Source organism: Girardinichthys multiradiatus, chromosome 24 (assembly GCF_021462225.1).
Source record: "Girardinichthys multiradiatus isolate DD_20200921_A chromosome 24, DD_fGirMul_XY1, whole genome shotgun sequence".
NCBI classification, from domain to species: domain Eukaryota; kingdom Metazoa; phylum Chordata; class Actinopteri; order Cyprinodontiformes; family Goodeidae; genus Girardinichthys; species Girardinichthys multiradiatus.
Genome location: NC_061816.1, coordinates 21,203,374 through 21,780,089, shown reverse-complemented (window position 1 = coordinate 21,780,089; position 576,716 = coordinate 21,203,374). Strand labels below are relative to the sequence as shown.

General features: G+C 40.0%; 4 protein-coding genes and 3 long non-coding RNA genes across 11 annotated transcripts; 4 read left to right on the top strand and 3 right to left on the bottom strand.

The window, feature by feature from the left end:
* The first annotated feature begins 30,696 nt into the window (after positions 1-30,696).
* Positions 30,697-76,850, top strand: klf7a (Kruppel-like factor 7a). Its single transcript, XM_047354895.1, has 4 exons — positions 30,697-31,037; positions 60,119-60,734; positions 68,755-68,878; positions 75,290-76,850. Exons 1-4 carry the CDS (start codon positions 30,936-30,938, stop codon positions 75,339-75,341), a joined length of 894 nt encoding a protein of 297 aa, XP_047210851.1. The 5' UTR covers positions 30,697-30,935; the 3' UTR covers positions 75,342-76,850.
* A 16,684-nt stretch (positions 76,851-93,534) lies between these two features.
* On the bottom strand, positions 93,535-117,825 carry LOC124861697 (receptor activity-modifying protein 1-like). 2 transcript variants are annotated; one of them, XM_047355615.1, is made up of 4 exons: positions 117,636-117,825; positions 115,223-115,361; positions 110,245-110,542; positions 93,535-94,330 (listed from the first exon to the last, which is right to left on the bottom strand). In XM_047355615.1, the coding sequence occupies exons 1-3, from the start codon at positions 117,694-117,696 to the stop codon at positions 110,284-110,286; spliced, it is 459 nt and encodes a 152-aa protein (XP_047211571.1). In that variant the 5' UTR covers positions 117,697-117,825; the 3' UTR covers positions 93,535-94,330; positions 110,245-110,283. The 2 variants fall into 2 exon arrangements, with proteins under 2 accessions (XP_047211571.1, XP_047211570.1); XM_047355614.1 differs by lacking the exon at positions 93,535-94,330 and having other exon boundaries at positions 109,624-110,542; positions 117,636-117,824.
* LOC124861698 lies at positions 99,177-101,357 on the top strand. Its single transcript, XR_007036719.1, has 2 exons — positions 99,177-99,879; positions 101,028-101,357. It is a non-coding gene; the product is annotated as an uncharacterized LOC124861698 (long non-coding RNA).
* On the top strand, positions 102,666-108,994 carry LOC124861695 (putative methyltransferase DDB_G0268948). Of its 4 annotated transcripts, none has more exons than XM_047355613.1 (7): positions 102,666-103,408; positions 105,412-105,551; positions 107,079-107,239; positions 107,417-107,630; positions 107,772-107,875; positions 107,964-108,101; positions 108,577-108,994. In XM_047355613.1, exons 2-7 carry the CDS (start codon positions 105,444-105,446, stop codon positions 108,671-108,673), a joined length of 822 nt encoding a protein of 273 aa, XP_047211569.1. In that variant the 5' UTR covers positions 102,666-103,408; positions 105,412-105,443; the 3' UTR covers positions 108,674-108,994. The 4 variants fall into 4 exon arrangements, with proteins under 4 accessions (XP_047211569.1, XP_047211568.1, XP_047211566.1 ...); XM_047355612.1 differs by lacking the exon at positions 102,666-103,408 and adding an exon at positions 103,836-104,551; XM_047355610.1 differs by lacking the exon at positions 102,666-103,408 and adding an exon at positions 103,837-105,064.
* A 1,677-nt stretch (positions 117,826-119,502) lies between the features above and the next one.
* LOC124861969 (receptor tyrosine-protein kinase erbB-4-like) lies at positions 119,503-513,173 on the top strand. The gene is made up of 27 exons (XM_047355966.1): positions 119,503-119,874; positions 321,924-322,075; positions 367,283-367,469; positions 405,396-405,530; positions 407,442-407,507; positions 413,503-413,621; positions 416,829-416,970; positions 417,493-417,606; positions 418,588-418,714; positions 419,983-420,056; positions 420,641-420,731; positions 422,208-422,413; positions 427,026-427,158; positions 434,403-434,496; positions 437,232-437,386; positions 443,216-443,260; positions 449,497-449,629; positions 458,657-458,779; positions 460,195-460,293; positions 467,067-467,252; positions 491,696-491,851; positions 497,977-498,052; positions 498,214-498,360; positions 503,110-503,207; positions 504,297-504,467; positions 510,308-510,593; positions 511,240-513,173. Exons 1-27 carry the CDS (start codon positions 119,811-119,813, stop codon positions 512,073-512,075), a joined length of 4,215 nt encoding a protein of 1,404 aa, XP_047211922.1. The 5' UTR covers positions 119,503-119,810; the 3' UTR covers positions 512,076-513,173.
* LOC124861970 lies at positions 304,576-305,255 on the bottom strand. Its single transcript, XR_007036805.1, has 2 exons — positions 305,099-305,255; positions 304,576-305,026 (listed from the first exon to the last, which is right to left on the bottom strand). It is a non-coding gene; the product is annotated as an uncharacterized LOC124861970 (long non-coding RNA).
* Positions 383,380-383,675, bottom strand: LOC124861971. The gene is made up of 2 exons (XR_007036806.1): positions 383,541-383,675; positions 383,380-383,445 (listed from the first exon to the last, which is right to left on the bottom strand). It is a non-coding gene; the product is annotated as an uncharacterized LOC124861971 (long non-coding RNA).
* Positions 513,174-576,716: the final 63,543 nt, after the last annotated feature.

Here is a 576,716-nt window from a genome sequence, read left to right as displayed (position 1 = left end):
CATGCGTTAGTGGCTGGAGCCCAGGAGGGATGTTCATCGGTCACTGATGAGCACTCTCCACACGACTGGAGCAACAGTCACTGAATTATTGAAGAATGCAGTGTCCCTAAGGTGAAGCGCTGCATGGAAGTCTTTCGTCTTTGGGCCTGACAAAGAGAGAAGAAGGCTCGATGAAACATGGTGGGGCGCTTACAAGCCATCCGTCACGGTGCCTCCCAGTTCACACGGAGACGGGATTGGATTTCTGACCGGGGGGGATTTGTTGTGTCAGGAATGGCAGAGGGGATTGAGCAATCCTTCAACGAAATGGTGTGAAAACAGTAGCTATGATTGTTCCTGGAGTTTTCTGAATGTTCAGGATTTAAATATAACATGTTAATTATCTGTGTGTAACTGTAAGATATTTGCTATGACATGCCTATCTGTACAAGTTATAGGTCTGGGGCAATGAGGCTTTAGTCTGACCCAGCGCACCAGTCCTAATACCATCACACGTCTCCTCTGGCACCTACATTATATCCGCCTTCTCCTCAAGCTGCATATGAAACATAAAAACAAACCACAGCTTTTGATTTAGATTGGATTTTTTGTGCTGATGTACAAAAACGTGAGTGATGTGGTGAGACTGCATGGGTTATATATATTTATGATAGCAATGTTGTTTGTACAAGATTTACAGTACCTTGCAAAACGTTTATGTTCCACGTTTTGTCATGTTACAACCACACAACTGAACATGGTACATTAGGATTTTATGTGACAGACAAAAACTTTGCTGTGAATAATAGTGAAGTGGAAATAAAACGATGTATAGTTTTCAAAAAAAATTGAAAAGTGTGTAGTGCATTTGTAATTATAATATTGCCCCTTTTACTCCGGTACTTATACATAAAAACCATGAAATATTTGGACATATGGATAATATAATTAAACAATAAAAACTGGATAAATTACCTTTTTTTAATTTCTGGTGTAGAATAAATTAGGATACCTCTACATTCATTTTCACCTAATATTATCCAGATAACGCACTTCAATTACGGTGTTCAAGCCTCTGACATTTAATTTAGTGTCCTCCTGACAGTTGAAGTGAGAATGAACATCACGGTGAGCTGTCTGAGGTCTTTAGAAAGAAGATTGCAGGAGTTTAGGCTTCTGGTTTAAAGAGGATTCAAACGAATCTGAAACTAGCCATTCCACTGTGTTTACATGCAACAGAGTCTGACAGTGGAGGACACATTTAAAACAACTGCCAAGTCAGAGTGTTCAAGCAACTTAAATCCCGAAAGCAGACTGGAGGACCGTGAAAGAAGTCTCCAAAACCCTAAAATGCCATCACAGGATCTACAACAGTCTCTTGCTACATTTGATATAAAAGTGCATGTCTGTGCAATCAAAACTAATCTGAAATTGTTTAATTTTCCGATGAGGTGTGCAAGGAGGAAACCTTTGTTTGTAATTAAAATTTTGTCTAAATCCTTTTAAATGATTTGTTCTTCTATCTATTTTAATTATTTTATTTTATTCTCTATCACCTCAAGCTGTGGTATCTATGCATACACATTCTTTTTTCTTTGAACAGCCACAGAGAAATAGACAAACACACACCTAGTCACAAGTGCAAACACTTTTCCCCAGTTTCCCCACCACCCTGCCTCTGTATCCCCCGTGGGTAGTTGCATCAGGAGCCTCTGACTGTTGTCATGGTGTGAAACATCCCCAAAGGCCTTGGTGGGATCACGCCGCCTTCCTTTGCCTCCAACATGCGATGTTAAAAAGCACCCTGCCAAGCAGCCAGCTGCCTTCCACAGGTGTTGTCACCAGGCATGGGATACAAGGGAGGCAGGCAGTGAAACAAACAACGACAGACCTCTCTCTACAGATGCCTGCGACGTCGGGTGCGTGTTCTCAGCAAAGCCCCTGCTTACTTTCACAGTCTTTAGCTGCATCGCCAATCGCATAGCAACTCCAGCTGGCGTCATCATTGGTACCCATAGGAGATTTGGCTGCACACAAACACTGGCTGCATGGATGCACAACCACCAGGCTAGAAAAAAAGCAAGTTCACATTCTAAACAGTACTTTCATGAGTCAAATTGAACACTTAAAAGCATTCAAATGCTCATTTGATAGTTTGCTTTGCCCGTTTGCCATTTGTTGTGCCAATTCACAACAAATTTCATCTCAAGGCACTTTCCAAAAATAAAAGATAATCATATGCTTATTTCCACATGATGCCGGGGGCTGTCAGTCAGTTGTGTATGATCTTTAAAAAGAAAAACAGGATCAGCAGCTCAGAATGTACAAAAAACTGGACATCTACATCGGCTTTTACAAGCCCTATTGGTCCATCTCCACAAACAAGAAATTGAGATCAGACTTGGTCTAATGAAAGCAGAGGATAAAACACATGTCTAACGCCGCAGTGTGTGCAGTACAATAAAAACGCCACAGCAAATAGATGCAGACAGAGACAGACTTGAATCAGCAGTCAGCTAATGGTCAAAATGGGGCCGTCTGCTTCCTGAATTGTTAATAAACCCTCTCCAAGACGGATGAGTTTGATTGATTAGTCGAGACCTGTAACAATGTGAGCCTCTTTTCTGTACTCAGCCTTATTTGCCTTTACAGTCTCTGCCATTCAATTCCTCTTTCTCCAGCTTTATCATCACCTATCCCCAACAAGCCTCGTTTCTAAATATTAGAGCGTAGCTTTGAGTCCAAACGTCTGTCACCGGTTCTCACGAGGAAGAGTAATTTTTACAAGTGTTTGCACACTGTAGATTTTTTATCATCCTCTGTTTGTGTGGCTGTGGAAGATAACCATCTCTGTGTGCATTTGTGTTCTCATATGTTCTAAAAGGATATGCATGTCCACTATGCTTTCTTTATCGCGCATGACTGCAGGATAGCATCAGTTTACGCTTGCGCTCTTGCCTGGTAGATAATTATCACTGTGTAAGTGTGTGTGTGGTTTTTCTTTTTGCCTGTGAGTCACGTCCCAGACAGAGAGGTAAACACATCACCTATCACCTTGTTGACTTCACCTAAGCTTACAGATTGTATTTTGACAGTGATGATCATTTTGTACCAATCCTGGCATCCAGACACAATGCTGTCAAAATCTTATTAAACAGAAAGGGATACAGGGGTGAAGAAGTGGTGTAGAATAAATATGGACATGCAACATAGAGCAGAGTATTCTTTATTAGAAATGACTGCAGGGAGGTCAGTCTGGATAAGGGGAAAGACAGAGATGTTTAGCAGCAAAGTGCTGTCTAATGTGTTGTCAAGGCTTAGACGAAGAAGATAAGATAGTAATCCCTGACAGCATTGTGAATCTGGTTGCCAGGGAGCTTCTCGAAACCAATCTATGCACACTGGAGATGTGAGCTGAAGAGCCAAAGATTGTTTAGATCTGGGTAAGGAAATGAAAACAGTCAAAAAGAAAATAACGTATCCTTTCAAAATATTCTTGACTTATCCTGGAAGAGCTGGTAATTGAGCTAGAAAGGCCCATTTAGCAGCCTCCTATCAAAAGTGGTGACTTCCTAGTTTTGAGAAATGCATCTGCTTCTGCAGTCTAGCATCTCTTTCCTCTTCTCCTTACCTGCACACCAATACCTTCACTCATTTCTTTTCTTCAAGCCTCCTGAGCTAAGGCCAATCTGTCTCCTCAACATCCATCCACTTCATCCCCATCTTCTTCTTCTTTCCCATCACTCCTCTATCTTAGCTGCCTCCCCCACCTCTTTTGCTCTCATCTCGCCATCTCATTTCTCTCTCCTTTGCCCTCTTCTAAAATGCCTGTTGCTGATCCATCAGGCTTGCTGCTGAAGTGTGCTCCCACTCCTTTCTCATAGCAAGTGAAGTCTCTCTCAGAGGAGGAAGGTAGTCTCTACTTCACTTCGATACCAGCCAGTTATTAATTACTCCCCAATTCCTCATCTGTCTGCAGAGGGAAGTAATTACGTCGCTGCCCGTTTCTACCCCTTCGCCAGCATCAGAAATGACGTGATAACCAGAAACCCAAATTACTCCCGCTGATGAGACAATCATTGAGTGAGAGAGAGCAGGCCGAAGATTTTTCAGCCCCACTGTGCTTCACCCGTCAGAGTAATGGCGCCTTGATTCAGTCTGGGATGTCTTCCCGACATATTCACCGGGCGTTTCCAATTTCCTTCTCGCAAAACACTAGAAGATGGGTAGGGAGAGATAGGCGGAATGAATTAAAGGCGGATTTTCCCTCTGTCTTTGTGTTTTTTTTCCTTTTCCTTTTCTGCTTTTCTTGTCTTTTCTTTTCTTTTTTTTGCTCTTTAGAAGAGAGAGTAATCATGAGTTGTTTCAAGCTCCAATCAGCGTTCTGCACCTGGAGAGGAGTGTTGATGGAAGAGGAACATTAGCACCAGCTCCTCATCTACCTCTGAAGACAGAAGAAAGGAAAGAGTGGAAATACATTTAAAGATTGTTTTCATTTTCAGGCTTTCTGCATTTTTTTTCTTCAGACACACGGGTGTACCTTGACATATTTTGACATTTCCTTTAGGGTGCGGAATGTACAGGGCAGTTAATAATTTTCCACTAATTACTGCAAATTCTCTTGTTATTTAGAAATTGTAGACACCTAAACTTGCATTAAACTACAATTAAAGCTTTCTTTGTCCTTGCACGTTAGTCCTGCTGAGCTCCTTCGGTGCAAGAAGATCCAAACACAGAAACATTTTAATAGAATCTTGAATAAGAATCTGCTATGGCAGATATTTCTGCAGCCAATGGAGACAAGATAATTATCAAACTGCTTCAGACCGAGTAGAGAGCAGCAGGTCAATGTGGAAACCAAGCATCTCTAAATGCTCCACACTGCTCTCTGAATCATTGAGTCTCATCATAATTTTCTCCTAATGTTTTTTTCCTCTTCCTCTCTATCTCATTATACCAAGTTTAGTTCAGCTGTTAGTTTTAAGCAAAAGAAAAAAAACATTTTTTTTTCAGATAAATGCTTCTGTTGACATTTGTCATTTTTAAAATTGCGCCTCTTTTGTACTGTACCCTGCTGTGGATGAACAGAGCACAGCGCCATCAGTGTTGTTTCCAGTTTAGCTCCAAAGAGTTCACCACAGACTCTTGCGGAAAGCACAGCAAATACCATTTTCGGTGTGGAAGCCTCATCACAGCAGCTGGTCAAATGCCAATCTTATATCAAAGGAAACACCAAGTCCCCAAAGTAAATTTTACTATCATAACTTGAGATGCTTGTGATCTAGAAAGTCTTTGCTGTAAATTCTACTGAGTCATTCAAGTGAGTAGCTTAAATCTAATAGCCAAGTCCGTTAAAAGCCAATAAGCAGGTAAGCATAAATATTTATCTAAAGGTTAAGCTAACGGTAGCTAATCTACATCACATTGCAAGCAAAGCTCAGTTCAGTAACATTTCTATCTTATATCCAAGTAAAACCTTACAAAGTTTCTGTTTATTTAATCAGATTTTTGCATTAAAATCTAGCACAAAGTGAAAACAGTTTAAAGCTAACAGCCAACTTCAGTAACAAGCTAACAGGCAGATAAGCAAAATGTTTAGCTAATAAAAAATAAAAAAAACAGACAGCACAGATAAACCCAAATTAAAAGATGTGGGTTTTTGTTTGTGGTTAATGTGCCAACTCTGAGGCTGACCTGGAAGTGGTAACAGGAGCGCTCATGGTGACCCAAGATGGACAGCAATCGAGTGGCGTTTTGCCATTTTTGTGGCACACATATGAGTAGATTGAAGCATTTTAGCTTTTCGTGTTGTCAGTCCTTAGAATCTGAGAAAGAGCAAACAAGCAAATACCACTTCTGCCACTGGAGGGTGCAACTGGGTGCCAGACCAGCAGTAAAAGCCTCTAAGATGCCGCCATGTTGGCTGTCGCTGTTTTGTGGAAGCCAATGCTATTTATAGGCAAATGGGTTGTCATTTTTATTTTCTGTGATTAACATTTTATATTAAAACACGCTGGCATTTTATATTTAAAGACACGCTGGCAATCTGTAGAGTCCCTGGCCACAAGGGTGCCACAGGTTGCCACCAAAGTGCCAGACCAGCTGTAAAAGCCTCTAAGACGCTGCCATAGCGGCTGCCTCTGTTTTATCTGTGATCAAGCTAGCTGCCTCCACTTCAAAAATGATGGTCAAGTCATGTTGTTGTGCACGAGAACATCATGAATTACAGCAGTGGTGCTTGCTGATATCTTAGTAAAAGCTATTTTTTTTAAAAGGAACTGACTCGTGGTGGTTGATGTCACTTTTGCTGTTATTCATATTAGATATTTAAAAGTCCTCCCATGAATATGTAGATATGACATTTTAGTTTTTGACACTATTTTATGTGGTCGTGTGTTCATTATTTGAGAATATCCATTTATATTCCCTATGCTCCCACACTTATTAAAACAAAATTGTTTGCAGTGACCAATCTCACTTCAGGTTAACAGAACACTTCCAGATGTCACTCATTAAATATCTGATGTGGAATTTCAAAATGTAAGGCCTCAAAATAAGTCATTTCACGTTTTTTACCCTAAGTTCCTGATTATTGCAACACAATGGTTTGTTTCTAGTGATTATTCTCACTTCACGATGACATGAGAACACTTCCAGATTCCTGTCATCGAATTTCATCAAGATCTGATGTGGAATTTTGAAATTAAAGCCTGTTAATGTTATGTATTTTCTATCTAGCAAATATATTTATGATATGTTTTATTGTCTGATAATTTGTGATCTCTTAGCACTTGAAATATGTTTTAAGGATGACTATCTGCAACTGGCACAGCTATTGCAGTCCAGTATCTAAGCAACTGAAGGAGTAGTTCCGAAAACGGGGCAAATGCCACTTGATTGCTGTCCATCTTGGATCACTATGAGCGCTTCCATTATCACTTCGGGGTGAGCCTTGTAGTTGGTACATTGCCTTTCCATTAGATGTTGTCTTTTGTATAAGTGTTTCGGGACTTGTAAAAGTGTTTCATGTCTTGTTAAATTGTTTTCTGAAATGTTAATTTGTCTCAAGCTTTGCTAAGGCTAAGGCTCAAAGACACAACATTAAATCTTGTCTATGTTTTCTCCTGCGATGAAACAAAAAATTTGTATATCTGTGTGCACCTACAAAATGCAGCCTGGGGATGCGGCGGTGGTGCAGGGGTATAAAATGTCCAACCCATGTATAGAGGCTTCAGTCCTGAACACAACCAACAAGCTGGTTCAACTCCCAGTCCAGGCATATTTGCTACATGTCTTCCCCCTCTCCTGTCAGTCTACTTGGGAAATAGAGGCCACAAGTGCCGAAAAAAATCTTGCAGCCTGGTAGCTAACCATGGATGAGGCTAAAGGGCAGAACATAGACAAGCGTACTTGACGCTGCAGACAGCTGCTTTGCCGTACATACGTCAGCATAAACCTTGACTTTTATGACCACATACGCTGTATCACACAATAAACTGCTTGACGGAAAAAAGTGTCCACATCGAACTGTTTTATGTGTGATACACTGCTCCGAACAACTAGTCGTGAGTATGCGCAGTGTCACTGCCACTATTCCCCTTGTTCATCCCTAAACCTTCAACTTGTGTGGTTTAATGGCCTTAATACTCCCCATTATGTGACTGCATGGCAGAAAGTGTGGGAAACGTATGTAGTTGTCAGCAGAAATGTAGGAAATTGGTACACTCGACGATAAAACCTCAAACGTCTACGGACAGTGGGCGCAGAGTCTGCGCTGCTCATAGTACGCCTGATTATTTTCTGCTCTTAAAACTCTTCCTTATTTCTCATCATTAATAGAAGAGAACAAGAATAATCCTAGGTTCCTTTTTAGTACAGTTGCTAAACTTACACAGAGTCATAGCTCTGTTGAGCCATCCATTCCCTTAGCTCTTAGCAGTCATGACTTTATGGGATTCTTCTTAAATAAAATTGATTCTATTAAAAAGAAAATCTTTGACATACTCCCTAAGATGATTACTTCATCCTCAGCAAGTGAGACAACATTGGAAATAACTGCAGAACCTGATTTGTGTTTGGACTGTTTTGATCCTGTGGAGCTTCCTGAATTATCAGAAATATTAGCTTCATCTAAACCTTCAACTTGTATGTTAGACCAAATCCCAACCAAATTATTTAAGGAAGTGTTCCCTCTGGTTACCAGCCCCATTTTAGATATAATTAATTTATCCATAGTAAATGGATATGTACCACAGGCATTTAAGTTAGCTGTAATTAAACCTTTACTTAAGAAACCTTCGCTTGATTGAGATGACTTGAAAAATTACAGACCTATATCCAATCTTCCATTCTTTTCTAAAATTCTTGAGAAAATAGTTGCTAATCAAATGTGTGAGCATTTACACAGCTGTTTGACCTGTTTGAAGAGTTTCAGTCAGGCTTCAGAGCTCATCATAGCACTGAAACAGCTCTGCTGAAAGTCACTAATGATATTCTTATGGCCTCAGATAATGGACTTGTGTCTGTACTGGTTCTGTTAGATCTCAGTGCTGCATTTGAAACAGTTGACCATAATATTCTCTTAAAAAGGCTGGAACATGCTGTAGGGATCAGGGGAACAGCGCTAGGCTGGTTTAAATATTATTTGTCTGACAGATTCCAGTTTGTTCATGTAAATGATAAATCATCTTTAAACTCAAGGGTTAATTGTAGTGTACCACAGGGTTCAGTACTTGGGCCAATTCTCTTTACTATATATATGCTTCCAATAGGTCAAATTATCAGGCAGCATAGGCTAAATGTTCACTGTTACGCTAATGATACTCAGCTCTACTTATCCATAAATCCTGATGAGCCCAACCAGTTAGATAGACTACAAGCATGTCTTGAAGATATAAAAACTCGGATGACTTTACTTTTTTTGTTTCTAAATTTAGACAAGACAGAAGTTGTCGTCTTTGGCCAGGAGTCTTTAAAAAAGAAACTGCTTAGTCAATCACTTAACCTGGATGGCATTAAACTGACCTCCGGTAATAAAGTAAAAAACCTTGGTGTTACTTTTGACCAGGACATGTCATTTAAATCCCATATTAAACAGGTTTCTAGGATTTCCTTCTTTCACCTCCAGAACATTGCCAAAATTAGAAATATCCTATCCAGGAGAGACACTGAAAAACTAGTTCATGCATTTGTTACTTCAAGGCTCGACTATTGTAATTCTTTACTATCAGGATGTCCACAAAATGCAGTTAAAAGCCTTCAGCTGATTCAGAATGCTGCAGCAAGAGTTCTGATTAAAATTAAAAAGAGAGATCATATTTCCCCTATTTTAGCTTCCCTTCATTGGCTTCTTGTTAAATCCAGAATATAATTTAAAATTCTCCTCCTCACATATAAAGCCCTTAATGATCTAGCTCCATCATACATCAGAGATCTGATTGTTCCATACGTTCCTAACAGAGCACTTCGTTCTCAGACTGCAGGTTAACTGGTGGTTCCTAGAGTCTCTAGAAGTAGAATGGGAGTCAAATCCTTTATTTATCAGGCTCCTCTCCCTGTTGGTTGGAGTAAGGGGGAGTCAGGTTTAGCCTAAACACGCTCAGTTATGGTTGAGGTGCAAACACACACCCCATTTCTGCGACCTGTATGACCCTTTCTCTTTTCCATTGGTTATAATCAGTCTGACAGAGGGAGGTATCCCAATCCTTGTGGTTTTTAATATAACAATGACCACCAGTGGGACCCTTTGTGGGGTGCCTTGAGACGACATTGTTGTAAATAAGCGCCGTTTAACTAAATAATCTGAACTGAAACTATCTGTGTAGTTATGTTGCTATATGCTTAGGCTGCTGGAGGACATAATGACCACTTTCACCCTCTTCGCTACATTCTCACACTACTCTCCAATTTGGCATTATTTGCTGTTATTTCAGCTTTTAACCTTGTTCTCTCTTTTCTCTTCCAAGAAGCTATACCTGGCCTGACTGTGTCTACCTGTGACACCTTTCTGGAGAAGGGAATCCGGGAGGAGTGAATGCTGCAAGTCACTGACTGGATGCAATCTGCTGGGTTTCCTTAGACAGAAAAACCTTTTATCCAATTTGAATAAATAACTCTGACTGCACTGGTTAGGATTAATTGGAATGTATGTACCTGACTGTTGTGAAGTGCCTTGAGACAACATGTGTTGTGAATTAGCACTATATAAATAAAACTGAATTGAATTGAATTAGGACTTTGTTAATGCACATTTTTGGAGCTAACTTGATATCATCTCTTAATGATTGTTTGTAGACACAATTTTTATTCCTCTTAAGGGAAACAGGGAATCATCAGGCCCAACCAAGACATTTCAGAATGCAGCACCCTTGTCTTTAGACCTAAGCTGTCAAACTGCTGTTTAAATGGAGCAGAAGAACTAGGCTGGAGGACCTTTCTATACTGTATTTCAGTAACTGTCAAGTGCTTATTGATTGGCTGCAGTGGATTAGGGTGGCTATATTTTCTATCAAGAGTGTGTACATTTGACACATATATATATGGGCAAAGAGTTACTGTTTATTCACAGAGCTGTGCATGAGGTCTCACTTAATATGTTCAACAACTTCCCCTGGCTAGCTTCTCAGAGACTCGTAGTCTTTAGTCCACCGTGATTTGGATCCTTATAGTCTTTTTACAACCACCGGCTAATGTTGCCGAGGGGGAATGTAACAGGGCCATAACGAGACAATCTCATTCCATATGCGGAGGATATGAAGGGGAATTTGTCTGCTTCAGCAGTGACAGGAGCAATCTGTACTGTGGGGTAGCTCCAATGAAGAATCAGAAGAAAAAAAAAAACGCTGTGTATTCAGGATTATGGTGTAGAAGCCCATTGAAAATCTAATGGACTAATCACATCAAATAGACTTGGTGAGAGCTTGCATGTATGCCACCAAGCACACAAACTCACACCCCGAAAGAGAAGCCATTACCACCGGGAGTTGGGCCATTACTCTCTGTCCGGTATCCCAGTGTGTGAGCCCTAGCCCTAATGTCTCCAGTTCCAGAGGGGGTTTCACTGCAGTTTGGTCTTTCTGAATAATTGTCAGTCAACCTTGCGTTAAATGCAAAGGCCATAAAAAAACCTATGATACTCCATTGTGCATATTAAACACCTATGAAGAGTGTAAGCAAGGCCACCCAGAGACGTGTCAGGGGTTGATTTAACGGCCTTCCTGTAAAAACATTTTGCAAAGATAAAATGCTGTAATTTGTTCTGAAGCCCTTTTAAAATGAAGTAAGGGGTTGGTATAAAGAGTTTTAGACTATTGTTTGAGCCAGAGTAGCTCTGATAATTAGCGCTTTTCAGCACAGGTAGGAGATTTTCAATGTTTACTCTGTTCATGCATTCTTTTTCTCCAGGTGGTCTGTTCTCCTCCCGCAGTGTAAAAATCATGCATGTTATGTTACTTGTCCACTTTTTATGGGTGTGTGTTTGTGTGGTGCCAGATTTGGTTTTATCATTGTAAAGTCGAATTCTTTACCTAAGGGTTTAAAAGAAAATAATTTTGAAGCCTTTATTTTCAATTGATAAAAGCTACAATACTGTACAGTTTTTGATACTCCTGGCAACAACTGCCATCCAGTGTCTGTGACAACTGGCATCTAGTCTTTTATGTCACTGAAGAATTTGTGTTGCACTTGTCTTTGCAGAATTATTTCAATTCTGCCACAGTGGGGATTTTTTAAGCACTGTTCAAGGTCATGCCACGGCATCTCAGTAAGAGATAGAGAAAGTCTTGACTTGGCCACTTCAAAGCCTTCATATAGCTTTTTAAGTCATCCAGAGGTGGACTTCCTGGTGATCTTTGGATCATTGATCTTTGGATCATTATGCTGCTGCTTAATGCTTGAGCTGGTTCTACTAATTATTTACAGTTCAGATTCTAAAGCAGCAAAGCAGCACTGACCATCAAACTACCACAGTGTTTTGTTGTCATTATTTTAATTTGACACCAGATGTAGCATGACACCACCTTCCAAAAATGTTTTGTTTTGCCAATCCTCAGAATATTTTCTAAATATAGTACAGCAAAATATTTTCTTGGAGTTTATCACTTGTTTTCTTTTCTCAACTAATGATGAATCATTAGCACTGACCTTAACTGAGACAAGTGAGTTTGGGGAGAAGTGTGCACTTGCCAGTGTTTAATGCTCCAAGTAATTTTGTGTTCTACTGGATCAGTCATTGATACACATCTGGAGTAATTCTGGTAGGCTGGCCACTCCTGGGATGGTTCACCGATGTTCCACGATTTCCCCATAATTGCTCTTACTGTGGTTCAGTGGAGTCCTATAGTCTTGAAAATGTCTGTGTAATGTTTTCCAGACTGATAGATGATAAGGCACTTTGTTTCTTGAATTTATTTATATATTGGCATGGTGTGTTGCTTCTTGAGATACTTTAGCCTACCTCATGTTGTCAAACAGGTCCTATTTAAGTGATTTTTTTTCATTCTACATGTCTTGGAGTAATTCTGGCCTGGCTAAAGAATTTGACGTTTTTTTACAAAGAATGCGCATAAAAATGAGTTTAATTTATGATTTAACAAGGGCGGCAATTAGGTTAAGGGAAAATGCTTTTTCACAACTTTGTACAAAAATAGTTTTTAATAGCTGTCCATGGAGAGACCACAGTGTGTGAAAGAGTTAAAGGCCATTTTTCAAATGATATGCAGTGTTGAGGCACATAATATTTAGAATTTTATCACAGCAGGTCATTTCAACACATAACTAATGCTCTTCCCCAATTTTCTTCAATGTTTAGTGGTAAGTGATTTACTGCATTTCAACTCCTTGTCTGTCTTTGAATCAAATAACACCATAAAATATCATGTTGACAGCAAAAATCCGTTTTTGGCATAACATTTAATCAGTGTCGACTGGACGTTTTTCAGCAGCACATATCTTAAAGTGTCATGTTGCAGTGTAGCTTTAAACACATATCAATGCCAAGCCCTTAGGCCATGTTGGGTGGAGAGATATGAGCCTGGCACATAGGCTGCCTGTCCCCTAACATTCCCCCCCTCACCAGTCATAATCTGCGTAAGTCATCCTTGATTAACCCCTGCTGAATGACTCTAATTACAGCCAATTAGCCTGGGCAGAATGAGACGCTCTCCATGCAGATGAACACGATGGAGAGGTGGAAGGACGGATGGAGGGATGTAATGCAGGGTCGAAAAGGAGGTGTTGAGAGGTGGCGGACGCGTGGGATGATTGAGCGATAGAGGTGCTCGGGGCATGGTGAGAGTGCCGAGATGCGGTGCGTGGTTGCGAGAGAAATAATGAGGGGATGAAAGAGCAGAAGGATGGTGGAATCTAAAGAAGCCACAATGATGTGATGACTATCCAACTGTGCAGCACATCAGTCAGGCTGTCATGAGTAAACACTTGTAAGGGGAGATTAGAACTGATGAAATGTGACTTAATGCCAGGGTGGAAACATTGCTGTTGTCTGGTTCACTTGCTCAGGTTGTTGAAAATCAATGCAGTACTTGGATCAAGGTATTGATCAAAAATGTTGCTTATGCAAGGTAAAGTCTTGGAACAAAACAACTACACTTCAGGAAAAATAGAAAGTTTTAGTAATATTTCTGAGGTGGTGAAAGGAATTGTTTTGTTTAACTAAAGACTCAAAGGTTCAAATGTGTAAAATACAGGTCCTTCTCAAAATATTAGCATATTGTGATAAAGTTAATTATTTTCCATAATGTCATGATGAAAATTTAACATTCATATATTTTAGATTCATTGCACACTAACTGAAATATTTCAGGTCTTTTATTGTCTTAATACGGATGATTTTGGCATACAGCTCATGAAAACCCAAAATTCCTATCTCACAAAATTAGCATATCATTAAAAGGGTCTCTAAATGAGCTATGAACCTAATCATCTGAATCAACGAGTTAACTCTAAACACCTGTAAAAGATTCCTGAGGCCTTTAAAACTCCCAGCCTGGTTCATCACTCAAAACCCCAATCATGAGTAAGACTGCCGATCTGACTGCTGTCCAGAAGGCCACTATTGACACCCTCAAGCAAGAGGGTAAGACACATAAAGAGATTTCTGAACAAATAGGCTGTTCCCAGAGTGCTGTATCAAGGCACCTCAGTGGGAAGTCTGTGGGAAGGAAAAAGTGTGGCAGAAAACGCTGCACAACGAGAAGAGGTGACCGGACCCTGAGGAAGATTGTGGAGAAGGGCCGATTCCAGACCTTGGGGGACCTGCGGAAGCAGTGGACTGAGTCTGGAGTAGAAACATCCAGAGCCACCGTGCACAGGCGTGTGCAGGAAATGGGCTACAGGTGCCGCATTCCCCAGGTCAAGCCACTTTTGAACCAGAAACAGCAGCAGAAGCGCCTGACCTGGGCTACAGAGAAGCAGCACTGGACTGTTGCTCAGTGGTCCAAAGTACTTTTTTCGGATGAAAGCAAATTCTGCATGTCATTCGGAAATCAAGGTGCCAGAGTCTGGAGGAAGACTGGGGAGAAGGAAATGCCAAAATGCCAGAAGTCCAGTGTCAAGTACCCACAGTCAGTGATGGTCTGGGGTGCCGTGTCAGCTGCTGGTGTTGGTCCACTGTGTTTTATCAAGGGCAGGGTCATTGCAGCTAGCTATCAGGAGATTTTGGAACACTTTATGCTTCCATCTGCTGAAAAGCTTTATGGAGATGAAGATTTCATTTTTCAGCACGACCTGGCACCTGCTCACAGTGCCAAAACCACTGGTAAATGGTTTACTGACCATGGTATCACTGTGCTCAATTGGCCTGCCAACTCTCCTGACCTGAACCCCATAGAGAATCTGTGGGATATTGTGAAGAGAACGTTGAGAGACTCAAGACCCAACACTCTGGATGAGCTAAAGGCCGCTATCGAAGCATCCTGGGCCTCCATAAGACCTCAGCAGTGCCACAGGCTGATTGCCTCCATGCCACGCCGCATTGAAGCAGTCATTTCTGCAAAAGGATTCCCGACCAAGTATTGAGTGCATAACTGTACATGATTATTTGAAGGTTGACGTTTTTTGTATTAAAAACACTTTTCTTTTATTGGTCGGATGAAATATGCTAATTTTGTGAGATAGGAATTTTGGGTTTTCATGAGCTGTATGCCACAATCATCCGTATTAAGACAATGAAAAACCTGAAATATTTCAGTTAGTGTGCAATGAATCTAAAATATATGAATGTTAAATTTTCATCATGACATTATGGAAAATAATTAACTTTATCACAATATGCTAATATTTTGAGAAGGACCTGTAAGTCAAAGACGTTTTGCAGATCGGTTTGGTGGAGCAAGTGTTTTTTCTGTCTTTGTGATGACTAACTTAACATCTGTTTATCCCTGCCTTCATATTGTCCACTCCTTGCACTAAATATGCTTTGGGGGGTTTTCCTCCCCCTACTCCGAGCTGGAGAATTTTTAATAATATTGGGAAACCATTTTCTAAATCTACATTTAAAATCTCTGTTCTCAATGCTAAATAAAAAATGGCTTCAAATTTAGGGTACAATAATGATTGAGACGAATTACCACATTAATATCTCTCCAACTTAATGCTGTATAAAATGACTTTGGATCAATGAAGGATCAGGAAATCCTAGGAGAAAATGTCATGCTCTCTTTTAGGAAGCCACCAAGGCTTGGTTTTAGAAGAGGTATTGGGAGATACTAGAGTGGCCATAATAGTCACCTCACTTGAACTCCATTCAAGTCAGGTTGCAGCACTCAAACCCAACGGTATTAATGAACTGGTGGGCTTTGCTCATGAGGAGTGGGCTAAGATTTCTCAAAAACAAAGCAAGAAACTGGCAAATGGCTTTGAATCTCATTTGTAGCAGGTCATACCAACAAAAGAGTGCTCTTCTAAGTATTACAGATATTTGTCATGAAGGAGTTAAATAATTTGAAGACTACAGTAGCCATTAAAAATGATATTTTGTATTCAATTTGGGAAGCAATTACAATATTAGTTGTGTTGAGCTATTTAAATCATTATTGTTGTTTTGTTTATTGCAAAAAGGTGCCAGTTTGCATATTTTGCTGACAAACCTAATTTGAAGACGAGGTTTAAACTTTTTCAGTGTAACTGTACAATAAACAATTTTTTATTGAATGTAGAACCTTCTGTTTCCAAAATATGTTTTCAAATTTTAAGGCAAAATTAGAGAAATTCATTCACATGTAAAAATCATCATCTATATGGATGGCAGCATGCAGCCCAGATCTTGGTGACTGCACCAACAGCTCAAGGTTAAACAGTTGCCTTTTCTTACAACCACAGTTTCATCTACATTTTTTTGGAGCTATACAAGGTTGAATGTGGGCTACAACTACACTTATTGCTGGAATAGCATCTGGATAATTGAAAATAACATCAGTAGCATTACATATACAGCCTACACACTCCAGGAACAGGTTATTTTCCTAGAACATGCAGGTTCTAGTAAATGTGCTAACTGTTAGCTATGCGTATTATTTGCAGGGTACATTTCTGGAAATTACAAGGTACATTTAGGGACCATGTAATTTCAAAAGGTAGCTTGTAACTTGTTACTTTCTGGAGCTTACAGAATTCTTTTACACAGGGTACCTTTTGGAAAAAAATTTACTTTTAGGAAATGAGCTGTATTAGGCATTGGTTGTTTAAGGACCTTGTTGCCTGGTACTTTCTGGAACTTACTTGTTTCTTTTTCGGAATGCACAGTTTACCTGAACTTTGCTTTTAGCTTTTAGCATTTCTACATGGCCCCCTCTCCGGATGGGGGTCTTTGGGGGCTGGGGTCAGGGCGGGGGGTTGGGATCGGGTTCGGGCGGTGCCGGCACTAGTCTGGGCTGGTGCTGGGGCGGTCTGCCTATCTCCACCCCAGAAGGAAGGGGACCACCTTCTGGGTCTGGGGGCTGGTTGCCCCTCTGGGGTATCATTGGTTAAAGGAGTGGAGATGGCGTGAACAGGGACTCTACTTTCTACACTATGATATGGAGGTTAGTTGGGGTTTTTTTTTTCAGGAAAATGTTGCTAAACTTGTTTTCTGTTCTGGTATTTCATTTAGCTTCCGTGGTTCATTACAGTTGAAGTAAACATGCATAGATTTCTGGTGAGCCATGGCAGTTGTTTTGTGTTCTGTATTTTGGATTCCCCTCCGTGTTTCCGTCACCTTGCTTTCTGGTTGGCTTCACACCACATTCAACAGGCTGCGTGCTTGTTTGTCCTCAGGGAACCCACATGCTAGGATATCGAGTCAAGTCAATCTAACATGTTGAATATCCGTCTGTCTGAGCGGTCCCTACTGATGCCACTAACTTTATAAATTCTCTTATTCATGGCATAGTTTTTAGTATTGGCTTTCTGCTTATCTGTTTAGCTGTGTTTTTCTTCTTGATAAACCCGATGAATGAGTAGCTTATGTCATTAGCACTTTACTTTGTTTTTAACATTGAAAGTAATCCTGGACCAGAGCATTCTAGCTTTTTGTGCTAGATGTCTGCTTGCACTGAGCCAGATTCTGATTTTGATTTGTTCCTGTTAATAGGGAGTAGTTCCTTGTCACTCTTGCCACATGCATGCACAGGATAAGGGATTGCTACAAAGTCAACTACTCAATGCAATCGACTGTCCACAGCCACTGCACGCTTGTCCAGGAGGACAGATCACTGCAAAGTCAGTGACTCTATGCAGTCAGCTTAATTTCCATAGACAGAACACATTTTTTCCAAGTAGCAAAGTAACCTGAGCATGACTACACGGTATTATAAATGGAATACAACTGGAGTGTATGTTTGTTTAAATCTGTTGTGTAATTGAACTGAATTAAATATATATTTTTGTATATAAATGGGATCTTTGTGTCTTGTAAAAAAAATCTTGCCTTATAGTGCCTTATAGACAAACTGGAAAATGGAGTTGAATTATATTTGTGAAAATTACAAAATCACATTACAGAAATTAAAAGTTACTTTCTGCAATTTACTGGTGACTTAAAGGACCTGCATCCTCCAACTTACATAGCACTTTTGGAAACTAGGCTGTATTATGGGGTGACTTGATAGCAGGACATTTGAGAACCCAACGATAACTATCCTGAACTCAAAGGTTACATAGCTTTCTGGAGCTAGGCTGAATCATGCATTCATTGATAGCTATACAAAATAATACAGCCCAAAAATTCCAGTTCTTCTCCAGTCAATTTAGAGAACTCTAAAGTCAAATTCCTGGACTAGTTAACATTCTAGAACTTACTGCTTTTTTTTCAAGCTTACATAATGCTTTTGGTGATTGGGTTTTATTATGAGGTGGCTTGTCATCTGGTACCTTTCATAACGTAGCAATAACTATACTGAACCTAAACACTGTTTTTTTTTTTGGACATTACAAATAAGTAAAGGTTAAATAAGTAGCAGAAAGGCTAAGATGCGAAAAGGTTGCCTTTAAGTTTAGGAAAAAGTGCCCTGTGAGTTCTGGGAAGATTAGCAGCAACCTTTAGGAAAGGAAACAGATATTTACAAGAAAGTAATTGCTAAATCCATTTCTAAATAATCCTCTGACATCAATTTAGTGTTTTTATGATGTTAAGGAAGATTTCCAATTTGGATTTACCATTTACAAAAGTCAAAAGTTTTCTGGTTATAAACAAAATAAGTAAAATATGCATAGGAGAGGTTATATGACAGTGTGGATCAGAACTGTGGAGGAAAAATGTAAAAATTCATCCCAAAATAATACTCCAATTTAAATGATAAACACCCTCATTATTGGGTGTGTTGTTTAGATTTTCTAGCCGCCCTTTCCCCTCAATCTTTATCCATCCAGACAAGGTGTATACTAACCAAACATCTATGCCAACATCCCTCTGGACCTTTCCCTACTATCAAACAGCAGCAGGGTTGAAGAGGCCAGAGTGAAGAGCCCACTCAGCCAGCCCAGTGATTGCCTCAGTCTATCATCAGCCAGAAGATTTCTATTATTGCAGATGGATGATTGGTCTGGCTAGCTGCCGGCCTGGCAAAGCAAGCTCATTTCAGAGCAGTTTGAAGTGCAAGCTCCGCTGCACAGAGGCAAGCAGGAGGGGTACACATTTGTAAAGGAGGGGCAAGCAGATTTGGTGATTTGGTGTTGAAATAATGGAGCAGAAACGGTCATAATGACAAGGCCACGCTGGTGGCAGGAGCATTATGCGCAGAGGACATGGTTGTTAATGTGGACGGCCTCTATTTCCGACAACAATTTAGACACTAATGAGGAGCGCTTTTCTGCCAAATAAACAGACGCCCCACTCTTAGAACAAGAAATATGTTTACGGTTTGTATGCCGCTGGTGGATCAGAGAAAAACGAACGCCTCCATCTGTGTCTTTATCAATCAGTAATAAGTTCTACTAAAATAAGCTGATGCAGTCATGGTTTTTACAGAATTTGTGCAGCATCACACAAAAGACTGTACTCTCTGCAAAAACAACCCCCACAGGGTATATGCTTGAGATCAACCTTAACGTCATATGACTATCACATGGTTGCACCCGCCTCGTCGTCATTTGTGTTGTTGCTCTGCTGCAGATCAAATTACCACAACACATTTTCAACCATGAATTTAAAGCACTTCATGGTCCGTCTCTGCAACACCAGCTCTGCTTTACCACCCGCCCCCGAGGTCAGCTGGCTCTGTTGTCGAGGAGGCTCCGGACTCTGCAACCTGCAACCTAAATCGATAATCTTGAGGGAATTTACAGTATCTGACTACATGGCCTCTGCACTTGGGAGATTGGAGACACACCAAGGAAATGCAACCCTACATGGTTTTTTATACATTATTGATCCCTACATTCAAAGCTTTAACGCCATGTTTAGGAGAACAAGTGCAAATATAGAATGCTGTTTGGTAGTTTTTCTGATGTGAAGAGCTTGACTTTAAGGATAAAGAGGTTTAATTATGGGTATAAAATGTAGTTCACTATGCAAGTTAAAAGTAGAGATTGTAAATTTATGATTTACGCAGCCAACTCTTCTTTTGCTTTTTTTCTGTCCGTCTGATTTTATTTTGTTTCATCTGTTTACGCTGCAAAGAAGCTTTGAACCGAGGCGCGGCAGCTCCGGCTCTGCGGCTGCCGCTGTCACCTGCTAATGTCAGTGGTAATGATGTGAGGCGGCTTTACCTTGAAACGCCGTCATAGAGCCAGGACTCAATCATTTGGTTTAAGCAAAACAAAGTGCGACAGCAACAACTGTGAACCAGCCAACACAGGGAGAGAGAAACAGGGAAGCGGCGATGCTTTCCTCTGAAACTCGTTCCGTGAAGACCTTTGAAGCTGTGACATACCTGTGGTGGAAAAAGCAGTGAGACTGTTTGGGTGGGGATGAAAGAGCTGCCTGGTTCTTGTCAACTTTTGACCTCTTTACCTGTGAGGGATCATCTGGGGTTTGGGGGCCAGCTGCCGCTCCAAACGCTGTTCAACCGAAGTTAAAAGGGAATGCAAAGTCAAATAAAGTGCAATGAAACAAGCAATTTTATTTGAAGAAAAGTGCATTTAATGGGGATGAGCTGTTCATCCCAGGCAAGTTGCTGAAGACTTGTTTTCCTTAAAACATGTAAGCAGTTCTTTCATGAATAGTTGAAGAAATATAGGAAAAACCACTTGAACCAACTGAAACTGAAGAATTAACCCTAAACAAATCCCTTCTGCTCATTTGAAGTGTGTTTTATTACTGTGTAAGGCCTATATATCAACAGAAGAAGATGACGAATAAGCTAGCCTTTTATAGTGAACTGACCTAAAAAAGCCTAAAAAAGGATCTAATAACGTTCTCAGTTTTCTGCCATAGTTTTATTTCAAATAGTCTGGTGTTCCAAATATTTTATGATGTCATGCACTCTAACAGAGTTCCCAAGTACCTTGGAAATTAAACACTTAAATATCCTACTCAGTACTTAGTAGAGTGCATCAAGTGGTTTTCCACATATTTATTCTTTATTCTGTGCCAAGCACATAAACCTTAAACTTGTTTTCAACTAAAGTCCCAGTTAGCTAATACAAAAAATGGACATTTGTGATGGTAGGAGAGAGAAGGTTGTTTTTCCTGCCATGCCACCTAAACTACAACTTTCCAGTTCTTATTTGGACTTTCTGAATTTGCCCAGATATTTACAGACATTTTATGGTTTTAGAGTCATGGGCTCTCAAACATGTTTCTCAACTTATCAGTAATTTACAGTGGTATTTTTCTGTGATATTTTACCCCTTTTTATTACATTTTTTTTTTATATCTCAAAATCCAAGATGGCAGAATTTGGGTATAAAGTTTGACAACACCAGAAATTTAGCCAACACTGGAACGTATCATTAGCCATCAGACTCTTTACTTTAACTAAAATCTTTAATGTCAACTGCATTAATGAGTCCATCTTGACTTTACAGGTCAGGCCAATCAGGTCAACATGTGGCTTGTGAAACTTAACCAAACAATGTGATTAATCACTGTCAATACAAAATATAACAGGAAGGCAATACATTTTGTTGATTTGTTGTTTTGGATCTTTTTTTAAGTAGCTAGGTAAGCAGAATGCTTTTATGGACTTTATGAAAGAATTAGCCACTGTCAGATAGTGTTTTTACTTGTGTGACAAAAATGCAAAAATAGAAAAGGGAATACTTACTAATTGGCATACTAATTGATCCAGTATCTTGTTGTGTTAGTCATGGTGTGTTACGACTTGAGCAACGGACGAACCCAGAATGCAGACTAGCTGGCAGCACGACGGTAGGTGAAAAAAGATTTAATAACAAAAAACTCACTCAAAGAAGGAGGCAGGAACCAAAACAATAAATGGACACGCAAGACAGGCAAAAACAGACATGGACAGGCTGGCAAGACAGGCTTTGCGTAAATAACAGGACAAGAGCATGACCTGAAAAATGTTTCCGCAAGGAATAAACAGAACGGAGGTGTATATATGGAGTGTGAACCAGGTGAAGCACGGAGACAGATTAACTAGGTGAAGGTGAACCACATAAACTTAATTGACAGGAGAGAACAAACGTGACTGAGCAAAACAGGAATTCAAGAATACAAACTAATAGAAACATAACTAGAAAAACATGAAACGAAAGCATAACCAGATCCAAAAACCAAACAAAAACATGACCAGAAAAATAAACAGAAACATGATTCAAAACTTCAACTGTGAAATAAGACCAACAAAACCCCAAAACACCCACAAATCATAACATGATAAGCAATAATTTGGTGTATTCTGGGGAGACCAAAACTCCACCTTGTGGCTTGCAGGCAAAAAGTATAATGCCGCATAATGAAAGCAGGTCAGTGTTCATGGAAAGTGGGGTTGGAGGATCTCTTTAAATCAATGTTCATGTGTCCAAACACTCTTCAAACTTTTACCTGTTTCATATTTTTCTAAAATCCATGTCTAATTTCCCTTCCATTCACAATTATGCAGGACGTTGTGTTGATCTGTTACATAAAAGCTCATTAAAACATAATTAAGTTTATTTTTCCAACGTGACAAAATGAGAAAACTTTAGGGTAGGAATACTTTTGTAAGGCCCTGTATATGCAGTTGAAGGTCTCTCCACATCAAAAACATAATTCTCTTTCCTTTCATAATTCCCAATGTAATGTTTTATTTTATTTACCTGAAGTTGAAAAATGCAAAGTAAAATCCAGATTTCAAACATTGTCAAAATAGTTTGTTCTGGTACAACCCATTCCGCACTCTTCAACTGGAATTAGTAAAACTGAAAGTGTCTGCACTTTAGCTTCCTCCTTCTCATGCAATATCATAGATAAAAAAATAAGTGATCACCATTATCCCTGGGCACAATGCATTATATTGTGGATGCTGACATTGCTCTTACCTGGCAGTTGGTGCTTTTACTATATTAATAATGGAGGAGGCGCCATCCATCATGGGGATATGAGGCTGCTAATCATGTCAGCTCTCTGCATATTCACTCCTTTCATCAGCAGGAGGAGAGGCGCTCTGAGCAAGGCAAACCATGGGGAGAGGCAGGAGGGATGATGGTAAGGAGCGCAGATTAACAGAGTGGGGAAGTGGCGGCAGAAGAGTGGGGGAAAAAGAAAGAAGGAAGGGGACCATATCATTGTGCTGAACACATGACAGATGCCCTTGGCCTTTTGCTGAATGGCTTTCCTGTTGGCAGGAGTTAACCAGTGTATTTAAACAGGACAAGACGAATGGGACCTCTTCTCCCCTCTGCTCACTGAACCAACCCAATTCCATTCCAACTCAGAATTCCCTCGTGTTGGATGCTAATGTGGCTAGTTGACATTGCAAGGGTTCCAACTTCATAACATAATCTTATCGTAAAGTTCATTCTATGGTGATTTTCTATTTGTCACATCATTTGTCATGACAGCTCTCCTACTAGGCATTAAGAATTATTGTATTTGTGTTCTGAACAAAGATTTCATACATTTCTTACATCTGAATCAGCATCACATGAGAAAGACAAAATATTTGCATTAAATGTGCTCATTTCCGCTTCCCACATGCTAATTTAAATGAAAAGCTGTGCCTGATGTTTGCAGAAACACACGTCTAGCCTCAGTTGGTTTTAGCCTCCTGCAACCGTGGGACCTTGCTTAATTTTCTCTTTGTTGGCGTAATTTGACAACCACGTGCCCCATTGTGTTTGAACAGAACATTTACACAAATTCAGAGGCTAAAATTGTCTTTCATATAGTATTAGCTAACCTTTGTCCTGGGTTTGGTAAAATCAAGCAGGTTTTTGCCAAACACTTGTCTGCGAACGTGCCCTTTGCTCCACAGAAGAAAAATAAATTTGATCTTGATTGATGGGCCTGATTAAAGAAGATAAGATTTTGAAAACGTGGCCATATGCCTGGCTTATGCGCTGCCTGTTTTGGCTCAGAGCCTAGCGGCAGAACATCCTCAACATCCTGACATCTTCCTCATGTTGCTCCTCCTTGAGGATGAGGGGGCAGGGAAGCCAGGGGAGAAGGTGGATGTGGGTGATGAGTTGTTGGGGAGTGGAAGAGGGGTGGATTTCAGAGCGACAGGTCGACTAGGAAGAGAGATAATGAGTGCTTGAGAGTGCCTGGGGTGCAAACTCCTTCCCGCACCAGATAGCTGCAACTAAAAGGCATGGAAGGGGGGTGGGGAGTGTGAGTTGGGGGGAGTGAAGGGAGCCGAGGGGACAGGCAAAACCTGCCCTCTGCGTGATTTTTGATGTGGAGCTGCTGATGTTTCCCATGCCAAGGAAAAAGGCGAGCCAGCTAGGAGGCCATGAGGGGCAGCTGTTAAGTGCTAATTAGGCAACGATGAGTGGGAGTGAGAGATATCCATTTGCATGGACCACTCCTGCATTTTACCAGAGAGGAATAGTCAAATGCTAAAACATCCAAGACATAATCCCCTTCAGTTTTCCTTAAGTCGCTTCCCCTTTTCACCCTCTATCATTCCTTCTGCCTGGTAACATCGCATCAGCGTCAGTTAAAAAAAATGGGTTTAGATTCGCTGCTCCGTTTACTTTTGTCTTCGTATGGCCTTGACCTCATCTCAGGACCACTGAAAAGAAACATTTTGTAGAAGCTTGTCACATTATGAAAAGGGACATTGAACGTGGTCGGGCGTCCAATTAGTAAGGGAATTCACACCCATTTTAGGTTGCAAAAAAAAAGAAAGGATTAGGAAAACTGAGCCTCTTTATCATACATCTCAATGTGTGCACATGCCTGTTTACATTTGAAGGCATAACCTAATGTAACGATAGCTGCAGCAAGTCTAAGCATTGTTTTTTAGAATGGTGAATTCTCTCCTGATCACTATCTAACTCAAACTCCCTTTAGACTCAATTATATTACTAAATATTGATATGTAATGTACACCCTTGCTACTGCCATGGAGTTAAAGAGGGAATGTAAGTGCCAAGTGCTGCCAATCAGATGAGCTTGATTAGATGAAAATTTTTAGGGTGACAAAAAGCAGGACTTTGGTCAGTCTGCTGGTCTGAACAATACAGGTGTATTCTATCACAATGACAAGGCGAAAGGTTACAAGTCAGTGACAAAGTTTAATATAGCTGCCAGTATTTTAAAAACTGGTTGTTGCATCGTTCTCCAAGTGCAGACTGTGCAATGCTCCATATCAGACTCGACAGACCTCACTTTACATAACATCTTGTCAATTTACGCCCTTCAACTTGCGCCTTGAGCACACATCCGGCATGTCCAGTATTGCTGTAGTGTGCCGAGACAGAAAAGATTATTGGAGTTGCCATGGATAATTTTCAAAAACATTAACATTTCTAAATAGAATAGGCCTTTGAGTACCTGCCACAGACCAGTCAGTGTGAGTTGACGAACAGAAAAAAACAGTATCATATTTTTTTCTGTCCATCTTGTACACCAGTACATATTGACCATAGAGTTGTTGCAATGGTCCAGTCAAAGTCAAGATCTCAACTTGATTGAAATGCTGTGGTGGGACCTGAAGAGAGTTGTGAAGAAACAAATGTCTGAAAACCCTGATGAACTAAAGCAACAATATCAGAGGCTGATCAAGGCAGTCATGAAACAGCCACAGAGTTACTGCTGCTAAAATCAGTTCTACAAGCAGTTTCATCTTCACTTCAGATGTCCCACCAGTGTCAAACCAAATCAAAAGTGCAACAATGTCTGAATCCTTCTAATTTTGGTATAGGAGAGAGAAAATAATGTTAGAGAGAAACAAACCATTTCTAAGGCAGCTATGGCAACTGTAGCTATCATGAAGCAGCTGACCTTGAAGTCGTGCACTTTATCTGAATAAAGGTGCACACTCCTGTTACAGCAGCTCATAATCAGGCTGCCTGATTTTCCATCCTTTTGCATGAAATTGTAAAACCGGGTAAATGACTTTGATAGATTCACAATGGCTCCAAATGTAAAAGCGTCACTCGCCATCATGGTCGCTGACAGTGAATGAGTCTTTTCATGTCCGAGCTTCCAGTCAATCTTGTTTATATGTACGAGGCCTATAAGTAAATTCCCCGAGCTGCCGCCTCAGATCCACCCGCGCCCCATGCTGTGTTTTGTATATTCATGTGTGTACCTTCCTATCTTAATCCTAGCTATTACTCGCATGGCTGGCCATGTCAAGGGGAGATTTGCTCACTCACAGTGAATGGGCCAATATTGACAGCTCGCCCACCGCATCAGCGATCAGTGTTAGGGCTTAGCGAGCAGTAGATTCACAGGTTTGAGGCTGAACTCAAAAGGGGGGCGAGGGGGGTGCCGTTGTGTTGGGAAACAATCCTCCCAGGGAATCTAGGCAAATGCTAAATGTTATTCAGAGACTGTCAGGTGTGATAATTTACCAGCGGGGGATGATATGGTGTCCATGTGCTGGCTCTTATAATCTTAATGCACTGGATTAAATTTTCTAGTGGTTGTAGGCCAAATTTATGTTTATTTTAAATTTACATTTATTTAAAAAAAACAATTTTGAGGCATTTTTGTTGTTTGCTCTCTGTTTTTGAAGAAAATTAATATGACTCTTTTGTCTTACTTCTGTTTATTTATTTCATCGAAGGTACAGCACCCACGATTCAGCTCAACTGGAGGAACCACATTTCTATTGAAATTTTTAAATCAATAAGGTAGGAACATAAATCATGTATAGAACAGAATAAAAGCATAAAGGAAATCACATACAGACTGAAACATACATTAACATTGGTCTAAACAAAACACACTAAACAAAGAGACACACACAACATTAAATAACCTAATGGCACTTAAATGGAACTGAAATTAAAAGCCATTGAGTTTTTAAGTTGGTTTTACAGGACTTTATAGAGTCAGCAATACAAATATCAAGAGGCAGAGTCTAGGGCAGGGGTGCCCAACCAATTCCTGCAGGCTTTAGATGTATCCTTGCTCTAAGCACTGTTGATCCAAATAGTTGAAGTACCTCTTCAGAATGTCATCAAGTTCTGCTGGGGCTTGATAACGAACTGTCATTGGAACCAGAGAAAGAGCCAAGGCATGCAGAAGACCAGGCTTTGTAGACTGACCTTGGATACCACGGATCTAGGGGCTTCTTCTGCAAAAGCTTGATCCCCTCCACACTCTAATTTAGACCAGGGGGGGCAACTTCAGTGGTCAAGTCCTGTTGTCCAGAATATTTGAGATGTTCATCTGGTTCATCCCACTTGACTCAAATGAATGGCTCATTACCCGGCCTATGCAGAGCTTATTGGCATAGTGAAGAGATAATTCACCCATTAGGTCAGTTGTGCTGGAGCAGAGACTAATCTAAAACATGCAGGAAACTAGCACTTGGCCACCCCTGATTGAGACCTTCATTGCCCTAAAAGCATCTGGCTGGATGGTGATCTCAGTGTTCTTCTGTGGTCAAATAACTTATAAGAAGTTTGCTTCAATAGCCATTCAGTTGCCAAATTATTCTCTTACTACTCTCCAATTTTGCATTATTTGGTGTTTATTAAGCTTTAAACTTTATGTTCTCTCTCTATTCTTTCTTATCATAGGAGCTAAATCTTGCCTGGCGTTCTGTTTATCTGTGAACGTTTCCTCGAGGGGGGCATCGGCTGAGCTGCTGCTGCCAGTAACATCATGTTCTTTTTCTAAATAATACACTTGGCCCTTCCTTACTTTCTGAATTTAACCCTGTCTTTCGCCCAGACCAGGGGTCTGCAACCTCCAGAGCCACATGTGACTCCTTGGCCCTTTCATTGTGGCTCTACTAAGCTGAAGCTGAATAAGAAATGCTTTTTAATCATAAAGGCAGGAAAAGGAATGGTTTTAGCAGTTTTATAGGATAGTACAAGGCTTTTAAAGATAATTTTATGTTTTTTAGCTTCAAACTGTGTTTCATATTTTTAAGTGGGCTACGTATCTTTCTTTATTTTCCAGATTTCTGGAAAGAGTTCACTTGGATGGTGCAACATAGAGTTTTTAGAGGTTAGATAAATCATTTTGTTCTAAAATACAAAAATAGAAATAAGCTTTAGTTTAATGTTTGCTGTTTGAATTGAAAAGGTAGACAAATCCGTTGCTATAACTAAAAAAACAACTTTCTGTCATCTTCTCAATCTCCAGTAATGTAAGGCAGCACATGAACAATGGATAGAAACAACAGAATTCATCTGTTAAATATTTAAAACTGCAGTCAACCATGCAAAAAGTCTGAGCGCTGCATTCATGTCTTTGTCGTGTGTCTCTGTCACACCTTATGTACAGAATTCCTACCGAAAAAAAAGCAATCATGGCAGTAAAATTCAGAGCAGCTTTCTGGAAAGAAAAGATGGATATGATCAGGTGGAGATGAATGCTGTCTGAGAGCAGAATGAGATGACAAATAAAAGCTGTAAAGATGCAAAGAGTAGAAGGCAGAGAGACAGAGCGAGTTGTGTCAAATGGATAAATGTCAGAGGGAGCTTCATCGTCTGCCTGAGCTTGTGCAGTTCTCCCCTCCCTGAAATGCCATGTGTAAATCTCGTGCAACCGGGGCCCTACGCCAGCCTCACTAAGCGTTGTAATGAGATTACAGTTTTCTCCAATGTTGGCCCGCATGTGTAAAACAGAAAAGTGTTGAGCCGTGTGTGGAAGAAGGGCCCGATCCTCAGTGGCTTACACGGTTGAAAAGAAAAAGCGGCATTACTCAAGCCACCAAACACGTAGTATCAAGAAAGATTTGGCCACTTATGTGTCATTTGGCCACTTGTGTGTCATGTGGCATATCCGTTTTGCAAAAAAGAGAGATTTTTACAGAATAAGCCTGAAAATGTCTCTTTTAGTTCGAATGTGAAGATAAAAACATAAGTTGAGAAGTAGCCTTCAATGAATGAAACTATTTCATAAAATAAGCACAGTTTCTTCATGCCAACAGTGACATGTTCATATTCTATGGCAGCTCTTGCATGAATTTTGCCCTGGGATAGACTTTTCTTCTTTGCCCGAATAATATGAGCCGTATAATGAGCAGTGGCAGCTTTTAATATGGGTGGTATGGCTCAACACCCAGGGCAGCAATTTGTTAGACCTTCCTTGCACAAGCAAAGGAAGGTCTACAGAAAATCGTATTTGAAAACTAGTTAACTGTGCTGTGACCTGATGGGATTTTATTGGATAGACCCACACAAAGTGGTTCATAGTTGTAAAGTGAAAGATAAATGATGCATAGTTTTTGAACTATTTTTATGAATAAATTAAAAAGTGTGGCATGCATTTATATTCAGTCCCCTTTTAGTCAATAGTCGAGTGTATGTTTACGGTTATTGTCACTTTGTAATTAATATTACCCCGTATTTAGTTATTTTCCTCTCAGCTCTGACCAGTTCATCTAAAAGCACCTCCACAGCATAATGCTGCCTCCACCATGTGTCACTGCGGGGATGTTTCAGGCTGATGTGCAATGCTTGTTTTATTGCCAGACAGCATCTTGCCTGTAGGAATGTCTCATCTGACCAAAATACTTTTTTTGTCCTGTCTGTTGTGTTTCCTGGTCTTGATAATGCTGTTTGTTCAGTAATGTTCTCTAACAAACCACTAGAATATAACTTAATCATAAATTGACTCTCTTTACTAATTAGGTGAGAATTAGGTGAGTTTCTAGGCAACTGGATCCATTGTGATTTATTTAGGGGTATCAGATTAATGAAAATCTATCTATCTATCTATCTATCTATCTATCTATCTATCTATCTATCTATCTATCTATCTATCTATCTATCTATCTATCTATCTATCTATCTATCTATCTATCTATCTATCTATCTATCTATCTATCTATCTATCTATCTATCTATCTATCTATCTATCTATCTATCTATCTATCTATCTATCTATCTATCTGTCTGTCTGTCTGTCTGTCTGTCTGTCTGTCTGTCTGTCTATCTATCTATCTATCTATCTATCTATCTATCTATCTATCTATCTATCTATCTATCTATCTATCTATCTATCTATCTATCTATCTATCTATCTATCTATCTATCTATCTATCTATCTATCTATCTATCTATCTATCTATCTATCTATCTATCTATCTATCTATCTATCTATCTATCTATCTATCTATCTATCTATCTATCTATCTATCTATCTATCTATCTATCTAATGTATTAGAAAAAGATCGCAGCCCTTTAATTTAGTACTAAATCAGAAACTAAAAATGAAATGCAAAGACTCACCCTCCCACTCTCTTTTTTGGGGTTGTATAGTCCCTGATAGTTTGGCACCCTGGGTGGAGAGCCATATTGAAAGCTGCCAGTTTATATATTAAATGAAATCCGAACACATGCACCACATTATGTTTCTATCAATGTTTCTCCACGCATACTGGCCTCTGAGTTGCTCTTCAAAATCTAAATACCCATCCATAAATAGCTCACCTATGGAGCCCATATTCAATTGGAATGAAGCGCCACCGGAGCCAATCGCGTTCAGCAAATCCTTCAAGTCCCGCCTCTAAAACGGACCGTGGCCGTTGTTATTAACACCACGCCTCTCCTCCCACACATTAGCCGCCAACTCACCAAAAAAGGCCAGGCAAGGGGAGTTTGATTGACAAATTTACGCACGCCCCTTCATTTAGCAAAGCGCCTCCCTCTCCGCCGGCTTCCTATCAGGGGCTGTTTTGGCAACACGGATACGCGTGGAGCGCCCATCTATCTCCAGTCTCTTTTACGCACCGATTATGCGCGCTGGTACAGGAACTCTGATTGCTCCGCGTTTAGTCGCTGCACTGCGCTTTTAATACCCTCCATACGGACTAATATGAAACAAGTGGATGTAGACGTCTGACAGAGCTCAGAGAGGAGGCAGGCGCATTTCTTGTGGATCATTCTGCTGCTTTTCCCTTTTTTCCTCCCCTCCTTCTCTCTCGCTCTCTACCGGAGCGTCAGCATGGATGTCTTGGCGAACCACGGCATCTTTCAGGAACTTCAGCTCGTCCACGACACCGGCTACTTCTCAGCCATGCCATCGCTGGAGGAGAACTGGCAGCAGGTACGTAGCGACCTCCGCGCATCCCTCAGACCCATGCGCTCCGGATGCAGGCGTTAACTTTCTTTTTTTCCATCAGGACAAAAAAGGCTTTCCGTCGCTCCTTTAAGCACTAATAAAGCTGTCAAATGCTCTACTGGAAGATGAAGATCCAGATCTCATAATACAGACTGAATTGGTCGTGAATAATAAATGCATCCTTTAGATTACCTAGTTGTAACCCCCTCCTCCTCTCATGGATAGAAGTCCCTTCTCTTATTCATAATAGATACCCTTTCATGTCTGGCTTTTTGTGCCATTTTTAATTGGGAAAAAGAAAGAGAAACAGTCATCTGCTCGCTTATTCCCAGTGGAATCACTCTTCCTGCATGGAAGTTCTATGTAGAGAAGTGGAAAACACATGGAGCCGGCTCATAAAATTCAATTCAATTCAATTCAAAAATACTTTATTAATCCCAAAGGGAAATTAAATAAATTAAAAACACACCAAATCTGCAGTTTTGTTTTTAATTTTTGATTTCCAACACAAAATATATATCCTTATGCATGTTTGCATGCATTGAGAGGAGGATTTTTGAAGAATGTAGCATATATTCTCCAAATCACGGCAATCAAATTAATATTTTATGTTTTCCCTCAACCTTCACCCTACTTTCTTTTTTTGCATTTTAGAAGTCCATACAGGAGCCATTTCATAAAGGGCCAGCCAGAGTAGGCAAACTAAGCAGTTGCTTAGGTCCTCCCCACCAGCAGGGGGGAAGGGGAGTTCTAGAGCACTAGAATATTTAGAAAAGTTAGGTATACAAATGTATAATTTGTAGCTGTAACACTTGTTTAAGTACAGCATTCAGTTAAATAATTTTTATCCTCTACTGAGTTAGCATTAGCTCTAGTAGCTTAGAATTTGTACAAATTTTATTTTTTTTACATGTCTAAATACAAACTTTTCCACAAGTGATGTCAGTACATACTTCATACACTCTTGGCCAATTCGTACCACTAAATAATGCCTTTTCGTCAATATAGGAGTAGTAGATCCTCCCCAACACCAGGGGGCGGGGGGTGGGTTGGCGAGTCCTAGAGAGCTAGAAATGTCAGAAAAGTAAGATTTACACATTTTTTATGTTTTGTCGTACTAAAACTTGTATAGTTAAAGCATGCAGGTAAATCATTTTAAACATCTCCTTAGTTAGAATTAAGTCCTGAGTTCTAAACACTTAGAATTTGTAAAATACCTCAAGGCACAATGCATTTTATGCTGATTTTTACCGGTAAATAGTTATATTTGATGTATGTTACAGAAACGTTTAAACTTGGATGATCTATTGGAGATATTTGACTTGTGAAGGGCAAAAGTAGTTGCAAGGCACCCAAATCAGAATTCTTTAGATCCCTGTGCAACCTTGGGCCGGCTCTGCCTGCATCGCTACCAGAGACTCTGCTTTCCACGGTGCACATGACTGACCAGGCAAATAATGCAAAACAGAGAGACAGAGGGAAGGAAAATCAATGCATGGAAATATGATGCTGTTATTGTTCTTGTAGGAGTAGCTCCAGGTTTTTTTTGCTCCCCACTTCTCTGCTTCATGCTGGAGGATGCAGGATGGAGGAGGGGAGAAACCAGTGCGTGACCGCGTATATCCTCTCCGTGGCCAGGCTGCCTAATTGGCATCCTACTGTTCGCCACCGACGCATCTTTTCATAACAAGTCTCAAACTCCCTGCCTTCGTTGTCAGTGCCGTTTTTAAAAATCGCACCATGTACCATATGCAGCACTGTTTCTCACCCCACAGCCTGCATCTCAAAATCAATACCTAATGCAAATGGAAGAGGGAGACAGCTGCGTGTGTAGGCTGGGAAAGCTCTTATCTGTGAGGAGTGAAAATGTCAGTTTTTGCTTTGACGGGGGGGAATTAGTTTGCAGCACATTCACTCCAACATAATGTTCGTTTTGGAGAAAAAAAAGGAAGCACTTTCTGGTTAAAAAACACTTTGAGTTAAAGCTTTTGATTTCTTTTAACAAATGTGCTCTTGTTCAGCAGTTTGTGTGCATTTACTGCTCTCTAATTGACTACATTTCTTTTTCAAATTAAACTTTTTCAACTTTTGGATTATTTTTACCCCTTTATCTCATCACATGGCCTTATATAACATTGAACTGCATAACAAAGCTGTACACAAACCTTTCTTTATACTAAATTGGCCTTCTGCGTCCATAGCTAAATATTCTGCAACAAATACATAGAATATTCTGCCAAAGACTGTAAATTGTTATATTTCATGGGCTTATCATTGCACGGCAGTAGGCTGAAAGAAAAATATTCAACCATATATCCTGCTACTTCCTCCTGGACTCCATCTGCATTCCCGAACTATCACAAACTGGTACCTTATGGCAGTGAAATAGTGCGAGTGTCCGGATGACCATACTATTTAAGTTACCCTGGGCCTTTGTTCCAGTGGTAAGGTCTCTGATGGCAAACGGTTCTGGATGAGAGACTGTAGACTAATTATGATTCAGTAACAATCTTGACAAGGGACCACGTTGTCCTGGCCAAACTAGGGAATCGAAGGTCAGGTCCTTGAGCCACGCCAGACGGAAAAGGGTTGTCAACAGACCAGGTGGCTGGGCCTTTAACCAATGGTCCCACTGGAGATGCCCCAAATGATAGGACCACGTCCCTGGGTTGCCTCGTAGTTGTTGGCACTGTTGCCTTGCAACAATGCAGTCCTGACTTTAAATCCCACATGGATCCTCTCTTTGTGGATTCTGCATGTTTCTTTCATGTATGTATGGTTTTTCTGCAATTGGCTTAAGGTTTGCATGGTTTGTCTGTGTCTGTTGCCCTGTAAGGTACTGTGACGTGCCTCTCGCACAATGACTGCTGGAGATTGGCTCCAGGTGATCCCCCAGTCCTGCAAGGATTAAGCAGGTATAGGACGTGAATGGATGCCACACCCTCCTGTAGGTACTCTTACATCAAGGGGTGGCACTATAATTGTATGGTGTAAAATAGGCAACAAAAACGTCAATAGGATATTACAAAGAAATTGAGTTAACATACTAAAGTCATAAGCGATACTTTTTTTTTTCAAAAACTAATCAAGTATTTGAGTAGATTAAACCTGATCAAATGAGAAAGAAAGAAAAAGAATGAAAGTGGGAAAAACTACATTTCATTATTTTAATCCTTTACACCACCCCTCAAATCTCTGCAAATTGAGTCCTTTAGGACATCTTTTTATTCAGGTTTCACTGTACACTCCAAGTGTGAAGCCACCTGCTGTGACCAAAACAGCACTGTTTAACACCCTGAGATAAAAACAAGTTGATTAACAGCATTAGAAAAAAACACTGTTCCCAGTTAGAAGCTTTTTCTAACAGAGCTTAAAACCTCAGTGTCCTGCTGTGAATCACTGAAGTAAATATCTTAGAAGCGTTTTTGGAAAACAACCCCTCCTTTGGATAAAACGATCACACTGCTTCCTTGTGAGCACAAGGATTATGACTGGCCCCACACTATGAAATCCCCTCTCCCCATGCAGGGCAGAGATGTTCTTGGCAAAGCACTCATTGTGCTCATTGTAGCCGGATGAGAATCGCACAACACAAACCCTGCTGAATGCAGGAATTATGAGTCGTGGCTCGCCTTAAAAGCATTGTCTCCTGCAGTAGACCCATTGCTTTAGCCGTCTCTTCTGTATTCTGGCCACAATTTCGAATTTGATGCTTTTGCGGCTTCTGATGACGAGATAGGAGGCCATTGTAGTCTGTCCCTAAATGGGTCCCTGAGACTTGATGGCAGGAATGATGACTATGTCCCGTGTTGGTGTCTGTGAGGCATGATTCAGCGAGATATGGGGGGATGGGGAGCAGAGTAGGCCATAAAGTGTTTTGGAGGTCTGCAGATGGTACATTTGAGGCTGCTATTTGTTCCAGTATTGAAGCTAATAGCGCCAAACTGAACTGTGCTGTCTTACGTCCAAATCCCTGTGCAGTTGGTTGTTCAGATTTGGTTTGGAACAGACAGCAGGGCTAAATGGGATTGGGAACGAGCAGAGCTGGTCAAAAACTTCCTCATTATGCGAGGAACCCAGTTTTCCTGACAGCCAAGAGTGTGTCGCTTTGCATCTTCGGACCAAATAAAATGGCTTGTTATCTTGGCTGCAATTTCCAGTAAACTGACATTTGCTCAGATAAAGCCTGATTTAGCTTCACTGTCAAAAATTTATTAAAATGTATACGTAGACATATATCTAAGAAGGAGAATTGTAGGTTTACAGAACTTTAAGAAAGCCTTTAGGAGCCTTTTCTAAGCAACTGCACATTTCATTAGTTCAAATAATTGAAATGATTACATGTACATTTACATGAGTACAAGTTATGAAAATGTGTCCGCACTTAGCCAGGGTCTAGAAGAAGACTCAGACTACCCCTTCAGATAAAAATTATTTGATGAAGATGTTCAGAAACAATCCAGGAACAATCAAGGCTCAAGCCTTCTACAAACTGGAACCTGCTGGAACCTAAGGTTTAATGTCCCTAGTGACAACAGTTTTATATAGCCTTAGCCAAATGTCCTCTAGAAAAATGTTTAATGGTCAGACTAATGGCTAAGCATGGTGAAGGCAGTATCATGCTGTGAGCCTACTTTGCTGCCACTGGTACTGCATTGCCTAAAGTGAATGGAAACATGAAGCTGGATAATAATTTTAGCAAAGTCCCCAAGCCAGAAAGCCCAGAATCAATTTACCGTTTATTTTTAGTTGATATTCATATTGATTCATCCTTTTTTAAATACTGAGTATGAGTGATAACTTACAAGCATGGTGGTGAAAGCATTATGCTGAGAGTCTGTTTTACTGCAAGTGGCACTGGTGCATTGCACTTCAACTTCGCCCGAAATAGACCGCAAGATGAAACCCAGACACAATTGGATGTTCAAACTTATCAAAATGAATTTCAAAATACTGGATACTAAAAGTTACTGGGTGTGTATTTGTATGTTTGAGCCTGTGTGAATGAGAGAATCTCCATATTAAATTCAAACTTCAAACCAAAGTGTTGTTTTTAAAAATCATTGTAGTGATAAACACCCCAAATTAATGACATTCTTTCCCAAGATCAGTTTATGTAAATGTTTCATTACAACATTACATGTTCTAAATTTCTAGTTAACATTGTAGACTTTTCGCCTGTGCCTAGTTCCAGCACTTGACCCTGATGGAGGGGATGTAACCGAACACCAACCTTAGTGGTCTATCATTGACCTCTGGACACACTCCATACTCTCCAACACATAAATCATCCTTTAGGGGTTCAGCACACACAGTCCTAGGACACACATGTAAGCTGAGTTCCTGATGCCTAACCAAGCGAAATGTCTGTCTGAGGCTGCTCGGTGCATTATGGGCTTTGAAATGTACATGGCTTTGGTGTTTCTAAATAAGGAAAGAGCAGCAGGGCAACTTCCATATGCAATCGATGTGCACAGATGCATCCACTCATATCCAGTCCATGTTGGCGACTCTGTACACATGCACATCTCCCAAGTGGCAGTCCACTCAGTCGGGTGGTGGTGAGAATTAGGTGGGTGGGTGGGGGGTATTGGCTAAGTTGCAGAGCATGCAGATTTTCCCAACCACCGGGTTTTGCATTTCACCGTCCGGTGGGCTGCTTGAACCCCCCCCCCCCCCCCCTTTCCACCCTGAACCACCCTTTCCACCCTGAACCACCCTTAGGGTGATGGGCACAAGCAGACAGACATTCAGAGAACAAGTGTGTGGAAAGAAATGGAGCTTCCTGATAAGCAGGATAAAGAAGTAAGGAATGCAGAAAGATTGAGTCATTGAGTCATTTAGCATTTTGACAGAGGCCTCCATGTGAAAGGTTGCTCCATGTTGGGGTATTAATGCTGTGGTCAGCCCAAGCCAAGTGCATCAACATTAAGGACCCTCTCTTGGAGCCTCAGGAGAGATCACAAGGATTAAGCGACAATAGTGGAACTGTGAAGATCTATATACACCTATATGTAGCCCTATGCATGTCTGAGTGCATATGTCTCAACATGTTATGTAATCCTCAGTAGGCCACAGCTGCTTTCTCACACAGCCAACTAGCCCCCGCCACGCTGTCTTCCTCCATCTCTTGTTTCTTCAAGCATTTCCTCCTTATAGAATTAGCACAGTATAGATTTTTTTGTCCACAGAGCTGTTGTGTATAAGCTTTGGTTTAGTTCATTTCCCCCACATCATACAGTCGAATCACCATGACAGCCAGGTAACCGTACTCTCGGTCGCTCTGGTTTGCAGAGCAAGAAATCACCGACCAGTCGACCAACATGTTTTTCTGGTGACTTACACTGACTGCTGCTTGATGTGATTTTGTGCAAATTAGAATTCAATAAGTCTTGTAAGAAAAGACAATGCAGGAGGCGTTGCATTTTTCAGCTCCTGAATGTGTTCCCTTTTTTCAGACATAAAGCAAAACGTCTTCATTTGCTTGACCTACCCCATGATGGTCAGGTGTGGAGCATCTAGCTGGACTCTTTCCCCTGAGCCAATGGCAGCCAAATGATTTTTAAGATTGATGCTGTGTAGAATGTACTTGACAGAGTCTTGCCTGTGACGTGGTGAGCCACGAAAAGAAGCCTTTCATGTGCAACGTGGCTCGGTTCACCATCTTTGCTAGACTCTTTAAAGCATCTTCAGCCACACGACATTTTTTGCAGTGCATTGATTCCAAGAAAATACATTTTCTTGCTTGGGGGGGGCATTTTTTTATAAGGATAACTTAGTATGAGAAAGTCTGTCCTTCAGATGTAGTTTTGGTCAAAGGTTTGCAAGCTTTTGTTGTTGCACACATATAGGCCCAAACATATAAATCAGGCCCCAGTAATATTCCGTGCTTGTATTTATTTATTCCAGAACAAGTCTTTATGTACGTTGGGGATCATTGTGTTGTTGAACCACCCAATTCTGTTTTATACCTTCTAGTGGTTGAAATTTGAGGCCGTCTTCATTTGTTATTTCAGCACCCATGGCTGAAAGACCCTAAGCAGGATGCTCCCACCATCATAGTTTAAAGGTTTAAAGATGCTTTCATGGTGTTCTTAGATCTTTGGTCTCTCAAGAGACATCCTGCATGTTTCAGACGTGTCCCTACTCTAACACAACTTATTCAAGTTTCTGAATTCATCAAGTTTTGCAGAGTCATGAAACACGTAAGACACAACTCTTAAGGACTTAAATTAAAAGCCTTGCACCAGTATCACTGGTAGTAAAGCAACACCACACCATGATGCTTCCACCACCATGCTTGACAGTTGGTAGTGTTCATAGGTTTGAAAGACTCACTCTAACTCCTTAGTCAGAGTGGCCAAATTACTTAATCTCTGTCTCTTCTGAACATAGAACCTTTCTCCAGAAGACAATGAGCTTCTCCAGGTGGGGAGCTAAAAAATGATAAGATTGAAAGTCTTGATTTTGGGACAGTATCATCCTTCTTGGCCAGTCCCATTTAATCCATGGTGATCTAAAACTTTACTATCTGTATTTGATGCATGTTTTTAAACTTCTTACAGTATCCTGGTTCTGAGTCTTAGTTAAATCATTTACATTCAGTCTGATAATTTCTTTCTGCTATTTTCAGTTTACTGGAGATTTCCTTGTCTTATTCACAATCCATCCACTTTGTGTATGTTGTGTAATGACATCTGGGAGGGACCCCCTGACCCAGTAACATCTATTCTGCCATAAGAGCGCTTAGTGAACTCTGCCACCTCTGTTTCATCACTCAAGCAGCTTAGAGGTGATTGCCCATGATAGGTGCCAGATACTGCTTTATGGGCACTGATGAAAAGGTGGGGAAGCGCTGGTGAAAAAAAGGACAGCCGTGGAAGTGTTCATTTGTCTGAGGATCTGCTGGCAGAAAGGCAGGCAGCGAGGAGACTGTGTGGAGAATGAAGCAGGGGTGGTGAGCGGTGAACAAGCACATCTTTATGTATGGCTCCCGTCTGCGAGATGCTCTGCCACCTCGGCTTTGATTAACAGCGAGGAGAGGAGCCAGTCATTTTTTTCGCCTCACTCCAGCACACATGGCTTGGCAATGACTTTCACATCATTTGAGGCGAAATCGGGAAGCCGTTACAGCACCTTACAGTGATCCGACATGCTTCACTGCTGCCATCCGGCTTGGCAACCACAGGGAGAAAAGAGAAAAGGGAAGAGAAGTCTTCGACACTTGTTTTAGGCTTTCAAATAGGCAATAATTCTGTCTCATGACTCTTTTTAGTTTTGCTCTTTAAAAAAAAATCTGAGAGAAATGGTTTGACAAAATCCTACATTAACCTTTACTTTAAGCATTTCTTTCTGCAAAACCTGAAAAATGAGTCTTATGCAATCAACCCTTTGCATAAATAAATACCCTTAAAATAGAGTGCTTAAGATGAGAAAAAAAAGTTTCTCAAATAAATAGGATTGTTTTGCTTCAGTAGTGAAAAAAACTATACGACTGTGAAATCACAAGCATTTTTGTCCTTATCAACGAAGGCGTTTAGTTCTGCATCGAGTTCTTCTGCCACAGTCGTATCTGCCAGCTACACCATAGGGTTGGCAGTGATGGAGGTTCATTGCCTGGGGAGACAAGCTAATTGTCTCTGTGTGCATTGTGCTTGAAGTGAACAAAGCCTTAAAAATAAGATTAAAGCTGCGTACACTGACCCTATTGAGTAACTGAAAGGAAGGGAAGCCAGTCTATCTAAAAGCCTAACCAGTAAATTTGTTACTAAGGGAACCATGATGTATTTTCTTAAGTGTTTTTCAAGGAAAACCAGTAAGTTGAAATCTGTAATGAGTGGGTGGAAATTTTATGTCCCTGGTCAACAAATCCACCTTGTTTGCCTTAATTCAAAAATGTTGAGGAAAAGTACATGTAAAAACCACCCATGAGTCATTCTATGCAAACATCTCCTTTCTCTACTTTGTTTTACTGTTTAATCCACCTTCCTGCTCACATGTTTTCATTGCTTTTAACAATGGCCACACATACACAGTCCATGCAGGCATTTTGTAGCACTAATTGGCTTCAACTTTCGAGGCATCACATCCCATCTTCCTACCTACCTGTTGCTAGGCAGCCTTGGCAAGCAGTAGGATCAGCTTTTTGTTTGTTTAGCTGTCAGCCTGCGAGGATAATCTCACCTCAAGGGAGTCCTAGCCATCCAGAAACCAGAGATCCAGTCATGTGGACCATCTCTCAGAAGGCAGACGTAGAAGAAAGGGGAAAAAGAGATGGACGGGAGAGAGAAGCAAGGGCAATTTGCCCTGAGTAAACACTGCTGCTTGTTGCTGTCATTCGAAACAAGTTATCAGTCACAGCTCTAAGCTCTTGGTGCTGACAACCGCAAATGCATGACCCCCGCTGAAAAAGGTTGGAAGGTTGACCAGACGTTTCTTGGAAAGTCGGTGCTTTCAAAAAAGTCCAGAAAGGTGTAAGGTCAAATGAATGCATCCGTGTGCTTGAATTTCCGCTTTGCTACGTAAGCGGCTTTTGCATGCATTCATATGTATGCTTTGCATGCAGGGTTCAGCTCTCAGCTGTTGTGCCATGACATGCAAAGCTGGTTTGTGTGTGTTTACATGTGCTCCAGCTCATTGCTCCAGAGCCGTCCGACTGGTTGGTCAGTGAGGCCAGATGTTTTCATCAGTCTTACCTCACTGTCTGGTGTTATCCCTCCATCTTACCGTTATATCCTGCTCTGTCTTTTTTTTAAAATCTTTTTATCGTCTTTCTCTTTTATTAGCTCAAGCCTTGAACTTTTGTTGAATCTTTTTATTATCTCATGCACTTTCCATTTGTCCAAACTGGCTTCCTTCAATTAATCGTGAACAGCAGGTACTTGCTCTGGCAGCTTGAAACTAGGGACAAAGACACAGATCTGTGGTCAGAAATAGATAAGCTCCATTTTCCATTGTCAGCAGCTGGCACTAGAAGTGCTGGAAGACTTACCAGGGTGACAAATTACCCTAAAGACACTGATATCTCCAGCTAACTGGGTATCTTGTAGTTTAGGAATTTCAAGTCCCTCCAGGGTGGAATTTTCTCTAAAAAAGAAATGACAGATTCTGCTTAAACTTAGATTTACCCACGTTTGGGCTGTAAAATATATCACTTTAATGTATCGTTGTATAAAAGGGCTGCGTAGGTGTCAAAGCAGTTGTGGAGATTCGGCACCTTGCTCTACTCTTTGCCTGCCCTGGGAAATGCCCTTATGTGATTTAATGAGACCTGGGAAGAGCCATTCGTCAGCGTGACAGCACACCTCTGTTTCCCATTGTTCTGTTCTGGTACTTGAGGAGAGCAGTGTGTGTTTTAGCCTTAATGATGGGCTGGCAGGTCTTTGATTAGACGAATCTCCTGGTGCTAATTAAGATTTAGTCTGCTAAAAGACATCTGTGTTTATGCCTTCAACACACCCAGAGAGCCTGAAAGTATATGCAAGTGTGCATGACCAATTTAATGGATGGCGATTTCGATATTTTAAACTAAACTGGTCCTTTGGCAGTGACCTGTATTTGAAATAAATGTAGGTCCTTCATGAAAAGCAATATTTACACTAAACACATTGATATTTACTACCAAGCTGCTTAACAGTCTGCTAGTGTATTCAACTGCCCTGTAATGTCTTTGTTGGAGCAACAACTTAAAAAAAATCAGATTTTATTTCAAGTTCCAATAAAGTAGCTACATTTCCTTAACACAATGAAAACTTGCACATTTTCTGGTGTTGAAATGTCTGAAAACAGTTTTTTCATATAAGCAAAGTAGTTCTAGGCCAAACTCCTGACATTTTTCCAAACTTAACTAAGTTATGTTTTTGTCTAAATCAGGAGTTAAAGCAAAATTATTTACTGGAAATTTGGTATGTGAACTGGCAAAAAGTAGATAAAGGAAAACTGTTATATCTTGTATCATTATAATTGTCTTGAATGATTTCCCTCATTTAAATTGCCTATGTCACACAATGTGAAAACGATTTTTAGTCACATTAAATAGAAAAACACATTGGTTTTCTTCTGGGCTATAGTTAACATCTTTAGAATCAGTGGTGTTCAAGAGCTGTGACCCAGCTTGGCTTTCTTTTGCTCATTTGAACAGAGATTGGGCACACGCTTATGTAGTTCACATTGTAAGCAATGTAATAAAACTTCATAAGGACAGCAAAATGTAGCTAGCTAATAAGGCTGAAGTTTCTATCTGGTTTAAGGTTCCTGAAATAGTGCTAAATGAAAGGGCTATTTAACAGTTTTTTTGTGGAACTTGGACTGCATTTAATCACCTGTAGTCAAAACTCTAAAATATTTAATTAGTCCAACCTGAACAGGAATATTCTTTAAAAGACTGTTTGAGATTATTGAAAATATCTGGTAAGCCTTGTCAGTTCGGTAAGCACATGTACCAAACAAATATTGCGTTATTGTATACCTGAACATGTGCAGAATGTTTATGTGCGGAACTGAGTGCAACATTCTGTAGTGCAACTTTAAAAAGTGACACCAAAACAAAACAGAGAGGACTCCCAGCTATCACTGAGCACTGCTATTTGGGAACAAAGTCAGCTGAATGTTAACATCACTGGTACTAGAGAAAAATCAACTAAAGTCCAAATCCAGGCCGTAGTACACTGGTTATGTCGTGGCAAGTTCCTGTGACCAGAGGGAATTTTCCAAAAGCTGCACCTTTATGATGCATTCAAGTACATCTCGCACAGTGGACTATCTAAATGTCAAAATAACAGTTGAATTTAAACCTTTGTTATTCTTAAATGCCTTCACAGTGTTATTTTAAAAATTCTAAACAACAATGACCATTTTAAGTGGTTTCATCGCTGTATTATATAGCCATGCGTCCATCCAACCAACCAGCCAGCCAGCCAGTGACTATACCTGCCTATCCTTTATTATATATACTCTATTTTTAAACTATTGAAATTTTATTTCAAAATGAATAGGAACTAACATTAAACAACTCAATAGTTTTTGTGCTTTCTTCTGACAAGTCATATAAAATATGCCACAGTTTTAAGCTGAATGGGTTGTAAAGACTGGAAACCTCAATCGTTTTTAGAACTTAATCTGGTACAAACCTATTTTTATTCCTATTGGAACTTTTTCACTTGATTGATTTCCACAGGCATGCCAGCACAGCAGTCATGCCGATCCACTGTAATAAACATCAAACAACATCAAACAAAGTGTAAAAACAGAACGGAGTGTTTAATTTTGTGACTTGTGCAGAACTGAATCAGTGAGTACAGCACGTTCCAATTGAAAAACGTACCTTTGATCATGTTTTATGCACCGTCATATTGAGGCTAGCCAGTTTAAGCAGACAGTCTGTCTGTCTGCTTGCCAATACAACTGTTCTTATGCCCTGGTGGGCTAAATAGTTGGTACTTGGAAAAAAAACCATCTGCCCTACCAGTCGGGCAATGTTGAATCCTACTTGTTAACCTGTTACTAGTTTGGATTTTGTCTGCACATTTTTTCCATTCTGTTTGAATTCAATGACTTCATTCTCTCTAGAGTTAAGAGATGGCCTACTAACTGAAGTTTGTGACCATGTTCTAAAAGACCCAATCTTGGGCAGCTGTTATTGCAGCTGTTACTGCAGCCTCTATGGGGCTGAATGTCAAACCCTGACAAACTTGTTTTTGAAATCAGTTAAATTATGATATATTAAACTAAACTTTACCTTTGGGCATAAGTGATAGAAATGTTAACAAGAAGCAGTTTGTGGAACAAAACATTAAGCAACTCCTGCTGCGGATGTTTTTTCCATCCATTTTGTAACCAAACTGGTGCTTTGACATAAATATTTCACCCAGTTTTCTGTTGGATCTATTCAGGGAACGTGTTTTATAATATATGCTAACAAGAATGAAGGGATCCCCCCGTTTGCTTCTCATCTCTGCTCTCCAGTTTACTGCCATGTGTTATTCTGTCTATTGCCCCAGATATTATTTCATTGTAAAGTGATGCCAATTAGTAAAGCCAGCCATCAGTGGCTCTGGTCTGGCTCCCTCTACGCTCCGGCAGGGACACTTATTTGGGTCGGCTGCTATTTTCAGCCCCGGCGATGTTACCAGGAATACTTCAGGGACCAGCCACTGTTTTATAAGAGAGGACATCAATAATTTTCATTGGTGTATGTATGTCTATGAACAAGAAGGGTGGAGACAGACAGAGGTTACTGGGTTTACTCGTGTGAAGATGTAATGTCTGGGCTGTATAATCACCTGAGCAGGTGTTACATGCAGTGCCTTAAAAAGTGATTGCTACTTCTTGAACTACTTTGTTATGTAGAGAAACAAAGGAATTACTTATTATCTTTTCAAATTTGTTAACAAAAAAAAAAAAATCTTACAAATGTGGAGTCCCCCTTTATTCTGATTCTCTAAAATAAAGTCCAGTCAAGCCAACTGCCTTTAAGAGTCAGATAAACCCTAAACATATAGCCAAGGCTATAAAGGAATGGTATATATCAAAGGTTTTTATATTTACCCTAAATGGCCAAGACAAAGTCCAGACCAAAATCAAATTGAGAATCTGTGGCATGACTTGAAAATTGAGGTTCACATCCACTCTACATCCAAACTGACTGACTTTTCTATATTTTGCAAAAAATAATAGGCAAACATTTCTATTTAGACAAGCTAGACTCCATAAGACTACTAGCTATAACTGTGGAGAAAGGTGGTTCCATAAGGTATAAATGCACACTTTTCAGACTTTTATGTGTAGAAAGTACAGAACCATTATTCTTTTGGTTAGCCTTCACAGTTATGGTGTACTTTGTGTTGGCCTTGAGCATAAAATCCCTGTAAAGTACACTGAAGTTTGTGGTTGTAACATGACTAATTCTTTAAAATGTTAAGGTGTATTACTGCTTGCAAATACTGTATTTGACCTAAAAAATTAGAGCACATTTAGGGACTTGTGAGCTTCAACAGCAAATCTTAAGACGTTTTTAATTCAGGCCTCTAGCTTTTGGCCTGAAGTCGCCTGCTCTATCAAACCAAACACGAACCTGCAGGCTAAAGTCAGTGACTTTGCAACACCGTTCACTGTATGTCTAACCACCCTCCCCTCTCTGCTGAGCGTCCACACATTGTTGGGATGAAATTGGGGTGAAAAGTGCTTGCAGTTCGCTTCTGCTTCCTGCTGAAAAACCAGCCGCTCTGCACTGAAGAGGTTACGGAGTTCAGCCTGCCTCGCTGCCTCAACCCTGCCTCGTACATAAAACGTTAACTCACACACACTCTTTCTCTCCTTGCTATCTCTTGGAGAAGAGCCCACAGCAGAAGGGGGAGAAAACATCCTTCAATATTTTAATCAGCTTGCCTGGGCTAATCTTCGTCACTCAGGTCTGTTTTGAAAGCGTCCCTGTGGGATAAAGAGAGAACGACAGCAACCCATCTCTGGTTTGGATGCACATAAAGTCATCCAGTTGCGTAACTGAGCAGGTTCCTTGCAAAACTGTGGCGTCCAGCCTTTTTTTTTTTGCAGCACTGTGCCACTGACCTGCTTTCTTAACCTTAAATTTGGTGATATAATGAGTGCCAAAGCTGGCAATATGTGACTCTACAGTTGCACAAGCTCCAAGCACAGCTGACGTCTTTAGACTTTTAGAAGCATGTACAAATTAAATGTTTGGGTTCTTATCAGTGCGGGCACTGTACCAGAGTCAACACTTTGTAGCTTGCAGATGCAGCTTGAAAATTGATTTCTATTGGTTTTGTATGAGTTGGTTGAGTTTTTCCACTTTGCTGTTTCCTTCATCAATTCCTGCATTTCTTACTTTTGTTTCTCTTTCCTTTTCAGCCAAGGTCGCCATTGTCTGGCACCCATAATTGTGTGCGATTATGAAGATTAGCCAACCTGCTGAACAAAATAGGGTTCCTGCATCCGGGTCACAGAATTCCCAAATCCTGCCACAAGCTGCTAACCCTGGTGTAAAACCTCTGATACTGCCGACTTCCTCTATTCACATACACATATGTTTTCATGCTCTGGTTCATTTAGTCAGATGCGCAATCACACAAGAACGACCAATATGTTCTGTGCCGTGTTGAAAGCATCCCCACAACCTCACCACCCGATTAGATTAGGGTGGTTTTGACAGCTGAGAGGTAGCACTACGGCGATAAACAGCATCTCACCCAAATCCATTTAAAGAGAAAGTTCCCCTCCCCAGCGACAGTGAGCTCCAGTCATCAGGATTACCCCCCAGCCCCCATGACCTGCTATTCTTCTTTCCTGTTTCTATCTCATTCGCCTCTCCATTGGTCTTAAGATGCATCGTCTCTTGTGTTGATCCTATTTCACCCTCACCTCTCCTACCCTCCACTTAATACCAGAACAAAGACATTATCCACACTTTGTCACAAGCTATTTAGATGGAGCAGGAGAGGTCTCTATATGCAGTGCACTTGTTGTATCTGGAGACTAAGAGTTCTTAATAACATCCATGTCACTCTCAAGGTCAGTACATCTCAGTTTCTTGGGTCTGTGTTTGTTCACCACACTCCTTTGAGTGTTACACATGTAACTTTGTCTGTGTGGTGGAATGGATTACACACATGTGACAGGAGATGATAGGTTGAGAACCAAAATGATGATGGAAATGTGTGTATATAGACATTTATCAAACTGCATTTGGAATGTATGAAATAATTTTTAAAAATATGTTCTTCTTAGGGTTTAAACATAGCACAGAAAAGTTTGGAAATTCTGGTATTTTCCAGGCCAGGATATATCTGAAAAAAGATAAAAAGAATTTGGAGAGTATTTGTAGTGCCCGACTTCGTTACTTAGAGACAAGGGGACAAACCTGGGGGTTACCCCGAATAGCACATCTTCACACTTTATGTGAAGATGTGCTATCCATTCATATACCCATGATTTATCTTTCCATCTTTCTGTTCTCCCTTTCATCCATCCATCCATCCATCCATCCATATATACACATACATTTCTCTATTGATCTGTCCGTCCATCAATCCATTCATCCATCCATCTAGCCACTAATCTACCTATCGATCTTTCCTTCCAGTCTAATGTTTTTTAGGTTCCATATTAAAACCTGATCACCCCTAAAATATTTGCCAACAATTCATAGTGAATTTTTGTATTTATACATTTAGAGAAATTTAAATTTACACAAAAATATAGAGGAAAAACATTGTGGTGATGCAGATTTTAAAAAAATGGAGGTAAACATGTCTGTTAACAAATAACCTTAGTATTGCAGCTGGAGTCTCAAACTGACTCATTTTAGTGCATGGTTTCTTTAGAAAATGTGCCGTAAATTAGTTTTTTCTTAGCTGCTGGTTATGCTGGTTAACAAAACAAATGAAAACCACATGATGTATTATTAGTTAACGTCCTAGATACCTACATAGAAGGTAACTGGATTTGAAGACGTTTCATCTCTTATTCAAAGAGCTTCTTCAGTTCTAAGCTGTTCGGAACTGAATATTTCTTTAGGAGAAACAAGAGAAGTCCTGTTGCCTTTTGCTTTAACACTTAGGATTACTCAAGGCCTTGGATTTTAAAGTAAGATTTCAAATACCAAAAACAGGAAACAGTTAAAATCACAACTGAAACCGTGTGCAGAGGAAGAAAATTGCATATTAATGGTAAGAAATATTCTAGACCTCCTTTTGTTGTTCCTTTTCTTTCAACAAAGACAGTGCTTTATTTCCATTTTTTACACCGACCCCCAGGTTGAATTTTGAAGAACAGCAATTTACAGAAATAGCATAAATACTAAGTTACGGTCCACAGATGTTTGCCAACGGCTGTAGCTCAGAGACACAGAAAGGTAAATTTAGGCCTGAAAAATTCCCTGATTACAGGAGAGGGTTCAAGAAGAGAGTTGGAAAACTGCTGAATGGATTTACAAGCTTGTTTTTATGTTAATCATAATTTTATCCTTTTAAGCAAGTAAGAAACAGCATTCGAGTAAGAAGCAGCAATTTCTGAAAATTTGCCCTGAGCTTTCTTGCAGTTCACAGCAAAGAAGTGTGTTGCTGCGCATATACCACCCCTTAAGAACATCTTGGTTAAATTTCAGGGCTGTGTTAAAAAAAACAAAAAAAAAACTGCATTAGTTATGAGCTTCATCTAATCAGCCAAGTGTTGATAATTTTCCAGCTTATGTTTCTCTATTAACGTGATTTAGCCCAACTCTCCCAAAGCCTGTTTGAGGTGAACCATTTCTATCTTATCGTACACAGATGGAAATGCAAATGACTGTTAAATGATTCTGCTTAGTTATCAAAGAGAACTTTATTGGCCTAAAATGGAAGTTATAAACGCTTCCAGTGTTAGCCAAGGTAAAGACTGACAAATCACAAACTGTCTTCTAAAACCAAGCATTGTTGTATTGCTGTGACCCACAGCATATTCCCTCTCTGCACCAATCTGTACCGCCTCAAGCTGGTATTCTCCTGGCAACTGCCAAACCCAGGCTCGTCCATTGGATTACCAGACAGAGAGACATGACTCCAAAGAACACATCTCCCCTGCTCTAGAGTCCAATGGTGGCAGGCTTTACACTGCTGCTTTAAATGCTTTGCATTGCACTTGGTGATATAAGGATAGGATATACTGGAAACCCATTTCATGTAGTCTCTACTCACTGATCTTGAGCTAATCTAAAGACCACATGAAGTTTGTAGGTCTGTTGCTATGGACTCTGCAGAAAATTGGTGATCTTGGGATACTATGGCTTGTAGTATGTGCTAACCCAATATTGTGATTTTACATGGCCCAACACCTTTGGCCATGGCACTAAACGGAAAACCTGAATTCAATGCTTTGGAAAGGTGACCCAGTACGTTTGGTTATAAAGTATAGCTCCTCTTCTTTTGCCCATGATCTGACTCATGGTTTTCTCAATCTGCTGTCTGTTTGGTTTCAGTCTAAATGGGAGTTTTACTGTTGCTGTCTGAGCACACAGTCTACATGGTTATATTATTCTGGGGGGAACAACTATGGAGCATTCTGTCTAACCCACATGGGTAAGCACAAGTGACAGAATTTAGATATCACAGGCTGCACAGGCTTGGACAGTAGAGAATTTTGGAAGGTAGGAATTTGCCTAAGTGCACTACAAAGTCCACTTGCCCCCAGTGCAGAGCTTGCTCAATATTCGCACCAGGTAGGTGTGTACAGGCTTCTAGCAGTGATGCAAAAGCTACAAATTACTATTGGCTATAACTTTAAGCTGCCAGTCTTTAATTGAATGAAAGCATAAAAGCAGAATTAACAACGAAGATGGCCTAAATTTGGTATTTTCAATATAGAATTTACATAATACTAATAATACTTTAATACTTCTATTCTGTTGAAATGTTTGTAATTTGCTATTCCAAACCAATACATTTTAGCCTTAAAAATTCAGGATTTAACTTTTGTAATGTATTCCTATGGTGACTAGATATAATTCAGGTTTATAATATGTTCCACCTTGTGTTACTGTCCTCACATTAGCGCTGTGCCAATATTGTACTGAAGTAAGACAGAGGGGAGGTCCCCAGTGTCAGCTTGACATGGACGCATGCCTCTCTGTTGTGTCTGCTTGGTGAAAGCGGCGGGAAATGTCTCTCTGCTCCATTAAGCAGAGGTCACAAGGTGTTTTTTTGCTCTCCGAGTGCTTCATCTTAGTGGTTTTTCCTGCCAGATGAAAGGTGCTTTGAAGATCACACACAGACCCATGCACACATGCACACACACACACACACACACACACACACATCCATATTTTACTATCTTTATGAGGACTTTTCAGTTACTTCCATTGACTTCCATTCATTTTCCTTGATTTTTAGTGCCTAACCCTGACCCTAACACTAAACTCACCCTAACCAGTTAATCCCTAACCCTAACAATAACTCAATTCCTACCCTAGTCCTAAACCTAAAAAAAAACGGTTCTCACTCAACAACAAGTACAAGAACACACACACACACACACACACACACACATTACTGTCATTAGTGTAAAGATGCCTTCTATCAGACAAAAAAAGGGGAACAATCTAAATTTCAGAAGCAAGACGACCAACCAGGAAATGCTGCTTGCAACAGTTTGGAGTCTTTATTTGTGCACCCATCCACACCAGAATTGACTGAATATAAAGCAGGTGGCAGCTTTACAACCAAATGTGCATTATTCCCTCAAACTCCGTCAGCAAATTGTGATTTAACAACTGGCAGTGTCTGTTATCAGCCCGCAGCTCGCTCTGTGTAAAACTGCCTCGAGGTGCTGCTTTGACGGAGGAGGCTGATTATTACCGCGAGGCTAATGTCGTCTGATAAGGCCGTGTGTGTAATTAAGCCGTTTTCGTAGTGCCTTATCTCAGGCTTGGTGGCTGCCTGGAGAGATGGAGCTGTTAGTCAAAGAGGAGGAGGAGGAAGAATCCTGTCTGTGCCATTTAAATGCTTGGGTTCGAAACCCTGTTTGTACATTCCTGTCTTACCAAGTTGCATTTAAATTATTTTGAATATTATCAAATTTATATACACTTTATTGCATAAAGTATTTGCTCATCCATCCAAATCATTGAATTCAGGTGTTCTGGGGACCTCAAGCAACTTAGATTCTGTGCCTCACCACTCTTCCTCCAGATTCTGGGATATTGATTTCTTTATGTAATTTACTTTTATCTGAAAAGAAGGCTTTGGACCACTGTGACACAGTCCAGTCCTTTTTTCTCCTCAGCCCAGGATGGACACTTATGTTCCTATCTGTGGCTCAGAAGGTGCTTGCCACAAGTAATGCAAGGAACAACTTTGGCCCATGTCCTGCATACGTCTGTGACTGGTGGTTCTTAAAGCTCTGATTACAGTTTCTGTCCACATCTTATTAATCTCCCCCAAACACTTGAATGGGGTTTGCTTCTCAATTCTCACAAGGCTTCAGTTATCCTTGTTGCTTGTGCATGCTTTTTCCTTTCATTCAACTTTCTCTTACAAAGCTTGGCTAATGCTATGTAAACACCCAGCTTCGTTAGCAGTGACCTTTTGTGGTTTATTTATCTTGTCTGACATGTCAGTAACTGTCGGCTGGACATCTGTCAAGTCAGTAGTCTTCCTCATGATTTTGTAGGTCATAACAAAACATTTCTGAATTAAAAAAATACTTTTTTCATTGGTCTTATGTATTAGTAACATATTCTGAGAAACTTCTTTTTAGGTCTTCATTAGCTGCTGGCAGAATCATTGAATTGAATTAGTGGAATAAAAAACCTTTTCATTGTATATTGTATATATGTATATAAATATAGTATGTATATAGTATTTTGTTGTATATATTTATAGTAGCAGTAGTCTATCCGTAGTCTATCATTTGACCCCACTTCCCCTGTCTTCTTCGAAGCCCCATCAGGAGCTCCCAAATGCCTCCCGGACAAACTTTGTGTCTCTCGCTGCATTCCCTGTTGGGAATACCAAAGGGATCCAAGGGCGCTGCGCTATTCAGATCAAGAAAATGATGTATCTCCTTGCTGGCTGAGCCCTGGAGGTTCCCCCGATCTCAGCGGGGATCCGCTGATGACGCCACACTGCTCTCCAAGGAGTTTCAAATCTGGGGGATCTTAGGAAGACCACGGGAAGGAGCAAAAACCCTGAAGGGAAGAATAGTAGACAGACAGGGCTTTTTCTCTTTTTGGGGGGAGCAGTGGGGGTGCTGTTTAAGTATAGCTCGGGAAAGCTATAGATTACCGTCTCTGTCAGCTGCAATGCCCGCTGCTGATGAGCTCCTGCGCAGGATCATTTTGTATCGATTAGTAGACACACAAACACACACACACACACACACAAAGACCGTTGCCTGGATGGCCACTGCCTCGGGCTACTGGTCATTTAGCTGTCACCTCAAAGTGATGGCCTGGTCCGGCACAGCAGATCAATGGGAGACAGAGACCCAATAACGTGCGGTGGAAGGATAAAAAAACATGCACAAACACACAAGAAGAGAAAGACGGGGCTTTGAATCAAACGCCAGCCCAAACTTTTACCTCAATAAAAGTGTCAGGCCCTGTGTGCTGAAATACAAGCAGCAATAATAAAAATGACTGTAAACAGTCAGTCAGGTCGTAAAAATGAAATAAAAAAAATAAGAGAAATGATAGACAATTTGGTTAGCCGGTTCATTGCAGGAGAGGTTTCATATTGATATAGGCGCTGAGGTGATTGTTACCTACCTGTAGGGGGAAAAAAGTGATTAATTTCTCAAAGGGATTTTAATAACAGAGGTGCAGCGTTGACACCCTGTGAAAAGGAACCAAGGCCATTTTATTTTGTTTTCTGACCACTGTGTTGTGTTGTGTTGAATAAAAAACACATGACAAGCATTAAACAGGCTGCCACTTGGATGCAAAACAACAAAAGAAGCAGAGCGGGGCTACAGAGAAGCAGATGGAAATTCATCCATGACATAAATGTTTCTTGACTTTCAAAATGAGTAAGCAAACTCCGCCTGTGAAAATGGCCAAAGCAAATAATCAATGTGTCATGTTGATGACAAAAGGGTTGTTTTTCCAATTTGTGGGGAACGATGATGACAATCAAAAGCGCACGGTGTGCCAAGGCTATCTTGCTGGGTGACAGAATCCAAACAAACAGAATGAGAGCAAAGCTCAAAGTTGAGAATTGTCAATACTTCAGAAATCCTATTTAAAACATTTTCAGACTTTAGTACGCTAGGAGTACACAATGAAAACTGTTATATATAGAACTTAAATGTAGTGTTACTTTGTAGTAATCCTCACACATATATCTTTTAAAACTGACTTATAAAATTCTAAATTACCTGTTGAGGCCCGAACCACCTCCATCATCCACAGATGTATTTATAATTCCATCCCATGAAAACCTTTTCAATAGCTTTGTGGTTATTTTACTGAATCTTAAGCAAAAGGATGGACTCCAGTTAACTGTGGACTAGTGTTGTCTAAACCCTCGACAACTACTTGTTATGAAATTTAAAAACCGTAGGTGCATAAACAGACCTTTAGAAGGTCCTCTGATAGTGTTTGTGCGGGAAAAAACCTGTACATGAATGCATAGCTTGAAATGTAAAAATGCACAGGGTTAGTGTAGCATCTAATCAGATGGTTAGGATATGAATATGTACACATTTCACTTAGTTTAACAAATACATACACAATTAAGTTAGCTTAGCATGTGAATACACTATTAGTTTAGCTTAGGAAGCAACTATTTACATAACCATCTTAGCTTATGTTTTACACAATTAGCCTCATCTTTTATGTAAATATTTGTATACTTATCTTAAGAGGTAAAAATGTATGATTTTTACCTCTTAAGATAATTATTTTTGATTGGCATGTAAATATGTACATCTAGCTTAGTTTAGCTTTTTCAATAAGCTTGGCTAAACACACTGTAATCATATACACAATTATCTTAGGAGGTAAATAAGCCACTGGTTTATTTTAAGTGCACAATTTCTTCACTTTGCACATAAATGTGCACTCTGTTAATTTAGTTTAGCACTGACTTAAATGTGAGGCCTACAGTAACCTGTAACCAGTAACCTGCTAGAACCTGTTCAGAATAAAAGTTCTGAGCGTTGACTCGATCAGCTTTACTGTTCAGATAATGAAAGTGAGTATTCAAGTCGTCCAACTCAAGGTGTTGTTAAAGAGTCTTTTTCAAAGTTTCAAGCTTGCATGCTGTTTTCATAATGCCATTTATTTTTGTATTATTTGATTTTAAACTCTGATTTGGCATTAAGAACATTCTGGATATAACATATGAATAAATATGTTGTATTTTACATAAACCATTAAGCTGAGCAGGCAAACAGAAATGTACAGTTTGACCTGAAATTATACAGCCCCACAAAAAAGGTATTACTGGGAATCATAAGTCTTTTAAAACATGTGACAGCATCCTATCCCCAGCCTCCACATGTTTAACAATAGTGCTGCATCACCACTTCCAGCTCAGGGGCCTCTTAAAAATGTTGCCCTTTTCAACCCTGCTACCATGAGTGCCGAATATTATTCATGGCACCTTGTCTCCATCATGGCATCTGTAAAAACCAAACACGATCATCCTAAAATTAATGAGCCGTATCCTCCCCATTACATTTATCTGTTTAGTGGTGTTTTGGGCCCTCCTTTTAGGGCATATGCATGCTCCTCTGTTCATATTTATAACCTTGGCTTTTTATTAGCGACGTGGTAGGGTGCTAACAGTTGGGAGACAGCATGAGCTTTGATGGTGATGGCAGGCGGTTCGGCGTGGGCCAAATATAAAGGGAGGAGATGGGGAGAGAGGATCAACTGCCAGAACAAGGGCCCGTTGGAGGAGGGGAGGAGAGGATAAGATGGCAAAAGGAGCAGGAGAGGTGAAGAGATTCAAATTGAATGAGTTGAAGTAAGTGGATCAGGCTTGCTGCACAGACATTAATAATAATAAATATTTGTCACATTTGCTGTTTTCAAAGCCTGAAGTGCGTTCCGGATGTTTGAGTCATTGTCTGCTTTTATATAACATAATCTAAATTTTTAATTTTTTTATATGCCAGGTACTTTCTTGCATTTTATTATTATTTATGTATGAATTTTTCTGGATTGAAGATAACCCAAATTACAAGATATGAAATCAACTAAAAGAAACCCTCTTTTTCAGCTTTTGGTAGTGTTTATTTATGAGTAGGAGTTTAGATACCACATATAGTGCATGCAACCCACCAAGCAAAACAGGGTTATTTATTCTAATAGCTGTGCTCCAGTTCCTTGGAAGTATGCATTCCTTTGCTGACAGGAGTTAAAGAAAAATGATCATGGCACAGGGTTCCTACGCAGTCTCGAAAAGTTTGAATAACCAGGTCTGAATAAGTATGGAAAAAGAAAATATGAGTATGAAAACATGGAATTTTAAGACTTCATTCCCTGTCCCATTGTCTAAATGTTGTGTTCTTCCTTCATTCCCTTCTTGCTTGTGTCCTTCCTTCCTTCTCTGTGCCCTTCCTTTCTTTTCTTCTTATTTATTCCTCCCTTCTGTTGTTTACTTATTTCCTTCCTTGAAAGAAAAAGGACACAAGTTCCTTTCTTTTTTCCTTTCTTGTATCCTTTCTTCATTGTGTGCTTTTCTATCTTCCTTGTGTCCTTCTTTAATTATGTCCTTTTCTTTTTTATTGTTGTGTACTTCCTTCCTTCCATGTTCTTTCTTTCTTTCTTTCTTTCTTTCTTCTTTGAGTCTCCACAATGTTAACTCTTTGGTCAAATAACAAAATAGAAACTGTAAAATTACCCCAATTCAGCTTTTCGTGTCCCCTACTGTGTCTCTTTTTGCAGTTCTTGAAACTTAAAAAAAACCAGGAATTAACCATACAATGTCAGGTGGATGAACTATCCTGATCCTTTCAGTTAGTTTTAATGCCTCACTGATGAACCCGTTAACTAGTCGTTATCACCCTTGACCTAATTTAGTTGTAACCTTTCACTGCTTACCCAATTACACGAGGCGTTACCTGACATAACCGGAAAAACTTACTGGTGATGGTTGTAAAGGTCAACGTGGATTTGATGCACCCAACACAATTGAATTTTTCTCGCTTCAGCTTCTTTATCAGTGACATTTTAAGACACCACAGTCAAAACTGCATGATGGCAAACAGTTGGAATTAAATAACCATTGAATTTCATTTAGCCATTTCAGGTTTATGCAGCTGACGACCCAGGTATAAAAATGCTTAGGAAACAAAAGTAATGGTTAAAGTTTCTATGTAATACAATATGCTGTTAGGTAAATGTCATGCTCAAAAGAAGATTTGTCCTGAATACGGGGATACTGGTGTTGTGCAATAACATGCTTAAGTTATTTAATATTTAATTAAATAACTTTTGGTCTGTCAAGTATTTTCATGTGAATACAAGCTCAGTCTGGCAGTTTTATTAGAATAATAGATGAAAGAGTGATTCGAGCACTGACATTCTCAAAACAGCAAATGGCAGACATATGGAATAAATTCACGACTTAAAATATAAGGATTTATTAACAAAAACAATTGTATTTCAAACAAAAGTATTTCAATTAACAAACTCTTTAACTAGAACTATTCAATTGGAACTACCAAGCAAAATGAAGAACAAAGGTTTAAATCTCAAGGAATTTAAAAATTAGCTTTAAAAAGCTACTAGCTTGTTAGCTGCTGGCAGAGAAAACATTTGGCATGATTTACACGACATTCTTACCTTTTCTTAGAAGATAAGGAGAGTAAGGTAAAACACAGATAAAATGGAGCAAACTCACATTACTGGAGAATCAGTGTTTAAAAAACATTTCTTTTGAAACAAAGTTTGTCTTTAAAACACAACACAGAACAAATAGACTAGCCTCAAGGCTTAGAGGCCTGTTTACATTAGCTCACTAGGTAGCCTTTTACCTACACAAACAAAAGCAAAACACCATGAAATGATTGTTTCATGGTGATTGTTACTTATAATGACTTGTAATGATTGTTACTTTCTAAACTAATTTTATTTGCCCAGACACTACCTCTTACATGAACAGTTCTGATGAACAGGACTGAGGAATGTCTGAAGGGCCATTAGTTGAGTAGCGAAGGTAGTAGCCTTGTTTGGTCGCATGGTGGACCGCGAAAAAGAAGCCGTGCCGGCTGCTCTCAGTAGCAGCTGGGGGGATTTTCTGCAGCTCCTTCAGTCTTGCTGTCTGTGTTTTGGCAGACTCCCTTACCAGTTTCCATTTTTTTGTTTTAATCAATTTTGGAGATATTAACAACTTTAGTCATTGTTTTCCATATTTTCTCCAGGTATTGATCAATACATTCCCATAGTATGTATGCACTATATGGGGTGAGCAAATTCCTTTTTCATAATCAATCATTAAAATCATATAAATCAGGTATAAACTGAAGCAGCTAGACATGTAAACTGCTTCTGTCTGGCAATCAAATACTGTATATCAGTCTGGATTTTAGCAGTTACCACGAGAAATGAACCTGCCTGACTGCACTGTAAAGTAAAAAGTCTTGTGGAGGAAGGATTATGGTACTTCCAGGGGCACCACGTGGCTTATTGGTGCAGAAGTCAGGGCTTTGCCATCCATCCAGGAACTATTTAGCTCATTCTGGTTCTTTTTTTCTCTGCCTACTTTCCCATGGAGCGATTGTAAATAAAGGCTACTCATGCCACAAAATTTCAAGAAGAAAACTGCTTCAACAACATATTTTTAAGTGTATGCTTGAATATTTTGGGGATTTAATTATGAATGTTACTTTACTTATTCACAGGTATGATATGAGTTAAAGGGGGTGCTTATCTGTCAGCTTGAGAAGACTTCCCCTGCATAAATTAGGTCCTCAATGCTTTCAGTGCTCTGCAAAAACCTCCTAACAACTGTTCAAGCTGGTATTTTCCACTAAAGAATATCTTTCTCAACATTTAAAGAGATCAAAATCATACAGTGCTCTCCAGTTGAGAGCTAAATCCAGGGGTTTTGACATGAGCTGGTGCTGTCATGCTCGTCAATATTCTGAGATAAATTATTCATCATTCCTACCCCACAATTGAGATCGCCTTCTCTTTGCAGGAGTAGACGAGGCTGTTGGATCAGCCACTGGATTTGTCTCAGCTTATCTTGGCTGCCATAAAGGACTCATCCCGAAAGCCCTTTAGGAAATGGACCTTGGCTTTCTGCAGAGCCAACTGCTTCAGGCTCTCCAGATCGGCGTTTGCCCAAAATGGACTTAATCCACGAACATTCCTTTACCTTAGCTATTGTGCCACACTTTTGGCACGTAATTATTTGCCTACACACAGATGCAGGTTGCCCACTTGATGCCATGACACCAGCGAGAAGACATGTTTATGCATGCGCGTAGGTGTTCACACAAACATGCAGACAAGAGCTCCATAATTGCACATTGAGTGTGGTAATTACTCACACATTCACTCGCACTTGCCAAATTATAGGCATACATAGTCAGACTTGCAGAATTGCGGCCGCATACAGTAAAATACAGTACGCTCATCACTGCTCACCGGGCGCACATGAACTGTTGATCAGCTGCATGACCTTCTCTCCAACAATGTTAATGCCACCACCTGGGGGAGAGGGGGCTAAGGAAGGGAGGAAGGGGTTTGAAGGAGTGATGGGGAGAAAGACAGAAAAGACAGAAGGAAGAAAATGGTGCATGATAAGATTGTCATACTTGCCACCTACTCACCTAGAATCTTTTTTATCCTTTTTACCTTGACAGCCTCCCTCATTCTGCATGCACGCTGGGTTATAAGTACAGTGCATGGCTGAACGTAGGCACGCTGTGTTACACATGACATCCTAGCCCATCACTGTGGGCCGCAACCTAACATTTAGCGTGCACAAACATGAGGCCCGTGGATTGCCCGCTGACAGGATCCCGTTACGGCAAATGTCACGGTTCCAAAACAGATTTGCCCCCCACAGTGAAAATGAAGTTAAGACCTTCCCTGACTCTCCCTTTCCCTCTCCCTACCTACCTCACCTTGTCCTTCCATCACTCTTCCTTTTCCTTCACTGCCGTTCCATACTGTCTCTTGCTTATCTCCTTCTATCCTCTTTTCTGTTTTCTTGAACTACCTTAACACACACAGGTCGGTTTACAGTCCTCAGCATTTTGCTGAACAAAGTTCCCTTTGACTTGCTGGTTTTAGAAGATAATTAGTCCTTTTCTAAGGTAGAGAAGGAGACAACAAGGAAGAAGGACGACAGAAGAAAAGGCGAAATTCAGAAAGTCGATCTGGGTTTAGTTGGAGAAGAAGTGACAAGAAGGGTTGAAAGATATTTCACATAATGTTGCAAACAGGGCATTCCTTTTCTACTATGCCTTTAAAAGCTGAAGTGCCAGTATATTACCCTACTTGTCATGTTTCCACACCACCAATACTTAATTTAACTCTCAAAATAGGTATAAAGGAGGAAAAATCCCTCTTATTTTATTAGCACTTCATTGTCTTGAACCAACAAAGACTATTCGGTGCAGAAAAGAAGAAAGATGTAGGCGTAGAGTGTAGGTAGGAGAGACAGCGCATTATCTTCACTTCTCAGTGCAGATTTGTCCTGAACTGCTTTTTAATTTGAATCCCTATTTTGTTCCTAGAAAGAAATAGCTTGGAGGAGAAACCGCGCTCCCTTAGCAACAGACACTCCTCCTATTTTTAGAAGGTGCAAACAAGGAAGGAGAGTAGTTCGGAGTCGGATCCTAAACGTCTCTGATGTGTTCAGTCTGTGCAGCCCTATTCCTGATAATGGGACCAGCTACTCTTGTCTGTCAGTGCCTATTTACACACAAATGAAGAGGCGAGTTGCACGCACCCAGCGGAGCCGCTAGCCTCCATCTCAGCTGTCAGAATGGGTTACCAGGTACAAGTGAAACACAACCATCCCTGGGATCAAACTGCCGCCTTTTCCGTTCAAACATAATAGCTTCATCCTTGGACATGGAGCTTCTTGCTCCTGCACCAGGCCCACACTGCTTAGTGTTCTGCCATCTTGTTGTAAGGTAATAGACTTCTCATGATGTCAGTTAACAGGAATAGGGGATGCAAGTCTTTTCTTTCCATAGGGAGAGTTGTTTGGAGTAATAGGGATGAAGCGGACCATAACTACAGCTGAATAAATCTCCCTGTCTTTGCCCTAGGGAAGCTGGTTCGTCAAAGCTCCATAAAATGTTGCTCGGTGGGAGTTTTGCACAGTTTAGGACTTATTCCCCTGCTCCTCAATCTTCTCTGCAGCAGTTGCAATCAATCAGTGTTTTATCAGCCATCTTGCTTGAGTTTTCAGGTAATCATAGCTGTCATAGTGGCTCTCTGTGCGTGTGAAAGCTGTGTTGAGCAGCAGAGCAAGTTCTTTTTTTTATGTTGAAGCATAACAGATGATCTGATGGCTGTTAAAATGGCTAAGTGGGATGTAATACTAAATATAGACATGCTTGAAACTTGCCTAATCTGAAAGTAATTTATTTTTTTTTTCTCTGTCCAGACCTGCCTGGAGTTGGAACGTTATCTGCAGACAGAGCCCAAGCGTCTCTCAGAGCTTTTTGACCAGGACCTGGACGGCCTCCTTACTCCGGCCTACATGAAAGAGGATGGTGAGGAAGACCTTTCAGAGGCCCTGTTTCCCGGCCTGCCAAGCCTCCCTGAACCTCCAAGCTCACCTCCAGTGACCCTGTGTCCAATGAGACAAAACGTAACTGCAACAAAAGACCTCAAACCCAAAGGGCAGGGGCTGGAAAATTCAGAAGGAACGGAAGGGGTCCACCAGGCCCAGCTGAGTGCTGTTACCTCTCTAACTCCCCCGTCTTCTCCGGAGCTGGGCCGGCACCTCGTTAAACCCAGCCAGACGCTGACAGCCTCCGCAGATGGGACCCTCACCTTAAAGCTCGTGGCCAGGAAGGTTGGGCTCAGCGCAGCCCGACTAGTGGTTGGCCACACACTTCCAGTCCAGGTGAAGGACGAAGAGGAAGGGTCAGCATGCCTGATCGGGGTCGGAGAGCTACCAGAGAACAAGAAGAGGATCCACCGCTGCCAGTTCAATGGCTGCAGAAAGGTGTACACCAAGAGCTCCCACCTAAAAGCCCACCAGAGGACACATACAGGTGAGAGAAAGCTTTGTGATGTTTGTGGTTCTTTACTCGTCTCTTTATTTTTTAATGATCCGTTTGTTTTCAAGGCTTGCAAGCAAAGGAGAATTTTGTTTATCAAGGAATAGTTGACTTTATGTTCAGTCCATGTTTTCAGCCCTTGGGCATCATTGTTGTAAGGGGTTTGCAATTTGTAGAATGATCTCATCTATATGCATCTGGATTTAGGTTCATTGTGGCTGTTTTGTGTTTATTTATTTTGTAAGTGGATTTACTTCTGCTTTTCTTCATGTTCTGCGTTTATTGATTTTGTATCTTGTGAGCTCTAAAAGTCTTTTCAATGATTTTTTTGATGTGATTTGTTTGTTTTCTTTTAGCCGTGTTACCCTTGCAGTTGTAAGCTACTTAATGTTTTTTTAAAGCATTTAGTTGTTGCTACGGAAACTAGTTGACCCCCCCCCCCCAAAAAAAAAAAAAAATCTCACCCTTGTGCTCACAAAACATGGTGGGAAGAAACACTAGGATTGTCGTACAGCATCGTCACAATTCCAGTTGTTATAAGCTTTTTGAGTATTGACCTTCGTAGATATGGCCACATTTAGGCAATTGCCTATTTTCTTCTATTTAATGTCTCACTATTAGTGATAAATGCATAACTCCCATACTTTAATTCCATATTTTCCTGTCTTTCTAATTATTAAGAGTTGCTAAGAAAAATATGATTTAAAAGGAAGTATTAGAGTGCCAATAAATGTGGCATCTAGGATTTTTTAAAATGTTTGTATTTTTTTTTCTATTTTATGAATGTGCCCAGAAATAACTGATACTTTTTTTTAATGATCAGTTTTCCTCTTTTTTTCTAAGCAACAATGTCAATAACTGTTGCAGATCCTCTATGTAACAAAAAAACAAGCTATTTGCACTGTAAAAAAATGCAATGAAAGATAATAACTTTCGCAGAACCTTCACAGAACCTTCTCCATTAATTGCCCTCTAAGTAAATCTCTACGCCATACTGGGGCAGGTCCTCCTTGTCAAGGTTCCTCTCACACAAGTAGGAGGGGGGAGGGATAAAAAGCTATAACTCTCCTGCTCTTCCATCTCAATCCGGAACCACTCAGACCTCTGTCAGGAATCTGTCCTCCGACTGAGTAACTGCACAGTGATGGATGGATTGACCCGGATAGGCCGGCATTTCCCAGCGTTATCCCAGCACCTGTCCTCCGTTCGTTCTGTAAGTCGTGGCTATAGTTTCTCCTTTGTTGGTTGGAGAACGTCCGATGATGGGATCTTTTTTAAGAACCAAGAGAATGTGTTACAATGAACCAGAAGGATAACTATCAAGGTTACTGGTATTAATTAGCAGGATATTTCCTAATTTGAGTTCCTGAGACTTTTTACTTTAGATCTGGTTGCTGAGGTGATAACTGTGTATATCAGATTCTATTAGAAATAAGTGAAATTAGCATCTCCGGTCTCAAACCTCCTTTTAGGAAGACGTACAGGGCGTATAATTGGATGATTATTGACATTTAATACGTATTGCTGGTTCTTTCAACCAGAGGGATACAGAAACCAACGTCCATCACACTAAATACACTTATAGCTGCTCAAATTAGATTTCTTTGCTCCCTGCCATCTAAACTGATCCACTACTCTGCCGATCGATCACCAAGGGTCCCCCGGCAAGACGTCACATGTGTGCGCTTCTATTTATATGGGTGTGAATTTGAAAAAAAAAAAAAAAACACCCAAAAGAATAAACTTGTCAACCTCTGCATGCTGGGGATAATAGAACCATGATGCACGTGTGATCACACCCTCAGTAGTGTGCAAGCATCAGCTTGACTGCAGCAAAAGGCCACAGACGTGCCATCATTGATTCCTCCCAGTGTGGCACGTCTGCAGCTGCTGGGATTACCCCTCATGCCAACTGGGGCAACGATGGGGAGACTGATTATACTGCTGTCCAGTGACAAACCCATGCAAACAAGAAAGATGGAAGCCAAGTCTTAATATAGTCAAACAGATCGCAGATCAAAGGGTGTTTTGAGTGTTTGCTTTTTTTTTCTGTTGAGCATAATACACACAAATTGTTATTTGTTTTTCAAGAATGAGACTATGTCTTAAAAATATTTTAGAAATGGTTTAAATAAAAAAAATGCAAGATTAAAGATTTAAACAGCTCGTCAAGTCCATAGAAACTCAGGAGAAGCTCCAGAGATCCACTGCTCAGGTGGGAAAATCTGTTGATTAGACAGCTATCAGTCCGGTTCTCTTCAAATGCGACAAAAAGAAAGCCTCTTTAGAGTTAAGGACCACCCAGGTAGGGTATGAAGCAAACATTTTTAGGAAGGTGCTTTTATCAGATGAGACTAAAATGGAACTTTATGGTCTTCTTTGAGTTCAAAGAGTAATCCTCCACACCATCCTGGTCACCATTCAATATGGTTTGGGCTAATTTTGCATTTTGAACTATAGATGATTTCATGCTTCCAGATTTCTTTGAGATAAGTTAAATAACCCTTTACTGAAGCTTTGGATCATATGTCAACTTTAGCTTAGCATGTACAAGCAAAGAAAAAAGCACAGCTTGTCCTTTTGGTGTTATGTTAATCAGATGAATGTTTAGGAAATCATAAATTGTGTTTTATTCAAACAAAGAAGACAGGAATAGGGGAGGTACAGAACAGAGACCCTCTTTGGGAGCCTACAACAGTGCCATGGGCTACCTCATTCACTGAGCCATTATCCTGACAAGTTTAAAGATGTCATTACTCAAATCCTCTTTTTCTTAGTTGTTATTTCCATAAATTACCAAACGGGGGAAAAAGGCTACGATTTAATCTGGAATTAGACGAGCTGAGTGGAAATGACAGTGCCCTGTAGAGCTTTTTTTGTGAATAGGCTTATGGCAGATAAGGAATGGTACAATTAGATTTTGAGCAGGGGTGAAAAAACGAAGACTGCTGGGTTATTCTGCCTTCTTTGTCATTACCTCTGCTTGTCCTCCGTTTTTTCCTCCTTAAAATGGTTCTTTTTTTTATACACTGCTAGTCTGCTTTTAATCATCTTCCTCCTGCTCGTATTCTGACACTCAGCTCTTTACACTCCATATTTTGATGAGGTAATGTTGAATAACAGCAAATAAATTAGCTTTGTTTCCTTAAAGAACCTGCTTTTTATTAATGGGATTCCCACAATGTCCAGAAAATGAATTATTCTTCATAAGTATGCATTAAGAAAACAGAGTAGGGAAACATAGAACAGCTCTTGAGGTGCTCTAGGGAGGTAGAGCAGGTCATCACAAGGGTCAGCGGATGTAATACCACAAATTCATCATGAAATCCAGGCACAGTTTCACTTTCCAGCAGGACAACAACCCTTTGCATACAATCAGAGCTACAATTGATTGGTTTAGTTAAAAGCTTTGTCATGTGTTATAATGGTCCTATCAAAGTCCAGACATAAATAAAAATGAAAACTTTGCATAGAAGAATGGGCAAAAACTCAACAGTCTCTAGATGCACAGTACAAAGGTGGTGGAAATTGCAGTGAAAGTTGGGCTTAATACAAATTTATGCCATATCATGCAACTTCATCCTTCCATTTCACAAATATGCGTTACCTTGCATTGATCAATTAGACACAAAGGACAATCCTGTTTAAAATACAACGAATGTGACAAAAAATGTTTTTTTCCACCTCAACCTGTTTGTCTTACCTCTCACTCATCCCAGAGCCTGCAGTGCCATTCCAGCCAATAAAGCGCTCTCCAAGAGCGTCTGTAATGACCTCAGAGACCCGGATGCCCTGGCTTGTCTCCGGCTAATGGAGGGAATGTAATTAACTTCCAGTGCTGGCACCTGAGAGGCTGGGGAGAGCCTCGCGTGTGCACTGCGACCCGTATTTGCGCACAAGAGCATTCGGAAGTAACAGATTACACATAATGGGATTACAGTGACTCAGGGAAACACCCAGTTATCAGATTACACATGAGAAATGTGGTTTGGAAGCAGATTGCACATATGTTGTTTCTAGAATGAATAAAAAGCAGCAGTAAAACAGATGGAGTTCTTTTTATTGATGCACAAATTAACACTTTCCTTAAATAATCCATTTAACTTCATCATCTTCATTCAGTGTTTTCATGGACAGTAATCCAAAATTAACAGTAATATAATCTGATTATATTTCTGACTTCAGGCTAATCTTCTGGATTAGATTAAACTGTCAGTCAGATTATATATTATAAAGTAGCCTCCACAGTCTAAGGGAGTGTAACTGTGATGGTGAAAGTGAGTTTGTATAAGGGTTTCTTAAGGAAGATGAGAACTGTGGTGGTGGTGGGGGTTTGTTTCCAGGCAACCTGAGCAGTGTATCGTTGGAGGAGTCGGTATCTGAGTGGCTATGTACTGCTGCAGGCTTTGGTCTCTCAGCTCCCGCCTCTTTCCTCCTCCTCCTCCACCACTATCACCACCAAGCAACTACCTCTGCACTCTGCCAGCGCGCTCAGTAATTGGCCGGTGCCATGGCGGCATGCCGTTGCCAGATCCAGCCAGCTGCGCTGACTGCTGCCTCCTCATGTTTCACCACCCACCCACCATCCTATATCCTTCCACACACTCTCACACACATGTACAGATGCTCCCCTCCTCCTTGCCGACATTGCTAGGCAACACACACAGACATTCCTGCCTCCTGGGAATTTCATTGGCCAAAGCTGGAATGGCCCAAACCTGCTGCTCAGGGAAGTAAGGTATTGCATGGGATGGGGACAACAGATGCATGGAAGGGAACTAGACTAATTGCTGAGACCAAACAAAACTGAAGTTATACTAGGTATTAGTATTTCAAGCAAAGTGACACTTTGAAATGTACTTGCATTTATTTAATTTTAAAATATTGCCCTCTTCGACTAAATAAGGCCCTACAAAAACCTTTATGTATTTTTTAAGCCTTTCAGAGGTACTGCTGTGGTTCGGATCATTGTCGTGCTGCACCACTCAAGTGTGCTTGAGTTTAAGGTCATGAATTGGTGGTTGACATTCTCCTCCAGGATTCTCTACTAGAGAGCAGAAATAATGGTTCCATCATGTAATACAAGTTTCCCAGAGCCTGAAGTAGCAAAGCAAGCCCTGACCATCACACTACCCCTACCACCGTGGGTAAGGAGCAGTTTCGGTGTCGTTATTGTTTGATTTATGTACGCTCACCTTAACTGAGTCAAGTTGCAGTGCTTTAGATATGCTGGAATCTCAAAGGTCTCTGGCTTTGTAATCCTTTCCAGGGAATCTTTTGAATTTAGAACTTCTTTAGCCTATTTCATGTTGTCAGACATGTTATGTTTAAGCAATTCTATGGGACTGACATTAAACAAGCCTAGGTGTGATTAGCTAAATTAAACTTAAAAAGCATGGTCAGACAGTGCATTGTTGAGTAACAATAAGGATATTGTTTTTTTCACATAAACCCAAATTTGTTTTAAATAGTTTTTGTTTTCTTTGAATTAATATAATCTTAGTTTATAAACTCCTTTTTGAATTTCCTCAGGTTATTATGATCTGAAACATTTAGATCTGAAAAAGATGCAAAACCTTGTACAAAGATGCAAACCAGTAACTTGTAAGGGGGAAAAGGCTTGTCCACAGCACTGTGTGAATTATTGCATCTCCTTCAGCTTAAACAACATGCAAATATAGTTGAAAAGTAAATGGTGAAATGATGCCAAAGAAAACACCAACATCTAAATGTATTTGAAAACCTTTTAGGTTTGATCAAATGGGCCAACATTCCAGTGTTTTAGCGCCATTGTTTATGCATAATTTGAAGAGAACATGCAAGTATGCTAGGTAATCAAATAAACAGAGCACCCCCGTCTTTCAAGACCACATTGACTTTTCTGGAAGGCCTTTGTCTTTTAGCTTAACCTTGTGGTTAGATTTAGTAGTGCATTTGAAAAACAAATAGCGGCTTACCAAAATGGTAGTCCAATAAACTGTTCATTAGTCATTAATTTTATCGACTTAAATATTCTATCGTCCCTACTTTTGCAAGTTTTTGTTTGCATACAGTGCATCAGTTGTTTAACGATTCTAAACTGATGTGGCATAACACCTAAATAAAAAAATTTTAACACAACAATCCAAAAGGTTTTTTTTGCAATATTAGAAGTGCACACTGCAGATGAATCTTTTATCGCCTAGAATTCATCACCTCCTCAGTGGTTGAACCCCCTGCCCCTTCATTTCACACCTTTCTAACATCTCTGAGTCCTGCTAATTAAGTGCTCCTCACTGTGGCTTCTGGCTGATAGAAGGTCCTTGAACCGAGCAGATGTTGTGGGATCTGTTTTATCTTTTGATTTGTTGTGTCGTGTTCGGCTTTTTATGTCAATTTCCCCTGAAGTTGCAGCAAATGAACCTTTGAATGAACCTTTGACTTGTTTGTCTGGATAAACTGTGCCAATATAGATTTTTTAATTTTTGGAATTTCAACATCCCGTGGTGCTAATAAAACCACCTTCTTTGAACAAGCACTGGTCTTAATCTTGAATGGCTTTTAAAAGCAGTTGATGCATTGATTGTGTCCCTTTTATGGTCACATTCAAGGAATTAAGCCGGCATTGGTGTCGAAAGCACTCAAGCTGTGCCGGTCAGTGTTTCTGGATTCAACCAGATGGGATGTGACTGATCCAGGTGACATCGTCAGAGCTGGACGCAGCTGGTGCATTGTGGCTTCCTTGCCATTATGTGACTGGCCTAATTATTACCACCCCCTCTCGTCCGTCTTCTCCTTTCTCTGCCGGCATATCTGCAGCTTCCCCTGCCTTAATCCACTTCTGCTGCACTTCTCTCCTACTGACGCTCATCTCACCATTTCTTCCCAGACTCTCATCCACCTTGGCTCTAATCCCCCCACCTTCCCTTCTCTCGCTCCACTTCTTGCAACCCCTTCACTCCTCTTTTGCATGTTCAGCAAGATCGGAGACCAGTGGGAGGTTCTCCTTTCCAGTTAAACATGTAGTTGCTTTCTTCTTGGTCCCCTAATAAAGGAAAAACTGACATGAGGCATGGGGATTTTTCACAGCAGAAATGTTCAATATATAATGCCATATAAACTAAGCAGAAAGAGTAAAGAAATGTCTCTTTGTTCAATTATTTCTTTGTTGTAACAATACTTCATTGGGAAAATTCTTCGATCTTTTAAAAACCTGTTTATTCCCCTTTAAATGGTGGCACATGTGTAATAAAATGCCAATGGTAAACAGCTTATTCTGCTATTGACTGTTCTTTGGTTCAGGTTATGATATTAGATCTTTAAAGGTTAAAGAAACATTGACAACTTAAAAATTCATTAATTTGACAAAGGGGGCCTCAGTAATGCGTGGGATAATTGTACAATACTTCAGCAGCCTGGCACTTCCTTCTCATGCTGGTCACCATCTAGGTCACACATTGCTATGGGATGCCATCTCATTCTTTAACCACTCCCATATTCTGGAGATAGTCTCCTTGCTTTTCAGGACCGAGTGTTGACATTTTAGGTTATAAAGTTTGGTCTTAAGACTGGAGATATGGGATTTCCACTGATTGCAGAATCTCCTCTCTACATCTCCGCATAGCTCATGGATTGCCTCTAACAATGACAAGTCTTGTTTTTTCGCTGAGAGAGATGGCGCTCCACACCATCACACTACTTCCACCAAAAGCTGTTGGGCATTGGCAGAGAGGAGTCTGCTAGTTTTTTTAAAAAGATTTTTAACTCTTCAGCTAAACCCACACATACATTTTCTTTACAAATGTGGCACCATTTATGAAATAAATAACGGTTTGCCGTTTATGCCCAAGAAGTATTTTTACAATAAAGAGAAAAATCTACCAAACATAAAAGTCCTTACTTTTTGCGCTCAGTATATTTACCTCAAAAATACCTGATATTTCCAGCTTTGTTTCATAAGAGTACGGACTAAATAAGAATATCATGGGTGATAAAAGTAGTGCTCATGTGTTTTTTTCTTACTTTCATGCTCCAGGTGAGAAGCCGTACAAGTGCTCATGGGAGGGCTGCGAGTGGCGATTCGCCAGGAGCGATGAGCTGACGAGGCACTATCGCAAACACACCGGTGCCAAGCCTTTTAAGTGCAACCACTGTGACAGGTCTGTCAAAACACAACTCTCCCTCCTTTCACACAGTCTGATTTTTTTCACCCGTTTTCCTGCCGTTATTTTAAAACCATGCTGGCAGGATTACTAATGCATGCTTCTTTGCAACCTGCTAAGTCTTTCAGGCAGAATCCAAAGGGTGCTTGCTCTGCTTACATTTAGCCTGGTGCTGTACAATAATGCTGGATGTAGCCTTGATATGGAGGCTGCTCTCAGATTGGAACAAAGGCACAAAACTGGTGTGGAATCAATTAGTGCTGTCACACTAAAGTCTCTGACATATTAATCCACAGTTTTGGGACTGTAAGTGGAGTCTTTATAGAATTATTCAAAAATGTTTTTAAATTCTTTGATTTAGAAAGATGTTCTTGATCAGAATTGGCTGTCATTACTAAAGCAGAAAGAAGCCTTGCTTGAAAATGTGTTTTAACATCATTATTTCAAGATAACAGACAACAAGCTAATAATATTATGTTATTTTTACTTAGAAAAGTTGCAGTTTCAGTCATTTTATTTTAACTGTCCTAATAAACAGCAAATGCTGTGTTAATGCTCTTTACAAGATAAAAATGTAATATTTAAATCCAATAAAACCAAATCCTATTTGGTCCTAAGTCAGTTCAAACCAACCCAAATATTTTCAGTTAAATCAGATTTAGATCCAGTTGCCTACAGTCCAATTCAATCCAAATTATAACATATTACACTTAAATGCATTTAAACATGTAATGCCATTTGATAAGGAAGCCCAGCTAATTGCATTGAGTGATTGACTTTGCAGCAATCCCTCATCCTTAAGCAAAAATGTGCCAACATTGGAGAACAACTCCCTTTTGACAGGAAGAAACCTTAAGCAGAATCAGGTTCAATAAGGACATCTGTCATGAGCACCTGGGTATTGAGGAAACAGGAAGCAGACAGAAGAAATATGGAAGCATTGGACCAGCTGTACTTTCCATGGAACCTGTTTTCTCACCAGAAAGATACATCCAAACATAGACAAACTATGCCAAGACTACACAAGAGAAATAAAGACATTAAACAGATAATGATGGCCAATGCATTTGAGCTGGAATGAGACACAACTAAACACAGAAGCAATTAAAGCAGCAAAGGGTTTCTTAAGGTCTAGGAAGACACAGCTAAATAGAGAAGCTCTGAGCCTAAAATACTTTCTATGGAATGAGCAAAACAGATAAAACGGTTAATGGCAGCAATAGATCTGTCAATCGTCTTCCAAGACAGAGCCACCTAATCATAGACACACTGTTCTAGGAGTATTTTCCATATGGAAGAAAAACAAAAAGAGTACACATAGTTAATGGGAGCATTACCTCGACCAATGACTTCATCAGGGAAAGAAATACATCTAAGCAGAAGCAATGAGCCAGGAGTACTTTCGTTGGAAAAAAAATTTAAAATGCCTAATACATAGTTATTTGACAGCAATAGCTCTGTCAATCGCCCCATCTAGGAAAGACACATAGGAAAACACAGAGGCTCAAAAGTTTATCTAATTGTAAGAGCTGGAAACTATTTTAAAATCACAATAAAATGAGTTCCTTCTTGAATAAAAAATTTGGACAGTTGCGCTAGCAAACTGATTTGCCATCTTGGCTATTGAAATAGCTTTCTCGATAATTCAAAAAACAAACAAAAGGTTTCTGATTATAGTCGAGACAACAGAAAAGTAACCAAGATATCAGGGATATCATATTTGAATGAATGACCTTGGGTCTTTCTCTATGATCAATACATTTATCCAATGTCTAATACAAAAAGGAAATTTTAGGAAAATTATAATGCCATCTTAAAGGAAAATCCAGGTTAAAGCCTTGGTTTGGCCCATGTAGGACAAACTCTTGGTCGTACATTTTTGGTCCAAGTATCACTGACTGCACAAAAGAAATAATCAAACATTACCTCTAATTTGCTGTTTTACCTAACCGAAAATATCCAACTAATCTCAATTGCATAAAAGTTTGTAACTTGCAATTTGCCCAAAATTGGTTTGTGAGCCAGGCAATGGTAAGAAAAAAAAAGCAAGAGCTTGTGAGAGGTTAATAGTTCAAATCCCAGATGAGCTCCCATCTTATCTTGTAAGAATGACAACAAAGGAGATGCTAATGTAGCAATCAGAAAATTTGGTTTAACATAAAGAACTATGTTAAAACCATAACACATCGAACTTATACCGAAAATAAACAACAGCATATTCACAGAGCTGGCTGATGTTAAGAAGGCAGCCAGCCAGAGTTGCCAAGAGCAGCTGTGTGCTATAGTCTGGAAATATTGGGCCCAGGTGTTCCCAGTGAGCACCTGATGGTAAACCTCTCTCACCAAACCTGAAAAAAATCTTTTGAAGACAAAGAGAGGGGTTTTTCACTGACTTTGCAATGAGATGCTCTGGATTCCAATTATGTTAGACAAATAAAAGTGGAATATAAATTTTGTAGCCTTTAATTACCAAAATATCATTGTTTTAACCCACATTTTATGTCTGTCATTTGGCTTCTCCAAAATCCATGCATATGAGGTTCAAGCAAACCAGCTCAGTAACTAGAGTGAGAAAGTCATTTTAAATGTGTTAGACAATAAAAACATGGTTTGTAAGATTTCAGTAAAAGGTTACTTAAAATGTACTCAAAATTTGGGTCGTAAATGATTATTGACTGAAAGTTTTAGCTGACATGGAACATTTTTAGCAAGAACTCAACTTTGGTTGAGGTGGTAACAAAAAAGGAGACATTCTAATTTAAATGAACAAAAAAAAATTTTATAAAATAATTATTATAAAGTAATTTCAAAACACTACAAAATAAGCAATTAATAGATAAAAATGTTTAATATTAAAGAAGTGTGTGTTTGCATTCTATACATTTAAATTTTGACTTTATTTCTTTCTTTAAAAAGAAAATTTGATTGTTAAAGCTTTTGTATAAATGTATGTAAATTTTTATTGCATAGCAATATTAGTATTAACAAATTGTGTTTTTATTGTAATTTTCTTTTTATTTTATTTGAACTTTTTCCTGTCACAAAGTTTCTTAATAAATAATTTATTTTCATCATGTTTTTTGCAGCATAGTTCCAGGTTTATCTTTCTGTAAATCATATGCAACAATCTTTAGTTATTCATAAGGATTGAAATTAATAAAGATGTCATCCATTTGTCAAATGTGGCTTAAACAAAGTACTGTATGTGTGCTTTAAAGTACTGTGACAGTGTGGAAATTGAACACAATAGAGGAAGTTACTGAATATGGGACCTCTTGAATCATGCATGGGTTCATTATAAAAGGACAAAAAAGAAATCCCTTCTCACCTGGGGTACTTTCCCTAATGTCGATAAGATTGGGGGGTCTTTGAGTGCGTGTTAATGAACAGCAGGCCAGACAGCCTCAACTAAATCAGGTCCCAGCTGGATGGACTGTAAGTACAGTATCCCTCCCCACCGCCAGACCCCCCCTGCAGGCACATCACTAATTTGGGCCCACCTCTGTCATGTGTCAGAAGGTGTCCAGCCCTTCCAGGCTAAAGACCCATACCAACACATGCCCCCTGCTGAGATTAAAGAAAAAGGGAAACAGTGGAGACCAAAAAAGTCCAGGGGAAGATTGAGGATTGAAGGGGTGTTGCGGGGTGAGACACACCCACGATGTGCCAGCTGGTGTTGTGCCCCCAAGTCGTGACTCATACTTAGCCATCTGTCTCCCAGAGTATATGAACACACAATCACACACACACTCCTAAAGACACACAAAACCACAGATGAAAGTCTTCGTAGCACTTTCTTCATTCCACTAGAGTGTATGGGTACACACACATGAAAGTAGGACAGTAAGACATATGACATGGGGACTCGTCCTTTCCACCGAAAAGAAAAAGGTCCCGTCTTAATTAATCAACAGTTGCAGACATGTAGATAAGATGTTTTATATATCCCTTTAAACTTTTATCTTGTAGTAATTTAGTTTGTTTTTACATATTTCATTGTGAAGATTATATATTTATATAATAAGTAAACAAATATAACTCCTGGAACATAATTTCACATTTTCTTCTGTCTTTATTTTCTGAGACTTATTCAGTTCAGCCATATTTATTTATATTTACACTAAATGCATTTTCACCCCTTTCCCCCTGCCACCTAGCCACTACATTTAGCTTGTTTATGCTAGTATGGGAGGGGGGTACAGTGTAGAAAGAGGACAAATTAGTTGGCCCCTTTGCAAAGCTAACCCATGTGCTACCAGTTTTCCCAAACTCCTCTGGCTTCGTAGCTGTAAACAAACCATTTCATACCACTGTATGCAATCGTTTGATAAGAGTTTGTTTGTTTTGGAAGTCAAGTGTTTTGATGAATTATGGACATAGATAATTACAAAAATGCACATGCATAATTAGTTTATTTTGCAAAGATTGGATATTGCACCCTATTTCCATTAGCTGAGGTTTGCAGGTGTAGCTACCCAATCATTTAGGACATGAATATCCTAAGTGCTTAAGTAGAAGGCAACCCGACCTCTTCCCTTGTTTCCTGTAGCTGCTTTACCTCCCATCAAAAAGGCTTCTTCACTTCTGCACATAGGTTAGAAGTAAGACTTTTATAATCTGTAGTCTGAATAATCACACTAATAGGGCTGTTAGGGTCATTAATTGGGCTATTAAGGACACATGGGTCATTGGCCTTGCCTTCCATACAGTTCAATATCAGGGTTTTTGTCACGTGATGTTCAAAACATGTCCAACGATGCCATGTGACTTGTTTTGGTCATATATCCCAAGGTGTGCTGTTTACTCCATGGGAATATATAGGTGTCTGAAAAGTGAAACATGAGGCCACCTCTTCCATTTAATGCTGATTTTTCATGTTTAACATAACCAGTAGACTGGTTGGAGCATTGCTCCATGTGATGAAGATGGTTTCACAAAGGTGGGTTGTTGTAAACCTACCTTTTTGTCATCCTCAAATGTTTTAATTGGATTCACATCAGGTGAACATATAAGATTGTCTAAAAGAGGGGAATTATTCTATTAGAAGTGAACTGCAGCACCCTGTTGAAAGAGCCAGACATCACTGCACAGATGAAGGCCTCCAGGCCAGAGGGATGTCCACTGCAAGAACTCCACATAGCCAGCCGCAGTTTGACCTTCCCTGTGGAAGAATCTCAATGGTTCCATTCTTGACAAAAGCTCCCAGATAAGGATGGTAAAAACTGTGCCACGTAGAAAACATACCCAGTGGGATTTCCTTGTCATGAGAAAAATGTTAGAAACCCTCAGGGACCATTAGATCAGATTTTTTTTTTTTTGTCAGAGAATGAAACTTTGAGCCAGGCATTCAATGTGAGAATGATAAGTTCAGTCATTATAGACTTGACATCTAACTTGGGCTTGGAGTGAAATGCCTGAGATTGACTTAGACTTCTGGCAAAAGATTTGAAACTTCTCCTTAAAATTTGACTTGGACTTGCCATCAAAAACATGAGACATTGTATGAAAAAACTACATGTGAAAATCTCTGTGATCTTTCACCTTAGAGGAATCAGTGACGGCTAATAATGTGCTGGCTTCTTGAAAGGGGTACCCCACATGTCTTAAAATGAAGGGACAGGTGGAAGGGGTTATGCAAATAAAATAATAAATTCACCTTAAAACAACCCTTCCTCTCAGATGTTTCTTACACACAAATTACCAAAGCAAACAACTCTGTTATCTCTTACAAAGCGACCCTCTCTTTTGGAAAGCACTTCTTATGGGAATGGAGCAGTTGTTTTCCTCTAGAAGCTCTCAGCAGAACCATAGTTTATCCAGACATGCATATGAAAAAAACAAAGGCTCTGATAAAGGCTGCATAAATGTGTGTGTGGAAGCAGGCATGGAATAAGCCAGCTTGAAAGCATTTATTATGTCAGTTTGTGGCAATCAGCTTGAAATCCTCATTTTCGCAAACATTTTTCAAAAACCCCTCACTGATAACAAAAGACAAGAGCAATTTCATTTTTCACTGTGCAGCAACGCCCCAGCAATTCCACAAGACTGGTTTTTAGATGAGAGGCTTCGAGTCATCTAATTTAGCTGTCGTTTTACAGCACATGTTTTGCATGCTGCTTTTTATTCCCCTCTTCTCCTCTTCCTCCCAACACTGTTTCAACAGATCCATCTGCAGGCTCTCTAGTTATTCATGGCACAGCTGAAGTCATTAGGAGTTCTGCTGAAAACGCTGATTATGAATTAGTTACACATATACTAATTGCGTGTGCATTAGCGGCTCAGCACTCACTAGCTAACAGCAACATTTAGTTCAGTCTACAAAACAAACTTCTTCCTCTTGCTTTGGTAACGAGCTAACAAGCTGTTCTCTGTTTTATTTTTTTTTTCTATCTCCTTTTTCGGCTGCAGGTGCTTCTCGCGGTCGGATCACTTGGCGCTGCACATGAAGAGGCACATCTGAGGAGTTTGTAAGACGTCTACGGGAGTGGAAGAACGGGGAAGTGAAAGAAGGAGATGGACTATCAACAGCTGAAAATGAAGAAGAAGGAGAGAGATTAATGGACTTGAAACGCACCAGATTTAATCAGATAAAGGAGGACCAGATAGGGGTCTGACCATATGCAGAAACCAACTACTCCAGAGTGGCTTTGTCAGTCTGAGCTCAAACCTTTTGGTCCATTTATATGGAATCACCAATGCCATTGGCAACAGCATTTTAGTCCTGAAGGATAGAAATCCCACCCTTTGTATGTGTTTTTAAAGGGGATGGTAGAGGACAAGCGATTATATCTGGCACTCTTCATTGGCAGCTCATTATTTTCATCATCCCCGAGTGGTCCCTCATTGACAACCATCCAAAACATTAAGCAGCATTGTTCCACAAGACAATTGTACAGTCACACTTTTTCAACATTCCTGCTCTTCAGAAACTCACGGATTCAGAAAAAACACATCTTGAACTGTAGTCCGTTTTCATTCTGTCAAACCTGCCACAGCCTTTAGAATCACCTTGTAGTTTTTCGTCTGACAAGCTGGGCAACTCCCAAATGGACCCATTGACATATCCTGCTTTGATGGCATTGAAGCACTGGCTTCAACTGGTTGGAGTCCTCAAAGACTTATAAACTGGATCGTGTTGCACCGATGTGTGGTCATTTTGTTGCACTGACTTACTCCCAAGATCAACATCTACTGAAACAGACTTCTCTACTCTGGGAATGTCAGATTAAACTGAGCATCTTGAGAGATGTAAGGCAGCTTTCTAAGAGTGTGTTTCTTCTTGAGATCTTATCAGTTGTTGTCAAAAACAGTTGCACAATTGACTCTTTCCAACTTTTTGTAAAAAATGTTCCAACGTCCAAATGAAACGCTGGCTTTCACATGCCACTTGAGCACAAGTTCAAGCCGCTAGCCAACTGCGATAGCACACCGAACACAAACAAGTTCACTATGTATTTAAAGGCTATTTTGTTTCTAAGAAGATCCTGTTACTTGTTTGACAAAGACTATTTTAAATAGACACCTAGCGAAGAACTCACATGAAATGGATGCAGCCAAAAGGAAAGAAAAAACGGATGCCTGAAATGATCTCTTTGAGCTTTGAGAGTGATTGGCACCAAACTAGCCACTGGACTGAGACGATCCAGCGCACAGCACACATTCCTGCAGAATTCTTCCAATTAAGCATCTCTCTGACTTGACTTCAAATAAAAAAAAATTTTTTTAAATGCATTGGACAGCTCTGTGAATCTGGCTCTATGTATATCTAGGACCATTTCTGCTTACTTCCTCACTAGCATGTATGTCAGAATGCTTACATTTTCCCCCGCTAGACTGAGTCTTAGGAAGGCATATTCAATCAAACAATTGGGTCCTGTCAGAGAAAATCAATGTGAATGTATCTGTTGCAATCCTGGCCATTTTGCAAAACCCATTAAAACACTTGAGAATGGTGGGTGAGACCATACTAGACACTGTTTCTGTTCTTTTTCACATTAAGGAATAATGACTGGACTTGGAAAAACTGGCTGGTCACAGCTGGTAGCTTTTGACATTTTACTGGCTCTCTTGGACCAGCATGAGTACAGATTTCCAGTGGGTGGCTAAAATGGGTTAGGGGAGGGTGAATCTGCTCATTCAGCAATGATAACTGCCCCATCAGCTTATGTAACTGCAGCAGAGTGAAACCCCCATGCACAAGGAGACAGACATTGACATCAGAAAACTGGAATTACCATTTATCTTGTGTGACGTGTCCTCTGTCATGTCAACAGAAACAACAAAAATCCGATTCTTAGATGTCTTAACTTCACAGATGCATTTGAGATAAACAAAAAATTGCACACAAGCAGCTTGGATATCAATTTATCTTTGATTTTGCTATTTTATTTCCTTCAAGGAAATGTCCCCAGAATAAAATGTCTTCCCCTGAGTTAAAGCTCCAGATTTAGGTCTTGGTGGGGTTTATCTAAAATAAATCACACAATCTTAATCTAGAAAACCAAATTCTTGGGTCTTTTGAAGGGGCAAAGAAAAATGAGAGCCTTAAAGCACAAATTTTATATCTAGCAGCCATTACTAGTTACGTTATTTACTAATGATTCAAGCAAAAGTTTGAATCAAAAGTTAAGTCTTGCTCCTTTGTCTGACTATGATGAACATATTATTTCGTCTTTGCTGAAAAATGGTACCAATAACTAATTTGACTTTGTTTTTAGGTGAAAGTTATAAAAGACAACTTTCTGTTTGATCTTGCTGGAATCAATAACATACTAATTTCAAATAAGTCATATACTTTATGCTACAAAGGTTACAGCATAGAATTTATTCATTATTTATTACTGATTAACAAATTATTTATTTTGCATTTTATAGTTTGCAAAGCACTTGGGGAAAGGTACTATGTAGGCCTGAGGTGTCTTCTTTCCATTTCATTGTGATTTATGTAATGACCAAAACGGATTCGGAAGTTGACGAAGGGAGAAAGTCAAAGAGTGGAGTTTGCAAGTTGGTGTACAAAATGCCTAACCAGAATAAGCGCTGTTATTGTAAATTAACTAGAGAAAGACCAGCGATGTTAGCAACAATTTTACATTAATACCATGAGATTATTCTGATTGGCACAAACAGCTAATGCTGTTCAAAGAGGTAAAACAAAACACCACAAATTTATCGTACTCGACGTACTTGTCATCTTCCGCTTTATTCGGGACCAGGTCGTGGGGGCAGCAGACTCAGCAGAGACACCCAGACGTCCCTCACCCCAGACACCTCCTCCAGCTCCTCCAGGGGGAGCCCAAGGCATTCCCAGGCCAGCTGAGAGACATAGTCCCTCCAGCGTGTCCTGGGTCACCCCCTGGGCCTCCTCCCGGTGGGATGTGCCTGGAACACCTCCCGAGCAAGGCGTCCAGGAGGCATCCGGTATGGATGCCCAAGCCACCTCAACTGGCTCCTCTCGATATGGAGGAGCAGTGGCTCTACACCAAGCTCCTCCCGGATGGCCGAGCTCCTCACTCTGTCTCTAAGGGAGTGCCCGGCCACCCTACGGAGGAAGCTCATTTCAGCCGCTTGTGTCGGCATCTCGTTCTTTTGGTCATGACCCAAAGTTCATGCCCATAGGTGAGGGTAGGAACGTAGACCAACCGGTAAATCAAGAGCTTCGTTTTTCGGCTCAGCTCTCTCTTCGCCACAACGGACCGGCACAGTGCCCCCATTACTGCGGCAGCCGCACCGATCCGTCTTTCGATCTCCCGCTCCATTCTTCCCTCACTCGTGAACAAGACCCCGAGATACTTGAACTCCTCCACTTGAGGCAGGAACTCCCCTCCAACCTGAAGAGGACAAGCCACCCTTTTCTGGGCAAGTACCATGGGCTCTGACTTGGAGGAGCTGATCTTGATCTCAGCTGCTTCACACTTGGAAGCGAACCGCCCCACCGCATGCTGTAAGCCTTGGCCAGCAGGACCACGTCATCTGCAAAAAGAAGAGACGAAATCCACTGGTCCCCAAACCAGAGCCCCTCCGTCCCTTGGCTGCGTCTAGAAATCCTGTCCATAAAAGTTATGAACAGGACCGGCGACAAAGGGCAGCCCTGCCGGAGTCCAAAATGCACCGGGAACAGGTCCGACTTAGTGCCGGCAAAGCGGACCAAACTCCTGCTCTGCTTGTACAGGGACCGGATGGCCCCTAATAAAGGGCCCCCGATTCCATACTCCTGGAGCACCTCCCGAGGACCACAAATTTATTAAATGATCAATATATATAATTAGAAGTAGAAGACAATAGAATGACCAGAGTTAGCAAGTGGTTGAGAAGTGGGGGACAGCAGGAGCAGCACTCCACTAGAATAAAACTTGCTAGTTCTTATGGTTGACCTGTGACAGGTCATATGGAACACATCGACCCTGTTGTGCAACTCAGATATTACAGATTACAACAAAAAACATTTTTATGCTAACTGTAGCAGCAAATTTGAGTCCAAACATTAGCATGGTTAGCAAAAAAGTACTGCTGTCTCATGAAAGAAAATTATTCATATTAACAGAAACATTAACTGCTGTTTAACATGACATAAAACATTTTCTGTAATGATTGACAGAGCAGCCCAAAAAAACATTTGATCAGTTTTTAAGCCTAGTTGAAGGTTTGCCAAAGGTTTACATTTTATTTGACACAGGTCAGAATCAACTACCCCTGGCTGCATTAGGGAATTTTGGGTGGATTCAGTGTGGGCGGGGTTACATGTATTGTCACACCCCTGATTGGCCCCACCTAGTCTTAGCTAAGAAATTTTAGAATTATTTTTTTTTTTTCGATTCCACAACCATGTAAGTGACATTTTACTCTGGAGATTTAGATTAACACTGCAGACTTTTGTAAAATTATTTTGAAGCTCTTAAGGCAATCCAAGCATTATATGTGCAAAAATGCTTTTCCAGGAAAGTAAAGACAATAACTATTTAAATTTGGTCGACAAACAGATTTGCCATTTTGTAATTTTCTCCATCTGCACATGAAAGAGGTAGTGAAGAGTGGCAGTTTTACCTTTTTAAGGTAACTGCTTATAACTGATGGCAGCTCTATGTGTGTGTTTCAGTATTTAAGTTCAATACTCTCCTGTTGAATGAATCTGTGTGTTTATATGTGAAACTGTTCTGCATCAAAGAAAGTCAAGAATGTTGCAAATAGGTACGTTTAGGGTGTTTCATGTTCGTTTGCTTGACTTACCTTGAAATTTCTAAATAACAAGCTGGTCTAAAATGTTAGTCCTCCTCCTCTTGGGGAGCTGACATAAACAAAATTGTTCTCCAGGAGTTTCGAAACTCGAGTCTCAAAATGTCAATGTTTTTTTCTGGAAAAAAAAGTTTTCATGTCGTCTCTGAGGATGCGTTTACATTCAGTGTCATCTTAATGAATGCTTCAGTTCTGCCGTGCCTGTGTGTTCTTCGTCTGTTTGTGTTCTGCACTCTGACTTTTTTTCTTTCGAGGAAAAAAAAAATCACTTTCATATCTGATGTTTTTCTTTACATGTCTATAGTCCTTACAACCATGCTCTATGATGATCGCAAAGCCTGTACAGTAGCTTTTTCTAGCACAATATCCACACGCCGATGCAGACACTCTGTAAACACTTTTCACAAGCACATATAGACACATTCTGCTCATTCCTCATGATTTTCACCATTTTTTTTTCATGCAAAACTGCAGCTCTAGCTTTTACAACAGAAAATGTGGGGGTTACATGCATTACTATGTGTGACACCACCTCCGTTTTCACCAGGTCTGAATTTTAAATGAAACACACCTCCCCTTTTTCTACCAGCATACACTCATCACTTCTTCCCCTCTCTTTTCCTTACATTTTCCCTGTTACAATCCTTTCCCATGTTTTTCGCCTCTGTTGTCCTTCTGTGTTTGTTTCTCTGTACAAAGTGTTTCAAATTTATCATTTGTATATTATGATGTATGGGTATGATAATGTTCTTTATTATGGAAAAATGAGAAAGATTTATTTTTGTTACCGGTTTGTTTCATAATTCCTTTTTTAAATTGGTATTGTAATATCTCTATGCAAGGAAACTGTTCGGTGAATCGTTTTTATTTAAGAATGTAATTATGTGTAATAAATGGTAGAAGCAGTTTGGCATGGAGTATTCATGCTTCTTCGGCTGGTCTGTTCCTTCGAGCCATCTAATCACCCATCTTCACACTGGATATTTTCCACGATTTCTTATTGTGTCTCAATCACAGAGCCATTCAGTGTGTTAACAAAGAGTGACCGCTGTGCTTTTTCTTCTCGCTGACCGGCACACTCTTATTTTATTTTTAGAGGTATTGCCATAGATTTGGGAGCTAAATATGCAAACCGATGAGTCAAAGCACGACAGCAACATTTAATGTACACACTCCTGTTTCTGCTTAGCCCAGGAGGAATGAAAAGACCTGCTGATTTATCTCTCTTTTCGATCAAACACAGGAAATAAGCCAGAATGCCTTCAGTTTGCTTCAGTGCACACTCTCGCTGTCTCCAAGGGAGCTACAGTGTGTTAATTATATCTGTTACCAACCAAGGTGATGACTTATCTGCTATTCCTGCCTTTTGACCATGACTAACTGATAAAAGGGTAATCGAATAACTAATGGCTAATTAGGGAGTAATTACTCCCTGGTAAATGGCCCTATGCAGTGTATTAATTCTCCTTGGGTCTGACAATGAGAAACTCCCATAGGTTTTTTGTTTCATTTAATGCTTCTTAATTGAAATGGGCACCCTCATCAAGAAGCTTACATGTATCTGTCGAACTTAATGTACTTTTGTCTGTAATTACAGACAGGCTGCACATTATCTACCTCACTACAACGTCTGTGTCAGGCTACAGAGGCCCATTAGAAGATGAAGAACGATGAAGCCATTTCTCAGTAAAGGTCGCGCGTCCTGTGTGCACTTCTAGAGCATCGCTCTCTTCCGGTGTGATGGACGTGAGCGTGCATGTGAGTTTACAGAGGAGCTAAATAGTTTGGCGTCATGGTGCTTGTGGGTATACATAGAAAATGGATCTGGGAACTCCTGGAAGGTTCAGACAGGGTCTCGGTCTACAACTAGTTTAAGATGTTACAAGCGCCAGAAGGGGACTTCCCAGTCAGTCACTCATGGGCAGGAGGCTGTCATAAAGTGGATTGCGGGCGGACCAAAGTGCAGACAAGAGCTGGGCAGCAACATGTTGTAAAAGGTTTTCAGCTTTATTTCCAGAGGTTATCAAAAAAAACCAATCAAGGCACTGCAGATACAAACAAAAGTCCAGATCCAAAAAACGTACAAGATAGGTTCTGCAGGAACATGGGAAAAACTCAACACAAATTACGTGGATTGAGAACGGGGTATGACAAACACAAGGAACCAGCGATGAACAGAAAGACCAAGGCAGGTAATCAAGGGAACTGAGAACAGGTGTGACAAGGAGGCAGGGAAGCAGAAGGAACAGGTGAAACAAATACAAAGGCTCAGGAAGAGTGAAAGGAATTAACAAACAGAAAACACAAACTACGCAAGAGCATAAAGCAGAGGAGGAAATAAAGAACTATAACTATGAACTAAAGTAAACAGAAACTAGAGGGAAACATAGAAACAAAAACAATAACCTAAGAAATAAACAAGAGCCCATAAGAATCTAAATTACAAAATAAACAAACGTAAACAATAACTAAAGCTGGAATAAGAACAAATACCTAACCATAACTAAATGCAGAAATACTAAATAAGAATCCAAGGGTGAATAATAATAATAATAATACAAAAAATAATAAGAAACAACAACAAAAGGAACTAAGAGTTAGAGGAACACAATACACACAAGGAGATGGTAGATGGAGGAAAATAAACAAATAAACATGATGCAAATCCAAAATAGAAACATCTAGACAAAATAAACCCTCACAAGACACCAAAATCCAAAATGTCACACCGTGACAGAGGCATGGTACACCCTGGACAGGTCGCCAGTAAATTGCAGGGCCTCATTTTATCATCATTTATATAATCCTCATATACTGTATATTTATATAGATACAGTCATTAGGCAAGATCGCCAATGTACCACAGGCCAACACAGAGAGAAATAGGGCAAATGAACCACAAGACGATTTTAGTGTAACATGAATGTTTTTGAACTCAATTCAATTCAATTTATTTATATAGCGCCAATTCACAACACATGTCGTCTCAAGGCACTTCACAAAAGTCAGGTACATACATTCCAATTAATCCTAACCACTGAACAGTGCAGTCAGATTCAGTTATTTATTCAAATTGGATAAAATGTTTTTCTGTCTAAGGAAACCCAGTAGATTGCATCCAGTCAGTTACTTGCAGCATTCACTCCTCCCGGATGAGCATGTAGAGACAGTGGACAGTCACTGGTGTTGACTTTGCAGCAGTCCCTCATACTGAGCATGCATGTAGCGACAGTGGAGAGGAAAAACTCCCTTCCAACAGGAAGAAACCTCCAGCAGGACCAGGCTCAGTGTGAGCGACCATCTGCCACGACCGACTGGGGCTTTGAGAGAACAGAGCAGAGACACAAAGAGAACAAAGAAGCACTGATCCAGGAGTACTTTCTATGGGAAGGAAAAATATATGTTAATGGATGTAGCTCCTTTAGTCGTTTCACCTAGAAAGAAAAAACAGATAAACTCTGAGCCAGTTTTCAAGGTTAGAGTCTGAAAGATGGTAAATGGACTGAACTTATATAGCACTTTTCCAGTCATACAGACCGCTCAAAGCACTTTACACTAGAGCCACATTCACACTCACTAACACTCACGCATTCATACGCAGATCAGTAGGCAACTTGAGGTTAAGTGCCTTGCCCAGGGGCAAATCAACATATGGCAGGAGGAATATGGCTGGAATTGAACCCACAACCTTCTGATTGCAAGACAACTACTCTTCCTACTGAGCCACAGTCGCCTTGAAAGAGACTATAACCTTGAAAAAAACCTTGAACTGTGGGCAGAAGTCAGAGTACCCTGAAAGAACCCACGCATGCATGAGGACAACATGCAAACTCCATGCAGAAAAATACATATAGGTGAAAGCTTAACTTTATCTCCACCTGTGAGGTAATTTTAATTCTCTGATATTCGCCGGCTGTTCGGTTACATATTACACTGCATCTCCCACAGTGCACTGCAACAGCCACTTGCGGCTCAAAACAGGGACGCAGGAGGAATGTAGCTGCTGGTGCACAATGAATTCACATGGCACTTTGCCGCCGTGAGGCACAAAACAATGATCTAAAATCCATTTGCGTATGACGTGGATAGAGCACCTGGACACATCCAGATGAAGCTTATATCTATCTGAAGGCAAGGTATCCATGGAATCCGCACAGTTTTCCTCCATTCCTGAGACAACACCAAAACCTAGAAAATGTAGAGAATAGCCTACCTCAGTTTACCTCTAGATTCAAATTCAATTAAATTCAAAATACGTTATTAATCCCAAAGGGAAATTAAATGTTGGTGCTCATATTATGCAGGTTTCCTCAAAGAGCCGTTGTAGATGCAGATGGCTGTGGGCAGGAAGGATTTGCTGTAGTGGTCTGTCTTACAGCAGATCTGAAGATGCCACTGACTGAATACACTGTTGTTGTACAACAGTGTATTCAGTCCCTGGCTCTGATGCTGCTACCCCAGCAGATGATCGCAGAAGAGGTCACACTCTCCACAACAGACTTATATGGCCTAGCAACTATTATCTGTAATGAAGTCTTTTTTACTTTTAAAGTTTAATGCTGTTTGGCCCCCAACCCAGGCAATGTTTTAGGTTTTGGCACTAGCTGATTTAATTTGACACCCATTTCCACAGACTAAAAATTACTATTTATTGTGAAGGGCAAATAATTTCAAATTCAGATTTAGTGTCACAATTACATAAATGAGTTAGTGCCCATATTCCCTATTTACTGCATTAGCAATCTCAAATACTTTCTAACCAAAGCAATTCAGATTTTTCAGTAAATTTTATAAATTTTTAACACATCCCATTTCAGTAGCATTTTTACTAACCAAACTCTATAATTAAAAAATATATCAATATATCAAAAAAATATATCCTAAGTCACTAATAATATGGGCGTTAAAAATTACAGTGGAGCTGATCTGAGCCTCTGGTTGTTTAGTACAATAGCTGACCTGGGCTTTCTACAGTGACAGATATACCTCTAAATACATCACTACCTCCTGATTCAACGTCTGACAGCACAATAAAAAAAATGTATGATGTTAAGCCCAAATTGGCCTTTTTTTGTAATATTTACTGACCAAATTTAGTTACATTTATTTTTCATCTTGAATCAATCAGTAATCTGTGGGCCCCTTTAATAAACAAGGTCTGCATCATATCAATTATAACGTACATTTCTGGAACAATCCTAACTGCTCAGCTGGAGAGGAAGATGCTTGGTTCTGACTCCTTAGTCTCCTTAACAGCAACCTGCAGAGGGCTAACAGACTGCAGCATGCTAAAAAAAACAGTAGAGTAGTACAGTACAAGTTGGGTTAGTCTGCCTCCTCTGTTTAAACCCAGACTACGGCTTAAGTTTACACAAGCACTCCTGACCCCTTGAACTAACCACTTTAGGTGTGGATGCAACTGCTTAACAAAATGTAGTTGTCCTTTAATGTTGGAACATAGATAAGCAGGGGAAAGGGATAAGGAATGTGGTTGTATAAAGTTCTCAATAAAATGGAAGGAGCACCAAGTGGAGTAAAACCAATGTTCAAAGATACATTTGATTGTAACCTGTAGTTGGCTAGCTAAACCTACAAAGAAATACAGCCTCTTCATTTTGGTTCAAAACTGAAAATAAAAAAACATAAGTGGATCAACATAGCTGTTAGTTATCACGCTCTGAAAGACAACAATGACCAAGGACTGACCGGCCCAGGTAAAGATCTCATTATTCTTCAAACCTTGCCTGTGGCTGAGCATCGGAAATACTTTAGGGTTTAATCTAATAAAGCTGATGAAATCCATGATATTATCACAGTCAATATATCCACGAGAGTTCACGCAGTTTAATTAAAAAACAAAATTAAACATGCCCCCACATGATCTTCTTTCCTAACAGCACTTGACAGTGAATACAACTGAATTACCGCAGACACAGTGTGCTAAGAGGTAGATTTGTTATTCGGATAATTACATCAGGGATGCCAAGCAGAAAAATGTGAATAATAGAAAAGATAAGTTGATAAACACGGCTTTAGAATGCTTGATTACACATATTCTGTCACCCTGTCCCCGCTGCTGTTTTCATACATCGGCATCAAGCGATAACATCTTAGTAATTCTAGTAGGACAACAAGATTTAAACATGCAATTTAATTCTGTTGACACAATATTTAATTAATGCTTATTCGGGAGCCAGTTGGTTAATATGCACAAAAATGCTGTAGATGTTTGAATGCTAAATTCAGATTTGTTTATTTGTTTGGTATTTAGATCCAAAGATCTGAGTAATTGTTAAGTGAAAAGAAAGCAACAAAATGTAGAGTTTCGTGATTAAAAACTGAGCCCAGAGGACGCTTTTTTTTCTTTCTCCATATTTTCCAAGAACACTCAGTGATTGCTTAGCATCCTGCAGGATTATAAGCTTGCCCTTGAATCGTCTACTTTCTCTGAAGCGCTAAACACCTGAGCACATTTCAGAGGCAGTGCCTTTTGTTTCATATACAATGATTCGGTTACAGCTCCTATGACTGGAGGAGGGCATAAATGGTGTAAAAGTGCTGATTTGAAGCCCCTGTAATAAAAGGAAAAAGGGCTTCTTGAGGCAAAGCAGTGATTCACCCGATGAGCTGAACATTAAGCTCTTTTTTCCTGTGGTTGTAACGGGAGATTTTACAGAGGGAGCTGTCAATGCCTCTGGGTGCTTTATAGGTGCCTAGCAGTCATATTGGGGTGTTTCTGTCAAATGTGCCAATGGAGATGGAAACATGCTGGGAGATCCAACAAGTTTAACGTCTCCTTTACTCTCATCATTTTACATGCTCTCTGTGAAACAGTCTTGAGCGATAACAAGGATAGAATTACAAACAATTCAGTATCTGATTGCATGAACTTCAAATTCTCCCTTTGCAGTCCTGCAGGGTATTATCAGATACAAAAAACAAAGAGAGGCAAAACAGGGATTCTTGAGCAGCCAAGTGCTTAGGTATTCTCAATTATCGGGAATATGTCATTGTGGCTCTCTGTAATTAAAGTATAATCATGCTGGTGGATTCAGGGAAGCATCCTCATCAAACCTTCATTAATCTGCCTCCTTGTGATGGCTTGCACCAACCCAACCTCTTCCCGACATGGTCAAATGGATAGATCAAAATGATGTGTGTTATACAAATTTGGATGTCTACTTTAAAGCTGAAGTAGGCATTTGATGGAAATCAATATATGCATTTTATGATGAGGAAAAATAGAATACCTAACTGTAAAGCACAAGTTTGCTGATTATAATTTTGAGCCCCTAAAAATCTTTACTGGGTCTTGACACCATAACATTTTTAATATTACCTATGAAAGCCTTTTAAATATCTCATAACTGCTTTTGGAAACACAGCATGCATTCAAATAATTCAAAGAGCACCCAGTTGAACACTTTTGATAATTAATGATGTATCTTTGGCAGGTTTAGCATTCAGACATGAGAACAGTTACAGTAAATCTTTCAAAACCTTCGCATGTTGATGAGGAAATAAACTGCTAAATAGTTTAGACAGCTGGGAATTACTTTGCCTTGATGTTTTAAACAAGGATGAATAAAAATTGATTAGCAATAGTAGGCTAACAATAAATGCTGATACTTACACAAGTCTTAGATTTATGGTTTGGATTCAAACGTTATTCTCTTCACAACACGAACATACATTTTTTTTAATCAAACCTCATTTTACCTATTACATGTTATCATAGTACTTTATCAATGTACTTTATCAAAGTACTTTATCAAAGTACTTTATCATAGCACACAAGGAGGAACTAAAGCTTTATAAGAGAGTTCAGTTTATATAAAAACAGATGTTACCAATAATAACTTAACCCGTTAAGCCCTAAAGGGTTTTAGAGCAATGTCTTAAATAAATCAAGTACAGCTCCACAGTTATAAGGCCTCGAAGCAAACTTTTGCTACTTGTGTAAAGGTAAGACATAAATATTTTTCCATGAGAACCACTATTATAACTGTTACCATGTCTGATTTATTTGTGATTAAACAAAGACAAAGTAAACATTTTTGAGCCTCGCCAAAAGTTGTTTCAGCACGGAAATCTGGATCTTCACTAGAGGGCAAGAGGAGGTTACTGGTGTCCAGATGGGGTGATTTTCTGTGAGTCTTAGGTGGGACTTACTGGAGCAGTGACTGGAACTCCCGGGAGGGTCGTGTCTTTACCACGGAGCTGAGACCGGCAGTGGGCAGATGTGCGAGTCCAGCTGCTTGGTAGTGTCTCTCCAAGGAGAAATCCTCTCTGAGGTCAAAGGAGTGAGGTTGGCGGGTGGACAGGCAGGTACGCAGATCTTCAGCGCAGCACGGGGCAGCAGGGCTGTGTAGGTCGGTGTGTAACACGAGTAGGCTGGGACTCCAGAATCCCGAACAGCTCTTTAAACAAGGTTTGCAGGACAAGGCCAAAACAAAGGAGGTCAAAGCTAAGCTGAGTTCGGTCAGTTACCACGCAGATAGCAACAACGGACTGGCGTCTCCCTCCAGGTTCCAACTCCTTTTAAAGCTCCGCTGATTGCACTCTAATGGAGATCTGCTGCGTGGCAGCACCTGCCCGTCACACCCTGTGCAGAGAGGAGGGGAAAAGAAAAACACAGCACACTACCACACAGCACCCAGTCCATGGATATGACAATGACCCCCCCTCAACGGACGCCTCCTGGCGGCCGACCAGAGGACGGCCCTGAAGAGTCCACATAAGCTGAAATGAGGGAAGGGTCCTGGACGAAACTACGAGGGACCCAGGACGATGCTCCGGCCCATAACCCTCCCAGTCCATGAGAAATTGCTAGGTGTTTGCTCCAGGAGGTGGGATTATTTACACAGGTACCTAAGAATGTTCTCTAATTCTTGGTTCAGTCTTTCACACTGCCCATTGGTCTGGGGGTGAAAGCCTGAGGACAGACAGGGCTTAGCTCCTAGGGCTGAACAGAAATCACACTCGGGGGGTCTAGTCAGAGCCAGGAGGTGACATGCTTTAGAAAACAGGTCAATAATGGTTAAGATAACAGTCTTATGGTTTGAGGGAGGTAGACCGGTTAGGAAGTCCAAGGCTAAATGGGACCAGGGGCGACTAGGAATGGTTAGAGGCTGGAGTAACCCAGCTGGGGGCCTACTAGAAGATTTGTTTCTTGGGCGGGTTGTGCAGGCCGAAACAAAACTCATAACATCCCGGTTCAGGGTTGGCCTGAGAAGACAAACTCTGCCTAGTGACCGCAGACAAAAATTTATGATTGGCTTATTTTCGTAATACAAAATCTCTATAGGGCACAAATCTCAGACAGACAAGTCCAACTCAAGCTAATTTCACAATATCATGTTGCAGAGTAACTTTTCTTATTATTCATTTATTTATTCATTGCAATTCGATTTAAATATTTAGGGACATAGATTTTTTTATATTTATATAATTATTTTTCTGGGCTGCACGGTGGCGCAGTTGGTAGCACTGTTGCCTTGCAGCAAGAAGGTCCTGGGTTCAATTCCCGGCCTGGGGTCTTTCTGCATGGAGTTTGCATGTTCTCCCTGTGCATGCGTGGGTTCTCACCGGGTACTCTGGCTTCCTCCCACAGTCCAAAGACATGCCTGTTAGGTTAATTGGTCACTCTAAAATTGACCTTAGGTGTGTGAATGAGTGTGTGCATGGTTGTTTGTGTGTTGCCCTGTGATGGACTGGTGACCTGTCCAGGGTGTACCCTGCCTCTTGCCCATAGACTGCTGGAGATAGGCACCAGCTCCCCCGTGACCCACTATGGAATAAGTGGTAGAAAATGACTGACTGACTATTTTTCTATTTCTTGGACTACATCTGAATAACTTGAGGACCTGGCAGGCTGTCACTGCAGGTGTGTTTTAGGTCAATAAATGACATTGAAGGAAAACTGAGAGTGCATTTAAAGCTTTGTTTCTAGGACACTTTATTAGGCCTAAAATTTTGTATATACAGTACTGTGTGTGTGTCTCCACTTGTTCTGCTTCTTTCCTCTGGACATTGCCTCTTCTGGGATGGTTTCGAATGAAGATTGTGTGTTTGCAGAGAGAACAAGCAGCTGGAAAGCCTGGTGGTCTCGTGCTCTGAGTCAGATCAACCAGAGCGCCATGTGAGAGCACCTGGCTCTTTTATAGACTGCCTGTTTGACAGACAGCGCAGACACCTGGAGGTCCAATGAGAGAGCATGGTGTGTAAGACACTGCTGCTCTACAGGGCCATGCATTATGCAGGAAGCTTTCTCTCTCCTCCCTCTGTCTGTCTCCCCCTCTGCCCCCTGCTCTGCGGTAAAAATAGATCAACAGACCTGAGCGTTCAGCTCTTTTTTTATGCCTCTCATTTTCACTTGGATCCCACCAGGTGCAGCGGCTGCTGGCACGCACCCCACGTTTCTTTGCCTCGATGTTTGTGTTTCCGAGGTTTAAACGCGTAGGTGTTTACACACTCTTTTCAGAGAGCGTGTGTGTGTATGCATGTCAGCCTGGGTTGTTTCATCAGTTTATGCTGCACTCAACTTCCAATAAAAGTGGAATATTAGTCTCACAGAGGTGTTCCTGGTTATTATCGAAGGAAGGATTTGGGAGAAGGTTTTATTTGGCAGCGGCTGATGGCGTGACATTTGTAGATATTGCTTGCACTTTGAGACCAAAAACATTTGAAAACTCCTTTATCTACAAATTGGGAGCTAGAATAAAATCAGAAGGCACACCAATGAAGCAGAAAGTATAACAGAAACAGAAAAGCCATGTACTTTCTCTAAATTTTGTAAAAATGTAGCTAATGTTGATTTCCTCTGCTCCTAGGTATCTGTTTCTTTTGTCTTTGAGATCTTCAGTTTTCATGTATTTTTATATCTAGATTACTCTGATAATCGTTTTAGTTTAGAAATACTAATGAAAACATTTAACACCCGAGTTAAGCGTTCAGAGCTAATGGGCTGATTTCGTACACATTCAAGAAACAATTTGATTTGGAAGAAAAGAAAAAGAAGCAGAACATTTGTGAATTGAGCAATGTGTAATCAGTTTGTTACCAGTCAAAATAGTGAGTTGGGCCTAATTCATACCTCCTAACCCGCCCATTTGTTCACCTATTGCAAAGCCTGTGGGAATTTATTGTCTTATGTACAGCTAGGGCCTGCTAGGTGTCTCTGCTGACATTGTTTGTGTCCATTTTTGTGTCAGTTTTGCTCTATGCATTGGCATGGACAATTATACTCTCAGTCAGAGGGTGGCATAAAACCCACTGCAGATTAAGAACAACAAAATCCTTGAAATACAGATAATTTATTTCTAATATTGTGAGACAACAAGAATCCCAAATGCACTGGTATTCTGGTGAATAATCACTTTATTCTTTCTTTTCTGCTCTTTTCAGTTTTTTTTCCGAGTAGAGAGTGTATAAATGAGCAAATTATCGCCTCCTGACAGGCTGTCATGAAAATGGTATATCTCTACTTGGTAGTTCACCTGAGATAAGAATAGTATGATTAGGAACGTGTACTTGTTAACGAGACACAACCGCCTCACATAAATGGACACAGAGAGGTATGTCACCAGACATAGTGGAATCTCTCATAAAACATTAAACTGCATCACTAGCAACTGATGGAGTTTGGTAGAGGTGACATTGTGGCTTTGCATAAGGGCAGGCTCTCAGAACATGCAACAACTGTGGATGCACTGTTGCAACAGTTGGTTCCAAAATTTTGCCATTGTGAAATCTGTATGCCCCACATATCAGGCAATTGTACATTATGAAAAGCCATACAAAAACATTGGTAATGCTTGAGTTGTCTTCATGCGTACCAAACCATGTCCAACTCAGAGAAACTCGTCAGCTTAAGGTAGTGCATAATTGTTGATATCAAAAAGTTTCTAAATTCACAAAGTCTCACTGAAATGAAGAAATGTGAGAAAACAAGAAACCAGAAATGAAAAAAACAGAAGTAGCTGTGTGGAACAATATGATTTCTCTTTTATTGTTGTGTTTTGGTATCTCATTTTGTGACATGCAATCAATTGGCTAATTGCTTTTCAACTTGCAGAATAGTTCCATACTGAGGGGATAATTGTTGCAGGACGTGTTCAGAAGATAACCTTGCAAATTTAGAATAGATTTTGAAGGCAGGTGTTCAAGGCCGACCCAATAGTTTTGGTTAGCTTTCCTTCTTTTACCTAACTAAGCATACAATAGCCACAATAGAAGTGGACCAATGGGATTCCAGTGAGGTGCCAGATTGTCCGTCTTTGTTGCAGTAATCCTTCTTGTCTTCTTGTGCCCTGCAAATATTATCTGGAACTGAACTTGGAACATCTTTATGATCTTCCGGCTACTTCATAGCTCTGACCCCTACTGCAATACTCACCCACCAAATTCAAATGTCTCTTCAGGAGCTTACCATCTCCTAAACTTATATCCAACTATAAATCTCCTGCCTGCCTGCCCACTCTCAGCCAAATTATACAACATAACAGAAAAAATACAGATTGCTCACTCACAACAACGTACTTGTCCTCTGACTTGTTTCACCAACTTAAGGTTCACTAGTATCTCCTGGAAACAGACATCTGAAGTGATCTTCCTCCATATGCTGGCTAGTCTCAACGTGAAAGATAGGGCAAGAAGCTTCGTCATAAAGGAAGAGTCTCCTCTGCATCAAAAACAAGTTATTTTCAATAGTTCTGATGTATGCTCAGGATGACTGCTGCCATTTCTTTATACATTTTCCAGGAACGTGCCACTAAAAGACACCCCAGGGTATACCCAGAACACACTGGAAGGACAGTAAATCTTTCCTGGCCAGGAAACACGTTGGGATCCTTTTAGAATGAGCTGGAGACCAAGAAACCCCTTCCCAAGAATGCTGGTACCTAACCAAGTAGATATTGAACCAAAGTATTAAAAAGATCAGGGGGACTCCGTACAGTGCCACATTATCTGTCTTGGTTGCAGTAATCCAGCAATCCTTCTAATTTTGTTTTCAGTGTTTTATTAATACTCAGTTTACATCTTGTTGTATCCTGTAAATACCTACCTGGAACTTACTTCAGAGGGTTCAATCGCTCTTCTGGTCACTTTCTCATAAAGACTGCAGCTGTAGGACTTACCTTGTAAATTCACCTTTCTCCATGAGAGTTCACTGCTGGTCCTAAACAAATGAAGTAACCCTCACCTGCCTGGAGGTTTTCAACCTATGTCCCATTGGAGGAGATGCCACGGTAGACACAGAATTCCATGAGGGACTTAATATCCTTTCTGACTTGGGAAGACCTTGGGATCTCTTAGAATTAGCTAGTTAATTTATGTAGAGTGTAACTTGGAGATGGACTTCTGAGCCCTCCTGGACCTGTTACTGTACCTCTTCAAACCAATCTCTGATTATCAGAAGACAATGGAAAGTCACAGAATATCTGGCAATATATCTCAGTGAGTGAGTTTTCTTCCTATTTGTGGATCTAATTGTAGATTGTTTAGGATCACTTTTACCAAATAATATATGCTTAGGGCCCTAACCAAGAGCTTTAAATGACACAGTCCCTGATCCTAACCAAGTGAAAAAAGCCCCTAAAGAAAAGGAATGACTAAAAGCCAATCAAGATTAAAAGAATAACATAATGAAACTGATTTCACATGCAAGTTTTAATGTCGATGGCTTTTTGCAACCAAGTTGTTGCATTTGTTTAAATGTTGTATTTGTTACAGTTGTGTATTTCATCTGATGAATAACTTATTTATTCAGGAGCCTATCAACTGGAATCAGAAGTTGAATTTCATATGAATATTTAGAGTTTCTCCTATGCAAATGTATACTACTGCATGAAAAAAAAAATCCGAATCAAAGGCTATTCTACTGGCTGCACCCTGAAGACCAAAGTTTAAGCAAAAAAATGCAAGCACATAATTGTATGCATCCGCTCATGGCGTGCCTGGATGACGAGTGTAAAGGTCTCCTGCTGCCGAGTACCAAGTCTCCCTGAGGACCATTGATCCATGTCTACGACCACAGAGAGCTCTCTGACTCCTCCCTGATTGCCATTCTGCTGGTAATTAAACAGTCCGGCTTAACGAGTCTGCGTTGATAACAAGGTCTGGAGAAAAGGTCACCCCACCATGCTTGCTTCAACCAGACGGCGTCAATAGTAGCGTCGTCCGAGAGGGCAGGCATTCAGAAAGGTAGGTAATCATCTGAAAGTTAAAGAAATAAGAACAAAGTCAGATCAAGTGCAAAGCAAGAGGCTCTTACATAAGCTTGGCACAATTTGACTTGTTTCAAGAATCATAGGAAGGAAGCAGAGCATCATTAAATCTGAGCAAATATTAATTTTCTCTCTATCACATCAACTAATAAACAGATATCATACAAACTTGTTAGATGATATTGTAATTCTGACAATGGCTACTGGCCAAAGTTAATCGGCATATTCAAGATATTTAAGAAACATGCTGTACTAATATGTGGAGGTCCTAAAACAAGAGGAAAATGGTTGTCTTGCTATATTTTTACCAAGCGAACCCTGCAAACATCTGCAGCGGAGCCCTGAGCACGACTCGCAAATGCATGACCTATATATATCTCCTATCTGGCCCTCATCATTTATCTTACAGCGGCAGAATCAGGATAGATTGGTTCAATTAGACTGGCCTTTAATGTAATCTGTTTAATCCATTTCTATCATCAAAGCCAATACCTACCTCCCTCCTCGGAGAGTGGGATTAGCGTCCCGAGTGCACATCCAAGCAAGAAAAAGAAGGAAAAAGAAATCCTGCCTCAGAGTTGATCAGATCCTCTTTAATAGTTGTGATATTTGTTCTTTACAACAGGACTGCGAGGAAAAGCAGGAAGTCTGGAGTGAAGTTTTTATGGGGGAGATTTAAGATCTTCATATCCTGCCAGAGATTGGAAACACAGTTTGTCACGATGCCCAGTGCCACAGTAAAAATTAAAGACTTGGCTCCCTTTTCAGTGTCTTCACAAACCTCTAATAAGTTGATTCTATTAAGAGAAAATAAAATTGTATCTGCTTTGATGAAAGTACCTTTAACGTTGATTTATTTCTACTGTACCAAACACTAATTTCCTAAACTTTAATGCTGAATGTTATGAGGTTTTTAATCCATGATCCAAACTGCACCACATTTACCACCGTGTTTTGCTTAAATTATCAACATTGCAAATGTTTTCCTATTCATGTTCATTTTTTAAGTTTAAACCTTACATTTTCTGGTGTTACTTTCTTCTCTTATTTTTCTATACCATCCCTGCCCTTTTAGCTAGCATCCTGCCACTTATGCTAGGTTACTGCCAAGTTAATGGTTAATAACCTACTTGCTCCAATAATTCAGTCACAGTTTTTAGGCACAGGATTCCTTCAACATTTCAAATTTCCAATCCTTCACAGACATAATTTTTCTGACTTTTTTTTTATCAGGTTTTTCTGCCAAAATGGATATTTGAGTACAAAGCATTTAACTAGTTGGGTTTTGTTACCTTTGTATTGTACAAATCACAAAACAACACAGTGCTCAACCTGCTGAGGTAAAAGGACATTTCATTTTATGGCATTTGGACAACCTTAGGTCAGTTGAAATCCATCATACAAATATATCTGGACCTCATTCTCTTACAGACGCTTTAAATCCCAGTGTGTGATCTTTAACTTCACAAAATTCAAAAATAAAATCCAGAAATGTCAGTGTTTACCCGAACCAACTTCAGGAAAGTTGGGTTCAATTTTAAACCCAAAAGTAAATTGATCTAATTTCTATTTCTATATTTTTGAATGAGTGTCTGTTTTATCTGTTAGTAGGTCCAACACCAGAATGATCAATGAGTTGGCTGAAAAATCAACTTGTAATATCCCAACGCATAAATAAAAGTCATCATGTGAATATAAATCAATGGAAAAAGCTATTTAATTCTCCATGCATTCATGTTCTTTTCCCACTTCTTCCATACAGGATCGAGTGGGAGCTGGTGCCTATCTCCAGCAGTCTATGGGTGAGAGGCAGGGTACACCCTGGTCAGGTCGCCAGTCCATCGCAGAGCAACACAGAAACACACAGGACAAACAACCATAAACACACTCAGTCACACCTAAAGGCAATATAAAGAGACTAATTAACCTAACAGTCATGTCTTTGGACTGTGGGTGGCAGTCGGAGTACCTACAGAAAACCGAACGTATGTACGGGGAGAACATGCAAACCCCACAAAGAAAGACCCTCGGCAGGGAGTCAAACCCAGGACTCTCTCGCTGCAAGACAACAGCGCTAACAACTGCCCCACCATGCAGGCTGTTCCTTTAATTTTCTGTCCATTACACAATAAATTAAGATATAAAACCTGGAACCCCAAACTTTTTCATTACTTTTCCACGATGTAATTGAATTCCAAACTTTTCCAGACTTTTCAAGACAGCAGGAACAATGTAAGCATGTCAACAAAATGTATCAGGGACACCAATGCTAATTATATGTATTGGGTGTGATAAATAAATACCTTTTCAACTAACTGGGATGGATGTTAGGTTCAATTCTTATTTAATCCTCACAAACAAAATAGATTTTACAGTAAAGAGAAGAGAAATCAGTTGATTGGTAGTCCAAACCTTTTTAGATTTTAATTATTCTTTCTTTAAAAGAAGATAATGTTACAACCTTCTCTTTTAGGAAACAGGCACATTTAGCACTGTAATTTAGATCAATTTGCTTGTGAAATGTATTATTTATATTTACCAGTTGATGTTAACATATTCTTATTCAGATCAATAAAATACTGCCAATAGCTCAATAGCTACAACATCCTTGCTTGTCATCCTTTTTCATTTCAAGGTTTTTATGTTCCTTCACAGAAAAGATCGTGTTTGAGGACTCAGGGGTCCGCATTGCAAAATCCATGAAATTTTTTTCCCACCAAATTACATGGCTTTCAATGAGGCAGCAAGACTGTTTTGTAAATTCATGGATTTCATCCAACAGCTGCAATCTGCTTCTACCTGCTGAGATTTCTGCAGGGAAGTGGGATTTTACACTCAATACCCATCTATCCACCACCACTATACCCCCCTCCTCCAAGCCTTCATGTCTCTGCGCTCGCACTCTCAGAGCAAGGGAAAAAATCAGAGCCCAGGTATATCATGCAAATTTGTTTTTCTCGTGCATATTGCTCATGCACACAATAGCATGCTCGTTTATCTCTTCCTCCATAATCCACAACTTCTAACACCCCTGTTAGGAAAACGTTTTTTTCTTGCACCTGTCTTCGTGAAGACTGCATTAAATCCAGTATTTGTAATAATTCTCTCTCTCATATATTGTGGATTACCTGTGTGATTGCTTTCCAGGAGAATTCCCCCATGGAGCATCAGCAACACAGCTCATCACAGAGGATGGAACCCCCCCCCCAGCCCACCCCACCCCCTACTTCCTGTTTTTATGTGCCTGCAGATATTAAAGCTATACATGGCGCAGCTATGCTAGAGTCTATTAACTTTTGTCGTATGGCTCCCGCGTGTTTGCAGAATTGTTTTGTGGAAACTGTAATGAGACTCAGCGGTAAAGCCTTGGTGATGCATTGTTCATGTCTGCTTAAACACATGTTGACAGCATTGTCCTCCACAAGCATGCTTCAACTCCATACGCACATACGCCTCAGCTGTGAATGGTGACTTGACTGCAGCTGACAGGTTTGATCAAAGGTGATTGATTAGAAGACATGAGGCATGGCTGCACACACCAACAGAGTGGGGTGAAGGGTTGCGGAGAGGACGTCCTACACCTTCCTGCCGCCACTTTCCAAACCAACAGGCCAGTTGCAAATCATATTTGACAGTTAATATTGATAATATGGATTTGAGTGATCAAAGCTTGTTGAATGGGCAAAATCCACTTTTTTAACTAAAACAAATGGGATTCAGAAATATTTTACCAAATGGCTCAAAATGGAGATTTGAACCTGTCTTAAATCATAATTTATAATCCAAACCAACATGGCGAGAATTAAATAAAAGGATGAACTCAATCTCTGTTCATCCATGCTTCTGGAAATATACATAGATATGCGTTTACTGCCATCTGCTGAATTTTAAATGCAAGTGCATGCCATTATACCTTTTCACATCATGGTTTCCCCTTAACAATAATAGCCAGACCAGGGTTGGACAGTTCCAATCCTCAAGGAGCAGTATTCCACACGTCTTAAATGTTTCTAGTCATCTATTGTCTACACCTGCTCAACCCTGGCATGGTTTCAAGGCTTGGGGGTCAATGGGGTGGGGGGTGCCTGTCTCCAGCAGACAATGGGTGAGGGTACACCCTAGCAGTGCAACACAGATGAACAGGGAAAGCAACCATTCAGTCACACATTCCCACCTAAGGGCAATTTAGAGACACATGATTTTGGACCGTGACAGGCGGCTGGAGTACCCATAGGGAACCCAACCATACCCAGACAGAACACGCAAACCTTTTCTTGAAAGGCGCCTGCTGGGATTTATCTTCTTGCTGCAATGCAGTGGTAAACTGATTAGATTGGATGAGTTATTAGCAGGCTACTGCAGGATATGGTGGCAAGCCTTAGTTATTTGATTCATTTGTGGTGGAGCATCTAAAACCTGCAGGACACTGGCCCTTGTTGACTTGCCTAACTAACAAGTAAAGGGAGCTCTGCAAATAAAGAGAGTAAAAGGTAATGGGTGAGCTGATTACAAACAAAAAACAGGCAGTAAACAGGAGACAGGGACTAAGTCTTAAAGTCTGTGGATAATACAAAAGAAAAAATAAGGTAGATATCTGAAGAGAAGCATTTTTAAGAGATTCGAATTGCTGCCTTAAGTGAGAGAGTTCAGGCTCCTTGATGTCTTGTTAATGAATCATTAAAGGATGGAACAGAAGATGATTACATGGATTGGTACTTGTTACGACCCCACTCGGTCTAGGGGTAGGGGGAAGTAAACATTCAAACCAGGTGTTGTTGGTTTAATGAAAGAAAGAGTAATTTATTTATTTTTAGTTCAGTTTCCGTTATTTTTAACAAAACAAACAAAAGGAGGATACTTAAAGTACAAACCGTTTGAAAATAAAAAGGGGTAAAACCCAAAATACACAATAACCATAAATTTAACAAAATACACAACCATCAGTAATTTAACTAAAAATAATTCCCCAAAAGGAGGGACAAACTAATTCAACAGTTTCCTAAATCAAAAACGTCCCTGCTAACAAAAAGCAAACAAACAAATCAAGACAAAGCCCAATCAACTTTAAAGAGACTCCTTTGAGCCAAGATGGAGTCATCAAGCAGGTGAGCACACAAAAATAACCAAGCTTCCCAACGAGCAGGCATACAAAATACCCAAGCTTCCCAACAAGCAGGTAAGCATACAAAAAATAACCAAGCTTCAAAATTTTACAACACCAAAATCAGAAGTGGCGAGCTGTTCTGTCCAAATACCAGCTGCCTTTAGTGGCAGGTGCAGAGAGTTTATATAATGTAGTCCCTTCTTGATTGGCGGCGAATTCAGAAGAACCAGGAAATGAATAGTCCAACATGAACTCCCGGAGACGTCCAGCAGGAGGAGTGCAGAGCACGCAGGGAGATCAGAGTCCGTCAGGAACAGCGAAGAAGAGGGTATCCAGCGAAGAAGAAATCCGATCCTATCAGAAACAGCGGTACCGATAGCACGGAGGAAAACGGTGCTTTTCAGCGACATCGGCTGGCCAGTCTGTTGATGAAGGTACAAAACAAACACACATACGGCCACCAGCCGTAACACCCCCCCCCCCCTAAAAATGTGAAACAAAATGTCCATCTCTTCACTTACATTTTAATAACAAACTCTTGTTTTCATAACTCCTGTCTTGATAAAGCATCAGCCAAGATGTTTGCTGAACCCTTCTTGTATCTGATGTTCAGATTAAAGTCTTGAATGATTAAAGCCCAACGCATGAGTCTTTGATCATGGTTGTACATACGTGCTAGGAAGACAAGTGGGTTATGGTCAGTGTAGACCACAATTGGAGAAGGACAGGATCCAAGGTATACCTCAAAGTGTTGTAAAGCCAAAAGCAAAGCCAAGGCTTCCTTCTCAATGATGGAATAGTTAAGCTGGCTTCTGTTAAACTTCCTAGAAAAATAACAAATGGGATGATCAGCTCCATTTTTACCTTCCTGTAGGAGGACAGCACCAGCTCCCACTGCACTCGCATCAACCTCAAGTTTAAAGGGCCTTTCTGTATCTGGGGCAGAGAGTACAGGAGCATGACATAACAGAGATTTAATGCTATCAAAAGCATGTTGACATTCTGGGGTCCATACAAAGTTGACTTTTGGACTTAATAGACCAGTCAGAGGATGAACAATAGTGGAAAAGTTGCGACAGAAATTCCTATAATAACTTGCCATACCAAGAAAACGGCGTAAAGCCTTTCTAGTGCAAGGCACAGGGAACGAAGTAATGGTAGAAACTTTTTCTTTTAAAGGTCGCACTTGTCCTTGGCCTACCTGTCTACCAAGATAGGTCACTGTGGCTTTCCAAAATGTTTTCCTGAGCGGAAGTGTCAGAGTTCAAAAGTTTCTCTTTCAGAATTTTTAGTGGACTGCGAAGAGTATGACCAAACACTAGTTCTGCAGGGCTAAATCTTAATGATTCCTGAGTGGATTCTCTAGCTGCAAACAGTACAAAAGGGATACCTTCATCCCAGCTTTTCTTATTCTCAAGGCAGTATTTCTTCAGCATAGACTTTAAAGTCTGATGCCAACGTTCTAAAGCTCCCTGAGATTGAGGATGATATGCACTAGAAACAGCATGTTTAATGTCTAGTTCTTTAAGAACCTGTCTAAAGAGTTTCGATTTGAAATTTGTACCTTGATCTGTCTGTACAGTTCTTGGAAGACCAAATGTAGAAAAGAATCTGGTCATGGCATTAATGATTGAACTAGCAGTGATTTTACGGAGAGGAATGGCTTCAGGGTAGCGAGTGGAAGCGCACATTAAGGTAAGTAAAAACTGATTACCAGATTTGGTTCGTGGTAAAGGACCCACACAATCCATAATGATGCGTTCAAATGGTTCTTTCACTGCAGGAATTGGATGGAGCGGAGCATTTGGTATGGTCTGGTTAGGCTTTCCAGCCATCTGACATATGTGGCAACTGCGGCAGAATTTAACCACATCTGTTTTTAATCCAGGCCAGTAAAAGTGTTTCAAAATCAGTTGGTATGTCTTTGAAACACCCAAGTGTCCTGACCATTTACTTTCATGTGCTAATGATAAAATATTCTTTCGATAACTGGAAGGAACCACAATCTGTAAAACTATGTTCCAATCAGCACCAGGAAGCAGAACAGGACACCATCTACGCATTAAAATTCCATCATCCAGAAAGAAAGATACACCTTCATCCTTGGCCGTATCAGGACCTACTACACCTTCAAAATAGGGTTTTAACGTTGGATCCGACCTCTGAGAAGTGCGCAGGTGAGCACGAGTGATTGGGAAAGCACTATCAGGGGTCTGTAATGCATCCCCACCAGTCAAATCCGGAATTGCAGAAGCCTCTGTAACAGAGTCAGATTCTCCACCACCTGAGAACACTGACAAACAAACTGTCAGACAAATCCACATCATCACTTTTAGCCTTTTTCTTATGTTTTTGTGCACGAGTTAGTACACCAGTTGGGTTCACTTTGGGTGATGACTTGTTATCTCTAGTTCCCAAGTTTTGTGGTACATCCAAAACCTCTAATGCAGGAGTTACCTTACCGCCAGCAATATCATTACCTAACAGTAATGCGACACCTTTGATAGGTAGTGCTGGGCAGACAGCAATAGGAAAAATTCCTGAGATTATTTTGGAGTTTAAATGTACCAGATGTACAGGCCGAGGAACATAACCCATTTCTACGCCCTGTAGAATTGCACTATATCCACATGATGACTGTTCAGAAAACGGTAATGTGTCAGCTAAAATAATGGACTGAGAACCTCCAGTATCACGCAGAATGCGAATAGAACACTGATCTTCAGGCTGTCCAGTGAGTGAAACTAGTGCATCTGACAGAAAAGGGTTGAAGCAGGGATCAGGTGTGCAGTCAACTTCAGCTCTTACAATGTTTGGTTTTCTCTTAATGAGTCCTACACCTTTCGGTTGGGACTGAACAGAGGTTTGTGTTTTCCGTTTTAAAGCCAAACAGTTAGCAATGACATGCCCTGTTTTATGACAATAAAAACACTCTGTTTTCCTTCAATTGTATGGGCTTGACTGTGTCACACGTCTTAACAACAGAAGTTTTGTTCGGATTGGACTGAAAAATTGTTTTGTGGGTAAGCACATACTCATCAGCAAGGACAGCAGCAGCAGACAAAGACTCTACTTTTTGTTCATTTAAATGCATGGAAATGCGTTCAGGCAAACAGGTCTTAAACTCCTCTAACAAAATTAGCTCTTTTAAGCTGAGAAAGTTTGAGACTTTACAAGAAGAACACCATCTGTCAAAAAGAGTCCCCTTTTCCCTAGCGAACTCAACATAAGTTTGACTGGGATTTTTCTTAAAAGACCTAAATTTTTGTCGGTAAGCCTCGGGGACAAGTTCATAGGCTTTTAAGATGGCAGCCTTTACCTTTTCAAAATCTAGGGTGTCTGCAAGAGGGAGAGTTGCAACAACCTCTTGAGCTTTTCCATACAGTTTGCATTGCAACAGAAGTGACCAGGCTTCAGGAGGCCACTGCAAAGCTTGTGCTATTTTTTCAAAAGCTGAGAAGTAACAATCTACTTCCGCTTCTCGGAATTCAGGCACTAGAGCAACATACTTGGTAATATCGAAAGGTCTAATTTGAGGTGAAGTAGTGGAATAACCAACAGAAGAGGAGTTTACTGCAAAAGCAGGAACATTAATTCTAGTCTGAGATTCAAGCTCTAACTGACGTATTTTTATGGCAGTGTCTGCTTCAATTTCCAACCTTTTCATTTCTAGTTGGAACTGCCTTTGCTGTGCCTTCTCTTGGGCCTCAAGGTGCAGTCTAGCGAGTCGGACTTTAATCCGAGCATCAGCCTTTGACCCAGCCGAACTACTGGCGTCAGAGAGAGGATTAAACCGAGGGAGTGTGTAAGGAGTCTTAATCCCCACACCCACCTCAGCATCGACATCTGGAGAGACTGCTTTAGGTTTTCCCAAAACCTTCTTACCACCTTCATCAGAAGAAAGGGCCTCGGACTGAGCTACAGCAGCAGAAGTCAAAGCAGGTTGAGCCACAGAACTCGCAGGTATCTCAGAACATACAAGAACTCCTAGTTCTACCAATTTCTCCACTACAAGATTCCTTAGTTCCTTCTTAAGGAGCTGTTTAGAATAATAAATGCAGAAATGTGCTGCAATTTGTGCCAAATCATCCTTTCGACATGACTATTAGTTCAACAGAGGGACTTTCCAAAAACTGTTTTAAGTTAAACTGTGCCATACTAAAGTTTTGCACAAGTGACAACAGGGGCCTACCAAGACCTTGTCACTTTCTGAACTGACAAAGCTAAAGTTTACACTTTCAATCACAGGATTCATTTAAAGAGATCCCGGACGAGCCCCCATTAAATGTTACGACCCCACTCGGTCTAGGGGTAGGGGGAAGTAAACATTCAAACCAGGTGTTGTTGGTTTAATGAAAGAAAGAGTAATTTATTTCTTTTTAGTTCAGTTTCCGTTATTTTTAACAAAACAAACAAAAGGAGGATACTTAAAGTACAAACCGTTTGAAAATAAAAAGGGGTAAAACCCAAAATACACAATAACCATAAATTTAACAAAATACACAACCATCAGTAATTTAACTAAAAATAATCCCCCAAAAGGAGGGACAAACTAATTCAACAGTTTCCTAAATCAAAAACGTCCCTGCTAACAAAAAGCAAACAAACAAATCAAGACAAAGCCCAATCAACTTTAAAGAGACTCCTTTGAGCCAAGATGGAGTCATCAAGCAGGTGAGCACACAAAAATAACCAAGCTTCCCAACGAGCAGGCATACAAAATACCCAAGCTTCCCAACAAGCAGGTAAGCATACAAAAATAACCAAGCTTCAAAATTTTACAACACCAAAATCAGAAGTGGCGAGCTGTTCTGTCCAAATACCAGCTGCCTTTAGTGGCAGGTGCAGAGAGTTTATATAATGTAGTCCCTTCTTGATTGGCGGCGAATTCAGAAGAACCAGGAAATGAATAGTCCAACATGAACTCCCGGAGACGTCCAGCAGGAGGAGTGCAGAGCACGCAGGGAGATCAGAGTCCGTCAGGAACAGCGAAGAAGAGGGTATCCAGCGAAGAAGAAATCCGATCCTATCAGAAACAGCGGTACCGATAGCACGGAGGAAAACGGTGCTTTTCAGCGACATCGGCTGGCCAGTCTGTTGATGAAGGTACAAAACAAACACACATACGGCCACCAGCCGTAACAGTACTTTTCCACAGTAATGCCACTCCGGTCAGTTGTGCTTAAGTAAAATCAGAGCCGAAAAGTGAATCTCGCAAGTTAGAAGTTTATCGATATTCTAACCATAACCTTTGTTCATGAAATATGGATTATTGCCGCATGAACGACATCTGACACAAGTGGTTGTAATAAGCTTCCACTGTAAAAGTACAAAAGAGGGCTCCTGGGTGCCTCCTTTTGGAGGTTCTCCTGCTGTGAGGATACCCCTGGAGAGACTCAGAAATCTCCGGAAGAGCTTCACATCTTTTCTGGTCCCAAACTGAGCTGGAGAGTATAGCTAGGAAAAGGGAATTCTAGGTTTCCCTCTTGGACTTTGTACACCTCTGGGACAAGATCTTGGATTGGTGAAGGAGTATCAGACAAAGCAAAAGGAGCTCTGGCAACAGGACATGGATTTAAGGACCTAGGGGAGAAAAAACGACTCAACCCATGACTTTTTGTAAGTCAATGGATTATAAATTTGGTGTTTGTATTCCTAAATATCTCTCAGTTCAGAGTTTATTATTTCTAATGGTAAATATGCCTGTTAATTTCTTTAGAAAATAATCCCACTGCATGAACTTTGACCTTTAAATCACTTGCATACAGTAAATAGAATACAACTGTTAATCTGTAACTTGCTGGTTAAATACAGACAAAGTGTTAGTGCTGAGTCATAGTACTCCAATGGACTTTATGGAGACGTGACAACTTTCTCCTGAAACTTTTGTTTGTTTCCATTCAGTTTTGAGATCATTTTCTTCTGAATTTAAAGACTTGACTTCCTGTGTTTGTTCGTCAATCTAGAGCAGCAGTTTTTTTTCCCTCCACTTCAAAAAATGGCTGTTCGGCTCTTTGAAGGCAAAAACCATGCAGCCTCCTACCTGCAGTACAGAGTGGCACCACATGAATTGATCAGCAAGATAATGAGCTACATGGAGAAAAGGGTATGTGTATATTGCATTTATTACACTTTAGATAACCTTCATAGAGTTTTTAAGGATGAAACCCTTGAACACTTGTACTCTTTAGTTCACCTTTATGTTTAAATCCTCCTATTTTATTTCAAGCCAATTAAGAAATAATTAATCAGCGCTTGTCATTTTTGCCTATTTTACAACTGCTTTCATGCTTCTCTGTGCTGTGGCAGATTTACTACTTGTGAAACAACAGCTCCCTCTAGTGATACACAGGACTAGTTTAGATATGATCCAGTTAACAGGGTCGATGGTGTCCTGGGAAAAAGTATGCTCTCTTACAGTGTTTATGTCACACACATTATATTATCAGTAAAACATAATTGAGTAAATACAAAAGCACGTTTCAAATGATGATTTTATGTATTAAAGGCGAGAAGGCTGTTCATACCAACCTGGCCCTATGGGACAAGGTACACTTCACCAACACCTTAATCACAGGTTATACTACCCTCAGCACCAATAACTGTCAATCAGTCATTTACATCACTGTGGAGGAACTTTGACCCACTCTTTTTGGAGAATTTCTTTAATTTCATTCACATTGGAAGATTTCCAAGAGTATTTGGCCTGTTTAAAGAAATACACCAGCATCTCAATTGGATTTAAGTCCAGACTTTGACAATGCCACTCCACAATCATTTTGTTGTTTTCAAGCCATTCAGAGGAGGTGGACTTACCAGTATGCTTCGGATCAATGTCCTCCTTTATAACCCAATTGCTCTTGATCCTAAGGCCAAGAACTGATAGCCGGACATTCTCTTTCAGGATTCTTGGTAGTGAGCAAAGTTCAGGTCCATTCAGATCCACAAGTAGCAAAACAGGTCCCGATTATCACACTACTACCACCATGTTGTGACTTTCGAAAGAGATCCATTTTTGTCTCAATATTTTTATGAGTCTTGAGGACCATCGAGATATTTCTTTGCAGATGGAAGAAGGATTTGCATATTCTATTCGGTCAACAGCTTTCTGAGATCTTTTTAACCTACTTCATGTTGTCAAGATAGGTTTTGTTTAAGTAAATTTCTTGATTCTAAGGAAGTTATCAGGCTTGGGGGTGGGTAGTTAAATATATCCAAGAAAATGTGGTTAATAACAGGAAATTTATGATTTAGGAAGGGTGGGAATTACTTTTTTCACGTAGGACCAGGTTGGGTTGTATAGCTTTTTTCCTGTATAACTGAGATCATCACTTGAACAATTTTTTATTTATTTAAACTTGATCAGATGACATCAGATGATTGCATTTGTTTGATAATTGGAAAGCTAACAAATTAGCAAAAAATCTTTAAAGAGGGAAATATTTAATCATGGCACTATCGCTTTTCTACTTAAAATCTCGTATCATAAATATTATTCCGCCAGGGATTAGACAGATTTTATTGTAATGTTTGCAGCTATTTTCAGTTCAAATAGTTAATAGCAGGGGGGCTAAGTACTGCTTAAAATGATGCATACTTTAAAGTTTGGAAAACTCTATTTCTCTGTATTCAGACACCGTCTCAATTCAAACTTGCAGTCGATGTGGGCTGTGGTCCAGGGCAAGGGACAGTCCTTTTAGCATCATACTTCACCAAGGTGGTTGGAACTGACATCAGCCAGGCTATGGTAGAAAGGGCATTGGCCAAAAGCAATCCACCAAACATTTCATACAGGTGTATATCTATTACACAACTCCAACACATTTTACCTTTATTATATGTCAAATTTCTGATGTACTATTTAGGAAAAGATAAAATTTGACACTGTCTGATTCCTCAGGTTTTGATAAAGTAGCAGAACAACACAGATCTACTGAAACTATTTTCCTCAGCTCTTTTATCTGACTACAGACAGTGCCCCGCAGAAGAGTTGCCATTTACATCCGGGCAGGTGGACCTTGTGACGGCCATGACGGCAGCCCACTGGTTTGATCGGCCTCGGTTCCTCCAGGAAGCCAACAGGGTGCTCAGACCTGGAGGCTGCCTTGCTCTCCTGAGCTACAGCATGGACATGAACCTGGAATACGGAGACGTTTCAGACACCCTTAATGACATCTGTCAAGAGGTCCATTCCAAATCTTGGCACTTAACCATTATTGTATTTATGAAAGACAGCTTAGTGTACAAACATGTAAAAATAAAAACATTCCTTCATTTAGCCTTTTTTATAGCTGGTGCTAAGAAATCTGTTGACCTCTGTCACTAGTTCTACACTGCCTTACTTCCCTACCGAAGTTCCTATTTAGGACCAAGCTCCAAGAAGATCTACTTTGACATGTTTAACTCCTGCTCTTATCCAGACAAAGAATGGTGAGTCCTTATTGACATATGCACACTGTTGTATAGGTAGCTTGCCCTATTGTATTTACATACAAAACAGCCATGAATATCTCTGTAGGACCGAGTTCCAGCCAGTGAGAAGGACCCTTTCAGTGAATGGATTTATTGGCATGGTGGAGACGTTCTCCAGCTACCAGAAACTGAAACAAAAGGACCCTTCTGAAGCTGAACATCTCTCGAATAGGTTCCAGAGGAAGTGAGATATTTTCCTGAATCTAATTGTTACTCCTAGCCTTGATGTTTACACTTACTGATAATTTCCACCTTCGCTTCATCCATCATTATCAAAACCTGCTGAAATGTGTCTGTGAATACAGTCACAGTCCTGGACTTTAATCAGAAAATCCGAGCATTGCTTGACTAAGCTTAACTGTCGAAGGTTTTCACTGCTTCGATAACATAGCCGTCATTAATTCCCCTGCTAGTGACAGGGCTGAACAGCTAAGCAAGCACAATATGTGTTGGAGAAGTGCTGAGGCATGAGTTTTACAGGCATGGGGAAAACAGTTTGACATTGTGTTTAATTACTGTGACAGTACAAAGTTCTGGCCTTTGTTGCCTAAATGTGAATCTCCTTTATTTCTTCATCTTTTAACCTTATTGAATTAATTCAATAAAAAGTCTATTTAAAATGAGATTTAACCATTTTCTCTCTTGCTTATTAATTTCAGGCTTCTGACTGCCATGAATACAACTTCTCCTGACACAGAAGTGACGGTGATAGTGAATTATTTCCACGTGCTGGCATGCAAACCTTTATCTGACTGAACCCTTTCCCATTTCAGACTTTTTTTTTCAAACCGTCTGTTATTATGAAGAGTTTATAGAGGAAAAAGAAGCCCCCAGCATCACAGTGGAATGTTTACCAAAGTTCAAATATTTTGGACCTTGTTGAATCCTACTCTATCCTTAGGGGCAAAAAAATTTATTCTGATCCATTTCATTGCTAAAATGTATAAAAACATCTGTCTCGGTTGATCTCTGTGAGTGCTGAACTCTTGTAAGTGAGCACTTGCTTTAACCCAGCCTGCTCAAAATTCATGGCGCTTAATGTGCATTTTAAAATAAATGCAAAGTATATAAGAAGAAGCTTAAAGTTTGTATTCTTTCTTAAAATTTTGAATACTTCTTGCAGCCTTTATTATTGTTATAACACTGTTTGGAGTGGATTTAATGTCTCTGGTCAATGTTTTACATACAAAGTTCATTAAAAGCAAACGTTGCATACAAGCAAAGCTTGTGGCAAGCTAACCTGCCAGGGCTCTAGACTAAATTTGCACTGGTGCACCTACCTTGAGGTAAATCCAAACTTGCAGGTAAGTAGACCATCAACAACACCGCACTTGTCCAATAAATCTGACTGGATGGTAAAACGTTACAAACAAACCAGACAACTTTGAAAAGTATATACATCCAGCTAAATGTAAGGCTAAACTGACTTAGCTGCCGACAGACTGAGTGGAGGTGAGAGGTCGAGGTGGAAAACTTAACTCACTCAGGGTCCTTTCCATTTACGTATTGACAACACAGAAAAACATTTATGTATTTCCACTAAAAAAATGTTTTTTCTTCCCTTCTGTCTTCTAATCTTCCGCACCTAGGTACACAGTTGGCACTATTGAAAATTCAAAACACTTCATTTGTTATATTTCAGTCTGTCCTCCTTCAAAAGAACAGTCTGAAATTTGGCATGAAGTACAAGGAAAGACAGTAGATGATTACTTCAAATATGTTTTTTTTACAAGTATTCGACCTTTTGATTGTCTGGGACACCTAGAAAATAATCTGTCTAGAGAGGAAAAGGTGAGTGCATCAACATTAAATACAATCCCCTTGGTTGCTTCTTATCTAGGGTAGCAGATTTAGTCATCAACTTTGCACAAGAACCCAATAAAAATGTCCTTGAAGAGTAACACTGTCCAACAGTCCAGGCCTAGTATGGTGGCGATCTGTGTATTTCTCAGCACAGTAGAGCACTGTGTCTAAATTAAGTTGCTCAAAGATTATAACATAAAAGTTTTTCAGAAATTTTGCCAGACCTAAACTTTCTCAGAAAATTGAAAGCTGACACACATTTGAGTTGCGTCAACACTTTTTCCCCAAGGCTGTAAAATCTATAAACATACAAAACAGCTTTGAGAATGATTAATTAAAATTTCCACAATGTACATGCATGTCTTTGTTTTACTCTAAAAATTTTTCTTTAAAGCTTAATCTTTTGCTTGACCTGAATACACTTTCATAATGGTAACGCTAGCTTGTCTTTACTACAGTTATGCTTTTTTTGTGGTATGCAGCAACTTCACAAGTACATGAAGTTATCTTTGACTGTGGCTCACTTGATGTTAGGAGTCCATCTCCAAGTCCTTCGATCAAGTTCAGCAAAGCATCCCTTGTGTGCGTTTGCTCCTCCACACCACTACTGCAGTCATGAGCAAGGTGATCAGTACAGACACACCAATAAATGGTGCAAGGATGCTGATGGGTGGCTCGCGCAGGAGCCGGCCGGTCGAGGGGCAGTGGTGAAAGTACCTGTGGTGAATCTGCATGAAGAAGCCGTCCACCACCCTGTTGGGCCAGAAGCAGTCCATTCTCAAGGCCAGTTGGTAGGTGCAGTTAGTCAGTCCTTCGTAGATCCTGCAAAAAGCCATGACCCCAAAAAAAGGATATTTGCTTGAAAAATCTAGATGATTCACATAAATTAACCATACTACAAATGTTAGAGGGAATATTCAATGCTCTGACATTAAAACCCTATAATAATAATGAGTCATAATTTTACATTTGTACTCTTCGACTAAAATATTCTCTCCTGATAACTTTGAATGTCCTCTCAGAGTAAATCCTCACGAGGGGATTCCTGTTGGTGGGGGAAAAAAGAGCTGAAGAGTTTCTAGAATTACCAGTAAGCCTAACAGAGCTATATATAACTGCTTGGTGGTGGAGGCCAAAAGAAATGGAGATGCATGCCAACTGAGGAGCGCCCTCAGTGGAGCATTGCAACATTCCAGAGAGATTATTCTCTGGACAAAGTTTAACTGCGTCCTAGGGGTAGAAATCAGGAAAACTGACCCCTTAAAATACGTAATTATGCAATACTGCCTACATAGATGGTAAATAATCCAGGATGAGGCTACTTCAACCCACTTGCCTGATTGATTTTTGTACTGACAAAAACTTTGGTTTTTGCTAATCTGGTTACATCTGGTCAATACCTTTATCCACATATACAGTCCCTAAAACTAAAAGCTGATTCTCCAACTGAATTTGTAATTTAGTCAAGCAAAAGCCACTCGAAAGAGATGAAAGCAAATCTTGTAGGCTTTGTTTGACCTATTGCTAGAAAGTACAAACATTTTCAGGCCTGAACTCTTAAAACCCAAACATCTAATGTATCTAACGGCTGTCTCCTAACCCCCAAAGCCAAATATGGCAATAAAATTGAACCAGTCACAAAACAAAAAATGAAGATCTTTTTTAACCTAACAAAAAAAGCACAAACTACTGTCAGATATTAATATCACCTTAAAGAGGTGTTTTATTTTATTATATTTTTCAAAGAGGGAGTCTGTTGATTAGTTATAGGGAGTTTGCAAGTACCTCAGCTTTTCAAGCAAAATCAAGTTTCCAAAGTGTTGCAAAGTATGGCAATCACACACAAACCTTTAATAATTTACTGGTCGTAATCACAACTCTGGATTATCAAGACGAAGATGTTCAGGTCATCATTAAAAAGCATGAATGGGTTGATTTAAATGATTATTTCAACAGCATGTTCACACCTGCTCTTATCATTTTATGTCAAATTAGGAGTAAGGAGGGTGAAGTCCAGTGTTTCACAGCCAGAACAAAAACTACATGGTTCCTCCTGAATCTGATGTTCAAGAATCAGTCAGAGACTCCTTTCCAAAACCCTAGTAAGCTTTCAAAGGAGGGCTGAGACGTGTGATCTACTGAGAGCTGTAACACACTCACCATTCTCATTTCTTAAAAACTTTGACAGCCATGCCAGTCTGTCACACTGCCCATGTTATCGAAGTCCTCCATGCATTATTGCAGGCGTGTCAACCCTTACAGAACCTTCAGTAGCTCAGGCCCAGTCTCATTCACCCCTAAGGCTTTCTAGCATCTTAACTAAGCTAATGTTAAGGCAATGTTAAGGAAACATTTTCTTAATGTTAAGCTAATACGATCTTAAGTGATTGAGCTAATGGTAAGCTAACATTAATAAAACGGTATCTAAATTAAGCTAATGGTAGGCTAACATTGATATAATATTATCTTTACTAAGCTAATGTGAAACTAACGTTAATCTACTTGATTAAACTGTTATGCTAATATTAAGCAAACATGATCTAAATTGATTATGTTAGTGTTAAGCTAATATTATCTTGGATAATCAAGTTAAGAATAAGTTAAAATAATCTTAATTGATTAAGCTAATGGTTGGCTGACGTTGGGCTAACGTTATCTTAATTTATTACCTGAAATGTTATGCTTACATTACTTTAACATTAAGCAAAGATCATCTTAACTAAGCAAATATAAAGTAAACATAACCTAAATTGATTAAGATAATGATAAGCTAACATTAAGGTAAAATAATTTCATATGATAATTCATTAAACTAATGTGAAACTAACATGATCTAAATCGATTAAGCTAGTTTAAGCTAACCTTGTATAACATCAGAGACATGCTGTTCGATTTTGAGTTTGGCCCCGAGTCGCACTCGAGTCTTAAACAAAATCAAAAACTTCAGACTCAACTTGTGCCCTTAAGACTTGAGACTTTACTTGGACTCCTGAGCCGAGACTTGAGTCTTATTAACAAGTTTTTGTCATGTAATGAAGATCGAAAGGACGCTGGTATGTGAGCTACAGACTACAGCTGTTGGCAATGTTTTACTGTGAAAGGATGCACTTCATTTTTAGTTAGTGACGTTGAGGGTTATGGGCCTGCTTAAAAAAATGTGGTTTATGAAGTTAAAATGTAGAACTAAATTGGCTCTTGTGTGAATAGCTTTTAGCTTGACTCCTTTATGAGAGTTGTTCCCAGTTTTAAGACCGAGATCCCTGTATACCTCAAGTAAAATACTACCCTCTCAAAACTAACTCACAGAATATTACTTTAAAAAAATAAATAAATAAAACATCTGACCTATCCCATTAAAACTGAGGTTGTTCATGTAAAACAAGTTTGTAACCTGGGAAAAATATGGAAATAAGATTTGGATTAATAATTCGGTTTTTAACCAGTGGTTCTGGTAGTGTAGGGGGTTAAGCATGTGACCCATATACACAGGTTGTAGCCCTCGACACGACAGTCCCAGGTGCATGTCCTGGCCCAGGCAACATTTGCTGCCTGACTTCTCCTTACTCTCTGCCCCCATTTCCTAACTAACCACTGTCATAAAACTGTGTGAAAAATAAAGGCCACTTGAGCTGCAAAAAAAAAAAAAAAAAAAGTTTTGTACATTTTGTGAACATTTGATGACAAACAAATCTACCTCATTACCAATATAACACTAATGAAGGTCTTTCCGTCAGTTCCATTTCGTCCTGCACAAATAAAAGAATATATGTAAAATTAATGGATCCCATAAGTGTTTATTTTAGAAATAGGGAAAAAATGTAAAAAAAAAAAAGAATCTGATACATCACATTAAATTGAATATTTTATGTACAATCTTATTAATTATGACCTGTAGCACAAACAGCTCTTCATTCTAATATTATCATGCAGTTTGCTATTTTTCTTTTCTTTTACTCAGGACCATGGATATGAACATTAATTTCACAAGAGAAGAAATTACCTAGACCTGGTTAAGGTTTGATTCCATTTGTAGTTCCTAAATCCTTTCATTTTGCCCCCTTCAGTAACAGCCATCAGACGTTGTTTCCAGGATTTTAATTACACCAATGCAAGCCTTGAAAATGCTTGTACTTTTTTGCAGCACAGAGCGCAAGCACCAATTATTTTGTGCTGGACCAAGCGAGGACAGCAAGCCAAGAGGGAAATCACACAGTTTTGACAGAAGCTTCTTCAGTGCCTTTTTATCTTCCTGTCTGACTCATCCTCCAGCCGATGGTGCTTGGAAAACAAAGCCACTGAGCAGCAATACCCTGTTTCACATTCAAACATGTACTCCACCAATATGATGTCAGACTGATTCAGGAAAAACTGCTCTGACTGAGCAAACAGTTGGTTTTCAGTGAGAGGTTTTTTGCGAAAGTAAGAGGTAAACTCAAAGCAACATACAGAAACCAAGATAGAGATGACAACAATGTGTTTTAGGGATGCTTTCAAGAAACTGAAAATGATAGAACACTTTCAGCAATGGAAAGATTATAAGTGAAAATACTCATGGTCAAGGTCTTGGGTGCTTATCTGTACCATTTTTGCTGCCATTAACTCTCTGGACTCTCTTTATTTTTCTTTATCATAGAAAGCACTCCTGGTCCACTACTTCTGTGTTTAGTTGTGTCTCTTTCCTGTGAAAAGACATTGACAAAATTATTGCTCCTATGTGTGTAACCTCTTTATTTATCTATAGAACGTTATCCAAGCTCAGGACTTTAGATAGCTGTCTATTTTCCAAGACAAGGCTTCCATTAACTATGTATGATCTAGTTTTCTTTACTTTCTTTATTTTACAACAGTATTCATGGTTCAGTGCTTCTGTGTTTATTGAATCTCAACCTATTAACTGAACATTTGCTAACATTATGTGAACTCTTTGTGTTAGCCACAAAAAGTACTCTAAGCTCAGTCTTTTTTATGGTATTGTTTTTTTTCCCAAGCTGAGCAACTGATAAAGCATTTGCTGCCATTAAAATTGACCCCCCTCTATAGAGTACACTGGGCTCGCTGCTTCTGTGTCATTCCGAGACTGCGTAACTGATGTAGCCATTGCCAACATTAACTTTGTTGTTAATCATTGATTTGATTTTTTTCATATAGAAAGTACTTCTAACCCAATGCGTTTGCATTTAGTAATTTCCCTTTTCTCTGGTAAAACCATTAACTATGTGTAATGTCTTTGTTTTTATTTTCCCTAGAACGTAGTCCTGGCCCAGGGACTATGTTGTAAACTGTGTCTCATGGCATAGTCAACTAAACTCAACTGTATTTAACATTACGGGATAGGAATTGAACCAGTTTGTTTTGTGAAGCGCCATGAAATTACATTTTTAATAAATTAGAATGTAATTAAATGTAGTTTACACACTTTGTATTTAAAGTTTGAGTTTCGCGGCATTTTACAATGTCTGCTCATGTTCTTTTGGAAACAGTTTTTTTTTTTTTTTCACTCACTCCATGGTTTCTGGCCAGGTGCACCACAAGCCTGAATTCAATCTTCCCATATCCAGCTGGAACTGCTCCAAGCAGAAATCGTTGATCACCGTCTCGTAGAGTTGTCTATCGCATCCAGTCACTGAATGACAGACACGAGCTGCAGACAAAAATCACAAAAGAGGCAAAAACAAAGGTTTTTTTTTTTTTTCTGTTGCAGCAGAGGATTAGCAGAATATTTGCCTCATTGTAAATATGAAACAAAATTTATACGAAGCACCATAGTGGTTATCTGCTTAATCTGTTTAATGTTCCCCCATAAATAGGAATATGTTTGTGCAACAAACAAGGTCACATCCTGGCTATAGTTATTCCTTCAGGACCATTTTTTTCTATTAGTCTCCTACTTTCACTAAGAAAAGATTTTAATTTGCAATCAAAGTCCCAATCCCATTTGTTTACCTTGCAAACAGCCTCTTAATGTGGAGGCAAAGCACAGCTGTCCCGTCGGACCTGAAGCTGAATGTAATACCGTGCAGAGGGAGGAGAAGAACTGCTTGTTGTTTCGATCTGAAAAAGCGGTGGATCATAGGCTGCGCCGGCCTGATAAGAGCCAACTGTTTGCCCGTAATGTTTGCTCTGACTCGGCAAGCTCTTGTAGGGCACAGAAATCTCAAAGGGAGAACCTCTGTGTCGAGTTTTCAAAAAAGATCCAACAAGAAGAAGAATGATGAGGGTAGCTGAGACCCAGAAGTGGAGCAGTGGAAAGTGATTTTTTTGTCATTTTATCTAAATGAATAACTTCTCTTGTAGACAATAAATAGCATATAAAATATTAAACACTCACTCAACTGGTGTGACACTGTTTCATCAATAGGCGGCGCTCCTAAAGAGCCATTAGATGGCAATAAATGCAAAATATTTTATGCCTGCCATTAAGGATGTAGAATAAATACAATCTCACACAGGTACATCAGGCGCATATGATTAGACCATCATTACACAGCACACTGTTTAAACCTCTAGCTCCTTTCTGGTGAATTATTTCAATACAGAACAGAGCACATGTGTGGTGTACACCAAATAACATCATTCCATCAAAAGAGCCGTATACAAGGTCCAAAGCACGGAGCTTGGAGTGTCATGGTGTGGGGGCGCTTTGTGGCAGCAGGACTTGGCCAGCTCACCACCATTCAACTGTATATACGAGGGTGATTGAGAAAAACACGAGATGATTTCTAAAAGTAAAAGAACGCTGAAGCAGACCTGGACCCTGCGACATAATGACCCAAAACATACCTTGTTGTCCTCTCCACTGTCGCTACATGCATGCTCAGTATGAGGGATTGCTGCAAAGTCAATGCCAGTGACTGTCCACTGTCTCTACATGCTCATCCAGGAGCAGTGAATGCTGCAAGTTAGTGACTGGATGCAATCTGCTGGGTTTCCTTAGATAGAAAAACTTTTTAACCAATTTGATTAAAAATCTGACTTCACCTTTTGATGGTTAGGATTAATTGGAATCTATGTACCCGACTATGATTCGACTGAACTGACTGAAGTGCCTTGAGATGACAGGTGTTGTGAATTGGTGCTATATAAATAAAGCAAAATTGAACTGAATTGAATTCCAAGGACTGGCTGGGAATGGAAAAATTGAAAGTCTTGGGCCTAGTCAAAGCCCAGATGTGATCCCACGGAGATGCTGTGGGGTGACCTGAAACTAGATGAACGATTTTTTTTTTCATTCTTAGAAAACATGTAATCAACACATATTCTACTCATTTAAAATTTTATAAATATACTACATGTTTTAAAACTGTTGTTGTACCATTATAATTTGCATTGTCCCTCATCATGCGTACCCCTTCTTCAACTCTCCAACCTCTTTTCATGCTTGCTTTCAAAAAACATTTCCACATTGCACCTTTAATGAAGGGGCTGCATGGTGGCGCAGTTGGTAGCACTGTTGCCTTGCAGCAAGAAGGTCCTGGGTTCAATTCCCACCCAGGGGTCTTTCTGCATGGAGTTTGCATGTTCTCCCTGTGCATGCGTGGGTTCTCTCCGGGTACTCCAGCTTCCTCCCACAGTCCAAAGACATGAATGTTAGGTTAATTGGTCACTATAAATTGCCCTTAGGGGTATGAATGAGTGTGTGTGGTTGTTTGTGTGTTGCCCTGCGATGGACTGGTGACCTGTCCAGGGTGTACCCCGCCTCTCGCCCATAGACTGCTGGAGATAGGCACCAGCTCCCCTGCGACCCACTATGGAATAAGTGGTAAAAAATGACTGACTAACCTTTAATGAATGGACTTTCTTCATTTTTGTTTCCACACATTTTATCATTGTTATTTTTTTAGTTTCTCCCAGTGCTCTAGATCCAGTAACACAGACAGTCAAAATAAAAAGAAAATAACTTCTATAGAAAACTCACCAGCCAGTAGCAACAGCAGTCCTGCTTTAAGGAGCAGAGCCATGCTGGAAACAAACTTCATCTTCTCACTGGCTGCAGATCAGAAACACGGGCCCCATTCCTTCCAGCCACAGCCGCTGATTTTGGACGAGAGCGCTGCACGGAGGGGCGGATCACCCGGAGATAGTCCCCCTTCCACTCTGCGCAACCCTGATCATTTGTCATCTGAGACCCCTCGAGTCCTACACAAGGCACAAAACAAAGTCAGGATCCAAAATTAGAGCAGGGGGCATTGTGAAGGCAAGAGGTCGTCATGGAAAAGCTCAAGATCACTGAGGCAACACATGCTTTGCGTGTAGCTCATTATTGTTAATGTATCCAACGGTGTCATTGGGAACATTTAAACTTCTATTTCAAATGTCTCCAATCATCAGCAATCATCAGGAATCTTATATGACACACTTTATTTAGCTTTTTGTTTCAATGTTACGGGGAAAATCACATTAGTTAAGTTTTATGTGCGGGTTGTTTGTAAAGAAGCAGAGTGGGGTTCTTTCAGTGCTACTCCCACAGAACCTGTCTGGGATCCTTTCAAACGTAGGGACTGAAACCCACTGCTGAATTTCCTCTGTAAGCATTCTGCATAAAGAATATAATAAAATTCTATATATTTTCCCAATACAACTACACATTTTGGTTTACATGTTTTTAAAATATGAAATTAAATTTGAAATAAATAAATAAACAGTTAAACATAAGGTAAAGTAAGATATGTAAATTACTTGCTCATATTGAATGGACAAAACACTGATATGTATGTGCACTAAATAAATCAAAATTAATAGATAAATAAAATGACATGCATCACACACATAAAGACCAGCAAAATTAATTAAAATAAAACAAATGCAAATTGTAAGCAAAACATAAATAAGTAGAATAAAATAAACAATTTTAAGTATAATATAAAAAAATAAAAAAATAGATAAAAAACAGAAAATGAAGGAAATTAAATTAAATTAAATTAAATACATTATATTATAGTTACAAATACAATAATACATGTCAGGAAAATTCAATTAAGTGTAAGTAAATAAAACGAAACGTTTATTCCATGGAAGACATATAAATAAGATGCTTATACCGAAATGGTAAAATCTAGTTCATACATCTCTGAAATAAGTAAGAATTTAAATTGAGATAAAAAAAAATAATAATTATGCAAACACCTGAAAATATGCCTATATGAGACGATAAGTGTGCCTACAAATGAAAATAAAAACAAATAAATCAGAGCAATGTTCTGCTATTTCCACTAGAGGGCAGCAAAGGACATTAAATAAACCCTCTGTATCACAGCGAGTCCAAGTCGACCTATTTCTCTGTCCATCTTTCACTGCCGAGCTGTGGACTCCTTCACTTTATTAAATTACGCTGTTTGAGTTTTCACCTCACGCGGTCTACAAATAAATATCTGTTTTGTTGTCTTTACACTTTTTATATAGTTGCTCACACTCCTGCATCTGATTATTTCGAACTAAATTAGGAATCCACGCCAGTGTTTAATAAGTAACAATAAACCCGGTTTATATGGATAAGGCTTAGCTGATCCACTCCTAGCACAGTGGGAAACCTGGCTCCCAGCGGGGAACCAAAACAAAACCAGCTCCTCACGGGTGTAGTGACAGCCGCAATCACGCCTGATAACCAATGAGGACACGTGATGACGAAGACGCGCATCATTAGGAGACGCGTGTATGGTGTAATTGGCTGAGAGACGCGTCGATCAGGCAAAAAAGGCGTGTGCAGAGCGCACTTTCACTACCTACCCCCACCACGTCCACCCATCCCAACATGCGTCCCTCCCGCCCCCTTCCCGTCTCCAATCCAAGCACCGGCGCAATGGCAGAATGAGGAGTAAATGGCTCAGAGTGTCCGCGGCGGAAAGCGACCTAAACACCGGACTGGGAGCCCGCAAACAAACATAAAAAACAAAGCTGGAAGGCGTCAAATCCCCGGTGCCACGTATATTCCCAACACTTTAAACCCTTTATATTTCTCTCCTTCTTCTTCTGGCTGTTTGTTCTTCTGTGAGAGTGCGTAAGAACAGCGAGGATATCTTAATTGGACATGTGAGTTATACGGGAGTTAACAAGACAAGAAGGCTTTTTTTCTTCTTCCTATTTTGGATCAAAGATGAAGTTTCAGGCGTGCGTTTTAGTCACTTTGTTGCTGATCCACTGGAGTGCAGCGCAGTCAGGTGAGTGCTTGGATGCATGCATGGATGGATAGATGGATGCGCGTCTGTGCGCATCGGGTGCTCCGGTCAGAACGATGAAGCGAAGCTCCTTCTGTGCCACAAACTGAACACAAGTTCTCAGATGAATCATCGAGATCCTGTCACACCTGCACAGGAGCGCCGGGCTTTGTGTAAAAACCTCTCCGTCTGCTCCAAAACATCCACTCACATTCCCAGAATCCGGTCTTTTATTTTAAATATGAACCTCATTTTTACCCAGTTTCTTGTTCTATTTATGACATCGCAGCTAGTTGTGCGAATTTTACATGATTTAAGCCTTAGTTGCTGTGCACATAATTTAGATATTGAGCGTTGAGAACTTATGTGGCTTTTATCATCAGGACCCCCTGTGGTTAGGGTCCCTGCTGAGCTGCGCTTTAATCTTCCTGCAATGACGCTTAAAAGTGAACTCACAAAGAAGTTGCTGGTGTTACTGGTATATTTATGCTTTCATGCTGGACGTTCCTTGGTGGGAGTTTTGCTTGCATCTTGTTTCAGTACAGTGCGTTCATTGCTGAAGACATCACTTTGATGTTCTTTTCTTTTTGTTGTAAAATTTGATTTAAGAATATGATTCAGCGATGAAAATGTTGAACTGGAGAAAAACCAGGAGAGATGTCTATAAATGCACAAATTGAATTATGCGTACTTTCTATCCCGTTCACAAGGATGGGGTTAGATCTAGTCTACCATGAAACAGTGTATATTAAGCATGCTTTACTTTCAAATCATTTTTTTAAATTCTGGTTTTGGCAAATTTTGGACACTTACTGCTGAACTAGGGTAAAAGAAGTTAAGCAAACTTCTGCAAAGGCACTAACTGAACCGTGCATACTTTCTAGTGCAGGTCCTGATAGGATTATTTTTTGCCTTAGTGTACTTTAGACCATCACATGGTCATAGATGTCTAACTTTACATTGGACTGATGCTAAAATCAAGAACAAGCTAGAACAAATGTCCTGGGTACAAATATCTACCCAGGTCCAGATGGAAGGGATTGGATCTAGTCTAAAACGGTGTGTCAGATGAATGCCAGTTTCTAATTCCAGGTTGTGGCTAAATCTAGAAAATGGTAGCTGAAACTGAGTAAAATTGAACCGTGCATTATTTCTACTCGAAGTGGACAGTTTTTCCCTGAGACTCTTTAAAAGAGCACAGTTTTGATATTTGTCTCCCTTTGAATTCAAACAGGCATCAAACTGAAAACAATGTAAAAGAAATGTCTTATAGATAAAAACTGGGCCATGTGTACTTTCTAATTTTGGTCCAGATAGGATCAGTTTGCCTGTTGTGATATAAAACAGCACAGTTCATTACTTTAGATTGGTGTTAAGTCTTAAGAGTCCAGAAAGCAGCTAAGTCTTAAAAATAACCTATGGAATAAAGAAACACTTTAACATCACAAAGTGAACGATAAATACTTTCAAACACATGTCCAGATAGATAGGATCATTATGCTTTGGTGCAAGATAAAACAGCACAGTTCACAGTTTTGATGCATGCCTTACTTTGAACTGATGTTTAGTCTTTGATTCCAGAAAGTGGGAAAATCAAATGATGCTTACTTTCAAGTCCAACTCCAGGACGGCATCAGCAACCCCTCCTTCTGGAGTTGGACTTGAAAGTATGCCTTGAAAATGTTTTGATTAATGCATATTGGATCATTGATTGTAGTCTTTAATTCCAGACAACTGCTAAGCCTATAGATAGTGATTATTTAACTCTAGGAAAAACTGAAAGTAATTTATTAAAAAATAACCCAATTGGACAATGAATACTTTCTAGCCCAGGTCCAGTCCATTTTGTGCTGTTGTCCTTTAAAAAAGGGACCATTTTGATTCTTGTTTGATTTTTAATTGAACTGATATAACAAAAAACAGACTAACTTTTGAGCTGTCGAAAAGCTAGGAATGGCTGTAAAAAAAACTGAACAATGCATACTTTCTAGCTCAGGTTCAGCTAAATGAGATCAATGTGCCATGATAAACTAGCATAGCTGTGACACATGCTGGTTGATATTTAAACTTTGTTAGGTTGATATTTATTAAACTAGCCGCCACAGAGACAGTTTCTTCCCCCAGGCTGTTTCTCTGTTGAACATTTAATAGAGTACAAAACAACAGCATACAGATGTTGCAAATGCACCTTTTTATTATATATGTGTATATTGTACATTGTAAATATGTATATTCTGTAATGCAAAAACAAATCAAAGAGCAAAGTGTACCGGAGTCAAATTCCTTGTTTGTATGTACAAACTTGGCAATAAAGCTGATTCTGATTTAAACTTTGCTTAAGCTATTGGGGAAAAGCTAGAAGAAACTGCTTGAAAGGGACCAACCAAATCTTTAGGTGCAGGATCTGACAATGGAACTAGAGAAAAAACTAACTTTAAAACACAAATGGGACAATACACATTTTCTTGCCCAGATCCAGATAAAGTCAGTTTCCCCCTGGTGAAATATAAAATGGCACAGTTTTAACATTTGTCTCACTCTTAGAAGTGGAATATACTGTTGAAATTACAGAGAAAGGCCAAAAAAGGCACAAGCTGAACCATGCATACCTTCTAGACCAGGTCTAGATACAATAATTCTTCTCTGTTGTATGATATAACAGTACAGTGTTAATGTTTGACATTTAACTGACATAATCACAGACACTGGCAGCTTAACTGAGGGAAAAATTACAAAAAAAAGTTTTAAAAATGCACAAATTTGACAATGCATACTTTCTATCCCAGGTCTGCTTCTTAGTGGCAGGTCCAAAAGACACAAACATACACTCTCACTACACTCCGGGTGCTGGCTCTGGTGTGGATCTTGTATTGTTAGGAGATGAATGCAGCCTATTAAAAAGGAGTGGATGGATGCATGGATGGATGGGAGCATGGCAGGGATGAACGGGGGAAGAAAAGTGGCACCGTCTGCTTTATTTATTCTCCATGTGCATGCTCCCATCCAAGATATTTGTGATGCAAATTCATCCCAAGAATCTGAGCTATGACCGTGGGAAGTTCATTGTTTGTGTGTGTGGGTGTGTGTGTGTGGGTGTCTGTCGGTGTTTGCTTCTCTCTTTCATTTACTCTCATCATCGTTGCAGTTTTAAAAGAATCCCACCCAGCATAATATATTTGTGTTTACCCACATGACAGTCCAAGTGAAGCCAAGGTTAGAGCTGTTTCTTTCTTCCTGTGATTGAAGCTGTCTGTACGCTCCTGCAGCGAGACAAATGTCTGTAGCATTCCTGCCAGTCAGCTGCACCGGGCTGTGTGTAAGCTAAACTAGGTATGATGTGGCGTATGAGCACATGTGTGCCAAACGTGCACCATCACAAGTTTCTCCCAGAGTCTGACCAGCTGCTGGCTTCTGTTAATCTCAGTCAGGTCTTGCCTGACTTTTCTCAGCTAAACTGTCTTAATAAGTTTCAAAACTTCTGCTTAATTTGTTGTTCTAAATAGGTTTTATTCTCCTATAGCTATTGTCATTGTTAAAGTTGTTTAAATATGCCTTCAAAATATGCTTTTGATTCTTGTTGGTGTACCCAAAGTTTAAACTCCCTCATTGTGAAACTCCAAAGAAAGAAAAATAACTGGTAATAAATGAGGGAGTTTAAACTTTGGGTTTAAACTGATCACATTTGAAGGTATTTTTATGGTTACCTGACACATTTCACAAAGTATTTTGAAGCAGTCTTAGACCAGTCTAAACAGATGAACTGGTGCGTGCTCTTAACGTCAGTAATTATGCACTAAATTTCATGCAGAGATTTTAAGAGGTGAGGTTAACCTATTTAGGTAAGAGCCAATAACCAAGCTTGGAAACCTGAATTAGTATAAGTATAGGTGTAATGATCAGGATTTTATTGGCCGAGGAGTGATTTCTAGTTTTCATTAAGGACATGCATAAATAAAGTCATTAAAGTGATCACAAGGATGTGGATGTGGAAGTGAATAAAACGCATGGTTCACGGTTTTGTTTGGGCAATCACTGATCACTGGCTAATTGAGGGCTGCACCACTAATAATGTCTGGTTACCTGCTGAGGTAAGATTTTTTTGGGACTGACATTTGATTGTAAGAAAGCGTCCAGAGAAACAGAGAGAGATTGATAAGTCACAATGTTCATAAAAAACCAATCAAACATAATAGTCAATGCAAGAAAGTCATCATTGGATCTTATTGTCCATGACATGTTCATTTGGGACAAACTAAAAGGAATTCTCTCAGTGTAGGTTCTTTGCATTACTAATGATTCTCAAAAAACATCTCAAAGACTTTTTGTATCCATGCGGTTAAAAGAGAGTTTAATATTTCTTACCCAGCCCTAACCTTAACTCTTTAAAGCAAGGATATATTTGGTAGTTAAGGTATTGCTTTTTATAAGACATCTTGAAACATTGTGGCAGTACAAGTCATATAAACAATTATTTTCCATTAAAAGTGGTTTGTGCACAATGTGTCTGCGGTTAATGAATCTTCTTGGTCACCAGCCTCATCATCTTCTGTGCAGTTGTGTGTTTAGCCGCTTGCTCAGACAAATGGATCAAACTTTTTAATTGTCCCTGCTAGTGTGGGATTATGTGTGTGTGTATGGATGACATTTGAAGATGCGTTCTCCTGTGAAACAGTCGAGGGAGAAGACACCCCAACAAATGCCGGTATTATATTTGTCAGCCAACAGATGTGGCTGAGGCTTTGTAGAAAGGAAATGAAAATTTATTTCAAGCTAATTAAGCACTTTTTTGATACCAACAGTCTAGACCGTGAGGCCTTTATTTGACAGCATGAGAGATGGGATTGGGTGAGTGGGGGGTGGTGGGTGCTGGGTGTGAGAATTCAATCTTACTTTAAATTAGTCAACACTGCTATTGTAACTTGATATCTGCCAGGCTCGACTCCTGCCAGGCTTTGGCTTTGAGCTGATGGAGATTTTTGCTGTTTCTTTGCATTAGTCAGTGTCCTAGGGTGAAAGAGACAAAGCTGGAATAAAATTTGGCAGTTTGCACAAAAGAATAATAATCACAGTTCAGTGAGGGTGACATTCAGGTGTTATTTGCTTCCTCTGTTGAAGCTGGACGGTCTCAGCGATCCGCAAGGGAATCCTTTACAAATAACTATGCGGCGCGTGGGGGGTGATGGAACGCCTTTCCGAGGCCAGAGATAGCAGTACACAACCTCTCATGGTATTCGCCGTCTGAATCAGCGCTCAGATTATTATCTTGACGGCCCCAACAAAGATGAGGCTGTTCTTCCTCACGAGAAAAGTGATGTCTTCTTTGTCTCTTTTCTTTTTTTCTTTCTCTTCCCAGGCATTCGATCTGCCGACGTCACGAGCCTGTTTGCTTGACATTTTGTTTGCGGCCCCAGCTGTACAGAAGGGCTTCTGTTCTTTGAGTTTGCGTCCCACCAAATATTTACATGTGTAATCACAACTGCACAGCGTGGGAAGGAAAACACACAAGACTTGGGTGCAAAATAGCGGCTTTATCGGCTTCTGTTGGTCATCCTTCGAGTTCCTTAATGCCTCGCCGTCTCTGGCATTGCGTTTGTGTGCTTGGCAGGACAGACTTTTGAACGCCCTGTGCCTTTGCTTCCTAATGATGAGCGGGGTTTGGCTTTGGTTGAGACGAGGCATGCGCCGCCAACTCCTGGTGGGAGTTAGATTGGCCGGTGGAAGACTGAAAGCCTGGCACAGATGTCCCTCTCTCTCATTCTGAAACAAAAGACAGCACCGCAAAATTATACAGTGAATCACTGTATCCCTGCTTTAGGTATCTCTTTTAATGCCTGTAATCTACACAGGCAATTTTGTGTTATGGCTTTAATTTCAATGTTCAATCCCATTTTTTTGGAAATCATGATGCACTTATGAGAACAATTTGTTCATTTTCCAGACTAGAAAATTGTTTACAAATAAAACACAGTGAAATCTACTGGATAGTAAGAACGGTAATTACCTGTAATTATAGATTTCACCCTGAGGACTGACGTGGATTAGTTAATGGATTCTCTGTAAGGCAAATATGTGCATTTCTAAGCATAAAGTTACGTATAAGTAATTTTTAGTGTTTCAATGAATAAAATGGACAAAGCATTAAAAGGTGAGAATTTGGGTCTAAGATAGATATATCATAATAGACTCATAAGCTTACATTAGAGTCCACCATATTTGACATAAAACACATCCATGTGATCTGAAACTCATTAATAAAACGTAGGACCAAACCCTTTGACCATAAATTTTGTGCATTAGTGCCAGGAGCTTAGATTACAATTATCATTCTGTGTTGTTTTTCAAAAGTGGCTTATAAATGGGGCATCATTCAAGTCAAGTCAAGTCAGGTTTATTTATATAGCGCTTTTCAGCAACAAGGCACTCAAGGTGCTGTACATAAGGAAAAACATTACAATGATACAGAAAATCAAACAAAGAGGTAAATAAAAAAAATAAAGAGAATATAATGATGGATAAGAAAACAAAAGGAAAATTGGACTGAAAACTTAACTAATAATGTTTAGATAACACATTCAAAGGGCACTCTAAACAAATAAGTTTTTAATCATGATTTAAAGCAACTTAGGGTTTCGGCGCTTATACGCTTTTTCTGGGAGTTTATTCCAGATTAGTGGAGCATAAGAACTAAAAGTTGCTTCTCCATGTTTGGTCCTGGTTCTGGGTATGCAGAGTAGATTTGAGCCAGAAGATCTGAGAGGTCTGGGTGGTTCATACACTGACAACAAGTCTGTAATGTATTTTGGTGCTAAGCCATTCAGTGACTAATAGACGAACAGAAGTATTTTAAAGTCAATTCTCTGAGCTACAGGGAGCCAGTGTAGGGACTTTAGAACCGGGGTGATGTGCTCCCTTTCTTAGTTCTAGTGAGGATGCAGGCAGCAGCGTTCTGGATCAACTGCAGCTGTCTGATCGACTTTTTAGGCAGACCTGTGAAGACACTGTTGCAGTAATCAGTTCTACTAAAGATGAACACATGCATTAGTTTTACAATGTCCTGCTGAGACATTAGTCCTTTAATCCTGGGGATGTTCTTTAGTTGATAGAAGGCCGACCTTGTTACTATCTTTATGTGCCTCTGAAGGTTCAGGTCTGAGTCCATCACTACACCTAGATTTCCAGCCTGACTGGTGGTTTCTAGCTGTATTAACTGAAGCTGTGTATTAACTTTTAAACGCTCTTCCTTTGGTCCAAATATTATTACTTCAGTTTTAGTTTGATTCAGCTGAAGAAAATTTTGGCACATCCCATGCATTGATTTCTTCTGAGCATTTACCCAGCGCTTGAATGGGTTCATAGTCACCTGGTGACATCGTAACGTATAGCTGTGTGTCGTTTGCATAGTTATGATAACTTACGTTGTTGTTTATTAAAATCTGAGTTGGGGAAGCATGTCGATTTTGATTAGGAGGGGCCCTAAGATGGACCCTTGGGGAATGCCCAACGTCACGTTGCACCATAGACTGTCCAGGAGTTGGGGGATGCTTTAGTCCAGGTCTGGGAGGAGATCCCTCAGGAGCATGCCCAGGTGTTGTAGGGAGGTCATACAGGCATGTGGAGGCCACACACAATACTGAGCCTCATTTTGACTTGTTTTAAGGACATTACATCAAAGTTGGATCAGCCTGTAGTGTGTTTTCCACTTTAATTTTGTGTGTGGCTCCAAATCCAGGCCTCCATTGGTTAATACATTTGATTTCCATTGATGATTTTGTGTGACTTTGTTGTCAGCACATTCAACTTTGTACAGAGCAAGTATTCGATGAGAATATTTCATTCATTCAGATCTAGGATGTGTTATTTGAGTGTTCCTTTTATGTATTTGAGCAGTTTATTTGAGAGATCATGCGAGCTGGATTTGAAAAGGCCCCTTGCTTTCAAACCCAGAAGCTTCTTGCTGCAGGGCTACAGTGCTAACAACTGCATCAAAAATCTAAGGGGCTTTTTGTCATTTCAAGGTGGACTAGGGGGGGGGGGTTGCTAAACGAGATTTAGCCTAATTGTGTAGTGTAAAAAAAAAACTATCCCTACCTTATTCCTATGAAGAAGGTAAGGATAGATGCCCAGAACCCATGGTTCTCAATTGTGAAAAATTAAGAACTGCACCCTCCAGATCTGTGGCGTTCAAGTATCTTGGCGTCCTGTTCATGAGAGATGGTAGGATAGAGTGAGTGAGGGATTGATGGAATGGGACCTTGTCTGCTTGTTGGTCTAGTCTGTTTTGATGAAGAAGTAGCTAAGCCAAAAAAGAAAGTTCTTGATTTACCTGTTTGCTACATTCTAAGCCTTTCCCGTAGTTATGAAATCTGGACATAAAAAATTAAATGAACATCATCTGTAGGGTAAAAAGGGTCAGGGTGATGAAGGTCAGACCAGAATGCCCCCCGGGCATCTCCGTTTGGATGTTTGCTACACATATTTCTTCTTTCAGAACTTACTGGAGGAACTTTATTTCCCTTGTTGCCTGAGCCCTGTTATCATGCAAATCTATCTCAGAAGGCAATGTATGGATTGATGGATGCCCATCCCATTCTGCATCACAGACATTAAGCCAAACATGATCACTCAAATGCTTGCAGTGGGATCCCGCAAATGTCAGTTGCATGCCTCCCTGGACAGATCTCTAACTGCCATTCAAGGAACAACTGTGTGGCTTGCTGAAATAGATAAGGCCTGAACTTGTCTTGATGTAGGCAAGCTTGTTTCTGCATGAATAATCACATGCTCTGATGTTTCTCTGCTCTGACCAACCATGACTGTAAATTTACAGGAATGAACCTAAAAATAGCAACAGTTATTGCTCTGTCACTGTCAAAATCTGCTCGAAGATTATGCTATCTTGTATCTTTAAGTCTTATTCAGAATAGGATGCAGGATATGACTTATAATATTCAAAGTTACCCAACTTTAGCAGTTGTTTTGCTTGATCTTAGATATTCTGGAAAATATTGAATTTCGCAGAGCTGACACACCACCTGTACTCCATGCAACTTCACAAAAAGATGCGGTGTCTTTAGTGTGGTGACTAGGAAGAAGATTGCATCATTACAATTTGGCCTTAGGGTCTCAATAAAGAAAGAAAAGCTTGCATTTAACAGTAAAGGCCCCGAAGCGAGAATAAAAGCGAGTAAACACACACACACGGTGATTTTGGTATAGCAAGGGAAAATAAAGAGTAGGACAAAAAAAGAAGCTTTTCTTTTTTCTGTGTCTCCCAGGCCTCTTGAAGGTTTGTTCGGCCCGCCACTTGTAATTCCACTCAGAGACAAATGTCTCCATCCTGCGGTTTAGGGGCTTCCTACACACCCGCATACACACAGTTGAGGACTTTGCAAACACACACACACAAATCCTGTGCAGGAGCGCAGGTTAGCTTCCAACACACCACTTTCACTTAAAGGCCTTCTTTTTGTTCTCTATTTCATCAACTTTCCTTCACTTGTCATTTCTTTTTCGCTTTTCTATTAACTGATCTTTCTCTCTCACACACACTGCCTCCTCCCTCCTGTCCTCAACCATTAACATCTCTCACTGCTTGTTTTATTTGCTAGTTCTGTGTCATCTGACTTTTACCGCTTCACTTCCCTTGTTAAAACTGTTTCTTTTATTCCCTCTGTCCTTTCCTCTCTTGCTTCCTCGCTTCATCCCACTCACAAACACACAATCTTTCTGTCTTTCATTAGCCATGTGTGCTCGCGAGGCTGTCACAGCAGACACGGACAGAATAGGAAAACAGCTCTGTTTCCCCAACACCCCCCCTCTTCCCCTTTTAATCATGACATCCAATTTGTTTCATGGACAACACGCTGTCAATGGTTCCTTCATACACTGCTCAAACTAGCATTTATGTGTAAACATGTGTGGACGTGCTTGTTTTCTCCACAGAGTTGTAAAGACTGAGATTTATGGAAAGGTTTTGTTTTGCAGTTTGGGTTTAGCTAGGTAGGTGCTAGTTTACTGCTAGCTAGCTGCTAACTCATTAACTAACAGGCAGGGTAGAAGGGTTATTTTTGTGATGAATAGTCTGAAAATCCTTGAAGAAATTTGATTGTGCCTACTACATTAACATACATCAGCATTTGCCTTTAAAATGCATTAGAAGTCTGGAACCTATTTTTCGTAATGACCGAACAATTTTTAGAGAAATTCGGAAGCTACCTTTGTTTAAGGACTAACTTATGAAAATGCAAGACTTTTACTTTGAAGGTTATCTGTGAGCAAAGTCCAGGTTAGAAATGCAGAAATGTTGAGTCCCTTGTTGGCAATTTCAACCTGTTCTAGGGCGTAGACGGAGGGGCAGCACACATCTCATTTTCTATCAAACAGAAAGTGAGTTGTTAATCACAACGGAGAAAAAAAAGGATAGAAGTAATGGGCACTGGTCAAAAAATTTTGTACAAATCAGAATTTTTCTTTAGTAGTAAGTGGTTGCAGGGTCTGCTGCTCACTCATGGGGATTCTCATTTTTCTCGTGTGTTATATTTTTAGAAAATGTAACAAGTTAAAAACGCAAATCAAGAACATTCACGAAAAAATCTGTGGATAGAATACTGCACTCTCTGCCAACTGAAATTTCTCCTCTAATCCATCTAATTTCCAGAAAACTTTTTCATACTAAACAATAAGAGATATTTAAAAACTGTTTCCACAACGGTTCCTTGGAACAGACAACTCAAGCATTCAACAGTTGAAATTAGTCTATGTGGAAGTATGATGCCTTGGCATAGCCTCAAAGTGAGGCAAGCTGTATGATTTTATTAGGCAATATTTTTCCCCAATCATTCCTATTTTTGGGTGTAGTTTTTTTAAGGTATATCACCATGGTAACTGAAAACATCACCAGATGAAATAGCACACATCTCATTTCCGAGCTGCTTGTTTTCTATATACATAGACTGAGTAGATCCGCTTTTCTTTACAGGTTGCATTAAAGCTTTGCGTTGCTCTCTCTGCATTTCTATGGCAGGCATCATTGAAATAATAATACATTTAGTTTCTGCAAATGAAACAAATTGCAGTTTACTGTTTTTCTGTCGCTGTGTTTTGCTTTTACATTACCAGAGGACATGTCTAGACATTGGCTGAACACTTTTAGGAAAATCAGTGCATGGTCTGCACAAACATGCCTGCATGTGTATTTGTTTTACATTTGTGCTTGTGTGCACAAGAGTTGGATTGGGGATTTTACACTTTAACAGTGCTGTACTCGGGCACAGGGCCAACGGAGGAAGTGGAGCAGTTCTCAGCCGCCTTTTGATTGGCAGCACTTCTTTGGTGAAGCTGGATGAAGCACGATCGACTCTATCTTTCACAGAGTCTGGGCCCTTTCTTTTAGTTCCTGTGCCCTCTTTAACTTGCTTTTGCCTTTTCTCTGCAGAGGCTTTTAGTTTTTCACAATACAGGGCATGAAAATCCCAATATATTATCTTTTCTTCACTATATGAAAACTTATAAAACGAGAATGATTAGACACATTACACTCTTTATTTCATAAAGGTCAAGTTGCTTTTACAGAGGTTAAAAACTTTGCTCCTTTGGACATTATTCAGTAGTTTACTCCTTTTGCATGTGTGTTTCAATAGCTGTGTATGTGTAGCCAACCCCGCTGGGGCATTGTGTGCCAGCTAATCCCTGGTAAGATATTCATGGCAGCTAATCTGTTTAATTACACTACAAATTAAGGATATTTACTGTTCCAAGACTTTTATGCGACACCCGCCTTAATCAGGGCCTTAATCTCTCTGGCACAGTCGGAGTGTGTATTACTTTGGGTGCAGGCATGACTGTCTGCGTTCTGATTGATATTCTGCATGCTTGCTGTTTATCAGCCTGTTTCTGCCAGCGTCTGTCTGTATCGCTGCGCTTTAATTCTCTCTTGGTTGTTTGCCCACAATGAAAGAGAAAAGAAAACAAGAGATTATTGTATTTTTCCGGCTGTCGTCGAGGCTGAGAGAGGCATCACTTAGGAGGATTAAGATCTAATATCAGCGAAATGTGGACATCGGCTCAAATGGTGCCTCATCTTCAACTCATGTTCTATGAAATCTGTCGGATTAAAGGTGTCCTCAGAACATGGAAACATGCTGCATTCTTGGTATAAAAAAATCGCTGTACAGTCAGTGGCTTTCATTGTATTTGAATATAAAAGATTATATTGGATCTGACCATACTGATCTAGTTTTAGGCTTGTCTGTGTGTTTACTCTAGTAAATTGTAATAAATATTATTTTCTAAGGTGTTAGAATCTGATAATTGATAAAAGGTCGAACTGGGCGGCATATAATGACAGAGAATACAATTTCCTGGGCATCAAAGCCTTCTTAAAACGTAATTGGCTGGTAAATGTGTTTCTGAATGGTTTCATAGGGTTGCAGCCTCCCCTTGTGGTAGAAAAGTGATATTGCACCCCTTGCTCAATAAAAAAAATAGCAGCAAAAATCATATTTTTTTCAAAGGAATAGATTCTAGTAAAATATTAACAGCTTTGGTACTGAGGGGGAAAGACATAAAAAAAGCAACTAGCGTTAACAGTGCAACGTGGCTAGCTTAGATTAGCAACCCTGACTTGTTAGGGAAGCTACCTTTGTTATAGGGCTAATAAATGTTTTTCATATTTATTAAGTAATTTTGTGGCAACGATACATCCAGCTCATGAGATGGGACACATCATTTGTGGTAAAATTAGGAATCTTTTCTTTTTTTCAAATACATAAATAGAGAAAAGGTTTCACAAATCACAAACTGTTTAAATGAATCTGTAAACATTGTACAATAATTCAATTCAGCTTTAGCTCTATATATTGCTCTTTGTATCCTTGTCTAATGTAGTCCTAATGTTGAAACGTATTGAAAATATTTCCTTTTTTTTCATTTTCATAAATTAAGTGAAGATTTCATTAGTGTGTTTTAAAGAATCCCCGTTCATTGTAGAATCATTTAGTTCAGGTTTAAACAGTCTTGGTATTTTACATTTTGAACTAGACAGGATGAAATGCAGTTCCATTTTAACAAAAATGCTGAAATGGCTTCAATATAGTGCCGATACACATGTTTAGCATCATTAGCAGCTTTGCTAGTTGCGCTATACTCACAGTGTTTTGTGTCTTTTTTTTCATGTTGTTTTTTTACCAAGTACCCAAAATGCGGCCAGACAATTTAAAATTGGATTGGTACCAGCCAAGCCTGATGAGCAGACTATGACAATACTATGCAGAAACGCAGAAAGTATTTCCTTTCTAACTTACAAAATAAGAGTCTTCAACATAGGTGAATACATACAAAAGTGTTTCAAACTCAAATTACCCTCCTTTATATATGGGATTAGAAAATATCACTGATGAAGTCACAAGCTGCAAGTATAAAAATTAAAAATACCATAATGTTTTAATATTGCGTAATCTCCTTTTACCAGATCTTGTCACACCATATTGGCAAACAATATGCTGATAATTATTGCAGAAGATCTATAATTTGGTGCTTTATCCTTGCCAGAATTCCTTCAGCAATGGCTTGAATGCTACAAGTATGCAATTAATGGTGCATTATTGTCATTTGTTTTGGATCATAATTATGCTGAAAGACCCGACGACAGACAGCTTTCAGTATTATGGTAAAAGTTACTAAACTTGATTTAAAATATTCACATTTTTAAAATAATTAATTGAACAGCATGTTCTCTCGTCGTTCATATTTTGAAGAGTGACTAAGAGAAATGGACCTTATACCCTCGCGCAGAATGTGGTACTTGTCACCCCCAACCCTAACCTCAAGGTTGGGGCGGTAGTACAATATTTTTTAAGAGAACATGGGTGCTTCCAGTTTTTTATTTTAAATTAAATCACTCTCACAATATAATTGTTTATAAAATGCAAAATAAAAAATTAAATGTATTTTTTGTTCCATGGTCCATAGCCAAACAACCCACGGACCAGCTGCTAAGGCTATTCTATGGCTCTATGAGATAGAAAAGATACAGTATTATCTCCCTAAATGCTCAGTAATTGTATTGTTAAACATTTTTCTTTCAATTATTTTTTAGCTCTATCAGCTGTAATTTCCAACCAACACAAGACAGGCATACATGCTAGCATTACAATTTGTGTATGTTCAGTTAGAGGCTTTCTGTACCAGTTCAGTTGGGGCACACTGTCCTTTTTTGTTTTCATTGGCCCCTCCTGAGACAGTGGCGTGTAATAAATGAGTGGGCGCGATAAAGTGGCAGCAATGACAGGCGACCGGGGAGGGTGGGAATAGAGCTAGTAGACGTGGGGAGAAAAAAGATGGAGGCGCACCTGTGTGTGTGTGTGTGTGTGTGTGTGTGTGTGTGTGTGTGTGTGTGTGTGTGTGTGTGTGTTAGAGAGCAAAGGGGAGACAAACCGGAGGTAAAAGAAATGGAAAGTCTCTGAGGATAGATAAGGAGTGAGCATGAGGGGATGAGGCGGAGACAATGGAAGGTGAGAGGAGGGCGACGGTGAGGGATTGTTGCTCGAAACAATACCTCGGCCAGAGGTGGCGACTCTCTGCTGCTGCTTGTTCTTTTTATCCTCATTACCCCCTCACTGACGCTCTTCAGGCTTTTTCCTGTCTTGTCTGAAGTCACCTTGCAGTCCAGCAGAAATATGGCAGCTCCTTCGGCAGGTTTAAAGGTGCATAAAACTTGGGAAGGAGAAGGCTCTCTGTTATTTGTATGAGTGGAGGTGAGTCACCTTCACCACCCAGAACTATGAAAAGTGCACATTAAAAAGAATCGGTGCATTACTGTGGTTCAGTGTTCAAAAAGTTGTCTTCAGCTAAAAACGTTCCATGTACTTCTAGGCTGGAATGAGACCTATCGCTTTGGGCAAGGTGAGCGTGAGCCCGTGGCGGGCCGCCTCCAAGATGTCTGACAAAGACAGAGAGATAAGCCAAAGAGGGGTGCTCTAATTTCAGCCAAGAGAGGCATGGATCAAGTCTGTGCGCGGTTTACAATATGTGTCAGTGTGTGCGTGTCCAGCAAAGGTTAAGGTGGAGTGAGTAAGACAGGGTGTTGTCTCTGAGGAGTACAGCTATCACCACTGCTAAACACTCCAATTAATCAACCTGGGCCATGCGGACAGCAGCGCTGCACGTGTGTGCGTAGAAAAGCAGTTGTGTGTTAAAATTCTGGTGTGTGAGTGTGTAGTGTACCACATTCAGGATGTGTTGCACAGATAAACAGCCTAGTTCTGGTGTGTCTCCATGGATAATGCTAATGGGGTCACTTGTTTGCTGTTGCTGAAGCTCAGATGAAAATCTAACAGAAGTTCTTTGTGGGTGTTTTTGAATTTTCAACAAGATTTTATTTAATTAATTTAAATGAAACAATTTGACACTTTGACTCATCTCAGGGAACACACTGAAGACAGTTTTCCCACTAGCTTTGGGACTTTAATCATAATCAGAGTGTCTGTGTGCATGAAGTATTTATTTTCTTTTATATGCAAATGAAGTATATTTCATTTAATCATCATTGGTGTAACCACCTCTAAAAAAGCGGGATCTACGTCACTTTGCTCATCTAAAGCTTGCAGGTTTGTTTTAACTCAATGCCATGACCTTAGAGAAGCAATGCTTTCTGACCATTAGTTTGGTTAAGGGTTATGAAACAATTTCCAAACTATCAGAAGTCCATCATAGTACAGAGAGAAAGAGTGTTAAGAAGGGGGAAACACCTAAGACAACTTTACAACAGTGGGTTGGAGTTATGGACTGATCAGAGATATTGCTCAAAATTCAAGAGCTCCATCTCAGGCTCTACTGGGGTCAGTTAGCATGGTAGTTAAAAACAACAGTTAAAAACACTGAACAAAAATGTCTGGTTTGGAAGGGCTGCCATCCTAGAGCCTCTTCCCTCTAAAAGAATAATGGCAGCCTGACTTGGGTTTGCAAAAATGCATCAAAATGGCCCTTTATGCATTGTCCTTTGCTTGCATGAGATCAAATATCTCTTACCAACTGTCAAACACAGTGGTGGAGTGGTGATTTGGGCTTTTTTTGCAGCACCCAGAAGTATTCTGGTAACTTTGGAATACCCAGTGGCATAAAAGCCAATGCAATGACATAAAATATGCTATTTACAAACAAACCTGCTTCCTGTTGTAACTTGGGTGCTTTCGTGAGGTTCTGAGATTAGCCCAAACAATGTTGGTGTGGGTCCTAGTGGAGTTTAACAAGATAATCAAACTTGAGAACCAAAAGCAGGGGTGCATGGGAAATATCCTGACATTCTCTTCTGGGCTATTAGTAGGCTTAAAATGCTGAAGAGACAAACAATTAGACTCAACCAGAGCAGTGGCTTGATTCATCACTGTATCCTTGAAATTATGGTCAGGGTATTTTCATTATGGTCAGGAGAAAATATCAGGTTACCCTGAACAACATACTGCCTAACTATTTCATTGTCTCATGACTGATCATCCTCCTGAACTGTGTGACATCATCAAGCCAAACCTTAGTTTTAGAATGTATGTGAATCTCTCAACGCCTTCATTCCAAAACAGCTTTGATTGCTCATTTTAAGGTTTTCTGCAAATTTAGTGTAAAACCACATATTGTCAGGACTATATGGAGCACCAACACAGGTCTTATAAATTACTAAAGGGTAAACTGCCATTTTTGGAGTGTAATTTTTGCTATATTTGTAAGAAATATAAGTTGAACAAGGACATTAGTGTAGTTTATGGTATCTCGTGTAGATGAATTGGGCGGTAGATGAATCGAGAGCTTGTGGGACTACTCACGCTGACTACCAGCTTTTAAATTAGATCATGAAATAACTTGTAGTTGTTGGTTTCATTAATATCTAGAATGTATTCCATCAGTGTAAACAAATAAATCAAATTACTGCAGAATAACAGGAGTAAAATGTAAAATTGAAGCAATGTTTTGTGAAAAGGAATTTAAACACTCCATGCATTTGAATAGAGATGCCGTTATCTCTGAGGTTCATTCCAAGTCCATTTAATTCCACTGCGACTGCATGTATTCATGTGTTTTCCTGCAGATAAGCGCTGTGAGAAAATCCGGTGAAGATAGGAAAAGTATGAAAAGACAAACATTTTACAAAAAAAGAAAAAAAAAACCTGAGATAAACATGAGGGCAGAGTGAGTCAAGACGCATGTGGTTTCATCGTCGGATGGCTCAGACAGCGCTTCGTACTGTCACGCTGCTGCCCTCAATGAGCCCCAGTTCTGCCTGAAAATGAAATTCTCGAAAGGCTTTCACTCCATTGAAATCTTGTTTCCAACGTGGGGCAGAGGGGCAAACAAAGAAGTTATACAAAGCTTTTTTTTTTTTAGGAGAATAGAAAATGAACAAATAGAAAGAAGGGTTTTTAAGACAATTTAAGAGTGAATTACTTGTTACCACTTTTAGACTGGTTTGAACCAGTTTAAACTAATTTGAGCTGGGTTTTGACTGGTGTAGTCTGGTCAATTTAGGAAGAAAAATGTCCCAAATTTCTTTTCAAATACCTTTTTGATGAATTATCTATGTTTGTACAAAGGTCTGTTACATATTTTTTTCAAAATGCAAAGCTTTCAGTGTGTTCCTATTTTAATAAAATAATATCATCATAAAGTGTTTCATTAGGGCTGTTCTGTGACATTGCATCTTTTAAAAATATTTTATTTAATCTTAGTTTTCATTTCTGGTAACGCATAAATTAGGACACAATCATATTTATTCCCACTGTACCTGGCACTTTAAGTGTATTCACAGGTGTATCACATCTGGTGGACATCATTAGAATGTCATTACTTAGCATTTTGAAGGACGTTTGCCCTGTTTAAACTTAATACATTTAGCTGGTGTCACCTATCTCATAAAGTGAGAGTGAACACCATGGTTCTAGTTCACCCTGAAAGCACACTTGCAAGACGGTGAAAGAAGTCTCCAAAAACTCTCACATGTTGTTGTGGGATCCACAGCAGACTCCTGCTACTGTTGATATGACAATGCATGCCTGTGCAATCAGAAAGAGATGGCATAAGTAGAAAATCTATGCTCTTTAGACAAAACACGAAGGTCAGTCTGAAGGTTGCCAGAGAGAACATAGACAAAAGCCAGGGCCATTATAGAATCCACCATGAATTTTACCATTCATCAAAGGATGCTTGAGAAAAAGTATGAGGCTATCTCGAAGAAAATGAAAGCTGAAACATAATTGGAACTTGCAACATCACAATAGCTCAAAGCATGCCAGTAAATCCCCCAAGGACTGTCTGAGAATAACGAAATGGAAAGTCCTGGAGCGACTTTGGCAACGGTTAGGGTTCCTTACCATCATTGCCACCGCTCTGTCCGCCTCTGTCATTGTGTCCTTGGGCAAGACACTTCACTACCTAGTCTGCTGACAGTGGACAGAGTGGCGCCGATAGTATGGCATCTCGATCTCACTTAAATACTCGGGGTTGACGTTTTGTAGCTGAAAGAAACCCCTCAAACATCTCAGAGCTGAAAGTTAGGAGTGTGGCAAACTTTTATTGGGCTGATATCAGAGACTGATAGATGGCTACAAGAAGGATTTTACTAAAGTTATTTCAGCCAAAGGAGGTAACACTAGCAATTAGAGAGTAGGGTGTCCCATGTTTTCCTCATTTAGAAAGGACGTTTCTGCTGATATTTTTTGTTTAATGAGAAAAACAAAGTTTCTTATTGGTGTTTAACTGCCATTAAATGTCTTTCTTTAGTGGAGATTACGCCAAAATAAGATTAGATAATATGCGACCTAATGTTTCTCAGGATTGTAAATACCTCCATATGAGGAAATAATAGCTTGTCAATATAGTAACATTTCCTGCCAGAAGTGTCAGAAATTTTGTATAATTTCACATAATTCTTATGTATTAAAACCATTTTACTTATTTTGAATATTTTTGCTGCCCATCATAGCTACCAGCGCAAACACCATGAGTGATTTCTGTCACAGCTACCCTCAGACTAAATGTCAAAGATTGGAAAGAGCTCACCAGCAAAGAATCAGTGCAAAAAACATTTATTTTCCCTCTCTGTGAAACGTGAAGATAAGACGAGAGAGAGAGAGGCTTATTATGGAGAAAGTGCCAGACAGATTATTTACACATACCCAGACACAGACGGCGTCAGGCTAAAGAGCAGAGAGACATAGAGTACAGGACGGGGGAAGACGTGTCGTTTGTTCTACATATGAACTCATTTCATTTCCCTCTTCATAGTGGATTTTCATTTCCTCTCGGAGGTGTGATATCTACCTGCAGGAAGGACGTGTGACACATGTAGGCAGGGACGAGATTAACAAGAAGGTCGAACGGCATGAATAAAACACATGACACCTAGTGTGATGGTGTATTCTTCCAGAGAATTACCAGCAAAAAAGGCAAGCGGGCAGAAGAGAAAAAAAGTCTGAGGTGAGAGGAATAGAAACAGTTGCAACCCTGTGGGCTTAACACACAGAGACGAGGAAGTGCAGCTATTTGCCTTTTCTTTCTTCTCACCATCTGCCCCTCAGATTCGCTCATTTACTTAATTAGAGCGCCATGTTTCAAGGCCGACACTCTCAAACTGCGTCGGCTGTGTGTGACCTGTCTTTATTAGCATTTGTGCAGACACTTCAGGCGATGCTGAACATAGGGTTTGTGTTGGCGTATGGCTGTGTGGATGTTCTAGAGGGCTGACCTGAGGCAGGTCTTGCTCATTATGGAACGAGCAGGTGATCCCTCCCTAAACAAAATCTGGTAATGTGAGATGAAAATATGAGCGGTGACCTGTATTTTAGCTCAGATGTTCTGCTCTGCATGCTCCACTGACTCTAGTAGAGTTTAAGCCTCTGCTAAGCTTTTGTTATTAATTATCCTGAGCTGCTCTAATTCCAGCGTGTCACTGATTAAAGGAAGCTAATAGACTTTTTTTTTACAGGGTAAGCTGAAGTCTGTTGCAAATTTCAGAATAAAAAGTAATAAAATAATAGCAGGGTGTGAAAAATTTTGTACAGCTCAAAATTCTTTTGATAGCTTCTATGTACCTACATGCCAATGCATGGGGAACAATTCACATTTACTCAAAGTAAGATTGAAGGAATGTTTGGGTGTTTCAAAAAAATGTCAATGTCTACATTTATCTTTCTAAACTCAAACATTTACTGCGTAAGCTAAAAAATGCTTGAAGATTTAGCTTTTTTGTGAATCACCAAATTTCTATTTATTTGCATAGGCACTGTTTCTGAGAAATGCTTCACACCTGTAGACCCTTTCAGATCATGGCCACAAACTCCCCACTTTGTCCTTCTCAAGTCGATCCGTTGAGATCGGAGACTCTGTGTGCTTTCATTGCCTGCTGTTGAGACTGCAGAACCAAAGGTGCAACTCACAGCATTCACATGACCAATGTATGTGATGTGGGGGACACTGATGATGTTTTTTAATCCCCCTGGACCTGATCATTGGTCTTTGCGTTTTTTGGCTATCCTTCAGTCTATTCAAATGGTGCTTTTTTTTTTCCAAATCTGTCTGGTTTCAGTTTTCATTTTAAAGCACTTGAGGTCATTTTTGCTGAGCAACCTTTAACCTTAAGCACACCTTCATATGCTTTCCTCTCTCTAAACAATGTTTTATTCAAAGTACTCTGTTTTTTCCAGCATACAGCCAATTCTGCCTGCCACTGCCACAAATTGAGCTGTCCCAGTGCTGCCCCACAGATAAAACTCTGCCCCCTCATTTGAATATAAGAACATGAAATAAAAAGAGCTTAAAATGAAAAACAGGGTTAAAAAATAAAAGCCACCGAAATACGTAAAGTAGCTTTACAAAATAAGTGTCACAAAATAAAACTGCATTATGAAATAAATAAATAAATACATCCTTAAGTAAGTTAAATCTTTAAGTAAATTAAATAAATCTTGAAATTAGTTAAATAAAATAAGATCAAAATTTCTTTTAACATAATTATTTTGTTTTATTTCATGGGGATATTTATTTCATGGAATATTTATTAATAATTTATCAGTAGCAGTATTTATTTGTTTATTTAATTTTAAATGAAATGGCTGTCCATACAGTCATCGCATCCATGCTGAATCAATAAATAACAACAGGGTTTGTTCAAAATAATAGCAATGTGGAGTTAAATCAGTGATAGTCAGTCTGTAAACAGGTTTCCATCTGTTTAGATGTTGCTTGGACATACAAGTTATGGTGCATTTCTCTCTGTATATCTGTGTACCATACATAGTTTATCAATAGCAGTATTTATTTATTTAATTTTAAATGAAACGGCTCTCCATATGACTGTGGGTCTGTTGGTTTTCTTTTCCTCCATTTAACTCCTGGTAAATTAATTCCCCTGTAGAAGTGATTGGTTTTATTTTTGTGGTGGTACTTCCTCTATTGTGAATATCTATAATCTTTTACCTTAGAAGGTATAAGTTAGTGAGGCAACTGCTATTAATCCGAACATAACAGAATTGTTCCATTATATCTTATTTCTATGTTGACTATAGTTTGTAAACCAAAAGACAACAAACCATAACTTTTTTCCGTTTGTGACTTTTTTAGTTATTTTAGAATTATATTTAAAAAAGTGGAGTAAAAAATACAATTAACAATCATAATTTTCTTGTCATATGAGATCTTGCAATAATAAACTGTAACACAAATTGAATTATCTTTTAAGAAGCCAAAGCAACTTCTAAATTGCCTGAATTGCAGAAGTTTTAGTTCCTGGTGAAAAGAAACCAGACTGAAAGACAAGACACAAGCAAGACACAAGCAATTGGCAAACAGTTGAGTTGTAATCTGATTTTGGATCACTAGCCTCTTGAAAGATCCAACCACAAACAACTTTCAGCTTTTCAGCAGAAGCCACCAGATTTATATTTAAAATGTCCTGATATTTCAAAGAGCTCTTGGTTTCCAGGGCCTTTGAAAGTGTAACAGGCTCACACGGTCATAGATCCTTCAGCATACTTATCTAGATACTCGTTAGAACAGAAAGGACATGTTTTTCTGAGATCCCTCCCAAACAAATGGCTGGCATGTATAATTATTATGGAGACTTGGTGACCCCAAGATGCCACTACTTGCTGCAGTCAAGACCTGCTTCAGTCACATAGGGCTGAAACGACTTCTCGAATAATTCGAGTACATCCATTAGTAAAATTCCTCGAGGCAAATAATCTGCCTGTTTAACTATTCAGTGCACTGTGTTCAGGCTGAGTGGTTATTTTTGTTGTACAATTCTCTTACTTCTGCTAATGGCAGCCTATGCTGCTGATACTGTGGTAGTGCGGTTATCAGCTATAGAGGGAGACTGCCAGGGGAAAAAAGAAGCACAGAGAAAACGACTGAAAGTATCACAGGAATGGGACCACATTAAGCTTAACAGCAAAGAAAAACAGCGCAGCGCTTGTACTGCAAAACTGAATTAGCATTCCATAATAGCGCATTCTCGATGCTGCGACACTTGTGCAGGAAGCATCCGCTGCAGCGGCAGATCCCCCCAACCTGTGTCAGAATAATAAATAGAATACTTGATTACTAAAATGATTGTCAGCTGCAGCCCTAGTCACATCTATCCTGTAGGAAATTTTAGGAGCGCCAAGTCACTTTACAACTTTTATTGTATACAAACACAGTATTCAAGATAAAATTAATACAATACTACCACTAGATGCAACAGCCTCAGTGTGTAGCGTGGTATGGTCTACTGGGCTCTGTAACTACCTTCACTGCCTGCACAAAGTAGCAGTAGGAATACTATTTCCACGCCTCTTCTGAACATATTTCTTTACAAAACACAATAAAAGAAAAGCCACATTTAACAGCCTGCTTTAAAGAAGCTTAAGCTTGGAGTGGAAGCCTTTTTATTGTCTCTTAATGTGTTAATAGAGCTATTTGGAGCGTGAGACGCCATTACTTAGCAATTTTCCTTTTGGAGAATTACAGTGAAGTCCATGATCTGAGCTAAAAGAATTATAAACATAGTAATAAAAGGCTTGGAGTCAAGATTTCTCCCATGCAGTTGTATTGCAAACTGACATTTTTGCATGTGCTTTGTTTTTACATCATATGCCACTTACTTTGGAGTCTGCCTATGTGGTTATAGAAGACTATCTATCAATACTGAGCAGGAGGAAAATGACAGGGTGACATGTGATATTTAATGAAAGGCCAGTGTCTCCTTGATGAAATAGCATTCTGATATATTTGCCCCTTGCCTGATTGTTAGGTCTTTACAAAGCAACACAATGAGAGCTAATGCAGTAATCAACAATGAATTACGTCATTATGTAAATGAGTGCTGTATGACCAATTGGACTAATTGTTTCAATTTGTTGCTGATTGTTGGTTGCAGTTGGGACTTGAACCAACAGTGACCAACGGACTGAATTTCAGGTGCCACATTTAAGTGATTTCTAAAGTGGAGTGCCAAAAACACACATATTTAATTGCTCCCATTTTTTTTCAACTATTATTAGACCTTAATCACGATTTGGCATTTGGTTGAGATGTGTGCCTACCAACAAAGAGTAGCTTTCAAACATTGGACAACTTTTGGTTGCTAGTAAAGGATAGAGTTTTCGTCTGTAGTTGGTGCGTTAACAGTTTGAGGCTAAATCTAAGTCTGAGGCTATGGTTGTCAACTGAAGAAAGCTGGATTGCTCCCTCTGGGTGAGGGATTAGTCTGTGCCTCAAGCAAAAGCACAGCTGTTCAAATATGTCGGTGCCTTGTTCATGGGTGATGAAGGGATGAAGATGGATAGATGGATTGGATCCTTGTCTGCTGCAAAGTGGACACTGCTTCAGTTCATCGTAGTGAAGACAGAGCTGAGCCAAAAAGCAAAGCTAATGATGTACCATTCTGTCTTTGTTCTAACCCTCACCTATGATCAAGAGAGTAAAGGTGAAGGGATACAGAGAAGAACAAGATCCTGGATGCAAGCAGCTGAAATGAGCTTCCTCTGTAGGGTGAACTGGCTCTGCCTTATAGATAAGGTGAAGAGCTCAATCATCCCAGGGGAATTTGGAGAAACTTGTGCTCCTCTGCATCAAAAGACCTATGTTGAGGTAGTCCAGGGATCTGATTCCTTCTGGGCACCTCCTGTTGGAGGTTTCCCAAAGAAGTCCCACTGTGAAGAGACCTTGGGGCAAACCCAGAGCTTGCTGAAGGAACTGTATTTCCTTTATGGCTGGAGATCACCTTAGGATTTCCCAGAAGAAGCTGCAGTGTTGCTGTAGAGAGGGTGCCTGGATTTCTCTTCTTTGACCTCCAACCCAATCTTGGATAAGTGGAAGTCAATGGACGGATTGATGGATTAAAAAACATTTTACGTTTTCAGCCTGTCCAAACTTAGGATCAGTGAGTCCATTTGATTAACATTAATAACTTTTCAATCACATTTAACCACTAGATATCTTTGTTTGTTTGTCTTTTCATCTGTCAGTTTCCAGTCACTTCACATTTTGGAGAGGGCAATGTCATTGTTTCTGCAACCAAACACAAAAAGAACATGGACCATGGATGGGCTCAAGCTGACTAAGAAAATCACAGATTTTCAACCAAGAGTTTTTTTAGCGGAAGAAACAAGGAGGGTAAAAAATGTCATGAATGTCAAGCACTTGGCTGTGTTTCACAGCAAAGTGCTTCCAGGCTGAGCACTCTTTGTTGTGTAACATCAAACATGTGAGAAAACCGAATTTGCACTCCTTCGAAAGTTTTGTGACAAGTTCAACTCGGCAGCTCTTTTAACCATGTATATGCCACCAGAGACCACATCAACCCTCACTGAAGACAAATGGGAAGGAAGAAAAAACCCAAAGGAAACTTGTCTAGGAGACAATACATTTCAACCTAACATCTGAACTGTTTCCATTTAAACTTAATGAAGGCCTTTTATCACCTTTGAAAGCTGCTTCAGCTTGATATCTTCAATATTTTCCCCCTGATATTGATTCGTCGCTTTAGAAACACCTTTGGCTCACGTTAGAGTTTATACGCTGCTGGCATCCTGAAAGTAAATGTAGTTAAAAAGGGTTGAGGCGAGGTGAGGAAAAAACCCAAAAAGCTCTGGAAGGAGAGAGGGTGATTCAGTGATGCAGCTTTATCAGTGGGAGGGCTGAGGTAATCAACTGTCCTGGGGAGGGACACCGTGGGGGTACCTACTCATCAAGATGGGTTTGGAGATTGTCATCGAATCTCTAACAATGGAGGAGTATATGTGTGTTAAGCTGCACAAAACAGTGATCATGCCCTAAAATGAAATAACTTTAATTTTGTTATTTACTTGGCCGTTTCAAACAGATTGCATCTTTTTGAGAATAAATGTTGTAATTAATAATTTTGACATCCAGAGTTTGCTCACAGCAGGTCCAGTGATAGTGAATTTCATTGTACTGCAATACAATGTTTTATTTATCTATTTATTTCAAATGGAGACTGATTCCAAAGCTTGAAGTAAAAAGCTTTTTTTTTGTGTTCAGCTAATGTGGAAGTTACTGTGGATGTTTTTTAACCATTGATGTCAAACCATAAGTTTACCTGGAAATTCCAATAATTTCCTGGCTGACACACTGCTAAGATGCTGTATAGGCTGTGCAGATTAACTGTTCTCTTTTTCTGATGGCTTCTTTCTCAAAACGTAATTGACCAAGTATAGTAAATGTGTTGGTACAGTGTTTAAATGCAGAAATGCTAATACATTATTTAATTAATCGTATTGCTTTTTGTAGTAATTCAGGTCACTTAGCACAACAATTAGCAAATCTTAATATATTAACACAGTTGAATAGGATTTGATGTTATCCCCACATCCATGTACTTGACCTCTAAAAGATCTAAAGTTTAATACAGCAACAAGCTAAAAGCTAAGCTAATGCTAATGCAAGCTAAAAACCAGGTACTGGACATTCATTGACATGTTTTTAGTTCTGTTTCAGGTCAATCGATTGTTGAACCACTTTGGCCCAGAAATCTACATTAAAAGATCGGTTCCTATTTGTCATGTCTAAATTAACAGAAGTTAGCGCATGATCATTCGTCAGCAAAAAGACAATTAGTAATTTTCTGTATTACAGAGTTTGGCCTATTTGCAAAGGTCTTCTGTGGTACAGAGTTTGATTTAAAGTTCAGGATGTCTGAATGCCTGTGAATCATTGCAAGTGCTACTAACTAATAGTGACTACCCTGGCAACTTTCCATACCCTGGAATGGAGCCCACATGCGATCGTCCATGGGTTACATGATGATACGAATGTGGCTCAGTGAGAACAGTAGTCATCTTCAATTCAATTCAATTCAGTTTTATTTATATAGCGCCAATTCACAACACATGTTGTCTCAAGGCACTTCACAACAGTCAGGTTGAAATCCAAAAGTTGTGGGTTTGATTCCAGCTTCCTTGTGCCACGTGTTGATGTGCCCCTGAGCAAGGAACTTAAACCCAAGTTCCCTACCAATATGTGCATATGAATATGTGCATGTTAGCAGGTGCAATTGGGTGAATGATATAGTGATATAGTATTGATAGGATCATTCCCATTTATGTAACCTGTAAAAACAGGGACCAATGGTTACCCAACAAGAAGATGATGCAGATCAGTTTTACCTTAATACCAAGAAGATCCAAATGACATCTAACTAAACACTCAGAGATTCAGCTCATATAGTGTTTCTCTGCTGGAATACTTTATAAAAGCTTCAAAAAGTGATGACAGCTGTCATCTGTTGTGAATTGCTAAATCTGGCTGTGTTGACGCTCAGATGTATCAAGTAGGGTTTGCTTCCTTTTAAGGACAGGAGAAAAAACAGCAGAAACCTTTGGTTTGATTGTGTTGTCTGTGTGTTTGCCCTTTGAGTTAATGATTCTATCTCGGCAATGTACACCAGTTGTGTAGGCTGTATATCATAGATTTAATTAACTGTATGCATGCGCAAATTAAAACTAATCATCATATTTAACTCTGGGTATATTAGCTGCACTTTGGATGAGACTGCAGCTGCATTCATATCAGCACAGCTTTGCAGATGCCTCATCCACAACCGAAGTACAGCCCTGATATAAAAGTATACTGGCATATAAAACACTTAGTGCACATTTGCCTGTGCGTGTCAGTATAATGAGCATCTGTGCATTTTTCCCCTTTTTAATTAAATGTTATTACCTTTAATGGTGCACCTGCCTTTTCAGATAAAGAATCAGGATATGCCTTTTTGGGGAGTCCTTTCAAATGCCAGCCGGCAATTGGGTTGGTGGGTAGTTTGTGTTGGTGCGGCGGACTCACACGCTCGTATTTGTGCAGCGGAACACAATCTGTTGGGAAAATAGTGCTTCTAATTAGTAGAATTAGCCACAGATCAAAAGGTTCAATTAAAAAGTGTTGTTGCCGCATAGAGGCAGTGGGGCTCATTTGCATCACAACACGTGTATTGCTGCGGACGGGCTGGCGGACGGACCGAGAGACCACACAATATGGCATGCACCTCCCGGGAACTGCAATAAAATGCAACTATGCAACACGAAATGACCACCTTTCACAGATGGACTTTTCATACATACAAAACACATGAACCCAGACATGGGAAGTCTTTAATTTGCCCAGAAGACTCCGAAATGGACTCGCAGGCACATGTCGGCAAAACTAAATGAATGCAAACACATGCGAGTATGCATGCAAAAGGCGCAGCAGTTAACCAGCACTATTAATTTTCACACGTGGTGCTGCTATACCCGTGTGCCGCCTATTGTTAGCCTTTTGAGTTCCATGCTTAATTAAGAGCATAATTAAGTGCGTGCTGTTACGGCTCTGCTCAGTGGGGTGTGCTGTTGTATACACACAAGTGGGTTTCCATGCATGTGGATTTCCTCAGAACTAATAAACGCAGCCTGGATGAATATGGCCAATTTGCATCACCTCTAATTTACTGTTTCAATAAATGTAACCTCAAAACTAGTTGCAAATGTGATTTTCTTGGTTATGTTGTCTGATTACATAAATGCCAGGCCATTAATACAATTTTCAAGCATGAGTTTTAAAACTTTCTCTTTGTCTGACTGAATCTAGATCTGTAATTCTTTGATTTCTCTGTGTACAGTCATCAGACTTTTCTAGCACGTCGTCACCCTAATATTGCTTAGCATTTAGCTGTATGAGACATTGTTGATGTTTGTGATTGTGTGCATCTTAAGTTGTCTGTTATCTCTTCTTTTCTTCCTTCCAAGGACTTCCAGGCCTTGTCAAAATCTTTTGGCATTGAAAATATGTGAAAAAGCAGTTAAAGCCCAAATAAAAACATAGAAAATATAGTTATTCATCATGCAACTTGAATAAATTACTAGAAACCTTGCACATTAAAAGCCATTTGGATGATTTAATACCTTGGCAAAGCATTAAATGAAGTTTTTTTTTTTTTTTTGTGTGTGTTGTTTCGCTCTAAAGCAGAGCAAAGACCTCCTGAAGGCAGCATCTAATTACGGATTTAGCATTTGACTGACATAACCTTAAGACACAGAAGTAACTACAGAAAGACCAAAAACATGTTCAGTTTCTCTTCGGGAGGCAATTTTGTTTTCAAACCAACCTACACACCAACGAACCTATGTACCAAATAGTACATAAATAACCAACCAACTAAACATTCAACATACCAACACATTGACCATCCAACCAACCAGCCAACATAGCAAAGTATCAACCAACCCCAAAAAATGTGTTAACCAGCCAATGTACTAAAGAACCAATCAAACACATCAACCAATCCACCAACATACTAACTAACCAACAGTTCAACGACCAACCATTATGCCAACCAATCGGCTAGTGAGAAAGCTGTCCTAAAAACCTTATTCAGTCACACCGGTTCTGTCAGAAGGAATGGTCCAAGCTTCCAGTGAACTGTTTGTTTGAGAAAGCTTGTCCAAAACATTGGACTCAAGTCATACAGAAAAAGCAGTTCTCTAAAACTAAGGAAATGTAATTGCACCAAACTATTTTTTTAACTCTTATTCAACTACAATATCCATCCATTCATTGTCTAAATCCGCTTTTTCACGCATTGTTGTGGGGAGGAGTGGTTGTGGGAGTGCCTACCTCTAGCGATCATTGCACAAAAGGAGGGGTACACCCTGAACAAGTTGCCAGTCCATCAGAGGGCAACACAGAGACACACAGGACACACAACCAGGCATGCACTCTAACACTGATACCTGAGGACAATTAAGAGACCAATTAAGCTAACAACTTTGTTTTTGGTCTGTGGGATGAAGCTGAAGATTGCAATGGGATAACACCCAAACTCCATGCCAAAGGACCCAAGGTGGACTTCGAACCCAGGACCTTTTGATGCAAGGAAACGGTGGTAGCAACTGCACTACTGTGCAGCACTAAACATTAAACACTTTATTTAACAACAGACAGTAAGAAACTAAGGCCAATTGTCTTTTTATGAAGTGTATGTTAAAAAATGTGTGTCTAAATTAAGTTTTTCTCATAGTTTTGATAGAAACTTTGTTACACCAGTTGAGGCTAACCTTCGCCTTTTCAATTGGGTGTATATATTGCTACAGAAACCAGACCAATCTGCATGTATTTCTGTTTACTCAACAGTAAAGGACCACTTGTGTGTACGGCACCATCACTGGTCCTTTTAAACATTTTGCATGTTCAGCCTGTGTTGCTCCCCCAGTGAAGCGGTCTTGTTCGATTAGCTTTTGGATGTGTGTGTTTGTGTGTGTGCGTGTGTATTCCCATGCTGTTTCTGTCTGCTGCAGTTGCACTTTGTGGTTCCACGCTGTGTTAAATGGGAGTGTCCAGTCTGCTCCCAGGCCTCATTCATCAGTTTCACACAGGAGCAGTTCTGGCTGTGGGGAAATCCGCCTGGGACACACACACACAATCAGTTTGGACAAATGTACAATGCATTAAATAGCCTTTAACAGCATAAATAAAGGCTCTGACTGATAATACTGATGTGCGGTTAAGCTTCACACTCTGTCTTCAGCTTAAATCTGCAGTGTTTTATGCCGACACTTCCTCTGTGACCTTTTGTACAACCGCCGGTCTCCCCGCACCATTTTTTTTTCACCATTCTTAACCGCTCTTTAATATTTCACATCTGAGTCTTTTGCACATGATTTCGTCTTGCACTTCGGCTCCTGCTGTTTCACCCATTAACGCTGCACCTTCCTGCTTGAACCCAAACTTACATTGGTCAGCACTGGTAAATGTCCACTAATTCCTTAAAGCTGCATTAACAAAATCACATGAATGTGACGGTTCATATTTCCCAAATGGCACCTCACTTTTGTCTGGATACTAAATGCTTTTGAGCACCACTCAGGTTATTTATTTTTATATTAAAAGCCGAACAATTTCAAGATCTGTCTGTTTCGCACTTCTAGGGACCTGTCTTTTAAAAGGTTCTGTGAAGCCACAGTTGTTTGGGTGCCATTCGTTGAATCCTTCTATTGAGCCAGCCTGATGTGAGTGCAATTCTTGTTCACTAAGTAGTGCATGGCCGCGGATCCCCTGCGTTCATTTCATTATTAAAATCAAGCACTTTGAGAGGACAATGGATTTTGTCAGGAGTTGCTTTTTAGTTTCCCATCAAGTACTGAACTGAATCTGCTTTGAAAGAATAAGGCATTCTGAGTACGTTTTAATGGTATTAGTGTGACAGTTTTTCAGCTTTATTTTAACACATTAGAAATGACTGACTTTTGTCAGCCCTGTGTAGTGGTAAACTGCAAATAAAAAGTCTGAAAACACATCAAAAATTTTTAGAAAATGATAGAAGGCTGTTTATATCTTAAAATAGACATAATTAACATATTATGTGGATGTTTTTGTAATTTAGATTTTTTTTCTAGGAGGTTTTCGGGGTTCATTGCCTGTAGGCGACATAGTACTATTGAAATAAATGTGAAAAAATCACATTTTAACCATTTGGTGAAGATAATTTTACTTTGTAGGCCCCATTCTATTATTACAATGAACTCCCATTTTTCTACACTTACAGACTAAACTCAGCCTGTAAATGATCTAGAAAAGGGAAGAGATTACTTTACCCCTCTACCCTATACTGTGTACTTTCATACGGAAACCATCTGGTGACGTGGGAGAAAAAAAAAGCTGCACGTTACCACGGTGATGCGGTTTTTGTTGTCCTCTTTCCAGACTGGGAAAACCACTCCACTCGGCTTCGTAGAGACAGCGTCTCTGCAGGGAATTCTCTGGAACACAGTTTGCTTCTGCAGGCCTCACAGAGAAAGTCAAGCCAGGCTTGTAGCTTAATTCCCGTTCATGAATGAATCTACCGGATACACAGACGGTGATTCATTTGTACTTATCTTAGTGCTTATGATCACCTGATTGTATGACACTTTCGGATCCAGTTGAAGAGTTTCTGTCTGTTTGCCAGCAAAGAGACATTAAGTTTTCATGTTGCAACCCATGGCTGTTGTCCCAACATTTGCTTGTGATATTCAGCAAAAATTAAGACTGTAGCAGAGAGATGATCAAATATCACCTGGAAGGGGTGATTATAATGCTGGATTCTTTAGAGAGCCATTTAAGAACTTGCTCTTGCAACACAATTCTGTTTTCCTCATTGAGATTTCCTCAAGTCTTCTGTTTTTTTTTTCTTTAATCTGTACAGTCTTTGAGGTCCTTTTCAGTGAACATAGCTCTCTTTGTAGTCTGAAATTACTATTCCACATGATACATTAAGAAAAAAAAAAAAAAAAAAAAAAAAAACAAATATTAAGCAGGAGCAGGCTAGAGGAAAGCAGGAAAATCTACCTTTGGGTTTTTCCCAGATAAAATGTGGTTGGCACTTGAGCTGGTTTTACTGTCCGAACAAGTTTGAAAATCTCTCAGTAAATTGGAAATTGGGACATTACCTTGATGCAGAAACTCAGACACCAACTCAAAGTGATTTAAGAGACAAAGGAGAGAAGAAAAAGTTTATTTTACCCTCTTTGGTCTGTTCAGCTTGAAGGAAAAGGTTGCATTTTTACCTGATCTTTGTGTCATGTGTGTTATTTTGCACCAACCAGCAATGACTTCATCCAATGAGGTTAAGTGAACTCTTGGAGGTTACCTCTTCAGAACTGTGCAAGGTTTCAAAATCCATTTACCTGTTTAAAGCTTGTTTACTGTTTCTGCCTGACCTTCTTGCTCCTGGAAAATAAGATGTGCCTCCTGAATCATCGCTTCATTTTCACCCTCTGTTTACAGTGGAATTGGTGAGAAAGTATGTTGCAGTCGTGTTTGCTTCTTTTATATTGCTTGATCTCATCTGAGATCGTCTTCCTAGATGAATATACACTTCTTTTATAACTTCTCCCCTCTGGGAGGCTAGTTTTCTTTTTAATGAGCCATCCATGACCCCCTCGAGGGTTCCGAGCATGTGATTGGCAGGGGTTATAATCTACGTAATGGCATCTAGTAGTGGTGGTAGCGCCAGCTGCCCGCCAAGGTGTCAAGAAAGCCTGCAGGAGAGCAAGATCTTTGATGCAAGGTCCCACTTTTCTCCTCTGTTTCTCTCTTTCCTGCTCTCATCACTCCTCTCCTCTCGCTTTCCCTCACCCCGTTTCCGCTCCTCTCTTCGCCATGCAGTCTTGGAGGTGTCATTAGCACCATGTCCTAATTAGTCCAGTGCCAGCTAACTGTGCGCTTGTGATGCCTTGTCTCTGGGGAGGCAAGCCTTGCTAATTTCAATAAGAGTAAACAAGCAAAGCACTCCCCACGGACAGCGATGGATTAATTAGAGACTGTCCAAAGTGTGCAAGAGCGAAGGAATGACAGTTTGGGAAGAGGGAAGTTAAGGGAAGCCGTAGCCTCTAAGGCTGTTGCACAAAACTGACGTTCCAATTTAGCAAATGATCATCATGTTGGTTTTGCGCACTGTTTAAAAGATCCAACCAAATCAAACACAAGGCCTCTTTTTTATCCAGCAGAGACTTCACGCTCTGCTCTGGGCTCAGATCACTTCTGTAAAGCCAGTCAGTTTTCATTTAACCTTACCGAGCCGCCGTGTTTTCATCTGTATTATGATGTTCCTGGCTTGCTAAGCATTCATGCCTGTTTCCAGCAATAGTTTCCTTCATAGTCAGCCGCCACAGATCGACCTGAGAGCTGCTACAAAGCAAGTACAGTTGTTTGCATTTTTGCCTATAGAGCATCTTTTCTCTATTGGCTCTAGCTCCAGTATCTGCATAAAGTGAGCCTTGAAAACAAATTTAATATGATAGAGAAATACATACTTTGTTTAGCTTGCAGAAAGTTTGCAGAAATATGATAGATATCACATGATTCTTCCTGTTTTGGTATGAGATCATGTGCAGAGGTGACCAACTCTAGATTAGCTGAAAAAAAAAATGTATATAAGTGAGTTTATCGTAGAAATAAAAATGTGTTCATAATGAAAAAACAAGGCTGTACAAACTATCTATAGTATGTGTTTGAAGTAAGGATACCCCATAAATATACAGTTCTGTATTTAAAAAAAAAAGTCACATCTTGATCTTGTTTTTTAGCTGAAGAAAAAATTTGGACACCCTACTTAAAAACTAATGTTACCCTTTGGTTGAAATAAATATGGTGTTGCCATTTAGCAGTTAATGACACCAGTCTGAGGAAAGTTTGTCTCACTTATTTATATTAATTACAGATGGTCTCATTTATGGTGGATTCTATGATAGGGAGCTGGCAAAGTCCTGCTGCAGCAAAGCGTCTCCCTACTATGACACTAGTTTTTTATTTTATTTATTATTACTGTAATTTTTAGTGTTATTCAAGTTGATATTAAATATCCATATGTCCAAATATGCTAGAAAAACATATACAAGATATACAAGATTGTAATTATATAATACCTTAAACTGAAGTCTTCTGACTGCGCACATTTTCAAATCCAACAAATACCATGTATATTCAACATTTTAGTATTTATTTTTTCTTTAATTTAATACAAAATAAATATCAATACAGAACTAAAAAAAACATCATTCAGTGTAAAAGAAGTTAATGAATAAAATACCCTCCTGCATGACATCAACAGCTATTCTCGCATTGCTTTGGTGAGGAGGGCTTCAGAGAGTATCTTTAAATACTCTTTGTGTTGTGGCACTAAGCACAAAGCAATTAAAACATATTTTTATAACATATGTGTTGTTTGATAACTGATTGGTCATCACTAATTTTAGGCACCCAAAGTCATACCTATAATGTCACTGTTTGAACAGCAGACATCCCTGGGTAGATTATGTTTTCACTCAGAATAACTGAAAATTAGCTTTTTCTAGTGTTAACTCCATGTTTACTTATGCTGTATTTACTGACTTTGGGTCAAGCAGGTACAAGTGAAAAAACAGTGGTTCTTCTCATCAACTGATTTATAGTTTGTCTCTGAAACAAATCTCTTTATGCTGAACATCTCAATAAGACCTTATGGTCAACCCCTTTAATTTGCTTGGTCAGATTTTGAAAAAATGTATTCCATGATTTACTGTTTACTCTTTGACTGATTGTCAACATTGAGAGTTTTATCTATCCACTGTTTCCATTGGCTGCATGTTTTTTGATGAAGTTTCTATAAGACAGATGGTTTGTTCTATCATCAGAAAGATATTTTTGAAAGTGTCTGCCCTTTATTAAACATTTTGTGGTAATGACTCTACAGATGTTTTAGCGTGGCAACCATCTGCTGTACCAGGTTAATACTCAATCTGTTTGACAACTGTACAATGAGAACAGAGAGGTTTACGTGCTCTGACAGTAAATTCATGGATTCATTGGGAAAACAGTCTTTTCCTGAATCTCAAATGGATGCATGGCCTCATACCAACTGCCAAGCACAGTGGTGGAGGGTTGATGATTTTGAATTATTTTGCTGCCACAGAACCTGAGCACCTTACAGCCATTAAGCTTACCATGAATTCCTCTGTAAACAAAAAAACTCGAATTTAATGTGAGGCCATCTGTGTGACAGCTGAAATATGGCCAAAATTGGTCAAGGTTTTGTAATGGCCCAGTCAAAGTCCAGACATCAACCTGTTCAAAATACTGTTTATATTTATATAAGCATTTTAGCACAAATACATGATGCCACTTGTCAAGCATGGTGGTGGAATAGTGATAATTTGGGCTTGTGTTGCAGCCACAGGACCTAGACACCTTGCAGTCATTGAGCTCACCATAATTTCCTTTGGACACCCTAGTATTCTAGAGTCAAATGTGAAGCCAGCTGTTCAACCATCTTGATCCAAACTGGGATCATTGTCCATCAACAGGACAATGACCCTGAACACAGCAGGAAATCTACAACACAATGCCTTGAAAAAAAAAAACAACAAGGTGTAGCGATGGCCCAAAGTCCAGACCTTATCCTGGTTAAAATGCTGTGGCGGAGATTACAGCAAACTCAAGCAGCTTTTAAAGAGCAGGCCAAAATTCCTCCGCAACAACGTGAAAAACTTATTAGGTGGTACAAAAACCCATCACTCAGTTATTGGTTGTAAAGGTGGTTCTACAAGAAGTTCAATCAAGTTAGTTGCTTTGAGAATAATTCAGTAACCATCTTAACTACCTTTAATTTTTCTTCTATCTACATGCCTTTACATCTTGATACTTACTGTCAGATTTTCTTTTGATTCAGCATCTCTTATGGCAGATGAGTTGATGCAAATTGTGAGCAGGTGTCATGCTCACATCCGTTCCCACACCAGTGTCTCACAGTTGTCAATATCTGACGAAGAGTCCGTGTTGTGCTCTCTTATTTTCTCTGGTTCCCTTTTTCCCGTGCTGAAAAACAAGCCTTCGCATCTCACTCTTCTGCAGACGGTATCACACTCTTCTTTCACACCTAATTAATCATGTTATTGAACTTTGTGCCACTGAGCAAAACCATTTGGCACAGCCTGGTATGCCTGGTCTGCTTTACCTACTCTCCTTCCCCGTTTCTATTCAACCTGCTATGCTAAATGTGGACGGGCGAGTTTTTCACCGGAGAGCTATTTCGCTTAATCCATTGCATAATTGAGTTCACTGATGGTCCTTTTTTATTGCCACAAGCCTGATCTGTGTGCCATAAGGTCAAGCATTAACAGTTGGGCCTCACATACTTTCTTCTGTCTCAAAAGTTAAAAAAAATACATTTGTAAGCAATTAAATATGATCAAGGTAAATAATAATAAGTCTGAGGGCTCATTTGGAGAGAATGTGGCTAAAACAAACGGATGCAGGTATGTATCTAGGCAGAACCTTTCTTTTACTCTCTGAAATCGCAGCTGCTAAAGCTACCTTAAGGGAGTGGAGGTGTAGGTGCTGACATGATAAATGGTTATTTTCAAGAAGACGTTAAAGTAACATTCTTAGCTGTGTGCGTTTTGAGTTTTGTCACCAGAATACTGGTTGTGTATGAGATCGGGGAACAGAATAGGAGGAGGAGGGTGGAGGCAGGAGGGAGAGATGGGGGTATTGGAAGGATTTATGGTTGTAATAATGGAATCTCAGTGGTTGGGCCATTGACACTGAAGCATTTTCTCTCATCCTTCTCCCATTATTAGATGGATGAAACAGGAGGGAGTAAGCACAGCAACATATGGGCGGGAGAGAATAGCATGCTGTTCATCGCTCTGCCTTTATACTATCCCGGCATCCAAACATCGAGATCCACAAAAAAAATTATTTTCTTGGTGATTAACTACCATTTCAGTTCCCTAGATGGTATGGCATCAAAAGGTTTTGTCTTTATCATTTAATGTGTGTTCATTTATCATTTGAATATTTTCTTGCATTAGATAAGACAGCTCATAGAACACTTTTTGCCTAAGTAAAACAAAAGTATTCAAAGAAATAATCCAACTGCCAAAGCCCACCCCTAGCCACCTCACAAAGGAATTTAGGAAATTGATTCCTAGTAAGATCAAAACTGGGCTTGAACCAGCAAGATCCATGACTGTGAAAGTAACTATATTTCCCTTCTAACCTAGTACTGGCTCATTGTTCAGTTATAGAACACTGGATAATGTGTTTGAATTTAGGCAGGTAATTTAGATAGCTAAAGCTCTGGTTTGGTTTGGATTTCAAAAGTTACTGGTTATGGTTGGGATATCTATCCGTCCGTCCATCCATCAATTATCAATCAACCGAACAACCATTAACGAATCATTAATCAGTAAACCAACTGACACATCATCTAGCTAATTGACCAATTATGCAACAGGGAACACACAAACCAATGCATCAAACAACCCCAAAACATACTTGTTTGCCAACAGATGGAGTTTTAACCACAAGGCCACATGTAGCTGTGCTTAAAACAGATTAGACAGTTTCATGAAGTTACAACAGCTGGCTATTATAGGAATCTGCCCAGTATGAGCAGTAGGGGAAGCAGGAGGCAGCCAGCAATCCAGCATGGTGCTTTATACAGGTCCTTCTCAAAATATTAGCATATTGTGATAAAGTTCATTATTTTCCATAATGTCATGATGAAAATTTAACATTCATATATTTTAGATTCATTGCACACTAACTGAAATATTTCAGGTCTTTTATTGTCTTAATACGGATGATTGTGGCATACAGCTCATGAAAACCCAAAATTCCTATCTCACAAAATTAGCATATTTCATCCGACCAATAAAAGAAAAGTGTTTTTAATACAAAAAACGTCAACCTTCAAATAATCATGTACAGTTATCCACTCAATACTTGGTCGGGAATCCTTTGGCAGAAATGACTGCTTCAATGCGGCGTGGCATGGAGGCAATCAGCCTGTGGCACTGCTGAGGTCTTATGGAGGTCCAGGATGCTTCGATAGCGGCCTTTAGCTCATCCAGAGTGTTGGGTCTTGAGTCTCTCAACATTCTCTTCACAATATCCCACAGATTCTCTATGGGGTTCAGGTCAGGAGAGTTGGCAGGCCAATTGAGCACAGTGATACCATGGTCAGTAAACCATTTACCAGTGGTTTTGAGCAGTGAGCAGGTGCCAGGTCGTGCTGAAAAATGAAATCTTCATCTCCATAAAGCTTTTCAGCAGATGGAAGCATGAAGTGCTCCAAAATCTCCTGATAGCTAGCTGCATTGACCCTGCCCTTGATAAAACACAGTGGACCAACACCAGCAGCTGACACGGCACCCCAGACCATCACTGACTGTGGGTACTTGACACTGGACTTCTGGCATTTTGGCATTTCCTTCTCCCCAGTCTTCCTCCAGACTCTGGCACCTTGATTTCTGAATGACATGCAGAATTTGCTTTCATCCGAAAAAAGTACTTTGGACCACTGAGCAACAGTCCAGTGCTGCTTCTCTGTAGCCCAGGTCTGGGGAATGCGGCACCTGTAGCCCATTTCCTGCACACGCCTGTGCACGGTGGCTCTGGATGTTTCTACTCCAGACTCAGTCCACTGCTTCCGCAGGTCCCCCAAGGTCTGGAATCGGCCCTTCTCCACAATCTTCCTCAGGGTCCGGTCACCTCTTCTCGTTGTGCAGCGTTTTCTGCCACACTTTTTCCTTCCCACAGACTTCCCACTGAGGTGCCTTGATACAGCACTCTGGGAACTGCCTATTCGTTCAGAAATTTATTTCTGTGTCTTACTCTCTTGCTTGACGGTGTCAATAGTGGCCTTCTGGTCAGCAGTCAGGTCAGCAGTCTTACCCATGATTGGGGTTTTGAGTGATGAACCAGGCTGGGAGTTTTAAAGGCCTCAGGAATCTTTTGCAGGTGTTTAGAGTTAGCTCGTTTAGAGACCCTTTTAATGATATGCTAATTTTGTGAGATAGGAATTTTGGGTTTTCATGAGCTGTATGCCAAAATCATCCGTATTAAGACAATAAAAGACCTGAAATATTTCAGTTAGTGTGCAATGAATCTAAAATATATGAATGTTAAATTTTCATCATGACATTATGGAAAATAATGAACTTTATCAAAATATGCTAATATTTTGAGAAGGACCTGTATACGTACATGAGACTAATGCAGCAATACAGCCTGATGATTTAAACGTTTTTAGATCATATATATGTCCATTAATTATGCATACAAAAGATGTAACTTCCTCTCCTTGGTTCTGTTGATTTCACTCCAATTGTAAGTGAACCATAACAGGGCTCTCTTGCAGTGTCCTCAGTTCCCCAGTGCTTACTGATTGTTGTTAAAAGGAAGGTGATGTAACACAGTGGTAAACATGACCCTGTCCCAGCATACTGCATCTGGAAAGATGTGAAAGCTCATTCAAACTCTGGCCCACCAAAAAACATGGATATTGATGAAAAAACATGTATATTGATCCATGTTTTTTGGTGGGCCAGAGTTTGAATGAGCTTTCACATCTTTCCAGATGCAGTATGATGGGACAGGGTCATGTTTACCACTGTGTTACATCACCTTCCTTTTAACAACAATCAGTAAGCACTGGGGAACAGAGGACACTAATTGTTGAAGCTTTGTAAGTTAAATTCTTTCACATTTCTGCTTGATGTACAACTTCAGTTGCTCAAGAGTCTGAGGTTTTTGTTGTCGTGTTTTGTGCTTCATAATGCATCACATATTTTCAGTGGGAGACAGGTCTGGACTGCAGGCAGTCTAATAGCTGCAAGCCTTCGAAGCCACGATGTTGTAATATGTGCATAATGTGGCTTGGCATTGTCTTGCTGAAATAAGCAGGACGTCCCTGACAGAGACGTTGCTTGGACGGCAGCATATGTTGCTGCAAAACCTGTACCTTTCAGCGTTAATGGTGCCTTCACAGATGTGCAAGTTACCCATCCCCCAAACCTTCACAGATGCTGGCTTTTGAACTTTGGGCTGATAAGAATCTAGATGGTTTTTTCCTCTATGGACCAGAGGACATGACGTCCATGATTTCCAAAAACAAAGTGAAATGTGGACTTGTCAGACCATAGCACACTTTTCCACTTTGCATCAGTCCACCTCAGACAAGCTCAGGTCCAGAGAAGACAGTGGCGGTTCTGGGTGTTGTTGATATATGGCTTTCACTTTGCATGGTAGAGTTCTGAACCCTCCTGGTACTATCCACAGAATGATGTAGGTTTTTAATGCAGTGGCTCCTGTGGAGTCGAAGGTCACGGGCATTCAATATTGTTTTTTGGCCTTCCCACATAAGTGCAGCGATTTCTCCAGATTCTCTGAAACTTTTGATGGACTGTAGATGATGAAACTCCTTAATTCTTTTTAATTGTACGTTGTAAAACATACAATTACATTTGTTCACAAAAAGGGAAACCTCACCCAACCTTTGCTTGTAAACAACTAAGCTATTCAAGGAGGTTCCTTTTATAAGCAATCATGACCCACCTGTTTCCAGGTAACCTGTTCATCTGTGGAATGTTCCAAACAGGTGTTTTTTGACCATTCCTCAACTTCCCCAGTCTTTTGTTGCCTCTGTTTCAGCTTTTTTGGAACGTTTATAGTTTGAACATTACATTTCTTTGTAAGTATAATTATTTGCATATATGTTTAACAGGAGTTGTGAATTATTTTTACACAACATTCCAACTTCATTGGATTTGGGGTTGTATTTCTCAAACTACTCAAAAAGAAAGAACCACTCCTAAAATAATGCAACCAAGCAAATACAATTCCCCTGCAGAGCTTTTATTTAGAAAAGGTATTGTCCATAAATTTATCTCTCTACACCACTGCTATGTGTATGACTGAAGAGATGACAAATGTGATCAAATGCAAAAATAGGTGGAGATTGCCTGCACCCACTGGACTTAATTGAGACATTTGTGTTTATATATATCTAATGAAATCTGCTTCGAAATCGTAGTACAGATGTGGCAGATAGTGACTGCAAAATGTGCAAGAAACACAGCAAATTGCAGTGCTTAGTGAATTTGCCACTAAGTATCATTGCTGGAAACATGTAGTTTCATGTTTCGAAGACGATGCACTGACAACAAGATGCCTCCTGGTTATCATAAGGCATGAAGTTAAATTTTGAAAAGAAAAATTGCTATTGTGCATCATGAAACATAATTTCCCAAAACAACCTGGGGTTTCTACAACTGTTCTTGGACCTACTGTGTTTTTGCCAACCTCAGCTAACTGCAGATGCTTGTGAGAAATTGTCAGTTTTAGAACAAATTTTGTCACATTTTAGCCAATAAATAGTGAATGTGTATATGTTGATTTCTTGTGTTTTCAACTTAGGAATAATCGAGGTAAATAGAAACTGAATGAAGAGACAGAGGTAAGACTATGAACTCCGGTCTGCAGGAAAATACTCCTGAGCTTTGGACAATGACCATCCCAGTCACCTCCTCAGGTCTATTTTCTGTGTCTTTAACAAACAGTACACCATATACCACACTATTATTTGTTTAATGCAGTTTTATTCCATGTGGACATTCCCTAGTCAAGGTAAACTCATTGTATAGGCTACAGGTTATAATGTTCTTCTGCAGGTGCTTTGCTAGTCATGCTAATAATGTTTACATCACATATGATCTCTTAGTGCCTTTGTACCTTTACACTCTATTATGTCCCATATGAAAACCCACTGACTTCCACAGTGCATGTCTTCCAAGGCCATTATGTTGTGCTTTCTGATTGTCTTTGTTGTTGTAAACACCGGCAGCGAAAACTGTTTGCATTAACGTGATTTGTTCTTATTATCTTTTCTTAAGGTCACCACCGCATTAAGCGGAATTGCTCAGGAACTCTTTTCCTTATTCAGCTGAATGCAAATGAATTAAAGTCATAAAAGTAGGTCTATTGTGGTTCAGGCTAAATTGTTAATGAAGGGTCCTAAAGTATGCTCACTTAAGCACATGTCTTCCTTCAGTTAGCAGTCTGTCTGTCTACTTATACAGTAAATAGATAGATAGATAGATAGATAGATAGATAGATAGATAGATAGATAGATAGATAGATAGATAGATAGATAGATAGATAGATAGATAGATAGATAGATAGATAGATAGATAGATAGATAGATAGATAGATAGATAGATAGATAGATAGATAGATAGATAGTGTATAAAGAGAGAGATAAATATGTATTTCCATACTGTATTATTTATCCCATGTCTTAAAGTTGTTTCCTTTATTCCTTCCTGCCTTCTTTCCTTCCCTTCCATTCACACCTCTTTTCCTTCACATTTCTTCTATGTGTCCCTCATTTTTTCATTGTGTCCCTATCTATCATTGTTTGCTTCCTTTCCCGTGTCCTTCTTTCACACCGTATTTCCTTTCTTCCTTGTCATTTCATCTGTCCTTTCATCCATCCTTTTCATGTATGCTTTCTTTCTCACTTTCTTCTTTGTCAGTTTTATATTATTTATGTCAATTCTTAACTCCTTTCTTCCTTCTGTCCTTCATTAATTTCTTCTTTCATTGTGTCCTATAGTGTGCCTTTCCAGCCTTCCTTCCCTATTTGTATCCTTTTTTGCATCCTTTCCTTTAACTTCACTTCCTGTTTTTCCTCCCTGTCTTCATTCCTTCCTAACATCCTTCCTTCCACACATTATTTCATTTCTTCCATCTATTGTCATAGCATCTTTCCTTCCTCATCTCTTTTCTTTCTTGTGCTCTTCTGTTTTCACTTTCTTACCTTTCTCTTTGTTTCATTCCTACCTTCTTTGCCTCCCTCCTTCTTTTCTTCTGTTTTTCATTGTTTCCTTTATTGTGTCCTTCAATCTGTGCCTTACTGTGTTTCCAGTCCCTACTATTATCATTCCTTATGCCCTTCTTTACTTCTTTCTGTCTACCCTCCCTTGTCCCCTTCTTCCTTATATCAAACATTTTACAGTTGCTTACTTGTGTCTTTGTTCATTCCTTCCTTGTTTCATTGTTTCCTTTTGTTCTTCAGTCCCTTCTTCTTTGCTTGGGTCTTTCTTTTCTTACGTTCTTTTACAGATTCCATATATGATGCCTGCGTAGTGAGAAATTCATATAGAACTATTTAACATTTATTTTAATATGGATAAAAGGGGCTGAGAAGTGTGGAACAGCCTGGAATTCTTACATACAAAATGTGAAGGAAACTTAAAGACACAGTACACCAAAACAGCTACAAGTTATGTTCACCTTTGTTCATCTACTGGCCATATTTCATAAGGTCTATCATATAGAACAAATTGCCACACATCTATCTTTGCCAAATACACTTATTGCAATTTCAGCACACTCACATGTTCATCACGCTGGAAGAAGTCCCCTCTGCTGTGGCAGATTGCTACAAACAATACTCACTGACCGCCGCTGTGCAATAAACACCTGCTATTTCATCATTAACACCTGCTGTGCTGTAAGAGGCACCTGTTTTCCTTGAACTGATTATTCCGCTGTGACACAACTTAATGTAATGAATGGCAATAACGATTCCCCATAATTTTCATTATTTACATCGAAGAGGAACCTCAAGCACTGATTACAGATCCTCTTTTGTACATGACAAGTGAATATCTTTAACAAATATTGATGGCATATGTCCATACGCTGGGGGTCTATGGATTTTTGAAATGATGCTTGCAATAATTTTTCCAGAACAATTTTACTGAAAATACAGGAAGTGGAAAGTGTCTTTGGTGTTAATGGGAATCAAGAATCACTCACCATTGACTTTAATTTGTAGCTTGTCCAATGGGATCTATCAGCCCGGGAGACCTGGTTACCAGGGTAACAAATTCACCCTTAAATACTGGAACCAACATAATCTAAAAGCTACTCTGAATTTAAAATGTATTGATTTAAAGGTCAGCAGTAATGTAGGGTCAGGGTGTAGGCTGTCCATTCCCATATGCCTTCTTATCCTAGCCCTAGCATTTGTCCTCTTTTTTCACCTGATTGTGACATTTTGTTGGTATTTTTGTCAGAATTTACCCAAGGTTAGAAAAAGATAAAAAGTGTCACAAAGCCAACAAGTGGTTTTAGTATGGCCTTGTTTGCCTGTTTACAACATGCAATGTTCAAACATTATGACTGAATCATAATTCCTAGTAACACCTATATGTAAACCTAATCTTCTAACTATACCTCCATGTGATGACCATTAATTTAACGTTAGGGGCAGGGGAATTTTGCACCCCTTTAACAACTTGAGTTATCATGCTGTTATCACATAAATGTACGTTAACACATGGTGTGTCAATATACCCAAATAAAGTATTTTGCACAATTATCTTACTTACAGAAAAGATTGTTGAAGGTTTATGGACAGAAAAGGTAGTTTCATGCCATCCCTCCTAAACAACTTGTTGGCATGTTGATAACATCAACTGGTTGTTACAGAGACCTGGTAGCGATCACCTTCATAAACAGTATACAGGACTTGGAGGCTGCTAAAAAATCTAAATGACAAGGAAATCCCCTTATTTAGTGCCTTGTGCACTCTTCTGCTGCTGTGTCTCATAGGTTTTCTTCCAGGATTGCCTTTCCCATTAACTCTGAACAGCTTCTCTGTCCCTGCTGAAGAAAAACATTCCAGTATCATGCTGCCACCAATGTGTTTCTCAGTGGGGATGGTGTGGTCAAGGTGAGAAATTTCCATCACACTATTTTGTGTCAGAATATCACATAAAACTCCCAACAACATACAATAGATTTCGTGGTTATTGCAAGGTACCATAAAGGGGAAAAACATCTTAAAGTTGGCTCAAAAATATGGATTTCTTTCCTTAGGTTTAGCTTTTGTCATTTTCTATTTCCACTGTCTACATAGTAATTTGCTCGTAGATTAAAACTCTGAAACACAATCTGGGGTTCAACATTAAAAGCAGGGGATTTAGAGGCGATTCAAAGCTTTTTGCTAAATCATTCTTCCCTATTGAAATGAAAGGTCATCATTTATTGTGAGCTGTTAAAAGGTGGTATCGTGTTTTCAGTTTTTAATACTGAACAGGTTGGACCTGTATAACCATGGGCATGCATTGTTTTACATTGTTCAGATGCAAATACACACCACAGTTAAACATTTTATTTAAAAAAAAAGGGACAGCAAAGCTGCAGACTTTGGTAACAAAGATTAAAATCAATCCATATTCTCCACATTTAACAAGAATTAAGTTGTAAGCGTTCTTACGTGGACTCTGCCAAACATTATTTAAATTCAGGCATTTCACTCCCTCCGCCCTGAAGAACATTGCTTCCTTTTCTCAGACAAAAAGTGAGTGTTGGCAGGAGTTGTGCTGAACTGCCCTCGTGTTCACCCACTGCTGTATTTCAAACAAGAGAGCAATTGAAATATATGCTAATCCCCAGCTCGCTACACAATGCAGAGCGGAATAACATTTCCATAGCAATGCAGACATTTTTGTGGGATTAAGGAGGGGTTAAGATGTGGTCGGGGAACCCCAAGCAATCACACACACACACACACACACACACACATCAGCTGACTGTAGGAGTGGTAAAGTGCATGTGTTTAACCATGATTGATGCACTGTCAGTAATGTAGAGGGCAGCGGGAATCCAGATTAGAGAAAATGACCCATGGGATAGGTGATGGAGAGGGTAAGAGACAGCGAACGTGGGGAAATTTGCTCTTTATAAACCATTTTCTCACTGTCACACTACTTGCTTTAAAACTCAATCTATTACCAGACCAATCCACCAAACTGAGGATTTTTTTCTTTCACCCCCTGCTGTTTCGCTTTTGATCTGCACCTGTTGTTTTGCAGAGACGGCTTTATTTAAGCTGGAAACTTTAATGGTCCGAGCCGTAACTTTAAGCAAACAGTGGTGTATGAAATTAAAGTGAGGCGAGCCTGTTGCAGCATCTGTGGTTCCATCTTGGTGAGAATTGATCTTCATTTAAGCAGTTATGCAGCTACGATAACAGACTGCTGGAATCCCAGGTGTTATCACTGCAACTCTGGAGGTAAATAGATGGGGAAAGCAATGGTGCTGTTTTTAGAGGTGTTGTAGACTACATGCCAAGTTACATTTTTACAGGACATTCTAAATTAGGGGTGCACTGATTGCAGTTTTCTGGCCAATCACCAATTACAAAACTTTAAAAAGCCTGACCTGCCGATTCCAATTTTGGTTGATACCCATTTTATTTATAACTGACACTGTCAGGTGTCATAAGGTCACAACACACCTTCAGTGTTCCGATCTTATGTTGTCTACAGTGGGGAGACTATTGTGAACCTTTGTGGAGGTAGATCGGTTTCACGTGTAAGTATTGGTCGATCGGCAATCACCCAGAATTAAGCTGGCTGATCAATTGGTGCACCCCTATTCTAAATTATAGTCCACTTTTCTTTGTAGAAACATTTTAATTCAGTGTATTGGAGGGGTTTAAAAAAATAAATGACCTGTTTAAGAGTATGCCACAGCCTCTCAAACAGAATTTAGATCAGACTTTGACTGGACCACTTGAAAACTGCATATTCTTCATCCATTTGATTTTCATTTCAACCATTTTAAAGTAAGCATCAGTATGTGCATTGTCCTGCCACCTAAAGTGTTCTTTAGTTGAAGGTCACGACCAAATGCCCTGAATTTCTGCTTCAGTATTTTCTGCTAGTTCCATCAATTATGGTTATCCAGTTCCTGAAGCAGCAAAACAGCCCTGGACCATCACATAGCCACCACCATGTTTGACTGTCAGTTTGACATTCGTTTTCTGAAATTATGTGTTAGTTTTGTACTAAACCATCCATAAAACATTTTCTCAAAAGGTCTCAGAGATAGCCAAGCCTTGTATATTCTTTATGGTCAGCAGTGGTTTTCTCCTTGGAACTCTCTCATGGATGCAATTTCTGCCCAGTTTCTCCCTTTTAGTTGAATTAAGAACATTGATCCTAACTGATCCTGATCCTAAAATGAAAAGTAAAATGCTAATTGAAAATAAATAAAAATGACCTGAAAAAAGTAATGTTCAACTTTAATGGGTATGGTACAGTAAACAATAATATTTCTGGTCTGTCTTTAAAGGAGCCCAAATTTTCTGCACGAATCAGGTTTTGAAAAACCTGACTCCAGAAATGAGGGACATACAGGTCCTTCTCAAAATATTAGCATATTGTGATGAAGTTCATTATTTTCCATAATGTCATGATGAAAATTTAACATTCATATATTTTAGATTCATTGCACACTAACTGAAATATTTCAGGTCTTTTATTGTCTTAATACGGATGATTTTGGCATACAGCTCATGAAAACCCAAAATTCCTATCTCACAAAATTAGCATATCATTAAAAGGGTCTCTAAACGAGCTATGAACCTAATCATCTGAATCAACGAGTTAACTCTAAACACCTGCAAAAGATTCCTGAGGCCTTTAAAACTCCCAGCCTGGTTCATCACTCCAAACCCCAATCATGGGTAAGACTGCCGACCTGACTGCTGTCCAGAAGGCCACTATTGACACCCTCAAGCAAGAGGGTAAGACACAGAAAGAAATTTCTGAACGAATAGGCTGTTCCCAGAGTGCTGTATCAAGACACCTCAGTGGGAAGTCTGTGGGAAGGAAAAAGTGTGGCAGAAAACGCTGCACAACGAGAAGAGGTGACCGGACCCTGAGGAAGATTGTGGAGAAGGGCCGATTCCAGACCTTGGGGGACCTGCGGAAGCAGTGGACTGAGTCTGGAGTAGAAACATCCAGAGCCACCATGCACAGGCGTGTGCAGGAAATGGGCTACAGGTGCCGCATTCCCCAGGTCAAGCCACTTTTGAACCAGAAGCAGCGGCAGAAGCGCCTGACCTGGGCTACAGAGAAGCAGCACTGGACTGCTCAGTGGTCCAAAGTACTTTTTTCGGATGAAAGCAAATTCTGCATGTCATTCGGAAATCAAGGTGCCAGAGTCTGGAGGAAGACTGGGGAGAAGGAAATGCCAAAATGCCAGAAGTCCAGTGTCAAGTACCCACAGTCAGTGATGGTCTGGGGTGCGTGTCAGCTGCTGGTGTTGGTCCACTGTGTTTTATCAAGGGCAGGGTCATTGCAGCTAGCTATCAGGAGATTTTGGAACACTTTATGCTTCCATCTGCTGAAAAGCTTTATGGAGATGAAGATTTCATTTTTCAGCACGACCTGGCACCTGCTCACAGTGCCAAAACCACTGGTAAATGGTTTACTGACCATGGTATCACTGTGCTCAATTGGCCTGCCAACTCTCCTGACCTGAACCCCATAGAGAATCTGTGGGATATTGTGAAGAGAACGTTGAGAGACTCAAGACCCAACACTCTGGATGAGCTAAAGGCCGCTATCGAAGCATCCTGGGCCTCCATAAGACCTCAGCAGTGCCACAAGCTGATTGCCTCCATGCCACGCCGCATTGAAGCAGTCATTTCTGCCAAAGGATTCTCGACCCAGTATCGAGTGCATAACTGTACATGATTATTTGAAGGTTGATGTTTTTTGTATTAAAAACACTTTTCTTTTATTGGTCGGATGAAATATGCTAATTTTGTGAGATACGAATTTTGGGTTTTCATGAGCTGTATGCCAAAATCATCCGTATTAAGACAACAAAAGACCTGAAATATTTCAGTTAGTGTGCAATGAATCTAAAATATATGAATGTTAAATTTTCATCATGACATTATGGAAAATAATGAACTTTATCACTATATGCTAATATTTTGAGAAGGACCTGTAGACACTTAGTATTGCCTACCTTTGTTAAGTTCTAGTCCTGAGAATACTGAGGGAGCAGCTTGTGGTAGACTTTATCTGCTTGGTAGAATAAAGATCTGAGTTTATGATGCCACCTCTGTTTTTTGCTTGCGCTGTTGTCTTAAGCCTTATTGAATGTCATTCAAAACAATGACTTCTGTCTTTTTTGCATTAAACTGGAGTAAAATCGGGAGAACTGGAGTAAAATACGAGAACTAATCGACCAAACACAACTTTTCAAATTTTTGGTGCTATGTTGAGACTCACGTGGATGCCCTATTGATAGGGTAAAGACTACAACATAATCCAATAAAACATTGAAACATACAGTCAAACGTTTTTGAATTGATAATATGGGTCTAAAATTGGATAAATCTTTCATTTTTGTCCCTAACAAAGAAATAAAAAGTACTGCAGCCCCTTAATTGGTGTTGTAACAGAAAGTTGTTCCTCTGTTTCCACATTTCTGACTAATTAGGGGTCTGTAAAATTCTAATGCAAGTAAAAGAGACTGAAAAATAAATCCCCTCAACAACTCGCTCATTGAACCGTCTTAGATGGAAAATGGCAAGTGAGAGAAATAGTGGGGCCCCATTCCACGCCTCATTGAGTCCCCATTCACAACGGTCAGCACTTCATTAAAAAGTTGAGGCATCCTCAGTGGAAACAGAATAAGAAAACTGGTTGTTGTTCATCTTCCATTACGACGGGTATGTATTGTAACCAAGAAGCATCTGAGCGTTTCTTGGCAAATTTGCACTTTATGATTACTGCACTCTGCAAATGTGTAAATAAATTATATGATTAGTTCTGGGGGAAGCAACAATGCAGGGTCTCATCAGACTAGCGCTGAAGAATTGCTCAAGCAAAACAACTCGTGATAGCACCAAAGTGAACGGGGCGAAACATGGTGTCAAAACACTTGTTCTTTCACACATGAACGCGGATGGATCCATTGCACATACAAGCCCCACTTATTAAAAAAAATACCAAAAGATGTGCATCATAATTTTCTTACCAAATAAAGCTCAAAACCCTTTGTTCAAATGCATTGCGATTAGGCAAACTGAATCTTGCTCAGTGTAGAATGTCTATAAAAGGATGGTATACTGTTGAAATATTTTCAACATCTGGATAAGTATGGAAGAACAGTTTGGAACAATAGTTGTATTTCTTTCCAAACTTTATTCTCTGTTTAAAATATCCAGCCATCCACACTGTAAACCCAGATAAGTAGCATCTGCTTAAAAAAATCCAGGTAACTCGTTGCCTGAAAATGCCTTAAAAAAAGTAATGAAGGATTAGCTGAATGAGTGTACTTGAGCCCCTAATTGAATGGAACAGAACCTTTGAGTGGCATGTACTAATGGCCATGTTACAGTTACTGAAGATACTTATTTTAAACAATTAAATTAAATTGGTTAGATCGATTGGATCTAACTTATCTTTTTCAGTTCCAGAAATTCAAAAAAAGTCTTTCATGAGGTGAAGAGTCTTACCCAAGGTTTGAACTGTCAACCCACCAATTACAAGACAAACTCCGACCCCCATCTACCACCACCACCCACATACCATCAATGTGCGGTTTTCCAAATGAACACAATAGCCAACAAGCTAACATTAGTTAAGTAACAAAACTTTAAAGCGTTTCAGCTTACTGTTTTGACACTAGTAAAACTGGTTTAAACTAGATTTTTGGCAGGTGGGTGAGGTCAGTGCAATACTAACAGGCAAAACTTCATGATACTGAGTTGTTTCAGCTCAAAGATATTATTACAATAAGAGAGGCCATTAAAAAAACAGTTTCCTCAGAAATCACAATTAATGTAAATAAAAGACACATGTTTAGGAAATATGAACTCAGTTTGTTTGAGTAGAAACTATTGATTGGAATTAAAAATATGATTATAACAAAAAGGACATGAAAATGTTCAACTTATTAAGAATTAACAAGTAATGGCAATAAATTAGACACATTTAAGGAATATGAGCCCCTTCTCTTTGAGTTCAAAATCTGGGTTTACAGTAACAGAAAAATGTTAATCTGAAAAAGTTTTACATAGGAGATATTTGTAGTAGTAAGTTACTCTAGCTAACACAGTGACTTTGATCAACCTTTCATTATGCCAATACTCAAAGTAGTTAAAGTCAGTAATGTTATTTACCAGTACCAAAAGTCTATTTTCCATGGGTTATTGTGACTGAGGTCATTTATGCAATCCATGTTTTTAATTCTCAATAACCTCTTTTAATGTTTAAATGCTCATATTATAAAACTGATGCACCAGGAAGCTTCAGTTAGCTGCTATATCTTTTGTACTGGTGGTCAATACACAATTTGAGTTTTTGTCATGTAATCAACCTCAGCTACGGCCGTCTATAATTTGGTGAGCTAAAATACAGGGTTAGTTCCTTCAAAAATGCAGATAATGAATTTCTAAGGAAAACAAAAGTTAGATTACAAGTTTATTAACTTGCTTTACTGCACCTGCTTATGTTTTGTTAAATGACATTTTGATTGCTGTGTTGTTTCCACAGAGTTGGTTAATTATGCTTTTAAGTTCTGATTTCAAGCAACCTTTTCCTGTAACATTTCATGGGCATACAAAACAATTTATTCCTTCATTTCTAATTTCTTACTCTTGAAAAATACAAGATGACATTTCTGTTTTTTATTATGTTTTTTTATTTTTTATTTTGGGTCTTTGTGTGTTCTTCTTGTCTATTACGCAGGCATCTGTTAATTGCTGAAAGAAGAAAATTATTTAAATATTTCCATTTACAATACCCTTTCTTGGTATTGTAAGTGAAGCACTAAATAGCTAAAGGAAGAAAAAGCAGTGGGAGAGGTTTTTGCAATAAATATGACAATGTCCTGGAAAGATGACCTGTAATGCTGAAAACAAAAGTTTAAACTAACAATGCTTTTACACCAATCCTTTGGAATGCTTTATACCATGCCAGAGTCCAGTTTCTGGAGCGTATTACGCTGGTGTGAACCCACCTTGTACACTGAAAACGACCAAAGAACCGTACCCTGGCATGGTCACAACTGACAGTCTCCCCACAGTTTATCTGGACCCTGGAGTGGTCTGCTTGTTGTGCAAATGCATGCCGGGTTAGAAACTAAAATCATGAGGAGAGGATGTAACGCAAGAGCAGCGCATTTGAGTAAAATAAAAACAAGTAGAGGAAAAACAAAGTAAGAGCAAGAAGATGAAAACAAAAGAGTTAAAAAATGTGTCGTGTGGCTAAATAAAGTAGTAAAGATTCGCCGGCGCACACCTACATTTGAAAACCAAAGTAACAATAGAAACCCTGATGAGGTGGAATTTCTTCTTTGTGCTTTTTTCCTTCTTGATCAGCAACAAAACAATCCGTTGCAACTGCAAGACTTTATTTGGTTCAGTCTAAAGAATCTCTGAAAAACTGATCTTCTAATAATTCTTTACTAAATTAGTTCCAGATAGACAATTTTTTTTTTTCGGTCGTAGTGGGGAGACACTGACTTTTGCACCAAAATCTAAAAATTAGCAATAATTCTTTGTCAGTTTAAAAGAAAAAAAAACTTTCATTAGTGGCAGCATGCCAGCACCAACTTAAAATCTTAGTGACGTCTTTAAACTACTGCCTAGTTTTGCCTTTATTCTGCCTACTTTAAGACAAAAACAATAAAAAACCTGAGCTTCTCCGTCAATAAAGAGATGCATTAGCACCGGAACAAACTCCTTCGCAATTGCTGATTTCTGCTGAATTTATTAACACAGCCTACAGCTCTGTTTAAAAAAAACCCCACTGTCAGCACTTTTAATATGGCCAGTTTGTGTTTATAAATCCTGCTTGAACCAGTGTGTATAATTTCAGTTAGCTCATTTTTAATTGTGATTGGGAGTCAACAATGCCTGCCTGGATTGTTAAAAGCAGCTGTTACAATTCAACACTGGTTCAAAACAGCATTCATGAATTTAATCAGTAACAGTAATGCTATCAATTTGCAGGTAACACAGGACACATACAATAATCTCCTCTAATGAGACACAATGAGATCCTCTACAGACACTCAGAATACACAGACAATCAAACAGTTACTGAAGGAGAGATGTTTAAGTGATGTAATAAGGCTACCAGCTGGCTCTCTGGCCATTTCCTCACTGTTCCACACTTGGTTTAGTACTGAAATGCCTTGATTGACTGCTTAACTTACCTGTAACTTTACAAGGACACCGGCTGAAAATATCTAAATAAAAGCACTCTCTGTTTCGTTCATTTGAACATTTAAGCAAATGTTCCCTTGGTCATTACAAAGATAAGAAGTACGTTGCTTGATTCATAGAGAAATTCTAGATTAATAAATTTTAATCTCTATAATTTTTCTTAGTGTAGAGATGCATATTTATATTTCTAATAGGGTAAATATTACATTTCATTGCTTTTCAAAATAATATAAAGCAGCCTTTAGCAGATTCTTGGATGGTAAAAAAAATGTTGTATTATTAAAAACTATTAATAAATATTAAAAGAATAAAAGATAATTATCAAATGTTCATGTCGTAATGTAGGCCTAAAGACAAACTGTACAAGTTTGGAATCCTAACCTACAGCAATGCATAGTTAGAGGTGCGCTAGATGTCATGGAGTTGATGAAAAACATTATATTTCCATTGTTAGAGACTTGAAACTTGACTTGGACCTGCCAATCAGACTTGAGACTCGACATGAACTTACCCCTCAAAGATATGAGACCTGACTTGGACTTGTAAGAAATGACTTGTGAACATTTACGGCTGTAGGACAGTATTATAGAAAGATGTTGTGGTTTTAAAATGTGATGTTTTTTGATGTACCTTAAACTGGGTCATGCTTATGTGTTTATCTATTTTGTTTGTGTCTGCAGACTAAAATAATGACAGTTAAGGCATCGTTTGATCTGTGATGCTCAGCAAAAGCCATTATTCCCTCAGGGTAACTTACAATGATTTAGTAGATTATGCAAAGCAAGAATTATATTTAATGAATGCAACTTCAAAATGATCTGTTATTCAGCCTCCTGCATTTGGCATTTGTTAGAATGCCCCTTAGCAGCTGATTAAGACAGGAGGCTTGAGGCAGAGAAAAGCTGCAGATCCACTGGTTGTTTATCCACCAACACTGAAGACATACAGGTAGGAGATCCTGTTGCACAGGTCACCCATGGTCACAGCTATAGCCACACTTTGTTAACCGGCAGCCTTTTATAGCCCCTCCATTAACAGACCTACCATGACAGGGGAAACAAACATATACACTAACATACATACAAAATAGCTAAAACATCACTTTATTTAACAAACATCATTACTAAACATCCCTAAAACAAGTCTGTACCTAGGCTTAAGTCTTTAACACTAAACATTAAAATGCACACAGTTTACTCCTCCCCTTTAAGTTATAGTGGTCTCTTCTGGAACCTTTAAAAGGTGCTCAGGCCCCCGGGGAATCTTTTAGCCCAAACACCCTACAGAGGAAGAGACAGAGGTAAGTCATTTGTTCAACCATACACTGGAAAACAATCAATTTCAAAGATTAGTCAATACTGGTATTTTATCCATTTGTTTGGTTTGTTTAACAGGACAGGTCATCATTAGTACCAGCTGAAAAGAAGCTGCCTAAAACACCCACACAATAAGAATAAAATTCTCCAATCTCTTTCAGAGTGTAATTTGTTCCTTCAACAATATTCAAAACAGCAATTTAAGTGTATCAGCATAAGTAATGAAGCTCCTCATTACAGCATCCAACAGACCCCTCTCCTCTTCACTTTTAAAGAGGAAAAAAACATTGACATCAGTAAACCTTCGTGCTTTATTATCGGACTAGCAGTTTGTTCATTTGATTCCGTTTATTGATAGAAATTTGCTAACAATGCAATTACTCAAAGAATTATTTTTTTTGTTGTTTTTTTCAGAACAGTTTATGTTAGGCTCTTTGTTGATGCAGTCATTTCTTTAATCTTAGAAACTTTATGATTGGATTTTTTCACCAGAAACAGAAAAAAAAAAAATCATAAAGCAGCTGAAAGCTGAGTTTGCCCCCTTAATTTAGCCTGTGTAAGGTAGATAAGGTTAATTCCTTGTTTCAGTAATATATTAGGTCTTCTTGTTTAAAAAGATTCCCAAATTCTTAGCTAGTGCAAATAAAATGGCATCCAAGTACAACATTGTAACTTTGCAGTCCACTTTTGTCTTTTGACCTTTTTCATTTAAAATATTTCACATTGAGGTGATGTGAATTTGCTTCTTTCATTAAAAGTTCACCTGCCAGTAGCCTGAATAATGCTTTCTGACTCGGGTTTTTACACTTAAGGCACGCTTGTTTTTCTCTCTTTTGTGGGAGGGTCACCACCGGAGAGCACGATGGATTCTTTTCATCCTGGTCTGTATTCCTCTATCTCCATCCTCCGCGTATTGATCGCGCTCTGACTCCCTCACCCTGAGTGTGAGTAATGGAATTGCCTGTCGTGGACACAGGCCCCCGGTCAAGGTCTAGTAAATGTTCAACACATGTTTGCATGAACTTGACGATCAATGCTTCGCCTGCTTTCATGTCATCAGAACCGGAGCATTCCACTTGTATATTTTTATTAAAGCCTTATCTGTATTTTTTTTCTTGTAAGCACTTGAAATTCAGCTATAACCTACTGGTTTGTTCAATTGAACTTGAACAGTGCTTTCTCTACCTGATGTGCTAGCTTTTAAAATTTGTAGCCTTTGCAGATAAAGATAAAACAGGTGTGATGTCATAAAAAATACATCCCCTGACAAAAAATATTTAAGCACACAGAAGGAATGATCCCAGTACATATTTTAGTCCACATCCAGACCAACTGATTTTCAAAGTTGACACATACAGAACTGCCACCATAAGCAATAGGTGGTGTCATGGTGAAAGAAGTGGTAGCATTACAGGCCATTGCTGAAGCATCCGTCAGGCATTAAAAAACCATTTACAGTTAATTTATGTAGTGCCAGTTCACATTAAATGTCATACCAAAGCAAACACCCATACAAGACAAACAGGTCTAATTAATTTAACCAGTTTCAATACACTGCAATCTTAGTCAGATTTAGGTACATATGTAATCTAAATCATAATACAATACAGTCAAAAGTAGTTGATCACTGGATTCCAATTTGTAAAAAGACATTGGTGTAAGAATGTCAAGCCAACTGCATTGAGTTATTAACTTTGCAATAATCCCTCCTCTTAAGAAATAGTGGGATGACAGTAGAAAGGAACCACTCCCTATAACATGAAGCGAAACAAGACTTGGCCATCGCTCATCCAGCTTGGTGTAAAGAGGACTGGAAAGTGTAACAAAATAAGTAAAGAAGCACTGGGCCGGGGGTGCTTTCAATGAAAAAGACAAACAAAAAGAAAAAACAAAGTTAATGACAGCGTCCATCAATGTCTCCCATTACAAAAGAGACACAGTGGTGCAACAAAGCACTGAGCTAGGAGTACTTTCAATGTGTAAGAAAAACAAATTATGTACCCAAAGTAGGTTGCAGTAATAGCTCTGTCAGTTGCTCAATCCACAAGAGACACGCATAAGCACTGAACCAGAGGTACTTTCTTTCAGTAAGAAAAACATAGTGCACCAAGTTATTGGCAGCTAAAGCTCTGTTAATGGCTCATTCTAGGAAAGAGGTAATGCTGCCAAATACATATCTGAGGCATTTTATGTCTGCCGACCTTCACTTTCTGTTTTTGACTGACTATCAGACAATCCAGAACCTGCCTGAAGAAGCATCACTTCACTTGTGAGACCACCACCATAAGTGACTGTTCCACATGTGCCAGCTTCTTGCAAATCTACTCCTTCACATAACCATTACAGGTTTGCATGTTAACCAAATTATATCCAAATTGGACATTCCTTCCTGAGTTATTACATGTTTTGCTCACTGGATCATTATTTAAAGAGTCAGTCAGTTATTCATTTTCTACTGCTTATTCCATAGTGGGACGTGGGGGAGCTGGTGCCTATCTCCAGCAGTCTATGGGCAAGAGGCAGGGTACACCCTGGACAGGTCGCCAGTCCATCGCAGGGCAACACACAAACAACCACACGCACACTCATTCATACACCTAAGGGCAATTTAGAGTTACCAATTAACCTAACAGTCATGTCTTTGGGAGGAAGCCGGAGTACCTGGTGAGAACCCACGCGTGCACGGGGAGAACATGCAAACTCCATGCAGAAAGACCCCCGGCCAGGAATCGAACCCAGGACCTTCTTGCTGCAAGGCAACAGTGCTACCAACTGCACCACCGTGCAGCCATATTTAAAGAGTTTTATAGAAAAATAAAATTGGTTATCTAAATCCAAGAAAGACTAAATTTTGAGAGAACTCTTGAGTCAAACCTATATTAATTCTGGCCTGCATGTGGACCAAATTAGGCCCAAATAAGATCGCTACTTGAGAATTATTAACATTTTTAGCCAGTCAGTCAATATTTCAAAAGTTTTCAAAGACAGATTGACAAGCGATTACCTAAATCCAAGAAAGACTATATCCCACTACCACTCCTTTTAAAAATAGTGGTGACTATTGAAGTACTGGCAGATACATTTCACGCTTGTGGCTTATTAAAGTTTGATATCTCCAATAAAGTCAGAGTCTCAAAGCAGTAAAATGCTCTGACATTTACAGAAACCAACTGAGAGAAAAGACTCCAGGTCAACTCTGGCGACTCGCTGGACCGAGATGAGATGACATGCCACTCAAGAGTATATCAGGTTTCAGTCTGACAGATGGGAACAGTGTGTGTGTGTGTGGGGTGGCTAGGCCTGGTGATGGGAAAAGATTGTGGTTGAAAATAGGGCAGCGTGGATTACGAAAAGGTGTGAGGAGTGTCATGAATGCCTTTAAGAGAATGTTTATACTGGTTTCCACAGTGATGCTACATCTGTGTGGATGGGTCTGACAACAACAGGATTACAGATATTTTTAGGAGTTGCTGGAAGTGTGATGAACTGAAAAGATTACCCTAGACTGTACACTGCAAAAAATGCAATCCCACTATGTTCTGGTATTTACAAAAACATTATTAGACTAAGACTAAGTTTAAGACTTTTAGAGGAAGAAAGACAGCAATGTATCCTCATTCTTTTCAGAACACAGTGTAGAGTTTTAAGTGAAAACATAAAAACCCTTATTTTTTATTAAATCGATAATCCTTTCAGTTAGTCTGGAAAGGCTTAGAACTTGGACTTGCACAATTTAAAACATTCTTTTCTAGTTCTTATATTACATGTTAGTAGTCGGTTTTCAACAAAACCCTTATTTGAAGGCCACAAATGTCCTTGAGAGATGTTATGCAAATCCATTTAGGAGATTGTTGACCAAACTGGTTCCATTGCTAAACCATGAACTGTTTTTGGTTGGCACTAGCTCTTCTTGTTTTCACCATTAGCCAAAGCATAGAAAAATAGATGCTATACATGCAACGCCAAGTCTGTGCAAGACCAAAACAAACACCAGACCAACAAGCAATAAAAATGTTGTGAACACCATGTTAAAAACGTCTGACTTTAGAATGTTTAGGCTGTACTAAAGGTGGAACACAGGAATGTGTTAGCTTGTACTGGTCAATGCCACCTATAGCACTAGAATAAGAACCAGCATTAGCGACTGGATTTATAAACACTGTTGTCCAACCTTATTTATAAAAACTGCTGGGTCTGTCAATGTTCCCAGCTGATGTTTGTAGCTAGAAACAGGGTGTAACTCCAGTTGGCAGGTTGGGAATGTATGATCAGTGTAAGGAGCTTTTGCAAACCTAGACTGCCTCTATTTCAAAAGTTGAGATCAAATATGCAGAGATGGGGGTTGTTGGTTCGTAACATACAGTTGCATCTCAATATCCACATTAAATATCAAAAAGTTGATTTATTTCAGAAATTCGAAAGCCGGAACGCATGCATAGATTAATTATACAAGAGATATTTCAGGCGATAGTGATATCTTACAACTAATGTTCTCAAATAAAAATTATTTTAGTTATGTTGTAGCCTGCACAAGCTGTGGGAACACTGCTGTCTCAAAGGTCCAGGGAAGACAAGCCACAAATGGTCATTGTTGTGTCCAAGCATATTCATGGAAAGTTATGTGGAACAATTGTGGTAGAAAAAGGAGCACCAGCGAAACTGAATCAAAATTAACAAAAAAAAAGGTTGAAATATATCACTCTGTGTGTAAAAACTCTAAATAAAATAATTGTTTCACTTTTTGAATGGAATTACAGTAATTCACATTTTGATTACATTTAGTGAGATAAATCTATGATCTCCAAACATTCAATAACATTGATTGTTAATAGTGTCATGAGTAGAATAATAGTAAGTAGAATAATAGTAGTTGAGGTTGTTTATTTTGTCTGTATGGGCTTGTTAAAATCCCTTATTAGCAGTCTTTGGATTCTCTAACCAGTGATTTTTGGATGTGCAAATCTTTGTTATTGTTAACCAAAAATCTTGGGAACTCTTGATCTAGTGTATTGAATACCTTTTTAATCAAGCAGGTTGGTAGCTATTCTTTGGAAGCACTATAAGTGGACTGCTGATATACCTACAGAAAATAAACTAACTTAAATGAACAAGTCTTCTTAAGACAAGTTAGGTTAATCTATTCTGCATATTTTTTACAGTGTCCTCTTCAGGCTTGATGTGACTCAGAGACCTTAAATCTCAGTCACCCGACCCACATGGAAAAAGTCCATACACATTCACAGGAAAAATTAATGCCGGGAATCTGGATTCCCCTTGAAATAGCCAGACCTCTTGCACCATGCAATGGCATACACACACTGGTTGAAAGCACCCAGAATAGCAGCATTGCCACATCCATTGCATTCCACTACCCAGCTGGCTGTAGTATGTTGACACATGTACTGCTGCAGTCTTGCAGATAGTTTCTTGAAAACGTGTCTTAATTATTCTCCAGTCCAGACATGGTTCTGCATATCTTTAAGCCTTACAAAGCAATTTTGTTCTCACCTTCTAATTTTACACCTGTTATTGTAATTGCGTGCATGCTAGCCTCAAACGAACAATACTTTTTCAGTCTTAGAATTCCTGCAGCTAATCCCTCAGCTGCTTGGAGTTGGCAGCAGACTGCTGAGGCACAGGAATATTCTCAGCTTGCACCAGTTGCAGCACATATCAGATATCAATTTGTCAACAAAGCTGGACGGTTGGTCGGCTGGCTGGTATAGACCCTGAAGCGAGAGGTGAGTCAGCAGCTCAGACAGCCAAGAGGAAGGAGCAAGCCAAGTATCCAGTTTGTTTACAGCTGAAAATAGTCTATCTTTTAGGGAAAAGTTGTGAAAATAGTCAAGAAATCCATTCTGCTGTGGATATGTATCAAAGCTTGGCCTACTCTTCACTTTTAATACATTCTTAGAGATGCAGTTGGTGGTTTGATAATGCCTTTTTAACTGCAGTGCTGTGGGTGTATTGTGTTTGATTTGTAATCTGCAAGTGGATTTATATCCATCTCAGCCCCGTGGCTGCAGTTCAGCACAAACTAAAGAATCCATGACTGTATTTCACCGCAATTGTCCTTGTTTCTTGTATTTATTCTCAGCTCTCTTTCAGAGCACATTGATCATGAGATTTTGAGCAGAATGGCTGTGTGCTGAGGTTTTCCAGACTATGTATGCCGAAGTCCTCAGTGTTTAAAAGCATTTTTTTTACCGACTTCTAAGTTTAATGGCAAATATTTAAGAACTAAATATCCAGTCAGTCAGAATAAAAATTCAGGTTGAATATTGCAGAAATGCATATAAAATTAATAATATATTTTGTATAAAACTTTTAAAAATATAAAGATACTATCAAGAATAAAACAATAAAAAAGACATGAGATTTGAAGATATTTGCAAACAAGATCAGAGACTAACGAATAGTTGGGACTTTGTCTAACCAAATAAAGGGTAGATGAACATTAGTCATTTTTACATTTACCTTCTGCTAATTCTTCCAACCTAGTCATGCAACAGAATCAAGCATAAATTACAAATGGGTTAATTGGTCTTTCTAAATCGTCCTTAGGTGTGTGAATGAGTGTGTGCATGGTTGTTTGTGTATTGCCCTGCGATGGACTGGCGACCTACCCAGGGTATACCCCACCTCCCGCCCGTAGACTGCTGGAGATAGGCACCAGCTTCCCTGCGACCCACTATGGAAGAAGCGGTAGAAAATGACTGACTGACTGACAGTAAATTATTTCAAATTGTTAACATGTTAGCATATTTCAGAACCCCAATTTAGATTTTTCTGTTTGCTGCTTGATTGATGGGTTTTGCGATTTTGTTACTGTAAAGCTATAAAATGTGCTAACATTACATGCTAACATCTTGGTGGCAGATACCACTGCACACTCTCAGCTCAGTGGTCTAGTGGAGTCCATGCCTCAACTATTATTTCAGTAGGGCACCATTACAATATTAGGCAGTTGGTAGTAAGTTTAGCCAGATCGGTGTAAACTGATTGACAGCCAGTTGGTACTGATAATGGTTTGCCAACGTCTAAGCCTTGCAATGATTAGCTGATATCTCATTATCTTTCTTTTTATCCAAACTAGGAGGTTTATAGACAAGGTCCTCAAACTGCTCATCACCTCTTACCACAGTACCTCAAAAAATTAGTTAGTTCAGTTTTTGGTTTTTGTTGGTAGCAGGCTCAGTGAAGACTTTAGTAGCATTGCTTTTACAGCCACTAGCGCATGTTCCTGGTTCACTGTTGTCATTTAGGGTCCCATAGGGGTGTTTAAATATTCATTTTGGTTATTTTTCTAGTAGCTTTCATTGGGTGTCACAAGCATATTAAACAACTATATTTTTGGCTACATTTTCTAGTTAGCTTGCAATAAATATTCAGCACACATTGGTTAACTAGCTGTTTTTAAAACTCGTTCATTGTTTTTTTTTGTGTGTTTTTTTTCTGAGCTTCACATGTGAAAGCCCAAGTACCTCCAGATAAATGAGTACTAAAGTTTAAGAACCAGGTTCTAAGAACTGCTATTAGCACAAGTGCATGTTTATTAAATATTCGTACATAGACAGAAATAATAAATAAAAAACTTCCCTTTGACATGACTGTATAGTCAAAAGGTTGTCTGCAAGTCGGAGGCTGACTCATGTGAGCAACCACCTTCACGCCTTACATTTAAGCTATTATCTTTAGTCTCAGGGCATATCGTCCTGTTTGGGCCTCTCTAAAAAAAGAAACGTATTTTTTCCTATGTGTGGCACATAGTTGAATTAAAACCTATTATGAAATTTGACAGAGCCATTAAGAAGACGAATGGTCCGTGTCCTCTGTGGGTTTGGCTCACTATTGGAGCTATCACCATTCAGACAAAGGCTTGGACTTCGGCCGCCCCTGTTGGACATGGAGGTTTGACCTGGTGCACTTGTTTTTTTTCTTAGTGAAACATGTAGAAACATTTGTTTATAAGGTGAAGGGGGTTTGCTGCTTGACTGCTTTGTGGGGATGGATTTAAGCCTAGAGTCTTAAAGCTTAAAGTTAACTTATTTTGGGCTATGAGAGATGCAGCATTCGACTTTGAACACCAGTAGGATAGGTACGCACTCGTCACAGAGTCACAATAACTTGTCGCAACACTGTCAAAAACACCTCCAAACATGGAGCCTCTCTTCGGTTCATGTTGGAGGACAAGAGTTGAGGGACAAAGCGGGTGGAGGCATGATGGATCGTAGAGGGGATCATGGAGGCAATACTGCCATATCTCAGTGGGAGGAATTTATAGATGGAACAGAACAAAAAGTATGTATCCGTGTCATTTTGTGGACCTTTCATCTGGCGGGTTCTATGTCACACAAAAACAAACAATGTCAATGCTTTTTACTTTTTTTGGGAGTAAAATACACAAAGTAGTGCATGTTCCAGTGGAAGAAAATCTACACAGGAATTTTAACATTTTTACAATATAAAATCTAAAAGGTGTGGTGTGCATGTCTTCAGTCTTCCTCGTTGTATAGTTCCTAGAGCCACCTTTCACTGCAATTACAGTGTTTTTAAGTTTATCTCTACCAGCTTTGCCTATTCTTTTCTGTAAACTATCTTAAGCTTTGCGCTACTGAATGGAGAGCATCTGTGAACATCAATATTCGTTAGATTTCGGCCTAGGGAAGGGCTTTTTTTCCTTCACTCCTACAAAATTAAATCTGTCTAGAGCCACAAAACCTACAGGACTTTTTTCATGGTCAAATTAACTACAATTTGAGTTAGATTTTTATGTTTTAGAACACAGAAAAACAAACCATTTACAACAAGACAAGCAATACATTATCTTGAATTGAAATTGTCATATAAATTAGGGAAAAAAAGCCCTAGGTTTGCGGTGTTATGGCAGAATGACTGGAGAGAGAAGTAGCATTCAGTTGTGGAAATTCTACTCAATTATTGCATGAAAAGACTTCAAGTGCATCTTTATCTTTTATATCATTTTAGGCCAAAGATATGTAGAGCCAATAAAAGAGATTTTACAGACCCATGGTCCAGGCTATCTAACACATTAAACCATTCCATTGTAGATCTTGCTCCAAACAGGTTTTGTTTCAACAGTCTTGCCACGTTTCCATAGTGTTGATGTATCACATTAAATCCCAATAAAAAACATGAAAGTTTATGGTTGTTACATGAGAAAATGTGGAAAAAGGTGCAAGGTTAATGACTCGTGCAAAGGCACTATATATAACAAAACAAATCTTCCCCATCTACTCCTGTTTGTAGCTCCTTGGAGTATATTGTCTGCAGAAATTTGCTGTTTTTTATCATCTAACCTGAAAAGCAGTTAAACTTGGAGTAAAAGAAAAAGTAGGGAATAATAAGAAAAAATCTTGCCATTATATAAAATTAGTAATGCCAATTCCTGACAAAGACATAATGTAAATCTTGATGCATCAGGAGGAACTTGAAGGAAAAACTAACCTAAAGCCATTTCACACACAACCACAAGTTAAAGAAAGAAATGTTGCATATAAGGCTGTTCCCATTCTCTGAGGTAGAAGGATTTCATGAACTCATACATGGCGGTCATCCATCACCCCTACTGACCAATTACTGTACCTACCTACACCTCTAATGAGCTGCAAAACCCACCATGGAATAAGAGACAGGATTGGGCAAATAAATAATTAATCAACCGTCTGAGATTTTTATTTGCTGGCCTGCAGTTACTCTTGGCCGGGATTGAAAGGAGGAAGGGAAACTGGGTTTTTTCAATTATCTGTTTTTTATGAACTCTGGAGTAGACACTGTTGGACTGGATGGATCATCCCCATACTGAATAAATAAAGAAGAGGATTCTTGGCTTGTCGATGGTTGCGATTATTACCTCAGGCAACAAACCATTTGACAAACTTCTATTCCAGTGAATCATCAATCCAGACTGTAAATATTTATTTAGACCAGAGGTGCCCAAAATGCGACCAGGGGGCCATGTGTGACCCTTAGAATAATTTTGTTTGAATCCCGGTCCATAGTTAAGAATGGTACAAATTTAGCCCTCAGGCGCATAGAGCTGATACAGATAGACATTTTTTGCATTTTTTAGGATGACAAATAATATCTTCTTAAATACAAAGCTCTTGTTGCTGGGCAGGGAATAAAAACATTCTAGACCAACAAAATAGAAAACATTTGACCCAAAATGTTAGAAAACTTTACATCTTGTTTTTGGGGAGCACCAATTTTTCACAGGGGGGCCACATGAGGCCATTAAAAATCTCAGGGTGGCACAGCTAAACCAAAACCAATGACTGACAATGAAAATTGCAGTGATGCTGTGCTATTAATAGGAACTACAAAGAAAACTTATCATAGACCATTTGTCTTTTGTTTTGTTTTTACAAATTTATATTTCAAACTGACTAGAATAGTGCATTTAAAGCCCTTGACCTCAAAAAATCTAATAGCTACAGATATTTATTTCTCCTTTTCAGAACATCCAGGATAATCCTTGCATCTCCAGAACATTTTCCAGCATGGTGAATCCTAAAAATAAACATAAATGAATGTTCATACAGTGTTTGATAGACAAGGTTCTAAACATGACTGAATGCATCAACTGTACCGTTGATTTCTAAGATTAACGACCAGTTTACTATGGTGGTGATCATATAGTGTACCCTGGTTAAATGCCTGAATGACCCCCACCTCAATGATCAGGCCAGGTGATGCGTTACGGGTTCTTTTTATAAGCAGATTCAGATATACAGGCAGGAGTGTTTGTGGTTCAACAAAACAGAATACACAAATAAAACCTAAATTATAGTTCACTGTAATCACAACGTTTCATATCTGTAAATTACATGGAATATTACGACCACAGCTATATTGTTAGCCTAACTAATTGGCCCAAAAGCCTTTATTTGTAGCCTGAACTATATTTGCTAACAAATGATATATACCAAAGTTAGAAAAAGGCAATTAAATATATTAAAAATAAGCAACTCAAGATAAAAACTTAGCTTTGTCAGCCATATATTGTAAAAAGCTAACAGAAAATGTCCAGAAAAACAAACCTAATTAACAAATTATCTTTATAGAACAGTTTACACAACTCATCAGTCTTATGGATGCACACTCTCAGATACTACATAAACTGCATCCAAACTCTGGATCTGATGATTCTCACTTCTTACTTAAATACCATTACATCTCTGCTCAACGTTACTCACCAACCGGCTGCGCCCATGGTGGTGAGCTTGAGAACTGCATCACAGTCCTGCCCTCAGAAAGGAGCTATACATTGTCATAAAATGCGAAGTAAAGGCGAATACACCAGATGATGTGTGCCACGGTTGCATTCCAAGTCATAAAACAGAAATAACATGCAAAGTTCCTCACAAGTAAAATTAAGAACATTATAAATCCATAGCATTTCATACCTCGCTTCGCTTGCCAAGGTCTCTCACAGGTTAAATGCAGCTAGCTGGAGTCAGCATGAGAGCTGAAATACCACATGAATGCAAGGTGTAAAGATAATGTAGACGGTTTGCATACGTTTCAAAGCAAAGATATTAGACACAGCAACATAACTGACAAGACACCATGAAACTTTCATTAGACAGAAAAGTCTAAATAAACTACTTCAAATAACAAGCTGGATCAGAACCTGCTGGAGCCCTCTGCAGTGCAAGACAAACTCTCCCTTACCAGGCTCACTCTAATCATCGTGTTATACATGTTACTGGGCCGAGATAGAGCTGTGGTTCATTACACTACAAGTATAAACAAGTAACTCAAAACATTATAAACTGGGCAAATTCTAACCATCATTTGATGCTGCATTCGTACGTAATCGAAAAAGGCAGGTGTCTCCGCAGACAAGTGGACAACTCCGCTTCAGTCATTAACAGCTTACCACATTTGGGGGAGCCTGGAGTGGCCACCCCTGCCCCTTGACCCTCCCGGGGGCGCCACTGACTTTAGCAACTGCATAGATGAAAAGATATTCTGTAGATTCTGCATAAATCCTTAGAGAAGAACGGTTTAACTAAGGTTCCAACTAAAGAATCTCTTCTTGATGAGGAAATTCAAGTCAAGCGCCTGTGTGAGTCGGCAAACATAGCTCATCGTAAACCATGAAGGAGTTAGCTTAATGTTAAAACTAACAAAATAACCTGTGCATTATTTACTTAACCTCTTTCATTTTAAACCTAATAAATATAAAGATTAACTGGAACTGTATTTTGGACCATTAAAAAACAAGTTAGCATTCAGCTCACTCTTGTACTACAAGAATTCACTATACCGCTACTGCCACCTGCTGTCCCACCTGACAGTGTAAACACTTGGTCTAACTTTACTGTAGTGGGCTCTACATAAAACACAGGAACACACAAAAGATGTATACAATATAAATATGGGTAATTTCTTTCAAAGTCTACATTAACTACATTAAATGCTGCTTTTTTAGGCAATATTTTCTTAATGTGGCTCTAAAGTCTAATATCCCTCTTATTATTTCCTGTGTTTTTTAACCTGTGATTGTGTACAGAGCTGTTCTGTGTAAGCTGTAAAACCAAGGTCGAAAATAGATCCAAAAAAGCCTATCATCCAAGAGGGGACAGCATTCCAGTACCAGTTAATTCTTGGAACTTTGGTATTTAAGCAAACCTTTGACCAAAAAAAAAAAATATTCAAAGACTGGACATCAAAAACGCCCAAATGTAATGCTGCCCATTGGACATTGGATCTATTCTGTTAGATCTTTCTTAATGCCTCCTTCAAACATGATTTGCAGGATACATAAGAAGAAACTGACCCTGTCCTTTTTCGGGTGTTAAATCTTCCTGCAGGAACATTAAGCTCCATTTAGTATGAATATTACTCAAACTGAATCTCCCAACAAGAGGAACAAATGCGTTCCAACCTTTTATTTGACGTCACTTAAAATGTCAAACCAAAAAAGTATATATTTTTTTTAAATTCTGCAGACATAGCTGATAGAAATAACTCTTGCAATACATTAGTTGTTTCCATGTAGGGTGGCTTAGTTAAAAACTGAGGGATGGAAAAAAAAGGGAGACAGATTATCATCCAAAGCGGTGTGACCTCTGGCAGAATTCCTCGCTCACTATCTAACAGCCTCTAACTTTATTTGGCTGTCAACTTGAAAGAGGCTAACTGCTGCAACTAATGCTTCCACTCAGATATACTCCCTCCCCTCCATATGGTATCGTTTAAAACTCCTGGCAACTCCTGTTGTGTTTATTAGGAAACAAAATCTGATCTTGGACCACAATTGTAAGTGACTAAAGAGGGTTTCTGCTAACAGTCCACTCCTTGGGTGGTGTGTCAGTGATAGGGTCACTTGAAGTCATGGCCAGGTTGGGCTTATATTTAGCTCACTTATCCAATGCTCTGATAGTCAAACACCCGTGGCTCCTGTCTGATACATAGTGCTAGGTGCTCTCAGGCTAATCCTCTGATAGGGAATCACTGCACCTATTATGAATTAACAAATGGATTAGAGGGATGAGCTCACCATTATGGCTTATCTCTCTGATTAAATATGTGATATGCAGCACTACATATTCTCTAAAGGCAAAGAGAAAATCATTACCTGAAGCTCAATTATTCCGCTTGGCGAATTCATTATTCAGTTTTGCTAAAATACATTCCTGTTCCTTAAAAGAGTTATTATTTTGTCTGACAGATGAGCTCTCTATTTGCCTTTAAAGAGTACTCAAACTTCTATTAGCCATGGGTCATTTTGAAAGGGTTTGCGTCGCCCGTGTCTAATTTTAGAACATAGTGATTAATGGTTAATTGAAAGCCTTTTCTGACTTCTGATCTTGACCCAGGTCTCGTTATTGTAGCTCAGCTGAAAAAAGATTGTCTGCAGAACATGCTTTGTATATTTGAGATTCTTCAGAAGGATGAAGATGGATGGATGGATGGATGGATGGATGGATGGATGGATGGATGGATGGATGGATGGATGAAAATAGGATGGATGAATGGATGACAATTGGATGAATGAAAATGGAATGGATGAAGGAAAACTGGATGGATGGATGGATGAATAGATTAATGAATAGAGGGATGGATGGATGGATGGATGGATGGATGGAAATGGAATGGATTGAGGAAAACTGGATAGATGGATGGATGTATGGAGGAAATGGGCAGGATGGATGAAGATGTATGGATGGATGGATTGATGGATGGATGGATGGAAATCGCATGTATGGATGGATGGACGAATAGATGGATGAATGGGTGAATGAAAACTGGATTGATGGATGGATGGATGGATGCTTGTTTCAATCCCTACTGCTTCAACTGTGTGTTTTAATAATTATTGCATGGATTACACATAAGGATATTTATTGTAACTTTTATGGAGTTAACTGTAAGCAGTTGCTAAATGTTGCATGGATTACATGGAACGATCTCACCTTATTTTGACACCCCTTCTTGAGATCAGACTGTATCTATACCTAAAGTCCCAAAAGTCAGAGAAAATCAAAGTCTGTGTCGTAAACACACAAGGAGAGAACCTCATCTTCCAAGAAATCTGGGTAATATGGTGATCGGGGGACTTGCGGCGGAGACCAGACGTCGAGAATCTCAAACTCGTCGATGAAGTCAGGATGCATCAAAAGAGGTGATGACACAGGCTCCCTCTGGAGGACAGGTGGTGAGGAAGACCTATCAGCAGCGGATCCACTATGCCTTTCATGTGAGATGGTGTCAACAGGTCTATGCAGAGACGAGAGGATTGGGGGTAAGGGCTACGGGGGGGAGAAGGGTTGTGGAGGGATTGCCGACATGACCTCGGCCAGCAAGCCATCAGACAGCTGTGGAGGACCCATCTCCTCTCGCATGGAATCACCTGTTGGAGAAGTGTGGGAGACTAGCTCCTCCAGCGAGACCGGCTGGTGTTGCTCTTCATCATCACCGGCAGACGTTTGACAGGTGATGCTCTTGGTGGTGACAGAGGTTTGAGTGCTGCCTTCTGCAGTAGTGATTGACACCTGGCATCCTTTGACGTCCGTGCACTGAGGAGGGGAATCAGGGGAGCTATGAGCGCCAATAGCAACAACCCTCCCATCGAGTAAATGGAGGATGGGCAACCAGAATCCATCTTTAGGATCCGCCCAGATGTAACTGATGATGGGGAGATACATTCCCCCTTGCTGTGTCTTTATCCTAAAAGTGTGCGCAGCAGCCCCAGCAGCCCCAAGGCCAATGTTCAGGTCACCTTGTATCGTGTCTGAAGAGTTTGGCTCGTGGTCATGGAGATATAGGGAAGATCTCCAGGACCCTCAATGCAGAAAACACTTGTCACTGTAGCATAGTTGACAGCGATAGAGATACAGTGGTGACACCAGTGCGCCTCAGGCGTAACCCACAGGTATCTGAGCACTGAGGCTGAAATTCCACATCTGGAACAGGAGACTGTGTCCTGTAGAGATATATTGGAGGCCTGTAAGTGGATTTTTCAGGAACAGAATGTGGACCCTGGATAATCACCTCCAGGGTTAAAAACTAAACGACGAGATTAACTAATTATAGAAGCATGCGTTCTAGCGGGCAAAAATCAGACTGTAGTGCTAGACTACTTCTCTGTTCCGGCTCTGGGTGACCAGCCAAGGGGAGCGAAAAAGTGGAGGTTGAGTGTCACTCAACGAGGCGTTGGGGGAAGCAGTGGAGTAATGGAAGAGTGCTGCATAGGTCATAAGCCAAACCATAATGGCCAGCTCAGAAGTGAGTTGCAGCCAATAAAGGAGAGAGAGTACTCCCCATCCTAAGCTCCAAGCCCCCAAACTAGCTAACTTTGCAAGCCAAATCCATTTGCCTTGTCCTTTGAGAAAGAGAGTTAATTGCCCCAAATATGCGATGACGCCAAAGCTAAGAGTGGCTCTATTATTGCAGTTACTATCTTAGCAGGTGAGCGACGGGTGGCATGAGGTCCGCTCAGCAGTATCTCAAGCACTAAGGCAATGGTGTCGACACAAAGCCACAGTGCTACCATCAGGCTTCTCTTCCAGTCAATGCTGGCCCTTCCCATAAGATAGGATGCAAACAGAGACAACGCCACTTCCTATCTGCATATCCAGAAATGGCCAAAGATTAATTCAGCATATCCTTGGAGCACGATGAGAAACCGTAATGGTTGGCTAACTGACCAGAACCCAGTGTGGCAATAGCATAGCCATCCACAGAGAAGCGCATAAAACTCCACTGTACTCACTTGGACAGGTTCGGAGATAGTGGTGGAATTGGTAGACATGATGATAAGCGACTGCAAAGGCTTAGGCTCAACTGCTGTCTTCAAACCCAGAACTCAGAGTGACTCAAAACTCCCCAAGCCCTGGGTCTTATACCCGGGGTGGCCCTCCCTTAGAGGGAGGGGCTGATAACTCCTCCTTCCAGGGCTGAGCATGGACTGAAGAAATTGTTGCGCAAGGACTTTACATATTATGACTACAATTATTACTTCTACAGCAGCAAGCAAATAAGGCCAAAGCATCATAAACAAATTAGCGATCCAACCTTCAACTACTGAAACCCCTTCCCCTATAATGTGTCCGGCTTCCTGGGCAACTGTGGTAACTACATTGCTGACTGAGTGTCCTAATGTCTCATACCAACTACAAGCATGCTGATATGCTCCTTCCCCACAATTCTTCCAGGTTTCTTTAGGTGGCTTACATGTGAGGTTGGAGTAGAAAGATTATATCCTACCCAGTCTAAACTCTTATCTATGCTGCATAAATGCTGTCGGAAAGCATACAATTTGGCTAGAGCAATTACTGAATCAGGAATGAAAGGCATAATAACATCCATGATGCTTTTCCTATGCCTGAGATTGTGTCCCAGGACGGTCTCGGCATAGGTCGAGCCTCCACCGAGAGATCTTCTCCACACTCCTCCAATTTTCTTCCACACAACTTAATGTGCGTAGGTGTTGTACTCATTATCATAATGAGATTGGCATAATTCAGTCCAACCTGTGAGCTCTTGGCAGGGTCTGCGGGCAAGGCCTATGGTGCACTGAGTATGGGCAGTGTTACACTCCATACGCCAGGGTCTTGGGTGAACAAATCTTTCTGGCCAATAAAAGGGTTGCGGCCAAATGTCTCACTCTTTGGAGTAAATTGTTGCTAGATATTGGTATTTAACCCAGTAGTTATCAGTCTGAGACGAACAGGGAATAACCCACTCTTTAACTTCATACTCCTGCAATCCCCACCAGGTTCGGGACCAATCTCTGCTGTCCTTCAGCCCAGGCTTGCAGGAGCATCTTTGCTGTTTTGATTTTATTTAGGACGGAGCAGTCATATCGCCATGTTGACATGACTGAAATGTTAGCTTGCCACAGGTCACATCGGGGGGAATCTCCATTGCTTGACCACACAGAGTTGTTAAGACTGTCAAAAACTTGTGCCACACACTGGTCAGTTTTATGAAAATCCCCTGCCGTTACATTCAATAATTCATCTGGCCTAGGTAGTTTTTGGACATACATATCTGCATAATAAGGTCCTTTCAAACCTTCATGTGTTCAGCTTTCACCCTCTGGGAAGTCTCTTTTGAAGTGGGGAACACCATAAGCCTTCCATACCCAGGGAAACGTCGTGTTCAGCCATTCTTCATGTTCAGTCCAGATGGTTTTCAACCAGGAGGTTATGAAGGAGAGGTAGACTCAATGAGTGTAAAGAAGGGCTAAAGGCAAATAGTTCTGAGTGCGGTATTGAGTGAATATGTTCCAAAAACAGCTGGGCAAATGTCTGAGCTTGGAATTAATACATTCCTGCAGGGCTTCTCGATTCTGAAACGCCAACGGGTGATTTGTACGGTTTCTGGGTGTCAGGCGTGTGCAATTCTGCGCTGTGGCGTTGGATCCTCCTGCGTGGATGACAAGACACCAGTCGGTGTGGTTGCTGGTCTGCATCTGGTTTAGTGGACACATTCTCGTCACAATTTAACTGGTATTTCCCCCAAAATTCCCAACGGGGAAACCAGGCTAGGCAAGTCACAACTCTTGAAGGAGCCTTGTGGATAACTTCAGGCTCCCAATAACCGTGGCCTTTAAATTGTACCAAGGGCCGACAGGCCCAGTCGCAGTGCCACTCTGGGACCCTCGATCAGGGTGAGTCCAATTGCAGCGAATTGTATGGCGGATGAGTCGGTGCAGGATTCTCACCCATATTATTACTCCTTCATCAGTGAGTCCAAGGTTGGAGATAGACCAGGTGTGATTGACAAGTTGTGAAGTTGGTTTCTTGGCTTTCACGAAGGAACACAGACTGGTTCTTCAGGGGAGGCTATTCTGTCCAAGGCAAAAAGACATTCAGAGAGGATGTGTTCCAGCATGTTTGGTTGGCATATTTTGAGGAACCTTGAGCGACTTTAACATAGGTTAAGTTCCATGGTCCCACTCCAGCTTGGTAAAGTATAACTAACAAAAGAATAATGCCGATGAGCAAAGCAAAAAGCCTAAGCAAAGTCTTTAAACAAGACGCTTTATCCGTAATCTTTATCCGTTTCCATAGCTTGTGTCGAGTAGAGGGACTTGTGTTGTCAGGGTCGTCAGGAGGCTCTTCATCTTGGGCATTAAAAGTAGCTAAATAACTGAGAGGAATCATGTCTGAATAAGTCTCTGGCATGGTTATCCTCGGGAATAGCCTGCTAATTCCAGTTGATCTGCTTCTTCAGTTCTGTCCACTCGTCCTTTGAGCAGGGTTTGATAAATTGGTGATGGGTAAGACTATCCATGTTCCAACCCCTTCCACATCCACGTCCACTGGTAGACTATCCAGTAGTCAGGTTGTACCTGTGGTCCTGCAAGGGTATATCCGTCTATGGCCCGCCTTTGTCTATAGGTCTCGTAAGCCAACCCTACTTCTGATAGGATACAGATTGACGTGTACAGTGGGTGGCCGTGAATCTTGAGTTCGACCCGACGGCTTGGCCAAGCCTGAGTAGTACAGTGTGGATGTAGAGGGTTAGGGTAGGCCGTGCTTTCTCTCACCGAAATGGGTAATTGGGTGTTGTTGAAGACATATCTGCCCGGTTGGCACTCTTTTCTCTTGACTTCTTTTGACATAGAAGATGATGTAGCCCAAATTACAGCTCCGGCCATTGAAACTTCATAATACATGCCTTGTAATGGTTCTTGATAATGTGGTCCCCATCTGATTCACAGAACTGCTCCTTTTACTTCAAGGTGGACTGTAATTAATATCCATGGCAGGCTTTCGGGCCCTTCTGGTGAGATTATAACTTGAGTGTCCAGCGGGTGACGCCCTTTGTTGCCAGGCCAGGACATTGTGTGATATGAGAGGAAAACGTTACTTACATCCCATTGCAAGGTTTGGCCTTTTCCAGCATGGTTAGGCTTTTGCAGATCTGCTTTCCTCTGATACTCTATATTGGAGACAAAATAACTTTCTGAGGATGGATAGAAAGGGGCAAAATCTGCTCTCGGTGTGTCCAGTAAAACTAATCATGATGGCAATTTCAAATAGGGGATTCCATGCATCAGGCCATTCCAGGTGTTAGGCCCAATTTTAACTCTGTCGTCGGTATAGGAACCCAATGGGGAATAACATTCTTCTTTTTGTGTTTTTCTTTTCCTTTGATGCTTGACAACTTTTGTTCCTTTTCCTTGTTGGTCTGTCAATTTTGGTCCTTTTTTGTCCATTTCCACTTCTGTGGCAAAGAGGGCCAAGGCCAGGAATGTGAGCGTTTATTCCTGTATGCTGCTGCAACTCCTACTTTTCCAAGGTCTTCTTTTTGCTGTTCTGGAATGACTTTGCTCTGACGGAGTATACAGCTCTAAATGGGACTACAACCATTTGCACTGCCAGTTGTACCCTCTGGGTGGAGCCAGGGTCAGTGGGTGTGTCTGTCCAATGAGCCACAGTACCTGGAATCTGTAGCACCCTATTGCAATGCCAGTTTTCAGAGGTTACGCTGAACTCTCCCACCTTCTGTTTGGGTCTGGCTCCCTGGCTGCCCCAGGCATCTAAACTGGTGGTGTAGTATAGCCCTGTACTCCGAGCACCCCTTTTCCTTGGGAGTGTCGGGCAAGTCTTCCAGGGGGAGGTCTGGATTTGCAACAACTTCTAATATTAACTGTCCCCAGGTTGTCAACTCCCAGGGCCCAAACCATCCACTTGGCTGCGCCTGTTGTTCTTCATTGTCAGGAGGTTGTTCCAGTGCAGTGCCGACACCCTCTGGACCCCGGTCTCTATACACTCGGAACACCAGGGGATACTGTGTGGTGGTTAAATGTGGGCGGCTTACCTGGCCAGAGGCTGGATCATATGGCCAGGACTCCCTGATTGATGCTGTCAGCAGATCTGTTGGTCCCCCATCCAGGCCATCATTCAGGTGACCCCATCCTTCGGTTCCACATAACCCCTCATACAGTGGAGGAGCTGATGGTTGAGCTATTAATACCACACTGTCTTGGGAGAGTGGTGATTCGGCACCCCCCACAAATGAAGATGTCCGTTACCTTGACGGGCTTGTATGGCAGTTTGTCTAACTCGTCGCCACCGGTGTTATGATGTAGTGGTTTCTCACGTCCTGGTCCTTCCCAGCGGACTTTGAGCTGACTTGGGCCCGTGCAGATTGCGCAACAGTTCATGACCTCTCGCCACCACAGCATTTCATCTTCTGTTGACAGGAATCCTTTTTTAGCAAGTTCCAATTTCTTCAAGGCTCTTCCTGCCCAAAGCCCTGAAGTGGTTCTTCGAATGGCAACCACCCCATATACAGTGGCCAGTCTGATGTAAGGTGGCATGGTGCTTGGTTCACTGGCCATCTCTCCGGTTTCTGGTTATCCTTAGCTGAGAATTGGTTTGAGCTGTTCAACTCCTTGGATCCCTCTCTTCTGTAACAACACTGTGTTACGATCTAATACTTGCTTCACAATGTCAGTGGTATCGTACTTGGGTTTCACTGCTGTCGACACAGGGTGATCTCGTGCTCTCACCCACACTCGTTGTCCCTCACGGAATGGCACCTTAGGCGTTGGCTTCCCTGTTTTCCCATTGGAGCTCCGCCCCACTTCTTGTGAAGAGAATGGTCGTTGGTTGAGTTCTGCTGCAGGGGAGGGTCTACTAACTCGATGTCTGTCATTCAGTGCTTGCCCTATTTCTACAGCTTTGGTGCTCCAGTCACGAGAATTAGCATTTTTTGCTATCCAGTTTTTCACCAGACCTATGGTGCGTTCCACCACTCTGTTCGCTTGGGGAGTGTATGGTGGAGAGTAAACTCTCATTACTCCATATTTCTGGCACCAGTGATCAACCTGTGCGTTGTGAAAATGAGTCCCATTGTCTATTCGCAGTTCTTTAGGCACCCCAAGGGAACTGCAGACTTGCTCCAGCATGGCCACGACATTGCTGCCATTGGCTGTCCTTGCTGCTCTTACAGTTACATACCCTGACATTGAGTCTACTAGCACCAGGAGGTATTTCTCACTTTTCTTCCCTGTTATCCCCATGGGCCCCGTGACATCCATGCACACTGAGCACTGCTCTTCCAATTCTTTACGGGTAGGCAGCACGCCTGCATGTCCTAAGGCCTCATGCATGCTCCGTACCTCATCCACCTCATCCACGTACTCTTCAGGGACAGCCCGTCCTTGTGGCGTTCTGTCCCACTTCTCGATCCCGACAAAGACAACTTTTCTCTGTTGAACATAGCGATCCACCTCATCGTTTCCATGCCAGTGAGCCCCTTCTCAGGTATGAGCCTTCTGGTGCTCCACTTCAAGCTCCAGGCTCATCCTCAACTCGGCGATCTTCTTCCACAGATCGTGATGGGCCACTAACTTTCCTTTGGCGCTTTCAAATCCATTCTCTTCCCAAATGGATAAGTCTTTGTTCAAGGCTTGTGTACAGTAATGGCTGTCTGTGATTATCTTTGCTCTCTTGATTCTTCTCTTCATTAACTCTAACATTCCCTCCAGCACTGCTGTCACTTCTCCCGCCTGTGCACTCCCGGTAGTTTTACCTTTCTGGCGGCACCTCTCTTAACCGTGCTGTTTGAGAATAAACCCCCAGTAGGCCATCTGATCCAGTCCTTTCTTCGACGCATCAGTATATACGACCCACTCTGGTGGCCTTTCTTTCACATACGGCTCTAAGGGTGTTTTCTTTCTGGCTGGTTGTGCTGGGCCAATCTCAAGGTTGGGGTCCAGCAGGATGTCTTCCCATCTTCCCCACCTTGTATTGGTTGCTTTTGTGCTTTCCACCGTTCCTTTTCTGAGATACTTGTGGACTTGGCTCTGAGTGATGACTTTAATCTGCTATCCTTGTGCTAGGTCTTTTAAGGTGCTCCAGTATCTAGCAAGCACTGCTAACTCTTTTTCTTCTTGGGGGAATTTCTTCTCTACAGATGACAAAGTATAACTCTACAAAGTTACTAACCCCCCATTTTCATTGCTCACTTTCAGCATGGAATCCTCATCTTCACAGCTGATCTCGGCCACCAACTTTTCAGTCAAGCTCCTCGGTTCCAACCTCACGGCTTCTTGGATTGCTCGTTTGAGCTTATCCAGGTCGTTCTGGTTTGATGCAGTCCATGTCCAGTTTTTTTTTGTCATTTTTCTTCTCCTTCTCGCTCCTTTAGGCAGGCATATAACGGCTTAGCATATCTTTGATAATTAGGAACATGATCTCTCACATAGTTGCAGAGTCCCAAAATCTTCTGTAGATCATTTGCGGATTCAGGTGGCTGGATTTTTGCCAGTTTCTCTTGATACCCTTCTGAAAGTCCCAAATCTGTTGTCACTTGGAATCCTAGGTAGTTCACCTGAAACTGTCCAAACTGGCATTTCTTGAGATTCAGCTTCAATCCTGCTGCTGTGATTCTCTCCACCACTGTTTGCAGTCTGTCTAGGTGCTCCTCGTCGGTGTCGTCTGCAATGAACACATCATCTATGTACACTGCTGCTCCTAGGTCACCCAAAACTTCCATTACAGCTCACTGGAACACATTAGGGGAGTTCTTGCACTCCTGGGATAATCTTTGCTACACATAACTCTTGCCTTTGTGTGTAAATGCTGTCTTGCCTTGTGACTGCTTTGCGAGTCTGAGGGAGAAAAATCCATTTGCTAGGTCAATGCAGGATTTATATTTCTTGACTCTTAGCGTCTTCAATGCTCCTTGGGGATTGATTAGGCTGGCTCGGTGTGCTATGGTTCTTCGATTGAGGGCCTTGAAGTTGATTACTGGCCTTCAACCTCCTTGATCTTTTTGTACTCACGAAAAACATCAGCTTCAGGGCTGGATGCCGTGGGTTGTTCAGACATTTTCCCTATGGGCTTGCTTGTGGAGCGTGGTGCTGACGGCAGTGGAGGTTCTTCCTCTTCTTCCTCGGCTGATAGCTCATCAACCTGTCGCTCGATCTCCTGTGCATACTTGTATGCGGCTTTCTTTAGTCTTCTTAACATCACATCATGCACAACTCAAGGATAAGCAGATCTGAACTCCCTGGTCAGGGGCTGATAAGTTGCTAGGGTGTGGTAGGATGGCATCATTAGGATGTTGGCCCATTCCCCAAACGTTGCTTTTACCCTGAGTTCGACTTTGTCTTCCAGGCGGTCAGCCCATACAGCCAGGATGTGGTAGTCTCTCTGTCCAGCTTCTGGTATGTACGCTCGACGGCCATCATTCGCTGGAACCGGCCCCCATGTCAGGTCTCTGGCCATTCTTTCTGAGAACACTTCCACTGCTTTCTTTTCTCCTTTTCTCTGTCCTACTTTGAGTGGCTTGTGAGGGGTTGCCGGCTGCACTGGGATTGAAAACTGGCTTTCACTGTCATCACTTTCTGCCCCAGAGGTCTCATGTTCTGATGGTTCTTCTTCTTCCGAGCCACTGACTTCACTGTTTTCTCTTTCTGGGTTCTAGGGCTCCATTTTAAATGGACTCAGGAGTTGCACTTGGGCTGGACTTTGTTTTATCTTCTTATTTGCTTTTAAATCTTTTATTGGAACCGGGTTTATTTTATCTAGATCTTCCAGGCTGCAATTAGCTAGGCTACGTTCCACAGCCTGCACGGAGTTTGAAGGGGCAGCTGCGTCTTTCTTTGCTGATTTTGTTTTTTTTCTCCAGGCGGGACACTTGGTTGGTGTCACTCTTGTGCAGGTAGCGTTTTCCATCAGGGTGTGGTTTGATTTCATTCCCTTGTTGGATTCTTGGTGTCTCTAAGTGAGGAGGATCTTTCGGCTTCTTCTCATCCATCCTTTCTACTAATGCCAGCTCTCTCTTCCTCCGACTCTCATGCTGGCTAAGGGAAGTGACGATGACTATTTCGGTCAGTGAGGCATTTGTCAGCAGATACTTGACTACATGGTGTGCTGTTGCAACGGCTACTTTTTCTGCTGACTCCCATGGCAGGTCATGTGATCTCAGTCCGTCTAGGCATATTATTACCCTTCTCAGGCCATGGTTTATGGCAGCATTCAGTCCTTCTTCCAGGCCTACCCACATTTTCTCTCTGTACTCTTTCAAGTCTTCTCCCTTCTTGTAAGCGGCAATGGGAAAGTGGATGACGGCATAATAAGTGAGGTCGGCCCCACTAGTCAGATGCACTTTGCTTGGTTTGTGCTGGCTCACTTTTCTTCTCAGTTCTCGAACCTCTTTTCTGTAATCTTCCCCTGTCTGGGCTCTTAACCTTTTCCTGAATTTGGTATTGTGGATCTTGAAGTTGTCATTTGTGAAAACTAACAGTCCATCTCCCTCTATGTCCCAGGGGTCTCCGATAACTTGGTATAGTCGAGTCCCGTTTTGCAGGGAAATTTGTCTTGCATCTGTGGGCATCGGGTCTAGGACTTTCCTCATCATGACTCCGTCTGACTTCTGACTAACCTTTCCTGGCTCTTTTCCTTCAAAATCTATCTTTCCTGTCATTCTGAGTTGGTTACTGGCACTGTTTTTTTTGGCTTCTTGTTCAAATTGGAAGGTAAGGTCTCTTACTTTACTTTGTGTGGGGTCATGCTCCCTGTGGCTTGGGGTGTTGGCCATCCATTGGAGGTTTCCCTTATGGCGCTCGAGGGCTGCTGATAAGAGGGCTTCCTGCCTGGTAGTCTCTTACAGTTCTTGTCTGGCCTGAGCAATCCATTGAAGGATGTCACCCATCGGCCTTGTGATGCATGGGGTAATAGTTGGTCCTTGGCTGGGTTCAGCTCCTCTTTGGTCTTGCTCTTGTTCTGACTCATCGCCCTCTTCTTCACTCTCTGTTTCTTTCGTTCAATCATAAGTTGGTGTCTTTGTCGTCTCGAGTTGTCCGTCTCCAAAGCCTCTCGAGGATCCTTCGAGTAGGGATGGATTAAGACTATTTGGCTACTTGGCCTTACTGTCTGGGTCTGGTCATTCTACCCTCAATAAAGCCCTATCCTCACCTGCACGCTATGCAGTTACTGCAAGGGTTGTGACTGACGGCCTTATCAGTCACAGACAACCTTACTCCCTTTCAGGCTATCGGCCCAGGGTACTCAGGCCACCAATGAAAAAAACAAAAAATACGGTGACTCAAATAATTTAATGTACACGATTTAACTAGAATTGTATATACTTTCTTTAATTAGTAACGCTTTTGCAGGGGTCAGTAACAGCTTAAATTCGGCTTGATGCTTTCACCAGTCAGCCCCTTATTAGGCTTCTCAGTTATTGCGCAACCTATTCAGCTCAGCTTCTTGATTATTGCTCAATACTTCAGTCATGGTCACTGTGACCTACTGATTCTGTTTCTAAGCCTTGGAGATACCGATAATAGCCACGCTGGTCTGTAGTTGCATCCACCCGTCCTCCTGTCGCTGTCAGCATGCAGCTGGCTCTCGTCACTCCTAGTCATCCTACAGTTCTTTCCCTAATGTGCTCAGTTTTAAACTTTACACAGTATTACCATTCCATTCTTCAGCTTTCTGCATTTACTTTAAAACACAGTTACAAAACCATCACTTCATTCTTTTTATTCATGCTTTACAAATGATTGTTATATTTCTTTTTATATATAGCTGATTTAGAATGTCAAACCTTAATGTTTCTTTCTCTAATTCTCAGTTCTTAACCACAATTCAATCATACATCTTTTAACTTGTTAATCAAAGATTAGTAATTTTATTTAATACATGTGAAAGAATGTAAAATCATCATACATCATTTCTTTGGATATACTTGTTTATATTTTTGCAAAAGACAAGACAGATAACATGTGGCAGATAATATGTAGCTCCACACAGGCCTCTCCAGTCTCTCAGCTCCAGAATATGAGAACATGCTTGTTTCACTCTCCACTGTTTCAACCGTGTATTTTAATAATTATTGCATGGATTACACATAAGGATATTTATTGTAACTTTTTTGGAGTTAACTGTGAGCAGTTACTAAATGTTGCATGGATTACATGGAAAGATCTCACCTTATTTTGACAGGATGGAGGAAAACTGGATAGATGGATGGATGTATAGAGGAAATGGGAAGGATGGATGGATGGATGGATGGATGGATGGATGGATGGATGGATAGATGGATGGAAATGGCATGTATGGATGGATGAATAGATGGATGAATGAAAACTGGATGGATGGATGGATGGATGGATGAATGGAAGGATGGATGGATGGATGGAAATGGAATGGATGGAGGAAAACTGGATAGCTGAATGGATGGATGGAAATGGAATGGATGGATGAAAACCTGATGGATGGATGGATGGATGGATGGACGGATGGATGGATGGAGGAAATGGAGGATGGATGGATGGAGGAAATGGGAAGGATGGATGAAAATGAATGGATGGATGGACAAAATCAGAATCAGCTTTATTGCCAAGTTCGTGCATACAAACAAGGAATTTGACTCCGGTACACTTTGCTCTTTTGTTCTGTTTTTGCATTACAGAATATACAAATTTACAATTTACAATGTACAATATACAATGTACAATGCGATATTCTGCATTACAGAATATACAAATTTACAATTTACAATGTACAATATACAATGTACAATGCAATATTCTGCATTACAGAATATACAAATTTACAATTTACAATGTACAATATACACATATCTAATAGAAAAGGTGCATTTGCAACATCTGTATGCTGTTGTTTTGTACTCTATTGAATGTTCATCAGAGAAACAGCCTGGGGGAAGAAACTGTCTCTGTGGCGGCTGGTTTTAGTGAACAGTGCTCTGTAGCGGCGGCCTGAAGGTAAAACTCTAAACAGTTTATGTGCAGGGTGTGTGGGGTCTGCAGAGATTTTGGCAGCTCTTTTCTTGACCCTAGACCTGTATAAGTCCTGGATGGAGGGAAGGTCAGCTCTGATTATTCTCTCTGCAGACCTGATTATTCGTTGCAGTCTGGACCTTTCCTGTTTTGTGGATGAGCCAAACCACACTGAGATGGATGAAGACAGGACAGACTGAATGATGGCAGTGTAGAAGATGACCAGCAGCTCCTGTGGAAGGTTGAACTTCTTGAGTTGCCTCAGGAAGTACAGTCTCTGCTGGGCCTTCTTTCGAACAGTGTCTATGTGCGAAGACCATCTCAGGTCCTCAGAGATGGTGGTTCCTAAGAACCTGAAGTGGTCCACGGCCGATACAGTGTTGTTGAGGATGGTGAGGGGGGTGTATGGGGGTGGTGTTCTCCGAAAGTCCACCACCATTTCCACAGTCTTGAGTGGGTTCAGTTCAAGGTAGTTCTGACCGCACCAGTGTACCAGCCGATCCACCTGCAGACTTATCACCGTCCTGGATCAGTCCAATGACAGTGGTGTCGTCTGCACACTTAAGGAGTTTCACGGACGAGTCCGATGAGGTGCAGTCATTTGTGTCGAGAGAGAAGAGGAGTGGGGATAGAACACACCCCTGGGGGGCACCAGTACTTATTGATCTGGATAGGGAGAAGATGCTCCCCAGTCTCACCTGCTGCTGTCGGTCTGTCAGGAAGCTGTTGATCCACTGACAGGTGGAGGCTGGGACGTTGAGCTGTGTGAGCTTCTGGTGGAGGATGTCTGGTATGATAGTGTTGAAGGCCAAGCTGAAGTCTACAAACAGGATCCTGGCGTACCTCCCTGGGTGGTCGAGGTGTCGCAGGATGAAGTGTAGACCTAAGTTAACAGCATCATCTGCTGACCTGTTTGCTCAGTAAGCAAATTGCAGGGGAAGGATGGATGAAAACCAGATGGATGGATGGATGGAAATGGCATGTATGGATGAATGGAAATGGCATGTATGGATTGATGGATGAAAACCTGATGGATGGATGGATGAAAATGGGAAGGATGGATGGATGGATGAAAATGGCATGTATGGATTTATGGATAAAATGGGATGGATGGCTGGATGAATGGATGTAGACCTGGATAGATTATCCATGGATGGATGAATTGATGGATGGATAAAAGAATATAACGATATGATAAAACACTAAAATAAATTGTTTCCCATCTATAAATCCAATTCCTTACTCTTTTAGACTTTTCCAGGCTGTGGAAGAACCCGGGGACTAGCCGTGTTTGTTCCCCAACGATCATATCAAAGACACACAAACAATATAATGGTGATCCGTTTTAGAGGTCAGATGTTAACACTCAGCTCTTTGGGCCTGCTCATAATAACGATGAAAAATGGCCTCTTGGTGCATGGCCTCTGCCTCTGTGCATGTCAGTTCAACTCAGTTTAGGTTTGTGTGCGAGCTCTTTTCGTTTTTTTTTTCTCTGTCTGCATCTGGGCTCGAGCTCGCTCAGGGAAAATGTGAAACAATCAGAGGCAAATTGCTGCATGGTGCACACAAGTGGAAGGGGAAGTGCTCACACGCTCTCAAAGGGTGCTCGCTGGCAGTTTGCGAACAGCAGCCTGCTGATGGATGTGAAGCAGAAATGATACACACTGATAGCGCTGTGCCTGTTTCGGTCCCCTGAAAGATAGATGGGGAGTGAGTGCTGCTGCTCGAGTTGGAGACGACACCTTTTTGCAAAGCGTTTGGCAACAGGGCCCAGAAAATGTATTCATGGCACCCTTCATAACTGGAGTACCCTTTAAAACACTTCTGGAAATAGCCTGGAAAAGATGCACGGCCTCAACCATCCAGCGCCGCTGCCAGCTCACTTGTGTAAAAGCAAACTCCACTACACACTGTTGTTTTCTATCTGCAGCCTAATGGAGTGAGAAAATAACCCTGGCAAACTGACTCCTCAGGTTAAGTGTGGTCCAGCATGAAATCTGTTTGCAGCAGTGATGAGTATCAACATTGTTCTCAGGCTCCGAGTCGCCACGTCAGCGCCTGCCTAATGGAGAGGTGCTACACAAATTGACGAGGGTTGAGGAAGTGGAACTACAGGTGTTTGATTGCAACAAGGAGCAGATTTTATTCAGCTGATTGTTTAATAAATGTTTGGTTTTGCCAAATGTGGCTGTTCCAAACTGTTTAGTTTTTGCTAATGGCCCTCACTGTCTGCGTGGTTCCCTTATCCCAACATGGATAACGGGGACAATCTGGCTGATTGATAAGGATGTTGTAATGAGGTGAATTATCTGTGTGTGTGTGTACACGGTGTAGGAATTCGCAAGCCTAATTTGATGGCAGTTTTGTTTTCACAGAAACCAGGATGTGCGATCGAGCAATTAGAAGTAGGACATGACAATTTACATACCTTGTTTTTGCCTTTCTGGGATGAATCACACGCTGAATTCTGACGCGGAGCATATTTCACCCTCCCTTCCTCCCTTTTCCTAACTGCCGACAGGTTGCACCTGTTTTTGCTCACTATGCCCAGATGGACAATTCTCCATTACACCTGCCCCTCCTGGTGACATCACCTGCTTTGTACCCAGCCTCAGCGCTGGCATCTGAACACGCACACACAAACACACACAGTTGGAGTCCGCGGATACCCCGTCTTTGAACTTGGCACTAAGTACGCAGTTCATGCTTTTGTAAAACTAGGGACATTTAATTTTTCTGTACTGGCCCTGCATAGACCCTAATATTATCTTTGCTGAATATGATGTTGAATCTACTAATAGTCATTTTTAAAGTATTTTTAGAAAACAAATCTCTAAAGTGAAAGTGAGGATTTCTGCAGGAACCTCACTGAACTGACCCATCCCTATTAAAAAAAAACTTCGAGCCTCGACAAAGAAAAAGGCAAAATGTATTTAAATATGAATCTTTCTCTGTCATTAGCTTGCAAACCTCCATTATGCCCTCCCTTAATTAAACGACGACCACTGCCTGGACTTGGCCTGAGAGGAGAAAAGCTGGGTGAAAACCCTCATTACCCAATGGGGATACTTTTAGTGTACAACAACAGCTGAAGAAGACAACCAGGCTTTCTTCGACAGATTATGACAGCTGGATAGTAAAAGGCATTTTAGCAAGTGTCTTGGTGTGGGGCTGAGGTCCTGAGGTGCCCCCTGACTAGGGAGATGGCAGTCAAAGAAAAAGTTGGGCTTGGTGAGGGGGTATTGTGTGTGGCTCAAGTCCCACTGAGACCCTGAGATCCCTGGGGGGGGAGGCAAGGAGACAGCTGTTTTCTATGGCCTAAAAATGAAAGGCAGACAAATTCAGCAGTGAGAAAGCAGAGAAGATGCCTCAGAAGCTTTCATCTCTAGGAGTGTGTTTAACTCAGCTCTGCTGATGCCTCTCTCGGACGGGTGTTTGATATTTCTTCTGGTACAACTGCAGGGAATAATGCTACCAATCATATGAGAAAATTAGGGCACCCCACAACAATCTGTGTGTTTGTGTAACATGTTTGTACATATGGATTCTAAAAAAAAAAGTAACAAAGGGAAACAAAATGTAAGAAAACTGAACTTTTAGACATTGTGTTTGGTGCCAATGACTGCAATAGTGAGATCAAACACCATGATGAGATCCACAGAGCTGTTTGGGGCTTTAAGAAAGAAGATTGTAGATTGTAGGGATTTAAAGAGATCTTAAAATGAAGTTAAAATCTTTTATTCCTCTCTGTGGAAAACAGTCTACTGCCTCACAAGTTAGCCCTGCGAGCAGACTGCAATATGGTAAAAGAAGTAAAAATCCTATATTGTCATCAAGGGACCTCAAGGGCACTTTCTAGTGTCGATATGAAAGTGCACAGCAATCCACCTTAAATTCTACCATGTATCAAAAGTAGAATTCCTATATATGCAGGGAACTTCTCATAATTTCACAACTCAAAATAAGGCTGTCAGAGATGAGTAGATGGCTAGAAGAAGTATTTCACTGAAGTTAATTCTGTCAAAGGGGGTAACACTAGCCATTAGGGGGAAGGTGGCCTAACTGTTTTCACAGAATTTTCATATTTGTTGATATTTTTTGTTTAACTAGTTAAATACAGTTAATTTTTGGTGTTTGCTTTGCTTTTACAGAAATAAAGTAGGAGATAAAACAGTGAAATTTCAACATTTCCCATTAAAGAGGTGAACTGAGTGAATATAGTGCCCATCTCTTCAATCACAATTATCGTTTGGATGTGTATCTGAAGTTTCATGAAATTTATGCAAATCAAAAGGAAAAAAAGAAGGTAGAATATTGGAAGAAAGCCAGTACCTCAAAAAATATTTTTTCACACCATAAATGATGTTTTCTTTTGGAGTGAGTCACTGCCACCGCCAGCCCCCTCCTCTCCATCCTCACGCCCTCTCAGACAGGGGTCGGGAAGGTGTCATGTTTCCTCCCCCCAAGCCGAGTTGGCGAGCAGCCTCGCACCTGCTCACTCTTTCTGAGTGCCTGTCTACATTTCCATTTATTTGTTTATTTTATTTCCTGTGAGCCTTTTGTAGGTGCAGATGCTGTCTCACCTGACAAGGACGAGTTATTACCACCACCAAAAAGAGATCTCCGGATATGTTGTTGAATTTGTTCGTGTTGGTTCTGATTTATCAAAAATAATGTTGGCACATTGATGTAAAAGGTGCTTCAAAGGCAGCCTTTGTTCCCCTTCTTCCTCTTTATAAGAATGTAGCTGCAGGCAGGCTGGAAATAAAAAGAAAGAGCAAAGGATTGTTTGTGTTGTCATGTGTGCAGAGGAGGGCCACAGCTTCCCCAGTCTTGACCCTGCTTGTACCGGTGACAAGGAAACAAAAAATGCCCCTCGTATTGTGAAGGACGTCAGGACGGATTTTTGTCTAGTGACATATACACTCCACGTTGTGTCACAGTTGTGGACCCGTCACCTCACCAAGCAGAGGAGGAGGAGAGCAAAAAGAGCTCTACTGCTGCCGAGAAGGCTGTCAGCCTGTTTATCGGCACAAATTAAAATAGACATCAGCTACCCATCTCTCCCAGTGTCTTACTTGCAAACTTCCTTTGTTTCTGGAGGAGGTGGGTGTCTGGGACCTGCTTCGATGAGTTCTTATAGAGCGCCACTTGCTGTCACTGCTAAGAGCCTCAGCTAGAATAAGAACCAGGCTTGAAAACACAGATTTTTACATCACAGCAACAAACCCGGTACTACAAAGAGAATTAGTTTGCCCTACTGTATAAATCGGTTTGCATTGATTCATACTAGTCTGCCAGCAGACTGTAAGCTGGTCCTAAACAACTAAAGTGATCTTTAACATCAAACCGCTGGCTTTAACTGGAACTTTAATTTGTTAGGATTGGATGAATTTTGAAATCTGAAAAGTCATCTATGCAGTGTTTCCCCTAATTAGATGCAAACCCACCCACACCAACCCACAATGTGACAGTCAAGTTGGTTTTATTTTCTATATAGTGTTCGATAATAACAGAAGTCATTTAAGGTTACCTGTCCTAAAGAGCAACTCCGTGTGTGTCCTTTTGTTAAAACTAAAAAGCCTCATGTCATACATCTTATTCACACAGCAGCACATTTTTTCTGTCTCTACAAGGTCACCGGGTGTGTTAAGCAGCAGAGTGTAGGCTAGCTAACTGAACCCATAACCCTGCTAATTAACAGGCTAATATTAGGTTGTTGGATTCCCAGTGTTACTATATGAAATACAAATGCCCTAAAATTATCTACTAACACTGTTTTAAAAATGATCTCACTACTTGTAACTAATGTAGAATTTAAGTTTGAGTGAGATAACTGCAGTAGTCAATAGGAAGGCCACAATTGTTGCTTTTTTTTATAAAAACAATTAGATAATGCCGAACATGTCTGTTATGGTTCAGTTTTCCTTTTGGTTACAGGAAAGTTCTGTCAAATATGTAGACAGCAGAGTTGTGAGAGGAAAGTATACATGGCCAACACCATGATGCTAATTGTGACCTGTAGAGTCCGAGAGGGAGTCCCGAGATTTGTTTTAATTCCTCTCAGTATTGTATGATTAGCTATTGGGGGAATTTGTTGAGACATCCACTCTAGAATTATGGACATTCAATTGTTTGAAAATGGCATTATAACCTACCCCAGATTAATGTTTCCATGTAACTCTCAAATCCTATGGCAACAGACAAGTCCTACAATTTTCATTTTTTACATCTTAGTGGCATGTCAACCTGGCCAGCAAATGTCTGGAAATGAGAATATTAAGTTCTTGATCTGATCAAAAAACATTTCTGTGGCATTGTATCTCATTGCAAGCTACTTCATTGTGGGATCTTATGTGCGTTCCTGACATTAGTTTCTGTTGTGTATTGATTCCAGTTTCACTTTTTCCCATTACTAACATTCAACTCAACTTCTAATTCTGTGAAAATTCTGTCTTCGTTTCTCAGTGCCTATACTGAAAACAAGTAGTGATTACCAAAATGACTTTGCCTCAGATATCCTATGGTAAGCAGTCATCAGGATATATTTAAACACTGTGTAGCATAACAAGTTAGTTGATTTTATTCACTCAGCAAAATAGTGACCTCTATTTCAAGGACTGAATGTATCTTTGCTCTGAGTTTGTTTAGACAATAGGGTGGTATACATTTCAAAAAGAAATGAACAGAATGAACTGCAGGTTAATTGGACTATTAGCAGCTTGAAGCATTCCTGTCTAAAATGTTGACTATCCTGCCAAGCAGTCCAAACATGTATGAATGGTGAACATATAAAGCAGGAGCTTGCTGACATGGAAGAGCTGCAGTTGGGGGGAACTTGGCGAGCTGGCGGACTATCTCAGCAATGCGTGAGGCGTTTGGACTAGAGTCAGGGTCATGGTATTTTTAGTTCTTGTGCATGCACATACCTCCAGACGCGTTGTGACACCTGCTGGATCCTGTCAGCTGTTGAATAACGATAGATATAAGGGGGTGAGTGGATGCCCTGAGGTATGATTCCTGAGACCTTTATGTTGGGTCTATTTCATGCCTCCAATAAATATTCCTAGTATAAAAAAGGGCCTCTAATTCTTCCTGCAGGCAAAAAAAAGAAGCGTATTAGAAAAAAATACCAACAGTTTACACCGAATGTTCTAAAGTAGACTGGGTGTTACATCTGAGCGGGCCCCTTGTGTTGTATGGGAACTTCTTATTGAAGTTAATGGATATTGAAAGCTGTTCTGTAGTCTCTTAATATCAACCATGGTAGCCACAGCTGCTCTCATACAGTAAACCAAGGTTTGTATCGCAACAGCTGGGCCCTATTCTGTAAAAGACTGATTTTATCCTATTAAACTATCTGTGCTTCAGCCAATTCATAAAGACATACGAAAGACTGGCAATCGATTTCCAGTGTTTAACATTCATATTTCAAAGATTATTTTTTATTCCAAAACTATGTAATATAAAGGAAGCTATGCAAGTGACAAGCACACTTGTCCTTGTTCTTAAAAAAAGTTGGACGGCCAGAGCAGCAGGGTATGAAAAGATACCAACCTCGCAGGAGCAATCGAATTCTAGGAACAATAAAAGCACAACCCAAGGTTGTGGACACATTGGACACAAAGCTCTAACTCTGTTTTGTGTTTATCCATGTTTTGTCTGTAGAGATTATGTTCTTTTAATGATCTGCACGAATTTTGACCATTGGGATGTTAGGGGGCAAAGGCATCTGCAGATATGCTTCTTTTGTTGCTCAGCAACGATGCCGAATGTACAGTAGACAAGTGCAACAGGGGTTTGTGTGTTTGTTGGTGACAGTTCGCTTTTAACTTAGCTCTGAGCTCTTAGGTACTAGACATGGCAGAGCAATAGAAACCCACACTAGTCTCTAATTTTGGATGAGGTGAGGAGTGAAAGTTAAGAATTTGTTTCCGTCTGCTGATAAAACAGAATAAAGCCGATGTTGCTTAAAACCACAATTTTAATTTAAATATTATACAAATATAAGAAAATAAAATTAAGTTTGTCAATTCTTTTGAAATAGGAACATAGGTGGTTGCAATCTGCTTATTTCAATTAAGTGGATTACAATTAAAACAAATTTAGCTTGAAGAAGGGATATCAATTTGATTAAAAGTCTTGGATATTCTGGACACAGTATGCATGTTGCAGCTTTATTGTGGGGAATGCTGTCAATACCTGATGGACAGTTTATTTTCCTTTTGGAAAAGAGGTGGATACTAGTTAAATTCATGAAATATAAATGAGCTAAAGGTTATTTCTCGGTCTTTGCTGTTCTTTAGCTGTTCCCCTAAAGCAAGCTATCACAGTTCAGTATCTAAATAATTTTAAATGCATTGCAGAATCAAATGTTTGTGCATTGAAATATTTACATTCTTTTAAATGGCTAGGCTTACAGACTTCAAATATGTTAAATTCTATATTAACATATCAACCAAACAAACTTCTCAGCTAACCAATGGACCAAAACATCCAAGGTACTTACCAACCAAGACAACAACCAACTTATCAACCCAACAACAATGCAACTAACAAGCCAGAAAACCAAATGACTTTTCAATCAACCATCCAGAGCTAATGTGCTAACAAATGCAACAAATCATTTAACTAACTTGCCAAACCATATTGTATAATCTAACAAACATATAAACCAATTAACCAAATTACCAACCAACCATCCAATGTACCAACCAATAAACCAATATATAAAGCAACCCACTAATACTAATGTATCAACCAACAAATTCACTAACCAAGTTACTGTCCATTGAACCAATGTATCAACCAACCAGCAAGATAACTAACCAATCAATGTGACAACTGCCTAAACAACCAATTTAGCAACCACCCAGCTAGAGTACTCTCTGCTATTAGGACTTAAATACAGTCACTATTTAAAAATCGTAAGCAAAATAATAAGGTTTATCGTGATTATTTTAACCTAAAGAAAACACTGTTCATATGGTTCAGTCAACAATTCACTGCCTAACATTTAAGTTTGTCATGAAAAGAAACAGAACCAAACATTGCTTCATTATTGCTTCATCCATTATTATTTTCTGAATAGCTCCAATTCTTTAAAAGAATGGTGTAATTGTCTCAGAAGAATCAAATTTTCTTCTCCAATGTTGAGAATTACCTGCTCGTCATAAAGTGTTATGTCTTATCCAAATATGATCCTTACGCTTGCTCTACAATATCCCTAATTTAATAAATAAATTTGTAACCAGATTTAGATGTGATGGTGCTGGAGACATTTCACAAAGGGCAGGTAATCTTTGTTACAAATTGCCACTGGAGTCAAAACGAAGCCAAAACAAATGAATATACACAAGAGCCAGAGTATAAGGTCATACTGCAGATCATTCAGTTAGATAAACAACAAAATACTTCAAACACTAAATGACTCTACTATTGATAAGTGTTCAAAATAAGCTTTAGCCGCACACAAATGAACCCATGTAAAACTTACACGTAAATGTCAATGAGTGCATTAAATATTTGTTATTTAAAATAAAACTGTTTCATCATGAAATAAAATACATAAGCAGCTTAGGGTTAGGGGGAACAAAAAAATCACTATTCACAAACTGTTAATAAGATTGATTGAGGTGAGAAACACCACAGCATGACAGCCATTGATTAATACCTCAAATAAAAAGAGGTTATTGTCGTCAGCACCACAAAGACAGATGTGATGTGTCATGGACCAGCATGATGAGCTGTTTCATTGTCAGATCATCTATTGTTTCACTGCACTACAGATAGGCACTTTGGCAGGGAATCGGACTGTGTCCTGCCACCTGCTTCACATCCAAAACAAAAAATGGGGGCCGGCCTGAGCTTCTGGATAATTTCCAGTCCAGCTGTTGGTTCTGAGGGCTTGTAGGAAGTGCTGAAAGAGACCGACAGTTGGGACCATCCCTTTTGAAGCTCTGCTCTGCCATTTCTTGCATGGGTACAAATAAACCTGAAATAGCAGCTCCTGTGCAGAAAACATATATGCAGATAAACTGATTTGTGAAAGTGCAACCACGGTTTCAGCTCGCATCTGAAAACTACCTGCTGCTCTAATCAAAGGGAAAGAAGTCGATTTTGTTACCATCCTCCTCCTTTCAATAACAATCCCTGTTTATCATAGAGTTTGTTGATAGAGCAGTTTCTGTGAGGCTCACTCTTTTTTTCTCCTTCACCCTGATTTCCAGAGCCAACATTTTCTGCCGCCTCAGGCTGTTTACCTTTTTATTTTATGAAAAGCCACAGTACTTTATTTATCAACAGCACTTTTACAGCTAGGTCCTCCCAGCTGTTGTTGGAATGTTTCAAATCATAAGCCGGCCAATCAACCAATCACAAGGCATCTAGACATCTAGAAGTAGTAAAGATGACTTACTAAAGTTTATTTCAAGAGTCTGCATATTGAAAAATGGGGATTTAAGTGGCTTTAAACATGACATGGTTGTTGCTGCCATCCAGGCTGGTTGGAGTACGAAACACCAGGATTTTGTGATGCATCTCCGGTGGGTTTCTAGAGAACTATCTGAAAAACAGAAAACATCTACTGAGCAGTAGATGTTTGGAGGAACATACCTTGTTGGTTTCAGAGGTTAGGGGATAATAGGCATATAACTCATATAACCGATAGTTAAAACCAAGTTATATGGAAAACCATCTCTGAATGCACAGCTGGGCTACAGCAGCAGAACGATACACCAGGCGCCCCTTCTGTCAGATAAGAACAGGAAACTGAGGCTACAATGCACGCAGGCTTACTAAAATTAGACAATATCATACTGGAAAAAGCATTGTTCCTGATCAAGCACACCTTTTCCTGGAAGCAGTATTTCCTGAAGTGGCCTCTTTAATCACCATAATGCACTCTGCCACAAACTAAAGGTTGTCCAGAAAAGGTTTCAGAAGAAAATCGATGAGCATGAGGTATTGACTTCCAAATTTCCAAGATCTTAGTCCAGTCAAACATCTGTATAAGATGTGTTGGACAAACAAGTCCAACCCATGCAGGCCTCACCTTGAAACTTACTGCTTAGAAAGTACCAGCTGGTAAACTATGTTGTTGAAATATCAAAACAACTCCAAAGTGATTTAAACATGTTTTATTCTCAAATAGTGGCACAGTCTCATTTAAAAAAATCCTAAACATCAACAGTCACTGTTTTCAAGTGGTTTATTATTGTTATCTATCTTTTTAGGCATTAGCTATGCCTGCTTATACTACTTTATTCATAAAAAAAAGCAGCAAAATCTCCAGCCAGTTCTATAATTTCCACAGTTTTTTATGTTTGGCGTTGCTGCCCAAGATCCAATGCCGCTTTGGTATTAAGCCATTTTGCTAATATCAGAAATTGCCTCCTTTGTTTTGAACTCATGAAGTGACGTTTGGATCCCTATGTATTAATTTAATCGATTGTGTAAAAAGATAATTTTTTTGTCGAAAGCCAAGAAACGTTTAATAAAAAAATAATCATAGTTTTCATGGCCTTAAGTTGTTCATTTGAAGGCAGTTTCTTTCAATAAACCCAACCAGCAGCTTATCTTGTCATGCTCATCGCAAATGGTCTGTTCTGCTGTTTTTATTAGTATGGACGTCCAGTTGTTTCGTTATCCTATGACCTCTCTGCTTGCTGTCACTTGACATTTTTATGCCATGTTGATCGTCATTGAAAATGGCATTCAGGCCAGCTGAAGCAGCCCATGAGTATTCTTTCTCTATATTAATTTCCCCTGAAAGCATCTGTTGGTCGATATGTTGTTCTTTTGTTGCCTTATTTGTATTCAGCCCATATGAGTTGAGGGGGACACCATACTGTTGCACTGTAAAGTAATCCAATGATTTTACTACAAGTGGTCAAAGCCACAGCAAGACACCACTGCCGTATTTTCTCCCTTTGGGGGAAAAAAGCAGACATCAGTCATGTCGAGGAGATTGTGGCCTGGGTTTGCCCAGATCTTATCTTCAAATTGCTATTGCCTTCTCCTGCAATGGTGTGTGTGAGATTGCGTTTTTGGAGACTTGTATTTAGACAGTGCTGGCGGTTCCTGTCATTTAGCTGAGGACGGAGATTGAGTGATGGGGTCGGGCTTTCCCAGAGTACTTATCTGTCATTAAGAGCAGATCAGCAGTGATACTGAGGAAGATGCCACATCACTGTGGCTGCAAACAATTTAATCCCTCTTCCGTGCTTTGCATCTAATCAGATGACAAACGGCAAAGATGTGGTGCACACATTGGGTGGTGTTTGCTTTTTGTGCTTTTGTGTTAGAAATGTCATTGGGGCATGATGATATTTGTGCTATTTGTTTTTCGGCTTTTGTCTTTGGTCGTACGCAAGCAATGCCGTGGTGGGTTGTGCCGGGAGGACATGTTCACGCTCATTTTTTATCCCTCTCCTCTGGTTGCCTCAGTCGAGGAGAAGCTTTGTCACCAGCTATCTGCCTGCCAGCACTGGGTATTGTTATTCCAAGGTACAGACTGGTTAACATTTCTCTTGTCACTGCCGCATCTCCTCCACAACACAGCAGGGCATAAAAAAAGCTCAACGGGGAAAGAGGGGTGCCAATTTTGTCCTTTCTGTCTTTACCTTTTTCTCTTACTGCCTAAAAAAACTGTGAGAAAAGACCCCTTGTCATCTAGGGTTATGCTTATTGTTAGCCCTCATGTTGTCTAAACATCTTTGTCTCAGCAGAGATCCTTCTTTTATATTGTGTAAAACTCCACAGAAATATTTGAGGTTTTACATGATTCTGATGGCAAAATACTGCTCGAACATCTTTGATTTTCTGGGCCAACGTTAAGCAATCAGAACCCTGCTGAGAGTCCTCTGTCAGTAATGTTCAACACGAAATCCTCATATCAGCCAGTACCAGGCGAGACACCTGATAAATACCTGTATTCATCACCAAATGTGGTATTTATAAATATCATTTCCCGCAGTGATGAATGCCACTGATGAGGCGGACTCACACTGAGTGATTAGGCAATTAGCGTTAACACTTGGACACGACGGAAGCTGTAGGCGTCAGCCAGATGTAAAGGTCCCACCGGACCTTTTCCGAGGCAATGATGTGCATTTTGTGTGCATATTCCTCTGGTTTATTTACCCTGCGAGAGGCTGTCAGTCTTTTGCTCCGCTTAGCTGGACGCAGCTCGTAACTCAGGCACTCTATCAAATCAATGTGAGGCGTATTGAGCGCTGATTTAGGACGGTAATTAGGGATGCAAGTTGTTTTCATTACTTGGGGTTAGGGGAGGGTTAGCGCCCAAAAGGAGGGGTAATGAGTCTTTTCTGGTGCTCATCAAGGGTCTTCAACACCCAAAGGGATACTCAACAGCCCCCACACTGGTTGTCCCACTCTTATATCATATCAATGTGACCTCAATACAATATGTAGAATGCAGACCTGTGAATAACCTTTGGTGGTCGAGCAAAGAATCAAGAGGGCTACACTGTAATGTACAGTCATAACCAAAGGTTTTAGCAGTGACACAAATCTTTTGTGGCTTTTCCTTTTTTCATCTATTTCTGTGATGGATTGATTTCTTTTCAACTTCTCTCAAATGGAGCAAATGGAACTTTTAAGTAAATTCTTTAGTGTTAGTTATCTATACTTCTCTTATGTTAGTACTTTGGTTAATCACAGTTTGCTAACTTCTGATTATTTATCTGCTTTTCATACCTAACCACATATTCTCAATGAGGTTAAGATATTGTGAGTTTATGGCTACATGTTTAGAATGTTTGTCCTGTACGTCCTGAATATTTTAAGGCTGTCCTCATTGTTTTAGACAGAAGTGGGTATATTTGTTCTTTTTGTTACAAGACCATTGTCCTGTAGTCTATTTGGGTACAAATGGACTAATGCTCACATCCTGCCAGTTTAAGTAAGCACTGCACTAATGGAAACATGACCTGTTAGTGCACATCTAATTAGGAGACTGTCCTGACGCTCGTAGGGTAAATTTGGATGTCCTGAAGCCTTCTTCAGCTTAAAGTTCCTGATTACCCAGAAAACTGTTAATTTTGTTGTTTTCCTTGCTATAGTCTTAGCAGCAGTATCCTACATTTAAGGCCATGATTAAAACATATGATGGCTGAGAAATTTCTTTTAAGTTGACCATTTCTAATACAATCAGTTTGAGGAGTAATTAGAGTTGATTCAGGACAGTAACTAAGGGATGTTAGTTATTTTCTTTTCTTTGGGTTAGGTAATGATTTTACCAAAAACACAGAGGTGATAGGTTCTATTTTTGGATTCATCACCTGAAGGAACGCCTACTAGGGCTGGTGTACCCTCTCTATATGATATTTTTCCAACTTCTTACCAAAAATAAGGTGCTGAACTGTGAGTTATCTTTGAGTGTTGCACAAAGACCATCTAAATGTACAGTCATGGATATTTTTTAGAAACCACTAATTGTGTATATAGTGTCCTTTTTAGCGAGTTTCTTAAGTTTCAATGGGACACACAGATTGGATTATTACCAAATTTTACCTGGATTGCTGTTTGATAGCCACTTCTCAGTCATAGCAATGCTTTTCAGAGAAATCCTGATTCCTTGGATTATGAGCAACCACATGGATCAAAATGCCTCCAACTGGATTCATGTTAGAGCTCAATAAACAATCTAACTTGTGATTTTATAAAAGAAAATAACTTCCTATTTGTCTTCTGCTGTCCATTATTGTACTACCTGCAGTGTCTTTAATGTTTTTTTTTCTGGACAGAAATTATTTCTTTTCTGCCCTTCTTGTTACAAGGCCATTTTCCAATATTATTAACTTCACCATGCTGCTGCACTTGTGGCAAAATATTCTGCAGTGGTATCTTTGGTTAAAAGTGGTCCCAATGTCTGCCGGACACTCTTGAATGCCTTCTTCAATGCAACTGAACGTCTCACCATGAAGTTTTTATGTTCCATGTTTGTAATATTGCAGCTGTTTCCTACATGTGAGACAATTTTGGTTCAAAGAGATCAGGGCTGCAGGCTTTTTTGTTGAGATATCCATTGATAACACAATAAGACAATACTTTCAAGCACCCGTTGCCCTTTCTAAGGTAGTCAAAAATATCTTTAACAGGCTTTGAATAGACTTTTATTCTAACATATGCTTTTATGCTTAACAAAACTCTTCGAAAATAATTAAATTAATAGCTTGAAATCTTTAAGCTTCAAATGCAGAGTATTATTTCCAGCCGAACGAGGAAGTATAAATGAACAGTTAGTGTGAATGCGCTTCATCACAGCTGCTGACACCTCCCTGAAAACATTAAGTGATTATTTATGAAGGGACTGGTAAATAAAATTCAATTTACAAGCTGGTAACATGAAAATCCTAATAGCTTTCCTGTGGTGGAACATCTAGCATGAAACTACTCAGCCACGACTGTAAAATGGTCATTTAAATGGTGGAAAAAATGGGCTAAGTGCAGCAAACAGGCATCAGCTTGTATTCAGTAGAGGTTGAGACTCTTGAAGTTGGATTGGAGCATGGAGATGTTGTGGTTTCTGTTGTCTGTTCATTATAAAGAGGTTTATTTTGACACTTGGAAAAAAAGGAGTACTTATGAGTGTCACCACAGATACACTCAAAGCTGCGAAATGGCCACTGAAAAAGAAAGGTCATTGGAAAGTGTAAATGTAGCTTCTATCTACTGAATGTTGTAATGACCTACAAATCTCATGCACTGAGGCCTAGGAGGTCATCGCTTTTATCCTTTTATTTCAATAAATGCTGATGAGAAAACATGAAGCACTTAGAATTTATTTGAATTGGTTTATGAAGTTTAGGTTATCCACAGGGTAAATATTAATGTATATTTCTTCAATCAGGCTTTTATTTACGCAGAGCCTTCCTTTGTTCTGATTCCAACCTAAAGTGTGTTAGAAATAAGCTCAAAACACTCAATTTTTCAAAGACTGTTGAAAACAAATCTGATATACTAATATACATATATTACCTTAATTTCAGTGTTTTAGGATTGGTTCATTTCAAGTTCAGGCATTTTATTCATCTTCAACTGAATGTGACATGCTATGTTAAAGGTCAAATAAAGACTACTTTAGTTAGTGAAAAAAACTGCATAATTTGATAGTATATGTTATATGCAATCTGAATATGAATATGCAAATTTCAAAATATTTTAGGTCAAGATATGCAATTTTCCACAATGTGCATTAAAATCAGAATCAGAATTTCCCCCCGGAACACTCAAAGGAGACGGAGTGGAGCGCTGCGCTACATCATTTTGGTCAAACAACACGATCCTCAGTGTGCTGTTGTACAGCATTTGATTTGGATTCTCTTGTAAAAGCAGCTTTTGTATCTAAATTTGTACAAAATTTGGATTCAAAATGGAATATGGTGTGGCCTTTGAGTGCATAAATGGTACAGGGTCACCAGAGAGCTTCTTTAGTTTTCCTAAAGATCCACAATGGCTGAAAATTCACATTCACTTTTAAAACTTATATTGTCAAAGATTTAACAAGATTTTTCAGCTTCAGCTGGGAACTATTTCACTTATGCCCTTAATAACAACATACACTTATATAAAAAACATTCCATTCTTTGATGTACTTTTCTAACCTCTGGCAGCGAACTGTGCTAGAGCGCTAAAGCTTGCATGTAAACAGGAACAAAACGTTTAGTGGAGATTTTTTTTTTTTACGATAAAACGGTGCCACTGTTAATTTGTTTTTACCACATGGTCTGGTGGAAAAAAATTTGATTTCTTTGCTGCTACTTTTTCAACTTCCTGTGGCCGCTGTCTGTGCTGCAGTGCAAAATATATAGCGAGTACAAAGTTTTAAAATGTTTAAAAAAAAAAAAGATTTATTTTAGCAAGAAAGTCCATTTAAACAATACCCGTGTTTTGCCAATAGGTGGCAACAACATTGAGAAAAACACCATCTCAAACCACAAAATAAGATAAAGGATTGTACTTTGTTTTTTCTTTCTTTGTTTTTCACAAATGAACTTTTTCAACACATCACAAAAGGTTCATGGTGACAAAATCAGGAAATGTGTTTCTGTACAATTCTACACTGTTGTGGTTTCTAGTGCCTGCTATATAATATAATATAATATAATATAATATACAAAATAGCAGTGGTGGGCATAGGCACAATAGGTTTATTGGTTGATCGGATGACATACCGGCACCTTGCAGGCTCTGCGTTCATTATTCATTAAAATTGTCCTCGTCACATGAGATCCAGTAATTCAGTTTGACTCTGGCTCTGAAAGATCAGTAGCACCTTATTTGTAAGTACATTCCATGGTGCTAGGGTTTATTGCTGAGCCGGCAGCTGAGTGTCCGAACTGCTCTTGTACCAACATTGAAATTTCACACTTCACTGCCCGTTCTTTTTCCTTCCCAAATAATGAGCAGGTCATAGTCCTTATGTGTAAGTGACAATTCTGTTGGGTGATTTGCCTCAGATGTTGCTATCTTTGGACAGGGTAATACGACCTCTATGACCCTCTTCAGGTGAAAAAAGGAAAATCGTCATTGCTTCAGCCAAGCATTGCTAAGACGATTCCCTGTTTCCTGCTTTTTAATTTCTGCTCATCATTGTTACCCCTTCATTTGAGAAGGGCTGCTATGGCCATAAAAAGAAGATCATCTGCAATCTGTCCGTTTTAAATTATGTTTTCAAGAATGAAAGTCTTGGAATAGACATTCATTTTTGTTTGAGGTCTCTTTTCCCCTTTGCAAGCCCTGTGTGAGGAAATCTTCTTGTATTAAACTTAACTTTAAATTTAACTTTATTCGGCTATGATAGTTAGTCTAAAAGGGGTAGACACTATGGGAGACATATGAGACAGCTTTAATCTGTGCCCTTTATTTGCTAGGGGAACTTTTTGCTCCTTATCTAACACGGGCAAAGAAAAATCATCTGACAACAGCGATTTAGTTGATCTGTTGAGGCCTTTGAGCTTTTCAGCGATGTTGGGCCAATCTCTGTGAGGAGAAAAGTAAGCATTTGATGACCCCTACATAATGGTATAATGCCTGTAATTATGACAGCTGAGGATGGACATGGAGTTAATGAAGCCACCACATCAAAACACACAAACAGTGAAGCCCGCTGTGCCAGCTCATCTAAGTCAAGGCGGTTGCCAGAAATAGCCCTGATTGGGCTCTAAATAATTCAGTGTCATTTTTTTTCCTCTACCCTGCTTCCTCCAAAAAGAACAGGGGGAGCAATTGATGAGAGCGGGTGAATATTTAATGGCCACGGAGTCTTCTCGGACAAACTGGGGGCCTCGGTTGACAAGATCCAAAAAATCAAACAGAGAGGATGAGAGTGAGGAAAAGGACCCTGCTCAGCGAGGGGCAGCACAAACAGTGAGGAAAGATAGCAGCAAGCAGAGGCAGATCTGCACAGTATAGCTACAAGCTGCCTGAGCACCCTGGTCCTCTCAAGCATTCAAGCTTCTGATTAAAAGTTCACCAGAAGTGTTTAAGTGCCATGTGAAAAACTTTGCTCTAGCACTTCTTGGCTGAATTTCTGTCATGTTAATTGTTAGCAGATGGATGTTTTATAAAGGGCTTTCCATTTTTTCAGTGTAAATAGTCTTCTCAGAGCTTTCAAGCCAGCAGGAAAGTGAGGAAAAAAAAATGTCACTTCAATTTCCTCTTGAACATGTATGGTTAATTTCCCAGTAGATGTGAGCCACGTGTTTCTGGAAAAAAACAGAACTTGAAAATCTTGGATGGAGCATCAGAGGTTTCAGGGCAATGTATCCCTAACTGGCCAGAATGGGTTCGTTTATTCGGGTTGAATAAAACAACAAAAAATATAATAAAACTACACATTTTACACATAATTCCTGAATTCCTAAATTACCAAGATGGCACCGACGATGGCGGCCTCGGAGCTTCGCTCTCTCTTTTTTTTTGTATTTTGTGTTTTTATGTTTTTCGAGCCACAGTACTGTGGTGTCGGGCCACAATCCTGTGGTCTCATTCAGTAGAGAGGAAATTCTCAACATCAGAGAGTCCTCTCTTGGGATTTTTTCACCATCTTTCATCGATCCGAGGTTCACTGAGCTCCTGGCAAGCGGAGCTGCGGCTCTATATGGGATCCTGCGCCGGAAGCGTCGAAGGGGAAAGCGTGCTGGCGCGCTGGTAAAGCTCCGCAAAAGAGGACTTCGCACACCACTGCCTTCAATCCATCTGGCAAATGTCTGCTCTCTAAACAACAAGATGAATGAGCTGCTTCTCCTCACCTGTAAAAACTCAGACCTCCTCGGATCAGCGGTTCTCTGCTTCACCGAGACATGGCTGAGTGAAAACATCCCGGACCGCGCACTGCTATTGCCGGTTCCAGCTGCTCAGAGCGGATTGCAGCACGGAGCTATCGGGGAAGAGGCGAGGAGGCGGAATATGCTTTTATATAAAAGAAGGTTGGTGCAGAGACGTGAAAGTGCTGGGAAAAACATGTAACCCGGATCTGGAGTCATTTTCCATAATCTGTAAACCGTTTTACTCACCGAGAGAGTTTTCCTCGTTTATAATAATTGGCTCATATTTTCCACCGCATGGCTGAACTTCTGCCGCGGAAAAACATCTTGCTGAGCTGATTACAGACGTGGAGAAAAAATACACGGACTCTTTCATCATAATACTGGGACATTTTAACAGAGCAAACCTCTCAAATGAACTCCCCAAATACAGACAGCATATTAAGTGTCCCACCAGAGACAAAAACACACTGGACCATTGTTACACAGCTTTAAAGGACTCATATCATGCTGTTACCAGGGCTGCTCTGGGTTTTTCGGATCATTATCTAATCCACCTCATCCCAACCTACAGACAGAGACTAAGAGCTTCCAAACCCAAGGTTCACACTGTTAAGAAGTGGACTGAGGAATCAAAGCAGATGCTACAGGCCTGCTTTGAATGCACAGACTGGACTGTTTTTGAAACTTCAGCCACTGACCTAAACCAACTAACTGATGTGGTGACATCATACATCAGTTTCTGTGAGGACATGTATGTGCAGACCAAGACCTTCTGCACCTTTGGGAATAACAAGCCATTGTTTACTCCACACCTCAGGAATCTGCGCAGGGAAAAGGAAGAAGCTCACAGCAGTGGAGATTGGGCGCGGTACAAGCAGGCCAGGAACAAACTAACAAAGGAGATCAAAGCAGCCAAGAGAAGCTACAGTGAGAAGCTTAAGAACAGCCTTTCTACTGGTGATGCTTCAGCTGTATGGACTGGTCTGAGAAACCTGACTGCCTACAAGAGCCCCCCCACCCATCCTGAACAGAGTCGTCTCCTGGCCAACCGTTTGAATGGCTTCTACTGCAGACATGACAAGAAGCCATTCACACCTCAAATCATCCCCTCCACATCCCATTCAGGAACAAATTTGACCCGTAAAACAACCAACCCCCTACCTTCAGATCCTCTGCCTGCACTAAAGATCTCAGAGGAAGATGTAAACAGGCTCTTTCAGCGCATGAAAACAAAGAAAGCTGGAGGACCTGATAACGTCTCCCCATCATGCCTGAAAGCCTGTGCAAATCAGCTCGCTCCGATCTTCACAAGGATCTTCAACAAATCACTGGAGAAATGTGAGGTCCCCTCCTGCCTCAAACGATCCAACATCATCCCGGTTCCCAAGAAACCCACCATCGTAGGATCAAATGACTACAGGCCTGTAGCCCTGACGTCTGTGGTCATGAAATCCTTTGAGCGGCTGGTGTTGAAGCACCTGAAAGACATCACAGGCCCCCTGCTGGACCCCCTGCAATTTGCTTACCGAGCAAACAGGTCGGCAGATGATGCTGTTAACTTAGGTCTACACTTCATCCTGCAACACCTCGACCACCCAGGGACGTACGCCAGGATCACGTTTGTAGACTTCAGCTCGGCCTTCAACACCATCATACCAGACATTCTCCACCAGAAGCTCACCCAGCTCAACGTCCCAGCCTCCACCTGTCAGTGGATCAACAGCTTCCTGAGCATCTTCTCCTGATCCAGATCAATAAGTACTGGTGCCCCCCAGGGGTGTGTTCTATCCCCACTCCTCTTCTCCCTGTACACAAATGACTGCACCTCATCGGACTCGTCCATGAAACTCCTTAAGTTTGCAGATGACACCACTGTCACTGGACTGTTCCAGGACGGTGATGAGTCTGCATACAGACAGCATGTGGATCGGCTGGTCCACTGGTGCAGTCAGAACTACCTTGAACTGAACAACAACAACTGTCTGTCAACAGCTTCCTGACAGACCGACAGCAGCAGGTGAGACTGGGGAGCATCTTCTCCCTATCCAGATCAATAAGTACTGGTGCCCCCCAGGGGTGTGTTCTATCCCCACTCCTCTTCTCTCTCGACACAAATGACTGCACCTCATCGGACTCGTCCGTGAAACTCCTTAAGTGTGCAGACGACACCACTGTCATTGGACTGATCCAGGACGGTGATAAGTCTGCAGGTGGATCGGCTGGTACACTGGTGCGGTCAGAACTACCTTGAACTGAACCCACTCAAGACTGTGGAAATGGTGGTGGACTTTCGGAGAACACCACCCCCATACAACCCCCTCACCATCCTCAACAACACTGTATCGGCCGTGGACCACTTCAGGTTCTTAGGAACCACCATCTCTGAGGACCTGAGATGGTCTTCACACATAGACACTGTTCGAAAGAAGGCCCAGCAGAGACTGTACTTCCTGAGGCAACTCAAGAAGTTCAACCTTCCACAGGAGCTGCTAGTAATCCTCTACACTGCCATCATTCAATCTGTCCTGTCTTCATCCATCTCATTGTGGTTTGGCTCATCCACAAAACAGGACAGGTGCAGACTGCAATGAATAATCAGGAATGCAGAGAGAATAATCAGGGCTGACCTTCCCTCCATCCAGGACTTATACAGGTCTAGGATCAGGAAAAGAACTGCTAAAATCTCTGCAGACCCCACACACTCTGCACATAAACTGTTTAGAGCTTTACCTTCAGGCCGCCGCTACAGAGCACTGTTCACTAAAACCAGCCGCCACAGAGACAGTTTCTTCCCCCAGGCTGTTTCTCTGATGAACATTCAATAGAGTACAGAACAACAGCATACAGATGTTGCAAATGCACCTTTTTATTATATATGTGTATATTGTACATTGTAAATTTGTATATTCTGTAATGCAAAAACAAAACAAAAGAGCAAAGTGTACTGGAGTCAAATTCCTTGTTTGTATGTACGAACTTGGCAATAAAGCTGATTCTGATTCTGTATGGTTTGGTGGATCAGAATCCCGAAATGCTCTTTCCACAGAATCTCAGTTGAATTCAGGTGTGAACTTTGACTAGGCCAATCCAACACATATGCTGGCTGTATTTTTAGGGCACTGTTTCACCTCATACCTCTCCAGCGTGTTCTTGGTTTCCATGATGCGGTTTGTTCAGTAATTATCTTCATGAAACCAGTGAGGCCTTTACAGAACAGTTTGATTGACAATGAGATTAAATTGCACACAGTAGTAGAATCTATTTAATAATTAGTTTACTTCTGAAAGCAATTAGTTTCACATTATTTTATTTTGAGGTATCGAAGTAAAATGGGGCAGAATGCTAATGCATGGTACATATATTTATATGTAAATAAAATGTTGAAACTCTTTTTTTCTTCCAGGTCACAAAAATGCACTTCTTTGAGTTGGTCTGTCTAAAAAAAAAAAAAAAAACAATAAAAATACATTGATGTTTGAGGTTTAATGTAACAAGTATCCACCAAGTGTCTTTTGCAAGGTACTGTGCCTTGAAGATGCAAATTCAATTTATTTCATTACTGATTTTACAATTTAGGAGAGGCCAAAACATAATGAAGTCATAATCTGCATGTGTTTGGGGTTTTGAGTTTGTGTTCTGCTTATTTTCTTCTCACTGCCATGTCCTTTGCTTGCTTTATTTCACTTCATTCATGATTATTAGATTCTGTTGTTTAGGTGTTTGTTACTTTCCTGGATTCCTAGGTTAGATAATTTAGTTTGTATTTTCCTCTAGATGTGTTTTCACCCTGTTTATGTTCTTTTTGTAGTCTCTTTGTTTACTTATTTCTGTTCACTCGGATGTTTTCTGTTACCTCCCTGCTCTCCATGCTCATCTGTGTTAATTAGTCACTCTCCCTCTGTTCTCCTGAATTCCTTCTCCACCGGCTGCCCCTGATTCTCTCCTATTATCCTAGTCCATTGGACCATACTCCACTTCCCTCAGTATTTAAACTCTCTGGTTTTCATTGTTTCCCACTGGTTCCTCCTGATATCTACCCTGAATGCTACCTTGAATCCTCCCTGCCATGTTTCGCGTGTCCAGACAGTCTGTAAGTCTTTTGTTCATTATTATTAAAACTACTTCTGTACTCACCAGCGGCTCCCCTTGCTCTGCTCTGCACTTTGGTCCAACCCTAAACCAGTGCATTACAACAAATGAGTGACAAGTGAGGTGTTTTGCTGAGTGAAGATTCATCATCCTACTTCTATCAGTGCAGTCCACAATGCTTGCATGAATTGCATCCTGGGTGAGCCACTTCTTATCCAAGGTTCTAGGGTAGAATAGTCCCAGTCCCAACCAAAGCATGTAGCCTAGTCTCCCAATTCTCAGCAGTAATCGGGGGGGCTACTCAACATAAGGGGCAACCCCAACTCCACACTGATGGCAAATTCATAAAAGCTATGGAAAAGAAATGTTTAGGGTAAACTGGGTTTTTTATCTTGTGCTTGTAGGCCCCCCACACCTCTTTTTAGTGCAATCCTGGAAAACTGCCCAAAAACCACCACTGGCCCCCTATATTCCTCTGAGCACTTCACACTTGCCTGTCTGCTGGTCCAGATGTTCTCATGTGGACTTTATCTAACCAGTTAGTTTAGTTTGCAGAGGCAGAGGAACAGCCCAGCAGAGAGGCAGATTAGAGAAACTCTATTTCTTTAGATTTCCAAACATTTCCCAAGTTTACTAACTTCCGTGTACGATGTTGTTTCCTTGACATCCGACAGCCCTTTGTGATGAGTAACTGAGGCCTTTATTCTGCTCCCTAAAAGCTATTGTGTTGAAGTGTAATAAGAAAAACAGATATTTTTGACATTTAATCTATTGCATTGTTATTCAATAGGAAATCGGACAAGGAAACTAATTAAGCTAACTACATGTACAACTTGGTAAATGATTGACTTATGTTCAGTCCGCCGACAGATTGCATGCCGCTGATTTCTGAGAACCTTAAAGTAGTTCTATTACCCTCCACCCGCACAAAACCCAAAAAAAAAAAAAAAGAGGCAAGAGGTGAAATTAAATATTCCATCCTCAGAGCGTTGATATTCATGTATATTCAGCACCAAGAACAGTTTTTGAAAATGAACAATCAAAGACGGAAAGGTCACCGTTGTGCTGAAGTAGTACATTATCGGAGTGAAATAATTGCTTTTCTCACATTAGTTCCTATTGTAATGAAATCGTGGCAGTGCCCTGACATTGAATGACAGATTACACCATGGTTCAATCACACAAGTGGGGCTGGTGGAGGGGGTGGTGGTGGTGGTGTTGGGGGTCAATTGGCTTTTGTTGGAAAGCGAGGCTCTCAAGTCTCCACATTAATCATTTGTATCATTTTTATTCCTTTTTAACGAACAGCGGCACTTTCATCAAGGGTTTGTGTCATTGCACTCTAATTGTTTTGAAGTGAGAGCTGTTGTCTGAGGAGGGAGAATGAATAGAGCGTAATGATTTGTAATGTGGCATATTTAAAGACACGTAGCACCACCGTGGAGGAGTAATTTAGCATCTCTTTCTGTTTTCTCTCCCTCTGTCATCCCCAGTCTTTGGTTCGCCTCATGCACCCTCTCGTGTGCCCAAGCTAAGCGCCTGTTTCTTGGCGGTGCTCAGATCTTTGAAACCATACTGTGTTAATCATGGTTTATGTGTGGGAGACATCAAACCTCCCATCACTTTGCCTGCCTCACCTGCTGTGTTAACACACACCGAACGCACACATGCGTCTCTGAAGGGCACCTTCGCCAGAGCCCTTTTCATTTACAAGGCAGACGATAGGCGATCACTTATCAGCTGTGGTTTCTTTCCATGTATTGTACACATTTTTACACCTCTCAAATCTGCTCCGCAGGTTTTCCAAACTGCCTGGCCCTTTGCACCATCATGTCTATTCCGCGAGCAATGGTAAAACAACAGTCCAATGTTTTTGACCATCATTGCAAATGCTCTGGTCACAATCTGACTAAAATTAGACATTGTACTGCAATAAAACGGTTATGCAATTATGTTTTGCTGATCCGATGTAATCACCCTGAAGTTGTTTGGATTGTGTTTCATTACATTATTTAAAAAAAGAAAAAAAGGTGGTGCAGAGAGTTTCCATCAAAGTTGATGTTTTTTCATGATGTCCACTGTTGCAAACAATGGTGTCAGAGTGTTAGGTGATGTCTATGAGGTGTGAAATTAATTTTGAATCTAGGGAAACATTGGACAATTTATTAACAATAATAGTTTTCTTCTGGGCCTTGCAATGTACAGTGCTGCCTACTTACACATTTCTTTGATTTTTACTTTTTTACTCTATAATATTTCAGATCATTTTAATATTTTAATATCAAACAAAGATAACTTGAGTAGAATTTATACACTGTTTTAGAGGTCTGTTAACGGTCATGGCATCTCAACTGGAATTAGGTCCAGACTTTGACTGAGCCATTAAAAAGCCTCGTGGTGTGACCGTTGTCCTGCTGAAAAGCCAACATGCCCTTAAGCTTAAGGTCAGAAAGTGATGGCCAGGCATTCTCATTCAGAATTTCTTGATAGAGATCAGGATTCTATGATGGTTCCATCTATTATGACAAATCAAACAGTTTCTGAACTGAATTTTGTGGACACCAGAACACAGGACATGTTTGACATAAACCAACAACAAGAGATGGAAGTGACATTTGAGGATGGTTTGCTGCAACAGGACCTGGTCAGCCCACCATCATAGAATCCACCATGAAATGTAGAGATGAAAAAGCTCAAACTGAAGCAGTATTTGACCAATGTAACATGACAATTACCTAAGAGTGGTATGTCTTGGGTCATTGTCATGTGGACATAACTATGGGGGTTTCCTCTGGGGATGTTCCACTTATGGTGGATTTATTTGTAAATGTCTGGATGAGAATAAAGAAATGGAAAGTCCTGGGTTGAAAAAGTGAGATTAGAAATTTATGTGGGAATTTCTCTTAATAAAGAACTGAATTTGAGGTGTCCTTGTTTTTTTGTTTTTTTACATAATTAGTTCTTTGGTGCTTTGCAGCAGCTAAAATACTATTTTCAGTCTGTCAAACTGTGTATTCGTTGGTATTTCTCATTGATGCTCCTAAAAATAGAAGGTGCAAATTATATCTGTGTAACATGCTGCTGGTAATAACTTAAAATCTAATTAAAAGTTATTTCTTCACAAAGTTTTCGTTAAGTTTAGATGCAAATGGCTCATCCCTTGAGTTTGAGACACGTCATGTCTTAAGAAGCTTAGATGTAATTGGTTTAACATACCAGATTGGTTTAGCATACCAGATTAAAAATGAGTGAGAAAGCAACCAAACTATAAAGAAAAACATCCACAAACGTTTGGTTAAAACAACTTCTAAAGATTACAGCAAGTCTCAATCACTGGAAACAAGTATATAAAGTAATTGATGATTCAAGACTCCCAACTTTCATCAACAAGCTGAGGTTTTCGCTTTCATGAAAAGCTAATAAAGTGAGGCCACTGGATTTTGGCTGACGTTACAAAATAGAATTATCAAGTCTGGCTTCATGCTAAAACCATAAATTGAAACAAAGCTGAAATCCTACAGTAAGTGACTTCCATATTTTTCAGTGTCTGTTAATCTTCAGTCATCTTACGCTTGAAATCAAAGTAGGACTCACATAGCAAAGCCTGCAACTTATTCGCACCTCTGCATAACATGATCTATGTGGAACCTCATCCAAACCCATTTTCACTGTTTACACATGTTGACCTTTCTGCTAATTGCTTTTATGATGATAAATCGAGAAAGGTGACTGCGAGAAGGCTGAGGCGTCTCTTCCCAGCCCTGCTAACACAGACATCCTTGCAGGGTTTTCTTTATGCTGATCACAGCTTTCGCAATTAGACAAACTGTGATAACGCCATTTATGCAGCGGGGAGATCCATAGCAATTATGCTTGGAGGGCATTTCTCTGCTGCGGGATGGCGGATGCTGTCTAACCATCGCACATACGCCATGCAGCACATAGACTGAATTGCACAGCTTCTTTGGGAGGCTTGGTAAGGGGCTTTCTTGGAGTTCACTTTGTGGGATGTAATCAGCTCTGAAAGTGAGAATACACCAAGTGGTCCCTTTTGCTTTGTTTCTCTCTGGCCCAGTCCTTCTGTGTTTTCATGTCTCTTTTCTGACCAAAGCAATTATATTATTGCCACTTATTTTGTTCATTCTCCTTGTTGTTTTTTGTATAGAAAGTGTTCTTGGCTCACTGCTTCTTTGTTCAGCTATGTTCCTTTCCTGGACAGAGTCATTGACAGAGGGATTAATCCCATTAACTCTAGTCTCTAGTCTTGTGTCCCTGTGTTTAGCTCTGTCTTGTTCCTAAATGGAGTTTTGCTTCTAGTTTATTCTTTTTACTAGAAAGTACTTCTAGGCAGTGCTTCTGTGTTTAATTGTTTCTTTCCTGGACTGAGGCACTGATTAAACTATTTCTGGAATTCAGTTTGTGCACTTTCCTTTTTATTTTCTGTGAATGTATTCATTGTCCAGTGCTTTTGTCTTTAACTTTTCCATTTCTCTTTTGTTGGCATAGATTTGACCTTATCTCCATCATCTTTCCAATAAAAAGTACCGTTGGTTCAGTTCTTCTTTGTTTAGCCATGTTCATTTGCTAGACTGAGCCATGTATGCAGCTGTTAATTAATTCTATGAACTCATCCTCCCTGCCCAGCACTTTAGTGTTTAGCAGTGTCTTTTTCCCAGATTAAGACATTAATGGGGATTTTTTTGCCATAAAGTTTGTGCGATGTCCTTGTTTGTCCTTCACATAAAAAGTACTCCTGACATATACTGCTTGTTTGTTTAACTTTCTTAACGTGATCAATTTATTGAGCTATTTCGAACATTAATTTTGCATACTCTTCCCCTTTTCTCTTTCCAGTACAACGTATTCCTGGCCCAGTGCTTCTGTTTAGCAGTATCTCTTTCCTAGACAGAACCTATAACAGAAGAATTGCTGACATACACATACTTACTCTTACTGTTTTTCCTTCCCTATAAATGTTAACTGTGCCTGTCCTGTGATAGCCTTTCATGGATTTATTTTGTGTAGCCTTTTTTTTCCATGGATATTACTCCTGTTCCCCCTAAAACTGCATAATTCAAAATATGAGGTCAGATTACTACAGTAAAAAAACTGGCACTGATTGTCCTGACCTTTTTTGAGTTATAGTACAGTGGATTACTAATAAAGTAATAATGGCTGGTCTGTTCCTCAGATATTCAACAGGACTATGTTACAAAACTGTAGAAACAAACACTGTTGGCCATTTTATGTGAGTACACAACAGTTGACAGTGTTGGAGCCTTTATTTATTTTAAGTCAGTTTTGTATTTAGACATTTTATGTCACAATGCACTTCAACTAAGTACCAATAGATCAATACTGCACACTTATAGTTGCGCAGTAGACTTTAGTTATAGTTGTTAGTGTTTATGAGGGTAGTTATTAGTGCTTCCTTTGCTTTTCCAGATGACCCTGTTTTCTTGAGGACTCTAGTTGATGAAGATTGACACATCTTCTTACTCCCCACTCTTCAATGCCACTCTTCCTTTCATCCACTTCCTTTGTGTAAACTTATGTCTGGAGAGGCTTGACCCTTGTGTGTCTTGAAGAAACCCAAAAGTATGTTAGGCTTTTGTTTCTTAAAGGCAGAACTTAAACTTTCCAGTCCAGTCGACTGTAAAGGTTGTGTGACATTCATTTTTTCTAATGTACAAGGTTCCACTAGGTCCCTCTGGGGCCAATTGTGGTAATAATAAAACCAATTCAAAAGGTATTTCTCAGGATGCTTGTTTTGAGCAAGTACAGAATGAAGAGATTTGCCACGTTTGCCCCATTTAATCCTCAAGGACCACAAGAAAATTAAAATTGTGTCAAGATACTGGTGAAAGATAACTTAAAGGTACCTTCTCCCTTTTTAAATACACAGGTAGCAAGCAGCGTGCTGTCATTAGTTAATCTAAAATTGAAAACTAAACCAGTGAGCTAAAGGCTGCTATGAATATTTATGCCTTTGCTTGGAGCTCAACAATTAGTTAACATATTAAGCTACGTCAACGACAAAAATACTAATGTTTTTTTAGGATTGTCATGTTAACTTTCTAAAGGGTTTACAGCGAATGCACCTGAAAAGATAAAATTCCTGTGGATGTCAGTTGAACATAGACAGACTAGTTTGAGATGGCAGAAATGCAACAAAGGCCCAAATAACCATTTGTTTTAACCATGATATGCAAAACACCATATCCAAACTCACAACACATCAAGGATTGAAGTAGATGGGCAGCAGAAGACCCCACTGCGTGCGTCTCCTTGAACTAAGAACAGCAAGCCGATGTTATGGTTTAAACAGGCTGAGCAAAATAGTTGAGTAGTCTAATGAATCTCAATTTGAGCTGCGACATTCAGGTGGTGGGTCCAGAATCTGGCATAAACTCCACAAATTGTGCTATGTATCATACGTTCAGACTGGTGGTGGTGGTGATGATGATGTGGGGGATATTTGTTTGGCACACTTTGGGCAAGCTGGACCTAATAAAGTCGCCAGTGAGTAATAAAAGAATGTAGAGGTGTCATGGGGGGCTTGACAGTTATTCAGACCTAAGAAGGTACAGTAAGGCATGCAGCAGTGCTGGAGAAGGTGACCACAAAATCCTTGACTAATCTGTTAATCAGGAAAATATTGACAAATATGTTGACCAGAAACCTAAAATCTATTTTGCATTTGTGAAAAAAAAAAAAAACAACAACATCCATGGCCTTTTTTTTGCACAATATTCAGAGTTGAAGCATATTTGCTGCCACATGTTCTTTCCATTCATGCTGCAGTGGCATTTGGCAGCTGCTCGGTCGCCAATTTTCCACTGCTCTGCGCTATAATTCTCTGACCGTCTGTCTTAGGTTGATGCACCGCTTCCAGATGTGGTCATTCGTGCCTCCGCAGTTATTTTGTTAATAAAACTGAGTTAATTAGGGGCAACAAAATCAGTAATGTGTGTGTGTGTGTGTGTGTGTGTGTGTGTGTGTGTGTGTGTGTGTAACAGCTTTGTCTGTAGGGTTCATAATAAAATGCTAAGAGATAGTATCTTCCAAAGTTGGGCCTTGTCACATTTCAATTCATCTTTACTCACCCATCTTGCTGTGAAATACGAAACATCTTCCTCTCTCTTGTTTCCTCTCGCTCTCTTTCATTGTGGTCCAGCACATTGATGTTACAGATATAAATCCCTATCCAGCAGCAATCCGCCTGATCTCTTGTTTGATACATCACAACCATGGACTCTCTCTTTTCTCGTTCCAGCAGCAATAAAACATGATATTCCCTTTAACATGCCCACAGATACTGCACTTTTTCTGCCCTTCATATGATATTAGGCAGATAAAACCAATCTTTATTCCCATAAAGTGCAAACTCCCTAGTTGTTCCTTTTATATTGCCTGCAGAATAAACAGTCATCCAATAAGACCTGGATGTTTCCTCAAATGAATGTTTCAGACCTGACCTTAGACTAGCGACCATGACTTACCTGGAGCTTGAGTCTTAGTGGGCAATGAAAGTTATCATCCGACCAATTTTTTTCAACTTTTGATAGGCAAGATTTGGTAAATGTCCTACCCATTCTGCCTGTTGGGGATCTCATAAGCTTTAGATGTAGGACACATTCCCAAAATCCTTAGCTCCATTGGGTTGAGGGTCTTTCTGGTCTTAAGTTTGCAGAAAGAACAAAAAGGGGTCTATAGAGGAGCTCCCATGACCAAATGAAGGATCTCATAATCTCCGATGCAAGGAAACTGGAAACTCCCCCTCTGGCAAATGAGAACCAAAGTACCTGTCATGGCTTTGTTAGCCGCCTTTCTCTGACCCTGGCTGATGAAATTTAGGTTTGAATTTACTAATGAGAAATCAATGGGAGCATGGCAGGAACCCCGAGGCTCCCTCGTCTTGTTCCTCCATTTATCCAATTATAACTTCTTTCACAGAGACCCAACTTTTTCAAGACTTTTTCTGACATGATAAACATCTTCCATCTTTGAAATAAACTTATTTTTGCTGAAGATGCCACAGACCTTTAAGGGACTATTTGTGTGTTTATGTCTGGGTGTTGGAAGGCTGTGTTTACTATATGTCTCAGCATAGCTGTGATGATGATCCGTTTATCTGAACCCTGCTCTGTGATGTATCCCTGGACTAAAAGTTCTTTGAGAGAAAACTGCTTTCCCTGAAACAAATCACCAGGCTAGAGGAGAGAACTGTCAACAAATACGCATTGCGTTCCCTGCTGTATCACAACCTATCGTTAGCTTCAGATTGTGGTTCCTCTTTAGTAAAACATGCAAAAGACGTAAACGTTTGCATTTGATTAATCTGAGTTGCCCAAAGTTGACAAATTTAATATCTACCCTGTATTTACACCTCATGCTGCAATGCCGTGTGAAGGATTCACCCTTGAGGGGTATTAATTATAGATTCTACAACCCTGACACTATGATCATTCTCTTCTTTCTTTTCTTCTCTCCTCTAGGTAAGCCAAGATTCCCTCTTTTCCTTCTAACAATTGTGGTTGCAGAAGGACCCCTGCAGCAGTCATGAGTAATGTATGGCTTATTTATCATGATTGAAGCTAATTATGTATGAACATTGTGTGCTAAATCTGCTTTGTGCCATTATTCAGCAAACACTGCTGGTTCGTGATTGTGTTTATGGTTGATTGGAATCAAATTAAAATTCATGTTTACTGTCTGTTAGATTAAGAAAGTGGAAGAAAAACAGGAAGAGGAATGGTGATTAGTGAAAGGCCCACTGTCTTCTTGCATGCCAAGTTGCATATTTGTTATTTTGCCTTTTTCATGAGAATTATGAGCTTTTTATATCTTTTAATGAGCTGTGCATTTGGCAGCATAAAAGTTGGGATTGATTTAATGTTGCTTAAAATGATCTCAGTATCATGAAGGTTAGATTCACTGACATTTGCTTTAAAAAAACTAAGTTCATATATAGATCGTGGTCCATGATATTAATCAAAGATGGATCAAATGAAGAGAATTTGCTAAGATTGAAACTCAGTGCTGAAGAGTGGTTATATATATATATATATATATATATCCTATTTTATATATTTTATATATATTGATATTATCTAAACTTTCCACAAGGTAACTCTTAGAACTAATTGTAGGTATACAGGTCCTTCTCAAAATATTAGCATATTGTGATAAAGTTCATTATTTTCCATAATGTAATGATGAAAATTTAACATTCATATATTTTAGATTCATTGCACACTAACTGAAATATTTCAGGTCTTTTATTGTCTTAATACGGATGATTTTGGCATACAGCTCATGAAAACCCAAAATTCCTATCTCACAAAATTAGCATATCATTAAAAGGGTCTCTAAACGAGCTATGAACCTAATCATCTGAATCAACGAGTTAACTCTAAACACCTGCAAAAGATTCCTGAGGCCTTTAAAACTCCCAGCCTGGTTCATCACTCAAAACCCCAATCATGGGTAAGACTGCCGACCTGACTGCTGTCCAGAAGGCCACTATTGACACCCTCAAGCAAGAAGGTAAGACACAGAAAGACATTTCTGTACGAATAGGCTGTTCCCAGAGTGCTGTATCAAGGCACCTCAGTGGGAAGTCTGTGGGAAGGAAAAAGTGTGGCAGAAAACGCTGCACATCGAGAAGAGGTGACCGGACCCTGAGGAAGATTGTGGAGAAGGGCCGATTCCAGACCTTGGAGGACCTGCGGAAGCAGTGGACTGAGTCTGGAGTAGAAACATCCAGAGCCACCGTGCACAGGCGTGTGCAGGAAATGAGCTACAGGTGCCGCATTCCCCAGACCTGGGCTACAGAGAAGCAGCACTGGACTGTTGCTCAGTGGTCCAAAGTACTTTTTTCGGATGAAAGCAAATTCTGCATGTCATTCGGAAATCAAGGTGCCAGAGTCTGGAGGAAGACTGGGGAGAAGGAAATGCCAAAATGCCAGAAGTCCAGTGTCAAGTACCCACAGTCAGTGATGGTTTGGGGTGCCGTGTCAGCTGCTGGTGTTGGTCCACTGTGTTTTATCAAGGGCAGGGTCAATGCAGCTAGCTATCAGGAGATTTTGGAGCACTTCATGCTTCCATCTGCTGAAAAGCTTTATGGAGATGAAGATTTCCTTTTTCAGCACGACCTGGCACCTGCTCACAGTGCCAAAACCAATGGTAAATGGTTTACTGACCATGGTATCACTGTGCTCAATTGGCCTGCCAACTCTCCTGACCTGAACCCCATAGAGAATCTGTGGGATATTGTGAAGAGAACGTTGAGAGACTCAAGACCCAACACTCTGGATGAGCTAAAGGCCGCTATCGAAGCATCCTGGGCCTCCATAAGACCTCAGCAGTGCCACAGGCTGATTGCCTCCATGCCACGCCGCATTGAAGCAGTCATTTCTGCCAAAGGATTCCCGACCAAGTATTGAGTGCATAACTGTACATGATTATTTGAAGGTTGACGTTTTTTGTATTAAAAACACTTTTCTTTTATTGGTCGGATGAAATATGCTAATTTTGTGAGATAGGAATTTTGGGTTTTTATGAGCTGTATGCCAAAATCATCCGTATTAAGACAATAAAAGACCTGAAATATTTCAGTTAGTGTGCAATGAATCTAAAATATATGAATGTTAAATTTTCATCATGACATTATGGAAAATAATGAACTTTATCACAATATGCTAATATTTTGAGAAGGACCTGTATTTAATTTTACCATGAATTGGGCAACATGATTTAATGATTGTAACTTATTGGAAATACTACTTAAATTACTATTAGACATTGGAAACCCAATTACTTTATGAAAATTTTTATTTTATCATTAGACTCAGTTATTCTCTTAACTTATTTCTCTTAATTTATTACTGTTTATTTTACCAGCATTTTACCGCATTACATAATGAGAAACAATGTTTGTTTTCACCACTAGACACGGTAAGTCTGGCTTTAAGAAATAATTTTACTGTTATAAACCGTAAGTGTCACAAAATATTATAAATGCACTTCTGCTGCGGAAAAGCATCTTGCTGAGCTGATTACAGATGTAGAGAAAAAATACATGGACTCTTTCATCATAATACTGGGAGATTTTAACAGCGCTAACCTCTCTAATGAGCTCCCCAAATACAGACAGCATATTAAGTGTCCCACCAGAGACAAAAACACACTGGACCATTGTTACACAACTATAAAGGTCTCATATCAAGCTGTTACCAGGGCTGCTCTGGGTTTTTCGGATCATTGTCTAATCCACCTCATCCCAACCTACAGACAGAGACTAAGAGCTTCCAAACCCAAGGTTCACACTGTTAAGAAGTGGACTGAGGAATCAAAGCAGATGCTACAGGCCTGCTTTGAATGCACAGACTGGATTGTTTTTGAAACTTCAGCCACTGACCTAAACCAACTAACTGATGTGGTGACATCATACATCAGTTTCTGTGAGGACATGTGTGTGCAGACCAAGACCTTCTGCACCTTTGGGAACAACAAGCCATGGTTTACTCCACATCTCAGGAATCTGCACAGGGAAAAGGAAGAAGCTCACAGCAGTGGAGATTGGGCACGGTACAGGCAGGCCAGGAACAAACTAACAACCATCTCTGAGGACCTGAGATGGTCTTCACACATAGACAGTGTTTGGAAAAAGTCCCAGCAGAGACTGTACTTCCTGAAGCAACTCAAGAAGTTCAACTTTCCACAGGAGCTGCTGGTCATCTTCTACACTGCCATCATTCAATCTGTCCTGTCTTCATCCATCTCATTGTGGTTTGGCTCATCCACAAAACAGGACAGGGGCAGACTGCAACGAATAATCAGGAATGCAGAGAGAATAATCAGGGCTGACCTTCCCTCCATCCAGGACTTATACAGGTCTAGGGTCAAGAAAAGAGCTGCTAAAATCTCTGCGGACCCCACACACCCTGCACATAAACTGTTTAGAGTTTTACCTTCAGGCCGCCGCTACAGAGCACTGTTCACTAAAACCAGCCGCCAGAGAGACAGTTTCTTCCCACAGGCTGTTTCTCTGTTGAACATTCAATAGAGTACAAAACAACAGCATACAGATGTTGCAAATTCACTTTTTTATTTATATATGTGTATATTGTACATTGTAAATATGTATATTCTGTAATTCAAAAACAAAACCAAAGAGCAAAGTGAACTGGAGTCAAATTCCTTGTTTGTATGTATGAACTTGGCAATAAAGCTGATTCTGATTCTGAAATATTGTTCATTTTAACACTTGACACTTCCTCACCGTTAGATAGGGTTAACCCTAACCTGTGTATTTTACTGTTAAACATTGTAACTGCTGTATGTTGTTTAAAACACTGTTTCTTTTAGTGTTAGACATGGTAAAATAAATAACCCATTATTAGAAATATTGTTTACCATTTGATAATGATAATGATAACTACTAAACATTACTGCAAAGATTGTTTGTTTTACTGCTAAACACTGTAAGGCTTCGCTTGTACAGAATATGGGGGTATAATAAAAATTTCACATAGGATAAAACATTTGAAAACTATTTTGTCATTTTGTTTTTTTTACATTGACAGAGTAAACATTTATTTTACTGCAGCATCTCGTAAAAACAAAAAGAGAACACCACCCGTCAGATTCCTGTCAGATCAGTGACAGTCCTAACAATCGTCTCAAACAAACGTTTTTTCTTCTTTTTCCCAAAATAGCAATCATGCTGATAGCATGCCCATCAAAACATGCACTTTATATAACAACCACATGGAGCTTTCTGCGTTGCACTGATTACAGTCCATGTTTCCATCTGCAATTAATTAATACCTGACAAACATTTGAACCTTGCTGCTGCCTCTAATTTTTGCCTAATTGTGGTGCCATTTGACTTGATAGATGCGTGCACACCAAAGCAGTTTTACCATAATTTTACAGACAGCTGCTATGTGGTTTAGAGGTGATCCACTTCTTAAAATTAAGCAGCATAAAAGTCGGTTTATTGAGATCTGAGTTGCACTGAGGCCATCAGCCATGCACTATTCAGCTCTGAGTTGATTTGAGTAAATATCAGACTTTTGAGCAGCTGGTCCTCAGAGATGATGGTCGTTTAAATAGTTCTTCTTGAAAGTTGATGTTCACTGCGCCATTTCTGGATTTAATGAGGCTTCCAGCTGCAGTCAAGGCCAAATTCATATCTGAATAAATTGTCTCAGCCTGTGCTTTTGAATGTTTTGGAACCTATAAAAATACCACCGCCTTCCTTTCATTTTAACCAAGCCAAAATCGTACCTACTTCCTTTTACCTGATCTGTACAGGTTATCATTTAAAATTACAAGACAGGAGTTCAAAGTAAGCCAAGCTTTCATGTGTACTTAAAAAAGTATGTGTAAACACATCGCCTGCCGTGCAGCTAAAACTGAGAGAATTACTAAGCAGAATATTTAATTCATATGCTGACTTTTCCACCAGTCTTTGAACATCACTTTGTAGCTCTGGATGGAATTGCACCAACCCTGAGCTTGTGGCAGACAAGTGCTCCTCAATGCCTGAGTGACTTCTCCAGTTTGGATTTCTGAATTGACTGTAAGTGCACACTGTATTTTCTTTTTGCCTGCAGGCTATTTTGGGGCTCTAAAGACTGCAGTCCCTCACACACAGCTGACAGCAAAAAGTGTTCAGATTACAACATTTTTATATTTGCTTTTTATCTTAAGATATGCTCTTTACAGAGGTTTGCTGCATGCCTACAAGGGATGCAGTTAAGCTCAATCAGTTGAGGTTACAGGTCTGGGCCAGGATTGAGTATCCAAACAAGTTTCAAAGTGAATCCCATTGGTTGTTTAATGGTTGAACGTTATAGCAGCATTTGTGCTTCTTTTATGCTGGATTTTCTGGTTCCATAAGTTTAAAGTTGGCGCCTACTTGAGGTCAGAGCATTGTTAAAGGTAACTTTACCAATGTGGTAACTTTTGGTCCATCCAAAGCTTTGTTCATTACTTTTGGATAACTCACTGGTGAGGACATTAACAATTAGTGCAACATGTATCCCTTGACTGGAACCCTATTTATGTATTGGATTTTGCTTCCAGGCCTGGTAGCTGAAGTCCCATGTTGATGAAAACATTTGAAAATATTTCTTCTATGAAAAGAAAATTTTCATATTTCAGTTTTGATTATTGTTGTTGGCCAGTGGAAGCAGAAGAACGTCAGTAGACTAAACCATTTCAATTAAATTTTTCCTGTATGTGAAAATAAATATAAAGGAAGTAATGGCTATAGGGAACAGTTTAGGCTGGCAAGAGAAAACAATGGTATGGTTAGTTCACCTGGATCTACATAGGCTTAGCCCTCCTGAAAGCAGCTTCTCACCTGGTTGCCCCAACCTTGTGTAGCTGAAAGTGGTGGCATTCTTCCAAAACCTAAAAACTGTTTCCTCTTCATTGTCCCCTCCAGTCTCTGTCCATTTTCGCAAGACATAACCACAGGTAAAGCTCATCAGCCAAGGTGGACCATTTGCTGCTTCAGGACATTTAAGCACCGGATAAAGGACATTGACACCGCACTTTGTTTCTTAGCCAAAACTAGTCCAAAATGTGGGGAAGTATTCCATTACTCTAATAATTATTCAGCACCACTTCTCAGTAAACAATGTACACTGCTCAAAAAAATAAAGGGAACACTCAAATAACATATCCTAGATCTGAATGAATGAAATATTCTCATTGAATACTTTGTTCTGTACAAAGTTGAATGTGCTGACAACAAAATCAAACAAAAATCATCAATAGAAATCCAATTTATTAACCAATGGAGGCCTAGATTTGGAGTCACGCACAAAATTAAAGTGGAAAAACACACTACAGGCTGATCCAACTTTGATGTCATGTCCTTAAAACAAGTCAAAATGAGGCTCAGTATTGTGTGTGTGAGGCCTCCACGGGCCTGTATGACCTCCCTACAACGCCTGGGCATGCTCCTAATGAGACGGCGGATGGTCTCCTGAGGGAACTCTTCTCAGACCTGGACTAAAGCATCCGCCCACTCCTGGACAGTCTGTGGTGCAACGTGACGTTGGTGGATGGAGCAACGGTGGTGCATTGTCGTGCATTAGGAGGAACCCAGGGCCAACCGCACCAGCATATGGTCCCACAAGGGGTCTGAGGGTCTCATCTCGGTACCTAATGGTAGTCAGGCTACCTCTGGTGAGCATATGGCCGTTTCGGCCCTCCAAAAAATGCCACCCCACACCATTACTGACCCACTGCCAAACCAGTCATGCTGAAGGATGTTGCACGCAGCAGATCACTCTCCACGCACTGTCACGTCTGTCACATATGCTCAGTGTGAACCTGCTTTCATCTGTGAAGAGCACAGGGCCCCAGTGGCGAATTTGCTAATCCTGGTGTTCTCTGGCAAATGCCAAGCGTCCTGCACGGTGTTGGGCTGTGAGTACAACCCCCATTTGTGGACGTCGGGCCCTCATACCATCCTCATGGAGTCGGTTTCTAACCATTTGCTGGAGGTCATTTTGCAGGCTCTGGCAGTGCTCCTCCTGTTCCTCCTTGCACAAAGGCGGAGGTAGCGGTCCTGCTGCTGGGTTGTCGCCCTCCTACGGCCTCCTCCACGTCTCCTGGTGTACTGGCCTGTCTCCTGGTAGCACTTCCAGGCTCTGGACACTACGCTGACGGACACAGCAAACCTTTTTGCCACAGCTCGCATTGATGTGCCATCCTGGATAAGCTGCACTACCTGAGACACTTGTGTGGGTTGTCGAGTCCGTCTCATGCTACCACAAGTGTGAAAGCACCACCAACATTCAAAAGTGACCAAAACATCAGCCAGAAAGCATAGGTACTGAGAAGTGGTCTGTGGTCCCCACCTGCAGAACCACTCCTTTATTGAGTGTGTCTTGCTAATCGCCAAAGATTTCCCCCTGTCGTCTATTCCATTTGAACAACAGCATGTGAAATTGATTGTCAATCAGTGGACAGTTTGATTTCACAGACGTTTGATTTACTTGGAGTTATATTGTGTTGTTTGAGTGTTCCCTTTATTTTTTTGAGCAGTGTATATTCAATTCAGATCGCTTCTTTCAGTTGCGGACCCAGTCCCTGGTTGGCTTTTATATTAAAAAATACAGGGAACAACACTTCGCTTTGTCTTTGGTGATCAGCTCCAAGTCTTATAGGTTGGAAGGCCTTCTTGTCATCACCCCAATCTTTAACTCCCTCCACAGATCGTTTATCCAGGACTATGACCAGGCCACTCCAAAATGTTAATTTTGCAACACAACGAAAAAGGCAAAGCACAAAAAGCTAAAGCCAAGTCTTAGAAATATAAACATCTACAAGACAAAGGAGCAGGTAACACATTCCAGGGCATTCCTCCTTTGACAGAGAAAGCTGTTGAGCATAAAATGTTTTTACAGACAGTTGAAGCAGCTCTGATGGATCTGTTGGATTTCTGTAACTTCTGATCATAATCACACAGAGGTGGTGGCGAAGTCCATTCAAAAGCTTGAATATAAAGTTTTAGTCATAAAAACCAATAAAGTTTGCAAAGTTCAAGGAATTTCTGTAGAATGTGGCGATGATGCTATAATTTTTGTTTTGTAAAGAAATCTTTTGCCTTAATAAAGAGACACATTTGGTTGTTGACTGGTTGGTTTGAGATCAGACTGTCAGACCATAAGACAAATGTGAGTTAAAAAATAACAGTGTACATTCAATCTTAAAACAGTTGAAAAGATTTTAAGTATTTTAGATATAATTATTCTTCTGAATTTTAAAATTCAACCTAGAATCTACTATCACCACGTTTTTCTTGTCTGGAACCTGTTCAATGATATCACCCTTTAATTATGACCCGAAGTGATTTTTAACTCAAAAATAAATACAGTAAACTTTGGTTTCTTAGTATTTACAGTAAAGCACAAGATCTACAGCCACACTGACACTTTCTATAAACTGGAAATGGGTTTTTCTGCAAGAAACGTACAAGTTTTTCTTAACATTTGCAGCTTAGTCATCAGCCAACATCTGAATTCTAATATTACAACACATATCTGGAAGACCTTAGACTAAGAAGGATGGGGCCTAAAATAGTTCCATGTGGAATTCCTGTATTCTTCTTTAGATGTAGAGTCCAAATTAATTATTAATTACAACACACTGTTCACTGCACTTAACATATCATTCAAACCATTCTTGCAGCAAGAAGGTCCTGGGTTCGATTCCCGCCCAGGGGTCTTTCTGCATGGAGTTTGCATGTTCTCCCTTTGCATGCGTGGGTTCTCACCGGGTACTCCAGCTTCCTCCCACAGTCCAAAGACATGCCTGTTAGGTTAATTGGTCAATCTAAATTGCCCTTAGGTGTGTGCATGGTTGTTTGTGTGTTGCCCTGCGATGGATTGGCGACCTGTCCAGGGTGTGCCCCGCCTCTTGCCCATAGACTGCTGGAGATAGGCACCAGCTTCCCTGCGACCCAATATGGAATAAGCGGTAGAAAATGATTTACTTAATAATATACGGAGTGTTGGCAGTGATGTACTGCCAAAACTGTTCAGTCAACATATATTATTTTCTTATGTAATGTCAGAAAACATGAACCCACCTATAACAACAGGGCCACAACAGTCACCATGAGAACACAGATATGATGATGTTCTGTTAATGTTTTACCAATGAGCAATTATCTTAATCTTCACCGTAATATATTGTATTTGGGCCTAATTCCATTTCAACCCTTGTTCTGAGCCCTGACCTTACATTTTCCATATTCATAGTGGAATGAAGGGCGTTTTAATTGTTTCTGTGGTCTACAGGCAATGTGAAGGGGCTTTTCTAGTGCATTATGATTGTGTCATCAGACAGATTTCTTTAATAGCCATGAACAGTGGCACAATTAGTTTAGTATTTGTTGACTTCAATTTTTTATCCGTTCAAGAACCATTAACATGTTTGGATATGAAGTGATCTATTTTGTTGGGTTTTATTGTAAAATATTTTCAAAGGAAAGTGAAAATAGGGAAAAAAGCTTTGAGTATCTCTATCAAAATGTTTTACTGTCACTGCAACCAAATTTGAAAACTATTTAAACACCTAGTTTGATGTTTGTTAAAACAAAAATTGCACTTGGTATTACTTTCACTGTTCTTTAGCAACCATACAAAAATTACAATGTATGCTGACTTCTAGGTAACTATTCACAAGACATATATAGGAATGATATGGCCAACTTGTACTCCTATCTTGAGTAGGATAGGAGTACAACCTTGGTTGTTGGAGTCACATAAGTTGGACATGATCACCACTGAAAAAATACAAAATAGCGACAGAACTAAATGACCAGCCCCCAAATGATATCATATATTTCACCTTTTGCCATTTTTTAAAGTGACAATCTTTGAGGCTGGTAATTGAATACCAGTGAATGGAGGTAACCACTGAGTTAGGTTTAGTGGTAAAGCTAGATCCGCACTGTTTTCTATCTTTCCATGTATGCTAACGTATTAAAAAATATACTGCGCAAGTCCAAATGTGAGCAAATTAAGAGGATTTTGTGAAACCTCCAGTTCTGTCATGTATTTGAAATTCAATTGCTCTTTTGATCCCTTCCTGTTATGAATAGTGCACATGTATTGGCATCAAGTGTGTGGAATTCAGAGTTTTAATGTGCCAGGATGGCATATGTTACCTTTGCTCTAATGTCAAGTCTCTTTTTTTGTCTTAAGAATCTACTGACCATTGAGCGATAACATGTTAATGCCCTGAGTGCACCTCCTAGTGGTCAGATAATTATTAGCTGAATTAATCATCAAAAAGGCCAAGCCTGAGTTTCACTTTAAGTATGAATTATCCTGTAAACTGATGTAATTGAATTAAATTGACAAATCAAAGATTACCACAGATTTATAGTATTGTTAGAGAATAGGTAAAGTTATAATTGGGTCATTACTGGAAAATGAGTAGCAGTTGTGGAAATGCTGGAGGAGTGTCACACATGTGCAGTAACATCATGTGTGAGAACTGCACTGGTTAAGCTGCAGAATGTTCAAAAAGTAGTAGCCTGGCTTAGCTGGAGATCTACTTATGTATGCTCCATTATTAAATGAGTGTGAAGGTCTTACTGCTATACGATAGTACAGCAGGTATTTAGAAATGGGATTCAGTTTTGATTTCAGCCTGTTTCGGTTCTTTGGTACAAATTCAGATATTGTCCTGGAATACAAACTAAAGTTTTACTTTTTTGTTCAAACAAAAAATCCAAGTGCAAATCTGTTAAAAATCATTTCCAGAAATAAAGCAGAAAGAGATTATCTGATCTTCAAAAATCCCAAGGTGGACTTTAGTGGTTCTCATGCAGTTCACAGATGCAGACAGGCGAAATGGTATGAAATAAAAGACAGCATCAAGCAAGAGAAAAACAATTATGGCGGAGGACTCTGAGGAAGCATTTTATATGCTGTCTGAGGGATGGGCTTGCTTGGAAATGTTTTACTGCAAGGTAACGGTGCCTTTTTCTCCTTATGTGTCCATAAGATCCCTGTTTTCACAACACTATCATCTGAAAACCTAGAACAAATGCTTTCTTTGATTAAACTACCTTAAATGTAGCAGATGAATGTAGCTGTTCAATCTATATTTTCGTTTCTTCTTCTTCTTGACATTTTCAGTCAGTTCCAGAAGGAGGCAATCAAAATTTGCCCCGAATTACAAACATTTTCATATTTTAAAACTGTGCTGGAATTTCAGATTTCAGCTCATTTATGATGTTAATTACAACTCTTCCTAATAAATACCAAAACTAAATTAAATGAAAATCCTGCCATAGGGTAGGCTTACTTTTGTTTAAAATATTTGCCACAAATAACATCTTCTTTGAGAGCCTTACCCACAGTCATGAATATTTAATGATGGTGATTCATGCTGCATATATGATGTTTGCAAGCCTTCAGCATCAAACGCAGGCTCTCCTACATGAATCTCTGGATTTCCAGATATTTTTTTCCCTCGTCTTCTGAACAAAGTCCACAAAGATTAAGATGTAGAAATTCTGCAGACAGCAGAACTAATGTACATGTTTCTTTTCTAAGAGGCCTTACAACGTAACGGCTAAGATGCAAGGATTTTTAACGGTTTATGGTGAGCACTGAGGACTAAATCTGTGCAGAGGTGCTGCGGTTTTATTGCAAAATCTGCAAGATCAATTTGAGAGAGATGTCTCAGACCAACACATTGCTCTTTTGTACTCAAAGGCTAAATGTTTAAGAGCCACAGACTCTTTTTAGTCAAATGTATGGATCTATATGTTAATCAGCTGAAAGAGGTTTTCTGGTCAGATGAGACCAAAATTTCACTTTTTGGCCCACATGCAGAATACTGTGGCAGAACACATAATTCTATGGTAAAACAAGGTGGTGGCAGCATCATGCTGTTTAGAACCATTCAAAGGCAGCTCTGCCGAGATTGACTCAGTAGGGCTGATTGTAAATGCATCTCCTCCCACTTAATTATTAATTAAGCACTACTTAATTACACACTACTTTGTGTTTGTCTATCATATAAAACCCCAGTAAAATAACTGCACTTCATAACATGAGAAAATGAGAACATTTCTGCAAGACACTGTAAATATGACACAACACAGTGCCTCATTTCTTTTAGCCACTCTTCAAAATGGGTAAGACAGGAGAGCATGTGTTTCAAGCAAGGAAATTATCAGTTCACCTTAATCGATAAGGAATTTGCTACAAGAAAATAGCTCCTTCCCCAAACTTGTCCATATCTACAGACAGAGTAACTAATAAAAAGTTAAAAACAACGGGAACTGTGATCAACAAAGCTGGATGGAAATCCTAGTTTATGTTGCCAAAATGAACAGGAAAATGGAGATTAAAACAAATCTTCAAAACTGAGACTCAAAGAACTAAAGGGAGGAGTGGCATTTTGAGTTTGCCAAGTCTTTTAAAAGCACCATTACAACCAGTTGTCAGTTCTACCATCACAAACATAATTGCCTCCAATTGCCAAATACCTTTGGTAATTTCACTTGAGCCATGTGGTTTGGTCAGATGAAACTAACATCGAACTTTTGGCAACAGTAGCTCCAGGTGATGTGGCGCCAAACAAAGGATGAATATGTGGAAAAGCACCTCATACCAACTAGTAAGCATGGTAGAGTAGGTGTAATGCTTTGTGTCTGTTCCTTTTTCAATGGCTTGTGTACACATCTTTACCAGGGGTGTGAATAGTTGTGGAACATGTTGAACATTTTCATGAAAACATATGAAAATAGATTTTAAGAATGTTGTTTGCTTTGTTGAAAATACATTCGTCTAAACATGTCAAGCATGTCGGTGTTCTCAATGAACTGTTTACCAATTCTTTTTGAGCCTCCAATGACCCCTCATAAAGCCTCAAAACTAGACACATAAATGATGTTTTCGCAGTTTGTTACCCCAAAGCTTCCATATAAAATATAAAAGATGTCCCTCGTGACGCTGCAACTTCATGCCATGTCTAGAAATCAAACATCAAGAAGCAAAGTCTCATGTTACCACCGCTTGGCAGTTTCACAAAAATCAAGAGGCGCGCGCTTCAGAAAAAAAAAGGAGGAAATATATTTCCCGTCTTCGACAGTTGCGGCGTGGTTTACATTAATTCAAAGCCAAGGAGAGGAAGAGCAGGATTTAAGGCTTCAGCCCCAGCATAATAAAAGATTGAAATATGGGGAGTAAAGATGCTGGAAAGAGAAAAATCAAGATGGAGTAAAAAAGAGAGAGAAATAGTACTGAGACAGAATTTTTTTACTGTGCTCATTCTCCCCTAATGTAAGGCTCCCATGGCAGAGAAGAACACACAGCGTGTGCGGAATGGCTAAGCCCTCAATCACGGTTGCACAGGCAGATTCCTCGATTCAACCCTGGAATGTTGGGAAAACTATCAGTTTGAGGTTGACAGTGGTGAACTTTTGACCCTGCTTCCAGCAATTGGTTCTTTGCAGAGAGATTAGATAGAGACTTAAATCTGCTTCCCAATGGGTAACATAATGTAGGGAGTGTTGTTTCCAGTGTCACTGTAGTCGATACTTTTTTAAATTGTTATATATTTACTCAAAAATTATGATTAAATAATATTTTGCGTAGAAAATAAAATGTTTTTCATTCTAAGTTTCCCAAAAGAATGTTTTTTTATTTTTATTTAAATAGGCCTACATGACACTTTTGCGTGTTGGACCAATCCATGGATGGGGAAAAACCACTGGACTACACAAACAAACGAGACTGGTAAAAACTCTGAATCCCAGAATACACAGCATTAACCTATTTTCAAGAAAAGCTCCTATGAAGGACATTATGTCAGATATCCCAGCAGCATTGCTGGGATATCTGACATGTGAAACCGAGACAACACGTAAAAGTAATATCACTGGTCATGAAACAGCAGAGCACTGGGAAGTTCAGCCCATTTTTCCCAGTCTCTTTTTTTATTGTTGAACATAAAAACTCACTCATCAACTGAGGCAAGTTAGGCCTGCAGTGGTTTTGATGTAGTTCAAAGTGCTTTTGTGACCAACTGATCGAGTTGTTGATAGGCTCTAAAATGTTATTTTAGGTAGGACAGCAATATCTAGGAAGGTTCACCACTGTTCCATGTTTTCTGTATTTATGGATGAGTACTGTGGTTCACTGTAGTCCCAAAGACTTTGCAATGGCTTCGTAACCCTTTCCAGAGTGATAGATGTCCACAACTTTGTTTTTCTTCTGTTGTTGAATTTCTTCAGAACAGGGCATATGCATAGGGATGTGCTGCTCTGTGAGATCATATAATCACATATATTGCATTTAAGTGATTTCTTGTGTGGTTAGACACAAGTAAGTTCCATGATTTACTGGGGGGCTGCACACAGCAATGTATAACCTGTACTCTCTCACAGAACCACAAACAAATAAAAGCTTTGTATTATTTTGTGATGTTTCAAAAGCTCAGTTTCATTTTTATCTGCCTGTTTGAATAAGATAAACACAAATCTTATCCTGGTAAGGTTTTGGCATTTAAGGTTCCCCATTCCTTTCTTGTCCGCTCCCTCTCTTCCTTGCCTTGGGTGCATTTTCCCAGTGGACATCCGCTACATCCGCTCATAAAAGAACAAGTGCACTTGTCTGTATCTTTGACAGCCCGGATGGAGACTCACAGACAGCATTACACTTGTCATGTCCGTCTCACTTGATGCAGTCCCTTGATGCAGATAGCTAGAAAAATGTTTTCCCCCAAACCTCTTCAAACACACAAGACGGTTGACTTACTTCCCTGCAGTAAAACCAAACATATTACTTAAACCCGCATGAAGAAACTACCAAATATATGAGTGTGGGTAAAAATAATAGGTAAAACTTTCAGCAGTAAACTAGCAGGGACAGGTGAGTGTGAAGCAGTTTTCAGTGTCCATGCTGTAACTTCACATCTCTTGTCCTGGGAGACTGAGGAAGAGGTGTTATTTGCCAGCCATGCCTGTCTTGTCTTTTTCCATCTTTTTCTTCCCACTTCTTCACAGCCTAACTGCAGAGTGATGAACACCCCCCACCCCCCTTTCTAATGTCTCTCTGTCTTAGCCTTCACTGCTCCTCAGCACCATAATAATCTCCGCCTTCTCTCTCAGCTCCTTCTCCTTTGCAAGGTCACTCCTCTCCCTTTGTGTTACCTCCCGAGTCACACTCAAAAGCCTCATTCAGATCAGTTATGGGGCTTTTGTAAATATTTAGTGCAGGCATTTGCAGCACATCTCATCATTTCCACTCACTATATAATTCAATGGAGGATTAACGTGCTGTTGGATCATTTCCTTGATGCAGAGATACAGCATGGCTGTGAATTTTTTAACACTTCAATCACAATAAATACACCAGACGTCCTACTCTGTGCTGGGTATACAGCCATTTTTAATTGGCAGAAATACAGACTTCTCTATCACTGAATACAGCTCTGTTCATTGAAGTTGAGATAAGAGCTTGAGCAGTGTGCCTTTCTGTGGTTTTTCTTTTTTCTGGGAAAATTATCTCATCCACTCTTATTTTAGTTTTTTGAAAAAAAAACAAAAAAAAATAAGAACATAAGTGTGAGTTTGGCACAATATTGGATCTGTGTCAGTCAGAAGTTTACATTAATCTCATTAATTTTGGGGCAAAGTTATACGTAAAAGTCCAAATACACCATATTGCGAAAGGTTTTGGCTCACCTCTCCAGATCATTATATTTTTGTGTCCCAATCCCATTTATGGCCAAAGGTGTAAAAAGTCCAGCACATACGCATGCAGAGTGCTTTTACAAACATGTGGTAGAAAAGGGCGTGCTCACAGGAGCTCACTAAAATTAAAATTGAAGCGACTGGGTATGACACCACCTCAGCCATAGTGTTAGTCCACATACAATCAGAGGTAATCAACTTTCTGCAGATTCAATAGCTACAGGCCTACAAACTTCCTGCGACATTCAGTTTAGCTCAAGGATTGTGCTTAGAAAGCTTCATGAAATAGGTTTCCATGAACAAGCAGCTGTATCCCAGTATTACATCAGCAAGTGCAATATAACACTTTAGATACAGTGGCGTAAAGCATGCTGCCACTTGACTCTAAAGCACTGGAGATATGTTCTATAAAGTGACTCATCAGACCTCTCTGTCTGACAATCCACTGGAGGAGCCTTGTTATAGTAGTTGAACAGTACTTGACTGACTGTTTTGTGTCAAGTGTACATTTTGGTGGACTGTGATGTGGTGCCGATTTTCTGGACCTTTACATAGCTTTGTGGGGACAGTTAGGCCCTTTTCAGTGCTTAAAGCAAGGCCCATAAGGACATTGATGGGCAAGTTTGGGGTTGAATAACTTAACTTGCTTCTACAGAGTCCTGACCCCAACTCAACAGAACATCTTTGGGAGAAATTATAGACCCTACTGCAGGCTAGATCTTTTAGTCCAACATCAGTGTCTGACCTCACAAAAATCCTTCTGGAAGAACAGTCAAAAAATCCCAGCTACTAAACCTTGTGGGAAGCATTTCCTGGAAGAGTTGGAGCTGTTATAGCAACAAAGGGTGGGTCAACCTCATTTTAAAGCAACACTATGGATTAAGAATAGGATGTCACTCATATGTGTCTGACAGCAATTATCACTTCACTGTGATCATATTTGAATTCTAGAGTCTTACAGTTCATGGTATGATCGAGCTTGGATGATTCCTGTGTTGTTCCTGCACATCCTAAAATATTTTCTTTCATCTGAGGAAAGACATTTTGGGTCAGATGATTGTGTAATGAGTAATACAGATGAAGATTATGTCATACATGCTTGTGTTTTGAGTCCTTGAGTTTGTGTTTTGTTATTTTACCTGGTCTTGTCCTTTGTTTTCTATCTCCCTGCACCCCAATCCCACACCTGTTCTGTGTTTCCCCCTGATTGTCTGGTCATGTGTGTCATTGGTTTCCCCTGCTTTCCAGTTTTGTATTTAAGTCCATTTGTTTCCTTTGTTCCCGGCTGGTTCCTTATGTGTCGTTTGTGTTTGTGTGCTCGCCTGGTACCCTGTCCGTGTCCAGCCATGAGCAATAAAGTGTCGTCTTACCTGCAAACTTCGAGCTTCAGAGTTCTTTCCCGCATATTGGTCCAACAGAAACCCACATTATGACAGATTAAGATTAGGCTCCTGGAATGTTATTTAATTTGTTGCTCTTACTGTAGATATGGGCGCGTTTAAGGTCAGAGAGTCTCCTGTGGTCATTTCTCAACTTCATCCAATATCTGCTTTACTTGAGAAGGTTGTTCTTTTCTGTTTCACATTTTGAAGAGGAGCTAAGATAAATGGGCCACTATGTTATGTCAGTTTGCAACGCCAATGACTCATAATCATGTCTACGTCCACCTTTTAATGCAAATTGAACCTAGCACTGTGCAATATGTTAGCAATAGTTTCTGATTAGTTAGTCAGTCATGTTAGCCTTGATGTCTGCTTCTCATAAATAACAGACAGATGTTGTACGTAAATTCTAAAAATAAAGCAGTCATCTACACCTGCGATCTAAATCTAAATATTTACGAGTCAACTAGTGGTGACTACTAGGGTTGCAATATTAAAAACAATTGTTAAGAGTTTCCTAGAAAAATGATTGGCTTGTTTGGTATTTTGTTTCATATTAAAAAATGGGTGGTTATTGCTTTTTACCTCTTATACCCAAAAATGCATACTCATACTTTACAAGGCATTTCTTAACTTGTACAATGCCGAAACTGCTAATCTTGTTATCAACTAACAGAAAGGTCCTGGAGGATGATCTGGATGTGAAAATTTGAGAGTAAATTATTCTGGACCTGAGTAAATGAGATTTAAATGCCAAAAACATTTTTCCGCCTTAAAAAAAACCTGATTTTTACATACAAAACCTCTCACTCCTGCTGTAAAGAAGGAAATAAACAAAATAAATTCAAACTATAACATCTGAGTGACATCTCTAGCCAGTCTGGTGTCAACACTATAAGCAATTTAAAAGTTATACATGTTTAGACTGAAAAAAATCCAGGTCAACCCCTACTGTGCCGTTTTGACACACATTGGCACAATTATTGAAATTTTGAATTCATTCTTCAAATTGAAAATGTGGGTTGGTCATAAAACTACAGTTTTTCCCAAAACAAACAACACAATTTTTACTTTTTTAGCACTCTTTATTTTTAACACTCTAATTCTAAACTATATATACAAACGAACTAATGAAAAAGGGTGAATAGAGACTATGAAAAACTGTTCACTTTCACAATAGTTCACACTGCAAAACAGTTCTTGGTCATAAGTTGCATTTTGGCCATCTGCGTGTTTTTTTGCATGGCGTTGTAGCTGTGGTCAGTGGATATAAGAATGATGTAGATACCTTTGTAGAGGAGTCTCAGATGAAGATCTGTACATATGACAAGTGTGTGTCAGTCTCAGAGTTAGTCAGCTACAAGCTAAAGAGGCCAAGACCCCCTTTGTAAGTGGGCCTTCGGGATTAAGAAGTTAAAATGTATGGTCTTCTTTTAAGCACAATAGTTTAGAAGCAAAGTTAGGTTACAGTCCATGGTGGAGATCCTGGATCCTAGATTAAAATCTTGGATGGAGGGTTTCTGCATGGAGCTTGCATGCTTTTTGAGTGAATGTTTGGGTTTTCTCTAAGTACTCTAATGCATTAGCATAAAAGTGACTGTATTTTGCCTCTAGGTGTCAGCATGCGTGTATCAATGGCTTTCTGTCCTGTGGGTCTGTGGCGTTGAACTTGTAATTGATTGGTGATCCATCCAGAGACTACCCCAACTCCGGTGCACTGACTGGTGGATATAGGGTCCTTTTGCATCTGTACAATGCAGAGGGAGTATATAAGATGGATAGAGTAGGAGCTGCACTGTGACTGGCAAACAGTTGTATTTTAAAAGACTGACAGTAGTGGACAAACTGCTGAACTAACTGCTTAAAAACGTCTACTATCTGCATGTGTCAACTGGATAATGTCATGTCTCATGTCACAGCAATCTGTTTAATATTTTTATTTTTACTACACACAATGTTCATCACTATTCATTATATGCAAGCATAATTTATCATGTTAAAAATCTTAAAAACACTACTATTTAACCACATTCACACTTTGATGCTTAATATGACATTGCAGAATGCAGCTTCTGATTCACTGCGTGTGTCCGCACAGCTATTTTTGTGGAAGATCTTTGCCAGTGGCCTAATGCAAGTTCATGGAGGCTCAATAAATGGCGTAGCAAACTGTGTCACGCTGAGTGTTCTCAGCAAGTACAAGAGATTGGTTGATAGAGAGATTTCACACTCTGGTGGCTTAAATTTCATATTGGCTTCAAACTAGCTTTGGCGTTTTTTAAAGGAGTGTAACAAGGGATTATTCCACTCAGGTATGTGGAGAGAGAAATGGCGCATTGTCTGAGGCTGAGAGGAAAAAAGAGTAAGATGTATTTTCTGTATAGATTTTCATGGAGAAGGCAAACTAATACATCAATAAATCTGGTGTAAAATCATCTAAGCGTTCTTTTTGAGCACTTTTGGAGTTCTCAATTCCCTTCTATCGTCTTCGTCAGCAGCGCTGTCTGTCTGCACCTACCGTTACCTTTTAAAGCAATTAGCTAAAAAGCCATGACCAACACATTATAAAAACTACTCTTACTCCATTTTGAGCTTGATGGATTATGTCGAGAGGGTGACCAGTGGTCTGAGTGTTGCTGATTGGCAGGTGACATGGGGCGCTAGAGACCCAACATTCAGACTGACTGGCTTCATCAGTCCAACTTCCCCCAGGATTGGGGGCCTGATAGAAGGAGTCAGAGTGGCAGATACACCTTCTAATTGGCAGCGGATGATAGGTGGATGACTGCCCTCCCACATACATTAAAGTGTATTTAAACACCATTCCAGACGGGAAAGGTCAGCCTTTCTACACATGGACACAAAAGCGTAGGTATACACACACACACGGTGATATTTCACTAGACATCTGACACTCTGATTTTAGCTGGGGACACACACTCAGAAGATGAATGACAGGGTTGGCCAGCTTTGGGCACAGTTGATGTGTTAAAGTTGTTTCTTCGAGTTTGAAATCCCCCATATACAACTGAAACAGACACACGCCAAAGAGTTGTTACCCTCGCTGCTCCCTCTGGACTCTCTGTCTGTCTTTCTATTGCTTTCTAACTTTCTTTAGCAGTGTCTCATTGTTCTTCATGTTCTTCTCTAAAATCCATCATAAATGCCTTAAAACCCATTCTTTCAAACTCCAAACCAAGGTAATTCTGTAGATTTGTGCACTGAGGCCAAATCAGCCCACTCCTTTTCCCATCCTAATGTAGAGTGCAAGCCAATTTCCAGCAGACAACATATGTACAATGCATTTCTTCTTCAAAATATGTACCATGAGATGATAATATTGAGATTTCTCTCTAGTCATTACTAGAAAAGCTACCATGAAAGGGGTTAATAAGCATGTTCAACTCTTTTAAAACTGACCTGAAATCCTGAACTAAACCGCTGAAGAAAAACCTAAACCTAAAAAATCATGAAGATGTTACATATTTCTAACCGTTCTGTTTCTAAAAAGGCAGCCCAACAAAGAAAATGAAAAACAATTGCAAATTATTACGCCTTGGTTTTATTAGGGGCATTAAAACATACTTACCATTACAATTTCAGAGGTTTAGTTTTCTATTCCTGTCACCATTTTCAATTGGTTATTCATTCCACAGAATTGAAAACAAAAATCAAACAAGAAATGACCATGTGGTCGGATCAGGAATACTGTACAATGTCTTGGTTGGAGGACATCATTTGGTGTTTACAAAACTATCAAAAAAACTAAACATTTTCCTGTAGACTATAAAGCAAATTTTTTTTTTTTTTCTGGGCGCTCAAAACGCTACGTCATAATTTAATATTAAAAAACAGTCAGTCAGTCATTTTCTACTGCTTATTCCATAGTGGGTCACAGGGGAGCTGGTGCCTATCTCCAGCAGTCTATGGGTGAGAGGCAGGGTACACCCTGGACAAGTTGCCAGTCCATCACAGGGCAACACACAAACAACCACACACACCTAAGGGCAATTTAGAGTGACCAATTAACCTAACAGACATGTCTTTGGACTGTGGGAGGAAGCTGGAGTACCTGGTGAGAACCCACACATGCATGGGGAGAACATGCAAACTCCATGCAGAAAGACCCCCGGTTGGGAATTGAACCCAGGACCTTCTTGCTGCAAGGCAACAGTGCTACCAACTGCGCCACCGTGCAGCCCTATTAAAAAACATTCAGAGTTTAAAAGGATATTGGAAAGTCAGGTGACCTATTGTTTCCCCCACCTCTATAGAACTTTTTATTTTCTGTTAAATCATCCTGGAGTGCACACCCAAACCCTAATTCGTATTTCAGCCCTGAACATTCCTGTTAAACTGGAAGTAAAGAGTGTCTTTAACATCTTATATCTCTTACAAAGAACATTGTAGACACATGAAACCTTACATCAGTGGCCACAACAAGGTTCCGCCACTCACAGTTACATTTTATTTGTTTTTATATGACTTATGGTTATGGCACTGCATCTGTTTGTTTGACGTACATTCTCCTCTGTTTGCTTGTTTGATAAAAATTGTGTTGCTGTGGGCTCCCCTTCTATCCTGCTCCCCAGAAATAGTGGAATTCCTGCTAGCAACCAGGAACTCAGCATTTACTGAGGCTCTTTTTTTACATTACTCAGCAGCTTCTTTTTCCTAATTATTGCCCATGATCAAGTAAGTTTCAACTTGTCAAAATTTCTGATAACATTTTTATTTTGTCATTATTGTAGTAAAAACAAGATTTTGGAAAGTTACTCAGTACAAGGGTTTTATAGTTTCAGGCCATCATGATCAGGGCTTATAAAAAGTTGCTATTTGCCTAAAACTCCTCAAATAGCTAATAAACTTTACCCAACATTAAGGATCAACCAGCTAGAGGAAAGAAGTTTTGGTGTCACTAGTTTTTGGTAATAAAACACATAAGGCCTTTTACCAGAAACAAATAAGCAATCTAAAATGCATATATGTGTGTTAAATAAAAAAGTATTTTGGCACTCCTCTCACAGCTGTCTATTTCCTACTGCCCTTTCCATATTTACTGTAAGTGCTTCTCCCCTGCTGTGTTTACAGCTCAGATGTCAGCTACAGACCCCGTGCCTGTGCATGTTTGAGCACCCCAACACTTATCAACTGCACCTTAGGGCACAAATTAATCCCTGCTGATGCGACCGATGAGCATACATGGATGTGTGCTGCACAACCACTTGAAATTGCATACACAAACATTCATGCAAATACACTCAAATCAGCCTCCATTGGGGAAACCCTTGTTTATCTGTTTCTTCAGTCTTGTCAGTGTTACGTCTACTTGCATTGTGATTCAGTTTGGTTCCTACTTCAAATAGGCATGCTTGCACAGTAGCAAAGACACAAAGTGTAATTGCATGAAGGAAATCCTTAGTGAGAAGAAAATTGACAGTAGGCAAATGAAAACTCACTTAATATCTATGAATGAGTGACATTCTGTGCACAGTGTTAATTTGTGTGTGTTTGTACAGATTGTATTTGCTCAAAGCAATTCTAAATGGGGCAAACATGAACACTGAAAAATCTATATTAGATTTTCACACTTGCATTTGAATTTCTGTGCATGCATACATCTTTCACTGGCTTTCTGTGAGTGTCTGTGCTCCAGATGCCACCGTGTTTGGTCCCGCTGGTCTTGTCAGCTCCCCCATCTTCCTCAGCTGTCGCTACACACAGCATCACCTCTGGGATGCTCTCAGAGAGAGCACCTAATGAATGTGGAAAATGAGAATACCAGTTTGATGAACTCTGTTACTCAATTATTGCAATTAATTTTCCTGTGGTGCCGCAGAGTAAAATGGAGTCACGGATGATTGAGCCACTGTTTTGCTTTCTTATTTTATTTTTAGGCAGCTCCCTGCTTGTGAGATTGAATGTGCAGAGGGGAGAGGCAGTGGGGAAAAGAAAATTTTATTGAGGATCTCATTTTGTTTGTGAGGGGAAAAGATGTTGTATTCTTGCTTGTTCAGTGCACAAGACTAGTTTTGGCCTTATCTCCTCTAAGCTAATACTTTTCACGTCTGATTTAGCCTGAACTGAATTACAAATAGAAAAGATAATCTCAAACAGAAAAGAAAACAAATCACTGGTTTCACTCTGATGTGATAAAAAAGGAATATAATAACATATTTAAAATGACCAAAACATTATAAATGAATAGAGACTGTGTCTTTAAAAAGATAAACATAAGAGAAACTCCAGAATGAAAATATGAATATGCTTACTTTCTTAAAAAAACACTTTGGATAAACTTTTAAGTGTAATCAAAAGCCTGAAAACCTTTTACAACATTTATAAGTACAAAGGTTAGGGAGTTATAATTTGATATGTATTTTTTTTTTCATGTTAATTGCTTGAACAAGGGTTTCAAGTATGGTTTTAAGACACCCACCTAAAGTACCTTAAATCCTGCAGCTAAGATAGGGAACAGGATTTAGCCATAGCATTCAAACGTTATTAATAGCAGCCTGACAGTTGGCGTGAAACAACGGGTTTGTAAACTTCCAAGACACATTTTAAAAGTAATGTTTCATACCTTCAGGCTGACTCAACAGACTGCTTACCAGCTGAGTCAAGTACCTAATTACTATGATTAAGCAATTTATTTTTTTCTAAAAACTGCAACAATTTTGTGTGTGTTAGTAGCGTGCTAATATTAGTGTTAGCACGCTGAAGTTTGCATGGTCATGTTAGTTGGTTCGGCTCCAAAATCTTCAGTACATATTTTCTTGGAATATTTAAAACTTTAAAGAGCACAGCAGTTTGTAATTTTGTGTTTTCATGCTAATGTTAGTTTGAGCTTTCTTGCCGCTATAAAAACCAAAGTTCTGAAAGCAGTTTGTTTCAGTAGCCTAAACATTTTGCTATCGAGATTTCAAATCTTTAGGCTGATAATGAGAGACTTTGCCTGACAGTTGGGTCAACGGGGAAATCACTTGGGCAATTTGTTCAAACAATTACTAAAATCATAACTTGTTGTGAAGATTAGCATTTTCAGTAGCATGCTAAAATTAATCCTAGTCTGTTTACTTTAACTTTAGCATTCTAGTTAGTGTACAAAGATAATTACTCAGTATTAATTTTCATGCTAATATTAACAATTTTCAGGAGTTAAGCTTTTAGCAAGTCAGCAATAGCATGCTAAAGTTATTATAACCATCTTTGCTGTTGGTCTAGGTCTAAATATTGTTTTAATGCTCATTCTCCAGGTAATATTTCACATTTTTAGGCTCAACTAACAGTGGATGTTGGCATGCATAATGCCTACATTTGCCCTAATAATATGCAGGTATTGTTAGTATGCTTGTCATTGTACAGCATAGAGTATGTTGTAGATGGAGAATATCTGTCCTTGGGCAGTTGCCGTAGTTCTCAAAATGTGTTGCTGGAGCTGTTAGCATTATAATAGCATTAGGATGATCAGTCAGCTCAATCATGGTATTTTTGCAAAATGTCCTGTGTTTTTTTGTTTTGTTTTTTTTTTAAGTTAAAACGCAAGCTATATAAGTTAAGCGATGCATTTAATTAGACAAGCAACATAAATTACAAAATATTGATGTTTTAGTATTAAATATGTAAAATACATAAAATGCTGCTAAGTGCATAAAGGTTATTCCCTGCTCAATGTCTAGTCAGTCAAAGCCAGTTTGCTCATTTGGAATTAAGTCTATGCATCCTGCCACTTTGTGTCCATTGTAGTTTTAGATAATAATAAAAAAAGCATGAAAATGTATGTTTTAACTACCTCCAGTCCCCACAGCTTGGAAGGCCCAATCAGCGCTGAAGTTAATGTTTTGCTGAAGCCATTTGGCTAGAGCAGCTTCAAGCCACCCTCTCAGAACTGTTACCATGCAACCACGTCAAAGTGCTTGGCATCGCAGGGCCATCATGCAGGCACCCGGCATGCCTGCAGATGGTGGGGCGGTCAGAACAGGCTGCAAGAGTGGTCCCCTTCAGCGTTTGCGTACACACACATTCACACGCGCACAGAGCTGTCGGCTGTTATTCTGTGTGCTAAAAGCCAAGCCGGCTCAACTCCCACTCCGCTCTTCGATGGTCTAATTATTGTGGCTAGCTGGAAGCTATTAGACAACACTGTTCACTGGCAACTTGGTTGTTTTGCAGGTAGACACTAGATCAAAACAGTTTAAATCATGAACACTTGCCATCATAGTAATTATTGTGATGCTAACTAATTACAAATTCCTCCATACCTAGCCCTATATCAGGCTGGAAGCAACTTAAACAAACATGGCTTTGAGTGACAGGTGGATGCTTCTAAGAGCCAGCATGGTGGCAGTTGGCAAGCAGCGGTGACAGTCATCCTGCTGCCACACAAGCTGCTCATGCTGGTGAAACTGCTGCCCTGTCCAGACTGGTCATTCCTCCATGCTCCTTACATGCTCCTCTACCCATTGATCAATCCATGCATCTTTTTCCTTCTCCCACTGACCTTCACTTTTTATCTTTTACTTATTTTTTCAAGGTTTTAGAAGAATTTAGAAGAAACGGCTAAATAAATGAATCTTTAGAGGATTTCTATACAGAATACAATTTTTTCTTGTAAAGCCACAAACCAATCTTAAATTAAATGCAGCTAAGAAAAATAAAAAGGTATAATGAGAAACGGATCCTAAGCTTTTAATTAGGTGAGTAATGTACATTTCAAGAGTCTAGGCATAGCTTTTCCAGAAGAATTTATCTCATTTTTCCTTTCATAAATAACTTACAGCCACCATGGGCCTGCACACTCCTGGCCAAGGATAAAATGTCAGCTGTAATGTTTGTGTGAGTCTGTTATTGGATATTGTTTTTATTGTTACAAGGCTGCTGATGGCTGTCTCTGTCAGGTCTGTAGTGCTGAACAGGGCATAAACTAAAATTGCCTGTTTGGCCAGTGCAACAGTTTGTCCCTTGACGGTGCAAATTGTGTGATGTACATTCTACTGGTAAAACTTTGGTAAAGAAAAGTTTTTATCAGTAATTTTAAATAAATCAATATTTAAAAACAATAAATCAAACCCTAATTCTTGTACTGCGTTGCTCCATGAGATTCTCCAAGTGTACACAATATTAATGTTTTGGCAATATGGGTACTTAGATCAATGGATATGGGTATAGCCACTAAAGGTTCTGGCACATAGGTACATCGGTTGGCTTGTTGATGGTTTGTATATTAGCTGGTTTGTTGATTTGCTTGTATCTTAGCACATAACTACATTGGCTTGCTTGTTGATTGGTTGGTATAAGGGTAGATTGGTTGACTTGTCGATCTGTTTGGTGTATTGGTTAGATTGTTGATTGGCTGGTATATTGGTTAGTATGTAGATTTTTTTTATATCTTAGTTGGCGCTGAGGTACACTGGTTAGCTTGTTAATTGGTCGGTATACCGGTTACCATATAGGTGTATTGGTTGGTTAGAATGTTGATACACTGGTGGTGAACTAGATTTTGTCATTTTGTCTTTCAGGAACTGATAGAACAAGAAAATAAAGAAAACTCCTCAAACTCAATTTGCACACTTAAAAAATAGAAATAAATGCAATAAGAATATATTCCCCTTTGCAGGGTGATCTACTGTATTTATGAAATGTTTCTCAGAAATAAGGGTATTTCCACAATTTGTCTTTAAAAAAAAGACTATAAACTAAGTAAATAAAAAAATAAAGAATTTAATTGGCTATGTTTGGTCAAAATGGCAAACTGATTGTGCAACTCGAGGAGACATAGGATTGCAACATCCGTAGTCTAACTCTACCAATGGTCAGAAAGTGTGCAGGAAGGATGATACACCCCCTTGGCATACCACTAAGCCCCTCTAGGGGGATGTGGCTCACACTAGAACCTCTAGTTTATTACAGAAGGGTTCACTGCATTGCAGTATCCATATTGTCTGTTTCTGTGTAAAACAGTTATACACATGCAGCAACTACTGCATCTCAGTGCTGTACAATTTGCAGTTTCATTTCTGTTTGGCATCGTCTTTGCCACAGCTATTATATCAAAACTCAAAGTATGGTAATATTCAACCACAGCTATTGTCCTGTGAAAGTCATAGATAGTTTTTTGTTGCAATGAGATCAATGCTCCTGGTGTCACTGTCTTCTTTTGCTGTCCTTTATGTGTATAGCTGAGTGTGTGAGAGAGTGCTCAACAAGCCTTTAGGACCAATACTTTATAGGTCTCAGCTTATCTGTGTGATTTACAGTGTGGTGGTTGTGTGAAAGAGAGTGGCAGACAAGGTACACCATCGATCAACAGGCACCACAAGAGGAATGTGTGTGTGTGTATTGGCTGACTATTGCATTAGGACAAACTTGGCTTCTGCTGCTCAGACTGTGTCCTAATTGTCAGACTGGAAAACCAGATGGCAATGAATTCTATGTCACCCTAGTGTCTCAGACACGCTCACAAACATGAAGACAAACTTAAATACTTATATTACAGTTTCACTTCTTCTCCCAGAAGAAATAATTTGTGTTATGCAAAGTTATTGCACTGGACCTTTGTTTTCTGGGCACAGGTGGTTTCATTTACTGTGTCATCCTGCTTTCCGTTGTGTTTGTGCGTTTGGGTTTAAGCATGTATGTGTGTAAGACTGAAGGTCTGTTGAGGGACGTGGCACCCGTAGGTGGTAGTTTAGCTCAGTGTGAGTGCTGTATCACACACCTCCACTTTCCTGCAACACAACAGGGTTACAGCTTAACGCATTAACCACCACACGCAGCATTGCTCTCAGATATACACGCAGAGGGAAATGAACACACAGTAGCCGTGAACCCGGCTGGTCTTATACAAGTGTCCTTCTTAGAGATTTATTTAATAGAAGCAGGTCTTTTGTCTAGTAGAGGACTTCTCTCTGCACATGTGGAAACTCACATGAAGTCACACCAGCATAGGTCTTCAGTCTGTTTTTTTAGCTTAATACAACTTTAACTTTAAACAGATTGCCAGAAGATAAAACACTGAAAAAATCTATTCATCCATCCATTCGTTATCCACCCCTTATCTGAGATCATGTCATTAAAGGTCCTGAAGCAAAGACATCCCTCCTGATTAACAACACTCTCCAACTGCTCCTGTGTTTCCTATTGAGGGAAATCTTTCTGGATGATGTGTTCCGGTTACGCCATGACGTCGCCTCACAGTGGAATGTACTTAGAAATCTGGGCTGCGATATAGGGGTCCAGATCTTTCCCCTTGAAGATACCCTAAGACTGTCATGGGAGTTTTGTTGTCTAGTCCACATGTATTTTGTAGATACTGAGATTGCTTTTGACTATGTTACTTGAGGCATTTTTAGTGTTGGGTGCCTAACAAGATGCCTTTCATGTTTATCTGGTTCTTGCATTACCAAACATTTTTTTTGACAAAGTTGAGCAAGGTTAAAAGTTGCAACCAAGCTTGAAAGGTGGTTTTTCACCAAGACTTCACCTTGTCACCGATTCTGTTTGTGGTTTTTATGGACAGAATGCTGATTATGTGGTTCCATTGTTGTCTTAAGGCCATAATCCTGAGTATGGACTGAAGTAATTTGCAGCTGCAGTGATGGGGATGGATCGCATCCTGGCCACTCTCATCCACTGAGTCAGCTTCTGTATGAGTCAATGGTTCTCAACTTGGAAAAAGACAAGGCACGTTTTTTATGTGGCACCATTCACACACAAAGCATTCCAAAATGCTTTACAGGACATCAAAGTAACAAAAGATAGAAAAAGATGAACTGCCTCAGGACGCAGTTATTCCTCAAGCTTAGCAGTTCGAGTAACTCGATCTTTTGGTCATGTATGACCAAACGATGGTAGGATGGCAGGATTAAGCACAAATTGAAGAAATAGGTTGAGGCTTCATCTTGAGTAACATAGGTACTGCTCTGGTCTGTCAGGGTGAAAAAAAAAACGTGGTTCTCTGACCAACTAGGTTCTGACCATCACCTACGATTATGAAATTTAAATCATGCCTGAAAGAACAAGGTCCGGGATAAAAGCAGCCTAAATGAGGTTCTTCCATTGGATTGGTTAGTTAAACTTTATAGACAGGTGGCAAAATGTGGATCTCTTTTTGAGCTTGGTCTGCAATTGGTTGGTTGATATGTTGTTACACTGGCTGGTTTTATGTGGCTTTTGATGACTAATTTGGACATTGACTGGTTGGTTTGTTGGTTGATTAGTAGATTATTTGTTCAGTAGATCAATAGATCAGTGGGTGATTGGTAAGTTGGTCATTTGGTTGGTCGATTGTTTAGCACATTGGCTGATTGGTTGGGTAATTAGTTAATTTATTTGTTTATCCAATGGTCGGTTGATTAGTTGGTAAGTTTATTGTTTGGTTATTTGATTATTATAGTCATCTATTGTGTCATAACACAGCACCTGAACACACCCATATTGGCTTTAAATATGTAAGTAAATTTGGTTGTAATAGTAAGCAATTTGTGGCAAATGACTCATTGTTTTTTGCATTTGTGTATTCTAGATTCAATGTCTTGTGGGTTTTGAGCCAGTCACTTTTCAATGTTAGCTGGCTTGTGCATATGTGTCTGCAAATGCCTGTATGTGGGATTTTTGGCAGCCAGCTACTGCCTTTATTGTCAAAAGTGTTTCCTTCAGAACCAGACAAAATCTCCCCTGCTTCTGCAGTAGCGATGAGACGACACATCTTAAAATAGTTGCTGTCGGCTAACGCTCAAACGCCCCCTCAAACGCAGGTAGATTTATGCTGTTTGTGGGTGTGTGTGTCACTGTTTATGCAAAGTCTGGTACGGCGGATTAGCTTGTTATGTCTCCAATTCTTTCTGCTTATAACTGGCGAATTCCCATTCTGGAAAAATAAAAAAGAAAGCTTGCAAGTAGGACCAATATTCCTAAAAAGACACATTAGAAACTTTTAAAATACACGAGATGTGTAATAAAAAAGGTAATATAAGAAATGACAATCTAAAAGAAGCAAAAGGAACCATTATCTGTTTCAACAAAAACAATACAAGTATAGTAGTGATTGATCCCTTTTCCCTTTAAAAATATCAAAACATATTTACTCCTGTGTAGACCATTCCATAAAACGTCAATAGAAACAGAATATTTCATTGCTTATGATGCATTGATAGGCTAACATTACATGAAATTGCCTGTTAACCTTTCTTTAAGAGGGAGTTATGTTGCCTTGTGTTCATGGACAACAACTTTTAAGTTGTTTCAGTTGAATTGTTGCAGCTTAAAGTCAGCTTAAATCCATCCATCCATCCATCTATTTTTAGATTCTCCCCTGTATCTGTCCATCCATTGGTACACTATTTATCCAGCCATCTCTTGGTCATCCGTCCGTCCATCCGTCGGTCCGTCCATTGCAGTCATATTTTTTTTCTTCTAGATTTTGAATCTTAAGCCTGATCTCTGTTCTCTGTCTAGAGTAAATAATTGTGCATTAAAGATTTTGAATATTTTAGTGTTAAATATCAACACTAAAGGCATTTCCCAGTGTTGAATTTATTCCATATGTTTATATATTTATATGCATATGCTTGAGGTTGTGAGATCATGTGTAACTGAAAGTTTCAAATTAATATGCAAACAGTAAACTGGGCATATTTTGTTACTAATTAATTTTTGTTCATCATCAGTTTTCAGGGCCCTTCCTCACGCTAACACTAACGCAGTGTGTGTTTAGCCTGGAGTGTGTGAGTGTGGATAAACCTCTGTACTGACAGATGTGAGTGTGTGTTTATATGTGTGAGTGGCTTGCAAGTAATGACCAGTGGCAGGTAGAAAGGTGATGGATTGCCTGATTAGTGGTCTGGCTGGGCTCTCCTCACAGATGGGCTGCTGGATGGGGGCATCTGGCCTTGACATCCACACACACACACACACACACACACACACACACATACACATACCAGTACAAACACACACAAACCCACACCACTCATTCTTTCTACACTTGTATACCCTTATGAGATATGCATGCACAAATACAAACTTTTCTCTCCTCCTTCACCATCTGCCTGGTGTCTTCTCTTCATTTCTTCCTCGTCCTCCCTTTGCCCTTCTCTTTTAGGATGTGTGTGTGCGAGCTTGTGCTTTGCTCGTTAGTCAGTGTAATTACCAGGGAAAGGGAGCAGATTAGGGTGTTTACGCGCCAAGATGTTTACATGGGCGCACACACATCCTGGCTGGATCACCAATACAAGGGATTAAAAGACACACAGACATGAAGACATAATACAGTTTAATATAGCATGTGCATGTATATCCATGACTCATACAAAGAGAAGCATGGAAGAATGTAGACTCTGATTAATGAAAATTGCATTTTGTTTACAGTTTTAACACATTTAGCTTAGAATTTATTATTAGGGCTATTTACAGAGCTGTGAAATGCAAACTTTAAAGGAGATTCACAAAGTCTTGAGAGATGTTGATCCAAACCACTTTGTAAAATTACAAGAAAGTTTGTCTGCTTGGTGCAAGATGCAGAAATGAACAAAGAACGACTTAAGAGTTTTACACAGACTATAATATGTTGCATGTCTCAAAAAGTTTCAGTTGCCTTGAATCAAGTTCAAAATACCAAACCCTGTGAAACCCCCCATGGAAAATAGTACAGGTCCTTCTCAAAAAATTAGCATATTGTGATAAAGTTCATTATTTTCTATAATGTAATGATGAAAATTTAATATTCATATATTTTAGATTCATTGCACACTAACTGAAATATTTCAGGTCTTTTATTGTCTAAATACGGATGATTGTGGCATACAGCTCATGAAAACCCAAAATTCCTATCTCACAAAATTAGCATAGTTCATCCGACCAATAAAAGAAAAGTGTTTTTAATACAAAAAACGTCAACCTTCAAATAATCATGTACAGTTATGCACTCAATACTTGGTCGGGAATCCTTTTGCAGAAATGACTGCTTCAATGCGGCGTGGCATGGAGGCAATCAGCCTGTGGCACTGCTGAGGTCTTATGGAGGCCCAGGATGCTTCGATAGCGGCCTTTAGCTCATCCAGAGTGTTGGGTCTTGAGTCTCTCAACGTTCTCTTCACAATATCCCACAGATTCTCTATGGGGTTCAGGTCAGGAGAGTTGGCAGGCCAATTGAGCACAGTGATACCATGGTCAGTAAACCATTTACCAGTGGTTTTGTCACTGTTAGCAGGTGCCAGGTCGTGCTGAAAAATGAAATCTTCATCTCCATAAAGCTTTTCAGCAGATGGAAGCATGAAGTGGTCCAAAATCTCCTGATAGCTAGCTGCATTGACCCTGCCCTTGATAAAACACAGTGGACCAACACCAGCAGCTGACACGGCACCCCAGACCATCACTGACTGTGTGTACTTGACACTGGACTTCTGGCATTTTGGCATTTCCTTTTCCCCAGTCTTCCTCCAGACTCTGGCACCTTGATTTCCGAATGACATGCAGAATTTGCTTTCATCCGAAAAAAGTACTTTGGACCACTGAGCAACAGTCCAGTGCTGCTTCTCTGTAGCCCAGGTCTGGGGAATGCGGCACCTGTAGCCCATTTCCTGCACACGCATGTGCACGGTGGCTCTGGATGTTTCTACTCCAGACTCAGTCCACTGCTTCCGCAGGTCCCCCAAGGTCTGGAATCGGCCCTTCTCCACAATCTTCCTCGGGGTCCGGTCACCTCTTCTCGTTGTGCAGCGTTTTCTGACACACTTTTTCCTTCCCACAGACTTCCCACTGAGGTGCCTTGATACAGCACTCTGGGAACAGCCTATTCATTCAGAAATTTCTTTCTGTGTCTTACCCTCTTGCTTGAGGGTGTCAATAGTGGCCTTCTGGACAGCAGTCAGGTCGGCAGTCTTACCCATGATTGGGGTTTTGAGTGATGAACCAGGCTGGGAGTTTTAAAGGCCTCAGGAATCTTTTGCAGGTGTTTAGAGTTAACTCGTTGATTCAGATGATTAGGTTCATAGCTCGTTTAGAGACCCTTTTAATGATATGCTAATTTTGTGAGATAGGAATTTTGGGTTTTCATGAGCTGAATGCCAAAATCATCCATATTAAGACAATAAAAGACCTGAAATATTTCAGTTAGTGTGCAATGAATCTAAAATATATGAATGTTAAATTTTCATCATGACATTATGGAAAATAATGAACTTTATCACAATATGCTAATTCTTTGAGAAGGACCTGTATATTTCAGTGAAAAAAAAGCTTTAGACAAACTAAAAGATTTTTAGCAAAAACCCACAAAAATATTATGTAAGTAAGAATTAATACATGAAGAGATGAGGCTCCTTATATCAAATAACTTTACAAGGCACATCCATTGGTCATGGTTCTGTTTAGATACCATCCAGGATCATCTCCCTCTCTGATTCCTCAAAATGTAACACTTCCTGTACATGCCCCAAAGAAAGATAACAGCCTCTCTGCTCTCAGGCAGTAAAAGCAGACAGGCTGTAATGAAATATCTAATGCAAAACCTTTCTCCACTTGTTCCAGCACTTACTTAGGTTTGAATGTAATAGAATAGTTTATCATCATATTTTTAAACAGCAATTCTTTCAACATGCAATATTGATTTTGTCTCAATGCAATCACAGTCCTCTATCCTGGTTTCTGCCAACCAGTGCAGTAGGCCTGCAACGGCTCTATTGCAGTAGCATATTCTCACTCGGAAATTTTTTTAAACTAATTGTCAAAATCCCTATAAAATGAAATAAAATTTTACTTTTTAAGTTTATCACATTGTCTAGGAACGTTTCCAAGGGTGTAAATGTGATTTTACACAGTGCATCACTCATAGCCGGCTTCCAAAGTGTGAAAAGCAAGACAAGATGCCACAAGTAAAGCAGATGATTGTTGATCCTCATAATTGATTAAATGGCTCATGTGGGAATCACCAAATCTCCATAACAACCATTAGTCTCGACATGTATATGCCAGATGGTTCTTTGAGAAGCATGCAAGGAGAAAGTCACCATCACAAATGTAAACAAGTGGTATTTGCTATACGCTGCTGGGATTCTAACCCAAACTATGTGTGTTTTGGATGAGGCTAATGATGCATTCTTGTTGCATACAGAAGACAGATCTCAGAAATGCAACAAAAACACTGGCTGAAATTGGAATTTCTGACTGCAAAACTCAGAGCTCACTAAGCAACTCCAAGTCACCACAACGTTTAGCACATGCCCCTGGTTTCTGACCTTCAATTAGAATGCCCCCAACTCAGGTCTGACGTCACTCGTAGCTCTGACTTCCAGGACAAATCCAGCGAAGCATAAGATTGAGCTTTTCAGCAAAAGCTGTCTGGATGTGGAAAAGCCCATACAGTATATTATACCGTATGTGGAAAAGCACAACATGCCCACTTGTATTTTACAAATTTATGATCAGCTGATGAAGGATCAGCTGATGAAGGATGTATGTTTTTTCTTCAGTTTTAGATTGCTCTTCCACAGACAACTAATAATGGGCTACATTGAGTTTTCCAGCACCGTAATGATCCAAAACGTTTGGTCAAACATAAGGATGGTCCACCGGAGACTAAATGAACCTTCTTCCATGTCAACATATATCCAATTAGAGGTAGGGTTAATTACCTTAATTATTGCACTTAGAAACGCTGCTCAAAGCTGTTGGAGTTCTATCCAACTCTTTCCACATGCACATGTTTCATCCCTCACCTCCTGTGCATCCTGGATGATCACCTGTACCATTCTGCGCTCATCAGCAAGTAATACAACTTTATTTATGTTTCCCTGAAGGTGCTTTACCGCAGCACTGACTCTGGGATCCCCTGTACCTGTAGCCTGCTGTCAGTACATTTACCACCAGGGTGAAAGACAGTCAAAACGGCCCCCGTTAGCCTCTTCTGAGTCGGTTGCGGGACTCAGCAATGTAGATCCCAACATTTCATAGGCCCCTTCGCATCTTCATGCAGGAAGATGATAATGCGATGCGTCGTACGCCTATTCAGGCTCAAAGTAATATCATTTGCAGTGTTTTCATCTCTGCCTCCTGCCCAAGCTCCATAAAGCTAATCACAGCGGTTGGCTTCTGGTTCGGGAAGGGCAAACCGGGGAATATGAGAGAGGGCTAAGCAGGGGCTAATGGCATTTTAAGGATGGGGGACCACTCCCATTACTTATTATAATGAAAAGCTAATGCATACTTGTGTGAGGCTCAGACTTGTGTATAGGAATAGATGGATGGATAGATAGATGATGGATGGAGTATTTCACAGTTTTATGCTGTTAAAGAACCATCCAGCGCCTTTGACTGTGAAATCTTTCCTCTGGGTGATATCATGCAGAGGACACAGAGCCCTCATTGAGTTAATTAAACCTCGCAAAATGATATAAAAGAATAAAAGTCCGAGACCGGTCGAGTGATGCTGCTGTAAAAATGCAATTTTCAAGTTATGAAGTTGTTTCATACACTGACTAGAGGTTTCATAGGAATTCAAATAAAAATGGTAACAGGCCAGACACCTCATAAACTGAATGGTTTTTAGAAATCCTGAACTGGAGAGTCATTTTACCCACACTTGAGACAGAAACTCTTTAAAGGAAACAGTTTTTCCAGCCCTTGCTACTTCCTCGTACTTAATCCATTTTGAGAGATGACGTTTAGATTTGAATAAGCGAAACTACGTATTTACAGTTAAAAGATGAAATATAATATTCAATTTCAGGGGGAATAAACTGTTATAGTTGCTTTTTTGAGTAAAATAACTCCACATCAACAGCACCATTTGCCTTAGTTGCCTTGGCAGTTACCGATAAGAAATCTGGCTGGTGGTGGCAGCATTATGTTGTGTGGATACCTTGTTCTGCAGGGATAGGGAAGCTGGTTGAGGTTGTTGGAAAAACAAATAAAACTAAATACAAGGCAGTCCTGAAAGAAAGCCTGTTAGAGGCAGCAAAGAACGTACAATTAGGGCAGAGTTTCATTTTTGAGTCGAACAATAAGTCTAGACATCTAGCCAGAGCTATAATGGAATCGTGGTTTTGACTCTATGTTAAGTATTGGCTCTGTGGACTCCATATATTTGAATACTCTTTTATTTTTATGTGTTGAAAACCATGCATTGTTCTTCTTCTTCCTATCTCACAATTGTGCAACAAAAGGTCTGCAGTTCACACATAAAAAAAATTGAAAAAGTTCATTGGTATAAATACTTTTGCAAGCCTATAAATGCTAATATAATTGACTAAATGCATCAACATTTCCTCACATGCCTATGTTTCTTTCCACAAACTCAATCTTTTCCACTTAAGAAGTTGAGTGGTGTAAACAATGCGTCAAAACTGGGTGAAGTGTCCAGAGAGAAGAGGGAGTGCAGTGACTCTTCATCTGGCTGTCAGCATTGTTGTCTTTGCCAAATAATACATCTGTGTCCCTCAGCTTTTGTCTTTATACTCTCCAACTGCAATGCATCTCCATTGAGGTTTCTGTGTCTGTTTTATTTTCAATTGACCTCACTGTAGTTGCTCATACTTTTTGAGGTTGTTTGCCTTTCCCAGTTTTGCTCACAGAAAGCTTAATAGGTTTTAACAACTTAAACCAAGTAATGATGACTGGAAAAGAGGCTGACTGTTGAAGTTTGATATGACATTTCAGTGCCATTTCAGTGTCATCTTCCTTGTCGTCTTATCACAGACAACAAGGAAGCAGTGATGAGTATGTGGCATATCTCTCGTTAAAGGAGACCTGAGTTGGACGTCCTCAAAAGAGTGCAATTAAGATTTATATTACAACCGACATTCATCCCAAACTAACAACCTAAATTAATCCTGGTAATATCATGAAAAATGTTGACCTTTAGAAGAAAGTTCATGTGAGTTTATATCAACCTGACTTGACTACAGATGTATTTCCATTAATTAGAGTATACCTCTTCTGGCATTCCGGAGCTTTTTTAGAAAGCCTAATCTCTTCTTGGTGTTAAATCATGGGATATATAGTATTCATATTACTTCACAGAAAGTTCATTTTAAAACAAGATTTCACATCTTTCCTTTCCTTTGTTTTGTTTTTTTCTTTACACAAAGCAATATTATTTGTTAACCACAGACTAAAATGGAATAAAAACAAAACATATCTTGCATGCCAGATATATCAGACATGGCAAACTCATTAAATCCAACATCATCCCAGAAACCTACTTCTGTTATGGCACAATGCAGCTTTAAAAATTCAAGCTAACACAAATGAGCTTTTCTTGTGCAGGTGTTAAATGTTCTTGACATGCTGACTCTGGATTTTAACTTGCATTTAATTGCTTTTAGCTACACTTTTAGCAACAGTTCAGCTAGACTTGGTTAACGTTTGCCACGATTTCATTTATAGTTGGCCACAATTACCAAGAAGTAGTTACACTTGTTGGACCATTGTCTGCTACTACACCTCCCAGTATCGTCTGCTACTACACCACCCAACAAACTCCCAGCTTGAGTTTGTTACGGATGCGTAACAACTCTCCCCCCTCTCCCCTCTACTCGCTGCTCCAGACAAGGCAACACCAAGTAATTCCGTTCTTGTTTTATTTCTGTTAGTATGATAGAAATAGCTTGGGCAGGACAGAGTAGGATTTTAGGGCGATTTAGAATCGCCATTTATTGTAGTTCAATGTGTTCTGAATTGTATGTGCATTCCATGTCTTATTGAAGCTTTGACTGTTGTTTGACTCTGAAAGCCACCGTGCTTTGAAGCTGTGAGTGTTTCACTGTGGCTTGAACTCTTGAAGGCAGACTCAGGTGAATTTAAAAGTTGGACTATTGGAGGTTCTCAGAAGCTCTGAAGCTGCAGCTAGAACCTCATGGTGGAACACTCACTGTTCCATTGTCTTCACTCTTACTGTTTTTCCACTGGTTGCTGCCTAAACGTTTTACGACCCTTTGTTTTTCACTGAGCTCCAACTTTGGGGGTTTTATGACTGCAGGCTGGTGGAGGCCACTCCCAAAGGCCTGCCCATGTAAACATATTGCTGTCTACTGGTTACATGTTCCTGATTCCAAGTAAATCTAAAACTTTGTTCCATTACCATTTTTGTCCATAAACTGCTGGTTTGACTTTCATAGACACTCAATGTTGTTTTATCTTTGTGTGGTTAGTTATTTTAATTTTGCATGCTTGATTAGGTGAAGATTATTCAATCCGAATAGCAAAGTGTTTCAGGGCTGTTGATTTAATAAATGTTCACATAGATAAAGAGAAAGTGTTTTGTTTATTTTGAGCAGGAGTGATTTATCTGTCAAAAAAAAGGAACAGTTGATTAAACAGTGACATTTAGTGTGGTTTTGGTTAATAATTATCAATTATTAATGACGATTAACTAATTGTAATTATTAAGCATAATCACCACATCAGAGTGCATCTCTGATTTCTATTCATAAGTAATGATTTTTGGTTGAGATCAATAATCTTAATCCTTACACACTCAATTCCAGTCACACTCACTTGTAGCTGGAATAGCAAATGTTTATTATTGCATTTTACTTTTGGATATACTTAGATGTAATTACCCAACAGTTATTGCAATAACCTACACCATTAGGTACAGTTAGTTACAATAGGTTACAGTTAACAGTTAACTACACTTTAATTTTCAGTTAGCTAAAGCCTACTTATAAAGCTATATATTTAACTAGCTACATACTTTAAAGAATAGCTTCACTTACCTAAAGTAAGATATTTTTAATTATAATTAGTTTCATATTTAGCCACAGTTAGCTCCAGTGAGCTGCACTTTTAGCTATAGTTTAGCACAGGCTAACTAATCTCTTAGCAACAATTAGGCATATTTACCTAGAGTTGGTTACAGTTGATTCATGTTACCTACCATTTTAGCACGTATGCACGTGTTTTAGCTGCAGTTAGTTATGGATACCTGGAGGTTACTATAACTAACTTCACATTTAGATACAGTTAGTCTTAATTTGCTACATGTAACTACAGTTCAAATCGTTAACTACAATTAGGTACACTTTAGCTGGAAATGACCTCATTAGCTCTAATTTTTGCTATTGTTAGTAACAGCAAGTCAGAGCTACCTAATCACCAAACCAGATAATACATTTTATATTCATGATCATTTTCTGAACTAAAACAGCACAAATAATCTTCAAAACATTGCCCAATTCTTGATTTTAGATATTCTAAAAATAAGGTTGCCAACTCTTGATGCTCTCCCTTTTCCTCTTTTCCTCATTCCGCCCAGACAAGGGACTCTGAGGGACTACCTGTAGGTAGTAATTCTAGACATATTGGCAGCTTTGACTGTTTTTCTTTTTTGATTTGCCAGTCGCTCACCAAAAGCAAGTTTTTATCTTTCGGTGAGCAACAGATAAAATGCACCAGGTGCTATCCACTGTCTGTGGAAAACGATGGTTACCAAATAAGGGTGCACACACACAGCTGGAGATTTTTGTTGCAGGCTCTTAGCTCAACTGCTCACCTCATTAAACTTTTCCCAAAGCACATTTACCAATCACTTTACTAGTATTGCTTCTATGAATCTGGTTACTATACGTAAGGATAAAAATAATAATAATAATAAGCATTACTTTTGTATATTAGCTTATTATTTTTTCTTTTTCATAAATGTTTGTCTGTTCATTCTCAGTTTTAAACATAAACAGTTGCCATAAGCCTACAAATCACTCAGCACTACAATGTCATTTACTTAGCACATGCTATCCTTTCTAATCTGTTTGTTAAATCTTCTCTATGTTTGTAATATAGATTGTGGAATGTTTCGAAGACATAGTCTTCTCTCAACCCACCCACTGTGTTTGTCCTTTCAAGGTCGCCTTAGTGAAAGGACAAAGGTCTTTATACACTCAGCAGCGCAAGCCCCCTCATTATTCCTCCTTTAGGACTTTTTTTTCTCTGTAATTTCTATGCTTGTTCTTTACCAGTCCATTCCATACCATATATTCAGTTTGAAAAGTACTCAGCCTCAGTTGATTGAAAAAGTACATGCATATACCTTGATTTTAAGCTGATTGTTAAGGCCTCAAACAGATTGTACAATGAATTATCCTGAAGGCCAAGGACATGATTCAAGGGCCTGTTTCAATAATTTGCTGGTATGGTTAATCATAATGTGTATTTGCAAATACTAAAGTGTGGCAAAAGTTTTGGAAAAATATTTCTTAATTTTACCAGATGGGTAGAGTACAGGACCTGCAAATTAAACGCATGCCAATCTCTGCTGGGTATTTCTCATTGTAAAAACACATTTGGCAAGTAACGCCAGTGTGATCAGAGACAGAGAAAACTGGCAGGTCGGAAGGCAAGGATGGCACGAGAGATAACAGGCAGTTGGAAGGAAAAGGTAGAAAAAAAAAACATCTACAGAGCTAGCAAGATGGACTCTGTGCAGTCATGGATTGATACGTTCCCTAGTCCCCGACTGTGTTGACAGGTGGGTCCAGTGAACCCTTACAGTGTGGTTTTGCCAAGTGAAGCTTTCAATCCACAGCAGAACAGCTATGCCAGGCTTCAGCTGTGGAGATGAAGATGAGGGCCAGTGAGTTTGCCCAGTTAAACCTTTTTACAGATAAAGCATACAGACTTTGGACATGATTCAAGGAGCTTAAGGACTTTCAAAATCTGCCAAAGAGCAGGCAGTAAAATTACTTTCACACATTGCAAGGACTTCTGTAAACCCAGGTTCAGCTAAACAGGAGAATTATGTGATCTTAGTATACTGAGAGGTTGTAGAGAGCACACACTTGATAATTAACAAGGATTATGATGGAGTTGTCCGCTAATGTGAGAAATCTACCACATGGAGTGCAAGCTGGCATTGGCATGTCTTCATCAACTGGCTCAAAGAGTTATCCAATAAAAAAGCAAGTAAGATAGCAGCATATTTGTCACGCAAAAAGGAAAGTGACCCAGCTATGTCATCTCCAAAATCTGAAGCTGGCATACCTTCAGGAGTCTGCTCAAAACTAGTGTGAAAAAACGTGTAAAAACTCACTCCAGCATCAGTCCCTGGCTTACAGAGGTAGAAACAATTTGGAGAGCGCCCGGCTATTAACAAATATTCTATTCAACTTACATGTGAAATTATTTTTTGAATTGTCAATTGTAAACCTCTGAATTTGGGTAGAAACTCTTCAAATCCACTTTAGCTAGCTTTTATTGTCACTTTATCCTCCCTTTGTAGTATTTAGTATTTCATAAAGGGATTGCAGGGCAGGGAAACAGTCATTTTATCAATACTGGAGACATTATTGGCCATGTCAGTCTTGCAGAGTGTGATATAAAAATGTTTTTGAACAGTGGAGTTTTCAAATGTTCTTTATGGTCTCAACTAGCATTGTCCTCTGATCAGTATTTATGATGTGCTATACTGCAAACAGGAGCTGCACTCACCATTTCAAGCGGAAATTATGTTATCGTTAACTACACTCATAGCTATAGATATCTACAGTTTACAACTCTTAGCTGCACGTTTAGGTAAAGTTAGCAACACTACACATTACACAACATTACACTTATACACTTATAGCTCTGGTTTGGTCCACTTGCCGATGCATTTAGCTAAACTCAACAATAGGTAGCCAGAGTTGGCCAGAGTAAGGTCCAGGCTACAATAATTAACTACACTTTTATGTAAAATTAGATGTGATTAGGTACATTTTAACTACAGTTGTTACAGAATAAACTGTAAGAACTATATTTTGATCCAAATGTGGATTTATCATTGTTGAAATTGTAACCATATTGATACATTTTGTCAAAAGAATCTTAGAGCTTTGGTGGACTGCTGACCTGTCCAGGGTGTACCCCACCTCTTGCCTATTGACCACTGGAAAAAGGCACCAGCTTTCATGTGACCCTGCAATGACTTAAGGGTATAGACAATGGATGGATGGATGAATCTATTAAAAGTATAGACATTTCTGATTGTTTCTGTATTGTTTCTGGGTCAAGATCTTGCCTAATGTGAAATGAAAAGGTGTTGGCCACAGCACACTGACCTTCTACAGATGCTTTGAGTCCCATCACAATCATGCACTGAAAAACAGCCAAGGCTCTGTACTGCTCATCCTTTCCTGCCCACTAAAGACTTAGTGTGAAAAGACACTGTGCTTGCATCTCCTCTTTGTATTCTTCCGCATCCAAGGCTCCCCCCCCTGAGAAACCAAACTGAGTCTTCCTACATTGCAAAAACCACTTCATCTCTCTGTGAGCTTATATGCTACTCACAGTCAGCCACCGGGGCCTCTGTAAGTCCCTCAGTATCGCAGCCCTCCCTTGATCTTGTTTACTTAGTATTCCATTAGAACCTAGAAACAAGATGAAGGATTGAATAAGTTGGTCAAAAACGAAAAGTAGAAGGAGGAATAACTGCCTCAAACTCTCTTCACAACCTCTCCACTCTGCTCTTTGACACTCGAAAGAACTTCCACCCTGTGGTAACTTTTCAAAGGCTGCAGTAATGTTCTTTGAAGCGGCCATCAAAAATAAGTGTGTTTTTTATCCACTTCTTTTTTGTCAGGCTAAATCCTCTGGGGGTTCGATGACTTCTTGTCTGACTTGTATGTAAGGGAGGAAGAGAGAAAGAAGAGTGTAGAAAGGGGCCAGCATAGTGTACGGAAGTGTGTTATTTAATCAGTTTTTGTCCTGGGTGTACAATCTTTAGCCCCCCTTTGTTTTTAGTTTGATTGGGCTTAGAACTGTCATTCAACTTTTGCAAGGGATCAGACAGTTTTAAAGCTTGAGAGTGCCAAATTGTTTTATTTTCTTCTCATTTGAAATTAAACCTGGTCACTATAAAGCAGCATGAAATGCAAATACTTTATTCCTGGCCCTAAGATTTTGATCTAGAGTGTAAAAGAACAAAATCTGTATCTATTTATATAAGCACTTTTGGCTTGTTTAGCAACTGGTGTTTAGAAATGTAACACCATACTATAACACCAATTACAGATTATAAATGTCTGAGTATTTCAGGAATAATGTGTAGTTAAACTGAATCAGTGATTTAATGTACAAGACTTTTAAAGTCACATAATTTGGCTTTGGTATCAAGCAAAACCAAAGTTTTCCTGGCAATTTATTTTTTGTCAAAGACATTAAGTGAAAACTTTTTTCAAGATCTTCTAAATTTTTGGAATACCCATAAAACTAGCACTAAGTGACAAAAAAAGTCAAAGAGTACTACTGCAATAAATATTAAAATTTTAAGGAACATTTAAAGCTTCAATGAGTTTAAAGACAGACTTGAAACATCAAAAACATTAAGGTTTCCTGACGTTTAGGGGACACATGCAGATACATTAACACTTTTATTTTTACTTGTGTTTTAGCTGCCAAATTTCAGACCGTTAAAGTAAACTGCGAGCAGTTCAGACAATTGAAGCTGAAACGTTTTGCTAGTTTTATACAATAAAAAACAGTATAAAACTGCAGCAATTTGCAAGATAAATATTACTGTTGAAATGGCATGATAGCCTACTGATAGAAATAATGATAGAAATGTTACATTGTAAGTTTTTTACTTTTTCTACTAAGTTTGAAATAGATACATTAGAATAGATATATGTACACATTTCGAAGGTGAAAGTTAATATAGTGGACTAAATAAGTTATATGTTACCTTGGTGAAGTATCAAATTCTTTCAGCAGGACATTAATAAAGTCATTTTAAAATAGACCCACGGTTACCAGAATGTATAACAACACCAGCCCTTTAATTCATTGGTATGTTTTTCATCATTCATTCTTTTGGTTTGAACTTCACAGAATACATTTTATAGGCCCATCATTAATTGCATAACTACGTTTAGAAAAGAAGAGAACATTATTAAAAGTGTAATTACTTGCTGTCTCAGTAAATCACAAGGTGATTTAAAACCCCCATCTATCCCAATCACTCTAAATGTCACTCTGAGTACCTCCGGATATTTTTCTCTATATATGGCAAGCCTCTTAGGCTAGCTTAGAAGGAAGATGTATTTTACTTGTTTTACATATGAATAAATGTGGACTGAACATTGTACAGCACGGTGATTTTCTTCACCTACTAACTGTATTTATTAAAAACAAATATCCATTGACAACCAAAAGAAAGCATTGATCCTCTCGAAGACTGCAAGGGATATAGCGATTGGTTTCTCTGGATAAATCTGGGGTTAAAGCACAGCCACCAAATTGGAAGCAAATTGGTGCTTTGGGAAGACTATTCTTGAACCTTAATGTTAAAGTCATTGTCTTGTTAGAACAATCAATTATACAAAGATTTTAACCATCTATCCCTTTGTATCAAAATAAATTGGCTAGATTGTTCAAGAGCAATCTAGGAATGACCAAGGCTTAATCCTCCAATGAACATGATCACCAGTTCCACTGTGTGCCCTCTAGACTGAGACAGTGCCAATCAAGAAAATAATCCAAAATTACCACTTTCAGTCTTGGGACGTTTTTTTCAGCTGCCGAGGTGGACAATCCAAATACCTTTTGGAGAAAGGTTTTATAGTCAGACATGACAGAGATTGCGTTATTTAGTCACAGAAACAAGAATGTTCAGAGGAATCTAGGTGAGCCTTCCAAGCTAAGAACACTGTACCAACTGTCAAGAATGGTAGTGGCACCATTATGCTGTGGGATTAATTTCCTGGAAAAAGTATAAGATAGGTAATTGAACATTGAAAACAACAACTGACAAACAGCTTGCTAAGTATATTTGTTACAATAAGTTACAAAAGTGCCCTACGGCATTTTTCATGCTCTTAAACAACTGTTATTCTATCCATGCAGGTTGCTGTGTGGATGTGTCTGGCTCAAAGAGATAAAATGTCAGAACTGAAAACTGTGATGTTTTTTTTTTTTGTCCTCAGAAACAGAGTATGCATTTCTACTTCATTTACCAGGTTCGCGGGAGAGCCATATGAGAATGTAAATAGGGAAAACATACACAGTATAAATGCATCTGAATCTTGCAAATGTGGCTGTGCTAGTCAAATTATTTCAATAGCCTTGCAGCTGTGCATCACTACTTCTCTAAAGCAACTTTCACAGAAGTAATGTTTGCTGCAGAATGTAATAACCCATAGACAGACATTATTTCCATTGCGGCATTTCTTCAAACCAGGCAATGTGTTTGCAGTTTTGCCACTATTTGGTTCCATTATCAAGAGGAGAGATCTGAACTCTTTTTATTTATTACCAATCGACATGATAGCTGACTTCTGCCTAAAAAGACAACAATGTACAGTACAGTTAAGAGAGTCTGTTCCATCTGATCCCCCCCCCCCCCCCCCCCCCCCCCGTACCTGAACACCCCCAATCCCCACCCCACCCCCACCCACTCCCCTTCTCCTCAAACTTGCCAGGAAGAGTTGCAGAAACAAGCGTAGGAGATGGTTCATGTTTGTCTTTTGAACTCCACAGTAGTGAGGTGCTTTCAAACGCTCCCAAGTGCAGATTTTTCTTAGATGCTCAAAGGAAGGGCAGGGAGTTCAGGGAAATAGAGTGAGTTAAAGGAGGGAGAGAAAGAAAAGAAAATGCTGGCAAAAGTAGAGAACTAAAGAGAGGATTGACGTAAAAAGAGAAGAAGAATGCTGAGAGTAGGAACGGGTTTGTGTATCCCGCTGAGGGTGAAACGGTAAGCCACTTTCTATGTTTTGGTGGAAGAGGATTGATTTCCCCTTCGGTGACCTCTGTCTTAGTCACTGCTGTTGCCAAGTGTGGTACAAAAAAGTGTTTCAGCTGGAGGTGCAAATATACCGGTTGCTGCATGCAGAAAGAACAGTAAAGTGTAAAAGTTCTGTATGTTCTGAGGCGTGGTGCAAAATTAAGTCAGACTGAGCTCAGACCTACTGAGCCCTCTCCACAAGAGCAAACAGCATTTCTTATATTAAAAGAGTTTGCATGGAAAGAAACTCTCCTTGTTTCTCTTCACCGTATGAAACAGATAAGTGTTCATCATAACTGCTCAGCTTGAGGCGTCGTTTTGTGAAGTTTTAGGCCTCCAGGACCACATAACATGAAAAATGTATAAAATCTAGTACCGTTGCATGCATGCAGGCTCTTCTGCAAACTTTTGTGAAAAAATGGGTCACTTTCTGGAGCTCAGTGAACCCCTGCATGGTTCCGTAAGGGGATGCCACTTTTGCAATAAGTCCAGTGTTGAAGTCATCTGTTAATGGTGTTTTTAAAAAAGTGGAAGCGGTGGGAAACATTACCAACGTAGTGGCAGACCACGTAAAATCATAGAGCATGTTCGTAGTTAGCAGAGGTAATAGATACAGAAATCCAAACTTCATGTGGTTTTCAAATAAGCTCCAGAAGTGGACATAGAAAGCCTTATGGAATACATTAGGGCTGCAGGATATTAGTAAAGTGTGCGAAAACGTTGGTGATAATTTCAGTTTTGATATGACTTGCCATACAAAACCGTTATAACAGTTACATTTCAGTCTTGTTTCTATCCAGCTACAAAAAGCCTGAATTTATTATTACTGTTTCAACAACACAATTTAATTAAAAAAAATGTGCATGTGCCTACATCTGCTATTTTATTTATTAATGACTTTGCCAAAGCATCTTTAATGTGACATATTCTGCTACATCAAACTACAAACATTATCATATATCGTACATTCCTGCCATAGAAAGACTAATTGCATGGTACTTGTATAATTAGCTAAGATTTATTGGAGACCAAGCTGTTCTTTGCAAGACTAATATTTTGTATAGTGATATTGCAATAATTTTTCAACACCAAATTCAATGCAAATGGTCAGATTCAGTAGTGCATAGCACACCGCCACTGGATTCTAGAGTAGCGAAGACATGTCTTCTGAAGGAATGAATCAGGCCTCTGTGACTCCATTATCTAAAGTTTGGTGCTGGAGGGATTGTGGTGTGGGGCTGTATGTACTGAGGTGGGTTCAGCTTCATTGTTTCATTGTTTCATTGAAAGGAACTCTCATTGCTTAAGCATGCTATGAGATTTTGGACCATTTTGTGTTCTCAACTTTGTGGGAACAGTTTGCGGAAGGTCCTTTCCTGTTCCAATAGCAGAGCAAGGTCCATGAAAACACGGATTGGGAAGTTTGATGTTGAAAATCTTGATTATCTTGCACAATGTCCTAAAAATAGCCTCATAGAAGAGCTTTAGGATGAATTAAAGCAGAGTCTGCGAGCCAGGCCAATATCAATGTCTGACCTCACAAATATACTTCTGAATCTATGGAGAAAAACACCCATAAACACATTCCTGGGCACCAGCCAGTATTTTTTGCTGCATCCCAACAGGGTTCTAGCCTGTTTTGCCACACAGCTCTTTTACCTGTAAATGGAATGGGGTACACCCAAATGTGTCCATGCAGTGAAGAATATTTAAATTACCAGGCAACAAGGCGTAGCTTATACCTGCTGCACGGTAAATACATTTTTAAAGACTGACAATGGCTCTTCCTATAATTTTAGGGTTTTTTCTTGTCTCATTTTTGTTCACACTCCTTTGGTGGAGAAACCATGCACATTCTCAGACCTTCAACCGGTCGTGTCCCCACGTCGGATCAGTGGAACATAAAATTAAAAAGACTCTTAGCCTTTTGACATCCCTCCTCAGGGCTTCAAAAGTTAATCTGTCCTTTGTTAAATTCAAATTAACTCGACCTTCCCCCCTTAACAGTCTGCGTGTTTCACTGAACCTCCTAAATGACACAGGCTGGACCGCCACTGTTTGCCTAAATGATACAAGCTGCCCCCAAGGACAAACACACGAGGTTATCTTTAAGAATAAAGGTGTTGGAAAAAAACAGGAGTGGGTCATCACAAGTGAAGGCCAAAGCAGCAGCCGGCAGTAACAAGTAAAGAGGGGGGAAAAAAAACCATCTGCAACTGAATGCAGAGTGGATATAAATCACTGCACTGTAAAACTGCAGAACCACTCGGCCCACCCTCATAAATTGGCATCTCTCTGCCACCCCTCGCTCCACAATCGGCCTCACACATGCTTTATGAGAAAAAGATCAGACCGCTGAGTGAACTGAGGCGAGGCAGTCGTATATCTGCGAACTGGAGACAGTAGGACTCTGTGAGAAAAGTTGTGTCGGCCCAACTGAAACAATAAGAAAGTTTGTGATTAAGCAGATTTTTTTTTAAAAAGAGAAAACGTTTTACTTTAGACTGATGATCATGTGATCTATTCTGAAACAGATGGATTTCCCCCTTTCAAGGAACATTTTGCATTTTAATGTAGAAGAACCCATTCTCCTTGAAACTCCTACAACTGCTTTGGTTCAGGATATAAAAGTCACATTTAATGCTTTCCATATGTTATTGGAGACAGGTATGTTGACATGGAAATATTTGCTAATTATAAATTAATTTACTTAAGTAATGGAGCCATTAACATGAGTAGGTGTTGGGGTTTATTTACAGTACTTGCAAATGTTCTGTAAAGGAAGATAGTGTTGCAGTCCATTCAGATGCAACTTTGCAAATGAGAATTGGCTTTTTCATGGCAGCCCCCCTTGGTATTTTTCATGTGTTGTTGCCTCACAACCTGGAATTAAAGTTTGCACCATTTCATCAATAGCACATCCCTACAACTTTGAAGATTTTTTTTTTAAGCAAACATAAAAAACTGTAACTAAGGCAGTACTTTGTAGAACACCCTTTTTGCAGCAATTGCAGCTTCAAGTGGCTTTGGATAAGTCTGTATGAGCTTTGCCACATCGTGCCAGTGGGATTATTTGCCCATTCCTCAAGGCAAAACTGCTCCAGCTTCTTCATCTTAGATGGTTTTTGCTTGTTAACAGCGATCTTCAAGCATAACCACAGATTGTCAATTTGATTGAGTTCAGAACTTTGACTATCCAATTCCAACACATTAAATGTTTAATCTTAAACCACCAAAGTGTTGCTTTAGCAGTATGCTTCTGCTGGAAGGTGAACATCACATGCAGACTGGTACAAGTGTTGCTTAAGAATCTCGCTGTATTTACCACTATCCATCTTTCCCTCGACTTAGAGCAGTTTTCCAGTCCCTGCTGCTGAAAAACATTCCCACAGCATAATGCTGCCACCACCATATTTCACTGTGGGGATGGTATTCTTGGGGTGATGGGATGTATTAGGTTTGCGGCAGCCTAAGGACAGATACTCCAGTTTCTGCTGTGGAACTATGCAACTCCTTCAGGGTTACCTTTGGTCTCGGTGCGGTCTCTCTGATTAAATCCCTCCTTGCCTGGTCTGTGACTTTTGTGGTACCATATGCTTTACATTTGAAGACAATGGATTTGATGGTGCTCTGGGCAAATATCAAAGATTTTTTAGAACTTCACCCTCACTTGTACTTCTCATCAACTTTCTCCCTGCCTTGTTTGAAGAGCTCTTTGGTCTCCACTGTGTGATGCCTCTGGCTTAGTGGTGGTGCAACCTCTGAGACCTTTCAGAAAATGTGTTCATACTAACAGATGTGACACTAAGACTGGACAAATGTGGACTTCATTTGACTAATTATCTGACTTTTAAAGATAACTGGTTACAACAGAACGTTTTAACAGCTTTTTAGCAAATATATATATATATATACTTTTGCAAAGCATTGTACAGTCTTGGATACAGTTTTGGATACATCTCCTGGGTTTTTGGAGTTTGTCTGACCCTTTCTAATATTTGGGTAAGCTTTTGCAGGGACATTCAGTCCTGGGAAAATTGGTAGCTGTACCTTCTAAATCCTTGAAGATAATGAGCACCTGTTGTAACTTTATGCTAACTGTTGATGTCTTTGCACTTTAGCATTGTTACATACCTGGTACTTTCTCTTTAAATCCTATGGAAGCAGGAAAAGCCAGAGGTAGCGTAATTATGCAGTCTTCCTATCTTCCTGACTTTACTTGTTTAGTGTTTGAAATAGGAAGGTGCCAGTAAAAGGTTACTGCTGATTTTCTTTCAATGTTGGCAGAGTTGGAGGTGGGGTAATTATGTAACCCTCTTAAGATTGCTAGCCTATATTTGAACACAATAAGGTGCCCATTAGGTTCATTGCTGGTGACTTTGATTGCTGGTCTAGATAAAGGCAAGTTTTAGCCTGTATTAGCAACAATTACTTCTGTAAGGTCATTGCTTATGTCTTCAACTCTTGTCACATACCTGCTGCTTTCCCTCTTAAATCCTATGGAAGCAACAAGAGTGGGAGGCAGGATAATTATGTATCCTTCCTAACCTTCCAACAATGGTTTCCTTTTTTATAGCACAAAAACATGCCCATGAAGGTCATTGCTGTCGTCTTTTCATCTTGGCGCTAACATCCACTTGTATGATCTAAGACTACAAAACTATAACAACTAAAGAGATGGTCAGACTGCTTATGAGCAGACTGGTTGACAGCAACAGTTGCTTCTTTAAAGTCATTGCTAAACTCTCTTTTAACCGTTGTATTGTATCATATAGAAGCAGCTAGAGAGGTTGGCATAATTATATATCTTTTTTTTCCTGACTTTGCATTCTTATTTTATACATCAAGGTACCCATGAAGGTCATTGTTGATGTATTTTCATCCTGTCTTTGTGTTAATCCCCAACAGTATGCTCAAGAGCAGAAAACTACGAAAGTTTCCGGTTTTATGGAAAAGCTCACACTTTCCCTTTAAAATCCTATTGAATATGGTGTACTTAGTTTGAAAACATTTACATTTTGCCTTACATTTTGTTTTTTTATTTTGTATATTGTTTCACTTGATGTTATATGTCCATAATTAATAACCAGAAAATTTGGGGTGTACTTTCTTTATACAGTATTCTCTCCAAACAAGATCTAACAGTGTTTCAGTGCAGACTGCTATGCTAATCAGACTGAGCTTTAATTTCATTCACCGCACCAATCACTCAGGCATTCACTGTATTGATTGAGTGAGATGCTTTATATTTTTAACGACATTTGGTTTTCCGTGGTGATTACCAGATCAATACAGCTTTACTTCTCAAGTATCAGAGTAAAATCACTCGTTTTCTGTGAGGGGTCCTTTTCTTAACCTCCTTTTCTTGCAGAGGAGGGAATTAATTTACCTACAGGGGGCAATTTTGCTCACGTAAACTGTTCAGAGGCACCATTTTTCAGCCTTTATAGTGCCGTTTCATCAAAATCCCTGTTTGAAAATAGATCTGCTCTCACAATAATTTTAGAATTATGACACTACCGCACACAGAAAGCTGTTCCTCTCAATTCTCTAGCCTTGTGTCCAGGGTCAGTTATGCACCCTTGGAGGCAGATTCAGGAGCCTTTTTTTGTTGTAAAGATTGAAGAGCAGTTACTGCCTTTCATGTCATGGGTTAGGTCAGGATTTGTCATAGTCTTTAAATCTTAAAAATGCCCTAAAAAGTTTTTAAAAGCTATTAAATTGCTGAAGAAGAACTATTGATTATTTTTATTGTCTTGGTTTATCTGTTGCATGAAGACTAGTATTAACAAGAATCCTATCAGACTAATGTGACTGCAATCACATCTACAATTCAATGGTCAACATCACTTTTCAGGTCTAGCCACAGTTAATTATTTGGATTTATATTGGGACTTTGACTAGGCCATACAAATATATGAATATGCCTTAATCTAAACCATTATGCTGATCTAAGATTAAAATCGGGGTGTTAGTATTCTGGCACACCTATCTTACCATTAACTGTGTTCAGCTTCGCTAACCCTGCTGAAGAAAAACTTTCCCACAGCATGATGCTGCCACCACTGCTGCTTGTGTACACCGCAGTCTTGGCATTTGGAGAATTTTAAAAATAAATACTGCTGCTGGCCTGAGACCTAGGTTAGAATCCATCACACCCATGCTGGGGGGGTTAGTGGTACACATCACATTTAAAGGAAATGTCTGGCAAATCAGGAAAAAATGACTTGCCTGGGTCAAAGGAAATGCCTCAGCATGTATTTTTTGATTAAGAATGTGGTAAAGCAAAATGTAATTGACTCAAAAATGTATCATTCTGATCTCAAACTGAGGATCTTAACTACTTTGCAAGCATTTTTTTCTTCTACTTTGATGGTAGCCATCGAAGTTACTAAGGTAGTTTCTTAACAGAAATATTTAAGAGGTTTTTTTTAACACTGATTTGTATGCACCATGTCATATTTGGACTTGGTGGGTGTTTTACGTGCCGACTGGATCAGTTGATCCTTGTACATGAATAATAAACCCGAGGGACTGAAGTTACAAATGGTACAATGCATGCAATTACAAGCTACTAAATAAAACATATGCACACTCACTGCACAATCCTGTCTCATTATGTTGCAGCAGGGCTGTTAAATACAGCGTTTAATAACAGAGCAAATCATTTGCTGCCTGGATATGTAACTGAGGAGGGGTATTTTTTACCAAACAAAAAAAAAACTTCAATTCAAACGTTTGGGAAATCGTTTAAAATGTCAGCATAAAACAAGCATCCCAACAAAGAAAAAACAGAGTGACAGACGTTCATGGAACAACTTAGTGCATTACTGCCATCTTGTGGGGATGTTGTTGACATCTTCAAATGTTCAAGTTTGTTTACTTTAACGAATGTTATAGCATACAGCTTTCCCAGCAATTCCCACATCAGTATTAGTACTCCAGTCCTTTCCATTATATTTGCCAGTGATCTCATCTTTTGCCAGTTCTGGATGTCTCATTATGTTATAAAATGGGGGCTTTCTTAAGACCTTAAAACTACCAGCTCTGCACAGGTAAAACATGTTCTTTTTAACCCAATTATAGAAACAGGACCATATTACTGGAAGAATTTTGATGGCTTGGACCCACAAAAAGAAATGAAGATTTTTTTGTGTTTCGCTATAATTTGAGGTAACTCTCAAACAACGCTGCCTTTCCATACTTATCACAGTTTTATTTTCCTAGCAACAAATTTCTATTGGATGTGAAGCATCTGCTTTCAGATAAAAGTCAAATTCAAACACATACAGAATAATATACATAAAATTTATTTTACCAGTAGTTTATGTACAATACAGATATATATATACATTTTAAATTGTGTAATACATGTAATACAAGAAATATTACATTTCCTTGTTTCAAATATGTTTTTCTTTCCCTTTCTACTTGGAATGTGTGAACCAGTTTCTATGCCCGAGAGATTCTTGCTTTTTCAAAGTATGAAGTTGTGTTTTCAATCAAGGTCAATTTGATTTTAGAGGAATAACTGAGGGGAAATTCCATCTACTTTTCTTTGTAAACATGTCTGTGTTTGCAAACCCCGAGCAACTGCTTCCTCACATCTCCTGGGTCTGGCTAATTAAAACATCTCGTCTTGATTTCCCTCAGATTGATGTGTCACACACAAGCAGCTCAGTCTTGAGTAGGACTCTGGCACAGTTGTTGTGTTTTTCCCCTTTTTATTTTTTCGTGGTCTGTGCATTTTTGTCTCTCATCAAGATATTTTATGATCATACGACTAAAACAGATGCTTCAAGATGCATGAGTAAAGTCATCACCAAATCCTGACATTTTCTTGAACTTTTGTGATTCCCATTATTCACAACCGCTCCAAGAAAAAGGTGCTAACGTCTCAGCTGCTCTTTCACAAAGTCATCAAGAGCCGTTCACTGTTTAAGCCCGACTGGAGGTGGCTGTTTATGATGTGAAGGAATTCATTCTGATGAGATGAGAGCAGGCTTGTGGATGAGGACATGTCATTAGCGCTAGGCTCTTCCTCATCAATCAGCGCTCCTTTATGGCACATTCTATTTCCAACTATGACATTCAGGGTGGTTTGGGAGGATGGAAGAACCCCACAAGAATGGGAATATAAAGTTTGCATCTGAGGGAAATAAGTGAATGGACTATCATTCTACCACTCCCTCTTGCATCTCTGCTGTCAAAGTCTTTATGTTACACGGACGCACTGAAACAAACATAACACCCACAGCGACAGGCATCCTCTAGGGGTGGTGCAGGGTAATCATGCTGCGGCATCTCTGGCTATGCTAATTAAACCAGTACATCTGGGGCTGGCCCCACATCTGGAACAGCTGGTGGCTTTGCCTGCAGAACCGTACGCCTTGTAACTGCACCGCTTTACTGGTGAAGGCGCTCCGTTTTTACTCCACCCTAATTTCTCTCTACTTTGTTTTCAAGCAGTCAAACATTCTTTTCCAAGTTTTCTGAAGGTCTTTTAAAGTCTTTCTTTGAACTTTGGCTGCTTCTCTATCCAGTTCCTGACCATTTTAGGAGCAAAAAAAGTTGGGGGTTTTTAAGCCACTTAAGTTTGACCTAGGAATTATTTAGGCATTGTAAAGTCAAGGGTCAAACCAGACAACTTTGCAAAGAAGACATTACAATTCACTTTTCCTTATTCTGCCACATAAGTTAGTACATCTTAAAATGCTTGTATTTGTCTTTTTCAAATCATGATTTATAACCAAATGAATCAGAAAATAGAACCAACTTATATTCTTTAAGCATGCATAGGTGGTGAATTTCCATCAGTGGAGACAATGCCTATGCATAGCACAGGATGAGCCTACCTAATGTTATCAGGCATCAGACATTAGCACATGCATAATTTATGCAGCAGTGGCACCTATGTGCAGTACAGTTGGCATCCTCAGTTGCAACGGTCATGGTATGAAAGTTTTTTGATAGATCCAAAACAATCAATGTCCACCTGTCTCAGCTGGAGATTAGATGATGTGTGCTACAGCCAAAGGAGATGTAAACTTAAATACATCTCCTTTCTATGGGGTGTAACAAGATCTCATGGCAATAAACGTTATGATATTAAATTGCTACGACATTTCTAATTAAAGCTTCTGTGTCACGGAGGGCTGTTCTGTTGTGTGACTTCATCTGGTGAAATGTAAGCTATTGTGATCCGGTAACATCCGGGATTTTTAAGTAAGAAAGGTAGTAATTCTGTGTCTAAAAGACATGAAACCTTTATTCTGTTTGTGAAAACAAAAATAAGGGTAGTTTAAATGCTTTATTTAGTGTCAGGATTACTTTAGGATTAGACAAGCATGACATTTGCAATATATGAACCAGTCAAACTCAGAGAGGTATATTCTACACTGATTAGATTCTTTAAAACAGTTATTACCAGCTAAACCTTTACTCTATTTGGCGAAAGCAAGTTCAATCTGTAAAACATACCAAAAATGCTTCAGTTTGACAGAAAGAAATTAGTAGTTATGTCTCCAACAACATGATAATTAAAACATTTTTGGCTAAAACCTTGTCATGTGTCAGCTCTTAGCTGGGTTTCCTACCATTTCTGTTACAGAAATGACTTTCAGATTCTTTTTTCTAGATTTTTCGTCTATGCTCTCTTGGTCATATAATAGAAGTGATCAGGAAACGAGTAAAAAACAAATTTGAAAGACAAGCTTTGAAAAACCTTCAGAGAGTAAGTGTTGATCAGATGATTTTAAGGGAATACAAGACTATCTATGTGCTTGAAAACTGTGTGTAATCAGATTTTCATAACATCAAAGCACTGATTTCCGTCTGTACTCAATCAGCAACTCATTATATTGCAAAGAATTCAGAAAGTTCTTTCTCCTTCCGTCCTTCTTGCCTTTTCTGACTTCTGACACAAAAGCAAACTGAAATCTAAGATTGAAGTCTTGCTTCAGGCTGCTGCGGATAAGTAAAGGTTTACAACACCCAAGTTGAGTCAAATGGTGAAGCAGATTTAATGAGAATTAACAACGCTTCATCATGAATTACAAAATTCTTAAAAACAAAAGTTAAGAAAAAGGGTTTTTGGTTTTCCTTCCATTTGCTTCTCTGCTTAGAAAGTCATTTTTATAGTAAATAATCATGGTATTTTTCTTTACTTATGCTTCTTGTCTTTAGCTTATTCACATTGATTCTACCGCCTTCATAAAATATCTCTTGAGGCTCAATGACATTGCTATAACAAGCAGTTTATTGCAACGTTATTGCCCAAGCATCAAGATGCTCTTAGGAGCCCAAGGGCACGTGTGATGGCACTGACAGGTCCCGGGGCCTCTGCTGTCACTGTCAGGGTGCCGATGGGTCGGCTGGATGCAGTCGTCAACCAGCAACTCGGCTCACACAAGTGCTCCAGCATCTGTTAATAGGTGTACACTCAAACGCTCGATGGGGACGTGCATAGGAGTGTGACAGCGTGCAGTACATGCACATGCAAAATGAAAACATAATGTGTTTCTTGCCACAGCGTGACTGGGAACACACACCCACACCCACACATGCAACCTGGCGAGTCCTTGGAGAGGCCCCTGACAGTTTTGCCCTGAGCTTCCAATCCGTCTCAGGGAGCTCCAAACACCCAGTGCAATTACTCTTTCTTGCTGACTGCACCTGCACAACATAATTGAGAAGGCTACTGAGGCTTTGTCACTTAAGGTAGAGATGTAGAAGGAAAAAAAAGAGATATCCTGGCTAAGCTACAGAATTGCAGCAGTTGTGCAAGTTTGTGTGATACTGAGAGGAGGTAGCTTCGAAAACAAGCAAATGTTTCTCAGATGGTAAAATGGTAAATGTAAAGCGAGGACTCCTAAGCGCTCTACACTACATCAGTTATCCACCTATTCACACACTGACAGTGGTACGCTAAATTGTAGCCACAACTGCCCTGGGGTGATTGACAGAAGTGGGGCTGCCATACAATTAGCGCCACCGGACCCTCTGACCACCATCAGCAGGCGAGGCAGGTGAAGTGTCTTACCCAAGGACACAATGACTGAGATAGATGGAGCTGGGGAACGAAGTGGCAACCAACTGGTTAGAGAAGGAACCTGTACCACCTGAGCCACTGTCACCTCTACCAACAATCACTAATGAATTTTCGAGATTCAGCCGAGACCAACGCAGAAGTAGTTAAGAAGTAGTTAAGCTGTGCTGGTGTGGCTGGGGATCATGTCTGGGAACCAGGGGATGTCTTTGTGTGACTTTAATAAAACCACCCTTGGTAATGAGGACACTGACCTAGATCTCATTACTGTTTGTGCATTTGTGTCTCATTGTATCTCAAGATGGTAAAGGCTAAAGAAGTTTTAGATGGTAGTTATGACACAGCTTAAGGTTTATGTCACACTAGCTGATTTAAAAAAAAAAAGAAAGACACTTGAGCAAGATTGCAGCCTTTTATCATTGTTTGTTGTCAATTGACATTTAGGCAGTTTGCTTAGATTTGATCTCAGTTTAGAGGCAATTTTGTGCATCCATTTTGCTCTGTTACACATGAGGAGGATCTTACAGTGATGTCACCCTATACTGACACTGAAATGTTGGAATGAAACTAACCCACAGAATGAAGAAACTATAGTTTAAGGTGGTTCTTGGTTGCTTTTAAAGGAAAACAAAACAGACACAAGAAAACATATATCATTTTAACATAAAAAATGTGTTTATAAAAATGTATTAGTTCCAGTATTGACAAATCTATTGAATGGCCTTTAAAAGCAGTTTTCTGAAAATGGCTTTTCCCGAGCCCTTTTCCCGAGTAGAAAGACACAAAGAATGAAACTAGGAAGTAGGGAACAGGATGAGGGTGATGGAATGAAGAGAAGGAAGAAAGATCAGGTGAGTGAGTGAGGAATGTAAGGGACGATGGGATTGAAAGGACGTACCAGACTGTGAAGGATGAGTGAACTGGGTAGAGTAGATTGCTGGGTAATTAAAGTTGTGGCTGAGGCATGGCCATGCGCCACCTAAGTGAACATATTTACTTCATTTTTAAAGAGAATCAAGAAGTTTCAAATACAGGGAACATAGAAGTCTTATTTGTTGGGTGAGATACTGGTAAATAAAAGTTCAGTTATAAAGAGAACTTTTGAAAATACTTCAAGTTTGTATTGTAAATAAGAACTACAGGGGTTGGACAATGAAACTGAAACACGTGGTTTTAGACCACAATAATTTATTAGTATGGTGTATGGCCTCCTTTTGCGGCCAATACAGCGTCAATTCGTTTTGGGAATGACATATACAAGTCCTGCACAGTGGTCAGAGGGATTTTAAGCCATTCTTCTTGCAGGATAGTGGCCAGGTCACTACGTGATACTGGTGGAGGAAAATGTTCCCTGACTTGCTCCTCCAAAACGCCCCAAAGTGGCTCAATAATATTTAGATCTGGTGACTGTGCAGGCCATGGGAGATGTTCAACTTCACTTTCATGTTCATCAAACCAATCTTTCACCAGTCTTGCTGTGTGTATTGGTGCATTGTCATCCTGATACACAGCACCGCCTTCAGGATACAATGTTTGAACCATTGGATGCACATGGTCCTCAAGAATGGTTCGGTAGTCCTTGGCAGTGACGTGCTCATCTAGCACAAGTATTGGGCCAAGGGAATACCATGATATGGCAGCCCAAACCATCACAGATCCACCCCCATGCTTCACTCTGGGCATGCAACAGGCTGGCCGTGTATATTGACCCTTTGGACAGTTCTGGTGGAAACAGGAGAGTTGAGATGCACATTTAATTTTGCCGTGATTTGGGCAGCCGTGGTTTTATGTTTTACTCTGGGCATGCAACAGTCTGGGTGGTACGCTTCTTTGGGGCTTCTCCACACTGTAACTCTCCCGGATGTGGGGAAAACAGTAAAGGTGGACTCATCAGTGAACAATACATGTTTCACATTGTCCACAGCCCAAGATGTGCGCTCCTTGCACCATTGAAACCGACGTTTGGCATTGGCATGAGTGACCAAAGGTTTGGCCATAGCAGCCCGGCCGTGTATATTGACCCTGTGGAGCTCCCGACGGACAGTTCTGGTGGAAACAGGGGGGTTGAGGTGCACATTTAATTCTGCCGTGATTTGGGCAGCCGTGGTTTTATGTTTTTTGGATACAATCCAGGTTAGTACCCGAACATCCCTTTCAGACAGCTTCCTCTTGCATCCACAGTTAATCCTGTTGGATGTGGTTCATCCTTCTTGGTGGTATGCTGACATTACCCTGGATACCGTGGCTCTTGATACATCACAAAGACTTGCTGTCTTGGTCACAGATGCGCCAGCAAGACGTGCACCAACAATTTGTCCTCTTTTGAACTCTGGTATGTCACCCATAATGTTGTGTGCATTTCAATATTTTGAGCAAAACTGTGCTCTTACCCTGCTAATTGAACCTTCACACTCTGCTCTTACTGGTGCAATGTGCAATCAATGAAGACTGGCTACCAGGCTGGTCCAGTTTAGCCATGAAACCTCCCACACTAAAATGACAGGTGTTTCAGTTTCATTGTTCAACCCCTGTAGATGTGCCTGATTCTGTCTGAAGTATGCTGATTGATTTTGTACGTATTTCATTCACCAACCAACCAACCAACCTAGCAAATAATAAACCAATCAACCAGCTAACATATTCAAACAAAAACCCAACCAGCCAACTAACCACCCATAAAGCCAGCCAGGCACACAAAAAACCAACCAGCCATCCATCCATCTAACCAATAAAACCACCATCCAACCAACTAATGAGCCAACCAGCTAACTAGCCAACCAAAGGCAAACAGATCACCCAAGCAACAAACAAACCATTCATCCGTCTGTTTGTCCGTCAATCCATCAGATCATGAAGATAGCATGTCCAGCAGGGAAATCAACTAATTTCTCTTCCTAGTAGCATTCTCCAGTCTCTACAGGTAGCTATGGAGGTTTCCCATTGCCTCTAGGTAACTGCCTCCGTCTTCCTTGGGGTATACTCTGTGTAATATGCCTAAAACAAAATAGCTCCACAAGAAGGCATGCAGTTGGCATCCCAATCAGATGCCAAACCCACCACATCTGATTAATGCAGTAAAGGAGCAGTGGCCGATGGGTGTGGGATGATCTGCCTTTCACACTATCTCTTAATAGTAAAAAACATTGATAGTATAGGACATCATAAAAATGTGTCATTCCCCTCCAAACTAGCAGTGTCCCACCAGTGACTGCCTCTCGACTAAGTAGTTCACTGAAAACCTTCTTGGCACACTAGCACAGTTCTATTTTTAAGAGTTACTTTTTCTTAAAAAGAAACCCACTCATCACATTTTCTGTGTTTCTGCTCAGTTTAGCTTCCAGTGGGAGATGATGACAGTTAAAGTGTGATGAATGATTTGCCTCACTAGGTCGTGTGTGTTGTACTTAAACCTAATCCAAATGATCCTATGGATTAAGAAGAAGCTCCTTTTAGCCAGTTGTGTTCAGAATCATATTCTTGGACCATTGGTGAGGGTCTGAACGTGAATAAACTTTTGAGAGGTTGACTTTTGCCTTTTTGGCTCAACTTTGTCTTTTCAACCAGTGACTTGTACAGTTTTGTGAATTAACTATTAGTTCCAGAGAATAGTATTTCCCAGTATTTCCAAGGATTCAAAATAATGTCAGTACCACATCATCATGAACGGTGTCCTTCAGCTATTCCAAAGTGAGCGCTCTCAACTCTTTGTACCTCAGGGGTGAAACCATCTCCCTGTGGCCAGAGTCAGTGTTCCAATCCTATGGTTCTTTATTCCATATGTTGGAGCTGCCTAGGGCAAGATCCTGAACCTGCAAAAATGTTGCAGATAGAGAATAGGAAGAGTGGTACAAATTTACATGTGAATCTGTCAATACTACCTATTTACTTTTACCTCCTTGTACCATTCATCAACAAAATGAGAGTCTTGGAAACAAAATATTTATGAATGGCCTTGTTAGACTTGCAAGTAAACCAGTTAAAGTGGAGTTCTGGAGGACCTGATAACGTCTCCCCATCATGTCTGAAAGCCTGCGCACATCAACTTGCTCCGATCTTCACAAGGATCTTCAACAAGTCACTGGAGAAATGTGAGGTCCCCTCCTGCCTCAAACGATCCACCATCATCCCGGTTCCCAAGAAACCCGCCATCCTAGGATTAAATGACTACAGGCCTGTAGCCCTGACGTCTGTGGTTATAAAATCCTTTGAGCGGCTGGTGTTGAAGCACTTGAAAGACATCACAGGCCCCCTGCTGGACCCCCTGCAATTTGCTTACCGAGCAAACAGGTCGGCAGATGATGCTGTTAACTTAGGTCTACACTTCATCCTGCAACACCTCGACCACCCAGGGACGTACGCCAGGATCCTGTTTGGAGACTTCAGCTCGGCCTTCAACACTATCATACCAGACATCCTCCACCAGAAGCTCACCCAGCTCAACGTCCCAGCCTCCACCTGTCAGTGGATCAACAGCTTCCTGACAGACCGACAGCAGCAGGTGAGACTGGGGAGCATCTTCTCCCGATCCAGATCAATAAGTACTGGTGCCCCCAGGGGTGTGCTGTATCCCCACTCCTCTTCTCTCTGTACACAAATGACTGCACCTCATCGGACTCGTCCGTGAAACTCCTTAAGTTTGCAGACGACACCACTGTCATTGGACTGATCCAGGACGGTGATGAGTCTGCATACAGACAGCAGGTGGATCGGCTGGTACACTGGTGTTGTCAGAACTACCTTGAACTGAACCCACTCAAGACTGAAAATGGTGGTGGACTTTCGGAGAACACCACCCCCATACACCCCCCTCACCATCCTCAACAACACTGTATCGGCCGTGGACCACTTCAGGTTCTTAGGAACCACCATCTCTGAGGACCTGAGATGGTCTTCGCACATAGACACTGTTCGAAAGAAGGCCCAGCAGAGACTGTACTTCCTGAGGCAACTCAAGAAGTTCAACCTTCCAAAGGAGCTGCTGGTCATCTTCTACACTGCCATCATTCAGTCTGTCCTGTCTTCATCCATCTCAGTGTGGTTTGGCTCATCCACAAAACAGGACAGGTCCAGACTGCAACGAATAATCAGGACTGCAGAGAGAATAATCAGGGCTGACCTTCCCTCCATCCAGGACTTATACAGGTCTAGGGTCAAGAAAAGAGCTGCCAACATATCTGCAGGCCCCACACACCCTGCACATAAAATGTTTAGAGTTTTACCTTCAGGCCGCCGCTACAGAGCACTGTTTACTAAAACCACAAAGACAGTTTCTTCCCCCAGGCTGTTTCTCTGATGAACATTCAATAGAGTACAGAACAACAGCATACAGATGTTGCAAATGCACCTTTTCTATTAGATATGTGTATATTGTACATTGTAAATTGTAAATTTGTATATTCTGTAATGCAAAAACAGAACAAAAGAGCAAAGTGTACCAGAGTCAAATTCCTTGTTTGTATGTACAAACCTGGCGATAAAGCTGATTCTGATTCTGATTCTGATTTCTTGGCCTGTTGACTTGAGTTGCTGACATAGAGTTGACTAATAAACAATGTTATGTGGGTTCCTCAAAATTCCAACCACAGTCTTTTATTTACAACCTTCCTGATGTCCAAGTCACACTGTAGAAAATTGCTTAATAAAAATGTGGAATGCTTCATAAGATGAGTTGTCAAGGAAAGCTTCCAAGGATGATTGTGATTGGTGGAAGAAAATGTTCTTCTTTTCCAGATGTTAGGATGGCAGACCAATTTCCAGCCCTAACACAGAGGTATAACATCTGGCTATGCAAGAGTAGCCCATAAGAAAACAAATCCTTAAGCATTAGACTTTAGAGTTTCTGGATTGAGTTCCAGAAGTTTGTTTTTCTTTTTTTGTACCACAACATTGCCAGGAAATCAGTGTCCTTTTCTAGGCTCATGTCCAAAGTAATCTAGTACAAACGACAATAAGCTCTGATGCTTTCTACAGGTAGTCTGTCCTTTTAAGTAACAGACAGCTGATCTCATGTTTCTGTCGTAAGCTCACGGTATCCTACTGCTAACCCTATGTTCAGCATACAGATTTGAGGTATGAGTCAGCCTGACTCACAGTGAGAAAATGATTTTGAAACTCCTGTTTTCGGAATCCATCTCTCTTAATAAAAGGGCTGAGTTAACCCCCAGGCCCCTTGTGACACCAGCCTTACATCCTTCATCCATTCCTAATTCATATTTGTGCTGCTGATTACTTGACACTGATTCAAACATTTCTTTCGATTTCACCTTGAGCCGTCCATCACTTTAGATTCAAGTCGGTCTTTTTCTGTCCTTGCTTCAAGCCAAAGCTTAAATTTATTGCATTTCTACACGCCCAAACCCTAACACTTGATATTTGTTGAAACATTAACCAAATGAAAGACAGATTGTGTCTATTTCTAGGTTTTCTCCTCTTCTCCTACATCTTGACTTTATCCGATTTATCTTGTTGCAATCTAAAATTGTTTATGTTTTTCTCATCTCTTCCTTCTTCTCAGCCGTCTTCCACCTCCGTCTCCCTCCAGCATACCCATGAAAGTATCTTAACAGGCATCCCTTAAAGGAAGATCGAGCTCTACTTCCAATCTCTTAGTCCTCTCTCTCAGGCTTCCATCCAACTTATTCTCTCTATCATCTGTGCTAACCCTTCAGAACAGACAAACCTGCCAGAGACACACGCTCCCCTCTCATTTGTCAACAGTGTCAGTTTGGATGAAAAGAAACCTACGCCCACTCAGGCTTCTTGATGTCAAATCCCAGTGCAGGAAAGTAGGCAGGTGATATCCCCCTTTAGACAGAAAGGAGAGCCCTGATGCATACTGTAAGTGATAGGAGATTGTCACATCATGTTAGAAAATGTTAGAAACTTGCAGTTGCCAAAACTGAAAATTGTTCACAGTCATGCATTGCTGAAAGTGAACTTGAGTTGTAAGAAAGTACATTTTGTGGAACACACTTCGAATGTTAAATCTTTAGAACAGTGTTTTCTCAACTTTACACATTGAGACAATTCATGTTTTTGATGTTTCTATACTTTCACTTCAAGCGATCAAAAACATTTGCTAGTTCCTGAGAGCTTGCTGATCTCTCTGTAGTTTCAATCCTGAACAAGTAAAGCAGTAACCCTGGGGACTGGGCATTCTGAGGTGTGCTGCTGGTACCAGCCTCATCAACCCACTTTTCTACCTGTCGTTTTTTGGCACATTCCAAAGATCTGATTTAGATCTGGACATGGAAGCTGGAGGCCAGGATTTCAGATATATTCTGCTCATCCAATCATTTTTTAAGCTTTTTTGTCCAGTGTGGTACCTTTTCAAATATTCCCATTTATTTGCATAATGGAGTAAACTTCCTCTGCAATGGAGTTCAGGTAACTAACAACCACTGTGATTGTACTAAGGAAAGTTTCTTACTAGAATTTTGCTCAAAGCACCTTATCTTTGCCTGTTGTCTTCTGCCTAGTGTTAATCAAGGTGTAACATGATTATTTCTTCAACAACGATGAAGTCAAAATAGAAAAGTTTGATAAAGCAAAGTAGAACTCCAAAATATGTAAAACAGAGGAATTTCTGTGATTCTGATTACTCTAGGCTAAACAAATCCACAAGAATTCTAACATGAAGGTACTGATGCCCAGCAATCTCACCATCTCCTTTGGTAATGTTGGTAAAATTACAACGTAAGTGTAATGATCAGTGTTCTCCTCATTAGCTTATTATAGTCCTGACGCTGTAGTTAATTTTTGAAGCTTATGTTTACCAGCAGCTTGAGAAACACTGACATTTTCCATATAGCCAAATTCCATAGAAAGATTAAGACCAATATTGTGCTATAAAAATTAGCTGGCAAAATAATTAGCAATTAATGCATTGAATAGTGATTAATTTGAAGAATCAGCCAAAATGTTTGGATTTTTAGTTAAGATATCTAAAGGTAACTTAATTTCATTCTTGTCAGCATGGTTTTACTTCATTCAACAGTTTTATTTCTCATGTTGACCAACATGTCCAGCCCTCATGTAAAGGAAATAAATATATACTTTAAACTTCACAATTAGAATCTGGGCTCATGTAACATCCCAGAAGAACGGCAGTAAAATAGTCACGACTTTGGTGAAATTATGTCTTCAATAAAGCATAATCTCGCCTTATCACTCAATGATGCGTCGCCTTCACTCTGATTGCCTTTACATTGTCAATTGCCTTTAGAAAACCGAAAAGGTAGCAGTTCATGTCTCAACTTTGCCAGTGAAGCATCGGAAGCAATTAAGTTTCGGCATTTGAGGTCCTGCTTTCGAGTCAAATGAGAAGGAGGGAGAGGGAGGGATAATGGGGGAGGACATGAGGAAGGTCAGGATGATTACTTTACATACAGTATATCCTGCATACAGCAAAACACACCACTGCAAATCATTTTAATCTGAAGATGACTTTGTTTAAATTTTATATTTTTTTTTATCTGCATGCTGTTTAATACTGAGGACATTTTAAACATCCCATGTTCATTCTCTTTGGGTTGTTGTCAAGGGCATTTTAACGGGTTTGACAAAGCACTATGAACAGGCTTTCACAGTACTGCGTAACTGTGGCCAACTGAATAAGTGTGTTTATTTTAATTAAATTTACTGAACTGATTCTAGTACATATGTAATTCCACAGCCCCAAACTGAACTAGTTTAATGTCACTTCCTGATTATTTGAGACACTAAACTGACCTAAAACTCTGTGAGCTTAATATGCAGATGACCTTCTGATTCCACATAAGGTCAAACTGACACTTTTTTTCTTTTGCCCATGTAATAACTCTAGAACCACAAATATAATTATAAAATATAATATGTATTATGTACATATAAAGCTTAATATTGTCATTTTGATTGATGGGGCACATATATACATTTTTAAAGTTAGGTTTAATAATTAAGTATCCTCAAAAAAATCAGTAGTGTTTAAATTTGTGTAACAGCCAAGTTAGCAAGGTTGAGCCACTGAACCAAAAAACAGCTTTGTTATATTTCAGATTTGTAGAAAGTGTTTTTATTAAATTAATTAAAAAACAACTTTAATTAGGAAAAGAAAATGTAAACACACATCCCACTATGCTTTCAGCTATTCAAATAATGTTCAGATCATTCTTCATCTGCAGCTCCTTAGCTGAACAGATGCTTGTGCTGCTTCCTGTATTTCGTGCAGCTTGTAACATGTCATGTTTTTGTCTTGTTTGACTTGAGCCTAGCAGAAGCCAGTTAATTTACATGTTTAGAGATCGATGTTTAGTAAATGATAGAAAAGGTGTAGTTGCAGCTTAGTTATTTCAAGGCTTTTAAAGGCACAATTTTATTAATGGAAAACCTTAACTGTGGTCTTGAATTAATATGAGCATGTAAAGGTTAGAAAACAGTGATTGGAAGTTTAACTTTTTCTGTGATGAATATGTTAATTGTTCATTTAAGTTTAAATGACCTAATATACTGGACATTTTATGGGTAAAAGGTTTTGTGCTGCAGCTCATATAATATACATTATGTGTACAACATGTTCTAAACTGTGACTACTGAAGAAAAAGCTTCTCATGGACTCCAAATAGCATAATGTATAATGTGTTTTCTCTAAACACAAGTGAACTGTGGAAAGGAGGGTATTACAGACCTCAGAGTTTATTAGCACCCCAATGAGCAATAACCATCACTCACTTAACACCAAGTGCAATAACCCATTTAATGTCATAATTATTGATCGTGTATCACAGCAGCACCGAAAGGTCAATTTTTCTTTTTCTCTGCCTCACTCGATGAATGTGAAAGCAGGTATAGTTGAAAGAGAAGCCAAAGGATCGGAAGGACTTGCCCAGTGAGCATCTCACTGGTTGGCTGATTGGTTGAAGAGAAGGTATGTCTGAATCTGCTTTTTGATTCTAGTACAAAAAATTTAATAATTTTGGGGTTTAAAAATTGATTAATGCTCAGACTTAAACACAACACTTATGTGTGCATTGCGTTCTGATTGAAGTGCTACAGTTGAGATTACACAGCTCACACTTTCTTCAAAGAAACATGTTAAGGCAGTGTCCCGTGGAAGTTCTGAAACAGAGTGGACAAAACGAGAAGACACTGTCTGATTTTTCAGTCTGCCAGACAGCTGGCAACTCTCTCTGTGGACTCGACTGCCACCGTCCAGCCAAAAATTACAAACTGGCTTAACTCAAGAGACTACTAACTGTGGCTGACGGATATAGCAACTTAAATCAACAGAAGGTTACCACAGCAGCATCAAAGAACATAATTTTGAAAATCAGTGAATAGGCAGAGGTGCTAACTACAATTTTGTAAGGTGTTGTAAGGACAGACATATAAATATTATAGCTGATATATGTATTTTGTTCCCTTTCATTGAAATTCTAGCATTAGCACTACAAAACAGCTGGCTGCTACAGAAAGCAAGGAAAGTAGCGTTCACATGAGACATGACACAGTAATCCTTGACATTAGCGGCTAAATTCTGTTCTGGAGAGAAGTCTTCAAAAATTTGGCTGAAATCCTTCCCAATGGAGGTTGTAGTCATTTCCTGATTGGTGGTGAAGCAGTTATGACTTTGTGTAGTGTTTTGAAATTGACATTTGAAAATATTGTCCTTAGTGAAACTTCAACAGAATTTCTTCTCAGTGGACATGGATAAAGTGATGTCATCAATTTACCGTACCAATGTGAAGGACAGTGGTCCGTAATGATGCACACACATTTGGTGCCGATCCAAAGATGTATCAGCGGGATAAATCGTTTGAAATACTCTGAGGGGCGCAGTTGATTTAAATTCAAATGTAATCCAGTTGAGTTGTTTGTGGGTTCACAGGAATCAGTATTATCCAGTTTGGAGTCGAATCATGCATAGGTGATTTAGAGCCAACTGTATGCAAATGGCTGGAGGGGAGTTCCTGCCTTAAGTGGAGGAGTTCTCAGGGTCTCAGGGTCTTGTTCACGAGTGAGGGAAGAATGGAGCGGGAGATCGACAGATGAATCGGTGCGGCTGCCACAGTAATGGGGGCGCTGTGCCGGTTCGTTGTGGTGAAGAGAGAGCTGAGCCGAAAAGCAAAGCTCTCGATTTACCGGTCAGTCTACGTTCCTACCCTCACCTATGGCCATGAACTTTGGGTCATGACCGAAAGAACGAGATCCCGGATACAAGCGGCTGAAATGAGCTTCCTCCGTAGGGTGGCCGGGCACTCCCTTAGAGATAGGGTGAGGAGCTCGGCCATCCGGGAGGGACTCGGAGTAGAGACGCTGCTCTTCTACATCGAGAGGAGCCAGTTGAGGTGGCTCGGGCATCTATACCGGATGCCTCCTGGACGCCTTCCTCGGGAGGTGTTCCAGGCACGTCCCACCAGGAGGAGGCCCAGGGGACGGTCCAGGACACGCTGGAGGGACTATGTCTCTCGGCTGGCCTGGGAACGCCTTGGGCTCCCCCAGAGAAGCTGGAAGAGGTGTCTGGGGAGATGGACGTCTGGGCGTCTCTGCTGAGTTAGCTGACCCGGTCCCGGATAAGGCGGAAATGTCTTTTGATACATTTTTATCTGCAATACCTAAAGACTGTATTGACTCATTTTGAAGTCTGTAAGTCAAAAGCTGTAGGAGGAGTTCACTCTGATACAATGTGTGTAAAAGAGACCAAATGGCGGCTTTGATCCAAATTGATTAACTTCTTGACGTGTTTGGACCATGGCCCTAAGAGACTTTTTTGTAGCTCTTGTAACACTACTTATGTGTACCTAATGTCATAATTCTCAGTCAAAGCATGGCTTGGGGCTGATTGTTTGATGCTTCAGGAGGGTGTTGTGGAGGTATCTTGGTTTTAGGACATACCTCCAAGAGTCTTTGAACCTCTGAGTTTGCTCACACTAGCTGCACCCAGACCAGATTACTGCCAGACTTGTAAAAACAAGAAGGCCCTTAAACAGAACCTGTCTGACAACATGAAATAGGCTAAAAGCCCCCAAAAAGCAAAAGATTTCAGCAAACTAACTAAATTCAAGAATGGATAAGAAACAAAGTTTTTGCCTAGTTTGTCTGTGTTAAGGGTTCCTGTAAAAATTGCTTAATACAACCTAAGCAACAGACTTGCTTTGGGAAGTTCAACAAAAAAAATCTAAGACTCCTAGAAATGAAACATGTTGGATACATGTAGAGAAATACATGTAAAACTTATGTAAAATTCCGTATAAATCTGAGCTTAGAACAAGCTAAATGACTAAAAAGTATCATTTTTCTGGTTCTTCAGTATATAACCCTGAGTTTTTTTCATATTTTATCTGACTGTGGGAAAAGTAAAGCACACCGAAGCAAAAGAGCCCATGCAAATAAATCTCAAACAGCAAAGAAGTAAACACTGAAAGACAAATGGAAAACGCTGTAAACACTAATGCATATAACTTCATGCTCTGTCCTCATCCTCAATCATCTCCACCCATCTTTGGTCGCCATGCAGCTCCTGACTCATCAGACACTATTGTCAGACACCCTCCACCGTTGGGTTCAAGGGACTAAATTATACGCCTCTTTTTAATAAGGCTATGGATTGTTTGAGAAATGACACCGGCACTACTGTTGATTATATCGAAGGCCCCTTGTTTTATATCCTGCGAATGTCAGATTTCTGCTATTTACATCCCTCAGCTCCTGCGTGCCAGCAAATGGTTATTGATTTTGCCACAGATTAATGGTTGGGGTGTGTGAAATTAAAAACAAGAAGAAAAAAAAAACTGTGGGGGGTTGAAAAGTATTATGTAGTAAAGACAGTGAACCTGAAAGGACCTAACGGGCAAAGCAAAGTGCAACTATGCAACTAGGGTGATTCCCTTGAAAGAAAAAACAGAAATTACAACAACAAATTATGAGCTATGGAACAACATAAGATTTCACTAAATCAGCTGGGCATCCATTGTTGCTTCCAGAGAACACAAAGTATTCCTTATTATGGTCCTGACACAATTTTTTCCAAGCAGTTATCTCATTCATGGGATACACTTCAACACTGTTTGATGCCGTTGCCATGTCTCCAATGAAATTTTTCGCCTACGGCTACAATTCATGGTCTAGAGCCAGACTGTAGCTCTCTGTTCCAAGCCTTCATCTTCTTTTTTAAGGGAAGAAGACAGCCTCTGTCAGACTCCCCTGTTCTAAGTCGACAATCTGTGATCTTCAAACCGTCCCTCAAGTTGTTTTTCTATGGAAATAAGACAAACATACTTGGTTTTTTTTGTCTTCTTGATTCTTTAAATTTCCATTAAAAGTCTTAGAAGTTTCTTTTCATATATTTATATTTGTTATTTCTCAAAGGCTATATTGCTTAATTGCTTTATTTTGCACTTGTGTCGAGTATAGAGTAATCTTGATTTTTATGTTTTTAATTTTTTGGATCACTTAAATTTTTCAGATCATCAAACAAACTTTAAAATAATTTAAATATAACATGGGTTTAAAAAGGTTTTTAAAATAATAATTTTATTTATGGACTTTGAAACTTAGTTTTAGATACATTTTGATCACCTCTAGTCATTTTAGTCAACAAAATGTTCATATGAGGAATCTTTAGGAAAATAATGTATTAGGGTTATGGTTTCAGAAACCTACAATCCTAAATACAATCCTAAAAAAATAATCATATTTAGTTGTAAAAAAGTGTGCATGCATTAGGAATGTGTGACCTGAATAATAAATGTATTAATATTATCAGGGATTTAGACTGAACAAGTGATAAACTTTCCAAATAACATTCCTCACAACCTGTCAGAAACAGGACGTTTTAACATTTCAGTGCAAAAAATGATCAACTTTACAAATAAATAACAAGAATGAGGCAGTCGATCTTCCTGACTTTTGGGATTTTGGCTTCATCATTAGACAGACTGTTTATTTTGCTGTTTTAATGCAGCCCAAAACTTTTTAAGAATTTTAAAGTGGTGGTACATCTTGAAGAAACTACTGTACATTTGTTTGCACATTCACCAAACATTTCTATACATGTTTTCTTCATATTGTGCAAGCCTAGTAGGATACCAACAAAATAGTTTAAATAAGTGTTTGCAAGTGACCTGTTGTTGGTTCCTAAGTTCCTAAGTTAAAACCATGCAACCTAAGCCTAGATAAAAGCAAGGCAAGTGTATTTGTGTAGCCCCAATTACACAGAGGGTAATACAAAGTTCTTCATAGAAAAAATCTCAGAGCAACATAGATAAAAAAACAAAACATCAAACAGACAATAAAAACAGGAAACAGCACAAAAACATAAGCATTATGATTATGATGGATAATCATGTAAAAATAAAAAAATGTTAAAATGATCAATTTAAGCTAATAAAACAAAATAGAATTTTAGATCAGTCTTTGGCCTTTATAGGTACACTGTGGTAAACAGTAATGATTTGAGTCCTAATTTCAAGGAGCCAGTGACATCATTTTTGACACTGATCTGACCCACATGCAGAAAGAACACAAGTAGAGAGCATCAAACGGTGAAAAGAAGTTTATTATTTCTAAATTCTACACAGGGATGACAGGGATCTGGTCTCTCCAACTGTGCGAGAAAAAAGAACTGATAAGAAAACAGGACGGCAATGTATATATAAATATATAAATATAAATATCATGAATATAAATAAATGCTCTTACTAGAGAGTGAACGGAATCCGCCAGGGGAGACGGGGTTTAGGAGAACTGAAGTAGAGCTCACAGCGAAACGTGCTTTCTGTGGAAAGCGAGCGGAAGGTGAAGCAGGAGTTACGTAGGAGGGTGGACAGGTCTGCAGGAGAAGTACGCTTGTCGTAATGTAGCACAGATCCAGTAAAAGGTGAAGATTGCTCAGTCCAGGAGTGTACGTAGAATTCCAGACAGGTAATCCAAAAGGCTCCAAGCGCTCGAGGAATAGTTAAGGGATCGATGGACATCAAGGTTACTGATACCTAAGGCGAAAACACAAATGTCAGAAAGGAACAGAGCAGATCAAAACCCAAAAACTGGCTCGAGATGATTACCACATAGGCTCAACACTCAGGCGACGAGTAGCAGGCAGCCACGGCTTAAGTAGCGTACACGGCGATCAGAAGATGGGAAACACCTGTCCACATTCCTCCTGTAGCTCGACACCCTCTGCTGGACGAATAAGGTTAGCAGCAAGCAGAAAACAGACAGGCTCCCAGAACCCAACAGCCAGTAGCCTCTGCACAGGTTTTCATGCAGTTGGTTCCAGAGCTGAGGAGCATAGAAACTAAACACAGCCCCCCCCCTTGTTTAGTTCTGGTCCAGGAGAGGTCTCAGATGACCTCAGGAGGTCTACATGGTTCATACTTGACCAGCAACTCTTACATAAATTAAGGGCTAAGACCATTCAGTGCTTTATAGACAACCAACAAGATTTAAAGTTCTGTCCGTTAACGAACATGGACCCAGTTCAGTGATTGGTGAAATGTGAATTACAAAAACACAGCCTAATGAAAATAGAGGGAAACAAAGGTCTGTCTATGATGACACCTTACGTATATTTGTAAAAAATCAAGAAATAATAAAATAAATGTAATAGTTGTAAACATGGGCATTATGGTGGCACAGTTGGTGGCACTGTTACCTTGCAGTGAGAAGGTTCTGGGTTCGACTCCTGGCCTGGGGTCTTTCTGCATGGAGTCTGCATGTTCTCCCTGCGTTCTCCCTCCCACAGTCCAAAACATGACTGTTAGGTATATTGGTCTCTCTAAAATGCCCTTAGGTATGCATGGTTGTATGTCTCTGTGTTGCCCTGCTGTGGACTGGCGACCTGTCCAGGGTGTACCCTGCCTCTCGCCCATAGACTGCAGGAGATAGGCTCAGCTCTCCCGTGACCATGTACGGAAGAAGCAGGTATAAAAAATGGATGGAAGGATGGTGTTCTAAACTTATATAGAGTGTATTTTAGTTGCATATTGTCACTCCTATTATATTTTTCATCTTTCCAGTTAAATGTCCATTACAAATATATTGAAATGATCATTTATGCAAATTCGGTGAAGGCATCACTAAGCTACCTCTAGTAACATTTAGCACAGCCAGGAGCTATTTTCCTTATTGAGGAATTGACAAAAGTCAGACAGAGCAGACACAACAATCAATTTGTTGAACTTTGTTTTCAGTTTTGGCCTTCTTTATCATCTTTTCTACATTTGAAAGACCAATGTGTTTAATGTTTTTTTTTATTATTTTCTTTAGGCCTTTTCTTGCTGATTCTCTTGAAATCCAAGGTCTCGGTGCTTGTTTGTGCCTGATTCTGTTGGAGCTGATATTTTTAAGGTTTCCTTGGCCCCTTGAAAATATAGGTTTAGTGCTTTCACAATATTTTCAGTCTGTATTCTCTTGACAGCAATAGGAATGGGGGATAAAACATAAATAGATTATTTCAGTTCGGTGTTGAGATGCAGAAAGCAGAGGTATTGGTGCTGCACATTTTCAATGATAGTTATGTTGAATGTAGAGCTGTAAAAATACTCTTTTATTATCACAATATCCAAAAGTGTAAAATGATCTATTGATCGGTGCTATAAAGGGGAAGAGAGCAGAGGAAAAGGTGGGGAAACACAAGTAAATGATCAGGAAGACCTTGCAGGAAAACAGACATTGACCGAAGCAGGAGACAAAGCGCCATCAAAAATTTAATAGAAGTGAGATGCTGGGAAAAAAATGATGAGGAGAGCAAAAGGAAGAGTGTGAAAAAGATGACAGGAGTGGAATGAGGTGTTGGCAGGACAGAAGGATGAAGGCGGATGGTCTTACAGATAGATGAATGACATTTTAGGCTGTCTCAGCAATAAAGTGCCTCCCCAGACGCCAGCTGTCTGAGTTTAGATAGAAGCCTTCAAATGGAGGGGCTCATTGGCCTTTGAGTTGTTCATTACACCCAAACCAAACTTATTTCCTGTGCTGGGAGGCATGTTTCCCCCACTGTACATTGACTGTTGCCGTTTATTTACATGTGCAGCTATGCAGATGATCTCTCATGTAGGGGTGGGATGTTTGTTTATTTATTTCTGAGATTGTGTGTATATGCCGCTTTGCTTTGTTTTAATTGGGAAGATTAAGAATACCTGAAGTGCCAAACTTGGAAGTATCAGAAAAAAACACTACAGTTCTACATGTAAATATGATAATAGCAATGTGCATTTTGGTCGTATTATTTATGCATTTAATGTGGGGGGATACCATTTAGTCATTAGAATCTTTAAATTAAACTTGGACTTGCCCTTCAAAGAACTGAGACTTGATTTGAACTTGGCAGTCTTAGCTTTTATACTTGACTTGGACTTCCCCCCCAAAGATAGAACCTTGAACTGCACTTGGCACACAAAAAATTAGACTTTATGTGGACTTGCCCTTCAAAGACTCAAAACGTTACGTGGACTTGGAGGGAAAGACTTGAAACTTGACTTGGATTGCCTCTCGAATACTTGACTTGTGCTGGCTCTTCAAAAACTTGAGAATGTACTTGGACTTGCTCCACAAATAATTAAGATTTGACTCAAACCTGTCAGTCAGTGACTTTATACTTGAGTTGGACATGATCATCAAAGAACGAATTCTTGAATTATATTTGACACTGTAAAACTAAGATTTTACTTGGACTTGAAGGGGAAAAAATGATGTCCTAAATTGTCCTTTACACGCAAAATGATAAAACTTTACTCAGACTTGCTAATCAAAGAACTGAAACTTTACTTAGGCTTGCACATCAAAGACTTGAGAAGGGAACTAAGTTGAATAAGTACAGAACATTTGAGACTTGGCTTGGATATTTCTTTTCAGGTTTAAGACTGGACTTGCACTTGGAAAAATTATACATAAACATCTCAGCTAGCTACTTTCTTGACAATTGAGGGTTTTTTTAAATGGAGCAGATATCGTTAAAAAAATATTCAGGGTACAATGTGCTGTTTTCTGGAGGAGTGTCTCTTGAGTGTTTTGTTTATTGAAATTTGGCATTTCCTGTGTTTTTTAAAGGTTCTTCAAATGTTGGAGTTTCACTAATTTCTATGACATTTTGCTGTCTTTTAATGATTATTGCTGAGTTTTCACTGTTGTGTCTCTCACTTCCGAGCGAGCACCAGAAACATCTGTGTACGTGTGTGTGTTTCATTTTTAGTCTGGCACCTCGTGTTTGTGAACGCAATTCAGATCCAACAGCTGTGCTTGGATTAATCGTGACCCCGGCATGATACGGAGAAACATCCAAACCTCAAAGTGATTTATAAAGTGTAGTTCAACAGACTTGAAGAGCCACAAATGGGCACAATCAAACACACCAACGTGCTTACAGCGTCCTCTCATATTGAAACACGGAGGCCTTGCAGCGTAAATGTCCCCGAACCTTCCTTCACAATGATTTCTCCCATATGGCTTCTACTAATATTCTGCTCGAAGCCAACACATTGGAACTGACAGTCACACACACATTATGATGTGTGTGTGTGTTCAAATCAGAGGCAGTCCTTCTGTGCTACATTAACTGCAAACTTCATTTCCCCACAAAGAGAAGCCACCGGCTGAAAATTGGCTGAGACGAGTCATTAAACCTGTGTCAGACACATGCATATATACACACATCTGTTACACAAATGACCCTCCTTCAAACACACACACACACCCACACACACACCTGTGTCAGCATGCCTGGTGATATCCTCGCACCTGCTGAGAAATGATTGCTGCTTTGTTGGAGGAACTCTAGTTTTTAGCCCAGCTACAAAGATAGTTTGGTGGTTGGAAAAGACAGAGAAGGAGAAAAAGAAGGATGTTGGTTGGGAGAGGCAGTGGGCACGATGAGGAGGAGACCCCCACTGTGACGTGATTGATGTCTCTAAACCCCCACTGGCCTCAAAGATCATCCAACCAGTAACAACTTTTGGCTAGTTGCTCAAATGAGTAAAGCCTGTTGCACAGTTGGAGAAAATAAATGCGATCTGCTTGATTTTTTTTCCATTAAATCTAAACAGATAGTTCTAGAATGGACCAACACTGGAGGCTGGTGCGCTTCCAAAGTAAAATTTGCCATGCTCAAAGGCGAGGTCAGAGTTCCCAACTCCAACTGTTTCTGTAGCAGCACCCTCTTCTCCATCCTGTCCGCTCTTCTTTATTTTTATCAAGCCTCAATCATCCAGCTGCCAGTTTCACTCATGTCAAACAGCCTCCAAGTTCCCAGTATGTTTTCTATCTGCCAGGCGTTTCCCATCAGTGTGTGTTTAATCTGCTTTTGGTTCCAACTCTGGATCCTGAAAGAAGTTTGGCTACCTTGCCTCAACAACTGTTGAGGCTAGGTAGCCAGCTTTCACTAATTTCATCTTAATTTCATCCAAGCAAAAGTAGCAATAGCTAATAACTAATAACTCTTTACAGCATTGATTCCAATGATGGTAAAAGTAATAATAGATATTAGTACAACATTTTCTGTTTGGCTCACAAACACAAGCTCTAATGGAACCAACATTAGAAAAGTAGCAATAGCAACTAGAACTGCAGGGATGACAGGGGTCCGAGCCATTCCAAGTCCACACTCCCAACCATACTACAGTGATTAGGGGTTGTAAACATCCTCAATTAGAGTCTACTGGTAATAACAAAGAACATTAAATATCTCTTTATTCAGATTTTTAAGGACTTATATAAAGCCTTTGAACTTAAAAGAACACAGTAAAAAAAACTAATGTTTAATCTGTAGAAATGTGTATATCATTAAGTTGCTGCTGGAAGATATAGTCTTAACAAGAAAAAAAAAGTTCGAAGGATTAACAAAACCTAAAAACAATAAATCAACTGATTTGGAAATTTCGAAAGATAAAAAAAAATTGGAAAGGCCAAAAACAAGAAAACAACAAAAACAAACCCTCACAAAATTCAGAGTTAGTGATTGCTTATTGATAATTTTTTATCTACGTTTAGAAAAGATTTATTTATAAAAGCCAAAAGAAATACTATGGTAAAATGTTATATTACATATAAATATGTTGCTGCCCATGTTTTTCCCCTGTCTTGCAAATAAGATTACAAATGTATCTGATTGTACATTATTTGCATACATTACATGAATTTAAGTGTGTGTGTGTGTATGTGTGTATATATATATATATATATATATATATACATATTATTGTTTTGGGTTTTCTTTTTACAAATACAAAAATACTAGTATGTCACATTACCTTAAACACCTCAGTAAATTCAAACAAAAAAACTAAATTAATAAATGTATTGTACTTATGTTACAAATAGGAACATTTAACCAGTTTAATGGAAGGGATTTTAACTTTTTACCATAAAGTGATCAAGGTTTGCCTGAAACTATAAAATCTATCTTTTGAGAAACAAATCTAAAAGAAGATATTACATCACATAATCACATAATAGTTGGGGACAAGTTTATCCTTCCACAATAGCATGGCCTTGGTAAAAGTTTAACCGGTACGTATTTGTTAGCAGTAGATTATGATTAACCAATATTCAATATCTGAAATAAACCAGGAAGATACATTGTGAAGACTTCACAAACCTTTCTTAAGTAAATCTCATTTAAGATCATTACAGCAGTGTAACTTTAAAGAGACAAAGGCACAGATAAGGATCTCAGCAACCCTAAATAACAGGATTGGTCTGAGCTATCACAAATTCCTAAAATGGCTTTTCTATGTGTTACTGCAGTAAATAAGTCAACCAGAGAAAAGGTTAAAATTTTAGAGAGTTGTTCTAATTTAGTTACACCAATAAAAATAATTACTTTTTGTTTGCGTAAGAGTAGCATCAAGACAAGCCTCAAGTCTTCCCATTAGAGCCACTAATTCTGACCACAAAGGAGATGGTTCAAAACAAAGCTAACCTAAAAGTGCCAAATACAGGGAAAACAACTGTTTACCGAACACATAGCCCTGTGGATTCCCATGTCTAATGCCTAAAGATTTAGAAACGATGCTATACAGGAAAGTAAGAATGTTTACAACAGGTAAGATCTCAACTACTAAAGCACCCAATTAGATAAGATAATAAAATAATGTTGATGTCTTTCCTGGAAGACAATGATATATTAATATAAGATCACTGAAAATATAAAAAAATAAGACTTAAAGCCTTAGACATTAACCAAATATACTGGTAGGGTTACAAGAGCTTTAAATAACCACTGCTTTCTAAGTAATTATTATAATTTTCCTTGTGGAAAAAAAATATTTTTTTTATTTGGAAAAATAAAATTTTGTATTTGCCAGTTGAGTAGTTGTTTAACTGTTGTTTCTATGATTCTGCTTCAAAATTTAAAGGACATGTTTAAAAGACATTCTAGTAAGCTGTGTTTTGTACTTTTTTGATATTTTGACATATTTTGACATAACCTGTGTTAAATAAATACATGAGCATTTTTATGAAGCATGTAATGTATTGAGAAGGGCTGAAGAAGAGTATATTTGCTAAATTTGGCTAAAGTTAATAGTTGTAGGAGCCTTTTTTATTTATCTGTTACCAGTCTTATTAGATGATATGAATAAGTTCCAAAATTGAAATGAAATTTTTGCACTTGTACCTGTTAAAAGTTGGAAAGAGGTCACTTTGACCAATTATGTGCATTTACAAGCCGAGAAAAAGCCTGAATTTAAGTGTAATAATTAACTGTTTCTATAGGTTTCACCATTCCATTAATAAAGAGCCACCTCCTGTGGGGGAAAAAAGCTACCAGACAGGAGTTCAATTTGCAGTATCAGTCATTTTTGTAATGTGAGGTAATTTCCTTCTCGTGTGTCTAATTTTGGGATAAAACTCCTCATTTCGGACAGCGTGAGCTCATGTGAGAGATGAGCCTTTAAGCTGTGTGGCTGCCTTGTCAGCACTACCTCGGAGATGCCCAGCTTCTAACGAGCGCTGATGATGAAGACGATGGTGATAGTGATAGTAGAAGCTGGGATGAAGGCTACCGGACTTGGCAATAATTCCCAGATATTTGAAGCCAGTCTGATGGGAGCTGAGAAGCGGGTTGTGTGGGAGTGGATCGTAATGATGGGATGGATTCCTTTTGGTGGAATTGCGTCTCAGAGCAGGAAAGCTTTGAGTCACACATCTCTGGTTTAAAGGGATCCTGTTTGTATTTTTTGTGGGTGGTGTTTATGATTTTACATCTCTGAGTCTGTTTCCCTTCCACATAAAATCTTCAGTGTCTGTGTGCATTAAAACAAAGGATTATTGGCTTTTTATCCTTTATTATTGGCTTTTTATATAGCTATAAAGTTGTTTCTCTTGTATCATTGGCAGCTCAGAAAACGTGAATAAAATGTGGATTTTTAAGTTCTTAAACAAAGTCCACAGAAAAATGGACCTAGGTATCTTGCTTTAATTTCTTCCAAGTTAATCTTTCTTCCTCCATAAATCTGTTCAAATGTTGTCTTGCAGACCAAAATGCACAACTGGGATGTTTAGTGGAGTGCTAACTGCTGACTTCTTCAACTCCATTATTCTGTTCTCAACTCTATTAAACAGCACAACCCTAAAATCTGTAGTTTGGACAAATTAGCACAACTTAAATAGAGTCATTTAAATTCATTAGCAGCTGGTTATGTAACTATCATTAAATGTATTTCTGTGGCTGATTTATTTTACCGTTTAATCGGATACATAATGATGCTCATCTTATCCTGATGATGACACCAACATACACTGCTTTTTATCTAATTTTAACCACATTTCAGCATGAATGCAAAGATAAAGAGAGAAAAGAATCACATTCAAAATTTAAAATGTTATTTTGTCCCTGGACAGCTAACGCAAGTTTTGAAATAAACAAATAGGTTGTCTCATACTGTAAACTGTATCAATGTCATGTGACCTGTATGAATGGACCAGGCCTCTTTCTATCCTGCCTGCTCCCATAGACATTGTACACCTAGATGCCTCAAGGACTAGCAATACCTATTGGAGCTGATGTATCAGCCTGGCTGCCATCTTGGATGTGTTAGGATTTGGGGTTGTTTGGTTTTTGGTTTCTGGTTTTTCTTATGTTTTTCACAGTTAAGGTTTTGACTCGTTCTTTTGTTATTATTCTTCTTAGATTTTGAATCATGTTTCTGTTATTTTCCTGGTCATGCTTTAGTTTTGTTGTCTTGTTCATGTTCTGTCAATTAAGTTTATTCGGTTCACCTGTCCAAGTTAATCTGTCTCCTTGCTCCACCTGGTTTTCACTCCATATATACACTCCTGTTCAGTTGTTCATCGTGGAAACATCTCTCATGCTCATGTCTTGTTTTCATGCTCAAGTCTTGTTTTTTGATCATGCCATGCCTGTCTTGCCTGCCTGTTTGTTTTGTTCCTGCCTCCTGTAGTGAGTGAGTTTTTTGTTATTAAATCTGTTGCACTTACCGTCAGGCTGCCTTCTGGTCTGCATTCTGGGGTCCTATATCTTGCAAACCATAACAGAATGGGTCTCTCACGTGCCTCCCAGTGCATTTTTTTTTTGTGCTGAGAAAGCTGTATGCCCAGCTAAAATAATCATAACTACCTAAATTTAGCATTTAGTACAAACAGAGTTTTATATTTCAAGACTTTATTTGATTCTATTGGACCAATAATAAGGATGTTTATTACAGAAACATTTTGTCATTGCCTGCACAGTCATAGACAGGACTACTGACCTAACATTTGTCCAGCAGACAGCCTTTGAATCCCTCCACAAGGTGGATAAGCAACATAAGGTTATTGCTAAAGATGCCTGAATGTCTGCTCATTGTGCTGTATCCAAGCATTTTAATTGAAAGTTTGGTGGAAGGACGACATGTGGAAGAAAAATGTGTTTACCCTACCCAACAGAAACACCTTCAGCTTTTTTATGAAATATTCTAATTTTCCTAGAAAGAGTTTTAGACATTTTATTGACTGGAAAACATAATTATTGAAATGAAATGAACACTTGAACTATATTACTGTCTGTAATGAATCCATATATGAGTTTGCGTTTATAAACTGAATTACTGAAATACATGAACTTTTCTTTACTGTTCTAGTCCTGGAAGATGCACCTTTGTTTGTGTACAACAGCCACATTTTTCCAACATGTCTCATGAGAATTTTAACCTCTATTGGAGCTCTAATGTGTTGCAAATTTGGCAAATACCTTCATGTAATTTTATTCTTAATTTGTAAATTGTTTAAGGTTTTATGTGAATTTAGACTTTTTCACTGTTTCTCGCAGATCGCATATTATCTCAACAAATCCTTTCAGATCTGTATTGAGCTTCAGCTGAGAGTGCATTACTGCAGACTCCACCGTGTTGCATCAGAGTGGGGAAATGTCTCTCTTGTCCTTCCCAGGGAAGAGATTAAGAAAGAGTGTCTGTGAGAACTGTCTGTGGCTGTTTGGCCTTTGTGCTTCTGAAACTCGTGGCTGTAAATGTTTGCAGCATACCAGCTGTTTATCATTCAGACACTTGGGATATTTTCCCCTGTAGTTTAAGTAACAAATAGATCACTTCTGTAATAAAATTCAGCTTGGACCTCATGTCAACGTCCATTTTGTCACCCAACTCCAAACCTAGAGTTACATTCCGCTGTAGAAGTTTAGGTTTCCTAATACCTATTTTTTTCTACCGCATATGACACAAGAATAGGACAGGAGTTGTGTCTGAGCTTGGCATTCCCTCAGAAGATTCTGATTGTTGCTACCAGTCTGGGAAATTTGCAGAAAAATGAGCAGAGAAACTGCGTTCAGGAGTACAGAAACCTGATCAAGAAGCAGCCGCGGAGATTGACAGCCAAAAATAGAGACAAGATTGTGAAAACGCTGAAACATCTAAACAGAACCCTGTAAATCTCTGAGAATACTAGGAATATGCCTGTTTTAATTGATTCTCTTCCTGCTGAATGGAACAAAAAATATTTATGTCCTGCATTATTTTTTATTCTTGTTCTTGTTCTGTATCAACATAAAAAAACTTCTATCCATCCATCCATTTGTCCGTCCGTCCGTCCTCTAACGAACCATCCATCCAACTCTCCATCCATTATCCATTCATACACCCAACCAACCAAAAAACAACCATCTATTCATCCAGCTATCCATCCATCGGTCCATCCATGAATATGACCATCGAACCCTTAATTCATTCATATTTTCTACTTTTCAGTCTCTAGTTTTTCCATGAAATGTAAATCTGCAAAAGCCTATTAAATATAACCCCAATTCCAATGAAGTTAGGATGTTGTGTAAAACATAAAACCAGAATACAATAATTTGAAAATTCTGTTCAACCCACACTCACTCTATTCGGTACTCTATTAGGCACTCACTTTATTAGGTACACCTTGCTAGTCCGGGTTGGAACCCCTTTTGCCTTCAGAACGGCCTTAATCCTTCGTGGCATAGATCCAACAAGGTACTGGAAACATTTCTCAGAGAGTTTGGTCCATATTGACATGATAGCATCACACAGATGCTGCAGATTTGTCGGCTGCACATCCATGATGCGAATCTCCCGTTGCACCACATCCCAAAGGTGCTCTATTGGATTGAGATCTGGTGACTGTGGAGGCCATTTGAGTCCAGTGAACTCATTGTCATGTTCAAGAAACCAGTCTGAGATGATTGGTGCTTTATGACATGGCACGTTATCCTGCTGGAAGTAACCATCACCACCAGCCTAAACTGTTGATACAAGGCAGGATGGATCCATGCTTTCATGTTGTTGACGCCAAATTCTGACCCTACCACTCGAATGTCGCAGCAGAAGTCGAAACTCATCAGACCAGGCAGCGTTTTTCCAATCTTGCCTGTGCAACAAGGCATCTGCGCCCACAGAACTGCTGCTCACTGGATCTTTTCTCTTTTTTGGACCATTCTCTGTAAACCCTAGAGATGGTAGTGTGTGAAAATCCCAGTAGATCAGTACTTTCTGAAATACTCAGACCAGCCCATCTGGCACCAACAACCATGCCACGTTCAAAGTCACTTAAATCACCTTTCTTCCCCATTCTGATGCTCGGTTTGAACTGCAGCAGATCGTCTTGACCATGTCTACATGCCTAAATGCATTGAGTTGTTGCTATGTGATTGGCTGATAAGAATTTTACGTTGACGAGCAGTTGGACAGGTGTACCTAATAAAGTGGCAGGTGAGTGTATATGGAATTAAATCCACTACAAAGACAATATATTTAATGTTCAAACTAATAAACATTGTTTTTTTTGGCAAATATTTACTCATTTTGAATATGATGCTTGCAAGACGTTCTAATAAAGCTGGGACAGGGTCATAGTTACTACTGTCACCTTTCCTTTTATCAACAATCTGTAAGAACTTGGAAACTGAGACACTAATTGTTGAAGCTTTGTAGGTGGAATTCTCTCCCATTATTGCTTGATGTACTACTTCACTTGCTCAGCAGTACGGTGTCTTCGTTGTCGTATTTTGTGCTTCAGAATGCACCACACATTTTCAATGGGTGACAGGTCTGGACTGCAGGCAGGCCAGTCTAGTAGCTGCACTCTTTTACTGGTATTGGAACATGTGCAGAATGTGGCTTGGCATTGTCTTGCTGAAATAAGCAGGGCGTCCCTGAAAACTATGTTGCTTGTACCTTTCAGCATTAATGCTGCCTTCACAGATGTGTAGGTTGCTCATGCCATGGGCACTAACACACCCCCAAACCATCACAAATGCTGGCTTTTGAACTTTGTGCTGAGAAGAGTCCACATAGTCTATGATTTCCAAAACAATCTGCATCAGTCCACCTCAGATGAGCTCAGGTCCAGAGAAGCTGGCGCTGTTTCTGGGTCTTTGGCTTTCATTCTACATGGTAGAATTTTAACTTTTACTTTTAGATCTATTGGCAAAATGTATTAACTGACAATGGTTTTCTGAAGTGTTCCTAAGCCCAGGTGGTAATATTGGTACCAGGATGATGTTGGTTTTAATGCAGTGGCTCCTGAGGGGTCGAAGGTCACGGACATTCCAATTGATTTTTGGTCTTGCAGCTTTAGTGCAGAGATTTCTACAGATTCTCTGAATCTTCTGAAGCTATTATGGGATGCAGATCATGAAATCTCTAAATTCCTTTCAACTGAGTGTTGAAAAACGTTGTTCCTAAAATGTTGGACTATTTGCTCACGCAGTTTTTCACAAAGTGGTGAACCTTGACCCATCCTTCCTTGTGAACCACCTGTTTCCACTTAACCTGTTCACTTGTGAAATTTTCCAAACTGGAGTTTTTTGAGTATCTCTCAACTTTTCCAGTTTTTTGTTCCATCTCTCAAAGCATCAAATTCAAACTGAGTGAATATTTGCTAAAAAAAAAAAAACGATAACATTTATCAGTTTAAACATCTTGTGTTTGTAGCATATTCAATTACATATAGATTGAACAGGTTATGCAAATCATTTTGTTCTGTCTCTATTTACATTTTGCACAACATCCCAACTGCACGGGAATCGGGTTTGTAGGGAGGTTGGTCCAAATCATTTCTGTACAAAAAGCATTTAATTAACCAATTAACTTTTCTAAAATGTTCTCATCTCTGGCTGACCACACCCTCCCTACCTACACAACCCTGAGTCATACATCACTCAACTAATTAATTAATTAATTAATCATTCCTACACTATCTGCCACTTCAACCATGTGCGAAAGAAGAATAGAAGAAACCATCAGGAGCGTAGAGAAAGATTAACTGATGGCTGGGAGCAGGGAAGGAATAGGAATGTCGTGAAGAGTGAGAAGAAAGAGGTCTAGCAGATGGATTTGGACACTTTGGGAATGAGCTCAGAGAAAAGTGCATTTACAGTAGAGCTAGTCGATGTGAATGCTAATACCCTGCAACATCGTTCCCATTCTCACAGATACAAGGTTATGTCTTTCTTCTTTGTCCCTGCTTCATTCTATTTCGATTTATTTCTTTGCCTGGCTTCACCTTGCCGAACTTGTGTGTGTGTGTGTGTGTGTCTGATATTGGCTTTTCAGAGCAGCTTTTCCCCTCACTTTTCACCTCTCTCCACTGATGTTTTATAAGGTAACACAGACAGAAGCCGACACACACACTCAAAAGTAAGTTTTAATAACAGATTATTACAGGAGCCTGCTAACCTTTCATCTCTGCACACAGATAAAAAAAAACAAATCCTCATGCGCTTATTGATCCGACTCGCTTCTTTCTTTCTTTTTTTTTACTTCCGTTGTGTTTGGATGTGTTTCATAACAGTCCTCTGTGGGTGGTCAGCAGATCTCATTTATCACCATTGTCCAGATCTATTTTTTTTTTTTGCTGTTTTCTGCCTTCCTGTCCCAAACAACCTGCCCCGACAGCCGCAGCATGAGGGCTCATCGAGCCAATGAAGGGCGCTCGTCTTTGCCTAGCCAACAATCCATAAAGCAATATGAGAGTTTATGAGCTTTCAATGTGGTTCAATATGACACCAAGTTCAGCTATGCTATGGGCCTTTCTTTAAACTGGTGTCACTTATGTGTGAAACCAGAACAACATTCATCTGAACATCTCATACCTTGTTAGGCTGACATCTAAAAGGTCACAATTAGACATTAAAAGGGCAGTAATGCAGGTTTAAGAGGTTCCCAGCTATGGGAATCTGCAACCAAAGTTTGTATCCCTGAAAGCAAAGTTTCACAGATAATTATTTTACCATCTATATTGATTGATTCATTTGTGATCAGTAAAAATGTATAAAGATTCAAGTAATCAGGAGACAATCCGATTGTAAGAAAGACCTTATTCTGTCATCACATGGTCTTTCTAAACATCTTTCTATAAACTGTCATTCAAGGAAACACACTTCCTTCAACTAATTCCAATACAAACAAATTAATACAGAGCATTGCAAATGAATTATCCACATAAAACCACCTTTGGCTGCAGTTACAGCTGCAAGTCTATTGAATTACATCTGCTTGTTTGCAAAATAGCAAAAGACCGGATGGAGAGAGTCTGTGAAGATCAATTTTCAAGTCTTCCCATCGATTCTGAGTTGGTTTTTGGCCTGGACTTGGACTATGCCATTCCAGCAGGACAATAACACTAAACATACAGTCAGAGCCACAAAAAAGGGTTAGAATATCCTAGTCCAGGTCAACTCTGACAATGCTTCCCCATGGCTATGTATCACCATAGCAATGGTGTGTTCTGGGTACTGAGCACTTCTAGCATTCATCCACATATGGCATTTGTATGGAACCTGGCAAGTGTCAGCGGGTAAAAACTAAACAAAGCCGGTGGAAATCTATGCTCACGCTTTATTAAACTGTTCGCTCAGTTTTGGAATGTTTGCGCACGGATGACTAAACTGTGCTCAACATCATTAAACGAGATGAGCTTTATCTCAAAATATTCAAAAGATTAAAACTAATATTACATCTAAAGAACCTAAAAAAGGTTCTTTAGAAGCCTCGGATAATCACCACAAAATGAGCTGACATATCTTGCAGTGGTGAGATTAATAAATCATGATCATGACAATAGAAACAGAACTGGCATAAGAAAAGGATTTGAATAGGCAGTAACCATGACTGGAACAAATTTACCTTTGTTATCCTAACATAATGTATTTACTTAATTATGACCACAAAATGTGTTGAATTCCAAGAAAATTAGATATATTAACCATTATCACAGCTAAAGAAAGGATATTTTTGAGATAATAAAACCGATTCCTACAAGAATTTGAGCTACGATTTGTTAAAATAATAAGATAGCATGTAATCTTAACAAGAAATTCAAATCATAATTAAAGGATCTTTGCTGACCCAGGATAATTAAACTATTAAATATTTAAACTTTTAAACCATTAAGCAAGCTTAATATCAAGGAAATTGGATGATTAAGCTATAATCAAATAAGAATTCTTTACTGGCTTTAGATAATAAAACTATTAAAACATTAATTGTTCTGTAAGGCAAAGCTCTCCCTCTATCGATTGGTCTATGTTCCATTTCTCACCTGGTGGTGAGATTGCGGATACAGGCGGTCGAAATGAGTTTTCTCCGAAAGGCAGCTAGGCTCTCCCTTAGAGATAGGGTCAGAGGTTCAACTATCCAGTAGGGTAGGGCCGCTGCTCCTCTGCGTCGAGAGGAGCCAGTTGAGCTGGTACAGGAATCTGGTAAGGATAACCCTCCTGGACACCTCCCTAGGGAGGTGTTCCGGACATGTCCAACTGGGAGGAGACCCAGAGGAAGACACAGGACACGTTGGAGAGACTATGACTGGTTAAATATTTTCCTCAAACTATTTTGTCTAGCAGAGGCCTTTTGTACTCTTTAAAAACTAAAAACTCTTGTGTATATTTTGCATAAATCTGAATGTGTTTTTCATGCACATGAATAGCACCAGTTGGCACATTTTTACAGCTGTTAATGTAGATAAATGTGAAAAATATTCTGCCCCTGTGCCTCAGCTTCTACATAAAAAAATGACAGTCCCTGTAGCTGTACACATTCATACACGGCTTCAGTGGTGAAAGCTATTCAAAGTTGAACTGGTGACAAACTTTAATGGGCTGTTAAATCACACCACAGCCAGACGCTGCTGATGCACCCGTCGCACACAGGCAGACACATGCGGCGACGAGCAAACCTCCAGCCTCGCCTGCAGTAATGTGGCGGCAGTGCCAGCTGAACGGAGCAGATGGTCTCCGGGCTGAGACTGGGGAGTCTGGGGGAGAAGTAAAAAAGGCTGGCGGGGACGGAAAGTGGTCTTGTAGGGGGGAAACAGGAGGATCTAATTACAGAGGTAGCCGCTGCATCTGACAAATGTCATGCATTTGTTATCAGCGGTGCAGACGAGTACAGGCGACTGCATGTAATTTATTTATTTCTGCAACAAAATCAAGAAGAATTGATTTGTAGTGATTTGTAGTGTTGTCTAATGTGGGTTATTTATCAGGTGCACTGTAAAAAAAGCTTTGGGGAGTATTTGCAGAAGGTCTTCAAATGTGGGTCTCGTTGCCTAACTGTGTTAGGTCAGATTTGCTCTGCAAAAGGAGGAAAATGAAATGTTCCTCCTGGTCAGCTTTGACATCATACCACAAAACACTTATCTGCTTGCTTCGGCAAGTAATAGTCAACTCTTTCTTTCTTTCTTTCTTTCTTTCTTTCTTTCTTTCTTTAGCCATTAAAAAGTCAGCCAAATTAAAGGGCCATAAAAATGTTTTTACTTGGTTAGGTTAAGCGCCCATTGTTACTCTAGTCTGATCCAATATTCAATTTTTCAGATTTTTGTTCCACTTTTGGAATCAAACTCATGAAATAAATTTACTTTCTGATTAATTCTTTGTTTGGAAGGACCTGTATGTTTTGTATTTGTGTTCTAATTGGCTGTTCTCGCCACACACCAACAGAGCAGTGCCTACTCCTTATAATATCTTGAAAGTCCTGTAATCATGTCAGCCAAGTAAAGTCTCACAGTGAAACCCTCTGAAAAGGTCAACCAATGCAATTTGAATAACTTTGATTAAATGGTGCGGCGGCGCCAGAGCCAAACTTTAGGTCACTGCCTCAGAGAAATGATATCAACCCGTCTAACCCCATAAGGCCGTCCGCAGAGTCTCGGCCGTCACTGCTCCCTCACTGTCGGAGGTGTCAGCACACTTCAGGGTTCTATGTAGTTTCTGGACTCCCCCTACTGTTTGAAACCTTTATTTTCATTTGAAGTCATGTTCTCACAGCACACTCTTTAGTTTGGATTGCTTCTCACATTTATAATCTGGCTGTTTTCAGTAGCAGTTGAGCCATGCATTTAAACAGCAACCATTTGAAATAAATTTTACGCTCATGTCTTTCATTTAAAAATTTCCGTTGTTTTGTGGGTTTTTCTGTTTAGTCTGCCCTGGTACGGAGAACAAGCTGAGCACCCTGTCCGACCTGGACCAACAGTACCGCACCCTGAGGAAGGTCTACGAGAACTGTGAGGTGGTCATGGGCAATTTGGAGATCACGAGCATTGATCGAAATCGCAATCTCTCCTTCCTAAAGGTAAGAATGTGGATTATCTGGACCTGTGATGGTATATTCGGGGCTAAGATGACTGAATTTGGATTTGTGAGCTCTTTGGACAGGACCATGGACAGCAACCGAGGTTCAATTTGTCAGTTTCCCAACATAGAAACAAGAGTGCAGTGTTTCAGTACCATGGACAGAAATGGCAGACATTCTCTGTTAGTAGAAATGGCAAGCCGGAACTAGCAGCAAAAACATTTTAATTCTATTCACTCACACTTATTGTTAGTGTATTTATTGAACAACATAATGAACCTTTTAGAGTGCTTAAGAATCAGAGTCAGAATTAGGAAGCTTTTTGCAGAATGATTGTGGTTTAACTTAAAACATTGTGGAAACCAAACCAGAGATTTGTGAGGTTAACTCGCTCCATATTGTCGCTTTTTGCCATGCAGGTGATTTTCAACAAAAGATGTAAGATAATTTGATTACAACAGCCAAAATCAGCTAAATCTCATCATGAAGTTACTGGTACAATCAAGTACCATATGAAACAAAATGGATGCTGCCCCTTTTACAGTACAGTTCTGTTTTTTACAGCTATCTATTTGGTCTTTGTTCTGTGTCCGTGTTTTATTAATTTCATAATATTTTAGATATTATTTAATATATTGAGTAGTTAATTAATTGAGGTTTTTTGAATATTTTTATTCATAATCTGTCATTATGATTTTTCATTATATTTTTAATAAATGTTTTAATTTAATTAATTTCATGTTTTATTTTCCTGCAAAGCGTTTTTTTTTTTATGCTTTATTATGCTGCCTGTTTTGTATTTTCCTGATTTTTATTAAATAGTTTTTATGTGAGTTAGTTTTATGTGTTATGGCTATGGCTATTTTCTAATAGTGCTGGTCTTTTTTATATTGAAACATTTTATAATGATTTGCCATTGTTTTTATAAGCCAGCCGAACTTGCTAATGCTAACAAACAGCTAAACCTTATTTCAGAAATGGCCAAACACAGCAATTCCCACATATAAAAAATGTAAATCTTGGTTTAAAACAACCAAACATGCTAACATGCTTCAACCAGCAACAAATAGTTTTAGACCTAGAATAGTATTTCAGACAATAATGTCAGATGTCTGGTTGTCAATCCCAAAGATTTTAGGAATTCATAGACAAAAAAAAAAACAAAAAACAAAAAAAAAAAAAAAAAAAAAATATATATATATATATATATATATATATATATATATATAAATATATATATATATATATAAATATATATATACAGTACAGACCAAAAGTTTGGACACACCTTCTTATTCAAAGAGTTTTCTTTATTTTCATGACTATGAATAGTGTATCTTCACACTGAAGGCATCAAAACTATGAATTAACACATGTGGAATTAAATACTGAACAAAAAAGTATGAAACAACTGAAAATAGGTCTTATATTCTAGGTTCTTCAAAGTAGCCACCTTTTCCTTTGATTACTGCTTCGCACATTCTTGGGATTCTGTTGATGAGCTTCAAGAGGTAGTCACCTGAAATGGTTTTCACTTCACAGGTGTGCCCTGTCGGGTTTAATAAGTGGAATTCCAAACCTTATAAATGGGGTTGGGACCATCAGTTGTGTTGTGCAGGAGGTGGATACAGTACACAGCTGATAGTCCTACTGAATAGACTGTTAGAATTTGTATTATGGCAAGAAAAAAGCAGCTAAGTAAAGAAAAAACGAGTGGCTATCATTACTTTAAGAAATGAAGGTCAGTCAGTCCGAACAATTGGGAAATCTTTGAAAGTGTCCCCAAGTGCAGTCGCAAAAACCATCAAGCACTACAAAGAAACTGGCTCACATGAGGACCGCCAAAGGAAAGGAAGACCATGAGTTACCTCTGCTGCGGACGATAAGTTCATCCGAGTCACCAGTCTCAGAAATTGCAGGTTAACAGCAGCTCAGATTAGAGAACAGGTCAATGCCACACATAGTTCTAGCAGCAGACACATCTCTAGAACAACTGTTAAGAGGAGACTGTGTGAATCAGGCCTTCATGGTAAAATAGCTGCTAGGAAACCACTGCTGAGGACAGGCAACAAGCAGAAGAGACTTGTTCGGGCTAAAGAACACAAGGAATGGACATTAAACCAGTGGAAATCTGTGCTTTGGTCTTATGAGTCCAAGTTTGAGATCTTTGCTTCCAACCACTGTGTCTTTGTGTGGCGCAGAAGAGGTGAACAGATGGACTCTACATGCCTGGTTCCCACCGTGAAACATGGAGGAGGAGGTGTGATGGTGTGGGGGTGCTTTGCTGGTGACACTGTTTGGGATTTATTCAAAATTGAAGGCATACTGAACCAGCATGGCTACCACAGCATCTTGCAGTGGCATGCTATTCCATCCAGTTTGCGTTTAGTTGGACCATCATTTATTTTTCAACAGGTCAATGACCCCAAACACACCTCCAGGCTGTGTAAGGGCTATTTGACCAAGAAGGAGAGTGATGGGGTGCTGCGCCAGATGACCTGGCCTCCACAGTCACCGGACCTGAACCCAATGGAGATGGTTTGGGGTGAGCTGGACCGCAGAGTGAAGGTAAAAGGGCCAACAAGTGCTAAGCATCTCTGGGAACTCCTTCAAGACTGTTGGAAAACCATTTCTTTCTGCTCTTTCTTTCTGCTCTCGGTGGAGGAGGATGCTTTTTCTCTGTCTCCCGCACCCCTCCCATATCTGCCCAGCTTCAGCTCTTTTTTCCCTCTACTTAATTCTAATGTGGCCTCTTTTCTCATCTAGCAAGGGTAGCGCCTGTGAGTGGGCAGCAAAGCCTCGGTGACCCGTCCGCCTCTTGTCTTGTGTCATGATGTATGTTTGGATGGGTTGTACTGGAATTCTAATTTCCCCTCGGGGATCAATAAAGTATCTTTGAATTTGAATTGAATTGAATTGAATTTCAGGTGACTACCTCTTGAAGCTCATCAACAGAATGCCAAGAGTGTGCGGAGCAGTAATCAGAGCAAAAAGTGGCTACTTTGAAGAACCTAGAATATAAGACATATTTTCAGTTGTTTCACAATTTTTTGTTCAGTATATAATTCCACATGTGTTAATTCATAGTTTTGATGCCTTCAGTGTGAAGCTACAATAGTCATGGTCATGAAAATAAAGAAAACTCTTTGAATGAGAAGGTATGTCCAAACTTTTGGTCTGTACTTTGTATATATATATATATATATATATATATATATATTCTGTTAAGAGATATTTCTCCACATGTGCATTCCAGATAGCAGGTTTGGTTGAAAATCTTATCTTTAGGGAAACACATTTTTTAATTAGCAGTAATATTGCCTGAATTCCTCTTCCAGGACATTGTAGTACCATACAGTACTATAAAAACTACTGATAGGAACAGTAAAAGATTTGTCTCTGCGATAGATGGAGAGAGAGAGAGATAACAGGATATAAGCTCCATTCCAGCAGACTGTGTGCAGCTGCTTCCTCTTGTTGGGTGTGCGTCTGTATTTCGAAACGTCACTGTTGCATTTGCCACCAGGCCTAAACCTTAGTGCCCCCCTCCCCTCCTGCTGTTTAATGAAGTGAGGTGCAGCCTAATTACTGGGCCAGCACTATCAAATGAAGAGCAAAAACATTCCCATTAGACTCGGCATCATTAGGGAAACAATTAGGCATCTGCGGGATCGTTAAATGAATGTGAAAGAGGTGACGCGGATCTGCAAGCATCAAACATCCTGCTGGTCACAAATAACCAGACTGATTCCATAAAGATCCTTACGATTGCAATTAAAGGATGGTTTTTGTATTCTTCTAAATCAAATGTTTCAGTTGAAAAAAGAGACTATGTGCTCTAAGCACACATTTTCCCACTTCCTCGCCTCTTCAGCATTGCTTCTGATTTCTCCCTCTGTCAGTCTACAGTTGTACAATAATGTTCTTAACTTGCAATGTGATGGTTCATGCAAAGTTCACCATCTAAACTCATAACTTGCACATATTTTGACACAACCCAGCCATCCACTGCCTCTGGATGGGTAAGGAGGAACTTGGGGTATATGTGGACAAATGGAGTGTGGAATTTGGGAGGGAAGAAAAGAGGGAGGAGGGAGCAATAGAGGAGCTAGAGGGGTGCCACTTTTACAGCAGGCAAAAAACAGCTGCTGCGATAAAATTACAATTTTCAGCTACTGTGCCGCGGGGCTGTGTGTGTTTGTCTGCATGCGTCTGAATGTGTGAGAAAAAAGAAAGCAAGAGAAGAATTGAAGAGGTGATTGAGGTAAAGACGTTAGAGGAAGATGGGGAGTTGACAGTTAGATGGACAAAAGAATGTCCTCCACAACATACATCAGTCTCCAGCTTAGAGGCTCAAAGGGCCGGTGTTTAACCCTTCATGTCACCATAAAACCCTGCTAAACTTCGCCTTTCTGTGGGTAGATGCATTTCATTTCAGGCCAAAAGCCCAATAAGCTAGAAACAATGTGACTCCAATTTACCTTTTAATATTTTAGGAAATAGTAAATTAAACACATAACCTCTGCAGTATATTTATGCTAATCTTGCAATGCTAAAGGTACCGTATCAAGCCAAAGGTCAGGATTTTCAAATTTGAAGATTTCCAAGCTTTAGAAAATAGAAAAGGCATAAAACCATGAAAAAATATAAGAAGGTGTTAAAAATGTTGTTTTTTGTATTGTTTGTCCACAGTTTGAGTTTTTTAAAAATTGCAAAACTCAGCTAAAGCCATTAATGTCTAACTAGCCACTGGTAACGATTACAGACAATAACGTCACAGAAATTCACTTTAAAAAGACTGAACTAACCTAAGCTTTTAACTTTTAACAGAAAACATTTCAGAGATTTACTATGACATTTTGTTCTAGAAGCTGCACAGTGGCGCAGAGGTTAGCACCGTTGCCTTGCAGCGAAAAGGTCCAGAAGATACAGGCTCCTGTGCCACCCTGTACGGAAGAAGAGGGTATAAAAAATGGATGGATAGATTTTGGACTGACAACCTATAATCAGGTCATACACGTAATTTGAAAACTGAAACATGACAAAATCTGCAGAATCACAACGTTGTTCAATAAATAGATCATCAGTCCCACACTAAAACAGTTCTGCTATAATTCACAGTGAGTGGGATAATATAAATATTGCTGAGTTTGGAACTACAGTTGAGACCTAAGACAAGGCATGTGAAAAGCATAAGGAAATCTTGGATTGTGTGGATGCTAAAGTGTGAAGACAGCTTGGCAACCAGCAAGTAAACTGGAGAATGAGCCAACTGAACATAGGAGGAATACAACTAAACAATGAATGAACAAACTATTTTTTAAATCAATCTAACACCGCTTAAAAGGAATTATAAATCTAAAAATTCTTGGCAAGAAAGCTCATTAAATTGGACCAATATCTTAGCACTTTGTAAAAACCTCCCACTAAAACTGTTAAGGGCTCCTAAGAAGTGCTTAAGTGATCAAATGAATGAATGAATGGCTTCACCGTGCTGCCACCTGGCAGTCCTTCCCTCTGGCTACTTTTCTGCCCAACCATGCTGCCTGTCTGTCACTCAGAATGACCCATTTCCCCCGAAGCGAAGCACAGGGCTGCACCAAGTAGTCCACAGTGGCCCATAACCAGCTAATGATGTCACCTAGGCTGGAGGACTCTTCATTAAAGCTGGATCAATCTGGCAGCTAACGCGTGGCAGGATGCCAGAACTACAGCTGAGAATGGTTGGAACGGGGCAGGAGGATGTGTGTTCATAAAACCCCAAAACGACATGTATCACCAAGTGTTTTTTAAAGTCTGAAAGTTGCCCCCAGAGGATTGATTCCATCTCAAGTTAGAGACACAAACACACCATGCTCGTACCCACTAGGAGGGGTGCAGCCATAAGGAGTGATGAACGACACAGTTTCAAAGGTGTGTGTTCGGTGTCGACATAAAGACAGACGCTCTTTACTGAGCTTATCTCGGGCAAACACGGGCCTAAAGAGACAGAGAGAAACGATGAAGGCTCAAAGTTTTGTTAACCAGCCTACTTTTCAAAATTCTGTCATTTTTCTTGAAAAGACGAGCCGTCACATGGCTTCAGTTCCACTGAAAAACCCGAAATTAAAGAAGAGAAAATGAGAGACTTCTTAATGTGGTACTTAATTTCTTTACAACTTACTGCACATAATAATCTGCACTTTGTATTGAGAGTCAGGGTTTCTACACAGTTGTGGAAACATTTGCTTTCAGTGTCTTTGAGGTTTGGATAACTGTACAAAGAAGCGTAATATAAATAATATATTGAATATACATCATTTATTTCCAGATTTGATTTTCTATTTCTTTATCTAAAGTTCATGTCCTTCTTTATATCCTTTCTTCTTGTGTCCTTCCTTCCTTTCTAGCTTCATTCCTATATTCTTTTATTATGTTATTTCTTCCTTACCTCCCTTCTTCCTAGTTTTCCTTCAGTCTTTCCTTATTTTCTTTCTAATTTACTTAATTCCTGCAACTCCCTTCCTTCTTTCCATTTTTTGTCCCTTCTTCTCTTCATTCCTTATGTACTTCATTCTTTCCTTCCATATGTCCTTCCTCCCTTTCTTCCTTGTATTGTTGCCTTTTTCCTTCCTTGTGACCTACCTTCCTTTCATCCTCATGTTCCTTCATTACTTCTTTCTGATCATCCTTCTTTTCCTAGAGTTCTTCTTTTCCTCTCACACCCTTCCTTCTGTGTTTCCTCATCTCCTTCCTCTCTTCCTTCCTTGTTTACTTCTTTATTTTATTCCTTTTGTTGTTTGTTCCTTCCTTTTTCCTTCCTTCTGTCCCACCTCTCGCTGTTTCTTTCCCCTTTCTTTTAGTAACTTTTTATGGGTCCTCCTTTATTTCATTACTTGTGTCCTATGTCTCTTAGGTTTTTGTTTGTACATAACTCCCTTCCTACCTTACCACTTAGAAACAGCTGCCTTAGAATAACACTTAACCTCTATTTTTGACATCAAATAACTGGGAAATCTGAGCATAGCAAAGTATTGAATTTTGACATTTGAACTCCTTACAGTTATGGTCAGAAGTTTACCTCCGCTCATGATGGACATAAATGTTGTTTTCTTTGGTAGTGTGATTTATTTTAATTATTCTGTTGTTTTATGTGATTATTTTATGATTAGACAACAAAGAACTACTAGGATTTTTCACATCTCATCTGAGGGTAAGAGTTTGGGCCTTCTCGTGAGTGTATGTAAACATCTTACTGTGGCTACACTCATTAGCATGCAGTGCAGCAGATACATTTTTAAACATGTAGAGAAGAGGTCTTGATTTAGCCCATTATTTCAACCTTGACACTGTACGTCGCAACCTTGTCAGCTTCAGTGTGGTTATTTTCTGCTTTTATGTCCTTGGTCAAACCTCCTGAGATCAGTGTGTTAGTCAGAAATTACTGCTTCTCTGTGAGTCATTACTCACAGCTCATCAAATCGCTGGTCTCTCCGTCTATGACAATGGCGCTATGCCATTAATTTACACCGTGGCAGTAATTCAGACTGCTCTGTGTCATACTTGTTTTACCATGTCTGCCCTTCAGTGATGTTTACCATTCATCTGCTTTATAAATGCTTTATAAATACATAATTTAGTGTTATTGTAGACTCAGTGCATTTATGCTTTGCTTTTCTCTTTGCCATTCAAATGGAGGGAAATAGGAAGATTGTACATATATATGCAACACACTCCAAAATCCATTGAAGTGACTCATATTTTCCATTATACTATACAAAACATGCAGATAGAAGAACTGAAGGAGACTAAATGCATAACAGAAAAAGTAAAATAATAAAATTTATTTATAGGAATGTTTCAGAAAATACAAGGAAAAAACATTAAACTGATTCTAAGGACAATTGCTTTTTGTGTTGGTTATTTTTTATGAATTGTTCAATTTGGATTCTGTGAGTTATTAACAGCAGTTGGTGTCTGATATTGACTTGGCCCAATTCAAAAGTGTATTGTATTTCTGTATTTTAAAATGCTTGCAGTTTTGAGAATTTAGTAAACTCTAATGTAATTATACTTTGGATGATAAAGTCTGGTGGAACATTTTGTAATACATATTTCACATAAAGTGAGACCGACACTATAAAACCGCCAGTGTATAAGCACAATGCCAAGCCGGAAAGCCATCAGCAATGACTTTAGAGAATAAATTGTTGCTGCCTATCAAAGTCTAGAGGAGGGAAGGTCTAGAAGGCCATTTCCAGACATTGTGATGTCCACCATTTTGCAGAGAAACACTGTTGAAAAAGCTATACATTTTCTCCAAATTAAATGTCCCAGCATATTTGTCCTGAAGTCAGAGCATGCAGTGCTCAGATAACTTAAAGTCTGTATTAGACTGAAGGTTGAAGGAGAAAGCTCCTTCCCTCTATAAAGAATAAGACAGCATGACTAGGATTTGCAAACTTACATCTGAATGAACCACAAGACTTGTGGGGCAATGTCCTTTGAAGAGATGAAACCAAAGTAATGATGTTTGCCCATAATGCACAGTGCCATGTTTGGAGAATACCGAACACCTAATGTCAACACAAACACCTCATAACAACTGTCAGGTACAATGGAGTAGGAGTGGTGATTAGAACTTGTTTTGCAGCCACAGGACCTGGTTACCTTGCTTTCACTAGTCTCTTTGACAAAACACCTATTTCAGCTGATGTATGTACCTCATTTTAATTATAAAAAATAAATATTGTATTGAAATACAATATTTTTTCTTCCATGGTGTCTTTGTCCACTTAATGGGCAACAAATGTCATAGAAATTATACAGAAACTGAAGAAGACACAGCTGAAAGACAATCACTTAAAACAAACAAAATACTCAGGACATATAACTTAAAATAAAATATAAACTAGTGACAATGTTCAGCTAAAACTGTTTTTTACAAAAAAGAAGTAACAGTAATAAATCCAGAACCTTTCTTGAAGACTGGGTGTTACATATGTTGGAACCATATTTCAGCAGCCTGTAGATACAATGTGGTAACTTGACCATCAGGGTTTTAAAAATAGAAATAAATAAATTAGGATTTTTATTTCTTCTGAGTCATAATTATTCCCAGTGGACCAACACAAAGTTTGAATGGTGAGTCTTTTTCTTTTGAACCTTTATACAGGGCCAAAACACATGATATACCATATCCAGTTGTGCAAATAAAAATTTAAAAACAGTTGTATAATTCATATCACCATGGTATAGAACTGACAAGGATGTGTTCTGGACAAATGAAAAAAAAAAGTCTAAGCTTATTCAGAAGATGATTAAAAAGGATTATTATCAAACCAAATACAGATATTCTTATAATACAATCATTTTGAGTGCCATCTAATGTAGTAACAATGAACAAGAATGTGTGAAAACATTTTAAGTGTTTTTGTCATTAAGTGATAATATAAGTTTGACCAAAGAACTGAAAAGTAAAGATGTTGTCACCATATAAATAATAGTATAATCTGCATAAAAGTGAACCATGGCTGAATCTATTCCTATCTTAAGGTTATTTATTCATTCATTCATCTTCAATACTGCTTATTCCATAATGGGTCATAGTGGCAGTGTACACCCTGGACAGGTCGCCAATCCATCCCAGGGTAACACAGAGAAATATTGGACAAACAACCATGCACATACTCATTCACACCTATGGGCAATTTAGAGAGACCAATTTACCTAACAGTCATGTTTTTGGACTATGGGAGGAAGCCGGAGTACCCGGTGAGAACCCATGCATGCACGGGGAGAACATACAAACTCCATGCAGAAAGACCCCCTGCTGGGAGTCAAACCCAGGACCACCGTGTAGCCCTGAAGATTATTTACATATGAATAGAAAAAACATTTGTCATGCCGCATCAAAACAGATATGATTTTAGAGTAGTTCATTCAGCAGTGACACTTTAAATTAGATCAAAACAGATCTATGGGTCACCCTGATTTTTAAAAGCTCATGTCTCTGCGATATACCTGTCTTCACTGGTTATTTATGAACCCCCCCCAGAGGTTGTTTAGAGGGAAGCTTGTCTTTGTGGATTTGTGAAGAACCTGTTCCATGAAGTGGGTATTGAGTCGACCATGAATTCGTCTGTGTTCAAAATAATTCTAAAATCAAATGTGAGACCATCTTTCTGACAGATAAAGTTTAGCCCCAACCGAACCATCAACAAGACAATGATCTCAAACATAGCAGCAGAACTAGAACAGTGGCACGTCCCTGATGTATCTTGTAGCTCGTTAATGTTGGCAAGGTACCTTAACAGATCTTTGCGGAAATTGTCTCCAAAGATAATTGACCTAAATAAATGTTGAAAAGAAGACTGGACTTAAAATTTCAACAAAAACATGTGAAAGACTGAAAAAGTCACATTGGAAGTTGACAGTCATGGAAAGTTTATTTTTCTAGTCAATCTAACATGGCGCTTGAAAGACACCTGCACAACATCATGGAAAATGTCAACTACTAGAAAGAGAGTTTCAACAGTATTCTTTGAAATCTGTCTTGTTTTGGCCTTAAGTTCCTTTTTTTAAAGCAGAAATTCCTTACAATGTGACTTTAACTTAGGGGCTCGTACAGCATGGCAGACCTTTCAGTTGGATGCTCTTCTACTAAAGTAAAATAGGTTATTTACATGCAGAGACAGAGCAGATAGCACAATGTGGAGAACAGGGCCAGTGAGGAGGTCAAGTGCTCCTCCCGTCCTCCTGTACTCGCTCTTTATGGATGTTTCACGCTTTTGTGCTCCTCGAATGCACAATTGGCGCCGCAGGGCCTCTTCACCACCCTCACTGACGATGGTGACTGTGACGGCTGAAGAGGGGCGGATCATGCAGTTTCATTAGCCTCTGAACCAGTGGAAGAGCTCATTAAAGGTTGGGACTGTCGCCTGAAATGGGAGGCTGGTAGCGCCACTCGGGTGCCCAGCAGTGTTTGCATAATTATAGCTCTTAACGCAGGGAAAATTAGTACCCTGCACGTGCCAGCCAGCTCACTCGTAAGATCACAGTGGCACGTCCCTGATGTATCTTGTAGCTCGTTAATTGTCAGGTAATGACTGCGTGTAAGTCCAAGAGAAGAAAACCATAATGTTCTTTTGTTTAGCTTTTTTTTTTTACCTGACATTTAATTGCAGCTTATCTGTGCTTGTATGATTTCTTTGTTTCAGAAACAACTTGAAATTGTTCAAATGAAGATGAGAGTGGCCAACATTGTTAAAAGCACTTTTTTGTATAATTTTGTAACTATACAAAAATTCAAGCAAAGACGATCACAAGAGCACAAAATTAGGTGATTATTCCTTTTTTATGATCTGCTTTTTTGTAAAGTAATGTAAAAAATGAAGAGACCGGACTAAATACTTAGCTCTTTATTAAAAAATGTCACAAACTGATGTCTGATCTTATTATTTTATCGCTTCAAAGGAAATTGATTACTATTTTACTCATAAAACAAAAAATGTCAACAAAAATGTTTTTCTTCTAGTACTGGAAACAGTAGGAATGCTACCTGTGGCTCAGTGGGCAGAGTAGTTGTCTTGCTATCTAAAAGTTGTTGGTTGAAATCCATCTTCCCCTTGCCACATGTTGATGTGCCCTTGGGTAAGGCTCTTTACCCCGAGTTTGTTAGTTAGATTTAGGGAATGTGGCTCTAGTGAAAAGGGCTTTTAATTGTTGGTATCTCTGAAAAAGCACCATATAAATATAAATTCAATCTATTTACCTTCTAATCACTAGCATGACCCCCTTTAGCTGAAATAAATTCATTAACTTTGCTTCTTGAAGCCATCTACCAGTCTCTGACATGAGTCTGAGGAAGACTCGCTCCACTCTTCACCTTTTGCTGAAAGATTTTTGAGGGCTTGCTTATTTTGTTTCAAGTCACCCCACTGTATCCCAACAAGATCAAGATCTGGACTTCAACTTGTTGCAGAACTTTCCATTTCTTCATTCTCAGCCATTCCTTGTTGGATTTCCTCATATGTTTTGGGTCATGATCGTGTTGAAGAGTCCAGTTCTGCTCAGCTTTCGTGTTCCTCAAACACCCTTTGATACACAGTAAAATTCATGGTTGATTCTATGATGAAGAGACAACCAGGTACTGCTACAGCAAACCATCCCCAAACCATGATACTTCCACCTCAAAGCTTCTGAGTTTGTATGGAGTTATTTTTCTGGAATGTATTATTTGATTTATGTCCTCTGTTTTAATGTCCATATAACTCAGTTTCAGACATTTATTTTTTCTTAAAGACCAAAGGTTTTCTCAGGAACTCTCAACATTTTCATACAGGAAAATGATTTTTGATTTAACCATTTTACCATTCCTCTTCTGGCCACAAATGTCAGCCTTTACGCTACTATAAAGTAATTTTACTTGCTTATCTATCCAAAATTGACCAAACTGCAGTTGTCAAGCAAATTAATACACCTGGCAAGAAGGTTAGGTACCAGGAAGATGCTCATCCTGAGCATTTATCTGTCTACAACAGGAAGAGGATGATGCTTGATGTGTAATTTTGCTCGAGATAGATCTGACCCACATACAGAAGAACTCTCAGAAGGACAACTGAATCAGTAAAAGGTGTTTTATTTACAAGTAGTGACACAGGAACGTGAACGGTAGAATCGCCAACTGTATGGAAAGAGGAGGAAGAGAACTGGTGAATACAAGAACTATAATGTTGCGGAATAAACGAGAAGTAATTATGACTGACAGTTAAACGGCTTACTAAGTGAGTGTAGTAAGGTCGCCAGGGGTAGAGGGAGTCGGGGCCCAGGTGAGCATAGCAGAGAAAGCCAGATAGTTTTATTTGAGCTGGAGAGTGGGTTCTGGTTAGTTCAGGAGTTAATCCAATGTTCAGGTACTTGTGTGGGTGGGTGGACAGGTTACGCTTCTGCCTTGGTTCAGGAGACGGAGGAGAACAGGAAGCTGCCAGCTTAATACTTGGAAACAAAATCCAAACAAAATCCACCAAACATAGATAATCTTGATTGTCCAGAAAACTTCTGGAACCGAAGCCAAAGTTCAACGAAGAATGATCAGTAAGCTCAGGTTTCTGCCACGGAAGGCAAATACTCTGGCAGCCTCTTGCTTAAATACTCCTCCACTGCAATCAGCAGATCAGTCGCACCTGTCACCCAGCACACCTGACAAACTCCAGCACCATCTGGAAACTGAAAACAAAAGTGCAGACAAAAACAAAACACAAACACAGAACCCAAACCCCGACATCATCCCCCCTTCAACCTGGCACTATCGACCACAGGCTTTATTTGCGACACATGGAACGTAGAATGAATATGAAGGCTTGACGGAAGGCGAAGGGGAACCACCGAGGGGCTGACGACAGTCTCGATCTCGTACGGTCCTATGAAATGAGGCGAAAGTTTCCAAGACATGGACTTGAGTGGCACATCATGTGCCATTAACCATACCCTTTGACCGGGCTGATATTCAGGTGTAGGTCGGCGTTTCCGGTCAGCAAAGCGCTCGTTCTGATCAGCAGTTCGGTGAAGTGCCTGAATGGTCGAGTCCCAGATGGTTCTGAGGCGGCGGACATCTTGATGGACTGATGAAACCGTGATATCGTTCTAGTCAGCGGAAAACAAAGGAGGCTGATACCCAATAGATGCCTCGAAAGGAGAGCGACCAGTAGCTGAAGAGATGTGTGAATTGAGTGCGTACTCGACCCAAGGTAGGTACGAGCACCAATTAGTGGGGTTTGTGGATGTAAGGCAGTGTAGAGTGGATTCCAGTTGTTGATTTAACCTCTCTGTTTGACCATTGGACTGAGGGTGATAGCCAGAAGTTAGTGAAACCTTTGCTCCTAGGGCTAAACAAAACTGTTTCCAAACCTGAGAGATGAACTGTGGACCTCGGGCCAACAGAATGTCCTGAGGTATTCCATGTAGACAAAAAACGTGCCTGGTGAGGAGCTTTGCAGTTTGTAGAGCTGACGGAAGTTTTCTGAGGGGGATGAGATGACATGACTTAGAAAAACGATCAACTATAGTGAGGACAGTAGTCATACCTGACGAGAGATGTAATCCGGTAACAAAGTACAGAGTTATAAGAGACTATGATCGATTAGGGATGCTGAGGGGTTGGAGAAGACCTGCAGGAGGCTGGTTGCTGGATTTGTTTCTGGCACAGGTGGCGGAGGCTAGAACAAAATCTTTAACATCTTTATGAATTGACGGCCACCAAAACCTTCTCTGAACCAATGCTATGGTTCTGCTCACCCCAGGATGAACCGAAAACTTAGCTGTGTGTAGCCATTAAATTAACTTAGTATGTACATGAGACGGGACATAGAGTCAGTTTGGTGGTCCTGTGCCAGGGTCAGGCTCCAGCTGTTGAGCCCTGTTAATTATGTCCTCTATTTCCCTCTTGAGTGCTCCTACTGTCCAAGTAGACAGCAGAATAGGAGCAGGTTCCTTTGCCAAATCATCAACGGCAAACTGCCTGGACAGGGAATCAGGCTTAGTGTTCTTGGGGCCTGGTCTGAAAGAAATACCCAAATTAATTAGAGAAAAAAATAAAGACCACCGAGACTGGCGTGGATTGAGTCTTTTGGAAGCTTGGAGGTAGGCCAAGTTCTTATGATCGGTCCAGACTTGAATGAGATGCTCAGCCCCCTCCAGCCAGTGGCGCCACTCCTCAAGGCCGGGTTTTATAGCCAGTAATTCCCTGTCTCCAACATCATAATTCCTCTCAGGGATGCTTAACCTGCGGGAGAAAAAGGCACAAGGATGAAGTCTCCCGTCCTGGGACAGAATGGCCCCAACTCCAGTGTCTGAAGCATCGACCTCCAGGATAAACTGCTTGGAAGAATCGGGGTGAACTAAGATGGGGGCCTGAGAGAATTTAGTCTTTAACGCCTTGAAGGCGGTCTCAGCCTCAGGTGTCCAGGAAAATGAGACCTTGGAAGAAGTCAATGCAGTGAGAGGTGCAGCTGTTAAACTGTAGTCCTTGATCAATCGTCTGTAGAAGTTTGCAAATCCGAGAAAACGTTGGAGTGCTTTGCGGAGATCCGGGACAGGCCACTCCAGGACAGCTTTGATTTTCTCTGGGTCAGAACGTACCTGTCCACCCTCAAGGTAGCCCAGAAAAGTGACGGATGGCTGGTGAAACTCGCACTTTTTGGCTTTCACAAAAAGACGGTTTTCCAAGAGGCACTGGAGTATCTGGCAAATGTGTCTGGGATGTTCTGCAATGTCCTTAAAATAAATGAGAATGTCATCCAAATATACAAAAACGAAAATATTTTTGTATAATTTCGACTTGATGCTTTAGACGCAAAATAGCTTGGTTCACAGCTGGCTCTGTGTAAAGCCAGACTGGTTCTTTCCTGATGTTTTTACTATAAAATGGTGAACTACTGGCTGCAGTTTTGATTTAGTCCTGGAAAAGCTTTGGTAGAAAAACCCCAATTTTAGGGTTTTGCGTGAGACTGGGTGCAATCGTATCATGCAACCAAGCTGCCATGTGAAATTAACTCTTCATGAAACAGTGCAGAAAGTTGAGACATGTCCATAAATGCCTCCCACACCCATTTGCTCCAACATCAGACCACTGCAACATCTGTACGCCCCACATCCTTGGGGAGTGTATGATATGGCCAACCTGCATCATGCAAGCCCAAAGAGCAATAACCTTTAAACTTCATCAAGTGCTGGAATCAGACATTTCCTTCTTGGTTATTAAGAGCATTTGCCTGCAAATACACAGAATAAGGCATTAAAAATAATTTTTTCATGTCCTCACTGGCTTCTTTGCGTTTTTCACAATAATGTTATGTAATGTAATAATGTAATTTTTTTTTTCATCTTGACCAACACATACTTGAACAATAACGCAGCTTGGTTTTTAGTCTGTCCAGTGTCGCACCAGTTACTGTTTCCTTCAAAAAGTAGAATAGAAATAATTTGCCTTTTTATCTAAAAAATTGGATTTTGATCAGAAAGGTAGACATTTTACCTGTTATCAGGTAAAAATGTCTAGATGCCATTTTTGGGCTGACGTCTTGCAGGAGGTGCAGCTCATCAGTTTGGAGATTTTAGGGTGTTTTCTGCCCTCGGGTGGACTGGTAGGTGGTACCACTGATACACTGCTCCAGCTCATTACTGGGCTCCTTCTCATTTTGCCTGCAGCACTCAAGACATGTAGTTCATCTACAGGAAAGGGTGCACTTGGGACAGAGTAACAGCAAATACATTTTTTAAGCAGCACACGATATGGAAACATGCATGTGTCTGCGGATAATCAAAAACTTCAACATGCAGGTGTAAAAACCAGCCTAAGAACAACAATCGTGTGGTGGTGTTCCTCTTTAGGTCAGGATGCATGTGTGTATGTAGTAGATTGGATGCCGGTTTTTCTGTCTGCTTGATCAAAGCAGACGTGGTGCAGAGCAGAGGTCTCCGAGGTGAAATTAAACCCTTGCTTCTTTCGCAGCGGAGAGGGGGGGAGTGATTACCGTTAAATTAAAAGGTACGACCATAAAAGCGTGCCACGGGCGAACCCTAGCAATTCATCAAAATGATCCCACGGCGCGTCTTTTGCTTATCAAATTGTAAAATATTGTCTGTGACACCAGCGTAACAGGGGCGTAATTAATGCACTAAATCAATTCGGAATTACTCCGTGCAGAGTGGCCCTGCTGGGATGCCATCATTATCGCAAATTATGGTGGCAGATGCATGGGGGCCAAGAGGAATAGGTAGCGCTCAGGCTTCCTGTCCTTCACGGACGGGTTTCTTCTCTTTCTCACATGTATCTTATTAGGTTGCATTTGGATTGACTAATCAGCTAGCTTCTGTTTGAGATAAAGATCTTATGACAAAAAGGATGTGTTCATCATCAAAGAGGTTGAAGAACTGAATGTAATACAGTTAATTTTCTTTTATTTATTTTTACATCTCAGAGCGATGAATACTTAGGAACTCAACTGACAGTTTGCTTCGGGATGGAGCAGTTTTGTGGCCTCAGTGTGTTGTTTGCTTCCACAAATGGCCCCATGACACAAAAAAAACACTCTCATGAAGTAATGAAGAGAACAGGATCGGCTTTGTGGAGACGTTACATTCAGAACCCTTATAAGACTGAATGCCTTGTTGTCATGTAAGGAAAGGTGCCAGACTGAATGAGGAAATGACCTAAAATGCTTTTCCCTCCTCAGAAAACTCTGTTCCAGTTTGCCCATGATGTTTGATTAAATCTCCTTCATTCTTCTTGTCCGTCTAATTGTGCTGCTCCCCTTACATTGCATGTGGCAAACAGCAAACATGAATTATTATGGTTTTCCTTTACAATTAACTTCTTTTTGCCACTCTTCCATGACAAAATTTGTGGTGTGCACAACTGAAAATGGTCTTGTACTCTTCCACTTGAGCTGCACCTCCTCCAGAGTTACCATTGGCTTCTTGCTTGTTTCTCTGCTCAGCTATATCTTGGTATGTTTGCAGTTGTGCATTAATTTTTCCATTTTCAAATGATGCTCTGAAATTCCTATCAGACCTGTGATGCCTTCACACTCGATAATATTTAGGTGTGGCAGAGTAAAATGGGCTGGACACATATGCATGACCCGCTTTTCAGAATTTTATTCGTAAAAAAGATGTAAAGACTATTTTCCATGTTGAGTTTAAAAAACTCATTCATGTGAGTACAGACCACAAAACTACTTCTCTGCATTGAGAATTCACTCAGGATTTGCATTCATGTGGTCTCTCCTCACCTGTTCAACTCACTGTGCACACCACACAAAGGTCATTCAGTGCATACATGTTTTATAAAATTGGACGAAATTAAACATAATTTAAAAACATTGGTTATAATAGGTGGGGGGCGGAATCTGTGATTGAGTTTAGACCCCCCTTAGGGAAGATGAAACATTACTTCATCTCTGCCCCCGTTTATATTTTATCCCTGCTGGTCAGACTGTACTGTTCCCGTAATTCAGATAGTTTATTTATGTCAACAACTTATCATTTGAGGCTCAGAGACTGCGTCAGAACAAGTGCTAATCAATCTGTGTCAGATTTACACACCATCCTCCTTTCAAAAGGCAAATTTTTTCAACCAATTTTTGACTCACTTCATAAGAATGCACCACTTTGTGTTTTTCTGTCATATGCAATCCATGTCAAATACATTAAGGTAGCTGTAATGTGAAAAAAGTTTTAATCCTTCCACAAGGCAGGTGCAGTGGATGTCTCAGCTAAAATCAGGCAAAATGCCAGAGTGTAACACACATGTTTGGCCTGAATAACTAAACAGTGTTGGGGATCAAACTTATGTTACAAATGCAATTTCACATCATATCCCAGAGGCATCTTGTCACTACAACAGTGTAATATGTGTTGCTAATTCTACTTCCATGACATTGAGTTTACTGCAGAGATGCACACCGTACTACATTTTCATGTTGTTTCCATTCTCACTGGTTCTCACTGGTTATTTTTCACGGAAAACCATGTTTCCACAAATTCTAATATATCCCTTATGATATCCAGGAGGCATCTTGTTGTTAGCATATGTACTGTACAGCTAGATATCCCAGCAACACTTTTGGTGAAACAAAGGTTTCAATTTGCCTGTTAAATACAAATATGTAAATATGATATCTATCACCATTCTGTACCCTTATCACTAAGTTGAACCAAAGACGGCGTTTTTGTTTCAGCTTATATCTTCTAGAACCTTCTGGAAAATATCTCTTCAGTTCGATCCATTCAGTAAACAGTTTGAAATGGTGAAAAGCACTATTTCCAGTGTTTACTACACCTAAAAGACCTTTGTTGATCAAGTCAACCTGTTCATCCTTCTCTGACAAACTCTGCGCCATGAAAACTTCATGTCCGCCCTGTGATTTTTATAACCTTTCTAGGGCAGGGATGTCACTGTTTCAGTCGGCAAAGCTGGTCTATTGTGTTCATTTCTACAACTTTTTTTCTAAATGTATGTCAACAGATTTTGTTGAGTGATTGTGCCCCCAAAGAATACCAGCTGTGATGATGTGGTACCAGTCATGAAGCACAGATAAGAGAAAAACACACTGTGGATTGAGATAATTGAACTCTTGGGGGCTTTTGGATACGAAGCAACTGCTGTGGCAACATCACTTCTGGAGTATTTTACTTCCCACATTCATTATTAGATTTTGGCACATTTTTTAGAAATTGTTTCAGCATTTTATATGATGTGCCTTTTTCAGCCTATAAGATTTAAACAAATATTTTTAGACTTCTCCATGTATGTTAAGAAAATTCTGCTTCAAGAGGAAGCTAAAATATGAAGTCTTACACATGAAAAGTTGGGAAGGACAAACAGTACCATATGTAATAGGCAACTGGAGACATCTGAATGGAACAAGGCTTCAGACCCAAACACAAATAAATAATAGAAGTTATCTCTGCCACGTCTCCAACAACTTCCTATGAACATTTTGAAACCTTCAGATCTCAGTCTCTACCACATGAATACTTACATTATGAGAACAGCTTCCAGAATTGTACAATTCTATGTCTGGCTGTGTTTTGAAAGAGCTTTTAGATCATGTCCCTCTTTCAAGTCAGTGCATCATAGCTGCAGGATATTTCCATATTGCATCTTTATGACATCTACAAAATAATTCATGCCTTGCAATGATTTCTAAGAAGCAAACTCAATATTTTCAACCATGTGCCTAAGAGTTGAAGTTTTCCTGCTCTGTAGAGTTTTGCTGTTTGTTTGCATATTAAGTCTCACTTTATAATTATACGAAATGTTATGCGTGTTCAATACAGTCAACTCTCTTATCCTATGGTAACGACCTCAGAAGAAATATTCAAGGATGAAGGGAAACGGTGAAAAAAAGGCAAATTTGGAGATTTAGACAGTAAATCCCAGTATTCTGGAAGGTCTTAATGAGTAAGTCCTCACTTATATAATTATAAGCATGACACAAATTGTGATCATTTAAAGACATTTGAAGATAAATAAGTTCAGTTTAGCGTCATTTATACCACTTAGCAATGCTGTTTGATTAAACAAGCATTACCTTGTGGTTATTTGAGAAAGTCATAGTCATTTCTGTAACCCATGTGGTTGTTTCCGGTTTCAGAGCATGGCATAATTTTAAAAAGTCCCTAAATCTATGAATCTATGAATTTATCTGTATTTCCAGCAAATGTTATTCAGCTTTGTGCCATGAACAGCATTTTATTACAGACCGAGAAATTCCAGCAGCATAGGGATGGGCAACTATCATAACGTTTACCGTTATCTCGGATTTTTTTATCGTCATAAGACTGTTGATATACCATGACAACAATAAATTCTACATGACGATGTTCACAAACCTCAAAGACCAAAGTTAGTGTAAGGATTGTTGCTTTTACTATTTGAGCACAGCAATAAATCTCAATGTGTTTAACCACATGATTGCAGTTATTGTGTGCTATTAAGCAATAGACTTGCACTACTTAGTGTCATTGGTGTCCTGAGGTTGCATTCCTAATCATCTGTAAATTGTTTCTTATTGATTTTTGTTTTTTGTTTGTTTAGCTGAATTTTGTTTTTTAGGAGCAGTGTTTCTGACTGATAGCAATAAATACCATGAAATATTGTGCTAAACTTGTAGGTCCATATCACCCATCCCTACCACAGCATCATGTTTGTAACACCATCTCTACTATTTGGAACTGCCAGTCTCCCCCTTTGGCCTCTTTGCAGATGCATGCAAGAGAGCCATAGGTTAATTCATGAGCATGTAAACAGTTTCTCCTAGTGTATTCTGAATATCTTGCTCTGCAGAAAAAGATGCTGCTGTAATTTTGAGAGGAAGCAGTTTTTTCTTCTTCAGTGACATTTACAGTGTGTTTGAAGGAGCATGTATTTCCGCACACATCTCTGCATTGCAAGATATGAGTGCAATATGCAGATACTCTTTGTGTATCTTTCTTTGTTTCTAAGTCAAGGAGATTCCAGTTGTGACAGCGACGCTTGTAGCAAACCTGTTTCTCTCTGTTTATTCTGTCATATTCTCTTTGCGCTGCAGTTATGTTGTTTTGAAGTCATGTTGTCTGGTGTCACTTCACTGGATCCAAGATTGTTCTCTTCATATTCATATTACTATTTGCACTCTACATATTCATGAAATATGAATGCAGTGCACAAACATTCATTTCACATACACTCATAAGGTTGCGTTGAGAAGAAGCAACCATTGTGCGAAGTAGTAAAGATCAGTAAGGATAAGGCAAGGAAGGCATTAAAAAGGACGAAGAGGGAAAAGGTAGTTGATCCTCATGATATATCTGTGGGGATGTGAAAGTGTCTATGAGAGACAGCAGTAGAACTTTTGACTAGGCTGTTCAATTAGATCTTAGAGAGGACGAAGGAGCCTAAGGAACAGTGGATAACTGTCCTGGCACCAATTTTCAAAAACAGCTATTTCAAAACAAAAAAGTTATGGGAAAGAGTAGTGGAAGCTAGACTGAGGCCCAAAAGAGAGCGTCTGTGAGCAACAGTATGATTTCTTTCCAAGAAAAAGTACTACAGATGTAATATTTCCTTTAAGGATGTTGATACAGAAGTACAGAGAATGTCAGAGGGAGCTGCAATGTGTTTTTGTAGATCTATAGAAAGCATATGACAGGGTGCCAAGAGAGGAGCTGTGGTAATGTATGAGGACATCTGGAGTAACAGAGAGGTACAGTCAGGAAAATAAGTATTTGAACACCCTGCGACTTTGCAAGTTCTCCCACTTAGGTGCATGTCCACTGTGAGAGACATAATCTAAAAAAAAAATCCAGTATATTTTTTTAATAATTTATTTGTGTGTTACTGCTGCAAATAAGAATTTGAACACCTGCCAGTCAGCAAACATTCTGGCCCTCAAAGACCTGTTAGTCCGCCTCTAAAAAGTCCACCTCCACTCCACTTATTATTCTAAATTAGAAGCACCCGTTTGAGGTCTTTAGCTGCATGAAAAAGACACCTGTCCACCCCACACAATCAGTAAGACTCTAATTACTAACATGGCTAAGACCAAAGAGCTGTCCAAAGACACCAGAGACAAAATTGTAGACCTCCACAATGCTGGAAAGGGCTACGGAGCAATTACCAAGCTGCTTGGTGAAAAAAAGATCAACTGTTGGAGCAATTATTAGAAAATGGAAGAAGCTAAACATGACTGTCAGTCTCCCTCGGACTGGGGCAATATCTCACCTCGTGGCGTATCAATGATCCTAAGAAAGGTGAGGAATAAGCCCAGAACTACACGAGAGGAGCTGGTCAATGACCTGAAGAGAGCTGGCACCACTGTTTCCAAGGTTACTGTGGGTAATTATACTAAGACGTCATAGTTTAAACTCATGCATGGCACGGAAGGTTCCCCTGCTTAAATCAGCACACGTCCAAGCTCGTCTTAAGTTTGCCCATGACCATTTGGATGATCCAGAGGAATCATGGGAGAAACGTCTGTGGTCAGATGAGACCAAAATAGAACTTTTTGGTCTTAATTCCACTCGCCGTGTTTGGAGGACGAAGAATGATGAGTACCATCCCGAAAACACTATCTCTACTGTGAAGATTGGGGGTGGAAGCATCATGCTTTGGGGTTGTTTTTCTGCACATGGGACAGGATGATTGTATTAAGGAGAGGATGACCGGGGCCATGTATTGCAAGACTTTGGGGAACAACCTCCTTCCCTCAGTTAGAGCATCGAAGATGGGTCATGGCTGGGTCTTCCAACATCACAATGACCCAAAGCACACAGCCAGGATAACCAAGGAGTGGCTCCATAAGAAGCATATCAAGGTTCTGGAGTGGCCTAACCACTTTCCAGACCTAAACCCTATAGAAAATCTTTGGAGGGAGCTCAAACTCCGTGTTTCTCAGCGACAGCCCAGAAACCTGGCTGATCTGGAGAAGATCTGTGTGGAGGAATGAGCCAAAATCCCTGCTGCAGTTTGTGCAAACCTGGTGAAAAACTACAGGAAACGTTTGACCTCTGTAATTGCAAACAAAGGCTACTGTGCCAAATATTAACATTGATTCTCACAGGTGTTCAAATACTAATTTGCAGCAGTAACACACAAATAAATGATCAAAAAAGCATACATTGTGATTTCTGGATTTGTTTTTTTTAGATTATGTCTCTCACAGTGGACATGCACCTAAGATGAACATTTCAAAGTCGCAGGGTGTTCTAATACTTATTTTCTTCACTGTATGTTAGAGTGGTGCAGGACATTTATGAGAGCTGTAAGACAGTGGTGAGGTGTGCTATAGGTTTGACAGAGGAGTTCAAGGTGGATGTGGGACTGCATCAAGGATCAGCTCTGCGCCCCTTCTAGTAGAGCTGTGGTGATGGTCAGATGGCAGATTAGGTTAGACAGGAATATCTGTGGACTATGATGTTTGCAGATGACATTGTGATCTGTGGAGAGAGCAGGAAACAGGTGGAGGAAAATCTAGAGAGATTGATGTGTGGAGAGCACGCAGGAGCAAGACAGAATACATATGTGTGAATGAGAAGGACCCGAGTGGAGCCATGAGATTACAGGGAACAGAGATAAAGTAAGTAGAGAATTTTAAGTACTTAGGGTCAACAGTCCAGAGTGATGGGGTCTGTGGAAAAGAGGTGAAGAAAAGGGTCCAAGCAGGTTAGAATGGGTGGAGAAAAGGTATGTTGTGTGATAAGAGTTTCAGCAAGAATGAAAGGAAAGATGTACAAGACAGTGGTGAGACCAGCGATGTATGGTTTAGAGACAGCAGCACCGAGGAAGAGACAGGAGGCAGAGATAAAGATAAAGATGTTGAGGTTCTCTTTGGAAGTGGCAAGGATGGATGGGCTGAGGAATGAGTACATCAGAGGGACAGCTTATGTTAGTTGGTGTTGGAGATAAAGCCAGAGATGCCAGACTGAGATGATTTGGACATGTAAAGAGGAGGGCTGGTGAGGCTGGAGCTGCCAGGCAGGAGACCTAGAGAAAGACCAAAGATGAGATTTATAGATGCAGTGAAAGAGGACATGAAGGTAGTGGCTGTGAGAGAAGATGCAGAAGATTATTTTATTTTAAGAAATATTGATATAATTTAATATCTCCCCAAAACTCAGATTGCTTTCAGATGTATTTGTTTCCAAGTCAATTGATCATCATCATCTGTCCCTGTATAGAAATATCTCTATAAACTATCAAGCAGTCCTCTTAAGTCTGTTTTCTTCTTGCAGGAGAACATTTTCCCTTTTCTAATTTATTAACAGTCTGTAAAAAAAAAAAAAAAAATGAAAAAAAAAACGTGTCAACACCTAAGGCAAAAAGTGACCACCACTGTCATCTACAGGCAAAGGTCATGAAGGGATGACCTGAAGAGGTCCCTCCTGATAACATTCCGTGGCATATTTAACCACTTTATTGATTCTGATGCTACTGAATAGTCGATGAACAGTCTGACGTGCTCTGCGGCTTATCTGTACTTCCATGGAAATAAAGGAAAAAGACAGAAAAGCCACTTCCCAGAATGACCCTGAGATTCCACAGTTTACAACAGTTCTTCTGTGAATTAGTTTACTGCTTTTACACCAGTTTATGGTGATAATTTTGTTTTATTATCCCTTTGCCTATGAATGAAAATCCCATCTCTTCTACGAGGAGGTTTGTGTCAGTATGAAGATGTAAATACAAATGACAGCTAGCCTTTTGTAAATGTATCTCAAAAAACACTGCTTAAGGTTAAAACAATATAAAAATAAACTAGGTGTTAAACTATCAGGGAAGGTAAATCAAAACTACTCAACTTGGAGTAGAGCAGCTGCTCTGCATTGGAAGAGCTCAGCTGAGGATGTCCAGGCATCTGATTAAGATGCCTCCATTTGTAGGTTTTCTGGGCACATCCCACTGGGATCCGACCTCAGGGCAGACCCAGAACATACAGGAGGAACTTTATATCCCTTCTGGCCTGGGAACACCTTAGGATCCCAGAGAATAAACAGGAAAGTGCTGCTCGAAAAAGAGACATCTGTGATAGATGCAGTTATTCATAAGTGCATACAAGGGTGAAAAAGGTACTGTACATGGCTTGTAACATATACACTTACTGACCTCTTTATTACCCTTGTTCAGTTGTTTGTTGACACACATAGCTAATCAGCCAATCACAGGAAAAATTAAAGATGGCTCAATGAAGGTTTATAGCAACCATCGGAAGAGCAAAGAATGGAAGTTTAAGTAACTTTGAATATGATGTGGTTATCGGTTCCAGACAGGTAGGAGTTTACAGGAATTGTTGATATGCTGGGATTTTCCCCTAACAACCATGTCTCAGGTTCACCGAGAATGTTCAGAAAAAGATCAAATATCCAGAGAAAAGCAGTACAGTGGACAGAAAAAAAAAACTATTTTAGGTCAGGGGAGAAAGGGCAGACTGGCTTCAGATTATAAAAAGGCAACATTAGTTCAAATAATCACCTGTTACAAACAATGTATATGGAATATTCCACATCCTTGATCCTTGAAGCAGATGGGCTACAACAGCAGAAGACCACACCAGAAGCTAAAAATGGGCAACCACAGCTAATTCACACAGACTCACCAGCATTGGACAATACTGGATTTTAAAAACCTTGCCTGGTCCAGTAGGTTTTGCCTGCAGTTGTGACATTCGAGTGGTAGGGTCAGAATTTGCCGTAAACAAAATAAATGCATGGATCCATCCTGCATTCAATCGACAGATCAGGCGGGAGATGGAGGAGTAATGGTGTTGGGCCCCTTAGTAGCAATCGTGCATCATTTAAATGTCACAACCTGCCATCGTTTTGCTGCTGCTCTGTAAAACCATTGTGTTGCCATCTTTTGATGCGGGGTAATTCACCAAGTCCCAGAGCACCATGTCTCAGGATGTTTTTTGAACATGATGATGTGTTTCCAGCACTCCAATGGCCTCCACAGTCACCATATCTCAGTTCAGTGGAGCACCCTTGGGAAGTGTGTGATGTCTTGGAAAGAATGTGGCTCTGGTGATGTCATGACTTCTGGTGTTAACCTAAATGCTTCAGGGTGAGAGTGTGAACCAGAGATGCTGATCCTCCTTCTATTCCAACAAAAAGCTTTTTTAGGGAAACATGACTAATGTCGCTTTGAATGATGAAACTCATCGGTTCTTTGCTTTTATGTAAATTTGTTTGCATTAATATGTAAAGATGCTCACAGCTGGTGAACAATTGTGTGAAATATCTCAAACGTCATAATGACTAAGCCTGGAATATAGGCGCTTACGCAAATTGTGGATCATTGAAAGGTAAATGTGAGAAAGATATTCATGGTAATAAAGAATGGAAATTTTGGGTCACAAATGATGGTAAAATATTTTCCAAAATAGATGACTAATACCTTCCCTCATCATTATAAGGCCTTGCACACATGCTTTATAAAGACAGAAGACAAATCAAACCTGACATGGCTCTAATCAGTCACGTAGCTTTCCTGGTTACCTGCCACAAAATGTAATTGCTGTTTGCAGATTCTACAGTTTGCTTTTCATTAAGAGGCAGAACAATAGTCTGTAATTGTTTCTGGTCTTCTTGTCTAGTGCTGAGAAAATAAACAGCCAAAGCTCTCTTGTATATCAACGTAAAAGAAAATCTGTATTATAGGTAAAATATTGCTGCTTCATGGAGATGCATAGGCTTGGCATTCAACATCAAGCTAAACTCTGCAATGTTGTTTTTACCATTCATCCTTTGGTTTAAGTTGAAACACATTTTTAGTGCATTTTCTTATTCCATTCCACTATTTGGTTGACTTTAGGCTCCAACTCTTAAAGGGGAACATATCACACTTTTAAATCCTTCCCTTTCACCCTTAAATCATTCAGTTGTGGTCTATATAAAGTAGAACTATGATGTGTTGGTCTGAACTCCTTGTTATTATAGCTCCACAGGCTCCTCTTTTACCCCTATTCTGGTGCGTCTGAGAGCAGCTTATTTTGATGCCGTCTCTTTAAATGCAATTGAGGCACCTCACACTCTACCCCCATAAAGGTCAGAGTGTTCCATTTTAACCCATTTGGCAATTTTTGTAGTTTGGTAGCAAAGATAAAATTACCTAGCTGTGCAGAAACAAGACACAAACGGCAAAAACAAAAACAAAAAAATTTTAATATTACTATTGAAAACACACAGTAAGGTTCTGTCCTCAAACAGCTAAAAGCAACACACAGCACTAGTATAAGCAGAAGGTACGATGCGCCTGCTATCAGAACAATGGACGGGACGTCATATCAGCACACAATAACTTCATGTCTAAATAAAAATTTCTGGTCAATTTAGCGTTTTGCTTTGTCCGTTGTTTCCATAGACAGGAAGAACTGACCCCTTAATCAGATGAAGTCTTTCAGCAAATCCTTCTTGATACTGGCGGAGGTTGCTGAAGCACTCGTCCTTAAAGTGCTTCACGCAAACAAAGAGGAATTTCCCCATTAATGTGTGTACATTTCCATAAAAAAAAATTTAACCAGGCATTTCAAAGAGGTTCTGATGCTGGGGACGATGTAATGAATTGTGTGAGTTAATACAACCAACAACCGAATATATAGAGTTATTCACTGGCAGCTTCAGCATACTTGATCTTGGACTACAAAATAGCAGCAAGAAATAAAAATGGCAGATACGTGACACTGGTAGTCAATAGGTCCATGACCTTATTAAGCTGTTCAGCAGCAGAAACTGTGACGTGATAGTTCAAAAAACGCAATAGAAAATAGAGAATGCTGAACGGACTGAAAAATATGACCCAAAAATAACATAAAGATATTTAAGCAGCATCTGGAGAGACTAAATTCAACTTTTATGTACTCCTACAGACTGCAAGTACACAACAAAATTTATTTACAGGCTAAAACAACGTATTTTGCTTAATATGTCCCCTTTAAGTCAGAAGAAAACTAATCTTTGTCTTTGAATTGTACCTTTAATGTTATGATTTCTTTTTCAAGTCCAGAGTCAAAAATAGAAAAATTAGTTGGAAGTTGGAATTCTGACCAGGAAAGTCACAGCTTGCTGAGAATTCCCAAGTTTACTATCCAATATGGCCACCACACATACAGAATTCCTTTTAAGTTGGTGTGAGCTATTTCTTAGCACTTCCCTATGTCATAAACCAGTTGTCAGGTGCGGTGTAACGGAGGACCCCGGAATGCAGACGAGCAGGCAGCATGACTGAAACTTACTTCAGCAGGTGGTGGCAAAAACAGACATGGACAGGCAGGCACAACAGGCTTGGCATAAACTTGACATGAGTCGAGATGATAACAGAGTGAAGTGATCCATAATGTTTCCGCGAGGAATGAACAGAACAGAGGTGTATATACGGAGCAAGAACCAGGTGAAACAAGGAGACTGAATGCAAGATGCAGGTGAACCGAATAAAGTTAATTGACAGACATGAGAGAACAAAACGTGGCTGAAGCAAAACAGAGACTCTTGAATACAAACTTAAACACAACTAGTAAACCATAAAACTAAAGCATAACCAGATCCAAAAAAGCTAACTTGACAAAACATGAACTAGAAGACAAAAACTAAAGCATGATCAGGAAAATAACAGAAGCATGATTCAAAACCAATCAAGAATAGTAATAATAAGAAGAACCCAAAAACACCCACAAATCATGAAACCAGTGGCACACAGTATTGTGCAACATCTATTTATGCGCAAGTGTCTCCGGTGTTGGAATACCTAAAATGGAGGGAAATACATTGTTATTGGTCTACAGTAGTTAGCACCACAATAATTGGCATATCCAATGGTTTTCCGGCTTGCAACTTTATAGGTTCTTCTTGGGCATGACACCAAGCTCCATGATAGACCAAACTCAACCTTTGGCTGTCTGTGAAAGCAGGAATGCTAGGAAAAACATCATCAACTTAATTCTACTCCTAAAGTGAACTCCTAAAGTCAACATGCATGTTCTCCTCTGTGTGTAAAATGTTCTGTGTAATGGAGGGCAAAGAATTTAATGGTTAGTATGAAAGTAACATGTAAGAGAAAAGAAAAAAAGTTAGCCTGTGTGGCCCTTTATGAGGGGAAATATGATTTATGTCCCCACTGGCCTCTTCTAACACAATCATTAACTGAAACTAGTATTGTGCTTCTATACATTCACATCCTTCCTCGCTGGGAATTCATGCATTTTTGTCTTCTTTCCCACTGACATAAATTTATTATCCAAGCTAAGTCTTGCATTGTAAACCTATGGCTGCATCCTACCTCTGCAGAAGGCCCAATCATCAATCACTTGGAAGGGCCATTAAGCACCTTTTCTTCTTCTTCGTGAAGTGAGCTGACATTAGGCCTTACCGGCCACTCTTTCTCCTCTACATGGACTCACCAGACCCTTTCTCAATGCTGGTGTGTGGGATTTATTGCAGAGATGAGACTGTGCAGGGGACTAAAATCAGCAATACATGACCTAGGTAGTGTAAGACATAACGTGGCTCTTGCCTTTTTTGTCTAGAGTCACTGTCAAGAAAGCGGGAGCCAGCCTGTGGGTGATGTGCACAAGCTTTGTCACATAACTGCATTATGTAGGGTCCCCAAAGGCAACAGCATAATGTGATACTCCACACGACTGCTGTTGGGTTCCTACAGTAGGCTTGCCTCATGAGTTATACATTAGTGTTTTTATTTTTTTTAGCTGCAGCTCCAAGTTAAGACACTGTAAAGCTCTGTCATTGTTTTGGTTTTGTCTGCTAATGTCCTGCAAACCTTCCTCCCCTTTGGTAGTTTTTAATTTCACAATCAGGCTCTTGACCATAAATGCATTTTGACAACGCAGACGACACTCGTGAAACGGCCTATATGAGATTGTCGGGCTGTCAGAGGCGATGAATATCAGCACCGAAAGCCTATGGCAGAGCAGATGCTGGCGGCGCTCCCCTGGATATCAGCACACATACACACATATATACGGCAGCCCTGCCAACCCAAAGTGATTGTCAGCGCTAGCTGGGAGTGTTGAAACTAAATCGTCTCCGTGTCTTAGTATGAGGGGAGTTCGGTGTGTTCAGTGGCACACTGAATGGCTGTAATATAAAATGAAAAAGTTTAAAATACCTCATTGGGCTTGCAAATCAAGGTCCTTTTCGTAATCTGAGGTTACATTTTCGATTACAGCAGGAAATAACTTGCAATCATCATTTCTTCAATTCACGGATTTTACTGGATGTTTCAAAACACGGTGATCCTTTTATTGCAAGGTCCAAAAGTTATTAAAATTTTAACTCAAGTGTTTCTATTATAATATGAATTTTGACGGATTGTTCTTAACATTGCTTCAGTTCATTGACATTTGCAAACACTCATTACTCTAAAGTTCACCTCAGCATTTTGATTAGGTTCCAGTCTGGGATTTTAACTGAACTTTTACAACAACTTGATTCTTAATATTTCAGTCATGTTGTTGCAAATAAGATGCTGTGTTTGGATTAATTGTCCTGTTGATGATCTACAGGTCCTTCTCAAAAAAGTAGCATATTGTGATAAAGTTCATTATTTTCCATAATGTCATGATGAAAATTTAACATTCATATATTTTAGATTCATTGCACACTAACTGAAATATTTCAGGTCTTTTATTGTCTTAATATGGATGATTTTGGCATTCAGCTCATGAAAACCCAAAATTCCTATCTCACAAAATTAGCATATCATTAAAAGGGTCTCTAAACGAGCTATGAACCTAATCATCTGAATCAACGAGTTAACTCTAAACACCTGCAAAAGATTCCTGAGGCCTTTAAAACTCCCAGCCTGGTTCATCACTCAAAACCCCAATCATGGGTAAGACTGCCGACCTGACTGCTGTCCAGAAGGCCACTATTGACACCCTCAAGCAAGAGGGTAAGACACAGAAAGAAATTTCTGAATGAATAGGCTGTTCCCAGAGTGCTGTATCAAGGCACCTCAGTGGGAAGTCTGTGGGAAGGAAAAAGTGTGTCAGAAAACGCTGCACAACGAGAAGAGGTGACCGGACCCCGAGGAAGATTGTGGAGAAGGGCCGATTCCAGACCTTGGGGGACCTGCGGAAGCAGTGGACTGAGTCTGGAGTAGAAACATCCAGAGCCACCGTGCACATGCGTGTGCAGGAAATGGGCTACAGGTGCCGCATTCCCCAGACCTGGGCTACAGAGAAGCAGCACTGGACTGTTGCTCAGTGGTCCAAAGTACTTTTTTCGGATGAAAGCAAATTCTGCATGTCATTCGGAAATCAAGGTGCCAGAGTCTGGAGGAAGACTGGGGAAAAGGAAATGCCAAAATGCCAGAAGTCCAGTGTCAAGTACACACAGTCAGTGATGGTCTGGGGTGCCGTGTCAGCTGCTGGTGTTGGTCCACTGTGTTTTATCAAGGGCAGGGTCAATGCAGCTAGCTATCAGGAGATTTTGGACCACTTCATGCTTCCATCTGCTGAAAAGCTTTATGGAGATGAAGATTTCATTTTTCAGCACGACCTGGCACCTGCTAACAGTGACAAAACCACTGGTAAATGGTTTACTGACCATGGTATCACTGTGCTCAATTGGCCTGCCAACTCTCCTGACCTGAACCCCATAGAGAATCTGTGGGATATTGTGAAGAGAACGTTGAGAGACTCAAGACCCAACACTCTGGATGAGCTAAAGGCCGCTATCGAAGCATCCTGGGCCTCCATAAGACCTCAGCAGTGCCACAGGCTGATTGCCTCCATGCCACGCCGCATTGAAGCAGTCATTTCTGCCAAATGATTCCCGACCAAGTATTGAGTGCATAACTGTACATGATTATTTGAAGGTTGACGTTTTTTGTATTAAAAACACTTTTCTTTTATTGGTCGGATGAACTATGCTAATTTTGTGAGATAGGAATTTTGGGTTTTCATGAGCTGTATGCCACAATCATCCGTATTTAGACAATAAAAGACCTGAAATATTTCAGTTAGTGTGCAATGAATCTAAAATATATGAATATTAAATTTTCATCATTACATTATAGAAAATAATGAACTTTATCACAATATGCTAATTTTTTGAGAAGGACCTGTAGTTAGGGTCAAGCTTCAGTTATTGGACAGACTGCCTCACATGACAACAGAATACTTTTGTGTTTGTGGTTGAATCAATGACTGCATAGTTGCCCCTTCACCAAAGTGCTTGCTATGCTTGGTATTCCCAGAAGATGACACTGTGCATTATGGCCATGTGTCTCTTCTGTAGTCTCCTCCGTCCAAAGGACATTGTTCCAGAAGTTCTGTGGTTTATTTAGATATAGCTTTACAAACCTAAGACATTTTTTCTGCCTTATTCTTTCCTAGAATGACCCTCGAGTGTGGTCAGCTGATCAATTTAAGTGCACTATATGCAATATTGTTTTTTATCAAACTTAATGCTGAAGATTTCAAAGAAATTTTAGCATTAGCATGCTAATGATCGCACTTTCAAGCTCATTGGGCTCAGGGAGCTAATGTTAGCATTAGCCTAATGGTTTGACATAGGTTAAAGTTCATAATGGTTTATTATACTCCTTTACTATTCACCAAAGTTCACTGTGTTCAATCGATACATTGGAACGCGTTGTGTACCTTACTTTATATCCAACTCGATGATATGGAAAGAAATGTTAGGATTAGAATGATAATGATAGCTTCCAGAAGCTCAGTAGGCTCAGGTAGCAGTGTATATATTGTTTCCTAAAATGTAAAAAAAAAAAACTAAAAAGGGGTGCGCTTTCTTTTTTTACAGTGATATTAGATTTTCTTTACTCCATCTAGTTTTGTTCTTGTTTTGAGAGTTCATAAGTACTTTAATAATGTGAGCATTAACTGGCTACAGATCTTTTTACACTCTGAGATATTGTTTTTTCCTTCAGTTTTAAGATAAAAAAATCAAAAACATTTTGAGTTAGGAGAGTGAATAAAAGAAGCCTTTAAAGAAGAAACTGTAGTTTTCCCTTAATGTTACTGGTCAAGGATCTAAACCTAGTAAATACGAAGGGAAGTTAAGCCATGCTGAACATGAAAAGTAGTGTGTGGGTTCAGAATCCTCCCTCTAACATGTTTGATGTCGTTTCCATTTGAAATGAGGAAACTCTCTTCCTTATCTCCAGACTTTTTTTTGTCGCTTTGTTGATCTTACACGAATACCTCAGAGTACAATCTGCAAAAGTTAAGATCTTTTCACACATGTCCCTAAAAAAAAAAAAACTTTACAAATGCCTACACTGAGCTTTTACTGCAGTGATATTTCATGCATTCTGGATATGTGTTCATTTTAAACACCCCCTCCTTCTTCCTTACCTCTGGATTTCTTTAGATCTTGACCGTCAAAAAACATAAAGAAATGCTCTCTGCACAAACCGTCACACTGAGGTGAAGGACTGCACATATAGTTTCTCACAGAGCTCAATATGCTGAACAATATATTAACAGGTCCTGACCAACCTGGTGATTTAACTGCCGCATGGAGTAGGAATGCACCGATGCTTCAATTGGATCAAACTTTTGGGAGTCGGGAGTCTTTGCCGCTTACATGGACCACTGCACTCTCCTTGACTCACTGACAAAGGGCTCTATATGTATGGAAATGAGCCTTAATGGACGTAATATGTCCTCAATCTCTTGTATTTTTTATAGGTGTCAATAAAGTATTTTCCCCATCTTGATGCCTACCCTCCGTCTCTTTTTTGTAACTTCCATCTTCTCTCCATTCTTCCTGCTATCCATATAACAGGAACAGGTGCCCTAGTAATTATGCTTTATTGCAGATCTCCCCTGTGTTCCACCTTCTGTGCAAACTTCACCTAACTCTAAAAATTTTCCTCATTTGATCTCTGGGCAGCATTTGGTTTACTAGGTGTCATTTTGACTGAGTTTGAGCAGTCTGTGATTAAGATGTTGAAAAAAATGAAAATAAACATTGTCAAGGCTTATATATGATCAAAGGGAAGCATTTTTTCATGACAAACATAATTGTGATACCTCTTTTAGATCTGGCAACAGGTTGTCTTAATGGAAGGTACCAAGTCATAGGTTTTCTTGCAGGGTATTCCGATATTAAGGTCCATCAATCTTCAACTCTTCAACTCTGACCAGCTTCCCTGTCCTTGGTAAGGAACACTGTTACGTTTTCGCTTCTTATAGTGCCTTCCAAGATGGCCAAAAAGTAAAAATTGGCGCTTTCTGTTTTCACTATATAATTAATGACTTGAAATAAATTGTAACTTTGCGACTAAAGCTGTTAAAGCTTCCTAGCCAAGAAATAAACGGTTTTTGGAAGGACCAACAACATGTTGTAAAGCCCTGCATCTCCTCTTTGTCAGAACAAACTTGTTGCCTTGATGCAGACATATTACTCGCCCATTACTGACAGTCTGAATACGTTCCAGAGCTACACAATATGTTGAATCATGAAATGTCAATGTATGCAGTATCACAATAAGACAGGGCTACTTGGATTCAACATTTGGAATGCTATTATACTGAAGGTTCAAAGCATTACCACACTGCATGAGAATATTATATTGTCCAGCTGGATGGATTTTCAATGTACTCACCCTTCTTGGAGCATAGAGATCAAGATGCCAAAGATCACAGAGAACACAGAGATTGACATGATAAATTTGTGTTATTGGTCATATTGGCAGTGTCCCGGGACGACATTAGAATGGAGGTTGAACACACACTAGATAAAAAAATATTACTTCTCTCAGTTGTGCCTTGAACACGTTTTCTATTGAGAAGAGCGGGAAACCACAGCAACAACATAGCATTCTCATGGTGGCCATGAAAAGGTTCCACTCAGACAAATAATTTTTATTACAGTATAATGCCATCTTTAACTCCTCTAAGCTGTCAACTGACACTTCCTTGTTTATACATTGCATAACATTATCAATTGCCTAGCTGGCTGAGGAAAAGAGTTGTGTGTGCTTATCTTTGGGTTTATTAATTAAAGTAAGATGTTTTGTTTTATGGTATGAGATAAATAAATGAGCCTCTCAAGAAAATTCCAGGTAGTTATAGAATACAAGCATATGCTTTAGATAAGTTTTTTTTATATAAAACCATATGGTTTTAAACCCTTAATGGGATGAGCAGGCAGTCTGCAGACTTTGGTTGTCAATCACAGTGGCTGCAGAAAAGTGAATCTTGTGAAGGCATGAAAAGCTGCCCTTGTTAAAATGGACTACTGTAAAGGCAAGAAAGCATGTAGAGATGCAATAAAAAGGTATCCAAACCAAGCTGGCTGGAAAAGATCGCAAAAACAATACATCATGGCCTGATCTGAAGCTGCTCAAGAACAGATGGGAAACAAAGTCATTGATCTCTATCAGTCTAAAAAGGGTTATATAACCATTTTTAAGGCTTTGGGACTCAGTTGAACCACAGTGTGAGCCATTTCCACAAATGGAAAAAACAATGAACAGTACTGAACCTTCCCAGGAGTTGCCAGCCAACCAAAATTACTGCAATGGTACATCAGTGACTCCTCCAGCAGGACACAAAAGAATCTAGAGCATCTATAGCACTGCAGGCCTCACTTACCTCAGTTACAGTCAGTGTTAATGATCCAACAGTAAGAAAGAAACTGAGCAAAAACTGGCAGCCATGGAAGGGTTCCAAGGCAAAAAAACTCATCTAACCAAAAAAAGCACAAAGACTCCTCACATTTTCCCCAAAATATCTTGATGATCCCAAAGACTTTTGGGAAAATTATATGGACTGACAAGACAAAATAGGAGATGCATTTGCTATAAAATTAACACAGCATTCAAAAACGGGCTTCTGATAATAAAACATGGTGATGGCAGTGTGATGATGTGGGGCTGCTTTGCCTCTTAAGGATCTGGATCATTTGCTGTAACTCATGGAGCTGGTAATTGTGCACTCTAGCCATAAATCCTGAAAGGCATAGTCTGACACACGCTTGGGTTGTGTTAAACCAAAAAAGATTTACGGGGCAATTACATTTTCACATAGGGCCAGGTTGGTTTGAGTGCCTTTTTACCTTTATTAAATGAAATCATCATCAAACTACATATTGTATTTGTTAATATCTTTTTTGCTCTTAAATGAATTAGTAATTAGATGATCTGAAACATTTATATGTGATGAAAAAAAGACATAAGAAATCTGTGAGGGGCAGATGCTTTTTAACACAACTCTGGTTATATTGTTGTTTGGGAATTTCAGGTGTAATGAAGCTAAAAAGTAGCTTCTGTTGCCCTTCATCTCCACTGGGTGCAGGTTATAATTTAACGTTTCATTATCCTAAGATATCAAACTGTGTTCACGCATTATCTAAATATCTTATTACATCCTGACCACAAGTTCTAATTTTTGTGATGCTCATGCTGGGCAACCCAAAGATTATCAGATATTGTTTTTCATAATCACAACAAATATATAATTATTTTCTGTTAAAAAAATTGGGACTTTACAGAGATCCAGCTGCTTCGACCCAAATCGGCTTAGCCTGATCAAAACCAGTGGCCAGAAAAAAATGCTTTCTTTTTTAAATATATAAATAATGAAGGACCATCACTATCATGTGCAAATGATGACACGGTGCTAAATCAAAGCAAACTCCACAGGTTAGGAAAGTAAGCTGCGCAGATTTATGTATAAAGTTTCAAGATTAAATGTGGATTAGGCGCTAAACTGATTCTCAGAAAGACTCCTGGAGAAAAGTGTGTGCATACCTATTAACTGTGTCTGGCAAGGTTCCCTGGGTAACTGCAAAGTAGGCTGAATGGGTAAATTACAATAGACGCACAGGCAATTAGCCTGAAAACATCATACACTTTGTTAGATTTGTTAACATAAGTGCCTGGAAGTTATGTTTCAATTACAACTGGAGGGTGCCAAATGCTGGGGGAGTCGCTTGATGTTTTACATATTTAATTTTAAACCTGGTTTTATCAACAGCTGCTCAGTTATGACGCATATAAATGCAAAAGCAGAAAGAGTGAACCACGATTTGCTAAAAGATTAACAATTTTACCACACTTAACAACTGTTAAACTGAAATATACATCACCTGGTGCTATGTCAGTGTTGATCAGTGCCTGGTAAATGTATCTTCTGTGTCCAACCCATGGTCATAAGCTATTTTTATTATGTTGTGTTGAGTAAATAAGGCACTTCTAGCCAGTTCTGCAACATATCTGAGAGATAGCAGTTTCCCAACTTGCGAAAATCATATCTGACCCAAAAGACAGGGGAGGGAAAATAATCTTATTTGTTGGATCTGGTTTGGCCTAAGATTCTGCACATAACAGTTAGTTGCCTCTGAGTGATGGAGGAATGCCAGAAGAATTGTTAAACTTGCAATGCATGATGGATATCTGACTCTTGTCAAAATGTTCACAAAACAAATTTTACCCATTGCACTTTTTTAATTTGCCCCTCAATTAACACAACTACATCTGTTTCTACACTGCTTTCAGAAATAAAAGCTATAAATATCAGTTGTCAGTGTCTATTAAACAATTTTATTGCAAACAGTGGCTTTCAAAGTTGTTAATAATTCAGTGGCAAGTACCCTGTTGAAATGGAGCTTGTGATTTTGTCATTTTTGGATTAGACAAAACGTGTTTTTTTAATTGGTTTTAGTAATATTTCTCAAATAAACTCCATGAGTCCTTGAGATCTTATGAGATGTAGCTGAGATGCAGCAAGACACTTAAAAATCTGGGGTATTTTTGTGTTAAGGCTCCAGTCTGAGAAATCACTAATTGGTTATGAATGTCTGTGTTGGTATGCATATGGTATTTTGACTCGGAGGAAAGTTCAGTGTTTTTTTTTGTTGTTGTTTTTTTTAAACACTGATTTGTTATTTACTAGGGGATACTATATGCAGAAATGTTTGGGTTTTTTTAGAAGAAATGTTAGCATGAGGAATGCTTAAAAGAGATTTAGCAAACTCATTAGATATGGTGGTGCCCAATCTGTTCTATTTTACCTTTTATACTCCTTTGCCTTAAATGTCCAATGTGGTTATTTGGGGTATTTGAATACACTTTCTAAAATATTTTAGTCATTAGATCGATTTGGTGTTCAGAGAAATGTTAGAATTAGCATAAATGGGAATATTGCTTTGACTTGGGCCATGGTTCATGATGGTATATTTCACTTGTACCCATTTGTCTTTTGCTAATGTTCAGTGTGGTTGATGAATGAATTTGAATATATTATCTACAATAAATTTTAATGAATCTGTCTGATGTTGTGAGAAAAAGTTCAAATTAGCATGCTTGGTGTTAGCACACTGTCTTGATTCAGTTTATGGTGTTCAGGGCCCAGTATGTTCTATTTTACAATGATTTGCAGTTTTTTAAAGCCCAATTCTACATTTTGAGGAGTTACGTGCAATATTTTCTAATCCAAGTGGAAGGTACAGTAGTATGGAGGGAGATGTAAGTATTGGCAAGCTTAACGGTACTATTAAAAGCTGTTTTGCCTCATGGCCACAAGTTTATTTTTTTGGTATATTTAATTCATAGCCATGTGGCTCTTACGCAATATGGTCAACCAACAAACTTAGCAAACAATGTTTATTTTTATTAAATTGTGTGAGAAAAATTGAGAAATATTTTATTTGCATATTAAAATTAGCATTAGCATACTGATTTGACTTAGGGCGGTGTACACTTCTTGTTTTACCTATTTACTCAGTTTTCTATAACTAAGGCAACATGTAGTCAACTGATAGATTTGCAAGCATTATGTACAATATTTTTATTTTCAATAAAATATAGATAAATGTTTGCATTAGCACTCTAACATATCATTTCTTTGTGTATTTTCAGTACCTCATAATACTTTTCAAATGCTATTTCTAATAATGTGGACAGTTCAACTATGGCTCAAGTCAAGTCTTTGCTTGTATGCCTTATTTCCTTATTTAAGGTGAGCTATCAGTGAGAGCTACATGTTAATTTAATTGTAGCAGATAAGAAAAAAACTTGGTGGCACTCAGAAAATAACACTCTGTTTCATTAAATTCAGGGTTTGATCAGAAATCTCAGAGAATTATAAAGATTATGAGGAAGTTGTGTGTAATGCACCTTGTCGGTAGAATTTAGCCTGGACAAGTGCCTTGTTAGGTGTATGTTTTTTGAAAGAATACACTTGCAATAGCTTTGGCTCTCATGCTCATCTTGTTAAATTTGAGCACCTCACCCAGAGGGCCACGGTGAGCAGCCACAAGTAGCAGCAAGTAGCAGCAGAGCTGGGTTGATGTGGCGGGAGGGGAAAACGCAGGTGCTTCTGTTTACTTCCCTCCGGACCTCCCTCCTCCTTGTCTCGCAGAGGAATGCAAATAAATATTGATCAAGAAAGCTTTTAGGATGGAAGAAAAATACTACAACAAAAGGAAATTAAATAGTGTCAAAGTGAAAATAATGAGGAAAGGCAGGGTAATTTTTTTTATTTAATTAGGTAAATTACAACAAAATATCCTTTTTAAAATCTGCTTTCCCCCTCGTCTGCCTCCCTCTTCCCTAGCTGCTCCTGATGGAAGGCTTTTCTGTAGTTGCTAAGAAACAGAGAAACCTTTTTTTTTTTTTGGATTGTTGCCAGCAGGTCCCGGAGGCTGGAAGGGAGAAGGGGGCAACAGTGGAGGCACTGTGGCGTCTGCCAGCAGCCGAGTGCGGACCCACAGCTGGGTCGAGTTTTGGAGCAGTCATAACGCCTCCTCCGCACGCACCTGGGGGGGTGGGGGGGTCATGGTTCAGTCGATGATCGCAAAGCTTGCTGGGCCTCAGCAGTAAACATCAGGTCACAAAAGGGTTGGAGTGATGAAACAGCAGGACTTTCGACCAATAAAGGCACATCAAGAAGCCTCTCCAGAGGGAACAGAAATACCTTTTTGATGTACTTTGTTTTTGGATACTGAGTCACAAGCTAGAATGAGTTGCAAAAAGTTTTGCAAACAAATGAAACTCTCAAAACATATATGACAGAAGGTGATTTCACCAAGGGGTTTATGACAGGCCCGACAATGGAAATCATTTAACCAATAAGTATGCTAATCAAAGGCTCCTCTGAAATGGATTCTACTGCTCTTTTATTATGTCGCTCTTTCTCTTTCCCAATGATTGACACATTGTAATCTTGCTAATAAGCACCTCCGCTGAATGTTTCCTTCCTATTGTGTTTGTTTCAATAGGACAACTTGGCAGGTGTGCGCTCGTGTTTGCTTGGCACTCGCCATGGAAGCTAATCTCATTTACCTGCTATTATCCTGAAATACAGGCCCCCCGCATGCTGTCAGTCTCCAATAATGTAACCTAGGGGTTAGCAGCCAATCAAACTTTGTATTACTCATTCACTTCTTCCCTCCCAACCAATCATCTACATCATTACTGGCCTGTCTCTGGTTATTAAGAGGAGTCTTGAAAACCTTTTTTCCATTCCTATCCTGTCACGGGATGTTTAAAATTGACCTAAAATATGACTTGAAAGGTCATTAAGCACTGACTTGACATTATGTCCTCTGGAGAATTAATATATCCATCCATCGCCTACTGCCAGAATGCAGAGGCAAGAGATGAAACAGAGATCCCCAGACCCCAGCACCCTCCTCCAAGTCATCTAGTTGGGAATTTGGGAAAATAAGATATCTGTGACATGAAACCCCTCATGTCAGTCCTGGAATTGCCCTGGGACTCCTTCTTGGTGAGTCTTGTCAATAACCCCTCCCTAGGTAGGCATCCAAAAGGAATCTCTACCAGATTCCCAAACCACTTCAACTGACACTGATCCTACCTACTCCAAAGCACAGGATGCTGGAGTAACAGCTTTAGAGAAGATTCCCAGACCTTCAAAGACCGGTAAAGGTTTCTATCCTTCCATCGACGTGAACAAACTTGGAGATCCTGAAACCGTTTCACTTTGGGCATTGGTCCATTCTCAACTCAAAGTTGTCAAAGCAGATCTCCATATGATGTGGCCCGCAGGACCACATAATGCACCAAGAGGAGGAATACATTTCAGAGCCCTTGAGAACGAAACAGAACTTGGGACAATTCAGTTTCAGGTTGAGTCCAGAAATTTCAACACTTCACATAGAACAGGTCTGACTTTCTTGTGATGATATGACCCAAGTTCTAACTTTGGTTTTATATTGATGAAATGATTAGTAGTTATTTGGCAACTTCTTATTTTTAAAGACCTTCTTCCACAGGACGAGGTACATGTTCATAAGTTTTCTTCAAGTCAAGAAACCACATTAAGACTGGTTGGGAAACTTCCTATGAACCTTGAAATTTCCTTACTGTGATTAATTTACTTTACAAGTAAATTATTCATAGTTTTAGTTGACTAAAATAAAGTGATATTCAATACAGGTCAGAAATTGTGGCTCTACCCTTAATAATATCTGATGCCGAAGATGATGAAGAAGAAGAAGAAACAAAAAACACTCACTTAACCAAGGATAAAAATAAAGAAATAGTTCAGAAAGAAGAAAGAAAAGGGTGCTTTCAAGGCCAGGGCTGGTATTTGGCTTGTCAGCGCTAGTAGTTGTGGTGTGTTTGTGATCCATTTACCAGTGGCTGTGTAGGTCTTTGAGAAACCTTTGGGCTGCTTTTTGAACAATTTCATTGCTTGTTTCTTTGACAGGAAAGTTAAGTCAGGGTGTTTTCAAGTTGGGTATGAATATTAACAGGGCTACCAGTCAAATGTTTGCAGATTCTTCTGCACAGTTGACCAATAAGTTTGCTCTTTTTTACATTTTTCCATGCGTTTATTTAGTGATGACCTAAGGTTGAGTACTAGCACTTTTCTGGAGAATTTAAATGAGAATATTTAAAAATTCCAAAGTGCTCATTTTGCCCCCAGTCCTTCAGGCTGACTCTGCAGTTGAATTAATTTGCCTCATAAAGCCCAAAATACATAGATAATCAGCTTGATTTTTATAGTGACTTCTGAAAAGGTCAGGTGCTGCACGACCAGGCAGATGGTTGAGGTCTTCAAATCTGTTCAGACCGTTTACTTCAACTTGAATTAAAGCCAAATAATTTTCTCTTTTTTTTGTTTCACATGAATAAAATAAACACTAAATAAATCACACAGGCTTTAAATATGAAGTAATTTTTTCTGTAGTTATCAGAGATTCTCTGTGCCTCAAAATCAACCAGTGAACTTAGATTGTAGAAGTCTAATCAGGCTGCGACTGGGGTGACATTTGAATCATTTTGGTTTCAATGTCCAAACATTTCATAGTGTTGACATTTTAAAATGCAAATAGCAAATTGCACCCTGAAAATGAGAGGAATGTAAAGGCATCTCAAGGGTAATTAATCATGGAGTTGTAGCCATAACCAGGTTAAAAGAGAGAAGATCTATTAAAGGTTTTTGTAGGCCTTTGGCTGCTTTATTCACTTACTTTTCTTGAAGAGTTCTTTAGAGTGAAGTCATAATGATTGTACATTAACATTTTCTCTGATTGGCTTGTCTTATACAAAGGTGTTCCACAGGGGTATGTTATATCTACTGTTATTTTCAGTTTAAGCAAATGAGCTTAACTATAGTACACAAGATTTCTCCCGAAGAAAGTACACTAATGTCACTACAAGCTTTCTTCCCTTCAGGCCATGCTGACCGTGGTTTTATAGGTTTTCTTTTTTAATATAACATCTCGGCCTGGTAAGGTTGCCAGATAATATTAGCAAAAACTAAATCAGTAATCTAATGGCTCAAAACGCTCTCACTCCAAAAATTCCTTGGCCAACCCATGCCGATTTGCAAGGACTCCTCTCATTCTATTCAGTCATTGTATCAAATCACAATCAGAATCAGCTTTATTGTTGTCCGATGAGCTAACCCCTCCCTCCTACTTCCCTATGTCTAAAGGGATTGCTCAATCCAGCTCTCCATCCAACGGGTCGGGCCTTCCCTAAACCTGAAAGATCTTACTAAGCAGGTTTACTGAAAGTTCTGTTTAAGCTGGTGTCGGGAAATAACTCGCCTAGCCTCTGACAGCCTTCATCCAAAAGTCTCGCCCTTCTTCAACTGGAGGTCCGGGCGACCGAGTAGCCTCTCGCAGTCATCCACACCTTCGACAGTCACTTTTGTTCACGGCTGCTCATTCCCTAATTTACAACTGGCTCTTGGTATATGGGCTAGGTTAATTTTAGTAGCTCGGCACGGGCCCCAACGGCGCTGTTTTAACAAACTTGGCTAAGGCAACCTATAAAAACCTCCTAAAATATCTTAGAACCAGGCAACAAAACTTTTTACCACCAATGAAAAACCAACAATACGGTGACTCAAATAATTGAATGTCCACGATTTAACTAGAATTTTATATGCTTTCTTTAATTAGTAACGCTTTTGCAGGGGTCAGTATCAGCTTAAATTCGGCAACACAAAATAATTTCAATAATAGAAATGAATCAATCAACTCAACCTGTCTTTCCCTGATGCTGAAACTAGTGGGTTTGAAGAGGCTTTGAAGACGGAGGCTCATCCATGCACCTGATGGAGAAGATTCTTCTGGTAACAATGAGTGGTTTCTTGAAGGAAATACGACTTAATCTTCAGATTTCTTCCTTTAAGTGGCAGGCAAGGCACTGATGCTCCAGGCTTTGATGGTTAAACAGGATCTTTGTTGTTATATGTCTCTGAAGACAGTAGTTTCCAGAGGCTGAAAAGTTGAAGGAAACCCGGAGACATAAATGAGGTTGATTCAGGACTTCCAGAAGCCTGAAACTTAGAGCAATCAGCTGTTCACCGATCAAGTTCACTTCTGTTGTCTGGATAAAAAGGCTTTAGATTAAATCAGATTTTTAATTTTGAGGCACAGTCCTTTCTGGGCTCACGGGTTGATCCTCTTCTTTAATGCAGTCGATCAATGTTCCTTTTCCATCCAAGCTTATCTTCTCCGTCCGAACTTGTTCGCTGGTCTTCTGCGAGGAAACAACCCCGTTTCTGCTCTCAGCATTGTTTCTATAGCGCTTGATGTCTTCACCGGTCAGGCCCTTATTAGGCTTCTTAGTTATTGCGCAACCTATTCAGCTCAGCTTCTTGATTATTGCTCAATACTTTAGTCATGGTCACTGTGATCTACTGATTCTGTTTCTAAGCCTTGGAGATGCCAATAATAGCCACGCTGGTCTGTAGTCACATCCTCCCTTCCTTCCGTCGCTGTCAGCATGCAGCTGGCTCTCGTCAGTCCTAGTCATCCTACAGTTCTATCCCTAATCTGCTCAGTTTTAAACTTTACACAGTATTACACATTCCATTCTTCAGCTTTCAGCATTCACTTTAAAACACAGTTACAAAACCATCATTTCATTCTTTTTATTCATGCTTCACAAATGATTAATGTTATATTTCTTTCATATATAGCTGATTTAGAATGTCAAACCTTAATGTTTTTCCTCTAATTCTCAGTTCTTAACCACATTTCAATCATACATCTTTTAACTTGTTAATCAAAGATTACTAATTTTATCCAATACGTGTGAAAGAATGTAAAATCATCATAAATCATTTCTTTGGATACACTTGTTTATATTTGTGCAATAGATAAGACAGATAACATGTGGCAGATAATATGTAGCTCCACATAGGCCTCTCCAGTCTCTCAGCTCCAGAATATGAGAACATGCTTGTTTCACTCCTCACTGTTTCAACCGTGTATTTTAATAATTATTGCATGGATTACACATAAGGATATAAGGATATTTATTGTACGTTTTATGGAGTTAACTGTGAGCAGTTACTAAATGTTGCATGGATTACATGGAAAGATCTCACCTTATTTTGACACCAAATTCGTACATACAAACAAGGAATTTGACTCTGGTACACTTTGCTCTTTGGTTTCTTTTTGTATTACAGAATATAGATATTTACAATGTACAATATACACATATATATTCTCAGCAACAAATGTTGCTGTCTGAGAAATAAAGTATTGTTAGCATAGAAAAACTCCAAATAATTGTTGTTTTATTTTATTCCTTTAGTTGTAACTTTTCAAAACAATGAACCGTTGGACTAATGTTTCTGTTTTACTATACGTAAAGAAGAAAAAGGGTGAATGGTTTTGACAATATTTTACAAAGAAAAATCTGGATATATTATAAATGACTAAAATTCTTCGTCACAACAACCCCTTGCTTTCTTTGCCTTTTCCATACAGTCCATAAGAGAAGTGACCGGCTATGTGCTGGTGGCGTTGAATCAGTTCGAGTACTTGCCTCTGGAGAACCTGCGGATTATCCGAGGCACCAAGCTGTACGAGGGCCGCTACGCTCTGGCCATCTTCCTCAACTACAGGCGGGACGGCTTCTACGGCCTGAGGCAGCTGGGCTTACGTAACCTCACGGGTAAGATGGATGTCACTCCAAATATTTACTATAATGCTTTTTTATTTGCAAGGTTCCTAAACAGAAAAATCAGCTTCAATGTGTTAGTAAATATTTTAGCATTTACATATTCTACTGTCCTGCTGTGTGACCCTTCTTCCTTCCTCCCGTATGTCCTTCCTTCTTTCCCTGTATTTATTTATTGTTGAAATGTGTTTTTGAAAAATGTGGAGTGGCTTGGTCTCCCATGGCTTTTATGTTTGGTGCTGGTTATACTAAAAAAGAGGCTCCTAAAGGGAAACTGTATTGGATTTTGTGGTAGGTCAAGCAAAATGTTCAATGTATGAAAGTAGGAAAAATAAGATTAACAGTATTGCAGGGGAAAGAGTTTAAACAATTTTCATTTAGCTGTTCAGATACAGAGTTAAAGCTGAATTTCGATTTTATTCATTGGATGATTACCTATTTCTGTGGTGTTTTAATAATGTGTGCTCTGTTGTTGATGGTCAGTTATATTTCAACCCTGTGTTTCTGTGGTTTTCTTTCTTTCTTTCTTTCTTAGAAATATTATAATACAATCTAAGTCATGAATGCAAAGTGGACTTTAGTATTTCACATTGTGAAATGAACATGAAGGACTGAGATCTCTGTTGGGTGTGGAAAAGTCATGGATCTTTAGATAAAAACTATGTAAGAATAATGTATTTTAAATCCTCTCTAAGGTGAGAACACAAACTATAAAACTATAAAAAGGAAACCTGTGCAATGCCTCAAAGCTCAAATCAATCAAATAGATTTGATCATCTTTGTGATAAATCAGATGTGGAAAATGTATTATTTAGCCATTTAAACTCCTCCTCACAATGAATTACAGGCTGTTTTAAAAATGTGTGCTTCCATAACATGTTCTGCTCTAAAACAAATGCTGGTCTGATTTCTTTTTACTCCCACAAATACAGACGTATTACAGTTTTAAATTACAAAATTGGAAATTGGGCTTTGTAAAATGGCTGTTAAATTAGGTGTGTGGAGCTCAATAATGAGATTTTACCTTTAACTTCTTTATTCTTTTCACACTCCGAAGGAAAAGGCTTTGGAAGTAGGTTGTATTGATGTTTTACATAACAACTGCTGTGTTTTAGTTTGTTTTGGCGACGTGGGAGTGCAGACGCTAAAGGGGAAAACATTTGTAAAAGAAACATTTTCTGTGTGGTCTTCTTCTCCTTGCCTCATATATTTATATGCATTTCATATAATCAAATCCATATAAATATAATGATGCATGAAGTCAGATAGGTTAAAGGTTTCTTTTTACCTGCATAGCTGGGAATTAGGTGGCATCTTTGTCTTTACTCTTTGAGGCAGGAATTCCCATTGCTTTTAGATAAAAGTGTGAGTTGTTGTTTAAAAGGAACTCTCTGAGGTTTGACAGTTAGATTATAGAGGGCTTGTTTGTCAGAGCATCAAAAGTTGCTAGTTACAGCATTTATTTGCTTTACATTATTAGAAAAAACAGCTGTAGATTTGCATACACTTCTTAGCTCGTGTTATTAACGTGTTAACTTGGCATCAAATAATTGTTTTTCCTGATATTAAATATTATTTAATAAATTATTAAAAATATTTGGATATTGTTTAATTCATATTGTACATTTAATATTTAATATTCTAAAAAGTTAGGCGTTACATCAAATTAAACCCAAACTCGTTTTTCTTTTTTTTTTTTTTTTTTTGCAAACTGCACTTTTTTTTGCAGCATTTCCTGTGTTGAAAAAGTTTTAAAAATGCACAAAAAAGTTGGAAAATCACTGTTGGTGTTGATCTAACTTTCAAAGCGTACAAAATTAAAAACAGGTAAATATAAGTGCTTCTTGTTAGTTTTTATGTAATATTGTTACAATAAAGTGATGCATAACATCAAACAAGACATTCAAACATATAAAAAGAAAATCTTTTAATCTAGATGTTTTTTTAATTTTTGGGTCACTGTGAATTAACTGAGAAACTTCTGATTAAAATATTGCTTTTAAAAGTTTCCAAAAAACAGTTAAAAAGTAATTAATCAAAGTTAACTAAAGTTTAAAATCATACAAGTATATCAATCCATTTTTTAACTCTTATACAACTGGGGCATGGACAGTTTAGCTCAGTAGCATCAAATGTTGACTTTTACAACACTTTAGCTCTTGTCACATGTAAACTTAACTTATTAAATTTGTGTTAAACCTAGGTTTTCAACCTGAAATTGCATAAAGTTTGCTTTTCTCAATTAATTTATATGGCACATTAACTATAGTGATAAAGTGATGTATTACAATCGATAACGTTTAAGGCTTTGATAAAATAACAAGTCTGAAACTGGATTTTATTTTGGTTATTAAATTGTGTTCAAAAATATTGATAGCTGCAGATGTCAGAGACCAGCTTTGTGGCATTTGAGCCCATCAGCCCCATCACTTTGGGTCTGCAAATCTCAAATTATGAGATTCACCATATTTAGTTTTTTGTTGTTCACAAAAGCAAATACAATTTTGTTTCTTAAAATGTAATACTGAACGTTATGAAACATTCTATTTGGGGGGGAAAAGAGCCCAAAAATGCTTTTTGTTGATTGTAACTATTGTTAACTTTAAAATTGCACCTTATTCTGTAAAATTTTGAATATTTTTTATTTAATTTTATAAAAACATATACATTTTCTGTTTATAAAAATGTATTTATTTATTTAATTTTTAAGATTTTTATGCAACATTTGTAGCCTTTATTTTTGTTATTTGAAAGTAGGCAGACAGGAAGTGGGGTGAAAGAGAGGGGGAAGACATGCAGCAGAGGTCGCTGGGGTCAGAGACAACTGCGTTGAGGACTGGAGCCTCCATATATATAGCTCTGCCGCTACGGCCCATGCCTCGCAGCTATTTATTTATTTTTATAGCAAATTTACAGCCCTTATTATACAAAGGGTGTAAATTGGGATCTAGATCAAAAATGAAAACTTATCTTAACACATTTCGACTGACTTAAGAAAATTGTTTCAAAACTACTTCATCTGGGCATCTACTTTTGTTTGCTCCACCCAGTTTCCCTCCGTCTTGTAATCACATAAATCAAACAAATGGGACATGTTTTTTTATTGCTCGCTGAGAGAGTAAAAAATCCTGTTCAGTCTCTAAACAGCAGTTACTTTGTCTTTAATCTTGCTGGTTTTAGAGGAAATGTGTTGGATGTCTTGATGGCTGAAAAACCAAGCACATTCATTGTTGTGTTTCCAGCATGTATTTAAACCAAATGCTTTGCTGCATCTCACTGTGGCCAGGGAGTAAAAAATCCCATCCAACATGTATGTCCTCCAAAGCGTCGCCAAAGAACAAAGACAAACGCATCAGAAACTGCCAGTTCCTGTTCATCTGCACACAGTAAGGTACCCAAAGTATATTTGTGAAGATTAAAAAAGAGAAAACTGTCAGACACATTGCTGCATGTTTTTTTTATTTAAAGCTGGTTAGCACATGGGGTTAAAAAGGGATAAGAAAAGCTATCAGTGCAGAAAAGGTTTACCAGCAGAAGTTTATTACAGGCCTCCATCTTATTGACTTTGCAGTACTGCTTTGGAGATTGATGATTGTGGAGTAAACAGTGATTCATATTAGGGGCCCAGATTTATTGTGATAAGCAGCATTTTATGGAGTCTGAATGCTGTGATAAGGTACTCCTGAGAGCTTTAAGGGCATGTTGACATCCAGCACTGGTAAAGAAGCAGGGAGTTTACCTGTTTGACAGCCCCAACGATGAAAGGAAAGCCTAAGTGCACCTTTATCCCTGAATGACTCACTATGAATAATAAGTTGCCTCTTCTACACAAATTTTACACAAAGAAGACATGAAAATGCAGCTTTTCACAGGTAAATTAGGGCTTGACTCAACACATCCATCTATATTTTTACCTTGAGAGTTCCTACCTTAAAGACTCAAAAGATATACCAACATGAAACATTTTTTTTAGTAGCTTAGTGGAAGAATAAGTTTAGTATCACCGGTATTTATTTCTGGATGCCAATTCCCATTGTTAAAGAGAAGTTTGACCTTGAACTGATCCTTTAAAGTCTTGACATACAGTACCTCTGGTTCTCTTCAGCTTTTTAAGCTTTCTAAAGGCTGCCTACCTGTTGCTCTGGCCCTTAGCACAGGATGGCTTCCTCGTATTGCTAGACTTTATTCCAAGCCATCTGAGAGCAGCCCAACGCTGCAATTAAACCAGATCCAGTAATGCATATGGATCAGCACTGGTCCTTATAATTCCCAATGCTCCTCTGCTGGGAAAGAAAATACACGATGTAGTGTTTTTCTCTTTTAAACTGACAATTATACCAGCAGATTACCCCTCATTTTTCCCGAACATTAATAAGGAACCAACTATACAGATTTGCTTAGATGCATCCATGATATTTTTTACAAATTCATCTAAAGTTGCAGCTGCTATATCCAAGTTGCAGGGGGTGGGATATACTCAGAATTTCCCACTGTGAACAATGTATTAGACTAGTCTTAAGTCTTGGCATTCCTAATTCTGTAATTGACTCTATTAAATCAAGAATGGATCCAGCATCAAGTAGATGGCTGTTAAAGTAACCTGTGTTTGTATGACCTTTACCCATTTGGTTAATTTATGGGTCAGTGCGTGGGTGTATGTGTGTGTGGGCAGGTGAACATATTTGTAGAAATAAGTGCATTTGTGTTGAATGGGTGTCTAGAGGTTTTTCACTTGAAGGTGTACAGTTGCTAGAGTGGCAAGAACAGTAGAAAGTCTGCAACACATGGCACCCAAGAGCAGCAAAGGACAGGTGGACCTAGGTCCTAAAGGCCACGACCGTCCCAGGCAGACAGACACAAGTAATGCCTTGTGTCTGTTTGCCTGGGGCAGCCATGGCCAGGTTACCTGTACATCAGTGAAGCACAGGAGCAGTAGGTCCCAGGCCAAAGAGGCAAAGGATGAGACGTAGGGCACCGAGCCCCCCTGACCCAGCCCCAGCGCCATCTTCCACCATGTAGGCCAAGCCTGGGACCCAGTACCCACAGTGGCCTAGGGCCTGCATCATCCCATAAGCAATGTATTTCATTATTGGAGCCAATGCTTAGAAATGCAAGAAGGGTGTGGAAGCTAATTGTTTCCACATCGGCTTTTGTAATGTCACCAAAGAAGGCAAAGTGAGCGACAAATTGGAAATGTATAATCTTGGCATGTTAATGGAATGGGTGTTTACCTACTTTTAGCCAAAAACCATAGACAGGCGTACAGTGCCTGAGAGCATGTAGGTAGTCATCAGGTAAATCTCTCATGCAGTTTGGATACATGTTAGTAAATGAGAAATCCATTTGGAACACCCTTTGTCCTGTGTAATGTGTTCTATAAAGGATTTTGTATATTGTATAAGTTAAAGGTTGGCACCTTGGGTCATTCTAAAAGTGTTTGTGCAAATTTTACTCCAGGAAGTGAGTGTTAAATCTACTTATGAATGTTTTATGTATGTTTTTGAGAGTAACTTTGGGGGTTGAAGTTTGAGTAAGCTAGTAAATACAATAAGTAGTTCTATGTTTGTTCGTTTATTCTTAAATTTGGACTGGATTATATTGGTGATATTTATTTTTATATTTTAGAATTTATTTGTATCAATGCCATATGATTTTTCTAAAATATTAAAAGGGTAAAAAATATTTTCTATCAAATAAGTCATCTAAATGATTTACTGTTTCATGTTGAAAGGTTAGGAACCCTTTTATTTTGCAGTATGTCTGGGTTTGCTTCAAATTGGGGTTCGTCTGCATAGGAAAACTAAAGACCTATTTATTTTGAGAAATTCCCACTAGGCTGTCAGACATGTACTGATATTGATGCTTTTAAAACAGCTGTGCTGCTTAAAGGGCTGATAAATAAATTATCTGAGATAAGGATTTATTTACATAGGATTTGTTCAATTTCTATCCATAGACTGTCAGATTTTTGAAAATCTATTTTAAGATATATTGTAATCTTTGTCAAGAAATATTTATAAAAGGTGGGAGTTCCAATCCTCCTTACCTTTTAGCCTATTGTAAAGTTTTTAAGCTTATGCATGTAGGTTTAGATGTCCATAAACATTTTAAAATGATAATCTAAGCTTTTGAACCAAGTCTGGGGTGGTTTTACTGAGTGAAAAAGGGTGAGTTCCCCACTGTGCATGGTCATCTTCTGTTAATTTGAGTAATTGGAGGTAATTTATTTGTCAGTTCTTTCAGTGTGTTAGAAATATTGATGTGCAGGTTTCCACTCTGTAAAGAAATGGTTGGAGATGGATGCATATTAGAGGACGCCTTTAATTTGGGAACTTATTTATTAAGGTTATTGACTCTCTTAGAGAGGGGTTTGCATTTTCCATAAATAGCAACACATCATCAGCATATAAACGCATTTTGTGGATTTTTTTGGCGGTTTGAATTCCATAAATAATTTTGCTTTGACAAATTACAGCCACTAGTGGTTCAGTACACTGTATATAGCAAACAGTGAGGGGGAGAGTGGTCATTTGTTTTCACATTGGTGAACTATATAATAATCTGATCCATGACTAAAAGGTTTGTCCAAATTCAAATTTGTGTAAAGTAGCCAATAGAAATTTCCAATTAAACTTGTCAAAAGCCTGCTCAGCATCTTATGAAACAATTAAACCATTATGATTTTGGATGTTGCAATAGTCTATTATTCTATTCTCATATTATGAATTGCATACCGGTTTAATAAACCCAATATGAGGGGTCATCTTTTCAAGCCTTGTGGCCGAAATCTTGCAGATGAGTAAGATCTGCATTTATAATTGATATTGGGCTGTAGCTAGATGGAAGGATGCGATTTTTATCCTTCTTGAGGATAATATTTATATTAGCACAATTTATGTTTTGAGAGAGTATCAATGTTTCCTGAATTTCTGTGACCACCCATTGGAAGGTGGGAACCAGAAGTGGCCAGAACTCTTAGCAGAATTCTGCAGGCAAGCCATAAGGTCCTTGTGCCAGAGCCTTTTTTTGTTCCTCACTTAATTCACTTTATTTAAAAATCATCTATGTCAGAACTGGAGGGATCAATATTATTTGAGTATAGACGTTTGCAAATTTCTAAAAGTTGTATCAATTTCTTTAAGGTCATTAGATGATATACTGTCAGTTAATTAAGTATGTATTTTAAGTGTCTTCCTGTGTGTGTTTATGTGTGTGGATTCATTCCTGATGGAACATCAACATTGTGTGGACATTCACCACTGTGTGGACATTTTGCCTGGTCCACACAAGGAGAAATGGGTTATGTGGGTTAATGGTTAGGTTTAGGACTAAGATATGAATTGAGTTTATGGTTAGGTTTAGGGTGAGGGTCAGGGTTAGGCTATAGCAATGAATGGAAGTCAATGCAAGGTCCATGTAATGATAGCAAAACACTAGTAGCAATTATTCGTAATGTGTATTTTATGGAGTCCTCTGAAATCAGCCTGTTCAGCGTCACCCTATGATGCTGCTGCAACCATATGAACTGTGTGCACACTTTACTGTATTACATGGCTCGCTGCACACTGCAGTGCTAATTACCCCATGCTGAGCAGCAGCAGGAATAAAAATTGTCAGATCTTAAAATCTATGAGTCCTGATGAAGTGTTGTGTTTTCAATGGTCTTCTGATCCTGTTCCTGTACTTTTTTTCGTTTAATTCTTTTCCCTTTTTTGTCCATATGGATGGAAGCCAAATTACTTGTTGTGTTCAACAGAAATACCAACTTCCAGTTTGGCAGAGATACTCCCATATGCCCATGTCCAGCAACAAAGTAGCAGTTCCCTCTCTTTCCCATTTCCATCTTTTATCATTTCTCAGCTCTTTCATGTAAAGTGTCTCCACTAAGGCTGACTGGGGCTGTGGAGGCTCCGCTGTGGTTTCACAACCTAGCTACCTCCCCTGATTGGAAGCTAATCGTGTCTCATTAATTGCAGCATTTCTGTGGGCATTTTGCAGGTATTTAGGCCAAATTACCCACAGCAGTTGCTGTTGGGATAAATTGATTAATAGACGTCGTGATAATTAACACCAAGTGCATCTTCGTTTTTTAGAGCATGACTACTGATTTTGTGGGTCAAGGCCTGTCTAAGCAGTTTCTCATTTTTTACAGTCATTCTCCTCAGCCCAGTTGACAGAAACATTTGAGTATTTTCTTAATTTTAAAAGAAATAATAAAACAACTATTTTCAATTAAATAAGCTGTGTGTTAAAAGGGAACACCTACTGCATAGGAAGAAGAAGAACCTACTCAGAAGAAAGCTACAAATTGGGAAAGAGTGGTAACCATCCACCATCTCTGACATCAGTCTGAGGAACATTTGCCCCATTTCTCACTTTGAGCTGTGAGATGGCTTGTGCAGTGTCTTACATGTACAGCCCAAGCACATGGGATCTTTAAGATGGCGTGGAGTGTTTGCCACATTAACTCAATAAGATCAAGATCTGGGCTTTGACCAGGCCTATGTTCCATTTCTTAATTCTTACCTAGCCCTTGGTGGATTTCCTAGTTTGTTTCAGTTGTTGTTATGGTTCAGGGTCCAGATTTGGTTCAGCTTTCTTTGTTTTAACATATGGTCTCCCATTTTGCTTAAATGCCCTCTAATAGTGGGCTGATCAGGTCTTGCTGCAGAAAACATCTGTGAACCATGATACTTCCAGATCTGAGCTTCATAGTTAATAGGAGTTTTTTTTTCTTCCTGAAATGCTGTATTTGAACAACAACAAAACAGCCACAAGAAGTCGTCTGTCTGAGGCAAAAGTCCAAAATCTCATGATAATAGCCTCTGCAGCAGTCCCACTTCAGATGTTTGATAAGTGTGCAATTCAGGTCCATGCGGACCTGGAAGAAGTTGTGAGACTGTGTGCAGGCCACAGAAGATGATCTGTTCATATTTAAGTGCAATCATTTAATTTTATTATTTATATATAGTTATTGGGACCACAGTCAATGTTTTTTGTCACTGGGCAGAAAACGTTAAATGTATTCATCTGGATCTGGATTCTCTGTTCAGCTTGTTCGGACTGAACAGTACTTAAAATGAATTAAAATATATGCTATCGAATTTTTTATTATTATCATTTTAAAAAGTAAACCCTGAAATCAGTGTTCATGTAATCCTTGTAAAGTCTAGTTTGCAAACATTAGATGTGAACTAGATTTATTAAGTTGATACTGGCTTAACAGTTGTCAAGGTTTGACATAGCTGGATTTGTTTTTTTCTTTTTGGGTTTTTCTCTCAAATTCTCTCCTCATTATCTTCCAGTCTTCACCCAGCACAAATTCTCGCATGATAAGCACATTGTGCAACAGAAAAAAATCAAAGAAAGAATATTTTCTGTAATGTTATTCTTGAATAATGGTTATAGTCCAGCAACTTAGTAGCTTTTACTAAATGTATGTCACATTTCAGCCAAGTACTAGGTGTTGGGTTTATGTGAAGTCAAGCATTGGACTTTTCCTGATTACATTTTTACACATTTTAGTGGTAGCTTTAAAAAACTTGCAGACATTCCTGATATAAGAGCACAGAGGAGTAAAAGGGAACCGTGATAATTGCTTTTGGAGTTTGTTTAGGCAAAAACTCTCCCTCCATTGCCTCTTTATTTAACATAAAGTCTGTGGTGTGATCTCCAGAAAGTGGTGTAATTACAGAAAGATCAAATAGAGCTAATGCTAATACGCACTCTCGATCTGGACTGTTAGAGGAAGAGGGAGAGAGTAGAGAGTTGGGGCCTATTAATAATGAATCCAGTGTCATCATTAAGGCAACAAATGATTAAAACATATCTCCCAGCTTCAAACGCTGCTTTGCGATCCTAGAAAATGCTGCAGTTGTGAATCTGCAAAGCAAGAGAGTCCTTCAGTCTGCTTGTGAAATAAAGTTTTGCCTCCTTTTTTTTACTTTCATCTCTCCCATCTCCTCTTTGGAGGGGTGAAACACCAAAGCACCAACATTCCTTTTTGAAAACAAAATATAGCTCCAGTTCAGTGTGATGTAACGTATCCCGTAAATCTACACAGATGTCTCAATGATATGGACTTTTATACCAAGTTGGGCTGTAAATCATTTTTGCTGCAGCTTCATGAGGCCTCTCGGTTTTTATGTCACCCGTATGTTTATAGTTCTAATACGATACCTTTAAATGTCCTTGATTGAGAACAGTGATCACTAAACATACTTGTAGACATAAAGATCAAACATACTAAATTATCTCTCATTTGTATTCACGCTAAGGAAGATGCAATGCTTATGGGCTTTCAGCAACCAGAAAGTCCTTGTAATGCAATACTTGTGCTGAATCTTATTGTTGTTGTGCTGCTGTGGGAGTTTTGTAAGTCCGTTGACAGAGAGAGCCAAGGGGGCTCTTGATGTGCCTCCATTAGGGACCGGAACACTTGTGGAAGGAGGAATAAATGATCTTTAATGGATCAGAAATAGTCCTCTGAGGGCAGTATGTCTGCCACCCCATCCACTGACCTTTGATGTTGAGATTACCTGACCTCAGTTGAGTGAACTGACTCCACACCTTACATAACCTTAAACAGCAACATTGATTTTTACTTCAGTATATCGTCTCACATCACCGATAAACTCTCCCATCTGAATCATTCCTCGACTCTTTGGGATTCAATACTTGTCGGCTGGACGAGAATGACTCATCGCTCCAGTGCAAGCACTAGAATAACCTTAATTATGACATCTACCCCAACAGAATAAAGGGAATATTTTCTGCACAAGGGACTATTCTGGTTCGAGAAACATTACTTGGGCTGCAAATATAACAGATGTGAAAGAGCCAGTGTCTTTAAATATGTTGACCATTTGTCATACTTAAGACCAAATATTATTAGTCGGGTTTTTGCCAGAAGCATTTCCAGCTTGAAAAGCCTCTTTTAAGTCTCAAAAACAATTTAAATTCCAGCCAAATCCTGACTAAAGCAAAGAAATGTGAAGCTCCCCACTTTAAGCTGGTTAGAAGTTAAAATCATCGTAAATGTTGTCTACATGAGAAGTTCCTTCATACAAGTTATGTAAAAATCTGCATCTTCTGAAGTCCAACCAAAAAAACAAGGTGTTCTGACGAGCTTGTTTGTGTATGGCATCAATGTTTTTGAAGACATTTGAACTTAAGGCTGGTTTTTACTTAAAGTAAGAAGACTCATTGTATTGATGCTGGTGGCCATACTGTTAGGAGGAACTTATGGTACTTACTGCAGAAAAGAGTCACCATTATTTTTCCTTCAAGACCGACTGTCCTCTGGGTAGAATACATGTGGTCAGGCTGTTACAAACGCATCTGTCTTCATGTTGTCACTTTGTTTCCTTTCTAACCATAATAACTGGCATAATTTCAACCTTTCCCAACACTGGTTAGATTACTTAACTTGCTTATCTCTTGTCCCGTGATTATGCCGTTGATTCATCATGTTTTGTTTGTAATGTTTTGACATCGTACTTCAGTAATATATAAAGTATTCAGTGCTAGCCTTTCCTTACCGCTAACTGCAACTTTAAATTATAAACCCAACAGTCTGTTCAAGTCATGCAGTCCTAGATTATATCCTATCCACTCTTAAGCTCACCCTGCATTTTTTCTGTACGATTTGTCACTGAGAACTGAGATGGCAATTGAAGAAGGCTGATTTTGTGTCTGGTGAACCATCTCTGTGTAGATTTGGCCACATGTGTTCATCCTGCTGAAAGACCCAGTGATTACCAATTTTCAGTTGTTTTGTAGTTCCGACCAGGTTTCTGTGATTTCTGTGAAAATAATGATGCCATGAACTCTAACAAGGTTCCCAGAGCCTTTGTAGGAAAAAATAAGCCTACTGCATCACAGATCCTCTAATACACTTTGGTATAAGGTGCTTGCCCCTTTTAATTCAACCGTTGTTTGGTGCCAAGTCCTAAAGGAAGAACCTGGCTTCTGTAGGATTTAGGTCTAAGGACTGAGATGGTCAAAGAAGTTTATTTTTTGTCTTTGATGAACCAATTCTGAATTGATTTGACAAGGTTTTTGATTATTATGCTCATAAATGACCCAATTATGATCCATTATTAAAAATCTTCTGGATTTTCACAGACTTCATGAGGCCACGAACTTTAACTAAGTTTACAGGGTCATTTTATTAGAAACATGCCCACTGCATGACAGATCTTCCACTGTGCTAAACAGTAGGCATGAGATTTTGTTCCATATATATACAGCTTATTTTGACACCCATATGATGTGTCCATTGCTGAGAAGCTGGATCTTACTCTTATTTGATCAAAGTAGTATGTAATAGCTGAAGTCCCAGTAGCCTATAGCAAACCCTAGACATTTATATGTGGGATGGTGAAGCTTCCAAACAGCCAACTGGCACATATAAACCTTCTAATAGTAATTAAGGACAGCTCAAGATGCCACTGTTTGCTGCAGTTAAACAGTGAGCTTTGAATAGTTATTATTTACCTCATTTAACATTCAGCCCAGAGTCCTTGGTGGCAATGTAAAACTGGGCTCTCTCGCCCAGCCCTATAATCACAGTTTCAGTTGTTTTATATGTTGTAATTTTGCCCTCAGTGTCAATAAGGACAGGATTAGGAGAGTAGAAATATTCTAGCAATATCTGGACATTTAAATCTTAAAGCACAACTGTTTTTCTTTAATGACATGTTCTCCTGTCTTTCCCATTTTAAGTAAAATTAAGCCACTGACTTAACAGATTAGTGGTTGAAAGTTCAGAGACACTAATCAATAGAAAATTAAAGGATGAATAAAAATGCTTCAAGTATATTTATTTTCAATAGATTTTAAGGGTCAAAAGTTGACTTTGTCCTTCAGTAAACAGTTTTTAGAAGCAGAGCTTGAAACTAGGCTTTCTGATGACTGGACGTGTCCATTTGACAGTAATTACATTCAGACCATCTGAGTGTTTTGTCCTCACCATGAAATGTTTTTGCTCTGTCACCGAATTTTCCTCAAAGGGCTCTGGCCACTTTGACTCCAACGTGCATTGATGATATATTTTTGGTTTTCCAAGCACATCTATGTCTCAAAACACCAATAAAGCAAGGCCAGTCAGTATCACTGATGAATGATAAAGTGTGCTGCACATCTGGAGAAGTCATAAACCAAAAATGGCAAAAAAATAAATAAAAATAAGACATGGAGTCTTGCTGGAAAAGCTCATCAAAAGTCATGTTTAATATTCTGTGGAGCCAGATGGAGGCAATTTACCGTACGGAGTTGGTTGTTGGTATGTGTGCATGCGTCTGTGTGCTCCACATTATCCAAGCGGAGGGGTGAGTGCAGCAGCTCTTTGTCAGAAAATGACAAATAGCCCATTTAGCCCATTGTAAGTGTCAATTTTAATGCAGAGGGTTAGGTCTGTTTCAGTACTTCCTAACCAATCTGCCAGGTAAAAAATATGTATTACAGTTTAGCTTGAAATTTCAAAATCCGTGTCAGGGTAGAAGTGTGTGTATGTTTCCGATTTGCAGATGGCAAAACACACACACAGGACAGCTCTAAGGAAACTTTCTTTCTGTGTGTGAACATATAATAACAGCTACATTTCAAGTTCTGAGCCCGACGGCTCAGCAGTTTCCCCCGCCGTCACGGCTCCCCTATGGCTCGTTCGCGGTGCCCTTTAAATTTCAGTTTGATGTCGCAATCTTGAACAATTGTACCCAAACACAATTTCCAGCTCAATCTCCGAGTGGACTGGCTCGTTGTGGGTAACTCCACTGTAAAACAGCCTGTCACTGCCGTTTTAAAAAAAACAAGGCGCAGCAATTTCTCGGAGGGTTGTTTGCAGAGGAGAGTGGCAATTTATTTGATGAGTGAGTTGCTTGACCTGTGGGTCAGGGGGAGCTTTTAAAAGCTTGGGGTAAGAAATTTTTATATTAAATATTTGCAATGTAATTTTATATGAATTAACTGTGATCTAACAGTGATACACTGGTGTCTTTTTGCGATTTCTCCATATACAGTGCACAACTAATAAATGTGCTGAACACAGATTCTTCCACATGCTCCTCATGAGTTACAATGAGCCACTTAGTGCTTCTCAGATTAGTGTTCTTCGTGACCCAATAAAATACATTGAGGTGTGTGGGTGTATGGTGCCAAAACTTTGAAAAGTTCTAGGTTTACGAGTATGTTTGCAAAGCACTGCATCTGTGGAGTAGTGACAACTTTACCTCTAATCTCACTAGCAACTCATCAGTGCTATCACCTTTATTAGTATTTTTTGCTCCCCTACCGCCCTTGCGTGTATGGTCGGCTCTTTTGTTTGCTAGTGCTGATTGGATGGCCTCTGCTTGATTTAAATACAGGGAAGTGGTGACAGAGGAAGACCTATTAGGACTACGAGCCCATCCGGCCCTTTTAAGTGCAGCGAGTCTCCAGCTCCATTTTCATTTGCCTCCATTATTGAATTTGCCGGCTTCTTGTTCGCCGTGATTGCATTTTGTGTCACCCCTAAAAAAAATAATAGTAATTAAAAAAGAAATCCCCCCTCCTCCGCCACCCCACACCCACAGCGTGACACCCAGCTCTTTTGTAAATATCGTGGCTCATCAGCCAGTATTCAAGTGGGGGTGAAGAAAGGCGGGAAAGAAAATGAAGGACGGTTGGGGTAAGAGTGGGTGGAGAGAAAAGAAAGTGATGGCAGGGATTCATTTAGTACCCATTGAAGCTTTAAAGGGGAATAAAAGTGCTATCTCCACCTCCACACCTCCGACAGCGCCTACACAGCATCCATAATCTCCTAAGGTGAAGCATTTTTCATCAGGATTCATGGCAAACAATATCATTCCAGTGTGCAAAATTCAATTGGGGGGCTTTGAAACCTGATTATGGTTATCGAAACGAACATGGTTGCAGGATCATGGAAGGCGGGGCTAAGTCAGAGAGATGGGCTTGGACCTCCCCAGCGCTGTCTGCACCCCATTGCTCCTGGCCCATTCGTCACCGAGCGTAATATCTCCTTGGCTGGCAGGGCTAATAATGGAGAAGTGGGGAAACGGGACTCAGGAGATCCACCTCCGCCTGCATCGCGAAGATCAGATAAGTTCCACTGAACTCAGAGGCCCCCAACCCCCCCACCTCCTCCAAGCCACAGGGAATTTTCACTTGTAAAGATGGTATCATTTATAAAATGCAGCACAAACGACTTTGGCAGCTTTTTAGGTTTGTGAATAATGCTGGTGTGAAAAAAAACATTTCCTTCTAACTTGCTTTGCACTTTGTGAAACTTCATTTCATTTTGGTCACTCGTACCACCAGACCTCCTTATTTTCCGTTCCTTATGGCAAACTAGCTCCTGTTTTTTGCTCGTATAATCTTCACAATCTGCCATAATTTATCTACCTCGGTTCATTTGCAGGCTGCAGACTAAACTGTTGTTCATAGAATTTGGGGAGTCGTTTTCACTTAAGCAGCTACTTTCTCAACAGCCTGTTTTCTCCTTCTTTAAAGTAAACACACTCCGAAGCCACTGTACAATGGAGTGTTACCTCAAGGAACAGAGTTGTTTCAGAGAAGAGTCATGAGTTTACCTCAGATTGTGGGTTTATTTGTATAAAAATACACAACTTTAATGTAATTCTGAACAGTGTCATTGACATCACATCAGTGTCACAAGGCCATTCCATAAAAGGTCATTGTGGCCATTAGATATAATATATTTTTTTCATTTCATAACCTCTGGGAAAAATATGGAATCAGTACTTGAGCAGTTGGTAGCAATTTGGAGCTACAGATAAACAGATTACATTCGTGTGTAACAGTTGGACATTCTTAACTAAAAACTGACATCATTTTTGACACTGATCTGACCCACATGCAGAAAGAACACAAGTAGAGAGCATCAAACGGTGAAAAGAAGTTTATTATTTCTAAATTCTACACGGGGATGACAGGGATCTGGTCTCTCCAACTGTGCGAGAAAAAAGAACTGATAAGAAAACAGGATGGCAATGTATATATAAATATATAAATATAAATATCATGAATATAAATAAATGCTCTTACTAGAGAGTGAACGGAATCCGCCAGGGGAGACGGGGTTTAGGAGAACTGAAGTAGAGCTCACAGCGAAACGTGCTTTCTGTGGAAAGCGAGCGGAAGGTGAAGCAGGAGTTACGTAGGAGGGTGGACAGGTCTGCAAGTACGCTTGTCGTAATGTAGCACAGATCCAGTAAAAGGTGAAGATTGCTCAGTCCAGGAGTGTACGTAGAATTCCAGACAGGTAATCCAAAAGGCTCCAAGCGCTCGAGGAATAGTTAGAGGATCGATGCACATCGAAGTTACTGATACCTAAGGCGAAAACACAAATGTCAGAAAGGAACAGAGCAGATCAAAACCCAAAAACTGGCTCGAGATGGTTACCACATAGGCTCAACACTCAGGCGACGAGTAGCAGGCAGCCACGGCTTAAGTAGCGTACACGGCGATCAGAAGATGGGAAACACCTGTCCACATTCCTCCTGTAGCTCGACACCCTCTGCTGGACGAATAAGGTTAGCAGCAAGCAGAAAACAGACAGGCTCCCAGAACCCGACAAAAACATAATTAAAAAAGTTAAAAGACTTCCAGTAATAGTTGTTTAGATCAAGTAGGGAAAAATATGTTATAGCTCCATGACAAATAAGAGTATGGAATCCCTTAATTGTCAGGAAATATATGGAATAACTCATTGTCGAGGGTAAGATTATGGCATCACATAATGTTTTGGAAAATTATGGAATCCCTAAATGTTGAGGAGAATGATGCCTTCAGTGAATGTTGGGGGTATAATTATGATATCATTCAATGCTGAGCAGAAGATTAGAGAATCAGTCAGTTCTGTTTTGAGTAAAGAAAATATGGAATCACAGATGATGGAACATCTCAGTGTTGAGGAAATTACTATTGAATCATTAACGTTGAGGAAAATTATGGAATCAATTTATATTGAAACAAATATGATGAAATAACAATATTGAAGAAAAAAACAGAATCATTAAATGTTGAGGAAAGGTTATTTGTTACCAAACCTAGTTTGGGTCATTGGGTCAGAAAAGTGCCTATACTTTCCCCTACAGTCCTTGTAGATTTACCTTGTTTTAGAATTTAGCTGATTACTTTCTGGTTGGTGTCAAGTTTCTGTCTGTCAGCTGCAACAGCTTCATAAAGTCTGCGAGGACTCTCTTTTATCTGCAGACCTGTTACTATAACTAGTATTTTTTTGGTTTTGGCTAATTACAGCCTTATTCCACAAGTTTTTTGCAGCATATGTTTATGTTTTTTTTCTACTTAATCTGAAACAATATGCTCAAGTATTTAGAACTTCCATTTCTTGGAGGGGTATGTTTTGCAAAACCAAAATGTTCAGCTCTTTATTTCTAAATTTAACACCAAATAATTGAACTTTCAACGTGATTTCTCTGAACACTTCCGTGCTCAGGGCAGCAAACTGAACTAGACCACTTCCTCTGTTCCCTCACCTCTACTCCACCGGCTCTCTCTCATGCGAGTCGCCATTTTCCGGAGTTGCGGATTTGTTGCGCTTGTGTCATGCTCCCTAAAGAGGTTTGCACTCGAAGAAAATGAAGGCAATTTGTTTCGTTCCCCCCAGTTCGGCACCTTCTGTCATGCCTGCTGACAAGTCTGCGTCAGAGGACATGCAGAGCACAAGAACCTGATGGATGCAAACGACCGAAAAGAGAACACATAAAAACATTAATATCTTTTGTAAAAGCAGTCTGGAAATTATCATTTTAGGTGCTGTGTCTTCAGTTAGACGCCACATAAAGAAACATTTCTAAGGGCTATCTTTTAGCTAAATCCTTCTTGCATTAATGCTCAAATTGAGGCATAGTTTTCTGCTGTTATTTAGCCATTCTACAAAAGCTATCCAGTTACTTTCTTTAAAATCCTTGTGGGATCAGTTGAACATCTTAAACATCAACCATCACAAACTGACCCGTCTTCAAGGAGTTCTGAGTGAATTAATGGTTGTATTAGTTTCCTAAATGAATAAAACATACTGTCATGGGAAAAATACATTTTGAAGATTGATGTAAAATGTAATGTAAAGGAAAATGCAATTTCCCACCATTATCCTTACTTACAATGGCCAATGATGCACTTAGATGTGTCACCTCAGATGTCATTACTCAGCATTCTGAGGGAGGTTTGCCCTGTTTGAACTTTTAAGTTTAATCTTGTTTGGTGCTCCTGACTATAAAAGTGGGAGTGAACATCATAGTGAGATCCAAAGAGCTGTCTCAGGACTTCAGAAAGATCATAGTAGTACATGAGTCTGAAAAAGGATTTACAGATGACAAATTTACAGCCTACAAGTGGAAGAAATTCATAAAAGCCATTAACATGCCCCAGTCTAGCCGCCCTATCAAGTTTACCCCAGAAGCTTATTGGAAAATGCTTGAGGAAGTCTAATGTTAGGCCAGTTTCCCATATATCATTTTGTCTACAGTTCTGGAAAGGATTGCTTCTTATTCAGCTACAGTCTTCTCCAGAAAATAGCAAGTTGGAAAATTTCAGTCTGGTTTCAGATCTCGTCATAGCACTGAATCTGCACTTCCAAAGTACAGAATGGTATTCTCTTGTCCCTCGATGCCGAAAAATCTGTTCTGCTGATGACCTCACAGCAGCTTTTTTCAGTGTGAACCTTCCGGTCCTCATCACTTGTATAGCTCAGGAGGTTTCTGGGAGCAGCGTTTTAGTAGTAGAAGTCCTATTTATAGGACTGAGTATTCTCTGTTATGATAGCTGACCATGTCTCCTCTTCCTTGATTCCACTGACCTCTGGTGTGCCACAGGGATCCATTCTGAAGCCTGTGCTTTACTCAATATACATGTTGCCTTTAGGACGACTGCATAATCAGTTTTTTAATATGTATGCAGATGACCTGCAAGTCTATCTACTGGTCACTCCCAATTCTCTACTCAGTTTTAACTCCATTGACAGGATTTTGTCATGTAATGTTTGCCAGCCTAGGTACCAGCCTAGGTACTTTGCCCCCAACCCCAACACCAACTGAACATTGTTTTTTTGTCTCTGGATACAGTTTAAACTGTTGCTGTTTGTTATTAAAACCCTAAATGGCCTTGCACTGCTCTACCTATCTGAACTTTTGAAAACCCAGCAGCCCAGTAGATATTTAAGGTCTGGAAGCCAACATCTGCTGGAAGTGCTATTATCTAGGTGTCAGCAATGGGAGGACTGATCTTTTTCAGTGGCTGAAATTGCCTTCACTATGAGCTGTATGCCATCTCTGACCCATTTCTATTCAAAGTCACATTTAAGACCCATCTATTTAAGAAGGCTTCTGACATTTGATTTTTAGTGTTTTCTATGTTTTTTAACATGTTTGTACTCCTAGTTTATTATCTTTTGCTTTTATTGTTTTCTTTTGTTAAACACTTTGGTCCATGCAAGGTGTTATTGGTAAGTGCTACAAAAATAAAGTTTGATATGATTTCATCAGAGGTCTCCACAAGCATAAAAATGTCATCATGAGACCTAAAGCAGGCTTTTGGTATTGTTTATTTGAAAGAATATAGAAAGGACGTGTGAAATTATGTTCTTTGGACACATGAGTCAAACACAGCCTTTTGTGAAAACTAGAACAGAGGACATGTTTGACATCGATACAGCAGTATGGAGGGTGGAAATATCATGTTTAGGGATGCTTTGCTGCAGTAGGACCAGGCCAGCCCCCTATATGAGAGTCCACTATGAATTCTACCATGTATCAGGAGATCCTTGAGAAAAATGTGAGACCATGTGTAAAAAAATTAATGCTGAAGTAGAACTAAATCCTGCAGCATGACAATGATCCAAAACATACCAATAACTCCACTATGAGCTGTCAAAGAATGAAGAGATGGACAATCTAGGCCTAGTCAAAGCCCAGATCGTCATCTCATTGAGATGCTGGGAGCTGACTTAAAACATGCTGAACTTGCAAAAAAAAAACTCAAACATATCACAGCTGAAAATGAGAGGTGGGGCAAACCCTTCTCTGACAGGTAAATGTCTACAACACACATCTTACTGAAGTTATTTCAGCTAAGGGGGATATCACTAGCTACTAGGTGGTAAGGTTTTCTAACTTTTTCCCTTACCTGGAATCACAGTTTTGTCAAGATATTTTATTTAATTGGTGAAATAAAGTTAGTTTCTTTTGTTTGACTGTAATTAAAGCGCTTTATTTTCCAGATATAAGAAAGATAAAACATTAACATGTCCACGTTTGTCAATAAAGAACTGAATATTTCATGTGGTCACTGTAACCTCACTTCATTTTCTGCTCCATATGTCTCCCTTTGACACAGAAATGCACATTTGCAGACAAATATAGAAATGTTTTGTAAAATACCTTCACTTGTAGTGGAAAATATGAATGGTTGCTGGGATGTCGACACCAGGGAATGAAAATATTAGAAAGCAAATTACAATGGTAGTTTATTCAGAAATTAGATTCAGTTAGTCAATTAAATAGCCAATGGCAAAAATATTTAGTGGAAGCATAGAAATTTTAAAGTCACCACGAAACATGCAACCTAGCCAAAACCTGAAAAAAATTTGCAAGGTTCTGTATTTCTCTATAGTCTTGCCATTTAAATTCAAGTTGTAATTCCTGGGAACACAAACCGAGCACACCATTTTAACTTTCGGGAAAAAAAAACACCATATCTTGTCAAAGGCTGTACATTCGGTATCAGTTTTCCATTTGTTTAAACTTTTAAACAACAATTTCTCAGAGCAACTAGCATTGCTATTTGAAAACTCTACAAGGTAGGATTGGAAAGACATTAACTTCAAAATAAAAGTAAAAATTTAGATATGCACACAGAAGTAACACTTTTGCATTTTTTGATTTCCAGTTTTCACACCGGCCAGTCAAGCACACATAAAAGGCCAGACGCTGCCCGCAGGCTGTAAAATTCCAAGGTCTGGTTTCGTCTTTTGTATCTCAGTTGTTGTGCATGTTTTTACTTAGTGTAACTCAAAGAAAAATGGGAAGTCAACTGTAGAGTGAACAAACTTGTGTTCCTTATCCATCACTGGAGTGAAAAAGCAACCCGCACGAGGAATGGGGCTGAGGGTTTCTGAAGGATGGGCGCAAGGTGGAACTAGAGAGATGATCTTAATAAAGAAAAGCAGAGGGTGGATGCCCTGGATGCTCTCTACTTTAGTTGTGTGAAATGTGACACTCCCACCCCCAAGACTAGACAATGACGGTAAATGCACGGACTCATCAGTCCAGGACGGATCGCTGTTGCAGCCTTATTCATCAGCATAATTAACCAGAGGGAGAGATGTGGGACAAGTGTCTAGCAGCACTGATGAAAGCTCATCAGCAGGCTTCCTTAAGAGCTGTGGTCACTGATTGGTGCTTTGGCTATCAGTGCCTTGAAAGTACTTCAAAATAAGGGACTGTGCTCAGCTGAATGCCTGTGAAATGAGCTTAATTGGCTTATAAAGGCAGGTTGGCACGGAAGTCGTTTTTACTTTCACTAACTGTCTATTCCTCATTCTGAAAATGTTGCAATGCCAGGAATATTTTGAGGAAATCCAACGCTGCTGCTCTTCAATTGTATTGGCTGATTTTTTGGTTTTGCATTACCAATTAAAGGTCATTGTAATGCTCATAGGGCACCCTGAGTTTCTGATTTATACTATCAGTGGTTTGCTTAAAATATTGGCAATCTTCAACTTAAACACCACAACCCATTTCTTGATATCCCTGCCAAGTCGTCAGACTTGTTTGTAATCTTTAAAGCTTTAAATTAGTATTTCAAGGATTTTGTTTTTGGACTTTGACTGCTTTTTCACCCATTTTTTGGTTTAGTCCTTGTAGACGTAGATGTAGGGAATAAATGCATTCATATTTAGTGAAGACCTAGGTTGTAAGCAGAACTTCGAAATGCAAAAAGAAGAAACCGGAGGCAGAGACAAAATATGTAGAAGAGGCAATTTGTTGGAAACTGCATTTAAACCAAACATACTCGTCAAAGTAAAAAGGTGTATAAATGTGGCTTTCATGTCATCATTTTGTTAGACCTGCACATTGTCATAACACTCTAATGGCAAAGACAAAAAGGCTCTCTGTCCTTGAACATCACAGGATCGTTGAGTTGCATAAGCAAGGCCTCACAACGCTCTATTTCTGCCGAGGGTGGATGCAGCAAGACAGTTGTTTGAGGTTTATGGGACACAAAAGTCAAATTGTACTCCCAAAAAGTTCCCATGTACTGAGCTGGAGGATCCAGTGTGGTTTTCCAAGTGCTAAATGCGGACCAAATATCATAAGACAGCATCTGCAAGACAAGAACAAAAAAGCACCTTGAAAAGCAATGTTTTTGAGGGTTTTTTTGAGGCATTTTAAATTGTATACGAGATTTGAACTTTTCAACAAGGAAGAAAAAAACTATGGGTAAAGAATCATGTATTAAGTGGAAGAAAGAAGGGAAGCCAAGAAGGAGATTTAGTGCTTAATTTGGAGTACAGATTAAGCTTAATATCTAGGTAGACTAGAAATTCAGATGGATTTCCATGGTTTTGTAGGAGTTTGTCAGCATCCCACACCCTGACTTGGCAATATTTGCTCACTCTGCTATGGAAAAGTATTCCAAATCTGTCAGATTGTGAGGACATCTGTTGTCAACAGCCCTCTTCAGCTGACCTAAAGCGTTCCCCAATTGAAGTCATTCTTTTGTCGGGTTTGAGATGTGTTTGTACTCACAGTTATGCTGAAAAATGAAATCCCTCTTCATCTTCTGTTCTCTAGCATACACCTGATAGTTTTAGGTGAAAATGTATGATATTAAGAACTGTTCATATTTTCCTCCACCTTGACAAACAGGGAAACGCCATGTCAAGACAGGTAGTTGCACAGCAAGAAGTTGCTACCATCATGTTTCACTGTGGGCATTGTGATCTTTTGATGATGCACAGTGTTGTTTTTTAATAAACTTAACATCTGAATTAATTTTAACCCTATTCCTTAGTCTAGACATATGGAGAACTCCTTAAGAATGCTACTGACTGGAATTCCTGCAGCTCCTTCAGTGTTACTGTCAGTCCTGTGGCTGAACTTCCTGACCAGTTTCTTGTCTTTTCATCAGTCCTGGAGAAATATCCAATTTTACTGATAGTACCCTTGGGTACCAAATGAGCACAGCGTTGTTTTAAACCTGTGCACGTGTGCGCTGCTAAGTCTGGAATTCTACATTCCGTCATGAAATTTTAAAAGGCAGCCCCAAAACAAAACAGATAATGCTCAGCTATTACTAAAATCTGCTATTTGGAAACATTACTGTTTTTTATTCAGTGACACAGAGAAAGAGAAGTGGACCACACCAAAGCTATGTCATGTTGAAGGGGGTTTATGTGTCAGTGTTTCTCCACCAGCTGCGCTTCTATGATGCAGTTAAATAAAACTCGTACATGTTTATACAACTGATTTGGTGAATTCAGTAACGGCGATGGAACCTTCTATTTTTCTCAGGGTATTGCCATGGTCCTAGCATCATACCTTTAATACCTAGAACAGCCTACTAGAGACTACACATCACAAAATGTGGTGGTTAATGACACGACAGTGTCAGCTAAGTCACTAAATAAAGTCAATAAGATTCAGGTCATTGTTAAATTAAACTGTTGAAACTTTAAAAAAAAATAAAGTATATAATTTACAATCCTTTTTATTTCAAAACCTGAGATGAAAAGATCACAACAGACGATATCTTCTCACCTTGATTTACTTCTGCATGCTTAAATCTGCAGTAGGTAACTTTTATTAAAATTTATTTTTTACATTTTAGCATTCCTATTTACCTTCTCTTTTTCACTATGTCCTGATGGTATCAGATCTGTGAAACAATCAAGCTCCTCTGGCTCCTCCCAGTGGTCCTACTGCCATTTCAACCTGGAAAGACTCAAAAAGGGAGAAACAACGAGATAATGATTAGCAGGTTTATTAATGAAAATCTATTTGGCACTTGGACCCTGGAGGAAGACGTGTAGTCTGAGGATGACGTGAGCTAGAAAGGCCATTTTAGGATTAGGATTAGGTACGTCATCCCCCCCGGGAATCCGATCCTGGTGGTGGCGTGGCCTGAAGAAGTTTGTAAGGAATATGGGCAGATGGTGGAGAAATGACTTGAGAGATGATAGGACGAGGAGAAGAGCCGACCCATCTCTGATTGGAGCGAATAACCAGGTGGAGCGGAGGCGGTGATGGTGAGTCTTCCATGTTGAATTTTCGTAAAAACTCAATTTGCAGAAATATATCACTCCTGGTCAGAAACAACCAATCAGAGCCAGGAGGAACATCTTAGCAGTGTCAATCATGCTTACACCCTCCCCCACAGGTGTACTGTTTTATAGGATTACCTGTAGATCACAAACCCAGTCAAACCTTAATTTAAAAATTGAGTAGTTCACCGACTCAGATCATTTTAATCTTTCTGCAGAATATGGCTTTAGCTAAAGGATGAAAATAAGGAAACGTCAAGAAAATTCTACTGGGACTACTAGACTTTTTTTCTGGGTAATTAGTTTCTCTATAATTGAAGGGAGAATTGAATCACAAATGGGTTTGATAACGTGTGCTGTGTGTTAAATGCTGTGCACATTCCCAGGAGGTTTTGGAACCACTGTTCTAGTGGTATTCCAAATGTCCGCAAGTAGCTAACTGCATATCAGCGTGATGGAGTTCCTATTTTCTTTCTGTAGAATTTCTGTTTGATTTGTGGTATTTTGCAGAAATTCAACAAAATAAATGTCACTGTTGATCGTGTGTGATTAAGAAGGTACCTAAAGATACGTAAATACCTTATCCAATACCTGATTTCCTCAGAAATCAGGTATTGGACAGATATTTTGAGGAAAAGCAGATGAAGACCTAAGAAAAAGATTGAAAAAGTTCGAAAAAACTAAAGAAATATGAACGAAGACCACTGTAGAGCAAATTGTAGAAACAAATAGGGTTTTTGTTTTCATCCAACAAATTTGGGCATTTGTCTTTTTATTTCAGTAGTTACTTAGAGTTTGTTGATACACAGTGCTTTACAAGCCAGAGCAAGTGGGCGAATACTTCAATTTCATGCCATTTGGTGTTATGATTCTGGCACGTCTGCTCTACCCTGTCTCCCTGGCTGCAATCAGCAGATTAGATGCACCTGGTGGCTGCTGCAGTGTAGTGCAATCTGTGGAATGCCAAGCACCTGTGTCTTCCCTGATATATGCTGACTCTGACAAGCAGACGGTGCCAGATTTTTGAAAGCCATTGTGTGAGTAGATATCCAGCGTTCCTTCTTGTCTGATCATTGTTCTTGACCTTGCCTTGCTTTTTGGATTTAAGCCTCTGCCTGCTCCCTGTCGGACTATTTGGATTCTGGTTGTCGACTTTGTTTCCTGCATCTGGTTTATGCCTCTGCCTGCCCCTTGCCTGACGCCTCTTGTTCCGATCGTTGACCATGTTTCTGTCCTTGGATTATTGAGCCAGTTTAGCCCTCGGATTATTCAGCCTGGAGTCACTTCTTACCTGTGCTGTGGGGATCACCGCCTGCCGCCCACTGAGGTTTTCCCTTCTGGGTTTCAAGTTCCACGCAAGACAAAAGCAGGTTAGTGGCTTTTCTGATCCCTGCAAAATCTGGAGAGACTACAAGTCACTAATACCTCTTTCTGCCTCAGTGATTCCTTGAAGCTGTGAGGAGTGTTACCTGTGTGACGTTTTCCTGTGGCCGAATAAACCTTTTAAACTTTTAGTACTGTGACTGGCTGAATCTTGGGTCCGCCTTTTTCTGATTCATAGGAGGAGAAAGATCCTCGGAGAAGATTCAAGCTCTGTTTTTATTGTGGAGAGAAGGGACATTTAGCACTCAGGTGTCCACTAAAAGGACAGGCTCAGCACAGGAAGGGAGGTCTCTACTGAGCCGAAGTCAACTATCTGCCTCCTCCTTCTTGTTTCCTGCCCATTTTCAAACCTCTTCTTTGTCTCTCCAGGGGGCCGTGTTTATTGATTCAGGAGCAGATACTGAATTCATGGACAAAACATTTGCAAATAAGAACGGCATAAAACTTATTCCGTCAGCTGACACAAGAAACGTGCTAGCTTTGGATGGTCACAGCATGAACAATTCACATCACAGGACGGAGGAGATTACCTTAACAGTTGGAGGTAATCATCAAGAAAAAGTAACTTTCATGATCATTAATTCACCTGAACTTCCTGTAGTCCTAGGGGCCTCCTGGTTGCAGAAACACAACCATCACATCGACTGGAAGAAAAAATAAGTTTTGGGTTGGTCTGAGTCATGTTCCGCTGACTGTCTTTTGTCTGCTGCTATGGAGGTCAGTGTGGAGAATGAGGTTGAGGAGACCTATAAGGATTTATCCAAGGTACCGCAAGAATACCATTATTTAAATGAGGTTTTTAACAAAATCAACGCCACAGCTCTGCCACCCCATTGACCTTATGATTGTGCTATTGATTTGCTACCTGGCACATCACCCCCTAAAGGCAGAACCTATTCATTGTCTGGTCCAGAGCACAGGGCCATGAAGAGCTATGTTGATGAGGCATTAAAGGCAGGGCACATTCAACCCTCTTCCTCTCCTGCAGGTTTCTTTTTTGTTGGGAAGAACGATGGTTCATTGAGACCATGCTTTGATTATAGAGGCCTTAATGAGATAACAGTTAAAAATAGATATCCCTTACCACTCATGAACACAGCTTTTGATCAGATCCAGGGAGCCAAGATATTTTCTAAGCTGGATCTAAGGAATGCATATCATCTGGTCCAAATCAGAGAAGGAGATGAGTGGAAAACGGCTTTAAACACGCCTACGGGCCATTATGAATACAAGGTCATGCCATTTGGACTTACTAATGCTCCTGCAGTTTTTCAGTCATTGGTCAATGACGTTCTAAGAGACATGCTGGGTCACTTCGCATTTGTTTATCTTGATGACATACTGATTTATTCTCAAGATCTGGAAACCCACAGAAAACATGTCAGAGCTGTTCTCCTGCGTCTTCTCCAAAACCAGTTGTTCGTCAAGGCAGAGAAATGTGAGTTCCACATAAATACCACTTCCTTTTTGGGCTTCATCATTTCCCCAGATCAAGTGCTTGTCAACCCCTCCAAAGTTAAGGCCGTATTGGAATGGCCTGTTCCAACTGATCGCAAGCAGCTTCAAAGATTTCTGGGCTTCGCAAACTTCTATAGGAGGACACCAAGATGGCGCCGACGATGGCAGCCTCGGAGCTTTGCTCTCTCTTTGTTTTTGTATTTTGTGTTTTTATGTTTTTCGAGCCACAATCCTGTGGTCTCATTCAGTAGAGAGGAACTTCTCAACATCAGAGAGTCCTCTCTTGGGATTTTTTCACCATCTTTCATCGATCCGAGGTTCACTGAGCTCCTGGCGAGCGGGGCTGCGTCTCTATACGGGATTCTACGCCGAAAACGTCGAAAGGGAAAGCGTGCTGGCGTGCTGGTAAAGCTCCGCAAAAGAGGACTTCGCACACCACTGCCTTCAATCCACCTGGCAAACATCCGCTCTCTAAACAACAAGATGGACGAGCTGCTTCTCCTCACCAGTAAAAACACAGACCTCCGCGGATCAGCGTTTCTCTGCTTCACCGAGACATGGCTGAGTGAAAACATCCCGGATCGCGCAGTGCTGTTGCCGGACTTCCAGCTGCTCAGAGCGGATCGCAGCGCAGAGCTATCTGGGAAGAAGCGAGGAGGCGGAATCTGCTTTTATATAAACGAAGGTTGGTGCAGAGACGTAAAAGTGCTGGGAAAAACATGTAGCCCGGATCTGGAGTCATTTTCCATAATCTGTAAACCGTTTTATTCACCGAGAGAGTTTTCCTCGTTTATAATAATCGGCTCATATTTTCCACCGCATGGCTGCACTTCTGCCGTGGAAAAACATCTCGCTGAGCTGATTACAGACATGGAGAAAAAATACACGGAGTCTTTCATCATAATACTGGGAGATTTTAACAGATTTTAACCTCTCCAATGAACTCCCCAAATACAGACAGCATATTAAGTGTCCCACCAGAGACAAAAACACACTGGACCATTGTTACACAGCTTTAAAGGACTCATATCATGCTGTTACCAGGGCTGCTCTGGGTTTTTGAGATCATTATCTAATCCACCTCATCCCAACCCACAGACAGAGACTAAGAGCTTCCAAACCCAAGGTTCACACTGTTAAGAAGTGGACTGAGGAATCAAAGTAGATGCTACAGGCCTGCTTTGAATGCACAGACTGGACTGTTTTTGAAACTTCAGCCACCGACTTAAACCAACTAACTGATGTGGTGACATCATACGTCAGTTTCTGTGAGGACATGTGTGTACAGACCAAAACCTTCTGCACCTTTGGCAATAACAAGCCATGGTTTACTCCACACCTCAGGAATCTGCGCAGGAAAAAGGAAGAAGCTCACGGCAGTGGAGATTGGGCGCGGTACAAGCAGGTCAGGAACAGACTAACAAAAGAGATCAAAGCAACCAAGAGAAACTATAGTGAGACGCTTAAGAACAGCCTTTCTACTGGTGACACTTCAGCTGTATGGACTGGTCTGAGAAACCTGACTGCCTACAAGAGCCCCTCCACCCATCCTGAACAGAGTCGTCTCCTGGCCAACCGTCTGAATGGCTTCTACTGCAGGCATGACAAGAAGCCATTCACACCTCAAATCATCTCCTCTACATCCCATTCAGGAACAAATTCCTCCCATAAAGCAACCAACCCCCTACCTTCAGATCCTCTGCCTGCACTAAAGATCTCCGAGGAAGATGTAAACAGGCTCTTTCAGCGCATGAAAACAAAGAAAGCTAGAGGACCTGATAACGTCTCCCCAACATGCCTGAAAGCCTGTGCAAATCAACTCGCTCCGATCTTCACAAGGATCTTCAACAAGTCACTGGAGAAATGTGAGGTCCCCTCCTGCCTCAAACGATCCACCATCATCCCGGTGCCCAAGAAACCCACCATCGTAGGATTACATGACTACAGGCCTGTAGCCCTGACGTCTGTGATTATGAAATATTTTGAGCGGCTGGTGTTGAAGCACCTGAAATACATCACAGGCCCCCTGCTGGACCCCCTGCAGTTTGCTCACTGAGCAAACAGGTCGGCAGATGATGCTGTTAACTTAGGTCTACACTTCATCCTGCAACACCTCGACCACCCAGGGACGTACGCCAGGATCCTGTTTGTAGACTTCAGCTCGGCCTTCAACACCATCATACCAGACATCCTCCACCAGAAGCTCACCCAGCTCAACGTCCCAGCCTCCACCTGTCAGTGGATCAACAGCTTCCTGACAGACCGACAGCAGCAGGTGAGACTGGGGAGCATCTTCTCCCGATCCAGATCAATAACTACTGGTGCCCCCCAGGGGTGTGTTCTATCCCCACTCCTCTTCTCCCTGTACACAAATGACTGCACCTCATCGGACTTGTCCGTGAAACTCCTTAAGTTTGCAGATGACACCACTATCATCGGACAGATCCAGGACGGTGATGAGTCTGCATACAGACAGCAGGTGGATCGCCTGGAACACTGGTGCGGTCAGAACTACCTTGAACTGAACCCACTCAAGACTGTGGAAATGGTGGTGGACTTTCGGAGAACACCACCCCCATACACCCCCCTCACCATCCTCAACAACACTGTATCGGTCGTGGACCACTTCAGGTTCTTAGGAACCACCATCTCTGAGGACATGAGATGGTCTTCACACATAGACACTGTTCGAAAGAAGGCCCAGCAGAGACTGTTCTTCCTGAGGCAACTCAAGAAGTTCAACCTTCCACAGGAGCTGCTGGTGATCTTCTACACTGCCATCATTCAATCTGTCCTGTCTTCATCCATCTCAGTGTGGTTTGGCTCATCCACGAAACAGGACAGGTCCAGACTGCAACGAATAATCAGGACTGCAGAGAGAATCATCAGGGCTGACCTTCCCTCCATCCAGGACTAATACAGGTCTAGGGTCAGTAAAAGAGCTGCTAAAATCTCTGCAGACCCCACACACCCTGCACATAAACTGTTTAGAGTTTTACCTTCAGGCCGTCGCTATAGAGCACTGTTCACTAAAACCAGCCGCCACAGAGACAGTTTTTTGGGGTCGGAGCTGTATTAAGCCAAAGAAGTGAGGATGATCGTGTTCACTCATGTGCCTTCTTTTCAAGGACTCTGTCACAGGCTGAGCGGAATTACGACGTGGGAGACAGAGAGTTATTGGCTGTCAAGTTGGCATTGACAGAGTGGAGACATTGGCTGGAGGGGACTAAGGAGCCGTTTATGGTGTGGACTGACCATAAGAACTTGGAGTACCTGAAATCAGCAAAACGGCTAAACCCCAGACAGGCTAGGTGGGCTCTGTTTTTTGGTCGTTTTAATTTATCCCTGTCTTACAGGCCAGGGAGTAAAAATGGCAAACCTGATGCTCTATCCCGGATTCAAGAGCCTGAAGAATCTCAGTCTGCGGGTGAAGAGGAGTTTATCCTTCCTGAAACTGTCAGGTTGTCTGTGTCTCAAGTGGAGGTGGAAAGGGAGGTCCAGGAAGCCATTAGGGATCTGCCTATCCCACCATCATGTCCACCTGACCGCTGTTTTGTCCCTGAACGCCTTGTGCCTAAGGTATTGGAGTCTTGTCATTGCTCTCGTTTAGCCTGTCATCCAGGAATCAGCAGAACCATTCAGACAGTTCAAACTCAGTTTTGGTGGCCATCGCTGGTCAAGGATGTCAAAGACTTTGTTGCTGAATGCACTCAATGTTGTCGAACTAAGCCTTCTTGTCACCTCCCTGCGGGGTTGTTGCACCCTTTGCCAATTCTCCCTCGCCCATGGTCACATATTGCAATGGATTTTGTGACAAGTCTACCGGTTTCTAATGGTCACTCTGTACTACTAACCCTAATTGACAGATTTTCAAAGATGGTTCATCTGGTGCCGTTGGAGAAGCTTCTATCTGCTAAGGAGATGGATGAGATATTGACCCGAGAAGTTTTCAGGCTCCATGGAATCCCAAATGACATTGTTTCCGATTGAGGACCCCAATTTGTGTCACGTTTCTGGAAAGAGTTTTGTTCTTTGTTGGGAATTTCTGTTAGTCTTTCCTTAGGGTTTCATCCTCAGTCTGATAGCCAAACCGAGAGAGCCAACCAAGAAGCTGAAACCAAACTTCGTATCTTATGTGAGTCTGACCCGACCAAGTGGTCACAAAATTTGCCCTGGGTTGAATAAGCCATGAACTCTATACAATCAAGTGCCACTGGTTTGTCCCCTTTTCATGTTGTGTTTGGTTTCCAGCCACCCATGTTTTCAGTTCAGGAGAGAGAAGCTAATGTTCCGTCCGCCCAAGCGGCTGCCCTAAGGTGCCAAAGAATATGGAGAAAGTCCAGGAGATCGATGATCAGAATGTCACTGGTTCAGTCAAGAACGGCCAACCAGAGACAGATCCCTGCCCCTAAGTACCGGCTGGGGCAGAAAGTTTGGCTCTCTGCCAATGACCTCCCATTAAGGGTAGAATCCCGGAAATTGGCACCCCGATTTGTTGGACATTTCCCAATCTCTAAAATCATCAACCCTGTCGCTGTACGACTGAGATTACCCAACTCCATGAGGATTCACCCAACGTTCCACATTTCTCAGGTCAAGCCCTTCGTGGAGCCCCGACTTGGGGCTCCATGAAGGGCTTGACCTGAGAAATGCCATTGTCAATGCCTTTGTGTGAGTAGATATCCAGCGTTCCTTCCTGTCTGATAATTGTTCTTGACCTTGCCTTGCTTTTTGGATTTATGCCTCTGCCTGCTCCCTGTCGGACTATTTGGATTCTGGTTGTCGACTTTGTTTCCTGCATCTGGTTTATGCCTCTGCTTGCCCCTTGCCTGACGCCTCTTGTTCCGATCGTTGACACCGTTTCTGTCCTTGGATTATTGAGCCAGCCTAGCCCTCGGATTATTCAGCCTGGAGTCACTTCTTACCTGAGCTGTGGAGATCACCGCCTGCCGCCCACTGAGGTTTTCCCTTCTGGGTTTCAAGTTCCACGCAAGACAAAAGCAGGTTAGTGGCTTTTCTGATCCCTGCAAAATCTGGAGAGACTACAAGTCACTAATCCCTCTTTCTGCCTCAGTGATTCCTGGAAGCTGTGAGGAGTGTTATCTGTGTGACATTTTCCTGTGGCTGAATAAACCTTTTAAACTTTTAGTACTGTGTCTGGCTGAATCTTGGGTCCGCCTTTTTCTGATTCATAGCAGTTGGGTTATTAATTTTATCAATTTTTAACATCTTTTGGTTTGTATATTTCAAAGAATCCACCCAATCCCAGTCCACAGCGTGTTCCACTGAATGCCTTGGCTCATATCTGTGATTCAACCTGACACTTCAACCTCGACTTGCCAAGAATGTTATTCCACCATTACGCATAGAGGTTTTTTTTTTTCCAGTGTCAAGAGAATTGTAGCAAAATATTAGACCAGGAGCAAAACAGGACCTGAACATATGGCAACGAAGCCCTCAGCGGCCTTGTACGGACATAAAACAGCATCACAGGGAGCAAAACACCTAGTGCCACTGAGTGAGTGCTCTGGTGGAACATAAAGAATATTAAAAGGGAAGATAAAATGCTTTAGTTTGTGTCCAAGTTGAGGGTTGCTAAGTTGGTAAAATCAACGTCATTTCCATTAATGAATTGTGCCATTTTAATCCAAATTTGTAGTGATTTATTTGAAATGTTTACTCTTAAAAGAGTAAAAATGTATAGCCAAGCTCTGATTGAAACGCAGAACATCCAGGCAAATTAAAGGGAATTGGCCAAACATTTTGGAAGATTGACAAAAAAGTGGTTTCTTGAGGTATAAAGCCTCAACTTTGTTCATGATGTGTTCTCCAAATGTTCTTCTTTAAACCCATAAAATAATGTTGGAACTAACACTAACCCCTAATCACTAAAATGTTGCTGATTGAAGATTATTAACATTAATTAGTTAAATTAAGACCCAGGAGCAAAACAACCTGCCTCAAGTTAAATTAATCCAGGTGTCAGCTAAACTTCCTTGTTTTTAATTTTGTAACATTTGCACTTTTTCACAAATACTATGCTCCCCACAATTACACTCAAATCAGAAAGTATATGAATAACGAATAGTTTTGAATAAAGTTAAAAAAAGACATGGAAAAAAATGTTATTTTGTCATATAAAACAACTAAAAACATGAGTTTAAAAGGTTTCAGGGTTAAATTGTGTCATATTAATGTTTTGGTGTGATTTAAAAACTCTAGTAACTTCCAGTTTTCTCTTGTTTATTTTAGTTGGGAGGTAAGTTATTAACATTTGGTTTATTTATTTCTGAAAAGGTTAGTTCTTTTCAAGATATCAGATAGTTTCCTTTTGTTTGTTGTTTTGGCCTAAAGTTCACCTTGAAGGTATTCTGTCCTCCCTCTTTTCAGTGTTAAAACATTCACATCATTGTAAATGAAATCTGTAATACTGCACTAACTGTGTTGTGGCTGTTTGAGGTCTGACGAGGATGGATCATTTTCTTGTTATGGTCTGTCCACCCCTAGACAGGTCATTGCGCTCGGATGAAAAAACCTTGAACATTAAACACATTAAAAAGGGGTGAAACTGTACATTTATTAAAGACGTTGCTGACAGTTAGAGAACATGCTTGTCAAAAATCTGCATCATTTCCACAAGGGAATTCTGCCATTCTATTTAAATGTTTCATATTTTTTTTAATGTTTAATGTCAAAGGTCGAGCACGACTCTCATCAAGAAGAGTACACTCACATGGTTTCTGTATAGTGCTACAAAACAAAACATCAAAAAATAGTATCTAAAGCACTCCACACCAAATCAACGCCGGGACAGCTGGTAATGATGGAATAAAGGAGCAATAAAAATTATTTGCTTGTTTTTCATAAGTGGTGTTTGGTTCTCCAGGTATATGGCTGCAAAGGAGAACACAGTGTATGGAAAGCCGAAGGTGTCACAATTTGTATTTTGTTATATTTGGTGTTGTCTAATTAATATAGTGTAATAAGTCACCAGGCACGTATTTAGACACAGCTGGGTTTCAAACATCATCATACATTGTATTTGTTTCCAGTTTTGTGCTGCCTTTTATTTTTAAATTAAATAAAACACAAAATAAATACTACTTAGAATTAGTGACTAAAAAATGTGGCATTATTTTCTTTCTGCTGCTGTGATAAAATGTTATGGAACCCTGACTGTAAAATCAAGGAACATTTATGTTTGCCATTTCATCTAAAAGAAAGAACAGAAATATTTGAATGATTTAAAATTAGAAATAAAAATGTTGCCAGAACTATATAACAAATCACAAAATGAAAGGGATTGTTTTGTCAGGCCTTCCATATGTCATGAATTATGTTGAAGCAAGTCCAATTGTCATTTGAGAGCAGGTTTGGCAAGGTGTTGCCTCCCGTGCTGTTAAAAATTTGTAAATTTTTTTTCAAGGGGAGCACTGCCTCTCCAAGCCCTTAGCCTGCTCCAACGATGCAGAAAAATAGTTTTTATGATGACCTGTGAATCAAAAAGGAAGTGAAAGGGAGGAGGATTGGCTAGAGGAGGGTGGTTTCAAGAGTACAGCAAGAGGGACAGTCATCTGTAGCTTCCCTGATCGAAACATCGAAGGTTGGAGTTGGGGGTACTTCAATGGAGCAGGCAGCCACTGCCCAGTAATGAATGGCCACCTGGTCGAGGCTTTTCATCCACCATGCTGGAAGAGTTAGTGCCCCTGCTTGGATGGACAGTATAGTTGGCAATTTGTCAGCTGGAGTGGGGCTGCTGGCATTTAAAAGAACATTTTGGGGCAGTGTTGAGTGGCTAACAGAGGGACAGCTCTCCATAAAATATCAAAATCGATTATATCTGCCATTACCCAAAGGTCCCTGGTGTAAAAGGTAGTTCAGTTTGTCATTTTGACTTTTTCTGCTATTTAGCTTTCTCATTGTCTGGGGATCCCAAAGGCCCTCTACCACTTTTGTTAAGTCAATAATGTCCCAATAACCACTGTTGTTCTTATGGACCTGTGGCAGAGCGATTTTTCACACATGCCATGAAACATCTCCATATCTAATGTTTTACTTTGAGACCATATCTTACTTGGGAATTTAGTGAATTTGTCTGTCATGTAATAACAATTTTGTATTTAATTTTTTTCTTGGCATAAACAAGGTTCCTATGCAGTCTGGTGAAGCAGAACAGTGTGTTTTAACTGTTTTTCAGGTGTGGATAGGTATAGAAAAGGTAACTGGAATGTGGAAAAATATTAGATTAATAAAATATTAGTTTTTCCAAACTCAGTTGTCTGTCCAGATTTTCTTTTTCAGGTTCCATTTTTAAAGCATAAAGTGAACCTGTACAGGAATTTGAGTCTGCAAAGGAACAGAACTAGGATAAAGAAAATGTGTCAGGTCCCTGCATACACTTCCTGCACTCCAAAACACAGTAAATTACATTCTATGCTATAAAATTCCCAAGCACATCTGCTGAGTCTGTATTTCCAGCAAAACTAAAACATTATTCAGAAACTTCAAGGCTCCATGGTGTTTTCTGTCACATAAAGACCGGCAGTTACCGTGCGGATTGGCTGTGTTTGTCAAAGTCATTAGTTCACTTCTTTCTGAGCGACCATAGAGCAGCTTATCCATTATGGCTCATCCAACAATGTTTAAAAAAGAAAGTAGGCCCCAAGAAATGCCTGTGCCTGCAGCTTTGGAACACCACAATGAGTTGTGTAAATTGCTACCTTTGGCTTGCTATAATACCAAGGTGACTTCAGGGCAACCATGCTATAATCTGTTGGAGGAAAATAGGCTTTTGGATGCATCTCTCAAAATTCTGCATTAGGTACCTTCTTTCAGATCTACTTCTAAGAGGATTCTTTGCATTATTTGACCAAAGCACAACTTATGAATCATCCAGCCCATTTATGGTTGTAAACACCCCCCTGTGATAAATGGTCCATTGTGACGGGAACATGATTACATGAAGCTTCGGCTGTAGGCCATTCAGCAGGCAGACGAAGCGCCATGTCACCTCTAAAGAGGGCTGTGAATAAATGCCCCTGTCTCCACCAAGGCCCACTTCCTTAATCAGGGTGTCGGATGGTAATGATTAGCTTCCTGCGTGCGGCTTCCCGAGCTGCTGAAGCGTTCGTATAATTCATATGCTGTTAATAATCTGCCTGGAGAGACAATGCCCATCTTTTATTTCTAAGCTTATCCATCCCTAATCTGAGCTGCATTCCTAGTTATTTTAAATTAAATTTCATTTATTATGACAAGTACTTTCCTGGAATAAGGCTATGCTTCATATTCGAGGATACAGGGAATGCAAGGTGATTGCATCTAAATCCCTCTTCGTGAGGCTTAACAATGCTTTCAGTTGCAGATGCAAAGAAAAAGGAAGCACCGATGGAGGCTTTGCTGCGTTAGGTCATGGCTCTGGAGGGAGGTGGATTTCAGCGGTGTCATTATAGTCATTGTCTGAGTCCAAAACCTGGATTAGTTACAGAGAGGGATTAGGATTTATTATCTTACCCTGGCATCAGTTAAGGTCACTGGTCCTTGAAAAAAACATATTTTTCTATTTAAGCCTACTCTGTATGAGGATGCTGCCTTTGATGGTAGTGTTGCTAACCTTTGATTGAGCAATATGGACAAGAAGCCTAATTTCTTAAGCAGTTGATGGTCTGAACTGCAGTTTCTCAGAACCATTTCAAATTTTGTCACTATACAGCCACAAACCTTAATGTACTTTACTGGGATTTTATCATTACAAACATAAAGTAGTAAATAATAATGTGAAGAAAAAAGGTACCAATACAAAGCTAAAAAGTGTGCAATTATTTGTATTCTGCTTTCTTTAATATCTCAAAAATATTCTGATGCAATAGTGACACAGAGACCAACCTAAGGAAGAAGGTGCTCTGATTGGTTTAGACCAAAATTTAATTTCCTGTCTTAAATGGATCACTTTGAACACATTACCCCTAATGGTGAATAGTGGCAGTGGCAGCATCATGCTGTGGGGGTGCTTTCATTAACTGGGGATTAGGAAGCTGGTCAGAATTGTTGGAAAGATGGATTTAGCTACATTACAGAACAGTCCTAGAAGAACACCATTTAGAATTTGCAAAACTTGAGATTTTTTTGGAGGTTCACCTTATAGCAGACCAGCACTAAACATACAGACAGTGCAATGGTGGAATGGCTAGGATGAAAGCATATCAGTGTGTGGGCCAGTCAAAGTAAATATCTAAAAGGTTCAAGCTGTATGAAGAACCAGCCTTTGTTTGTAGGAACTTGAACAGTATGAGTTCTTTTGGATTATCCAAGTTCACTTTAGGCTAGGGGAAAGCTACTGAATACAGTAGGTATATAGATATACCATTGTTGTCTCCAGTTTACCATTTCAGCCGATTGTTGGCCATTCAGACTTAGGAAATCTGCAGCTAAATAAATCTACTTGAAATTACATGATACAATCTGCTTAAAAGCTTTGTTGTTAAGTTTGCATGCAAAATCCATTCACCTGCCTTTAGTTGAGTAGTCTCTTTATTCAAACCATCAGTGCCCGTGGATGTGGCATTGAATTACTGTGCAGATTTGCCAATAGCATTTACCTTCATGCTCAGACGCACTTCAAGGGAACGCTGTTTGCAACGCTGGACGTTGAGACAAAAGGACCATGAGAGTTACCCTTGAAGTATTGATTTCCTGACATATTGTACGTATACCATAAATCCACAGCTCTCAGCTCATTTTCTTTGTCTTTTTTTGCCTTTTCTCTCCCCGTGCAGAGATACTGAGTGGGGGTGTATATGTTGACCAGAACAAGTTCCTGTGCCACGCTGACACCATCCACTGGCGCGATATAATCAAGAACCCCCAGGCGGAACTGCTGGTGGTTCCGTCCAACAACAGCAACAACGGATGTGAGCAAAGTCCAAAAGCTTTGAAGTCAATTAGAATTTTTTTTTTCAGGATATTTCCCCTGATATTCACAGAGACACGCATGGACATTCATGGCCTATTGCTTCTATTTGATTCTGTTTGCCTGGTGGGGATTTGGACGCGACATCACTTAGTGTTAGATCAACATGTGAACCTTTCCATTGTAGTTGTACCAGTGTGGCTCTGCAGCAAGGCCCATGGAGCTGCTGTCTGCTGTGCTCTTTGTAAATCTCAATAAAGATGACAGCTGGTTTGGAGTGGCCCACATCCCTTTGGTCAGTGGACATTTAGTGTCTGACGACTTGGCGGTTGAAGACAGACTTGCAAAGTTCTCTGTGTGTAGATAAGCCGAAGGGTGAATTGAAAAGATAAATTGGGAGGTTTCACAAGAGTCTCCATTGGCAAACAAGTTCACTCAGAAAAATATGTACTCCTTTGCTGCTTCCATAGTAATTAGGAGTGAAAGTAGCAACCAGGTACTCGGTTGTAGTTAAATAAATTATCCTCACCACTGTGATCACCTCTATAGAAGCTGGAGTTCTGGCAGTTTCCTGTTCTGAAATCGGTGTAAAAACAACGCCAAAGTGGACTTTCGAGAAGCAAATGTTGTTGCCCGTCTATCAGGAAGAGGTTAAAAAACTATAACCAATTTTAATTCCAACATTTAAGACAGCCGCCAATCTTCCTAGGATGGAAAGTCCTAGCAAATTCACCCCAAGGTCAAACCAGACAATGCTCAAAGAAACTGCAAAAACCCAAGAGCTCTATCTCAGATTCTGCAGGTTTCAGTTAGCATATTAAATAGTAAAGTACACGGCTGGACTTTTAGAAAAAGGTTAAATTAGTATGGCTTGTTTGTAAGGGTTGAAGACAAACGCTCTAAAAAGATTTATAGAGAATATAGCAGTGTGAATTAGGTTTGTAAAATTGCATCTGTACAAACCATAAGACCTCTGGCATAATCCCATTTGGACTGAAAAGACAAAAGTAGAGATGTTTTCTAATTGAATTAGCCAGGATCATAAAAACCTGAATTAGTGAATTGCTTGGTAGGCATAAGCCCAATATTCAATCCAGTAGGATACCCTGAGACAAATTCGCAATCTGAGCAATTCCAAATCCCAAGTCAGCTGTGATAATGAAATTAATTAAATTCATAACACTGTCAATGCAAGTTTCCTCTCTTCAGTTTTGTTGCAACATATTTCTACCAAAACATTTTCAGCAGAAATACATTTGTGTAGCAATACCTTCAGCTTGTAACCAGACCTTTTGTGAAGCAGGGTACTGGAAGATAAAAAAAAAAAAAACATTTTGGGAGCGACCTTTAGATTCAAAATGTGTGAAACATTGTTATTTTGTTGATTAGATGGTGCTGATGGAGGAGAATAGGGATAAAAGCACCAAAGCATGGAGGAGGTGGGCCAACAAAAAATGACAAGAGAGTGTGTGGGAGTCGAGGTTGCCAAATCGGAGCCCGTTGCCAAGATGTAGCCAGTATTTAACATTAAGGACCCCATGGTGGGAGTGGCTGAAGGGGCCGGGTGACAAACAGCGGCATTGTTCCACTCACTCTGTAATTAACCCATAGTCAATTAAGTCTTTATGATGGGCCACAGGCAGATGAGGACTGTGAGCGCTCTGTCAGGTCCTACTTTCCATGTGACAGAAAGGGAGTAGAGGGCCCGTTTTCTAAGCTTGTGTTCTTCGCCGACCACAACCAGCCTATTTTCTCGTCAGCTGAGGAGTTTCGACAAATGTGCCACTGTCACTAGCTTTGGCTTTCAGCATGTGAGGGGAGTAGCTTGCCTGGATATGTTGTTGCTTCAGGGTTTTAATGTGAGTTTTTTCTGATGCACAACTCCTATTTGTTATTTTGGTTTGTTTTACAGGTAGACGATGCCATCGCTCCTGTAATGGACGCTGCTGGGGCCCTCAGGAAAGCCAGTGTCAAACATGTGAGTATGGACATAGGTATTATTACTATTGACCAAATATTTTTCTGCTTTAACTTTTAAGTTGCTTTTTTCAATTGCTTCAAATCAGCCAGACAATGCTTGATACACATTTATGATATTTATGATATATACAAATAGTTCTCTAGGCTTTGCGAAAGTCTTTCAAAAGTTTTAAGTTGGACCTTAGCTGCCTTTTTGCACATTCTCTGCCGAGCGCTTGTTCCTCACCATACAGTGGCTCCAACTAAAGGCCTCACTGCCCACCCCAAGATAAAATTATGAATGGACTTTCTGGATGGGCCTCTGGGACCATGACATTTTCTTTGTGTAGTTTGAAAATGAGGAAGAGGGACAAGTGGAGGATGATAATAGAAAAGTTAGGTCTAAACTGTTAATAGCAGACACATGGTGTCTTTTCAGCACAGTGTATTTTCTATTTGAGAATCACCTTGTTCCTGCTAAAATACTATTTTCTATTAAGTATATTATTTGTGATATTTCCTATATATTCAACCAAAAAGTGAATGTATGCTGTTTATGTAAGTAAGAGTCATGAAAATATGAGCTTATACACAGTCTTGATAACATCACCAATTATGTAGTGGCAAACCGGTCTCTGAGTGCATATAGCTAACCTTTGTTTGAAAAAAATGTAAATGACTTGCTAAATTACTCAAAATGCCTTCTTGTATTTTATTGCTAAATTAAATGGTCAACAAACAAAACAGTTCCAACCAACAATGTATATGTGGGCCAAATTTGGAAACAGCTTGGACTGGATCAGTACAAGGCCCAATTAGGTAAATGGACTGGACTGAATCGTACTTTTTGAATCAGGCTAACCACTCAAATCATTTAACATTATAACTGCATTCACCTATTCAAGCTCAAAAATAGACACATATTCATACTCAAATACACGTATCAAGTACGAGAAGGCAACTTCGGGTTAAGGGTGCCCCTGGGCACCTCTTAACAGGAAAGGACTACTCTACACACTGAGCCACAGACCCCCAAGGAGACCCCTATCTGAGGCTACCTACCCTATGTAGGCTCTCAAAAGGGCACTAGGAGGATCATTTGAAATTGTGCAACATATTTAAGAACTATATGGCTCCTTTTTGTCCAGAGATGAACTGCTTCAAATGTGACTCACCGAATTCCATACTGGGGCCCATTTTCCATCATCATTTCATACCTATAAGGCCCCCATATGTAATTACTCTGTAGCAGCTAGTATGTGTATGTGAATCCTATATAGATCATTTTCAGGCTGAATAGAAATTAAGTGGGGCTGGGTTCACAATGAAGTTCAGCTGTAGGACCCATCAGGGTTCCATTGTAGACCCTTTGTTTAACCTCTGTAAGCCTTAGCTGGGTTTCAAACAGATTTTAAGGAAATCAATTCAATCTGCTCAAAACTTAGGGTTAGGGATCCATGTGAATCAAAACTAGAAAGACATTTAGGACAGGGCCCTTTTGCGTTGCTAAATACAACCTATAACAGCAAAACTCAATGTATGCCAAATGAAGGCCTTAGCTGGGTCTGAAATGAGTATTAAGAAAATGAGGTCAAATTCAACAAAACATCTAGTACTCATATGGATCCCACTTTTTATCCAGAGCTTACCTGGCTCAACATGTAAGTGGTATCTGGGGCGGGGCACTGGTGGTGTAGGGATTAAGCATGCAACCCATATATAGAGGCTTCAGTCCTGGCTCCAGCGACATTTACTGCATGTCTTCCCCCTTTCTCTGCCCCCATTTCCTGTCTGCCTACTTTGAGACAAAAATAAAAATACTGTCAAAATAGAGGCCACTAGTGCCGCAAAAAAAAATCTTTTAAAAAAACATGCAAGTGGTATCTGAAATAAATATTTCAGCTTATTTGTTACCCAGACAGACCTTATTTGTACATGTGGGCTGGGACCAGTGGGCCAGGGCTCAGATGAGGTTCTTGTTCTTGTAGTGGAGAAAACCGAGTTGACTAAATAGACTGGCACAACCAGCTCAAGGCAATATATAGGGCTCAGCTGGGTCCTAAGTTGTTCTTAATAAAATCAGTTGTAATTGTGCAACAAATCTAGGGCCCAGATGGGTTCCATTTTGTTCTTAGAGCTAACCTGCTTCAAAACCCACAAGAAGCAATCAGTATGGGGCAGTTATGTCACCATTGGACCATTTCTTATTTGTCTCACTTTTTTAAACCAATGCATACACATATAGGCCCCATATGTAAATTATGGCCTTGGAGAGGAATGTTCAAAAGCAGCCTTAAGTAACAAGTTCTTTAAGATAAGATGGACCTTTCAAATTCAGTGCTGTACATTTAAGATGAACACATTCAAATTCTAAAGGAAGCCAGTGAAAAGAAGAAAAGCAAACCGGCCAACAAAAAAAAAACAAAAAAACACTCAAACTGATTAATAATTTAGAATTTTGTTCTGAGCATGTTTCCATTTAGAATACTATTTTTCTTTAGGCAAAGTATGAGAAATGCACCACTTGCTCTAAATTTGTTTTATCTTCATACAAGAAAGAAAAAGCTTGTTTGAGTTTGCACTTCTGTAAACATGTTTAAAAGTGTTTTCAACGACTTAGAGTGGTTTTAAAAACTACAATCAATGATATACTCAGAAAAGAACAAACAGCTGTTTTAAAGTAATCCGTTGCTGTTATCATTGCATTATTAAAGGCTGATCATTTAATAAACTAGCATGTTTTGGAACAATAAATAGGCAGAACATTAAGGAAAACAGATTCAGAAGTGAAACTAGACAAGTGTTAGCTGTTTGTATAATTATGTAATGTTCCTTTTTAGACAGATCCTGTCATGTTTTTCACAGACTAATAAACCACAGAGGCTTGCTGTTGTTTCATTTCTGCATCATTATGCTCACAGCTCAGCCGAGAGAGAGCCCAGCAGTTTTTAATGCCTTAAACCTGCAGTTCCCACCTGTTTCATGCCTGTAAAATCAGAAAGAGACTGAACTTGTTTGACTGTCATGGGAGGTGTGTGAGGAGAAAATCAGTCTTAACTTTGTCAGACAGAGAGAGACCCAGACGTTTGAAAAAAAATGTTCCTTGGATAGATTACTCTAAAATGGAATGATTTGGACACTAGAACAGAGAACATGTTTGACATTGACCAAATACAGCATTCCAGCTGGGTTGCATAGAGCTGGAGGTTTAATGGTTCGGGATGCTTTGCTGTAGTAGGATCTGATCAGCTCACCATCGTAGATTACACCATGTTTTTACCATGTATCAGAGGGTGCTTAAAGAAAATATGAAATGATTTGTAAGAAAAAAAAGAGAGCTGAAGCTCAGATGGACACTGAAACATGAGCACGACACTAAACATTCATGTAATTCCACCAACAATTGAAATGAAGATGTTGAAATTCTTGGGCCTAGTCAAAGCCAAGGTCTTGATCTCATTGAAATGAAGTGGGGGGACTTAAAACAGACTGTACATGCAGAACATCTCAGAGCTAAAAGTGAGCTAAAGGGGGTAACTCTGGCTATTAGGTTGTAAGATTTCATACCTTTTTCCTCTGCCATAAAACACATTTTATGCTGATATTTTTTGTACTTAATGGGTAAAACTGGTTATTTTTTGCTGTTAATTGAATCACTTTCTTTTCAGAGATAAATAAAATCAGGTTAGAACTTTTTGTAATGTTTTTTTAAGTGTTCTCATTTTTTTAATTCAATTCAGTTTCAATTCAGTTTATTTATATAACGCCAATTCACAACACATGTCGTCTCAAGGCACTTCACAACAGTTAGGTACATACATTCCAATTAATCCTAACCAGATTCAGTTATTTATTCAAATTGGATAAAAAGTTTTTCTGTCTAAGGAAACCCAGCAGATTGCATCCAGTCAGTGACTTGCAGCATTCACTCCTCCCGGATGAGCATGTAGAGACAGTGGACATTCACTGGCGTTGACCTTGCAGCAATCCTTCATACTGAGCATGCATGTAGCGACAGCGGAGAGGAAAAGCTCCCTTTAAACCTCCAGCGGAACCAGGCTCAGTGTGAGCGGCCATCTGCAACGACCGACTGGGGTTTGAGAGAACAGAGCAGAGACACAAAAAGAACACAGAAGCACTGATCCAGGAGTACTTTCTATGGGAAGGAAAAGTAAATGTTATTGGATGTAGCTCCTTTAGTCATTTCATCTAGAAAGAATGAACAGATAAACTCTGAGCCAGTTTTCAAGGTTAGAGTCTGAAAGAGAGCACATAGAGTTAGTTACAGTTAAGCTCAGTCAATTGCCATGTCTAGAAGAGAGAAAGGGTTAAACACTGAAAGACAGGGCCATGTGGGTCATTGGTAGAGGGTGAGCATTAAGTTGTTGCCAGTAGAAGCTTGGACGATGCCCCTCTCCAGAAAGGTGTCACAGATAGACATAGAGTCAGGCCAGGTGTAGCTTCTAGGAAGAGAAAAGAGAGAGAACATAAAGTTAAAAACTGAAATAACAGCAAATAATGCAGAATTAGAGAGTAGTGTGAGTGTGAGAATGTAGCGAAGAGGGTGAAAGTTGTCATTATGTCCTCCAGCAGCCTAAGCCTATAGCAGCATAACTACAGAGACAGCTCAGGATAACCTAAGCCAGTCTAACTATAAGTTTTATCAAAAAGGAACGTTTTAAGCCTAGCCTTAAAAGTAGACAGTTTGTCCATCTAGAGCCCACTGATGGCCATTGTTATACTAAAAACCACAAGGATTGGGGTACCTCTCTCTGTCAGACTGATTATAACCATTGGAAAAGGGAAGGGGTCATACAGGTAGCAGAAATGGAGGGTGTGTTTGCACCTCAACCATAACTGAGCTGGTTTAGGCTAAACCTGACTCCTCCATACTCCATCCAACAGGGAGGGAAGAAGATGGAGGTAAAAATAAGGAAGATAGCTCAGGATAACCTAAGCCACTCTAACTATAAGCTTTATCAAAAAGGAAAGTTTTGAGCCTAGCCTTAAAAATAAACAGGGTGTCTGCCTCACGGACTAAAGCTGGGAGCTGGTTCCACAGGAGAGGAGCCTGATAACTAAAGGATCTGCCTCCCATTCTACTTCTAGAGACTCTAGGAACCACCAGTAAACCTGCAGTTAGGAACATATGGAACAATCAGATCTCTGATGTATGATGGAGCTAGATCATTAAGGGCTTTATATGTGAGGAGGAGAATTTTAAATTATATTCTGGACTTAACAGGGAACCAATGAAGGGAAGCTAAAGTAGGAAAAATATGATCTTTCCTTTTAATTTTCATCAGAACTCTTGCTGCAGCATTTTGAATCAGCTGAAGGCTTTTAACTGCATTTTGTGGACATCCTGATAGTAAAGAATTACAATAGTCCAGCCTTGAAGTAACAAATGCATGGACTAGTTTTTCAGCGTCACTCCTGGATAGGATATTTCTAGTTTTGGTAATGTTTTAGGACTGTATTTATGGTTTCTAATTACTTTGGAACATAGGATTTAACAACATTAATTTTGCAATAGAAAGCAGAAAAGAAATTGAAAAAATATTGAGTCTCAGAACTGTTATGGCACCAGATAAACACGGTTTTTGGTAAGCAGAAGTCTTTTACTTCTTTCTGGGGAGAACCTGCTACTTACCCTTCATTGTCAACATTCGTACCTGCCAAGTACAATTTTTCAGCTGCTTGCCAGTGAACTGAAGCTGGAGGATGAGTCTCGCTCAAGGACTCTATGGCAGGTGTTGAGCAGAAGAGAGGGTGCCTCATGTTTTTTCCCATTTTTTTAAGTCCATCTAAGTCTGTAAGTATGTGCTCACAAATCCACTTGTCTTGACCTTTAGGAAGCAGAAGCCTTTAATTTTATTCGTGTCACATAACAGTCACGAGCGCCTATGATTGGAGATGAAGGTTGAGGGTGGTGGTATTGTCTCTTTTAGGAATGTGTGTGTATTTGTGTGTGTCAGACCTTTTAAAATTCGGTCTTCTCACTTCTTGGGCAGTGACAAAAACAGTGTGTGCAGAGCAGTGTGACGGTCGATGCTTCGGGCCTTACGTCAGCGACTGCTGCCATCGAGAATGTGCCGGCGGCTGCTCCGGCCCCAAGGACACTGACTGCTTTGTGAGTCTGCACTTTGTTATACCTTGAATTTAGTTTTTCTCCTTTAACTTTTGAAATGATCCCCTTTACTTTTATTGCCCTGCAATAGTATAAACCTCTATGAAATTTTTCTCATTTTGTTAGATTTAACCACAAACTTCAATGTATTTTATATGGGATTAACTGAATGATGTCTACTGCAACAAATCCTCTCAGAATTCCCTTCAGAAGTTACCAAATTCAGCAGACAGGTCAGGAAAAAAGTTGTGAAGAAGTTTAAAGCAATTTGGCACAATTGCAACCCTGTATAGACATGGAAGTCCAGCTAAACTGATTGAATCTGGGTAAGGGGAGCATTACTTTAGGAAGTAGCCAAGAGGCTAATGGTAAAATCTGACCTTTATGGAGAAGAGAGGCTTTAAAAACAGACAGTGTTGAAAGAAAGTCCATTTTAAGTTTTCCAAAAGCTGTTTTGGTGGTAGGAGCATCATGCTGTGGGGATGCTTTTCTTTACCAGGGACAGGGAACCTGATAAGAGTTGATGAATCCTGGAAGATATTCTGTTAGAATGGTCCAGTCAAAGTCCAGCTCACATCCAGTTGAGATTTTGTGGCAAGTCTCGAAAATGTATGTTGACAAAGGCTCTCCATCCAAGACTTTCAGCTGATTCGAGACTGGATTATTGTAACTCCTAATTGACCTGCCTTAACAAAGCGTTACTGGATCATCTTCAGATAGTACTGAACGTTGCCAGACTTTAGAACAAATCACAGAAGTGAAGTCCACTTCAAGTGCTTGATTTTTACTCACATGGCTTTGAATAGTCAAGCACTGGCATACATTTCAGAACTTTCACATCTGTATGTCCCTTGCAAGGTCCCTAAGGTCATGTGACCAAGGCCTGCCAGTTGTCCCACGCAGGAGGCTGAAAACTAAGTGGACAAAACCTTTTCAGCAGTAGCCCCAGAACTCTGGAAACCCTTTCCCCTTTAGATTGAGGTCGGTGGACTTTGTTGAGCTTCATAAAAAGCAGCTAAAAACTCATCTTTTTACAATTGCTTTGAAATACCTATTTTGATGTACTAATGTTGATGTTTTTAGTTTTCTTCTATACAACAATTTGTAAAGATGTCTTGAAAAGTACTATAGAAATACAAGTTTACAACGATAGGTTCACAGCTAAATGTTTGTGGTTGTAATATGACAAAATGGGAAAAAGTTAAATGGGGACAAATACTTTTGCAAGACTCTGCACCTGCTGACAAACTATTTACAATTTTACAGGCTTGTAAAAGTTTGCAGTGATCAAATGTGGGATTTGGTGTCCCAATTATGATCCTTTTATCACGGCAACCTTTTCTTGTTTTGCAAACTAGCGTGTCGACAGAGATGATATTGCTGTTGTAATTCACCAAAGGCTCGTGCAATTCAATTACCCACGGCTATGGACGTCAAGATGCTTAAAGGGGGCTTTATGGGAGAACATTACACCGTTTACATCATGGCCGTGGATCAATGGCTTTAATCTTTCTCTCGTTCGGCATCAGGAGACACATGGAGCAGCCGCATGATTCGCATGTTGGAATCCCAGCATAAAAATGATCTGCTGCTGTAATACTTCTTCACTCACAGTGACTTATTCCTGAAATTTCATCCCTCCCCTCACCATTACCTCCACACCTTCAAGGAGGAGATGAAGGAAATGAGTGCACAACCTTGAATTTATTTTTGATATTACCTCTAATAAACAAAACATGATCAACATACCCAAAATATAATATTGCTCAAATGTTACATGCACTAATTTAGTTCAGTTTGAATTCAGTTCAGCACCAATTCACAACAAATGTTTCGAGGCACGATATGAAAGAAACAGTAGCTAGAGATAGATAGATAGATAGATAGATAGATAGATAGATAGATAGATAGATAGATAGATAGATAGATAGATAGATAGATAGATAGATAGATAGATAGATAGATAGATAGATAGATAGATAGATAGATAGATAGATAGATAGATAGATAGATAGATAGATAGATAGATAGATAGATAGATAGATAGATAGATAGATAGATAGATAGATAGATAGATAGATAGATAGATAGATAGATAGATAGATAGATAGATAGATAGATAGATAGATAGATAGATAGATAGATAGATAGATAGATAGATAGATAGATAGATAGATAGATAGATAGATAGATAGATAGATAGACAGACAGACATGTAGAGGGTGCATAATGTTACATATGATGCCCTGCTTGACACTCTATACATGGATATACATATAGTATGTAGTGCATATGGGCAGTTAACCAGGGCAGCAATAGACAGGATGGCGCACGAACAGGAAATCTTCTGCATTTTAGCCCATCCCTGATTTTTTATGATTTCCTACATTTTTATTTGATTGTCCCAACATGTCCTCTTGCCTTTATCCCCCCTCTTGTAGAGCGAATCTGCCCCCACACAGTAAAGGCAACCAGAACTACCATATTTTAGGCTAAGCTATCGCAAAAGTACTTGTAAAAAATGTAAACGTAATAAAAAAGGAGCAATAGAGACTTTAATGTCTTGATCTGTTATTTAAGAGGCTCAAGACTTATAAATATTTGTTATGTAGGGTGAGAACTGAAGTTGATGTTGCCATTTATTTAAAGAAAATGTTTGTTTTTACATATTGTTTCTCCATCAACCTATAAAACAAAGTTTTGTGTATACCATGTTTTGTTACAGCTGTCAGTATAGTGAGTCATGTTTCATTGCTTTTATCAACAATCACAGTTAACTTTCTGGAGATAAAGAAATAGATTATAGAATATGTGAATAGAAATGGGTCCCATGTCAGGACAATGATCACTAAAGCACATGAGAACTAGTTTTGGGAATGGAAAAAGTAAAATAATATTCATCTTCTTGAATGGCTTCCCCAAAGTCGCAACTTCAAAAAAGTAAAATTTATGCATCACCAGTTAGAATAAACTGCACCAATTGTCCCAAGAAGTGTGGTCCAGTATTATTCCAGAATTATCCCATAAGCTTGTTGATGGGTTACAAAAAGTGTGTAGTTAAAGAAGATTTATTCTCGTTTTTAAAAAGCATTGAAGCTGAATGTAACCCTTCCTTCCTGGAAAAGGAATTGTTCAAATAAATCTTTAAAAGCCAAGCTTATATATACTGACTAGCCATTTTTGCTGACTTTATTAATGTTCATTTTGCAGGCTTGCACAAATTTCAACAACAGCGGGGCGTGCGTCACCCAGTGCCCTCAGCCATTTGTGTACAATCCCACCTCCTTCCAGCTGGAGCCCAACCCTAAAGCCAAGTACACCTATGGAGCCTTCTGTGTCAAAAAATGTCCCCGTAAGTCTAAGGAAGACCAACCATTTGCTACCGATACTCATAAAGGTGTTAATTAAGTTTTACTGAAGAAGCATGTATTCTCTAATCTATGCTGAAATTAGTCTCCAGACAATTATTTCCTAGCAAGATAAGTGGCTCCAGCCTAAACAAATTGTGTATCTCAATTAGCTGAGTCGCTACACCATCTGCTTCGACTTATGTTTCTCAGAAAGCAAATCTTTGCTGTTTTGTTCACAGTTATAGAAGGTCTGGAGTGCAGAAGCAATTAGCTGAGCATGAATTAAAAGTCAGCGACATCGACAGATTGCATATTCAGAATCCACTGATCATCAAATGAGAATGCTCTAGAAGTTGATGTCCTGTCCAGTTGCCAAGCAAAAAACAAAATGTTCTTTCTAATTATAATCCCCCAGCTCTAAGTATCATCAGAGTTCCTTTCAGGAATTGTTTACCTTGTAATTATTTTTATGTTGCAGCTTGTGAGGCCTATAGATTTTATTTCCATTGCTTTGTTTCTGGCAGATAACTTTGTGGTGGACCACAGCTCCTGTGTCAGAGCGTGTCCCAGCAACAAGATGGAGGTGGAGGAGAATCGCATCAAAATGTGCATGCCGTGCACTGACATCTGCCCAAAGGGTGAATCATGTGGATGTCATCTATGCTTGGTAGCAATATTGGCTAAATCCACTTATGTGGTCAAAGTTTTGCTTTCTACAATGTCTCAAATGATCCTAAAATATTAATGTCAACATCATTTAACTTTTTCTTTTTAGAGCTGTTCAGACCAGTGAATATTGCTCTCTGGAGGATAAATGCAGCATAAATGAAGGTCACATATTTGTTCCCAACATCAGTTGGCATGTTAATTAACAGAAAATTGTCTCCTAATGAGAAATGGCTACCTGCTCAGTGATCACAAGTCGTTCTGCTACAGGAGAGTTAGCTAAAAGCCTGAAATGCCTGATGTGGAATTAAATGGCATGAGCTAAATACAGAAGATTATCCTCTTCATCATATTGTTCTCACAAAGGTAACTTATCTGCTCTTTTTCTTCAGAGAGGAAGGCAATAATGTTTCCCTTCAGGCTCCGCATGTCGGCCGTAGCATCCGCCGATTGGCTGATCTCCTGATTACATCGTCACGTCACAGGCCGGGTTAATGAGGGATAGCCCAAGGAACTGTGGGAAATGATAACAAATTAACATTTCAGATATGGAATTGGCCGGTATAAATCACTATCAAAAAGTGGTTACACCACTTAACGCCAGCCTTATTCATCATCCCTCCCTTTTCTCCTGTGTCAGAAACACTTGGCTCACACTGGGCTGCAAGTGTAATTAATGCAGATGTAATGAATTCATTATGGAGAGGGAATGGATGTAGATTGGCCCAGGCTTTCATCAAAAGAATTCAAAAGCATCGAAAAGGGCCACGGCCTTGCCTGTGGACCAAAGGACTTTATTTTGATGAAAGAGAATGAAAAACATTGCAGGGGGCGGGGGGCTTCTAATCGTTTCTCTGACGCTGCACAAGGACACCTTGGACATGCACCACTCTTCTTCATGCAAACGTGGATGTTATCTGGATTGATGTGTGACTGTGTGTTTGCTTTGTCAGTGTGTGATGGCATTGGAACGGGCAGCTTGCAGACGGCTCAAACCGTGGATGCCAGCAATATAGATAAGTTTGTGAACTGCACCAAAATCAACGGCAACCTCATCTTTCTCATCACCGGCATTAAAGGGTAAGCCATAAAATTGCATCTTTTATTTCTTCCGTTGCCTAGTTCCTACTCGAAAATAATTTGCTTGTTTTTCTTGATGTTAACTTCTTCCTTTGAATTAAATTTAGGCCACATCGGGTTAGAGCTGAGCAGAAGTTGATATTAAATTGCTGTAAGTTTACTTGACAAATAAAATTAAATGCAGTTAACTGATCATCAGCAAATGCAACCGCCTGTTTAAATGCGGGTAAGCAATACCATGAGGGGAAGACAACAGCAAAAACCTTAAAGATGCAATTTCTTTTGTTTATCAAACTGGAAAACCATTACCAAACAAGAGGCAGTCAAACATTTTACAATGAGAAAGATTATTCACAAGTGGAGAACATTTAAGGCAACTGTGAATCCTCCCAGAAGTGGAAGCCCCAGTAAATTCAACCAAAAGTCAGACTGTGCTGTGCTCAGAGGAATTGTCACAAAGCTAAGAGCTCGGGACCTGTGTATCTAGTCACCCACAAAGTTCTCTGTATAGCAAAGTATTCTTGACTCAAATGTGAGACCATCTATTTGACAGCTGAAACGTGCCCAAACTAGGTCATCAACAGGACAACATGGTAGACAATCTATGGCAAAAAGTCTTAGAAAGAAAAAAAATGCAATGGGCTAGTCAAAGTCCAGACTTCAACCTAACAGAAATCAAGGAACTTTAAAAGATTTGTGCAGAAATGAAGATCCGGAATGCTAAATGAACTAAAATAACTTTCTAGAAAGGATTGGCAACAATTGTCTATTGAGATGTACTTGGGTGTACTTAGTTTGTAGCACAGAATGTTTTGAAAGTTGTTTGCCTTCTTGTGGATGTTTTCCATTCATATCCAGTAATTTTCTCTAGAAAAAGGCCACAGTGTAGACCAAGAACTTTCCATTCTGGACCTGTCACCTCCATAATCTGATCTTGTAAAAGCTGCAGAGAATGGATGAATGGATTTTCTTTACACATTTTTACCAGGGTTGCCGTGGATTGTTTTATAGGTCTGCTATGTATAAGTGCACCTCGACACCTGTGTCATTTGGACATTTAAATCTGAATGACCCAGTAGTTTCCTGAAACAAGGCATTTGGGACTGATGAGACCAAGGTAAAGATGTTTAGCCATGGACTCCAAAGCCAAATGATGTAGATTATGAATCTCACGCTACAGTAATGTTGTTTACACCTTTTGTTTTTCTTAAACCAAGCTATCATCTTGAGTTATGTTCCTCTAAAGTCACTGCTTTGTTTTTCATCAGGGACATGTATCATGGGATTGGACCTTTGGACCCGGAGCGTCTTAATGTTTTCCGCACAGTCAGAGAGATCACAGGTGAAATATCCATATTGGTGTAACCTAACTGAAGAAAACATTTCCCCCATTTGTTTTGTGTTTACCGAATGTGTGTGGGGTGTGTGTGTGTGTGTGTTTCTGCATTAGCTATTAGAGCCCTAAAGGGATGAGCAAAACCTTGTATACAAACTCCTTTTCATCATATTAAACCGGGACTTGCAGTTGAGCCAAATGGCTAATGGAGTGAAACAGCATTTTCATTATGAAAACACCAGCAATAAAAAAGAGCAATGGCCACTCCATCCACCGCTATTTCCTGCTCTCTCCCCGTTAATGTCATTTCCATAGATGCCGATTTGATATAATCTGTCATTAAAGGCAAGTGCAACCAAACAAATTGCATGAAGTACTAAATCCATTCTTTTAATTAGTGCAGGCTCCCTTCTCACCTTTTTTCCAGCAAAGAAACGATGCAACTTTGTGAACCCCTTTCCATTTCTCCCTTTCATCATCCTCATATAGAAACAACAATATTAAAGTTTGCAGTAAACATCTGAGGAATGTTTAAAGTCAAAGTCAAGGTTGTATCACATGTTAAATCCCTTCATCTGATGTGTCTTCAGGCTATCTGAACATCCAGTCTTGGCCTGAAAACATGACGGATCTGACCGTTTTCTCCAACTTGGCAACCATCGGAGGCAGATCTCTTTATAGGTATGATTCAAAACATGCACTTGGAAATTCAATATGCATGCATAATTGCATTCGATAAGTGAGTGGGGACACAGAATAATGGTTAATGCATAATAGCATTACTCTCTTCTCATTTCTATGCAAAAAAGTAAATTTAGCACAAAAAGTAACTACGGTTTTGCGTTGTTGATGAGTTCTTTGTTGTAACAATGCTTCTTGGCAATTCGTCCTATACTACTGGAATTTTGATCCTTTCCCCTTCAGTGGTGCCACATTTGTAACCAAAATGCATTTTATGTTATGCAGCAAAGGCGAGTATGTGGTTTGTACCCATCAAAAACTTCCAGACTCATCAAGGCTCGTCATTACTGGAAACAATCTTAATACAGAGAAATATCAAAATGAGATTCTGCAACCAGTGTCAATCCCATATTTCCCCTCTTAGGGACATCTGGAAATATTCTTCCAAGCTGGTGACCAGCATTATGAGAAGGTGCAACCACTACAGAGGCTACTATTTGTAAAATGAATATGAACCAATAAACAACACCAAACAATATTAAATTCTTAATTAAGCCATCTGGCATTAACAGAAAGAATATGGCATGAAAATGCATTTTTCTTCCAATCGTGGCACCATTTAAAGGAAGAATATATAGGTTTTCCAGCTATATAAAAAATGTTTTTTTTTTTTTTATTTATAATAAAGAAATAGTCAACCTGCAAAAAAACCTGTTAGAGGCTGCAAAATACTTGAGACCGGGGCAGATGATCAACTTCCAGCAGGACAACAACTCTAAACATTCAGCCAGAGCTCCAAGGGAATGGTTTAGATGTGAGTTTGTTCACGTTAGAATGGTCCAGTCAAGCTCCATTCCTAAATCTAATTCAGAATATTCTGAGACTTGAAAACTGGTGTCATCAGATGTTCTGTATCCAAGAATTGGTATGTAAGTTGGTAGAGATATGCCCAAAAGTCCATACACACTTGTCAGATTATATTTGTAAAAATAACATTTAAAGATTTCAGAAATGTTTCCCTTTGACTTAATTTAATGGTGTGCCACTTTGTGTTGGTTGATTAAAATAAATCCTACTACACTGAATTCTGTGCTTGTATTATGACTAAATGGGTAACGTATAACTTTGACAAGGCACTGCATGCATCTGACATCTCCCAGAGCTGACGGCTGCTTTTACTTTGCACCAAAGCTCTTTGAAACACTCTCCTCGCTCAGCTTTGATTGATTTGATACCACATTCTGCAGCTTCTTGCAAGTAACAAGTTCAAGTGATAATCCTGGCAAAGGAGGTCCAGTCTTGTTTTCTGAGTGCCAGCACTGCATACATGCAATGCTTTTTCTTCTGATTGCTACTTCTTCCACTTGGTTGTTTTCTGTGTCCTTCATCCAATAACCCAAATATTCTTCTGTGCTTCAAACATTTAAACTTCCTTCTGTTAAAGCGTTTCTTTGGAATTTTCTCTCCTCATCGCAGCGGGAGTGGTATTTCTCTGCTGATCCTGAAGCAGCGCTGGATCTCCTCTCTCCACTTCCAGTCTCTCAATGAGATCAGTGCCGGCAATGTCTACATCTTGAACAACACCCGCCTTTGCTTCTATAACACCGTCAACTGGACGTCACTTTTCAGGGCCTCGAGCCAAAAAGTCCTCATCCGCAACAACCGAGACCCAAAAGAATGCAGTGAGTAGCTGTTGTTGTTCTCTGCCTCTGTAAGTTTTCAGCTACAACAGTTAAGTGATTTAATTGGAATTTATTGGGAAACTTTACTGCAGCATATTTGAATTCTGTTATCCTATTTTATGTTTGAAAACACTCCTAAATAGATAACATCACCTTCAGTAGCTAAAAAACTGGACTTTGCTAAACATTTTCACTGCAATAAAAACAAGCAGAGTTCATTTCCCCTTGATCCCCTTGATCCGGACCTTTTGTTCAGGTGTGAATACACTCAAGAGAATTCTGTTCCGGTCCAAACAAATGGACCAAGACCATCTCAAAAAGTGAGGTGAAAGTGAACCACATCAAATAAATAAAACAAGGTCCGCTTTTGGTCTGGATTAACTAAGCAGATCAAAGGACTTTCCTGGTTTGAGATGTAGTACTTTTAAATGTAGGTTTACCTGCATCCGCTAATGGTGCTGATCAGGTCAAGAAAATACACTGGTGGTGTAGGGTTAAGCACGCCACCATATACAGGTCCTTCTCAAAAAATTAGCATATTGTGATAAAGTTCATTATTTTCCATAATGTCATGATGAAAATTTAACATTAATATATTTTAGATTCATTGCACACTAACTGAAATATTTCAGGTCTTTTATTGTCTTAATACGGATGATTTTGGCATTCAGCTCATGAAAACCCAAAATTCCTATCTCACAAAATTAGCATATCATTAAAAGGGTCTCTAAACGAGCTATGAACCTAATCATCTGAATCAACGAGTTAACTCTAAACACCTGCAAAAGATTCCTGAGGCCTTTAAAACTCCCAGCCTGGTTCATCACTCAAAACCCCAATCATGGGTAAGACTGCCGACCTGACTGCTGTCCAGAAGGCCACTATTGGCACCCTCAAGCAAGAGGGTAAGACACAGAAAGAAATTTCTGAACGAATAGGCTGTTCCCAGAGTGCTGTATCAAGGCACCTCAGTGGGAAGTCTGTGGGAAGGAAAAAGTGTGTCAGAAAACGTTGCACAACGAGAAGAGGTGACCGGACCCCGAGGAAGATTGTGGAGAAGGGCCGATTCCAGACCTTGGGGGACCTGCGGAAGCAGTGGACTGAGTCTGGAGTAGAAACATCCAGAGCCACCGTGCACAGGCGTGTGCAGGAAATGGGCTACAGGTGCCGCATTCCCCAGACCTGGGCTACAGAGAAGCAGCACTGGACTGTTGCTCAGTGGTCCAAAGTACTTTTTTCGGATGAAAGCAAATTCTGCATGTCATTCGGAAATCAAGGTGCCAGAGTCTGGAGGAAGACTGGGGAAAAGGAAATGCCAAAATGCCAGAAGTCCAGTGTCAAGTACCCACAGTCAGTGATGGTCTGGGGTGCCGTGTCAGCTGCTGGTGTTGGTCCACTGTGTTTTATCAAGGGCAGGGTCAATGCAGCTAGCTATCAGGAGATTTTGGACCACTTCATGCTTCCATCTGCTGAAAAGCTTTATGGAAATGAAGATTTCATTTTTCAGCATGACCTGGCACCTGCTCACAGTGCCAAAACCACTGGTAAATGGTTTACTGACCATGGTATCACTGTGCTCAATTGGCCTGCCAACTCTCCTGACCTGAACCCCATAGAGAATCTGTGGGATATTGTGAAGAGAACGTTGAGAGACTCAAGACCCAACACTCTGGATGAGCTAAAGGCCGCTATCGAAGCATCCTGGGCCTCCATAAGACCTCAGCAGTGCCACAGGCTGATTGCCTCCATGCCACGCCGCATTGAAGCAGTCATTTCTGCAAAAGGATTCCCGACCAAGTATTGAGTGCATAACTGTACATGATTATTTGAAGGTTGACGTTTTTTGTATTAAAAACACTTTTCTTTTATTGGTCGGATGAACTATGCTAATTTTGTGAGATAGGAATTTTGGGTTTTCATGAGCTGTATGCCACAATCATCCGTATTTAGACAATAAAAGACCTGAAATATTTCAGTTAGTGTGCAATGAATCTAAAATATATGAATATAAAATTTTCATCATTACATTATAGAAAATAATGAACTTTATCACAATATGCTAATTTTTTGAGAAGGACCTGTAGTTCTCCATGCGGCCGTCCCGGGTTCGAGTCCCAGACCTGGCAACCTTTGCCTTTTCTCTGCCCCTCTTTCCTGTCTACCTGCTGTCGAAAAATAAAGGCCTCTACTGCCGAAAAACGATCTTTAAAAAAAAAAAAAAAAAACTGCCATATATATAATGGGAAATCTCCACCAATGGTGGCAAGGTGGATTAAGTGTCACAATTCAGTAAGGAAAGCTATGGCTCTTTGTAGAACAATGGCCAGGAAAAACAATGGGGACAAGCCTACTTTGCTTGTAAAAAGAAGGCAACTGTGTCATGCTTGGGTTTACTTTGAAATTAGGTTTGACAATGGTAATTACACTTCTGATCCATCATGGAGGTGATGAAGACAAACGGTAATCCGTTATAAAAGTAGGATGGACTAAGGAAGAAAAAATTAACAATCTAACAATCTGGAGCTTTAGGATATATTTTTGAACCATTAGAGCAATTTCTCTTTTTGTATAACACATAATGTTGAGTGTCAATCTGGATAGCAATAGCAAAGTTACAACAGACATTACAATATTACGATATTAAATTGTTACAAAATATGTAAACGTATTGAGCTGAACACAGGGCCAAGTGTAACTCTTTGTCTCCTGTAGCATAAACAACCTATTTGTGCTTATATGAGTGAACGAAAATTCTCAAGACCTTTTTTAAATGTACGGCACTTTGGAGGTGTGATGGAACGGGTTAAACCAGATTAAGAGTAAGTTTCTTATTTGAAGGTTTAATTAAAATATCCTTAAAAGCCAATAACAATACATTAATCAGGACTCGAGGTGATGTCTTGATCGTTATCGTTAAATTTTAACTGCCCTATTAAACATATGTTTCAGTGACAGTTGTAGAGGAAAGTGCCCCATCAGTTTTCCCTTGAATGACAACAACTGTAATTATGAAGGTACTGACAATTAAGGGAGTCTATAGGTAGTTGTTTTGTCAGCCTGGATACAGGGAAGGTCTGACAACTGAATGACAAGTTCCTGGTGTTATTATTAATAGTTTGAAGTTACTATCCCCTGAAATAACATTTAATACATTTAATCTAAAGTAATGGAATGCTATTTTTCTAAACATTTCTGTTAGTCAATGTACCAAGCCTCTTTTGAACAAAAATACCTTCATTTTTAGAGTGGTAACATTTTCTAGAGATTCCCCGCACCAGAAGGTTGCACCGTCAATATTGAAATCAATTTTCTTTGGAAGTAAAGTTGAAGGCAGCTGCTCCTTGCTTTATTCGACCTGAAGAAAATTATAATCCAATTGGTTCTTTAAATTTGGTTAAAACATTCTCTGATAAACACCTACTATAATGAGCTTTCCTCTCAGAAACTCTGCAGCCAATTAATGTTAATTCAAAGGTTATTAAAGTGCTTGGATAAGAGGGGGTCATGAGAAAACTGTTTGTTTTGCAGTTTCTGTGTCAATATATGCTACGGGTTTGAGGAAGAAAGAGTGGAGATCCGTGCTTTGAGTAAAACTAATTTCTCAATTAAAGACCATGTGGTAGAGTTTTTTATATAATACTGAAATTAACATTTAATAACTCTTATCTATCTGTACAGCCCTGAATAGGACAAAAAGTAGGAAAGTAAAGTTAGTAAATGACTTAGATGCAAAAAATATAACCCATGGTAAAGATTTGTGCAAAAGCTAAAAATGCCATACACTGTTATGGAGACTTGCAGACATCTTAGGTTCTGCAAATCTCCATAAGAATGTTTGGAATTTTTATCTTCATCATGACATTAACGCTTTGAGCAGTGTTCAACTATTTCTCAGGCCTCACTGTCGCTCATTTTCTTACCAACATTCCCTGTGTGTGTTTTAGGACACCTCAGGGTTCGTTGTTTATTTGACAATTTTTTACTCTAGATAAGCAGGGATAAATACCATAATGTACCATTATGGGTTTATTTTGGATCATGTGGATCATTTTACTTCTGGTTTCTTGAGCTGGGTTAGATTTAGGTGAAAAAGCATTTGAAATTATTATTTCTTGGAATTTGTTGAATTGCCGACATAATCAAAAACACTAAGGTAAGTACATTCGAACTTTCGAAGTCGAATGTTTAGAAAGTACTGTAGTGCTGCTTTGCTGCGGTTCTGGTCGTTAACCAGTTAATGATTCCAGTGCCTGCATGTTAGGGTTTGATCGATTAGAGCTAATACAGGCACTCTTAATTACGCTCAGCCTCACTGTCTATCATTGACCACTCTACTGTTGACAGAGGGTCTGGTACCCCTCCATGCGGCACCTGGAGATTTCTTATGTCACTCACCAGATGGAGGGAACAGTGAGTCCAATGAACTGCATTGATTGGTTCTGTGTGACAGAAGACGAAAAGGAGGCCAAGGTTTCTGGTTTGGGTGTTCTCCGATGGCAGAGGTGTTGAGAATACCAATGGTCCCTTTAGTGAAACCAAAAGCAACACACTATTAGGCAGGAAAACATGACACTAAGTGGATAAAGGGATATGTGTTAATGTCTCATCACAGCTCAGCAGCGGATGGTGTGCGATCGCATGTGTTCAGATGACGGCTGTTGGGGTCCGGGGTCCGACCAGTGCCTCTCCTGCCGATTCTTCAAACGGGGTCGCACCTGCGTCAAGTCCTGCAACCTCTTTGATGGGTAAGAAGTCCATTCAACGATAGAGCTGACCAAAAGACTCAGGAATTAAAGCCCATAGACCAAACATAGCCCTTCTCTGAATTCCAGACCATATAGTTTCATGAAACCACTTTAATTTGTCTCAGCATGCGACAAGCAGGGGAAATAAAAATCAATTTAGGCTGCTTTAATACATGAGAATAAAGTCAAAACGTACTCAAGGGCTCTGGAAGAGGAAAGTCTAATTGCAGATTGGTTTGAATGTAATGAGATGAGCCAATGAGGAATTTCACAGTGTGAACCATCAAAGGAACATTTGGCGGGATGTTACATCCATAAACCAAAATCAATTTTAATAAAATTGTTGAAGGATTAGATTGAAAATGACCTATTTGGGCTGACAGATATGAATGTTTACTGCTCTGAGCTGAAGGCTGGCGGAAATGTGTGACAAAAGGCCCCCTAAATTCCTACTTAGTGCGAATAAATCCGTTCCAGTAATTGTTTTATGTTTGTTGTGCCTATTTAAAAGCATCTGTGCGGACAGACGTTTGGCTTTTTGGTCGCGGTTAAAGATCATCAAACTAATTTTGATGCCAAGGGCAATCTGAGTAAACACAATATGCAGTTTTCAGATGACTTTCTTCATTAAGAGAAAAAGCTTTCCAAACCAACCTGACCCTATGTGAAAAAGTAATTCCCCCCTAAACATAATAACTAGTTGTGTCACCCTTAGCAGCAACAACTGCCACTACGTAAATGTTTGAAATAACTTGCAATAAGAAATTTTTGAATTCCCTTTGAACTTAGCTAAATCAGAGGTTTTTAAGCATGAACAGCCTGTTTAAGATCACACTGTAGAATTTGAAACAAATTTAAGTCTGGAGTTTGACTACGCCACTTTACACACAATTTGTTTTTTTTCTAAGCCATTCAGAGGCAGAGTTCCTTGTGTTCTTTGGATCTTTGTCCTGCTGCATAGCCCAAGTGCGCTTGATATGTTCTTAGCAGTCAGCAGTCATTTTGTCTTAGGAACTCTGCAATGGATTCCACTGTTGCCAGGTCTCTTTGTTATTGATGGATCAGGAAGAGTTACCTTAACTGAAGCAGTTCCTGCGACAGTACCCCACTGTTCCATTTCTTCCCCAAATGATGATAATAGCTCTCACTGTGGTTCGCTGTAGTCCCAAACCCTAATAAATGGTTTTGTAACACTTTCTAGATTGATGGATGTCAAAGATGTTTTTACTCATCTGTTCTTTAACTTATTTAGATCAGGAGATTACATGTTGCTTTTTGGGATCTTTTAACCTACTTCTTGATATCAGGCAGGTACTCTTTTAGTGATTTCCTGATTGTGCAGTTCTGGCAGGAATCAGACCAAATAAAGGAACCAAAAAGTGTGTTTAATCCCAGATAATTCATGAGTTACCATGGCGACGTTGGTTTAGAGAGTTCTTTTTGGCTTTGTTGGCTCTTAAAATTATTGTTGTAATTTGAAACATTTACGAATCAGAATAAGCTTTATTCACCAAGTTTGAGACACAAACAAGAAGTTTGACCTCTCTTTACCCCATCGTAGAGGACAATGATAAAGCCTCTTTACAACATTTTTCCAATTGTCTATGTTTTTGATTGGGAAGAAAACCAACTTTTTTAGATACTCCCCTTGAATGAATACTGAATGAATGAGGAAATGTTTTGAATCAGATCTCTTAGAACCATCCGTCTAAAATGAAGCTGCACCAGCAGTGCCTGTTACAGCAGCTTTTTTCACAAAGAAAACGATGATGTGAGGCTTGTGTTTTCCCTTGGAGATTGTGTGTGTGTGCTGTAAAAGAGGGTTTATGAGAGCATGCAACCCTCGGTCATGTTGACTTGTTGCTGGTCGTCTACGGTGCCGTTTGTGGGAGGGAGGCTTTGAAGTTGCCGGGGAAAATACTCCTCACAGCTAGGCTTTGAAGAAGACGAGGGAGAGGCTCGTGGCAGGGAGCTTCCGAAGCATGCCTGTTTCCTTTACTGTAAATACATGGTACTGTCAGGAATATTCAGAATATCCATTTGTTGCTTTGTCTCACTGGCCTAATTTGTCTTATCAAAATATATATTAAGTGAAGGTTTGTCTGGTGTATAATCAACAGACACCTGGAAAAAGGGCTTCAGTTAGATAATAAAGAACCTTTATGCAACAATATATTGTACTCAAATAACCCAAACCGACGTACCAGAGTCAGGAGGAAGAGTGGAGAGACACCTTAGTCAACTTTGCTTTGTCTTGTATGATGTTTCTACTGTCAGTCATCATTTGTGGTGCTACGTCATCTGCTGGTGTTGGTTCACAGTATCCACCGTCGACATAGCCAGGAAATTGCTGAACCAGGAAATTGTAGAGCACTTCATGCTTTCTTCTGCTGACAAGCCTTATGGAGATGCTGATTTCACTTTTTCAGCTGGCACATGCCAACACGGCTAAAGGTACCAAAAGCTGGTTCAATGACCATGGTGTTACTGAACTTGATTTGCCAGCAGACTGGCCTGACCTGAACATCATATTTTCAGTCTCATATGTTGTACTGCTCAACTTCAAAATTTTCCTCTCACACTCAAGAAAAATTCCTGCTTCCTCACAAGCATGTTCTGCTCTCTTTCAAAAGTATGTGTCTGTGCTCAGATATCATTTATTTTGGTGACATTTTCTCTCCTTCTTTTTGCATTCTTCTCCTTGTGCTCAATCCTCATCTCTGCCCTGGGATAGTTAACTAGCCAGAGTTTACTTTTAACGTAAACATATGTTCTTTACAGAACATATATAATGGGAGTTGTGTAATGTATCTTACCTGGGTAAATGTGTTGTGCTTTAATGATAGACATGTTAACCACCTACACGCTCTGAGTCTGATAAATAGTCAGCAGTGGATAGCATTTTAAAGAGTTATTAGAAAAGCTATTTGAAAAAGTAATATATAAGTATTTTTAAATTAGCAGATTAAAACTGCTTTTTTGTTCTACACCAATAGGGCATAACACTTTGATGTGAGTTACATTGGTTGATATTGTTAAGGCTGCTTTAATGAGGAAATGTCTCCCTCTGAGTCTAAATATTACTGGAATCTGGGTGTTTCTTCAGTTAAACTGTCACAAGGGTGACAATTTGCATGAGGACTTCATGCCCTCAGGTGGCCCTACTTGGTAAAATCTAATCAAATCTGTGATGCCTCAGCAGGCAGATTTGTTTAATGTGTAATCCCCAAAAACCAATCTCAGTGGTAATTCCAAGTATTCTCTAAATCTACAAAGGTTTTGAAGGTCATGTAGTGTGTCCCTAGCTATGAGCAGGTGGTCATGATGTTATGCCTGATCACAGTCTGAACCAGAGCAAAATAAATTATTTAAAACACTAAAGAAAAACTACAGTTATTGTGAAAAAAGACTGATATATTATTTAAAATATATTTGTACAAATATTGTATCATCTGCATAAAGACATATCCAAACTAAGCCACGTTTTCACCATCTTGTTGGTTTTTTGTCTATGTTGCCAGTTTTCATCTAAATTTTGCTATCTTTCTAAATCATTTTCGTGGATTTAGTGAGTGTGTTTCAGGTTATACTGAGTTCACTTCAGATTGGTATAATATCTTACTTTGTTCTGAGACTGTAGAAGTCTTTATCTCTAAAGAATTGAGCGCTAGCTCATTAAAATTTTTTTCAGGTTGGTGATTTTAAATCTTAAGATTTCTCAGCTCACTCTTGTTCTGTGTATCCATTCTTAATGAGCAAAGGCACTAATTCCCTTTAGTTTATAAGTCTGTTGAATAAAACAAAGAGAGAGCAAAGGCGTGCAAGAGGGGAAAAGAAAAAGACTTGAGATGGTGTCCGCTGGGGCTAGAGAAGGAGGGAGGAACTGGGTAAAGGGAGGCGCTGAAAGTGGTTAATTAAAAAGGTTGCTCTGCTGGGTTGACCATGCTTTGGCTCGCTGGATGTTTTGAGGTCTGAATGCTTGGGGCCAAAGTCCTGCTTAAATTCCTGCTAAAGCAGGGATAATCCCCCATCAGGTCATCCCCCGATGGGGCCTTGGCGCGCACTTTCAGCCATGAAGAGGGCCAATCAGGAAGAACGGCTTTGACGGAATGAAAATGACCCTGGAGAGTACCACCACAGTAGTCTTTGTCTATCACCCATTCTCCTCCATGTATTTTTTCCTCATTCAGCCAACAACAACAAAAAAAAAAAGATATCTGTCCACTGCCTGGGCTTCTTTCAAATGAATCCCCTGGAAAGAGTTTCTTAGGGACAAAGTAATTTATTTTGGAATAAGGAAAAGAAAGACAAAAAAGAAATGCACTGACAGTCTCCTTTGATTCCTTTGTAAACATTTTTAGAAATAGGACTATCTGTAAATGTTATATCTTTGAATATTTGAAACAAACGGCCCCAATTAAAATGAGCCAGTGAGGATGACTGAAAGTAAAGAAAATCTGACATAAAAGCTCAGCAGAAATGAACACTGGGATTTTATCTTCATTTTTTTCATCTTTTCATATGATCCAGCTATGAGATGTCAGAATGTCTCTTTTCTTTTTTGTAGCTTTTAGAGGAATTTAGTCAAAAAGATTTTCATCTTATACTCACCACATGAAAATGCAAAAAACCCAAATGCCTGCAGGAGATGTGAGGTTCTCAGTGTCGAATTGCATAAAACCTGCTCGTGAGATAGAATCTGTTGAGTCTTTATTTCTACCCCCAAAACGTCAAGCTAATAAATACAAATTGCACTGACACATAGCATTGTTCTCATTATCCCATCACTTGTGAAAGAGGGTCTGCTTGGACCTGGGTAAATTCTCCTCCTAGGGTGTCTGTCCTCCGCGTCAGGTGATCGATCCCTCTGATGTAAAAAGCGTTTTTTATCTGCAGTGGTTGCTATTGACAGCAGGCGTCCTCCATCCACCAGAGATGCCTCACTTCAAACAGGATGATAATTCGCTGATTCAGGCCACGAGAAAAATAGACCGAAATATATAGATTTGATGCCTGTACACACTCACAAAAATGGCCGTAGACACACTGAAGGGTTGAACACTGGCCTCAGGCAATACAGAGCTCTTGCCTCTGTAATTGCAGTGCATGTACCCAATATTGAGCTCTATTGTTTACCGTCTTCTCCTTTAGATGTCTAAGTGAAAAAACAAAACCAACTTTATTGCTATAACTGGCTGAACAAAGGGTCAGGAAGATCTGCTACAATCTGCAGAAAGTAACCATCCTTTCATAGCTGAATAAAAAAGCAAATGTGTTTTGGTTTCCTTTTTACTTCTCTACTTTTTCAAACCTCGTTATCTTGTTCTAATACACTCGCATTGTTGATTCCCTTTTACTCTCTCCAAAGCATATTTCTTTGTCTATTATTCCTATTATGTTAAACATGACTGTAAAAAGCAGTTTTTTTATTAATCAGTCTGGTCTTCATGCATGTTGGTTAAATTAAGCATCCAGGCTGACCAAATTGTTGCCAGAAGAAATGTCTGAGAAAGACAAGTCAGTGCCAGTCTACAGGTCCTTCTCAAAATATTAGCATATTGTGATAAAGTTCATTATTTTCCATAATGTCATGATGAAAATTTAATATTCATATATTTTAGATTCATTGCACACTAACTGAAATATTTCAGGTCTTTTATTGTCTTAATACGGATGATTGTGGCATACAGCTCATGAAAACCCAAAATTCCTATCTCACAAAATTAGCATATTTCATCCGACCAATAAAAGAAAAGTGTTTTTAATACAAAAAACATCAACTTTCAAATAATCATGTACAGTTATGCACTCAATACTTGGTCGGGAATCCTTTGGCAGAAATGACTGCTTCAATGCGGCGTGGCAATCAGCCTGTGGCACTGCTGAGGTCTTATGGAGGCCCAGGATGCTTCGATAGCGGCCTTTAGCTCATCCAGAGTGTTGGGTCTTGAGTCTCTCAACGTTCTCTTCACAATATCCCACAGATTCTCTATGGGGTTCAGGTCAGGAGAGTTGGCAGGCCAATTGAGCACAGTGATACCATGGTCAGTAAACCATTTACCAGTGGTTTTGGCACTGTGAGCAGGTGCCAGGTCGTGCTGAAAAATGAAATCTTCATCTCCATAAAGCTTTTCAGCAGATGGAAGCATGAAGTGCTCCAAAATCTCCTGATAGCTAGCTGCATTGACCCTGTCCTTGATAAAACACAGTGGACCAACACCAGCAGCTGACACGGCACCCCAGACCATCACTGACTGTGGGTACTTGACACTGGACTTCTGGCATTTTGGCATTTCCTTCTCCCCAGTCTTCCTCCAGACTGTGGCACCTTGATTTCCGAATGACATGCAGAATTTGCTTTCATCCAAAAATAGTACTTTGGACCACTGAGCAACAGTCCAGTGCTGCTTCTCTGTAGCCCAGGTCTGGGGAATGCGGCACCTGTAGCCCATTTCCTGCACACGCCTGTGCACAGTGGCTCTGGATGTTTCTACTCCAGACTCAGTCCACTGGTTCCGCAGGTCCCCCAAGGTCTGGAATCGGCCCTTCTCCACAATCTTCCTCAGGGTCCGGTCACCTCTTCTCGTTGTGCAACGTTTTCTGCCACACTTTTTCCTTCCCACAGACTTCCCACTGAGGTGCCTTGATACAGCACTCTGGGAACAGCCTATTCGTTCAGAAATTTCTTTCTGTGTCTTACCCTCTTGCTTGAGGGTGTCAATAGTGGCCTTCTGGACAGCAGTCAGGTCGGCAGTCTTACCCATGATTGGGGTTTTGAGTGATGAACCAGGCTGGGAGTTTTAAAGGCCCCAGGAATCTTTTGCAGGTGTTTAGAGTTAACTCGTTGATTCAGATGATTAGGTTCATAGCTCGTTTAGAGACCCTTTTAATGATATGCTAATTTTGTGAGATAGGAATTTTGGGTTTTCATGAGCTGTATGCCAAAATCATCCGTATTAAGACAATAAAAGACCTGAAATATTTCAGTTAGTGTGCAATGAATCTAAAATATATGAATGTTAAATTTTCATCATGACATTATGGAAAATAATGAACTTTATCACAATATGCTAATATTTTGAGAAGGACCAGTATATATCCACTCCAGTCTACAAGCTAGGCTTAAACCTATGTGAAAATCTTCATATATCTTACTGGAGCATTCTCATGATCAATAATTCATTGAGTACACTCAGAATCTATAATCCATGCATCTTTATTTTGATCCCCATGTCTTCCATCAGGGAAGCACGTGAATTTGCCAATGGATCCGTGTGTCTGGAGTGCGACAGCCAATGTGAGAAGATGGACGGAAACAGTCTAACATGTCTTGGCCCGGTAAGACCCTCCTAATCAAACAAAACTTGTTGTTTCTCCTAACGCATTTGAGGAATGCAGAAATAGACTCCTCATTTGTCTGTGAAAGATAGTCTCATATCTTCAATGTGCTGAAGTTAACTTATTTTGTTAGAGCCTATCTGTTTTGTGCATTGGATTTGAGTAGATATAGGTGCTGCTTGCAAAGGTGAATGGAAGGTAATGGGAGAAATGATAAACTACCACTCCTGTTTAGCTCTAGCAAACAAACACATTCAACACAAGCAAGAACAACAAATATGTTCTAACCTTCATATAAAGTTACTTATAGAGAATTTGCTGTTAATACATCATAGTTCCTAAAGTGTTCTCAAAAACTTGCACTCAAACAACACATTATAATGCCCACACCATAAGGACATATGGCCATGCAAGGTTGCAGCGGGATCATTTGCATTTTTTTACATCAATTATATTCAAATCCATCAGACACTCTTAAAATTCCAAAACAAACCTTAAGAGTTGTTAGATTATATACTGTAGCTCCAATTGGTTCAAGTGTAGAACTGTTGGACATTGTAAAACTATTACCAGTTTAAATGTCTACTGATTGCTGATGCTGACATGACAATAACAAAGGCCGTTGTTAGTTTTGGACTAACACTTTGCTCACACTTTTATGTGTTGTCTCAAGACTATTAAAGTAAGCAAGACATAGAAAATTTCTCTCCTCTTACTTTTTGCATTTATTAATTGTTGACTAACCTCTAGCACAGGGGTTTCCAAAGTGGGGTTCGGGATCCCTCGGGGGGTCACGAGACACCAAGTGGTGTACCATGAAATGTCCCATTAAATATAATATGATAAAATTAAATAATCATAAGGAAAAGGTGCAATTTTAGATCTATAATGATTTGCAGGTCTCTTTTATTCTATTCGTAACATTAAAATAATGCATGTTTTGCTAAAAATCTACAAGTTCACAGTAAACAATTTTTTTGTTTTTATTTAAAAGAAAATCTAAAATATTTTACTCAACCATTTTGCTGCAAATGTTAAAATGTTTAAAAGGTTTGCAGTGATGAATATTTTGTTATTTGTAGGCTATAAACTTATGACTATTTTAGTGAGCCAGTGGTTAACTACTGACTGATTGTTAGCTGCTTGGTAAAGTAATTAATTGGTTAAGCTTTGGTAACCATTAGCTGATGATTTCTAGATTAAACCGTTGGTTAATGTTTTGTAACCATTAACTTGACCCAACTTCTAAAATGAGCTATAGCGTAGCTGTTGGCTCTGTTTTCGCTAATGGCATCTAGATTGAGACATTGATTAACTACTTGCTAACTTTCAGTTAACTGCCATTCAATTTAACTAATGGCAACCATGTTAAACAAATGAATGTTTACTGTGGAAATAGTCACCTTAATAACATTTTCTTAGGAAAATGTATCTTGATGTATTTAAGTTCAAGCTACTTTTAATTGCACAAATATGGGTGCCAAACTGCCCTGCCTGGCCTGCACAGACAACAAGAATATTCCGCAGTTTCCACCTCTATTCTCAACTGTTCATAAAGTTTCTACAAGAAGCAATGCAACATATTGTGGACAGGGAACCAAATGTGGATATTATATGTTTATATATACAAAATCCAGTTTCATTTTTGCAATGTCGCATCATGGGGAGTTGAATCTAATGTTCTGCATGGCTGTTTTTGGTAAATAAATTGATTGTTTGCCTAACCTTTTCTGGCTGCCCCTTGAGAAAAGGAACAAGAGATGAGAAAGAGAGCAACTTCTCAATGATGCACACAGGCTGCTGACTTTGAGATGCTGGTCACAGCTGAGTAGTAAATAACACCAGAGTCAATCATCCATAGCCGCTCAAACATACACACGTATAAGATTACATTAAGACATCTGTATGCATCCACACCCGCGCGAACACACACACACACACATGCACACAAACATGCAATGTGAGAATAATGTTTATTGATGGCGTGTGCCTGGATTTGTCAGACTGGGAGAGGCTGTCCATCAGGTCACTCTGGTAGTCATTAGCAGCAGAGCGTGGTGCCAGAACTCCCCTAACTTCTTCCAGACAATGGCCCAAGGATACACATACAAACACTGCTATCTCTGCAGAATTTATTTGACTCTTTCTTTCCTTCAGACCCATAAACACACAAAGAGTACAGTCAGTTTTTTCTCACTTTCATCCTTGCTCACACTTCACTACCCATCTTACTTATTCATGACGTGGCTGCAGCTGAGCTTTCTGCTCAGTTACTGTTTGTCATCTCCTCCATCGCATTCACCGCACAGTGCTTTTGACATGACCTGATTTTCCATGCATTTTGGCAATTTTAGCAGGGCTGCTGCAGAATACACTCACGGTAATTTTACCCTGCACATTATAAATCGCCAAATGGAATTCATGCGGGTTCTGCCAGGCTCAATTAGCCCTGATAGGAAGTGAGCAAAATTGACACGATTTGAATTTGATTCTGCTCAATTCTATTCTCTCCACTCATCTCTCATTCTATTTTCTATAACTGTAATTTTTCTGCATTACCTCTTTATGTATCATTTTTCTCTGCTTGTCTTTCTTTGTTCGGTTGCCCCCTCTAATCATTTTAATGCATCTTTCACCTATATGCTCATTGTTTACCCCTTGTCCACTCCCTCCTCCTCCTGCTACTTCTTGTTACTCTTCTCATCTGCCTGTTTCTTCTTCTGCTAAACTCCCAGGGCCCAGACCAGTGTGTGAAATGTCTTTACTTCAAAGATGGGCCAAACTGCGTGGAAAAATGCCCCGATGGGTTGCAGGGTGCCAACAGTTTCATCTTCAAATACGCCAAGGCCAATAACGAGTGTCATCCGTGCCACGCCAACTGCACCCAGGGGTAAGAGAGGATGATACATGAAGATCGGCTTCATACCTCTAAAGGTTGATTCATTTCTTTTATCTGCTAATCCTGCCTCACACTGCAGTTCTCCCCAAAATGTTGCCCCCACCTTTTAAGATGTTCAAAAAGGGAACTGCTTCCGGTCGAGGGCACAGTGCATTGACCCTAAAGAGTTCAAAACGGACTAACAGAATTAGTGAATGAACAGGCTGCAGACAAACAGAAGGAGGATGGGAGATATGAAGCCGGGGGTTGTGTGTCATGAGCTGGGGAAGTGATAAGCAGACAGCTAGTGGTAGATAAATCCAACGACAGGACAATGGAACAAGAGCGGCATTCACAGGAGGTTCAGAAGGGTTAGACTTACCTAATTATGAGGTGTTATTGTAGCTACAGTACTCATTTCTTACTGCAAAGACAAACCAGTATATGTGCCAGAATAATAAAGAGGAAGTGTTCTGTGTGGTTTGAAACCACATTTAATGGTTTATAAAACTGCTGATTATGTACATTTTGGTGTAAAACATTGTAGGAATTTAATTTAAAATTAGGATATTTTTAAGCAATTTTTGGTCATGTTTCACAGCCTCCATTTGTGCAGAGATTAATAAATGTTAGTAATCTCTAGTATTCTCTCTCACACATGTCTATATCCTTATTTTCTTAAATTCACAAGGTATTTTATGGATAGTACACAGACAAAATTCTGAAAAAGTTTTTCAGATTATGGTCTAATATTCTGGATTCAGTATGGATAGATTTCAACAATGATGTGGTAATTTGGAATTGCCATTTAATATTATTTGTTGATATAAAAAAAATTGTTCCAGCAATATCAAAGGCCCGAGATATTTACCTTTATCTTCTATCAACCTACCTGGGAATAAAGATGAAAATGTGTGTTTATTAATGTTGCATTGTCCAATTTAAAATTAAAAATCCAAAACATATATCACCAAAAGTGCAATACCTTAAACTGGAATGGATTCAAATTTGACTCCATTCCAAATATGGAATTTGAAGATTTGGAGATGCCAAGAAGTCTAGGTTGATGTTTTTATAATCTTGCAATATCAAGAATAAATTAATCTAATAATATCTTGAGTGGCCCTGTAATTTATTTGCTTTTTACTGTTTTCCTTGTCTTGATCAAATTGTGTAGCCTTCGTCATCTTGTTTTTCAAATAAACAAAGATACAAAGAAACGGTGAGAATTTGCTAAACATCTTACTACAGCCGTTAGACAATCAAATAAGCCAAGTACTAAGACCGCCAGTGGCATATTAAAGAATAATTTCTCGACCTCCAGGTCAGACTAATTTTTAAAGAGGCTATTTTCTTTTTGCACCTTGCTAGGCTATGCTAGCGTGTGTATGCTAACTTGGTACTAGATGATGTTTGCATGGAGCTACCCAGGCATTTATGTTAAGCTAAATATTTCCATATCTGTTGTTTTCTTAGAAATAAACAATATTTTAGATGAAAGTGGCATGAAAACTGAAGCAACAAAATAATTTTTCTGGTTACACCAAATTAATAAAGATTAAAACCACTCAGAAACTCTTCAGAGTGGTTTTAAAACGCACTTAATGGTCTACAGAATAGATGGTTAGATAGATAAAATTTAACTACCAATTCTCTTAATGTAGACCTTCTATGATTTCACCAGCCTTGTGTTTATTTATTGAAAACGCCACCAACACCTTCCATTTTCCAAAGTTTCATGAACAGTTGTATTCTTTGTAGTATACATTTTTATATATGACGGTCTTATTGTATCACGTCTTTATTTTTTTTTATGCCTGCTCTAGCAATATCCATGACCAGAGGTGTTTTTCTATTGTGTTAAACGACAATAATTAACAACTGACTTTGGTGACCTTGTTAATGTTTTGCTAAATGAACATCTGTAGAATTTGGTAGTTTAGATGCCCTATATTGGTGCTATGCTGTGCTACTTTGTTGGTGACTTTACTTAAAGTTAAAATTGGTATCTTACTTGTTTTTTTGTAAATATACCATTTTTAGTACAAAGGTAACATTCATTTTTTTGCTATTAGAAATGTTTGCTACATTTAGGTTGCAACATTCTAGTTTAATGTTTTTCATGAAAATCATTATGAAGGTTTATGTTCTTAATTAAGAACATTTGCGAATGTTTTTCATGAACAACATTACGGAGAACCCTGAGCATCTTCTTCATGAGAGTGTTGTACAACAACAGAGTGTCTTCAGCCAGAGGCTTCTTCAGATGTGCTGTAAGACAGAGCGCTACAGGAGATCCTTCCTGCCCACAGCCATCAGCATCTACAACGGCTCTTTGAAGAAACCTAATATGAGCTTCAACAGCATTTAATTTCCCTTTGGGATTAATAAAGTATTCATCAACTGAATTTAATTTGAGGTTTTAATCCTCACACTTGTGCCGTAAGACCATTGTGCTTGGGACTTTGAACGTGGGATTCATTGTTTTCACAATTTCTTCTCAAATAAAGGTGGGAAGAAAACATCAGGAAAGAAATGTGGTAGAAAATGTATCAGTGCTTATCAGTGCTTAAGAAATGAAAGGACAGTAAAATAATTAGAAAAATAATATATGTTGGAAGCAAAAACTTGTATTTGGATTGTAATAAACATGACAGAATCAAATGGGCTGGGAAAAATTAAACAGCCAAAAATTCCCCTGTATTAAATAAACAATGGAAAAATACAAAGTTCAAGAAAAACAATTGATAAAAAATTAGGGGGTTAAATAAAAAAGAAACATAATAGCAAAGAGATAGATTACAATAGTTAAAGATTAAAGTGGAAATATATATTTATATCTGAGCACTGTTGCCTTACATTAAGAAGATACTCGGTTTGACTCCCAGCCGGGGGTCTTTTTGCATGGAGTTTGCGGGTTTTCCCCATGCACATGTGGGTTCTCTCTGGCTTCCTCCCACAGTCCAATATAGGCACCAGCTCCCCTGCAAACCAGTATGGAAGAACCGGGTACAGAAAATGGATGAATGGATATTTATATCTGACCAACTGATGCGTTGAACAGCACTCTATTTTATTTGTCTAGCCACCTTTTGGCCTAGTAATTAGTTTATTAAGTCATTGTTTTATTTCTGTATGCATTCTTACTTATGGCAGGATTGGTCCTCCATAATACTTTTAATGTACCGTATTTTCCACACTATAAGGCGCACTTAAAAACCATTAATTTTCTCAAAAAATGACAGTGCGCCTTGTAATCCAGAGCGCCTTATATATGGATCAATTGGTTAATTGGTTGATCCATACTGGTTGTACACGGCGCTCTGTCAAAATGTTTCAGTACGACTGGTAAACTACAAAGCCACACCGCTTGCAGCATTACGGCTACCGTAGTCAGGGGCATCGCCGAAGTAATAGCGGTAAACACCTGTACTGTGCTTACTCCTAGTCCAACACCACTTGTGTGTGTATAACGACCCCAAAATTGCACCTTTCAAGAGACACGCTTACGATGCTGAGTTCAAACTCAAGGCTGTCAGCTACGCAGTCGAACATGGGAATAGAGCAGCAGCGAGAGAATTCAACAGTTAACGCTACTATATTGTGAATGTACTAACGTTTGATTTAGTGCATCAAACGGTTTCTTTTACGTGTTTACTGAATCAGGGAAAGGTTCCCTTTCACGTTTTAACTAACGTTTGATTTCAACTTCAACTTCATAGACTCCAATGCATTCCTAACGTGCGGTTGGCTCTATTCAATAGAATTCTATGTAGAGGAGACCTTACCATGAGAGTGTATGGAGTTATCAGAACGCTGGTTTGTAGTGTATTAATAAAGTTTGACTGACTGACTTATCTGACTGTTTTGTTGACATTCTCTTTAGCACAGCTCCATCTAGTGGATGCATAACGCAACCCCAGTCAAACGTTTGACTGCAGTAGCTTCTATTCTATGCGCCTTATAATCCGGTGCGCCCTATATATGAAAAAAGTTCTAAAATAGGCCATTCATTGAAGGTGCGCCTTATAATCCGGTGCGCCTTATAGTGCGGAAAATACGGTAAATCATCCTTGACGTGAACAGGAAAAAGGGCATTATATGTTGATGCTTAAAGTAGGTTGTGAAATTATCTTCTTCCATATGGATACATGTACAAAATGTACAAAACTGTCAATAGATTGTTCCTATTAGTTTCTTGAGAAAGTCAGATTTGATGGGCTTTCTCTTTCAGTAAAGAAGGAAGAGTCCTCACTTCAACACACAAGTATTTGTTGCTAATCAGCTCATTGGTACTCTTGTTTATTTGACAACAAGGCAACTCAGACAGAGTCTCAGTTGTCACCAGCTTAATTTCAAAGTAAGCCAGCTCTCCGCATTTTCTGGCCAATTTGTTGTGTTTTGTGTTCTCTAACAGTAATTCAGGAAATCTTCTGTGTCTACCCTGCTGCTCGAAAGCCCCAACACACGGATCCTGATTTAATGAGCAGTGGCGAATGCTCCCTAATCACTTCCTGCTTACCTGCTGTTCCCATCACCTTTCACTGAAATAGCTTTTATCTGAACTAGTCTCCAGCGGTAGAGGTTGTTCAGATAGACAGAAAATAAGATTTTCATTGTACACTTTTTTTTAAGGTGTTAAAGTGTATAAGAATATACAGCTAAGTTGTTTTATTGCCACTGAAGCAACATTTTATATAAAACCTTGTGGTTGAGATGGAAATTTATATTTCTATTAGTTTTCAGTAGCTGGAAAGATGACCTTTTATCTTGGGTCTATGTTTGCTATGAACCTAAAGCAGAAACACACTAATACTTTAAATATTTGTTGGTATTCAGGCCATATCATTATCACCAATAATTATTATAAATATTGTGCAACCCTACCATCCATCCATCCATCCATCCATCTTTCTGTCCATTCATCCCTCCACCCCTTTATCCATCCCTCCATCTTTCTGTCCATCCATCCATTTCTCTCCATCCATCCATTTCTGTCCATCCATTCATTTCTGTCCATCTATTCATCCATCCATTCGGCTTTTCGATGAACTTTAAACCTGAAAGCAATAAATGTGGTTACTTGAAAGCATGAAGCTGAGGAACACTGAGAGTGGATTTATATTGTTTTGCCTTTGTAGTTACTCAGTAATATAAAAACAGTGATTTGGAGATTTTGATGTTTATTAAAAACTAAAAATACTGTCTTGCTTTGTGTGGAATGTTATCTCTGTTGTGTCGGGTTATATTATTATTTATTATTGTTTAATAAAGTATGGTGTAAAAGGAGCTAAATAAAGCCACTGTCAGAGGAGTGTCCTGCCCAAAGGCCCGGCAGAAAACCGTGTCACACCAGAACATATTAATCTCCATGCCGCCTACACTGACCTGACACAGTGTCTGCACCTAGAATACAACATCACACCCGGCATCTTTCAACCTCATTCCTTCTTTTCAGGAAATGCACAAAGGAGAATTATATCACCTTGTTTTTGAATAGCAAAAATAACTACATTAAGCTTTAAAAGAAATTTACATTCTCAATTGCTCAGTATTATGTGGTGCAGATGTGCTTATACAGTTCTTTGACAACTGAATGCTGGCTGGTTTTCTAAGAACATAAACTCTTTCAAATTTCACACAAGACAAAAGCAGTACCCTCCAGCCCAAACACCTCTTTCCTGTCAGCTTGACAAGTGGTCAGCTGTACCTCCATTTTCCACCTGCACCCCCACCCCTGCCCAGAGACGACTGACTGACGTGGAAGAAAGACAACATGAGGTCTGCTCATAACATGTCCCTGATTTAATAGACGTTCTTTCTGGTTTCTCTGCCCTGCAGGTGCATCGGGCCTAGACTCCAAGATTGCGTTGGAATGATGGACAGGTAAGCGATTTCCTGATACATTTGTGATGCGGGCGCTGGGGAGACCACCGTCCGGTTCTGCCAGAACTTGTTAAAGTTCCTGTTAAAACCCGTTCTTCTAGATGCTCATTAACAAGAGGGTGATGTGACCTAGAAATCTTTTGTATGCTTGCACCAACCTTGGGGCCCAGTTAGTAAACAGACAACTGAATCAGATTGTTTCAAAGCTGATGGTTATGAATCCTATTAAACTGAATCATAATGTATCAGGTCACATCAAATTAAATTGTATCATATTGTTTCCTATTGCATCCAATTAATTCACATTGAATCATATATTAGATCAAAGTGTATGGCATTGTATCGTGTAATATCATGCGACATTGAGTTGTATAATGTTGGACCAGATAATTTTTAAATCATATCATACTTAACTGTATCATGTCTCCTTGTTTAAAATCATATAGAGCTGAATCAGATCGTATTAAACTGCATCAGATAAAATCAAATCAAATAGTGTTACTTATCATTGAATCATATGAGATTGTGTAACAGCACCATGTTGAGTCGCATCACATTAATTTTAATCAGAGTTTATTTTTTTTATATCGTATTGGTCTGAAATATATTTGCTATTGCACTGTATCATATCATATAATCTTACCATTAGAGTTATATTATGTTATGCTGCATTGTGTTCTGTGTAACAATATATAGTGTATCAAAAAATCTCATATTGATCATAATTATGTGATTTCATCATATCCTTCTGTGCTGTACAGATATTGCGCTGTATGATATTAATCCACCTTATTTATGTTTTAAATATTATGGTGCTGTGCTATATTTTGTCATATAGTACTGTTACGGCCCTCACACAGGTCTAGGGGTTCAGGGACGGTAACATAATGATGTCCAGTGGTGCCAAGTGGAATGTAAAAGGATTTATTACAAAACAGGGTTTCACAAAGCCACAATACAATTTTACCCAGGTAACACAAAAAAAACAAAAAACACAGAGGACTAACAGCCTGAGGACTATTAAGTTCAAGGAACCCAAAAAGAAAAGAACATTCACAAAAGGGAGGTACCAAGCCTCCCAACCATGAGCTTCTAGCTTGAGAGGCAAACTACAACAAAGTCAAAACCCTTTTAGCAGAACAAACAGGACAAGAAATATTCCAAAACTGCCCAAAGCAGTTGAAAACACCAAAGGTGGGGGACAGCTGAACAAAACCTCTTCCTACAAGCTGCCCCACTGGGAGAATGTTCACTGGAGCATTTTATATGTTGCAGGTGGGCCTCATTAGCATCTGATTGGCTTGCAATTCTCTGCTGGTCCAATGGTGCGGCTGCCTTCCAGCAGTCTCCAGGCAGCCAATCAGGAAGGTGTGCCCCCACAGCTGAATCTGCATAACAAAAAAAAGAAAAGGAGCCTGCCCAGCCTCAAGAGGCCAGGGGCCATAACAAGTACATATGATTAAGTACAGTGTTATTGTAATGTAGTCACATGGTGTTATGCTGTATCCTATCCACCTCATTCCTAGATCACGTGACACGTTCATTTAGTGTTAATTCTGTTGGCAACTTCTGGCATTTATACATTTAGGCCCCGTTTTCACGACCACGGTCCATTGAAAGCACATCTACATGACAGCATTATAACTATGATCTCCAAACACACAACACTTGTAGAAACGTAAAAACGGTGTATTTCTCCTGCCACACCACTAGCAGCCGGTAGGTTCTTTGAAACTTAACAACATGCACGTGTCCAGGCATTCCCTACTTAAAAAATGGGGTAGAAAATGAGCACTTTGTTGGAGACCTGTTGCTATTGAAACAATAATTCATGTTTAGAATAATGATTCAGCAGCACAAGCTCTGCAATCCACCATTGTTATTGTTGATGTCTTTTTCTTCTGCGAGTCTCAAACTGGTTGGCATCCGTTATACTGTACCCCTGCACATTAATTTCTACTGATTGCAGTCATACTGGGCATGTGCCAGGGCATACCCATACAGGAAGATTCTGTTTTCCCTGTCTACATGAAAACGAAGACTGGGATGTTTTCAAAATGTTACACTCTGGAACCCTTTCTGAAATTGTGCTGTTTTCAGAGAAAACAAGCATTGTTTTGTGCAACCATAGTTGTGTAAACAGAGCCCTGAACAAGCGGTCTCTTGCCAAGCAAATCCAGCTGAAAAAGATAAGGGAAAATCAACTATTACACTTTAAACTGCATAATGTTGTCATCACCCAGTCCCTGTATCTTTCGATAAATTGAGGAAGAAGGGCAACAGACAAGAATGGAGGTGAAAATAGAATTTATTTTGGTATTGATTTGGTGCTTCCAATGCTTTTAAATTATGTGTTTGACTATTTTAAATGGTTGAGAATTTGAGAACATGTAATGTAATGTTCATAAAAGGATGTAATTACGTTACTCATTATTTCTGACACCTAAAATCAAACCTGATCTGCTCTCAGCAGCGTTTATTCACCTGAATCCACAGGTTAAGGTTAATCAGTTTAAAGGTGCAGCTGCAAACAGCACAACAAGTAGGCATGTTTGAACATGTCCAAGCTTCAAAGGACTGCTCTGTAGGTTTGTGATTAAAATAATGGACAAAAAGGAAGAAATTTAGCTAAAGTGCTACATATCGAAACAAATGCTTTTACTGCTATTATACCCATAGTTGCTAACATAATCAGTCTGGTAGCAGAAAAAATGAGGTGGATAAAAATACTTGAAAATACCTTAATATTACTGTCAATAATTACATTTTAAATTTGATATGACAGAACTGAAAACAGTGCTAATGGATGAAATGGGAATCAAGGAGGAGTTTGCAGACACTCTTTTCTCTGAGTTCTTACAACGGCATCATCTTTTGTCTCCTCTGATGACCCTGTGTCAGTCTTCCTGCTGTAAACCATTTCCTCTTGATTTAGGGAGTCTTTTCTCTCATTCCGTGCTGCCTTAACCTGTTATTTGTCTCACCACCAGTTTAGGTTGTTTTGTCTCTAAAATCTTTTCCACTCTCGCTTTTCTTTCCTTATTCTTAGGATTTTATAGACAATTTTCTATTTTGGTTTCTCCTTGTCTATTCCCCTTTCAAACCAATTCCTCCAAACTTTAGCATTCCTATTCAGCACATCAATGTGTATTTAATTATGTCTGAACTCAGAGCCTCTTTCTAAATTTCAAGCTTCCCCTTCCTTGAGTCTCTCACGATCGATGTGGCAAATGCTGCGGCACCTTGCCCCGCCGTACCAAAGCAGGACCAGAGTCTTCCATTAGCTGCTAATGGCTTTTACAACTGATAGACTTTTGAACATTAAGTATCAAAGCAGAGAAAGTTCTGGCATTGGCAGGAGGGTGAATATGGAGCAAATAGGAGGAAGCAAAGGGTAATCATAGGGACAAAGAGTAATATCAGGGCAGAATTTAATGGTAGCTTGACAGTGCCTACAAGTGCAGTTGTTATATAAATGGCAAACACATTAGTAGTGTCATTAGGGATAAGAAATAGCTTTTAGCACCCAACCTTTTACACTTCCCTACAGCAGATGTTTCCTCCAATGTTGGAAAAGCATTTTTTAAGGAAAGGTGTTTTTGATTGCTTGGTTATTAGAATATTTCTTCACCTGAGGGAAAGAAAAATAATAGAAGTTTAGGTTACAGTTTTAGAGGATTCCTGATTGATTGAGACATGAAGAAGGGTAATAAAAGCTGTACCTCCTCCACAAACCAAGGAAAAACAAATCTATGCTGTCAACACCTTTCTCTGACCTGTGAAAATGGAAGAAGCCTTCTCTCACTGTTTGTTCCAACTCTTCCAAATCTGATTTTTGAGAAGCCCTATAGTTTAAATGGTAAAAATATGTAAGATTTTTTTTTTCACCTTTATAAAATCTAGTACCTAAGGCAAATGGTAAAAATCTTGAGATAGTTTGATTTAGAATAGGTAATGTACGTGATAGTTTGATTTAGAATAGGTAATGTACGTGAACCACTACTGGGTGGTACTTCATCGTACGGAATGCTCATACAACAAATTAATAGGTTTTCAAAAACAAGTCATAAATCAAACTAATCATTTAGTGTTTTAGGTCAGGATCACCAAAATGATACTCATTTGCTAAGTGCCAGAATAATGAGACACTGAATTAGAAAATTATTTTGTGTATTCTAACATGCCTAACCAATTAGTATGATTTACTGTCAAACAATAAGAAGAAACAAGAGATCTGATTTCCTTCACACACACCCATTAGTAGGTCTTACCAGGAATCAACAAGCATTACTCTGGGTGAATTTATGGCCATTCCTCTAATCAGAATCAGTAGAGTTCCTTTAAATTAGTTTGTTTTCTGCCACAGACCAGGCTTTTAGGCATGGTCCATACATTTTCATTAGGGTTAAGGTCAGTACCATTCCAGAAGTTTAGCGGTAATGGGCTTTATGCATATTTATATTCCAAAAGTACTCATGGCTGTTTGGTATCATTGTCCAATTGAAGCACACAAATATATCAACGTTTCAACCATCTGATTCAAACTGTCCTCCTCAGATGAAATAAATTATTTGGGATGCTTAGGAGTAACCCAGGAACTCCAAAGGTTTAAGCTAGTCTGTATTAGTAGTCTATATCACTGTCCACAGTGGAATAGACTAGTTGTATAGTTTCATGTTGACCAACCAAAAGAGTGACGCTCTCACTAAAATTCAGCCTTCAGTCTATGCCGTGGCCAACATGAACCCCCCAGATGTCTTCTGGAGAAATGTTTTATGGTCAGATTATACAAAGGTTTGGCTTTTTGGCCACAGTGACTAAAAGGTGGTTTGGACTACTCAGTGTGAGGCTCTTAAACCTAAAAATATTGTACAAACTGCCAATAACATTATTTCACCCTAAATAAATAGGGAGACAGTTAAAGCTTGGAGAAAGTTTGATGTCTCCAAGATCTCAAACATACATCAAAACTAATGTTAATAGGTAAAGCTGTTTCAAATTCAGCTTCTGGAATTGGCATTATGAGTAACAACCTCAATCCTGTTGAAATTTAATGAGCAATGCCTAAACACTGGTTCCATCCCAGGGAACCAACTTATTCAAAAAATGGTCATAAAATCAGCCAAATTATGCCAGAAGTTTGTGGATGCATTTAGTTGAGGTACAAATTGCTCAAGGAACATGTGGTTTAGAGCAATCCAATACAAATCTAAACCTGTGCGGATAGTAAACCGAAACTTAAAAGCTTATTTGTTTCTTAAAGGATAAATCAATAATTTACAGTCATGTTCTAAGGTTTAACGCAGTTCACAAGGTTTCAAAATGAATAATCTTGTCTGTACATTACTAAATACGTCCTCAGATGAATGAAACTTTGACAACATGTAGCAGCATTAACTATTAAAATCATTATTGAGCATTTTAAGAAGTCTGGGAAAACAACTGTACAAAATAAAACTGAGACATAAATGTTTAGACATAAAGATTAGAAAAACATTTTAATGCATTTTTAATCATCGAAGCCTTTTTCATCCTTTGTTTTGGAGAATTTAAAGCTCTGAAACATCAAATTGAATAAGTATAACCTGATTAACTACAGTTGAAATGTAAAATACTAAGAAAGTCTTTTGATTTCATATGGGAATCAAAGGAGACATGCATTTGGTCCAAGATTCTCTGAACCCAAAGCCTTTTGTCAGAAGAACAACCTCAATCATCACAACCGGATCTGAAGGACTTTTTGCTGCTACATTGTTTACAAGCTGTGATTCTTGCCATAGGGGTTTGCTGCCTAAATTTTCCCTTTGTGCACTGCTTGCTTTTATCTTTGTTTGAATCTGTAAGAGACTTAAAGAAAAAATATTAAACTTGTTTTAAATATTAATGATGTGGTTTTAAGGCCTTTTGGGAATTGAGAATGTGCAGAAACCTTTGTATCTCTGCGATAAACTCATTCAGGATGATTCGCAGACTTGAATGGAGTTAAAAATTAGCTCTTTAAACACACAACAAACACCAAAAATGCATTTTAAATGTGACTTGTGGTACCTGTGTCAGATGCTCTCTTAACACATTGTTTCTCAATAACAGCTCTGGCAGAAATAGACCTCTAGATGTGAGATTAGAGGTTCCATGTCTTCATCAGCAGTATACGTTGACCATAGTTGAGCTTCATTTGAATGTCTTAATGCTTCATCACTTTTACAGTTTTTTTTTCTCAATTCGTGTTCCTACAGGACACCACTAATAGCAGCTGGTATCATTGGTGGGCTATTCATCATCGTCATTCTGGCGCTTGGCGTTGCCGTTTATGTGCGACGTAAAAGCATCAAGAAGAAGAGGGCTTTGAGGCGCTTCTTAGAAACGGAGGTAAGAGTTGGATCCAGACAGACATCAAAGATTCACTGCAGCACCTCTCGCTCTATGTAAAACATACACAGGCCATACTTTATCACAAAGTATGCAAAAACCTTTGAAAAACCTATCTGTAAGAATTAATAAGCCAAAAAAGAGTCATCATCAATTGATGGTTGGCCAAGACTGTAAATTCTGTTTGTTGTTAGGCTGGATGTTTCACTAAGTTTAATTGGGGAGACCATTTTTTAAAGTTAAAATAAGCAGACCTTCAGACATCAAACCTTGAGCAGGTCCTTATCGAAACTGTGGTGTGCGTAGGAGGTTTTTAAAATTATGCATGTCTGCCATTGCCCATCGATCTGGCCTTGAAGGGGGATCGTTCTTGGAAGCAATAGGCGGCCGAGTGGACTTTATATTCACGGGATAGAGTCAAAGATAGACGTGCCAGAGAGCATGGAATTTGCATGCATGGCTTACAAGGCTTTCTTTTCTCTTGTCTTGTGTGGAGCCACAGCAGTTATGTCATCAGTGTCATCAGTGCGGCCCACTCGGGGCAGGCTACCTGCCAGTCTGCATTAGTGTAATTTACAGGTAGAAGCCACAGTGTTATAGACAGCTGTCAGGACGAAGAGGCGGGGAGGAGACCGCAGGGCAGTTTCTGCCTCGTCCCGGCCGTACACATCCATCTTAATTAGCTCTGCTGTGTTCCGACAACAGCTTGACCTAAAGGGGAAGCAGATTTGCTAATGCACTGTCACGGAGAAGGAGGAGCTGGGAAGGTTCTGGCCGAGGGAGGATTCCTTTTGCTCCTTTTGCATCTTTCATAATTTATCCTGTCCTGAAACTGATTTCCACCTCGGCACATTTTACCTCTCCGCAGTCAGAACAGCACAAAGCCTCGTCATTTTTAAGGACATTTAATTGGGGTGTAAAAGCAATTAGGCCTAATCAAATCTTAAATGCTCCAGGTAAGTTGGCCTCAGGGTCATACTGAAGGTTTAATCTGCTCAACAGCGTGTTTGCAAACACATTACTACATAAATCCTTAACGGGATCGGACTCTCTTTATAGGTCCCGCCGTTAAGAGCATTAATAGAACAGGGAGGAATGAGAGCTGTGCCTGAAAATTACCTGTTAGAAAATCAGCCTGCGGCAACATAAAACGATTATCTGTTGCAGTCATTTCAGCTGAAAGAGGAAAAGTCCAGAAAGTACGTGTTTTTAATCATTTGTGCGGGTTGTACAAATGTTTGACTCTTGATATATATTTGATAAAACCTCATCCTGCCTGTGCAGTTTCTTGCAAAGAATTTGTTCCACTTCATCCTTTTCACATTGTGTCCCATTACAACTACAAACCTCAATGTGTTCAACTGGATTTTTATGTAGTGGAAAAAAACTGTTCCATGTTTTCCAAAGGTTTCTACAAATAAAAATCTAAAAAGTGTTCCATGCATTATTTGTCAGCCCCCTTTTCTGTGATACCCCAAAAAATCATTGTGTAGAAATTCACTTTTTAGCCGACATGCAAAATACTAACCTAGAAACCTAACTTTCAACATCACCCTAAACACACCCTCTATACGGAGAACCATGGTAGTGGCAGCATCATGCTGTGGGAGTGCTAATCAGAATTGATGGGAAGATGGATGGAGTGAAAAAGAGGGGAATCCTGGAAAGAAAAACTGTAAGCAGTTCGCCTTTTAGCGCCACAAAGACCCTAAACATGTGACCAGAGCTAATCTAGATTAAATAATATTTATGGGCTGGAATGGACCAATCAAAGTCCATTCTGATTTAAAAGACTGATTACATGGTTACAGCTGCCCCCAAGGGTGGTACAATCAGTTATGTTTAGGAGGCAATTACACAGAGTCCCAAGTTGATTTGGTTTTAAATTACATTAAATAAATTGGATGATCTGAAAGATTTTAAGTGTGAGCAAAAAAGGACAAAAGAGAAGACAACAATGTGTCCCAAGCAACAAGCAACTGTAAATGCAGCCAAGCCTGGTTCTAGAAAGTCAAAAGTGTTATCTAAAGGGGCCTAAATACAAAATTAGGCCAGACTTTTAAAGTTTTTAAACCTTGTATAATTTTTCCTTCCAGCCCACAACTAAGTACTGCTTAGTGTTTGGCTAATGCATTAAATTCTCAATAACATGCACCGAAGGTTTGAAGTTCTAATGTGGCAAAATGTGCAGGAACTAAAGAAATGTCTTTCTGAAAGTACTCTCGCTGACTCTGGGTAGTGAAAAAAGAAGCAGCCTCTGTCACACTTTCCCGGGGCTTTTCTTTCAGCCTGACGAAACTATGCGCTTTGCACGGCCGGCGAACGTGGGCTCTCTATTCAAACGTATGATAGAGCTGACTGTGCCTGTGAATGGAGATCAAGCTTGTCTGGATGAGGGATTCTGGGATGGCGAAAGCTCAGGGACTTCCTCCTAAAGCCCCCCTACCCCTTATCTGCCGCAGCTGTTTGAAAGAGAGAGCTCACCTCTTGTGTCAGACTGGGAAAAGATGCCTCCAGTTGTGTGCTGTCAGAACGCGATCTGAGCGCTCAGCTTTTATTTCCATATCAGGGACACGTGTGAAGGCTGTTGCTGTTGCTAAATCCTTTCTTTCTTTATTGTTTGTTTTTTTTTCTTCTGATTTTCTTTCTTTTGTCTTTTTTTCTGTTTCTCACCTAGGAATATAGAAAAAAAAACAAATCCCATATGAAAAAGTCTGTCTCATCCAGTTGTGTCTTTCCAAGGAAGGTCCCCTGATAATAAATTGCTTTTCTTCCTGGAAAGAACACTACAAACAGCAGACTTGCCTCGCCGTTGCAAGCTTGAAACTTTGACCCCTGTACAATGAAGCGGGACTAATGCTCTCAGAATCGCCCTCTCCTTATTTCCTCAAGGTCCTCTTCCTCCTCTTTAGATGCTTTGTGCAGAGACTAGGGATGTAAACAGCTCTAGCACTGCTTACATCGATCCCAGATGTTTAGGGATAACAGACAGGATCCTGGTGACCAGACCTTTGCAGGGCAATGCCCTGAATTTTCAGACCTAGGCAGTAATAATATAACTGATGTTTAATGGATGTCATCAGTAATCACGTTTTACCATCCATCCACTGTCTTCTCCTTATGATAAACTGGCTCATGGAGAGTACAGGTCCAGCAATGTGACCTAGTTAACTCCTCACTTAGGAATGCTCTCCAGCTCATTCTAATAGTTCCCAAAACATTCCTAGATAAACGGTACTTCTAGTGAGTTCTAGATCGGTTCTAGGGTCCCCTCTCAGTTAAGTGTGTCCAGAAAACCTCCAAAGGGAGGTGTTTTGAAGATATCCTAATCTGATCCTCAGACCACCTCAATGCATTCTTTCAGTGCAGAGGAGCAGCAGCTCTACCCAGACTTCCCTCTGGATGGGGGGAGTTCCAACCCTGATAACTAAAGCTAATCCCAGCCACCCAAAGGAGGACGTTCTTTTACTCCAAGAGAGCATTCCACCTGTTATTAAGATGCTTACTTAACACCTTCACCACAGCAGATAAAGTTCCTAGAAGACTTCCAGACAGTTGATTTCCACCACCGCCTTTTCACGTGTTCTTGTTGTTTTGCTGTCATTGTCATTAACTTGGGTGACTTAAAAAAATAGAATCAACATTAAAGTTTGTCCTCATCTGCTTTAGGAACATTCTGTCAGCGTTAGGTCAAATCTGTGTTAAGAGGGTGACTCAGTGAGGTAACTTCAAAGTACACAGAGGTACTGTTACTGTTTAAGAGTGTAGTAGGTCTGATTGGATATTATGACTCAGGCAGAATAACAGTCATTTTGCTTTTGTAAAAACGAAACTCAACTTTGCCTGGGCTAATATGCAGAAAGCGTTAGGTTGTCAGCATACAGCCTGAGCAGCTGAGATGTTTAGACATTTTAGATGAAAATTCATATTGTTTCCATCCAACTGTAATGCAGATATTTAAAACAGCTTCATATTTACCAATATTCTTTGAATTTGTAGCTCTTGCATCTTATACTGCTCTATATTTACTCTCACTCACTTAAAACTGTGCACATATATTTATATTATATTGTAGATATGTTTATACTGTTTAATTTGTATTGTATTGCACCGACTACGCCAAAACAAATTCCTTGTATGTCCAAAAACGTACTTGGCAATAAAGCTTTTCTGATTCTGATTCTGATTAAGATGAAGGATATTGCTGTCATCTATCACATACTTATTGTTTTTTTTATTGTGCTTTCTTATGAGTTCATTTTTATTCATGTTTTGTATTTATGTTGTATATGTATATATATATATATATATCTATATATAGATATATATATATATATATGAAACTGGATCAATGGTTCAGAAACAATCCCACAAATGTTCAGCTTATTGAATTGTGCTACAGTGTTAATGCTAGCTTACACATTAACACAAGTGGAAATTCCATTTCAGTGTTATTTTATTTTTTTTATGCTTTGAAGCACTGCTGTAGCTAACATCAGTTTTGCTAGCATCTTCTCCTATGAGTAAATACAGTGACCCATTATTCAATCGTTTTTTGATAAATAAATACATTGAGTTCAGATTTATAGAACATTATCTTAGTTAAATATTCTCCTTAGCCAATAAAGATACATTAAGAAGCAAGATTTGAACAATTTCACAAAATAATAGTTTTATTTAAAAATAATAATAAATAAACTTTGTCTCCACTCTTATATCCTGGCTAAAAGGTTTCTCTATGACAAAGCTGTTTCACTTCAGTGTGTTTCAATTACAAAGCATGACAAACCCAGCATTTTGACCGGGTAATGTGAACATTAAAGCATACACCCGAGGGTTTTCACAGAGCAAGCCTGTGTTTGAAGACACTGTTTACTTCTTCTGTGCTCTGTAATTTGGGGAATGTATTCTAGCTGGAGGCTCGAATGCAACGCTTATTTGTCCAATGAAGTGTTCCCATCCTGTCCACGGCGCCACCAGTGAAGCTCATTTGGCAAAGGCACTGTGCATTATTAGCTGGTAAATAAAGTGGTGTGGCGAGAGCGTGTGTGTGTGAGTGAGAGCATGCTCAAGAGAGTTTTACTGGCCTTGAGTCTGTATTGCATTTAATAGACCTCTCCTCTCAGTCCAGTCCAACCTTGTCCTGATGAAACAATAACAGCTACAGCCTGTCACCATCTGCTCTTATTACGGCTCCCGCCGATATACCCCCAGCCCCCCCCCCGTCTCATCTCTTCCTGTCAGAGCCCCTCCATCACTTTCCACCTTAGGTTGCTTTTGTTTTTATTGCATTCATGCAAAATATTCACAAGCACACAGATGCAGATAAAACCACTTGCCAAAACAGTGTCATGTGATGATGGAAGCAACCTGATGTCACCCTAATTGCAACCTAAAACATGTGAAATGCATCTCATTTGTGACATTTCATTTCATTATTAGAAAACCTAAACCTTGTGCAAAATCAAGCTGTAAAACCTTATGCAGCCTGTTGCTGTTTAATCTCTGCATACAAATAAATGCTAAACTAACATGCAGCTGCATAAATGAATGTGTACATGAATATGCAACAGTTACATTATTAGAATTAGTTTTAGGATATTAAACATTGCAAGTTATGTTCATATAAGCCTAATAAATGCTTTATATTAACCAGCCTACACAAACACAGTTACACCGATACAATATGCATGCATAGATAACAACTAATCTGCATTGAAATGCACTGTTTATTGCTTGTGTTTGCATTTAGATGAAAATGAACTTTGGTTCAACCGTTGACATTTTAAAAATTCAAATAACTTAATTTTTTTTTTTTATCTAAAAGCAGTGAGAGGTTCCTATAATGTAATATAATATAATTCTGAACATCTCTCAACATTTTTCCTTGGACCTTGGCTTCTTTTACACCCCATTTTTATGTTACTTTGTACTGTTCGAAATTTATTCCTCCCACCATTCCTCCTTTTTCAAGCACACGCTGCAGAACCTGGTCAAATAAGTGGATAAACATGAGTGTAACTGAATGAAATGGAAACTGGTGCTGAAACTGAAATGAAATTAAACTAAACAAATTTGCTGAACTGAACTGAAGAGAATTAAACTGCAAACAAACTGAATAGAGTTGAGCGGACTTGAGTTAAATAAAACTGGTCTTTAACTGAAATTAAAATTGACGTGTACTTACCTACACACTGAAATCTGTAATTGACATTTAAGTGCAACATGAACTCAACTGATTTTGGTTGAAGAAAATCAAAAATTTAGCAAATTAGTCAATTTTAAAAAACTGATGCTAAAATTACAGTTAAAGTTAAATTGAATTGAACTGAATTTAAGTGAGCATTAAAACAGAATTGAGATTTGTTTGAATTATTATTGAAATTCATATCAAAATAGAAACTAAATTAAATTAAACAAATTTAAATTGAGATCAATTGATGGAAAATTAAGGTAAATTTAAACCCAAATTGACTGAAAGTTGAAATTAAACTGGAATTAAATGTAATTGTATTGTACTGTACTGAACTGACAAGCAGCCATAAACTCTGGAAGAAAATTATATAGAAGCCTGCTGCTTGGAATGAAAATATAAAGCATAATATAAAATGTTACTATTTATTAATATGTATCACAGTATTCATGTTTTGTTAACCTCTCTAATTGTCCTCTCCTCATACCCTAATGGATGTTGAGTTAGATTCAGCTCTCCACAGGTTACGATTTTATGGCACTCTTTTTAGACTCAAGCATGTAACTGTTTCTGTACAACCAGGTTCTGTTTTTAAAGCGTTCCTTCTGCATTACACACGGATGTCTTTAAAGCAATAACCGAAGGTTTGTTTTTGCATCACAGTCCGCAGAGATGAGCACAAATGTTATATGTAAGTGAAAACAAGAAAAAGTCAACTGTGGTGACAGAAAAAAAAGCAAGAAATGAGTGTTGATTGTGAAGGTTCAGATTTTCTTAGTGTCTGGTTGGGATGAAACACTGAAGGTAGGCTTGCTTAGTAAACCTTCAAAGAGTTTTTTTTTTTTTTCCATTTTTCCGGAGTTACAAACATCCTCCTAAAAACAATAACACCTTTCATTTTTACAGTCTTCAATGTAAACCTTACACGTCTGTGCAGTAAAAGCTGCGAGATGGATCTCTACCCCCTCGTCCCAAAGCCGCAGTGACCCGTCTGAATGCTTCGTCTCTTCTTCCTCCACTGATCGGATTTGTTTGCAGTTTCCCTCCTCCTCTTCGTCTGCTAACTCCCTTTCCAGCAGCGACATCTCGGCAGGCCTGTGCCAACGCCTTCAGGCCCAGCCATAACAATGGCCATTAAACGACGTGTCATTGCCACGCTGCAGGCAATGTCATCCATTCTGCAGGGGCCCGCCTGGCACCTCTACTGCCAGTCCTATTGTGCTGATGGGTTTATATCACATTGAGTGAGTGCTCGTATGGCTGACCGACTGATATATGGCCTCATTATAATGTTTGATGGCTGCGGTCTAGCTGGGTGATAATACTGCTGATAGAGCGCAGCCAACAAGAGATTCAATAGGCTGATCGCTCATTAAGACGCGTATCGATCAGAGGCATTGACTTTTTCAGCGAGTGTGTGAACAGGTGTGTCGTGGTCTGGTGGGTGTGTTTGTGCGTGCTCAATATTTCTCATATCTGCATGTGTTCGGGAGGAAGGGGTGTGTTTGTGCAGCTCGGATCTGTTCACAGCTCCATCGCAGGTGCCAGCTCCGGCTTCAGCCGGGGCTTTCTGTCGAGCTGCTAGTGGCGAGGCGGGTGACCGCGCCAGCTGCTGGGAGGCAGTTCAGAGTCAGCTGTTGCTGGCGGCAACGCGGCGCGGAGGAGGCCTGTCAAAACCCTGAATTGGAATTGTTTTGTATGTGCACAGCTGGTGAGCTGCTTCTCTTTGTGGATCGTGATAGCAGCTGACACCAGGCTGTGATTTGCTTAGCGGTGGGCACAATGCAGTCTGCAGCAGTAACTGCCAGTTTTAGAAAAACTTCACACTTTCTCACCCCTGAATTATCTCATCAGAAGTCCATTAGTGCCTCTACAGTTTCCCTTTTGTTCCGATCATTATGCTGCACGCCTCATCTTCAGTTTACTGGCACAGACCGCTAGATTGTTTTTTAAAGCATTTTATTTTGAAAAATCCATTAGGTCATGCACTCTTAATAGGTCCCCAAGACATTTGTATAGGAACAGGCCCACAGTACCACACATTCTCCTCTGTACCTAACAGTGGGCATGAGGTGCGTTTCTTCATATTCATCTTGTAGTTTTTATTGCTGAATAGATCAATCTGATTATCATCAGACCACAGTTCCAGTTAAAACATCAGAACAGGTGTTCAGTCCTCGCATTCTTTTTTTTTTGTTAACTGTATGAAGGACAGGAAATAAGTGAAATTCTCAGTATAATGAGAAAAACTATGTGTTAGCAAGTCCGTTGTTGTTTAAAAGTCAAGATATTTGTTACTTTGTTTTTATTTTGAATGCTGTTGTTAAAAATTCACATTTTGTGAAACAGAAGTTAGCAGCATGCAAAAGCTTAATAATAGCATTAATAAACATGGTAATTATTATGAAAACGTCATAATAATTAATCTTTCACTTTTGTTATTATTATTATTTTATTTTTATATTATTATGGTTATATTATTTATTAATAGTAGCAGTAATAATGATTTTTTTTTCAACTTCAAAATAATAATAATAATAACATCCTTGATGACTGTGTGGCTGATTATTTATGTCATCTAAACAAATATTTTGGTCACATCCTGCTGCTCTTACCAAGATTTTAATGGAGCAGAGGAGAATCGACCTTCATCCGCTCATGCTGTTGAAAAAGTTTGATTTTTACATGAAAAAAAAGATGAGCTCTGGTCTTTAAAAGCTTTTTCTGCACTGAAGATGTTACACACTAGTGTACAGCGCACACCCATCTTTAGGTCTTCATTTTGAATGCTGAAGATAAAATTGGTAAACGGAATAACTTGTGTGTTCTACCAGCTGGTGGAGCCCCTGACTCCCAGTGGAACAGCTCCCAACCAGGCTCAGCTACGCATCCTGAAAGAGACAGAGCTGAAGAGGGTCAAGATTCTCGGTTCTGGAGCTTTTGGAACTGTTTATAAGGTCAGTGACCATTCGTCTGCGTTTATTGCTCCATTCGCCACCTTAGTTGATTTTCAAAGTGTTGATACAGTACCAACTGTACGATACAATATGATGGGATGTACAGTCTGGGAAAAACAGTAGGACATCCTACCACATCCTGTGAGAGTTTCTAACATGTTTGGGCATTTTGGGTTTTAACATGAATTTAAACAATGCTGAAAAAAATGTGAGTAATCTAAATAAACAATCAATAGCAATACTTTTTTAAGAATTTACAAATGACCCATGTGAATTCTCACTTAAAATGGCAAAAATCACAAACATGCGTATCACATGGTGCACATGATCAGAACATGATTAGCATTTTGAAGGAGGTTCGCATGTTTGAACCTCAGCCGTTTAGTTTGGTCTGTACCTTTTGTAGTGAGAGTGAACACCTTCAGAAAGAAGATTGTAGAAGCTTCTAGATCTGATAGGAGATTTTGGAGAGGTTTCAAAGGAATTTGAAATCAGTCATTCCACCGTATGGAAAATAGCTTACAAGTTAAGAACATCTAAAACAGCTGCCAGCATGTCCATACAAGCTCAGCCTGAAAGCAGATTGCAAGATGCTAAATAAAGTCTCTAAAACTCCTAAACCTCTCTAATGATATCTGAAGACCTACAGAAGGCTCTTGCGTTCTCTTAATACATATGTTCATGCCTGTTCAATCACAAAGAGACTTAAAGAGTCTCACTTGCTCAGGAGGTGTGTGGTAAGGAAACCTTTGCTCTTTGACAAAAACATAAAGCACTGACTAAAGTTTGATGGAAAGAAAAATGTTCTTTGGAGAACAAAATAGAGAACATGCGACATATTGAGCATGCATTGCAGGAACATAACCTCACGCCAACCGTGACGCATGGGGGTGGAAGTGTCATACCTAAAAATAATAAAGATTAAAAGAAAAAAATGAAAGGGAAAAAAAGAAAAAAACAATTAACAACAGAAAAAAAAGTCGAAAAAAAAGAAAAGAAAGAATGAAAGAAAATAAAATCTGAAAAAGATTACATAGGTGAATATGCATTATTACATAAATTATTTAATATTTATGTATTAATTTATGCAATTTTTGGTTTTGATTTTATTTAATAATCTCTAAATTTGAAATGTTTTATCTTTTCTTGGTTTAAATTATTCATGAATTATTTCTCTATAAAATTTTTCCTATTAGGCCATATATCAAATAAGTGTATTTTTGGATTTCCAACTCTTTTTTTAAGCTTAAATTCCCCTTTTTATTTTTAAGATTTACAAATTAGCTCTTGTAAACCAGACGATATCATTAAACACAACCGCTTCTGCTGTATGTCATGGTCATGGCTGTGTGTGTTTGGGCATTTTTATAAGGACTTCTAGCTGCACATTTATGGCCACTGCTTGTATATTTCAGGGCATCTGGATCCCTGAAGGTGAGACGGTTAAGATCCCTGTTGCCATAAAAATCCTCAACGAGACCACTGGTCCAAAAGCCAACGTGGAATTCATGGATGTGAGTATTTATGACGAGAGACGACTTGTATCGATCTGTATTCATGTCTCAGTGTCCGAGCCGTAAAGTGTTGGTGCTGTCAAAGAGATTGCCAAGGTTGTCTCTTTTCAGAGGGTTGTGCATTTGCCACTAACTTCTTATGAGAGTGCCGTCTGAGTCAGTGCTTGTAATAAAGAGAATTTCAGCGCACCGTACAGCGGCGCATGTATTGAACAAGACTCTATTAAAAAACAGCACCCAGCTTATGAGACATGGCTTTATTGGAATCCCGGAGTGATAGAGGGAATTGGAAAATGAAGTAAGTGGTGGAGCGTTCAGCTCCTTACCCCTGTATCTGTGTCACCTTTGTCTACTTTTTCTTTTCGCCCCAACTCAATCACAAACATTAAATTTAAAGACTACCACTTTTTACCTATGATGCAGGTTTACTTAAATATATTTGGTCATATTTAAGTTATTTAGAAAAAAAGAGGTTTATGGATTGCAGCACAGTCAGGGGATTGCTTTACTTTGCTAAGGTCCCTGGGTCATTGCAACACCTTGATTCTTCTCTTTTTTAGCCATTCTGTTATAGATGTGTTGCTGTCTTTTTGGGGATCATTGTAGTGGTAATAACCCAGTTTGGACCAAACTGTAGCTGTTGGACAGATGGCCTCATATTTTACTCTAGAATATTTTGCTAAACAGAGGAGTTCATTGGTGACTCAATGACTCCAAGGTCCTTGTGTCCCATGGCTGCAACACAAGCCACATCATACCCCTCATTAGTGTTTGGACACTGGAAATAAAGGGGTTTATTGTTATCTTAATAACTGCATGGTGCCCAGGTCCTCTGCTGATTAACAAGCCCCATTCATCAGGTTTCTACCACTGTACTCAGTAGTGAGAATGTGCATTATTACCAAATATTTCTTTTTTGGCCTTGTCTGTCTAAAGGACATGTTTTAACATTGAACATGCTAACTGAGGCCTGTAGAGTCTGAGATCAAGCTCTTGGGATTTTCTGATATTTTTTGTACTCCAAGTTACTCCCAGATGGCCGATCTCCTCAACCTATGTCTAAAGGAATTCCCTGGCCACCTTGCGGAGGAAGCTCATTTCAGCTGCTTTTATCAGGGATCTCGTTCTTTCAATCATGACCCAAAGTTCATGTCTGTAGGTGAGGGTAGGATTGTAGACCTACTAGTAAATTGAGACTACAACTTAACTACAACTTTGAAAACTGTGTTAGATGTTTTCTACTTGTGAATAACATTTCCAACAGTAATGAGTTGAACTAAACTGGTTTGGAAAATGCATTTTACCATTCCTAAGTTACTTTGCTGCAACAATTGCATCTTTAATCTCTTTCCACCTGGGTATTGTGTTAAGATACACCTATAAGCTACAGACTAGCAAACTGTTAATATTAGTGTTTTTATGGGTACCAGCACACGTAGGAGTTGGAGGGAATGAGAAGGCGGACAGGATGGCAAAGAAGGCAACACAAAACAACATTAGCTTTATAATAAATATTAGTAGGTCAGAGGCAAGAAATATAATTAAACAGAGAATCAGGAAAGAGTGGCAAAAAAGGTGGGATGAAGAAAAGAAAGGAAGATGGTTTTACAGAATCAACAAGATAGTAGGAGAAGTAAGAACAGGAAGAAGGAGTAGAAAAGAGGAAAGATTAATTACAAGATTAAGACTAGGACATACAGGACTTAATTCTACATTGTTCAAGATAAAGAAACATGCAAATGATGAATCCCATGGAAAAGCAGCAAAGGGGCACTTTTCAGCTTTTTTGTTTGCTGCATCAGCTGTGATTCAGTCTCATCACCTTTTCTGGATAATAAATCCATTAGTAGTCCTGCATGTGTCACTAAGAGGCTGCCTTGGTGACATTTAGGGGCTTAACAAAACACACAGAGAGTCCACCTTTCTGAAAGGAAATTGTGGTAAATTTGTTATGTGAAAGTTATCATTTACCTTCTGTCTGTTTTGAGGCTTTTACATAATTTTGACAAAGCAGAGAGATGCAGCTGCAAATTCTCCCAAATGAATACAAATAAAAAGTATCTGGTGATAGTGAAATCTGTAATCAGCTCCTATAAACAGTACACGATTAAAAATTTACAATAATTATTTCATTTCAGTAATTCAACTCAAAAAGCAAAACTTATGAAGACTCATTACACACATGGTAAGCCACAGAAAGGCATCACTAAAGAAGCTGGCAGTTCCCACAATGCTCTGTCCAAGTATATTAATGGAAGGTTGAGCGAAAGGAAAAAGTGTCAGGAAAAAAGGGTGCAAACATGTATGTGTATGGCTTGTAGCTAATTAAAACCTGAATTCCCCTTTCTCAGCAAATAAAATGATGCTGTGTCCAAGCATATTAATGAAAAGTTCAGTGGAAAAACTATTGCAGAAAAAGATGCACAAGCAACAGGGATACTTGTGGGGATTGTGAAGGAAAGTCCATTCAAGTGTTTGGGGCTAGAATCAAAGCTTAAAAAGTTGTCAGACATATCCAGACTACAGATTCAACTGTAACTTTCCTTGTGTGTAATGGCAATTCCTTGAGACACCTTGAGTCTACCAAGAGACACCAGGCTTTGTTGCTGATGTTCATCAAGTTGTGTTTAAAGATACGGTGTATATACTAAACCTACACATGGAATACTTTATTACTCACTCTGTCTAATTAATCTATTTATGAGTTCTACTTTTCAAACCTAAATACTGAACTACATAACCTTTTCAGCAGAATTAACATTTTTTTTTCTTCTACTGTTACTATTTAACCTTTTTTACCAAGTTTTTCTTATCCCTGCATCTTGCCTCCTTCCTTTCTCCCATTCTCCCATGGTGTGGGAGGGGTATCTGTCTATCCAAAGCCAATATGCTCTGTCTGTTGGCTTGTTAAACAGCAATCTAAAGGCAGGCTCACGCTTTGCCACTGAGAAACTGGCCACTGGAGTGCAGGCTCCAAAGCACACTCAGAAAATCCACAAAAACATGCGCACAGACACACACGCGATCACACTCATTTGCAAAAGGCAGATTCTTTACAGGACAAAGCCTCCTCTGGCTCTGCATATGAAAAATGTTGGATGATTTACTTGTGTTGGCAAATCTGAATCAGAGCTGATTATTTGACATGTGAAAAACATAAATTTTGAGTGCTCCTTTGCTTGCATGCACTTGCTGAAACATGTGCCAGTTTTGCAAAGCTCTGCTAGTCTATCATTCAGCATATGTGCCCTAAATGTGTGTCTGTGTTTGAGAGGAAATGAGCAAGGGAGTGGGATGTGAAAGTCGGGTCAGCTGGCAGTAATGGAGGTCAGCGCTCAGGGAGATGAGAGAGAAACCAAAACACACAGTCACAAAAAGTTGCACACACTTGCAGGAGTCCTCAAACGTTTGCCCAGAGAGGAGAAAAGGTTTAGCCAGACATAGTTTATGACTCCTGGGTCTCTTGGGACCTGGGTCTCTTGACAGGGAAAGTATTAAAGCGTTTAGCCTCCCTTTTGTCTTCCTGTCCTGATCTAATGTCTAGCTTAAAGCATGCAGTCATCAGCATAAAGTGAGTAGTCGACAGCGTAAAGCAAGGAGTCGTCTGCTTAAGGGAGCAGCTGGATTTATGTAGTGAAGATGTCATGGCCTTGAACAGATGTCTCGAAAAACGTCTCCATGGTCCATGCCCCCTTTCTCCTGGTTAAAATTAATCTAGTCTACTCTCCTTCTCATATCAAATTTCCACATATAAATTTCAAAAGGGACTTTATGTATGTGTCAGCTGCCCTGAGGTCCAAGCTTGGACATACACCTCCTTGACCACTTGCCATACGCAAAGAAAGCCAGCGTGTGTCCTTGAGTGTTGCAGAGAGCTGCTGAGGGACTGTGCCACTATGCTTGAGTCTGAGCATAAGAGTCAGTGAGAGGAGAAGGGAGATGAGAACGACCAAACTGTGTTCTTTCCAGCAATGACTGCAATCTTAGCTTCTGCCACAAGTACCCGTCTTCGCAATCATAACACTTCATCACCGCCACACGTCCTTCTGCTTTGCAACTCCACAATAACAATTACCCATCAAGTCCCAACTGTTCTAACCTCTATGTCCATCTGCTGCGGGGAGGGAGTTAGGGAGGGGGAGGGTTTGGTTAGGAAAATGCACGTGCACAAGAAATGAAACAAGAGTGAATGAGAGATGACCGAAAAGAGTTTGTGATCACATGCAACAAGCATACATTATGGATGTTTGCATGTTCTAAATGTGTCTGTGCAACATTTACGAGTCTTACTGTACTAAAATATAGACGATAACAGGTGTGCTTGTGCACCTTTGAAGGTGTAAGAATATTCTAGACATATGCCGTGCGTGCAGATGTATTCATGATTTCAAAAAGCTGGAGTTATCTAGCTCTAACTCTAATATTAGGTTTTTGGAATATAGTCCACTGATAGTTATAGATAAAACATTTGAAAAGACATATCGTAGACAACTGTTTAAAAACTTTTAAAGTAAATTTTGTAAGGGTTATACGGAAACCTTGCAATTAGATTAACCCCAATTTATGTCAACCTATTCTTGTTTCTATGTATCATCACAATATTCTCTCCACTTTCCATCAGCTTTAGCATCTCAGCATCTATAATAGGCATCAGTTATACGCTTCAAGGTTAGAGGTCAAAGTCCATCCAACCCACCAAATATAAAAAAACACAGTAGCAAATAGTTAGGGGTACTCTCTATAGATAGGAAAACATAAAGAGCACATATTGTTAGTAGCAGCAATGTCTACAGGACTGTACAGAAAAACACAGGCTTAGGGGTACTTTCTATGTGAAAGACAAAGGAGAGTTGATATACAGATATTGGTTAGGGGGTACTTTCTATGTGAATGAAAAACAAAGGCAATACACTTTTTTTTACATTATTTTGTACATTAGTAAAAACAAATTGGTTTAATAGTTTCTATCAGAAAGAAAAAAATAAATTATCTACAAACAGCAATAAAGGTTTAAATGTATCCTTAATAGCTACACACAGAAGCATTTACAGGGGCTGGACAATGAAACTGAAACACCTGTCATTTTAGTGTGGGAGGTTTCATGGCTAAATTGGACCAGCCTGGTAGTCAGTCTTCATTGATTGCACATTGCACCAGTAAGAGCAGAGTGTGAAGGTTCAATTAGCAGGGTAAGAGCACAGTTTTGCTCAAAATATTGAAATGCACACAACATTATGGGTGACATACCAGAGTTCAAAAGAGGACAAATTGTTGGTGCAAGTCTTGCTGGCGCATCTGTGACCAAGACAGCAAGTCTTTGTGATGTATCAAGAGCCACGGTATCCAGGGTAATGTCAGCATACCACCAAGAAAGACGAACCAAATCCAACAGGATTAACTGTGGACGCAAGAGGAAGCTGTCTGAAAGGGATGTTCGGGTGCTAATCCGGATTGTATCCAAAAAACATAAAACTACAGCTGCCCAAATCACGGCAGAATTAAATGTGCACCTCAACTCTCCTGGTTCCACCAGAACTGTCCATCGGGAGCTCTACAGGGTCAATATACATGGCCGGGCTGCTATAGCCAAACCTTTGGTCACTCATGCCAATGCCAAACGTCGGTTTCAATGGTGCAAGGAGCGCAAATCTTGGGCTGTGGAAAATGTGAAACATGTATTGTTCTCTGATGAGTCCACCTTTACTGTTTTCCCCACATCCGGGAGAGTTACGGTGTGGAGAAGCCCCAAAGAAGCGTACCACCCAGACTGTTGCATGCCCAGAGTGAAGCATGGGGGTGGATCAGTGATGGTTTGGGCTGCCATATCATGGCATTCCCTTGGCCCAAAACTTGTGCTAGATGGGCGCGTCACTGCCAAGGACTACCGAACCATTCTTGAGGACCATGTGCATCCAATGGTTCAAACATTGAATCCTGAAGGCGGTGCCGTGTATCAGGATGACAATGCACCAATACACACACAGCAAGACTGGTGAAAGATTGGTTTGATGAACATGAAAGTGAAGTTTAACATCTCCCATGGCCTGCACAGTCACCAGATCTAAATATTATTGAGCCGCTTTGGGATGTTTTGGAGGAGCGAGTCAGGAAACGTTTTCCTCCACCAGTATCACGTAGTGACCTGGCCAATATCCTGCAAGAAGAATGGCTTAAAATCCCTCTGACCACTGTGCAGGACTTGTATATGTCATTTCCAAGACAAATTGTCGCTGTATTGGCCGCAAAAGGAGGCCCTACACCATACTAATAAATTATTGTGGTCTAAAACCAGGTGTTTCAGTTTCGTTGTCCAACCCCTGTAGGTCCATGGTGCTTTCTGTGAGGAAGAAAAAGGAGAGTCTGTAAATGTCAATTAGTGGTTCTGTCACAGGTAAAGGCGAAAGCTCTATGCTAGGAGTAATTTCTATTGGATAGAAAGTACAAGTTTGAGTATTTAGTATTATTACAATTAAGAAAGTTTGTATGTAAAGTGACAGATGTGCCAACCACCCATTTCTATACCATAATGTTTTGAAAAATCACAACTTATTTTCTCAACCCTTGTTAGCAGTTTTGTGGACATTTAATGTCTATAGATCTAAGATTGAACCATGTTTGTTGTCAGTCTGATGAAAAATAATGCTTTTTGTAGTTTAATAACTTTTACCTTTAAATCATTTAGAAAAGATATGTTGCTAATAATGCAAAGTAAATAAAGGATCCCCTGCTGTTCACTTAGTCCCTCTCTGTCTCCCTGTCCCCCTCTCACCTAGGAGGCCCTGATCATGGCCAGCATGGAGCACCCCCACCTGGTCCGCCTGCTTGGTGTCTGTCTGAGTCCCACCATCCAGCTGGTCACCCAGCTCATGCCCCACGGCTGCCTCCTGGACTACGTGCATGAGCACAAGGACAACATCGGATCGCAGCTGCTGCTCAACTGGTGTGTCCAAATCGCAAAGGTAAGCGAACGCGATCCGGTCAGAATTAGCTGCCGTTTTCCCGCAGGGTTTTCTGTGAGGGCTGTGAATGAATTATATAGATTTCCGTTGATTTTGATCAAACGAGCCTGTTTTTCCTGCCAGAATGTGACTGCTGGCAACATGCAGTGGGTTTCCAACTCCAGCACAACACAAAATAGGCTCAACTGTTTTTCTGTATTGAAAGTACAATATCCATCCTTGATTTTTACAGCTTTCAGCTTAGTGTTTAAAACATTCCAAATACAAAATGGTCCTTATTTGTTTACCCTCAAATTTCAAGTATTTTCTTACCTTTTTCAGTTACAATGCAACTTCTCTGCATGCAACACAAATCAGAAAACCAACTAAACATTAGTTTTAATCTTTGCCATTTTTGCCTCCTCATCTTAATTATTGTGCCGACCTTTTTCACAGCCCTCCTGTCAGCAGCATTAAGCAACAGGCACGCCTTGTCGACTTAAACTCTGTCCTCTGAGCACATCTTATTATTGTTTCAAAGCTTTATGACTGCAACAAATGTTCAAGTAGACAGCCTATCCTCTCCAGAACAAACAAAATCTGCAGTGTCTTGGGTGCCTTTGCTTCTCTAAAGAAAATTTGTGTTTTGTTTTTCTTATCACGCCAATGTTGCCAGACTGCTTGGCGTTGGGGAACTTCTGAATGCAAGTAGGTTGTTACTGTTAGACATCTGCTTGATACAGAGGAACCCTCTGTCAGTTCCGTGGGAGAGATCTAACACATGTCTGATAGGTCCAATTTATCTGAGAAGAAATATTTATGTACCCTTATGGTTATTAGTTGGAGGTAGCCATTTACAGCTAAGCCTAAAATGATTCATATCCCTGGCAGGTTTAGTTTTAAAGTCATCTTCACTTTTAATTTTATAACCATGTTTCTCCTAATTGGAAGTATTATTAATGTTTTTGAGAGGCTCAGCCACTGTTAAGAATTGAATCTGGTAGAGAATGTGTGGAGGGAGCTAAAGATTAGGGTGATGGCAAGGAGGCCTTCCGTCCTCAAACATTCCGAATTCCTCACTAAAGATAAATCGTCAAATAGAAGTGGAAACATGCAAAACGCTGGATTTTATTGCCATACAGTACAGGTTATTCCACTTATATATAAGTCACAGTTGCTGACATTTCATTTTTTTAACAAAATGTAAATAAAAACAGGTATACTATTTTTATTTATTTAAAAATGTGTAAGTATCTCTTGAGAAATTCCCTCTACTTTAAACACACGTAGGTCATATGGCCACTGTTCTCTTCCAGAGTTCTGGTAAATTCCACTATGGGATCTCAATGCACTTAATGGTAATTAAATAAATATTTCGTAAACAAAAGGATAATTTTACATATGTAATTAAATAAACAATATTATGACACTTTTACAGCCCTAAATTAAGGAAAGATAGTTCTTTATCCACTATACCTATTTCTGTGCAAACTGCAAAAACAACTATACAAAAAAATTCTATTTTTCAAAATATGGATTCTTCTTATGTATTTATACATTATCAACTGCAGTTATTACATTTTTTTATGCTACGTTAATAATCAAACAACTAGCCAATGACATAATAACCTATTACATTATTGTGTAAATGTTATTTTGTTGTTGACTCAAACATTTATTAAATTATTGTCAAGTTATTGTGTTTGTTATATTTAAAATTATCCAAAATCATCTTGCTCTTAGCAGTTATTACATTGTTGACAGTTATTAGACTGTCAGCTAGGTACAAGTAATGGACACATATTGGTGAGAAGTGGTACTTTGAGAAAACTATGAAAAACTTTTATTAAACTTTGGTTGTGTTCTGGAATGTCAGACCTCTATAGAGGGCTAGTTGAGATGTGTCGTTGCTGTACTCCAACGGGCTTCAGGAGGATTAAGAAATGACTTATTTGGTTGCGATTGTCCTGTCCAGGGACTGCTGGAGATAGGCACCAGCTTCCCTGCCAGCCATTATGGAATAAGCGGTAGAAAATGACTGACTGACTGGTTGCGATTGTTGATCTGTGTATGGTGGCCAGACAGTGATAGACAGATGGTTTATTCCATCACCTGCCAAGTATTTTTAGGGTCCCTTTTCCTTTTCTCACATTTTCCATGGTTATGTTCCCAGGTGGTTCTCGAGAACAAACCATCTGGCTCTCCAGATTGGTCAAACGATGGTGTAAATCAAGAAATAATCTTAGAAATCTTAAAAACTGCCATCATGGGTATTTACATGGAGCATCAATAAGTATCAAACTGATAGGAAACTAAGACTATGAGAGCAACAGTAAATCAGTTATTTGCAGATATATAAACAAGTAAATGTATTTGAAAAGGCTTAAACTGATTATTTAGATACTGACCTGTTTCATAGCCCTCTTTCATCAACTAATCGGTTGTAATTGATTGGCCTGGGTTGTTAAATGTAGTGTATTCTTGTTTCATTCAGGCAACAGTCATTTGTCAGTGACTTGTTTCATTGGGTTTGGGAGATCAATGTAGGAAAGCTTAACCCTTTATCCAACCATGATGAGTGATAAATGATTTCTGAGGCTTTAAAGAACAGATTACATAAACAGGTAATTATTGCCCTGATTGGACTGATTTTACCTCAATGGGAAAATGTTGGGGTCTTTACCTTTTAAATTAGAGGTGAGAGGAGATTTTTCATAGCTGGCCTTGGTTTGCACAATCCGTTTAGTAAATAGGCCTATCGTTAGTGCAGTCTGCTGCTATTATTTCTTAATAGCAAAGTTAAGGCGTGGTGTGAATCTGCGGAACCTATGGCCTCTGTGTTGGGTTTCCAGGACTTCTAAAAATGTGGGCACGCTGCTGCCTGTCAGGATTGGCCTGATTAATGCAAGGCCCCAGTAAAAAACTTTTATCCTAAATTAGTTCTTCTTGTCCCAAGGACTGGATTTTCTATGTTTATTTTAAATGCAAGCAGGTATCACCACCGACGTCATTTACCAACTTAGAACTGAGTGAACTGGGCTGGTCTCACAGTTAAACCTCACGCTGCTGTTTGGTACTGTCATGTTTTTAACTCCTCCACTGCTGAGTAGTTTTCAACAGTTTTTAACCAGAATTGTAAATTGCCACACATTTTATGCAATCAGACTGAGACGTTCAGCTCATGGTTTAATTCCACCTGTCAGACATCTTAGGACACTGTGGCTCAATAAAAAGCAGGCAGCATAAAACAAAATCTGAGCCCTGGCTGAACCACTGAACCCGAGCTGTCAGATTCGTAAGTGTCGATGAGTTGAACACCCTGCTTCAAATCAGTACAACAAAGCTACAAGTGGCGAAACAAAAAACTGCAAGTATCCTTCCAGATGTTAAAGGAGTGTTGGTGTCATTGTTGGTGTTCTATATCAGACTATTGAATCTTAATGTGCAATAGTCTAACTGCATCAAGCTCTCCCCTACGGACTGTGAAGGCGTTCTGCACCTTTCTATTCAGAAGGTCTCCTCAGCCAGAGCTCAGATCTCTCATTTAGCTCACAATGCCTCAGTCTTTGTTCCCCACTGTGTTGTCTTTGACAGCTTTGAGCCAGTAACCTTGTTCTCACTACAAGTGATTGTTGGTCATTTGAAGCCTGCAGGGTTTCCAAATAATGCTGTCCATAGCCAACTATTTAAAGAGGTTTTGCCCACAATTGGACCTGTGGTTCTTGAACTGGTAAATCACAGATTATTGTCAAGTGTGGTCCCTAGGGATTTTAAACATTTTTGTTGTTTTTAACTTATTTAACTATACAGCACTTTGGTCCTGTGCTGGTTGCTTTGGATTGGATTGGAATAAGATATTAAACTGGTATCAATCTAAAGCACACTTTTTTATCTTGAAATAATAAGGCATGGTTATTTTGTATCTTGAGAAAAAAATAAATAAAAATGCTAGCTGCACAAAACAAGCCTTTTATCTCAAGATAATGAGATAAATAAACTGATGTAAAGACAAAACAAGGTATTTATCTGTAAAAGTGCTGCTTCAACCCTAAAACCACTCTAATCTTGAAAAATGTCAATTTGGTTTAAGAAATCATTACATCCATTCACTTTTCTAACTGACTCTGCTCTGATTAAATGTTCTCTGAAATTTTTTTCTGTTTGTCCAAAGTGAGGTCATTCAGATTGTTATCTACTATAATAAGGATGCTGACTGCTCACAACCTCTTCATAGAACCCCACTTAAAAAATCGGAAAATTATCTTTCAATTATACATCAGAATGGATTTAGCTCTCATATACAGCTGTAATTGTATATGTTTTACTTTGTCAAAGAAAAATGACTGGCAATTTAGAAACAAGCTTGTGTTGAGTGTGGGGGAAGAAAACCTAACCTGTGGTTTCCATTTTCAGAATGTAGTCATATTTTTACAGAATAAAAAAGGAATGACTCTTTTATTTTGTTAGGTTTTATGTTTCTAGTCTCAGCAGGAAGTCCGTTTACCAAGATGGGTTTATAGTTAAAATGTTCACAGCAGGAAAGCCAGGTAGTCTCATTCTTCTGCGTTTCATTTGTCTTGTGGATCCTCCTCACAGATTCCTCTGGGATTTTTTTTCACGCCTTGAAAGGACACCCTTTCTCTGTGGTGGCTCCCTGAGCATTTTTCATGTCTTCGCAGACTTAAGTGTGTTTTTGTGTATCAGAACTGTGTGTGTGTGTGTGTGTGTCTGGGTGTTTGAGCATGCGAGCTGAATAAATAACTCGCGGCTTCTCCTCTGAATGATCTTTGCGCTCTCAAGGTAATGATGGGGAACCTCTCTCCAGCAGCAAGAGCATTCTTCAGAAGACGCACAATTTTCTTGCTAAGGGGAGAATAATTTCCCTTGCTCTTCAGTTAGCTTTGAAAACGTTGTTGCAATGATAGAGGACAGGTGAGGGAGGAAGAAGGAAGGTGTAAAAATAACAGAGATTTCAAAAAGGGCCTTCAGAGCATGCCAAAGGCCATGCGACGTCAGGCACAAGGCAAAAAACTGACTGTGTGTTTACGTTTCTATTACGTCTACTGCAGTATTGTATTATATAAGCAGAGCTAAATAAATTATGCAGCATTATTAAAAGAGATTCAATGAGAAACAATTTTCAATCGTATTTTAGTTGTGTTATTTTGATGGTCTCACATTTGATCCTTTACCAGAATTAATTGACCGTTATGGCTGCTGATTTGATTGAAAAAAAGAGACCCATATTCTAGGTTTCCATACTGCTTCAGCTTAATTTTGTTTTTACAGATGCTCATGGTTGAATTCATGATGAATTCTATGTTACTTTTGCAAAGCATCCCTAAACCACGACAGTTCCATCTCCATGCTTTACAGTCTGAATGTGGTTATTTTCCTGGAAGCTACATTAGTACTGATGTTCTCATAATTTGCACCTGGCGTTACTTTCCAGGCATGATTTTAGCCATTTATATTGGGAATAAATGTGTGGATGTCCTAATATGTTACTCATCAGAAACAGCTTTTTTAAATTCGATTTTACAAGACGTTAAACGTTCCTTACTTCAGTTTTGTTTATTTAGATTACTTGATTTTTGGGGGTATTTTTTAAACTTGATATTAAATATGTATATGTCCAAATATGTAAAAAAATATATAGGGTTTTTATGAGGTGCAAGGTGTGGACTGGGTCCACACACAGGTCAGTGATGGTTCTGTAAATGATTTGATTTGGAGCTTGCATATCAAGACCAGGCATCATGAGGTTTTCTGTAGGATTTAGGATGGACACAGTTGAGAAAATGGGTTTAGGCGAGAGATTTTTTTCACATTGAATTTTCTTGACTCATAAAAGTGAGTCAAGAAAATGGCTTAAAGAAATGGGCTACTGTCATGCCACATTTACACCCCAAAGAATCCGAAAGTCATGAACTACTAACAACATTTCTAAAAGAAATTCTGAAAATGCTTCAGTTTGATTTATTTTAAACTGTCACGTATTTCAATATTTTGATGGAACCTCTGATTTTATAAAAACAGTCAGTCAGTCAGTCAGTCTTTCTCCACTGAATAATGAACTCAAAGGTTAGAATTTTCTACAATTTTTCTGTGTGCGATTTTGTCAGTGTAAGAAAAGCTGAATTTATGCTAATGCTAATTTGTGTATATTTAGTGACACATTTTATGTAGTTTCCTCTTCAGATGATTTTTTTCTTCTGTTTCCTACTTTAATGTCATGGCAATTTGCCAAACTACCCACCTTTACTCAGCCACATCACAGCCACAAACAGCAGCCGTGTATGTGGGGTACGACCCGGGCTGTTGACTGCTGCGCCACAAATTGATTGGCCGAGGCCTGTCGCCAGGCAGTGACTCTTCATCACTGAGTGTTTTGGGCATTGAGATAATGGCCCCCATTAATCTACAGCCACACTCAGGGCAGTTCCACTCCCACTGCCACACAAAACACACACACATGCACACACACCCACAAGCCTCACTCTTGATGTGTGCGAATATCCTCTTTATTTATCAGCCTAGATCACTCCTTTCTTTTTTGCCTTCTCTTCCTATGTTTTTAGTTGTGTGCTGTATTTTTTGCATTTTTGTGGCCCCTTTCTGTTGCTATTCAGTTTGAAAAAGTATTTATAACCTTTAAAATGTTTTACATTTCGTCACTTTACATGCTAGAAAGCTTGATTTTATGTGACCGACCACATAAAGTAGTGAATAATTGGAAAGTGGAAGTCAAAGTCAAAGTGGAAGAAAAATTAGTTTTTCAAAAGATTTTACAAATAAAATCTGGAAAGCGTGGCATGCATTTGTATTTGGCTCTTAAATTGATTCTGCTTTGCAAACTTCATTTGTTGCATTTGGAATACATATCTATGAACTTTGCACACCCAGACACTGACATTTTTGCCCATTATTTTATGCAAGATGAATCAGGCTTAGTCAGATTGTGTGGAGAGTGTCTATGAACATCATTTAAAATGTCTTGCCACAGATCCTGCTAACTTTGATTAGACCATTCACCTCTGCCCCAGTCTCAAGGTTATTGCAGCAACACCATGTACCATGCACTGTGGAGATGGTGTGTTCAGGTTAATGTGCAGTTTAACTTTTTTTGGAGTATATGGTTTTATAACTGGTAATAACTAAAACTGTTTTAACCTTCCCAATATTTTTATCCCTGACTTCTCAAACCTGCCTACTGTGTTGCTCGATCAAGGTGGACATCAGAAAAAAGAGTAAATCAGATGAGCTATATGCTATTGGTTGCATTGGATTTTATTCAGGGGTTAGGGGTTATTTATATCAGAGCTAGGGGGGGCAGAATACAAATGACCTAATTTTTCATCAGTTTTTTCTATGTAAAATTTTATTTTCATTTCTTGCCATCTTTTTTTGTCTTTCTGCATGGTCTCCTTCCTCTTTGTAACCCACTAACCAAAGCCCTTTCGCTCCCCATCTAGCCCTTTGCCATTAGGTGTTGTATAATTAATGAAATAATGAGGATTAGGATGTATTTTAATGAACAAATCAGTCACTGAATTAAATATGGGAGTGGAACTGTGTGAACATGGTGCTGCTGAAGACCCATAATTTCTGTCCTCGGGGCTCCGTATAATGAAAACAGAAGAGATTCAGCCAGCAGACATGCAGTTGGCGCTCAAGCTGGACAAGAGTTTTGATTGGTTCTAAGTACATGCATTGAATTGAATCTAGGCCTCCATTAGCTTAGCTGCTGGAAAACCTTCCAGTTAAATATGCGATCTGTTTTCTGATGACATTAAATGCTTCTAATGAAAACTACACTGACCTCAGAGAATTTCTGCTGATGCTATGCTTTTAGAGTGAACAGAATCATGTCTTTCTGGCAAAATAAGCAGACATCTCCTGCAGCTGCTTAGTAAGGAGAATGGGGGAGATTTCAGATTTTTCTTCCTGATCTTTGGCTCTGTGAGTGTGTTAATATTGTCGTGCAGACCTTTACATCAGAGTGTGTGTATGTGTTCCGATTTGCATCCCCGCCGTGTTTCCCCCACGAGGTGGCCACCCAGTGGCATTGGATCCAATCTGGTCAAGCTCAGAGGAAGACCTCTGTGTCACTCACTTCCCTGCAGCAGCACATTTCTGTGCTGAGCAAACACAAATCTTGCCTGTACTCATTAGCCAGACCTTAACACTTCCTCCTCCTGCTCCTTCTCACCACTCCTCCTTCCTCTGCTTCTCACCCTCCCTGAGGGGATGAAATCTTTTCTTTGAATTAAATCATCAGGAGGAGGATTCTCAGTGGATTCCAGATGTGACTCCAAATTTCTTTATAGATCTATAAATCTGCCTCTGAAACAGCAAAAGTGGTTTTTCACCAGTGGTTTTTCCTGTTTTGTCTTTACCTAAAATGATGTGCTAAATGGCAAAATTATGAAAATGAAAATTGTTTATAGAATTTGTGGGACTGTGATCAGGTCTTTGTGATGGAAACTCCAAAACTTTGACGTTGTTGTCCTTAAACCACTTTGTAACTTATGTGGCAGTATGTTTGGGTCATTGTCCATTTGAAAAAAACAGAATCTGTGCAAAAACTTTATCTTCCAGATGTCTTGAGATTTTTCCACATAATGTTCTTTCCTCATGATGACATATACTTTGTGAAGTGCACCAGTCCCTCCTGCAGAAAACACCAGCATGATGCTTTTGTTCTGGGGTTGATTGCGACATTTCACACAAACACACATTCATCTCTGGGACACAGAACCTGTCTCCTTGTCCAGCAACAAAAGGAAACAGATGAACATGGCACTTTCAGGTATCTAGAAATTGTACCCAGTGAGGTCTCTTCCTGATTGGCTGATTATAACTGGTAAGTTATAAGAAATAACTGGTAATCCTAACTGTTTCAGAACAGCTGATTTAATTCAGACAGTGAGAGAAAAGTTTGTATATCTTTTTATAACCCTAAGTGTAAGTAAATATTTGGTTTCAACCATATATTGACAATTAAAAAACAAATCGTATATACATATACGCTAATAATTGGTTATCAATCAACTAATGGTTGCTGCATCTCTGGAACATAAATTTGACTCGGTCTTGATTAACAGCTGGTGCTCATTGACCAAAACAGCACCAGACGTATACACATCTCAGAAAATTTTAATATTGCATAAAACTGCAATATTTTTTGCCAGTCATCTCAGAAAGTGAAACTCACATATTATATAGAATCATTACACATAGAGTAATATATTCCAAGACTTTGTTTTGTGTAATTTTGATGGCTTACAGATAATGAAAATCCAAAATTCTGTTTCTCAGAAAATTTTAATACTTTGAAGAAGTTCATTATTGGACACCCATGGTGACACACCCTAATCAACAAATTAACTCAAAACGCCTGCAAAGGTTTCCTGAGCCTCTAAACAGTCTCTCACTGTAGGGTCAGTAGACTGTACAATCATGAGGAAGACTGATGACTTGATAGATGTGCAGAAGACAGTCATCAAATAAATACACTCTGTACTTTGTATCCAAGCATATTAACAGAAAATTCAGTGGAAGGAAGAAGTGTGGTAGGAAAAGGTCCACAACCAACAGGAAGAAGCGCAGCCTTGAGAGGATTGTCAAGAAAAATCCATTAAAGAATTTGGGGGGGCCTCACAAGAAGTGGATTGACGCTGCACAGGAGTCCGTGCATCAAGACCCATCACACACAGACAAATACTAGACATGGGCTACAAATGTCACATTCATCGTGTCAAGCCACTCCTGAACCAAAGACAACGTCAGAAAAGTCTTACCTGGGGTAAGGAGAAAATAAACTGGACTGTTGCTCAGTGGTCCAAAGTCCTGTTTTCAGATGAAAGTAAATTTTGCATTCCATTTGGTTTTTTGGAAGTCCCAGAGTCTGGAGGAACAGTGGAGATGTACACAATCCACATTGCTTGAAGTCCAGTGTGAAGTTTCCACAGTCACTGATGGTTTGGGGTGCCATGTCATCTGCTGATGTTGGTGCACCGTGTTTTCTGACAATGCAATCGATGCAGCCATCTACCAGGGAATTCTAGAGCACTTCATGCTTTCCTCTGCTGACAAGCTGTATGGAGATGCTGATTTTATTTTTAGGCAGGACTTGGCACCTTTCCACACTATCAGAGGTACCAAAAGCTGGTTCAATGACTATGGTGTTCCTGTTCTTGTTTGGCAAGCAAACTCCCCTGACCTGAACCCCATAGAAAATGTATGGGCTGTTGTCAAGTGGAAGATGAGACACCAGACCTAACAAGGCAGATGACCTGAAGGCAGCAATCAAAGCAACCTGGGCTTTGACTCCCTGACATTTGTGCTTATAAAATCATTTTTTGACTGGTGTAATGTTATTTTCAAATTTTCTGAGACACTGAATATTGGGTTTTCTTTCCCTGTAAACCATAATGATCAAAATTACAAGAAATAAAAGCTTGGAATACATCACTGCTGTCTGTAATGATTCTATATATATGAGTTTCATTTTCTGAGATGACTGGCAAAAAATATTGCATTTTATGCAATATTCAAATTTTTTGAGATGTACCTTTATGTTAATGTGTTCAGAGCAGCTTGTTCTTGGAATCGTGTTAAACTATAAATAGCTCTGACCAAATCTTTCTCCTTCATAGTTTTTCCTACATTATTTGCAATGTGATTACTATTGTAAACAAACAATTTTATACTCAAGCACTTAACCATAAGCATTCCGCGTGATATATGGAGTTATTTATCATACAAAATGTAAAATCCCATGTATTTTTTTATTTCATTGTGTATTATATTTGGATTAGATTTTCTAATTTCACCCTATTTCCACTGACTGTGATCTTGAGCTCTAATTGTCCTAGTGGACTCCTGTTGTTAGATATTTTCTGGAGCCAGAATCCCCTATTGTCATACAGCAAACTATAGATAAGAGAAACATTACATAAATCAGATTACATTAAATCACCAGGTATTTTTTAAACAAAGTTGGAACAAACCATCTTGTAGCAGGTGGCTAATTATCTTAACCTAACAAATGTTCAGAAACTACCAAAAGAGCAGAATGAACGAGGGGCAAAATGACCAACATCCTCAGTATTACACCTAATGCACCTAATTGGTTTTTATTCTATTTTTTCTGCTTTTCTAAAATGTGGCAAAATATACTTCTTACTACCGTTATGTTGAAATAAATCAGGAGACCCTAATAAATATCCTATTCTCAATTAATTTTCCAGAATTCTACAAAGTGATTTAATTGCAGATACCCAGTCTTACTCCTTTGGTTCTGGAAGCATAGCATCCACCATGCCATGATTCTTCCACCGTCACGCTTCACAGTTGGTATGAGGTTGTTTTCCTGGAATGTTGTTTTTGGTTTATGCAAAACTAGTGCCCAAATTATTCTGGATGTCCTGGTCTTTGCCAGAATTCTGTCTAGAAAACTTTAGTCTAGCCTTCATGTTTATTCTATAGAGCAATGATTTCCTCCTTGCACACCTCCCATTTGGTATACATTTGTTGAGACTCTTTATGATTGTAGAGGGATGCACTTTTATATCAATAGTGGAAACAGTATCCTGCTGTAGGTCCCTCGATGCCATGTTAGGGTCTTTAGAGACTTCTTTAAGCATCTTGCAGTATGCTTTCAGGGTGAACTTTCTTGGATGGCCATATTTGCAGTTGTTTTGACTGCCTTCCACTTTTAATTTGAGACTTCTTTAACTGTTGTCCAAGGATAAGCTGGTATAGTCTTCGTTCTGAAGGCTTTAGAGAGCCTGTGGTATTTACTGTCACTTCCAGGTTTAAAGAGGGCAGACCTCCTTTAAAATGCTGAGCAGTGATCCATGAGATGTGCACCTCATGTGATATGCCTGTTTGTAATTTTAGCCATTTTAAGTGGAAATAACTGCAAGCATTGGCCTCATTTATTCTTCACCAGAAATTACTTTTTTATGGCATTCATTGTTATTGTTTATTGATATTGTTAAATTTTTTCAGCCTATTTTAAATTGATACTAAATATCCATATTGCCTGTTTTTCAGATGAATTTATATATTTAAGCTTATACATAACATCCGTAGATGACATATAAGTATTTGATACGATCCTGTAACTACAGGGTGTAACAATTATTATAGGAAAACAAAGACGCTCATCATTATGAAATGAACAGTAACCCACTTCCTGCTATCTGAGTTCATATACACAGGCAATGTACAAATGTTACCTAGAAGTTTAACATGGTTTCCACTTCTGTATATGTTGCATCAAGCAAAACCGTCAATGTATTTATTTGAAATTGTTTTTTGTGTCCTGGAATTAAAATGGGAGATTCTGACTGGGATATAATTAATATTTGACCATCCAATTTAAAGATAACATTTTGATAGTAGTTTTTGAATCTGTGGGATTCGTTTGCTGGAAGAAGCCAGAAATTGTACCTTGTCAAATATTAACCAGAAGAAAAAGATTTTGAGGCATCAATGATTGATGTGTTCTGAGCTCAATCTTTTTTTTTTTTTATTCCAGTCAGTTTTTTCTACTAAAACACATTATACAGTTATTGTGAATTTATTACTGTCAGCGGGCTGTATGGTAGTGATCCATGTTCAGCACTTCTTTTCCCCAGGGCTTCATTAATAATGCAAACCCCTGCACCACCACCCCTCAATTCTTTGCAACTTGGAGCATCCAAAAACCACTCCATAATACCAGTTTCCATGATGAATCAGTTAATGTGCACTGGATCCTCTGGAGAATTTGCATGTCCCTGCTGATGCTACAAAAAAGTGGGAACAGGGCAGAGGTAGACGGAAGAGGACGGGTTTAAGGAAGGGAGATAAGCCTTTTGGGTCTTTCTAATTATCTGTAAGATCAACAGTGCTCCCGGATGCACGTGGGGAGGGATTTGACTGCTTGATCCACCAAATATAAAGGCCTGATTGGATTGGTCACCTCCTTCCTCACACAGGCTCATCAGACATGGTCATATTCATGCAGGCAATGAACAGGAATTTCTTGGGATTCCTTGGGATTCACCAACAGCACTGGATTAATCCCCCTTATCTGTGTATACTAACAAGAACAAGCAATTCAGTCATGTTTGGGCACAAACCAGTTTTGAATAATGAAGTTTTTAATCTCTGAAACCTGGCACTCCTATTTTAAACAGGGTGGACTAGCACTCCAAAAATCCCTGATAATCACTTCTGAAATTCAGACCGTTTGGAGTTTTTCGAACTTTACATTTCAGACTTGATCAATCTAAACAATTTAACCCACTCCTTTTTTGATGTTCCTGCTCTATTCAGTTCAAAACAAAAGTCATGTTATGGCAGTATCCATTATCATGATGGAGTTCAAACATTTGTATATTACTAAACAGATATCTGTTAAATTCCTTAAGGGTAGGAATGGGAGTTATTCAAATCAGTTGGCATCTTGATAGGTTGAAGCAAGAAGTGGACATTGGAGTGGAGTGATAAATCATGCCTCTCTGTTCAGAAATCCAGTGGATCAATCTGGGTTTGGCGGTATCCAGGAGAACAACGCTTGTCTGATTGTATTGTGTCAAGCTTAAAGTTTTGTGAAGGGAAGATTATGGTTTGAGGTTCTTTTTCAGAGGTTGTGCTTGGGACCTTGGTTCCAGTGAAAGGAACAATTCATATTTGAACATACCAAAACAGTTTGAAGATAGACCCTTACGTTTGGTGTGAAAGACACTGAGCGGCCTGCACAGAGTCCTTCCTGCAACCCAATGAAATATCTTTGGAATGTGTTAGAACGGAGACTGTGAGCCAGGCCAAATGGTCCAACATTAGTGTCTGACCTCACAAATACGCTTCTATAAGAATGGTCAACATTTCTCATAAATATACTCTTAAACCTTGCTGATGGCCTGTCCAGAAGAGTTGAAGCTGCAGTTAATGGGCCAACATCACATTAAATTAATTCCAGGGTCAAAGGTTGCTCCCTATGTATGGATTAAGAGCCGTAGTTTGGACATCGCATTGGAGTTGTGAGCAAAACGTTTAAAGCCCAAACTGTTGAAAGCGACAGTTTTAAGCAATGTTTTCTTGTTTTTGTTTTTTAAATGCAGCAACATTAGTCACACTGTGGGGAGGAAATACGGAGCCATCAATATCTGCTGTCATGAAAGTGTATAATCTGAAATAAGGACTGGTCTGGGAGGAGCAGTTTACCAGTGAACCAATCACTTAGGTCCAGAGTTCTTTGGTTGGAAGAACCTTAAAAGTAAACAAACATTAATAAAGCACCTGCTTTATTGCCAGGGGTTACAAAACAAATATTAAAATCAGACATCCAAACCAAGCAGGCCCTCTGTGATGGTTCGCATCTCTGAAAAACATCTTTACTGATCCCGAAGATTTTGTTGGACTAACAAGATGAAAGTAGATTTTTTTAGACGATTTGCATCACAGTACATCTGGCATAAAACTAACATCACTTTTCAGAAAAAGAGACCTGTAGATAAACATGGTGGTGGTGGCATGATGGTCTGGTGACTGGACCTGGACACCTTGCTGTTGTTGATAGAACCATGAATTCCACTCTTTGGTGAAATGTCCAGCCAGCAGGTCAATCCATCTGTAAAGGAGCCAACACTTTCCAAAGCACTGTAGCAAAGGCAAAAAGGTCTCTTAGATTGGAAAGCTAGCTGACCCCTGTGTTAGGCCCTCTCTGAGGGTAACAGCCAAAATATAACCCAGAATGTCACAGTTATGAATCCCAAAAGATAAATGTCTCTTTTCAATTCAGATATAGCCTGTAGGCAGGTTGAATCAGGAGAAAACCCATGGTTTCTAACTGTGTGTTCTAACTGTGTAACTAATTATCAGCTATTAATAAAAATTAGAACCACTCAGTATCGCAGGAGGCAGTAGACAAATTACAGACTTTATTGTGCTGGTAGGACATGTTCTACAGATTTAAGTCAGGTTTAGGTGTTCTCATTGTTGTAATTTTTCCAGCTGTCTCCACCTGTCAAACCGCAAGATTATCATTACTGTAAGCCATCTCAAACATCACAAATCTACAGGGAGTGCTGCTAATTGATGCTCAGATGACATTCTCACCCTCGCTTTAATTAAAGCTACTTAATTAATCCCTACCAAGAGTGTTTTGTTTTATATAATTAGGCTTTTACCTTAAAAGAGCAGAATTTTATAGCACTAATCAAAACGTTGTGCTGGTTCCTCTAATTCCTGTGGAGCAGCAGAAATTATTGACATTTGCTCATGTAAATTTGCCAGCAGTGGTCTTTCATTGCCTGCACTGTGACATTTTGGAAGAAGCCGAGATCATGGAATTTTTTTTCTCTTTTTTTTTGAAGGAGAGGCGTAATTAAGAACGGAGACAGGGAGATGTCAAACACTGATAAGTCCCAACATTGTTTTAAAAATCCACCTCCCACCCGGGGAAATATCTCCCTTGAAATCGACATGAACACATATAAATCTGTGGAGCTGAGGCTGATAGATAGGTGGAGGTTTTCCCTGCTCCGTGGAGCCGGATCAGCTTAGTGCGGAGTAAATGGGCCTTCACCCCACATGCTGCGCCTTCGTTATACCTGTCACATCATGTCACATCCGCCTGCTTCCTTCATTAACTACCCAAACCACTAGCCGTAGAGGTCCGGAGCTTATTTTGTCTTCAGGAGATAATTCAAATGTTGCTCTGCTTTAGCACATTATCTCAAAGTGTAAACAGATTAGTCTCAACTTTCAGGACAATAATTCAGAGTAAAATTTGAATTTGTTAAGCTCTGGTGTGATTGAGGAGACCAGCTTCCTTTTTTCCTCACACACATACAGAAGACAAAAACCACCCCGATGCTTTGGAGGCTGCCAGCATGGTGGGAATGCCTTCCTTTCTATCTCTAGCGGAGCACACAGCGCATGACGGACGACCACTTGCACCACCTGAGCCGAGCCCATTGTGCACTCTCCTTATCACACCGGTCCCAGTTTTCACCGTTCACACTGTCCCATATTGCTCACATTGTTGCTGCCTCTTCAGCTGTTCTGAGGGGCTGCTTGGCTTTTTGGTGCTGGTTTTGAGGAGAGCCACTTATCATTCCCTCTTGAAACAGACACACTTTACCTTTTGGTTTTTTTGAAACTGAGCCTTAAGTCTTTCTTCTTCTTTTCCCCCCTAATACAAAGTTTTTGCAATCTGTGTTGGCAGCCAACTGTCAAATCATTAAAGTAACATAATTTATCCACAGATTGTTACTTAAAGGCATTTTTTCTTTTACCTTTAATATAGTGCTATAGGTATTTACATACAACTAAATATATAAGCCTTGACATGTTAATGAAAAATATAAATATATAAATAAAACCATAAAGAGGACTAAAGCCTCTAAATATGAGTTGCACATTTTAACCCTGCGCCACCGCCGCACCTGTTATATTATATTTTAAAACCTCAGTTTAAACTCAATTCCAGAAAGTCCAGAATCTGGTCTGAATCCGTTTCAAAAGGTAAGTCAAGCTAGCATGAGTCCACAACATATTCTTAGTCAGCTCAGTCAAAGCTCAGATGTGTGGGAAAGAACTGGGCACAGCGCAGTATGCAGCTGTAGCACTAGTCATTCATAATTATGCATCAAACCAAAGCACTTAATTTATGAAACAATTGCAGTAGTCGAGAGGAAAAGAGTGTTGACGTTTAATTCGTGGTTGTGGTGGTGCTCTTATGGGTCTTGTATTATGTTCACCAATAAATCATAGTCTCTCGTTACCACTCAATTGTGTAGCAATGCTGAGGGTCTTCTCTTCTTACCCGCCTGAGAGAAAGTAGCGAGCAGGTCGCTCACTGGCCCTGACCTCGTCCTTTGAAAGACTTTCAGATTCTGTAAACATTTAAGTATTCTGTGGAGATAGAAAAGGTGATTTTTAAAACCAGGTTGTTTTCCACCTTTTCAGTCTGCACAGGTGTGAGACGGTAGGTAATCACAACTCAAACAAAACGGCATAAAACTGTATATTAATTATCCTTCTTCTTTACTAAAGTGTGTTGGCATGAAGATATAACTGTGTAATGTCAAATGTAAAAAATCTCATATTCATAAATGGAATTAAAAAGGTGCCCTTTTGGTCAAAACGAGAGCGGTGATAAAACACAGAATTCATTTGAAATCTAATTAAAGCTGACCAAACTTTATAATGAGCTGTTGTTGTTTTATGGAACTAATTGCATTTTTGTTGTCATTCGGTTGACAGAAGCAGCTCTGATGCAACATAATGGCCAAATTGGCCTAATTATTTCTATTTTTTAGAAACAAAAAAGCAACACTGTTTAAACTGACATCAGTATAAAGTTTGTTCACAGTTAGTTTAAGCGGCAGCCAAAACCATCCGTCGTCAAACCTTTGCTAACAGATGTTATTCAATTTGAGAATGAGCTTTTGATCTTTGATTGGGTTCAGTCAACTTGTAAAGCTGCTCCAATTCTTACATGCTGTAAAAATAATGTCTAAATAAATCACCGTAAAATCACGAATGTTTCCTTTCTTTTATGGCAAAAAACAAGAAAATTTGTTAAGGGGTTAAATATTTGTCTTTAATAGCTAGAATTAAATTTACAAATAGCATGAATCATGTGGTTTTGGTAACTCTGAAGTCTATACTATTGATATCAATGAATACGATAAACATAAATTTTTTAAGTTTTCTTTATTTGATAAAACTCCACCATTCAGACCCCATCCGTCATAATATGCATATTTTCCTAAATGGAAATATCTTCTTCACGCACATAGTGTTGCTGTTACTGATGAGGAAAAAAACTGAGATCTGGGTCCCAGTCATATTTTTTAGGGGATATTAAATAATTAATGTCAACGACATGTGAAAGTAAAAATAAAGGATATTTCTATTATCAACATTTACTTTTCCTTCCCACAGAAAGGACTCCTGGATCAGTGCTTCTTTGTTCTCTTTGTGTCTCTGCTCTGTTCTCTCAAACCCCCAGTCGGTCGTGGCAGATGGCCGCTCACACTGAGCCTGGTTCTGCTGGAGGTTTCTTCCTGTTAAAAGGGAGTTTTTCCTCTCCGCTGTCGCTACATGTATGCTCAGTATGAGGGATTGCTGCAAAGTCAATTCCAGTGACTGTCCACTGTCTCTACATGCTCATCCGGGAGGAGGGAATGCTGCAAGTCACTGACTGGATGCAATCTGCTGGGTTTCCTTAGATAGAAAAACTTTTTATCCAATTTGAATAAAAAGCTAACTCCAACTGCACTGTTCAATTGTTAGGATTAATTGGAATGTATGTACCTGACTGTTGTGAAGTGCCTTGAGACAACATGTGTTGTGAATTGGCGCTATATAAATAAAACTGAATTGAATTGATTTATTCTATTCTAAAATCAGAAAAGAATAGAGAGCAGCGAAAGTAAACTTTCTACAGAGTCAATAGCTTCAGACCTCACGACTACAGATTACCACAAGAACAGGGTGAAGAGCTTCATAGAATGGGTTTCCATGATCAGAGTCAGAGTCCTAATCTCAACCCAATGAAACACTATGGGAATGAGTTAGAGCGGATTCTTTGAGCCAGGCCGCCTTGCCCAACATCAGTGTCTGACCTCACAAATATGCTTCTGGAAGAATGGTCAACACTTCCTGGTTGGAGTTAAGCTATTATATTTGCAAAAGGTGGTCAGGCATCATATTAAACCCTATGGATTAAAAAATGGGTTGTCACACAAGTTGATGTGTGTGTACAGGCAAGTGATCCTATACCTTTGGGAATAAAGGGTATTTTAGGAAACATGAATGTGGGCCTTTTTGGGGTTATTGAACAAGGCCCCTCAATCACGTTTGTTAAAACTACTTAAAAATGTGGATTAAACTAGAAGATCTTAAAATGAAGGCTTAGTGGTCTTAAAATAACTGAGTTAACTAATGCAAGAATGGAAAAGATATTTAGCAATATATTAGCACTTTCTTCACTACATCATACTTTGTATCACTTTTGGGGTATTGAGAAATTGCCAGAAAAAGTAAGCTCATGGTAAATTGCTTTATAGATTCAGACATATTCCATTTATCAAGATTTTCTTTAGATTCCTGACTGAATTTTGACGGTGAAAAGTTTGCCTGGACTGTAAATCGGTGAAAAACTTATGCCAGTTTGGTATCTCAGCAGGACATTCACTGACTGACAATACTGTCTCCGATTGTCAGCAAAATATCTGGAAAAAGAAAAAAATTTCTGAGCTACTACAGCACCACTTCCTGCTGTGAGAGCCTGAAAACATCAATTCTGTTATTTGGGGACATTTGTTTTGGTTGGTCATTAACCTTGCTGCTGTTCTGCAGAACGTGGCTCTCAAAAATGTCAGTGTGCCGGGAGGTCTTTCATACAAGGTTCGAGTGTATGTGTGCTGGAAATGTTGACCCTGGTCTGAATTGTGTTCAAGCCTTTTTTTCTTGTTCTGTCATAGGGTGAACAAAAACAGAAAATTTGTTGTACAGTAGGCAAAAGTAAACTTCCACACTAAGAACCAACATAGATTTATTTAAATCTAAATTATTACAACGCTTTATTCCCTTTGATGTCAAACGGAAATGAAAGAATTTGCCATACATCATCTTCTCTCTGAATCCTATTCCCTAAAGTTTAACTGTAACTCATTGATTTTCAGTGTCAACCGTAAACGGTAGTGGCTAAAATATTCCACCTGACATTTGACATTTTAGATCAGTAAAGGTGTCTAAATAGTTACTCCACCCCCCTGCTCTGATGTTATCAGCTCAGCCCCAATGTTTTCTATAGGTTGTAGGTCTGGGATTGTCCTCTCTGACCACTTCTCTTTTCACTGACTGTGCACTTCTACACTTGGCCCAATTGTGTTATTTCCTTCAAATAGATTTAGCTTTTAATGCTTACAGCAGGGTTTCTTACTGTACTGATGCTGGAATGCTGTTGTTCAGTTGTAAATCAATTTGAATGTAACTCTACACAGTTACCAATATACATCTTATTTAAATTACAGTACAGAGATTACGGATTATCTGTACAATTTACAATAGGGATAAGAAGTTTACATACACCCATAATCAGCATGATACCCTTTTAATTTGGAGCTTTTTATTCTTTATTTTAACTGGGGTTTTTTTTAATTGCTTGCACTTATATAGCACTTTATCAAGTCCCAGGACTTCAAAGCTCTTTGCACTACAATCAGTCATACACCCAATCAGACACTGGTAGTGGTAAGCTACATGGTAGCTACAGCTGCCCTGGCGCAGACTGACAGAAGCAAGGCTGCCATACAATCAGCACCTGGGCCCTATGACCACCATCAGCAGGCAAGGCGGGTAAAGTGTCTTGCCCAAGGACACAACAACTGAGACGGAAGAAGCGGGGTTCGAACCAGCAACCCAGGACAAACCCCTACCACAAAAATGTAACTGCAGTGATACAAAAAAAAAAAAGATTTTAAGTGTTTTGTAGCCATCATCAAGCTTGTGGTGTAGTTCTGATATTTGACCACTCTTCTCAGTACTGGCCTTATAAAATATCCTGGCACATACCCAGCTGAGGACAGAGTTTTGGGAAGGCCATTCCAGAAACATAATGTTGGATGTTTGGGATCCTTGTCCTGTTTGAACACCAATTGTGTACAAGTTTCACCCACCAAGCCGTTGATTTCAGGTGACGGAGAATGTGGTTGTAGTCCTTTTTTTATTATTCCGTTCACTTTGTGCAATACACCTGTAAATTGACTGACTCACAGCATGTTGCTTCAACCACCATGCTTGATAGTTAATGCAATGTTATTAAGTTTGAAAGTCTCAACTTGATTCCTCTAGTTCCTGCTGGAACCTAATATTGTAATACTGTGATTGTTTAATCAATGTGACCTAAATTGTCACCCTCAGATGAAGGCACAATCCAGGACCCACCAGGGCCAAGCATGCCATTAATTGGAAATCCCGGAATATCAGTGTCATCACTATGGAATGAGAAGATGCCGACCAAGAAAGAAGCCCCTGCCCCAAAACCCAGTCCTTTAGACTCAACTGAAATTTGAAACTGCCCAGATGAACAAGCCAAATGTCTTTTGGAGATCAGTTTTCTGGTCATTGGAGGCACAAATTGAGCTGTTTGGCCACAATCACAAGAGGCATGTTTGGAGGAGGGAACTTGAAGCTTTTAAACTGAGAACAATGTACCAATTGTCATGTATGGTAGCAGGAGAATAAGAGGAGAAACAAACTACCCTCTAAATCCTAAAACTTAAAATCAATGGCTGAAACAAAGATTGAGCTATTCAGTCAGAACCACAAGAAGTATATATAGAGGAGTCGACGTGAGGCTGCTTACACCATTGACAGCTAATGCAAACAGCCTCCAAATATACTTTTTGTCACAGTATGATGGTGGGAGCATCATGCTGTGGAGCTGTTTTGCTGCCATTTCTCAAATGAAACAGGAGAACATTCTCTAAATTATTTGACTTTATCTTAGACCAACAGCTAGATGGCTGAAACTTGAAAGAAAATGGTGTTGCAACATGGCAATGATCCCAAAAACAAATTTAAAATGGTTTCGAAGCAGCCAGCCAAGAATAATGTAAAGCACCTTGATTAACCTGCCCAAAGTCTTTAAATCGGTCTTTGTGTCTAGGAAACAATTTAAATTGACTAATGGTTGGTAGGTTTTTTTAAGATTGTGTTGCAGTCATGCCCTTTGTTCACAGACTTTTAGGTAGGAAATGGGCAGAGGAAAAAGGGGGGAAGACATGCTGCAAAAGTCCTGAGGCTGGGAATCAAGCCTCGGATGGCTGCATCAAGCACTACTTGTCGCCACATATGAGAAGCCCACTCTACCATTATCAGTAGGACTTTGTTTAGCAGCCTTCGCATATGCTAAATGGACTTGATGGTCTCATGAAAGTAAAATGCATTTGTTTCCATGTAAGTGATCTTATATTCAGCTGAAGGTCCTGCTATGCAAGAGTGAGAAAGTACTGTCAGAGATGTTTCTCTAAGATGACTTGCCCCAGGATCTGTTGCTCCCTGAGCAAACGAAACAGCAGAGACAGGCAGACACAAAGGCAAGGCTGAGCCAAATCAAGTGTATTAAGCTGGATGTTAAACAAGTGGACGCCACTTTGCTGGTGGATCAATGAAAACACCTTGGTGAGAAGCGAGGCAGTCATTGTTCGCAGCAGACAATGAAAAATTTACACCAAGGCCCACGCCTCCACCGGCGCGAGAGAATAATCGTCCGTTTGAAACAGTTGGGGTGGGGGGAACGGGTGTACTGTAAACATGTGTTGATCCACTCGAGCCATGCCGACTCACACCGCGGTTGCCTCCCCTCTCCACCTCTCCCTTCCTCTCAGATGAATGTGAGGATAAATCGATAGTGCCAACGTCTGACTCGCCGCTAGCTGAGCCCTCATTCATCATCCTCCGGCCTTGCTGGGAGTGACACACACATATACACACAAATGCACACAGTGAAAGGGACATCCAAGAGACCACCAGCACTGAAGAGCAAGACATTTTCCCAGGACATATGTGCAATATATCTATCTGTCAGTCTGTTTGCATGGTTCTCTCTTTTATCCACCAAGTTGGATCACTTCCTCTTCGCTGTTGGGCTGAATTCCCCAATATAGGACACAATGTGCTGTGACAAGGCTGCAAGCAACACCCCCGCTTTGCTGGAAGTATGTTTAAAATAGATTGCTTCTGGGGGGTTCGGGCAGGTGATCAATAACAATGCTGATTACAATAAGCCCAAAGACGAGCGTGCCACGCAATATTTATCTCCGATGTCGATGTTGAGAGAAATTAGGAATCAATGGGCCACACAGCCCATTAATACACTTCGACTTAAAGTGACGGGGCAATGAGGTGAGGCCCTCGCACCGACTAGTGGGGAATATACAATAGCTCAAGGAGCCAATTAATTTTCAGCCACCCAGGGAGGTAAACACCGGCATCCCAGTGGAGGAAGTGGGGGCAAGCCGCTGCTTCAGGTCGAGGCGGTACCGCTGATTGCTATGCTTTAACACTGCTTAAGTGTCACACTCCCAAGAGTGTACAGATCAATAAAGATCGGGAGAAGATTGGAGAATTTGTGATTACAAGAGCATGTAATTATAAGAAGTCCAATTTTAAAAATAAAATGACAGGATTTCTCCAAATCTTATTTTTTTGTGGGTAAATGTGCACTATTCAACCAAAATAAAGGTGCCAGTTTCACCAGTAGATTGAGTTTTGAATTGCTGTGATTGGAATGACTGAAATACGGTTCCATTGAAAAATTTGCACCCATCCTGTCGTGAATTCCATGTGAATTGTCATGTCTGTTAATGAATTATTTTAACTATTCCATGATCGTAGAAAAGTTTTAAGTGCTATCCAAGCTCAAATATATATGCATACTAATATTTGCTTGTGTTCCTTAGTCATCAATAACCTATTGGCATCATTCCAACTAAAGGTCTGACCTCAATTCCTGGGAGGATTATTAGTTAATTTAAACTGGTTGGTTTCCAGCCAGAGTCTTGACTTCAATTCCAGAAGCCTGATGTAATCATTCCAAATCCAGTTTTCATGTGCTCTTGGAAACATTATCCTGCTGGATCATATACCGGTGGCCAGGTTTCAACCATGTGGCTGATAATTAGAGGGAATTTGAATAATTTGTGGAAATTCCTTTGTCTAGAAGCAAAAAAGACCTTCAGCACGATGCTGCCACCACCATGCCTGACAGTTGGTACAGCGTTTTTAGTCTTATACTGGCTCGTCCAAAAGCATTTTGCGTCATTGTGGCCAAATAGCTTAATCTTACAATAAAAGTCCTTTCCATAACATTTACCTTATTCATGTGGAGTTAGTTCTTTTCCTTTAATATTCAGTTCACTTTGTGTAGCGGAACAGTCCCGCAGCATGATGCTGCTCTCATTGTTCACAGTGGGTACAATAGTCTCAGGTTTAAAAGCCTCAATCTGGAGCAGCTGCAAATTTTCTGTTAAGGTTAAAGATTGAATTTTGAGGCTTGTTTCTTGGCTGGCCCACTCTGGCATTTTGTCTTCTGTTTGAACCACCTACCTTTTCCAGTATCTAAAGAAGATGTAAAGGTAGAGAGAATAAAAGGACTCTCAAAACTTCTGAGAAATTGGAAAACTTTTATTTTGAGGACTGCAGATTTGAGAATAAATTTTCTGACACTTCTTAACTGCTTAGAGTCAGGCACATGAGGTATTATAGCGATTATACATCAAATCTAAATGTCTGCATGGGCGTGCAGTTAATGCTGATGACAGTTATGACAATAATTTTGTGTTAGTGCTGACATTTAATGCTTCAATGGTCTCGGTCTTGAGATTTAAAAAGATAAATGGCTTCATAATAGGATTCCTCGTTTCTTTTCTCTCTCTCTCTCTTAGGGGATGATGTACCTGGAGGAAAGGCGGTTAGTCCACAGAGACCTGGCAGCTCGAAACGTGCTGGTTAAGTCTCCCAATCATATCAAGATCACCGACTTTGGCTTGGCCCGGCTTCTGGACGCTGACGAGAAGGAGTACAACGCGGACGGGGGCAAGGTTGGTGTAAGTGGAAGACTGTGAACATCCTGATATGTGTAAAGTACTCAAAACTGTTGACCTAGTAAGATGTAATGGTGAACAAAAGCGAAAGTTAAAATTACAAAAGGTTTAAGATGGTAAACAGAAAAGGGCTGCATAAAGGAAAGACCAGAGAAACATCTAAAACTTTGTCTCTTTGAGCTTCTTCCTTGTGGATCATCATGCAGTACATACACATTCAGATTCTTTGGATGGATGATGTCAGATAAAATTAGGCTTTTGAACAAAGCAGCTTTTGGCAACACTTTAAAGATCTAAGTAAGTACTACCTACTGCTCCCAAATCTAGCTGTACTTCTCAAGAGACAGTGAGTAAAACATTCCCTTATGAAGCGTGACATTTCTTCTAAAACCAATTCATCATCACTTGTCACCAGTTCAGCAATCAGCCAAAATTCCTGCCTTTACAGAGGGGATCAGGCTTGATGTTTAGGTAACAAAGTGCTCATGATTACCAGCAGTTGACTGCTGCCTTACGTTTTCAATGCTATAGGAGCACCAAGAGTGTACGTTGTCTCCACTGCTAATCACTTTTTGCCTTGGAGTTGGATTAACAGAGGTAAACCGAAAAAACTCCTGCTTTTACATCTGACCGGTACTTTGTATCTTAAGTCCTATGGATGACTTTCTACACTTGAGGTTGTCTTTTTCAGCAGGCCATTTTCACACCCAGAAACAAAAGTGAGCTATATGACAACAAGTCTTTGTCACCTTGGTGCCACCCTGTAACCACTCATTTTAAATGTCAATACACCAAATGACCCGGCAAGATTCACCTGCACTTAGATGTCTTTTCTCAGACAACTTTGCGAGCATGAAGCGGTGGTTTGCACTGAAAACCTCATGCAACAGTGCAGACATTACTTTTCATGTCTCTTAACAGGCAGTATTTATAACTAGCAATCAAATAGCTATTTTCTGCATGCTCAATGGCATGGAAATGGAAAATTGTTAACAGGAACAGCCAAGCCATGGAGCTGTGTTGCCTCTATCTTGACAGAAATTACTGGTAATAGTTAGCCACCTGAAAGGAATGAGTAAAATGAGTAAAATCCACCATTTTACAATGGATGAAGCTGTTTGGATGTGTTTAGATTATTGCTTTATAAATATTTGATTGTGTCGATATCTAACTTTTTGCGGAAATGTCACACCTAAGTAAGTAAGTTTTGAATTGAATATATTCTTGGCTCTCCCTTCTTAGACAACATTAAGGTCACCTTGAGTTTACCTCAAGGTGACCTCAATGTTGGGAACCTTGAGGTTCTGCCTCCAGGCAGAAAGCTATTGAGAGCTTTGTTATGGACTTCCTTCTTAACAGTGAAAACATAAGGTTTAAAAATAATGGGAAAATGTTTTTCATATTCTTAGCTCCTCCATGCCTGATGATGTCATGATGAGTTGTTACATTTGCTTGATCACACACCTTTACAGGGGTCCCCTTTATTTTTTCCTGTGTTCTCTATTGCTGAATCTGATGAAGGGTGTCAGAGAGAGAGAATGATGGGGTAACAGATGCAGAAACACAAACCCAGAAAGATAGTCCAATCCAAATGTCCACGTTTTAAAGTCAGTTTTTTGTCTTTATGCACCTGCCATGAAGACCCGCCTAAATGTATCCAGTTTGGTAACTTTGGTTTTGTTTGCAATCTGGTTCACAATTTCAAAGAGAGAAGTCACACCAATCCAACACCTCTGTCGATTAAAAACAACCAGTGCCTCCCTGGAGAAGTGGCCTCAGGGCCAGCTCGGACAGATGTTGTGGCAATATTTCCCCTTTCCAGTAAGCTGAGACATTGGACATTCAAAAACATAGGCCCAGGGACCCAGTCTTGTTTATTAAGAGGTGGCTTAACCCCTCGATACCATTGAATTTAGGTGTTCCAATCACTTCCTTAGCCACAGCTGTATAGGATTCAGCACCTAGGCATGGAGACTGCTGCTACCAAAATTTTTTGAAAGAATGAGTCGCTCTCTGGAGATCAGTGGATTCCAGTGTGGAACCAGAACAGGATTTCAGCTGTGCAGTAAGTGTTGTTGTCAATGTTTCTACCTTATAAGCATTCCAGTGACTTGGTAAGAGATTACAACAAATGTAAGCAGTTGGAAATCACAGCCACTCAGAGGTAGGCCAGTTTAAATCACAGAGCAAGGTTAGTGGATGTTGAGGCGCACAGTGCGGAGAGATCTTCAGCTTTCTGCAGAGTCAATAGCTACAGACCTCCAAACGGCATGTACAGAACAGTCAGTAGAGAACTTCCTTGGGATGGATTTTCCATGGCCGAGCAGCATACCATGATTTTTTATTTTGGACAATTTCATGCAGCCAACTTTATAATGAAACATTTTAAGGATGGCTCCTTACTGACTGCACAACAGTACACAAAGCAATGGTCATACAGACATGGATAGGTAAGAACTTGACAGGCCTAATCGAAATAGAATAGTTTTGGGATGATTTAGTGTAGAGCGAAGCCAGGTCCTCTCATCTTACATTAATGTCTGACCTAACGAATGCACTTCTTGAACAAAAGTCAAAAACACCCATAGGCACATTCCTAAAGCTTGGAGAAAGTCATTCTAGAAGAGTTTCTGTCTGGGTGAGAAATGGGATGTCACTCAGGTTCATATGTGTGTGAAGGCAGACAAGTATACTTTTGGCAAAGCAATGTATGTTTTTGTTACCCCATTGAATGGGATGATTACTATTGGTGATCATTTGATTTTTAATTAAAGTGTCAGTTGTCCCTGAAAGTTTGCAGTTATGGCTCACAGATTAGGTCAAAGATTTACCCTTCAGATGGATCTTTTGATATATTTAAAAGAAAGCAATAAAACTAATTAGACTTTTAATACATACATATAATTAAGTGGCATATCTTTTGTTACCTTTATTTATTTACTGTTTGTGAGGCTTATCCATTCTTTCTGTCAAGGGGAAAAAAATGACATTAGCAAAAATGTAGGGCTTTTCCGATCTGAAAGCAACAGTTTTTTTGTAAGAAAAAGGTCTGGAAAACTTTGTTTTACTGATACAAATTAGAGGCACTTCATGCAAACAAACAACGCAGCTGCAATTCCAGGCAGTTTGTTTTGTTCGGGGACTACATCAATCAGAGGCCCCTTCACGTTCCCTGCTCGAGACGCGCTATGCAAATTGTTCTGATCAACTCCCTTTATTAAATTGGCTTGTTCATTGCCACATCTATTCAGCTGGAGGCCCGAAGGTAGCCGCTGCATCTCGAGTCGAGGCTGTTATCTCTACTGGAAGGTGGCGGGTGGAGGGGGGGTAAAAAAGCATTTTCATATCCCAGGCGAGTTGCAAGCAGCCATCTGAATGATTGACTCCATGTTGGTATTCACTGATGCTTTGATAAATGAGAGCTGTTGTCAGCACATCTACAAGTATTCCGTAAAAATAGACACACCGTGGGAGATAAATCAACAGGAGTTGAAAGTGGAGGTGCAGGAACACATTTCCGACTTGAAGCTTGAATCATTTTCCCTCTTCTTGTTCATTTCCCTAAAGAGAGCTCGTGCCGGTTGTTCAAACAAAGGAGGCGACCGAGTTTTGGATGACCGATGCCTACATGTGCCTACATGTTCTCATGCAACAAAATGGGATGTCATTGGCTTGCTAAAAACTCTTATTAGCCTCAATATTGGAATCATATTGCTATTAGGATATGTGCCCCTTTGTCATTGTCAGGAAATCCTTTGTCATCACAGTTTCTCAACAAGTCTGCTTCACACGTTTAGGTTATTGAGATGGAATGAGATATATGGTAAATTAATCTAATTTAGTACCTTTAAAAAGGGTCCTTTATAGCTGGTTCTCCAAGGGTTAGGCCCAATCAGACGTCCATGTCATCCCTTTACCCAGTCCTTATCTATTCATTTAAAATCACAAGATATACAGTGCTGTCAAAATGTACAGGTCCTTCTCAAAATATTAGCATATTGTGATAAAGTTCATTATTTTCCATGATGTCATGATGAAAATTTAACATTCATATATTTTAGATTCATTGCACACTAACTGAAATATTTCAGGTCTTTTATTGTCTTAATACGGATGATTTTGGCATACAGCTCATGAAAACCCAAAATTCCTATCTCACAAAATTAGCATATCATTAAAAGGGTCTCTAAACAAGCTATGAACCTAATCATCTGAATCAACGAGTTAACTCTAAACACCTGCAAAAGATTCCTGAGGCCTTTAAAACTCCCAGCCTGGTTCATCACTCAAAACCCCAATCATGGGTAAGACCGCCGACCTGACTGCTGTCCAGAAGGCCACTACTGACACCCTCAAGCAAGAGGGTAAGACAGAAAGAAATTTCTGAACGAATAGGCTGTTCCCAGAGTGCTGTATCAAGGCACCTCAGTGGGAAGTCTGTGGGAAGGAAAAAGTGTGGCAGAAAACGCTGCACAACGAGAAGAGGTGACCGGACCCTGAGGAAGATTGTGGAGAAGGGCCGATTCCAGACCTTGGGGGACCTGCGGAAGCAGTGGACTGAGTCTGGAGTAGAAACATCCAGAGCCACCGTGCACAGGCATGTGCAGGAAATGGGCTACAGGTGCCGCATTCCCAGGTCAAGCCACTTTTGAACCAGAAACAGCGGCAGAAGCGCCTGACCTGGGCTACAGAGAAGCAGCACTGGACTGTTGCTCAGTGGTCCAAAGTACTTTTTTCGGATGAAAGCAAATTCTGCATGTCATTCGGAAATCAAGGTGCCAGAGTCTGGAGGAAGACTGGGGAGAAGGAAATGCCAAAATGCCAGAAGTCCAGTGTCAAGTACCCACAGTCAGTGATCGTCTGGGGTGCCGTGTCAACTGCTGGTGTTGGTCCACTGTGTTTTATCAAGGGCAGGGTCAATGCAGCTAGCTATCAGGAGACCCAACACTCTGGATGTGCTAAAGGCCGCTATCGAAGCATCCTGGGCCTCCATAAGACCTCAGCAGTGCCACAGGCTGATTGCCTCCATGCCACGCCGCATTGAAGCAGTCATTTCTGCAAAAGGATTCCCGACCAAGTATTGAGTGCATAACTGTACATGATTATTTGAAAGTTGACGTTTTTTGTATTAAAAACACTTCTTTTATTGGTCGGATGAAATATGCTAATTTTGTGAGATAGGAATTTTTGGGTTTTCATGAGCTGTATGCCAAAATCATCCGTATTAAGACAATAAAATACCTGAAATATTTCAGTTAGTGTGCAATGAATCTAAAATATATGAATGTTAAATTTTCATCATGACATTATGGAAAATAATGAACTTTATCACAATACGCTAATATTTTGAGAAGGACCTGTATTTGTCCCCTTACAGATTTCCTGTTTTTGACCTCTTTGTTACAACTAAATGTTTCAGATCCTCAAACTTAGTTCACTTCAGACATAGAAAACCAGTGTAAATGCAAAATGCACATACTAAGTTTATGTTAAAAAGTTATCCCTCCTTGTTAAATCATAAATTACTTGATTCATCACATTTTTTGGAAAAGCTCACCTCAGTATCGGATCTACAGATCTGATTACTTCAAGTAGCCAGCCTTGCAAAAACTCTACAAAAGGGCATCATTAACTCATCCAGGAGGTCACTAAGGTCTCCAAGAACATCTAAGATTTTTCTTCAGATTTTTGTGTATGTGTCATCTAAAATGTTTGCTTCAGGAAAAGCTTGATGTTTATTTGGGTCTGTGTTATTTGTTAAAATGTTTTTTTTTTTTGTTAGAATGTCTTATAACACCTTGAAGAAATGCCATATAGTGCTATCTCTTTGCCCTACGCCAATGTCATAAAACCATTTGGGACACCCATTCTCTCACCATTAGTGCATGTAAACCAGGTAGGAGGAGATGTGAACTATATTTAGGGACTAGAGTTCATTAGATTAGTCTTACTACTAGTATTATTGAGCAAAAAAGACAACACCATAAAGCATAAAAGGCTGGTTGAACTCACAGTAGACTTTCTAATGTCTAACAGACAGGGTTTCTGTTGAACAACTTGCAAAGTTAGCCTCATTTCGGGTTCAAAAAGATATTTACATTGGTCTCCGTGTGTCTCCTCAGATGCCCATTAAATGGATGGCTTTGGAGTGCATCCACTACAGGAAGTTCACCCATCAGAGTGACGTGTGGAGCTACGGTGGGTGCTAAATGTATTTTTTTGAGATGCCAATGACCTGAAATCCTGTTTTCTTGATCTACCAACATACCTTATTTTCTATCTCACTTCCTCTCTCTTCCTCTCTTGCTGCCTTCCTATTTTTATTATTATTGTTTTTTTTTTGTCTTTTGATGTAAAAGGGGTGACCATCTGGGAGCTGATGACATTCGGTGGCAAACCATACGACGGTATACCCACACGAGAAATCCCAGACATCCTGGAGAAGGGGGAGCGCCTGCCACAGCCTCCCATATCCACCATCGATGTCTACATGGTCATGGTGAAATGTGAGCAAACACACATGCTTCAGCAAATAAGCATGATGAAATTTATGGTTTATGTGAAGCAAGGCAATGATTTTTGTTGGTTTTCATCTGTGATGAAAATAGTGTTAAATCACACACCCATTGGTTATTATGCTGCTGGTGTCAGCAGTGGGCCAGCTACGTAAAGCATAAAGCCCTTCTCTGATGTCAGCACCTTTAAAGATCACTAATTAAAACGTTACATCTGGAATAATGCGTGGAAAGTGCAGAAGCGTCTGGGATTAGACATACTGGATTCGTAGCTCGGAGTAGTAGCTACTTTGATGATGTTGCCAGGCAACTGGTTAGCCAGAGAGTTAAGTAAAATGCTGCAACTTGTGATGGGATGTATGGCTCTTTGAAGCAAATCGAATCTTCAGAATAAGTCGACTTCAAACGGTCGTTCAAATGATTCATTTTGAAAAATGTACACATTTAAAAAAACAATCAACTATTTTAGCCTAATATAGAGTAATTTGGGGAAACCTGACATGTGGGTGAAATTCACAAAAAAGTTGAATTATCTGTATTAAGCGAGATTAATGTTTTTATTTAAAAAGTGTAAAATAGAACCACACTATCTTCAAGCAAAAAAATTTTTCTTTAGGTATAAATTTTCACTAAATTATAAGTATAAACCAGTAATACCACCAGGGATTCTACCAGATGCCAAAGTAGATTTAACCTGTATGCACAAGAAAAAGGATAAGGGAGAAAAGAAAGTCCAGGAACATAAAATAAAACATTAAAATATATAAATTTATAAAATATAAAATGAACAAAAACATGAATGCAACACCTTTTCTATGTACACAAAAGGCATATTTCTCTCAAATCATTTTCACTAATCTCTCTAAATCTGTGTTAGTGAGCACTTCTACTTTGCCAAGATAATCTACCTACCTCACAGGTGTGGCATATCAAGATGATGAATAGACAGCATGATTATTACCCAGGTGTGCCTAAGGCTGGTGACAATAAAAGGCCACTATAAGATGTTCAGTTATATCACACAGCACAATGCCACAGATGTTGCATGCTTTGAAGGAGCGTGCAATTAGCGTGCTGACTAAAGGAATGTCCACCAGAGCTGTCACCAATTAAATGTTAATTTCTCTACCATGAGAGAGGTTACATCCAACTGGCCTCACAGCAGCAGACTGCGTGTAACCAAACCAGCATTTGTCTTTTTCTTTAGTGTATAAACAGCTTTGTAATTATGTTCAGATTTGCAACAATGCCTCATAAAATACAGCCAGAAACATAGGAATAGCAGTCATTATACCAGGATAGCACTAGCAAAACGAATCACAACTGGATTGTCAATATACATGGAGAAAATAATAGCATTATTATTAGCAGTACAGTGGATAGAGGGAAATAAGACGATTTAAAACAATCGGCAACTCCGTGATAACCACAAGCAAATAATTAAGATGGTATCATAAGAGTCAATGAGGGTGGGAGAAATGAGAACAGGAAGGAAAAACAGAGGAGAAAAGAAATTGTTAAAGAGAGTAAGATTTGGACGCTGGACTCAACAGTACACGATTTAGAATGCGTCAACATGATGCGGGAAATTGTCAACATTCTTGTGAGAGTAAAGCAATAGAGCATGCAATTTTAGTTTGTCAGATATATGAGAGAGAGAGAAGATGTATGATGAAAGAATTTAGAAAGATTATACAAACATTCAATGTAAAGAAATGTTTTACTGTATTCCCCAATCTTGACATTCAACACTGGAGAGGAACTGTTTTTTTTTTGGATACGAAGAAACAGTCAAACACAGCTACACTGAGTATGGAGTACTTTCTACTGGGGACAGGTATGTGGGGGTGCACTCTTGGGACTCAAATGGAAATTCTGGTAGGTGAGAAAGCTGCTAATGTAGTCAGTGGGACTGCAAGAGGTGCTGGGGGCTTTGATTAGGCCATGTGTTTCACACACAACTTTCCTGGTGGATGAAAATGGGCACACCCAATCTGGGCCCCAGCACCCGATGAAAAGGTTTTGTTGTTTTGGTTCCTTAAAGATTGAAGAAGTGGCATCAGACCGAAACTGACAGCGCACAACTGTGGTTTGAACCTCGGCGCACGGCAAAGTGTGGACAATTTTGGCTAGCGGAGTGGCTGTTTGCTGTGGTCCGTCTCCACAACAGGTCCACCAAGCTGAGGGATTTAAGACCTCATTTCCACAGCACATTTATACTATCGCCCACAGCAACCAAATGCCTCCAGGGAGTGCAGGACTGAGCCTCTTTGTCAATATATACCACCTCTCTACCCTAGAGAATGTCTCTCCTAGTCCACCGGTGGTCAGATGCTTCTGTCCTATAAAAGGTCTTATTGAGGACCCAAACACAGGAGATTTAACTTAAAATCCAACTGCTTGTGACAATAACTATTAATTAAAAAATCAGATAGATTTAATCGGTACCGCAGACCACATGCAGAAGTAGAAATGGATTCCTACATAGCATTACTCCAAAGTAGTGACTGTTGTAATCTTGTTATTTTATTTACATCATTTTATACCCTGCTGCAACTCTGCTAAAGATGATACAAATGAGTTGTAGTTTAATAAAACAGCTCAACTTTTAATATTCATCTGGGAATATATTATTGATGAATTGCAGCTTCATTTCAAGGCTAGAAGAGACGTTGTTTATAACGAAGATGCTGGGATCGAACTGTGTTGTCATGAAACTGTGATGAGATGCTGGTTTACAGTATGTGATTGACAGGCCGGCCTCACCAGAGACTCCAATCCCATTCTTTGTTGGTGCCATCCTCCATCTGGACCATCATGCTTTCTTCCTGCCCGACTTACCCCCAAATTTCTCTCCAGCTAATAGAACCCATCCAAAAGCCCCATCTATCTCTTCATCATCTGATTCTCCCCTGCATCTCCCTTTTCTGGCTATATTCAGAGCCCCGGTGCTTCTGTGCAGGGTTGACGAGTGATCCACCCTCCCATATTTCCAGGAACCAGTCCAGACACATATTTCCAGAACATGGTTCGAGCTGTGCCAGCTTTCTGCTTCTTGGCCAGATTCCCTCGCACCCGTCTGGTCATCACTCAACCTCATCTGAGCTCAACATGGCCTGAAACGCCCCTAAAACTGAATACAAATGTGTTTCCCACATTTCCTCTTGGTAGTTATCTGGGCTTTTGTCACACAGTCACTGTTTTTGAAAATTGAATGTACCTCTTAAGGCTGGCTAATACTGCCACTGTGAATTCAAACTTCATGGAACTCATTGGGATTGTCTTTGCAGAAAGAGTTAGAAATTTAACATACTGCACTGACGCAACTTAAAGTTAAAGCATCTAATGGTCTAGAATGAGTTTTGACTGCACTGAAGCAAAGTCTGAAAGCCCTTCAGCAAATTTCATTTTCTAATAACTTTTTCTTTTACTTACTTTGGAGGATTGACATTTTCCTTTTATTATTGCAAAAACCTTGACATTTCAGGTCAATAATGTTATAAACACTACAAAAAAACTTCAAATTTTTCATCCATAAAGCTATTCAGGCCTCTCAGCCCACATCTTGACAGATTTCTTCTTAAATGGGTTCCGTTAGCATTTCCAACCATGTTAATGCAGGAAAATGTATTTTGTTTTTCTTACATATAGCAAACTTTGAAGTTTAGCTTATTGTTGGTAGTATATATATTTTCTAACAGATTTGTATGTTTTTCAGTTGATTTGTCTGGGATTTATGTTTTGAAATATTTATCATGATCTGTATTTTTACATTTTTGAGCGCCACTTTTGCAATCCCTGTTGTAGAGTATGCAATAGAGCAGGTGGTTCCCAGAGTGGGGGTCGGGACCCCTCGGGGGGTTGCGAGACACCGAGGGGGCGGTCATGAGATGATTCCCAGAATCATTGTGGTGTGACCCCTAAGGTGTATGGAGAGCGAAAAGGGTCAAAATTTAATAAATTAATAAATAAATATATCATGAAATAAATAAATATGCCAGTCTCTGGTAATGTTATTTTGGGGGTCACAGGCTAAAATGTTGGGAACCCCTGCAGAAGATGTATAGCTGCTGAAATCAGCAGCTCTGCTTGTCTAGCCAGAGCCTAGTCATCGCCTCTTGTTTCACTTTCTCTTCAGGGATTGACTGTGTTTACTGCAGCTGTAGCCTGTGGGAGAGAAAAATACGGACCTTGGACCCAAAGATATAAAACAGCAGCCATACACTTTACTTCTCCTTTTTATCTGCCTCTTAAAATGCCCTTGAGCAACACACTTAGTTTCAAAATTGTACAGAACTTAAATAAAATGAGTGTCTATGTTGTTCACCCAGCATTCTTTGGATAGATGAAGGCTAAAGTCATAAAGGAGGAAATAAAAAAGAATCTTGTTGAGTTTTTCTTGCATACAGAAATTAATTTAGTTTATTTGAGAACAATTGGGTGCATCCTGTCAGAAACATTACACTACACTGCACTGATTCTTTTTAAATCTGAAATACTACATATTTCTGTCTATCTAATGTACAGAGGAGCAGCTATGAGAGTCTGAGCTTAAATGAATACGCTGTGAGAGCAAGAGAAGGTCAAGATGAGTCTTTTATGAGAAGATGGCAACAAATCTTTAGGGAAGGTTGAACTTAAAGTGAAAGAACCAGCAGATGACCTCCTCACTCATTATTTCATCTATTCTGCAGATGTGTATTTATATGCTCTGCTTTGTTTCCCTTATTTCTTATCCAGGCTGGATGATTGATGCGGACAGCAGGCCGAAGTTCAAGGAACTAGCTGCAGAGTTTTGCAGAATGGCTCGTGATCCACAGCGATATCTGGTCATCCAGGTGAGCTTACTACAAGGACGTAATTGTGACAAAAAAGTATTTTTGCCCTTATAGAATTCTTCTTTTATTTCTTTTTAGTCAGATCTTCAAACTACATGTATCATTAGACAGAGATAAGATCACCCTCCCTTGTTAAATTATGAATTAACAGTGATTAAACACATTTGTATTGGTTGAATTTCACTAGTATCCTGACCTGATACTGCCAGACCTATAGAATCTAGATTTCACTTAAACAGAGCCTACGAAGTAGGCTAAAAGATCTCAAAAAGCATTACATTACGCCTATTGCCAAGTCACTGACTATGTATCCTTTTGAAAAGGGTTACAAGGTCATTTCTGAGGCTTTGGGACTCTGGAGAACCACAATGAAGCCATCATGGAGACATGGAAGAGTGGTGAAAGTTCTCAGAAGTGCTCTTGATGATTCCCAAGACGATTGTATGGACAAAATCGAACTTTTTAGAAGGTGTTCTACCTGTTACACATGGCCTTAAGTTCAAGGCCACTTGGGTCATGCATCAGGACACTGATCCAAAGCACACCAGCGAGTCCACCTCTGAATGGCTCAGAAAAAAAAAAAAAAAATTTAAACGGTGGTTTTGGAGTGGTCTTGTCAAAGTTCAGACCTAATCAGATTAGGTGCTGTGGTATGGCCTGAAATCCAAATTTCATACTTGAAAACCCTTCAGTGTAGCTGAACCAAAAATATTCTGTAGAGAACAATTTGCCAGAATTCCTCCACAGTGATGTGAAAGACTCATTTGCTACTAATAGCAAACACTTAATGGCGGTTGTTTCTGGAACAACCAGTTATTAGGTTTTAGTTGCAATAGGTTTTTAAGGGCAAGTGTGTTCTTTCCCTTAATAACTGAATGTTTGTTTTGTTATTCAAGTTATCTTTTCTAATATTGGAATTTGTTTGATGATCTGAAACATTTAAGTGTGACATCAAAGCATTAACAGATGAGATCTATAAGGGGGGGGGGCGCAAATATTATTTTACAGCACCCTATCTGATTCGTCCAAGCATCAATAATCCCTGCCCTGATAAAATTAATAAAATTATGTTTTATGTTTGTCATTCAGGGAGACGATCGCATGAAGCTTCCCAGCCCCAATGACAGCAAGTTCTTCCAGAGCCTGCTGGATGAAGAGGACCTTGATGACCTTATGGATGCCGAGGAGTACCTGGTGCCTCGAGGTTTTAATGTGGCCCCTTCATCGGGCACAGTGAGGCCTCGGATTGACTCACACCGAGTAAGAAAACAGCTCATGTTGAAAAAAAGATCTCGTGTTGTTTAAAGTAACGAGATAAAACATCAAACTAAATGTTTCCACAGTGAAACATGAAATCAGCCCCAGTGAACGGATGAGAGGATCTGTTGTAAGGCAAACTATTTCATAACCCAACAATGTAACATATAACAGCATAATTCTGTTCACTGAAATATTATAATGCTTGGAATCAAAGAACAATAATAATAAGCTCTAACGTAAGTTAACAGATAACATGTAACAGTAGATAACTGTAATTAATCAGCATAAAACATATGATATTACAGCTTCAACTGATAGCTTCAATACAAGCAACGGAAACTGCTTTACACGTAAATTTAGTTACTTTGTACATAAAACTTTAAGTTACCCCAGAGTAAGGCAATAAAATGAAACGTAGTTTATATAAAAAGCCTTAACCGGGTGCTCGGTAGCTCAGTTGGTAGAGCAAACGGACCATGTACAGAGGCTATAGTTGTCCCGGGTTCGATTTGCTGCATGTCTTCCTCTTCTCTCTCCACCCTCTTTCCTGTCAAACTACAGTTCAATAAAGGCCACTAGTGCCAAAAAAATTTATAAATAAAAAAGAAAGAAAGAAAACAGACCCTCAAGCATTCTAAGACTTTTAATGTACAAAAATATAAACAAGCTGTTAAATTATTTAAATCTAACTTCAAGTGTGAAGAAATCCCACAGATTCCACCATGTTATTATTTATTGGTTAAATATGAACATAAGATGTAAAGATGATTGAAATACCATGTACATGTGGTAAAGCCACATAATTTAAAAAAGGTACTGTGTTTTTAATATTGCCATGACTTGAGATTGTTGAGGACCCAAACTGCAACTATACCGAGGCATACGCATGATGAAGATATATATTTTAATGATCAAACTGAAGATCTCCTCAACCAGGGAGACAGCAACAGACAAAAAGAAGAATTTAGTGAAGATGGAACAGCAACAAGAAACTTAAATACAGCAGAGATGTGATAAACTACATGAAAACCAGGTGAGTACAATCAACGAAATGCAGAGCAGCGCAACTCAGCACAGAAAGGATCAAAATACAGCTGCAGATCATGACAGGACACCTTCACCCTCACACACCCCTAGGGAGGACTCCGGAAAAACTCCTAATTCCATAAGCGGTAAAAGCTGGAGGTAGACCAGAGATCCAGGAGCGCCCAAGAAGCTTGTCATGAGGTCGACCAGGTAAGGGACATACAAAGGAGCTCTGAAGGCTTAGACCCACAAAGGACCCCTGAAGACTGTAGCCCACGGTGGAGCTCTGCAGACTGGACCACTGGATGCAGAAACCCACAGAAGAGCTCTGGGACTCCAGTGAACCACAGTGAGAGACATTACTCACAAAAGGAGAAAACAGGGAACAATGGTGAACCTGAACAACCAGTTATTAGGTTGAAAGGAAGATTACTTTTCCATATGGGGCCAGGTGGGTTTGGATAGCTCATTTACTTAATAAATGTATCAACAAGGACTTGATGGAAGCTTGAATTCTGGTTTAAATCCAAAAACAACATTCTGTATTTACTCAGATTATTGGTCTGAAAACTTCTTTCACTCAGAACATTTAAGTATGGGGAAAAAGCAAACATAGAAGAAATCTGTAAGGGAGCAAATACTTTGCATATATTTTGAACTGCCTACGCTACTGTCCTTTATAAATACTCAAGGTGGTTAAAAGCTTGCAATACACCAGTGATTTTCTTCTGCTAGTGCTCTAGCTGCACCATTTCCATTCCAGCAGACTGGCTTAAATCTGGACTCTTTATGCACTCAGGTCCCCAGGCACCGTGTTTCATTACTCAGTGCTTTCTAAGCAAATAACACATCCCCTCTTAAAAAGCCCAAGTCATTTACTAATAGACAATAAGAGCAGGCTAATGCAGCATGCACCTTGCGCTGCTGGAACATGGCTTTGCATCTTATGCAGCTTTAACCCCTGCAATTTGCAAGTGTTTTCTTGCAGGAGACCAATGTTGAAGGTCAATAACCAGTCAAACACAGGGAAATAACTCATCTTTAATCTGGCTTCCTTTGAAACTAGAATCTAGTTATTTTTTATGCCTCTGCAGACGTGGTCTCACACAGTTATCTGAGTCGATTTGTCTTCGTACTTAGAAAAGAGGAACAGATAATGGTTTGCTTTGAAGCAGGATTGAAGTAAGAAATTTGGAGGAGGAGGCAGCTGATTGCAAGGAAGGTTAGACTGTAGGAGTAGGTGGACAGATATAACCCCAGGACATTTATTTTTCTCGTTGTCTTTTGTTGCTCTGCTTCCTGTAATTGTTGCTCAGCGCTCACCGTTTGCACGAGTGCAGAAGAGCTGGTCGAGATTAAACAGCCCACGGCGAGCCAACATGGCACCACAAGAAGCCCTCTGCTTCGCGTGTCATGTTTTCTTCTGGGGAGTTACGTTCTTTTTTTAAAGTTATGGTGTTAAATTTGCTTCTTCACCTGATTGCCGTCCATGGTCCCTGATGTCTGATGGGCACATACGCAAACCTTGGAAGTTTTTTAGACCTCCTGCAAGATTTTTGTATTAAAATTCTAGTTTTCCAGATACAATCAAGGTCTTAATCAATTCTTTGGCAATTTATAAGGTATATAGCTGTGTGTCGTCTGCATAGTTATGATAACTTACGTTATTGTTTATTAAAATCTGAGTTAGGGGTAGCATGTAGATATTGAATAGGAGGGGCCCTAAGATGGACCCTTGGAGAATGCCACATGTGATTTTTGTGGTCTCTGATGTAAAGTTACCTACTGACACAAAAAAGTCCCTGTCCTTCAAGTAGGATTTAAACCAATTAAGTGTTGTATCAGAAAGGCCGACCCAGTTTTCCAGGCGCTCTAATAAAATGGAGTGATCAACAGTGTCGAATGCTGCGATAAGGTCCAATAATACCAGCACTGTGGTTCTTCCACAGTCTGCGTTTATACGGATGTCACTGAACACCTTGACAAGAGCAGTCTCTGTACTGTGGTGAGCAGGAAGCCTGACTGGAAGACATCGAAGCGGTTGGTCATTGTTAGGAAGCTGTTTAACTGCTGAAACACAGCTTTTTCAATAATCTTACTGATGAAGGGGAGGTTTGATATAGGCCTGTAGTTCTGTAGTAGCAGCTTGTCCAAGTTGCTCTTTTTCAATAGAGGTTTGATAATTGCTGTTTTCAGGGCCTGGGGGAAAACACCTGACAAAAGGGACGTGTTTATTATTTGTGTTAAATCAGATGTTATTACAGGCAAAGCTTTCTTAAGGAAAGCTGTGTATAAAACACCGAGACAGCAGGAAGAAGAGCTTAGTTGGTGTACGATTTCTTCTAAGTTTTTGTAGTTTATTTGGTGAAATTGGGAAATTTTGTCATAATCAGTTCTAGTTGGAGACAAACTTTGGTACTGGAGTTGATGTGGATGTGCTGACTGCCCCTTTGATCTTTTGGGTTTTTTCAGTAAAGAATTTAGCAAATTCATTGTAGGCCCTGGTAGAGTGGAGTTCAGATGCTACAGTTACAGGAGGGTTTGTTAACCTGTCGACTGTGGCAAATAATGTACGAGCATTGTTAATATTTTTGCTGATGATCTCAGAAAAGAAAGATTATCTTGCATTTTTCAGTTGTAGGTTATATCTGTATAGTCTCTCTTTATAGATAATATAGTGAACCTGGAGTCCAGTCTTTCGCCACCTGCGTTCAGCTATTCGACACTCCTTTTTTTCACTTCTGACTGGTGGAGCACTTCTCCATGGAGACATTTTCTTTCCAGAAACGACTTTCACTTTAATTGGAACAATTGAATCAATGATGTCTGAGATTTTAGAATGGAAGTTTTCTACCAACTCATCTACATTGTTACAGGGCAAAGTGGAGGTAGAAGAGTAAATCTGGTTAAAGGTTTCAGCAGCACCGTCCTTAAAGATGCGTTTTCTTATCATGTCTCTTTGGCAAACTGAGTCATTGCAGATGATGCTTTCAAAAATAACAGAAAAGTGGTCAGATAGAGCAACATCAGTTACAGACACCTTGAAAATGTTTAGACCTTTAGTGATGATAAAGTCCAAAATATGTCCCTGTTTGCGCGTTTGCTGTTTAACATGTTGAGTCAAACCAACATTTCTAAGAGTGTCACATAGATCTATTGCACTTCTGTCTTCAGGATTGTCCATGTGAATGTGGAAGTTCCCACAATAATTAAACAGTCATAATCAACAGATAAAAGCTCATTAAAATGACTGATAAAGTTTGTTTTGGACTTAGGAGGCCTGTAAATATTCAAGAACATTGTTCGGAACGGGCTCTTTACCTGGAGAGCCAAATATTCAAGTGTGAAATTTGCCCCGAAATACTTTTTTACAATTTAGTAAATCTTTAAACAAAGTGGCCCCCCCTCCACCTTTTCTTTGCTGTCTGCTCTCACAAAGAAAATTGTAGTTTGGAGGAGTCGACTCTATCAGAATGGGAGGTTCATTAAATTCATGTAACCATGTTTCTATTAAAAACATAACATCAAGATCGTGGTCAGTAATGAAGTCATTGATTAAAAATGATTTTCCTGACAGAGATCTAATGTTTAATAAAGCCAGTTTATATGACTTAGTTGCTGATATTAACTCTGTGTCTGGTTGTACCTGACAGTTTATGGCTTTTTTTGATTGTTTATTACTATCTCTTATCCTTTTGGCTTTGTTCTTTCTGTCACCTATAAGCACAGAGATTTTACAACTATCTCCTATTAGGGGCCCAAGTTTTTCCTGGACATGATCATTTCTGATAGTTACCACTGGGGCCTAGACTCTATCACAGAGAAGTGATTAGGAGGAGATAGATTAGGAGGTGGTGGGGCTCTGCGGTATTTGGAAGATGTTGGTTTAGTAGCAGGGCCTCGTCCACGGGGGGTGTTGAATGGAGAAGACGTCAGAGCCATTTGGGTCCCGATTTTAAGAGCAAAAAGCGGGCTCAGTGGGGAGATGGGAGAGTTCTGTGCGGTCTGGGTCGGGGTCTGGGGGGAGGTTTTTTTTTCTCAGTGTTCTGATTGCCAGCTGAGTTGTTGAGCTCGCTGTCACTGTTTGGGATCGCAGGCAGAGTTGAATCATCGCTGTACCCCATATTCACCTCCACATTCACTTCTAGTCGATGGATTTTCATCTCCAAAAACAGCCAATTTCTGTAAAAGTTTGTCGAAGTCCTCTGTGGTGAAGGGAGGCATTTTGTGCTTATTAGCTGGAGTCAACTTGTCCTGCTTTCGAGTTCGATTATAAAAACATCAAAATCCTTTAGAAAAAAATAAAATAAAATAAAAGTAATCCTCGGGAGTCGCTGGTTAGAAGTAGTTTTAGTCCAATATTTCTGTAATTTTGGCTAAGAGATAAAAAGTTAGGAGTAAAAGAATGCAAGCAAGCAGGGAGCTTAGGAGAAAAGCGTCTGAGCAGGCAGAGAGGCAGAAGCAGAAAGCAAGAGGCAGAAGCAGAAAGACTATGGATGGATGGGATAAAAGATGGTAAAACAGGACTGAAAAGGATGAAAAACAAAATGGCTGGGGGACAGACGGACGGACGGACGGATGGATTTCTATACATATCGAGTCTTGGAAAACAATCCTATCTAATTCCATGCATTCCCTGACTTTATGCATCCTGTACTTTAACTGGCAGTATTATAAGTAAAAAATGTGAATTGATAACCTGTTATTAAAAATTACATGTTTATACAACAATTAAATATTTGTTGTATTCTTAATAATCTGTAGTGTAAACAGCAGTGTTTTCTACTATTTAGTTAATCCATTCTTTACCACAGAACCAGTTTGGCTATCAGGATGGAGGCCCAAATGTGGTGGAAGGAGTCCTGGCCTGTGCCCAAGGCAGTGGGAACCAGGAAGCTTCGGGGAGCCAGGGTCCGGCTCTGGAAGACCAGCATTGTAATGGGAGCCTGCATAAAAAGAGCCAGAGCCAAGCTATGGGGGATGACAGTGGGGCCCAGAGATACAGCGCCGACCCCACAATTTTTCTGGGGGAGAGAACGTCCAGAGGAGACACCGATGAGGACGTCTACATGATGGCAATGAAAGACAAGAGTTCCTCAGGTACTCTCAGGGGAAAATAGAGTATAACAAAACTTAAGAAAAGCTAAATTAGGAGAGGCTATGCATTATGGTAAATCTGGATGTTGTTCTCCCATGCCTTTGCTCATTGCATCACTAAATACAACCTTACAGTAGTACTGTTTGCCCCTCATTTTGCTTGTTCATTTTATCTTTGCTTTATTGATTAACATTCCTTCTGAGTTTACATTCACAGCGGTTTGTGTCAGTTACTACTACCGAGTCATGCTTTGCCTTTGATCATAATGCAGTCCACCAGGCCTTTCTTTGATTATTGAGCTTCAAATGCAACAAAGCCCGAAGCAAAACGCATCCAACGCAGAGTTGAAGAGTTGACGAGTGGGCAAAATCAATAAGTTTTACAGCTCACTGTTACAGCGCATGGAAGCTGTGGAGAAGGGTTATTTGTTTGCCCCATTGACCCCCAACACATGGAGTTTCCACTGTTGGCATCCTGCCCATCTGGTCCTCAGTGGCTGCCATTGTTGCCATTATTATACCCTCAATAGTCACTGATTTTTTTTTTAAACTTTCTTTTAAAATCTATTCATATTTATTTTCTTGTCCTCTAATTTCATTTCAATATCTGTCAAAATTCTTTATCATCTTTCTCTGATCTGTCCTGCAGAGTACCTGAACCCTATTGAGGAGAACCCCTTCGTATCCAGACGTAAAAATGGTGAGATCCATGCCTTGGACAACCCTGGGTACCACAGCACACCCAACAGTCAACCTAAAGGAGAGGACGAGTACATCAATGAGCCCCTCTACCTCAACACCTTCCACAGTTCTGCTGAGCTTGGCCTGGAAGCCCTGAGGAGAAATGGTCTACCCTTACCCAACCTGGCTCCTACTTCCATCTTAGCCTCAACGCCAGGCTCCCACCTCCCACTTACAATTCAGACCAGCCTGCCCCACTACCCTCTGGCCTCAGCACAACCATCTCCTGCTGGCCTGCCCTGCCTCCATGCTCCAGCAGCTCACATTCTCCATGCCAACAACACTGTCAGACCTGCGGGGCAGCCTGGGAATCCAGGTGGCTCTGTCACTCAGAGCCAAACAGGAACTTCTGCTCAAGCCCAGGTGAGTCAAGCAGGTTCCCTGTCCACTTCAGCCACCATTGGGCATGGTAGCCTGCCAGCATACCAGAGCTACACCACCTCACATCCAGGGAGCATGATGAAGCATGGAGTGCATACATCAGGAAAGGGCAGTGGGAAGAAGCTCAAGGTAACCTTTGACAATCCTGAATACTGGCAGCACAGCTTGCCTCCAAAATCAACCATACAGGTGGCCCCTGATGGGGCACAAGGAGGCACTGCCAACACCAAGCTCTTCTACAAGCAGAATGGACACATAAGGCCAGTGGTAGCTGAAAACTCTGAGTACATGTCTGAATTTGCTCTGAAGTCTGGCACCATTCTGCCACCCCCACCCTACAGGCAGCGAAACACTGTGGTCTAGATTGCCCCCCCAATCTAGCTCTTGCCTCCTGCCATCTAGACATCCTTTCTGGTTCCATCATCAGTGGCGTCAAATAAAAACCCGCCCCAACTCTTTCCAGATAATGATCCATCTGCTGTAGCAACATCCAAAGGAGTTGGACAGGTACAACCAACTCGAACACCTTTCCTATATTCAGTCCAGTCCATTTCTGTTTTGTAGATAGAGACTATCTTCCAACTCACTGAGATGGTTATGGTGACAAAGATCAGACATGGACGGTGACTCTGTGATGTTGTACCAAGGCAGACGCACAACTCTCAGACATAAAAGAACAAGCTTTGGGGACATGAACTCACTGCCAGCCACTTCGGTGACACTTTTGTGAGAGAAACAAAAAGTTTTCTGTTATTTTCCAGCAAAAACAGCCAGTGGGTGAGCAATAGATTCTTAAGAAAACAGGCACCAATTTGTCAGGTTTTGCATACGACCTTAAAAGGAGGTGAAAAAAAGCAAAATGTGGGCAAATGATGCAGAGTTTGTTTAGTTTGTGGAAGAGCAACATAAAAAGACTTGATCAGTCATATTCAGTGTTTTTGCCTTTGGAAATATACCGAGTGTTTATGAAGTTTTCATCAAATTTGTGAAACCCATCGATTCCTACTGTTACTGTGATACTGTGATGGCCAGAACTACAGTGATCCCTTTTATTTGTAGTTCTACAGACTGTATATCATCGCCTGACAATATTCAGGGCAACCACTGTTTTTTGTTTTTTTTGTTTGATTTTGCTGGCCTGCTGTAAACTTAGAGATAATAATCAAAATGAGGTTCAAGGGGAAAAAATACACTGTTATTACTTTTCTATACACTGGTTTCATTGCTGAAAATTTAGATTTTCTACACTGGTTTTTCATTCACACCACTAAGCTGACTTTGATGAGTAAATGTCATGGAAATTGCTGCATCGTAATTGAGTGTGAAGATCATCCAAAGAGTGTCAGAACTCAAAATGGTGATCACAGGGAGAGAAAGTGCTAAAAAACAAACATCTACTGGGAACCAACTAATGAAGACCTCAATGAATGAAGAAGGCAGCACCAGCAGAGCACAGCACAGTAAAACAGACAACTTTTTAAATGTGTGAATCTGGGTTTGCATCAGTGTGATTGGGATGAGTGAGTGAGTGTGTGTGTGTGTGGGTGTGGGTGGGTGGGTGTGTGTGTGTGTTTCATCAAGCCAGCTTGGCCCCTTTGAGAGAGAGAAAAGAAAAACAAGTTGCAGATATCAGTGACAGTGTAACTAAGAGCTAGAGATGTTAACCAGCAGTAGGCTTAAACAAGGCTCTTAAATGTATGGAGACCGGCGAATCCAGACCAAATTGAAAGCTCTCGAAATGGGGTTGATGGTAACAAATCTCCTGAAACCTTTCAGAGTTCTCCCAAATCTGCTTTTCTGGTTTTACACTAGATCTGTTGACACACCCTGTGAGACAGTACCCTTTATTTGGCATAATTTGGTGATTCTTACAGAAAACCTGATGAAAGCCATTTCAATGCAATTTCTTACTGAATGGGACAACTCAAAACCCAGATTAACATTACTCCTATTGAATACACAGAAAAACACCAAAACTTTAAACTCCTACTTTAAAGCTGCAGTAGGGAGGTCTAAGAAAACCATGAGCTTAGCCTGAAAATTTGAACAAGCACACCTTACAGGTCCTTCCTCCTTGCTCTCTGCTGTGCTACAGCCCTTCCTCCACAACACAACAACATAGTGACAGTTTTAACAAATATGTAAAAAATACATTTTAACAAAAGTTACCTACTGCAACTTTAACTTAACCAATCTTCACCTGCAACAAAATGTTGTGGTTTCTAGCTATCGCCTCACTGCAACTGACTGGCCTTTTCATGACTGGAAAGATGTCTAAACAGGTCAATTGTCTCGTACATGAGGGAAAACTGTAGTAGCCTTCTTTCAGCCAACTAACCAGCAGTACATAGAAACAAGTGGAGATGTGTTGAGAGTGTTATTCTATACTCTATACAGGTAGAGAAAACTTTGGCATCTCCTTACAAATGGTTTAAGGGACTTTTTAAAGCCTTGGTGGACCTTGATACCAGTAATTTGCCCATGCCTAGCTCATCTTACCATTACAAGAATCTTTCTATTTACCAAAGTAATTTCAAATTCTAGTACAGATAGTGCTTCCATCTTCAGTTAGGTTGCTCAAATTCTGTGTGTCAAACTAAGTGTCTCCTAGATAAAACCTTATGAATATGAAAGCTTTGGTTTATAAAACACTGCTTTATAGTCATAATGATCATTAGTAGCATAAAGCCAAGAACCACAAAACTCCTCTGACTCCAAAGGTTATTATTGACTCATACAAGTTAAAAGCCAAATAAAGGACCAAGGAGTTTTGTAATGTAATTTCCTTAGTTTTGGTTGAATAAACTAATTAGTTTGACTGGATGCCTTAAAGGACTTTAATACCAACCGTTCATCACATTTACTGAACCCTCCACATTCTGGTAAAGATGTGTAGAAAGCTTTAGAAAGGATTAATACATGATTGCAGTAGCATAGCCTCGAACTGAACATTTTTCTAGAACCTCACACACCTTTACCAGGTGTTTTGATTTTGACACAAGGACAAGCTAACATACAGACCAAGCGACAGCCAAGTTTAGTGGTAGCTACCAAGTAAATGTGCTTCATAATTCTGATGGGTGGCGCTCCTTTGTTTATTATATTTGGATATATTTTCTGATGCAAAAAGCACAATCAGCTGAAGTTCTTTCTTGTAAACAAGGGAAAAGTGTAGAAGCCTTCTTTCAGCCAGCTGGCTAACATTGTGCAGCATTTTAAAAATTAGTTTAAAAAATAGTCCCGACAGTGATATAGGCGCCAAAGGTGTCAAAAAATGCACCGCTGTTATTTGCTAGGGAAACAACGCACACCATGACATCTGGTCGGTGGCCAACACGCCAAGGAGGTGATCCGTTTCGAAACCCATCTATTCAAGAGCCTCATTATGGTTGCACTAGCTGCCCTTCTTATGTGTTGCTTTACTAGTTCTTCTTCTATAGGTATTTGTAGGGCCGTTTCCGGTGGTAAAATAGTTCACTATTCTTTACATCTTGTCATCATGTAAAAAAAATATATATTACCTGCCATTCAGTTTCTCACGAAACTGGCTATTCAGGTGGGAACACTAGTTTAAATATAGACATAAAGAAGGAATGCTAAGCTAATATTTTGAAGTTGTTTAAAAGATTTACATAGTGAACATTTTAGGCTATTGCAAATGTATTTCGGTTTAGTAAGTTATGTTTTCGTAGCCCCACCTTCTGGCATAAACGGATAACTGCATTTAGCCAAAATCCATAGATCTGTTCTGATTCTTCCAATGTGTGTCAACGGCGTCAATTAAAGCCGATGTGCAGTGTGGGTTCCCCTGTATTCTTCAGATTACCAGTGAAAAAATTACTTATTGATTTTTCCTAAGAAAATAGTTGTTAAATTTGCTACTGAAGCCTCTGCAGGCAGACTGCTGAAAAAAAAAAGAGTTTTAAAAGACTAATATTCTTCACTTTGTAATTACCAAGCAGTAAAACTGTTGTCAGTGTTAAAACTGTTTTTCATGTTATGAAAAAAATCCATCAGAGCTATTTTCTTATTTACCTTATTTATATATTTAAGCATGTTTTGAAAGAGTTCGACTTCACACATGTAAAGCTGTATATGTTTTTCCTTTCCCTTAAGCACTTTGATCAACAACGCAGGTAGAAAGTGTGTGTTTCTATTATGTCTCACTGAAATATTCAACTTGTTTATCTGGTAGTTTAACACTTAACGAATCAAAAGCTTAAACGCGAGTCTAAGGAAAGTAATGTGTTCAAGAGTTCAATGGCGGGGGGAACGAAGACACATTTAAAGGTGTTTCCTGCCAGCTTAAAAAAATCTTCTTGTTTCAGTGTTAACATAATATTTAATAATTTCAATGAACAGATTATGACTAATTTATGAAGTAGTATCTTGTAGCCACTGTTAGAACTCTAATTCTGTGAAATTGGACACAACATTTAATATAAAGTTAAATATTTATAGCCTGTTTCAGCTTGTTTACGCAGAAAAAAGGAAGCAACAGTCAATTCTAGCATATTGAATTGAAAAAAGGGATGGCAAGTGTAAAAGAACATATGCCTGGTTTTGTTTGCCCTTAATTAAACTACAGGCAAAGGCAAAATATATAAATAAAGCAAAATACATAAAAATCATTGGAATTCGGACTAGGCTAATTTAGTTATTGAAACGGAGAGAATCCACGGCAATAACAACTGTTCTGTTTAAACCTAATCTAATTTTTGGTTTTCACTGACCTACTGATTAAAAAAAAGAGACCCTTTAGAGCTGAGCTTATCCCAGTTATGTTTTGTCTTTTAAAAGATTTGATAATCATTCTGTGTCTATAAAAAGGTTTATTTTACCTGCACTGATGACTCATGTTTACTTTGGTCTTGAGCTGTGTTACCTCCTGCTAATCAGCTGAGGACGAAGCATTTGGGTGACTCATAGCAATCCAAAAAAAAAAAAACCCCCACAAAACAAAACTTTCTTTAGGGGTTTTTGTTTGGTTTTAGTTGCAACATCTATCTTTTTTAAAATATTCTTTACCAGTTTGATTTGTTTGCACAAAACATGGAAAGCCCCAGAAGGTAGCTTCAAACTGATTTTTTTCTGAAACACGACAGTTTGGACAGATTTCTTTGTTATTTTAGAACATAGTCATTTATGTGAATCTGGCACAGATTATATATCTTTCGGAAAACCTTTGCTGGTTGGTACTGCTGGCATGAAAAACCATAAACCAATCTGTTGTTTTCATCTAAAGAGATCTTTTTTTTTGCTTTATTTGGGACAGATTTTTATATATATCATTTTATTTTAGGATACTGTTTACTCAAAGCCACAGCTCACAAAAAACCTGAACATGAAGTATGGCCTGTAGTTGTTTTTTTCCACTGTACAAGAACCACAAGATAGTTTTGTGTCTTTGTGTATTTTGAGAAACAAATAGCATTATTGAAGTGCTTGAAAGTTTTTTATTTACTTAAGAACGTACTTCTGTATGTGCAAATTAGCTTAACACATGTTTTTTAGGTATTTACCTATAGCAGTTTACGCTGTAGGCGCAGAAAACCGAAAGTCACAGAAGTTAGTTTCATCTTTTCGTATTAACACTGAGCTCCAGTTCAGTGTATAGTTAAGCCAAACCCCAAGCTCTGCAAATGCTTGTTTATTCTTTTTAAAACTGGCCTAACATTTGCCTTTTTTTAGATTTATTAGTTAACCATTTTGTACTGTAGGCACATAAAGATGAAAGTCAATCTCGTGTAATCAAATGGAATTTTGTTTTCTAAAAATAGAGGTTTTTCCTTATTTAAAAACCTTTTCATGTTTATATGAACTGTAATAAAACACTGGCAATTTCTTAGAAAGTCATTTAACAGAGTTTGTACAGCAGGCATAGAAAACTGAAAAACACGGTAGTTAGTGACATGTTTTCATGTTGACAGAGATATAAAAATGTGTGTACACAGCTCTAAAAATGTTTTTTTCATTTAAGAACCTACAAATGTGTTAACTTGATTTATAAATCAAACCAGTTCATATTGGAGGAATTGACAATAGGAAATTTCCTGTTTTCAGAGTTTTTGGAAGAAACAGAACTACACAAATATTGTGTGAAAATCTTTTTAAATAACTCACTCATGTATGCATGAACTTGGCCTAACAGTTTTAAGCAAGTGACCTAAATCAGTTTGTGCTTTATGTGGAGAAAACCGGAAGCTCCTTCGAGGATACATATGTGAACTTCGCTAAACACCTGATTTTGTTTTAGATATTTTTCAAAATCAGTTTTACCTCTAGGCACAGAAAAACAGAAGCTAGGGAGTCTCATGAGATTTTTTTTTTTTAAAGAGAACTACAACACCCACACAAATACTCGATTATATTTATTTTCTTTACTTGAGAACACACAAGTGAACCAGTTTGTACTGTAGGTATGAAAACTAAAGGACAGACGTTTTGTTTTATCAAATGGAAATGACGAAAACAAACTATACAAATACCTATTTATATATGTTTCATTATTTTAAAAAACAGCTTATGAATATGTGAATTTGGTCAAACGCTGACATGTTCTTCTTTTGGGTTTCTGTGGAAACTATTTTATAACGAAGGCAACGAAGACCGGCAAGGGCCCCGGGCTGGCATTACACTAGGTCTCATGTTCTGAAATGATTTTTTTTTTTTTTGAGGCCAACATATACTTGGTCATTGTTATTTAAGAACCTACTCATGTATTTGAAAGTTTGGACCATATCATTTAAATCAATTTGTACTGTACGCACAGAAAACCAGATGGCTAAAAAGACAGATATTTAATTTATAAAACAGGTTTCGAAAGGGTTTTTTTTCACATTTTTATCCAATAGTATAACCGCGTATGTGTGAAGGACGTCTGGCACAGTTTTTTTAAATATTCTTTCACTCTATTGATTACCTAGACAGAAAAGGCCAATTACTGAAACACCTCGCTGGTTAGCAAATGTTTGAATATAACAAAGAGTTTTGCTCTTCTCGGATGACAATAACATTAAAATGTTTGTCCGGAACAAAACTAATCTGACTAATATTTCAAGAGATATCTGGGACAGTCTGAGTGTGTGTGTGTGTGTGTGTGTGTGTGTGTGTGGTTATATTTTCTCCATGCTATCAAGGACGTACACTATATTGCCAAACGTATTGGGCCACACCACCAAGTGTTCCAGTCACTTCCGTGGCTGCAGGTGTATAAAGTTTAGTGTGGAGAAACTTGACTGGCCTGCACCGTCCTGACCTCAATGGATTAGAGCAGAGGTTGCAGTTCTGGTTTTCTCATCTAACTATGAACACACTCCTAAACCTTGTGGAAGATGTTTACAGAATCGTTGCTATTGCTGGCAACATTGGGTTCATCAACAAATTGGACCTTATAGATTAACAATAGGATGCTATCAATGTTCATGTGCATGTAAAAGTAGACAGACAAATACTTTTGCCAATATAGTGTAGTTTATCCACTATAAAGTCACCTACTGTACATTATTTAACATGTTTGTAAATCTAGCTCCATACTTTTAATCGCACAATATTTAATCACCTAAATGACAATTTATCTTTTTTTTCCTAATGAAATATCAGTTCAGTTTAATTGTACAGAATCTGTGGTTGATGGGGGTTCCTCCAAATTTTATCTACACATACTACAACAACAAATGTGAATAGTATTTTTCTAAAGCACTGTAATGCCCGACATGGTGAATTTGTACATAATGGCGCCGATGCTTTGAATTTATATCGGCCTTCTCTCCAGCTTTGTTTTCTCCTGCATATCACAACTTGTACAAAAAGAGACTTACATATCTGAGTGTATCTTTGGACTAATGGGGATTTGTTTTTAAACGTGCTTGTTGACCTTTTTATCATGTAAAACTCTGTTCAGTGGCCCTACTCCAGGCCTTGGTGGCTGTCCTCATGTATTATTTCATTTTATGTAAACATTCAGACTCTGTAAAAGTAACGGAGGCAGGCTGATCGGTGTAATTTAATATTTCAGTTCCTTCGTATCTGCCAGATTAACTCACCCATATTTACAAGCCTATTTTCCACCGTAAGTCCTTTTATTTATCATCACAACTGTGAAACCAGTGCTGCCAACTAACCTAGACAGTGCTACTTGCTCTGCTTCGTTTCTACTAAATATATTACTGAGCCAAGTCTAACTTCATCCTTTTTCTGAAAAGCAGAGCACATCTGTCTCAAGCCAGCTTGTTTCCCTTTTCATTTCTGCCTTTTTTTTTTTTTTTTGCATGCTTTTAGAGGTGATATAATGGAGAGAAGGCGTCATCGGCTACCCTTGTTTGTCCTTTGACACTTTCCTCCTCTTATCATCATTATCATTGGTGACCATCTCTCTTCATGTCCTTCGAGATTACACCCAAAGCTTTATATCAGAGAAATACCCTTCCTCATGTTTGTTACATGAATCTGTCAAAAGTATATTTTTAATTTAATATAAATAAAGATTGATTCCGTATTTTTTGGGTCATTTTGGTGTGATTCTTTTGCAGAAAATCTACAGATGCTGAAATTTCGTAAATATTGGCGCTGTTTGAATACATTCAGGCTTTATTGGGCAAAGTCTGTTTTTAGCAATAGGAAATATAAACCAAAAGTATTTGCCCCCTTACACATTTGTCGTCAAGCAGCTTTTAATATGAGACAAGATAACCTGAGTGCAAAAATACAAAAGGCAAAGATTTTATTTCTTAGGTGTAAAAAGCTGTCTAAACCAACCCATATGTGAAAACGTAATTGTCCCCTTAACCTAATAACAGCAACAATTGCTATTAAGGACTTTTGGTCTACTCTTTGCAGAGTTTAGCCACATTGCAGGGTTTTTGAGCATAAACATCACAGCTTTTCAATCAAGTTAAAGTCCAGACATTGACTAGGCCATACCTCGGACCTTTGTCCTGCAGCACAATCCATGTGTGCTTGAGCCCGAAGTCACTGACCAAAAGTTCTACTCCCCAAACCAAGAAATACTTTCCCAAAAACATGGGAATCAACAAGAGGGTTATTTTGTGAAAATTGGAAATGGACCTTAGTATTTCACGGTGGCCTTAGAACTCTCCCAAAAAACTTTGCCCAGTCTCTTCCTTATTATGGAATCATGAACATGATCTTAGTGAGGCCTGCAAGTGAGTCCTGCAGTGCCTAAAATGTTGTTTAAAAATATTTTGTGACCTCCCAGATGAGTTAATGAAGCCCTCTTGGAGCAATTGTGGTAGGTCGGCCACCTCCTAGGAAGTCACACCAATGTTCCTTGTTTTCTCCATTTGTGGATAATGGTTCTCACTGAATGGTTCTCTGGAGTCTGAAAGCTTCACAAATGGTTTTGCAACCCTTTCCAGACCAACAGATGTCAGTCACTTTGTCTCTCAACTGTTCTTGGATTTCTTTCGGAAAGGGCATGATGTGTTGCTTTTTGAGATCTTTCACCCTACCTTATGTTGTTAGGCAGGTTCTATTAAAATTATTTCTTGATTCTACAATGGGTGTTATTGCATTTTTATTCGAGGTCAGGTTTATTGCAGGTTTATTCGAGGCTCTTTGTGGCAACTTAAAATTGGTATTTAAAGGGTGTTTTAAACAACTGAACAGCTAAACAACTTTAAGGTTTTCAATAATAGAACGGAAATAAATAAAAGACGGAAATATATAGATAGGTCTGTGGGAAATCTGTTGGGTAGGAAAATACAACAGGGATATGTTTGAGGAGAAAATATATCAGTGCTTCAGAAATAAAAGGACAGTAAAATAATTTGGAAAATAATATATTTTGAGGAAAAAAAACATGTTTTTAATATGGTAATGAACATGGTAATAAACATGAAAAAATAAAAGGGCTGGGACAAAATGAAAAGTGAAAAAAATCACTTTTTAAAATGTACAGTTCTAGAAAAAAGTATAACTGAAAATTTATGGTTTAAATATAAAATAAGCATAATAGCAAAGAGATTAATTACAATAGTTAAAGATTAAAATAGAAATATCTATTTATATCTGATCAAATAATTAACTGTTGATTAAATCTCTTCTTTTTATAATTTTGTTGTATTTATTCACTCTAGCTTATACGCCTAACTACTTTTTGGCCCAGTAATTATGTTATTGAGTCATTTATTTATTTATGTATGTATTTTTAAATATGGCAGGTTTGGTCCTCCATACTTACATCCCTTCCTTCTGTATGTCTTTTCTTTGTCTATTCATTGTGTCCTTCCTTTTTTCATTCCTTCCATCCTCCTTTTCTTCCTTTATCGTGTCACCGTTGCCTTCATTCCTTGTGTCCTTCCTTTTGTTCCCCTTTTATAGCCTTCCTGCCTTCCACCAATGTGCACTTTTCTCCCTTCCTTGAGTTCTTCCTTTTCTTTCCTTCCTTGTTGCCTTCTTTTCTTTCTTTTGTTGTGCGCTACCTTTCTTTACTTCCTGTTTGTCATTTTTTTCCTTTTGTTTTTCCTTCATTTCTTTTCTTCCTTGTGTCTTTCTGTCCTTGTGACCTGTCTTTTGTTTCCTTATGCCCTGCCTTACCTACCATCCTTACTTCATGTTTTACCAATCTCATTTTTGCCATTCTCTATTTCTATTCTGTCCAATGTAAAAATATCTAACATAAATTCATAATGAATTTCAAATCTTTAAATTAGTGTAATGGACTACGAACTTTGGGAAAGCTGAGTCTGGAATCATCTGGGATTTCTACATGATGCGTAGGAACCCAGTTTAAACCCCACAGTAATTTAGGTTTATTGGTAAAATGTACAAACTAGCAGCTGTTTGCAATAAACAATTCAAGAACAATTTAAATGTAAATGTAAAACAAGCCCAAATCATCACCCCTCTACCACCATGCATGGCAGTAGGAGGTAGTGGAAGCTGGTATTATGCTTGTTCTTGTGATATTGTTATTGTGTTGACATTGTTATTCTCAGATATAGATGATATTTAGTGTTGATCCCAGCTGTCAGAGAAGCTGATGTCCAGGAGGTTTGGGTTAAAACTTTACCCAGCTGCCCATTAACTGAGAAGAAGATGAAGCATCAGATGCTCTGCGATGAAGCTGAAAGCTTCGTTAATAAAGCTCAACAAATGTTGTCTTTAATTAAAACCAGTTCCAGTGTGCTTAATTCGACCGAACACCTTAAAATCAACACCACAGAGGTTGGACTAGAGACAACATTTCTGCACCGTGGCACACTTTTATGGTCAAAAGGACTTGCAGATGAAGACCAGCCACATCAAACAGTCTGTAGCGTTCTACTCCGAAGAGTTCGCCTCAGACTGGCTGATATGTGGATATAGCATTTTGCTCTCGTTTTTCTCCTGCCCCGTGCTGCGCTTAATCCGCTGTTTACCCAAGTGTTGGTTATGTAAACCGGCATCGACAACATTGTTTGCTATGCAGCGCTCCTCCAGTGCCGCTTCAGTTCCTTGGCTTTCATTTCCATCATAAATAATACAAAACTGTCCAGTGGCAGAATACGAGCTTTCTGAAGTCATTGCTATTAATACTAATAAGGCAACAGCTTGGTTAAAGTAAACACTGTTTATGAAGAGAAGCCCCTCCCCTGTGCTTTCCTCTTTGCATTTTTGATCCCCTCTATTCATCTCCTCAAATCACTGATGCTCAATTAGTAAGCACATCTAGTACCACTATTGTAGTTTAGGGTGGGAGGGGTTGTTTTGCTGCAGAGGAACAGCATTTGAACTTGTTCACGCTATATTTCTTTAAATCAGCGTATTCAAAATCTATATTTAGTCTGAAAAAGACATTTCCTTCAAAAATAGTTTTTCAAAATTCACAGTCATGCTTCGCCAAATTTACAGTCGTGTAATATGCTTTCTATTTACTAATTAAGTGACCCATGCCAGCAGCTGCTTGCATGGGACTTTATTTCGGGGTATAAGAGTAGTGGGGTTTGAATGATGCAGCTTTTCAGATTTGTATTTATGGAAATGTTTGAAAACCATGTAGCTGCCACCTACTAACATAATGAATCACTGCTTTGCGTCTTTCTTTTATAAAGTCAACAACCCAAATAAGATACATGGTTGTAAAGTGTCAAAATGTGAAAAAGATAAGGAGTGGAAAAACTTTTGCAAGGCACTGTGCCTACAGGTGATGGCAGCCTATTGCCTGCAGGTGCCCCTGTTTTTACCGCACCATGTCACATTAACAGCATGTTTCACGACGCATCACACCAGGAAGAACCAAGGCCACTATTTGAAACAACTCCTTTAATTTCAAAATTAATTTATATCTTGGCTTTTGGCTTTTTTAAGCAGGGTGTTTAGTCTTAAAGTAGCATTTATTTTCAGTAAAAGGCCCTGATAAAGGTTATTAAATTGTTTCTGTATGTTAAAATATCAACATGTTAGCATAGTCGCAGATTTATGCTCAGAGCATGTTCATGTATCTCATGGTGGAATCTGTGGCATGTGGCGTTCTAAAACATTTTAGAACCTGGTGAGGACCAGATCGTTTCTACGTTAAAACCCTAGATCTGATTGAGGGTGTACTTTATTCTTACCATGACTTTATGCATAGTGTTGGTGTAGGTAAATGTATAGACAGCAGAAAGATCTAAAGGGATACCCTTTTTTTTTTATATCAGGTATAAATTGGTTTTATTAGGGTTGGGTGGTAACCAAGTAATTCCAGATCTTGGGGTACCCAAAAATATCCACAATATGGTTTTGAATATCTTTTCAAAAACCTGCTGGAGCGTTCATGCATGCAACCTTTTGAATGTCCATCCATTGTTTTCACTGCGTTGCAGCAGTAGCAAAGTTCAGAAGGAACACCCTGACACTGCAGGTCTTTCAGGTGGATCCCAAGTTATTTTCCAGCCAGAAGGGTTACATAGTCCCTCTTTTGAAGTTGGGGTCTGTTCAGACATTTTCTCTGGGAGGTGTCCAGGAGGAATATTGATTAATATTTCATCTGACCTCAATGAACCCCTCTTGATGTCTAGGAGCAGTGGTTTTACTTCAAACTCCAAATACAGAGGACCATCAAAAGGACTCACTTTGAGTCAAAATTAGTCTTCTCCAAAATCCCAGATGACAGAAACTCTCACGTTTTCTTTAAGGCACACCCTTGCCACCCTACACAGAAAGTTCATACTTGTATCATACTTGTATCCAGGATTTTATTATTTCTGTAATGCATCCATATTTCATGAGCATAGACAGGGATCTGAATGTTGATGGACCAGTAAATAAAGAATGTTTCCTTTCAGCTCTGCTCCTTCTTCATCACAACAGACCAGAGCAATGTCCTTATTACACCAAATGTCGATGAAATCCATCCATTCATCTCGTGCTTCATCCTACCATAACAGGTCAATGAGATATTGGAACTTCTCTGTTTAAGATAGAGACTTACCCTGGCAGGTCAGCTTTTTTAAATTGAGAACCATGTGCTTCAAACATAGAGACCCTGACATTAACTGTGGACTGCAGCCATACCTACTGAAGGCTGTGGCTTGAAGACCCTAACTTAACCACATCAAATGCAAAAACATACAGTATATAAGGTTCCCAAATCACAAAAAGGTTGAGTAACAAGGGTCATAAGCAAGGGTCATAATCTAACCTTCATCTAAAACCAGCTTAACATTGTTTCAACACTGAACGCACCTACTACTTTGGTGGTACAAAGACCAACTAGCACATATTTCAAGAGGGGCTCCCTACAAAATTCCCCAGGTGACATAAATTTCAATTAGATTACTATCCTCCACCTGATTGAGCATAAAAAGGTTTATCTCATTCCAGAACTTCTTTGTAGTCTGGGTATTTCATGCTGTAACGTTTAACACGGTATATTTGGCTCATTTGACAGAAATATTGTAATTGGATTATTACAAAGCAGCTGACAAATTTATTATTTTAAAGTGAGTGAGATGCCATTATGAAGCAAGATACTTCTGCTCAACTGCTGACAAAAGTAATTGCCCTGTCATTGGTCAAGGTGCTAAATCCTTTTTCATGGTATGTAGTATGTGGTAGTGAAGAAACTGTAAGTATAGTACTATTTTATATTTATGAAGAGTCTGTATAATTTTGTGCTATGAAGGTGGCTATTACATATTAGCCTTCAAGATTAATGTTGGTTTGGGAAGAATATCTTCTTGGAAAAGAGACAATATCTGCCATACTTACATTACCTAGTAAACAGTTGTCAGCCAACCCTTGGTTTACTTCAACGAATTCCACTCTTTCACCTTCTATGGCTTATCTAAGACAAGGTTGCTGGTGCAACAACTACATCCTTCAGATCATCTGGAGGGACTCCAAAGCAAGATGAGACAAAAGGCACTCTTAGATGAAACGTTTTAGCTGTAACCTTGACATGTTCAGTATGCCTCGAAACATGTTATGTCAAGGTTTAAAACTAACCATCTGCTGTAAGAGTTATAGAGTCGAGTTTACACGTATGTGTGAAATGGGGGCCTGCTACTTGCTTCCGTGATGCCACTTAAGGAATCGCAAGTCATCATGAAATGTACCAGATTCAAGTGGTGTGTTCAGAACAACCAAGGACTCTGCATTGGGTCTCATTAATGTGGGTTTATTGTAGGCTTGTGTTCTGAAATGGGCTGTTGTCTTCTTATCCTGTGTCTGCCCTGAGACCCTCTCTTATTGGAGCATATCTGAAACGCCTTCCTTGGAAAGCATCCAGAAAGCATCCTTACGATATCCCAAAACACCCCAACTAAATAGGGTGTTCTTTGCATCATTACTCACAGCTCATGACCAGAGGTGAGGGTTAAAATGTAGATTAAATGACAAGCTCAAAGCTTTGGCTATTCTTTCAGCTCCCTGTCATACACGGTCAGTCGGTCGGTCGGTAAGTGGGTTCCTAATACTCTCCTGCTTTGTTCTACCCCCACAAATGACAGTAACTCTTTTGAAACACCCAAACCCTTGGCCAACTGAGGAATATGGACTCAGAATTAAGGGCATTCGTCTTCACCTCATCTTCAAACTACTTACATTTTGCTGAAGATCCCTGCTTGACAAATCCAGCAAAGTCATGTCTTCAACAATCAGCTGTAAGATCTGAATCCACAACTCTAAACTGGACACTCATTGTCCTGTAGCTCCTAGAAATTATTTCCAAAAACCTCCTTGAATGTTCTTTCTGGTCTAGCCTTCCATGACTTAGACAGAAGGTGCATAGTTCCACAAAAATTGAAGGTTCTACCATCAGTTTGACTCTTTTCTTCTACCCCAGCATAGCCCTTCTTTAAGACATTGTGAAGTTGAACTCTCCTATAATTAAACAAAATACTCTAGAAAATTACATAATCTGGGATAAGATATATACAGCCACACTTGACTGTGTCACCAGCGTCTCTTTCTATTAAGAAATATAATTGATTTCTGAAAATGTATAAAATATCCTTCTATCTGACTCTCGGGTGTGCGCACCCTTGCCAAAATGCCAGGTTTTTGTTTTTCATTAGCTTTACATAAAATATGCTAAAAATTTAGAAATGAGTTGTCAGGGATCTTTACATCACAAAAACCTGGAATTTAAATAGGCATGTGTACACTTTTCACATCCACTGTGTTACACATTGTTCTTTTGCAGCATTCCAATTGGCACACCAAAACTGGCAGTGCACTACTTATTGGAAGTCATTTCTCAACTCCAGTAGTTTTATGATGCTTTGCATTTAAAGCTAATCTGACATGATTGCTCTAACATAATGCTCTTTTTAATTTTAGACAGTATATTTACACTCTAATAACATGGAACATCCTCCTGGTGTTTTGTAATGTGCAATTAAAACCAAAATCTGTCCGCTACGATGTCTCGGTAATGTGGTTAAAGATATGAAACATAAATCATAGTAATATCCCACCAGGGGGCTGCATTCCCCTCTGTTGTGCCATGGCTGCACATTTTATCATGCAGTTTGGTGGGTTGTGTTTATTTAGATTGAGTTTTAAGGCATGAGGTATGTTTTATGTCCAAAATTAGTGGCAGCTCATGGCTGGAAATGTAAAACATTACATAAGGTTAATGCACATTCTAAAGGCTAACAATACGTTAGCTAAGAAGCTTAATCCTTTAGTATTAACAGTTGTGTCATTAAGTGTTATCTCTTGAAAAATATACTGTTCCTCGCATTGCTTTTTCAATGAATAGTTTACTAATTTGATCTTACTAAAACCAAGGCAGTAGAATAAATTTGCATCCTCATTTTCAAAAAGTAGTTAAAAAATGTTTTTAAACTGCAGGCTGCAGCGAATGTTGGGTCAGTGTTTTCCCACAGAGTTGATGAAAACTTGCCCGAGGCTCACGCACAAGACAAGACCCGATGAGACCCATCTGCGGCAAGCTGGTGAAGGCACCCGGCCCAGTCTGTAGCAGAGGATTACTGTGTGGAAGAGCAAGAAAACGAGGGAGGAAGACAGCTTCCCGTGAGGCAACTTTGCTACACAGCATAGTAATCAAAATCGAGATGGTGGTTGAGGAGGCAGCGGAAAAACAGGAGAGGAAGAGAGGCCAAACAGAGGTAAAGGTTGGCCACAACCGCCTAAGGCAGGATTTTGAGGGCAGAGAACTGCACAGAATAACATCTGTGAGGGTTGATAGAGCTGCTGTTGTGTCCTAACGATACTGATAAAGACACTAAATGCTTCTGTACATAATTATAAAAACATCAGGCAGCTGTGTTTGGATAAATACTGCCATTACCCATTACCCATTCATAAATTCTACAAGGCTAGCTTGATGAACTATCCAAACTGTATTTAAAGCTGAAAAAGATACCAAATACATCACTTTCATCAATTTACTCTGATTTAGTTTATTACTTATGTGATTATTTCATTTCAAAGACAGGGTTAGTGATATATATTCTTTTTGGCTACTGAGTTAAAAGCTAAAAAACCTCCACTTGAACTGGGACATGACAGAAACATGAAATGTACAGTTGCCCCATAATGACAAAATTCTTCAGGTGTTTGCAAAATGAAAATGAGACAAAAACAGTTTAAATTTTACAAAACTGATATTGATTGCAAGGATTTTATATACATTCTACAGTAAATCCTGCTTTCAATGACTATTGTCTCAAAATTATTCAACACTCTGAATAAACATAAATCAGGTGTAGCTTCTGACATACGTGTTAGAACCAATCAATGCCTTAATTTGTTGCATCACGTGGGAGACGTTGACGTTTCATTGTATGCTGGGAGTATGGCTGAGTCGGGAGAACTGTTTAAATAGTTCGGAGAAGAGATAATTCCCTTGAACAAACAAGGAAAAGGACACCAAACAGTGAAGGCCCAGAATGTCCCTAGAAGTAAACCTGGAAGCATAGTTTTCAAGTTTTAAGTTAAAGAAAAAATCAGTTTTGGGGCCTATAAATGACCGATATGTCTGGAGGAGGAAAACTGAAGAACATGCATAAAGATGCTCTGTAAAGCTTTTCCTACTCTGGCACTATAAACCTGCAGCCTGTAGAGGTCAAGATGAATTTAGCAGGAAATCCTATGAGAAGATCTCATGCCATCTGTGATGAACCTGAAGCTTGGGCTGCTTCGGACCTTCAAACAGGATAATTTTCCCAACCTCAAGGTCAACCAAGGCTTGGTTTCAGAAGAGGTCCTGGAAGATACTACATGGGCCATCGTAGTCGCCTGATTTGAACTCAGTGAAAATCTCTGGTGGGATTTAAAAAATGGTGGTTGCATCGCACAAACCCAGAAATATTCATGCCAAGGAGGCCTCTGTACATGAGGACAGGGGGAATATTTCTCTAGAATCCTGCCAGAAGTTGGAGTCTGGCTATAAATGACGTATGCAGAATGGTGCTTGACTACATACTCAAGATGCTTGTCATTAAAGGATTGAATAATTTTGAGATTCTTGAGCAATCTATAATAGATTTTATTTGTCTTACGTCCCAGTTGGTCAACACACCCCTTTTATTTACAAATGTCAGAGAAGACTTAAATTTATGCACACAATTCTTTCTGTTTGTGTGTTGCATCATGTCATGGACCCACCACAAAGGGGTCTGCCTGATTTGATCAATTGCTTCACAAGTTACAGATCTGCACCTAAAAGGATTTTAGGTGCAGATCTGTAATAAAGAAGGATGGAAATAAAAATAAAACCTCACATTTCTCTCTGTTTATGTAAGCAAGTTTTCAACTTGTATGGGCTATTTGTATTGCTAACAAAACTGTTATTAGCTGTAAGTCTAATTATAGTGAACGATAGACATAATCATGTGGCAAATGAAACCGAATCTCAATTTTTTTGTTTCTGTGGATACACGTTAACGCTAGCACTGTGGCACAGCTAGTTGCCACAGGAAGTAGTAACAAAGTATGAAAAAACAACCACTCACAGTTGTTTCAAAAGATGTGGGGTTATTGAGATGCAAACAAAAATATTTATAGTTGTAGAAAGGTTACAAGATGAAAATTTAAATAAAACAGCTGAAACCTAATCTCTGATTAGTATAAGCTAGCATTAACTCTACAGCATGACTAGCAGCTACCAAAAGCTAGAACACTAACAGTCTAAAGGTTCCTTAACTTGACTATCAGGAGCCTTACCTGATAGTCATGGTTCACTTTTTTTAGTGTTTTAATTCTTTTTTTCTTATATTTGCTCAGTAGTTTGTTTGTTTCGGTATTGCATAACGATTAAAGGCTTTCTTTACAAATGTGATTCAATTGCATATGGTGTAATGTATCTCTCAGAAAGGCAAGTATTTTCATCTTCTATTTATATGGTAAAATGTCAGTGCTGCTATTCGTTTTTGCTTCTGGTGCAAGAGTTCCTAACATTTCTCACTACACGATTTTACAGACAAGTTACTAGTTTTTCTCTCCGTATTCCAACACTGACCTCTGGCATAGCCAGGTTTCAGTCACGTGATTTTGATGACGCGGAAGAGGGCGCGATTTCAGATGGAGGGCATGAAGTAAAATGTCAAAGGAGGCAACAGTTGTGGAGAGTCCGTATTGTAGGGATTTAGATCCATTTTCCAGGCGAAGATACAAACAGTTAATTCACAGATATGTTGGATGTGACCCGTATCTCATCAAGATGAGTGAGTTTTCGAGAGAACCTCAAGATTTGCCTTTAATCGAGGCTGTTGATATCACAAACTATCTGGCACTTCAAACGTCTTACTACACTAAACAGCAGATGAAAGCCTACAAAAGTCTGGAGGCATAAAACTTTTTTGTCAGCGGGTGGGTCCAGAACCTCGGCACCAAACGGCTCCGCGATAATTATCGTTTGGTCTTTGCCAAGGTGAGTGTTAGTTCATATGTTCATATATTAGTGGAGATGTTAGCGGTTAGCAGTAGTGGCTAAAACAAACATACAATGCCTCTCTACGGCTACATAAGCTTAACAATCATTACTACCTAAATATGCATTTCACGACAAACTAATGGTAAACAGAACCACAAAAAAAGAAGTTGGACCGCTACTTACCGCTGACGAAGTGGTTGCTACAGACACTCGCATTAGAAGACTCTGCTCCTCCCGACCGCAGATGTAGATTTGTAATCCACTTTTTACGTTGTTTTTCGGTTAGTTTTTTTTTACATCTTTCACCTTTATGAATGACCCCTCCTTGAACCACCACCTTAACGTGGTGGAGGGGTTTGAGTGCTCAAATGATCCTAGAGGCTATGTTGTCTGGGGCCTAAATGCCCCTGGTAGGGTCTCCCATGGCAAACAGGCTCTAGGTGATGGGTCAGACAAAGAGTGGTTCAAGAATCCCTCATGAAGAACAAAATATCGAGGCACGTGACGTCGCCCGGTACGGCGGAGCCGGGGTCCCACCCTGGAGCCAGGCCTTGGGTCGGGACTCGTCGGAGAGCGCCTGCTGGCCGGGTTGCTCCTCGCGGGACCCGGCCGGGCCAAGCCCGAATGAGAGACGCGAGGCCATCCCCCAGTGGGCCCACCACCTGCAGGGGGAACCATGAGGGACCGGTGCAAAGAGGATTGGGTGGCGGACAAAGGTGGAGACCTCAGCGGCCCGATCCCCGGATGCTTAGGCTAGCTCTAGGGACGTGGAATGTCACCTCGCTGGGGGGGAAGGAGCCTGAGCTTGTGCGGGAGGTCGAGAGATATCGACTAGAAATAGTCGGGCTCGCCTCCACGCACAGCGTGGGCTCTGGAACCCATCTCCTTGAGAGGGGTTGGACTCTGTTCTACTCTGGAGTGGCCCACGGGAAGAGACGGCGGGCTGGTGTGGGTTTGCTTGTTGCCCCCCAGCTCAGCTGTCTCGTGTTGGGGTTTACCCCAGTGGATGAGAGGGTCGTATCCCTGCGCCTTCGGGTTGGGGAGAGGTCTCTGACTATCATTTCAGCCAACGGGCCGAGTGGCAGTGCAGAGTACCAGGCCTTCTTGGCGTCCCTGTCGGGGGTGCTGGATAGTGCCCCTCCCGGGGACTCCATTATTCTGCTGGGGGACTTCAACGCCCACGTGGGGAACGACAGTGACACCTGGAGAGGCGTGATCGGGAGGAATGGCCTCCCCGATCTGAATCCGAGTTGTGTTTTGTTATTGGACTTCTGTGCTAGTCACGGATTGTCCATAACGAACACCATGTTCAAACATAAGGGTGTCCATCAGTGGACTTGGCACCAGGACACCCTAGGCAGGAGGTCGATGATCGACTTTGTTGTCGTATCATCAGACCTTCGGCCGCATGTTTTGGACACTCGGGTGAAGAGAGGGGCTGAGCTGTCCACTGATCATCACCTGGTGGTGAGTTGGATCCGCTGGAGGAGGAGAAAGCCGGACAGACTTGGCAGGCCCAAGCGCATAGTGAGGGTCTGCTGGGAACGCCTGGCGGAGCCCTCGGCCAGGGATGTATTCAACTCCCACCTCCGGGAGAGCTTCGACCAGATCCCGGGGGATGTTGGAGACATAGAGTCCGAGTGGACCATGTTCTCCGCATCTATTGTCAATGCTGCTGCCCGTAGCTGCGGCCGTAAGGTCTGCGGTGCCTGTCATGGCGGCAATCCCAGCAATGTTCCCAGTGCATGTTGGACTCCGGCAGGGCTGCCCTTTGTCACCGGTCCTGTTCATAACTTTTATGGACAGGATTTCTAGACGCAGCCAAGGGCCGGAGGGGGTCGGGTTTGGGGACCAGTGGATTTCGTCTCTTCTTTTTGCAGGTGACGTGGTCCTGCTGGCCCCCTCTAGCCAAGACCTACAGCATGCGCTGTGGCGGTTCGCAGCCGAGTGTGAAGCGGCTGGGATGAGGATCAGCTCTTCCAAGTCCGAGGCCATGGTACTCGGCCGGAAAAGGGTGGCTTGTCCTCTTCAGGTTGGAGGGGAGTTCCTGCCTCAAGTGGAGGAGTTTAAGTATCTCGGGGTCTTGTTCACGAGTGAGGGAAGAATGGAGCGGGAGATCGACAGACGGATCGGTGCGGCTGCCACAGTAATGGGGGCGCTGTGCCGGTCCATTGTGGTGAAGAGAGAGCTGAGCCGAAAAGCAAAGCTCTCAATTTACAGGTCGGTCTACGTTCCTACCCTCACCTATGGCCATGAACTTTGGGTCATGACCGAAAGAACGAGATCCCGGATACAAGCGGCTGAAATGAGCTTCCTCCGTAGGGTGGCCGGGCACTCCCTTAGAGATAGGGTGAGGAGCTCGGCCATCCGGGAGGGGCTCGGAGTAGAGCCGCTGTTCCTCCACATCGAGAGGAGCCAGTTGAGGTGGCTTGGGCATCTATACCGGATGCCTCCTGGACGCCTTCCTCGGGAGGTGTTCCAGGCACGTCCCACCGGGAGGAGTCCCAGGGGACGGCCCAGGACACGCTGGAGGGACTATGTCTCTCGGCTGGCCTGGGAACGCCTTGGGCTCCCCCTGGAGGAACTGGAGGAGGTTTCTGGAGAGAGGGACGTCTGGGCGTCTCTGTTGAGTCTGCTGTCCCCGCGACCCGGTCCCGGATAAGCGGAAGACGACGAGTATGAGTACGAGTACCTTTATGAATGACAACCTTTGGCACTTGATAATAATGCTTTTCCTTTTCTCTGCTGGAGCGATTGGAGCAGCCGTAAACGGCACAAAACATGGGCTCGTATTCTGCCACTGGACAGATGGCAAATCCTCGTCTACTTCACTTCCTGCCCTCCATCTGCATTCCGCGCTCTCGCGGCATCGCTATGTGACGTCATGTGAAAGCTAGCTGCACAAAGACAAACCTACACAGGAAGACTGACCAGAGGACAGAGATGGAGAGCTCTAATTTCCAAAAGGCCCACAACACCCCTCCATTCCTCTAAACCCAGTTTTCTCATTTTCTTACGAAACTATACACACTTGCAGAAATATTAGATTCACATGTACCCACATTCTCTTTTTCCATCCTTTTTATTCTTTGCACATATCAGCAGCAAAGGTCTAAAAATTGCAAATGAGGGGGAAAAAGGACAAATAAAGGTGTGCATGTGTACTGGTTCCTGACTAGTTCCTGACAAGGCAAGATTATTATGTAACTTAACAGATTCAAATGCTTCCTCCTAAAAGGTTTCTGTTTGCAAGGGCACCGAACCTCTACCTGCCCACTCCATCATATATCGCTGTGGGTAATAGCATCAGCTAAATCGCTAAAATAAGGAGGCTGGGTGACTTCCAGATGGTGTGCAGCACCTCTGCAATTTGTCAAAGAAATTGATTGCTGAGCAGTGTAAGAAATTAAGCAAATACAGGCAGAAAGTTCTTATAAGGCAATGGGGTATCAATTTATTTTAGGTCGTAAGTGTATTTTTGATTTTAGTCTTTACAGTTCGCTTTTACAAGAGAAGACAGAACGTCTGGTTTGTCTCTGTTTGACATTAAACTGCAAACCCATTTTAAGAAATGCAAAAAGACACACAAAGAAAAAGGGCTCCTTCTGTGTTTTACACTTTAAGTCTGAACACTTTGATGTGGCCGTACAGAGTCAAGCAGGCAACTTGCCGCTACCGCCTACCTGCCTCCACTTTCATCCAGGAGTAAGCCTATTAGCCTGCAGAGAGATTCCCACAAATTCTAGAAAGTCACATTAAAAGAAGACTGCTGAGGGCTAAGGAAGAATATCACTGTATTGATGAAATTAGAGTGCTAAACGTACATAACTGTTGCGTCTCTTTCAGTTTTAGTGTTGTACATATCAGGAGAGAGTAGAAATGATCAGGTATTTACTAGGTTCTTGTATTATTTATATCTCAAGGTTCAAGGTTACTTTATTTGTTCCCGTAGGTAGATGTGTTTTGCAGTGGTTCAAACTACACTTACACACACACAGGAGGAAAAAACTAATCTAACCACAAGTTTCTACACTCCACTTTGTATTTATTTATTAAAGAAAATTGAAGCCAAACTGAAGGAGTGCATAGAAAAACTAGTGCACCCTACGATTCAATAACTTATACAACCCCTTTTAGCTGTAATAACCCCCCATTGTCATTTTCTTTATGCTTCTGCACACCTCTCTTAAGAGGCCTGCCGGTTTGGACTTTGACTAGGCCATTGCAATGCCTTAAACTATTTTAATTTTAGCAATTCTATTGTCAATTTTCTCCCGTGTTAGTGCTATTGATGACCTAGATTGCAAACAGATGGCTTCGGACACTTTGGTACAGACTGCTTGACATTATGAGGTTCAATGAGGTTCTTGTGGTGATATTCTGCTTTTGGTTTTCTCCAAACATGGAGCATTATGGCCAAACGTGTCTGCTTTTGTCTCATCTGTCCAAAGGACATGATAGCAGAATTTCTGTGATTTTATCCAATCTGACTTTACAAAACTAAGTCATTCTGCTATATACTTTTTTGAGAGAAGAGGCTTTTTGTGCCAACCTATTAAATAAAGAGATAGTAGTTCAGCTGTTCTCTGATTGTACTGTCATTAACTTTATCATGTCAACTGTGGGCTGCAGGGTCTGAGATGGAACTTTTGGGGTATTTTGTAACTATTTGACAATGGAGTTAATTTACTTGGATCTCTACTTTTTTTAAGATTGGCAGCTTTCCAGAATATTTTACATTTGTTTTCACTGTACAATAATGGCCTAAAAAAGTTAAAAACTTTCCTTGCCTATTGCCGTATAACCCTTCACAGATTGATGAACAGCAGAAATTGCTTCTCAAAGGTATTTGATTATGTCTTTCCATCTTGGCATTGTGTTAACACACACCTGCTACCTTCCGTGTTAAACTGGGTAATCATTCAATTTAGATTATTTATGTAGCGCCAATATACAGCAAATGTCTTCCACATTTTACAAGATAATATGTTGCTTCTGAAGGTCATGCTGTTGTTTTTCCACAGGATAATTACGTCTTGGTGTCTTTCACACTTTCCTTCCCCATTTTATAACACAATATAGTGCTTATGAAGGTTATTGCTGTTGTCTTTCCATTCTGGCACTGTGTTAATAGACAACATGTTACTATACCTCTTAAGCAAGGCAATTACATATCTTTGAATATTTCTGACATTTTATAATATAATCTGGTTTTTATCAAGATTATGACTGATTTGTTTCCATCTTAGCATGTTAATTAACACATACTATATTCTGTTAAAATGGGATAACTTTGGAATTATGTATATTTTTGACCTTTGTTCCCAATTTTATACATATTTAGAATACTTTGCATGTTATTGCTTTTGTCTTTCTATCTTGTATTAAAACACATCTCAGATTTTCCCTCTTAAATGGAGCGATGATGTATTTTTGCATCTTTTTCCAATTTTGGTTCCCATTTTTAGTTATCAGGCCCTGATTCTATTGCTCCTGTCTTTCCATTTTGACATTGTATTGATACATACATGCTAATTTACGTCTTAAACTTAGAACCTATGTATCTCTGGCTTTAAGTACTGATTTTATAACATAATTATGTACCTATTGTCTTTCTGACTTGGCATTGTATAAGTAGACACCATGTCACTCCAGAGCAGTGAACTGCCAAAATTCCTGCTTTTATAGAGATGGTCACAGTGATGATGAACAGTTAACCAAGTGCATTCGGTTAGCAGTTCTTGATTGTTACTCTCTCTCTCTCCATTCTATTAAACTAGCAATGATGTACTCTTTACAAACCGATTGTGTGGAATCTTAAGTGTCGTTTAAAAATTCTTTAAAACATGGTTATGGCCAGATCACATTTTTGTGTCCTGACATCAAAAACCCTACCTAGTGAAAGAGGGTGTAGTTTTTTCAACCATGACTACAGATAGGAGTATTAAAAAGTTGCCTCATATGCATGTATGTGTGCGTTTGTGTCTTTGTGAAATGTTCCGCCGTGTTTGTCCTAGCAGCCCCCGCGGTGACTGAGTGTCTCTAATTGAGTGTGCTGCCTGCTCAGACAGGAGGTCTCAGACAGTGTTGACATTCAAGCAGTGGAAGGCCACCATTGGGGATGACAGCTGATCATTCTTCCAGCCAGCAGCCTAATTACACAGAGATGGAGAGAGGTATAAACATGCTCACGCACACACAAACACAAAACAGGCTTTTTTAAACAACAAGTAGGTTCTGGTTGCCTCCAATCAAGCCTCCTGTCTTGCTATTTTATCCATTCATGATGCCCCCCCACCCCCCACCCCAACCCCACCCCCGCAGCCAACAACCCCCACCGGCTTCCTTCTCTCAGACTAAACTCCTGCGACCACATTGCCTCCCCCAGTACTCTCGACCTGGCAGCCCTTTTTCCCGATTACACTAAAGTCCTCCACTCCTGCGTGTGATTTTGTTTTTGCCTGAGAGTAAAAAGAGGAGCTAAGCTCTGGCCTTCCTCTCTCCGATACGTACAGAGACGTTTTTGATGTATAGAGTCAATCAGACTTCATTGGGCGGTGTTGCGATTGCCTCAGGATATTGGGGAGCTTGCTCTGTGTTTGCCCAGATGATAAACCCTTTATGTGTCTATGGGCTTTTGTAAAGCAATAACAACATCCCTGGCCTTCCCCACTCTTCAGCATCCATTTCAGCAGAAGCATCAACTATATGCAGTGCTGCTCCGAGCAGTCAGAGGGAGGGAAGATCTCCAAGGAATGGCAATGAATTTGGAAGGCCAGCTGTGAACAGAAGCCAGTGAGCAATTAGGCAATGTTTAGGTCTTGATTAGTATCACAAACACAACTCCTGTCTTTTCCAAACAGTCACAACTCTCTTTGAATACTTCTTATTCCAAACATGTTCCCATTTCTAAACACACATTTAAGACAGTTTAGAAGAAGTCTGTAAGTTAAAGTTTCATTATTAGCACTTCCTTGTTTCTTCATATTCTTTCCCACAAGCTTGCATTAGAAAGCAGAGAAATGCCTTCAAACAGAACCCATGTTAAGAACAGGTTAAGGAAACAGCTTATGTTTGGTCAGCTGGACCAGGGGGGTGGTAGTGAGTACCAACCACAGTTGCCGGACCACTTCCAGTCGAACAGACGACCTGACCATCATGTGAGGCCCAAAGGTAAGCCTGATGGTAAAGGTTCGAGTCAACATGCAGGATGGAACCAGGATGGAGGATGCTTTCCGCAAGATTCTGACAGAAGCAGTGCGCCAGGCATGCGCCCAACCTCCACCATCATTAGAGGCAGCTGACCATCTGGTCAAACCGGATCCAAAATCCCCGCCAGCACGACTAGGCGTGGACCCAGTCTCCACAGCCATCAGAGTCTACCTGCATGGATGGGGAGACAAACCTGGGAAACTCCAAGAACCCCTTGGAACTTCTCCAGGAGAAACACAACAAACCATTTTTCACGGTTCTTAGGTAAACTGAACCAACATGAACATGCACGTCGCCTATACTGTACCACCAGTGTAGGAGGACATGTCAAACTGAGCTTCCATTTTAAAACAGGATCAGAGATCAACCTGATGGGCTTGTTCTTGTTTGAGGCGAAGCTTGTGATGTTAGCATCACCAGCCGCATCCAAGACCGATCGTGCATCACTAGTTGTGGTGGAGCTGGACAGCACAACCCAAGACATGACTCTGGTGCACCCCATCTATATGTGCACATTGAACACAGAGCTTTTTCTTGGTGGCCAGGACCTGCTGGACAGACTGGCCCCTCTCATTGACTGCCACCATGAACAACTCTGGGTCCAGGTAGAGGTGCAACAACAACTGGGTGCAAGCAGCAAATAATTCATTGTGACCAACCAGGTTGTCAGCTTAGAGGAGCCCAAAGAACCCCTCAGGCCCTCATCGGTGCCAGACATGGGCACCTCTGGGACACAGCTGCACCCAGCCGCCCAGAAAACCTCTCCCAGATGAAGTCATGCATCATGTCTTTGCTCTTTAAAGAACTCAGGTGTGAAAACTTACAACCCCAAAGTGGTGGAAGGTGTACTCCTGGAAACCATGTTCATACCAGAAGTGCTTCTAGCTTTCTGGCTAGAGAAATTATCAACTGGTAGAGCGCTGTATGACCGCGTGTGCCAAGATCCTCTTTTAACTGAGGCACAACACAGCCACACACTCCTCTTAGCAGACGGGCTCCGCCCTCTCCTTAAGACAGCCAGAGGGTGCACCTACAGTGTGCAGATTGGCATAAAACAGCTCCCATGCTTTCAGCATTGTTCCAACAGACCAGAGGGGGTCACATTAGCCTAAACCCATTACTCTCATGTAGGGGACCATAGGAGCTACAAAGCTACAAAGCCACACTCCACACCCTCCAACAGATGGCGTACTGGCTTCCAACGTCTCACGACACTCAGGTCTACAACCAAGGATGCTTAACCTGCTGCCAGTTTCAGCCATCCCAGCCAATCAGTCAACCTCTGCTTCAGCGAAGGGGGGTTACATTACTTTGGTTCCACCTTCACACCAACTGGGTCGAACCAGCTCCAAAATTACCAGGAGGTAACAAATTCCTCCTAACTGTGACCGGATAAGTGTATTTAGAGGTCTGGGCAGGATAAGGCATAGTGAAGGTGATTAAGAATCACCAGTAGTTAATCCAAGCTATCAACTTGTTACATGCAATACTGATTGAAGTGTTTTATGCTGAGCTGTGTTTTGATGCTGCTGAATCGTGCGTGGTTAATGTTTTGTCTGGCTGATCCCAAATCAGCCAGGAGTTAAAAGTGGGACTTTTAAAAGGTTTTTATTCAAAGCAACTGCAGTGTGTACCTCATGGTCTGATCACTCTTTTGTTCCAGTTTTATTGCTGGAGTTTTCCACTGAGTACCCACCTCAGAGTTTTATGACTCTTTGTTCGAGATTTGTTTTATCAGCTGATTGCTGCAATCGAGACATCAACACCCCAGGAGGACTTCTCTTTCCATTTACCCCAAATTGCAAATTTTGTCCATAAAACGGCTGGTTTGATCTTCATAGACACTAAGTGCGCATATATTTTTATTTTATTATTATTGTTAGGTAGTCATTTTTATCCCCTTTGTGTAGAATAGTGCTTGTTAGTTAGGTGAAGGTTTTTGGACCAGAATAATGGTATATCAGGATTATTTGGCTTCAATAAATCTTCATATATATAATTAAGAGAAGCGTTTGTGTTTATTTCGTGCAAGAGTGATTTATCTGTCAAAACAAGGTCGAAGATCCTCCACCTTCGGTGAAGTGGATGAATAAACAGTGACAGTTTGTGGATTTGGTTAATAACTTGTAATTATTAAAGAGCTTTGAGCCCATAATCACAACACCAGAGGACATCTCTGATTTCTATTCGTAAGTAATAATTTTTGGTTAAGAAATGAATTTTGAAATTATGATTTTAAATTATAATTCTTGATGAATATTAATTAATCAATAATAATAATCCTTACAATACAAATTCCCAAAGAATCCCAAATCCCTGACACGAATCAGGATATATATATATACAAAAGTCATTTCATTGTTGTGAATGTGAAACTTTTTGACCAATCAGATGTACCATTTACATTTACGCACATTTCCTTGGCACACACAACATTGCATCAAACCGGTCTATGTGACAGTTGTACCATAACAATTTCATTACCCTCATCAACTCTTTATTCCAAAGCTGAACTAGTCAAGTCAAGTTTATTTATATAGCGCTTTTCAGCAACAAGGCACTCAAAGCGCTGTACACGAGGAAAAACATTACAATGATACAGAGAATCAAACACAGAAAAACTAATCAAATGACAATAATCCTTTGGAGTTTACTGGTAAGAGCTGGTTCTAATCCAATCTTTCTAATAGAGGTAATTAGCTCATTAAGTCCTCTGTGGTAAGGAATTCCTCCTGTGCTAGAAGAAAAATATATTAATAATATTAATACTAGAAAATGTCGGAAGAAATTTAGACGGGCCTGCCTCTTGGTGCGTGCTTCTGGGACCACAAAGTTTCTCTGGCCGTTAGGTTTAGCTATTTAAAACTCATTATGTATGCAATAATCACCTTAAAAAATTACTAGTAACTCTGGAAGACTGAGGCTTTTATTTTGAAATTTTCAGTAAGCCTTATTTTAAATGGGCAACACTGGGTGAGCTCCAACATTAGTGTGAAGCCCAGTCCTGAAATGATCTATTGTTTAAAATGCAAAGGCTTTTATTTTGTAGAGCATGTTTTGTCTTATTTTGAAAGTCCAGCATGGTTGTACTTTCAGGTCTGGGTTATTTGCATTGGTTAAATAGAATCCGCTTGCTATTTAAAAATCATTTTCTATGCTCTTGTGAGCTCACAAAATCCATAGTAACTATGAGGGGTTGAGGCTTTTATTTTGAAAGTTTCAGTAGGCTTTGTTTTAAAAGGCCAACATGGTCCTATTTCCAATACTGGGTGAGCTCCAAGAGTAGTGTGAAGCCCACTCCTGCAATCATCTATTGTTTAAAGGCTTTTATTTTGTAGAGCATGTTTTGTCTTATTTTGAAAATCAAGCATGGTTGTCCTTTCAGGTCTGGGTTATTTCTATTAGTTATATAGAACATGCTTGCTATTCTAAAACCATTGTGTATGTTATTATAAGCTTTAAATAATCAATAGTAAGCATGGAGGGTTGATGAAAGAAATTGCCCTTTAGGGTCAATCACTGTTGTGTGGATGTTGGAACAGCAGTACATGCTGTTTAAGTTCCCCACACAACATGGCCGCCATGTAGTTGCCTCCTATGAAGATGGTCAAAGGCTTAGGGGTCGGGTCAGGTTTAAGCCATAGAAATGAATGAAAATCAATGAAAGTCAATGCAAAGTCCTCAGAAAGATAGTAATCCATGCATGTGTGTGTCGGTGTGTGTGGGTGTGTGTGTGGGTGTGTGACCCAGTGTGAGACACACAGAGGCAGAAAGAAAGACAGAATCACATCCAGACATATACAGTAGGAGATACACAGAGCTATAAATAGAACAGTGAGGAATGAATCAGCCAATCAGCAAAGAGCGTCAGTGTAACTTGACACCTGCTGTTCTATTTCGTATAGGCTTCACCCTTTAAGGCTATCGCTAGTGGGTTCATCCCTTCGCGCGCAGCGCAGCACTGAAAACTTTAGTCCACGCCCACCTGCTGTGTGGGCCCCACCCCGGTCCGTATAAATTACGGTGAGACCGGACAAACGGCTCCCATTTTTCTTCAGCGAACAGCTTAACAGCACTATTACAAGAAGAACCATGGCTAACATTGGCACTATCCGCCTTTGCCCGGCTTGCAACACAGGCTACATCATGTCCTACAACCTGCATGCCATCTGCGAGGGCTGCCTCAGTCCGAATCATGCAAGCCTGGCCTTGACCCCGCGGTCCACCTGCCCTTCCTGCAGGCGTCTGCCTCAGGAGGAGAAGCAGCGGCATCTAGCCATTTTCTCCCCGCTAGAAGGGGAATTCCCCATAGCGGACCAATGCTCCCTCGTTGAGGCATTGGACATCTTTGGTGTTGGGCGGGAATCGGACGATTCCTCCCCAGAGACAGCGACTGATGTCTCCACTCCCTTCCTCCGGACGGAGGATGCGGAGGCAGACACTAAATCAGTCCAGGCTCAGGGCCTCCCGATGTCGGCGACCACCCCCTTTCCGGCGATGGGCGCACTTGTTAGTGCGCTGCCGGACATCATCGCCAAAGTAGCTGAGGCTAAAGTTGTCCCTGTTCCCGCGCCTCTAGCCCAGCTGCCGACGGATGACCTGGCGGGAAAATTTGCCCCAGCTCATTCGACTCACCGAGATCCGGTTCGGCCCCGTTTTCCGGCGGTAACGACTTACCTGTCGGGAGCGGCGGCCGAGCCGCTACAGCTGAAGGCACCGGTCTCCACCTTCACACCCATCACGAGGGTGGAGGCACTGACGGATCAGGGGTTTCCCCCAGTTCCCGCTCTAGAGCCCAGTCTGTCGGCGGTTTTTGGGGTTAGTTCGGCCCTGCGCGTCGGACGATGGCCTGTGCCCCCCTCCTCCAGCGATCAGATCACGGCCAGGCTGACTGATCGCTCTCACCAGTGTGCCGCTCAGGTCGCTGCAGCGACCAACAACACCGCCTTCCTGGCCTACGCCATCTCTAAGAAGGCTCGGGAGATGGCGCTGCCTCCGGAGGATGTGGAGGAATTTTGCAACCTAGCAGACATCATCCTCAACCTCTGTGCGGCGTCGGCTGTGTGCTCCTCCCGCATCGCTGCCTGGCAGACTTTGCTGCAGCGACAGATGTGGCTTTGGCTCTCTTCCTCCATTCCTGAGGATTTTAAGAAGGAGTTACTGGAGGGACCGATTAGTCCGGACGGACTGTTCAGTCCTCATTTCCAGTCCTTGCTGAGCCAGATGCAAACCTCTCAAGAGGAACTTGAGCGGGTCAGGAGACATGGCTTCCAGTCGTCCCATACCTCCGGCCGCTGGCGGGACCGCCGTGATCAGCGTCAGCAGCAGAGACACTCCACGGCCGCTGCCGCACCTCCCCGAGTAACTCCGCCCACTGCTCCGTCTACTCGGCCGCAGCAGCAGCGCAGAGGTCGGCAGTTGGCGTGCACCTGGTCCAACCCTCCGCAGGAGCCACGGCGGAGATTTAAAAAAGGACTGGTGGGGGGGGATGTGTGTAAAATTGTTGATGGTTTTGAAATAAAACACATACATTTCTCTAAGAGCAATTTTCCGTTTTATTCCAGCTCAGCACGATCTCGCTGTGTTTCCCTCACACACACATTCCCCACTCCTAATGAGACGGCCCCTTTTAAACGGCCGTTTAAGGGGCTCCACGATCTCACAGTTTCAAAGCATGACTCCACGAGAGCTTCCTATGCTGCTCCGGTAGAGCTCCGCTTGCTGCCTTCTCCCTCCTGTCCTCCCCAACTGTCAGTGGGTAAGATCACAGAGGATGCACAACAGCAGCTCCCCACGAAGCGGCGCATCAGTGATGCCCCCGCTCAACACCGAGCTGCGAGCCTGGGTGAATATCCCCCCGGTGAGGCTGGTTTACAGCCCTTTCGATCCGAGCCCCCCATGGGTTACCTCTGATCAGAATTCGAGTCGGGTAACGGCGGAAGGGGCTTTAGCCTGGCCCGTATTCATGAGCTCTACGGCACCACAGATAAATGCGCGCCCGCTCTCAGAGCACTACTCAGAGTGGCGACGCGTATGTTCCCTGGACAGGTGGATGGACAGACTGATCAGCAGAGGTTACACGCTGCAGTTCCTGTCTCCGCCCCCACCATTCAGAGGGATTTTGGAGACAGTCCTGTCCTCCCCGGAGCAGAGCTCCGTTCTCATGTCAGAACAGCAGGAACTCCTGATAAAAAACGTCATTTCCAGGGTTTCTCGCGGAGAGGAAAACACTGGGTTTTATTCCCGGTATTTTCTGGTTCCCAAGAAAACAGGAGGAATGAGACCGATTCTCGATCTGTCCCTGTTCAACAAAGCGATCATGGAGAGACGTTTCCACATGCTGACAGTCAGACAGGTGATGGAGAACGTTCACCAGAACGACTGGTTCACCTCCATAGATCTGAAGGATGCTTATTTTCACATCCCCATCATCCCGAAACACCGCAAATATCTGCGTTTCGCTTATCAGGGGATCTCATATCAATACAACCGCCTGCCGTTCGGTTACTCTCTCGCCCCACGCACGTTCTCCAGATGGGTGGAGACGGCGTTGGAGCCGCTGCGCTTGGCAGGGATGAGAATCCTCTTTTATCTGGACGACCTGCTTTTGCTGGCTCGGTCCAGAGAGGACGCAGCGGTACAGACAAAGAAGCTGGCCGCACATCTGACAGTCCTGGGGTTTTCAATAAACTGGAAAAAAAGTTCTGTTTTTCCCATCCCGGATGATCGTTTATCTGGGGGTGGAGCTAAACTCAGCCACAATGAGATCCCGGCTCTCTCAGCCGAGAGCTGTCAGCGCTTCTTCTCCGTGTCAAACATCACAGCGTAGTGACAGCTCTGTCACTTATGCGGTTACTGGGAATGATGTCAGCGGCTCACGTGGTTGTTCTGCTGGGTCTGCTTCATATGAGACGTCTTCAGAGATGGTTCATCCGCCTGCGCATAGATCCTGTGCATCAGAAGAGGCGGATGATCTCAGTCCCTCCTTCAGTGGGACTTGATCTGGCCCACTGGGGAAATTCCCGCATCCTGTCAGAGGGAGTTCCCCTCAGCAGACCAGCGTCACACGTCTCAGTGTTCACAGACGCATCCCTGTCGGGATGGGGAGGAACGTGTCAATCTCAGGCGGTGGGAGCACAGTGGCCAGACCACATGTCTCTCCACATAAACGTGCTGGAGCTTCTCACAGTGTGGAAGGTGACACAGCATTTTGCTCCTCTGCTGCAGGATCAGCATGTTCTGATCCACACAGACAAGAGTGGCAGCAGCCTACATAAATTGCCAGGGAGGTGTGCGCTCGGCTCAGCTGTTAAACATTTCCAGGCGGCTGCTGTGTTGGGCGCGCATGAACCTGCTCTCCATCAGAGCAGTGTACATCCCCAGCGTCCTGAACAGAGGAGCGGACATCATGTCCAGATGTGGTCCTCGTCCCGGGGACTGGAGTCTCCACCCCGAGCTGATTGTTCAGATCTGGAGCAGATTTTGGAAAGCAGCAGTGGATCTTTTCGCCACACGGGAGAACACACAATATCAGCTGTAGTTCTCACTGAGCCCACGGGAGAATCCACCGTTAGGAGTGGACGCCTTTGCTCACAGCCCGTGGCCAAAAACGCTCCTTTATGCCTTTTCACCAGTTCCGCTGATCCCGCGGCTCCTGGACCGAATCCGAGAGGAACAGCTCTTAGTGAGATGAATCCAAGATGGCGCCGCAGATGGTCGCCTCGGCGTGTTGGTGCGCATTGTTTTGTTTTGTTTTTTGCTTTAAAACGGTCTTCTGTGATGGTACCCGGAGCTCTCTCACCAGAGAAGAACTCATGAACATCAGGGCTACTACACCAGAGGAGTTATTTCCAACTTTTCTGCCTACTGCTCTGGAATTTTTGGACATTCTGGTCAAAGGTGCGCTCACCTTTGTTCACGCGGTGAATCCTGACACCACCTCCCCCTCAACGGGCGCCTCCTGGTGGCCCAGAAGAGGCTGTCTGGTGGGCCCGGAAATCCCGGATCAAAGAGGGATCAACAATGAAGGAACCCGGAACCCAGGAGCGATCCTCCGGACCATACCCCTCCCAGTCAACGAGGTACTGATGTCCACGTCCCCGTCGTCGAGAGGCCACAATGCAGCGAACAGAGTAGACAGGGTTGGCCCTGAAAGTCCCGGGCGGGCGGAGGGGGCAAGGTCGGAGGGCAGAGCGTGCTGGTCTGAACAGGTTTCAACTGAGAAACGTGAAAAACAGGGTGAACATGGAGACTAGGAGGCAGACGAAGGCGAACAGATGCAGGACCCACGAGAGAATCAATTACATAGGGTCCGATGAACCTGGGAGAGAACTTTCTGGACAGGGACTTGAGTGGAATGTCCCGTGCGGCAAGCCAAACCTTCTGACCAGGGAAGTAACTAGGAGATTCTGTAGAGTCGGCTGGAGGGTAAAGGGGCACCAGGAAGAAGATTAATGGCACAGTCGTATGGTCGATGAGGCGGTAGAGACAGGGCCCGAGACTTGCTAAAGACCATCTTAAGATCATGATACTCGGGGGGAACTCTGGTTAAGTCTGAGAGTTCCTCCTCCATACCTTCCTCACCAGGGGTTGTAGGACAGATGGCTGACTGTAAACATGAATTGAGACATCCCTCAGACCACGCTTCTACCCGTAATTCTGCCCAATTTATGTGGGGATTATGGCGCTGGAGCCAGGGACAACCAAGTACTAACGTACTCTGAGCTATGGGAAAAACAAAAAAGATACCTCTTCTCGGTTATTACCGGACCAAACAAGCTCTAGAGGCTGTGTTTGATGGGTGATCTCATGAAGAGATAAACCATCCAAGGCCAAAACCCGACGTGGCTGGGTCAATCTTTCTGTGGAAATCCCTTTCTTTGAAACAAAATCAAAATCAATCAAGTTCAGATTACAACCTGAGTCAACTAGGGCAGATAAAACCTCAGAGTGATGGTTGACAAACGAAGTAGCTGGTAACGTGAAGCGTGGGGTCTTACTACTGGAGGATCGGTCCGTCGGTTGCCCCATCACAGCCGACGGACCCGCTCTTTTGGCCGAACCGGACAACCGGAAATGAAATGATCGGAAGCACCACAATAGAAGCACTGGTTGGCCTCTCGACATCGTTGTTGTACTCCAGGCGGAAAGCTAGCTCTCCCAATCTGCATAGGTTCGGTCTCGGGGTGGCTGATTTGAGGCCCTAATGACACTGGTAAAGGGGACGGAGGAAACGGAGAGGTTCGCTCCAACGCTCTCTCGGAGCAATTCCTCCTCCTTTCCCGTAGGCGAGAATCAATGCGGATAGCTAAATCAATGTACTTATCTAATTCTTCTGGTTCATCTACAAGGACTAGTTCGTCCTTTATGGGCTCGTTCAAAGACTGGAAAAACGCCGCCTTTAACGCGCTTGCGTTCCAGCCTGAGGATACAGCTAATGTACGAAAATCGATAGAAAAGTCCGCTAAAGGACGATTCTGCTGTTTCAACGCCCACAATTTGCGGGCAATACAGGACTGATCTGAAGCTACATCAAACGTCTGTTTAAACTCCTTAATGAAATCCTCATATGACAACCCGAAACCAGTGCAGTTGGAAAACCTTGCCTCCGCCCTTTGGAGCGCCCTTCCAGTTAACAAACTCAAAACATAAGAAATCGTATCCTCATCATGTGAAAAAGCTCGAGGTGACCAGTTAAACACCAACCTACACTGATGTAAAAATCCACGACATCCACCCATCTCTCCGGAAAACCTCTCAGGATGAGGATAAGAAACATCTCGAAAAGGTGGTGGATATTGGGCCTCCAGTGGCTCAGCAGCACCCCGAATGGGTGCGGCAGACTCAGAACTACAAGCACCTTGAAACAGTGATGCCAAATGCTCCAGCTGCTGGTTTGTTTGCAGCTGTCTATCTAGGAGGATTTGGAGAGTAGAACTGTGCATATGAATTTGCTGACTATGTTCAGCTAAAGTTCTCTGAAAGTTCTCCGCTGGGTTAGGCTGGCCTGAGTGTTCTGTCATGATTTTTACAGCCGACTTAACCCACATGCAGAGACTCTCAGAGAACTTTGTAAAAGGAATACGTTTTTATTGAAAGATTGATCAGGAACAACAGGAGCGACGAGTCTAATCTTCCTTACTGTGAAAACACAAAGAGAAAAGATAAATAGCTGAACCTCAGAAACATGAACCAACATAAACGTATCTTACTGGAGATTCCGGAATAACCCGCCGGGGAGAGAATAAATGTCAGGAAAAGAGTTCAGCTTGCCATGCACAGACTAGATCAGGAAGTAGCCTTCGCCACTACGGAGGACTGGAACAGATCAGGTAGGATTCACACCTGGAACAGGTAACAAAGCAAGTTAGAGTTCGCAACAACAGATCATTCAAAGATATCCATGGTAAAAATCATGCAAAGATTTCAGAGCTGGCCAGAAATTACCACGGAGGCAAAAACACTCAGGCGCCGAGGTGTTGGCAACTTTCCTCTACATGCTTCCCAGCTGATGAGTAGATGCACAACACCTGTCGGCTCAGGTACACTCCTACTAGCGGCACCTAGTGTCGAAAAGGTGTAAGCAGCAGGCAGCAGAACTCCAAATCCTGACACATAAGTAAAGATGTAGCAAGGGTACGGTGGAATCTTGAGGATGCAAATGTATAAGTTTGCTGCTAGGGGAGTGCTGGGGAAGAGTGTCGTGTTTATATAACATCCAGGAGATATTTTGTCGATATCCAGTTAGCAGAAATTGTCAAGGCCACATTGGGCTGCCAGATTTAGAAAAACAATAAATGTTGTGACTCAGGCAGTTGTAAATTTCCAACTAATTTAAGGGTGTTACTGGTATGTCTCAATTGTGAATCCAAATAGCCAGATTTCTGGTACTTTCCGCAGATCTCGAGCGTACAACTTCTCCAAGATTATATCCTTTAACCTCTGAGTCCAACCGCTGCCAGGCTGCGATTCTGTTCAAGAATCGTGTCTTAACATTTCAGTCTGAGTGTTGATTGCTCTGCAGACTCCATCCACCATCGCAGGCAGCTTTGGAATGCTTTGAACAGCCGCCCACATTTTGCAAATCACTCGATAAGTCAGGTAACAACCAACTTCAAAAAGCAGAAATCTTGTTATCAAAAGTCCAAATATGTACACATCTTCTATGTCCTTGACTGACTATGATGTCAGTCAAGGACAATCTTCCACTGCTGCCAACAATCCATTGTGTATCCAGAGAAGAACATCCCATCTGATAAAGAGGGTTCTCCTTTACCCTGTCTTCCTGTCAAAAAATTTTTATCAATTACGTTGAGACCAGCTGACCAAATCCATATGTTACAAGTTTGGAGGATATGCAAAGCGAGGCTCTGAGAAAAATACAGACAAAAGCAGAAGCAGGGATCAGCAAGGAGGGAGGGAGAGAGAGAAAACGAATGTGTCTTCCACTGAGAGCAAGAGAGAACTATACAACTGTGTACCTTTTTAGGGCCCAACAAGACTCAAAATAGGCCTGCTAAGAATGACTCTTTCTTATGTCTTATGGCTTCGCCAACACTGTTTACAGTGGGGGTGGGGAGCTGCTGACCTCGACTGGGGACATTATCGGGCAGTGAAAGGAGTACTTCGAGGATCTCCTCAGTCCTGCCATCATGCATTCCCTGGTGGAACAGAGGCTGGGGACTCGGGGTTGGACTCTTTCATCACCCAGGCTGAAGTCACCGAGGTGGTTAAAAATCTCCGCGGTGGCAGGGCTTTGGGGTTGGATGAGATCCGCCCTGAGTACCTCAAGTCTTTGGATGTTGTGGGGCTGTCATGATTGACAGCTTCTTCAACATTGCGTGGTGGACGGGGACAGTGCCTCTGGATTGGCAGACTGGGGTGGTGGTCCCCCTACATAAGAAGGGTGACCGGAGGGTGTTCCAACTACAGGGGGATCACACTCCTCAGCCTCCCTGGTAAGGCATACGCCAGGGTATTGGAGAGGAGAGTCTGGCCGATAGTTGAACACCAGCTTCAGGATGAGCAGTGTGGTTTTTGTCCCGGCCGTAGAACACTGGACCAGTGCTATAGCCTCTACAGGGTACTCGAGGGTTCATGGGAGTTTGCCAAACCGGTCCACATGTGTTTTGTGGACCTGGAGAAAGCATTCGACTGTGTCCCTCGGGATGCCCTGTGGGGGGTGCTCCAGGAGTCTGGTTTGGGGACCAGAGGACTTCGTCTCTTCTTTTCGCAGATGACGTGGTCCTGCTGGACCCTCTAGCCAAGACCTACAGCACGCACTGGGGCGGTTCGCAGCCGAGGGTGAAGCGGCAGGGATGAAAATCAGCTCTTCCAAGTCCGAGGCCATGGTTCTCGACCGGAAAAGGGTGGCTTGTCCTCTTCAGGTAGGAGAGGAGTTCCTGCCTCAAGTGGAGGAGTTTAAGTATCTCGGGGTCTTGTTCACGAGTGAGGGAAGAATGGAGCGGGAGATCGTCAGATGGATCGGTGCGGCTGCAACAGTAATGGGGGCGCTGTGCCGGTCCGTTGTGGTGAAGAGAGAGCTGAGCCGAAAAGCAAAGCTCTCAATTTACTGGTCGGTCTACGTTCCTACCCTCACCTATGGCCATGAACTTTGGGTCATGACCGAAAGAACGAGATCCCGGATACAAGCGGCTGAAATGAGCTTCCTCCGTAGGGTGGCCGGGCACTCCCTTAGAGATAGGGTGAGGGGCTCGGCCATCCGGGAGGGGCTCGGAGTAGAGCCGCTGCTCCTCCACATCGAGAGGAGCCAGTTGAGGTGGCTCGGGCATCTATATCGGATGCCTCCTGGACGCCTTCCTCGGGAGGTGTTCCAGGCATGTCCCACCAGGAGGAGGCCCAGGACACAGCCCAGGACATGCTGGAGGGACTATGTTTGAGAACGCTTTGGGCTCCCCCTGGAGAAGCTGGAGGAGGTGTCTGGGGAGATGGACGTCTGGGCGTCTCTGCTGAGTCTGCTGCCCCCGCGACCCGGTCCCGGATAAAGCGGGAGACAACGAGTACGAGTACATGTCCTGATTTATCATTCCTATTCACCAAAATATATGTAACAGAAGACATTGAACATGTTGAATATCACAAGAATGGATGTTCCCATTCTATCAGAGTGCATAAACAGCTTGAAACAATTCAGAATCTTAAAACAACATAAAGACAAACTTGAAGTTATTACAGGAAATAAAAAAACATCAGTTAAATTCTCAGCAGCAAAACAGTGTAGTTCAGTCTCTGTCCTTGGTCTTCCTTTAATATTCTATAGTCTCTTAGGTTGGTTTATTGTTCTGCCATCACATTTATCCTGGTTCAGGGTCCCACAAAGTTTTCATGTGTCCATAGGTCTCTGAGTCCAACGCACAAAAAAAGGGTACTTGTACTACCAGTCAGTTTCTAAATTATGAAAATGAGCAAGTACTACGTTTTTAGTAGTGCTGTATGAGGACGCATGTTTTCTACCATGAATAATTATACTATTAAACCCCCTCTTTGACCAAAAAAAATTATACTTTCTTAAATTAAATTAAATGGACAGATGGGAGGGAACATAATGAAAGAAGCAAAGACATATGAAGGAAAGAAGGATATTAAAGAAGGAAAAAACTAAAGACACAAGTAAACGAAGAAGCAAAGACTAGGGAAGGAAAGAAGCAAAGCGATAGGGAAACAGGACAGCTACAAGGAATCAGAATCAGAATCAGAATCAGAAAAGCTTTATTGCCAAGTACGTTTTTGGACATACAAGGAATTTGTTTTGGCGTAGTCGGTGCAATACAGTACAAATTAAGCAGTATAAACATATCTACAATATAATATAAATATATGTGCACAGTTTTAAGTGAGTGAGAGTAAATATAGAGCAGTATAAGATGCAAGAGCAATACAACAGTGCAGGTGATCATTGTGCAAGTAAAGCAGTGCAAGTAAAGCAGGACTCCAAGCTGAGCGTTAATGTAACTCATAGAGTTACAAGTTACAAGTGTCCTGTCAGCAAAAAAAGGGGGGGTGTGGGGGAAAGGGACAGTGTCAGGGTGGTTTCCGGGCTTTGTTAACCAGGCTGGTGGCAGATGGGAAAAAACTGTTCTTGTGGCGTGAGGTTTTGGTCCGGATGGACCGCAGCCTCCTGCCAGAGGGGAGAGTCTCAAAGAGTCTGTGACCGGGGTGGGAGGGATCAGCCAGAATCTTCCCTGCCCGCTTCAGGGTCCTGGAGGTGTACAGTTCCTGGAGCGACAGTAGACTGCAGCCAATCACCTTCTCAGCAGACCGAATGACACGCTGCAGCCTGCCCTTATCCTTGGCTGTAGCAGCGGCGTACCAGATGGTGATGGAGGAGGTGAGGATGGACTCAATGATGGCTGTGTAGAAGTGCACCATCATAGTCTTTGGCAGGTTGAATTTCTTCAGCTGCCGCAGGAAGAACATCCTCTGCTGGGCTTTCTTGATGAGGGAGCTGATGTTTGGCTCCCACTTGAGATCCTGGGAGATGATGGTTCCCAGGAAGCGGAAAGATTCCACAGTGTCAATTGTGGAGTCACAGAGGGTGATGGGGGCAGGTGGGGCTGGGTTCTGCCTGAAGTTCACAACCATCTCCACTGTCTTTAGAGCGTTGAGCTCAAGGTTGTTCTGGCTGCACCAGTCCAACAGATGGTCCACCTCCCATCTGTACGCAGACTCGTCACCATCAGAGATGAGTCCGATCAGGGTGGTGTCGTCCGCAAACTTCAGAAGCTTGACAGACTGGTGACTGGAGGTGCAGCTGTTGGTGTACAGGGAGAAGAGCAGAGGAGAGAGAACACAGCCTTGGGGGGAACCGGTGCTGATGGTCAGGGAGTCAGAGACGTGCTTCCCCAGCCTCACGCACTGTTTCCTGTCAGACAGGAAGTCAGTGATCCACCTGCAGGTGGAGTCGGGCACACTCAGCTGGGAGAGCTTCTCCTGTAGCAGAACTGGGACGATGGTGTTGAAGGCAGAGCTGAAATCCACAAACAGGATCCTGGCGTAGGTTCCTGTGGAGTCCAGGTGCCGGAGGATGAAGTGAAGGGCTAGGTTGACTGCATCATCTACAGACCTGTTGGCTCTGTAGGCAAACTGCAGGGGGTCCAGGAGGGGGTCGGTGATGTCTTTTAGGTGTGAGAGCACAAGGCGCTCAAAGGACTTCATCACCACAGAGGTCAGGGCGACGGGTCTGAAGTCATTAAGCCCTGTGGTCCTTGGCTTCTTGGGAACAGGGACGATGGTGGAGGACTTGAAGCAGGCTGGCACATGACATGTCTCCAGTGAGGTGTTAAAAATGTCTGTGAAGACTGGAGACAGCTGATCAGCGCAGTGCTTCAGGCTGGCTGGTGAGACAGAATCCGGAGCAGCAGCTTTCCGGGGGTTCTGTCTCCTGAAGAGTTTGTTGACGTCCCTCTCCTGGATGGAAAGAGCCGTCCTCGGCGTGGGTAGGGGGCTGGTAGGGGGGAACTTCAGGGTGGGGGTTGGAGGTGCCAAGACCCCTCTTGAGGTTGGAGAGATGGGGGTGGAAGGAAAGTAACGAAGACGCAAGGAAATCAGGAAGCAAAGACACAGGAGAGGAAAAAAAGAAGGAAATGATAGATAAAAGGAAGGAAAGAATTAAAGAAGGAGAAGGAAAGAATGAATGATTCAAGGAATGAAATTAAGGAAACAAGGAAGAGAGGACACTTGGAAGGAATGGAAGGAAGACAAGAGAAAGGCATGAATGATGGACACAAGGAAGACAAAGGAAGAAAAAAGCAAAGAAAGAAGGAAAAAGAGAAAATACATTAGGAAAGGAGCAAAGACACAAGGATGGAAGGACAGAACAAAGTTAATGGAAAAAAGGTCACAAAGAAGGAAGGACACAATATTTAGACAATGGGACGAGGAATAAAATCTAAAAAATAAAAATATATTTCTATACTCTTTATTTATTTTTTCATTCTTATCACTTATCTAGATCATGAAACTGTTTTACTGCATGTGCTTTTTTTTCCCAAAGATTTGAAGCATTATACTATTTCTTCTATTTTCTCTGAATGTTTGCTCGACATGTACCATAAAAACTCATCCTCTTCAACAGGTTGATCAAACATTACATATTATGTTTAAACATCAAGACACACACATCATGCTAGTTTGCACGATTCCATTTAAGATTCATGAGCATTTAATGAGTTCCTGGTGCTCCTGACCTCTCTTATAGTCATACATCACAAGGGAGGCTGTAGCGTGACAGCGAGGTGACTGACAGTCCTTTGTAAATATGTGCCTGATCACACATGAAAACTTTGGATGAAGTAAATGCAATTATTTCTGTAATAGTTCAATGTCGTCACGTGGCTTTCTGGATGTGTGAGCCTTTGAGCCTTTACCATGCTTGTCAAGTGCTTGAGTAGGCCAATCTCTCATCTGCCATCCGCTCGAATAAAGTGACATGTAGCCAAACCAAACAGACATAAAGACAGAGCGGAAAGCATCACTATGCAGCTCATCTTTGCAGTTTCTCCTGACCTGTCTGGGTATCTCTCCTCTGCGTTGATTCTAATAAGTTCCCTTGGGAGGAGACTTAGGCGGCCAGCGTCCCAATGACGCTCGGTTGGGGCTGACAAAAGAGGGACGTGAGGGTGAAATGAACAGACATACACTTCAATGGTACACACACCTTGGAACGCAAATAAAAACCTGTTGAGGGTGCAACGAAGGGGAAAATCCTATTTGTATCTCCTAATGGAAGTGGGTGAACGACTTCTGGCACATTTATCCAAAAAGCCTTCAAATTCAAGGATTTAAGCAACAACTGGTCACAAATGTGTCTTTAAAAAGCAGACAAAACAGCTGCCTATACAATATTTTTTACAAAACCTATGATGGCACCAAGAGAGCTAAAAGTCTGCAGTGTAAAAACAACGGAACCTCTTTAAATCGGAACACTGATGAAACAACCAGTAACTAAATAAAACTAACTAACTTAACTTCACTCAGTTTTGCAAGATACTATGAAACTATATTCTACCAAAGTTCTAGTGTTTCAATTATGTCCACAAAAAAGAAAAAGTTGGGTCAAAGAACCACCTTCCAACTACCTGTCTATCGTTTTCGGCCTTCCGAGACTGCATTGGCAACAGCAACATTCCACGGCTCAGTCTGGGGGGATCCAATGACATCCCCAGTAGGAATATATAGTCCTTTCAGTGGGGTATTGGTCTCCCACAGGATGTTTTTCCAGTGACACATACCTTAAGTAGGGATGGGTACCTTTCACATTTGAAGCTACACGATATCTATGCTTCGTACCTGGAAATCGGTATCGGAACTGAACCGTACCAATTTTGTACTTTTGTGTGTGTTCATTTGTATAATAATAAAATCTAAAAAATTTTCAAATTGCCATATTCATTTTTTTAAATTTAATTTTACTTTAATGAATATATCAAAACAACAGTTGTTTTGTCGGTACCTATAAAAGTACCAAATTTGGTACCCAGCCCTAACCTTAAGAATCTCTAAAGGGCAGCAACCAGGAGGAAACTTCTGACTTGTCTTGATGTGCAGGAGCTCAACCTGCACACGATAAAGCTACTCATTGATGGAGCTATTCACTGTATCTCCAAGGCTGTCTTGTCATCTTGCAGATGATGCTAATTTCAGCCGCTTGTATCTGGGATCTATGTTCTTTCAGTCATGATCCATTTGTCATGACCACAGGCAAGCGCTCGAACATAGACAGACCAGTAAATTTATGCACTTTTGGCTCTTTCATCGCGACAGACTGGAAGAACACCCTTATTACAGCAAATCACGCCCCAATCTAACAATCTTACCATCACTAGTGAACAGGACGCCAACATACTTCAGGTTTTCCAGCTGAGGCAAAGACTGACCTGTTTTCCAGAAGTAGCAGTCTACCTTTTTGGGATTGAGAACCATGGGCTCATATTTAGAAGAGCTGTCATAAAACTGCTGAAATCTCACCTCTTATTTAATTACTTATTTATTTGCTTATCTAAACACTTTTTATTACACTCTTTTTCCTTTGATTTTGGTTCTGTTTGTCTGTTAGGTGTAAATCGTAGCTATCGAAGCAGGTATGAAATGATACATGGTGAGTATAAAATGGCTTGTGGAAGATGGCAAAAATTTGTAACGGAAAAGATAGGATACGAATTGGTGCAATCAAAACTAATGTACTTATTTTTTATTCAATATAACACTTTACTTTTTTGATTTATGCTGTTTTACAGCTCTTTTGTTTATAAATCTACATAGAAACCGAATCAAAAGTATACATTGTAATACAATACGTATTCCATGTGAAGTTTCAAAATTGGCTTATGTACGAAAGCGTTTTTTCAATTTAACCTTAAAAAACTATGGGACGCAGTATCTTTAAACAGATGACAGCAGATTGTAAAGATGTATGATTCCAAGGCAATATTCTTAACTCTATTATTATGTTGGGACAATTTGAAAGGTTTTTCAACCTGTTAACTTTCCTTTAGATAAAGCAGTTTAGATTTTTTAGCAACATATTCTCCTACCATGTATACAGCTCAGGTATAAAACCTAAAGAAGAACCTCTTCACAGGCACTGAAGATGGAGATATAGCCTTTTATAGTCATTTTAGCCCTTTACAGTCATTTTAAAAAGGCCAGATCTTGTAGACAGGTGATAAAAGCAAATAACGCACACAAGGCTTTGCTCTAATATCAGTCAGTCATTTTCTATACCGCTTCTTCCATAGTGGGTCGTGGGGAAACTGGTGCCTATCTCCAGCCAGTCCATCGCAGGGCAACACACAAACAACCATGCACACACTTGTTCACACACAAGGACAATTTAGAGAGATCAATTAACCTAACAGGCATGTCTTTGGAATGTGGGAGGAAGCCGGTGTACCCGTTGAGAACATGCAAACTCCATGCAGAAAGGCCCACGGCTGGGAGTCGGACCCAGGACCTCCTTGCTGCAAGGCAATTAAACTACAGTTTGATGTGATCTGAAATCTTTAAATACAGCATAAAAAGTTGTTTACTTTTTAGTAGTGTATGTGATCTCATAATACTAATCAATAAAGTGGATATGGTTTTAAGGCACAATATTGCTATGTATTTTTAATAAATTGTGGTAAATTGTGCATTGTTTTTGCTTTTGTAAATAAAATTAATTGTTTCTGTGGTATAGAAAAAAACATGGAGAAATACACAACTTTAGTGTGTATTGCATTTCATTATTTAAAATTTCCCAAAGTAAACAATAGCATTTGAAGCACAGTTCCTAAAGTCATGTTCTGTCTTTGAAAGTGACTTAAAACCTTTATCTATCTGCAGTTTCCTGCACTGGTATCAAAGGTTACATGGTAAGAAGGCTGATCAAGTATTGTCTCCTCTAGACAAGCTCATTAATGTGTCACAATTCATTATCAAAGCCTTGTCCTCACCTTGTCAGGTGGCTAATGGGAATATCAATCATAGGCCTCCCCATCACGACCCTTCTAACAACTTTGCTTCGCTTCTTGCCTCCATTGGCTTCTTATCCCAAAAATATCACTCGTCCCAAACAGATCTGTCTGGAACAAATGTCAAACACAATTCGGCTCGGGAGTAAACATCAGCAAACATGTCGACAAGGTGACTCGTGGCAGTTTGACACAAATTTAATACTTGTTTTATTCACAGAACATCTATTGTGGTTAGGGGTTGAGTTTCCATTGACAACTGATAATTTATAATTAAATATTTAATATGTACGGATCAAAAAGTGGAAAAGGAAAAGGCAATAAAACAGCTGAAATAGAAGAAAAATTTGAAACATTAAAAAAAAAAATGTCATCTGAAGGGAAATACAAAAGAAATAAATAAAGAGAGATTTTTCTTTGGGGCAGCCAACATTCCCAACACTTTGGCACCATTTGAAGTGAAATAAAAGGCTTTCCAATGATAAAATCCATGCAACTGCTTGTATTGAAAAATCTGCTGCTATTTGGTAGTTTCTTTTAAATATCACTGATTTTCAAATGTTATGTTGAATTAGTATTTACAGTAAATGTCCTGGGGGCAGCTACTTAAAGGCTGAATGTGCCCCAGTAATTAATAGTGGGTAATTATAGCAGCAAATTATGTGGTTTAATAATTCCCTTAACACAGGCAGTAAAGTATTCAGAACCTGTGGAGCTTTATTTGTTCGCTCCTGCCAGTATATTTTAACATCGCTTAACTCCAATAAAGACTCATTTTTGCTTAATGGAAAACAAAAGCAGAAGCAGTGAGAGACATATGACAGAATAAAAAGGTTTAAATACTAGCTTAGATTCCCAAAAAATGTTGTTCTTTTTTTCTATTTCAGTGGTATCTCTCTGTTTTTTTTTCTCTCCACGTTTGGGGTGAACGGAGTTCATTGACGTGGACCGCTCAATAGACAGCGTTGCCTACGAAGCTCCTGCTCTCAAATTGCCTGTAATTTCATTTTTGCGTGTAAATATGTGTTTCTTGTCAGGTGCGTGGTGGCAAGAAGAAAAAAGGGGGGGTAGGTGGGGGACAAGCATGCAGACAGCTCTGACAAGCAATTACACGGCAGCTTGTTTAGGAAGACAGGCTGGGATGAGCTCAGGTCTGCCGGCAGGGCAGATGACTGTACGAGACAATGACCAGGAGAAGAACACTAGAGAAAAAGCCTTAGCCAATGAAATTTTATTTATTTTAATCACTATGCTGTTTATTGGGCATATCTGGAGTAAATGGATAAGCTTATCTGTCATACTGAGAAAAAACCCTCATCTTTTCAAAACTCCATGATAAAATAGCACTTCAGGATGTTTTTAGGGTTTTAATCTATCCTCGTGTTTTTCACTTAGGTCAATACAATGTTCATATGACTATGTATCACATTTCTCAGTGTTTTAATGCTTTGGCTTCATCCACAACAACATAAAAGCGTACATTTGGTATATTCCTCTATTAATTATTATTCTCCAGTAGTAAAAAAGTTTAAAGACATTAAAAATTTTTATATATCTGTTGCATTCTTATATATGAGTTTAGATCTTTCAGATCTTGTAAAGTGCATATATGTCAGACATTACCAGTTTTCTTTGGAATATTTGGGTATAGGATATGAGGGTCATTCATTCCAGAAAAGAAGCAGTTCAACATGTTTTATCTTTTGTATTTAATGCAACTTAATCCTAGAATGTTGAAAAAATTTGCAAGCTTATAACAAGTGAAGGTAGTTTACTTTACTTTACTAGTTTTAAGAACAAAATATTAAAAAAATGCAGAGAAACCTAAGAAACAAGGTCGCAAAAAGTGAATTTGTAACAAGCAAAGCAACATGTTGGGTTTTCAGAAAAATACAAGCTTGAATAACTTAGCTTCTTTTAAACAAAATATTTTAAAACAAGCCAACAGAAAGTTGGCTTCTAACTAGCTAAGAAGCAAGCTAACTTACTCCAAGGACAAGTGAAGGATTACATACTCTGCACATTTGCAGCAAAACTGGATTTCATGGTTTTCACCTCTTTCTCATACTGTCAATCTGCCTGGCAAATACTCTAAAAAAGCAAAGTGGCTGTAGGACACACCAATCCATCTATCTGTTGCTAAAACATTCCAACTAAACTACCAAGCAGAATTAAAGAATAACGAAGACTAATATACGGTGGCCGGGGTACACTTTTACAAGTACCGAAACAAATTTACATTTCAGAAAACAAATTTACATTTCAGAAAACACTTTTACATTTCAGAAAACAAATTTACATTTCAGAAAACACTTTTACATTTCAGAAAATCAACCGGAAAGGGAATGTACCAACGCCGAGGCTGACCCGGAAGTCAGCCTCAGGGGCTGCATCCTTCGAAGGCCGTATTTGTAGGCCGATTACGTTACAGCGCGGCGACGAATGCTGTCCCAATTCATGAATCATTCCGAGCAAATGCTGCCGACAAATGTGTCCTTATTTTGCCCGATTTGAAGGATGGGTCGTGAGTATCCTTCGCGGCCCATCATTTCCCATCATTCATTGCGGGTCGAAGCAGATTGGTCAAGCAGGGGAAGCCATGGGGGACCATAGCAGCAAAAGCTGTGAGTAAATTGTGGAAAATTACACTTTCTGTGACACAAATTAACTTCTACAATGTTTTTAGCGCGGGAATATAACTATGTAGACGTGAAATATCTGCTTGATTTATCTAGACATCGCTTAATTTCAAACGTGCTCCGACGTGTTCGGAGTTTTCCGTTCCCACCGTAGTAACCGGCTCGCCTCGCCAGCCCTACCGGCGGTGATGTGAGCTAACCCGGTAGAGATCTGACCGGACTCCCGGCACTAAGCTCCCGCTGGCAGTCATCACAGTGAACGTTTAATACAAGTGATTTCTAACAGTTTATGTTATTATTTTAATTGTTACTGAAAATCGATTTAACATTTCAGGTGATATTAAGGTTAACCAGAATAAATGGACAGTTTTATGTAATCCAACTGTATCGCTGGGGAGTGTGATCGAGAATAAATAAGCTTTTCAATATGAATTTTTAATGAAGAAATGTGCTACATGTTTTAAAAGTTTATTTATAATTCAGTTAGCATTATAATTTCTGATTCCAGGTAAACCCGACGAGGAATACACCTCCAAATGTAAGTGAATCTCAGTAAAGAAGTGAAAAGTTTGAAAGAGCTTGTTTTAGACATTTGCATAGAAATATTTTAATATTTTCTTCAAATTAAGACAAATGTAAAATTAAAAAAGGCTTTATTTTTGATCTGATATTAAGCAAGATATTTTTTTTAGGTACTAAGGAGCAGACAGGACAGTTTATTAAGCTCAGGGTGAGAACCACCACCTTTTTACTGGAGCTAAAAACTCAGCCACCGTGGCTTGGAGGTACAATAACAACATTCTTTGCAGTCAGTTTCTGTCCAGTTTCAATATCTCCTATCTTTCTAACTGTCATAAATATCCATCCAGTGATTAACATACTTCTTTCGGTTCAGGACAATTCTGGAGAAGATGGACCAACAGGGGAAGGTCAACCCCTTGCAGGCCAAAACAATGTGGGACAATTTGAAAAAAAAAAAAAAAAGAATATAAAGTATGTTCAGAAGTTCTCATGTCACACACAAACAAAAAAAATATTTCTAAAAGTCTTGTTGGTTTCTCTGTTTAGTCAATTTTAAAAAATTTTTTAATTCCATCCAACTTTAGGATTGTAAGTATCCAGGGTCAGGAGTAGAGGCTGACATTTTTTTGGGAGTCCCACGGGTCACGGGATTCCCACGGGAAACCCGCGGGACGGGAGACAGCATCAGTAAAGATCCCGTGATTGGGACGGTACAGGATAAAAAATGAACGGGAGCAGACGGGAGCGGGAGCTAACTAATAGGAGGGAAAATAAACTAGGATCAATTGTCCTTGGAAATGTAAACTGAGACTTTGTTATAAACTTTAAGAAAAAAAAAACTTGGATCGACGCCGCCATTGTGTAGTTTTTTTCCAAGAAGCCTATACTATAATGTGAGTCAAACGAACTACACGACCCACAAGCCAACAGTGCTTCTGCTCGGTGTTTTCCACCTGCGTTCAGGATGGAGGGAACAAACGCAGGTGGAGAACTGGAGGTGGTAAAATTGGATTTGTAACGTAAAGTCAGAAGTAAGGACTTATCCATTAAACTCATAGAGCTGACAGGAAAGTCGCAAATATTACCGAACTTCAGGAGAGTTGAATGTAGCGGTTTTAACACGCAGTATGTTGCTTGTAAAACGTGTTTAGTTGTAATCAAGTTCACCAGTGATTAAAGGACACTTGTAAAACATATTCTGGATTAAATCAGCCCTGCATCTCTTCATTCATCAAACCAAAAGTACCAACATGTGTCAAGTCTCATCTGACCAACAAAATTGCTGCATGTGCTCTAAAGATTTAAGAGGTAAGGTACGGAAGCCCGTGAGGGGACATGAGGAAATTTATTACTTTTGCGTCTCCACGCAATACTTTTGCGTTCGGCATTTTGGAGCAACAGCACAGATGATAAACTGCTCATAAAACAAACAGCACTGATATGTCATTGATATGGTTTATTTGTCATATGCAGGTTAACATGCAGTAAACAATGCGATTAAATGCTTAGGATAAGAAGAACCGTTCAAATCACGATAAAAACAAAAACACTAATGGTGTGCAAAATGCAGCAGTAATAAGGAAATAAAGTGTCACAGATGTGGTTTCGTGCAGTTTTATGGTCCAGAGTTCAGTAGTTTGTTTGACAGCTTGTGGATATAAACTGTCTTTTAGTCTCATTTGAAGATAATTTTATTTAAGGCTGATTTCAAAATAAAACTCAATAAATCTCAAAACGGGTGTAGTGTTTGTTTCAATTTTGCAGTTATCTGGTTTGGAAACTATCCCACAAAGTATTGCGAAATAACGCAAAGACTATTGCGTGGGGACACAAAAGAGAAAACAATTCCCCCTTGTCCCCTCGCGGACCTCGTAGAAAGACGAGGAAGATATTAAATAAATATGTTGTGAAATAGAAAAAAATTGAATGTACCATTAAATGTACAATTTATTTAATACATCATTAAATATTAAGTGTACCACTAATTACGTCATGTCGTCTTTAAAATTATACTTAATTATTCAGTGGCACATTTAATTGCATAATATTCCTTTTCATTATATAATGGTACATTTATTGTTTCTAATGATTTATTAAATAAATAAATGGTACCTTTCATTTAATGGCACATTTAATGTTACATTTCTTTCATGTTACATTTACTTCACTTATGGGACATTCACAACATTTATTTATTTAATGATGATTTTATTGTATTCATTTTGTCCAGTTTGACCCTCCATTCTTGATGCCTGTATAGGAGGTCATGTCAGAATTTAAATCAGGTGTTCTGGAGCAGACACACATCTAAAACTTGCAGGGAAGGGGTCCCTGAGGACCAGGGCTGTGAACCATTGAGCTACAGTTTCTAAATTGTGAAGGTTTTGCCTTTTTGGCCTTTTGTTCACCAAGTACAGTTCTCTTACTAGGTGCATTTTTCTTTCGTTTCAGCAACTTGAAACATAAAAGTAATGTCATTGTTCAAAGGAAACAATCACTTAATAAATGAGTAAAATACAACTATGTACATTTTGTTTATTCAACTAAGATAGACATGGTCTGTTTCCTTGTTTGATATTTTATTATTTCTTCATTATTATTCTTTTTACTTTAACTGGCCTTTACTACAGCTAAAAACAGGGACCTAACTGGTCCTTCAAAGAAAGAAATTGCCAAAAGACTAAATGAAGAAAACAAAAATGGGAGCGGCACAGGAGTGGGAGTCGTTCTGAATGGGAGCGGGATGGGAGTGGGAGTCAATTTACCAGGAGTGGGACGGGACAGGATTTTTTTCGTTATGCTGGCCTGGGATTGGACAAGACATTTTTCTGTGGGAGCGGGATGGGACAGGAGAGAAAATCCACTCCCGTGTCACCCTCTAGTCAGGAGAGGGAGTCAGTGAAAAGCCCACTGCTGCTACTTGGCCCTGGTTTGTCTTTATGGATGAGGTGTTGGGACAGAGGTCTTCTACAACACCTCCTGTCCTAATTGCCTCCATCCCTGAGGACACTCCAGGGCCAAGCGGAGCGGTGGGCAACCAGATGGAGAAGGAAGACAGTGAGCCAGCAGGAAGGGGTCAGAAAAGAAAGAGGGACAGAGATGATGGAGTCGATCAGGGAGGACATGAGGGTACAGAGAATGGACAGACTGTTTTCCATCTTAGAAAGAATGGTACTGAAATAAGGTGCTATATAAGAAATAAATAAATGTGTTTTGTTCAGATTGTTTCTTAAAGTTTTAAGGTGTTCTAATAAATTTCAAAATTGTTTTTGTCACCAATGTTATTTACATTTGATCTAACAATACATCAACTTCATTTAAAGTTATAAACAGAATTTATTATGAAAAATACAAACAGCACTTTAAACAGAATGAGGGAAGAAAACATTCAAACAGATCAAGATTACAAGACAAAAGGCATAAAATAAAACTATGTACAAATATTTACAATGGCGACAGCAGGATCAACCTGAGTGACCAGTTCCTGGAAAAACCTCTTCAACAGAACAAAGAGGCAGATTTCTTTCTGAACAGAAAGTCTCTGGCGGTGTGGCTAAATCTTTCACAAGTTCAGAGACATGGATGGGATGCTGCAACTGAGATCTGTGGTTAGTCTTTCTGGATGGTGAGCGAAGCATCACACAGGTGGTCTGCAGATGTTTGTGATGCCTCTCTCCGCTGTCCACGTCATCGTCCATCAAGTGGGTTTAAAGGGCTGGCTGAATTGACGGCTGCCACATCACTAAGAGGTAATCGGAAAAATGCAGAATTAGAAGATGGTGCTCACAAAATATTACAATTAGTTATACCCCTCAAAAATAAATCACATCTATAATATTATACTTGCCTGCACACAGTAGTCACGTTCTGGTGGTACCTCCTCCAGGGCAGACACCTCAGCTTTCAGCTGAGGTGTCTTCCAGTGTGTCCTGGTGTCCCGCCAGAGAGCAACGCTGACTGCCTCAGTCCCGACCTCACCCTCATCCTCTTCTACAGCCTCCTCTGGGTCATCCTCTGGGGCCATGACATCCTCAGCACCAAGGCAGATGTTGTGGAGGATGGCGCATGCTGTTATGACCTGAAAACAATTTAAAAGAGGGTGCATATGTGTGTATGTGTATATATTATGTATAATGTATATATAAAATGGATCTAGGTCAAAACTTACGTGAGGTACAAAGGTGTCATGCACCTCCAGCGCTTGCAGGAAGATGGCCCTGAATCTGGTCTTCATCATTCCAAAAACACGCTCTATTATAGAGAGTGTTTTTGGAATGATGGCTGTTAAAGCGTTGGGCTCCCACACCTTGTATTGTCCTCTTCTAGGGAGTGATGAGGGGGAGTGGATATTGGAGGCATGGGTACCCTCCATCAGCAAGGATAAAATACCCTGGAGGAGGATAAACTGTACAGTGGACTGTGGCGGAGCACCCTGGAGTCATGCACTGACCCAGGCCAGCCCACATACGTGTCAATAAAATGGCTCTCAGAAACTGCCAGCAGGATTATGGAAGGGAAGAATTTCCTGTTCCTGTAGCACTGACCATCAGGGCTGCTTGGACACCTGAAGTGGAAATGGCAGCCATCAATTGCACCCACAGCTTTAAGAAAAACTCTGTGGCGTGCCAGCCCTGCAAACTCACGGGACACTGCCTTAAGTCCTCAGGGGTCTTTAGAAGGTAGATGACCTGGTGACGAATAGCCACCATCTCTGTAACTCTGTGGACGATGCGATGGACAGTAGAGCGAGGCATCCCAAACACTCTGCAGACCACTCTGTAGGATGTGCCACTTGCCACCAAGAAAAGAAAAATCAAGGTCTCAATAGTAGCACCCATCCATGTTGCCTATCCTGGTGCAAAAGATTAAGCAGCACTGCCAGAGACTCCCTGCTCAGCTGAAAATCTGGTCTGGTGTCCTCCTGGTTGAAGAAGCGTTTCAGGACTGGGACACTCAGGTTGATCCTGCAGTAAAGGGGTCTGGTCTAGAAAAGGGAAGAATGGAGATGGAAAAACACATTATTTTTAAGGCATGCTTCTGGATATTTTAAGTGATCAAAGCAAGTAGATACTAATACACCAAAAACACTGCATTATTATATAATTATCTAAGAACATCCAGAGGGGATCAAATACTTTATAATTCCCATCTATCTTAAAATTTAAAGTTGTTGTTTATAATATATATATATATATATAAAATATGTCAACATACATTAGCCATAAAGTTGCTATCTCTTTGTTTATTGGCTAGTTAAATCACACATCTTTTTTACCTGAACATGATTGTCTCTGGATTGTACCTGGAATCAGAAATTATAATGCTAACTGAATTATAAATAAACTTTTAAAACATATAGCACATTTCTTCATTAAAAATTCATATTGAAAAGCATATTTATTCTCAATCACACTCTCCAGTGATACAGTTGGATTACATAAAACTGTCCATTTATTCTGGTTAACCTTAATATCACCTGAAATATTAAATCGATTTTCAGTAACAATTAAAATAATAACATAAACTGTTAGAAATCACTTGTATTAAACGTTCACTGTGATGACTGCCAGCGGGAGCTTAGTGCCGATAGTCCGGTCAGATCTCTACCGGGTTAGCTCACCTCACCGCCGGTAGAGCTGGCGAGGCGAGCCGGTTACTACGGTGGGAACGGAAAACTCCGAACACGTCGGAGCACGTTTGAAATTAAGCGATGTCTAGATAAATCAAGCAGATATTTCACGTCTACATAGTTATATTCCCGCGCTAAAAACATTGTAGAAGTTAATTTGTGTCACAGAAAGTGTAATTTTCCACAATTTACTCACAGCTTTTGCTGCTATGGTCCCCCATGGCTTCCCCTGCTTGACCAATCTGCGTCGACCCGCAATGAATGATGGGAAATGATGGGCCGTGAAGGATACTCACAACCCATCCTTCAAATCGGGCAAAATAAGGACACATTTGTCGGCAGCATTTGCTTGGAATGATTCATGAATTGGGACAGCATTCGTCGCCGCGCTGTAACATAATCGGCCTACAAATACGGCCTTCGAAGGATGCAGCCCCTGAGGCTGACTTCCGGGTCAGCCTCGGCGTTGGTACATTCCCTTTCCGGTTGATTTTCTGAAATGTAAAAGTGTTTTCTGAAATGTAAATTTGTTTTCTGAAATGTAAAAGTGTTTTCTGAAATGTAAATTTGTTTTCTGAAATGTAAAAGTGTTTTCTGAAATGTAAATTTGTTTTCTGAAATGTAAATTTGTTTTCTGAAATGTAAAAGTGTTTTCTGAAATGTAAATTTGTTTTCCAAAATGTAAATTTGTTTTCCGAAATGTAAATTTGTTTCGGTACTTGTAAAAGTGTTTTGCACCCCCCGGCCACCGCACTAATAGGCTATGTACAGGTCCTTCTCAAAAAATTAGCATATTGTGATTAAGTTCATTATTTTCCATAATGTAATGATGAAAATTTAACATTCATATATTTTAGATTCATTGCACACTAACTGAAATATTTCAGGTCTTTTATTGTCTTAATACGGATGATTTTGTCATACAGCTCATGAAAACCCAAAATTCCTATCTCACAAAATTAGCATATCATTAAAAGGGTCTCTAAACGAGCTATGAACCTAATCATCTGAATCAACGAGTTAACTCTAAACACCTGCAAAAGATTCCTGAGGCCTTTAAAACTCCCAGCCTGGTTCATCACTCAAAACCCCAATCATGGGTAAGACTGCCGACCTGACTGCTGTCCAGAAGGCCACTATTGACACCCTCAAGCAAGAGGGTAAGACACAGAAAGACATTTCTGAACGAATAGGCTGTTCCCAGAGTGCTGTATCAAGGCACCTCAGTGGGAAGTCTGTGGGAAGGAAAAAGTGTGGCAGAAAACGATGCACAACGAGAAGAGGTGACCGGACCCTGAGGAAGATTGTGGAGAAGGGCCGATTCCAGACCTTGGGGGACCTGCGGAAGCAGTGGACTGAGTCTGGAGTAGAAACATCCAGAGCCACCGTGCACAGGCGTGTGCAGGAAATGGGCTACAGGTGCCGCATTCCCCAGTCCTGGGCTACAGAGAAGCAGCACTGGACTGTTGCTCAGTGGTCCAAAGTACTTTTTTCGGATGAAAGCAAATTCTGCATGTCATTCGGAAATCAAGGTGCCAGAGTCTGGAGGAAGACTGGGGAGAAGGAAATGCCAAAATGCCAGAAGTCCAGTGTCAAGTACCCACAGTCAGTGATGGTCTGGGGTGCAGTGTCAGCTGCTGGTGTTGGTCCACTGTGTTTTATCAAGGGCAGGGTCAATGCAGCTAGCTATCAAGAGATTTTGGAGCACTTCATGCTTCCATCTGCTGAAAAGCTTTATGGAGATGAAGATTTCATTTTTCAGCACGACCTGGCACCTGCTCACAGTGCCAAAACCACTGGTAAATGGTTTACTGATCATGGTATCACTGTGCTCAATTGGCCTGCCAACTCTCCTGACCTGAACCCCATAGAGAATCAGAAATCAGAAAAGCTTTATTGCCAAGTACGTTTTTGGACATACAAGGAATTTGTTTTGGCGTAGTCGGTGCAATACAATACAAATTAAACAGTACAAACATATCTACAATATAATATAAATATAAGTGCACAGTTTTAAGTGAGTGAGAGTAAGTATAGAGCAGTATAAGATGCAAGAGCAATACAACAGTGCAGGTGATCATTGTGCAAATATGGCAGTGCAAGTAAAGCAGGAGTCCAAGCTGAGCGTTAATGTAACGCATAGAGTTACAAGTTACAGGTGTCCTGTCAGCAAAAAGTGGGGGTGTGGGTGAAAGGGAGAGTGTCAGGGTGGTTTCCGGGCTTTGTTAACAAGGCTGGTGGCAGATGAGAAAAAACTGTTCTTGTGGCGTGAGGTTTTGGTCCGGATGGACCGCAGCCTCCTGCCAGAGGGGAGAGTCTCAAAGAGTCTGTGACCGGGGTGGGAGGGATCAGCCAGAATCTTCCCTGCCACCTTCAGGGTCCTGGAGGTGTACAGTTCCTGGAGCGACAGTAGACTGCAGCCAATCACCTTCTCAGCAGACCGAATGACACGCTGCAGCCTGCCCTTATCCTTGGCTGTAGCAGCGGCGTACCAGATGGTGATGGAGGAGGTGAGGATGGACTCAATGATGGCTGTGTAGAAGTGCACCATCATAGTCTTTGGCAGGTTGAATTTCTTCAGCTGCCGCAGGAAGAACATCCTCTGCTGGGCTTTCTTGATGAGGGAGCTGATGTTTGGCTCCCACTTGAGATCCTGGGAGATGATGGTTCCCAGGAAGCGGAAAGATTCCACAGTGTCAATTGTGGAGTCACAGAGGGTGATGGGGGCAGGTGGGGCTGGGTTCTGCCTGAAGTCCACAACCATCTCCACTGTCTTTAGAGCGTTGAGCTCAAGGCTGTTCTGGCTGCACCAGTCCAACAGATGGTCCACCTCCCATCTGTACGCGGACTCGTCACCATCAGAGATGAGTCCGATCAGGGTGGTGTCGTCCGCAAACTTCAGAAGCTTGACAGACTGGTGACTGGAGGTGCAGCTGTTGGTGTACAGGGAGAAGAGCAGAGGAGAGAGAACACAGCCTTGGGGGGAACCGGTGCTGATGGTCAGGGAGTCAGAGACGTGCTTCCCCAGCCTCACGCGCTGCTTCCTGTCAGACAGGAAGTCAGTGATCCACCTGCAGGTGGAGTCGGGCACACTCAGCTGGGAGAGCTTCTCCTGTAGCAGAACTGGGACGATGGTGTTGAAGGCAGAGCTGAAATCCACAAACAGGATCCTGGCATAGGTTCCTGTGGAGTCCAGGTGCCGGAGGATGAAGTGAAGGGCTAGGTTGACTGCATCATCTACAGACCTGTTGGCTCTGTAGGCAAACTGCAGGGGGTCAAGGAGGGGGTCGGTGATGTCTTTTAGGTGTGAGAGCACAAGGCGCTCAAAGGACTTCATCACCACAGAGGTCAGGGCGACGGGTCTGAAGTCATTAAGCCCTGTGGTCCTTGGCTTCTTGGAAACAGGGACGATGGTGGAGGACTTGAAGCAGGCTGGCACATGACATGTCTCCAGTGAGGTGTTAAAAATGTCTGTGAAGACTGGAGACAGCTGATCAGCGCAGTGCTTCAGGCTGGCTGGTGAGACAGAATCCGGACCAGCAGCTTTCCGGGGGTTCTGTCTCCTGAAGAGTTTGTTGACGTCCCTCTCCTGGATGGAAAGAGCCGTCCTCGGCGTGGGTAGGGGGCTGGTGGGGGGGAACTTCAGGGTGGGGGTTGGAGGTGCCAAGGCCCCTCTTGAGGTTGGGGAGGTGGGGGTGGTGGATTGTGGCTGCAGCTGTTGGGGGGCGTCGTGGGAGATGGTTGCAGGACTGTCCCTTTGTCTTTCAAAGCGGCAGTAGAACTCGTTCAGGTCGTTAGCGAGGCGTCAGTCGTTGATGGAGTGGGGGGCTTTCGGCTTGTAGTTGGTGATTTGCTTGAGCCCTTTCCAGACAGACGCAGAGTCGTTGGCTGAGAACTGGTTTTGGAGCTTCTCAGAGTACAGTCGTTTGGCCTCTTTCACTGCCTTGCCAAACTTGTACTTGGCCTCTCTGTATATGTCTTTGTCCCCACTCCTGAAGGCCTCTTCCTTATCCAGTCTTAACCTTCTGAGTTTAGCTGTGAACCAGGGTTTGTCGTTGTTGTAACTCACCCTGGTGCATGATGGTACACAGCTGTCCTCACAGAAGCTGATGTAGGAAGTCACAGCCTCTGTGTACTCGTCCAGACTGTTGGTAGTAGTCCTGAACACATCCCAGTCTGTACAGCCTAAACACACCTGGAGATTCTCCACAGCCTCACTGCTCCACTTCCTTGTCGTCCTCACAACAGGTTTGCAAAGCTTTAGTTTCTGCCTGTATGCAGGAATCAGGTGGACCATGATGTGGTCGGATTGGCCCAGTGCAGCACGTGGGACGGCGTGATAAGCGTCTCTGATGGTGGTGTAACAGTGATCCAGAATGTTGTCCTCTCTGGTCGGACATTTTATAAACTGTCTGTATTTGGGGAGTTCGTGGGTGAGATTACCTTTGTTAAAGTCACCAGCGACGATAACTAAGGAGTCCGGATTGGTCCGCTCCACACTCAGTATCTGGTCGGCGAGCATGCGCTGTGCGACCTGCACGTTAGCTTGCGGTGGGATGTAAACACCGACCAGGATGAACGAAGCGAACTCACGGGGGGAATCTGTGGGATATTGTGAAGAGAACGTTGAGAGACTCAAGACCCAACACTCTGGATGAGCTAAAGGCCGCTATCGAAGCATCCTGGGCCTCCATAAGACCTCAGCAGTGCCACAGGCTGATTGCCTCCATGCCACGCCGCATTGAAGCAGTCATTTCTGCAAAAGGATTCCCGACCAAGTATTGAGTGCATAACTGTACATGATTATTTGAAGGTTGACGTTTTTTGTATTAAAAACACTTTTCTTTTATTGATCGGATGAAATATGCTAATTTTGTGAGATAGGAATTTTGGGTTTTCATGAGCTGTATGCCAAAATCATCCATATTAAGACAATAAAAGACCTGAAATATTTCAGTTAGTGTGCAATGAATCTAAAATATATGAATGTTAAATTTTCATCATTACATTATAGAAAATAATGAACTTTATCACAATATGCTAATTTTTTGAGAAGGACCTGTACAATATAAACAAGTTGATTAAAGATGATTGAAAATCATGACCAAAACGAGTGATGCAACATTACCATGCAATGTCATTTATGTTTGAGAACCAAGGATTATCTTGAAGAATCTGGAAATGAAGTTAAGTTAGTCTTGGAACCAACTTAAGCAATACCTTTAGACCACCATTCACAATGCAAGATCAGATAAAATATTATTTTAATAAAATAATGTTTTAAGAATGATCAGCTGAATAAAACCAACCTTCTAGATGAATTCTCAACGGTGTCTCATTAGTTGCCTTTATTTATTGAAATAATATTTGAAGAAATATTATTAAGGGAATATTTTGGAAAGAGCCAAATCTTTCTGGAGAAATGGGGCTTAATGGTGTTTACTTAGTTATCAAATTTAGTAAAATGATATTAGGGACACATTTACTGGATTGAAAACTAAACCTTTCTGGGTGTTGGAGTTTGTTACCTAGAACTCCTGCGTGCTCGTTTGTTTTGGTAAAGCTAAGTCCTGCTATACTGTTTTAGTAAAACTAAATAATAAAAGAAAATAAAAAGACTGCGCAGTCAAGTTATTCTGGCCGGCCAGGAGAAACGCTGCAGCCCCGTTGCTGCTCACCACGAACGCTTCTGCCTTTCTCCCCAGCTTCAGCAGTTTGAAAAGCCAGGCATGTACCGTACATGCAAAACAAAACATACATTCTATCAAGTGTCAGTTGGCCTGTCTGAAGTATCTTCATTGTTGCCGAGTAGAAAAACATACATTCTTATCAAATGTCAGTTGAGCTGTATGTCAGTTGGACTGACTGATATATCTAAGTCAAACACACACAGAAGCCTGACTGTTAGCCAGGCAAATTATATCTAAGTTAAACACACACAGAAGGCCTGCCAGCCAGGCCACCAAGCCACACAATGCATTTTATTTTACACATTATTAAACATAACTTGAGCATAACAATTCAGACCCTATTAAGTATTTTAAATGTTTCCAACATGGGTAAATATTATTTAGCAGCAAGCACATGTCCTTGGCTGTTAGCAGTTAAAATAACAAAGGAGGCTGATAGCTTAGCACCTGATCCAACACACCTTTAAAAATACAGTTAATAAAAGTGTTAAAATGCATAAGCGCAGACGGCGCGTTATGATCAATCTTCTGTTTAAAATCACCCTTTTTCCTGCTCTCGCTGGAGGTGGACGCTTTTTCTCTGTCTCCCGCACCCCTCCCATATCTGCCCTGTTTCAGCTCTGTGTCTTGTCTTTTTTTTGGAGCCTCTTTTTGCACATCTTCCAAATTTTTCTAAATTATGGATTTGGTCAGCTGGTCTCTCAATGCAATTGATCAAATTTTCTCAACGAGAAGACAGGGGTCGGGAGAGCCCACTTGCCCGGACGGGACATTTTTCTCCGGATACACGATGGACTCCTGGCAGGACTCCTATCAGGATTTCTGCTTTTTGGAGTCAGTGGTTACCTGGCATATCGGGAAATTCGGAGAATGTCAGCAGCTGTTCTGCCCATTGTAAGGCTGCCTGGCATGTGTGATGGGATCTTCAGAGCAATCAACACTCAGGCTGAGATGTTACGTGAGCTGAATCGCAGACTGGATGTGATCCTTATACAGGATCGCAAGCAGGTTGCGGTTCCTGGACTCAGGGGTGAAATGGTATAAATCTTGGAGAAAGTTGTTCGCTTGGATCTGGCAGAAAGACCAGGAATTTGGCTATTTGGATTCGCCTTTGAGAAGCACCAGCGAGACTCTCAAGGCTGACGGAAAATTAAGAGTCGGCCTAACCCAAATAATTATTGTTTTTCTGAATCTGGCTCCCCTGCGCGGCCTTCATGGCTGGCTATCTTCAACTTCTCCTGGAAGTTATGTAAACATGACGCTCTGCTCCCTCTGCCCCCTCCCTTCCCTGAGGACACCTGTGGACCTGCTCAGAACTTGGCCGGTTGATGTACATTCCAACGAACCATCAAGGACAATGGCCTCTGTGACAGTGCTTCATGGACTTACTTGCACACACTCACTTGCACACACACACATGCTCAAGATAAACATATGCACCCCTCACACCACCTTCACCGTTCCCAGCATGATGTTGTTTTGTAAATTGGTTGCTTCTTTGTGCTGAGGTTTTTTTGCAATCTCAAACTGTATCCTGCTAAGGATAAAGTGTGAAATATGATTTTTTTTCCCTCTACTTACCTAATGTGGCCTCTTTTCTCATCTAGCAAGGGCAGCGCCTGTGAGTGGGCAGCAAAGCCTCGGTGACCCGTCCCCCCATTGTCTTGTGTCATGATGTATGTTTGGATGGGTTGTACTGGAATTCTAATTTCCCCTCGGGGATCAATAAAGTATCTTTGAATTGAATTGAATTAATAAAGTGTGTCTTAACTTTAAAAACATACAAAAAACACAACCTGAGCACGTGTGCTGCAGATATTCTGCTAGCACCAAGATAGCTGAGTTCAACACAAACAAAACCAAACTTCACAAAATGAAAAACATTTAGATCATTTCAATCTAAATCACTTCTATGTTATTCTGCCCAAACACTTAACCTCGTGAACTGTGGTGAGGAACGTTGTCCAAAGCGCAGAAGTTTGAGGAAACGTCCACAGTCTTTAAACGGTTAGCTACAGCTAACCTCCTTAGCTGTGGGGAGTGGCAGCTGTCTGTCGGCCGGTCTGTGAACAAACGGTTAGCTTCTAGCTAACCTCCGTAGCTGTGGATGAAAGACGGCCCGTTCTGTCTTCCAACCACACTGCACATTACCGTTACCACGGTGATGGGGTTTCTGCTGTCTTCCTTCCAGACTGGGAGACCGCTCCGCTTGGCTTCATAGAGACCGCTTCTCTGTAGGGAACTTCTCTGAGACAGTTTGCTTCTGCAGGCCTCAGAGAGAAAGTAAGCAACTCTTACACCTTAATTTCCCTGTTCAGGAATGAAAATACCGGATACACAGACAGTATTTCATTAGTACTGTGGAAATATAAATGCCTTATCATTAGTAGCTAAAGCTAAGATATATTTGGGATTTGCTGCTTATAGATTGATTATTATTAGGAGTTTTTAGTTATGCTTTTGAGAGTTAGAAAAATCCTTAAACAGTAGCTCCTAGCGTGGTCACACAATGAGTGTTTATTATTCAAGGTTAAAGCTTGCAGGTGTTTTCTGTCTGTATCGTGAGAAGATGACAATGGATTGGGGAGGCATGGTAACTCCTCTCCCTGAAGATTCCTGAAGATGTGTGAGAAACTGACCTTCAGCAAAAGAATGTATGAGAAAACTGAGAAAGGCTGCACAACAAATGTAAAATGTATATTTCAGCAAAGGAATGTGTGAGAAAACTGAGAAGGGCTGCACAACAAATGTAAAATGTATATTTCCTGTAGTATGTGTGTGTTCAATAAAAGAACGGTGCAGGGGAGAGAAAAACAGATGTGTTCCTGACTACGCAGATGCACCCGGCCGGGTGAATCAGTTTCAACCTCTTGTCCGTGTTTTGTTTTCTTAGACATTTAAGTTTAGTTTTTCTCGTGCAGAATTAAGATGCTTTGACCAAATAAACGAACACACAGGAGTTTAGAAGGACAACTCCAACAGTACTTAACTTTGCATATGATCGATGATCGTATGACATCCTTGGATCCAGTTGAAGAGTTTATGTCTGTTTGCCAGCAAAAAGACATCAGCGCGCTTGTCTCCCCTATCCGGTCCCTCTCGAAGGCCGTGTGGAAGAGGTCGGCTTGTTGGAGAGGGGGTGCTCTTATTGGCATCATGGGAAGTCTGCTGCTACCCCCTCTTTCCTCAGTTGCTGGAAGTCAGTTAAATGCGATTTATTTTGAAAGTTCAGGAAAGTCTGTACCGGAGTTTAATGTTGAAATCCATGGCTGTGGGTCCCAACACATGCAAACTCCGTGCTGAAAGGACTTGGCTAGGAGTCAAACCCAGGGTCTCCTTGCTGTAAGGTAACAGTGCTAAGAACTTTTGGAACTTTTTATTTTATATTATAAATGTGACAATAAAATGGCAATAAAAGGACACACACTGGCCACTATGCATTGTGTGTGACAAGAAGAATTTGTGCTACCACAGCTAGTTTCATTTGTTTTTTATGCTAATTTCTATTAAAACTATTTCAAGCACTCAATTGACTAGTAAACAGAACAGAAACGCATCAAGGGAATGATGAGAATGCTTTTGTACTACCAGATAAAACTAAGTGAAAAATCAAACAATTTTGACTGTTTTGTTTGGTCTGCTGATTTGAGTTTCTGTTGTACACAACCCAGAACAACCCATTGTGCTCTTGATAAAAATATTGAAAATAAAAAAATATATATTCTCAAAACAGTAAAAAGACAGATCTTACTGAACTTTTTCCTTTAGGTTAGATGTCTGATTTAGCACTTCTTCAGGGTTAAAACCTTCACAGCCATCCTGTCATCAAAGCTCACATCACTTCAACAGACTGTAGCAGTGCAGCAGAGCATGCTGACAGTGGTTCCATCAAATACATAACCTTCCCAGGGTGTACACATATGTGGACGTCAGGGTCGGTGGCTCGGGAAGAGGCTCTGACAGATTGGTGGGACTTTCTCAGCTGTGCCTAGTCGTGATCTGGGAGGTCTCCCACTCACTTGGAGGGAGCATGGCAATCTTAGGTGGCTCAGGGGGAAAGAATACAGCAAGGACATTCTCAGATGTCCCATTGGGTTGATTAATGGCCTAATTGCTAGCTGTACACACCACCAGCAGATACAAGTCAGAGGAAGGTTAGAGTAGCGAATTCCTTGGGTTTTCTTGTTTTTGTTGTGTTTGAGCTCCTACCTTTCACCTTCTTGAGATTTTGTTTTGTTTCGCCTCAGGCAGTGTTGCACACATCTAAATCTGTACAGAGCTGAAAGCTGAGCAGCTCCACTGGAATAAGCTCAAAAACATCAGAGAATTAAAAGCATTTTCTTCTTTATGTTTCTTACTGCAAATGAGTCCAAAATGATTTAGGAGGACTTGATTATAAGTTTACATACACTCATAATGGCAATTGACGTCATTTTCATTTTGGACTTTTAATAAGTGTTCTTTTTTCAGGATACATAAGATAATAAATCCATGGAGGGTCATAATAATACATACA

Excerpts from the sequence above, each read along its gene's own strand:
- klf7a (XM_047354895.1), top strand. The coding sequence starts at position 30,936 with ATGGATGTCTTGGCGAACCACGGCATCTTTCAGGAACTTCAGCTCGTC. Across the intron at positions 31,038-60,118 it reads TGGAGGAGAACTGGCAGCAG|ACCTGCCTGGAGTTGGAACG; the intron begins GTACGTAGCGAC and ends TTCTCTGTCCAG. Across the intron at positions 68,879-75,289 it reads AAGTGCAACCACTGTGACAG|GTGCTTCTCGCGGTCGGATC; the intron begins GTCTGTCAAAAC and ends TTTCGGCTGCAG.
- LOC124861695 (XM_047355613.1), top strand. The coding sequence starts at position 105,444 with ATGGCTGTTCGGCTCTTTGAAGGCAAAAACCATGCAGCCTCCTACCTG. Across the intron at positions 107,631-107,771 it reads TTAATGACATCTGTCAAGAG|TTCTACACTGCCTTACTTCC; the intron begins GTCCATTCCAAA and ends CTCTGTCACTAG. Across the intron at positions 107,876-107,963 it reads TCTTATCCAGACAAAGAATG|GACCGAGTTCCAGCCAGTGA; the intron begins GTGAGTCCTTAT and ends ATATCTCTGTAG.
- LOC124861697 (XM_047355615.1), bottom strand. The coding sequence starts at position 117,696 with ATGAAGTTTGTTTCCAGCATGGCTCTGCTCCTTAAAGCAGGACTGCTG. Across the intron at positions 115,362-117,635 it reads ACTGCTGTTGCTACTGGCTG|CTCGTGTCTGTCATTCAGTG; the intron begins GTGAGTTTTCTA and ends TTTTGTCTGCAG. Across the intron at positions 110,543-115,222 it reads ACCTGGCCAGAAACCATGGA|GATCTACGAAGGACTGACTA; the intron begins GTGAGTGAAAAA and ends GGCTTTTTGCAG.
- LOC124861969 (XM_047355966.1), top strand. The coding sequence starts at position 119,811 with ATGAAGTTTCAGGCGTGCGTTTTAGTCACTTTGTTGCTGATCCACTGG. Across the intron at positions 420,732-422,207 it reads GGAGGCAGATCTCTTTATAG|CGGGAGTGGTATTTCTCTGC; the intron begins GTATGATTCAAA and ends TCCTCATCGCAG. Across the intron at positions 504,468-510,307 it reads CTCGGATTGACTCACACCGA|AACCAGTTTGGCTATCAGGA; the intron begins GTAAGAAAACAG and ends TCTTTACCACAG.